The sequence below is a fragment of the Pungitius pungitius genome, chromosome 1, assembly GCF_949316345.1.
Source record: "Pungitius pungitius chromosome 1, fPunPun2.1, whole genome shotgun sequence".
Taxonomy (NCBI): domain Eukaryota; kingdom Metazoa; phylum Chordata; class Actinopteri; order Perciformes; family Gasterosteidae; genus Pungitius; species Pungitius pungitius.
In genome coordinates, this window is record NC_084900.1 from 29,553,302 (window position 1) to 30,047,560 (window position 494,259).

At 44.6% G+C, this 494,259-nt stretch overlaps 30 protein-coding genes across 66 annotated transcripts; 17 read left to right on the forward strand and 13 right to left on the reverse strand.

Annotated features, from left to right (window-relative positions):
- Positions 1 to 6,958: 6,958 nt before the first annotated feature.
- idh3g (isocitrate dehydrogenase (NAD(+)) 3 non-catalytic subunit gamma) lies at positions 6,959 to 11,309 on the reverse strand. Its single transcript, XM_037479145.2, has 13 exons — positions 11,174 to 11,309; positions 10,897 to 10,944; positions 10,560 to 10,571; positions 10,172 to 10,269; positions 9,967 to 10,082; positions 9,796 to 9,856; positions 9,475 to 9,607; positions 9,186 to 9,319; positions 8,972 to 9,074; positions 8,727 to 8,873; positions 7,975 to 8,069; positions 7,807 to 7,867; positions 6,959 to 7,723 (listed from the first exon to the last, which is right to left on the reverse strand). The coding sequence occupies exons 1-13, from the start codon at positions 11,252 to 11,254 to the stop codon at positions 7,622 to 7,624; spliced, it is 1,191 nt and encodes a 396-aa protein (XP_037335042.1). The 5' UTR covers positions 11,255 to 11,309; the 3' UTR covers positions 6,959 to 7,621.
- A 139-nt stretch (positions 11,310 to 11,448) lies between these two features.
- Positions 11,449 to 16,039, forward strand: fam3a (FAM3 metabolism regulating signaling molecule A). 3 transcript variants are annotated; one of them, XM_037479147.2, is made up of 10 exons: positions 11,449 to 11,771; positions 12,145 to 12,176; positions 12,314 to 12,421; positions 12,633 to 12,656; positions 12,782 to 12,908; positions 13,260 to 13,318; positions 13,428 to 13,478; positions 13,574 to 13,658; positions 14,364 to 14,490; positions 15,070 to 16,039. In XM_037479147.2, the coding sequence occupies exons 2-10, from the start codon at positions 12,164 to 12,166 to the stop codon at positions 15,157 to 15,159; spliced, it is 684 nt and encodes a 227-aa protein (XP_037335044.1). In that variant the 5' UTR covers positions 11,449 to 11,771; positions 12,145 to 12,163; the 3' UTR covers positions 15,160 to 16,039. The 3 variants fall into 3 exon arrangements, with proteins under 3 accessions (XP_037335044.1, XP_037335046.1, XP_037335043.1); XM_037479149.2 differs by lacking the exon at positions 15,070 to 16,039 and adding an exon at positions 14,963 to 15,037; XM_037479146.2 differs by having other exon boundaries at positions 11,451 to 11,771; positions 15,061 to 16,039.
- Positions 16,040 to 17,402: 1,363 nt separating this feature from the next.
- Positions 17,403 to 47,915, forward strand: wnk3 (WNK lysine deficient protein kinase 3). Its single transcript, XM_062564508.1, has 25 exons — positions 17,403 to 17,920; positions 23,471 to 24,595; positions 30,655 to 30,827; positions 30,966 to 31,186; positions 31,969 to 32,126; positions 32,299 to 32,387; positions 32,500 to 32,719; positions 33,058 to 33,382; positions 33,482 to 33,600; positions 33,706 to 33,900; positions 34,352 to 37,603; positions 37,894 to 37,937; positions 38,538 to 38,673; positions 38,769 to 38,885; positions 38,978 to 39,079; positions 39,176 to 39,224; positions 39,323 to 39,475; positions 39,574 to 41,369; positions 41,532 to 41,778; positions 43,208 to 43,287; positions 43,375 to 43,715; positions 43,946 to 44,181; positions 44,271 to 44,324; positions 44,408 to 44,562; positions 44,699 to 47,915. The coding sequence occupies exons 2-25, from the start codon at positions 23,876 to 23,878 to the stop codon at positions 45,245 to 45,247; spliced, it is 9,531 nt and encodes a 3,176-aa protein (XP_062420492.1). The 5' UTR covers positions 17,403 to 17,920; positions 23,471 to 23,875; the 3' UTR covers positions 45,248 to 47,915.
- Positions 47,916 to 48,635: 720 nt separating this feature from the next.
- Positions 48,636 to 58,143, forward strand: phf8 (PHD finger protein 8). 2 transcript variants are annotated; one of them, XM_037478148.2, is made up of 22 exons: positions 48,636 to 48,918; positions 49,561 to 49,840; positions 50,021 to 50,106; positions 50,218 to 50,347; positions 50,577 to 50,737; positions 50,856 to 50,997; positions 51,189 to 51,375; positions 51,469 to 51,631; positions 51,746 to 51,833; positions 52,063 to 52,169; positions 52,282 to 52,373; positions 52,705 to 52,794; positions 52,922 to 53,203; positions 53,333 to 53,415; positions 53,490 to 53,659; positions 53,882 to 53,967; positions 54,452 to 54,573; positions 55,295 to 55,626; positions 55,743 to 55,838; positions 55,949 to 56,058; positions 56,184 to 56,544; positions 56,639 to 58,143. In XM_037478148.2, exons 2-22 carry the CDS (start codon positions 49,743 to 49,745, stop codon positions 56,725 to 56,727), a joined length of 3,075 nt encoding a protein of 1,024 aa, XP_037334045.2. In that variant the 5' UTR covers positions 48,636 to 48,918; positions 49,561 to 49,742; the 3' UTR covers positions 56,728 to 58,143. The 2 variants fall into 2 exon arrangements, with proteins under 2 accessions (XP_037334045.2, XP_062420497.1); XM_062564513.1 differs by having other exon boundaries at positions 53,006 to 53,203.
- Positions 58,144 to 58,446: 303 nt separating this feature from the next.
- On the forward strand, positions 58,447 to 97,292 carry huwe1 (HECT, UBA and WWE domain containing E3 ubiquitin protein ligase 1). Of its 12 annotated transcripts, none has more exons than XM_062564520.1 (83): positions 58,447 to 58,524; positions 60,551 to 60,620; positions 64,012 to 64,071; positions 64,216 to 64,285; positions 65,516 to 65,614; positions 66,955 to 67,161; positions 67,270 to 67,422; positions 67,519 to 67,581; positions 67,733 to 67,810; positions 67,927 to 67,974; positions 68,065 to 68,233; positions 68,322 to 68,422; positions 68,573 to 68,723; positions 68,817 to 68,944; positions 69,042 to 69,182; positions 69,305 to 69,410; positions 69,554 to 69,661; positions 69,738 to 69,839; positions 69,987 to 70,067; positions 70,238 to 70,344; positions 71,149 to 71,326; positions 71,411 to 71,502; positions 71,588 to 71,808; positions 71,936 to 71,993; positions 72,671 to 72,847; positions 73,016 to 73,261; positions 73,619 to 73,752; positions 73,841 to 73,953; positions 74,031 to 74,213; positions 74,343 to 74,559; positions 74,657 to 74,779; positions 74,876 to 75,113; positions 75,485 to 76,003; positions 76,696 to 76,749; positions 77,138 to 77,260; positions 78,116 to 78,211; positions 78,337 to 78,606; positions 78,983 to 79,162; positions 79,245 to 79,372; positions 79,488 to 79,569; positions 80,006 to 80,182; positions 80,265 to 80,804; positions 80,886 to 81,081; positions 81,216 to 81,383; positions 81,468 to 81,640; positions 81,718 to 81,784; positions 82,330 to 82,553; positions 82,633 to 82,844; positions 82,946 to 83,128; positions 83,336 to 83,508; positions 83,595 to 83,734; positions 83,979 to 84,054; positions 84,283 to 84,381; positions 84,737 to 84,864; positions 84,951 to 85,110; positions 85,331 to 85,559; positions 85,655 to 85,833; positions 85,918 to 86,007; positions 86,438 to 86,598; positions 86,711 to 86,753; positions 87,477 to 87,839; positions 87,991 to 88,201; positions 88,532 to 88,656; positions 88,744 to 88,964; positions 89,100 to 89,491; positions 89,638 to 90,289; positions 90,395 to 91,103; positions 91,219 to 91,310; positions 91,704 to 91,860; positions 92,116 to 92,248; positions 92,451 to 92,653; positions 92,758 to 92,996; positions 93,284 to 93,386; positions 93,601 to 93,750; positions 93,869 to 94,114; positions 94,199 to 94,316; positions 94,409 to 94,549; positions 94,642 to 94,929; positions 95,024 to 95,129; positions 95,370 to 95,487; positions 95,795 to 95,976; positions 96,149 to 96,339; positions 96,432 to 97,292. In XM_062564520.1, the coding sequence occupies exons 4-83, from the start codon at positions 64,241 to 64,243 to the stop codon at positions 96,532 to 96,534; spliced, it is 13,980 nt and encodes a 4,659-aa protein (XP_062420504.1). In that variant the 5' UTR covers positions 58,447 to 58,524; positions 60,551 to 60,620; positions 64,012 to 64,071; positions 64,216 to 64,240; the 3' UTR covers positions 96,535 to 97,292. The 12 variants fall into 12 exon arrangements, with proteins under 12 accessions (XP_062420504.1, XP_062420499.1, XP_062420514.1 ...); XM_062564515.1 differs by having other exon boundaries at positions 92,116 to 92,247; positions 92,438 to 92,653; XM_062564530.1 differs by having other exon boundaries at positions 92,116 to 92,247; positions 92,438 to 92,653; positions 92,758 to 92,840.
- Positions 97,293 to 103,888: 6,596 nt separating this feature from the next.
- Positions 103,889 to 141,872, forward strand: l1cama (L1 cell adhesion molecule, paralog a). 4 transcript variants are annotated; one of them, XM_062564543.1, is made up of 30 exons: positions 103,889 to 104,077; positions 124,063 to 124,121; positions 124,241 to 124,396; positions 125,531 to 125,545; positions 127,999 to 128,101; positions 128,611 to 128,813; positions 129,510 to 129,632; positions 130,008 to 130,178; positions 131,191 to 131,305; positions 131,497 to 131,681; positions 132,044 to 132,175; positions 132,274 to 132,420; positions 132,510 to 132,621; positions 132,966 to 133,126; positions 133,283 to 133,442; positions 133,735 to 133,859; positions 133,948 to 134,049; positions 134,500 to 134,697; positions 134,788 to 134,858; positions 134,979 to 135,204; positions 135,290 to 135,405; positions 135,656 to 135,872; positions 136,147 to 136,269; positions 136,457 to 136,633; positions 136,723 to 136,836; positions 136,938 to 137,081; positions 137,415 to 137,546; positions 137,989 to 138,061; positions 139,865 to 139,876; positions 140,243 to 141,872. In XM_062564543.1, the coding sequence occupies exons 3-30, from the start codon at positions 124,267 to 124,269 to the stop codon at positions 140,502 to 140,504; spliced, it is 3,849 nt and encodes a 1,282-aa protein (XP_062420527.1). In that variant the 5' UTR covers positions 103,889 to 104,077; positions 124,063 to 124,121; positions 124,241 to 124,266; the 3' UTR covers positions 140,505 to 141,872. The 4 variants fall into 4 exon arrangements, with proteins under 4 accessions (XP_062420527.1, XP_062420525.1, XP_062420529.1 ...); XM_062564541.1 differs by having other exon boundaries at positions 124,063 to 124,396; XM_062564545.1 differs by lacking the exon at positions 139,865 to 139,876 and having other exon boundaries at positions 124,063 to 124,396.
- A 137-nt stretch (positions 141,873 to 142,009) lies between these two features.
- On the reverse strand, positions 142,010 to 146,375 carry ribc1 (RIB43A domain with coiled-coils 1). The gene is made up of 8 exons (XM_037478622.2): positions 146,294 to 146,375; positions 145,873 to 146,082; positions 145,475 to 145,692; positions 145,243 to 145,357; positions 144,895 to 145,013; positions 144,053 to 144,289; positions 143,404 to 143,570; positions 142,010 to 143,287 (listed from the first exon to the last, which is right to left on the reverse strand). The coding sequence occupies exons 2-8, from the start codon at positions 146,069 to 146,071 to the stop codon at positions 143,206 to 143,208; spliced, it is 1,137 nt and encodes a 378-aa protein (XP_037334519.2). The 5' UTR covers positions 146,072 to 146,082; positions 146,294 to 146,375; the 3' UTR covers positions 142,010 to 143,205.
- Positions 146,376 to 146,619: 244 nt separating this feature from the next.
- smc1a (structural maintenance of chromosomes 1A) lies at positions 146,620 to 275,198 on the forward strand. Of its 2 annotated transcripts, XM_037478048.2 has the most exons (26): positions 146,622 to 147,033; positions 147,654 to 147,842; positions 148,063 to 148,175; positions 148,538 to 148,741; positions 149,056 to 149,294; positions 149,408 to 149,666; positions 149,897 to 150,037; positions 150,134 to 150,216; positions 150,320 to 150,419; positions 150,770 to 150,877; positions 151,008 to 151,193; positions 151,612 to 151,791; positions 151,946 to 152,092; positions 152,237 to 152,374; positions 152,464 to 152,580; positions 152,667 to 152,773; positions 152,884 to 153,025; positions 153,124 to 153,269; positions 153,362 to 153,515; positions 153,602 to 153,709; positions 154,390 to 154,546; positions 154,690 to 154,844; positions 154,985 to 155,136; positions 155,229 to 155,298; positions 155,402 to 155,512; positions 155,922 to 156,759. In XM_037478048.2, exons 1-26 carry the CDS (start codon positions 146,925 to 146,927, stop codon positions 156,000 to 156,002), a joined length of 3,696 nt encoding a protein of 1,231 aa, XP_037333945.2. In that variant the 5' UTR covers positions 146,622 to 146,924; the 3' UTR covers positions 156,003 to 156,759. The 2 variants fall into 2 exon arrangements, with proteins under 2 accessions (XP_062420552.1, XP_037333945.2); XM_062564568.1 differs by lacking the exons at positions 153,602 to 153,709; positions 154,390 to 154,546; positions 154,690 to 154,844; ... (2 more) ...; positions 155,402 to 155,512; positions 155,922 to 156,759 and adding an exon at positions 275,079 to 275,198 and having other exon boundaries at positions 146,620 to 147,033.
- On the reverse strand, positions 159,109 to 176,669 carry LOC119221886 (dihydropyridine-sensitive L-type skeletal muscle calcium channel subunit alpha-1-like). Its single transcript, XM_037478047.2, has 45 exons — positions 176,329 to 176,669; positions 174,878 to 174,983; positions 172,666 to 172,805; positions 172,353 to 172,486; positions 172,111 to 172,263; positions 171,777 to 171,982; positions 171,553 to 171,656; positions 171,326 to 171,471; positions 171,174 to 171,252; positions 170,943 to 171,103; positions 170,624 to 170,849; positions 170,334 to 170,541; positions 170,081 to 170,201; positions 169,478 to 169,592; positions 169,287 to 169,386; positions 169,117 to 169,186; positions 168,629 to 168,761; positions 168,380 to 168,509; positions 168,238 to 168,297; positions 168,001 to 168,107; positions 167,828 to 167,915; positions 167,418 to 167,525; positions 167,243 to 167,295; positions 167,006 to 167,152; positions 166,560 to 166,761; positions 166,315 to 166,473; positions 165,950 to 166,060; positions 165,778 to 165,861; positions 165,081 to 165,128; positions 164,280 to 164,306; positions 164,074 to 164,199; positions 163,922 to 163,987; positions 163,699 to 163,790; positions 163,461 to 163,620; positions 163,219 to 163,346; positions 163,038 to 163,134; positions 162,507 to 162,609; positions 162,326 to 162,427; positions 162,112 to 162,245; positions 161,481 to 161,606; positions 161,178 to 161,386; positions 161,034 to 161,092; positions 160,698 to 160,744; positions 160,539 to 160,613; positions 159,109 to 160,117 (listed from the first exon to the last, which is right to left on the reverse strand). Exons 1-45 carry the CDS (start codon positions 176,508 to 176,510, stop codon positions 159,827 to 159,829), a joined length of 5,523 nt encoding a protein of 1,840 aa, XP_037333944.2. The 5' UTR covers positions 176,511 to 176,669; the 3' UTR covers positions 159,109 to 159,826.
- On the reverse strand, positions 177,557 to 181,816 carry tmem9 (transmembrane protein 9). Its single transcript, XM_062564605.1, has 5 exons — positions 181,422 to 181,816; positions 180,713 to 180,804; positions 180,517 to 180,625; positions 179,126 to 179,257; positions 177,557 to 178,981 (listed from the first exon to the last, which is right to left on the reverse strand). Exons 1-5 carry the CDS (start codon positions 181,512 to 181,514, stop codon positions 178,841 to 178,843), a joined length of 567 nt encoding a protein of 188 aa, XP_062420589.1. The 5' UTR covers positions 181,515 to 181,816; the 3' UTR covers positions 177,557 to 178,840.
- On the forward strand, positions 196,059 to 205,337 carry c1ql4a (complement component 1, q subcomponent-like 4). 4 transcript variants are annotated; one of them, XM_037478072.2, is made up of 4 exons: positions 196,059 to 196,445; positions 196,765 to 196,849; positions 197,035 to 197,938; positions 203,739 to 205,337. In XM_037478072.2, exons 3-4 carry the CDS (start codon positions 197,393 to 197,395, stop codon positions 203,916 to 203,918), a joined length of 726 nt encoding a protein of 241 aa, XP_037333969.1. In that variant the 5' UTR covers positions 196,059 to 196,445; positions 196,765 to 196,849; positions 197,035 to 197,392; the 3' UTR covers positions 203,919 to 205,337. The 4 variants fall into 4 exon arrangements, with proteins under 4 accessions (XP_037333969.1, XP_037333970.1, XP_037333967.1 ...); XM_037478073.2 differs by having other exon boundaries at positions 197,207 to 197,938; XM_037478070.2 differs by having other exon boundaries at positions 196,765 to 197,938.
- Positions 206,986 to 214,768, reverse strand: zgc:153867 (uncharacterized protein LOC337226 homolog). 5 transcript variants are annotated; one of them, XM_037478077.2, is made up of 7 exons: positions 214,544 to 214,768; positions 211,893 to 211,920; positions 209,886 to 210,029; positions 209,554 to 209,727; positions 209,164 to 209,241; positions 208,522 to 208,569; positions 206,986 to 207,571 (listed from the first exon to the last, which is right to left on the reverse strand). In XM_037478077.2, the coding sequence occupies exons 1-6, from the start codon at positions 214,718 to 214,720 to the stop codon at positions 208,541 to 208,543; spliced, it is 630 nt and encodes a 209-aa protein (XP_037333974.1). In that variant the 5' UTR covers positions 214,721 to 214,768; the 3' UTR covers positions 206,986 to 207,571; positions 208,522 to 208,540. The 5 variants fall into 5 exon arrangements, with proteins under 5 accessions (XP_037333974.1, XP_062420582.1, XP_037333973.1 ...); XM_062564598.1 differs by lacking the exon at positions 211,893 to 211,920 and adding an exon at positions 212,130 to 212,157 and having other exon boundaries at positions 214,544 to 214,766; XM_037478076.2 differs by lacking the exon at positions 208,522 to 208,569 and having other exon boundaries at positions 214,544 to 214,762.
- On the forward strand, positions 221,446 to 224,202 carry neurod4 (neuronal differentiation 4). The gene is made up of 2 exons (XM_037479345.2): positions 221,446 to 221,609; positions 222,393 to 224,202. The coding sequence occupies exon 2, from the start codon at positions 222,399 to 222,401 to the stop codon at positions 223,482 to 223,484; it is 1,086 nt and encodes a 361-aa protein (XP_037335242.1). The 5' UTR covers positions 221,446 to 221,609; positions 222,393 to 222,398; the 3' UTR covers positions 223,485 to 224,202.
- birc5b (baculoviral IAP repeat containing 5b) lies at positions 228,896 to 231,882 on the reverse strand. The gene is made up of 4 exons (XM_037479486.2): positions 231,584 to 231,882; positions 230,652 to 230,761; positions 229,733 to 229,850; positions 228,896 to 229,625 (listed from the first exon to the last, which is right to left on the reverse strand). Exons 1-4 carry the CDS (start codon positions 231,707 to 231,709, stop codon positions 229,533 to 229,535), a joined length of 447 nt encoding a protein of 148 aa, XP_037335383.2. The 5' UTR covers positions 231,710 to 231,882; the 3' UTR covers positions 228,896 to 229,532.
- Positions 238,491 to 284,622, forward strand: znf385a (zinc finger protein 385A). Its single transcript, XM_037479676.2, has 8 exons — positions 238,491 to 239,372; positions 260,696 to 260,847; positions 265,099 to 265,209; positions 269,790 to 269,964; positions 277,822 to 278,178; positions 280,670 to 280,857; positions 280,974 to 281,066; positions 281,245 to 284,622. Exons 1-8 carry the CDS (start codon positions 239,363 to 239,365, stop codon positions 281,518 to 281,520), a joined length of 1,362 nt encoding a protein of 453 aa, XP_037335573.2. The 5' UTR covers positions 238,491 to 239,362; the 3' UTR covers positions 281,521 to 284,622.
- An 11,518-nt stretch (positions 284,623 to 296,140) lies between these two features.
- Positions 296,141 to 297,985, forward strand: tac3a (tachykinin precursor 3a). Its single transcript, XM_037480751.2, has 7 exons — positions 296,141 to 296,421; positions 296,741 to 296,856; positions 296,949 to 297,045; positions 297,249 to 297,278; positions 297,358 to 297,411; positions 297,510 to 297,576; positions 297,712 to 297,985. Exons 2-7 carry the CDS (start codon positions 296,755 to 296,757, stop codon positions 297,728 to 297,730), a joined length of 369 nt encoding a protein of 122 aa, XP_037336648.2. The 5' UTR covers positions 296,141 to 296,421; positions 296,741 to 296,754; the 3' UTR covers positions 297,731 to 297,985.
- A 456-nt stretch (positions 297,986 to 298,441) lies between these two features.
- c1galt1la (core 1 synthase, glycoprotein-N-acetylgalactosamine 3-beta-galactosyltransferase 1, like a) lies at positions 298,442 to 303,375 on the reverse strand. The gene is made up of 4 exons (XM_037480750.2): positions 303,265 to 303,375; positions 302,125 to 302,380; positions 300,113 to 300,777; positions 298,442 to 299,087 (listed from the first exon to the last, which is right to left on the reverse strand). Exons 2-4 carry the CDS (start codon positions 302,333 to 302,335, stop codon positions 298,743 to 298,745), a joined length of 1,221 nt encoding a protein of 406 aa, XP_037336647.2. The 5' UTR covers positions 302,336 to 302,380; positions 303,265 to 303,375; the 3' UTR covers positions 298,442 to 298,742.
- A 5,462-nt stretch (positions 303,376 to 308,837) lies between these two features.
- On the forward strand, positions 308,838 to 317,032 carry b4galnt1a (beta-1,4-N-acetyl-galactosaminyl transferase 1a). Of its 2 annotated transcripts, XM_062564561.1 has the most exons (11): positions 308,838 to 309,184; positions 309,770 to 309,954; positions 310,031 to 310,213; positions 312,627 to 312,733; positions 312,869 to 312,912; positions 313,044 to 313,224; positions 313,445 to 313,537; positions 313,645 to 313,832; positions 313,932 to 314,072; positions 315,452 to 315,686; positions 315,860 to 317,032. In XM_062564561.1, exons 2-11 carry the CDS (start codon positions 309,770 to 309,772, stop codon positions 316,069 to 316,071), a joined length of 1,569 nt encoding a protein of 522 aa, XP_062420545.1. In that variant the 5' UTR covers positions 308,838 to 309,184; the 3' UTR covers positions 316,072 to 317,032. The 2 variants fall into 2 exon arrangements, with proteins under 2 accessions (XP_062420545.1, XP_062420548.1); XM_062564564.1 differs by lacking the exons at positions 308,838 to 309,184; positions 309,770 to 309,954; positions 310,031 to 310,213 and adding an exon at positions 311,720 to 311,938.
- Positions 317,033 to 318,304: 1,272 nt separating this feature from the next.
- slc26a10 (solute carrier family 26 member 10) lies at positions 318,305 to 324,133 on the reverse strand. The gene is made up of 18 exons (XM_062564579.1): positions 323,716 to 324,133; positions 323,160 to 323,270; positions 322,903 to 323,060; positions 322,622 to 322,786; positions 322,383 to 322,535; positions 322,199 to 322,281; positions 321,960 to 322,107; positions 321,769 to 321,882; positions 321,211 to 321,288; positions 321,028 to 321,123; positions 320,575 to 320,681; positions 320,224 to 320,293; positions 319,890 to 320,072; positions 319,738 to 319,792; positions 319,484 to 319,572; positions 319,322 to 319,376; positions 319,119 to 319,225; positions 318,305 to 319,035 (listed from the first exon to the last, which is right to left on the reverse strand). Exons 1-18 carry the CDS (start codon positions 323,978 to 323,980, stop codon positions 318,997 to 318,999), a joined length of 2,076 nt encoding a protein of 691 aa, XP_062420563.1. The 5' UTR covers positions 323,981 to 324,133; the 3' UTR covers positions 318,305 to 318,996.
- A 16,868-nt stretch (positions 324,134 to 341,001) lies between these two features.
- On the forward strand, positions 341,002 to 343,702 carry sp5l (Sp5 transcription factor-like). 2 transcript variants are annotated; one of them, XM_037477681.2, is made up of 3 exons: positions 341,002 to 341,210; positions 341,294 to 341,386; positions 341,728 to 343,702. In XM_037477681.2, exons 2-3 carry the CDS (start codon positions 341,333 to 341,335, stop codon positions 342,775 to 342,777), a joined length of 1,104 nt encoding a protein of 367 aa, XP_037333578.2. In that variant the 5' UTR covers positions 341,002 to 341,210; positions 341,294 to 341,332; the 3' UTR covers positions 342,778 to 343,702. The 2 variants fall into 2 exon arrangements, with proteins under 2 accessions (XP_037333578.2, XP_037333577.2); XM_037477680.2 differs by having other exon boundaries at positions 341,002 to 341,386.
- A 1,934-nt stretch (positions 343,703 to 345,636) lies between these two features.
- arhgef25a (Rho guanine nucleotide exchange factor (GEF) 25a) lies at positions 345,637 to 379,092 on the reverse strand. Of its 4 annotated transcripts, none has more exons than XM_062564571.1 (17): positions 378,576 to 379,092; positions 377,438 to 377,576; positions 357,683 to 357,984; positions 357,082 to 357,192; positions 354,165 to 354,289; positions 353,534 to 353,600; positions 352,827 to 352,930; positions 352,584 to 352,653; positions 350,037 to 350,126; positions 349,571 to 349,663; positions 349,122 to 349,172; positions 348,953 to 349,030; positions 348,656 to 348,847; positions 348,239 to 348,419; positions 347,817 to 348,046; positions 347,596 to 347,703; positions 345,637 to 346,290 (listed from the first exon to the last, which is right to left on the reverse strand). In XM_062564571.1, the coding sequence occupies exons 1-17, from the start codon at positions 378,867 to 378,869 to the stop codon at positions 346,168 to 346,170; spliced, it is 2,358 nt and encodes a 785-aa protein (XP_062420555.1). In that variant the 5' UTR covers positions 378,870 to 379,092; the 3' UTR covers positions 345,637 to 346,167. The 4 variants fall into 4 exon arrangements, with proteins under 4 accessions (XP_062420555.1, XP_062420554.1, XP_062420560.1 ...); XM_062564570.1 differs by having other exon boundaries at positions 345,637 to 346,293; XM_062564576.1 differs by lacking the exons at positions 377,438 to 377,576; positions 378,576 to 379,092 and adding an exon at positions 373,697 to 373,985 and having other exon boundaries at positions 345,637 to 346,293.
- On the forward strand, positions 378,849 to 389,013 carry ankrd33aa (ankyrin repeat domain 33Aa). Of its 3 annotated transcripts, XM_062564585.1 has the most exons (6): positions 378,849 to 378,978; positions 379,432 to 379,533; positions 385,869 to 386,186; positions 386,295 to 386,424; positions 386,518 to 386,658; positions 387,231 to 389,013. In XM_062564585.1, the coding sequence occupies exons 3-6, from the start codon at positions 385,929 to 385,931 to the stop codon at positions 388,034 to 388,036; spliced, it is 1,335 nt and encodes a 444-aa protein (XP_062420569.1). In that variant the 5' UTR covers positions 378,849 to 378,978; positions 379,432 to 379,533; positions 385,869 to 385,928; the 3' UTR covers positions 388,037 to 389,013. The 3 variants fall into 3 exon arrangements, with proteins under 3 accessions (XP_062420569.1, XP_062420571.1, XP_062420572.1); XM_062564587.1 differs by lacking the exon at positions 378,849 to 378,978 and having other exon boundaries at positions 379,107 to 379,533; XM_062564588.1 differs by lacking the exons at positions 378,849 to 378,978; positions 379,432 to 379,533 and adding an exon at positions 383,960 to 384,522.
- A 2,243-nt stretch (positions 389,014 to 391,256) lies between these two features.
- Positions 391,257 to 401,313, forward strand: acvrl1 (activin A receptor like type 1). Its single transcript, XM_037457544.2, has 10 exons — positions 391,257 to 391,926; positions 395,673 to 395,744; positions 396,535 to 396,771; positions 397,059 to 397,261; positions 397,347 to 397,446; positions 397,535 to 397,681; positions 397,786 to 398,061; positions 398,224 to 398,421; positions 399,569 to 399,699; positions 399,930 to 401,313. The coding sequence occupies exons 2-10, from the start codon at positions 395,675 to 395,677 to the stop codon at positions 400,074 to 400,076; spliced, it is 1,509 nt and encodes a 502-aa protein (XP_037313441.2). The 5' UTR covers positions 391,257 to 391,926; positions 395,673 to 395,674; the 3' UTR covers positions 400,077 to 401,313.
- Positions 401,314 to 403,595: 2,282 nt separating this feature from the next.
- On the forward strand, positions 403,596 to 417,088 carry acvr1ba (activin A receptor type 1Ba). Its single transcript, XM_037457545.2, has 9 exons — positions 403,596 to 403,783; positions 412,433 to 412,663; positions 412,749 to 413,009; positions 413,246 to 413,476; positions 413,631 to 413,798; positions 414,230 to 414,386; positions 414,609 to 414,733; positions 414,855 to 414,985; positions 415,213 to 417,088. The coding sequence occupies exons 1-9, from the start codon at positions 403,720 to 403,722 to the stop codon at positions 415,336 to 415,338; spliced, it is 1,494 nt and encodes a 497-aa protein (XP_037313442.2). The 5' UTR covers positions 403,596 to 403,719; the 3' UTR covers positions 415,339 to 417,088.
- Positions 417,089 to 418,817: 1,729 nt separating this feature from the next.
- kmt2d (lysine (K)-specific methyltransferase 2D) lies at positions 418,818 to 446,885 on the reverse strand. Of its 3 annotated transcripts, none has more exons than XM_062564617.1 (55): positions 446,167 to 446,885; positions 443,735 to 443,817; positions 443,497 to 443,608; positions 443,163 to 443,365; positions 442,911 to 443,020; positions 442,638 to 442,800; positions 441,934 to 442,102; positions 441,719 to 441,833; positions 441,383 to 441,561; positions 440,979 to 441,280; positions 440,591 to 440,707; positions 439,688 to 440,466; positions 439,418 to 439,558; positions 439,171 to 439,284; positions 438,959 to 439,063; positions 438,686 to 438,867; positions 438,261 to 438,425; positions 437,941 to 438,050; positions 437,757 to 437,801; positions 437,478 to 437,663; positions 437,195 to 437,365; positions 436,984 to 437,106; positions 436,509 to 436,612; positions 436,274 to 436,409; positions 436,100 to 436,180; positions 435,926 to 436,003; positions 435,660 to 435,818; positions 435,465 to 435,534; positions 435,069 to 435,307; positions 434,860 to 434,933; positions 434,529 to 434,579; positions 432,804 to 434,432; positions 432,538 to 432,717; positions 431,893 to 432,032; positions 429,968 to 431,712; positions 429,751 to 429,874; positions 429,216 to 429,297; positions 429,056 to 429,122; positions 428,733 to 428,965; positions 425,656 to 428,640; positions 425,398 to 425,547; positions 425,153 to 425,317; positions 424,882 to 425,029; positions 424,692 to 424,773; positions 424,422 to 424,594; positions 424,063 to 424,187; positions 423,831 to 423,966; positions 423,451 to 423,572; positions 421,959 to 423,345; positions 421,726 to 421,862; positions 421,449 to 421,579; positions 420,884 to 421,169; positions 420,671 to 420,744; positions 420,460 to 420,568; positions 418,818 to 420,369 (listed from the first exon to the last, which is right to left on the reverse strand). In XM_062564617.1, the coding sequence occupies exons 2-55, from the start codon at positions 443,781 to 443,783 to the stop codon at positions 420,277 to 420,279; spliced, it is 15,135 nt and encodes a 5,044-aa protein (XP_062420601.1). In that variant the 5' UTR covers positions 443,784 to 443,817; positions 446,167 to 446,885; the 3' UTR covers positions 418,818 to 420,276. The 3 variants fall into 3 exon arrangements, with proteins under 3 accessions (XP_062420601.1, XP_062420599.1, XP_037313445.2); XM_062564615.1 differs by having other exon boundaries at positions 436,509 to 436,630; positions 437,757 to 437,798; positions 441,934 to 442,105; positions 446,167 to 446,883; XM_037457548.2 differs by having other exon boundaries at positions 436,509 to 436,630; positions 441,934 to 442,105; positions 446,167 to 446,883.
- A 2,389-nt stretch (positions 446,886 to 449,274) lies between these two features.
- Positions 449,275 to 455,248, reverse strand: dhh (desert hedgehog signaling molecule). 2 transcript variants are annotated; one of them, XM_037457382.2, is made up of 4 exons: positions 455,168 to 455,248; positions 453,121 to 453,560; positions 450,949 to 451,210; positions 449,275 to 450,827 (listed from the first exon to the last, which is right to left on the reverse strand). In XM_037457382.2, exons 2-4 carry the CDS (start codon positions 453,427 to 453,429, stop codon positions 450,028 to 450,030), a joined length of 1,371 nt encoding a protein of 456 aa, XP_037313279.2. In that variant the 5' UTR covers positions 453,430 to 453,560; positions 455,168 to 455,248; the 3' UTR covers positions 449,275 to 450,027. The 2 variants fall into 2 exon arrangements, with proteins under 2 accessions (XP_037313279.2, XP_037313278.2); XM_037457381.2 differs by lacking the exon at positions 455,168 to 455,248 and adding an exon at positions 453,907 to 454,164.
- Positions 455,249 to 458,845: 3,597 nt separating this feature from the next.
- Positions 458,846 to 469,101, reverse strand: lmbr1l (limb development membrane protein 1-like). The gene is made up of 17 exons (XM_037457380.2): positions 468,875 to 469,101; positions 464,945 to 465,029; positions 463,812 to 463,845; positions 463,400 to 463,539; positions 462,760 to 462,863; positions 462,554 to 462,677; positions 462,398 to 462,466; positions 462,246 to 462,310; positions 462,092 to 462,164; positions 461,902 to 462,000; positions 461,710 to 461,786; positions 461,532 to 461,609; positions 461,381 to 461,454; positions 461,108 to 461,198; positions 460,950 to 461,016; positions 460,375 to 460,536; positions 458,846 to 459,825 (listed from the first exon to the last, which is right to left on the reverse strand). Exons 1-17 carry the CDS (start codon positions 468,935 to 468,937, stop codon positions 459,740 to 459,742), a joined length of 1,491 nt encoding a protein of 496 aa, XP_037313277.2. The 5' UTR covers positions 468,938 to 469,101; the 3' UTR covers positions 458,846 to 459,739.
- A 1,096-nt stretch (positions 469,102 to 470,197) lies between these two features.
- dnajc22 (DnaJ (Hsp40) homolog, subfamily C, member 22) lies at positions 470,198 to 472,961 on the forward strand. The gene is made up of 4 exons (XM_062564619.1): positions 470,198 to 470,338; positions 470,873 to 471,477; positions 471,996 to 472,288; positions 472,405 to 472,961. The coding sequence occupies exons 2-4, from the start codon at positions 470,886 to 470,888 to the stop codon at positions 472,579 to 472,581; spliced, it is 1,062 nt and encodes a 353-aa protein (XP_062420603.1). The 5' UTR covers positions 470,198 to 470,338; positions 470,873 to 470,885; the 3' UTR covers positions 472,582 to 472,961.
- A 320-nt stretch (positions 472,962 to 473,281) lies between these two features.
- ikzf4 (IKAROS family zinc finger 4) lies at positions 473,282 to 477,848 on the forward strand. 2 transcript variants are annotated; one of them, XM_037457376.2, is made up of 8 exons: positions 473,282 to 473,480; positions 474,696 to 474,748; positions 474,847 to 474,957; positions 475,079 to 475,381; positions 475,490 to 475,657; positions 476,282 to 476,434; positions 476,565 to 476,696; positions 477,016 to 477,848. In XM_037457376.2, exons 2-8 carry the CDS (start codon positions 474,709 to 474,711, stop codon positions 477,834 to 477,836), a joined length of 1,728 nt encoding a protein of 575 aa, XP_037313273.2. In that variant the 5' UTR covers positions 473,282 to 473,480; positions 474,696 to 474,708; the 3' UTR covers positions 477,837 to 477,848. The 2 variants fall into 2 exon arrangements, with proteins under 2 accessions (XP_037313273.2, XP_037313272.2); XM_037457375.2 differs by having other exon boundaries at positions 473,315 to 473,406.
- A 10,023-nt stretch (positions 477,849 to 487,871) lies between these two features.
- On the reverse strand, positions 487,872 to 492,164 carry wnt1 (wingless-type MMTV integration site family, member 1). Its single transcript, XM_037457540.2, has 5 exons — positions 492,037 to 492,164; positions 491,665 to 491,770; positions 490,274 to 490,527; positions 489,831 to 490,096; positions 487,872 to 489,729 (listed from the first exon to the last, which is right to left on the reverse strand). The coding sequence occupies exons 2-5, from the start codon at positions 491,763 to 491,765 to the stop codon at positions 489,238 to 489,240; spliced, it is 1,113 nt and encodes a 370-aa protein (XP_037313437.2). The 5' UTR covers positions 491,766 to 491,770; positions 492,037 to 492,164; the 3' UTR covers positions 487,872 to 489,237.
- Between the last annotated feature and the right edge of the window lie 2,095 nt (positions 492,165 to 494,259).

Here is a 494,259-nt window from a genome sequence, read left to right on the forward strand (position 1 = left end):
ATTAAAAGGGAGGTAGGAAGACGCACGCACACTGGCATACACAAACAAACACGCACATAACACAGGGTGTTCAGTAAGATGTTGTTCATCTCCTGTTGCAGCCAATGAAACATGAAGTGTGTCAGTCACCATGGTGTTCATGTGAGGTGTCAGGTTATCGCCCTCGCAGAGCCCCTCCTCACGTGTGCGTGTGCGTGTGTCTGTGTGCATGTGTTTTGTACGTGAAGTCCTTGGCATGCCCGGCCTCCAGTTTGTGTTGGTTTTTTGAAGCTCTCTCATGTGTAAAATGATTCCTCACACTTGATAAGCCTGACCGAGGGTGCTAATCTGATACAATAACTTTGCCCGCCCACGTCTAGATGCACATGTTTGGCAGTTTTGTTTGCGCCAAAAGAAAGTCATTGAAATCATGACCAAGGGTCTGCAGGTTAAACTCCGGAGGCACACCTCAAACGTGCAGTCCGATGGTGCCGATGGATACACTGTGGTACGACAGTGTTTCCGTCCGTGTTTCCATGGCTGTTTTTATGCAGCGGGAAACTTTCCCCGGGAGAGGAGTCCAAAAACCGGTATGCTCCTTCTCTCCTGGGACAGAAGCCAGAAGTCACCTCGTCCTCGTAGAGTTCGGGATGTTGGAACAAACGTACCTTTCTGTCCTGCCGAGCAGTTCGATAGACCCGGCACAGGGCGAGGGTCCTGGCATCCCAACATGGCAGCGCAGGTTCGGTCTCTTTCTTCATCTGCTACTGTCCCGCATTGGCTCCTGTTATTTTTTGTAATGACAGCGTCCACGGGCCAAAATGGGATGGACTGTCAAGCTTCAGTGAATGACGGGGGATTAGTTGTTCTCTCTTCGACTTCCTTCCTGCTGTTATGGAGACATTTTGTTCTGCAGCAAAATGCCATTCTCTTTACACATTTCTCAAGGGAATGAAGAATATTAAGGAATAACATATAGATTGCTGTATATGCAACTGAGGTTGCCCTTTCTCTAAAGTAAACCCTCCCAGGGTGGTCCCCTATCTTCCGAGCTCTTCAGCGGATGTCCAGACTACGAAAGGTCATATAGAGAGCAACATAAATAACTCAGCGTAGCGCAAAAGGACGTTTAGTCATCATGCAGGCAATCAGCCGGAATAAACCACGTCATTTGACATTGATTTTCAAACGAGTTCATAAGATTGAAGACGTTCCTGGAAAAAGCTAAATGTCCAACTCAAACCATAAGGTATTGATTAACTTTTAATGGGAGTGTACAACACTGAATAGGTGTGAACAAGGGTGTAAAGACTGAAACCAAGGAGATATATTTAGATCGCAGTCTCCTGCGTGGCCTTTGTGAGTTGTTCAGTGGAGCAGAGCACGGATTAGTGCTGAATTTGGTATCGGATTTTCTTGGAAACCGAGCCTGCGGATAAGGGAGTTGACAGTACACGAAGGGCGTCAGAACTTGAGCTTTGTGACTGTCCTCACTCCGTCTGTCATCCCACGCTCAGATCCTCTGCCGTGTCTTTAGTTCTACCTGCCTACAGGGACAAGCTCCCTTCTGATGCCCCCCCCCCCCCCAAAGGCTGCCTCTCTTTAAGCAAAGCATTCAAAACACCCTGGGGAAACACATACACTTCAGAGGACTCGTACCACCATTTGTTATAATCATTTAATGTCAGGTGTTTTAGTGACGACACACAGGGAGCTTGTAGAAGGAGACGTTTGATGGCCTGTTGGCTAAAATGAGCCAGAACACATCAGAGTAAGGACCACAGACATATTGTGCAAGTCAGTCCAGGAGCTGAGATATTGCAAAATAGAAAAGAGCGTAACCTATGTGAAGACTAAACATCTAGTAATTGCTTGAGAAACTGCAGCATGAGGTCATGACAAAATCAATGAAATGAAGCCATATCTTGAGCAGGTTTCTGTGTTTTGTTTTTCTAGGATTAGGTAAGGAGTAATAGGAAGCCATGGATAGAATGGTGGAGGAGCTCTGAAATGGGTGAGGGGCCAGGCAGGTATGTGCCTTTGAAGGGCTGCTGAAAGAAACATCAGGTCAGCAGCACCACAAGAATGTGGGAAGAAAACATACAAGGGGCGAACTTTTCTCTGTAGAGCCAATAACAACTGTAGGATATGAATGTTAAAAATTATATTTCAAAAGTCACTCTTTATCCATAAATAAAACCCTTACAAGGGCAACGTGATGCTACTACTTAAGTCTGTTATTGCAACTTCATCCCTTCTAAAAGCGGGATACAGGTTGTAATGAAAATACAAACCCTGTCATTGTTTCAAGCAAGACAAAGACTCTTAGGTGATAAAACCTAATGGCGGTACATCACTTGATAAAAGGTAAAGTCATGTGCAGAGGCAGCTTACTCTGTATTCATCCAGAGACGGGATTGATCGTAGAAAGATTCAAAGAAGGCAATATGAAAGCAGAGGATGGAAGGTGGCTCATTGCTAGACTGAGTTTTCATATTCGCTTGTGAAAGGTGGCTTTGCACCGAGTCGGATCGGGTATGTCACTGATTATCCTGCCCCAGGTGTGTTTCTGCCGCTCAAATCTGACCGCGCTTCCTGTCTGCGGCATAGCAGTTCTCCAGCTCCGTGCGCTGCACAAACTCATCCCACAGAGGAAAGTCCTGGATTCTTGATTCTTTCATTAGCCCATTTTTAATACCATATTGTCTTTCTTTGAGCACACAACCTGAAATACCAAATTGCCCCAAACTGGCCCCAGGCTTCAGATTTCATCCAAAAACTAGACACTGTTCACAAAGAGCAATGCAGACGAGAATCCTGCAGAGCTGTCACAGTGAATCAAGATTTATAACCAAAGCTGTGCTTCCTGGTGGATTTGCAGGAATCTGTTTTCATCAAAACTCTTTAGAGATGCTTCGTCCGTGGAGAGTGGGGAGAGAACTGCAGACATTCAAAACAAGGGGGGGGGGGGGAGTCATTGTAAACAGAAGTTGCACAGGAGTCCATTTAACTAATGCTTTTAACTACAATATATGGATTATGGTACAAGAGGAAGGATTTACAAGTACAGTGAGAAAGAAAACAACGTTTTGATGTCACACAGATTTGGAGGGTTTGCACAGGTCGTTTAGTATGACATAGTATTTACTCTCCTAACATGCATCTGGCAGCAGGTGGGGTCCCGGCGAGGTTGAGGAGAGGAACGCTCACAGAGTGCACAGAGCGGAGTCACTTTTTATCAATCAAGACATTTATTAGATTAAACTACGTGAGTGTCGCTAGCTTTGTTTTGGCAACCAAAAGAACACACAGCTTTTTTTTCAACTGGCAAACACAGAGCTGGAAAGAGGGGTGTTGCCAAAGTTGTTGAAGGGCCAAGGGGAGCACAGTTGCGATTACATCACGGCAGTGTAATGCAGGTTGTCATGAGTGCTGCATGCTCCCCTCGATGGGGAATGTAACTCTAGCATTGCCACCTGAACTCACACCAGGGGCGCAGATGGTAACATATTGAACAGCATTAGAGGGAGATCAAAAGAGAGCAAGAGAGAGAACAGGGGAGATGTTGGCAAGCATGTAGAAATGGTTTGAGATGGAACAAATAGCCCATCAGTAGCCCATCACTGCTTTACCTCTCCTACCTCCCTTTCCTCCTCTGCAGTACACATCTGGCCTCTAAAGAACGACAACACATCAACATTCTCAGAAGACCTAGCTAGCAACACAACTAATTTATCATGAACATGAAACCAAACAAAAATAGCTCACTGGCTCCCCTCACTGTGCCTATGCCAACAGGCTTTCAGTACGGGGGAGAGGGGAAGAACGTGTGCGAGATTGGAAAAGTGAGTAAGACAGACAGGTTCTTATTTAGACACAATGCTATAAAGCACCCTGAGGTCAGCATGCATGGAGAGGACTTCCTTATCGTGGAATCAGTTTCTCTTTCTGGAGCTAAGAGTCCTGTAAATGCATGCAAATCTGGCTATAAATATATTTATATATATATGTACTCCGTTCAAGCATGTGGGCGTGCACACGCTCCTTGGATCCAGGCTCTGCAGGGGGACAAGCAATCAGCCATCAAATAGGAATTTTCGTACAGCAAAAATAGTAAACGGATAAATGAAACTGTTCTGATGCATCCATTCAATTTTAGCAGAGTGGCGAGTGAGCACAGTGTGCGCTCATGTAACCCAGCCACCTTCTGTAAAAATAGAACAGTGTGCAGCTACCGATAGAGAGGTGTTTTATTATCTCTTTTTATTTTGAAAGATAAGGTGGAGATAGCGTGTTTTAACAGCTAACTGCCCACTAATCTCCCTGGTTATCAAAGTATAGCTGCTCCACATATCAGTTCTCATCCCTCTTGCAACCACAACCTCCCCATCCTCCTTAAATTCACCCGATACCCAGGTTCTCCCCCTTATCTCCCACCCAAGCCCGGGCTCTTTCTTCATATATCCATTTCAGCCAAGCAAACATTCCCGCCAACTTCTCCCAACTACTCATTCATCATTCTTCTCCCATGGGGGCTGTCGCTGCTGAGGAAGACACTGGATGTCCCTGTAAAAAGAGGAATCCAAAACACACGCTGCCAGGCCTCAGTAATGAAGGATAGCTGACCACTGACGTAACTTAATGTAGCTAAGCTACAGCTTCAGGGTAGGAACAAGCTGCATTAACAGAGAGCAACTGGATGCAGCTGTGCTGGACGGAGCCTGATCAAATGCAAGTTGACTCAGTTTGGTCACCTGCGATGCACATTGCAGAGCTGCTCAACATGAGAGGAGGGGTCATGTTCATTTGAGGTGGAAATTACAAGCTGCATATCAGATTACACTGAGTAACGTGTTTGTGTGTGTGTGTGTGTGTGTGTGTGTGTGTGTGTCTGTGTGAAAAGAAAGACTGAGAGAAGAGGGACTGTAAATTAACAGGAGCAAGCTCGACCACATGGATGACTAATCATTACTAAGTATTAGTACTATAATTAGTCTCGTGATTTAGACTCTGCTAAAGGCCTAAAAAAGCAAAAGAAAAGACACAAAACCCACGAACCACTAAGCAGGCTCAAATTTAAGAACCCGATGACGTGACATTACGATGCATGATAAATCTTGCTATTCTCTCGAATGCTTGAGCCTGTTATTCATTTCTCGTACATCCTGTCACTCACGCTTCTCACGCATACCCTCTCAGAAATTCCTGCTGTCATCATCGGGGCTCCCAGCCATCCGATCAGCTGGTCTCATCAGCTGGTCACGTCAATCACGTAGCAGAGCAACATCTACATTGTTAGGCTATCGCCTTGCTGGCTTCACTTTTTAAATAAAGTTGTGTCTCTGGATTTAGTGTTTTCATGCTGCTGTTGAACGAGCACCCTTCTATCTGCCCATCACAGGTCATTTTGGTTCATCTGCCCCCTCCCCAGTCTTCAGCCCTCAACACCAAACCTTGGCCTTTGTTGGCTCAGTACAAATGCTCCTTGATTGCAACTTTTGCTCATATCTAGTTGTATCTGGCATGCTGATATTTTGATTTGTGATTCAGATATTTGTTTGTGTGTCAGGCTTCACTCGAATACAAGGTGAATACATTAGTTGTGGTGCTCAAAGTTTGGAACTTTGTCCCAATTATTCTGGAGGATCACAACTGGTTGTGATTTTTTGAAATGTGCTTTCTCAATGCTGTCAGCACCCTGATATTAAATTCCATATCCCCCTCATGTATCGGAATGGTGAGCACATTTTGCCCCGTAAAGCCTGAAATGGCCGGGGATTTGTTGCAGCATCTCTTTCTCCCTCCGCAAACTTTTGAACATCTGCCTCTTGGGCCCGATCCAGCGGAGGCTCAGAGGGGACTCAGCAGTGGCGACAGTGAGAGAGTGTGTGTAGTAACGTGCAGTGATTACAAGCGATGTGAGGTAAAGTGAGGTAAACAGTGCAGAGGATGATGAGAAAAAGCTGGCCTTCGGGTGTTGAAACTCTTGCAGACAGAACAAGAACAATTGATGACTTCTAAACTCTGTAAAGTGACTGATGAACGGAGAGTTAATTGAGGGCCAACCGGCAGAGGCCAAAACACACACGTAGTAATTCCCAGGGCAGTTCACAAGCTACGCCATTGGATGTCATTGTTGATTCCCGAGGGCAACTGAATCTATTAAAAGGGGCTCACCACTAAGTATTTCCAAGTAATTTACTCAATGTGCAAATATTTGAAACAGAGGAAAATTTTTGTAACTTTCTCACAGAATTGGAGACATGATAAATTGGCATGGACTAATTACAATCGGAAGTGGATTTGTTGACCGCGTCAGAGAAAGAAGGCGAGCTGGGAATATTTGTACAGTATTTGAGAGCAGGTCGCTGCTGATGCCAGTTAACAATGCTGGTTCTAGCAATGACTGTATGCTTGAAGTATAAAAGGAAATAAATGGAAAAACCACTGATGGTTTGGTTTTACCAGGTGAAACTATAAAACAGCGTTTTGTATTCACTATGAACCAGAAGCCAAAAATCCTTAACATTTGTCTATGAAACTCGTTTTCTAAAGACAAATGTCTGATTCCAAATCACATTAAAAGAACCAGAATATTTGTGTTAATTAATTTGCCTACTGTTCTTCTACCCTGACTGTGCAGTAATAACACACACAGTGGTCCACACTCGGAGCCCACATGCATACTGCCTACGCTGAGGACACTTTAATCAGTTAGTCCAGTGGCAACATAAAATGCTGTTGCCACCTGGTGGTGAAAGGTAAAGCAGAACATTTTTCTTTAATGCGGCGAGTAAGATGTTCACGGAGCGTGAAATTGTTAAACAAACATATGGGTCAGTGAGCTTTATGCAATTTGGAGAATAATCTTTGCTCCCGGCAGGAGGCAAAGGAGCTTCCGTCTTTGAAACTGAGTAAAGAATCAAGATAAATCTTAACAGTGAAAGGTCCTGTTTTCTGAAGCCAAGAAAGCCTGTGATACGGTAGATATTTCTTTATTGATCATATTTGTGTTGTACAGTATACGTAGTCGCACACAGATTTGATAAAATAAGTATTTTCATATCTGGTTTGAAGAGCTTTTGCTTGGTCAGACTAAAATACCTACATCACTTTATAAGTACAATTGATCTGATGTGAACACACAAAACAGTACATTTGTCGCAGGCAACCAGATGTTTAAGATACATTAACAAAGCACATTTAGTTGAATAAAAAGGTTGCAACATAATCTGTGGAAAATAAATAATGATGCAGGGTGGAAAATCCAGTCATATTGGGACATTCTTTATTTTTCTGTCCCCAACATGTGTCAGGCCACAGAGGGCATTTACATATTTTTTCAATACAATTTGTAAGACCACAGATTTTCAACTAAATGATCCAGATGAACTCAGGAAATATCCTTAAGTAAATATCACTAAGCTGTATTTGGAAGAAGTGAAAATGGAATTTGATCAATGGTAAACCGAAGGTCATTATTATATGTGAAACACGGGTGTGGTTAAATGTTTGTTTGCACAATTAGCCAGAAGCTTCACGAACAACAACAAATAGGAAATGTTGTGAAGCCAGCAAGAGCACTCAGCGCTATGGCAACAGACAACCTGTTCAGTCTGAGTGCGTGTGTGTGTGCGCGCGCTTAGAGGTCGGATGTGAGCGGCCCTTTACTCTGGATGACCCTCATGATGGACTGGACCACCTCTGATGTGGTGCCCTGACCCCCAAGATCAGCTGTGTGCAACTGCAAAATAGAAAGATTTTTTAATCAGGAAACTCACAAAACCTTTTATTTACATTTTCTTTTTCAAGCGTATACAAACTTACCCTGGTTTCGTTCATAGTACTGAGGATCGCATTTCGGATCATAGTTGCGTAGTCATAAAGCCTGGACACACACAGGAGCAGGACTTGCATTAAGATGTATTTACAGCATCACATCACCGATGGAGCCACAGGGAGGTGTACAGTTCAAGAGTTAAGAGGGGAGCTTACTTAAGGTGGTCCAGCATCATGCAGCTGGCTAGCAGCATGGCAGTTGGGTTTGCAATGTTCTTTCCCGCGATACTCTTCCCCGTGTTCCTTGTAGCCTGAAAGACACAGAAGAAAAACGAGACTAAATGCTGAGTCATAGTTATAATATATCATTGTTATCTCAATTACATTTTAGAATATGTTTTTTTAAAACCGGTTTGGGAGGATTACTTTAAGAAATATAACCTGTAAAAAAAATCACAACATTAAAGATCATGAACACTGCTAGATTTCCCTTTGGGTCACAAAAGAAAGATGCTAAAATGTCACCAATATTTTACATGAAGCAGAAACGGCATTATAGTGCAAGTTGACATCCAGCAGTGAAAATACTGTTGTTGTCGTTGTTGTTGTTGTCGTCGTCATCATCCTCCAAGGACTCGTCTGGCAATTTAGTGTGGCCCGGTTTTAACTTGGAGCAGCAGCAGTACACACTTTAATCAAATTAAATCAACCAGCATGAACTTTTCCTGATTTTTCATTTTCAACGTTTGCACTGAAAATCTCCTGCTTGGTGTTGACTTGTTCTACGTTGTTCTCCTTTATGAAAATAAGGCCAATAAAGGAAGTGTCAGGAAGTGTTTTGTGTGCACAATCCTAAACCTTTTTTTTAATATATATAAAATACAAAAAGCCATTACGTGTGTCATATTATCCCCCCCCCTCCCCCCCACCCAGTGTGTCTCACCAAACACAACCTGCCAAACACTCACCGTTTCAAACACAGCATAGTCACGGCCGTAGTTGGCCCCAGGCACGAGGCCCGGCCCCCCCACCAGGCCTGCACACACGTTGCTCACCACGTTCCCATACAGATTGGGCATCACCATCACGTCAAACTGCTGGGGCTTGGACACCAACTTAGGAACACAGACAAACAAAGTAGTGGGTTGATGATTTAGAGAAGCTTTAGATGCACTTTCAATCAAAGAGGTATTGTCATTTTATCCTCTGTCACCTGCATGGTGGTGTTGTCCACAATCATGCTGTCAAAAGTGAGGTCTGGGTAATCGGATGCCACTTCCCTGCAACACTGAAGGAACAAACCGTCGCCGAGCTTCCTGTTTGAGCAGAAAGGCCAAACTCAGCATTTCCCGCAGCAACATCATGAAAGATGCCGGTCTCAGGTGCCTAAGCAGTTCCGTCCCAATACCTTTGCCTCAGTAACTCACATGATGTTAGCCTTGTGCACGGCGGTGACCCTTTTACGGCCTTTCTCCCTGGCCAGTTGGAAGGCATATTCTGCAATCCTCAATGAGTTGGTCCTGGTGATGATCTTGAGAGACTCCACTACACCAGGTACATTCTAGAAAGGGGAGGGGAAATGACTGACAGGTCATTCTTCTGTGCAATAGGTAACATCAGGGAGCACCTGCACGTCGCTAGTGTGACTGAGTCGAGGTACACATAAGCATGCGTTTCAGGAGAGAGAGCATCGATCGGGTTTATGTTCTGTCTGACCTCGTGCTCCAGATTGCTGTACTCTCCCTCGGTGTTCTCCCTGATTATCATGATGTCAATGTTCTTGTGGCGAGTTTGAACTCCAGGGAGCGACTGGCAGTGCATCACATTGGCATACAGGTCTAAACTCGTGCTGTTAATAGATACATGAAGGAAGAGGGAGAGAGAGAGGGAGAGAGGGAGGGGTGTGGGTCGCGGTGTCAGGAATAAACAATAGGACAACGGATATTAGCAGACACAAAGGCACAAACGATGGACGAAATGTAAGCCATCGGACAAAAAAGAGCTCAAGGGAACGGAGTATGTTCTTAAAACTCTTACCGTAGGAGATTATTTCTGGATTTGACAGATGGCGCCATGGTATGTTTGGTTTCTATGTTACCTATCAGGAGAGTTAACATTGTTAAACATTAGTGTCATCTCCTTATTATAACCGACATGCTTCTCACAGCTGTGCTCGGATTTCATTACACCAGGAGACAGGTAGCTTGCCTTTGAGGGCGACCCTATTTCGACGAATGGCAGTGATGGCATTGTTGATATCATCCTCTGTCTCCACGTTAGAGTTGACGTGAACCACCTCAAAGTCGACCGGGACACAGCAGAACCTGCAGCACGAAGAGAGAAAACGGACGCCGAGTCTGAGAACAGTCTGTAGTCAACACTTAGAACAGCATTTACTTTTTGTTTGACCGACCTGAAAACCTCTTTGACATGATTGAGCAGCTCTGGACCGATTCCATCTCCGGGTATGAGCGTCACAGTGTGCCTGCCTCCATACTTTGCAGGAGGGGGCTGTAAAGAATGAACAATTTAAACATTGCAACCTGCACTAAATTTGAAAAGAGGACAAAACTGCTGGATTTGCACGTTTTGAGCTTAATACAAATCACCTTAAGGACATGAAAAACAATGCCATTGACAAACTTAAATATTAGGGAATATCTATTATTTCTAACATTTCTACACTAGGATTAAAGTCATAATAAGGTAAATTGTTTTTCTACATCACACAGTATGAATAGGAATGTCAAGTTTCATGAAGCAATGCATAGCAGTCGAGTGATCCAGAGGCGGCTACTTACAATGTTGTCCCTCTGTTGTTGACGGCAGACAGCAAGGAAAGCAGATAAACAAGAGTTAGACAGCAGTTGTTTGAAAGCCACGTAAAAACAATCCTAGAAGTAGCCAGTACAGAAGCATTTTAACCTCTCCTCCGCTAAGAAAGTGGTCACATCAAAACAAATAGAAGAACCCCACCTCTCCCAAGTTGAACCCAAGTTGATACAGCTTGTAAATAAATAATTAAATAAATGAGTAGTGATCTAAACAACAACAACAACAACTTTAGAAGAAGATATGTTATCTTCTTTTTTTACGTTTACTCATTCCAACAAGATTCGTGGTATTTTATTGACTTACACCATTTCCGGTCTTATTCCTCTGACTTGACAGAGTTCTACCAAATACCTGAAATGCAAAACAGAGAGAGATTAGACAGCACGTTTGTGATTTCACCATCACAGGGTCCAATTTGAAGGTGTGCAAGAAGGCTGCTATGATCGCCTTCAACGTCTATTTACCATATGACCTTGTGTTCATGAAGTAACAACAGGCCGTAATGTAACATAACACCTTTATTCTGCGTCATCAACAACGCTCACAGCTAACGGGACTACAGCGAAGCCTCGAGTCTTACTTTGGCCGTGTTTCCAAGGCGTCCACCCAGGAATGGATGAAGGATTTTTGACATCGACATCGCAGCAGTGTGGGCAGCCATCTTGACGAACTGTCCTCGTGCCCGATCGGTAGGCGCTGTGCACGCGCAATGTTTACAATGTTTATTTATTTTTTTGTTAGAGAAAATATCTATCAATTTTAAATAGATAGGGCGTCTTAATGGTGCAAGGGGTGTGGGGGGATACTGTCCGTTCAACAATAAAATTAATGGTTTATAGTTTATAAATCTAGGTCACGTGATCACTTTCGCGCAGACTCAGTGGGGACAGTCTAACACGGAAGAAACGACAGTTTGGGATAGACATTTTTTTTGCACACTTTTGAAATGCGGAGTGACGTTTTTTAGAGTTGGTCGCCTGGGCTTTTCTTAACAACACCTGGTATTCACTTTGAAAGCTGATTCATAGTAGAGAAGCCTCGATGAGGAAACAGCGCAAGAAGTAGCGACAAGTCCCTTGTGGCGCGAGCAACAGCTCCTCTTTAGCGTTGATTAGCGTTTCAACCAGCACTGCCGCACAGACGAGGGCAACGACTCTCACTGGCACTGAAGAAGCAAGGTGAGCTATCCGTCTGTTATCAGTCATGTTTTATGAGTGATTTGTGTTGTTGCCATGTCTGCGATGCTTTGGGCTCGTATCCTCCTGCACGCGTTATCACCACAGAGCCGTCTCCAGAGGCCACTGTGTGAAATGAAACCTTGAAGTTAGAAAGGACGCGGTAAACTTTGAATGAAGTTGCTCCTATTTTAGCTTATTGTATTTGCTAATGTTAATAATTTAAGGGTTAAAAGTGTTATTCAAACGCACAATGGAATTGCATCATTGCTTTTCATAAATCTACACATTGCTCATCTTTCGACAAAAAAATGTAACCACAGTTGTCAAACTCTGCGGAAATTTTTTTTTTAATGTAACTTTTTTTTGTGTGTAGGTCTATGAGACGTTGAATCATGCGATTAACAGGTTGGTAAAAGTTGTTGTGTTTTTTTTGTTGTGTTTTTGCACATGCCCCCCCCCCCCCCCCCCTCTCCCACCAAAAAAACAACAACAAACAAACAAATGTTCTTTGCCCTCCCGCGTGCGACGCGTTTCTCCCGCAGCCCCCCTGCGAGCTGCGGCCGTGCTGCTGCTGGTGGGGCTCACCTGGCTGCTGGCCACCTCCCTGTTCGGAGGCCACGGCGCCTCCTCTGTGCGCAACTTCTTCAGCGGTAAGAGAAAAAAAACCTCATGATGCAGTGTCTTTGGGGTTTTCTGCTCTGCGGCGGTGAGCATTTAGTTTTTAGCGATGAGTTGATAAAGAGAGTAACCTCATAAGATGTGAGGCATTGGTGAGGAGAGGTATGTGTCGCATATGATGAAACAAAGCCTTTATGACATGAGATTAGTTCACTACAGTGTGCACATTTCTCCACTTTTCAGGTGCTAGTGAGAAACCAACAGCTGGTAAGTAAAAGAAAAACAAGAAAAACATGATTTAAATGTTGTGGCTGCTCTTGCTGTCAAATATGATCATGTTTTGGCCTAATCGCATTCCTCATGACAGTTGACTATTGTGTCACACATTTTAGCTGAACCCCGCCCCCGAAAGTACAAATGTGGCCTTTCCGCTCCCTGTCCCGCAAAGCACTTGGCTTTCCGCCTGGTGTCTGGTGCCGCCAACGTCATAGGGCCCAAGATCTGTCTGGAGGATAAGATGTGAGGTTCAGTGCTCGTCGGTTTCTCTCTGTTCGTCTATGTCTCTGTCCCCCTTGCAGACTTCCTTTTTTATTTATTTTTTTGGTTTCACACTGTGTTCTTTTCCCCCCACCCCCGTGCTGTCATAACCAGGCCTCCAAGCCTGTGTGGGGAGCTGAATGCAAGTATTCTTTCAGTCTGTCCATCCCCCATTTCGTTGTTTCTGCCTTAAGTCCTGGTTCTTGTTATAAATGTTGTTGTTTCTCAAGTGAAAGGCTGTGTGTGTAGATAAATGTGTATGTATAAAGCGAGGTGTTTTTTTCCTTGAGTGCCTCAGATAGCTGTTCAAACATTTGTGTTTCTGTCTCCAAGGCTAATTAGCAGTGTGAAGAACAACGTTGGCAGAGGACTCAACATAGCCTTGGTGAATGGTATGCGTGTCCTCATTCCCTTTAACCGGTATTGCTGCATTGATCATTATAAAGCTCCTGTTGATTCATGTTATGATGATAACATTCAAACAATGTTTCTCTGCTCCAGGAGTGACCGGGGAGCTGTTGGATATAAAGACCTTTGATATGTGGGCAGGAGGTAACACAGACCCGACACTAATGTATGATGCGTATTTCACGTCCGGTACACAGTACTGGGCCACAGGACATGCCTCATCTGATGTACGTTTGCAGATATTTCTGACCTGCTGAAGTTTATCCGGCCGCTCCATGAAGGAACACTCGTGTTTGTGGCTTCCTTTGACGATGCAGCTACAAAGTAAGAATCCAGGACGTGCAACCACTTTCAACCGCCTCTGTTTTTCCCTTGTTTTCTCCACTAAATTAAATACACTGTGAGGTAATTTGCAGGAGCCAAGCTGCTGCATGGGATCCGACCTTTTGAGTTTTAGTGTGTCTGATATCAGACAAGGTTAGCAGAGCAGTTAGAGATTCTTTATTTGAAGGCTCTGTGGGAAATGATAAGCCTCTGTGGTGCCGCTAGGTAATCATGATTTTATTTTGATAATTGCGTTTAAATCTGCTGATAATTAATTTGTTAATGAACACTTGGTGTCTCTCGGGCTGAACAAAATCCATTAACCTCAGAAAGTCTTATGTCTTAAAACCACATCACACCACTGTAAAGTGGTGGAAGCAGACAGATCATGTAAAAGCCCCGTAGGAGCCAACGGAGACATGTGATTGTGATTGGTCGGTGCTTTAGTAAACCCAAACAGAGGATAAGCAAATACACTTTTATAGTCTTCTCAAAGCCATTTGCATGTCGATATTCACCCAATCACACGCACTCACCCGGGCACTGATGGCAGAAGCTGCCGTCCAACATGCACCCCCTGCTCACCGGGACCTCATCTAAACGTACACACACACACACATGGCGCTATTTGGGGTGTATTACCTTGCAAAGTGACCCATGTGATCATTTCGAACTTGCTGCCTTACGCTCTGTTCTGGCTGACAGGTTGAACGACGAGTCGCGGCGCCTGTTTGAGGATCTGGGGAGCACGGCCGTGAAGGAGCTGGCCTTCAGAGACAGCTGGGTGTTTGTTGGAGCCAAAGGCATTGAGAATAAGAGTCCCTTTGAGCAGGTATGTGACTCTCAATGCAACCCAGTCTCACAGAAACACGTGTAATAGCTGCGTTGGTCCACAAGGGAAAACGTAATATTGTTACAATTTCCCCCCAAAAAACGTGACAATGTCAAATTTTTTTGGCCTATTCATTCATTTATTTTTTTGGCCTATTCAATGATAACCTGAGGCCATGGGTGTACAAATCATCAGCTCCTTTTGATGTGACATTCGTTTGGCGGCGGTTAAGGGCTTAAAGATGTAAATACGAATCCATATGTGTTCAAATGAAGTAGTTTGAAAAAGGACTCCGCAGACAATGTCATAAAGATTACTTGCTACTAATTAGAATGGTTTACTAATTAGAATTGATGGAGATGCACACTATAGATCAGATATCATGGTACAGTTTATCCAGTTTTCCTAATTAAAAAAAATAATTAAATATCCATTCATTCATCTACATCTTTTTAATCTCTACCACGGTAAGCACTCAGTCAAAAAACAGGCTGTTGTGAAGACGTCCGTTTAATGCTGCTGTCTGCTGGGTTGACATCCGCTCTGTTTGCCCTCGGCCGTTCCCATTAGCGGATGAAGAACAGTAAGAACAACAACAAGTATGAAGGCTGGCCCGAGTCTCTGGAGATGGATGGCTGTATTCCCCTGCGGCCCCCCCTGGAAGGATAGTTCTACCTGACGCTCTCTGGCGTGCAGCAGCAGTGGCTCCGAATGAATGTTCACGAGGCCTCAAACTGCATTTTATCCCCCGCCTCGTGGTGGTGGTGTGAGTCGACTGACTGCAAGGATTTTTCTTGTGACTTAATATAATTTAAATTGCTGTATCGAGTTATAAAGAAATTGTACATTAAGCTTTGAGACATTTCTGAGCAGACTGAATATTGTAGAAACAATGACATTGTGTGTGGTTAAAACCAGCGTGACAGTAGGAAATGTTCCTTCTCTGCAAGCCCGTCTGTAAGGTGAGAATATTCAGTGCACGACATTTGATGTCTGCTACATTAATGGTTTAAATGTCCTACCAAGCATCTGTAGGCAGATATTTGTCCGTTAATTTCTGTTTATTGTGTTACTCATATTTCAGTGATCTTGTTATGTCAAGTGTCAGCTGCCATTTCATACTTTGAACTTGATGCACTACCCTTATTGCTCGCCACATGTTTACAGATTGCTTCAGACAATTCTGGCCTATCTGGCCTAAATATTTATTTTAATACTTTATTAGAAATTCATAGTGTGGATGCATAATAAATACAGCCCATGGTTATAATGGTTTTAATCCTGCAACCCGGGTGCTTTATTTTAATATTCAAGTGCGTGCGTGTGTGTGCATGTATGTTTTTCTTTTATTATCACGCTTAATGTATCCATCTGGCATCTTACAAGCATAACATTGAAAGAGATGTATACATATAATATTTGACATGAACTTTTAATTTGATCTGCCTTATCTGAATTGTGGTATGTTACCTTTCAGTGTAAAGATTTTATACACAGCGTCGCAGTCAGTCTTTCTAATGTGACAACAATAAAACTGAATAAAACACTACGAATGCTTCTCTATGGGTCCGCAGTGGTTCTGAGTCAGCTGTCATGCTTGAGGGAATCCGCTAGAGGGCGACAGGAGCAGGTGTTTGCGGGGTTACTGGGTTCACTCTGCTCCGGGCGTTTGTTCCACTAAGCCTGTTCCGTGGGGGCGATAAAACACTGTGGACGGAGAAGGCGTGAGGGTTGATTGAGTGGCATCACGTAGAATGTGATGGCTGGAAAGTAATTTATGTAAAACGTGGATCTTTTGATGTCGCCGTTTAGCTGTTTTATGACCTATTCAAGTGTCGTTAAAGAAGTCGGGATTTTGGGTTGCATAAATAGAAATGAGTACTGTGTTTTCAAGGCCTAAAGAAAGGTGATGCAGTTTAGTGTTCAAGATTATTATCTGGACTTCCTTGCCTGCATACCTTTTAGGGGTGTGTTTAAGTTATTGAGTTTCAAGATGAGATACACATGATCTATGTGACTCTTGGGGATTTAAGCGTCACACTTGAAAAACTGACATTCTCTGTACGGTGGGAACTGAATTATGAGCACGTTCTTTTTTGATCTAAGGGTAATTTGTTTGCATCCCCAAATTAAAACAATACAAATTTGATAAAATCCGACAAATTATGCACAGACAATATTAATGTCACACGAGGAACTGCCGTATTTACAATACCTAATTTAGCTCCACATTGAATCACAGTCACATGAATGCAATTTTTTATATATTATAACAGTGATAACAATTGTTGGCATTGGCAAATGCTCTCAAGTGTCATGTTGAAATGGAGGACTTTTGCTTGTAACAGCATTTTTACAGTGTTGTTGGACTTTTTTTTATCTAACCTAAAACCTCTTTCACGGGCACTCGCCTAAGATTTTATGCCAGAACAGCGAGACTAAATAGGTTCTACACAGATGTGAAATACGTTACCTATCCTATGGGGAAAAATGGACATATAGTCAAAGTCTACAAATACTACAATGGGGATAAAAATGAAAAAGCCAAAAGCATGCGCTGAACCCATTTTTTGAGGGATTGCACAATCGGCGGTGAGACACAGCTGGTCTCTGCCTAGTCAGCAGTTTTCATTCTAAAAATGCTTGATATCATTTAAAAAATACATTTATAGCACATGTCAATGGAGGAATATGAATTTGTATAACATCACTATTTGCATGATGACACAAACACACACACACAAACAGTCATCTATAATCTTCATAGAATTCAAAAGTCTTCCAAAATCTTTTACTGTCCTGAGACTTGACTTTACGAGGCCCATTTGAACGCAGCAATATAGTCCGATAACCGGAGGTTGACGTGAAGACGTCGCACCAGCGTCCCCTCGTGGCGCCGCGAGGCACCTGACGTGATCGATGAGAGCAGACAGCGCGCTCAGCGGCTACACGCGCGAGACCTGCCGTCGTGCGTTCTAAATAATGTACATAAGTTACTGATATTATTCGGGTGCGCGTAAATGGCAAGCCGCTCAACTCGGAGCCGGTAAACCGAGCAGCGAGGGTCGACATCTGTAAACCCCACGGCCACCGTCGGGTGAATTACACGCTCTGTGCCTCTCACGCGGACCGAGGCGCGACGGCTCCGGTGGGGATTTTGGAGCCCACGACGCACGCGACCGGAGCTTATGAAAACACGCAAAGACAAATACAAGCGGAAGGCGTGGACACCTGTTTTTTTTTTAGCCTAAATGCATTTTTCCGTGGCTGTCCAACTATTTGTTTGTAGGTAGAAAGCCGTTAAATGTTCTGTAAGAAGGTTTGTTAAAAAACGGAATACTACCACATCAGTCAGTTAACTATCTGGGCTGAGCGGGTCGTTTTTTTAATATTTTAAATAAGATACTGCTGGACATGGAGGTACATTCCGGTGAGTAGCGTTTGTTTTTCCATCTACAATCCAAATAGTCATCGTGTATTATTCCAAGGCGCACCATTGTATTGTTTTTGGTGTGTGCGAGGGGGCTCATTAGGTCTGGTGTTTATCCTCTCCGAGGGCGGTTTATTGTGCTCATTTAAACGGTACAAGGCTCAAGTCAAGTGCAGACCCGCCGGAGGACGCCGACGGGCCCCCGATCACAACATGCCCAGCACACGATTCGGATGATTTGTGTCGGCGCGAGGCACTGAAGGCCAGGAGAGGGTTTATTTTTTTAATTATTTGATTTGTGGTAGTGGTCTCGCTCACCATGCTCTGGTCTCGTATGGTGACTGTACTTCTCAGAGTCAGCTGATCCACCAGAGAGCCAATGGCTGCTCTCGCCGAGCCGCGGCCTATAAATAACGAACCTTAAATGCCTTTCTGCTTTGCTCGAAAGCGATTGGCCAAAATATATATGTAAAATATATATTATTTTTACGAGGAAGTGCCTTCGTCATTTCGAGTGTTGATTTAAAAATATATAAATATAATAATAATATATATATGTTATATAATATGGGAATCAACACTTGGCTGATAAAAGTTTCAGAGACCATTCTGGAGGAGTCTAAGAGGCTGCTGGAGTAGTAGTTTAAGATACTTCAGCCACATGTAATCCCGATTCATCATTGGCTGATTACGGTGCCTTTTGCTCACCTGGATTAGAGGAATCCTTCGGTACGGAATGGATGTGCTCGCTGAGGGGAAAGAAAGAGAACAAAAAGGGGGGGGTGGATAACACATGTTTGCTGTGTATGAACAGTGCTCCCTGTGTGTGTGTGTGTGTGTGTGTATGTGTGTGTGTGTGTGTGCGCGCGTGTGCGCACGTGCGTGCTACCTACACTCTCCCATGCTTGACCTGGATTGGACAAAAGTGGTTGTTGTGTTTTCCCTAATGGGAGGAGAACAATCAGCGTGTGTTTGATTCTAGTGGCCGGGCATTAGATCTTTTTCTTCAGATCCACAAACCTCTGCTGATGGCTGAAGACGCACAGGGAAGACACACATGTGCTGAGCTCTAGTTACATCACCTCACGGGCACATTTGCTCATGCACTGCTTTTGACCTCCCGGTGCTGTGTTTGGATCGCTTCTCAAAAGCGGTTCATCGAGGCCTTAGGTCCCCCCTCTGGCTCGGCCTATTGCATCGGGCTCGCTGTAATGGATGGTAAATCTGCTGCATAATCACAGTTAAAGCTCATCGGCGCTGGGTGGGGCTCTGCGACGGTCGGCACCGGCCACCTCCAGCGATGCGCTGCCCGTCTTTTGCTTGTACCTGGCAGTGTGGCCCAACAGATTCTTCTCCCAGCCTCGTCACCGCAGACCGACCGGCCTCCGGCTCCTCTTTAGAAGAGGCCGATAATAAACTGCGACCATGCTGGACGGATTCAAGTGTTAAAAAGCTATTGTTACTAGCGGGTTTTGATCCAGAGTTGATATAGACAACATGTTTCTTTTTATATCCTTTTCACACTTCCTTCTCTTTGGCTAAGTGCGTCTCCCTTCCTGGTGTACCGATGCTCTGTCAGTCTCAACAAAGGGATGAAATCACTTTAAAACTCTCTTTAAAGCTGACAGTTGATAGCCGAATCTTATTAAAATAATTAAGTGAGACCTACAACCTCTCAGAAGTTTGCCAATAGCTTATTTCGTGGTTTACATTTTGAAAAGTTCTAAGTTCTTTTTGAACTAAGGAAAGTTTGAGCACAGGTAAAATAATTGAGAAGGTGTAATAACGCAAATATGTTCTGAATCCAAATAGCTGAGGATCGTATGAGCAGCGTATCTCTTCTTTGCAACAGGAGCGTATGAACTAACAGGTTCACAGCCAAGCGGTTCTTCCATCTGCTCGGCCTCGCTGAGACACTGGACATTCCTACCGACACCATTCCTCTCCTAATGGAGTGTCCTCATGCTTTCAACATCACCCAACCGCTAAAAGCGTTCTTCCACTCCTCTCCTTCTCCCTCCTCCCCTCGTCTCCTTTCCTCCCCTCTCCACAACTGTAGCTGTTTTTTGTTCCGACAAAAATGTAGCTATAGTCGCTGCTTTCATTCACACAAACATTGGCACATATTTTATCAGGCAAAATCCCTCCCAACCCTCTTTTTGTCTGTGCCCCCCTCCCCTCTTTATCTCTCTCTTGTTCTCTTTCACACACACATTTTCCCACCCCGTCTACTAGCGCCCCCCCCCCCCCCCTCGCTCCATCCCTCCTTCCCTCTCTCTCTGTTTGAAACTCTGCTCCCACCAACTCCAGTCCCTTCCTGTCCCCCTCGCCACTTTTTATTCACTCTTTTCATCTACACTGTCCCCTCAATTGTAAAAGCGGCGCACACACACACACACACACACACACACAGACGCTGTGGCTGGGCCTTTGTTTAGCTGCTTAAATATCCAGCGGCAGTTTGGTTCCAGGGGATTAATGTGCGTATCCCCATAAAGTACGGGACGAGACAAAGTGCAGCACACTAACAGGGTTGCAATGTATGGGTTGTGTGTTTTATGGGTTGTGCAGGAGGTACGAGACTGCGCGTGCACTTTTATTTAGTATAATAGAGAGTGTGTAAGGAATGCGGGGCTTTGCTTCCTCCTCTCCTTTAACACAAATAACAAGAAGTCCGAGCGAGAACAAATGCGGCCCGTCAGCACGTTTTAGAGAATCGAATAGCTTTTAGCAATAAAGCAAAGGTGTCACAATGATTTTCACTGCACATTTCAGAAGGGATGAGGCAACTGCAGGTGTTCTCCCTGTGCGAGAGCCTCACAGAAGGCTGCAGGGCAGATGTTCGGGACATGTGATGGATGCCGCGTCCAAGAGGGAAGAGAAGTCACGGCTCGGAGCGGCCACGTTGGCTTTTGTTATCGCCAACTGCGGTTTACCTCGTGTGCCCACGCGTCTCGGTCGTATTCCCGTCGCTCTGGCATGCGGTTTGGGCGGTTTGTGTGGTTTTTAGCTGTGTTTGAAATATAAGAAAAGAGTGTGAGAGGGAGGGAGAGAAGGAGTGTTGTTCGAGCCTGCCAGTGTGTGTCTGATATCCTTTTCTGTGTAGGGTGTGTGTGTGTGTGTGTGTGTGTGTGTGTGTGTGTGTGTGTGTGTGTGTGTGTGTGTGTGTGTGTGTGTGTGTGTGTGTGTGTGTGTGTGTGTGTGTGTGTGTGTGTGTGTGTGTGTGTGCAACCAGTGAGAGAGACAGTGATGGGGCTGAACGTGTTTGATGTACTGTGATGACTCCGTCCGGTATGTCGCTTTCATGGGAACTCCTTGCCTCTGGGACATGGGAGAATAAGCTCCTGTTTGAGGGGCAGCTTCCCTCTCTTTATCGCCTGTTGTTTTTCCCCCTTTGTGCTCCCCACATCCTGTTGGCCTCCACCTTTCTGGGGTCACTGTGCACCGCGGCCCGGCCCGTCCCCACCGGGCTGCTGAAATGTGTAGTTGTTGGAAGACCAAGACAGTTTTAATAATTGGTCATTTAATGCATGTTTGATCATTCATTGGCTCTATATTCCCATGTGTTAGCGGGTCTTAAACATCGTTTTTAATTGGAAATCTTTTGACTGTTGACCAAGAAACGCTCTTCTCATCGAAATTGTGCAATTCCTTTTCTGAGATGTAACACATTGATCAAACAATGTATATTTTATATCTTTATTATGATTTCAAATACTAATAGTAGAGATTTTCCTACCGGTAGAGACTCTGCTAAAGAGTTTTTGTCCCTGACTTTAATGTGTGTCGTTCTACAGGACCAGACCTTCAGGGTCCCGACAGAACTGCTTTGTGTAAATATAACATTTTTCCACTCTAATAATACAGTACCTTGATTAGTATTTCGGTCACTGATTTGGCAAAAAAGGGACAAAATTAGCCTCATTAAAACTTTAGGAAAAGAAACTATTTAGCAATGCATGTGACTTTTATTATTTTGTAAATTGCACACTGTATAATGTGAAGGAGCCTCTAATGTTTGGGTCATATTATTTCATGATAAAGTTGTCTTGCCGTGTTTGGGAACCAGCTAAACTGGAACTCCTCCTGAGCAGGTGTAGTATCAGCCCGTTTTTAACTTGATTGACAGTCCCAGGCATTGCATGTCAGACTCATTTGCTTTGAGCCTGGAGAAACAACAGGCTTGACGTGAGTGTTAATGACCACCTTATAAAAGAGATGAAAGCGAGCCACTGGAGGAGCCCCCATTGGTCACGATGGGCATTGCTCATTAAAATTGAAGGAAGAAAAAAAATCCAGACCATTCAGGGGTCAAGTTCTACGTGTGTGGTCCCAGAGGAGGAGAGCTCCATAAAACCCTGCTGTAAACCCCACGCCGTGGCAGTGGCCCTCGAACGCCCCTCGTGTTCCGTAGTAACGTGATATATCACATGTTGTAAACTAATATATGCAAAGTGACTTAACACCACGTCCCACGTTGCACTTTTACTTACCATTTATCTCACCAGTGTACTCCCAGCACAGGCGCATTCCTTCAGAGCGGCTTTTTTTGTTGATAGGGGAAAGCACGCACTCTATTCCCTTTAATGTCCAACTGCTTGCAAGGAAGGAAGGGGGGGGGGGGGACTTTTGGCTTTATTGCTTCTATAATTGGTCGACCCACCCAGGCTATGATACATAGAGTGAAGTCTTGCAGGTGTCTTAATGAAACCGCTTTGATGCAGCTGTCCATGCAGATACCAGAGATATGATACCTTGGGACTGATGGAAAGAAGAGAAATGAAGATAAAGATGCACACACACACACACACACACGCATGCACACAGACCTAAGTGGTAAACGGGGAAACCTGTTGCCATCTCTTTCTTCGACAGAGGATAACGCAGAGGGACGATTTAAGGCTAATAGCTGTATATTAATGAGCTCCTTGTTGCAGATGTGTGTGGAAGTCACTCTAGTACGGACAGCAATCCTCTTGCGTATGAATTATTCAACCGGCCCATAGTACATCATCCATCTTTAATGGTTTGGATCGCATACTTCTAACTGCGGCTTTCGGTTGACTGATGAAGCCGCTGAACGCGGCATACGTCGCGAAACGCTGAGGAACATGAACGTGATGGTCGATGAAGGCGTGTGTGCTTCTTCAACTGGATACGGTTTGAGGACTGGTTAAAATGAAAAAAAAATGAACAGAAGTTTTACAATCAATCAATACTTTGTGTTCTGGTGGTCACAATATTGTGCAAGTATGACCAGGGGTTAGCTTTACTAGGAAGATATGCCACTATATACTAATACTTTGTTGTAGCTGAATATTCAGCATTTTGAATATAATTTTGGCCAGTTTACACATTCTTCTACACAGACTACTCTGACAGTGCTTTTATTTTAAAACTGGGGGGGTGAGGCATTTCTGTGAGGTTTCTACTTCTTTGAAGTCGTTCTTTTTTGTCGCTCTACATTAAAGGAAACACCTTAACTTTCCTATTATACCTATAATGTCCCTCCTCTGAATGTTAATCCAAAATGTTGTCTTTGTCTTGCAGGGTTTATTTGAAGATATTAACAGGAAAACAGCTTTGCCAACCGGCTTGAACAAACCCCTGATCTAGTGTGTGTTTACTTTGAGTCTGGACACAACTAGCTGGCTATAAAGTAAATGTAGGATATGGTGAAGAGGAAAGTGAGGAAAGTCCCTATCATCTCCCAGCGGTGGTCTCACCCTCCTGTGCTACTGTAAAGCACCGGAGTAAAGGAGACAGGAAGGCAGGGAGCGGAGGACGAGTGGGAGAGGGTCACAGGGACGGCCTTCAGTCACCTGCTCCACTGGAAGACGGGCCGGACGGGGCGAGTCGGTGACAGAAAGAGGGAGAGACGGGGACTGACGGAGGAGCAGAGGTTCGGAGGAGGAGGAGGAGGAGGTCAAGGAGGCGTGGGAAAGTCCATTCCCCATGGCTACTGACCCGGGAGAGCCCACAGGCACCGAGGACTCCTCAGAGAAACCTGATGGACAGAGGGAGGAGGACGCCCCCGAGCAGGAGGGCGGGGAGGACCCACACAGGGAGAGGACCAACCGCAACCCCTCCGCCTTCCCCTCCTCCAACACCCGGGAGGGGGAAGCGCCGGGCGGAGAGGATGGAAGAATCCAAGGAGGAGGACAACCCAGCCGGGAGGGTGAGGAGAACCGGGCCAGGCCGATTTCCTTCTCCGTGCCCTCCATACCAGTGGAAACGGGCCAGAAACGACTGAGGGGGGAGAAGCGCTTCTTCAGGAAGAGCGTGGAGGTTTGTGAGGAGGACGATGAGGGGGAGGTGACCCCGGAGGCGACCCACAGCGCCCCGCACCCGGAGCTGCGCTCCTCGGACTCGGTCTTCGCCAGCGGCGCCCAGCAGCAAGGGGCCGCTTCCCTCTCTGCCGCCATGGGCCATGACCCGACCTGCGCCGGCTCCGGCCAGGAGCCCGGCAAGGCCGTGCCTTCCGCCACACCCACCCAGAGGGGGAAGGAGAGGGATCGTGAGCAGGAAGAGGAGGCGGAGATGAAGGCCGTGGCCACTTCTCCTGGAGGCAGGTTCCTCAAGTTTGACATTGAGCTGGGCCGAGGAGCCTTCAAGACTGTGTACAAAGGCCTGGACACAGAGACCTGGGTGGAGGTGGCTTGGTGTGAACTTCAGGTAAGACAAACCTGTCGCTTTTCTTCTTCTTCTTCTTCTTGAAGAAAAAAGGTTCAACACGTGTCATTGCATTTTCAATTAGCCACATGGTAGAATAACTCCCAAGAATGTGTACACAGCCTGCTTGAATCTGAAAGTCTCAGCACGCTCTCTTCTTTCTATTCGTACTCTGAGACTGCAGTTCAGTGGAGACCCGGGTGAAAAAAGAGCAGCATGGCTTGTAGTTTAGTGACAGCAGATATTGAAAATGGAGACGTCGCCCTTTTCTGGTCCTGTTATGAATAATGGACTCATGAGCTGCCCGTACTTCTTCCTGTTTCCAATAGAAACGCAATATTTGGTATTAGCCTGAATTATATTAGTTCATTCTCAATACTTATGGATAATATTTTGGGGATTATGTTGTTGGATTAACGCATTGCTGTAAATCCATAAAAGGAAAAACAAATATCACAATGATTGCTTTATAATTACAAATATTAAAATATTATATTTTCCATTGTTGCTTTTACTAAATATCGGCATGTTGACATTATTGGTAATGTGGACATAAAGGCACATATTACATTTTCACACAACAGCTAGAATGAATTGGTAAATTCAGTTACGGTACTCAGCCTTTTGGATAAGATAGAATATCCAAAAACTCTGACAATATAATTGTCTCGTGTCGCTCTCCTTCTGCATCATATGGATGTATTAGTCCTGGTGTTAATGTGTGAAGGTGAAGGTAATGTTTGTTATTAAAGTGTAAAGGCTAAAAAAAGGCTAAAGCTATTTAGGCTAGTGGGGGGGGGGGGTAAAGCTATGGATACTGTACAATCTATTATACATATATACAATCTTGTCTCCTCTTGTCTATTGTATGTATAATGAAGTCTGAAATGTAAAAACAGGGAAGCTAGGAATGAGATGCATTTTTTGATCACAGAGCAAATAGGAGCATTGTATTAGATATTCAGCAAACATTACTGTAAGCAACTCTTTGTCATGCATTGACATTGCAGACATTTGTTAAAAATCAAATACAACAACACTGTTACAAAGACATTCCGTGCTGTCGCCAACCCGGTTTTTGTTATGCAGTGAAGTAAGGGGAAACATTGTTAGATGGTGTGAATTCAACATGCGGTGGGAGGCAGACTGGTGGAGGAGAGAAGAAATGCATCCTCTGACTCGTGGACCCACAATAGAGAGCAGTGTCATGATAAGCCGCCCGATTTGACCGCGGGCTTTGTGGGAGACAAGTCAGTCATGTGTTTGGTTTGGAGCTAATTCCGAAACAAGAGCCTCGACTAATCCTTAAGATCAAGCGCTGTCTGTTGGGCTGTCACACAGCAGGCCCGCCCAGATCACCTCTTCTGGTTTCACTTTAACACCGAGGGAATCAGCTTCACATCAGCAGTTCTACCAAACTGCCACGGATCATGTTCTAGGAAAATGTCAGATGTGTCCCTTTTTCAAGAGATCTGCTCAGGACACAAGGCCACTGCACCGTGTATATAGCTTTGGTTGAGGAGCAGGAGCATATCTGACGTGGTAATGCTTTTTTTTGATGAACCAAAAAAGTCAGTAGACTTAAACTGATCAATGTGTTCATATTGGATCTGCAAATCCATTGTTTTTGTCCACAATTGCAGTGGGTCAAAGTGAAATGAAATCATTTAGCATGGGGAAGTTGCTGGCATTGCATCAGTACAAAATGAGACAATCAAACACTCTATGCTCATTCTACTGTTGGATTCAAGGAAAACCACACACAGGTAGGATGACGGCCTATTAGAGAAAAACGGGCCAAGAATTGGACACAAAGCGAAGGCGGGCAGAGCAAGGAGAGTGAGAGACGGAGTCGCAGACGCCGAGCAAAGCAGAGGATTACCCTGGCCTTCCGCCCAGAGAGCAGTCGTGTTGCTAATGCTGTTACCACATGCAGGGACACACACACACACACACACAGAACCACTCAGCGCCCCGGTTTCACCTCCAACCGATCCAGTGCCACACTCAATGCAACGTTCTAGATCCCGGGGCACATGACCCGTCCTATTTAGGCCACTTCACCAAAGCTTGGAGTTTCAATGACAGGTGGAATTTAGTGAGGCAATAGTGTTAGGAATGTGAATGGTTCAATACCATAATATGGTTTTGTTGAAAGCCTACAAATTTGCTCAATCCCTTAAACTTTAACTTTGAAATCCAAACAAGTCAATTGCAAATAAAAGCATAGGTCAAAACAACCAGCACAAACGTATGTATCATAATCGACAGTCACATGATGCGGACTGAGAGGGAGTTTGTAATTAAAATGTACAGTCTGGACAGCGTCTTCGCTCTGTCTCCCTGGGAATTCCTCACCTAAAGGGCCTGCATCTCCCTTGCTATTACTCTGGATGGAATGTGTGTATGTCTTGTACATCTATTACATTTCTGTGGGCAAACTGTTGCTCTGTTCGCATGTGTCAACATATGCCACTCTGTGTGTGTCTGCCTGTCACCCTCCACCTCTCTTCCTCTCTCGCCCTCCCTCCATCCATCATTTTTTTTCTCACTGAGCAAGCATGCAGAGGGATCCAGGGAGTTAATTTCAGTGGGTGCTCCTAAGGCTGGAACAAAAACCCTGCACAGACAGCATAACTCGGGCGGCAGACACCAGACTGGCTCAACCCAGTCCTCCCAGAGTGGTCCGGATCAGCTCAGCCAAGCTACACTCACAGAAGGGCAAACACCAAAGCAGCACTCATGATGATGATGACTATCAGCACCTTTAAATATTTGATTTAACATGCCATTTCATTGAGCTGTTTACAGCAAATAGAAGCTACTTCAGTCTTAATTTGAAGTGGCTAAAACTCAGTAGATCTGCTGGGAGTTTGTTCCCGATTTCTGGAGTAAAAACAACTGAACGCCGGTTTGCATGTTTGGTTCTCACTCCGGGGACAGAAAGGAGACCCGTCCCAGACGACCAGAGGGGTCGGGATGGTTTGTAAGCGCTAAAACAAACCAACAGCAGGATTATAATATATATTTTATTATTCCTATACTTTAAAAACATCCACCAATGCAAGCAATTCTGAAGAATTTTTTTGAAATTTAAAAAAAAAAGAATAATGTAATCATTGTAAATACTGATATATTGATTACATTATTATGCCAGTGGGCACCACAGCGGTGGTTAGCACTGTCTCCTTAAGGATAAGTGGAAAATAAAAATGGAAAGGAAGAGAAAAAGATTATTTGGCTCAGTCTTAAAAAGCAGCAAAAACAATGTGGGTTTGGCTAGATAAAGCAAAAACAGACTATTATTGGGGGACTAAAGTTAGACTAGGAAGCCGGTGGACCCAGGGGGAATCGACCCAACCAAACAGGCTCGTGGCACAACTAGGGCACCAACTGTCGGCAAGGATCCCTCAGGCTACATCCCCATTACCTAACTGACCATGGAGATCCGATTGCTAGTAAATGTGAGAGACAAAACATGGGCATTCGTTATAGGCCAACACCTCAGGACTGACATGCTTAGTTATAGTACTTAAGCCTCTGCCCAGTGACAAAAATAATTTATGAACAAGTGGACCATGCAGGTGTGAAAATATGCACCCAAATATTCTTGTTATTTTTAGTTACCCTTCAGTAAATACTACAACTGTGAAACTTCTAATTTCCTTTATGTATCTAAGGGATCATCCTGTATTGTGGGGGATTCATGACTTACTCAAAAAAAACGACGGCCAAAAGAACCCTTGCTGCAGTGCTGACTTTGTGCTTTGCGTTACATTCTTTTGATCAGAATCAGAAAATCTTCCTCTTCCTCTTCCAAGGCATTGGGAATTTACCTTTTACGTGGCTCACATGGCACACAAAGAGTGAGCATATTTGCATTGGTTAAAAGCTGCTGAACAGGAAGTTTAGACATGCGCGTCTAATGGCAGCACCCACTAGACAGGAATACCAAGTGTACAGTGTGTATGTTCAGCCACTCGTAGTTATTCATTAGGAGAACTGCATGCATTAAAAATTATTGTTGATTGAATGTTGTCATTGTGATGAATTACAAGAAAAGAGAGTAGTCACCAAAAGACTGTGTCATGGACTCCCGAGCTGCCCTTTCTCTCCCTGCCTCTCTGTTGCTTCTATATTTGCATTTGTCTGCAGGTTAGGAGGCGGTTTTCTGTGTTGGCCATGAGCCATTTGGACTAATATACATAAGCATAAACTTCCACCTTATTATCCTAATTTCCAATATTTTATTTGAGGTGTTTCCTTAAATGTATCACATTGGCCTCCTAGCAGCAGTAATTGTATTTGGCTGCGCTTAGCTCACGTGGCAATGAAAGAGCACCGTGACTAACCAATTAAACCCTTTAAGAAAGCATATTGGTGATTATGGGTGCGTGTGGACGGCTATGCGCAGGGGAAGTAGGTTTGTGTGAGCCCGTCTAGACACAATCGCACCAACTGAACTTTTTGTGACCTTTTGCCGACCTTCGAGCTGTCTGATGCAACACTCAGTGAGAGACATGATAGATGCTGAAGAGGCAGCAGACAGGGACACGCAGGCAAAAACTGCCAGACAGTGACGCGGAGTGATGCTCTGATGAAGGAGTGAGACAAAAAGGAAGGAGGCAGAAATAAGCAGAGGTCCTGTAGAGACGGACAGCTTTGAGACCCACGAATGGTTACGTACACCTGTGAACAGATAATTGCCTGAGCATGCATGCGTTCAGTAACATGAGGTAGTTAGTGTTAAAGGAATGAGCGCATGAGGACAAGCTTACATATTGTAACGAGGATAAGCCTTTTTGTTGATGCGACTCGCCTGTGGAGAGGGGAGATGCGGAGCGAGACCCTACAAGTACTTCCAGAAAAAGACACACAGAGGGGAAAATATTTGAGACTACGGGTGGAAGAGAAATAGAGGCACAAAATCAATGCATGCTAGAAAAAAAGAAAACTGAAAATAGACAGTGGTAGAGACAGAGAAACTGCATCACATGGAAATCTGTTTCTATACATATAAACATCAGCAGTAGAGCGTGCCTCTTTGGGGACAACATGAGTGAAACTGCTCAGTGAACAGCCAGTGTTACGATCACTTCTATTTATAGTTTCGAGGAAGTGAAGAGACAATGGCTACCACCTGAGGTATAAAGTCAGACACAATGTTTTTTCTAATTTCATTTTCATATACAGTATTTAGCTTTTACACAAATGGTTAAATGTCCTCTGTTGTTAAACACATGACAATGTGTCTCTTAATACCTTTCCATTCCGTCCAAAAGTGGCCTCACACAGCCGGTCAGAAGACTACAGGCCTGAAATGCTTTGTTATTTGTACACAAGGAAATGGCAGACAACAACAACAGTTGCTTCTGACAGTTCTAAAAATGCACAGTTAGTAGAGTCATTCAGCATTATCTCCACAGTGAAATGCTTTGATTGTGAGGATCAGGTTTGATTCATTGATATTATAATACCAGCGCACCTCATTCCTTTCCATGAATTGTATTTCCTAAAGATATTAACCATAGGATTTATAAGATATGGGTGGTTTGTTGGGTGAACACAGCTGATATCACAGATGAGACTAACAAGGGTTTGAGAAAATAGAAGAATACATAGAAATGCGCGAGCGATACAAGACGTGATGTGAAAAATACCTTCTTTTTTTTAAACTGCAGAACAGAACAGCTCAGCATAGGATGCAAAAGTCTGACATCCTATAAATAACCTACGCACCAGTGTTTGACCCAGGCACACGTCGATGGCTGTGGCTGTTACTGTGTGATGCTGCCTGTGAATTGAATTTCTGGTCTGTCCGTTCTGGCCGCCATACTGGGGACGTGTGGCGGATGCAGCAGAAATGTGTTTTATAAAGCCCTGGGTTGGGTGTTGTCTCCGCGCCGCCGCAACTTTGTATCGCTAGCACCACCTAGTGGCAGTAACGGTGTTTTGCAGTTGTGGAATTGACAGGCTACTTAATGAATTACAACCTCTACAGCTGTGGGGAAGCGAATATTCACAGCCATGCACGTAACTTGTTTTTGACCGTCACACTTCAGGACCGCAAGCTGACCAAGGCGGAGCAGCAACGCTTCAAGGAGGAGGCCGAGATGCTGAAGGGGCTCCAGCACCCAAACATCGTTCGCTTCTATGACTCCTGGGAGTCCGTGCTGCGAGGCAAGAAGTGCATCGTACTGGTCACTGAACTCATGACTTCAGGAACACTCAAAACGTTAGTGCACTTTCCTCGTTTCCGGTATTTTTCCTAGTGTTCTGCCTCTCATGGGGATCATCTAGCTTTCCAACTGTGGCTGATGACATTTTTGTTTGGTTTTCCTCACATCCTGCACTCTCTCTCTTTCTGTCGCAGTTACCTGAAGCGCTTTAAAGTGATGAAGCCCAAGGTTCTCAGGAGCTGGTGTCGGCAAATTCTGAAGGGCCTTCACTTCCTTCACACCAGGACTCCTCCAATAGTCCACAGGGACCTCAAATGTGACAACATCTTCATAACAGGCCCCACGGGCTCGGTCAAGATAGGGGACCTGGGACTGGCCACTCTTATGCGAACCTCCTTTGCCAAGAGCGTCATTGGTAAGCTACATGAGTAGAGCCAACTAGCTACAGGGTTCCTACAAATGATCTAAATTCAAAAGTTATAAAAATTAAAGGGCCTCACTCCAGCCCAAATGTATACCACTGTGTAAGAGAGAGCTAGAGGTTAGAAGAACAGGATCCTACTGAAGGCACACTCCTTCACTGAGTTTCATCAAGGCTGATTAGTCACAACCTGCTTTGCCCGAAGGAGTACACTTATTGGCCCAAATTTGTAAATGCAAGTTTTCAAATGGCTGGTGTTAATTTCCCAAATAGTGCTTATGCAAAAGAAAAAGCATAATTGTCTTGTCACAGCATCCTCTGCACACGTTATAAGTCAAGTGAAGTATGACATAACTCCAGAGAGCAACACCAGGCATGGAGAAGCTACATCAGCACACTGAGTGAAGGCCTTCTAAATATACTTTTATACAACTTCAGCACTGTTTATTTCAGAGCGTCAGCTGCATGCAGGTATAGATTATTATTGACGGAGCAACTTTAAAATTCCTGAGAAGAGCAAAAAGAGACGCTGATGAGATGGGCCGACTTGAGCGATGCACTTTGAGTGCCATTTAGCTCACTAAATCTTAACTTTGGAAGGAAGCGCAATCCTCATCCTCACGGAGTTTCCATTCCTCCGTAGATCTTTGGGGCATTAGTGCTCGGCTGACTTTGATATGTGACAGTAACCACAGATTGGAAAGCGACAATCATATGAAATAGTATCCAGCTGTTCGGCTTGTAATTGACTGTGAACCATCATCTGGTCCTAACAGGAACCCCAGAGTTCATGGCTCCAGAGATGTATGAGGAGCACTATGATGAGTCTGTGGACGTCTACGCCTTCGGGATGTGCATGCTGGAGATGGCCACTTCAGAGTACCCCTACTCTGAGTGCCAAAATGCGGCTCAGATCTATCGCAAAGTCACGAGCGTGAGTCTCCGCAATAATCTAATTCACAATCTCGTTCAAAAACCACACTTATTCTTTAACAGTTTATTTGGCGTCAAATCCAAACTCAATATCTTCACTTATTATACAATATCCTAGAACCTAATTTCATTATTTCCTGTTAGTTCAATTTCCATTTCCTTTTTTTTTTAAGGGTATAAAGCCAGCCAGCTTTGATAAAGTGAATGACCCAGAAATCAAGGAGATCATCGAATGCTGCATTCGTCAGAACAAGAGTCAGAGGTAAGCAGGTTTGGGTGAAACACTACATTGTCTCATTCTATATTCCTGATTGGGATCATGAAAAATGCCTGTTTCACCATTCCTGCTCCTTTTGTTGTCCCTCCCTTGAAAGACTCTCCGTCCGAGACCTCCTGAACCATGCATTCTTTGGGGAGGACACAGGGGTCCGGGTGGAGTTGGCAGAGGAGGACACAGGCACCCAGGACAGTCTGGCTCTCCGGATTTGGGTTGATGAGCCCAAGAAGCTGAAGGGGAAGCACAAAGACAACGAGGCCATCGAGTTTAGCTACGACCTGGAGAATGATAGCGCTGAGGAAGTGGCTTTAGAGATGGTGAGATACAGCGAGTATTTATGCCAGAGGCGTCGAAAACGTGTTGTGTGAAGGTCCAGTTTACGTATATAGCAAACATTTATTTTGATGTATTCTTTGAGTCGCAGTCCTGGCTTCGATATCCCTCACCTGCTGCTTGTTTTCTGTATTTGTATATAAAACCAGCCTTTTTTAGGGACTGGCAAAGAGCTTTGATGCTTAAAAGCTTGGAGAAGCGTAATGGAGGAAAATCATCGGCCAGTTTAAGGTCCTTTCTGGTGAACCTAGATTCCCTCAGCCCTCCGCTAACCTCGAACTCGCTCACTCTCTCTTTCTCTCTCTCTGTCTCTTTCTCTCAGGTGAAGTCAGGATTCTTCCATGAGAGTGATGCTAAGGTGGTGGGAAAATCCATCCGAGACCGTGTTAATCTTATCAAAAAGTCGCGGGAGCGTCGACAGCAGCAGCTCCTTCAGCACCAGCAAGGCCTTGAAGAAAAAAGAGACCCCGCTCTCCCCTGCAACACCTTTTCTCATCCATCCTGTCCATCATCACTGGCGCCAGGGGCAGCTGGACGAGGAGGAGGAGGAGGAGGGGGGGGAGGACAGGAGTCTGAGGAGCTGCCTGAAGTGGACCAGCAAGTCAGGCAGCAACATATGTTCAGTGGAACAAACCTTAGTCTGCCAGGTAGAGCATGCACCGCCCATCATGTTTCATTCAACAGTTGTTTGGTAAAAGAAGAAGTGTTAACGTTCCTTCTTCTTTCTATAATTGTCTTTTACTCAGAAGGTGAGAGCATTGGGACTGCCAGCTGTGAGTCTTATGCAAGTGGACAGAGCCAGGCGTACTCGCAACAAGGGGAGTCCTACACAAACTCCCAGAATATTCTCCCACCGGCGCCTTCTGTACGTCTATGCGTTGTTTTGAAAAAACCTAACTGATGGATTGCTGCTTGAAACGTTTGTTTTGGATGAATCGCATTCTTCATTAACTATTTCCCTGCTCTTCAGACTACTGGCGCATTGACTCATCCTCAAATGCTCCCAATTGGTGAGAGTGGTCCAAGTGTGCCCATTGGTCAGAGCGTTAGTATGTCCAGCATGTCCGTAGGCCAAAGCGGAGGGGGACCTGTTGCTCAGACATGTCTTCAGCCCAATACCATGGTTCCACAGGTATCACTAAGTGTCCCTCAACACATTTTTCAGGTGAAAATGGTGATGCAACTAATTTGTATAAAAACGAATCCCATATCTACACTCAAGCTACAGCATTTTAATATTATTGTCAATGGAAGTAAAGCTATGGTGCTTCTTAATCACATTTTGGGTTATTGGGGGTTAAGTACAAATCATCCTCTTAACACTGTCTGGCTGTATGTTGTTCAGGGTTTCCCCCAGGAGGTTAGTTAGTTGGTTTTATCTAATGGTCAAATTACCTCTCGATTCATGTCAATTATGTTGTGTAAAATAATGCCGCTGCTCTTTGTAGTTGAGCATCTCAAATGTCACTACAAAACACTGCGGGAAACCCTGTTTTATAACATTAATTGTGTTGATAATTTATCCTCCAAACCTAATTCTTGCCTAATTCTTCACCACTTTCTTTTTCCCCTCTTCCTTCAACACCAATCATCATTCTGTCATTATCACCGAGTAGTCCCAAACGTTCCCGTCAGATACATTTCAAACTGCCACCCCCCATGGGTCATTGGCCCCCTCACATTCATACATACCTCCTGTTTCCCCACAAGCGCCCACTAATGTCCTCACTACATCCATATCAGTCAATGATCCTGCTGGACTAGGGGGGGCAAATGTGCCTCTCGCTCAGCAGACCCAACCACCCGCCCCTCCCATGCGGCTCAGTGACATCATTCCCCAGGCAGCCCCCCAGCAAACACAGCCGCTCATGATCCCCCAGCGGACTATTGTCCATCAACAACAGATAGGGATGGATCCCCAGACCACCGGCCTTCAGCAGCAGCCGCAACAGCAAATGGAGGCCCAGGCCACTCTGCCCAAACAACAAGTTATTGCGAGTCAGCCTCCGACGGAACATCACCCACAGAGCCTTTCAGCTACAGCGGTCCAGCACCATCAACATGAGCCTCAGCAGCAGATCTACCTACCGCGGCAGGTTCCGCCTGTCCACACAAGTCTTCAGCAGCAGGTATCACCTATACACGCAGGGATGGAGCAGCGAGCCATGTCCATGCCAAAGCAAGCGGAGCAGTCTCAGACCTACAAACAACAGCCAACCGGGGATCCTCGTGAACAGATCATGATACAACCGCAAGTTCAACAACAGATTCAGCAAGCTCTGTTAAAACAGCAACAAGCTTTCCTGCTCGAGCAGCATCAGACGTACGTTCAGCAACAACTGGATCAGCAGCAACAGAAAGTACTGCTTCAACAGCAGCAGCAACAGGCCCAATTACAACAACAACAGGAGCAGCAGCAAGCCCTTTTAAACAAGAAATTAATGGATCAACAACAGCAGCAGGCTCTTATCCAACAGCAACAAGAGAAGCAGCAGCAACAACAAGGTCTTCTACAACAACAGAAACCTCAACAAGACCTTTTACAGCATCAGTTAGAGCAACAACAGCAGCCTTCTTCACAGCAAAATCAGCAGAATCAGATATATCAACAAATTGGACAGAACCACAGTGGAATACAAGTGGAACCAGAGAAGCAACAGAAAAGTGGACAACAGCAGCAGCAAATCGTGTTACAACAGCAACCCCAACAGCCTCAACAGCAAGCAGAACAATTGCATCAGCAAGCCTTGCTTCGACAAAGGGAACAACAACAGCAACAAGCACTAATACAACAACATCTTCAACAGCAAGCTATTTTACAACAGCATCAGCTACAACAGAAAGCTCAGCTACAGCAACAGCAACATGAGCAGCAACAAGTGCAACTCAAACAGCAGATAGAGCAGCAACAGCATGCTCTGTTGCAACAACAGTTTGAGCAACAGCGTCAGCAACAAGTGCTGTTACAACAACAGCAAGCAGAGAGATTACAGCAACAGGCTCTCATACAGCAACAGATTCAAGAGCAGCAGCAACAGGCCGCCATTGCGCAACTTCAGCAAACTGAGAAGCAAGAGCCTGTCCCTATTCGACAAAGTAACAGTAAGCAGCAGATTCCGCAGCAACCGACTGATGTACAGCACATCCCAAAACTAAACGCCACTCAGTTTGCACCTCACGCCGCTCTCACACAGCAGCAAGTGATGGAGCAGCAGCAGCAAGCAGCGTTGATCCAGCAGCAAGCATTTGTTGCGCCGCCGCTGCATCACACCGCCGTGATGGAACCTCATATGCAGGCCAGCACTGAGGTGAGTCCACACCAAACTCAAATACCCTCGCAGGCCCCGGTCCCCATGGCAATTCAGACGACGCACATCCCTCTTCAGGCAGCTGCGGTGGTCCCAGCTCAGGTCCTTACCCAGCAAGGACAAAGTGAAGCTCATCCCCAGGACCAGGTCCCACTCCAGTTTATTGCCCAGTCCACAGTCCAAGCAGCTCAGGCTATGATTGAGGCTCAAGGATCTCCTCCTACGGCAGTGATCCAGCAACATACCCGCGTTATCCAGACCCAGCAAATTCCTCCACAGACCAGTTACCCGGGACCTGCCATAGTCACGCAGAGACAGGTAACCGCTCAGCCGTTAATCCCGACTCGGCCTCCAGACCTGACGACCGGCCAGTCCCAGCCTCCACACTGCCAGCAAAACCAAGCGACGGTCCAGCCTCCAGCTGCCATTACTCCAATTCCCAGTAAGGTCCAGTATGAAACTCTTGTTCATGCTCAAATACCAGGCCCCTTGCAGCTGCAGCTCCAGCAACAGACTCAAGGGCATCCACCTAGTCAGATGCAGGCTCAGGCTAACTCTGGCCCTTTGACCCCTCAGTTTATCTCTCAGCCTACGCACCAAGCCATGCCATCTACACAACAGGATGCAACTCATTTTACTCAACAGCAGCAGCCACAAGAGCAACTTCTGCAGTCTCATCTGGGGATTCTGTCTTCTGGGTCGGCTGGAAGCATTGGAACAACATCGACGGATTGTCTGAATTCAGTGGGGGGCCCGGGAAACTATGTTGCCATTCCTCATCCTTTGTCGCAAGCTGGACAAGCTTATGTTCAAGGCCAAACAATACTGCATCCAGTTGTTCAGGCCCAGCAGCAGCTCCCAGGAGGCACTGCTGAGCCATCGGCCACTCAATCCATCGCGCTGCCTCCGATGCCTCAGTCTGCCGTGCAATACCAACAGCAGAAGCCACTCGCTCCACCTCTTGCACAGGCCCAGTTAGCGGCACAGCCCATCCAAACTCCCATCCACCAACCTCCTCCTATGCAGCAGCCTCCGATCGCCTTTGACGAGGTTCAGCTGCTCTCACAGTGCCCACCCGCCTTCCATCTGAAGACTAATCGCCCTGCTCAGATCGCAGGTGCGTCTTCATCTCTGCAGCACCAAGCCAAGCAGATGCTGCCTGCTCACACACACTCCCAAACCAGCATTCAGGAGCCATCAAACCCGCAAACACAGAAAGACATTCAGACACACACCGAGGCACCTGTTGCCGAGCAGCCTGTTCTACCCCTCGCTGTCTCTTTTGCACAACAAATACCCATCAGCCCGTCACATAACTCATGTCCCCCGACATCCCTAGCATTTCTCCCATTCCCTTCATCCCACCATCCCAACGCTTCTCCTGCGCCAGAGCTGCCTACTTCTCCTCCAGCGGCCCAGGTCACCTTACCAGGGCAGGCCGCCTATATACCCGCCTCCCCTCCACCTGTCACTGCTCCACAACCGCTTGACCCTAACGCCCCCAAACTGCCCCAAGCCTCGCTGCAAGACTGTGACCTTTCGCTGCTGGGCATTGCTCAGGTACAGGAACAACACAAGTTGGCTGTATTACTAAGGAATGATTCTACTTTGCTGATATCGTGGCAGAATGATTGAGAGTACTGCTATCTAATTATATGAAAAGGCTTTGACGTTGTCTTTTTAATTCAAACTAACATTCGTTACATTTTAAAACATCAGTATAATCAACATTTAACAAATTCAATATCCATTGTTAGATTATAGCTTTACTTGCCTTATGCTTGTGTTGTTTTGTGTCTCCTGTTCTTTAAACCTGCATACTTTTTGCCTGTATTCATGTTATTCGACAGGATGGTCCGTACCTGTCAAGTACAGAACGCCATTCTTCATTAGGGTATGTCTGACATCAGTACTGTCTCATCAACTCTTTTTTTCCTAATGATTCTCATTGCATGTCCAATCCCTCAGTATATTCATCCGCCATGATAAATACTATGTGTGCTGATAGGGAGAGGTTATGAAAGCCACGATTTGAAAGCAGCTTAGAGACAAGCATGTAAGATCTGTTTAAGGTAATTGGACTTCTAACCTAATTATATGTGAGATAAATGAAGTGGATGGTCAGTTGTAAAATCTCTCAAAATCTCTTAGGAAATTGGCTTGCCAAGATGATGATGATATGTTAAACAGAACATGATGTGGCATTTATTCTGTTTGTTGCATATTTTAAATTATTAGGCATCATGTAAAACAATTCTAGCAGATACCAAGCATTATGATTCCAGAGCGAGTTAGCTGATTTTGCAGACTTGTGCAGACAGTGCATGACACCTATTTAAGAACAAAGAAGTTATCAACTGTGTTTTTTCCTGGGGCCATATCAACCATACACCCATACTGTAGGGGTCAACAATTTCTTAACATTTACCTAAATAATTCTCATATTTTGTTATTCATACCATGAAATGTTTAAACACCACTACTCCTCCCACAGGTCTGTTCCAGCTAATGTAGAAGAAACCTTTCAGCTCTTAGCCAACGGGAAGCTTGAGAAATTAAAGTCTCAAAGGAGAGCTTCCTGTCAGAGGTCTGAGAAGGTTTCCCATCAGTTTCAACTGACCATGCTCGAGGTAAAAAGAAAAACTACAAAAGAAATAACTTTTATATTGTTAAATGATTTTAAAAATGACAACTATACAATGTAAATTTGCGTTGCCCTCCCAAGGTGTCGGGCAGTGGGGACAATATGGTGGAATGCCAGTTGGAAACCCACACCAACAAGATGGTGACATTTAAGTTTGACATCGAAGGGGATGCACCAGAGGACATAGCTGACTACATGGTACACTTGTCATGAATTACTATTGTCTGAATTACTTGTAAGAAAGTTGTTATTTTATGCATTAATAATTGCTTTTTGGTTGCTGTTTGTAGGTGGAGGAGGACTTTGTCCTTGATGTAGAGAAGGAGAAATTTGTTGAAGAGCTTAGAGCCATAGTTAAGCAAGCTCACGAAATTCTTCAAACACATTCGCAGGTAAATTGATTAACATATTTCTATCTATCACTTTTCCCCTTTCTTTTTCAGTTTTTATTAAATAGCAATGGATTTGAATATTTGTGTGTTTATTAGACTGGATCAACCGACCAGTTGCATGTGAGCACTCCCACTAGCTCTTCAGGTGGGTTATGAATATATGTTCTTAGTCACAGTATGAGATAATGCTGTACGTTCTATAACCTAAAGCTACGTGTAGTAACATTTATATACAATTTTCAGTGGACTCAGCGACCCATTCTTCTCCAGTGGGACGCTGGCGCTTCTTTATTAACCAGACCATCCGACATAGAGACTCTCTGTCAGGTCAGGGAGCCGGCACACCACCACCCTGTGTGGAGATGAGAATACCCGGCTCTCCTAAAACAGAGAGAGGTGAGCTCTAGCCAGGTCAATAATGCTGTGGCTTAATTTATATTACTGACATGACCTCATAACAGACACTAACTAGGTGTTTTTCTCTGCGGCTGTAGAAAGTGAAGGATCCCAGAGTCTGGAGTCCCCGACGAAAATGGTCTTTAACCCATGTCCCACCCTTTCTGCCACATCCCCTCCAATCTCCATTGTCTCAGCCCCTAATTCCATGGTCCCCTCAGACACTGCTGCCCTATGTCCTCAAAACACTATCTCTGAAAGCATGTCTGCACCAGCCTCCACCCTCAAGGCCTCCGTCCCTGCCCCTGCTTCAAGTGGTCTTGAACTGCCAGTCCTCCCCTCAGCTTCGCTTGACCAAAATCACACTGTCCCCTCATCAATAGCAATACCCGATGCCACTAACTGCCCCACTTTGTCTACCTTGTCCACTGCTCCTATTGTTGTGTTTCCTACACCCACCACCATTATCCCTGATGTCCTCCCTCCTCACGGAAGCAGTAGTTGCTCCACTCTAGGTCAAGGTGTAGGGGGTACAGTAATAACTGCTCCAAGGTCCTTTGTGCCTGCAACGGGCCAGTCGCCATCCTCCTTTCATCCCACTCCTCCTGCTTCTGCAGCGCCTCCTATTCAGCTGCAGCAGGAACGGGCCCCGCAACAGTCTCTCCAGCATGTGCAACATCAGCAACTGCAAATGCCACTCCAACAACAGATGTCTGAGATGCAGGCGTTGCTTCAGACAGGTCGTGCAGAATTTTCACAACAGTCGGCGCCTCTTCAACAGTTTCTGCCGCCGATGTCCCTGCAGCAGCCCCAGCAGCAGACAGCACAGTATTCCCCGCAGGTGATACCGCAGCCTCCGCAGCAGGTTTTGGCACCCCAAGCTGCCGTTGTTCCTCGGCGGCAAGCCCACATTGATCACCAGCAGCAGCAACAGTTACATTTGCAACAGACTATACACTTACAGCAGCAGCAGCAGATATTTATGGGTTTAACCACAGATCAAAGCCAAATGCTGCCGGTTAGCCAACCATTTCTTCAAGAACAGGCCCAGCTAAGTGGTAACTCTATAGCACAACCCCAGATTCCACAACAAACCCAGATCCCTGCCGAGCTGGTGCATCAGCATGTACAATCACTGCAACACACAGAGCAGCAACAAGAGATGGTGAAAGGGACGGACACGCCCCAGAAAGCGCCGCAGTTTCTGCAGCAGAAGCAGTCCTCTTTACAGATATCTGAGTCTGAGGTGTCCACAGGAGAGACAAGTTTCACAGAGGACACTTGCAGCCACTCCACCTCCCTTCACCCTTCCTCTGACTCCTCTCTGCCACCTCTCCATCTGGGCACCTTTGAAGCCCCCGTACCCACTCTCTCCCTCGCCATGACACCATCCCCTGCTCAGCCGTCCTCTGTGGCCGAGTCAGACAGCGAAGGCCCCCCAAAAATTGAATTTGTGGATAAGCGCATCAAGACTCTGGATGAGAAGCTGAGGAACTTGTTGTATCAGGAGTACAGCAGCGGGGCTGGCCTGTCCGCCTGTGGCCCCACATCTGCCACCTCCACATCAGCAGGAGGAGACGAGTCATATGAGTCGCTCCGACACTTCTCTTTCCCCCTTCCTCCCTCCTCCTCAGATACTTCCCCTCAGTCATCCTCCTCTTCCTCCCCCACTACCTCCCGCTCCTCCTCTACCTCCCCTGACCCAGAGAGAGATGGCGCAGGGAGGGAAGCTTCCTCAGAGTTACCCAACTTTGCGGAGGTGGAGGAACAGCCTTGCCCATCTCCCCCCTCCAACTCTGCCTCGTCCACCCTGCCTGCCTCTCTCCTGACTCCCAATCACGAAGAATTTGGTCGCCCCCAGCGTCCACCAGTACCAGGAGAACCAACTATTCTTGTGAGTCAAAGCCACAGAATAGATCCAATTTTTAAATTTTTTAAAATGTTCTCTTTTGTACTGACGTTATTTCACTGTTTGTATTCCAGTCTATGAGAAATATTTGTCTCTCCGTTTTGAACAAGTCCATGCAGCCACTCTTAATTCTCTTAACTGTTCTAGGCTGTACCCCCACACTCTGACACCAGTGCCACTGGAGACGCAACGTGGCCCCCCAATCAGCACCCAATCCCCCTCCGGCATGGACACCAGAAGCACAATGCAGGAGGTGGATATTTTGGCCTAAACCTGACATGTCCTAGTATCAGAAATCCTGTTAGCAAGAAATCCTGGACTCGCAAATTCAAAAACTGGGCATGCAAACTGCGCCACTCCGCCAGCTTGTTCAAGAAGCCCAGAGTCCAGAAAGGTAGCGTCCTCTTAGCGAGAGAGAGAGAGAGAGCGAGAGAGAGAGAGAATGGGTTGTTGGGGCATGGACTTAAATCTAATATCTAAATACTAGTTTTAACATAGTAAAATAACTTTCTTAACCAACAGTAATTAGTATCCATTATTATGAAAAAATGTTTACAGCTAAATAATCTTATTTGTGTTTATTGTAATGTCACAATATCCTTAATGCAATGTAAGTGTTGACACTACGTACATTACTGTTTTGTTTGCTTTGCTTCTGAATTCTTTTTTTACATTTTTCGGCAATCTTTCCTTTTGCATGGGTTTCTCACCCTGAGGAGAGAGCAGAGTAGACGAGGGGTGAAGATTGGCACAGTGTAGGAAGAGGATGGCTTCAGAGATCTGATGCCCATGCCAGTGCAGATGAGCTCTGGAGTGAAGCCCATCAGTGCCTGTGACCATGACAACACCCTTCTAATGACACACCCTTTGTTTTGTTATGAATTTCAAATTATAATGAAACTCCTCATTTATTTTATTTATGGTGCACATTACCCAGGGCTTATTATTTACTGTTGTGCATAGGCAAGCTAAGACACATAGATCATACAGCCAAGATATCACACCGGTAAAGTATTTCAGCCATTTCGCATGTGTTTGTGTTTCCATAATTAACAAGTAGCTGCAGCTTAGATCCTTTGCTTTAAGTTTACCTGCATGAGCATGTATGTTCTGTCATACACAAGTGACTAATAATGTATGATTATCAAGAAGTAACACCTTAACAGGCTGCATATTTATATGTTGTTTGATGATTTTAATGATGATCACTGTTCATTGTTTAATCCTATATATCAAACACTGAACATACTCACTTTGGATCTGAGCACAGATCTCAATGTGATGTCGGTCTTTGTGTTCTGGTATATGAGTGGGGATATGGTGAGAATGAGAGAGTGGATGTGTGGGTGGGCGGGGGGGGGGGGGTACACTGTTGTAAACATTCAACTGCCATTTCACTATGTGTCTTAATTACATATTATAATGTTAATTTGATTAAAAAAAGCATTTACCACCCCTTCCCACAGATTCTCTAAAGTACCATTTTACAGCTACAAAAAAACATTTGGTCTTCATACTGTTTTGTTTATTGTTCAGAATAGTTACAGCCAGAGAACTACATATATAATGATACATTTTCTATACCTTCATACAAGTCATTTCGTTGACAAGTTGATGATGTGTCACAGGTGATTCTTAACACCGTGCCTTTATGTTCATGCCCGGTGTCTCTGTGTGCATCTGTATGTCTATTTTCACGTATATTATTCCATCTGTTGCTTTTGTGTGTGTCCACCTCGTCATTTATGTGCTCTTCATACTTGTGTTCCTGTCTGTGCGTCCTTGTCTCCCCTTCTCGTTTTTCATCGCTGTCTCGTTATCAGAAGGAAGTTCCAGCACACTTAAAGAGGAGATGGAGGCACCACCGCCAAATCCGCCTCATTCACGCCAAGGACGATTTCAGGTAGTTTTTTTTTTTATCTCTGCCACTTAATTGGTCTGAACCGTCATTGCAGTCTGGACGAGCATGTGACGCGTCCTCTGCCGTCAGGTGACTCCAGTGCCCCAGTCCTCTCCCCCGAAGGCTGCGCCATCAGGCCCCGGAAGCACTCACAGGAAAGTGGGCCGCTTCTCTGTGACCCAGGCTGAGACCATGAAGGAGGACAGGCAGACCAAGAGCTCCCCGCTTTCTCCCGAGTTGGTGAGGGAGAGGAGGAGATCTAGAGCAAAGGACGGAGAGAATGAAGAGAGTAAGAGGACCCCGGCATTGGCTCACCTGCCTCGAGGTCATGGACACAGCCACTCACCCCTGGACAGCAGCGACGATGAGGATGATGAGTGTGAGCTGGAGGATGAAGACCTGAGAAACGAACTTCACAAGCTCAGAGAGAAGTAAGTCAGTGAAGGGAAGGATGTAACATCATTATTTTAGGATTTACAAACAAAATTTGTCTGTCCATAATTACATGTGTCCATTGATTTTTGTGCCTGTATGAGAAATGTTTTTTAAACTTTTTGTTTTTGCACATCTCACATCTTGTTATTATCTTCATTTTCAGTTCATGAATTTACTGAACCTTTCCTCACCTGCCGCTCTGTGTTTTGCATCTTTTCCTCTGCAGGCACATCAAAGAGGTGGTATCCCTTCAGTCCCAGCAGAACAGTGAGCTGCAGGAGCTCTACAGACAGCTTCGTTCCCTCAAAGATCAACGGCAGAGTCTGCCCGTCTCTCTGTCCCGATCAACTCCTCTTCCCACAGGACCTCCGGTCCTCTCTCCCCGAAGGCCCAGGCAGGCCAAAACCAGATCCCGGCCCCGGCCCCACTCTTACATGGATAACAACGGAGTTGCCCACACAGGTACACACTTTTATCACTGTTTTCTTTCACATTCTTTCTTCTTCTGTTGCTTGATTTCCATTTGAATGGTTCTTGTATCCCCCGTCTAGGGATTCAGCAGTTGAGTTTCCCAGAGCACTGCCCCTCACTGCCTGCTAAAAGAGGTAAGGTTTTTCATCAATCTATCGAGAGAGCACAGAATTGAGTGAAAATGAATAGTACGATATGTGTGCAACTCTTTCCCCAGGTCACCGTCCTCTTCAACAAAGCCCATTTACAGATGAACTGCACAAACTCGTTGATAATTGGACGAAGGAAACTGTACCACCCAAGCCTTCGCTGAATCAAATAAAGCAGATTCAGCAGTTGCAGGAGTTGGGAGGCTGGACTCAACAGGCTGAGGTAGCACTGCCTAACTTAGCTTCATTTTTAAATCCAGATGAAATGAACCTCCCTCCGCTTGCAAAGGCAAATGGTACCAACACATCATTTGTGTTCTGGATGATTCCCTCAATATTTATTATTATATTCCATACAGGTGGCTCCATCAGGTTGGTTTCCAGGGACACCACTGAACCCCCAGGCTGCCCCGACCACTGCATGCTTGCCTGTGGCAGCCCCTTCCCAATACACAGGCGAAGGAAGCTTGTCCACCCTGCACTCTCTGGGATCCCCACTGCAAAAGCACATGGCTCAAGTTCCACAGACGCAGCAAAGTTTACACCTCCAACAGTCCATCCCCCTCCAGCAGCTGACCTATCAGCAGTCCCCACTCAGCCAGCAGAAACCACAGCAGTCCCAGTCCCTGTCACAGACACAACCCATCAGCCAACCGCCCCATTCACCACCTCAAGGCCAACCGCTGCTGCCTTCTCCAATGCCCACATCCCCGGTGTCCATGGTCGCGCCTCGGCTGGCTGGCACAGCTGCACCTAAAGATGGCACCGCTGCTACTGGGGGGGCATTTTGTTCCTGTTCCTCAACCTCTTCAACCTCTTCCTCCTCTTGCTCTACTGCTGCTCTACCTTCTAGTGCCAAAATTCACTCAACAACTCCCAACTCTACTCTTTCCCTTGGACAGAAGTAAAACCAAGGTGGAGAGGGAGGTCAATATGAAGGTGCACGAGATGGAGACACTGAGTGGATCTGGATGGAAAGCAGATCCCTTTGGAGTGCTTGTTCTGCATCTGCGTGTGAGAGTTGACACTGCAATAAAAATATATGGATTCCAGTGTACGTTTGGATGCGATACGGAGTGAATTGGAAACATGATCGGTTTTAGTATGTACAGAAAGAGCGGTCAAATGCAACACAGTGGGTGGGGTTTATGAATCATGATATGTTTGGGTGTTGAGATGTACAAATTCTTATATGTGTGTGTGTGTGTGTGTGTTTATGAGTGTGGGTGTTTATGGAGTATCCGAGTACATATCGCTTATGTACTTTCACGAAAATGAACATTCATGTTTTTGAATTCAAACCTTCTCAGTTAGACCTGAATTCCCCATTAGTAGACACATACATTACTTAATATTTGAATTTGTGTTAAATTTGTTAATGCTTTCAGTCAGACTATCAATTTGAGAAGTGCAATTAGTAATGGCCATCTAAATAATCAATATGTTGTATGAATTTGTCTGTCACGTCTAAAATATTTTTGTAGAAGCAGATTGATGAGAACCAGACCCCAAGAACGATCTTCTCATAACCATTGCATAAAACTGAAACCCTACAGCACACGACATTTAATGGGCAATGGAAAAAATAACCACAGCTTGTTAGTAGAGAAAGGTAAAGTTATCTAGCAGCATTAACCACAATCAAACAAACTGTTGCAGTTCTGTTCACTGGTACAGAATATGCTTAATTTCAATTATTTTATGTTTCACATTAACAGTAACATGCTGAGTGATGCGATATACGTTTTTTTTAAAGAATGATATAATGGTAAATTCAAATATGCCGTGTACACTCAAACCAAGACTGCATGACCTTCTGACTAACTTGACTTGCCAGGCGGCAATCTGCTTGCACCTGTTCCATATTCAGGAAACTCACATCTACTATCTGCAAGATAATTCATCAGTCATTAGCAAATTTGCTTTAGGTTCATTTGACATTTTGTTGTTTCAGTAATTGCTTTGCAATTAAAAATATATCACAGTGTCATTCTAAGGAAGGAAAATGTCTGAGGAGTTCACATGAGTTGTACCCATTTTGCCTTTTCAAATGATGGCATTTTTTGTAGGTGTATATTCTTTCTGTGTGACAAAGCCTTGTGATAGTCAAATGCTATCTTGCATGATAAATTGAATCCTATTTTCTTTCATTCAGTACGGCTTCTTAAATATCGCCGTATACCTGCCCTAAAATGATTACCCTTCATATGTTTCGGCCTTGTTTCCTGAAGACACTCAAGTGATATTTTAGCCACCATGTGTGGACTCGTCCAACAAGGTTGTCAGATCCTCACTTGCCTTTTAGCCAACTTTGTTTGACACTGGACAAATTTCTTGTTTCAATCGTTAACTATTTAGTCTTTGACCATAGGCTGCCAGTGTGAGTGCATAACTGTGGGCCACAATTGTTCTTTATGCACACTGCAAAAGGTCTACTCAAGTCGGAAATAACCAATTCCCCTATTTCTACTTATTGTACATTTTGTGGCGCTATCAGTGCAATTAGCCAAACACACATGTGGTCAACAACAGTCAGGTGTTTGATAATATACTTTTTGGCATAACAAGTAGCTTGTAGTCTAAGCAGCATTTGTGTACTAATAGCGAGACTATGTGCGACTGAAAACTGCAGATTGTTCTGGTTGTTAAAGACTACTAGATGTAATTTCAAGACATTTAAATTATGAATGGTTATGAGGAGGAGTTTCTGCTAAATGGTAAGGTTTTTAAAAAATGGCACAATCTAGAAAAACATTTATTTTCTACATAATTTTCAAGACAAACCTCATTGTTACAGAGATGTAGTTCATTACTAGTAAAGGTGATACTCTGTACTGTCATGTCTGATACTAACATGTTGACTGCAAGCTTCAGCTTAATGATCATGATTCATGACGAGGAGCTGGCCTTGTCCTTGAAGTGTTACCAAAATGTTATCTAAAAGATTATTTTTGTATTTTGAAAAGGGGTTGTACAAATTGTAAAAATGTGTTCTCATTATTATAACATTATTTGAAAGTAGAAAACACTGGTTTTCATCTGTGTTTACATGGGACCTCCCCAACTTAATATACCTCCCTGTCCTGACAGGACAGGGGGACATAAAAACATTGAGACCTTTAGGTAATGTTTGACCTCTTATTCCAATTTTGAACCGTGACAACCTAAACGATACAAAGCATCCATACTAAATACTTTGTATTAGGTTGCAGGTTGGATTTAATGCACTCACAAATCTGGGGGGTCCTACAGTGACATGAATGAGAACCAATTATAAAAGGACATTTGGGCAGAGTAACTTCTAAAATTAAAATATGTTGCTGGTGATATAGCATTTGTAAATTGCAACTAATTCAATTGTTGATTTTATTTATGTTTTTTAACTAATCAAAATAAATGACTTAAAACATCAAAGATTTTTTTTTAAATATATTTACCATGGCAAAACCTTGTGGCAATGACTTCATCTGGAGGTTTGAGGTTCAGTTAAGTTTACGTAACAAAATTCCAAATACACTAGTAAATATACAAGCGTATAATACATTTCTTGGAATAAAAACGTAATAATAAAGTCCAGGACGTCTTTCCGTTGTGGTAACTGTTGTAAAACTAGTTCATCCTCACCGCAACAAGCCGTAAAGCAGGAGCGGTCAAAACCCTACATGCCACATCAAACAATCAGGTGCACACATGGCACACATGGCACATCCTCATTACAAGAGCAGTGCGGTGGCAATACAGAGCACTTTTACATCCATTTATTTTCAAATCTAAAAAATGCTTTATTTTATGATTTTATTTATTTGTTGAATGTTATTTATTGGGAAATAATTACAAATACAAAAAACCCTTTCTCATTTCGAAATACTTAAATTAATTGATTACAAAAATAAAATATTTTAACAAGCTGATGGAAAACTATTGAGGTGTTTTTGCATAATTAGACCGTATTGTATATTAGGGCCCGCCTCTTTCTTGCCAATGATAACTTGAGGTTCGCAGGGTCTTGACTGACACATTCAAAGTTTTTATACGGACGGAAAATAGATCCGTGGATAAACAAATCGACGCCTTTACGAATGTCCTTGCGTCTTTATTCATTTTTGCATCTATCATTATTTATTTGGTAAAAATATTAACACACGACAATTTACGTTTTTATCAATTTAACGAAAAGCTACGGTAGCGTATTTGGCGCGTGTCCGTTGCGCAACGTTTTTTTCCTGAATGCAACTCCAAATTTGACTTTCTTCAACTTTATTGTTCCTTCAATAACAGACAACGACTAACGACCGTCTGACGCCACAGCCTTTGAAATGGCGTTGATGTAGTTCAATACGCCGTTATTTTGTAGTTATTGTGCTCGTTTTTGTTCCTTCATTTTTACATTTCTGATCAAGTGTAAACTTCTGGACTGTGCCTCTATATTTTAGCATTACGGGATTTATGAACAAAAATGTGGTAAAACAAATTGTTTATAATATAACGTTACGTTGCATAATAAGGCCGCAGCTACCCCCGATCTTGCTTAGGGATTACAACGGCTTTTGTGTGCTTGGCCTGCCGCAGCTATATTTCGGTGAGTTGCTAGCGTTAAATCTCAATGAAGATTACACACGACACATGTTTGTTTGGGTTAAGTTCATCAGCTGTGTTTAGTGCATTTGGCGTTTCCTTGCATGTTTAAAGGCGAAATGTAGTGCACTTGCTGTTTTATTTTGTAAAATGAAAGTTAACACATCCCCAAATGCTTAAGCTAACGTTAGGTTAACTTACGTTACATCGGTAGCTATTAGCGTTATGGCTAACGTTAGCTTACTTGCTAAACACATTAGCTAAAGCTTTGATAGCAATACAACATTCACGGGGCATAGCGTGTTTACAAACACTGAGGTGATGTTACGATGGCCAGTTGGCTAATAACCAATGGCAGTTAGATAAGCAAAACATTATTAAAACAAAATAAGATCATTGTTGTTTTTCTAATTATTTACCGTAATTTGACGGATCTGGAATAGTGATACCCTTATTATCATTGTTTTACTACAGAAACGACTTTTTCATCCAGTTAAATTAGCATGCATTTCATTTGGCAGGAGTGGCTGATGTGTTTCTTATCACTCAAATTACGGTCAAATGAGCTTTCAACGTTAGTTAGTTGCGTGATTGAATTGTCTGTGCAAATATTCACTTTATTTCTCCTTTTGTTATATTTTAACAGATTTCCCAGTGAATCCCGCTGGGCATGTGTATCAGTAAGGGGAATCTGGAAGTGGAGTCAAATACAACAATAACAACACCTTTGATAATATATAATTTAGTTTGTTAAACAGTCCTTTCAGTCGGAGTTGGGTTTTTAGATCATTTCAAAACGTATTCCCCACACACGTCTACACACTCAATATGGCATCCGTGCCACTCTACTGCTTGTGTCGCCTACCATATGATGTGACACGCTTCATGATCGAGTGTGACATCTGTCAAGACTGGTTCCATGGAAGGTAGGCCATTTTCAGATTAAACTCTGCATTGATCATATTGTTGCCACATGGCAAACGCGATGGAAATAGGATGTTGAGGGAATTATGTTGCCTTCTGTTGTTCCAGTTGTTTCCTGTGGCTATAGTCAGTATTGGACCCATTACAGTTCTTTATTTGATATAAGAATGTTTTCTGTGTAGCTGTGTTGGAGTGGAGGAGGACAAAGCTACAGAGATTGACCTTTATCACTGCCCTAACTGCCAGGTCACTCATGGGCCATCTGTCAGTAAGTTACTATTCCTTTAGTATACCTTTCTTGAATTGTTATTTTATCGTTTTACTTGTACACAATTCAACGAGTCAATCTGTTTTCTTTGACCCTCCTTTTTTTTTTTAGTGCGCAAACGCCGTGGAGCCAATAAGCAGACAGATAATGGTGCTGCTGCTGGAACAAGAGATCCAAGTCGGCCTGTTAAGACCGGCAGCCCTCAGTTTGTTAGGGAGCTACGGAGCCGCACCTTCCCTGGGTTAGTGTCCTAAAAAGTCAAAAGTTAGTTATTCACAAGTTTAGAGACATATTTTCTTTTATTTATATATGTTTATTCATGCTCTTTGATGTCTTGCAACTGTTTCCTCCTTTGGTGGTTGGAGAGCCTATGGGGTCCTCTAAAATCACTGTTTTGATTATTATTTTTTTTCTCCCTCTGATCACAAACAGAACTTGTACCATTGTCTGTTTGTGTTTTTCTCTGGCAGTGCGGATGAAGTCTTGCTAAAGCCGTCTGGGGCCCAGCTAACAGTTGAGTTTCTGGAAGAGCATTCATTCAGTGTTCCTGTCATGGTGCTGAGGCGAGATGGCCTTGGCATGACCCTTCCTCCAGCATCATTCAGCGTCAGCGATGTAGAGCACTACATCGGTAAAGTCTTTACTACTTAATAAAAATATCAATCTGACCTGTGTTGGTTTTAAGGCTAATGTGTATTAGGGACTTTCTAATTTGTTTTCTCAAACTTTTTCTTTTGTTTTAATTGCAGGTGCAGACAAACAGATTGACGTGATTGATGTGTCTCGCCAATGTGACATGAAGATGCGGTTGGGAGACTTTGTTGAATACTACAACAGCCCCAACAGAGAAAAAGTTCTTAATGTCATCAGCCTGGAGTTCTCTGAAACCAGGTACATAAAAATATACACTTTATTGTACTGACTGTTCAGTTTGCCATGATGAAGCAGCGTCTTGATACTCAAGTAAAATGTTTACTTCTCTACTTTATTCAATTGATCTTAAGTACATAAAAGGAGATTTGACAACAAAGAGTTACGGTTGATGTTTTGAATACTAAAAATAATTGCTCTGCTTTTTTAAGGCTCTCAAACCTGGTGGAGACTCCAAAGATTGTGAGGAAACTATCATGGGTGGAAAACCTCTGGCCTGAAGAGTCTGTGTTTGAACGCCCTAATGTGCAGAAATACTGCCTAATGGGAGTGAAGGACAGCTACACAGACTTCCACATTGACTTTGGAGGAACTTCAGTTTGGTACCATGTCCTGAGGGTGAGAGGGAAAGTGATTGCAGTCCTGTTTGGGAAGTTTCAGTGACACTGATTGCTAAACATTTCATTTCTTAATGTTTTTATGTGTATTCAGGGCGAGAAAATCTTCTACCTAATTTCCCCCACTGCAGCCAACTTGGCACTCTTTGAGCGATGGAGTTCCTCATCAAACCAGAATGAGATGTTCTTTGGAGACCAAGTTGATATGTGTTACAAGTGCTCTTTAAAACAAGGAAACACCTTGTTCATTCCAACAGGTGAGGTGTAATGCTTATTTTTGTTTAATTAGTTCAGGGTTTTAGCATAGTATGGATTGTCCAACAAGCCTGATCAAACTCTGCTGACACTTTTGTGTTTTGTTTTTTATTCAGGTTGGATCCATGCTGTGCTGACTCCAGTGGACTGCGTGGCCTTTGGAGGAAACTTCTTGCATAGTCTCAACATCGACATGCAGCTTCGGTAAAGTTCCTCCGGACTGTTTCCACACTAAGTCCATGTCAACCTCAATCATTCTCAGTCTTTAAAAGTGCACTAGCTAACTGTTTTAATGTAGTTACACTTTGACTGTAGTGGAATGGAATGTTGTTCCTCACTTAACAGTTCCTAAGGCTATTGCTTTTGCTAAATCTGCAAGTTTGTGGCAATAACCACTAATGCTGTGTGTAATGACTCTCCCTGTGATTTTCAGGGCATATGAAATCGAGAAGAGATTGAGCACAGCAGACTTGTTTAGTTTTCCCAACTTTGAGACAGTGTGCTGGTATGTTGGAAAGCACCTTCTTGATACCTTCAGAGGTGAGGGAGTTCAATGCACTGCATATAAACCCTTTTCTTGAAAACTGCAGTGGCCTGTGTTTTACTGTTTGTCGTTTTGATATCATTAACCCTGTGCTACTCTGTCTCACAGGATTGAGAGAAAACCGAAGACATCCTGCCACTTACCTGGTTCACGGCGCTAAGGCCTTAAACAATGCCTTTCGCACCTGGACCCGTAAAGAGGTTGGTCAAATCTTCTCATAATTTCATTACTTAGTTAAATTTTCATTTTGAAATGGGTATGCTTGGATTGTTTTAGTTTTGCACCAGACTGCGTGCAAACTTCAAACTTATATAAAGTAAAATCTTTATGTAAATCACTACAAGAAAGTGTTGGATTTGAAAAAGGGGTAATGCACCATTTTCAGTTTTAAAGGGGAACATTGTGATTAGGAGGCTCAGAAATCTGTTTTAATATGAAGCAACAGAAGTTGAAGATGGTTGTGCACCATAATATTGGATGTATCTACGAAATAATGTCTGCGATGACGCTGAGATGTCTTCATACACTCAGGCTATAGCCGATCATGAAGTTGAGATTCCAGAAACCATCAATACGCAGACACTAGTGAAGGACCTGGCCAAAGAGATTCGTCTGGTTGAGGTAAGTGGTAAAATAATTCCATCTGTGCATTTTTGTTTGTGCAATGTTTGGGATTTTGTGAACGTTTTTACAGAAATACTCTAATCGCTCTTTAGTTTTTACTCACTAGAAATTACTCTCTCAATAGGACATCTTCCAGCAAAACATTGGCCGCTCTGGACCTCAGTTTCCTGGTTCACCGCTCCCTAAAGCTCCTCTGATCACCTCACAGAATTCAGGACGTCCCCCAGGAAAAAAGAAAGGGCCGAAGCCGAAGGAGGTGATGGTGGGCCTCGGGGCACCAGGAGCAAAGAAGAAGGGTCAGAAGGGGTTACTTAAGGCAGAAGCAGGAGAACTTGACCTCATTGAGATCCACACCAAACATACCCTGAAGAAATTTCAACATGGAAAGTCCAAAAACAAGAACAAGGTAAGCTATTGGCGGACAGAATCATGTCCCCAAATACTTTTGAAGTTGAAGAAATGTATGATATAAATGAGTGCTTTTTAAAACTGTTTAATCCTCATATTTTCTTACACTTTGTATCTGTCTTTCCAGCTGGATTTGCCTTTAGATGAGTTTGAAGGGAAGCTCAAAAAAAGCAAACTGAAACTTGTTCTGACCAATGGAAAACTCCAAGGGTAAGCGTGTGTTTCTATTATATTTCTGTTCTTCTGAAGGTGTCGGTTCTTACCTGATGATCCTTTGGTTTTAGTAAAAAGGTCGGCAGCAATGGTGCGAGAAGGGCAGGAAAGTACAAACATCTTCCTGTGGAGGGATCCAGTCCGTCTGACTTGGAGACTGAGGACGAGCTGCAGATTGACGAGACCCCCCCTCCTCCACGACGCAAGCCTGCAGGACATAGCAAGAAAAAGAAACTAAGTGGTGAGAAACAGGACTTTAAACAAGAGTTTGTGAATGCTTAAGATCAAATGTTGAAGCTCATGTAGGGCCGTACATATTTTACACACTCCTTCACCCACCAATAAAATCCACAAGCCTCAGTACAGCTTTTTAAACACTCAAAGTGTTTGCTGGATGTCAAAGCTAATATTAAGTAGTATTGTTTCAAAGCTACCTTGTTACAGTAACCTAATTGGCTTTCAGGTCTTCCGAGGAAGCTGCCGAGAGCCAAACCCTGCTCTGACCCCAATCGCATCAGGGAGCCAGGAGAGGTAGACTTTGACATTGAGGTGAGATTTTTACCAATACACTCGATTCTCATCAGATTTTCTGTAGCTGGTTGTAAATGCCAAGCCAATATCAGTGGAAAAGTCAGTCTCGAAGACAAGAAAAATTTCTGTCATCCTCACACATCCCATTGCAGCATACTGCTGGAAATCTGTGATTAAGACTACATCATGCTTTTTGGTTTAGATTTTTTTTAATGCATTTCATAGCAAACGTTCCTAGTTTAGCATCAATCAGGCCACAGTCAATCACAGTTATGTTTATTACTTATAAACCCTTTTTTTGCATTGAGTCAACATAGGCTTGGACCACTGTCCAATAGCATGAAGTGGACTGCATAATTAACCATCAGTAATAAACTAGAAATAAAAAGACTAACAGAAATTAAAGATTATGACACGTCTTTAACGGCATTAACCACCAGAATTTAATTTCTGCAGCACAAGTTCAATTCTATCAATAGCATGTTTATGCATGTGACTTCAGGAGGATTACACCACAGATGAAGAAGCACTAGCCGCCCACGGAGTGAAAGGTGGTGCTGGGGGCATTCTGGACCTATTGAAAGCCAGCAAGCAGGTGGCAGGCCTGGACTCTGCAACACTCAGGTTAGATCTCCCTCATCATGCAAGGTTCTTGTATTGTTGTCTTTATTGAACACCGTTGAATTAGTTCTGTCTGTAATGGGTTTTTTTTTAAGTCCCCCAGAGAGGGTGGGACCATCACCAGCTTATTGTGGTGGAGAGGTTTCTGTGTCCCTATGACCCTGAGGGCTGTGTTTACCGGGAGCCTTGTGCTCCTGGTAGGGTTACCCGTGGCAAAGTGGACCCAGGGGGGGGGGCAGACTAAGAATGGTCCAAAAGACCCTATGAAAAAGCGAAAGAGAAAAGGAGCTACCTGGCCCGGAGGAAGCCCGCGGCCCCCATTTGGCCGCAGAGCCCGGCCGGGCATAGCCCGAAGGAGTGACGCGGCATCCCAAGATTCTAACCCCCATGGGCTCACCACCTGTGGAGGAAACCGATGGGGTTGGGTGCGCTGCTACAAGGGTGACAGTGGGGGGGTCTAGATGGGACAGACCTGGGTGGCAGATGCTGGCTCTGGGGACGTGGAACGTAACCTCTCTGGGGGGGGAAGGAGCCGGAGCTTGTGTGAGAGGTGGAGAGTTTACCCCGTTGGACAAGCTGGAATAAATTACTTCCGGCGCTGTCACAATAATCCCATAACTTTCCAAACTTTTTTTAGTTCACATATTTACAATGGCTCTGACACTATGCTGCGTTTAGGAGGTTCCTTTTGAGATGCTGAGTGATTGCTCTCTGTCCTTCTCAGTGAGGAAGCCCCAGCCTCTCCCAGTACCCGTGACGCCATACAGGGTATGCTGTCCATGGCCAATCCCCCTTCCTCGTCCTCCTCGTCCTCCTCTTCATCTCCCTTATCCATTTCTGGAGGCCTAACAGAGGGATTAGGGGTGGTCAAGGAAAAGGGTGGCCGGGCTGTATGGGTGACTGGAGGGGTCAAAAAGACAAAAAATCCTGAGAAGAAACCAGTCATCCAGCGGCCTGGGAAACGCCCAATTAAACGGCCAGCCCGTCACCTTAGCGACGAGGACAGTCCAGATGAGCAGGAGACTCTGGGAACCTGTTTTAAAGATTCTGACTATGGTGAGTGAGGAATAACGCGCCATGACTAAAACCTGCTGCCGTACAAAACTGTAATAATCCTACCACTACGGTTTGTATTGGTCCAGCTGATGTATAATTATGATTATCAATGACAGTTTACCCGTCCTTGGAGTCTGACGAGGAGGACCGCGCTAACAAAGCTAAGATGAAGCGGAAAAAAAACTGGGATGATACACCTTGGAGCCCGAAAGGTACCCGTCTCAAAATATTGGCAAAACACCGCAGAATGCGTAAAAGCTCACTGAGAGTTGATCACCAGAAACTTAATTTTATTTTATTCATATTTATTTTCTATTTATAGCCAGGGTAATGCCCACGCTACCAAAACAGGATCGACCAGCCAGGGAAGGGGCGAGAGTCGCATCTGTGGAAACTGGTCTTGCCGCAGCTGCTGCCAAGCTGGCACAACAAGTGAGTCAGATAATACAGCTGATAAGTCTTTGAAGTATGTGCCTAGTAAATCATGTAGGGTCGAGGCATCTTGCAATAAAAGAAAATCCCTGTCCCCTTTTTTTTTTTTTTTTTTTTTAAACAAGGAGCAGAAAAAGCCTGCAAGAAGGAAGTACACCAAAAAGCAGCGTCCTCCAGCTCCTGTAGCCTCTCCCCCCCCTGTTCAGACTGAGCCAGCCCCACCCTCACCACCACCTGCTCCAGAGACTGCAGCAGACCTCAGCCCAGACAGGAGGATGGATTATTACTCTGCAAGTCTGATGGACCATGAATACACTGCAGGGCCAGGACCTTTTGGCCCTGGAGGCCCTAGAGGCAGTGGAGCCATGGCCCCGGGTGTGTTCCTCACTTCACGCCGACCTTCACTTTCTCCACAGAACAGCAGCTCTCACTCCGTTATCTCCCCCGGAGCTTTAACTAGCCCAGGCACAACAGGAGTTGGTCTAGGTAAGCAAACATGCAAAGTATTGACAGCACCAGGAAACATCTCTGTGACGGCATATTTTTCTCATGCATTTTCCTTTTTCGTCTTTTATTTTAGGGAAACGTCCAAAGAAAGGCCTTGCAACCGCAAAACAGAGACTCGGAAAAATTCTGAAAATTCATCGTAACGGCAAACTTCTCCTGTGAGGGTTGTTGGAAAGCTTAAAAGTCTGAATGAAGAAAAAGACTTTTGTGAAGTAGGTCTTAAATAAATAGAGCTAGATATCTATATTTTGTACTCTAAATGTGTGTACTGCTGTTAATGAACCTCACCATATCTTGTCTTGTACACCATTTACTCTGCCCATTTATCCATATTTGCTAAAAGGGTATTTACGAAGGGTGTGTGAATTCAAAAGTATCCCGTATGCAAAGACATTGTTCATTGTACATTCAAAAAAGGTAACCCAATTTTCTAGTTGGGTTGTGGGATGATTACAGGATCCCAATATCAACTCACAATAAACAGTTGTGCAAAAATTCAGTGTATTCAAATTGCCCACAGCCACCGAAATGCTACAGTTGTTCTTGAGGGATTTGTCATGATTTTTTCCTCCATTAACTGTAGCTCTACACCCAAATTTTGGAAGTGCTTAACTGGTACCAAGAGCAAAAGCATACAGTTCTATTTATTATCATGTTTGTTTTAACAAGGCATGTTTTGCCATCTGTTTGTTTTTACGTGGTATGCTTTACCACTTTGTTTTGTTCCCTACTTTTATTATTTAGTAACCACTTAATATCCCATGCTTTATTAGTTGTTCGGTTTTTTTTTTGTAAATATTTGTAATTTATACACTTACAGAACAGAAAGCTTTTATGCGATGGAGAGACTGGTTTTGGCAGCATTCACGGGGTTAAATCTATACAAGCAATGATTTGGTTCTAAAATGGAAGCAAAACTTTGGATTTAATTGTGTGAACACATTATGAAGGTGCAGGACATGATGTCATATGTAAATATATGTTGTAATTTAAGTTCTTTTATAGTTCAAAAACTGAAATCTTTCTTAACATAACTTGTACATGATACATTGCTCTATTTGGAAAATATCTAAAAATAGTTTTTTTATATTTGTATGCAGTAATCGTCTTGCTGCTTAGTTTGTCTTGTTAGTGTTATCGTGAAAATGTTCTTGGAAAAAAAAAACATTGTTTAATTTCATCCATTTAGTTCATTATTGACTACTCTTATGTTAGTGTGTACTGTGTTTTTAAACATGTGTTTAAATACGATCTGGAAAAGATAAAATGTACATTGGGAAAACAACTTGTTGATTTTATATTAGGTGTACCAAATCACAGAAAGTCTAATTTGTGGGTTAATGTATGGTTTTCAGTTAAAGTATGACTACTACATTCTTTTCTGATGAAGAACTCCATTTACATTGCAGCCACCCACAAGTGGGATTACAGTAACTATTAGAATATCTTTGAAAGTCCTTGTCAAGTAACAAGTAATAACACGTTGACATTTTCTTTCAAATTAAACATCAATTCGATTGGATATTTAAACCACTTCATAATTTACTTCGATGGTTAGTACCTACATTTTTAATGTTTTTTTTTTTATTGTAATTACTAATTAAAAAAAATACTTTCAAGTTTTCAAAAAAAATCTCCATTGCTCTACTTTCCTAGTCAAAATAGGTGTTAATGCATTAGTTATAACATTGTCTGGTTTTAATTTCGCAAGAATGAGTTTAAATACACTTCCACATTCAAATGAATCTAAATATATTTTCATAAATCCTGGAGAACTCTGCTGTGTGATTTCGTGTACTGGAAATACCAGTTAATAAACGTAGGCCCTCGTTCAAAGGAAGACGCACTGGGTTACAAGGGAGTGCCCTGAGTAAAGGCACTAGCAGGTACTCTCGCGAGATAAAACTTGCCCTACCACTCTAGTGCAAGATGGAGAAGCAAATGTAACACGCATTCGAGGTAAGCAGAAACAATTATTCCACACTATGTTCATTGGTTGTAGCTCTGGCGGAAAATATTTATCTTCTTTAACAACGGGAAAGGCTGTTGACAAATCGTCTCTCCGATCCGACCCCACAAGTATTTTACGGCTAAACTACGGATCCGCTGCTATGTAAACCGCCATTTTTAATATAGCCATGATCCCACTGATAGAGCATTGTGCAGGGGCGCACACTGCTAGCTGGTTAGCTCTCCTTCAGACTCACAAGCCACACGCATATAACAGACTCGTGTTTACCGTGTGGGGGGTATGTGCCTGTGTTCAAGCTAAAGTCAAAGCGGAATCCCCACTGAATGGCTTCTCCCTTTCCTCGGGAACAATGATACAATGAACCGGTGAGAGTCAAAATGTGTGTCGGGTAACAGATTTGACTTTCTGTAATCTGCTAGCGTAAACGTTAGCCGTTGGAGCTGAATTGAAACCTAACGTTAGGTAACAAACGTTAGCCCGAACTGCTAGTAAACGCCTAGCCAACGTCACCCAAATAGCGATGGCTAACGTTAGCTAACTTTAGCTGTTAATTCTGCTCACCGTTGACTTGACGCCAACCATAACTGCGTGACGTCTGGTCGTTACTTCGACCATTTTGGCAGACACTATGAGTGGGATTTTAACGGTCACAGCTTATCAAGGTTAACGTTCGCTTACTGTGAAGTGATAACGTTAAATGAGTAAGTGTAGTTTTGCTACTGGTACACAAACCGGGGTACAACCCAAGGCCATAAACGTCACTGCGTTCTATGATGCAAATGATCGGACCAGTTCACAACGTCGGTGACCTATGAAATCAAGTTGTGAAGCCTTTGCGTTAACACACCCCCACATGTATTGTAATGTAACATTAATGAAGTTAACATGTCAGCGTCCCCTTTGGTCCATAGGTTACACGGATTATACATGTCATTGTGCCACTTGGTGGCACAACACAATTTAGAATATAATCACATTTTGTTACATAGGACCCTACTACAACAACAACAAACTATGTTCACGTCATGTAGAGGATGAGTAACAGCAAGAGATAAATATGCCGTTTCATGGTTTGGTAGCTAATCAGAAACCTGTATTTGCCAAGTATGTTGGACACACAAGGAAGTTGTACTGGAGGTGGCTGCATACATGGAACTAAAGAAATTAAGTTAATAGAATATAAATGATACATCTTTTACCAGCGGGGCGAATTGAGTTTTGTCTGGTTTTGTCCTGGTAATATGCAGGCTCCTCTTCTCTCTGATATCAATAGATGGGTGTTCAATAATGTTCTGCGCAGTTTTAAATGTTTAAATTTAAAGCCCTCCTCTGCGTACACATCCCATGCCAGCGTGTGTTGTTTGCAGGCAAGATGCTGTGTAAAAGTTAACCAGAACCTGGCACAGGGATTTTGCCCCATCACTTATGGCTGTATTTACTCAAGAATTACAGACGTTTGTTCGCTATCTTCACCAATCTGGAGATTTGCGATGACCATGTCACGTTGTTTGTGACGCTGACTCCCAGGACCTTTTTAAAGCTGCTAACTTGTTCCATGGATGTCGACAGGGTGGCATCTTGTTGAGCAGTAAAACTAAAGGTTGTTCACTGAGCTTCACTTTACATGGTTGCTGGTTTTCTCTCCATATGAAGCCTTATTGTTTGTTTGTTATCTGGACGATGGCAGTAGTGTGATCTGGAAACCTCACAGCAGAGTTCTCAAAGTTGTGTGATGACTGAACACCTAAAGTAGTTGGTTTGTTGCTGGCACACTGAAGTGGTTCTTTTAACTTTCATCAAATGTTATTTATTTAAAAAAAACATTAGGCAATTTTGTCGGCCTACAATTCACTAAACATTTGCTCCAAATGAAGCTGTGGGTAGTTATAGTGATGCATGCAGCCAATTAGAACTGGGTTTAATTGAACTATGCTTGCTGCTTTCAGCAAAGAGGCCAATAATGAAGCTCCTTGAATTTTCTTTCATATCTGATATGCTTGTATGTGCTTTCAGATAGTTAGAAGAAACTGAAAAGCAAGCCACGGATGAGAATGGTGGAACCATTGAACCGAAGCTGTTTTTGGTAAGTACTTCATGCACATTTCCTATCTTGACTAAAACGTGCGTGCGTGTGTGCGCGCGCACATTTTTATAAGGGACATTTAATTTGTGAATATTGTACCTTATAATTTTAGAACAAAAACTATCTGGAGAAGATGAGGATTATTTTTATCCTAAAATATTCAAACATTTTGATTTCCAATAAAATAGAGGGCAGATCCAGTCAATTTAAATAAGAGAAGTTGTAGCTCCTAAATAAAATTAAACATCTAATTCCAAAAAACAAACTTTGGTGCAATAGATAATCTCAATTTCTTTGATAAAACAATGACGACTGATATTGCAACATTGTTTCTTAAGGCAATCGCTCCATGCAATAATCCATAGATGTTAAGAAAACTTGAGGTGGCTCACATACTTTGTTATTAAAAGAAAAGACGCTTTGGCCGTAAGACATTTGCATATCTTGAGAACCACTGATACAATCTATTTCAGATTTGGTTAGGGTATTGGTGTGGACCCAAGAGTGCTTTTGTGTTACTCGTGCAATTTAGTAACGCAAACACTTGTAACCTGTGCTTTTATTTTTTAATATATGCTACATGCACTTCAACTAATAAAGTCATAAAATAATTTTTACCAATTTAACCAGCTGTTTAAGTCAGATTATTTCAATAACATTCAAATGTGTATTTCCTGTTGTCATACAGATAAACAGGACAGTGTGTAGATATTACATAATTTAAATATATATGCCACATGTTAATTTAACTAATAAAACCTATTTAGTTTTCTTCTTCACATTTATAGTTATCTGACAAAAAAGATCGTAAAATATAGCAGCAACAAAATAATGTACAGTGATACAGCTGTGCCACAGATTCTATTTAATAATTTCTTAAAATGAAAGCAGCGAGGCCAGTGTCTCATCTTGTTTACGGATAACTGCCTCAACTTCTATTCTTGTCCGCTCAATCACTTGGGTTTTGAAATGAAGGACACATGCTAGCATTTTGAAACTATAAAATCCATTGACTGAAATGATACCAGTTGCGGCCATGTGTAGAAGCAGGAACAGTGCAATCAATGAAGAGGGTGTTATGGGTATGTTAAGTAGTTTGGTGCCGATGATGAGTATTAGATTTGTTGAGTTTCCTTGCATGCGAGTCTTTGTCTTTGAGGCACTTTTGGATAGTGAATTGGTTGGTGTGTGGGATTTTGTGAGACTGTAGAGCTGGGTGTTGTTAGAGAAGCAGTTTATGGAAATGTAGACCATGGTGGTGTATGATGTTGCCCGGAGCGAGGAACTAGAGGATGAGGAGGAGGGCCGAGTGCTGAACCTTATACTGGACAGGTACTGTTCTTGAATTAGTGTCTCAGATTTGATTTAATTTACAACACTAATAATGCGAATAGTATTCTTATCATTATTTGGTTTTATCAGTTCTTACAATACAGGCACCACGTCTTCTATTTCTATTTGAGGCAAAATTAGCAAAATAGTCTTGTAATCCAATTGCTCTGGTACATATATTTGCCTAAAACATATTTTTCTAGCCAACTAACGTTTTTAAGTTGATAAGTGCCGTTATGATGATCTTTAATTGACTAACAATTAAAGCTAGGTATGGGATCTTTTCTGTGCTTCATTGTTGGCTGCTTTAGTCATAACCAAATGTGCTACTAAATATGGTCCCGACATGTACTCTTCACTCTTTATGCATGTTTAATGCAGCTGTGGTGATGCTGAAGAATGCATGCGACGTTGACCGTTGTGTATCTAATATATTTAGATTTTTTTTTTTATTGTAAAGCTTGTGCAGTCATATTCATCAGTAGTACAAGTATTCATCCAGTGTTTTGTTCGTATGCTGCAAATGTTGTCATTTGGAGACCTGTTAATTCTAACTGTTAAGGATTGCATACAATGTTGAGGCGATGCGGTTCACTCGTAGGTTCATATTAAAATGCACGGCATCGATAAACAGTGGCCCCCCATTCTCTGCCGGAACGTTATTCACTTTTTGCACACTACCCAGAGTCATGATGACTGTGCCAACGGCTAGTGCCGATGTGCTATGGAAACAAGCGCGGATACTCTGAAAAAATATTACAACGGACGCAGGATCACATTTTTTCAACAGCATGTAGCCCGCACTCCACTTGACCGAACGAAAACTGAAAACCAAACTTGCAGTGTCACGATAGTAGACTCCCGGCAATGATTCAGCGAGTTATTATGCGTTTCTGTTCGCTATTCAACTACCGATAGCTAGCTCGCTAGCTAGCGCGTGCTACGACCGTGTAGCCGGGGAAACCAACACAAGAGCTGCGACAAAGTCACGGAACCTGGTTTCATATACCTGCTAAACCACCGGGTTAGTGTTGTTGTTTAGCGAGAGGTGTTAGCAGTCCCGTTTTTACTTTGAGAAGGGATTTTTTCTGGTGTGGGGAGTTCGGGATTCCTTTGCGGCCTACACAACCCCGACCTAAATTAGTTAAGAGTCTGGTCAGGACAGCGTGGTGAATTTGTTGGATTGCAATTGACAGCTCTATCACACATGGCTAATATTCCTTGATTTTTGTTTCGCTACATTTGATATGATCGACATATGCGCTTGGCTGGTTCGTGAATTGGCTTGCCAGGTAGTATTCAAATGCGTTCAACTATTTCAAAAAGGGATCGTTTGCTAAATTAACCGGTAGCATTGCTAGCTGATCACGGGCTAACATAAACTCCCTAGCAAACGTTACTGGGCAATTTCTTTGATACGTTGGGCGTACACAATTCTTAATGCTTGACGTGTTGCCAGACAGCCACCAAGCAAACCAATGTTGTTTGTGACTAGTAAGTCATCTATCGTGCGTATAATGACTTGGTTAACAATAGGTAAATATCCTTCTGCTGTTAGCAAGGATGACGTTAGCTAGGTCGCTGTAACTTAAAACTGTTCAGCGTCAATGCACTGTAGTTAATGATGGCAAAGCAGCATACATCCGTTTTATTGGGATTTCACATATATGAGTGCGCTACAAGAAACGTATTGTTGGGCCCAGCCTGATTTTAATTAACTTGTGTGGTATGTTGCTAGTTAGCCTCTAGCTATTGATCAGCCTCGGTCTGCATTGTGATGTTCAGACCTTGCTAACTGAATAAAATGATGTACCCTTACATATTTGAAATGTGCTTATTATAAATATGAATAATCGTAAATTATTTATAACATAATGTTTAAAGGAAATACTTGTTTTTAAACTAAGCGGATTTAACCGATTTCATACATATGTGTGCGTGCATGGATGTAAAGGGAGAGCTGATTCTTGAGATTGAACCTTTAAAACTGTTGGTTTTGTAAAATGGTATTTGAGAGATTGTTTTGTCTAATCTGTTTTTTTTTTGTATGATTCTACAGATAACGTCACTGGAACATGCTGTTGAGTGGGTATTGCCCAACTTCTCTTCTAAATTCTCTGTAAGTATATTTCAACGTTCTCGTTGTGGATACAGTTATTAAGTGAATCTGAACGATTTTAGAATTTTTAGATGTTTGAAATAATATTTGGCTTATTTAAAAATTGTATAACTGTTTTCTGATGTTATGGATATTTCTCAACAGGAGCAATCAATAGAGATTATCGACAATGAAGGTAGACCGAAGCAAGTTAAAGAAAACTCCAACGGAAGCTGTGAGTCTTGCTGTGTAGCCTCATCATGATTTCATTAGAGTTGGGACACCCAAGCTGAGCTTTGCTATTGATTGGCAGTTGAATGAAAGCCCACCATTTAGGTCACCTATGATTTGTGACTAGCTGATCGGTTCAATTGTTCACATTTATTCGGTGATAAATATTAAGTTCAAAGTCAGCACACAGCTGCAAAAATAGTAATGTCACATTCAGACATAAGAGATGTCATCGTTGTGAAAGTTCCTTTCAAAATTATTTAAAGTTTGCTCTTTTTCACAACTCTCATTCCTGTCACCACCGAAAATAAGGTGGAGGAAAAACCTTAAGAATATTGGATCTTAATCTGACACTTTATTCTATTATAATTCATACAATTCTTTCCTAGCGCTGTCCTTCTTAAAACCCCTAGGTTTACAACTTCGTAGGGGGGGTAAACAGAATAGTCGGCCAGTAAAATAGTGGGTAATAGTCACTGGTGCTCTGTCCGCTGCAATTTTCAGTTGGGGGCCCCCTGTTGTAACGGTAGGGGAAACACGGGAGTTTAACGATATCGTTAACCAAGGTTGCATTGACTTGCATTATGCAGCTTCAAGCTCTAATGAAGTAAGATTAAGTATTGAGTCGAGGTAAATTATGTGTGAATGTGTCTAGTTTATGGTAAGAAGCTTGAATTCATACAGTTGTCTTCACAAGAAAACTGGTATTATAGAGGATTATGACCTACATAACTTCCTAACACAAAAGTTAACTAACTTCTATCTAATAATAATAATAATTCTATTATGCTATTACTACTTATGACAATTGCTGTCAGTCGTTCACTTTGGATGACAATACGGTTGCACTTCAAGTTTGCCAGCAGCATCTGGACATTTTTGCCCTGGTTGGCGGAAACCCGCTCTTGGACATCTCTGAGATTGTAGTCTGGCTAACAGCTAGGCCCCCCTGTTATAATGTTAGGGAAACACTGGTATTCAGAAAGCATTCCCCTGCTCGATTGTGTTGAGCCAACTATAGTGCAGTGACCCATTTTGGTTCCTGTTGTGGTGCAAAACCCTCAGTATTACAGGTCAACACAGTTCTCCCCTTCTTCACACAGAGAAAATGCTGATTTGTATGTTGCAGCATAGCTAATGTCTGTTCATATTGTGCTATACTACTATACTGCTAGGGTGGCAGGTTTGTGTACTCTCATCTGACTAACCATTTTATGCCTTTTTGACCCACCAGCCTGCCGACTGCAGGATACTTATAGAAAAGCTTAAGGCGTGCAGTGATGAGCAACTGTTGGTTGAACTGCAACACATCAAGACATGGAATATTGGCAAGGTAAGCCCCATAAAAAATGTCAAAAGGCATCCTTTTCTTTTGGAACGTTGTAAGTTACCAGTTTTCAATGATTGGGTGGAATAAACTGACAGGAGAGGAATTGGAGAGTTGTTGGGACTTAAATTCTCTAAACCAGTGGTGCCCACACCTTTTTCGATTCTCAAACTACTTTTTTAACTGACCAAGTCATGGCAGGGGGTTTGTGTCGGGCAAACGAGAAGCATCGGTAACCAAACAGATCCACCAGCACTGAGTCTGAGTCTGCCAGCGTTGCTTTTGAATCAAATTAAAGGTGTCCTTTAGTAGGCAAGGATAAAAATGAGCACTACAAAGTTTGCCATCTACCAGCACTGCCTTGGAAATCAACCGATTGGGCACCACCCAGCGCTAAATCATAATTAATCCAAAAAACACTGCTTTCATTAAAACAACTGGATCAATTTTTCTAGATTTTCATAGTTTTCCTATGCCTAACTGGGGAAAAAATATTTTAAAATGTCTTTTCAGTTTCTCTAGCAGCTGATTAACTGGTGATATATGGTCACAACATTGTCGGCCCGCCTCTCCATTACTACCAATTATTCTAGTGAGTAGGAAGTAGCTATTTATTTGTGGCCCTGACATTTTTTGCTACTGCTGCGCCTAATTTTTTTAATCCTCTTACAAAATGCAGAAATAAACAGTAGTTATATTAATGACAAGTAAACAGCTATCCTGTGTGATCGGCAGTAACGTGAGAAGAACACAGGGCGAGTTCGATGCGATTCCTCCCAAAATGCTTTTGGTGAATTCTAGGTTGGAGTTCTGAAACATATGTTCTTTAATTGGTTTGATGTGGATGTGCTCTTGGACTGGATGTGGATGTGCTCCCCAGGATGCCTTGGTTGTGCTAACGGTAATTACCATTCCCCTGTTGGTATGAGCATTTTGAAACATGCCTTTGCTCCACCAGAAATTCAAAAGAGTAAAGAATAAGATGTGGGTGCCATGAACTGGTATCCAGGGAGTGCAAAGAATAGAAAAGCAAATGTCAACACCACTTTGAATATTAATATATTTTTTAAACATCTCTTCGAAGGTGGTTTTAGGCAGTTTTATTCTGACATTTCCCATTTGTTAAATGTGGTGTTTATAACCACTTGATGAGCCAGGAAAAAGAAAACAAGCTCACTCAGAAATAAAACATCAAATGGCATTTCACTTCGGGTTTACCTAAGGAAATCTGTTGTATGCTTGTATCAGATTTCATTTATTCCAAATACTTCTTGTAAGTAAGCAGTCTTTGAACTAAAAACCCTGTGATGTTTTACCTTTTACTGAACATAATTTTCCTTAAACAGTGTGAGCTGTACCACTGGGTGGACCTACTGGACCGCTTTGATGGCATTTTGTGTGATGCGGGCCAGACAGTGGAGAATATGTCATGGCTGCTGGTGTGTGACCGCCCTGATAACGGACAGCTCAAAGCCCTGCTTCTGGCAGTTCTCAACTTCACAGCCCTGCTCATTGAGTATAGCTTTTCTAGGCACCTCTACAGCTCCATAGAGGTATGTTAAAATCTGGTTCTCTGGACCACTAATACTTTTCTGGGGGGAAAAAGGCAGCTCACTAACTTTAACCCTGTTTCATTTTATCCCTTCCAACCCCTTTCACAGCACTTAACCACCTTGTTAGCATCATGTGACATGCAGGTGGTCCTGTCTGTGCTGAACCTGCTGTATGTGTTCAGTAAGCGGTCCAACTACATCACAAGACTGGGATCTGACAAAAGGACCCCTCTACTGGCCCGTTTGCAACACCTGGCCGAGGTCTAGTGAATGCCATTGTTTTTGCTATTCCCATGATTCCAGCTGTCCCTCAAGAGAAAGAACGGTGTTGTTTAGTCTCTTTGTTCCCTTGTGTAGAGCTGGGGAGGAAAGGAGAATGGCTTTGGTCTGGCTGAGTGCTGCAGGGATCTGCTCATGACTGTAAGAATTTTACAGTTTGCTGTTTTCTATAATTATAACTACCAAAATCAAGGACTTTTCATTTTTTAAATAAATGCTTTTAAATGAGACTAATTAACCACTATGTGAACTATCATCCCTCACTTTGCTGCCCCTGATGGTACTTGAGCAGAAGTACCCGCCCAGTGCCACCACACTGCACTTTGAGTTTTACGCTGAACCGGGCCCTGAGGTAAAAGTAGAGAAGAAGGTAAAGACCCATGTATTTATTCATGCATGCAGTCATTATGAAATGAAAACAAATTATATTTTTGATATATTGTGTTGATGACTCCTTCTTCCCTGACCTTTCTGAACTTCTAACAGACGAGCACTAACACACTACACTATATTCACATCGAGCAGCTTGACAAGGTACAGTAGAGTTACATTACGTCATTAACGGTAATAATACAGCAAAATTACTTTGGGTTCTTCATCCTACACATGTTATGTGTTTCTTAGATTTCAGAGAGCCCATCTGAGATCATGGAGTCATTGACGGTGATGTATAACATCCCTAAAGACAAGCAGACCTTGCTGTTCACACACATTCGACTGGCCCATGGTTTCTCAAACCACAAGAAGAGGTTGCAGGCTGTGCAGGCCCGACTGCATGCTATCTCCATACTGGGTGAGTAGAAGCCTTCTTCCTAAGATGCAGTGACCCAACGTTTTTTCCCCATGTTTGTTGTTCCATGTTTTCTTTCTTTTTTTTGCAGTATATTCAAACGCACTCCAAGAGTCGGCCAACAGCATTCTGTACAATGGCTTGATAGAAGAGCTGGTGGATGTATTACAGATTACAGACAAACAGCTCGTGGTGAGTATTTCACTATAACTAAATTCCTATGCCACACAAGGTCAGGCCTACATTTCTTTTAGATGATCTTAATTAGTTCACTCTCCAGTGTCTAAACAGTCCTTTTTTTTTAATGTTTGCTGAAATTATGAATTTGATTTTGTTCTTCAGGATATCAAGGCAGCGTCTTTGCGCACTTTAACTTCAATTGTCCATCTGGAGAGGACGCCCAAGCTTTCCAACATCATCGACTGCACCGGCACTGCCTCCTACCATGGCTTCTTGCCTGTGTTGGTTCGCAACTGCATACAAGCAATGATCGGTGAGAATGCTGCCAAAGGATTTTGTCTTACAGTTTAGTGTCTGATGCACAAGACACTGGGGCATTTAAAATCGGATGCTTGCTCTTTTCTAGATCCTCTGATGGAACCCTACCCGCACCAGTTTGCCACCGCGCTGTTCTCCTTCCTCTACCACTTGGCCAGCTATGATGCTGGAGGGGAAGCCCTTGTGTCCTGTGGCATGATGGAAGCTCTCCTCAAGGTACATTCTAATACTGCCAATACGCTATTACTGATTAAGATTTTTTACTTTTCTGTTTTATTTAAGTTTTACCCTTTTTATTTTATTCATTTTGTAGGTTATCAAGTTTCTGGGTGATGAGCAAGACCAGATCACCTTTGTGACGCGAGCAGTGAGGGTCGTGGACCTCATCACCAACCTTGACATGGCTGCCTTTCAGTCCCACAGCGGCCTTTCCATTTTTATCTCCAGGCTAGAGGTTTGTGCCGCACTTTACATTTCCCTTTGCTGACAAGGCAGCCTTCAGTTAGAGTCACTTCAAGTTCATCAAAAGCTCTCAACTCACTCGTTTTTTCCCTTCAACACTGTTGCTTTGTGCAGCATGAGGTAGACCTGTCAAGGAAAGAGTGCCCTTTTGTCATCAAGCCAAAGATCCAGAGGCCTAGCACAGCTGTAGAGTCTGAAGACATGGATACGGACATGGAGAGTAAGTCCCCCACCGTCATGAATTAATGAATTCCACTGAGGAAGGCTCTACTTTAAATAAATTTGAGGCGTTTTGTCAAAATCACCAAATAAGAAGCCACCCCCCGGCTGTTGTGTTCATTTGCTGACAATATGTATTCTCAGTGTCGGAGGTTGCCATGGAAAGCAGCCCTGGACCATCCACATCTTCCGGTTCCAAACCTGAAGCGGACCTCCGAGCACAGACCAGTGCTGCTAACGCGCCTCGTGCAGGTAGACACGTGACCAAATAAAGAAAACACCTGCCACCATTGTACTCTGTCATCACCATGACACTCTGTCTCTCCAGGTATGCAGTGTATTCCTCAGAGGGCAGCACTGTTAAAGTCGATGCTTAATTTCTTGAAGAAAGCAATCCAGGACCCAGCCTTTTCTGATGGTATCCGCCACGGTAAGTCATTAGTACTTCTTACCTGTTGGACAAATTCGAGATCAAAGAGTTTTGTATTAATCTTGTTTATACATGTTGGACGGTAATTGTTGCCTCAAGATTGCACGATGCAAATGTTGGTGGTTAATGTGCTCTTTTTCTCACAAGTAATGGATGGGTCGTTGCCTACCTCACTCAAGCACATCATCAGTAATGCAGAGTATTATGGCCCTTCACTGTTCCTCTTGGGTGAGTTCACAATAGCCCTTCAGAAAGGTCCTTTAAGCACTGTTCTGACTGAATAAAGTGCTCTACCTTGATTAAAGATGCCATATTTAACTGTCAACTGGAGAAAGGGATGTAATAAAACATTTTCGGATTGCTATTGCTTATGTTCTCTTTTTCTCTCCTTGTTGTAGCGACAGAGGTTGTGACGGTGTTTGTGTTCCAGGAGCCATCTCTGCTCTCGTCCCTGCAGGATAATGGGCTCACTGATGTCATGCTGCATGCTCTTCTCATCAAAGATGTGAGTTATACACCACTGTTTCCCTCTCTGCTTTTGTCTCTGACAGTTATCCCCAGTTCCTTATTTTCTGATTTATTTTTCTCATTGGCCCAGCACCTGAACATAAATAATCTGAAGTTGTTCCTATAAAGAGCTGATTGTAACGGTAATCTGAGATAATTTGTTGAGGTCATCTGTAGAAATTCCCCCACACTTCCTGAAGCACCTCCCACAAGTGGGAACTTTTTGCATATACAGTCAAGCTGCTCCCAAAACAGCTCAATGAGGTTGAGATCTGGTGACTGTGCTCTCCACCAATAGCATCTGGCTGGGTACAGATGGCATCACTATTATCTAGATCAGGGGTGCCCACTTCTTTGCCTTGCGAGCTACTTTTTAATCGACAGACTCAAGGTGATATAAACGTTGTCTGTAGATTAAGTGTTTACAGTATATTGATTTGGCTTTATTAAAGGATGTTCCCTTATTTAATTAAATAAAATTATGTACAGACTCTCTGAAATGTTATACTGATTGAAAATGTGTGGGATTGAATGCTGATGCCTTTCAGTTTTTTTCTCTCCTTAAAATTAAAATAATAAATCCATATCAGAAGAATAACTATCTGGTAAAGAAAAATCCTTCCAATTTATGTTGTCCATGGACTCGATGTGCTTATGGCATGTTGAAAGGTCATTGGCATTCGTGAAACGGTCACAAAAAGGAGCACTGTCAAGAGGCAAAGGTTGATTCGTGGTCCTGGACAACTGGGAAAACTTTTTTTTTTGACTGTTCTTGTATTTTCTTCATTGGGTCTCCGCCCAGGTTCCTGCTACCCGGGAGGTGTTGGGCTCTCTCCCCAATGTGTTCAGCGCCCTGTGCCTGAATGCCAGAGGCCTGCACTCCTTCGTTCAGTGCCAGCCGTTTGAGCGCCTCTTCAAAGTGCTTTTGTCCCCCGACTACCTGCCCGCAATGCGACGGCGACGCAGCTCAGACCCATTGGGTAAGTTAAACTAAGTGCAGTGTGTTGTTTGGATGGATCTTGATCCGTGGAACCTGCTTGAGCTGATCATTTTTCGGTCTTCAGGTGACACTGCATCCAACTTGGGCAGTGCTGTGGATGAGCTTATGAGGCACCAACCCACTTTGAAGACTGATGCTACGACTGCCATTATTAAGGTAGCATATCGCTATTCAGAAGAGACCTTTCTAACTGTGAAACATTGGTTTTGCAGGATAATTAAAGCCACCTTTTGTGTTCCAGTTACTGGAGGAGATCTGCAACCTCGGTCGAGCCCCGGAGTACATCTGCCAGAAACCGTCTATCCAGAAAGCAGATGGCACTGTGGCGGTTCCTCCAGCCCGCTCCAGCCACGCTGCTGAGGAAGCTTCAAGTGAGGATGAAGAGGAAGAGGAGGCCCTCCACACTTTCAGCCAGCAACAGGGGGAACCAGAGAGCAAGAGACAGTCAGTGCCACTTGAACTGTATGACGCTGAGTTTATAATGCAATAGAATAGAACATCTTTTTACAGATGTTGATTTTCTTCAACTTGATCAACTAGAGTTCAAATATTTCAGTTTTTCATTCTGATAATATTTGGATTCTTGCAGGGTTGTGGGCACTGAGGAGCGGATACCTATTCCTCTCATGGATTACATACTGAATGTGGTAAGTGTGATTTCTTTTAAACCTTTTTAGTGTGTTTAGGAGCATGTTGGGAAATAGCCCAAGCTATAATCCAGAACTTGCCCAGTGCGCACTCTGCTTACTTTTGAGGACTTCTGAGACTGAGGTGGGTGAACCTGGGACGCTCTAGCTGGGTCAGAGCACCATGCTACCTGGAAGAAAAGTGTGCAGAAAGAAGCGGCTCTGTCTAATGAAGAATAGCTTTTTAATAATTGTGTTCCAGCAGTGGTGGAATCTAACTAGTACATATAGCTTTATATAGTACTGAAGTATAACTACTTTGCTTGAATATTTCCTTTTCAGATTTCAACTCCACTATGGGGAAATAGTATACTTCTAATTTAACACTAAATGTATTTGACAACTTTTAACTATTTTGGTTTTTGAAGATAAAATTCTTTACAATATATAAATCTATTAATAATACATGAGACGCTTTCAGAACCAGGCGCTGCCACTGTTGCGTCTGAAATACGCCCTGGAGAGGTCCAGACAGCTCTCCCCTCTTGAAAAGGAATTACCTTTTAATCTGGTTAATTATGCAACTGTGGTGGGGCAAAAAACGTTTGCTGAGCTGCCCCAGTCTTTGTTATTAATGGAATCGCTGTAAACCTTATTTCCCAGTTTAGTCACTGATTTGTGATGCACATGTTTTCTAGATGAAGTTTGTGGAATCCATCTTGAGCAACAACACCACAGATGACCATTGTCAGGAGTTTGTCAACCAGAAGGGTCTGCTACCTCTGGTTTCTATTCTGGGCCTGCCAAACTTGCCCATAGACTTCCCCACGTCTGCTGCCTGCCAGGCTGTGGCTGGTGTCTGCAAGTCCATATTGGTAAGCACAAAATCACGATCACTGTTTCATGTGTTCTAATCAGGAGTGACACTTACATCAATATCCCCAGCCATGTGTAACTAAAAGACTCATTTGTTTAAATGGTAAAACAAATGTTAGTTTGCTGAATTCCAACTGAAGTGCTTTCCCCTTAATTCTCTCCGTTAGACACTCTCTCATGAGCCTAAGGTACTCCAAGAGGGCCTGTGCCAACTGGATAGTATTCTGACGTCTCTGGAGCCGCTTCATCGACCAATTGAGGTGCCTGGTGGATCTGTGCTGCTGAGAGAACTGGCCAACGCAGGCCACGTCACCGACCCGACATTGTCAGCACGGGCCACACCACTGCTACATGCTCTTACTGCAGCGCATGCCTACATCCTCATGTTTGTCCATACTTGCAGAGTAGGGCAGGTAAATACGGATGTTTTTCTTAATTAATGAAATTGACACACTGTTTTCCTTGTTTAGCTCAACTGAAGGCTATATTTTTGTTGCTCGGATTGTAAAATATGTAATTGCGTCCGCTTTGTATATAATGCAAAAGGGGTGACACATTTGATTGGCCATTTTCACTAAATGACCATCAAAGCTTGTTTTGGATCCAGAATCTAATCTATTTCCCACATGTCTTGGCTGTGATGTATGCATACTACCCCCAAATGGTGTGAAGATGCATTAGTCAGATAATTACTACATGATTGAGGGAATCACATTTAATTTCCCAAATGTTACAGAGCTTTGAATTTTTCTGCTCCCTTTCAAAAACAGAGTGAGATCAGAGCCATCTCAGTCAACCAGTGGGGCTCCCAGCTGGGCTTGAGTGTTCTCAACAAGCTTAGCCAGCTCTACTGCTCTCTGGTATGGGAGAGCACTGTGCTGCTGTCCCTTTGCACTCCCAACAGGTGGGTTTCTTATCTTTGCACCCTTTTTTTTTTTTACAACTATTTGATCAGTGGTAATCATGTAACACTGCTTGTCTTTACCCACTAGTCTGCCTCCAGGATGTGAGTTTGGCCAGGCCGACATGCAGAAACTGGTGCCCAAGGAGGAGAAGCCATCTGGCAGCACTGCACCCACCACCTCATCTGGCGCCAGGAGAACTGGTAATTGAACAATTTAACTTTTTTCACTTGAAAACCACTGTGTCCACGGACACCTGCCAACTCTTATCTTTATCTAGCAGAGCCTGAGGCCGTGACTGTAGATTCAACTACTGGTGGACTGTTGGAAGGCATGGGTCTAGATGGTGACACCTTGGCTCCCATGGAGACTGACGAACCCACCGCAACTGACCCTAAGGCTAAGTCCAAACTTACCCCAGCCATGGCCACCCGCATTAAACAGATTAAACCTCTACTATCCGGTGAGATCATTTATGTCGCAATCAAGTTTTTATGTCTGTTTAAAATGTTATATTTGACAATATTTCACATGTTGCCCAGAATTCCAATGAGTTCTATTGTTTCAAACCAACTTTCACGTGTCCTTCCAGCTTCATCTCGATTGGGTAGAGCTCTGGCTGAACTCTTTGGCCTGCTGGTGAAGCTGTGTGTGGGCTCCCCAGTGCGCCAACGGCGCTCCCACCATGCCACGAGCACAGGCACTACACCGACGCCTGCTGCCCGGGCCACTGCCTCTGCCCTGACGAAGCTCCTCACAAAGGGTCTCAGTTGGCAGCCGCCACCCTACACACCCACCCCTCGTTTCAGGTAAGAGCAGACAATCACATCCATTTTTAAAAGTACTTTGCACACATGGGTGACAAGGGTTTGTTTTTATTTTTTACTCTTTTTTTTTTTTTCGCAGGCTGACTTTCTTCATCTGCTCAGTGGGCTTCACATCCCCCATGCTGTTTGATGAGAGGAAGTACCCCTACCACCTTATGCTGCAGAAGTTCTTCTGCTCTGGGGGTCATGATGCCTTATTCGAGTAAGTCTGTGCAGTGACAGAACATGATCAGTAATAGTATTTCATCTTTTGCTTTGTTTTCCAAACTTAAACTGGAGTTTTATTGGTTGTGTGCAGAACATTTAACTGGGCCCTGTCAATGGGTGGAAAGGTACCTGTATCTGAGGGTTTGGAGCATACTGATTTGCCAGATGGGACAGGGGAGTTCCTGGATGCCTGGTTAATGCTGGTGGAGAAGATGGTTAACCCAAGCACTGTGCTGGATTCACCCCATTCCCTGCCAGCTAAAACGCCTGGAGTCACACCCACCATGCCCCAGTTCAGTGCCCTTCGGTTCCTCATAGTCACCCAGAAGGTGAGTATCCCCTAGCTATAGAAAGTGAAATGACGCAATTACTGTCTCCAGATAAAGCGAGTGACCTTCTCTAGAGAGTCTTTGACTGCAGTAACCGTGTGACTGCTTTCATGCAGGGATAGAGAGGCTATGGAAAGCCACTGCTTTAATACAGCGCCATCCCTGTATTCTGTCAAATTAGACCCCCTGGCTTACTTTTGTAAAGCAATAGTTTGTATTATTGCTTGACTTGTATTTTGTGTATACTTCATCATATGCCTTCTTAATGCAGCTCGTGTAATTTAATATGTCCAAACTAGGGATGAGAGTTATCGAATTGGCTATGAAGATTTGTTGGCGCTTTATGTTCATAAGTCTCTCCTTTTATCAAGGCTGCATTCAGTTGCATCCGCAGTCTGTGGAACAGAAAGCCTCTGAAGGTCTATGGAGGCAGAATGGCCGAATCAATGCTGGCCATCCTCTGCCACATACTGCGAGGGGAGCCTGTAATTCAGGAGCGCCTGGCCAAGGAGAGAGAGGGGGCGCTGCGCCCGGATGATGAAGCACCCTATACATTAACTTTGTCCCCCGATCGGGCCCCTGGAGCATCTACAACAAGCGGCGAGGCCTCCGCAGCGACTGGAACTGCACCTACCGTGTCAGCTGCATCATCAGCAGCAGCAGCAGCAGCAGCAGGAACTGGAGCTGGAGCAGGAGCAGCAGCAGCTGTGGCAGCAGCAGCACCAGGGGGGGGAGGAGCAGCAGCAGCAGCAGCAGCTGTGGCAGGAGCTGCAGGAGGAGGAGGCGTAGCAGCAGCAGCAGCAGCAGCAGCAGCAGCAGGAGTAGCTGATGATTCAACCAATTCAACCCCCCGGCGTGATCCCCAGGTGAACCAGGCCCAGCTTACACAGGTAAGTGGGAGGAGTTAGAACTTTAAACCGGTTATGATACATGCTCTATTTAATTCTGATACTGGTAAACTAGACAGTCAGTGGTTCTATAAAGTTATTCTAAATAATTAAAATCCAAATGTAGCGCTGTTCGTCAAACTAGGCAATTTTACACATTTCTGTTCCACGTATTATTCAGTTTGAGACACTTGATAGTTATCTGCATCTACTCAAGTAAAATACAGATACATTTTGGGTCATTTTCTTCTCTCTGCCAGGATGTGGGTCTCACACTGCTGTGCATGTCGAGATATGGAGTTTGCCACGCAGCATTTTTGATATCTGGAGTTTTAAAATACCGATAGCAGACCAGTTAGTTCAGGAGCGTTTCTTAAATATGCTGTATATTTACTTCTGTGATTAAGTTTTTGTTTTGAACCGGGCTTTCAGGGGGTTGCACTCATAATAAGCAACCCGTTGGTGACATTCAGAGTGTTGTAATGTGTATGCAATTCTTTTTGCATACAGGCTGTTTGTCCCATGACTTGCTGTGCCATCACTGCAGGAGGATTGCACTGCAGATTAATACAATATTTTTTTGTTGGCACTATTTGTTTAGCTTTGCGTCAAATAAGACAGAGGCTTTATATACCATCTTCCTCCCCCTTGTTCTGTATACACTTAATCCTGGGCCACCGTTTGTTTTATAACAGGGAAGATGCAGAGAGAGGGAAAGGAACGCACAGGTCGGCCATCAGCAGCAGCAGGTATTAGAGCCATCAGGGAGAGTGGGAGACTTTTTGAGAGAGGGAAGTAATAAAAAAATGGAGAAAGGTCAGGTAGAACTGAAGAGGAAAAGACCATTTCAGAGGAATATTGATTCACAATTTTCTTTTTTAGCCAAATATAGAACAGTATTGTGATGAAAGCAGTTATTTTGTGTCATAAAGGTTGTGGACACTAATTGTTCCAAAAAGAAATCGGGAACGTTGATTCATTGTCCTTTGAAGCGAATTTGACTTTACCTCACTGTATGTCCTTATCATTCAGGCTCATAATCCCCCCCCCCCTTATTTTTATTTGGTTGTAACTCTCGACACCATCTCCGGTAATTCTGGTAAAAATGCTTTCTCCCCCCTGTGTTTGGTGTTTTAGCTGATGGACATGGGTTTCTCAAGAGAGCATGCCATGGAGTCTCTACTGAACACCAGCACCATGGAGCAGGCCACGGAGTACCTTCTAACTCACCCTCCTCCACTACTTGGTGGAGCAGTAAGAGTAAGTCTTCCTTTTCAGAAACTCGCACATGCTCACATTTTTTGTAATTGGCATTTTGCACAGAGCACAAGGCCGGGAATATTCAAGTTCTGGTTTCTCAAAGAAAGATGGCGAGGTCATATTCTTCCATGCTGGTAATAATTCTAATGGGCCTAATTGATATTGTGTGTATTTACACAACATCAGCATATGTTGGCCTATGCAATTATTGTTAACTGATGCGCTGATAAATTGTCCTTGTGGCCCTGGCAACCAAAACATTTTTAAAGCCTACTCTAATCACATAAAAGTCCAAATTAATTCCAGTCAAGCATCTTTTTTTCTTTATAGGATTCAGAATAGGAAAACGCTTTAGTGGAAGGATCCAATAGGGTTTTTGTTTGTGTTTATATGCCTGTAAAACTAATTGGACATTCAGGCTGAGGGAGCTTTCCAATTTCACTATACTTGAGCAGGTCAACCATTACATATAAATTTAAAAATGACTTTTCCTGGTAGGCATGCCAATTTATTTTGTGGAAATGATTAAGCCCCTAAAAAGTCATTTGGCAGTAATTCTAAGAAATGGTACAGTCTCAATAGGGCCCTAAATATCCCTGTAAGTGTGTGGTGGTATAAACACAGATTCTAAACTTGATTTCCAAGAAAATGTATTGATGAAATGAGCGAGTCTATTTCACTCATGATTTTTATCAGCATCCAAAATAAGGCATAATGTGAAATGGCTTTGCTGGTGATTAGCTGTTGGTGGTAGATCTCTAAATTGATGTGCATTTTTGTGTAATTTTTATTATGTGGTCTGCGAAGACAAAGTCATATTCAGGCTGCTGAAGTTGTTCCCCTTGTTGTTTTCAGGACCTGACTATGTCTGAAGAGGACCAGATGATGAGAGCCATTGCCATGTCCCTTGGGCAAGAGGTCAGCATGGAGCAGCGGTCTGATTCTCCTGAGGTGTGCCACCCTCACTGCTCAGATTATATAGAAAAACATTTAATTCTGAATTTATTAGGTTTTAGTTAGTAACGTAGCATATTAGTTGAGTAGCTGTTGAGATTCTTTTTCTGTTCCTGCATCAGGAAGCAGCACGTCGGCGTGAGGAAGACGACAGGAGAGCCAGGGAGCGGGCCGAGGAAGAGGAGGCCCGCTGCTTGGAGCGCTTCATGGAGGCTGAGCCACTGGACCCCAAGGAGCTGCATACATTCACTGACTCCATGCTGCCTGGCTGCTTCCACCTTCTGGATGAGCTGCCGGACACAGTCTACCGACTATGTGACCTTTTGATGACTGCCATTAAGAGGAGTGGAGCGGATTACAGAGATCTCATCCTCGGCCAGGTTGTCGAGCAGGTACGTAAATAATTGCATTGCAGTTTGTTTACCAGAGCCAGCGATGCATCCTCAGAAGATTGGGGTTTGCTTTCATAAAAGCTTGATTTATTACAGTTATGTCCAAGAGGACTACTCAATATTTCGGAATATTCTGTTTAAGTTTATAGGTTTTAGAAAGTCCTTTTAACGTATTGTTATTTTGCGTGAAGGGTTGTTTGTATTTGTATAAACGATAATGTTGCACAATACTTCCTCTATTATGTCTGGAAGGCAAATGAGGATTGTAAGCCCCTAATGTATGGTTTGATTTATTACAAGTAAGGGAAACCTCTTTAAAAGTGTTTGCAATAGGAGTATTCTTGTTCTTCCCTGATTGGCTTGTTTTCATGTGTAGGTGTGGCAGGCAGCAGACATTCTCATCAAAGCGGCTGAGCCCCTGACTACCAGCGACACAAAGACTGTGTCTGAATGGACCAGACAGATGGCCACACTTCCCCAAGCCTCCAAGCTCGCAACAAGAATCCTGCTGCTCACGTTGCTATTTGAAGTAACCGAAACACACCCCTTGACAGTTGTAAGCTTGAAGTAAATTTTTTTCTGTTGGTGGTCATTGACACTTATCCTAAACAATCATTTTGTTTGGTCTGTTTCGGTAGGAACTGAAGCTGTTTGGTGCTAGAGTAGTGGAGAACAGTGGGATTCTGGATCTGCTAATCAAGCTCCTTGAGGTTGTTCAGCCCTGTCTGCAAGCTGCCAAAGAACAGAAAGACATCCAGACACCTAAGTAAGTTTTGAATGGCCCTTCCGTGCTCATCTTACCTTGTAAATGTTACACCAGTTGTTCGTAGTCTGTCTTGTGAACTTGTATTCATATGGTAAAAAATTATTTCTTTCTTTAGATGGATCACACCAGTGCTCCTGATCATTGACTTCTACGAGAAGATGGCGGTATCTTCAAACCGCAGGGAACAAATGAACAAGGTAAATCAACTTTATTAAACCAACCCCAAATAAAGATAACTATTGTAAAGTTAGATACGGAGATGAAATGTTCATAAGTTACAAGCACATGTAAATACCACAATGTTATTTATTCTAAAGAAGGTTCATATTTATAATCCATTGTACCTCAGAGGGAAATATTGCAATTTTAACATCTAAATTAAAGTGCCAGTAAAAAAAGGCGAGCAAATAAAAACGTCTTTAGTCTTACGGGCTTTACTGCTGTGATTAATGATCTAGCTCATCAAGCTGGATAACGACTAAAAAGCAGAAGATCTGCTAGAGCTACGTTCCTCATGATTTGTGGTTGCAGCCTTAAATGCTTCAATATAAAATGTTGTAGTTTCATGGTCATTGAATTAGCATGTCTGGATTACACTGCTTTTGTACTATTAATGATTTCTCTGTTCTTTAGTATCTTCAACCCAATGGGAATAACTGGAGGTGGTTTGATGACCGCTCAGGCCGTTGGTGCAGTTACAGTGCATCAAACAACAGTACCATCGACTCAGCCTGGAGGGCTGGGGAGAGCAGTGTCCGCTTCACAGCGGGACGCCGGAGATACACTGTGCAGTTTAACACCATGGTGCAGGTATACATCAACACTTTCTCCACGGCTGAAGTCCATGGATTTCTATGTTTTTGTTTGAATCAAAACCCTTTCTGCTTGGCAGGTAAACGAAGAGACTGGTAACAGAAGGCCAGTGATGTTAACTGTCCAGAGAGTGCCTCGCATGGCTAAGCCGGCCAAGGCTGGTGGCATCACTGACTCAGAGAGAGAAGAGGGAGACAGGAGCAAAGCAGAGGAAACTCAGACTGACCTGGACTCAGAAGCAGCAGTGGAGATGAGTGTTACGAAGGAGGACTCCAGCCAGCAGAAGGAGACCTCATCTGCCTCGGAGTCTGATAACTCTCAGAGCGCTGATATTGTTGTACAAGGCCTCACCGGGGACATGACCACTGTTCTCATTCGTGCCTGTGTCAGTATGATTAGCGTTCCTGTTGACCCGGACACACTCCATGCTACTTTGCGTTTGTGTTTGCGTCTTACACGGAATCACCACTATGCTATGATGTTTGCTGAGCTGAAGAGCACACGGATGATTTTGGGGCTGACTCAGATCTCTGGCTTCAATGGCTTCACCCCACTTGTCACACTGCTGTTCAGACACATCATAGAAGATCCAGCCACCCTGCGGCACACCATGGAGAAGGTTTGTTTTTATACTATTTGGAAACTACTTTTGGATTGTTGTCTGAGTCATTTTACACATTAACAAATTAATTTGTCACAGGTGGTGAGGTCTGCCGTTACCAGTGGAGCAGGTAGTACCACCTCAGGAGTGGTGTCAGGCAGCCTTGGTTCCAGAGAAATCAATTATATCCTTCGCGTCCTGGGCCCTGCCGCCTGCCGTAACCCTGAATGCTTTGCCGAAACCGCCAGCAACTGTGTGCGCATTGCTCTGCCGGCACCCAGAGGGGCTGGCACAGGTGAGCTTTTCTTATAACTGAAATTGATACGAATTTCCATGAGAACAACTTTACTCTAAAGAATACACTTTTAATATTTTGATTTATTAAACTGTCGTGTCTGCATTTTTTTAACCTTTTTTTTTTTTTCACAGCCTCTGATGACGAGTTTGAGAACCTTAGAATTAAGGGGCCCAATGCTGTGCAGCTGGTTAAGACCACTCCGCTCAAACTGTCCCCATTACCCATTATCCCTGACACTATCAAGGAAGTCATCTATGACATGCTCAATGCTCTGGCTGCCTACCATGCTCCTGAAGAACGTAAGACATTTTTATAAGATCCGGACAGCTGGAAAATAGTCATTTGAACGTTCTGGCTAACTGTGTAATTTGTACATGGCACAGCTGAACGTCCAGAGGAAAGGGCAGCAACGACAACGGCGGCAGCTGCAGTAGTGGTGCCTGGTGGCCCAGACCTGTGCCAGATATTGCAGGACGTTGGGGATGACGTTTATCAGCAGTATAGACTCACCCGGCAGGGCAGCGACTTTGACTCCCAGTCTGCATTCCATATTAATGTGAGTTTCAATGACTACTTGTTCTCTCTTCAATCAAGCAATGTCTCATCTCCCCAGTAATAACAATCTCTTTTCAGGCTCAGGTTTTTTCTGCTGATGGAGCTGTCACTGAGTCTTCCCAGTCAGGCACACCACAAGGAGAAGGTGAGTTTTCCTTTTTTTTGGGAGGGGATATGGCAGAGGATTTGTGCTACATGTAGGTATGTTCATCATGTTGACCATAAAATAAGAATTCCAAAATGTTATATGCAACAAAACAATCTGTGGCAGGATGATATCAGTAGCTACCACCCTTCCATGGCTTTAGCAGATGCCTCAATTTGGTGGCCGGCTCTGTTTAAAAAGATGGACTTTTGTACATGGATCCCCAAAAGCATGACTAAATAGCTTTTTTTTTGGTAAAACACAGGAGGGTGACATGTAGCCTTATAGGGTGTTTTTGGAGAGCTGGTCGTGCTAATGAACTACTTTCATAAAACTTCGGCCATTGATTGCATGGTTGTTTATATGGAGCATTTTCTAAATCTGATGTGGCACATTTTTATAAGCCCACTGTACAAAAACGTGTTTGATAAGAATACAAAAACAGATTATGTCCATTGTTCATGTTAATCCATGTTTTTAATAGTGCTGGTATGTGCGCACTGTATATGATCTGTTTTTTAATTTTGCTGTCATAACTTCCTCAGCATCTACACCGGAAGAGATGCGGGAGGAAAAGAAGGAGCAGGAGGGAGAGAAGAGTACCAGCTCAGAGGAGGGTAAAGCAGCTAAATTAAAGGCAAGCAAGCCTCTAATGCCTACCTCCACTATCCTGAGACTGTTGGCTGAATTGGTGCGCTCCTACGTGGGCATTGCCACTCTGATCGCCTCCTACTGCTACACTGCTGGACAGTCCGAGCTGATTAAGGAGGTGAGGAATAAACAAATGTGGTCAGCCTTTCACAAGCTTATTTCCCCAAAATTGCTCTGACCTTGCTGTATCCCAACAGGACTGTAGTGTTCTCGCCTTTGTGCTCGACCACTTACTGCCCCACACCCAGAATTTGGAGGACAAGGACACACCAGCTTTGGCCCGGCTCTTCCTAGCCAGCCTGGCAGCTGCCGGCACGGGCACCGATGCCCAGGTGGCCCTAGTCAATGAGGTGAAGGCTGCCCTTAGTCGAGCACTGGCAATGATAGAGGGTCCCGAAAAGCATGCAAGGTAAGCAGCACAGAAAATGTGTAAATAAGCCTGATATTGACATCACCCTTCTGAACAAACCCGCACTCCCATTTTTGCTCTTTGTCTTCACACTTTCACAGGCTTCAGGCGGTGATGTGTATCATCAGCACCATCATGGAATCGTGTCCCTCAACGTCCAGTTTCTACAGCACAGCGGCAGCAAAGACTCAGCACAATGGCATGAATAATATCATTCGGCTATTTCTTAAGAAAGGACTGGTCAACGATTTGGCCCGTGTGCCTCACAGCTTGGATTTGTCCAGGTATGATTTAACCACATTAATTTCCTTTATAAAATTGTAGCTGTGGATCCGGACATTGCATCCCAGTGTGTAATATGCAGATTATGATATATTTTAACGCCTGCTCCCTGTAAAAAAATACTAAACTGATTTTAAGGATTTCAAATGCTGCAAGGTTTGTGAAAGAGAAAGACCACATAATCTTAATTTTTAAATCTTTTGGTTTAGTCCCAACATGGCCAACACAGTAAATGCTGCCCTGAAGCCTCTGGAGACTCTGTCCCGCATTGTTAACCAGCCCAGCAGTCTGTTTGGGGCTAAAGGAGGCTCCAGCAAGAACAAGCCTGAACACGACACTGTGGGCACTACAAGGGACAGCAACAGCAACACTCAGGACCAAGGTATGCACACTGGATGAGATCACTTCAGCATTTCAGATCATAGGATGTCCATTATGTCTGTTGCTGATTTGCAGCATCTATTCCAGGAGAGTCTGGTGAGTCTGAGCCAGTGGAGGGTAACCACAGAGTGCAGGGAAGAGACAACGACCTGATGGATGGAGAGACAGAGGGAGACACGGTGGTCATTGCTGGTCAGCCCGAGGTTCTCAGCACACAAGCTATGCAGGTAATTGACATAGTAACATTCAAAAAGTCCCTCACCATATTACCTCCTCGGTAACAGCTATAACCAAAAGTGAGATTGCTATGCCGATGCTCCCTCAATTTCTACATTGTTGTATGCAAGATAGAAGGAAGGAAACAGACACAAAGCCCCAGATGACAAAACGTTTTGAAATTATAATGTGGGTGTTTTTACCCATTTTCTCATTGAATGACTGCCATTTTTATTTAATTTCCTGTGATTTTAGGTAGAAAATGAATTGGTGGATCTGATTGATGAGCTGCTTGAGAGAGATGCTGGCGCCGTCAACAGTACAATAATAGGTAAGCCATTCAATGCGTTGGGGTCAATGGATTTGGATCCCGAATTCATGGAAAACTGTCAAGGAAAAGTGAAAGTAGTTGTGTCCGCAACAGCCAAAGCTCAGTCTCTGAACACAAATGTTTTAGCTTTAGAAAACAAGGGGTTATTGCGCACTCAAACCCAAGTTCCCCGAGTTTCATAAAGCTAAGGAGACCCAGAGCTGATGCACTACTTGTTTGTTTTCTCAGTGGGACGAGGCGGGGAAGATGAATCTCAAGAGGATGTGTTGATGGATGAGGCCCCCTCCAATATTAGCCAGGCATCTACTCTTCAGGCCAACCGGGAAGGTGAGACATTGGCACAACAAAACTTTTGTGCTTATATTAAATTACTTCTAACAGTTGAATTCTCCTACTGTAGGAGCCACATGTCCCATGGCTTTGTGTAGTTGTTTTATGCTGTGACATATGAGTATCAGTCAGGAGGCCATTCAGAATATGTCTGCATCTGTCCAACAGACAAAACACTCAAGTGAGGATACGAAACAGGAAGTTGACTTCAACTAAGCCTCTGTTTATGGTGTGGGAGGTGACAACACTTGGTGCCTCCTGTGGGAAGGAGGGCTAATTGCATGCAGTTGCAACTGCTCTCGCTGACTGCTTCCCAGTTTTTAAGGCACTATGCGATTCTCTCCCCCGTCAGACTCGATGAACATCCTGGAACCGGAGGATGAAGAGCACACACAGGAGGAAGATTCTAGTGGCAGTAATGATGACGAAGACAGCCAGGATGAAGAGGAAGAGGAGGAAGAAGAGGAGGAGGAGGATCAGGTATGGATTAATGCAATGAGGTTTAGTAAATGTGGCTTGATTCTTGCTTATCCTTTAAGACTCACGTCTGCTGCTTTTTTCTTCAGGATGACGAAGAAGGAGATGAGGATGACGACGACGAAGGTTCAGAGATGGAGCTGGATGAGGACTTCCCTGACATCAATGCCGCACCACACATCCGCTTCGAAAGGTTTGACAGGGATGATGACCTCATCATAGAGTTTGACAACATGTTCTCCAACAACGGTAAGCAGGATGATTTATTGACATTTACTAAGATCAAATTAGATTTTTGTTCAAACAATACCCCAGTCAAATTCAAAACCCCTTCATGCATTAACCCCCCCCCCAACACACCCTCCCAAACTTTGAATCCTTTGGTTTTATTTTAATAAGTATTTCATGGGGTTGTGCCATAGCTGTCCCCCTAATGCCTGCCTACTGTTCTCTGTTGTTTTTCCATTAGCTGACATCCCTCCCTCCCCAGGCAACATCCCCAGCTCTCACCCACTGATGGTGCGCCATGCGGACCACGGTTCCCTCACCCTTGGTGTGGCCGGCACTAGCAGCCGCCTAGCACAGGGCATGGGTCGCAGCCAGCGAACTCTGCGGCAGCTCACTGCCAACAGCGGACACACCATTCATGTCCACTACCCTGGCAACCGCCAGCCAAACCCTCCTCTCATCTTGCAAAGGTGAAAGCATGTCTGCCACATTGGTTGAACCAGTGTTATTAGTTTGATTTCAGGCTAATTGAAAGGTCTGCTGCTCCTCTATTGCATTTTTTTAGATTGTTGGGCCCCAGTGCAGCAGCAGACATTTTACAGCTGTCAAGCTCCCTGCCTCTGCAATCTCGAGGCCGGGCCCGCCTTTTGGTCGGAAATGAGGATGTGCACATCATCGCCCGATCCGATGACGAGTTGTTGGATGACTTTTTCCATGAGCAGAGCAGCACTGGGGGACAAGCAGGTAAGACTCACAAGTTATGTAATGTTGTTTTTTCTTAGTATTTGCCTTAATTCCTAACATGTTTGTTCATTTTTGTTTCTCCAGGAACTCTCTCTAGTATTCCAACTGCCTTAACAAGATGGACCGATGAGTGTAAAGTATTGGATGCAGAGAGTATGCACGATTGTGTTGCTGGTAGGTTTTCAGTTAAACTGGCGACAAATTGTATAAAAGTTTCTGTTGCAAAGTACATAATGATGTGACAACATGTATGTGATGACTATTGGTGCCCTCAGAAAATATTGCCACTCAAGAGATTTATCAACATTAACTTGGATATGTTGGGCAAGAAGAATTGTCCCCTTTGTTAATATAATCCCAACGCAATAGTATAATATAACCGTCATGGGGGAAGGCTCTGTTAGAAGCAAGGCTGGGGACTCAGAACATCAATTGAGTTAATGATATAATTTAATCTCACATTCTCAATTTAATTTAATCCCAATATATGCACTGTAGAAATGTATGCACCAGCCTTAAAATGAAGTCTTATTCATTTGAGTTGTTTCACCCTGTACGCCACAGCCACAACAAAAGATGATTACTGATTACTGTTTGCTTTCAGTGGTGAAAGTGCCTATCCTGCAGCATCTGGAGAGTCTGCGAGATGAGGAACTGGAAGAGCGTAGAGAGAAGAGGAGGCGGCAGCTCGCTGAAGAGGAGGAGTCTAAGCAGAATGAGAGGAGGGCCTCTGGAGCAGAACAGGCCAGGGAACAGACCCTGCAGGTTAGCAGAATATTTGGCTTTCTCCGTGGCGTTGGAGGACCTTTCAAACAGAAGCGTTCAAATGTTTTACCAGTTTTATTTATATATTTTATTTGTTTCACTGTGTCCATAGGGTTCTGGATTGGGGACCGTTAATGGAGCAGAAAACACTGCAGGTACAGACATTTGAAAAGATGTGTCTGTCTTTGTGTCAAAAGTTTTGTCGGGCACAAACGATTCTCATGGAGCGGCACCAAGAGGCAAGCAGAGCGTGCTATGGGATGAGGTAGTAGTTTGTATAGTTTTAGGATCACACCAGATCTGGGAGATAACTATACAGTCTACTGTCTTTCCTATGGTAAGGCCATACCAGCTGCACATCGCCATTGGCGGAAAGTGACCCATTCTTTACTTGCAAATGAGAGCTGTCTACATTCTTCCACATACTTACCTTTCATCCTTGGAGTATAACGGCGACTGTTGTGTATATTGCAAGTAGTGTGTTCTCCTTCTACAGGCTGTGCTGTGGTGAGGTAGTAAGTTGTGTTGTTGTTGGGATCATGATTGTGCACCCTGTTCAGGAGATAACTATACAACTTACTGCCTTCCTCAGTGGAGGCCCTTGTCTATGTAGAAAACGATCAGTAACCACTCTGCATATTGTGTGCTCCTCTCATGTGTGCTAGCATTGGACATTGGTACCTTGAAAGCGAATTGAACAGTTTGGGCGAAAAGGGTGTATATATGATTGAATCATGCGTATCGATTGTGCTGTGGTGTTTTCATTACGAGCATATTGTAAATATATTATGTAATGTTAGGTCACTGAAAAATGTTTCCACTGAAGGATGCAATTGCATTCCTGGTCTTCACTCAATGTTTCTCCCTGGATGCTGCAGAAGGTGAGCAGGCACAAGGTGCTACGGTGTCCTGTTTAGACCCACCCAGGGTCTCTGAGGGCTTCCTTACCGCTCCCCCATCTGGAGAGGTCACTCCCACCACACCGGCTCCTCTTGATCAGACGTTTGACTCCCTGGAGACTCCGATCAGTCAGCAGGTCCACCAGCCAATTACTGACCTGCTACTGGCCGAGTCCCATGCAAGCTCATTGGCTGCTCTGGCTGGCCTTCCTTCTCTGTCAGCAGCTGACAGGCCCAACAGTGAAGCAGAAGCCTCTCAGATGGAAATGTCCCCAGCACCCACAATCGGTGAGAGATTCGAAGGAGGTGGTGGAGGAGGAGCATTGAATAAAAGCAGGGAAGGTAGATTAACTTTGAAAACTCTTTATACAGAATGGCCAACAATAAGGACACATCTGCAATGATAATCTTGTTGAATGCACATGTAGCTATCTAGTAATTTGTTACAATACATTGATTCACAACATTTCTAACCTTACCCCCCCACCCCCAGCCTCCCTAAGTCCAGACATTGTGGAGACCTCAGAGCCTGCAATAGTGGGTGTGTCCCAACTGGAAGGGTCACCCATGGATACTAGCAGCCCTGCATCTGCCACTCAGGAAGAATCTACTTCCAATTCCGCCCAGACCACCCAGCTGTCTCAGGAGCTGTCTGGCAGCGCGGAAAGTAGGCTGACTGACCGGCAAACTGATGCCAAGACTGGGTTAGTAGCATGAAGTATCCTCCCTAACCAAACTTTAAGCAGTATTGTGTAACTAAACAATTTGTATGAAAAGATTGTGTAAAATGTGTAGCCTCTTTTAAGAAGCTAGTGTGTACAACATTTGGTTTCAAGAATTAAGTTGAGAAATCATAATTTCCCACCAGCTGTTAACACATTATTCTATTTAGTATTGAGTTAGTTGAGTTAACCTAAAATACATTGCACTCAGTTTGTTTTTTAAATGGATTGTTTTGTACGCTCGTTGAGTTTTCAACTTTAATATATCACATAGTGTAGCTTGCTGATGATGGCCTTTTTATATATTTACAGCTCTACTTCTGTCTCATCACCTGGGGAAACGATGCCGCGGAGCGAGAGCGCTGGGAGCCATTCTCAGGCCATCCAGGAAGAGCCCCTCCCCTCCACCAGCAACGACGATGAGGACCCTCTAGCAGGTAGAATGTGTTTCTCTTAGTCTTTCACCTTTTTTTCCCCCCTATTCTTACTGAAATATTACAACTTGGATGTACTTGTCTTGCTAGGTATAAGTCTGCCAGAGGGTGTGGATCCCTCTTTTCTGGCAGCTCTACCGGAGGACATCCGTCGAGAGGTGCTGCAAAATCAGCTTGGCATCAGACCACCCTCCCGTCCCCCTGCTGCTACTACCTTACCTTCCACTACAGCACCTGTACTGGGAGGACCGGGGCTGACGGAAGTCAGCCCAGAGTTCCTGGCGGCCTTGCCACCCGCCATCCAGGAGGAGGTAAGCGACTCCTCACTGAAATGCAATTTCATACATAACCATGCTTACCTATTAGAGCTGAGGTCGGAACGGAAATTTAGATACTGAAGCGATAAAGGATCACAGTATAACTGGGAATGTGATTGGTTGTCTTAGGTGCTTGCCCAGCAAAGGGCTGAGCAGCAGCGGAGGGAGCTTGCCCAACAGCCCCAACAGGGAGACACTCCTCTAGATCCAGTCACCTTCATCCAGACGCTGCCCTCAGAGCTCCGGCGTAGTGTCCTGGAGGACATGGAAGACAGCGTGTTGGCTGTCATGCCCCCGGATATTGCTGCCGAAGCAGCCGCGTTGCGTAGAGAGCAAGAGGCCCGCCAGAGGCAACTGATGCACGAGAGGTTGTTTGGTCATAGCTCATCGTCAGCCCTGTCAGCCATCTTACGCTCACCAGCCTTTACCAGTCGGTTAGGGAGCAATCGTGGCGTCCAGTACACTCGACTTGCTGTGCAGAGAGGAGGCACCTTTCAAATGGGGGGAGGAACAAACCACAGGTGAGAGGAGAATCCTCTAATAACTGGTTTTGGGAAATTGTTTTTCAAAATGAAATACCATAGTACAAGAAGGATTAATGAAATTCCTGTACAAATTGTACTACACCTTTGACAAGACACAAATTGAAGATATGTTATTTCCTCAGACCATCCAGTTCCAGCGTGGACTCCTTGTTGCGTCTGCGTGGTCGATTGCTGCTGGACCACGAGGCCTTATCCTGCCTGCTGGTTTTGCTGTTTGTGGATGAGCCAAAGCTCAACACCAGCCGCCTGCACCGTGTGCTCAGGAACCTCTGCTACCACTCTCAGACTCGTGGTTGGGTCATTCGGAGCCTGCTGTCCATCCTCCAGCGCAGCAGCGAGAGTGAGGTGTGTGTGGAGACGACGCGCCTCGAAGATTCTCGCGGCAAGAGGAGCACCCAGGGAGGCTGTGGAGCAAAAGGGTCGGCCACCTCCTCCCTTTTCTCTTCCTCCTCGTCTTCCTCCTCATCGTCCTTAGAGCTACTGAACCGCGTGGAGTCTCGCAGCTCCAGCCAGCTCTCCTGGCTCTCAGTTTCTATGGATGCAGCCTTGGGCTGTCGGACAAACATTTTCCAGATTCAGCGAGCATCGGGTAGGAAGCACGCTGACCGACACTCGGCCGGGGGTTCAACAGGATCAGGAACGCTGGCGGGAGTGTCTGGCACTGCGACGGCTGTCACATGTGCTGGAGGTGGGGGTTCCACCGTCCACATCCACCCACAAGCTGCTCCAGTTGTCTGTCGACACGTTTTGGACACACTCATCCAGCTAGCTAAGGTGAGAGTCCATCCGTCTTCATCTACATCTGATTTTCCAGTTTTGTTCTTATGAATACAAAGGACCAATTTTTTGGAACTTAATTGACCTGTTATTTCTCTACAGGTGTTCCCCAGCCACTTCACTCAGCAGCGCTGCAAGGATCTGTTATCATCTTCGTCTGACCTGGACTCGCGTCTTTGTTCAATCGCCTCCTTGGGAGGAGGTGTGGGGTCCAGGACAGGATCTCTAGGTAACCCCAGCTCCAATGCCTCCAACAACCAGAACTCCTTCAGCTCAACCGCTGCTACGCTTCAGTCTCTGGGAATCTCCACTGATTTTTGGGACCTTCTGGTCAAGCTGGACAATATGAATGTCAGCCGCAAGGGCAAAGCCTCTATGAAGACCGTTCCTCTGGGGGGCAGTGCAGAGGCTGAGGGGGCCCAGTTAAGCCTGGAGACCTCTCCTCTCGGCCAGCTGATGAACATGCTGTCTCACCCTGTAATCAGGCGGAGCTCCTTGCTCACTGAAAAGCTGCTGCGTCTGCTCTCCCTCATATCCATTGCCCTGCCTGACAACAAGGCCACCGAGGTGCCTGCTGGACACCCAACCCCACAGGCTGCCATCCCCAGCACGGCATCCAGCTCAGGAGTCACAGCCAACATCACAACACAAGGCACAGTGTCGGCGGGCATTATTCCGCCTACTGTGACGGTCTTAGGGGCCTCTGTGGGAGCTGCGATCCAGGGTTCATCATCAGGGACAAGCCTAGCAGCCTCTCAGACCTCCTCTACAATGATCTCTATACCCACGTCCACTGGAATATCCTCTGCAGGTAGTGATCATTTATTCCAAAATTCAATTTCTTACATGAATTTAGATTTAATGGTGCAACAGTTTTATTAGAAAATAGTAATGTGTGTATTTCTGTGCCGCTTTTGCCAAAACAGGAAAGCTGAGGGCCACTGCTATCAGTACAGAGTGTGACAACAAGATGGCCTCCAGTGGACTCACGGAGAAACAGCTTCAACTCTCTGTGGAGGTATGGGGGGGGGGGGGGTGGTGGTGATAAGATATCATTCATACCCATATGCCAATATGAAATGTTTGATTACAATTTTCCATGCCGTACTGCATGGTTATTCAGTTTTTTAGCCGACATTTAGGCAATCCAATTTGCAAGCAGAGGGGAAAGGGTTGTAGCTTTTCTGGGAAAGGGAGAAGGAAACCAGAGCAGTTTTTTCAGCTATGCAACCTCGACTGTTCCATGATTGGCAGCCAGATTATTTAGTCAAGGCTTTTGGAAGGATGTATCAATAGATCATGTACGCCTTCTCATTGTTTTGGACAAACGGTAATTCATCTGTGCGAGTGTTTCTTGTGCCTTTTTTGCAATTTTGTTAATGCTAATCATCCCTTTCCTGTGTTCTACAAGGTGTTGACGTCTCACTCATGTTCAGAAGAGGGGCTAGAAGATGCAGCCAACATCCTGCTGCAGTTATCTAGGGGAGATGGTGCCACCAGAGACACTGTGCTCAGACTACTGCTCAGTGGAGCGAGACACCTTGGATACACTCTTTGCAAACAGATCGGTAGGTGCTTGATGATGGCACAGATGCTCGTATTTGCTATCATAGGGGCATTAATAACCTCTTTTAAGACTCATTGTTTTTTTGTATGGTTTGTGAATAAGGGGTAAAATACATTTGGGCCAAGACTCAAGAATTCTGTTCTATTTAGCCAACACAAATGTCTAAAAAGATGGAATAACATGAGGACCTTTAGGACCGACGTGGCTTCAAACTAACTTCATTGGTTAACATGTTCTTTCTCTCTTCTCCCGTCAGGCACATTGCTGGCTGAACTTAGAGAATATAACTTGGAACAACAGAGACGGGCACAAGCAGATTCAAATTCCCCAGATGCTCCTCCGGAGGATTCCTCCATCTCAGGCAGAGGGAAGAGCAAGCTATCTAGCAGGTTAGCTAGTGATGGTTCTGGGCTGCCCAGTGACTTTAGTTTGTAAACACACATGTAGAGAGACTCTGTTAGACGTATAGTGTTTAACCTAAACTGTAGGTAAATTGTTCCATGTAGACTTGTAGCTTCTGTTGCATGCAAGTAAACTCGTCACCACTACAATTTCCTTTACCTTTCTATGCGTTTGTTGGCTTGGGCACAGGTTCGACGGGTCGGAGAGTGTGGTCATTGTGGCTGCACAGAAACGCACACTTGGGGGACGTGAACTACAGTTACCCTGTATGAGCTCACTAACCTCGAAGACGTCGACGCAGAAGTTCTTCTTGCGAGTGCTGCAGGTCATCATCCAGCTCCGCGAGGACACGCGGCGCGCCAACAAGAAAGCCAAACAAACGGGCCGATTAGGTAAGATGTTACCATGCACTATGTTGTTTTTCCCTGACATAATATCCTAAAGATGTTAAATTGAAACCACCTTCTCCCCCCACACCCCTCCTCCTCACGGCCAGGCTCCAGTAGTTTAGGCTCAGCCAGCAGCATCCAGGCTGCGGTGCGTCAACTAGAAGCTGAAGCCGACGCCATCATCCAGATGGTAAGAGAGGGCCAGCGAGCACGTCGGCTCCAACAGGCCCCCGCACCCACCGCCTCATCTGCCTCTGCTGCCGTTGCCGCCGCCGGATCGTCTGTGGCGGCCCCCCATGCCTCCACTGGTGCTTCTCCTCCTGCTGGCACGGCTGCTGCTTCCACGGTTAGCATGGGCCTCTCTGGCAGGCATACGCCTGTTGAAACAATCTAAATATGAATGCACTGCCTGATTGATACGTGTCTGTTGGCCGGCTGGCAACGCTTCATGCTTTTGGCCGTCCTCCCCTCCATGCTCTGTTCCCTTTCTCTCTGTGCACAGTGGGAATGCCATTATCCTTGACATCAGTCAATTGTTAAATGGAAAAAATAAAATGCTGATTTCCATGTTTTTCCCCCTGATGTTAATCCGGTTACCTTGTGTCTGGTCCTTCCTGGTTTCGGTGTCTGTAGTCTGAAGTACAGTCAATGTCAGAAGCCCAGGCAGCCCAGAGAGATGATTCTCCAATGGATGTGGACCAGCCATCTCCTCTTGAGCAGGACCCTGCTCCTCTGGGTAGGACTTGCTAGACTTACAAGCACCTTTATTAGTTTGTTTTGTCAGCAAACGGCCTTCTCCTTCACTGAGCATCATGTGTCTACACTAATAGCTCAAGTCATGTTAATATAAACACAAACTATTTTGGGGCTTTACAAAATGACTACTCTAGTTAGAGTTGATGAGAGCATAACACGCGTTGATGACTAAGGCAATATTTAAATTATTTCAGATGAAGACGGAAATGGACCCGCCGAGAGTGAGGAGAGACTTCCAGACCTGCCGCTGCTCAGCGAGCAGCTTTTGTTGGATGAACTATGGGACATGCTTGGGGAGTGCCTGAAAGAGCTGGAGGAGTCTCATGACCAGCATGCCGTTCTGGGTAAGTGGAGTCTTTACGAGGAATGCATTCCTTTTCATGGTGTGTGAGATTCTTGAAATTTATTTTTGTTTGCGGGATATGCGTGGCCTAAAATGACATTTTTGTTGTTTTCCCCCAGTTCTTCAGCCTGCTGTGGAGGCCTTCTTCCTAGTCCATGCCACTGAACGGGAAAGCAAACCTCCTGTGAGGGACACCCGGGAGAGCCAGCTTTCTCACATCAAGGATGAGCCCCCACCGCTGTCGCCGGCACCACTCACACCTGCCACACCCTCATCCCTAGATCCGTTCTTTTCTAGGGAACCATCCTCAATGCACATCTCTTCAAACCTTCCCCCGGATACGCAGAAGTTCCTCCGCTTTGCCGGTTAGTCTGAAGGACTTAAGGAGCATGTTGAAGCTTTGTTTGGATGTTGCCATGTCTAACAAGGCTCCTTGGATTCCCTTATAGAAACTCACCGCACAGTGCTTAACCAGATCCTGCGTCAGTCCACCACTCACTTGGCTGATGGGCCTTTTGCAGTTCTGGTTGACTACATACGCATCCTGGACTTTGACGTTAAGAGAAAGTAAGGGACATTATCTTTCACTTCTATTCTACACTATTTTATACACTGTTCTTGTTTTTTTTAAATAACTGACCTTCTGGCCATTACTGCAGGTACTTCCGCCAGGAGTTGGAACGACTGGATGAAGGTCTCAGGAAGGAGGACATGGCTGTGCATGTGAGGAGAGATCACGTGTTTGAGGACTCCTACAGGGAGCTGCATCGCAAAAGCCCAGAGGACATGAAGAACCGGCTGTAAGGCTCCATTGCCCTTCTATTCCACCTGTGTCTCTCCTCCACTGAGAACCACTCAGCCTGAGTCCAACTCTGCTCCCTTTCCATTATAGATACATCGTGTTTGAAGGGGAGGAAGGCCAGGATGCTGGTGGCCTGCTGAGGGAATGGTACATGATCATCTCACGGGAGATGTTCAACCCCATGTACGCCCTGTTTCGCACTTCACCAGGCGACCGCGTCACCTATACAATCAACCCCTCATCCCACTGCAACCCCAACCACCTGAGCTACTTCAAGTTTGTTGGTCGTGTGGTGGCAAAGGCTGTCTATGATAACCGGTTATTAGAGTGCTACTTCACCCGCAGCTTCTACAAGCACATTCTGGGCAAGAGTGTCAGGTATTTTCAACCCCTTTTTACTGCAATTCCTAACAAATGTTGACCTTTTCTGGAATGTGTAGATAATATGTATGTATTCCTTTGGTCTTGCCAGGTACACTGACATGGAGAGCGAGGACTACCCGTTTTTCCAGGGTTTGGTGTACTTGTTGGAGAATGATGTGTCCACGCTGGGCTATGAGCTGACATTCAGCACAGAGGTTTGTGAGAGGTTCTGAACATTTCCTTGGCCTCAACTGAAAAATTGGTGCCATAACTGTTCACAATGGGATATGGCCTCCAAGGATTTGAATCCCAAATGCTTTATGTGATCATATAATGGGTGCTGGAAATGTGTAATTTGCCATCTGATGATCTTAAAATACAGTGAATGGAATTCCATCTGTGACAGAAACATTAAGCTGAACGTGTGATACTGAAAGCATTTTCTTTGTCTGTAGGTCCAGGAGTTTGGAGTATGTGAAGTGAGAGACCTCAAGCCAAATGGAGCCAACATCCTGGTCACGGAGGAAAATAAAAAAGAGTATGTGCACCTGGTTTGCCAGATGAAGATGACAGGTGAGGTTGATGCTTTTTTTTTACCAAATATTCAATTTCTCATTAGCAGCAGGGTTTTAATGACTCCCAGTATTACCAACAAAAACAATTACTCAATGCTTAATTCCAGCTGATGCACAATGAAAGCACCGGGTGGCAGCACTCTTTTGAACAGAGAGCTGAATGTGTTTCTTTTTGAACGATGGCTGCATCCAGCCTCTAAAGAGTGACTTAACTGAACTAATGTTGTTTTCAGTAAAAAATAAAGCATATTTGATTTCCAACACAAAGATCTCGGAGTTTACACAACATATCATTTGTTTTCCAGGTGCGATCCGCAAGCAGCTGGCAGCCTTCCTAGAGGGATTCTACGAAATCATCCCCAAGAGGCTGATCTCCATCTTCACTGAGCAGGAGCTGGAGCTGCTCATCTCTGGCCTGCCCACAATTGACATCGATGACCTTAAGGCCAACACTGAATATCACAAGTACCAGTCCAGCTCCATCCAGGTATGGATATGTAAACACTTGTACTACATTGTCGTTTTAATGGTCTTCATACCTTTGAGAGGAATTCTAGGGGAATGTTGGGATAAAACGCATTAAGTTACTAGCTGCTTTTCCCTTGACAGATACCATATTCTTAGATTTTGTTTCATCAATGTACGTATTTTTACTATAGATCCAATGGTTCTGGAGGGCCTTACGGTCCTTTGACCAAGCCGACCGGGCCAAGTTCCTACAGTTTGTCACCGGCACATCCAAGGTTCCCCTGCAAGGTTTTGCAGCCTTGGAGGGCATGAACGGCATCCAGAAGTTCCAGATCCACCGGGATGATCGCTCCACTGACCGCCTGCCATCTGCTCATACCTGGTAAACACAGCGAGGCGTACAGAATTAGAACAATATTGGCAGAAGCAATTTGGAAAATGTAATGTTTGTTTTTTGCTCTTTTTCACTCTCAGCTTTAACCAGCTGGATCTCCCAGCCTACGAAAGCTATGAAAAGCTGAGGCATATGTTGCTGTTGGCCATTCAGGAATGCTCAGAGGGATTCGGATTGGCCTAAACTATGAGACTCGTAACACACACACACAGACATGCATACAAACACTTGATTTAGATTTGCCTACTACTCCAGACACATTCACACTGATAACCTTTGAACGCACGCACACACTATCATAGACATTACTGAATTACTTGTTGAATGGCCTAGACTTGCTGGTTTCTATTCCATATAAAACGGAAAAACCCAGAAAGTTAAATGGACGGATTGTCATTGCGTACAACACAGAGAGCCTCATGTTGACACAATTGTGTCCCCCTTCCCAATTTAATTTCAAATGCAAGAACGGATTCAGAGGATAAAACATGGACTAATATAAGAGACGTTTTCTTCATTTAGTTTGATTTCTCTGTACAAAAGGTTTGGGAGTTTATTATGTTTAATCTTTTTTGTTTTCTGGCTGTGTAAAAAGAAAAGCGAATGTTGTTTGAACAGGATGGTTATAAAACCTTTGGGGAAAAATGTTGGTGGTTTCTTGTTGCAAATTTGTGACCTCACAAACCTTGATATGGGGAACATTTTTACGGGGTATATGAACAACTTGAGAAGTTTTGGAGTTATTCACAAAAATGCACTTTTCAAAAGTTTTGTGGCATTTTTAAGGAAGGATGGTACAAAAAAAATGAAGAGAACCTGAAGGAGATGAAAAAAAGTTAACCATACATTCTAGAGTATTTTTGGCTATTAAATCGCTGAACCAGCCTTGAGCCCTTGATCAGAGTGGAATAACTACATGAATAAATGCATAAAATTGCGTCCATTGTCTCTTGTAACAGTGTTTTCAAATATTACTTGAGGTGAAATCACTTCATCAAAATTGAATGTGTGAATGTTGTGAAATCACACCAAAGTACTTTGATTAGACAATTTCAATGGGAATATTTTTGTAGTTTAAGAGAGTTCCCATTGATTCTGTGATCATCCCACATTTTGCCCATTGATTCCAGCTGCGAATCAAACGCCCTCGTCACAATCAATCAGTACAGTAAGAACGTGTAATGATTGATGTAATCAAAAACATTGCTCACCGCAGTAAGTTTGGAGCATGAAAGGAGCTCATTGCAGCATCGATGTTCTTCCCCATGCTGCCGCCGGCTTGTTTTCTTTAAGAGTGAAACCTTTGGTTTCCTTTGGTTATGTCACTCGGCGTTGACAAACCGAATAGCAAAAAGGACAGACTGACTTTAATATCTTGGTATGAGCTTTATTTCTTTCTTCAGTGTTGATCGGCCTAAATCTACACAACATGGAGTCTTCTGACATGCTGCATGTTGTAGCAGGACTGAGCTGGTTCTGGTATTCAGGTCATTTTCCTTTTCAAAGCAGTCAAAATGTCTGCAGTCTATTAATTGCCTTTTTGTTTTTGATGATATAAATAATTAAAATGAACTTGAGCTATCTTATGAGACTAGTGTAAATTAGGTGCTGAGTAAAACTGGCAATTTTCAATAAATAAAATTCAACCAATGTTGAATACATACACATATAGTAACAAATTGCTGAAATACCTCAAATCTGTTTTCATGCAATTTATTAAGCGTAAAACAACGTGCCAATCCCTCGAGTGGAAGTATCTTATCTATATTATGGATTAATCCTTGATTTAACTATGGGAAATTTAAATTATATTGCCATTGACTTTTGGATCACAAACCATAATAAAGCGAAGTTTGTTCTAGGCCTAAGCAATGTATTAAACTATTTACAGCGATTCGTTGTAACAACTAATAGTTTAGTGTGGCTTCGCTTTAGTTTAACCAAGTGTGAGTCAGTCACTGTTAGAGGATTTCTCACCATTTAAATATGTTTACGTGTTTCCTGCAAACACTTCAATCCAAAGGTGTTTTTGGCCCCATTATAGAGTTCTTAGTTTCTAGGTAAATATTTGTACATTTAGTCACAAGTTGCCCATTAATACGCAATTTGTTCTGCAAAACATTCAACTCAAAGCAGGTGTCTCTGGTCAACATCCAACATCCATGCAGACTCATTGCTGGAGTTTAACATTTTTTTAAATTGTATAAGCCACCACTGCGCCCTGGTACTTGGTGTGGGATGCCATTTAATATCGTGGCTAAGCAGTGGAACAGGTCGGGGTTGAAATGGCAGCCTTGTTTTCATGAAGAAAATGTCAACAGGATTTCAAAGCGGATTCCTTCCTGTGCCCCCACTACTCCAACACCCCCCCCCCCCCCCCCCCCACTAGAGCCCTGGCACGTCAGCAGTCTTCACCTGTTCTCCCCCCCCCTTTCCTCCCGGCCCTCCCCTGCGTATCCGTCTCCTTCTACCTGCTCTTGTGTGGTGAATTTGTTCCCCTTGAGGATCCACTGCAACAATCATATCCCCACCACCACTACGGCAGGTGTTCCTTCGCTTCTTCGCTGACCCTCCCCCACCCCGCAAAACCCACACACCCGTTGCAGGGTGGGGGGGGGGGGGGGGGGGGGGGGGGGGGGGGGGATCGGGATCAGCCATGTCTGATTTGGTGTGTGCCGAGGCGTGAAAAATGAAATTACAGTGCTGTCATGCAGAATTCAGACCCCACAGTAAGCGGTGGTTTTACAGTACATTGGGTAACCGGGTCTCCCCCCCCCCCCCCCCCCCTTCATTCATTCACATTCTGTAAGCGTCTGTTGCTGCATGATGCTTTTCATGATTTGCAACAAAAGAAAAACATAGGTAAGTCATGCATGACATTTCCAAGGCAACAGATTAATGAATTTCTCCACCGGGTTCACCGTTCTGCTTCTCTGGAGCTCGGATGTTTCCCGTCAAAGAATTATCTTTCCTGTGCCTGTCAGCTAGCGATTGAGGAGTCAGTGTTGCTGCCAAATGAGCGGTTGCAGTACACCTTACCGGGGGAGGGGGGGGTCCATCAGATGACACAATGTAAACAGGATGTTCCATGTCACGCTTTCTCCGTGTCGGTGCATTTTGGTTTCCAGTACAGTTCTGCTGATGTTTTTCCATTTCATGCTCTGGACATTTCAGCGAGGATTGGAGTGGTTTGTGTGTTGGGTGGCGCTGAAGCTGTCGGTCTGCACGTGCACAACGGTGTGACAAATTGAGAATTTGTCCTATTGCGGTACCTTGGCTTCCAATATGATCGAATAGTTGGTTAGGTGTTGGTTTTAAAGGCAGCAAAAATCAACCGGAAAGAGTTAAATATTTGTCAGTAGTTAAAGTGCAGTGAAAAAAGTTACCCGTCTTCATCAGTGTTAATGGAGCTGGGGAGGAAGTGAAGGCTGGGGGAGTTGATTAATAAGGACTACTTTGTATATGAGACAGAAAGCTTGGAGCTTAATATACTTTTACTGCTGCTGTCTTCAGTGTCTCTGGAATAAATCACAATATTACAGCGCTGGCAGAGCAAAAATGATTAAAGAGCCCAAATCCTTTCATTAGAGTAATTGCTTTATTGTTTCTAATTAGCTAGAGATTTTTTTTTGTTTGGGTGATGACCATCGTCGACCCTTTTCATTATGCACTTCTGCTCCTTCCTGGTTTGCAGATTCTCCAAAGCACAATAATGAGGAAAATTCATAATCAGTTAACACTGGCCTCACTTGCAATATAAACCAGTAAGCTGTGTTGTGGTTGTTTGAGGGGATGGTTGGGCTTAGGTGGAATGCATGTAGGCCGGCCTTTGGACACAAGCACTGAGTCCCAAGTATCCAAACCAGAGGTGACTGTCTGTCCACGGTAAAGGTCATAGTCCTTATTGCCTCTGAGCTTCCGAGTGTGTGTGGTCACTACTTACAAGGAAGCATCTGTAACCCCCTCTCAGAGGCAACAAGGGCCTTTTACAGTAGGTCAACCACTGCCTGAAATTCATCCCAGTCACTTTACGGGTCATGTGATGCAGTCAACCACTGAAGGTTTTTAAATGGAGATGCAATATTATTTAGCCACTGATGGAGATGTAAAAACAGCAGTGACCGTCAAAGTCATAATCTGAAGTGAACTGCTTAATTACGCTGTCTTCCTGCCATTTCCCCCCTGACTAACTACCCTCATTTTGATTGTCGGACAGAGCGCTCTCTCCGGGGCGCTAACCTTTGGGGCGCCGCTGCATTTACGTGCCGTTAACACGCTTAATGAGATGTGCCGTCGTGAGGGAAGTGCTCGTCATATCAGGCAGCCGGGCCCCTCGAAGCATGGCAGGACGCTAAATCAGAGTCATTTCCCTTCGATTAACGAGTGATTAACGGCAGGTCGGCGACGACTGGCTGACCTAAAGACTTTAACGGGATCAACAGATCTGCAGTCGCGTCCTCAGCCGACCGGCCCCGAAGGAGCAGGAACCCACCTGACTTCCCTCTTACTGTCATCTCTATAACGTTAAATAGAGAAAGATGTAACAAACGTTATTATCTGATGTTTTCCCGTCCGTACGGTTGCTATATTTTTGTGTCTTCAACTCATTTCCTCACATGCTTATTTATGTTTACTCTGTATTGTCTGCACAGTTCATTCTAGGGCCGCAACAGGTAGTATTTTTCTAATGTCAATTGCCCCCCCCCCCCCACCCCCCCTTATCAAATAATCTCATTGTTTCTGCAGACCCGGACAAACGCCTAAAGCCCTTATTTCCCCCTAAAGACGCTAGGTCCTAACGAGTCAAAGATGATATTACACCTTTTTATTGACTCCATTTAAATTTGATTACAACACCGAGGAGACACTACAACTTATGTCCTAAACTCGATACATGGCAGCCTTCACTACTGGTTCTGTTTTTGTCTTTTCAGAAAGAGACATACAAAAATGTGATACATTTGAATTTTTGTACCACAAGAACTCTCTCTCAACCTAAACATTGTTGTGTTTACTTGTAATGAATGCTTTCTTTCTTTTTAAATGTTTTGTCCCGTTGTAATACACACATTCAATTGCTTTCCAGAATATTTAGTTTTTTTTGTTAATTACAACCCCGCCCCCCAGACACACACACTCATTCCTTCCCGACTATTGCATCCTTTTAAGTAATATTGGTAAAGTGATTTTATATCTGGGGAATCAGAAAAATATAACTTATAAATGTATTAAATACACCAGCATGGCTTTTAGCAAATTTCCTTTTGTTTTAATCTTCTCTCCATCGCACCGCTTCTTCCCTCTTCCATACTGCATCCATTTGCTTTATTGACTGTCTCCTTGCTTTTTATGCTGATGGACTTCTCTCGCTCTCTAGTTCTCTCTCTCTCTCTCTGTCTTTTGCTGACCGCAGCGGTTTTTACCTGCAGCTGTGGACTCTGAAGTTGTTCATTCATAGCGTCCCTCCGGCTCCACACTCCCGTCTTCCTCCTCGTGTCATTCGTCTCACCCACAAAGGGCAAGGATTCTCACCGATGAATGAATGATTGCGAGAGGAGGCCCGGACAGAAGAATCTGAATGGGAAGCTGCTGCTTATTTTTTTACTTAGAACTTCAAGATGGATTTAGGAAAAAAAAAAAAAAAAAAAAAATCAAAGAAGTTCCTATTCAACTTCGCCAGAGATTTATGTTAAATAACAATCAGTAGTTCAAACAATAAGTGGGAAAGACATTATCGCTATTGATTTGTTTGAGTAAGACTTCCTCTAAGCGGGACACTTATTTACTTCCTCCACTTATACCTGCCTGCTAAATAATAGAGTTGTTTTAGTTGCCTGGAGTAGAGGCTGTGGCTATTAAATGTCTCATTTGTTCCCAATATGAATGCAATTTACCTTTTTAAGACCTAATAACTTCATGATGGCGAAGTAAAATCTGTTTTCTTACTCTAAAACCCTCTTCATGTTTCATTAGTTTAGCCCACATGGCTTTACAAGACACCAAAAAAATCAATCTAAATCACTGGTCTCATATTTTCCTATTTATTTAATGTCACATTCAGCACATGTTCTTCACCATCACGTCCAGTTTTTCCCCTCCCCTCCTGGTGTCCATCCACAGTTTTGACCCTGAACTCGCAGCCTTCTTCAGCCTCTCCTGAGGACCACGGCTGAGTTTCCCATCCATCCAAACTGGCTTCAGCAATCGCTATTCCCATGATATCTGCATGCCTGGCATATCGTCTTGCACCAGTGGCAGATGGGTGCCGCTGATAATTACCTATAGTGTTGAAAATTGCAATGATTGGTTATAATGTGACCTTCAGCGCAAACCTCATTTTTAAATGAGTGTGTATTTCTTGGAGGGGTCAGCGCTCCCTAGTCTATGAATACATTGTACATAAATGTGGGTTAAAATACAAACTCAAAAGCAGATGTATTATACAAATGAATTTAAACAGTGGCATAAACATGAATGTCTGTCTGAACCAAATTCCAAACAGTATTTTACTGTTTTTTTACTTTTAAATACTAGAGTTTTGAAAACATTTAGTTCAAAGCCATAAATGTCCACCTTGTGGTCTAGGGCTCCTTTAAAAAAAAGCATAGTTTCTATTAAATACTCGTAATTGGCCCATACAAGCATTAAAAGGGGGAAAGGATTACATATAAGACATTATTCAATCTCAGTTATATAAAAATAAATGGAGTTGAAAAGAAATGGTTTTGCATGTGGAATCAGGATGATTTAAACTTTAAAAGATTTAATCTTGTATAGCTGGATTTTAGATGAGCTAGAGTAGAAGAAAGGACAAATGATTGACACATAAGTTCACAGTAAACCAGCTTTAAAGCGGGAAATGCATGTAACGGCATAACACATGTCTATCATGTGTCCCGCATCAGTCTCCTGATGACGTGGATTTTGACAAACCGACGTCCCCTGGATTACTTTGCCTGTCGTTACCTTGAAATCGGTGCATGTCTGCATCTCGCTAACCCCGAAGAAATGGCACTTTCTCACATTTTTATTCACCAACGTTGCGTAACATTCAATCATACCTTTTGATTACACTGTAATGAACTAAAGCCCAGTTAACGTCTTTGTGGCAGAATGAATTAAAAGAGCTTATGGAGGGTGAACTCAGCGGAGGGCAGAGATTACCAACACAAAACCGCCTGCGGTCATTATTTCACCTTTTTGTACTCTATTAGTTCCTGGGTGGTGCAGAGAGAGAGAGAGCGGAAAAAGGCTGTCTGCTCTATACTAATGTACAGGATGCATTATGCTGGCCGCCCTATGGCTGAATATAAGAGCAGCAATAAGAGCAGCTGCATCTCTAGTTCATACTGTACATAGGGAGGAAGGCGAGGACGGAGGGGAAAGAGGACAGGAAGGAGGATAGTGGGGGGGGGTTACAATAAAGGAATGGTCGGAATCCACAGGGAGGGAGGGAGAAAGAGAGAGAGAGAGAGAGAGAGAACACGGGAGGGAGGGAGGGAAGGAAGCAGGCAGACGGAGAAGAAGGGTGATGTCACCTCTAACAGGCAGCCAATGAGAGTCAGGGAGGGGGGAAAGAGCGGCCGGAGGAGGGTGTGTTTTTCTATCACTGCAGCATCAGCAGAGAGGAGAGGGACGCAATCAATTTCATGGAGCGGAGAGAAGAGAAAGGCGCAAGTAGATAAGGCAGAGAGGGGGGAAAAGACGCAAGGAGTTGCGACGGGAGGTAAGAGGATCTTTTTGTGACGAGACGCGCAGTTTGTCATTAAACCGAATGAGAGAGAGCTGGTAAGAGGATTAATTAGGCTGTGAGGTGGAGGTGGCTTGTTATGGAATTGCAACCTCTGCCTCATTTACCACTAACCGTAAAAGGACGACAGCCTTTTTCATGTAAATGACTCAAATTTTCAAATGTCTCCTCTTTGACAATTTGTCTTATTCCCATCGCACGTGTAGATGTTCAGGAAACTGTGCAATGAGTTTGGGAAATGAAAAACGCTCATTTCAAAATAAGTCTTTTTTTTACGCGGAAGCCTGGGTTGTGATCAATTAAACTACACACTGCACCACTTTTAACTGTAAAAATAAATGTGTGTCTTGAAGTCAGGCGTAATAAATAACCTGTTGGTACAGGTTACTTTTAGAGAAAGGTTTTTTTTCCTTTTGATTGTGTGTATTTATCGTGGTGATTGAACATTCTGCATTTCATGCAACAGGGTCTCCTCTGACATTAATATTGAAGGCGCCTAAAACACTTCATTGGCTACATTATAAAATAAAACTATTTGTCTATAGAAAACAAATAGTTAAAATTATGTTTTTTGTTTAGTGTATCGCACTTTAAATCTGTTCCATATGGTTGATACTGAAATCTTCAGATAGCCCTCCTCTACAATTTCCCAGTAAATTCAATAAATATTTATGGCACTGAAAACTCGCTCTTTTGCAATTAATACTACATTGTGCATTATTCTGCAAACTGGTTGTAACATCTCAGACATCACATGCTTTGCCTCTCCCACTGCCATGGTACTTTTCAGTTCCCCTCCCCCCTGCTAATATGTCAGTGGCTTAATGTTAAGTACTGCCCATGATTGTAATTGTGCTGCTACGACTTTCGTTGATGGGGGAGAAAGTAGCCGTATCGGCTGTATCGTGAACAGCACAGCGACAAACGCACAGCACATCGTCTACCAATCAGGGCCTGTTTTACCGAAGCAGAGAAACCATAACTAAAGACTTTTAGAGGGAAGATAGACACAAAGAACTGGAGGAGGGAGAGAAAGGAGCAGAAATTCACATATCAACAGGAGTCCAAAGGGCTGAGATATTTAGACGGGAGGAGGTATCGGGGGAAGTGAAAATAAGGGTGGGGCAGCGATCGCAGCCGACTACGTGGAGGTGTGCCCATGAAAGGGAGGCCCTCACCTGGCTCCATGCCATGCAGCTGGCTGCTGTCACCGTCTTTGGCCTGCTACACATCTGTTCTTCCCAACAGCAGATAATGGACAATGTTCCACCCGTTGTGTTAATGATGTAGAAAACTAGTGCCAAAAGCAGCTGCTGGAGACTGCAGGCTCAGGGTTATTTTGTCTCTAGGTTATTTATGCATATCCAATGTTTTTGTGGGACGCCTTTGTGACATCTGCTCATTGGATGCAGCCGTGTCCTAAAGACGTGACTATAAACCCCAGTATGTCTTCTCATGCGGGGTGAGTGCATGGGTGTGCTATGTACTCAACCTACGCACTCCCCCCACCTCCCGCTCCCTTTATGCCTCAACAGCCTGCAGCTTGTCCCAGATGAACCCAGTCAAGGGACTGGAGGGGAGGGAAGCCACTGTGTCTGACAATGAAGTGTTGCCATCTTTACAACACCCATAGACTGCACTGCACACCTTCACACAATAGATCGAGACGCAGCGGCTCCCGAAGAGGGCGTGTTGCTATTGGTGTGTGCGTGTGTGCGTCCATCCTCTCCATGGCAGCAGAGCCCCAGAGCCCCACTGCTGGTCACATTATCATACTTTAATGCCCTGTGTGTGTGTGTGTGTGTGTGGGGCAGCCTGATCTCTGCGCTGTGTTGGGAGCTGCTGGTGTAGCACGGATGTTGTTGGCTAGACTTGGAGTCTACGATTACTCTCGCTACAGTATGGTGCAGGATGTTATCTCCCACTGGACACGCACCGCTTAATTGAGCTGTTCCATCAAAGGCACGGATGGCAACAGGGATTTATGTGAGGAGAGAAGGACAGGGATCTGCAATGGGAAGAGAAGGGAAGAAGCTGGACTTCCTTTTGAAATGCAAATCACTCAGCATCCTTTACTGCAGGTTCACTGCTAAAGGTATTGACGAGAGTAGAGAGGAGGGATCACGTTGACTATAAGAAAGGGCATGGTCACAAGGGGGAATGGGATGTAGGGGAAGAAACAACCATGGACGCGAAAGAAGAAAAGAGGATCCTGATTGACGAAGGATTAAATAGGAAAGCCTTGCCGATGCACAGCGGATGTTGATGCCTTCTTCTCTATACATTTTTATGAGATGATAATGTATAGAGTCTGGCCTGTTTCCAAATGCCTTTAGTCCTGCAGTTGAAGTGGAGAGCTGCTGTTGTTGTGTAGGAGGAGAGGAGCGACGTGCTCTCCATCTGTTAAGGAGCTACTCTGGGTAAGAGCAGTGCTACGCCGGCCCTTTGCTCCAAGCCACCTGTTATTGCCTCCGGGCAGCTTCGCTAATTCATCCTGCTGGCCAGACACCGATACATCAACACGCGCATCGCCACATCTGAATAGGCACCATTTCTGCAACTCGCACTACAAACACACTGCAGGAATCTTGTTGCACTGCGCCAAATTAAAGATTCTGTAATGTTGCCTCCCTGGCCTGATTACTTAAGCGTCGGCTGCTGATCAAAGAGCGCACTTTCCACTTTTGGGGATTCCGCCATTAAAGAAGCGAAAGGGGGTAAAACAAGGGTTAAGAGATGGAACTATCTTTCAGATTGAAGTGTCAACAATACCCGTTTCATCTGTGGTTCCCTTTTCATCCTCCTTTGAGAATAATAGTTGTAAAGTTACAAACTCCGAAAAAAAAGATATCAAAGTTTCAAAGGCTTGTGAGCGAACTCCCTCGACTCATCTTCCACTGAGTGCACGCCGTTTTTAAAGCTGTGCGTGTGCGTTGCGTGCGCGGAGGTTGCACGTGCACCTTCAGGATGCTGTCAAGATGGAGAGTCGGTCCCCTCCTCAACGCACCCCCCCCACCTCCGGTTGCTGCTCAGAGGCTGTTTGATTAGACTGTGCAGATGGGAGTCAGCCCGCTGGGTGTCAAGTGGTGGGGGGGGGTGGGGGGGGGGATCGTGTCGACGTGCTGTCAGGTTTGGGTGGAGAATACATTGTGGCGATTTAGGGAGCTAAGGGTCAGATGGATTGACAGGCAAGGCACGGCTAAATGATTAGCCAATTGAGGAGGAGGAGGAGGAGGGGGGAATAAATATGCGGAGGTGAAATGAAGAAGGCAAGGGAGTAAAACCAAAGGACTGAAAGGATCGATTTTAAAAGGTGCTGAAAAGATATAGGCTGTTATGTAAGATGAGACAAAGAGGAAGAAGACTGTCATGGCCATTCCTCTGAACCGCCTTGTTCCGGCTGTCATGTAAGGAGTCCTGTTCTCTCGCTTTTTAGACACCTTGAGCAAACCTTTCAACCTAGGTAATGCTTGTTTCCTTTAACCCTTTCTGTATCTGGCCATGAGGCGTCTTTGTTTCACGTGTCATATCAGTATCCATGCAGTGGTGGACAGAGAGGCTCACATCACCCAAATAATGACTGAGGCTCCTGATTGCGTCACCAGACACACAAAAATGCTCGTAAAGCCCTCAATAGAAATGAAATAACGTTAAATAACCTTATTACAGCTTTCAGAACAGATGATATGAGTATACAAATTGTAGATTTTCCATGTGTAACGAATACAATATTGGTGGTTAAAATGACTAAACTGGAAGGATGTTACGTGAAAGCAGGATACAAAACTAATTATTGGCAAACCAATAATGCAATTGGAGGCCCCAGGAATTGAACACATAAAATTGAGGAAATAAAAAAAAAAATCCATTCTTCATTATTTTATTTTAATATTAAGGAAATATTAAGGAGCAAATACATTTTTTATGAAAGGGCCAGACTGGAAAGCAGCACAAAAATGAATCTACACAGGGCAATAATAAAGGATATGACACTTCATGTATGATGTGGTCTTCTTGATGTTCTCGACATCCTGTTTCTGTCTTTGACAAAATCAGGTCTTTGTTGCAGCGAAATGGAGAATTCCCCTCAGCGTCTGTGCCACAGTCGGCACATCAGAAAAGCTTTATTGTCCACATCAGCGACTATAATTAGACTAAATTGACCCTTTGTCCAGTGTGTTCCCCAACTCCCTCTATGAAGTGCTCTGATGATTTACAAAAATGTTTGAGTTAAGTAGACATAAGATACCAATGCTGGGTTATTGCCTTTTATTTGTGACCGATAATGCAAAGTATATAATGTCCACATTGATAAGATAAAATAAGTCAATCTTTAAGGTTGACGGTTCCTGGATTAAATAGCTTCACCATTAGGTTATATGCACTACAGTACTTTATTATTGCTTATGTTTTGAATCCAAATCTTTAAAAAATACAGACATTTGTTAATGCTCATCTTTTTTTCAGAATCTTGTAATGTTTTACAGCTTATATTCATCACTGACTGAGATACACTGATTCACTGATTAAAGAAGAAAAATAAATAAAACTTATATTCTCCAACATTGTACTTTATGTAATTTGTCATATTGCAACTTTAGCATTAATAGCGTTCTAAACAAACACATGTATTTGTAGTATATAATTATTTGTTCAGGAAAATGTATCAGAGCTCTTTGATACTATTCAGGCTTTGATTACAATGGACAGGTTGTTTATTATGAGGACATGACAGCATTGGTGGAATCAATAAACTAATTCATTGATTTGTTTCCCAGAGGCCAGCTACATTTTTAATGAATCTTAGGGGCTTGATGTATATCAGCTCTGTGGGATGCTTCTGCGCTGTTGCTTTCTTTCAAGTTACATCATTCTGCTCCTTTTAAACCTTTTTTAATACTGATTTAATTCTGCTCTCTGCTTGACAATGATTCTCAAAGTCCTTGGTATGACTTTCATTCTATCTTACAATGTTCTTTCTCCCTTCACCAAAACATAGGGTGGGAAAAAAACAATGTATTATGTCTATAGACTATAAATGGTAAAGCAGTGATCAGCCACCTTTAATACAGGTGCACAGGTAGTATTTTACATCATCAAGTTTAATCAAATGTATTTCTATAACACATTTAAAAAACAAAATGCTTTACAACAACTGGCGGAATAAAGTACAAATGTTTTGTAGTGTGGAGACTGGAAGTCTCTGTTTCAACAAAGATGAGGAAGTCATCCCGAAAGACATTTCTATTCTTCCTCTGAGGCACTTTCACATTCATGTAGTTACATATTCCCTTACGTTCTTTGAAAGCCTGGATGTCTCATGCTTGAGAATATCCAATCATTAGTACCATCGCAGAAGCACGCTCAAGAGTTTACTGATCAAGATGTGTTCCCTGGAACCCATCAGTCTTGTAAAATTTTAAAATTCAGCATTGTCATGTTGTGCCTTAGTTGTAGATGAGTAAACTCTTTTGCTTGTAATGTTGCTGCCAACAGACTCATTGTTGTGAGAGCAAACATTCAACCACTGTGTCGAGGCATCAGAGTTAGTGAGCTGGATTGATAGTGACTGCTAGACAGTGACTGATTTGATGGTTTGATGGTGTCCTGAATTCATCCGAAGGCTTATTCATTTGGACTGTTTACGATCATTGATTTTTGTTTCACTCGCCCTCTATAGATACATTGAATGCACCATAAATGAAATAGATGGGGCATGAAACACGGCAGGTGACGCAGAGCAGAGACGGGCTTCCTGTGTTTGTTTCCTCCGCGTGTCTTGACGATGTTGTGACTGTAGTTTCTTGCCAACTCTTTATCTGCTGTGTCAGCCGTGATATATTCATTAGGGTTGGATTACGGAGAGTGGGAGGGGATCGGGTTTTGAGTGGGTTGTAATCCCCATACACTGGCCTAATTTAATCTCACCTACTGTGCCATCCTATTTCACACTGCGCCCACCCCCCCCCCCCACCCGTGCATGCGCTTGCGGGAAGAAAGCGGATGAGGGGCAGGCAAGGTTAAAACGGGGGTAATGCCAGACAAGAGGAGGCATGGAGACAAAGAGCGAGGATTGCAAGAAAAAGAGCTGGAGAAGGGACATTGATTATGAGCAGCAGGAGACATTTGTGCAGAACAACAGAGAAAGTGTAAATGTCAAGAGTAAAGAAATGCCACTGACTAAAGTGCAGCTAGATAGGAGTCAGAAAGGTGTGCTCTTATATGTTTAACTCGAGTTGTGTGGCTTATTTCCCCTGTGAGCAGCCAGCTTCCTCCTATCAGATCTCAAGACTCATCATATATAGAAAAGGAATATATAGAAACTGCATGTGTCTGTTGTTTTTTCTTTTGGCGTTTTAGTCGTTTCATGGTGAAGAAACACGGGACGGGGAGGGGGGGGGGGGAAACGCATTCATGACCGTAAAGATCACGACGCTTTCTCAACCAATGCAGAACTGCAGAATGCCTCAGCTGCTGATTATTATCGCCTCTTGCTTTCTCATTAACGCCATCATAATTATAGTTATTGCAATGGCATGTGGTGTATTTCATTTCCCCAGTTTGTTTTTGGATTGCTTTTATTATCAAACTTATTCACCAAGGGTTAAAAAAATAACACATTTTAGTTTTATAACCACTGTGAATTCTGCTTATTTACGATGAATCTTATTATATTCATTAGGCCAAACTGCAAATAATTTGCATTTCAGAGAAACTAAACCCAGTAAAGTAAGGGTTTACATAATTTATTATCTTGTTTTCTATACACGTAACAACCCATATCTCTCTTTATCCGCACATAGCCAGGATTAATCCGGCCGTGCTAACCTGCTAAACCCTCCATGCCCTACCTGAAGAGCTGGATGTCTGTGGATCGATTCTTCTCAGCCTCTTCAGAATACAAGCTTCTAAATCAAGTTGATGTTGGAGTTGTTTGAGTTTGCTCCCTGAATTGATCACAGCTAATTGGGCATGGCGCTACAGAGGGCCTTGCACATTTCCCGAGCTGCAATAACGAGACTCTATATTTAGCTATAAAACTGTCTGTTTACATCAGCCGCCATGCTCTGTGGAACAGCGGGATGAATTGAGCAATTTCTTTGAGGGCAAACTTGCAGAGCACACTTTGTGTGTAGTGACTTCCGTAAGATATCTGTTGAAATCTGTGCTGAAGAGAGGACTCACTGATGTAGCGGGAAGCGATAAGGAGACACAGTGTGAAGCTTCTTGTTAATACAGGGAAAAGATAAAAGGCCCAATCCCCTAGAGGAAACACCGGAGCAACAAGAAGGAAAAATAGATTTATTCAGAGGGGCAGATGTCACATTGGGGGATGGAGAGAGATGAAGAGAGAGAGAAGACGAAGAGCAGAAAAAACACCCCCCCCCCACATGGAGATAGCAACAGGAGAGAACAGAGCGAGGGCCCGGACATTGTTAACGAGCTTAACGAGGTAATTATACACATAAGAAAAGACCTCACCCTCGGGGCCTTACATGGGGGCAGGGGACGCAGGAGAGGAGAGGAAGAAAGGCAGTTTGTGTTCCGTAGCCTTTAATAATGTTGATTGCACCGTTAAAGTGGGATCCTGCTCAGGGCGACACGCAGGGCGTGTGGATGTTGAGGTGGGAGGACATTGTGGGAAGATGAGGAGGAGGAGGAGAAGATGCAGGCAGCAGAGAGCGATGGGAAAGGTAAAGGGTGGAGATCATGTTGAGATTAAAATGTCAGCGCGCGCAGATGCACACCTGCCAAGTACACGTGCACACGCACGCACAACCTTAAACACACATAGTGGGACTGCCTACAGACTGACGGGAGGAAATCAGCTTTAGTTCATCTTAATTCTCAATGTGTACCATTAAACAGCCTCCTTTGTTCCCACCTTCCATCATTCTTTATATCTCCCCTCTACATCGCTTCTCCATCTAGTACTCCAGGAAGTCTGTTTTAGTTATGTAATTTATGTAACTGCGGTTTTGACCACCGCTTGGTTCAGAGGGGACTGATCCAACAATACATTTCAGTGACAGAGCTGTTTAGACATAATGTTCCCTGGGTTTGGTCTGCAGGGCTCGATCGCCTCCACAAGTGACAGAAAAGCGGGTTTCTCCTTTTAGTTTAAATTAAAGACAAATACCTAAGGTGTTAAAGACGTTATCATGATGAGCTGTGTGGTCGTCCTATAAAGGTACCAGCAGGTTTAAGATATGCTACCATGGGATGGAGATGATTATTTAGATATAAGCCATTTGTGCAACAAAGCTATTCAAAGGGCTACGTGGTAAGATTAAAACTGAGATTTCAAAAGCTAGAAGTGGAAAGTAAACTATTTAAACAATACATACCTATATCTATATACCTAAATAGATAGCTATCTATATGTCTATTTAGGTATATATATATTTTGTGTAGTTTGTTCCAAATATATAGTGCATCTTCTGCTGAGTCCGGGAACAGCCTGTCCCAGACAAACTGAGACGTCTGGAGGGTTCATGATGGAGCCGAAGATTGGAAATGTATTCTCCACTCAAACTATTCAGTAGTATTTTGAAATGAATGACTTGGCCGGCAGAAATCCAGTGTAAAGACCTCAGAAACAGTGGAACTTCGTCTTTCCAGATTTCTGCTATGTTTTTTAGAAGGTGGTTCAAACATTTGTATTGTTATCATTATTAGACGATTCGAATGTGGGAGTATCCACTTTAGTGTCAACAGCTGGCCGTGAGCTTATTTTTGTATGTGTATGTCTACTGTATAAATGTGGATTGTCAAACCCTGTTGGCCTAACTCGATGAAAAGCTCATCAACCGGTCGTTCAGCTGCAGGGAAAAGGTCACCACAGCTTCTTCTGCATCCCTGTGGTCACGCTCAGTTTCTTTCTGTTTTCTCTCTCTCTCTCTCGCTGGAATTGGAGCTGAACCCTTTCTGTCATCTCTCATAACTGAAGCAAAACGGGAGGGAAAGTGAGAACAGTGAGAACAGTGGCTTTGGCCACAGCTGGGGCCTCGGTGTATCGGGGCAGAACCTCCCAAAGGACCAGGAGGGAGAGAAGCAAAGACGGTGCTGGAGGAGAGGAGCAAGGAAGCTCTGCAAAACAATATAAATAGAGAGGCGATAAAACCGCTTTTTGCCTGCTCCCTCTGTCTGCCTCCTTTAAATAGATAACATAAAGACAGATATACTTGTCACCCCCCTTTATCCCTCCGACTGGAGATGACGCACACAAAAGCACACACATGCAAACTGCAGGCGGGACGGAACAGGTTGTCTGTTTACTCTCTTTCACACTGTGCCTTGCTGAAAATTGCGGCGCGTTCTGGAAAATGTCACGTCCTTGATCTCTTTACCACTACACACTGGCGAGTGGAGGGGCTGGAGCTGTGTGTAGACGTGGGGGGGGGATTTGCGGTGACAGGGGTCTGCAGCAGAGACGAGGGCTGTGCGCCGCAGATAACGCCGCAAGCCTTTGATGGAGCTCGGCCCTCCTCTGTTGGAGAGCACGAGCCTCCCCGCCTCAAATAGATCTCCGCCGCGGACTCCATTGGTAATGATTGGATTCGGTTACAGAGCAGAAATGGTTTGCTGATGATAATGATAACAGATGCGATGGGAATTACTCAGTCACTTAGGGTCGTGGGGACTGTATCGATGCCGTGCCAGCCTGCACATTTCCCCCAAGACTGGACGGTCTCTTTCAGGCTTGATAAAAGTTGATGGCTGTTGAGGGAACGCTACCTGTAATTGCATTTCGTAGGACGTCGGCTGGAAGGTTTTTAATGAAGTAGGGCAGCCCGGATGGAAGACAATGTTCCATAAGCTTCTTCCTATAGAGACAGAAAGGAAGACTGTGTGAAACAGTTCGGGGAGAGAAAAGGGAAATCAGCAGGGAATAGAGAACAGAACAGAAAGAGATGGAGGAGCCCAAGTAACAGACAGACTTTCAGCAAAGACGACAGTCAGGAAGGAGGAGCTCTTTCAAGTGCGGGTAACGTGTAGATATGACAGTGGAACTGGAGAAAGCCAGAGATGGGGGAAGAGCAAGCGACAGAGACAGGGGAGACAGGAGATAAAGGTAGTGTGAAGTACATAGACAGAGAGAGGGAGAGAGGGAGGGAGGGAGAGAAGTGGGGTGAGAAAGATGAACATGTAGGAGGGGGAGGGGAGAGAAATATTTTCTGCTATCTGCTGAGCTGGAGTCAGGAGGTTGTCATGGTGATGGTGAGGAAAGGAAGGAGAGCCAGAGGTTTTGACACCTAACACACGCACACACACACATACACACACACACACACACACACACACACACACACACACACACACACACACACACACACACACACACACACACACACACAAATTCATGACATACATTGACACATTCATTTCCTGAACACTTGCCCCCAGAAAAGCCGTGGCTGCATCCAGCCTAATCGTAACCGTTACATCTTACTTTAACCCCAAACCAAGTTTTCGCCCTAGAATTTTGTTATTTACAATATACGGACGCGCATTGTGTGAACAGATGTCTTTAGTAAAAGGACCACAAAACACGTACGCTCACGTTCGCACGCACAATGCAGGACATATTCCACAACAAACATTGAGTCATGCACAACAATACTGACCTGTCACATCCTGAGTAAACACACACACACACACACGTAGCCATGGATCCCAGGAGCCTAATCACCATGCAAACTCTGTTCCCCCTGTCTGTCTGTCGGCTGCCTTTATCCTCACTCAGCCTTATTTGAATGGCAGGCAGATCCCCGTGAACTGGCTGGTCTTGCCAGAAAATGACCTAAACCAACCTTGCCACTGCTGCTGTGTGTATTTGTGTGTGTGCAGGTTTGAGCGACGCTCTGCTTGAGTGTCTAATTGTCTGAGCTCGCCGGTTTTCCTTGTGTATCGATGACACTGAGAGACGAGAGAAGAAGAAACAAGCTGATGTAGGGACAATAAGCAGCTCCAGTCGGGGGATTGTTGTCTAAGCCAGAGCTCATACTTATATAATAATACTTTCTATTTTTATACTGTTTTTTTTTTTTAAATCTGCACTATAAAAAGAAACTACACACTGCAGTTAATCCTGAAATCTTTTTAAAACACATCCTTATACCAGAGGATTTTAAGACTGTTTTGAAGGGATTTTATGAACTAAATAAAGGTTAATTACTCTGGCATAGTGACAGAGAAAAGCAATTCACTAAGGGATCTTGAATAATGAGAACTAGGAGTTTGTCAAGTCCGACAGAAAATATTTTTCATTTGCACTGACGAGATTGATGTTTCACAGCAGTTTGGCGAGGCGCTGTGAAGCATGAAGGAAATACAGCAAAGTGCAAACACTACAAGAAAAAAATATGATGAATATCTTGAAAAACAAGTAGATCAATCATATAACGTTAACCCTAACATAACGACAGGTTTTAGTTGAGTCCTAACAGCAGACAGAGTGCTGGAAGATGGAGTTAGGTGAGTATAATCCTCCCCAGTCTATGAAACTGTAACCATTTAAAATATGTTAATCTAGTCCCGGCCCACTAGACTGCTCGGAGAGAGGTGAAATATCGTCCTTCTCATTCACAAACATCTCCATGCTCTTCTTTCCTCTCTGATTCCTTACAGAAAACACTTATTACCTTTTTAAGGGGCGTTGTATTTCCTTTCTCATCCCCAGAAGGCCTCGTATTTGATTAGAAGAGGAGCACTTAAGGGGAAGTGCTGCTTGTGCAACATCACCAAACTTAATGGGATGGCCCGAGAAGCTGTTGTTTGAACTGGGTAATCATTTTTAAAATGCATATCACCTGGTACTTGTGAGCTTCTCTACTAAGACGGCATCACCTCCTCCTCTACTGTAGTCAATAGAATTGTGGCTTTTGTATGCTAGCGTTATTTAAGCAGCTGTTTTGGTTTCCTTTTGTTCAAGAGAACTATCAAGTTTATGTTTGTGGTTTGCGGGCTTCGCCATTGCTGATGTGTGCTTGTACATTCTCTGCATGGGTGTGTATGTATGTTTTTGTTCATAGACTTTATGTTATGTCATGTGACACTTCATGCCTCCACAACAGGTGAAATCAGCCACTTTTTTAGTTATTGACCAACTGGGGCTATTTCATCCAAAGCATTATGTGTGATCTCGCCTTGCCAGCAGCTCCTTTCCCTGAGCTGGTCGAAAAGAAAGAATTGCATCCAACGAAAGGAGACATCAACAAATGTTTCTGGCGACGTTTGAATCGCAGCAAAGAGCTGTCGGTAGAGAAGCGAAGGGGCAAAAAGAGTCAAACGTATTTCCTTGAAAAAAAAGTTTAAAACCATGTCACAATTTTGCATCAGGTGCATATTTTCTTGTTTTGCCTGTCTCAGAAAAATAAGTACCTCAAATATCTGACCTATTGTGATGGAGGTCATATGTCACGTATACACACTGCGCACCTCCCCCCCCTCCGGGGTGTGGCGTGCGGAGGGGGGCCCACGTGTCCTTTGCGTGTCACACCAGTCGCTGGCACCGCTGTCCATGCCACTAATCACCTGACCCGAGGGACCTCCTCCTCCTCCTCCTCCTCTCTGTCTGCTGAATGACCGACTGCACAGCCCCTCCTCAGACATCTCCACCTGTCAACAGTCCACACCAAGCCGCCCCCACATGCACACGCAACCCCCGAGACACACACACACACACACAAACACATACCCACGGGCACACATGCTTCCATTCGCACCCGAGGCTCATCACATAACCGTAGCGCCACAGCCTTCTCTTTGAGGCTCACAGCTTTCTCTACGGCTGCTTTATATAATTAATTATATGCTTTTTGTATTTGAGCATGGCCGACTTGAATAACAATGTGACCTGTATGGGAAAATAAAGTATTCTGCTGTGTCTACATGTAATGTAATGTGCCCTTTCACGTGTGCCATAGTGTGGTTATTGTGCCTCAGTGCCACAGTGGCTCATTTCCCTCTGGTGCTGTTGCATACTGCTTGTGTTGTTCCAGCTGGTTTGTCATCTAAAATAGTGTTAAGCTGCTGCATCTGGTGTCTGGGCTAACACTACACTGATGTGAGCTTTTTTTTCTTTTTACCGGCCCTGCCTGGTTCCCGCTTGATCCCCAGAGGCGTGAAAAGTGCGAGAAACACACATACACACACGCATTCAAATTGCCTTTCACGTGTCTTATCTCCATTTAGATGTTCTCTCTAAGGGGTAAATGGTTGGGTACAAACACGTTTACTGGAGGATCTCCGCTGAGCACTATTTGTCGTCACATAGGCGTAGAAAAGAAAAAGAAGGTGTCAGTGAAGGTCAAAATGCACGTTGAATAAGAAGAATCAGGAGCCGGGCTGTTTGCTCCAGGGGAACAGGAGAAAAGGGGAACGGCTGACTGTGGGAGATAAAGGGAGAGAAAATGCAAAGCATGCGGGACGGAGCAGGAGACATAATAGGAATAAGGCAGGGGAGCACGAGAAGGTCACTCGTAATAGCTCGTCCAAGTCATTTCATAAGGTCCTAAATGCCCCTATTTACTCAAGCTAACGCCATTATCTATATATGCACTGAACCATCCTTAAAAAATAAAGCACATGCACATGAGGGCTGTCTGTGTTCATGTGTGTCATGCTCCTAAACGGCACATAGAGTGCGTCGCTATGTGCCTGCGAGGTTGCATGGTGTTCATGGTGGGCGCTCGCATGCATCGCATCTTATATCTTCTGCCTGACACAAAGGGTGTGTCCGTAATTACTGCGCTTTGTGCTGCAGCCACAGAAACTGACTGATGCTGTTGCTAATGAAGCAAATGGCGCCCACATGCAGTGGAGCTGTGTAAGAAGAATTTGCGCTTGTATGTGAACGTACAATACATGTTTCTCATTTCGTGTACAGAAACAATTTGATTTGGATCTTTGTTGTCGAATGCCGGTTTTTTTTCTTTCAACGAAACCAAACATACTTCAGCACTGGCGACATTTTAAACTCACCACGCAAAATACGGCAGTCACTCTTTTGTCCACGCATCAGTTTATTTTTCCTTTTTGGTAATTGATAGCATGTTTCCCCATATCCTGTGACTGAAATGGCCGGCAGGCCACAAGCCAATTGCCTTATCAGTTGTGGACTTAAGTGAGCAGCAGCTAAGTTGCTAGAAGCACAGAGAGCTTGAGGCGGCGCTCCATCTGCAGGACCGGCTCCATTAGCTGACAAGAGAGATTAGCTGACCTGCTGACATACAGGCTGATCTTTACTGATACACACGGCAACACACATGGACTCATGGACACACAAACTCTCTCTCACACACACACACACACACACACACACACACACACACACACACACACACACACACACACACACACACACACATGCAGGGAATTTGACACTATTACATTAGGGGTAACACCCCTGTTTTTGATTGTTGCAGAGCTCTTACTGGTCAGTGATCCCATAACCAGATCTCTCCCATCTGTCACTTGCACTTTTTTCCTTTTGGTCCTTTTCATCCTCCTCTTTCTTACTCTCTTTATTTTAAATTCCTATGAATTTTTCAGACTTTTAGTTGTTGACTTTTTTGTTGTCAACCCCCCCTTTGATCTCCCGCCGGTGTTGCCCTTCTTTCCCTTCCTCTGTTTTCCTTCCTCCGTCCGTCCCTGCATCCACCTTTCCTTTCTTTTTCTACAGCCCTCACGGATTTCTTAATGAGTTCACTCCCTTCTTCTTCAATTATTAACCACTTCTTTTATTCTACTATTCCCACTGAGTCTTTAAGGGAAAAAACATCAATAAATAAATCACGCCAGCGGTAGCTTCTTTTGTAGTATGTTTGTGTTTGTATTTGGTGTAGAAAGGAGAAGGACGGAAGGTATTTGCAAAAGACTTTGGAAATTCTGTCCTTATGTTTTGTATTCTAACTTTTATCTGGATGAATCTTGGAATTATTTCAGTTTATACATCTTTGAGTAACACTTTCTGTTAAGTCAAGATGTGACGTATGTCCAAATGTTTTTCTCCAATACGTAAACATGGTATGGAGATGAAGACATTCAGTGTTTATAATTACAATTGTGAGTGTTTGAGAGAGAGAGTGAGTGAGGAAGGGTCCGGCACTGTGCAGCAGCGAGTGAGTGCGCGTACGTGCGTGTGCATATGTAAGTGATACTGAAAACCCATCGGTGTCCATGTGTGTGAATAACTGAATTTGTATGTACAAGGGGGGGGATGCTGTGTGGAGGAGACCCTGTTGTCATGGCAACCTGGATAGAGAGAGAGAGAGAGAGTGAGTGGGCGGTTGCCCTCTCGCTCCTCTGACAACCTTTATTTTCTCCAGCTTTGTGTCACTCCGATATTAACCTCTAACCCTTGACAGAACGAAGGGGGGGGGGGGGGGGGGTTGTGTGTGGGTGCAGCGTGTTCTTCTATAAAGGTGCAGGCTTTCGGAAAAGGAGAAAAATGTGGCGTTTGGCGTGCATTCTGTTGGAGCATTTGTCTCTAGTGGGAGTAGCAAAGCATCTAACAGCCAAGCTTATGCTGATAGTGGTATTGATAAATGGGCTGTCTGTATCCTGATTCAAGGTAATATTTAGCTCTGCAGCTTTTTCCTTTGGTAAATTTCCATTTTGAGTTGGCTATGGATCATTGGTCTTCAAACACACATTCCCTTGGAAAGAGTATCGCTATGAGGAAGATATTGGTTTGCCTCTGCTGGATTGCCTCCTTTTCCATTTAAGTTGCAAACATTGAATTAATGAGCAACTTTGCCTATTTTCCAAGTCATTGGAAGGTGTTGAATTCAGTAAGAAGAGATGGAGTGTAAAGGAAGATGGGCAAGGAAACGTACTGTGAAAAGTGATCGTAAGGGAATTAAAGAAACCTTTTAGTTCCAGCTATTAAGGGGTAGAAGACTGATAAATCGGTGACAAGAAAATGAGCACTCATCCTTCATGGACAGTTCCCATTATAGGGTTCGTCTCCTAAGTAGAAGATGTGAGAAAGGCTTGAGAGAAATTCAATCTTGACTGCGGTGAATGGCGAGAGACACGTCTGTGTTATACAAAGTGAATTGTGGAGCCGAGCAGAAACAGGTAGCCAGTTTTATTACACATATTTGTGGTATTTTTCTGCTGTAGCGACAAAGTGCGCCTGAGACATGTCTCACTGCAACAGGCTCATGCATTAAGTATGAACCTGCCAGAGAGAGGAAGAGGGGGGGGGGGGGGGGGGAGTCGAGGAGAAAATCAGACGGCCTCACCAAAGACACCAGGTATAGATGGACAGGGACCAAACCAAATGTATGGCGGGGGGCACAAATGAATTATGAATTTGGGCGTATTTAGGGCAAATTGTGCCGGCAGGACAGGGATTTCGATGAATAATTCACTCGGTGGGGGGGGGGGGGGGGGCCTGATCCTCATCTGCCCAGCAGCATCACCTTGAGTCTCAGACGCCCCTCATCACATTTACCATCCATTGACCCTTGTAATCTCTCACTGCCTTCCATCAGTCCATTTCTCCCAGTGAGCGTTTCCTTTTGTTTATGTCTAAATCACCTCATCTCCCTCCTTTCCCTCCGACCCGTCTCTTTTCATACTGATGTTTTTTTCAGACAGACGAACCCTCGGGGAAGAGTAGAGGGTGAAAGGGGGGCATGTTTTCATTTATTTCCCCCCCCCACCCCCGCCCTTCTTCCGTCCCGCTTCCTCTCCCCCCTACACATCTTCACAGCTGGAGGTAGTTAATATTTAAAGGCAAGGGATGACAGGACACACGACCTGCACACATGTTTGAACATGCACGCGCACACACACATTTAGTAGAGCAGCACATTCGATCCGAAGTACAGAGAAGCTTAAAGAATATGTATCCACATGATTCACATGTGTTTGGAGAAAACCAAGCATCTCCTCACATAAAAAGATGAAGATGTGAAGTAAACATTCAAAGTCTCCCATGTAAATGTGGGTGGGTGGCACGATTGGGATTAGAATATGTGTGAATCTCAAAACATGATTTTTGACTCTTGAGGTTTGATCTTGTGTGTGTTGCCCCCCCCCCCCTCCACTGATAAGAGAGGCTATTCAGCATTCAGAGTACTTGGCAAAACCCGACATGTCTCTACTTAATGCTAATTACTACATTTTGCAGGGAGGGAAGGGTGCAATTTTCTATCTAATGGATGACAAGTTTTTTTTTTTACCACAATGGTTTACTGCAATTAAATTCAGCTAATGATAGCGACACTAACAGCGTAATACACAATGTTTGGGTTATTTATGTTTTTGGAAGCAAAACCCCTCAAAGCAGAAATGAATGAATAATTGAAGGAGGAAAATTGCCTAGTCGATTTGGCTTGTTTGATACATGGCCTGCTAATTTTCCGCTGTCAGGCTTTCTTGTGAAAAAACCCCCCAAACTGCCACGCCCTGAAATCTCAACACAGTGCCACCCACTGTATAATCTCCCTGGGATTGAACGACTTCTGATGGCGCCCTTTGACGTCTGAGCGGTGATAATAGTTCTTAAAAGCACTCAGGAAGAGTTTTGCGGGTCATCCCCGCCCAGCTGCAAGCATCCATCCCAGGCACGACCTTTGACCCTGTCCAATGAAGCAGGTAACGGGGCTTGGATTGGATCGTGGACAGCTGCACAAAGGACACCCCGAAGATGTGAAATCAGGCATCTGCCTCGATGTCAGTAACTCTTACCCCTGTGATAATGGAGCTGCATGTGGGCTCCATGCCGTGCACACAGCAAGTGGCTGTGTGTGTGTGTGTGTGTGTGTGTTCATGCATGTGTGCTAGCGTGTCAGGCCACATCAGGCTGTGTTATCAGCATGTTTGGGTGTGCATGGGTCAGCCTCGTTACATGGCAGCCTTCCGCGCCACTTCTCTGTTTTTCACTGTCAGCCCTCACTCACAGTCCCTCCTCTCTCCTTCCAGCCCATTATAGTGTTCCACTTTGCTGCTTGTACTCAACCTGACTAGAATATTCTTTAGCAACGCCTACCTCCTGACTGGAGTCACTGGACCGTGCCCTTTTTAGCTGTCTGATCTCTTCTGTCAGACCACTCGAGGTGTGCGTCTGTCTGTCTGTCTGCCTTCACCCCGTTGCAAGCTTCTTTGTTTTTCTGTTACTCCCCAGGAGTGTGCACCAGGGAGGCTACGTTAGTGCGCACACGGCACACTCCCATGGTGAATTGTGATTGGCGTCATGACAGAAGAGTCGGCGCGCCACCTCGCTAATCAGCGTCCTGCTTTGCTCCCCTCGGCTCCCCTTCATCGTTAATTTTGAGGGGGCACTGATAGGCAAGCTCTAACCTTAGCCCCGCTTCACTCATCTGCATCTAATGGCATTTTGGAGAGGCTGGTTTAATAAGACTGTAATTGCCAACCTGTCTCCAGAGAACCACAACCACTAGGCGGTTGATGAAAGGACCGGAAAAGACGAAAAGGAACAGGGGGAAAGTGAACAAGTGGTGCACTCTTATTGGAAGAGCTGGCACATGTTTGTGTGTGTGTGTGTGTGTGTGTGTACAACTGGATACTCAGGATTAGCATCACAGCTGTCCCCCTTTGTCATTCCTCCTCCTCTCCTTCCATATTCCTCCACTCCTCTCATCACCTCTCACCCTACGTCGCCCACTCCGCCTCTCTCCTCCCTCACCTCCACTTCTCCCTCTCCTGTGCCCACCTCTTCAAACCCACTTTTCCGTTTTATCCTCCCCTCAAGTCTCCCACCCTCTTCACCCTTCCTTATTCTCCCTCTTTATGTGCCTCTTGTGGCATTCCTCCGACAAAACAAGCACGTTCACGTAATGGCTCATTTAATCCTAATGCTGTTGTTTTAAACTGCCTTATTAAAGGCTCCGTTCTTGTTTGGTCTTTAATTTCACCGAATTTGGTCGGCTCTGTTTGTGTGCTCAAATGTGACTGTTGCTTTTTTAAATAATTTCCTTCATATATTTTTCACTGAATAACAATTTCCCTCACAATTAACTGTGCAGCCATTACCCACTAGATACCAGAAAATGAATGATGATTACATCTCTCCATCCTCCTCTCACCCACTACTCTTCTCCTTCATCTTCATCACCTATCGTCTTTGTCCTCCCCCGCACTCTCCAAGGTCACCCTTCACTCTGTTGTGGCGTTGCCAACAAACAGTGGAGACCTGAGCCAGAACTCTTTCAATCATGCCTACAGAGCTGCCAAATCGGCTCCCTTCTCTCTTGTCACCATTTTCTTTTGTCTCGCATCTACGTCTTAATCATAGTGTGCCATAACAGTTCTTTGTGTGTGATACTGAGTCGTGTAAACAGTCAGCGGGCTGCGCCACGTGGTGCTGCGAGGGAGGACGGCCCGCATGTTGCAGGCGAGGACCGGATCCAAGGGTACAGATGGAGAACGGATAGACTCCTAGCAGGGGTAGCTTGCAGCGTGACTGATAGCATCTTTATCGCTCACTTATCACAGCACTGTCACCCAAGTACACTGTGGACTGTTTAGTTTGTGCAACGCATCCCGGAACAGTCAACCTAATTAAAAACTACTTGTTTGACTGTCTTACATATTATCTTTTTTGACACTTCGTCCATCTGCATTTGTCTTTAAAAAAAAAGCCCATATGGGTGTAGTGATGCGCTGCACGGCGTCTTGTTGTGGTATTCTGTCCATCTGTCCAGCTGACTGGACTCTTGCATATGGGCCATCGCTCATCTAATTAAACAAATGGAGATTTCATTTTGCAGGAACAGGTTTCAATGAGTGCATTTTTTGTTCTTTTTGTTGGGATGTGGCTGGTTGCCGTCTTGTGTCAACTGCATGTTGCTGTCTGTGTTCACGTCTGACCACATGGCACAGGGTAATTTCTCTCCCACTCTGACACATGGCCCCGCTCTGCCCCTCCCTCTTGATTCTCCACTGTCCTCCCCCCCCACCCCCCTCTCTCTTTTATGTTTCAGAGAAGAGACCAGCGGGAGGGCGTGGACCTGATTTATAGAAAAGCTCAAAGAGGAGTGAGGTGGGAAAAAAAGAGAGAAGAACAGAAGCGAAGCTGAGGCCTCCTGGAAAAGAAACAACGCCTCACACACCAGTGTGTAGTTGACCTCTGTTTGCGTTTTACTGTACTTGTGTGAGCAGGTGGGAATTTTATGGGACAGTGAGCAATGCCTCACACGCAGCAACAGCAGGTCGGCAGTAGGGGGCGGTGCTCCCCTCCCCTCCTCCCATTTCTCCTCCTCCTCCTCTCCTTTGCCGCCCGGCCCGGCCAAGCAGCCATACACATACCCTCCAACTGTGAGTACAGTCTAACATCGTACCATCCGTGGCAACGTTAGCTCAACGCTTCCATTAGGTTCAAAGATCTGTTTGTGGTGTTAATGACATTGTTGATTCATCAAAGCATGCTAATAATGATCTCGCATTTTGATTAATTTGTGCAAATGAGCAGAACATGTATTTCTCTTCCTGTCACCTCAATATTTAGGGTTGGATTGCTTGTTTGTGCTGGAAATACTACACTGTCTGAGGTTTATTTGGTTAGTGCTCATCTGTGCCTGTGGTTTGTCTAATTACTTTGTAATTGATCCCCTCACCAGGCATTGATTAGTCGCATTATTGATCGGATTTTCCTGGTGTAAACCATAATCAAAAGGCGGGGGTGGGTAATTTAATCAACAATCGAGTTGTACCACAACATTTTCCTCCTTACTTACTATTATTTCTTCCTCCTCCTCCTCAATGCAATATGTGTGGCATTTGAAATACTGCTGAGGTTGTGACCCTGCAGGGAAATTGATCTTCATCTTCTTTGCTGCAGAGAGAGAGAGAGAGGAAGATTGTCTTTTATTTATGACTATTTGCAGTGAGTCACAGTCCTTCACCACCCACACACACTTAAAAAAAGGCAGTGTACAAACAATAGTTTGCACACGTCTGGACACACATGCATGACCTGTAAATGATGATGAAATGCAATAATCTCCCGGTCTAATTCCCAAATGGGGAATCTGTGACAAAGAGGCGAGATGGATGAGGAGGAGGAGGAGGAAAGGATGATCATGAGGAAGAAGGAGCGGGTCAAAGATGTAAAAGGTCAAGGTGTCCCCTGCCTTTTAATTAGCGAGGATCTTCCGTGTCAATGTGAGTCACTTTGGCAGTGATCGCGATCAATAAAGGAGATGTGCTTTAGAATTTGCGTCAAAGAGGCCAGGGGGAAACTACGCTCAGGAGACATGGCGCTGCCTTATCTGCCATGTCTCATGGAGGTTGTTCCATTACCGGAGACGTCAGTCTATCTATGTGTCCATCTGTCTGTCTCCCTGTTTGTCTGTACGCTCACTGTCTTTCTGTCTATTTTAACTCTCTTACTGCAACTAATGTGTTTTTTCCCTCGCTGGCTTTGCTCTGGCCACCGCTGGGGCCTCACAGACCAAATAAGTGATCGTAAGTGCTTTTAACTTTATTGACTTCTTGCTTGTCTTAATGCTGGTGCTGGCACTTTATTGCAAATATTCTTATTATAGCAGAGAGCTTATTTTCCATTCGGTGCACATTGAAGTCCAGAAGCACTGGGCTGCACTTTAATGAATAAGCCAATTTTCTGTGTTATGCTTGTGAAGGTCCCTGTTCACGCATGTGTTTCTGTCTCATACACACGTCTTTGTACGTGAAGATGTGTGTGTGTGTCCGTGTGTGTGTGTGTGTGTGTTGTGTACATGCACCCGATTCTGCGTGCCTTTTGCTATATCCGGGTGTGTGTTTTTGCCTTTTCTCCATCCAGTAAGTAAGGATCCCTGTAGGGGCAAGTGTGAGGAGCTGCTGTCTGTAAGGAGGCAGCAGGCCTGTCAGATCAAAGACACTGGGAAATAAAGAGGAGTTAAAGCACTAAGCACCGGCTCCCCTCCTCCTCCTCTGCCAATAATGGAACTGTGCCTGCAGCCCAAACTTCAATTTGATCAGCTGAGAAAATGGGCTTATTGCTTCTGTCATTGGGAATTTTTTATTAAATTCCCCCACTCTCTCCATCCGTCTCTTTCTGAATCAACCCCTTGTTTATTTATTTCCCCCTCTCTCCATTTGCCCTGCTTCTCTCTTTGCTGTACTTCCTCCCGTGTCCCCCCGTCCGCTTAACTCTTTATCTCTGTCACCTTCTCCTCATTGTTTACCGCATCACCCTTCCATCCTGTGTGCTCTTACCTGGATAATATCAATTGGTATATCGACTACTATCAAGCTGTGACATCTATTCCACTTTAAAAAGCTTGAAGTTACTGAACTGGAACAAAATAATTACATTTTTGTCTATAGGAATTGAAACTTGGCCAATAAAACATGTGGAAAAAATCAAACATTCTGGTTCAATATATTATTCACCAGAGGTGTGGACTCGAGTCATGTGACTTGGACTCGAGTCAGACTCGAGTCATGAATTTGATGACTTGAGACTCGACTCGACAAAACGTACAAAGACTCGTAACTCGACTTGGACTTGAACACCGATGACTCGTGACTTGACTTGGACTCGAGCCTTTTGACTCGAGAAGACTTGCTACTTCCCATGAAAACTGGGGGAAACATTTTCACACCACCGCGCCGCTCTGTTTATCTGCATCTGTCAAAAAAAATGTGCGCCACCTGTATGCAGAGAGCGCGCGCTGCCTGCACGACATCCAATCACTGCAGTCCATTTGACCGTATCAACGAGAAAGCTCGTTCATGGTTACAAAAATCGGGATTTTTGAACCCGGATTCAGACTCCGATGGAAATCCTCGCCAACATTATGTCAACGTCCGTTTTAAAGTAGTGTAATGAGCTGAGTTAAAGTTATTAGTTAATCAGTTATGCAGATGTTGCATGTGTTCACGTTATGCTCTGTTACCAGCTGTAGTTACGCGAGACAACCCGAGTTTTGGGGGGCCGTGTATGCGGAAGTGTTCGTTCGGCGTGGTGACGGCCAACAGTGACCGAAGTTGAGTTGTTTTATATAAATAAATGCAGCGGAGTTGCAAGCCAGTCATCGCCTCCTTATTTACGCTGCAGCATTGGGGTGAGCGTTACAGTACTATAACACAGTCACAGTCGATCCACCATTACCCTTCCCTTCGTAGTCTAGCTCTGCGAGGCAGCGCACCATCACCCAGGGTTCCCCGTCCCCACTATAATAAAAGGACTTGAAATGACTCGAAACCAAAATGCCAAGACTTGTGACTCGACTTGAGACTTGTTGGCTCTGACTTGTGACTTGACTTGGGACTTGCCACGTCATTGACTCGACTTGACTCGGGACTCGAGGGCAATGACTTGAGACTTGCTTGTGACTTGCATAGCAATGACTTGGTCCCACCTCTGTTATTCACAGCAATTATTGTTTTTTATGACTTTCTTATTGAGGAATTGCTTTGCGGTTTTTCCTACAAATTCCCTTCTTTATTTCCCCAAAGACTCTTTCGCTCCCTTTTAGTCTCACAGGGAGCCAGATAACTATTTATATTATATATATTAATATTATATATTTATATTACATGAGCTGCCCTTCTGACATTATGCTGTATCATTTTTCTTCTAATTTCAACACAATTTCTTTGCCAGCTCTCCTACTCTCAGTCTTTTCCTCGTCCTACATTTCATCTTTTTCTCTGGGGAATCTTTTCAAGTGATATTCAACTAAATATACCTATTGGCTGCTGTTAAACTGAGAGAATGAGTGGTATCCGTGGTTATTCTGTGGTGTTTCAATGGGACGATACATGTGTTTGTCATAGCAGCACCATGTCATGTCTATTGTGACTGTGAGCATGTGTCTCTATCTATTATAACCAGGTGTGTGTTGGCACACTTCATGCCGGCTTTGTAACAGTTGTTATGAAAGGTATAACTCTGTTTCTGGTCATTGCAGTCAAGAGGCCTCCAATGATCATCACACAGCCGGAGTCTGTCACCGTCTTCAGTATTGAAGACTTCGTCATGAGCTGTGAAGCCACTGGCAACCCTTTACCCATGTTAGTCGCCACACACACACACACACACACACACACATACAGACACACAAAGATGTTTTTATTGGTCACGTTTGAGCCTAGCTACTAATACTTTATTAATAATCTTTTTTTGACAACTGAAAACGTTGACCTTCCTTCTACTTGTTCAACTGACATCTACACATTAGTATTACATGAGAGCACAGCTTGTACCAGTCAGAGTCCTCATTTCAACAAGGGATGAATGTCATTAAGCCCTGGAGCGATCTTTTCAGAGTGTCTTAGCTGCTCTGATGAGGAAAACTGCTCCAATTGCACAGGAAAAGATGAATATCGCAATTACACAGCTCAGGCTTATGAGTCCCACTGGGGCATCCGCTGTAAATTTGCATCAATTAATTTGTACCCTCAAATTCAGTGACATCGATGGACATTTTCTGTGTGTTCAAAGCTATGGAAATGATTTAGCTTTAATATTCATGCGAACATTGTCCCATCAGCGTAACTCTTTCATTTGTTTTTCACTCAAGTTTCCGATGGACAAAGGATGGAGAGGAGTTTGACCCGGGCAGTGACCCTGAGCTGAAGGTTTTGGAGAACCCCGGCTCATTTGCATTCTTCACACTCAGTAACACCATGGAGAGCCTAAAGCAGTACCAAGCCAAATACGTGTGCTATGCGTCCAACGAACTGGGGACAGCCGTCTCTAACGAGGCCAAACTCAACACGGATGGTAAGAACACGGCGATTCAATTCAATTGTTTTCAAACGAATTGCTTCACGTTAGGGGAGTTAAAGGCCTTTCGTTTCAGAGGGTGAACACCTGTACGCTGCCGGCGCAGCCAGCGTATCAACCTTTACCGTGGCCGGCTTTACAGAGAGCTCATTCGCACATAACACGATGATTAGCGTATACTCACACACGCACGCATCAACACACACACAAACGCACACATGGGCCCGTGGGCAAAAGTAAAGAGCACCTCTGTGTGTCTATCCACCTGTGTGACTGGCTCTCTCCTGGGCGACCTCCTTCCATCACAGTTTCCCTGACAACGGTTTCCACAGAAACGCTTTTGAGCTGATGTCATGTGAAGCACTCTTTAGTTCCTCCTGTGGGGTTACCAACAATGGGCAGAAGGGAGTCTGCAAAGAGGGAAGGAGACATTAGTCACAAATCAAATAATTTTAAAAGGCTCAAGACAACCTGGCGCCTTTTCACACACTTCTCCCCAGATTCATAACTGGATTAGTAAATGATACTCCCTATGCACGGCGTTGTGAGTTTTAAGTTGACGGTTGGCATCGGATGTCTCAGGAATTCTTGACAGGATAATCTTAATGATGATGATCTTCCATGCAAAGGCGGCTGTGTTTGTCTACAGTCCTCCATGATAGGAGACTTGTGATTTTTCTTCCCTCCCTGTAGTTCTCCCATCCCAGCAGAAAGAGAAGAAGGGTCATGAGAAGTCTGAAGAGGGAAACAGTATTGTTCTGAAGTGTAACCCTCCGCAGAGCTCGATGGAGCCTATCATTCACTGGATGGACTGGAGTGAGTACATTACCCTTCCTGCTCTCCTTCCCTTACATTCTTACTATTTTCTCCATAAATCTTCTCCTTAAACATCTGTCTGTCCTTTTGTGGTCTACTAGTATCATGTGTATTTCTGAAACATTATTTGTTTATTTCTCAATGTCCAGCATATCCTTTCATGCCCTTATCTTTCCCTGTTATTTTTTTTTCTTCAGTGCCATTTATCGGGTGGGAAGAGTCTAATTTCGCCCCTTTTCTCCAGCGTCTCTTTATTATCATTTTTCTAATTCTAAGTCTCATCCCATTGTTTCTTTACAACTCCTTATTCTATTTCCTCTCCATATTCTATCCTCTCGTTGTGTCTCTCATATCCTGTCTCCCCCCTCTCTTCAGGTCTACACCACATCCAGCTAAGTGAACGAGTGGTCCTGGGGAAGGATGGCAACCTTTACTTTGCCCATTTGACAACCCAGGACAGCAGGAGTGACTACACGTGCAATGTCCAATACCTGACAACCCGCACCATTCTGGCAAAGGAACCCATCACTCTGACTGTTACCCCTTGTGAGTTTTGTTCTTGGTCCGCTGACAGTAGACTGGGCTCACTGCACCTTACCTGGATCCTTCTTTAGGCTGAGGCTACTTTTAGCCAAAGCAACAAAGGCATTTTCCCCACAATACACTCAATAGCAATATAACCCTAACCCCAAAACCACAAATGGGATTCTCACGTTGACCCAAAGGAAAAGTCAGGGGATCAACGTTAAGATATATAATCTGGGAACCAGGCCTGAATGGACAGAACGCCATGGTAATCCGTCCAAAAGTTGGACGTTGGAAGAGAAAATGGACCGACACAATCCCTTTAAACAAGGCTGATCAACTAGTTTATCTTGGCTATTTGGGACATTACATTACATGTTATTTAGCTGACGCTTTTATCCAAAGCGACTTACAATAAGTGCATTTCAACCATAAGGATAGAAACTCAGGAACAAGGAACAAAGCTCAATTTCATCAAATAAGTGCCAATTGACAACTTGCTATAGATAAGACCCATAAGTACAATTTTAGTGCTACAGGTTTTAGTGTTTTTAGTCAAGGTACAGTCTGAATCTATAGGATCCAGATTTCATTGATATGTTAAAATCTTCTTGTTTTTAATGAAAGAAATCTGTTACGCTGTATTGGTCTGTATATGAAATTGGTATGTAGTCGACATAATCATGTGATGATCCGCTAAAGTCTCATACTTTAACCAAAGTCATCCCACCCCCATGTGGAGGCATGTAGTGCCGACGAAAGCAGTTCCTCGTCCAGCCGTTGGGGGCCGGTTCCCCCCCCCTTCAGCCTGGTTGTAATGAGATGCAGCTCACACTGAGATGTGGCTGCCAGCATCTGTGGCCCAACTAGAGGTCGGAAGGATGAGCACGTGTTAACATGAGACCTGTGTGTGTTTGTGTCTCTGTGTGTCAGAGTCATGTAACTGGCCGCTGTTTCAGCAGAACGGCAAATCAAGTGTTAGCCATGCACACGTATGAACATTTTCCTCCGAATTGTGTTTCCGCCTCGGCAGCCAACTCTCTCCTGCGGAACAGGAGGCCCCACATGATGAGGCCCACTGGAAGCCACAGCACTTACCATTTCCTCAGGGGCCAGACCGTGGAGCTCGAGTGCATCGTCCAAGGCCTGTGAGTGTCCTTGTGTGCGCACATTTCTGCTCCCTTCATGCAGAAAACTGCACCTTAAAATCAATCTTACCCAGGTCTCACACATTCCTCTCCCTCCCTTCATTCTGTGTGTCCCTTCCTCCGTTGTATCACTCCATCCACATCCTTGTGATCCTCTTACACCTCTTCCTCCCCTCCCTCCTCTTCCTCAGTCCGACCCCCAAAGTTTCATGGGTGAGGAGAGATGGCGAGATGTCTGAATCTCGGGTGGTGAAAGAGCTGTTCAATCGCCGCCTGCGCTTCAGTAATATCTCAGAAAGCGACGGGGGCGAGTACCAGTGTATGGCAGAGAACTCCCAAGGGAAGGCCACACACACTTACACTGTAAATGTGGAAGGTACGACACACACGCACACGCACACACGCACACACACACGTATATTAACAGTGGATCGAATGTGGGTGAAGGGTGATTTGAGCAAATGGTAACTACAATAATCCAGAATCAGAATTGATGGCATTACTGTATCTTTTATTCATAAATATAAAGATTACACACTATAAATACAGACCTTACAGCTAATACAAAAAACATGCCCTTCTGGAGTTTCCTATTAAGTCCAACAAAACAGTTTGACAGCTTGTTTGGTGTGACCTGTATCCATCCCAACCCAGCAGTCTCACTGCTTGTGTAAAGGTTCGTTAAATCTGTTTAACGTAAGAATTCTTGTATCTTTCTTGTGCTGTTTGGACTCATAGCGGCTCCCTATTGGATCAAAGAGCCACCCAGTCAGTTATATGCCCCAGGCGAGACTGTCAAGCTACACTGCCAGGCTGACGGCATCCCCACTCCCACCATCAGCTGGACCATCAACGGGATCCCCCTCTCAGGTCAGCACGTAAACCAGACAATACGTGTCTCAATGTACAACCTCAGGCTCTGTGGATGTGCTGACGGCATGTTTTTTTTTTCTTCTTTTTTTTCCCAGCAACCGACGAGGACTCCAGACGTTCTCTGACAATAAGCGGATCTCTAATACTAAAGGATGTCGACCTGGGAGACACCGCCATCTATCAGTGCCAGGCCTCCAACAAGCATGGCACCATCATCACCAACACCAACGTCTATGTCATTGGTGAGTGTTTGTTTTGTCACTTGTTAAACAGAGTTGTGGGTGTAGGTCTCTGTGTGTCTCATTTCTTCTGTGTGTACGTTGTTGTGCAGAGCTGCCTCCCCAGATCCTGACTGAGGACGGGATTACAAACACATTCACAGAGGGCCAGAAAGCTGTGTTGGAGTGTGAGACCTTTGGCTCTCCTAAACCTGAAGTCACATGGTGAGATCTGGGCGCCCTTATTCCATTGTCTTCTGGTGCATTAAATTGTGATTTGTATTCGAGAGCGTTGTCTGGTAGATGTTCCTGTTAATACATTTCACAGTGGTGTCATAATTGCGTAGGTAGCTGTTCATACGCATTAATTAACAGTCAAATACTGTTACATCTGTGCTATTACTCTGAATTTTGTCAGCTTGGCAGAGACCCAGCCAGGCGTTGTTATTTTGCTGTCAATTAAACTGAATTCATTAGCCCCTCCAGGAGCTTAAAATGTTTATTTCTTGCCCCCCTTTACCAGGTTGACGATGTGTGTTTGTGTGTGCATGCACGTGTGTCTTTTGCAGGGAGAGCGGCAGCGCCTCCTCCCTTCTGGCAGATCCCAGAGTGAATCTGCTCACCAACGGGGTGCTTGAGATCTCTAATGTCACCCACGACGACGAGGGCTTCTACACATGCTCCGTGCAGAACACCAACTTGTCTGTCAGTGCGGAGCTGGAAGTCCTCAGTGAGTGGATGGATGCACAAACAAACACACACACACACACACTCAGTGACTCACTCATACACATATACACACACGCACACACTCAGTGTGTCCCATAGCAGCTGAGTGAGTTGCAGCTTGCCTCAGCACTGTGTGTCTGTTTGCTCTCTCCTCCAGACAGGACAGTGATCCTGTCCCCTCCGCAGGATCTGAAGGCGCAGCGTGGAAACACAACAACCTTCACTTGTCGGTCCCTGGTTGACCCCAAACTTGGCTCTCCACTCATTCAGTGGAGAAAAAACAATCAAAAGATCGCTGAGTCCCACATTGACGGAAAGTAAGGCTAAATTCAAAATTCTACGCATTAGAGAAATGACAAATATGAGGATATTGGGAAAGTTTACTGACAGAATGGCTATTTTAAGTGGTTTTAAGCATGGCAAGAGAGAATACACATTAGCTTCAGATACCCTATAAATATTACATTTCTGTTCCCATATAACGATTGTATAATGTTACATGAACAAACAACCAATGACTTACCATGGGGAAAAAAGTAATCGGCAAAAGAGGAAAGATGGTAGTTAAAGGGGAAGATGAGGATAACAACCATGACATTATTTCTTCAGATACACAATTGACGGACCATACCTGAAAATAGCTAATGTGGAAACAGATGATGAGGGCTTGTACACCTGTCAGGTCATCACTAAGTACGATATGGCTGAAGCCAGTGGCACTCTCACTTTATGGGGTAAGATTAATGAAAAGGAAAACGTATAATTTCCAATAACTTTCAGTGTGTGGATGGTTTTTAGTGATGACATTGTTTTACCCCTCAGATCGTCCAGACCCTCCGGGACTCCTCCAGATCTCTAATCCTAAACATCGTGCAGTCACCCTCAGCTGGACTCCTGGAGACGACCACAACAGCGCTGTGCTAGGTTCACAGACAAACACATGCTCACAAGACGCATACACACATGCAAACGTCTCTGTTCTTCTCTGCTTTGTTAAAACTACTTATATATGGATAGTGACTCGATTTCTGGATTTAGTGTTTTTAGAATGGTTTTAACAGCGCCATCAAGCAAAGAAATGCACTGACTCACAAACACACATAAAAATGAAAACGTAAATTCTTTCTAACTTCAATTTTTCCAATAAGAGCATCAAACCCATATCTTCCTCTGACGAAATGAAAGGCTGCTCTGTTTTCATTACTGAGACACGACGATCCTTATCTGATCTGAGCAGCATCAGACTTTCAGTAAAGCTCAAATTGTATCTGACTTTATTACTACTGAGTGTTGATTTTACGTTTTTATTGCTTCCTTCTGTTTACATTCTGTTTCCCTCCATCACCACTTGCCTCCGTATCTCTCTATCTGCAGAGTACGTAGTTGAGTTTAAGGACCAGAGTTGGAACGAGAGGGGTTGGGAAGAGCTGGCGAGCGTAGCAGGAAACAAGAAGCGTGCAAGCCTCCACCTGTGGCCTTACATGTCTTACCGTTTCCGGGTCATTGCCATCAATGATGTGGGGAAGAGCGTCCCCAGCAAGCCATCTGAAATCCACAATACACCTGCTGAAGGTTAGAGACAGTTAGTTTTTGTTGTGACCTCAAGCTTTGCAATTTATAAGTGCCCTCAGAATGATACCACAGTAAACTTTCCAATCACAGCTCCGGACGAAAACCCTGAAGACGTCCGGAGTGAGTCCAAAGCGCCAGGGACCCTAGTCATCAACTGGGAGGTACATATATATATATATATATATATAATATACATTGCCTCAATGTGCTAATCATCGGAAGTGGCATCAAGCCAATGGTCTCTGATTCTTTCTGTACGTCATTGTTTGGTCTTACTGCAGGAACTGGACCGAATTGACTTCAATGGACCTGACTTTAGGTATTATGTCCTGTGGAGGCGGGTTGTGGGCAGCGGACCCAGGTGGAACACCAACTACACAACAACCCCACCTTTCACGGTCTATGATATCGGTAACTTTTCTGCCTTTGAGATCAAAGTTCAGGCCGTCAACGAGATAGGGGAGGGACCTGAGCCAGACCCCGTCATCGGTTACTCAGGAGAAGATGGTAAAAATAAGAAGAAGCTTTTCTTGAACTGGGAATATTTCTACTTAGTATTGTGTCTCACCTTTCACCCTCCTGTATGTTGTAGTTCCATTGGAGGCTCCAGTGAATGTGGGTGTTATTTTAATAAACAGCACAACCATCACAGTGAAATGGGCTGCTGTGGACAAAGAGACGGTCAGAGGACACCTGCTGGGATACAAGGTACTGCTCCTGCATCTCCTATTCTGTTTCATACTCAACCCTCATTACCAATACACATTTAGGATTTAAAGCAGAGGCTCTCAGACTTTAGTTTTGCAAAGAGTTATCTTTGGTGTCAAGGTTTGTTAAGTGATTTCCCCTTCAGTACGTATCACACTGTCATCACAAAACTTTCTCTGTCTCTCTTTTCATCATCCATCTCTCCATCATCATTTCATCATGACTGTGATTGATGATTGCGTGGCTCCAGGTCTACTTGACCAGAATCGGCTCCAGGAGCCACCACCGAGGTCGAAGGTCCAGGGAGCCAGAGAGCACTCTGGTGGTGGAGACTGGGGCAAACGAGGAGACGAAGGTGATCAGTGATCTCAGACCATACTCCCACTATGCCCTGGCCGTCACCGTGTTCAACAGCAAGGGAGAGGGACCGCCGTCTGAGATGATGCCCTTTAAGACTGAGGAGGGAGGTGAGAATGAGAAAAAGAAGAGAAAGTGGATGTGGAAGACGGAGGGTTATTGGGAAAGGGGGGGAACTTGTCCTATGTGTAGACAGGGAGAGACAAAGATGGGTTGAAGGTAGGAATGGATTTCAAAAAGGAAATGACACTGTATCCAAGCATTTAGTGGGTGTAGGCATTGATGTTATTGTGCAGGGAGTTGCAGTAGATCCTAATAGTAAACTAATCCATTTTACACTGAGTGAAGAGAATCCTTAATCAGGTGTGTTTGGGTTGCTGATAGTTCCCGGTCATCCCATGTCGCTGATGCTGGACAGCCCATCAGAGACGGAAATGACCCTCCACTGGGCGCCACCTGCTGAGCCCAATGGAGTCCTCATTGGATATCTACTGCAGTACCAGCAGAGTGAGCACCGCTTACACACTTATCTCACAAAGTAACCAACGGCAGGCACATCAATTGTTTAGTTTACCTAAAATATGCCTGCAGTAAAAACATTGTGAATGAAACCACGCGATCAGTGTGTCACCCACAGCAATGTGTTGAAGATCGAGTTGTGATTGACTGTTTCTTTCCGCTGCCATGTGCTCAGTTGTGGAGAGTGATGACAGCCCCATGCAGGTGGAGACAATAGACGGCACCACGGTCACCCATCTCACCCTGAGAGGCCTGGACCCCCACAGCCACTACCGCTTCTTCCTGAGGGGGCGCACTGCGGCAGGGGATGGACAGCCTATCATGAGGGAGGGGGCCACCACGCTGGATGGAGGTACAAAGAGTTGTTCTGTCCTATCTGTCAGAAACAGGGTCGGATTGTACGAGATCAAGATGTTCCTTCCACTGTCTGAATGTTTGCAGCACCTCCGGCCAACATCGACCTGTCCCCTGGCGAAAACTTTGTTAACCTCAGCTGGGTGGCCAAGAAGAGACACAGGAACGTGGGCTTCCAGATATACTACCTCAAGAAAAATGGTATACAAGTATAGTCAACCTTTTAAAAATCCAGCTTGGGTAAAGTTTCACAATCCTAAACAGTGGAAAAGGAAATCCAAGTTCTTGTCATGCCTCTGCAGAGGTCGCGGAGAAGACAGCGAAGGTGAACTCCTCCCAGTCTTTCTACCAGCTCCAGGGCCTGACTCCTGGCTCTAATTATCATCTACGCTTCACCTACAGCAACAGCACTTTCTTGGAGAAGGATATCAAGACAGACGGAACAGGTACTTTCGAGTGTTCCGCCTTCATTAATCCTATTTTCTTTCATCTCCTTCGCTCTCTCCTCTGGGCTTCCCGCATTTATATATCAAGACTGAGCCCGCAGAGACCGCCTTGCACAGTTCTCTCCACTTTCTGTGAAGTGCTTTCAAAGTCTCTTGTTTGGCGTATTGTGCTGTCGTCTTTGGTTCCAAAGCCGTCTGTGCCACCCTGTCAAAATAAATATGCTCTTTCGCTCTAGATTCTTATTGTTTCATCTTGCCGCTCCTTCGTTTTTCATCCTTTCCACTCCTTTTGTACCCCCCCCACACACCCTGACTCTTCTTTTCTCTCTGAAGGAGTAACAGAGATGCAGCCCAGTTTTGCAACGCAAGGCTGGTTCATTGGTGTTGTGAGTGCTGTCGTGCTGCTGTTGCTGATTCTGCTTATCCTCTGCTTTATCAAGAGGAGTAAAGGGGGGAAGTATTCAGGTAAGTGAAGCCCACCGAGACCAGTTTAAAGCAGTCAGTAAAGAGGCTCAGCAGAGAACTGAATAAATAATAATAACAAACCTGTGCAACAAACCTATTATCTGAGAAAAGGCCTTTCATCAACTCAGCATGAGCAAAAAAAAACAAGCCGGCTCCTTTAAAATTACACTTAGTTGCAAAAAGCACAGAAAAATTGAATAATACATCCACTGGCAGCATAATTCTGAGTGAGAAATTGTTCTAATTGTTTAGAGTTTTAACAGGGATCTGAGTGCTATCCATTATTCAGAAAATTAGAGGAGAAATTAAGTGTCTGAATAAGCCAAATATTTTTTATCCATATATACAATCTTTTTTTTCTCCCTTTTTCTCTATATAGAAGTTTAGAAAGAAACATTGTTGAGCTATTACTGATAATAAAATCCAACAATCTTCTTCACAGTGAAAGATAAAGAAGAGGGTCCGATGGACTCAGAAGCACGGCCGATGAAGGACGAGACCTTTGGAGAGTATAGGTTTGTCCTCCGACTGCCCATCCTTTCCTTTTACCCTGTTTCATTATGTTTGAATAGATCATTTACTGTCAGGTATGTCGAGGGTGCAGGTTGAAGGCAGGCAGGACTCAGACGCAGGATCTTCAGAATGTGCTTTTTATTCTGCACAAAAACCAACAGAAGCCGAAAGAACGTGCACCAACAATGACTGACGTTAGACAATGACGCGACAAGGGACAACAGACACACAGGGCTTAAATACACAAGGGAGGTGCAGGTGATTGGACACAGGTGGAAACACTCAGGCAATCACAGGACAAGGCAGGAAGTGAAGTTAACCCAAGACCACAAGGAACATGAAACTTCAAACTAAAACAGGAAGAGAGACCAAACCGTGACAGAACCCCCCCCTCAAGGACCGAATTCCAGACGGTCCTAAAGGGGAGCAGAACCGGAGAAAATCAGACAAGGGGAGGGAGGGTGGGGAGCCGACGATCCTGGACCGCGCGGGGAACTCCGGGTGATGGCGGCCATGTGTCGGGTCCTTCGGGGGGGGCGGCCGGAACGGCGGCCGGGCCTCAGGGTCTCGGGGGGGCGGCCGGAACGGCGGCCGGGCCTCAGAGTCTCGGGGGGTCTGGCGGGGCGGCGGCCGGGCCTCAGGGTCTGGGGGGGTCTGGCGGGGCGGCGGCCGGGCCTCAGGGTCTGGGGGGGTCTGGCGGGGCGGTGGCCGGGCGTCGTCGTGGCGGGGGGCGCCGAGCTGTGCGGCTCTGGCGTCGTCGTGGCGGGGGGCGCCGAGCTGTGCGGCTCGGGCGTCGTCGAGGCGGGGGGCGCCGAGCTGTGCGGCTCCGGCGTCGTCGAGGCGGGGGGCGCCGAGCTGTGCGGCTCCGGCGTCGTCGTGGCGGGGGGCGCCGAGCTGTGCGGCTCGGGCGTCGTCGTGGCGGGGGGCGCCGAGCTGTGCGGCTCCGGCGTCGTCGAGGCGGGGGGCGCCGAGCTGTGCGGCTCCGTCATCGTCGAGGCGGGGGGCTCCGGCCCAACCCCTGACCCCACCCCCCCTTCAAGGACCGACTTCCAGGCGGTCCCAAGAGGGTGGGAGGGAGGGGTCATGGTCAGGCGCCGCGGGGCTGGGGCCGGGGGCGTGGTTATCGGGGCCGGAACGGGCGCTGACGAGGCTCTCGGGGCAGGAACGGGCGCCGACGGGCGCCCCGGGGCCGGAACAGGCGGAGACGGGGGTCCTGGGGCCGGTTCAGGCGAAGACGGGGGTCCTGGGGCGATGGTGTCGTACAAGCCCTGGATGTGGGCGGCCAGCTCCATCATCTGCTCCCAGCGTGCGCTGAGGACTTCCCAAAACGGGTCCTTAACGTCGAACCCTGCTGAGTCCTTCGGTGGTCGCGTCATTCTGTCAGATGTGTCGAGGGTGCAGGTTGAAGGCAGGCAGGACTCAGACGCAGGATCTTCAGAATGTGCTTTTTATTCTGCACAAAAACCAACAGAAGCCGAAAGAACGTGCACCAACAATGACTGACGTTAGACAATGACGCGACAAGGGACAACAGACACACAGGGCTTAAATACACAAGGGAGGTGCAGGTGATTGGACACAGGTGGAAACACTCAGGCAATCACAGGACAAGGCAGGAAGTGAAGTTAACCCAAGACCACAAGGAACATGAAACTTCAAACTAAAACAGGAAGAGAGACCAAACCGTGACAATTTACATTCTAACCCCAGCCTTGATTCGCTCAGCAGCACTTTTTGCTTTCCCTAACCCCTTTGTGTTCCTTCCATTGTCCCTCCTCTCCCTAATGCCTGCTCCTGCAATGCAGATCCCTCGAAAGGTATGCTGGGATGTCATTTGCTTTGCTATCCCAAATCCACTTTTTTATGATCCATGTCAATGCCTTACTTACCCGCTGACCTATTTAGAGCTTATTATCTTATTGTCTGCAACTAACAATTATTTCGTCATTCAAATTAATCAATTAATTGTGTGATCTGTAAAACATTAGAAAGCTGGCAAATCGTAACATGGTATAATCCCAGGATACTTCAACTTGTATCAACCAAAGAAATATCAACCAATCAGTGATTCGACTATCGGTTTCAGTTTAATTTATTTACATTTGGCATGTTATTGTACCGAATGATTATGAATACTTTTTTAAATCGATGATTGACTTATTCTTTGCCGTCTCATACTTCAGTGACCTCGAGGAGAAGCGCACGGCCAGCCAGCCGTCCCTCGGCGAGGACAGCAAGCTGTGCAGCGAGGACAACCTGGACTTCAACGGCAGCAGCGCCGTCACCACCGAGCTCAACATGGACGAGTCTCTGGTCAGCCAGTTCAGTCGGCCCAGCGAGGGTCCAGAGGCTCCGCAGATCCCGCCAGACAACACCCCGCTCGGCCCCACCGCCGTCTCCTCCACCGCCAATGGCGTGCCCAACTCAGTCACCATACTCGATTAACCCCCCCCCCCCCCCCCCCATGGTTGGCCATTAGACCAAAACACGTCAACACACATGTGCCCATACATTCCTGTCCCCTACCGACTTGCTGATCCGTAGTTTAATGACTAATATACAATCAATGCATTGACTATTCAGATGCCCCTGGCAGTCATCTGATGGACCGGACTGTTTTGACCAAAGGAGAGTCCAAAGTAGTGGACAATGTAACACGAGTTTGACTGACCTGAAAATGTCTTTTGACCCCCCCCCCCCCCCCCCACCCTCCTTTTATCTGTGTAGTTTATCTTAATGACTAACATTCATTTCCCTCCCTTACTTCTCTTTCTTTCTCCTCACACACAACTCTATAGAAAGATAGAGCGGGAATGTGCAGGATGTGCGGTGCTACGGAGATGCAGAGTAGTGGTTTGGAAGAGGAGGATGGTGGTAGAACCTAGCAGGGGGAAGCAGGCAGCACATGCTGCTGTAAAAGCTCTTAGATATTTATCACGCCTTATATGATTTCACATATTTCTATGTCTAATGCCATTTGATGTCTCAGATTGTACTCGTCAGTGAAATTTTATTTTGTTTTTTATTTTTGTTTTAGTGTGTTTGAATACAAAACATCCTTTTTTTAATCACCATTTTTTATTTATATCATCACTTTTTAATATTTTTTTCTACACTATTTATATAAAATGTTTGACTTTTCTCAATTGACATATTTCACAGATGAAGATGTTTTCATTGAAACTAAGTAAAGCAAAGTTTCTGTTATAAATAACATTGGATGCATTATGGGAACTTGCTGTGAACATGCTGAGTAGCATCTGGTGTATATAGCTGCATCTACATCTATCTATTTAGCCATAATACAGTATTATACATATGTACATGCTCCTTATAAGTTCCTGTGCCTGCTGGGTCTGCATAGAGCACCAGATTGATGTCATTACTCTCTCGCCTTCCCACCAGAAGTGTGATGTCATTATTGGAAATGATATTGTAAATTTTTGTGTCGAGACCTTTGTGTAGCCTTCTGTATCTGTCATAGTCTCTTTTACAGTGTATTAAAAACATTGTTGTCTCTAATTAACAATCGTTTCATACCTGTCCATCTCATATTCACGTACAGTTTGAGGAGCAGTATCAATGTATATTTACAGATCAGAGAGTGGAGTCTTGTGGGCAAACACTCTCATGCTTTATTTTCAGACCCTCATAAATACAAGTTAATAGTGCAGACAAGCGGAATGATTGCCAGTTGATGTATAATAAAAGCAAGCAGTTGGTATTTACATCAAACACAGAGAATGTATTCATTTCAGAGCTGGGTTGACATTGTATTTACATGCTACTGATTAAAAGAAATCTGAGATACAAGGTGTGGTTTTGAGTACAACAGTTTTTGCTACACAGAAAGTGTAAGATTGTTTTGATGAAACCAAATGTGTTTGATATAAAATGTGCAAGTTTGAACCATTTAACTTACTTTTAGTTTTCTTCTTTGTACTAATGCTATAAATTCAAACTTTCCATTTTTGACAAACAATTTGAGTGATTTTTGGTGTTTTAGCAAAAATTAGTTGACAAGAAATAAATGCAAAAAGGTAAAAAAACAAAAATCACATTATGTAGATGTTTGCAAACGTTTCTAAATTCAAAATGATTAGTTGCACCTAATTATTGTAAGACTTCCATAACAATAAAAGTTATTTGCATGCACACCCATAACCATCTTGCAATGAACTGCAGTGCAGTGAATATCTACTGTATGACTTTTTGTCCGATGCAGAAATGAGAGGTGAGGATGCAGTGAGTTGGTGAAGTACCTATATGCAACCTTGCTACCTCAATTCTCTCTATTTAAATAAAAGCTTGACACTGGCCAAACTCCACCTGACAGTCCCCGAGGTAATGTGTATGGGATATATTAACCGACTAGTGGCACTGGAGGAGGTGTGTCTAAGCTGCATGTTGTTGGTTACACAGACACACTCGGGACAAATAAAACATGAATGAGACAAAATATGCCAATATTCTAACTCAACTATTTCTGCTGCTAAACATCTGTGTTTGTTAGTGTTCATTGCAAATGTTAGCTTTGAATGAGGAATGAGTGTACACAAACAGATACTCACTCGACTGCCACTCTTTGCTTTTCATGTGTCGAGGGGAAGACTGAGGACACTGGTCCCTGCTTTCCCACTATTGATTTTTGTCTTTTTTTTAAGTTTAAAAAAAGAGCAAAGTTCCATTGTAAAAAGCTACTTCAGAACGCCTGAGTGCGAGTGGAGGGGTGAGTCAAAATAATGGAGAGAAGTAGGCAGGAAGAAGTGTGTGTCATGGCCGTGTGCACGATGGGACAATGATGGTATCTATATGCATCACGGGGGAGCGACAGGAGGTGGGGGAATGTGTTCTACATACGGAGCAGATATAACTGTTACTGAAATATGAATCTACCACTAACTAGTTTAACAAACAATAAGATACGTGGAACAATCTGTATCCTCACTGCCCTCCCCCCAAAAAGTGTCCCTTCTATTTCATCCGTGTCTTTAGATCAAATCAATGCATGTGTTTCCTTTAAAAGTAAGCTGGATGTATTGTTTAAACAACATTGAACATTGAATGTATTGAGTGTATATAAAAATCAAACGATTTTATTGGTAAATTGTCACATAGCAACAAGCCCGTGTAGAGTGCGTGGTGATCAGCGGGAGCTGGTGTTGAATTGATGAAAGTACTCCTTGCTGGGTTTGTTGGTGTATAGCTTCTTGTTCAGGTACTCCTGGCTGGGGCACACACAGACACACGCAAACACACAGTGAGTAACTGTTCCCATGACTGAATCCTACATCACAGTACTAAAACATATTTGCTGAGTAGGGTCTGAACAGTCCGTGCTCACTGTGCCTGTTGCTCTCTGGCCAGCTGCATGTTGTAACGAGCTGTCTGAATCCGCTTCTCTCTCCTCATCTCTTCTGCTCCCCTTTCCCCCTCCTCTGCCTCTCTGTACAACTTCAGCAGCTGCAGTTCGCATGCTACATCCTGTATCTTTTGAGCTTCACGTTGTCTCTGAGGATGGAAAGGAAAAAGGGTCTAAATGCTATGAGTGGAAGTGTTACTGTATATGGAATAGAGCATTTAAAAATGAAGGAGTGGTTAAGAACTTGGAGTTTAAACATTACTTAAAATCTGCATAATATATTGGAGTTCAGAAATGATTCATAGGATAAGATGGAAGAAAAACCATATTTCTGCAACAGGTTTATCCTTAGACTGTCATATATGATTTAATTGCTCCAGGCCTGTTAAATGGAATAAATCCTCTTTGGTCAAAACGTTTAGACACATGCAACATGTGAAGAAAGGTTTACAGGTAGACAAATAGATGGATGACAAATTAAGGGGGGAAAAACAGCAAAAGATTATTAGAAGAAAAAAAATTAGTTTCGAAAAAATATTTTCCAAAAGAGGAGCGTTGAACAAAGCAGCATTTGGTTGGCTGGGAACTCTTCACTGTAAGCTTGTGTTGTGTTTTAGTGGCTCTCCAGTACCTGTCTCTCAAAACGCTGTACTTCTCTCTCCCTGTGGATGGCGCTCCGTTGCTCGGGGCTCATCCCCTTCCACCTGTCCGCCAGAACCAGTGGCAGCCTCCCTTCTCCAGTCTCTCTCACCCCTGCCTCTGCACACTCTGTCATCATATCAGACGACAAAGTGTGCCACATCTCTGCTACATTCTCTCTTTCCTCTCTCCTTTGCTGCTCCTTCAGTTTCTCTGTCCGCTCTGCAGCCTGGAGAGAGGAGTACATGGTGAGGCCTCATCACTGATGCATGGACAATTGATCATTCCCTTGGTGGATAGCAGGAGATTTACGAAACCTAACCTCTGAAATGTGGTCACTCCTAACGTAGAGCCTAGAGTCAGCCATATGTTGAATATCCCCCTGAGATCCACTCAGTTGTGTTTGCTTGTGCATTGTGCATGAGAGTGGTTATTAGAGAAAACACGTAATTGTCATGAATAATACCGTGACCTGAAGGATTTATAATGATGCCTCCCAATGGAGGACTTAGCCGAGTGAATTCAGGCAAATGAGGAGTGTGCTAAATGGAGGCTTTTAAGAACAGACAGGGCTCACGCATACATCTATGTAAGTAGTGTAACCATCCATGTTGCGTGGTGCCAACTAATGTGATGGCCACCGGCCTGCAGCAAGTGTGTGTATGCATCACTTCACATTTTCAATTGGCAATTTCAATTTCAAAATTCCACCTGTGAACACCATGTATTGGCTCAAAACCCCAGTGGGTTTTGCTTTGAGCATCCACATGAGCCTGTGGTGTGTGCATCTGTGTGTCCATGTGTATGTGCCTTGTGGACACGTATGTACTGTACCAGTGCTTGATTGTAGTTATCGAGTGCGATGTGGGCAGCTTTCTTGCACTCCTCCTCTAGTGCACGGAGCTGAAGCCCTGTATGGTCCTGATGCACCAGCTCTTTGCCTACCAGCATTTCTATGAAACACACACAAAGCCCTTCAATGACACACTCACGCATCCATGGCAACACTCTGGGATGAGCATCCATCAATGCCACCCGGCATTAAAGGCTGTGCGTAGGAGTGTGTGATTGTTTGTGCAGGAAGGCATGAAGCATGTGTGTAATTTACAGAGGCTTTTGCATGCAACATATTATCTCACCAATGGTAACAGGGTGTGTGTACTTGTGTTTGTCACTTCTCACCTATGTGCTTCTCTCCCAAGAGCCTCCTCTCATTGTCCTCCTTCTGTGTTCGCAGATCTCTCTCTGTCATCTTCATCTGTTCTCTCCGCCTCTGCTCTTCTCCGATACCCTCTCCCTGTATGAAACAAGGCAGGGGTTAAGGCGGAGGCATGGGGAGGGGGTAACGCCTTTATTTATTTAATTGATTGCTAGTTTTTTTTCATAGGTCTTTACAATTACACCAATGTCCTACCTGAAATATTTTCATACTGGCAGGCCCAAGCTCACCCTCTGGAATTGTGATCCTGAATGCCCCCTTCAGGCCAGACTTGAGATCCGCATCGCTTGAGTCCTCTGCACGTTGATGAGTGGCCCAGTACCGGGTCAGGCCAGTGTGTAAAGCTGCTTGTTTCTCTCTTTCATCAATGTCTAGCTGAATCAGTGCTCTATCATGATATTCTCTCAGCTGATCTGCAATGCAGTGAAAATAAAGAGAATTGTGATCAATGCTTGTTAGTGGTAAATGGTGATTTCAGAAATGGAGATTACCTGCCCCAATATTCTTATAGAGGAGTCAGTGTTAAAAGGTAAATAATGATTGTGTTCAACTGCATGAATTCCTCACTGCTTTTCAAGATGCACATAGTTTACCATAAGCTTTGTCCCGTTGTTTCTCCATGTTTTGCTGATGTTTTTTCTCTTGGACCTGTTGGTTGAGAGCATCAAGGTCGAGGCCCAACACACGCTGCCGGGTGTTGAAGATCCGGGCCTTGCGTGCTGTTTCTGCAGACCTTCGCCTCTCCAAAGCGTTTTCTATGGATGAGTCTGAAGGCAAATCCACTTTGTACATTTTCTCAGTTTCTAATGAACATGGAAAGAGCAGAAACAGCATTACAGGACTGACTGGTAGTTTTGCTTCAAAGAATACAATGTATTCAATTGACCATCAGACACTGAATCTTCAAGATTCGATTCTATTCTGACCTGACAACACCACACCAAATATACCTGTAGGTTTTGCCGCTTTTTCTAAATGTGCAAACGGAGACCGTGAATTTTAAGCAATACTTACGTTCAATGTAACAAATTTAGTCTGACAAATGTGCTTAATTTTGGGTCCTATTGCGGGAGAAGCACTGTGAATCGGTCTCGGCGCTCTGATCCCGTTTTGTTGTGATGACATTGGTAACCATGGTAACCACGGTATTTGCAGCTGCATGCTTACTGCTTTGGTTCACAAATCACAACAATCAGGTGGACCAGAATGAAACACTAAAACTAAAATAATGTTGATATAAATTATATTCTAAATGGTCTTTTTGACGTTGGTGATTAGCACTACCGTAGTCATGAGAACCGCTGCGGTAATCTCGCGATAAACGGTGAGGTTTTGTGTCTCGCGCGCTCGAGGGTCTTCCTGTGAGATTGTAAAATGGCGCATTGTTGTCACCGCCGCATCGCGTCTATTTGTTTAGGATTATGAAGCTATTTAGATTATTAAACTAAATATGCACTTCATAATGTAACATACGCATAGGCCAGCAATAGACTGAACAGAGCGGTTCATTTATTTGCGTGCATACACCGTCTTTGAGCTTGTTTGCTCGGTAAACATCGATCGGTACCATTAGCTAGCGAGCTAACATTTTTACTAGCTATAGCTGCAATATTCACTGTAGGTTTATTTTACCACAACAACGAAGATGGGTTATTTAAAACTGATTGAGATCGAGAATTTCAAGTCGTACAAAGGAAGACAGATCATTGGGCCTTTTCACAAGTTTACTGCAATCATCGGACCCAATGGATCTGGTATGTTATGATTGCAAATATTAACTTGCGGCTAATGCAAACTTCTTGCTAGCATGGACGAACTGTAAACACTGCAGTCATGCCCCGTTATTTTTAATGTTAGATATTATCGCCTGTAGCGTAACTATGATGTATATCTGACTCACTCAGCACAGTTGAATTACGTTACATGTTTTAATTGTATTGCTGGCTAACGTTACCGTTCTGCACAATTTATTTTAATTATGTGACGTTATGTGTTATGACAAAAATGAATACAATGTTTGTGTGCAGAAAAATCACTGTGTAGCGATCATGATGATCTCTGAAATCTCTGCCTCGTTAATATACTCAAATTTTCTTTGCAACGTTATCTTTTGTAATTTAACATATTTGAAAAATAGATTTTTTTTTCAGCGTTAGGAAAACGAACTCTTTGAAATACCTCTCCTTCTTAGCCCTCCAATAAAATATTACTAACTATTGCCTTTGGAATTAAGTGGTCAGAATTTAACCGTCACCTCTACAACAAGTAGACTCAACAGATGTGGCCCTACTAAACCTGGAACTCCTATTTATATGTATTTCTGTTTTCATATTGGGTTTGTTTAAGTTAGTCAAAATATTGAATGCTGTTGCAGGAAAGTCCAACCTTATGGATGCCATCAGCTTCGTGTTGGCAGAGAAGACTAGCAACCTGCGTGTGAAGACACTCAAGGATCTTATCCACGGAGCACCTGTCGGAAAGCCAGCTGCCAACAGAGCTTTTGTCTGCATGGTGTACCAGGAAGATAGCGGAGAGGAACGCTCCTTCACAAGGGCCATCATCGGTAGGAACCGCCCGTTCACATGGTCATGTTGGATTGTAGGCTTCAACGTGTGTTCTCCTGAAATTAAAAAAATAATTTCTCAACCATCTTACCATTTAGAAATGATTTAGGCAACACATTATTTTCTATAAATACAATAGAGACAATAGGCTTTCTGTATTTTCATAAGTCAATGTGCAGATGCTTTAACTCCTTTATTGTGCATGCGGCTGTGCATCAGGTTCCTCCTCTGAATACCGTATCAACAACAAGGTGGTCGGCCTGCCTGAATACAGTGAAGAGCTGGAAAAACTTGGCATTCTCATCAAGGCTAGGAACTTCTTGGTCTTTCAGGTGAGACGGAAATCCTAAAAATCTTTGCTGGGATATTTTTATACAGATAGGTTTCTTCATAGTTCTTCTAAACTAAAGACAGCGGTTTTTGATCAGACAGTTATGCTTTACATTAATCTCAAAACAGTTAACTATTTCAAGTTGCTTGATCATTGGTGATTAAAACTAATTACCAAACTGCCCTTGTAGTGGTCTAGCATTGCCAGTACTCATGGAGGTGATGTTAATTTAAGCGTTCTTTGTTGGGAATCGCAGCTTTTAATCTGATTTGGCCAATTTGAGCAGAGAACTCCCATTGTTTTTTTTTTTTTTTATGTGTTGAATTCATATGTGCTAACATGTAAGCCCTTTTATCCTTTCAGGGAGCTGTGGAGTCCATTGCCATGAAGAACCCTAAGGAGCGTACAGCTCTGTTTGAGGAAATCTCACGATCTGGAGATCTGGCACAGGAGTACGAACGCAGGAAGAAGGAAATGGTGAAAGCAGAAGAAGACACGCAGTTCAATTACCATCGAAAGAAAAACATTGCTGCTGAGCGCAAAGAAGCCAAGCAAGAGAAAGAGGAGGTATGCACTCTAACTACATTTATTTCTATATATATATATATATATGTATTTGTGTCCATCTTCAATTGGAAATGAAATATAGCTTCATAAAACTTTTGGCATTGGATTCATGAGTTCATGTCCTGAGAGAGGAATTTGACTCCAACTTCCAATTAGATTTAATCATTTGTTTAACTTGGTTGATTTGCAGTTTATGTTTTTGATGTCTGAAATGTAATTTGTCTCTGACTCACTGTTATTTCAACCATGACACCCTTGAAAAGGAGAGTTTTGATCCCAATGTTGTCTGCCTCTGTGGCCCGTCTTTCCGACAGGCTGAGCGTTACCAGCGTCTAAAAGATGAAGTTGCCAGGGCAAGTGTTCAATTGCAACTTTTCAAGTTGTACCACAATGAGACTGAGATTGAGAAGCTAAACAAAGAGCTGGGCCAGAGAAACAAGGAGATCGATAAAGACCGAAAAAGGATGGACCATGTGGAGGAGGAGCTGAAGGACAAGAAGAAGGAGCTGGGAAGACTGATGAGGGAGCAGCAGACCATTGAAAAGGAAATCAAGTAAGTGACAGCTTCGTGGTAGCCCACTAACAGCTGGCTTGATGTATTCCTCAAATGATTTATAACTAATGCCATATAAAACCTACAATTAATTACTTTACGACTGCCAATAGGGAGAAAGACTCTGAGTTGAATCAAAAGAGGCCGCAGTACATCAAGGCCAAAGAGAACACGTCTCACAAGATCAAGAAGCTCGAGGCAGCTCGCAAATCATTGCAAAATGCCCAGAAGATGTACAAGAAACGCAAGGGGGACATGGATGAGCTGGATAAAGAAATGAAGGCAGTGGAGCTGTCCAAGCAAGACTTTGAGGAGCGGATGGAGGAGGAGGCACAGAGCCAGGGCCAGGACCTCACCCTTGAAGAAAACCAGGTCTGATATTTTAGAACGTTGAACACAATAGATCAACATATTTAGTTGATCAAAGTGAAATACATGTACCTATTCTTCATTTATACTGTGCAGTAAAAATATTGGAGTGTCATGATACCTGACTACTATTTTTATTTAAAAAAAAATTATCCTTATCAATCATACCAATATGTGGTTTCTTATACCTAGTTACGATGGCTTTAAAACACCTGTTGTTTCTCCCCTCGCAGGTCAAGGCGTACCATCGGCTGAAGGAGGAGGCCAGTAAACGGGCTGCCACCCTGGCTCAGGAGCTGGAAAAGTTCAACCGCGACCAGAAGGCCGACCAGGACCGCCTCGACTTGGAGGAGAGGAAGAAAGTGGAGACGGAGGTAAATAACTGCGGATGACTGCTTTGTCTGTTACATACCCAATTGATTGAGCTTACTTGAATGCATACAGCCCACTATTGAATTGTTTCTTCCCAGGCCAAAATCAAACAGAAAATACGTGAAATTGAGGAAAACCAGAAACGTATTGAGAAACTAGAAGATTACATTACCACCAGCAGGTAAGCTTCTCTTATTTTTGGATTGTTTGAACATGTTTTTAGATTATTGATTTATTTTTCCATTATGTTCCTTCATCCACTGTTTTGCCTTGTTCACCCCCAGGCAGTCACTGGATGAGCAGAAGCGCATGGAGGAGGAGCTGACGGAGGAGGTGGAGATGGCAAAGAGGAGGATTGATGAGATCAACACGGAGCTTAACCAGGTGCTTAATAAATCCACAAGGAAGAAAAAGCAAATAACTTCTCATGTGATTTCAGCTATATTGCTATATTTGCTTTCACTTGTGTTACCTTGTAACCTCATGCTGCATTGATAGCTAATTCATGTCCTAGAAGTGATCAGGAGAAAACGAGGACAAACGCAAATGCGATCAGAAAAATAAATGACCGTTAGCAGTGCCACCATGCGCCGATATGTGGCACACCCATCTGTCACCTAACTTTCTGGAACTGACGATGCTGTTGATCATGAATACACCTTTGTTTGAGATGTGAAAATGTCATCTGGGAAAGGCTCTATAATAAATTAAATCATTATTGGCGGTTGCTGTAGGTAATGGAGCAGCTGGGAGACGCCAGAATCGACCGGCAGGAGAACAGTCGCCAGCAGCGCAAGGCTGAGATCATGGAGAGTATTAAGAGACTCTACCCCGGCTCTGTGGTAAGACAAGGGGGACAGTATGGGGACACTATTATGTCATTTTCCAGTCATTGCAGGACAGCAGTTGTTTTTATATTCTATAATGAAAATGTTGACTAAACTTTGATAATGCTGCTTTGTTTTTCTCCAGTATGGTCGTCTGATCGACCTGTGCCAGCCCACTCAGAAAAAGTATCAGATTGCCGTGACCAAAGTGTTGGGCAAGAACATGGACGCCATCATTGTTGACTCGGAGAAGACTGGCAGAGATTGTATTCAATACATCAAGGAGCAGAGAGGCGAGCCCGAAACCTTCCTTCCTCTTGACTACCTCGAGGTGAGTACACAGCGGTCCAGATGGTTGCGTATTTTTGAGTGGTGAGAGTAAACACCATCAAGTGTCAATCTTAAATTCTAACATAAAACGTCAATGAACTTGAGGAAGATGTTTATGTCGGACATGAAAGGTATCTAACAAAAGTCACGGGACTCTCCAAGTTTAGAAGTGGATCAGGACCCCAACTGCATAAAGATGTCTTTATTTTGTGCAGATGTCAAAAAAGGTATTACATGTGTCCACCGCTGTCAAATGGAAAATAAAAAGATTAAATCTCCCTAAAGCGATTTCCGATCATGTCTTATTATTTAATTTGTTCTGTTCATTTAACAGCTACTCACCAGTACCTGGTTCAAAACTAACTTCATTCATTTCTAGCACTTGAGTTTTAAATGTGCTTTCTCTTGTCTTATCTCAGGTAAAACCAACAGATGAGAAACTAAGGGAACTGAGAGGAGCCAAACTGGTGATTGATGTGATTCGCTATGAGCCTCCCCACATCAAGAAAGCCCTCCAGTATGCTTGTGGCAACGCCCTGGTCTGTGAGAACGTAGAGGATGCACGAAGGATCGCCTTCGGAGGGCCATACAGACACAAGGTATTCCACTTAATTTAGTCAATTAACTAACGTTTTAAATATCTAATCAACATTTTGTGCCTGGAAGGTGAAACAAGGTCCACCCGTTTCATTTTTGTAGATTAGAATTGTGTCTATTCCTCCACCTAACCTCTCCTTGTGTCCCTGTCTCCAGACTGTAGCCCTCGATGGTACCTTGTTCCAGAAGTCTGGAGTCATCTCTGGAGGAGCCAGCGACCTGAAGGCCAAGGCCAGGCGCTGGGATGAGAAGGCAGTGGACAAGCTCAAGGAGAAGAAGGAGAAACTCACTGAAGAGCTCAAAGTAAACCTTCATTTCTAATGCCCATCTCCATTTGTCTATCAGAATATCTTCAGTCTGAATTAGATTTTTATCTACAGTCATTTTGAAATATTGTCATTTGAAGTGAATTTGAAACTATTTCCACGTATCGCCTGTTGTTTGTAGGAACAAATGAAGGCCAAGAGGAAGGAGGCCGAGCTGCGTCAGGTGCAGTCTCAGGCCCATGGTTTGCAGATGAGACTCAAGTACTCCCAGAGTGATCTGGAACAGACGAAAACCCGCCACCTCTCCCTCAACATGCAGGTACAGCCCGTGCTGCAACCCTCTGCTGCCTATTCTGTTACTGCTGTAGTGACGGGTGCATTTAAAATGGATCCTTTTGTGTCTTGCAGGAGAAGTCCAAGCTCGAGAGCGAGTTGGCAAACTTTGGTCCTCGCATCAACGACATCAAGAGGATCATCCAGTCCCGCGAGATGGAGATCACTGACCTGCGAGACCGCATGAACTTGGTGAGACTGACGCTAAGTGAGGCCCATTTAGAAGCCTGTCTGTGGTTATGTAGCATTGCAGTAATCTCAATATACATGTTTTTCAGGTGGAAGACGAGGTGTTTATCGAGTTCTGTAAAGAGATTGGAGTGAGGAACATCAGAGAGTTTGAAGAGGAGAAGGTGAAGAGGCAGAATGAGATTGCAAAGAAGCGGTGAGTGCAGCGACGAGTCACTTCAAGCGCCAAGTCTTGTCACATTGTTCTTTCATGTTTTGCTGGTCTCCTACGTTGTTTTAACCTGCACGTACAACATGTCACTTCAGCCTTGAGTTTGAGACCCAGAAGACCCGCCTCGGAATCCAGGTAGACTATGAGAAGAATCAGCTGAAGGAGGACCAAGAGAAAGTTATGATGTGGGAGCAGACCGTCAAGAAGGACGAGGCCGAAATAGAACGACTGAAGAAAGTAAGTCAACGAATAAGTAAAGTGGAGGATAAAGTCGTTACTGATGTTCTAGTTCGTCGTGTTGATTTTCACTTGTGTGACTCTTCACCGGTCCGCAGGAGGAGCACAGGCACATGAAGATCATTGATGAGACAATGGCACAGCTGCAGGACCTCAAGAACCAGCACCTCACCAAGAAATCTGAAGTCAATGATAAGAACCACGACATGGAGGAGATCCGCAAAAAACTGGGTGGCGCCAATAAGTCAGTGGCTGCAAACGCATCCCATACGTGATATACTAGAAGATAAATATTACCATTGCGTTGTTACAAATGTTCTGTTTGTGTCTTCTTAGGGAGTTGACTCATCTCCAGAAGGAAGTGACGGCCATCGAGACCAAACTGGAGCAGAAGCGCAGTGACCGTCACAACTTGCTCCAAGCCTGCAAAATGCAGGACATCAGGTTGCCTCTTCGTTCTGGAACAATGGATGATATCAGCCAAGGAGAGGTACACACAGACCCACTCGTACAACCTGTCACACTGTTTCGGAGAGAAACCGACAATGACCTTTTTATTTTGTTTACTTAATGCAGGGGAGCTCCCAGACAGAGGAGTCCAGCAGCCAGAGGACGTCCAGCACGGTTCTGGCTAAAGAGGCACTCATAGAGATCGACTACAGCAACCTGTCTGAAGACCTTAAGGTAGACGTCTCGTATGTATACGGTCAAACTGGACCACCTGCCCTCATCATATTTACAGGGGATTTCAGCTTTGTGTTACTTTGTTTTCTAGCTGATAGTAATGATGATAATGAAGCACATCTTTCAAGAAAAGACAGCACTCAATCATTTACAAAATAGGGAGTATGAAGAGATGGAATCTATGTAGTCAAACGCAGCTATTGTAACAAACTTAACATGACCAGTTATTGGTGATTGTTAAAACGGCACAGAAAAGAAACAATCCTCGAGCTCAATATGAGGGATCCAGCTGCTTCCTAATGCATTCATTCAGGTTTAAACAGACAGGAGAATGTAGCTAAACCAAGTAGTTCCCATAACTAGACATTAAGTCATTGCACACAGTTTACAAAAACAAGGACATCGTGTTTTTTTCTTTTTTCTTCACATCCTTATGAACTGAATCTAAATCTGCAGGACGTGGACAATTGTTTTATTCATCATCAGTATGTATGATTTATGATCCATGCACTTTAATTTGAAATGAAACTCAGTTGTTGACAACATACAGGCGAACACCTTGACTACTTCAATCCATATGGCACTGAATCCTATTTAAAGTTAAACAATGTGATGTGGCGTATCATTGCAATGAGGACATCTTTTCTTACTGGATCCACTCTAATACCCCGGCCCCACAGGACGCTCTGTCAGAGGAGGAGATCAAGGGGGAGACGAACACACTGCAGCAGCGTCTGAACGAGCAGCAAAGCATTCTTCAGAGGATCAGTGCACCCAACATGAAGGCCATGGAGAAGCTGGAAAGTGTCAGGGACAAGTTCCAAGAGACCAGTGACGGTGAGAGGGGAAGATTATGTTGCAGGGTGGCATTGAGAGAGAGTCAGATGAGTGAGATGACTGTGCCGACACCCTTTTTTTGGAGTTCTTAATAATTGTAGGCCTTTGTGATATCATGCCTTATTCCTCTTCCCCGCCCTCAGAGTTTGAGGCTGCCCGTAAGAGAGCCAAGAAGGCCAAGCAAGCCTTTGAGCAGATCAAGAAGGAACGGTTTGATCGCTTCAATAACTGCTTTGAGTCTGTGGCCACTAACATCGATGAGATCTACAAGGCCCTCTCACGCAACAGCAGTGCCCAGGTATGGCAACTCAAATCAAGTTAATACACAATTAAAGCTGCGAGCAGCGATGGACGGGATGCAGCTTGTGCTGCATTCACAAAGAATCTACACAGCACAGATCAGCAACCGCTTTTACATGGTTTGTCCCTCTTTTGTAGGCTTTTTTAGGCCCAGAAAACCCAGAGGAGCCGTACCTGGATGGCATCAACTATAACTGTGTGGCTCCAGGAAAGAGGTTCAGACCCATGGACAACCTGTCTGGAGGAGAGAAGACTGTTGCTGCCCTGGCTCTTCTGTTTGCTATTCACAGGTGAACCAAAACTCGAGGTCAAAGTTCTATACGCGTCTTGAGTTATTTACAGCTGGGAAATGATCAATAACATGTTTCCTGCTCGTCTCTAGCTACAAACCTGCTCCCTTCTTTGTCCTGGATGAGATTGATGCTGCATTGGACAACACTAACATCGGCAAGGTACGTGCCCTTTAGTGACTTCATCACTGCGATGTAAACACGCACCACATTTTACATTTTACACACTAACCACGGCTCACATGTTCCATTTTCCCGTTTCAAGGTGGCCAACTACATCAAAGACCAGTCGGTGCTGAACTTTCAGGCCATCGTGATTTCTCTGAAAGAGGAATTCTACACGAAGGCAGACTCGCTTATCGGTGTTTATCCAGAGGTGTGTATCTCAATAACATTTATCAAAAGTATGAAATAACATAAGCATTCCACATCAAAGCAGATATGTTGCTCTTAATTCATGTCCCCCATTAAAATGTCTGTCGCTTACGGTAAAGGTTTTTTTCCTGTCGCTATGGGCCGTCGTACATCTGCACCAGTAGATGGTGAAACTGTCATTTCCAGGCTTGTTGATTTAGTGTAAATTTGGCAAAATATGTCAAAGAAATATTAACAAATATAAACATGGATTCTGAATCTGTAAACCTCTATTTTGGACCAAATCAAGTACTTGTATAAGTAATTATTTTAACATACAGCTGCCAGTAATAATTCAATTAATCCACATTTTAGAAATCTGCTGTACACATGAATAAAGTATTAACTGCTTTTCTTTCTTTCCTTCACAGCAAGGAGATTGTGTCATCAGTAAAGTGCTTACCTTTGACCTCTCCCAGTACCCCGATGCCAACCCAAACCCCAATGAATAATCCAAGCTCCCCCACACTAGCATTTTTGGCAAGTTGGGTGTTCTTTTGATACTCTCTCTCGCCTGTGAGCCTATTCTGTAGACCCAGATTATGTATTCCTTAGGTCCCACATGTTATTTCTTTGTTTTTTTTTTTAGTTAGGTATTGTTTGAGGTATGCTAGAGTACGGAGTTAGTGAGGCTTTCTCTTGTTATCGGGGGTTGTTGTATGGTCAGCTACAACCAGGATGTATGTACATTTATAAAGGCCTGCCCCGTTCTAAATTTGGCCGTCATAATCCATGAAATGAGTTCTAATCAAGTGCAAATGACAAGGAATCAAACAATTTTAATTGACTGTAGAATTTGTATCATGTGGTAAAATGTGTTGAATTTACCTGAAACATGTTTTCTCAGAGCTTTTATACTTTTCAGCCCTCTTTCCAGTGGTGTGCTCTAAATACTTCCCTCTCATCTGTTGTGTTTTCTACAAAATATATTTGTTTTCGTGTGCTGTTTTTTTTTTTTTTTTAAAGCTTAATCAGGAAACTGTTGTTACAGTATGGTGGAAACATTCCCTTGTGTTATGGCTGAAGCGACCGCTCAGTAAGCTGCAACTGGCAGAGCTGTAATGAGATCATGGAGCTTCATTAAAGATGTCATAGAAAATGTGCTGAGGTTTTTCAGGTTGTACGAATAATGAGTGATAATCTGAATCAGCTTTAAGAAAACGGTCAGGCCTGCTTTGTTGCTTATTTCAATAAAAAAATTGAATTATTTATTTCCCTTTTCATTTTGTTTACTTTAACATTGTAATGTAGTGCTGAGTTTGACAGCTTGGTGAAAGTTCTTTTAAATAATGTTCTTCTTGCTGAATTTCATAAGAGGGACTTTGCAGAACTGTCTCAGATTTCACACTGACAGCAAGAAAGGCATGCGCCTATCCGTGTCATTAGTTCTGAGTGTTTAATAATAAAACTAGGGCCGGGACTTTAGCGCGTTTACGATTAATTAATTACAATGTGAATTAAGATTAATTAATTACACAAAAAATAACACATTAAACATTTTTACGCATTTTTGCCCCGCGGAACGTTTCTTACTGGATGAGTTTCGGAGGACCGATTATACTGGAGCACCAACTAGCGTCCATGACTTCAGACAACAACAAACCACAGTGAACATGAACGAAGAAGCTGACTGACATTTATAAAAAATCATAATGGGATATTGCCCCAGAAACGGATTGGTGCATCTTGGTTCATCCTTCCTGCATTGGTAAAGGCACAAGTGAGTTGAATTTGTATGTAACAGAATTGGAGGGTGGATGCACTAAAAAGGGAAAACAAATCTACACCCTGTGCCAGACTGTCAGTTTAAGGTTCTCCACAGGATGCCCTGAAGTAGACAAACATGTGATTGTCTTGAAAAATGCCCTCAGAAGCTGTAATAAGTTTCATGTCAGTGTGACCACTGAATGAGACACATCCGGCCTTCTCTCCCGTCAAAAAGGTGGAACCTATAGGCTACGTAGCATGGCTAATAAGTGCTAAAAGCAAAGCAATTAACATCAAATTTAGTCAATTCATCATCATTCAAAAGATTCTTCATCATTCTTGACAATGCCATCATAACTCAAGTGACCGCGCCTTGTGTTTCTGCATAACCCCTAGGGTTCACTTCTCTGAAACAACCAGTGGGGACAATGCCCCCACAACTACCTCCACGGTAGTGCGCTCAAGACTTGGCAGGAGCGGGATTTGAACCCACTGGCGGCGCTTACAGAGGCTTTCGGCTCCTTCTTGCACCCCTACACTACCAGTCCTGGTCACATTTGGGCAACTTTGATTCTCCTATTTAACCTTGAGCATGTGAGTTAAACCTCAAAACTCTTCTTAAATGCTATTTCCACATCTGGGCTTGAACCCACAACCTTCACGCGGGTAACCCAAGACTGGGCTTGAACCCACAACCTTCAAGTGCAGTGCAGGGGCTTATGTCAGCAGCTCTTCCGCTGTGCTACTTCACCACACACTAACCAACCCTTTGTTTGTTGTATTTAACCTTGAGACTGCTACTCAAACCTCTTTCAAAGCAGAAGTGATGTCTGCATGAAGGGGCATGAACTCACAACCTCAGACAGCAGGTTGGAGCCTGCAGCCCTTCAGTTGTTCCCTTGTGCTACTCAAGCACATGCCTCATTGTGTCCGTTTCTCATATTAGACCTTGGGATTGTTTACTAAAGCTCAAAACTGTTTCAAAGTTTACAGTTTGAAGCCCTGACTGCAACCAAACCCTCCTTCTGAGAGAGCAGGTTTGAACTGAGGATCCTCCACACTTCAGCCTTCCTGCTATCTCCCTGCACTGTTCCACCACACACCTGTTGATGCTTTTGAATCCAACCTCAATTCTCATAGATTCTCAGGCTGGAATCCGCAACACAACACACTTGTCTGCTGGAATTGGTTGAACTAATTAATTAATTACACAAAAAATAACACATTAAACATTTTTTGTTTAATGTGTTATTTTTTTATCTGAATTTCTGAAAGTACTATATTTCTAAATATGCTATTTCTACACTTGTCTGCTGGAATTGGTTGAACAAAAATAAAAATCCATGTGAAAAAACTTACTTCTCACTGTTCTCAGGTCAAATATTTATGCAATTAAAGTGCGATTAATTTCGATGAATTAATTACAAAGCCTCTAATTAATTAGATTAATATTTTTAATCGAGTCCCGGCCCTAAATAAAACCAGTTGTGGGTGGATTTGTTTGCAGAAAGAAAACGAACACACAAATTGGATGATGTATTTATTTTTGCCAATGTAACTTACTAACATAATGGCTTAGATGCTTCAAGGAGACTTGAGGTTGAGCAACAAGGTTTCCTCAAGGTTCCAAGAATTGTGCAACACCGTGTATGTCTAACACCAGATGATGCTAAAACAAGTCCTGCATGGCCTGGCACTGTTTGGCCAAAAACTGAATCAGGTACATTTGTGAATACATTTTCTGATGTATGAAGAAAACTGATCTGTATGGCTACGTGTCTGTAAATGGTAGATTTGACGTATTTATGTAAATCAAAAACGTGACTTAAAGCGACTTAAAGTGACTTGGAGAAAAAAAAAGAAGAAAAAAAATCACATGCACTGCTTTGTCTTCAGCATCGCTTTAAAACAAACACTTTAACAATGCAAACTCTTCGGACAATTATTCTGGAGATTCAATGTACCTTTATGTTCATAAAAAATAAACCTCAAAAAAACCTGCTGATACCGACTGCACATTAAGATTATCGGTGAGCAGGAGAAGATTCAGTGAACGTCCCTTTTAACACACAGAAAGTCCTAAGTGACCAGAGGGCGGCGCTGAGCCATCGGGACGCCGTTGTCTTTGCAGCACCGCGCTCCGCTTAAAAGCGTGTCCCTCTGGGCCTGGACTGAGTCGGCTGCCCGCTCCCTTTTTGTCCAGTGGGTTGTTTTGGCCTTCGGTGAGTCCACTCAGCTCACTCGCGTGGTTGTCCCATAGCTCATGAGGAATGGATAACTTGAACAAACGTTACAAAGAAAGAAGCGCTGCAATCTGTTTGCTCTGAGATAAGTTGGTATTTTTATTACAGTGCTTTCTATGAAATCTGAAAAATGAAGGTGTCTCATCATCAGAGATATTGTTTCTCCTTTGTTAAGTTTCAAATCACTTAACGGTACATGAAGCCTGAGCCGACCTGCCTTCAGGCTACAAACAGACTGTTACAAGGGAAACAAAGTGAGGTGAGGTCGGGCTACCTGCAGGTGGAACAATCACAAGATAACCACACTAACTCCAGGGGAGGGTCTTCTAGACCTCGGAGTGGGCCTCCTGCACGGAGGGGATCAGGGGGATGGGACGTCTCTTTCTCCTCGCGGCGGGATCTGGCCGTGGCCCCGTCAGCGCGGCGGGAGGAGGGGCCGGCATGGGACGTCTCTTTTTGGCGGAGGGGACGCCGCGGGCCCGTTCGCCGAGGACGCCCGCAGCCACACTCTCCAGCTCGTCCACAGTTGTGTGCATGGCGTCGGCCATCTCCTCCTTAGTCACAGAGACGAAGCGAGGGTCTTTGGCCAGCGAGGCCAGACCGCCCTCTACAAGCGCCTGGTACACAAAACAACATGGTGTCCAATTTCTTACCCGACATTTTTGAATAATGTTAATGCTTTGATATTTTATTGCACCCTGGAGATGAAGGCGTGCAGGCTCAGCTACAGAACCACATCCATGAGGTCAGTATCTTTCTCCAAAGGAATGAATACAGCTTACACTCGACTTCTCTTGTGGAAGGTTTGTAATTAACAAAAACTGGTGTAGCTTTTTTTTGTCCATATAAACTATATAAAGTTATCCTTTCATGTGAAATGTTAGCAATCCACATTGCAGATTTCCAGATTTCTCAAACAAATGAAAACTTTGTTACTTTTCAAATGGCCCAATAAATGATATCAGTGCTAAGAAATAGGAGTTGATGATCCCTTAATGAAATGGTGATTAAAGAGGTGGGGGGTCAGTGCTCACTCACCTCCTGAACCAGCCGGTCAGCTGCCGTGCTGGAGCTCTCACTCTGACTGTCACCATAGCTCGGCTCATAAGGGAACTGCAGACACATCGTAGGCATCAATGGATGGTCTGCATAAGCTGTTCATCATTTCCACGGGTCATCGTAAAATAAAAATATTACCTGCGTTTTGTCTGTTCTCACTTTGAAGTTCCAGGAGCGCAGGTTACCTTAAGGGAGAAAAAAAAGCAATGAATAATTATGAAGAGCAGAGGAATCCATCTCTTTATCCGTCTGCACGGTTCCTGCTTCTTTACTAGATTTAATATGAACATTATTCAGGGAACATGCAGTGTGCAAACCATGTGTATAAGAAAAGTGTTGTGGGCCAACGTAGAAAATGGGTCTAGACTTTGCCTCCCTTTAATGGGATTCACATTCAACTAATACATTTCACTGATAATACATATATTTTAGTATTATTAGCTCGTCGTTCATCTGTTAAGCACTTTGAATTACCTGCATCCTCACTGAGGTTGTAAAACTCATCGGCACTGCCTTCTCTGTCGAATGAGAAGCTGGAAAAACAAAAACAAAACGTCACACATGGCGATGGTTCACTGCGAGCGTTGGTTATCTGCTCTGTGTGTGTTTGGACCTCACTCTGCAAAGGCGTTGTTGTTAGTGTTGCTTTTGGGTGCGGTAGAGGGGAAAAAGTCAGTGTTGGGCGTGAAGGCAGCGGAGTTCGGTGGGGACTCGGGCTGGCTCTCTGAGAACATGAGGGGCCGCTGGCTGGTCATCTGCTGGGACTGGACGTCGACAGGCTCAGTAGAGGAAGAGTCCACCCGGTGGCCAAACAGGCCGTGCGTGCGCTAGAAACACAGATGATCGAACTGACCCGTCAGTCTGCAAATAGCATTTGAAGTGTGTAACTGTTCTTCCAAAGGCAAAGACAGATTTTCTCACCTGGTAGATGCCTTCTTCTCCAGAATCCTCCATAGCTTTTTCCATTTCATCCTCATTCTGCAAGTCTCCAGAAATTGCCCTGTGCATCTCTGGAGCGACCTCATCATCAATACTCCTTAGGCCCGCCTACAAAAACATGGAGGATGTGGCCAAATGGAAAAAGAACCCGGCAGCGTGTTAACAAGGAGAGGTAGAAGAGAAGCAATTATATTGCATTATATGTATATAAATCATAAAAAAGTGCAGTATAGTGAGTCAATGTTTTTTATGAAACTATCAGTGTTCTACTTTTTAAATTACAATTACAATTGTTTTTTGAGAAAAATCCCCAAAATGTCATAGTATAGTATGATATTGTCATGAAAAGGTCATGTAAAAATAAACGTTCAACAGTTCATTGGCATAGTATGTTGATAGGATAGAATGTCGGAAAATATAAAAAGACCTACAACAAGAACAACAACAAAATGTCGAAAGAAGTTGAAAGAAATCTTTGCAGGGAATTTCAAAAGATTTCATTAAAAAGGTATACTATAACACAGACTTATTGAAAAGGTTGAAAATGTTTGTTTATCCATCCAATTTATCCATCAGTAATTTCCTGTCTGGATGACTGTAAATACTCGCTTGCCTGGATCTCAGGGCCCGAGGCGCTCTTCTTAGAGGGCCGGTAGCCATAGTACTCCTCCTGACGCTTCAAAAACTTGCGTAAATGATCCTGGAGGAGGAAGGTGGAGTAGAATTTCCCCACGGTCACCTCATCATCTATAATCAGACAAGTAACACTGCTATCAATGGAAAATTAGGGGATTATTCTGTAAAGAAGGTATTTCACAAAGACTCACCTCCAATCGGCGGGATGACCTGGTCCAACAGTTTCATACTTGTGCGTTTCCAGATTGATTTAATAATGGCTCTCAGCTCCTCGTTGGCCTGCTCAAAGTTACCTGTTCAGAACCATCCATGAAACATTTGATTCCACTTTTGCACTCGCAGTAACCACATACATTGTTTGATGTTCTGTACCTTCTGTTTTGATCTTGAGTGCCGTCCTGACGAGCGCAAACAGGGTGGCGTTAAAGGTGACGGTGCCGTCGCTGTTGAGGGGCATGTTCATGCCAATCAAGCGCTGCGGACAGGGTGTTGCTTTTTACTACTAGTCTACCTATGCAATTTTTAAAAATAGTGCATTTTTTAAATAAGGTAATATCATTGCTTCATCTTCCATACCTTTTCATTTCATTTTTGGTATTCAAGCGTATGGTTTACATTTTATTTTTAATTGGTAAATTTTACTTTCAGAAATGCATGTGATCTACATCTAAACTAAACCAGAGTAGGTGGCATAAAAATAGGATGAATTTCTGCAAAATAGTATTCCATAATAAAACAATGTAGTATATCATATCATAAAAATGTAAAAAATAAATGTCATAGTATGGTATTCCATAACTATTATGTTAACGGTTGTCATAAAAAAGTCACAAATGCTGATGAGTTGTTTGTATACTTGCACCACGTGGTCTTTGATGCTGTCTATGAAAGGACTGTATGTACCTTACACGCGGCCCGATGAGGACAGAACTTGCCAAAGCCGAGTGGAGGTTGGATGCGTCGCAGCAGCGTCACCACGTCCAGATGCTTGATTCTCCCCCTGTGGAATGAATAAATAAATAAATGTTAATCTGGCCAATTCATTTCCCTGGTGGCGGATTCATAAATGAAGGGTCAGGCTTACGTGGCTTCAGGGTCATATTCAGCCCAGATCTTCTTAAACTCATCCAGATGGTGTGGACCGAGAAGTGACCAATCTCGGGTCAGGTAGTCAAAGTTGTCCATGATGACAGCTACAAACAGGTTGAGGATCTGAGGCAGGTGAGCAAAGAAGACAAGGCATTTTCACCCCGCTTTGAACTGCCTGGGCAAAGAGTTTAAAAAAAATTAAATATAATAAATGAATAATGACCAACAGCTGCTCACCAGGAAGGCACAGAGACAGTAGAAGCTGAGGAAGTAGAAGACGGCAAAGTTGGACCCGCAGGTGTACTCCTCACCCGGCAGAAAGTCAGACTTGGGGTCACATTTCTTCCCGTACATTGAAGCCATCATGACCTCCTGCCAAGCCTCTCCAGTAGCACACCTGGGTCATGTCAACCAAAAGTAAGATTCCGTCCCAGTTTCTGACCTCGCGGCCAATGATCCGAGCTCGAAGACTCACCGGAATAACATCAGAACGGCCTGAGGGAATGTCTGGAAGTTGTTGTTGCGGTTGATTTGGGTGCCATCCACTAAGGCCACCTTTCCAAAGATCTGAAAGTTTGTCCGCAAATGGGTGACAAATACAGAGCCGTGTTTAGTGGCATTTGCACAAAAACGCATTAACAACTACAGAGGTTGACATGTGTTTGCATCCCCAAAATACAAATATAAGACTTGTGTACCTGCATCCCGATGACAGCGTAGATAAAGAAGAGCATGATGATGAGCAAAGCCACATGAGGAAGAGCCTGCAGGCACAAACACTTGGGGTCACTCTCTTGTATTTCAACGAGTTTCTTTTTAACAAGTCTTTAGTGATTCGAGGGCTGCAGACCTGGAAGGATTTAATGAACGTCCACAGCAGGTTCCGGATGCCCTCTGAACGGTTCAGCAGCTTGACCAGACGCATCACACGGAAGAGTCGGAAGAACGTGATGGACACTGAGGCGTTTTCAGACGCCTACAGACACAAAGGCCGCAGGATTTGAGGAGAAGGTGCCTTGAAAAGGCAAAGACTTTGCTGCCTGAGTTCAGACTTACCGCGATTGCTTGCAAAGGATTTGTTTCCTGCACACAGTAGGGGAAAAGATTAGATACTGTAGCAACATGGGACATGTTTGATAGAAGTTGTGAGACCATGAATTAGAGGTACATAGCAATGACCTGTTAAACATCATGAGGTGTGATTTACAATCCCAAATCAGGGTTAATTATTAGAAAGAATGTTTCCACCTTTGATGAGTTAACGCCTCCAGGACTTACTTGCTGAAGATCAACTGCTATTTCTATCTCGTGCAAAATAAACTCTACACAAACTTTATTGTCAAGGTATTAAAGCTGAACCCTTGCTCCTGTGGCAGTGAGAGTGATTACCATATGGGAGGGACCAGTGACAGAGCAGCAGCTAGGGGCATGGTGGAAGCTATGGCAAAAAAAAAGCCTAAAACAATGTATGATGTAATAATAATGTATTTCAAGAGGAAGAAAAATGACAAACACACAGACACAGGACACCACAAAGTAAACTAAAAAAATACTGATAGCTTTCCCTGGTAAAAGTCCTGCACAACCAATCTAGCCACTGCTGCTACTTGCTGTGAAGATATAGTCAGTGTTGAGCCCTCGTAGCGTTTTAGTCACTTCCCGGCACACAGCATATCAAACACGTTTAGGTCCCGTTTCACGTCTGCACCGCAAGACGGACGGTGGAAGAGCAAGCGATTCGCTAGAGGTTCGAGCCACACACCGTACCGTGGTACTAGAGGTTAGTAGTAAACAACGTGGAGTGCTCACACAGCAAACTCATGCAGCAGTGCAGTGCAGTGAAGATCAGATATTTACAGCGCAGCCATGGAGACAGTACAGTCCACCACTGGCAGCCAGGGCACTCTGTGGAGGATAGACAGATGAGGAGTGAGGTGCGTGGAGGACAGAGGATGGAGATGGAGAATAAGCAAAAGATGAAGAGAAAGAGGGAGGGGAGGGAGGGGGGGGGGTAGAGGAGATAAAGAGCAAATAGGAAAGGGTGTGAAACTAGACAAAGAAAACAGAAATTACTTCAAGCTTGTGTATGTGGATGGAAAAAGGTGAGTCCAATGCAGTGCAACAGCTGAGAGAAACAGTGACTGACCAGAAGAAAACAAAAATACACTGGATTTGCGTAGCTTAACCCCATAAAATGAGAAAAAAAAACTAAAATTCGAGTCTTCAGACAACACACAAATATCTAATCACATAAAATGATGGAATGGCTAATAGTGGGAATGATGGGAAGTCTGGAGCTTTGGTAGAGGAAATGAGGCGATGAGGCGCTGTGGAGGCGGGCCGCTGGAGAGCCACACACAGTCCAACAAAAGTACCGGCCGCGTTCTGCCGCCAACAATCATCACGCCCTTCTGCGTCAGAGCATTGAATAAATACATTCGGTCCATTCAAGTCGGATCCCACCATTGAATGGGAATAAAACAGGGACTTTCGTATACAACACCTGCAACTTGAATCCGAAATAGCGGAATTAGTTAGAATGCATCACACTCACGTCGACTTCGCTGAGAATGACATCAACGACGCTACCGATGACGATGATGAAGTCAAAGACGTTCCAGGGGTCTCCAAAGTAGCCCTGCACACAGACGGGGGATCACTGGCACAGGAGAACATTGGATTTGGGTGGAAAATCCTTTGAACCACAATAGAGCAAAGCGTGTTACCCTCGCTTTGAAGGCCATGAGCTTGAGAATCATCTCCACAGTGAAGAGCACGGTGAAGATCAAGTTCAGAGTGTCTGACAGCTGGGTCACATGGTCGGACTGGTTACAGTGCTGTTCAAGGGAGAAAGAAAAGGATGATCTCAACAACAACATCTATGAATTGGATGCAGCTTTACAACAAAATGTAGTTTTATGAAGTAACTTGAAGGAAATGAAAAGAAAACATTTTCTCTCATCATGGGACTGTACTGAGCATCCATAAATAAACCCTGTATTTTGAATTTCAAAATACTGTATTTTCAAAATGTTCTCATCAATTTAACAATAAATGTTTTTCGGTTGCAACATCCTCTTAATTGACATACCTGCATCCCCAGACACAAGGTGTTGAGCATAATTAGGAAGAACATGAGGTATTCGAAGTAGCAGGAGGTGACAATGTACCAGACTCTGTACTGGTTTGGGTTTTTGGGGATGTAGCACCTCAGAGGCCGAGCCTTCAGGGCGTACTGCACACATTGGCGCTAAAGGGGAGGCAAAAGGTTTCTTTTAAGACTTTTATTTTAAAGACGTTTTAAGAATTTTACTGGAAATGAGTGTCTTAGGATACCTGGTTCTTGTCCAGCTCACAGTCCTTGTACTCCTGCTCGCCCTGCTCCTGGAAAGTGACAATGACGAAGCCCACAAAGATGTTCATCATAAAGAAGGCGATGAGGATGATGTAGATGATGAAGAAGATGGACACATCCACGCGATTGTTGAAGACAGGACCCATGTCTTCAACATCTGAATCCATGGCTCTGTATAACAATCTGGAAACCAATGGAGGGATGTTGTAAGGTGAGGTAAATGTTCAACACAGAAGATCAAAGATCAGAAATCTCAAAATGCTAATTCAAAACAGATTAAATGTTTCATTCAGTGTATGTATATATATATATATAAACATATAGTATATGTCCAATGCAATACTAAGATATTCTGTCATAATAACTCAATCAAACAGAGGTAAAAAAGAGAAGAAGAACACAATTCATCAAAAGGAACTTGACTTACTTTGGCCAGCCCTCAAATGTGGAAACAGTGAAGAGCGCCAGCATGCCGTTGAGCACATTGTCGAAGTTGAAGTCATTGTTGAGCCATTCTCTCTGAGCCACCACTATGTCTTGTAGGGAATTCTCAGTGTGCTTCACGAAGTCTCCCCTGGGAGAAGATACGGAGAACGGGGACTGTAAATAGCACTGCTGTTTTCAATAGATGTAATCCATGCTGTGTGTGAGGTGTCCTCCTTACTGGCATTCCTCCCCTGTCATTTTCACTGGGTCTGTGCAGCTGTAGAATTTACCCTGTGAGGATCAGGCACACGTTTAGTACATGAACATTGAGTTATGGTGGACTTTTTGGGAAAAAGGAAACTGAACAGTATCATGATACATTGAGTAACAACATCAACTTTTTTTTTAAATACCTTGAAGAGCTGCACTCCGATACAGGCGAACATGAAATTTAGCAGCATGGTGACCAGGACGATGTTGCCGATGGTTTTGATGGCCACAAACACACATTGGACCACATGCTGTCACAAAGAAACAATGACCATTTAATGCATTTGATGTGCTATACTGAAGTACCAGTTTGGGGTATTGTACTCAACCACATAAAGTATTGTACTATCTTAAACTTATAATTACTAGAAAGTTTTAGATAAATATTTAACGTAAACTTGTTCACCAGTAGATCCAACTTGTGAAAAGTCTATGTCCTGTATGGGGCTCAGTCATGTATCAGGTAAAGTACTGTTACTTTTGGTCCTTTAACTAAAGTTTTTTATAACTTAACTACCACTGGAAACCGAGAGTATTTATGCACGCGTCGTACCTTCAAGCCTTTGGCTCTATTGATCGCTCTGAGAGGCCTCAGCACCCTCAGCACCCTGAGGATCTTCACAACCGAGATGGCACTGGATCTGCGTCCAACACAACACAACAAGTCTCAAAGCGGCTATGTGGCACATATCTATCGAACGGGGCAATGCCACGATGTTTACTCACTCCATCCCCATTGAGAGCAGGGAGACTCCGACCACGATCAGATCCAGGATGTTGAAGGAGTTGCGGCAGAAGGAGCCCTCGTGCATGAATGCTCCATACACCGTCATCTGTCGTTCAGATACACGCGGTAACACGCGTTTACCCAAACACATCAGTGTTTCGTCGTGCTTCTCAACCAGTCAGTAAGGCTTTTTTCTCGGTTAGATATATTGGATATTAAAAAATCCACCACATTACCTTCAGCACGATCTCAATGGTAAAGACAGTTGTGAAGACAATGTCAGCATAAGCCAGTATCTGGAGGGAAAGCAGAACGGTTCGCTGTCAAATGGTGCCCTTCTTTTACCTGATAATGTGCACTGGTAGACCTGCCTGCTACCTTGTTTCGGTACGACTTGGGATCGATGGGGTCCTCGGCTGCCAGGGATATGGAGGACAGCAGGATGAACAAAAGGATTAAGTTGGTGAAGGACGAGGCGTTTATGATCTTGTAGCACAGCTTACGGATCCTGGATACCAACAAATGTGCAAAGACATTCAGCCAAAGTTCAATCGGTTCACTGATGGGCTTCCACGATACCGTATGAGAAAGCCCTGTCGTCCTCAGGTAGGTGTGGCCGGTTCCTACTTGTTCTGAGGCCCGAAAATGTAAAAGGAGCTGGCTTCAGGCAACGGAACAGCTTCTTCCTTCAGCTGCAGGTCGGCCATCGGTCGGGGCCGAGGACTGATGGGGATATCAGGCTCTACCTCCTCGTCATCACCTACCGAGTGGCAGAAAACAAACTCAAATGTCGAAAAAATACAGAAAAACTGAACTAACATTTTTGGAAATGGGCAAATCTCATGTTCCTGCATTCATGCATCTATTTTGAATCACTTTATAGACCTTATATGGTTGTCAGAGTAGTGTGAAAAGAGCCTAATTTTAGACTCTTCTATAAACTCAACTGAGTCTAATTTTAATGAAGGGTTACTATACTTATACTGTAACTAAATCACTGGTAAACAGCCAGTGGAATGAATATCAATTCCTGCGATCAGGGATCGCCTCGAGCCACAACTACACCGCTGACAAATGTGAAAGCATCAAGAGTTCAAGGTTAAGACGTTTGCTACCTGGGAAATCGTCAGGTGGGAAAGGATCTTTCACTTCGTTCACATTGGATTCGAACTCGTCAATTTTGAGCTGCAAAAACAAAAACATGTATTGCAGCCACTTATGTTCCTGATTAAGATAAAAATGACTGATGGTCCACATGTGACATGGAACCAGAAATAACCCGAACCTTGGCTGTTGTGGGCATGCCCTCCGTCTTGGATCTCTGCTCTGCCAGTTTCTTAGCTATCCTCTCCCTGTCTTCATCAGTCTTCTCAGGCATTTTGGAACTAGAGGGGAGGAAAACAAGGGAACAACAGAGTGAAGTCTACCCACGAGAAGACTTTTACAATCGCACCGATGTTAAATCCTTTTACTCACCGCAGTAACTTTCTTCTCATCTTCTCTTCAGCCTTGTCCTTCTGGGCCGAAGTTAGACTCTCAGCCTCTGCCAGGTTGTCGACGGCGATGGCCAAGAAGACATTCAGGAGGATATCTGATCGCGCTAAGCTTAGGAGAACAGACCCCGGGTTGTCTTTTTCTCCTCATCGCTAAGTATCCGAGATTTGGCCACAACTCAATATAAACATTTGAGCCCCAAATAACGTATCCCAATTTTGGTTATCGACTGTATTAAATTGCCATGAAATGTTGTTCACACCCGTTTGCCCCTTTGGGATGAATTATAACAGCTTCTGTGTTCCCCGGTTCTATTGTTTAGCACCGATATCACACATCTACTCCGTTTAGTGCTAATTTAGTGCTTGTTACTGTTCTTTAATGTTCAATCAACAATTCTTGTTTTGAGTTTGTTTAATTTTAACTATGTCTCTGCACTTTACACTTTGCTGCTGTAAACTTCCCCTCCGCAGAAGGATGATCTAATTTTATCATGATTAGTCAATGATAGACAACTAATCCAGTTGCATGCCAGTAGATTTTTGGTGAATCCTAGATTACACTGCAAGTGCATGTGAAGGATACAGTTTCCACAGACAAAGAGGATGATGAAGTAGATGGCGACCAGGATGCCTGGAAACTCAGGCCCTCCATAGGCCATAATGCCATTGTTCATTATGGTGGTCCAGTCCTCTCCTGTTAGGATCTGAGAGACAGAGTTAAAAAAACAATGGGGATTCATTATTGTCCAAAGGATGATGTACTGGAGATTCTAATAATAATGGTACACAATGGATGATCAAAGTCAGAGCATCTATCTGTCAGTGCCTGGTCTCACCTGAAATACACTGATGAGGGCCTGAGGGAAGTTGTCAAAGTTACTGCGGCTGGGCCTGTGGTCGGTAAAGTTGAATTTCCCCCCAAACACCTGCATTCCCAAGAGCGAGAAAATGACGATGAAAAGGAACAGGAGAAGGAGCAGGGAGGCGATGGAGCGCACAGAGTTGAGGAGTGAAGCCACAAGGTTACTCAAAGCAGTCCAGTGCCTGCAAAAGAGAAGAAAGGAGATATTAACTGACATTGACTCCCACTTAATGCAACGTGACCCCTTGAGGAGACAGTTCTTACTTTGTGACTTTAAGGATCCTCAGCAGTCGGATACACCTGAGTACAGAGAAACCCAACGGAGCCAAGATCCCGAGGGAGAACATGATCATCTCCAGGATACCGCACAGCACCACAAAGCAGTCAAAGCGGTTAAATAGCGACATGAAATATGCTCTTGGACCCAGAGCATACATCTTCACAAACATCTCAACGACAAACAGCACCAGCAGCATGCGGCTGGCTCCATCTGATGAGATGAGAGAGGCGAGAGAAGAATGGATGAAGCTCGGAGCGATTGAGTGCTCTACATCATCATAACCTGATCACCCTATTCACTGACCTTGTAGGGACGTGAGCCAGTCGGGCTGGTGGTGGTACTCGGTTGCTATGGTCAGGGTGTTGAGGAAGACGAGGAACATCACTAGCCAGTAAAAGCTCTTGGTTTTCACATACAGCAGACACTTCATCCTGAAGAAACGGTTCCAGCGACGAGCCAGGCGACTAAACAGAACAATGAGCTGCGTGAATATTGCATGTAAACATGGACACATTCGTGTAAGTGCGGACTCACTAGTAATAGACAATGCGGCCTTTGCCTTCCAGGTCATACAGGCTGTCCGTATCAGAGTCGCTGGTCAAAGGCAGGAGTCCTAACAAGAAAAGAACAGTTGTAATTCAGCATCTCTTTACGCGGCGGGTCCCGAGGTGGATCGCGGTGCTGACCTTTGCCCTCTCGGTCGGCATCCAGGACCTCGGCGTGAGTGATCCACTCCATGTAGCCATGCACGTCCTCGTCCAGTTGCTGGCGCTCTCGCAACTTCTGGAACTCGCCGCGTGACCTGGCCTTCTCTCGCTCTTTGGTGAATTCGCTGAGTGCCGATATAAAGAAAAAAGTCAAAGAGGCGAGGGGTTCCGACATCAGAAAGGACGGAAGATCACAATTGTCCTACCCGCTGAGCACGCCGAGCACCAAATTCAGCACGAAGAAGGAACCTAGCAGAATGAGGGGGACAAAGTAGACCCAGGGCCATTCGTTTCCCATGGCGTCGTTAACCTGAGAGACAAATCTCTGTCAGCCACAAACAACTCATTCCTCACAGAACACTTTATACAATATTTACCCAAAAGAATAGACCGAGGTAACAACCGAGAAGATGTTCGAGCAGTGACTGACCCAGTACAGGACTTTGGTCCACCCCTCCATGGTGATACATTGGTAGACTGTAAGCATGGCAAAGCCGATGTTATCGAAGTGTGTGATGCCATTGTTGGGCCCCTCCCAGCCGGGCCGACACTCGGAGCCGTTGATCAGGCAGCGGCGCCCGTTACCAGCCTGAGCACAGGGCGCAGGCGCCTCGCCTTCTGCAAGGGAGTACATGCCTGTGTGCAAAAGAGAAGAGATGCGGATATTTATAACGTAGTTTCAGAAAATGATAGCTGGTAATATAGTGTCAGATTACAAAAGAAAGCCCAAATGAAGCAATGTCGATTGCGCCCTTTATACTTACTTGTGCCAGTGTAATAGCAGGTTTTATGCATTTTGCATTTGAATAGCTCCAATCCCATGATGGCATAGATGGTGACCAGTAAAAAGACCAGAAGGGCAATGTGCAGCAGAGGCAGCATGGCTTTAAGGATGGAGTTCATCACCACCTGCAGGCCTGAACAGTAAAACCATCACAGCCAAATGAAGTCTCAGCAGCTGTTCTCACACAAACTGTATTTTTGCTCCTTTGGAAGAGGCTCTTACTGGGGACTCCAGAGACGAGGCGCAAGGGCCGCAGCACCCTGAAGGCTCTCAAGGCCTTCATGTCGAACCCCCCGCCCTTCTCCATTGGCACGCCTGCTATCTTATTGATGGTATCCAAGGCAAAGGTGAAGAGACTGTAGAGAAATATTATATATAACCATAAGCGTCTACAACACAAATTAAGTAATCAGTTGTACAACAGTCCAGATGTTACTGTAACATATCAAGTGTGCAACACAATGTCCATGGCAGTTTCATATGTGTTTAAACTCTGTGGCAGAGGTATCCACATGCAGCCCGGAGCTCATCTTACCCCATGAAGACGATGACAAAGTCCAATATGTTCCAACAGTTACGTAAATAGGCCCCTTCGTGGAAGACGAGTCCATACGCCACTATCTTCAGAAAGCACTCTAGCGTGAATATGATCAGGAAGATGTACTCCAAACTCTCCTGCAGCAAGACAAACACATGCCTGGAAATGACATTTCATAAAGCTTACACCCTGTAGGTTCAATTCTTAAGTAAAGTAACGAGTGATCGAACTTTAGAGGCCTCGTCGCTAAATGTGATGCAGATAAAACATGACCTCAAGACGTTTAGGGGATTGTCATGAGCTTTGTCTGGCAGTTTATGACAAATCAAACCGTTGCCCTATATTTGAAATGTTTACTTCAGGTGGTAAACAGAAAAATATCAGGCATATCAAATAAAAAAATATTTTTTTCCAATTGGGACCCCCCCATCTGTAATTTCTCATCAGATACAGGGCTTTAGTCACTGCCCCGTGTTTGCTTACATTTATCATCATTAGATGGACACTACTTCTTTGGTTCTTCATTGCTGAAGTAAATGCAGATTGTGTAAGAGAAGGAGAACATTACTGAACTGAACTTCTGCGCTTCTGCATTGTAGTGTATCAACTTCACAAGCCATCATATTTACAGTAAATGTAGCTTAAGCGCAAATTCAGTCAGGAAGACAACCGGTCTGACTCTGTTTGCCTCCTTTGTAATTGCTCTATCAGCTGATTGGGGGCGTGCACATTTGAGTAACCACTCAGATTCTACACACTGTTTCCTTAAACCAATCACGTTGTCGTTGTCAATCTTTAAAAAGTGTTCTCCTCTCTGTTGGCGTCAGCTGTCATTTCAGCATGTAGCTGAAGCAACCCTCCTCCACCCCAGTCACCTCCAGTTGGCATCAGCATTGTTCCTGGTTCGTCATCAGGTTGCTGCTATTCCTTACACCACCTCCACCAGTGTCTGGACTCCAGGGGGATTGGGCTTATTGGACCTCACTATCCCTGCCTTCGGGGATAGTACGTCATGAGGGAGTCCAATCGCCAAAGACTTTGCACAATTCATATTTTATGCTTGTGTAATAAATTATTGTATTACTATTAAACAAGTCTCTCCTGATTGAAATGAAGCAACATCCGTGGACTCACTGCGTCACGGAGGGCCACTGCCCGGGCCGACATACTTGTAACAGCAAAAAGGGGGGCGAACAGCTTTTTTTTACATGGTTCACCTCTGAGGAATGGCTCAGTGGGAAGGAAGGAGGATTTGGCAAGTGAGCCAAATCAAAGGTATCAAAGAAATGGTGTCAGTTTCAGGTTCCGACACCTGATGACTTCATGAATTCAGATGCCAATAAGCTGGATAGCAGCGTAATGACGTGTTGAAAAAGCCGCCTCTCAGACAGCGATCTGCATGTGACGTCTGCTCATGGAGCCTCCTCCATGTCATAACACCAGCGTCCGTACAACCTGAAATACGGTAGACTTTGGTAATTGTCTTCACTTGAGCACGTAGAGACTTTGCAATCCACCCCGGGGTGTTATACGTTCCACTTCTGATTCACTATCCACCTCCTCAAAGCACACAATTAACAACACATCGGCAGCATGTTGTGGTCATACACCACGCCACTGGAAAGTTCTCTCTCCTTTGCAGGAGCGACTTCATGAGAGACGCCATCTAGAGGGAAAGAAGCTCCCTTCGGCTTCTTGATTCATTTCCGACCCTATTTCTTGAATTATTGTGTTTTGCCAAGAAATAACACCCAATCAAACACTGAAATCCAACCATCCTAAAATATCGACTCAGATGTAACAGTACTATTGTTTATATATACGCATGTATATTACATTTAGTAGTATTATCTTTTATCGACAGTTTCTGAGCTGGATGATAAACTGTTGGATGGCATTTTTCTCTGCCGACACTGCTGGGATTAAATTAAATTAAATTAAGAACTGAGTTGTGTCTAAAAAGGTTTGGCACTAAAACCGTTGACCAGCTGAATCCCTTGTGTGTATATATATATATATATATAGTGTCTAAATATGTTGGCTCATAGGAGTCACATTGTTAACCACAGCTGCACAGTCATCCACTGCTCATGGTGAAAGTACTGCAGACCATAAAGGAAATATTTAGTTTCTTTTTCCATGTGTAGAAAGCCTCGTAGAGTCTGGGTCACACATCGAAGGAAGGCTTTGTGTTCCCACTCTTACTCACCAGGTTAATGTTGGTGTTATTGCTGTCTTCTTCAGGCATTGGCAGGAACACGGCCAAAGCAATGCAGTTTGCAAAGATGGTCAATAAGATGATGATCTCAAAGGTTCTGGGAGTGTAAACTCAGGATCAAACAACACACAAGAGGGACTGCTAGTGACCACAGTGACCAACAACATTTTACCAAGGGATGCAAATTACGTGGAGTAACATGAGTTCTGATGAGTTAATTGTATACCTGTCCAGTAAATACTAACAATGGATGATTAAGAAACCATTTTACAAATATGTTTTGTAGAGTAATGTATCAAATCAAATAAATCAAACTGATTATATTAATAAGTGCCTCTAAATGCCAGAAATATCATCCCTTTTATAACTGGTGGGTTAGTCACAGCACATGTAACCCTGCCTGCGGTGCTGCTTCATTTTCGCCCATAGGGGGCTCTCTGGGAGAATTCCCCTGCCAGCTCAGCATCATGTCGCTCTGTGACGCGGACGGACAGCTGCACAGCCCAAGAATATGACCAAATGATTTAAACACGGACGACTCATCAGAAAAGAAAAAAAACACAACAGTTCAGTCATTCTATATACTATATTGGATATGAATTCATCCGAGTATTGAGCATTTTCGAAGTACAATTGGAAGGATTTATGGATATAGTCCATTTTATAGTTATTTAAGTACAAGCATGATTTCAGTAACTTATGACCTGGACGTAAAGTTCAGAAACTGTTAAAAATATACCTCAATGTGAAAAAAACACACTCATCACTGTTCTTTTGCGATATTAGTGCAGTGAATAGATGTGTATGATTAGTTCTTTCTATTTTTGGTTGTAAAATATGTATTTTACAGTAATGATAACAGCAGGAATCCCCTGTGTAGAGCCATAACATCACTCAGCAGCCGGCCTCGTGCTGCGGCTTCAAGCCCCGCGGAGTGGCAGCACTTCAGAGCCGCTATTTCCACATTAAAATCCGAATGTCAGCCGTCAGGACGCTAAGAGGCGGAATCATTAACGGTCTGCCAGATGTAAATAGAACAGAAGCTCTCCGGGGTGAAAATACAAGGCCTACTAATCAGACTTTGATATCGAGCCGGCAAATACGTAACAAAAGTCTTAACACTCTTCAGGGCCGCCTTAACACAGGTTTGAAAGACGCTTGGCTTTGGCGTGCCGGCCTCAGGTGAGCAACATGGCCGACAATTAACAGGCCTGCAGACGCTTCATTTCTGTTTCTCTCGGGCTTCTTAAGCACAGTACGGTCGTTAGTACCTGGAGCGGCACGCATACTGCGCACTCGGGAGTAAACTACTTCCATTTGACGGACACATTTCTAAGGTAATATCCACTCAATATCATAGACACTAAGGTCTGTGAGTTGTGTGTAGTGTAGGCAGGTGTGTGTGTGTGTGTGCGTGTGTGTGTATAAGGTATAAAGGATACTTCCACTCCACAATGCTGGTGCAGGCCTTGCGGAAGGGATTCTTGAGGTTGAAGAGGAAGAGGGTTCTGGCGGGCCGAGGGTTGCCCCCTGTGGCCTGCAACTTCTTCAGCTTTTCCTTCTGCTTCCTCTTCAACTCCTCTTCATTCATGATGACCAGCTTGTCATCGGCGTTGGCTGCCATCTTGGCGCTTCAACCCGGGGGGGAAAGCTCCCAGTCCCGTAGAGGTTTGTCTTTGTACTGAATAATCCCAAAACCGAGGGCCGTTATATCTCCCACCGTCGAAAAAGGCCCCCCCGAGTTCCACACCTGCCGATCCTGGGTGCGCTCCTCCGCCGCCTGCTTTGTCCCCCCCCCCCACGCCCCCGTCACCCTCGGACTGTCTCCCTCACGCAGAGCCACAGGCCTCTCCTCCTGGCTCAGGGCCTCTGACAGAAAACTCCCCCCCGGCAGAGAAAAATAACGAGCCCAGAGTGGCCGGAGGAGCAGTTGGCCCTGCTGTAGTTTAAATTTAGACTGTGAGCCACTGACAGGCCATGCTTGGGGATGGTTATGGAGGGTGTGGGGGCGGTGTAAGGTAGAAGATGGTAGACGTGATCAAGGGGAGGTCGGGTCGGGGGTAGCGGTGGCAGACAAGAGAACATAGTGGCAGAATAACACCATTAGAAGCTTCTCAAAACAGAGTCAGCTGCTCTGCTGCTGGACTCTGGAGTTGAACCCTAAACTGTGAGGAGAGAAATACACACGGATATGTCCACCTTAGAATCTCAGGCTTTCAATCACTGATTACATGTTGGACTTTATCATTCTGAATCCTTTGTGAAAGAAATGGGAGGCTTTGTGACATTTTCCAATTTTGTGTTTTGTCATTTTAAGATTCAAAAGTGCTCAAAAAGGGGAGTGTCCAGCTAGCCAAGTGGTTACTTGGCAAATACCTTCAACATCTTAACACTGCATCTGGCCTTGTCATGACTCCATGCTGGATGCTACACCCTTTGTACTCCACCATTTCTATACCGCCTTTGGTCAGATGACTGACAACTGATGACTGATATATACTGTATAGCCCTCCTTTATACGACATAATTAGTGTGTTTTTGACGAAATAGGGGAACCGAATAGGTATGTGGGATACAGTCCATGTGTGCCGGCCCACTTACTGTTGACTCTGTCGCCCCCTAATGTCAACCGGGACTTCTGCCGCAAACACCACCAAATAAGATTTCGGATTATTTATGTATTTTTTATTTCACATCAAGCACACTGTATAGACATGAGCAGTGAAATAATTCAGTGAGTCTGGATGAATAAATAAACAACGTGAAAATATACATCAATCAATCAATGAAAAACACTTCAGTGATAATACAGACCATGACCGACTAAGAAGTTGTGCATGAGAGAATGTGAGCCAGTCTGCTGTATTAAACGTTCCCCATCCGGGAGCTTCAGTAGTAAGGATTCCCTGATACAGAATCACGCACACCAGGGCCGAGGCTTTCTGCCGCATCATTAGCAGCGTTACTGATTCAGCGAATGATCCAGTGTTAGAGCTAGTTTTACACTTAGGAGAGCTTTGCAGCTTTGTTAATTGCCCCAATTTACAGTAAAGTATTTTCACACTTTGCAAAAAAATATGAATTATGCCAACCACAATGGACAAACCTTTTCTAATAAGTTTACACATTTAAGATAACGAGTTAATTCATCAAAACAACGAACACTACTAAAAGTAATTATTTGAAAGAACTTAAAACCTGTAATATTTAATCTACTATGAATTGCTGATATTTAGGACACATGTTTAGAGCTGTACTTTGTTGTCACACACCCCCCCCCCTCACAAGGAAAAGAAAAAGGCACATATTTGGGTTTTTTCTAAATGTAGCAACGTCAAAGCTTTAAAATAAGAAACCCCATATATACACTATAAACTACCCTATTAGTCCAAATTTTGCCAAATATGCCTAGGTAACTACAGAAAGCAATGGGAAACTAATATTGAAAGTTGACAAATAAATTCATATTGGTACTAAACTAGGAAATGTGCTCTGTGTGACAGTAGCACAAGTAGAGTACTCGTTCAACCCAAATAGCTTAAAAGACACACAAAGCGTTCCTGTTCAGAGGGAACTTCAGAAATAATGCTACAAGAAATACAGCTCAATTATACAACAAATGATCAAAAATAAGCTACAAAACTATTCAGTCTTTTACGAAATTAAACCATTCAAAATCTATTGCACTGCTAATTGCTGAAAATGAATGAAAGGATTAAGCTGGTTTCTAGCTGTTAACAGTGTGCATCCATGCTGTTTCACAACTTCAACTCGGCCTAAAATGTTACATTTACAAAACAACCTCTGCTTGTTAGATCAATGAGTTTAACTATTTTCTGAGTGAAGAAAGACTTCATTAACAAAGAAGTTAGTAATGTGCAGCTGGTGACGGTGTAATAGCGATGAGCTCGGGTAAGTAACCGATTGCCAACCTTCTGAGGACCTCTGTGGAGTTTAGCTAAGCATCTTGTGGCGATCAAAAACTGTCTTGCGTTGTTCCTGCACCTGCTTCTTCCAGCGCTGCTGTGCTCCTTCAACCCGCTCCAGCACTGTGTTTGCTCTGGCAGCAGCACTGTCCACAGGGGGACGCATCTCCTGAATACACAAAAACAAAGATTAAATACATGCATATTACATATTCGACCCCGGGGCATGGTCAGGACCCCTTGATTGCCACTAAATATTTTGCACACTTACTGTGTGCGTTTGATTATACTTGTTATTTGTTTGAGTGGTTACCTCAGAGTCCTCCTCATTGTGCAGTGGCTGCGTGTAGGCGTCGTGTTTGCGAATAAGAGGGTCAACCAGCAGCAGGAACAGCATATAGAGCAGCAGCGCACCCACAACAGAGAGGTAAATGATGATGGTTACCTTGGATGGACAGAATAGGAAAGATTTAGCATTACGTTCAAGTAACCACAAACTCAAACCCACTAACAACATTGTTTCCTGGTCACCTTCAACAGATCTTGGCAATTAATATTGTATTATGCAGAGGTGTGGACTCGAGTCATGTGACTTGGACTCGAGTCAGACTCGAGTCATGAATTTGATGACTTGAGACTCGACTCGACAAAACATACAAAGACTTGCAACTCGACTTGGACTTGAATACCGATGACTCGTGACTTGACTTGGACTCGAGCCTTTTGACTCGAGAAGACTTGTTACTTCCCATGAAAACTGGGGGAAACATTTTCACACGGCTGCGCCACTCTGTTTATCTGCATCTGTCAAAAAAATGTGCGCCACCTGTATGCAGAGAGCGCGCGCTGCCTGCACGACATCCAATCACTGCAGTCCATTTGACCGTATCAACGAGACAGCTCGTTCATGGTTACATTTTTGAACCCGGATTCAGACTCCGATGGAAATCCTCGCCAACATTATGTCAACGTCCGTTTTAAAGTAGTGTAATGAGCTGAGTTAAAGTTATTAGTTAATCAGTTATGCAGATGTTGCATGTGTTCACGTTATGCTCCGTTACCAGCTGTAGTTACGCGAGACAACCCGAGTTTTGGGGGGCCGTGTATGCGGAAGTGTTCGTTCGGCGTGGTGACGGCCAACAGTGACCGAAGTTGAGTTTTATATAAATAAATGCAGCGGAGTTGCAAGCCAGTCATCGCCTCCTTATTTACGCTGCAGCATTGGGGTGAGCGTTACAGCACTATAACACAGTCACAGTCGATCCACCATTACCCTTCCCTTCGTAGTCTAGGTCTGTGAGGCAGCGCACCATCACCCAGGGTTCCCCGTCCCCACTATAATAAAAGGACTCGAAAATAAAATGGTACGACTTGTGATTCGCCTTGAGACTTGTTGGCTTTGACTTGTGACTCGACTTGGGACTTGCTTCGTCTTTGACTCGACTTGACTCGGGACTCGAGGGCAATGACTTGAGACTTGCTTGTGACTTGCATTACAGTGACTTGTTCCCACGTCTGGTATTATGTGTATTGGTTATTAATTATTATAAAAATCAATTTTTCTGTAACAAAAAGCCTCAAAATGAAAATAAAAACATATTAGTTTATACATTTCCTATTTCATACAGCAAATGTCCTCAAAATAAATAAAAGGTTATCTATCTTGGTTAGTGTGACTGAAATCCCAAAGACAGCTGGGGGTACCTTGATGGTGTTGCTGCTTCGTTCCTCGTACTTGCACTCGCACAACAGGCAGTAAGCTTCGACGTCGTGGCCAGGCACCGGCATGGGCTCCACCACATGGAGGCAATTACTGCAAAACATGAAAGAGTCGGGATGGAAGGGCAACTCTCGTCATGTTCCTCTGTGACAGAATTATTAAATAAAGGGTTTCTCTTACCAATCCTTCTGAGACACATTTCTGTTATATATGTGGCCAGTGATGTTTCTGTACGGCGGGCAGATGCACTTGCAGCGGACATCCTCAAAGTTCTGCAATTGGAGAAAATAAATTGAGTAACAGCAAGCATAAACGTGAAGAAGTGCGTTCTTAAATGCATTGGCTAACGTTTCATGTTATGTTTTTGCCATAGCACTCGGCCTTTCTATGCATTATTAACCATATAAAAAGTTGGTAATTCAAGCAATTTTTTAAAACTTTCAAAGCTCTGATTAAACTGACCCTCAATATAACATAAAATTGTTTGGATAAACAGAATTAAGCCCTCAATTTAAGTATTTATTCCATCATCAACCCTGATCCTTGTAACCCAACAATGTAAAAGGCAAGATATTATAATTGTTAAAGCGTTATATTGGATGTGACACATGGTAAACACAACAAGCTCTCACATAAAAGGTGTAATGGGGGAAAGACAAGGGCCCAAAAATAAAAAAGGTCACTCAGGAGCTTTTAAGGTGCATTATCAAAACGATCATGCAACATTTAGCGGATAAATAAAACTATAATTCTATTATACTCTCAATACTTAATCGTAGACTTAATTTTAAAAAACAGTGGTGTTTCGTCTCCTTCACAAAGCGATTTCGTTTTCAGGAAAAAAGAAAAGAAAATAGACATTGACCGTGTTGCTACGTCATGAGTTTACCTTCGCCTGCGCGTGACCCACAGCATCCAGCAACAACAAGGTGGCCACCGCGGCCACGACGGATGTCCACGACCCCCCCCTTAAGGACCACATTTCCCCGCAGGAGGCCCGGCTCGCTCCCCGGGTGCAGGGTCCGCAGTGGCGGCGGTAGCGGTTGTTATCTGGGGAAGGCCAACAGCGACACGGAGCCCCTGAACACCGCCTTGTGATGGAGGTGAAGCGGCGAAGCCGGTGACTCAACAAACTGGGATGTTTGTGACTGCGGTGCGTTCAGGACGTATCGACGCAACAGCCAGATGTATTTAGAGGAAAAAAGATGCAGAACAGAATCGTTTTTCCGTATTTCCGGATTCCGGTTCGTCGTCACACGTCACAACGTGCACGAGAGGAAACGTGTGTCGACACTGCCACCTACTGGACACAAATACGGAAATACACTTGGATCAGGAATCAGGAAACGTTTATTGCCATAATGTGTTAGACATACATGGAAATTGTCTTGGCGGTTGGTGCAGTACAGTAATGACAACATAGTGCAGCAATAAGATGAAAATAAAATAAAAGTATAATAAAATATATGCGTTCTTTCCCCTCTGCTATTCTCCCTGTACACCAACAACTGCTCCTCCAGTCACCAGTCCGTCAAACTCCTGAAGTTTGCTGATGACAACACCCTCATTGGACTGATCTCTGGTGGGGATGAGTCCGCCTACAGGTGGGAGTCTGACCACCTGGTGACGTGGTGCAGCCAGAACAAGTAAAGAAAACATTTTAATAATAGACAAAAATTAAAAAACGAGTGCAAAAACAACCCAGTAACTAAATATACTAGGGACTAAATACATATATGTATTAGTACACACTGCGTATCACAATGGTTATTGCCCATCTTTATTGCACTTATATTTGAGTGTTCTTTGGTGATTCTGTGGTTCACTGGGTGCACAGTTGGTTGTGTAACCTGACAGTAGCAGGAAGGAAGGGCCTGCAGTACTTCTCCTTCACACACCGGGGGTGGATCAGCCGCTGGCTGAAGGAGCTAAATGAATGGGGGAATTATTGGAGACTACCAAGGGCCCCAACATGCATAGGGTTCATAGAAAGTAAGCAAATGTTTTTTTATTAGCAAATGTATAAGAAAGATAGTACTGTTGGGCCAAATAAATTGTTAGTCAAGAAAGTTTGCACATAATATTTGAGCCCCTCGGCTATCTTGATTATTCTTATTGCAAAATGCAAAAACTTTTACTTTAGCATCATCTGACTGAATTTTGTTTAAAATGACCTCATTCTAGCGGTAAGAGCAGTCAATCAGTTTGAGGGAAATAGCAGATTCTAATCCAGTGTATTAATACTGCCTCTCCCCATTTTTGAATCTGGCCTCATATGGATTCTGCCTTAAAGTCTCAAGTGTTATAGCATAAAACACAACAACAAAACCCTGCCACGGGTCATTCTCCTTCAATCAGGTACATTGCCTTTCGTTTAGTACATTTTTCTAAAACATTTGAATGTTTAAAGTATTTGTTAAATTGGGGTGATGCTTCTTTTTCTTTTTCTCTTCCGCACACAGGGCCCCGTCTCACACTTCTTTTGAGTAACAATCATTATTTATCAGTCACATTTATGATAAAATGAGTATTCTGAATTTTCTGTCGAAACATTTTTTTTTAATGTCAAATCATGTCTCCCTGGTGAAATTTGAAATGGAAGCCTCAGCTTCTCGACCCAATCAATACCTCAATTTCCCAGTAATCCTGCTTTCACGTCCCTCTGTAAAATACCTTTAATAAGGCATAGAAATCAATGCCTTACAAATTCAGCCTGAACCACTTGGACTCATGGTCACAGAGATCAATTGAGGCCACAATTATTTCTCTAATGAGCTATGACATCAACGTAAACAGCGCAGCCACTTGAATCAACCGCGACAGTTACTGTTCTTCCATTCATTGGTCATGCTTGCATTTATTTATCTGTGTACTAATGACTGTGTGTCTTCGTAGCCATAATGCACGTAGCTTAACAAACCAGCTCACAAACTCCTCAGTTTGTGACTTATGCAAGCCCTCTACTTGTATTTCCTTCCCTCAGTCCTGTTATTGTAAGCCACTTAGTTCTCTGTCTTCTCTGATGCATGGCTGCCCTTTACACCCTTAGGCCAATTACAGCATAGATGACAGTGGCCAGAGCTCAGTGCCGGGTCTCATTATCGCTTCAGAGCTCTCAGGAAGAAGGGAAACGGTGAAACATTTCCCTTTTTTTTTTACGTAGCGGTAACCAAAGTGATTCATTTCAGTAAGAAAACAAATCTAGTTACTTTATGTAAAATAGTTCTCAACGGCTTTCAACAAAACCTTCATGGATGCAGATAAATACAAATGTTTTGTGTGTGGACATGGAGTGCACACTCGGCCTTATTATGAAACAGCAAAGGGAAAGTTAACTAATGGAAACCCTGTAGAGGAATCTAACTTATAAACAAACTCAAACATGTCAAGTTCTCTTATTTGTCAAGGTAACTTAAATTATTGACTGAATCATATTATTCCAGTATTGATTTTCTTTGGACTGAAAACAGCAGGCAGTTTGCCCACTAGGAGATGCTATAAGGCCCAAGGCAAAGCAACCAGCAGACTTCAGATAAAACACACTTCAGAGTGCTTTAGAGGATACAGATAAGATGTAGGTTATATTGTGTAAAGCAACTCAACACTGCTTTATGTAAATGGTTGTAGGTATTTATTGTAATTGAGATTGATTGTGGTCTATATCGTTTAAAGAAAATTCTGTTGTAGTTTAAGATGATACCAGTGTCTGTTGGTGTTTTAGCTACACCCATCCACCTTTGAGCATTGTTCTTTTTGACCTTCATCACATCATCTTTTTGCACACTTACCGTCCTCCATATCATGCTTTTGCAGCGAACACTGTTGGAATAACAAGACGATCTCTGCGTGTCAACTCTCCTCTCCTCTCGGCTGAGGCCATGCATTGTGGGCAGCAGGGCTATTCTAATAGACACACATGGTAATTACAGCAGTGGGAGGTAGCAGACAGTGGTGGTCCAGGGACAGCACAAAACTATAAATCACAACCCCTGGTTCCGCCCTCCTGAGCATAGCCGATCACGCTCGACCAAAAAGCAATTCTGCCAACACGTGTTTGCACATTTGTCTTCATCAGCCACCGGCTTGTTTTGAGTCCGAGCCACAACATTTCCCTTCAAACGTGGACTGCTCCTCAAGTGTTACAGTCAAAGTCAGTTTTATCAGGGTCAACAATTAGCTACACTTGAGATGTATAATGGTTCTATGTGAGGGGGGGGGGGGGGGGAAACAACACCACGGAAGGGTGAAGAGGGCACTCTGTGTGGGGAACAAAACAAAGCACGGGAATAAATAAGAACGAAAGCACAAAACACACGCAAAATACAACCGTAATCGCCTTCACTTGAGGTACTGCTTTTTGTTTCTAATGTAGCGTGAGATGCTTTAAGGGGGAGTATCTAAATCATCGAGTGTGCAATAGCAAAGGTGTTAGAAAAGTAGGCAGTGATGGTGATTCAGAGTACAGTGTGTGTCCTCCCCTCCTTTATCCACACCGACAGCTGCCCGTCAGCCAGCCGAGCCCATGCAGGGAAGAGGTGTCTGCCGAGGAGCCGGTGTCACCGAGGTGAGAGCAGAGCCCAGCTGCGCTGTGCTGAGCTGAGCTGAGCTGGAATGGATGCGGAGGAGAAGAGCGTCTCCTGCCTCTGAGGGACACCGATTTTCCAGCGAGGAAACAGGCGGCTGGAGCAGGAGGCTCAGCCAGACAGAACATGAAAGGCGGGAGCGGCCGTGACACATGATGGACACAAACGCAGGGAGAGAAGCTGCCTCCTCGTCCTCCCCCCCCCCCCCCCCCCCCCCCTCCCCCCCCATGACGCTGTTCCTCTCCGTCAGCGTTGCTGCAATGAAACAGGACCCCTGAAGAAAAGGGGACGGCGGATTGGAGAGATGATGCTTGAAACACACTGCTTTCCAGTTGAATCCTATAGCCCGCTGTAATCTGTGGTCTTTAATGTTGCCCAAGATGTTTAGAGAGATGCAGGGAACCTTCAGAGAGAGCTAAAGGCCAATCATAGAATTGTGGCATGAAAGAAAACACGGCAAGCTGCCAGAAATCCACGCGCATCCTTCAAGGGAGACCAGGGGTCAGGCAAGAAGACAGCTGAAAACAACAGCGAGAAATGAAAGGTGACATGAATTGAGAGGTAGATAAATAGCTGCAGGGGAGGAAGGAAGTTTGTTGTTGGCATAAAAGGATGCGATGTAGGCTTTGGTCTCGGAAAAAAAAGCTGCCTGTTGGTTTAACAAGGCTTGGCAGGCCGGTCAATAGAATGACAGCCATTAACTTCCACATTTCAGTGACATCGGTGCCCAGCATATACACGTCTCATTTACACATCCAGGGATGCTTAGGATCCTCAAAGACAGACATGCCACATACCTGGCCAATCAAGAGAGCCAATATATATATATATATATATATATATATGCAAATCTTTCAATGTCAGCTAAAGAATAAAGGGAAACAATATATAAATGTTCAAAGGGTTGGTCTGAACTTTCTAAGAAGGACCTCTCCTATAATGTCTGCGGACTGTGATGGGGGAAAGGGCCTTCATGTGATGAAGGGGCCTTCCCTTAATTTGATGGTGACGAGACACAGCAATCTAATCGATGCCTCCCCCCCTTTCTCTATCTGCAGAGATTCCCATGTTGTGGCAGTTTGTTATCCACCTGCCGCAGCTACAAGCAACATCTGCAGGCATGATGGCTTTTGTCTCTAGGGGCCTCCTCCTCCCGATGCCACTGTGACTCACCTTCCTAAGTTTCGGCATTTACTACAATCTGACCTGGCAGCTCGGTGGTGTGTCACCATGGACTCGCCCCGGGCCCTTTCACAAACACAGACCTGAAACAATTGTGTACTTGAGGCAGAGATGCTATAGGGTACACGCACCACGGCTGAATAACAGATAACCATCTTCGGTAGACAAGCGAAACATGGGAAGGATGCTTTTTTCTCTCTTTGAGACCAGACGTGGCTGGCAGTGAATGAGATGTAAACAGACTGGATCTGTGGCACAACTTCACATCCCGCAGCTTCAGAAATCAATAGAGCCCCCCGCTCTCCCTTTAATCTCGACACACATGTGTTTCACAATTGTTCTTGGCCCTGAAAAGGGAAGCAGAAAGAGAAGTAAAGGAGACAGGCACAGTGAAAAGAGGACGAGACGTCAAAAATGAGCATTTTTCAAATCAGACTGCGAGAACAATCCATTTGTTTTGTGGTGCTCATACAATTGGATAAATTACATTTTTAAATTGAATTGATAACTTGTTTTCACTAAGACATTAAATTCATGATGGACAGTTAAAATGACCCAAATGTAACTGTATGTGTTAAGGTGTTTTTTTTTGGGCCATCCAATCATCCACATCCAACTATAAGGCATTCCAATCCCTTCCCAACACTGGCGCTTTCCAGCTCTTCCTCTCAACCCCCTTTTAGGCCTGAAAAACAACCCCTCTAGTGTGTTATACAGTATAGGTCTAAGCCAAGCCCCCTTAGCAGATGGTGATAAACAGAAAACCTCTAACGTGAAGCATCCTAATCAGTTGCACAAACTCAATTCTCAGGACCCCAAATCAGACACTCTGACGCCTACACAACTCCTATTAGCTCCAATGGGGCTCTGTGAACCTTGTATGACTCAATTCCATTCCAGTTTACAGAGTCTGTCCCAAGCCATCGGATCCGTCTCCCTGGTGATCAGATGCTCTGCCCCTCTCTTCAACCAAGTGTAGAAGACATACAGCTGAAGATCGGACGATAGGCCTCCAGATATCTCCGTCATTTACCCACTTTGGCATTGAGGTCCCCAGAGGTCACAGCTCTGGTTCCTGTCCTTTCCGAGAGTGTACATGCCACATCCCCAATGCCGGTCTGCAATGCCAGGGGTCCGTGCGGCGCCGGTCTTTGCCTGCCGCCATGCTCACAATGCGCCCAACCATGCCTATCCCTGCGAGTGGTGGGCCCACAGGCATGTGGTGGGCGGGGCAACACATGAATCCACCCTCAAACTGTTACAAAATGCATTCCATAGACATTACGTCTTGATATTGGCCAATTATTCCTGGATGAAGAGCATGTTATACCAAAATGAAAGAATTTCATTGCACCAAATGATTTCCCTCCCACCGTTTTTACAGACACCTGTCAGATCTTACTTTAAAAGAGGAGTGAAGAGGCTTTTTAACAGACCCGAGGAAAGCAAGAAACAAAGACCGTGAAAAGACAAGGGAGGCACAGCGAGAGCGCGAGAGGTTCAGAGAGCGAGAGGGAGACAGAAAGTGAGAAAGGAAAGGAAAAAACGACAGAAAGCCAGGAGGAGGTGGAGCCAGAGGTAGACGCTCCACTGCCTGGCTGACAAACAAGGGGTCCCTCCAGAGCCGGCCAGATGAGAAGGAGAGGAGGAGAAAGGGAGAGGGGGGTGAGAAAAAAGGAGGGGAGTTTGATGTGGGCAGTCAACCCCACCACCCTCCAACAGCCTCTCTCTCTCTCTCTCTCTTCCTCCTCCCCCCCTGCGGAAAATCTATGCCCGGCTCTCTTAGTATTCCTCCCGTCTCTTGTGAAGGCTCTGCGGAGGAGAGAGCAGACAAGTGCATTGCTAGTGAGGCCCTGGCCAGCCGTGTGTGATGCTAGTTGGGAGTTTTTTCCACTTCTTCCTTTTTAGGATGGAGTGTTTGCTCAGGGCCCGAAAGAGAGAGAGAGAGAGAGAGAGAGAGAGAGAGAGAGAGAGAGAGAGCAGCCACTTGAAAACCTCCAACCACCACTGGACACACCACTGGTCCCTGTGCACCACCAAGTCAGGTTCAAGAAAAGAGCCTGTTGAGCCTGAACTCGACTACCACTGCAAGGGACTAGCAGTATGGAAATCTAATTTCTTAACTGATTGGGATTGTTGCAAAAAATGAAAAACTTGAGTGAAAATAGAAACACTTGAAGAGTAGATGAAGCAAGGTGTGCTGGAGAAGAATCTGAATGGACACAACTATACCTCTGATAAAAATAATCTCATGGAAATTCAAGCTTGAAAAAGTCTGAATCATCCCAAAATATGTTCATAAAATGGTGAGCAAGCAGAATTGTATCGTTGTGGGTGTAAAAAGGGAAGTTAAAATTTTAACTTTTCTGGTTAAAATCAATCAATTGTGGGTAATTAGTGACAATGTGTGGCAAATGTGCTCTTAAAATGCATTTAAACACGGTTAACTATTGTTCTCTGACAAATATTGCATTGCTATTGATCATCGGTGTACCTATAATCTCAATACCAGAACAAAAATCCAACTGATGCACCGTGACTGCTGAACCACAGACACACAATGCTTTGTTGTGCTTAATATCCTCCTCCAAAAAATACCTTGAGCCCTGTTCGTCATGCTCGTGTGATCACTCGAAAGGTCACAGCTTGTAGCTACTGTCATTAGCTGTCACTCTCCCACACTTCCTACCTCTCCCCCTGCCTCTCCCCTCCTGCTCTGTCACACACTCCTTTCTTCTCTGCAACACAGATCAAAGTGCCATCTTTAGTTGGACTTTAGAAGGTTCTGAGAAGTGAGAAGGTATCCCGATGCAGACTGAGCCTGCCGTGTGTCTGAGTGCGTGTCCGTTATCTGATGACGGACACGCTGACCTGCAGATGTGCAGCGACTAGAGACGAGTTGATTGAGGTTTCCTCATCTCACGGTATCCTTGTGCTGTTATAGTGTCTCAGACACAACGCTTGCTGACATTACACTTTTGCTTGAGACAACGTGTCGGAGGATCCGCTGCCTGAGGGCGGAGGAAGGCCCTTCGACGGCAGCTGCCCCAGGTTTAATATTTGGAATGGCAGTTAGAACTTAATTGTGTTTTGATCAGGGAAAGAACAGCAGCACAATAAAAGTTTTTTTAATTCGAACATAATGAATCAACTAAACTCTGCTTGAGCAAGCTGACGCGTAGAAGAGGTGATTCAGCTTGATGCTGGAAATCCAACTGACTGGAAAGGCAAAGTTATGCAAGTGTCGTACAGTACGTTCCACCACACAGTGTGGCTGGGTGTGCTTAATTAACTCACGTTTGAGGGAGAAGGAGAATAAGAACGACGAGAATAAGTAAAGAGACAGCAAACACAGGTGTAAAGAGACAGCAAAACACAGGTGTGGCGTTTTATCTGTTGGGGAGATGACGGGTAATCACTGCAAATTTTAATCAGTGCAGATCAATTATTCATGGTCAGGGGCCTAGCAAGCTGATTTCCAAAATGCCCCTTCCCTTGCTCTCTCCGACAGCCCTGTATGAATTATTCAGACTGTATTTACACAAATAACTCCATCTCTGATAGCTGATCAGTCAGTTAGAAACATTACGATACGGGGAATGTCAATTAGAAATGTGTGTCCTGATATGTGCACAATAAAAAGGAGAAAAAAAAAGCCAGGACAATACATGAGTCTTGAAGAACCCCAAATTTCAAGGTCGTGGAAGAATATTCTCCTCCAAAATAAAAGATTTTGCTGTGATGGGCTTAATGAAAGTTAAAGTGGTGCCTGTGTCATGTGTCCGCAATTCATTCATCAGTTAAGGGAACTCCACGAGTGCACCACATCGGACTGGGAACTAAAAATTGCTCATATTCAGGCATTAATCATTAACCCTGCAACTCCTCCCTCCCACTCATTTCAAATCCCTTCTTACAGCATATCGCTTCTCATTCAGAATGATTTTCTTTCCGCAGTCCAGTCCTTGGCTGCCGCAGGCTGTTTGTAGTTGGAGGAAAAACCTTTGGCTGGTTTTAAAGCCCACACTCCATTACCTCAAGGCAATACGCGCCCACCTCATTTTCCCACATGGTCACCAGTCTTCTCCCTACTGGCTCCCAGAAGCTGCTGTGAACTTCCCTCTGGTCTGAAAAGTAGAATGTGTGTGTTTTTTTTCAGTCCAAATAACTTCTTTTTTTTTATCCCACTTCTTAATTGTTTTCTTTTTAAATGATTAGAATTGGAGGCAGCAGGATGAATCCAGGGGAATTACTGAAACATGCTTACAGGCAGAGTACACATGGTTGGCAGGCGGACGGAACAAAGCGTTCCAAGGGGATGAGATGCGGGTGAGCAGGTGAGGACGGATGGAGAGTTGATTAAGAGGGAACAGGTACGTGGGGGGGGTGTAGCAGGTGATGGAGTAAGAAGGGAACTTCCAAGGGCATCTGGTGGACGGATGGAAAATGGCAATGGTTTTATTCGGGGAACTACGGTGTCTAGTGTCTACCTTGCTCACTAAATTCCACCGAAATCCAGCTCATAGTTGTTTATAGATTAAACACAGTGCGACCCCAAATTTCTAAAAGTCACTACAAAATTGAAATAAACACTACTGTGTAGTTTATACTTGCTGATGCTCATTACATGACGCTTAAGGCCATGCGGCTTAAGATCTAACCACTTCAAGGACGGAGGCGGCAGAGGGACGAATGTCCGGGAGGGGAGGGGTGGCCGGGGCAGAGACAAATACACAGCAGGAAAAATGAGAAAGTGTAATTCCTGCTCAGCACAATTTATCCTGGCGTACCGGACAGCAAGCAACCATAAGTCACAAAATGATCACTCTCAATAATTCAGTGGGAACTCTTGTTGTCCACCCTCCCTCTCTGGCTGCCCTTGTATCGCATTCCCGAGACACAAAGTCAAACCGTACAACACTCTCCATAAAGGCATTGGGACCACACCGGGTTTGACTCGACTGACTGTACGGCTGACAACGGGTTAGAAGGTGGGAAAGGCGCCGCGTGCTCGCCATTCCTCCCAGTGCTTCTTTGCGACCCTGCGCGTCGCGGGCTGGACCCTCGACATCTACACAACAATCGACATCTCCACGGGAGCGTCACCAATAAACAATCCACTGCTGTTTCCTGACATTCCAATAGTGTCCTTCTATATTGTGGAGACTCTAACGGCACCTTGCATTTCACAGAGCGATAACATCACAGATCCATGCCAGTTGCGGAGGCTGATGGGAATTACCATACACATTGGGTAAATTATACATGGCGTTAGAAATGCTCTCAAAAATTACAGGATTACAGATTACAGGATTTCTCAGCAAAAATACGTGTGGAAGAATGAATCAAATGCAGGAACTGAAGGACTTGATCACGATTGGAAGAGATTATGACGCAGATAAATGTAGAATTTTTCCAAACAGCATTTGTCCAACAGTCCATCCATCCTCGTCAGGTTGCTGTCAAAGCCCCGCTGCACACGAGTGATGACCCCTCTTCTCAAACCAAGCACTGTCTGTCCCCCTTTGAATGACAGCAATGTAGAGCGTGTCTCTACTGAAGGACGGATCAATTCCTTTCACTCTGTCCTCCACGTCTCAGTGTTTTCCCTCGTCGTACCTTAAAAAAAATCACCATCTTCTACTTTGAAATCGAAGATTTGAATGTTTTTCCGATAACTATCTGAATCTTAATCCACACCTTTCAGCTCGGGCATCCCTCTCTGCTGTGTGTCACTTGTCGACCTTTCTATCTGCGTATGTGTCCATCATCTCCTTTGTCTGTGACTGCCGGCTTGGGTGATCACGTGTGTTTATATTTCACAGTGCGGCACAGGAGGGGATCGCCACCGACTTGGGGACGCTCTGAAAATGTCATTGTATTAGTCGTGCCCTGCTTTCTGACGCAGTTTATACAGCAGTGATGATTCCTCTCCCCCAGCGTGGCCCCCTGCTTTTGTCCGCCCCCAACCAGGAATGGTAAATGAGTGGTAATGGGAGTGAACGGGAGGGAGAGTCAGCCGACGTCTTTTTGTCATCACTTTAGAAGGTTGCGACCCTAAAGCCCCGTGGCACAGAGCTGCTAAATTATTCAGGCCGTGTCTCAAGCCGGGATCTCTGGAGAAGACGGGCCTGTGATTGCTTGGAGCGGACTGACTGACATTTGCACATGAAAATCGCCTCTGTTTCACCTAAACACCCGTTCTGCTCAAAGGAGACATTAGAGGGGCCGTGGTGCTGTGGGGGGACTCTGGGTTGCGGGATGGTTGGTGGGGGAGGGAGGGGGCGTTGCTTTTTAGATGTGTGGCTGAGCGGTGAACAATCAGACTTACCTCTACTCCCGAGGAAACAAACTACAAGTAAAGTTTAGCCTTGTGATAAAATGGCAGTTTACTGAATATCCAAAAAGTGTCGAGACCATGGACTTAGATGCGGCTTGGAAATTGGAGCGGTGGAGCAGCACCTGGGGGGGCTGGTTGACTCATAAATCATCTTTCCGAGTGGGGTCAAGGGCCATTTGACTGAGACATGAGCAGAAATGTGATTTTAGTTATCAGAATACCCCCCCCCCCCCCCAATAATGCACACATTTCGGATATGCCATCACACTTATTGATTAACTGGCAACATGTTGAGGCCACAGAAATTCCAGATGTCTAAGATTTATGTAAAAAAAAAACAATAATAATAAAAAAGGCCATCTCATCCCTCTAATGATGCATTACACTGTACAAGGTTTATTTGTGCTGCAAGGCTGGCAATAAGCATTTAGTATAATACATCTTAGGGAGATTGTTACCGAAGGACCCAAGAGTTGTTAACGTTTTTTGGCCAATTAAAGCTGAAAAAACTCCTCCCCGAGTGCAGTTAAAGTGAGCCCGCAGCGCGTGTGAGTGTGCGTGTGTGTGTGTGAGGGAAGAGGGTTAGAACCTCCCTCTGTATGCCAGACCACGTTTCGGAGCTGAAGGCAAATGGAGCCGGGGTGAGGGCTGAGGGTGGGAGGGGCAGGGAATAACTTGCCCTGCGAAGAGGGAGGAAAACACAGCTAAGGAGAGTGAGGGTGGGAGAAGGGGAGAAGGAGAGGGTGGAGCATCGGACAGATGACAAATTGTGATTAATAAATGTGGTTCAGGACAGCAGTGTGGAGGCTTTTTATTAATAGAGAGAATTAGAGTGGCTGCGCAACTCAATCTGCACACTGTCACTCTGCATCAGGTCCCATAATCAGAGCTTAATGAAACAGCACAGCACCGGGATGTAGACACATCTGCCTACAAGTCTACTGTACGGCTAACACACATGGCCAAGTATGTCAGGCAGGAAATAATACGTTTATGTCAAGGTGAAATAACAATGTAACGCATGGACTGCTGACAAATTTCATATTCATTTTGGAATTATTTTGCAAGACACGTGACGCATTTTCAGCAGAGACCTCAAATTCATTTTGCTTTCATTCCACAATATGTTCTTCAGAGCTGTCAAACCAAATACAATCATCACATGTTCCTTCGTATTGCTCTTCATGTGCTGTGAATGTAAATGCAGCAACATATAGATCGTCACTTCCAGCATCTTTTCCCTCAATTTTCTTCTTTAGTCTTCCCTTAGATCACTCCCTAAATCTCTAATGACCTCTAAATTGGTTTAAAAGAGAGTAATCTCTCTCAGCAAAAAAAAGAAATAAAAAAAGGGCCCTCAATAGCTGGGTTCCTGTCCCTGTTAACTGTGGAAGACATGAGCAGAGGCCCCCTGGGAGCGACGGCCCTCTGGCAGCAACGTGCCTCTTGGGGACTATATGTCATTATCCCTGAGGGCTGATGCTCAGTATGTGCTGGTCACACTCGCTGCGCTGGGTTTGGATTGTGTGACGGTGCCACAGTCTCACAAACAAAACGCAATATGTCATCCACGTACCGCTGGGCTGATACAGCTGAGATTGTTCCACCCATTGCCACTCCGCTTGAAATACCTCTTTGTTTTGTTTTTCTGCCAAATAAGCATATAGAGTTATTTAAATGCTGAAGTCTGAAGCCTGAATTGAAGAATTAATTGTGTCTTTAAAAAAAAAAAAAAAAAACGCACACAAACCATCCACAGCGGAAGAGAAATATTACATGAGTAATGTGGCCATAAATAGGTTCCTGCTTCTCTCTTACTTGTTTACATAGAAGGGAGAAAAAGTAGAGCTCAAGTTATGCATGTGTGTGCACAAAAGAGAGAGATTTATTCTTGGTGTGTCATTATATATGAAATTAATTATTGAACAAACTGATTATTCAAAAAGCCCAGTACTGATTCCCCCAATGGCCCGTTTCCTAGTGACAGTGGAGAATGTGTGAGTCAAAAGTTAAGTCAAGTGACACAATAAACTAAAAAAAGACCTTTCATCAACATGATGTTGAAATTGTGCACAGTATGAATACTAAAGGGAACAAATCATGAGGAGAATAGGGGGAAAGGGAGACAGACAGCTGAAAGACATGCACATATTTGAATATTAATCACCTCAGTAATATTTTAACAGGCTTTAAAAATCCAATCCTGAGCATATTGCCTCTGACTGTTGGCAATGATCATCTGCCCGGCGCTCTGAGCACTGTTCTAGTGGGACAGAATGACCGACAGTGCAAACTGGCATTGACACTCACCATCTCAACCCCCCCCCCCCCCCCCCCCCCCAAAATCACACATCACGGGCCATGGCTCCCCAAACTTTCCCTTGCTGTGGGAAATCCTGTAATCAAGACTCATAAAAGAATTCTGGATCAACTTCCCTCCCCCAAGAACATATTGTTACACCCCAAAGCTGTATTGTTTTTGTATCACCCACCTTGAACGATTACCTGCCCCTGTCTGTCCCTGGGGATCAGGTCTGTTGATCCTACATGGCCAGACGGTGGTCATCATATTTGAGGAGAGAGAGGTCGAAGAGGTGGTGTTAATAAAAAGCGTCTCATCAAATATGTAGACCCATTCCCCCGGCTCCCGGTGCTTCAGTCATCAAACTTTAAAACTCACAGAGTGGCGATTGAGCCGAGTCAGACAGGTGATGGGAGTAAAAAAATCTACCCAAGATGTAACAGAAATGGAAGGTGATCAGGAGACATTTTAGACTCACACGTGGCACTATTCCCCTCGGCCCGTTGCGACAGCGACAGGATTGGTTCAAGAATACAAAACGGGGTCTTCCTTTACTAATGGTGCAAAAATGGCTCTTCCATGTGCCTGTCTCTGTGTGTGTGTAGGTTGGTTGGTGTGTATAGCATAGTGCCAGCATAGTGTGTGTGTGTGTGTGTGTGCACGCGTGAGGTTTTAGGTGAAGGGGAAAAAAAGAGCAGCACCGCGCGTGGGGCAGGGTGTCGCACTAATGAGGCTTTTTAACTGTGGGATGCAAGTCACACACAATGGTCTGGGGGAACGTTTAGTGTCTCCTCTCCCTGCCTCACACACCCCGCCGAGGCTTCTTTTTACTCACCGTCCTGTGTGTGCTCCCCTCCGCCAGGGCACAGGCGATGAAAACATCTGCCTTCATCATCCTGTAACACTTCAAACATTTCCTCATGCTAGAGAAGAGTTTGGTCCCCCCCCCCCCAAACAACAGGTGGATGTCAGGATAACAAGATGCACACGGGAGGTTGATCAAATCCCAACGTTGCTTCAGCACAGCATGGCAAAATAAAAATAAAAATGTGTAATGTAAAGGAGGGGAGAGAGAGAGAGAGAGAGAGAGAGAGAGAGAGAGAGAGAGAGAGAGAGAGCTAACAGGTGTCGATGAGGGCTGCCCATGGAGCACACCGCGATAAGCTATATTGTCACAGTCACTCTGGATGAGAGCGCCTCTGGTCGCGCGTCGCTCATTTCGGAAGTGTTCGAACAGGTATTTGCCCGGCTTGGTTTTCTTTGAAGTTAGGGGCATTTAAACTCTATTTTCTAACTGGAATTAACCGAGGGGATTTAGCGCAGATTAAAAAATAAATAAATCACTCATTCACTTTCCTGGCATCTCGCGCGCGCGCCCGGCGGCTCTTCGGCGCTGCGTTCAAAGTGTTCGCGTCGCTCCTGGTGGGACGTGGACTGAACGGATTAACAGGACGTTTTTTTTTTTTTATCTGCTTCGACAGATTTCTTTGCTTCATGATGCAGATGGTGAGTTTTCTTCCTTTTTACTCTTTTAAATCCAAGCGGAAACATTTATGTTCATGGTGCATTGTCGACCCTCTCGTATTTTACATTTACACGTAGGGTGACAAGAAACACAATAAAAACTGTATAAATTATTATTTTACTTAGTTATAAAAAGCATGAATAACTTCTTTGTTGAAAACATACCTTTTTAGATTTGTGTCCTTATCATTTGATTTGAAAATTTCATTGAATGATAGCAATTATATCACAGTTAAATTAATTACGTATCTACAACCATTTAACAATTTAAGGTGTCTGTACTCTTTGCTCGGTTTTCCAGATGCAGATGTAGCCAGTGGAGGAATGCATTAAAAAGTGTTATTGGTTGCCGAAAACCTGTGAATTTTTGGTGTGGACGGTTACATGTGAGTTGTAAAGATTTTTGATCCCTCAACTTGTTCTTCTCAGTCATGGCATTAATTGGAACATTGAAAGGGGCTTGAAAGATGAATTCTCTTTGATTTTCTAAAAATTATACTTCAAAACACATTAAAACAATAGCCCTCCCCCCTCCTAAATAAGGTGAATTTGGCACCACCTCCCATTTCAGCATAACAACCCTCTCAGTGGCAGACATGGTTTCCGTCTTTTGCTAAGAAATAAACTGGACCGGAGGACAACGAGGGAAGTCAAAAGAAGTTTGAACGAGACTTTATAGCTCATCAGTTAGTTTATTTTGTATTTTGAGTCACCACCCATCTGAGAAATCCCAATTTTTTCAGTGAAACACAGCTTCCCTTCCACTCCTCTCCACATCCTTCTACACCTCTTCACACCAAAGAGGTTCTCGGAGAGGCTTCATCCTGGCCGGCACCATTCCAGCCAAGGGGGAAGAGGACTTCCTGACGCTGGCCGCTTCGCGGCTCAGCCGCAGGAAACGAGTCATTGGAGCTGCTGTAGGTGTGGCCATGGTTCTCATACTGTTGGTGGCCATTCCCCTTCTTGTCCATACAACCAAAGGGGGGAACGCCGAAAATGCAGGAAGCCATTTTGAAATGCTTGGAAGCTGCAGGATGGTTTGCGACCCCTACACCACGTCTCAGCCCGGCCAGCAGCTGACGGCTGTGTCCCCCCCGCCCCAGGACTACTCGGGGAAGAAGCTTAAGTCTGGTTTCCGCGGTCCTCCAGGGATCCCTGGCCCCCAAGGACCACGTGGACCCCCCGGAGAGCCCGGCAAACCAGGGCCACAGGGGCCCGTGGGTCCAGGTCCCGGGGGCTATTCACCCTCACTCTACACTCCCAAAATCGCCTTTTACGCAGGGCTACGCAAGCAGCACGAGGGAAGTGAAGTGCTGAAGTTTGATGACGTGGTGACCAACGTAGGTAACTACTACGAGCCCAGCACAGGCAAGTTCACCTGTCCTCTGCCGGGCATCTACTTCTTCACCTACCATGTTTTAATGAGAGGGGGTGACGGAACCAGCATGTGGGCGGACCTGAAGAAGAACGGACTGGTGAGTAAACGTGCTTGTGTTGGCGTGCACGTGTGAAAATAAATGTGTGTGGTTGACCGCCCTGCGTAACCGTTGACTCGCGTACGCCTCAGTAACATTGAGCTCCTCAGATTCGGAGCACATTCCACTTAGCAGGCGGCCACAGGACGGTCAAAGAAGGAAAGAGCAATATTTTCTCCTCATTAAGGGAAATCCACGCTATACAGTCTAGAAATCACAGGTAGGGGTATTTGCATTCTCATCCGCGCTTCGGCTAAATGACAAGTGGCAGAACGCCGCCGCTGCCAAAGGGAACAGTCTAATTAGTGAGTATCATACACGGAGCTTGATTATCGCCTAAACAGAAGTGCAAAAGAGCACAGGAGAAGTGTCCGTCAGTACGTGGTCCAGTCAGTTTACATCCCAGCCAAATAAATAATTAATGTAAAATTGACAGTCCACTCATCCACTAGCTCATTCCCCAGACACTAATTAAAGACACACGGGCTGACGGGGGGGAGAGGGGAAGACGTGGGATAAATCACAGGGATTTTATCAGAGGACTCTCTAAATTCAGGAAACATTCATCAAGTTTTTTTTTTTTTACATTCATAAATTTATCAAGGACTTCAAATGCAAATACTCTCTGCTCAGAACTCCTTTTCTAGACATGAAATTTACCGAGAACTCTTTGGCCGTGCACAGGGCCTAATGAGGGGTAATACATACTGTATGGTTTCATCTGACAGTTGTAAATAAGATCAATTTAGAAGATTTGAATTGGTGCCACAAAGTCGAATATTATATATAGGCTGCCTACTTACTTCTTCGTCTTGTATTATCATTCCAGTCTTCCTAACCTGCTCAATTATTTTACATTTTAAATTAGAACCCGCTGTGCTTTCTTTTCCTTAACCTCCTCCCAAGCTTGTTAATAGATTCCCCATTAAATACCCTTTCCTTTTAACTCTGAAATCATACCCCTGGTCTATCTGACACCTGTCAGGTGGCCGTCTTAAACATTTCGGTTGTGGAGCTCTCACCTAACAAGGATCTAAACAAACATAATAACATGTGCCATGAAGTGCTTGACCTATGGTATTTTCTCTGCCTACTGATTTTGTTTTTTAAACCCAATAAAGAAGGATTTCCATCGCAACTATTTTGCCAAATTCCCTTCCCACTCGAGTCCTAACTCTGACACCTCAACAGATACGGTGATTTGCAACGTCGGGTTTCTTTCCTGGAATTGTTCCGCGAGAATGAATGAAACACAAGAGACTTGACACGACATAGAAAAGCATAGGCGTCCACTCTGACTGAGAGAGTGAAAGTGAATCGCAAAACAAGACAAGTGAGTTGATGGCAAGATCAGGGGTGGCGCAGAGGAAGATAGATGACTTAATGGAGGCGTGGAGACAGTGGGCTGGTAGACGAGGCATCGGGGAGGCTGCCGGTGAAGGCCGGGATGAGATCAGGCATGATGACCAATGGACACCCACTCAACGCGCCTCGGCTTGACAAGTGATCAAGGTCGACCAGGGAAAGACAGAAAATTGATTTACAAACTGTTTTTAAACACCATAGGAAGTGTGAAGTGGAAATGTGAATAAACTAATTCTGGGTAACAATAGCTTTCCTCCACCAATTATTGCAACTCCTGTATCTTTGCTAATGAATAAAAAGGCACACTTGGACACACAAGTGTGGTATCGTGTGATGTCGGGATGCGCTAAGTGTGCCAAGGCTTAAATAGGATTCCTATATCCAATTCCTATTACTCTTTACTAAATCCCTCCTCTCTGAAGCTGACCTGCTCAGACTTCAATCTAACTGCCACAAGACATCATATAGGGTTTCAGAGTCAGGGATGTGTGATTGAATAGGTTAACATTTGAGTTGTTTTCATGTTTGTAATGCAATAGTAATTCAAATGTACAATGTAGATATTTGCTTACCGCTGTTGGCTCCCATTTTAAATGTTAAATACATAGTCAGTAAACAGAAGGCCCAAATGGCCAAATTTGGTAACGCAGTTTCGAAAAGATGATGCCTTCATACATCATTATGCATTCAAAACATAGTATTTGAATATTCATTCAGCACCACTCAAAACAAAAAGTTCCAATCATTCCTTTATGATTTGATCAACCACTATATCCCTAAATCACTGTCGAGGACATATGAGTTGTATACATTCCAGGTGGGTAGAGTCTTATTGTGCTAATGATAGCATGCATGATGCTATGAAAGTTGGTACGACACGTCACACGCTCCTTCTCAAAAATCCCTTCCTTTTTCCTCATTGACTGGTTGGGGAGCTGTTTACCTACTCATTTATATTCCCATAATGCATCACTGTAAATCTGTAATACATGTTCTTATTTCAATGTAAAATGCAGACAAATAGATACCTGGCTCAGTTCCCATTTAATTCCTCTCTCATTTCTTTTCACCAGAGTCTTTTAATAGCTCAGTTAAAGGTCAAGTTATTTCCCACAGTAGTGTTAAAATGTCATCACTTGCTGTAATGGCCGGCACCTGAATTAACTTTCCCAGCACAGAGACATAGATATGCTGCAGATGAAATCTAATTACCCTTCAGAGCCGACGGAAAGTGTTGGATATATAACAGTTTGTTCTGAGACGATAATTCAGACAAGAAGTCGTCTTTCAGTCCATAAAAGATCAAAATAAATACCCAAATGTGCCCCTCATGAAACAAGTAATTCAAATAAGTCCACCAATTTCATACTGTCCAAAGGGTTCAGCCTCGTGGCGAAGCAGCCTGCGTGGCAGGTAATAGCAATCTAAGGTACGCTTCAATGCTACAGTTGCTTGTCGCCGCGTAATCCCTGGGCTCCCAAAGGAGAGGGGAAGCCTGTCCAATAAATATTTCATTCCCACAACATCATCCCCCCCACCACCACCACCACCACCACCACCACCACCATACACACGTCCCCAGGCCCCTGCAATGTGCTGGAGTCCCTTAGGTAAGTTTAACAGCTACTTTTCTATTGTCTCCACTCTAAGAGGTCCGTATATCACAGTGAATGCATCTTGTCAGTTTTATTACCAGTGGAGCACAGACCCGCGGATAAAAACAAGGCTTCATATACCCCCCCCCTCCTCCCTCCCCCTCCCCCCCAAACATCTCACCGGTCTCACAAAATAGCCTCGCTTGATCAGTCTGTTGCTCTATGCCCCCTCCCCCCCTTCCTCAACCCCCCTTGGTCGTTGTTGTTGTTTTTGTTTTTTCCCTCCTTTTTATCCATCTTGGCCTGTGTTCAGCGCCGCGTCTACTGCCCCCCCCCCCCCCGTTCCCCCGTTCCCCCCATCCTTCCCGTCCTCCTTGCCTGTGGCCCCCTCTGTACCCGGCCGTGTTTACTATAGGCCCTGTAATGAAAGGGCGAGGCAGAGACAGAGACAGCCACAGGCGAACCCTGGGGGCTCCTGCCTCACGGCTCACAGCCCTTCAAGCTCCAGGATCAGCACAGCGTGCCGCCTGGTTCACACGGATCAGGCTGTGTCCTCCAGCCGTATCCGTCTCCTCCGTCGGCTTCCTGTCCTAATCCCACAACGGCTCTCTCATGCCCGTCTGTCTGCCGTCTGCATTAATGGACGGCTTGCGCTATGCCTTTCGCACGCGGGAACATCAGCTGAAGCACCAATTCACAGATGGCATATTGGCAAAGTGACATCCATGCTGACTGATGTATTTTATTCTCTGGTGTGAGTGTTCAGCAACGCTTTCATGCATTAAGTCATGAGAATCTGAGAAGACCTAAGAGGGTGGGGGTGGGGGGGGGGGGGGATCTCCCTACATCTCCCTGGATTACACTTTTTGGATAAACTAATGAGGAGGATGACATATGCCTTGTGTCAAGAGGAAGTCACAACAACAGCATAGCTGTCAGCTGCAGCCAGAGATGCAAATTTGATATTGGCTGTCACTACACGTGTCAAGCAGAACAACAATTTAACCTTTTCAGATGACAATGGATGGGTGTCGCTTTTCGAGAGATGGTCCACGGGGCCAAAGAGGAGTAGATGTTCATTGTTCAGTTACACTAATTGGGCTGCCCTTTTTAACACAAAGGTACCCCAAATAAAATAAAAAAATATGGCTCTGATTATATAACTAATTATCAATACTCGATGTTCCTTTGTACCGATGATCTGTTCTGCCTGTCGCACAGATGCTACGCTATCAAAGTGACAAAATGTGTCCACAGACAAAGAACTCGAAACCACTTCAGTAGATGACATGGTGAAAACCACCCACATACTAATATTGATGAAAAGGACGTCAAATAACGCACATATTTTCATGAAGTGATCAAATTATTTGATTTATTGGTCAACTTATCAATGTAGTGTCTACAGTCATGGTCCCTTTTGATAATTTTGTGTCTCTGAACTATATTACCACCTAACAAACTAGAGTAAACATGAATGTCTAGGACTACATTGCGTACATCTCATACTGATTTGAAATACTGATAACCGGGACTACGTGGTGTGTAGAATCTTAAATCTAACACAACTAGACTGTTGTGGTAGTACAACACTTGCTATGGTTGGTTTAAATGTGCAGTTATTTAGCTGAGGAGCCTCAGGAGATCGACGTATCGGCGCCTGTAATAAATCTGTTTCAGACAGGCCATGCTTAACATGCTTAACCACTGGTCACCAACATGCATGTGATTTAAAGAGAGCCCCTATTGGCAGCGGTCTAATGGATAGGTGGGATAGGGATGAGCGCATACCTTTCCTGTGACAGTAATTCGTGCCGTGTTGCTCGGTGATTGATGGCTGCCCGTCGGGGAGAGTGAGGCCGCCTGATGGGAGCGACATGACGGCAGGTAGTTGAGTTGCAGATCATATTCTTTGGCTGTCATGAAGATGCGAGTGTCTCGTCTGGCTGCTGACACGAATCGAGCGCTCCCACCGTGGATGGACACGGAGCCAGACACAAGGCCACTGGTGGCAGACATATGTCTGATGATTCAAGCCGCCCCATCCAAATTATTGATACATAACACATGGGAGGGTTTTAGGACAGCAACTCAGTATACAATTACACTTTTATATCTTCCTATCACACCCTATTTATTCCAAGCGCCTTACATGCATTGAAACAAGTGTGTTGCAATTCCAAGCATGTGTACTTAAATGTCCACGATGAGTAAACTTAATTAAATGTGCTAACAAATAAGCAGAGATCCACTGCTGCTGGGTCAATAACAACGAACCCACGCGCAGCATGCAAATGTGAAACTGTCTGGCTTCGGCATCGCAACTCAATATCATGCGTATTGAACTGGCCGCAGCATCACAAGCAACAGGTCAATAGCTGATGGTGATGCCGTTTCTCAGGCTGAGCCAGTTCCCCCCCCCCCCCCCCACCCACTGTGGACAACCTGTTGTCCCCAATGATTCCGCTTATCTCCACAACCCAATCACATCCCCATCCTCGGCCCAGCCGTGAGCCTCAGCCACAGCGGATCAATAACAGTCAGAGCGGTTGTGTTCTCAGTCCGACCTTTGGGGGTCACAGGTCACAATCCATCAGTTTATCCGGCATGAATGCGAAGGTGATGTCATACCCACGAGTGTCTCATTTTGAAGGCTGTCAATAATTGATCACGACCCAGAGGAGGACATGCGATAAAGGAATGAGATGGTGCTTTTGGGGGTTTTGAAAGAGCTGCTGGGTTCCAGGGGCTGTTGAGCAAGTGGCGGTGACCTTTGCAAGTGTTTGTTCAGTTTCCTTCATGGTCTAATTGTCTATGCGCATGTTCTCCGTGGGTGACAGGTAAGAGCCAGCGCCATCGCTCAGGACGCCGATCAGAATTACGACTACGCCTCCAACAGCGTGATCCTGCATTTGGACGTGGGCGACGAGGTGTGTGTGCAGCTGGACGGAGGGAAGGTCCACGGAGGGAACACAAACAAGTACAGCACCTTCTCCGGTTTCCTCATCTACCCGGACTGAATCAAATCCTTCCCGACGCAGAGCGGAACACCAACACACACTTAAACACAACCGCACCTACACGGACGTATGCAAATCAATGCACAATACACAGATATGCAGCCGCTCAGTTCCTGCTGGGACCACACACACACACACAAACACACTAATGCAAGTTAACACACATATATATACAGGCATACTGAGATTATAACAGAGTCGAGTAGCGTGATTTTGAGCCAGCAACTCTCACTACCGGCAGCTTTTGTGCAAATATGAATAACAGAAGATGTACAGTATTGGTGCGCATAACAATTGCACGCTCCGGCTTGGAAATATCTAGAACAATTAACTGACATTGTGAGAACTACAATATAACCATCAGAATATTTGTTTTTCAATGCAATAATGGGCCCCATTGGCTGTGTTGCACTCCTTACTTTATGCATTTCTGCTGGTCATTCCAACGACTTTGATTCAAATGGCCTGCGTTTCGCAACCCATCATTGTGAAATGTGTTTTTCCCTAAAGTGAATTACACCAGTTGAAAGGAAATCCCTGTTGTGCTTCATCCTGCATCGGGGACATACTGATCCAAATAAGGCCATCTGAATAAACACAGAGGTTAGAAGTCTCCCTCCGGTTTCCATCATGATGCAGAATATCACAGCAAGACAAAACTAAACCGAACGTACTACAAGACATTTTAGGGAGGGCACTTGTGTGATGAAGTGCCAAGTGCACTATTGACAATAGAGAATGTGTGTGTGTGTGTGTGTGTGTGGATGTTGTATGAGTGGATAGACATTGTTGTATAATGAGGCATTAACCGCTGGAGTGTTTTAGTTACATTAAATGTTGTACAATATATTGCTGGAATCACACTGCCATTCCTACTTAATACCTTATTTTTAAGAGACTCTGTCAAATTATCATCATATGTATCGACACAGTAATCCTGGGTTGGGCTAACAGGTACGTCGAATAGGCCGAGTAGACACCTGCTATTAAAAATATCTATAACTACCGTGTCTGTGTTCTTGCACGTTGTTTCGGCGGGGGTCAGGGCTGAATGAAGACGTGTGTTTTCATGACAAATCCACATAAATCCATGCAGACCGTTGTTATATTTGGAGTCACCGGAGAATCGGATACATGACATGGCCTCGTGGACACTACTGGCTGACCCACAGCCATGTCTGCCTCCACATGGATTTCCAATACGATTTAAGACGCTATTAAAAACACACACATTAATACTGCTACATTGATCTTTGCACATAATACACCATGGATATACCAAATCCTGCTGATGTATACAAGTTAAATTTTACATATAATCAGGTTTACAAACAAACCAAATAGGTTCTGTGCTTGATGGATGAGGCGTGACATCCATCTAAAAACACATTTACTGTGCTCTCTCATTGGATAAAAGTATAGTAATAAAAAACAATCACTTACGAAATTTAATTAATTGTTTAATTAATTAAGTGTAAGATTTCAAATTCCTTGTTTTGTTTTGTCCGACTAACAGCCCCCAAAGACATGCGGCTTAATGCCATCAGAACGATAAGAAAATCCTTTCATTTGAGAAGCTCGACCCTGAAAATATTTGTTTTATTTTTACCCATGGAGATGTTTGGGCAACATATTCATGATTAATTCAACTATCTGATTGTTAGCCATCATGTCGGTGTGCTAATTGTATTGAGGGGGGTTAAAAAATACAAGGTGGGTATTTTTTTTAAATAATCAATCCAACTAACTTACCGTTAGCTCTTTATTTAAATCAAATTGTTTAAATAGATTTATGAACAGTTATACAATTATAATTTGTTACCAATGGCATTAAAGAACCAATGAACTGTACTGGATCTGTGGGCGTGATTTTATATTAAACGATCACCTAACACTACTCATAACCCACAATTATATGTGGTATAAAATGAAAGGCAGATCTTTTTTAATACTATTGTTTTCTAGTTAAGGTGACCAGCTAATTTAAGCAATGCAAATTTCCAATAACATCACTTAAACAGTTCCTTAAAGAGACGTCTTCTCCGTGCCAAAGACGAATACCTGTCAGATTACTGGCAAAAAGCACACCGTGCAATTAGAGAAGAGAGCTGACCGCATCATAGACCTATGGAGGATTTGGTGGATCTGTTGCTCCCGAGCGGAGGAAGAGGGATGCAGCCCGAGCCCGGCCCCCTCCACCGGCACATTCCAGTTGAAAGTTAATTGGACGGGGAGAGGTCTGAGACAGGCTGCGCTGAGGCCCATTAGCGATTCCCCCGTCGAACGCAGAGCCACGAGGATCACAGACTCACAAATAGGAGGATTAAAATAATCAATAGCCTTGACTTCCATCGACCACACACACACCCAGAGTAATTAGTGGACAACCTATTCAGCAGTGGACTATGACACCCTACTGACCCCCACCCCCTCTTCTCTCACACACACACACACACACACACACACACACACACACACACACACACACACACACACACACACACACACACACACACACACACACACACACACACACACACACACACACACACACACACACACACACACACACACACACACACACACACACACACACACACACACACTAATGAGGAAATAGTTGTGGCTGCTTGTGATGGAAATAAAGAAAAGGTCAGGAAGCCACCAAACGGCCTACTACTGCTCACATCTCAGTACTGTCATTGAATCATTCCTTAAGAATTAAAAGCGTACACAGAAAATTACCAACTAAATATTCATTAGGTTAGTTTTGACTTTGTAATATCCATAAATAAACTATGAAAGTCTTTAGACAGCCATTAAAAGAATATACTGAGCAAAGCATACATTCTATTTAATATGTTACACACACATGCAAAAAATGCATTAAGAGCACATTAAGGTGCATCTCTTGTATGCACTAAAGTGGTCCTTCTGACCAGCTGATTCCAGGAGCAACACTGCCCTCTGGTGTCCACGGAAAAACAAGCGCACAAAACCTTAAGACAATACGTAACTAAGCGCGCACATTATTCATTTAACTCAACAAATCTCAAAACCATCCAAATGAGTCTTCAGGAAAAAACATTTATTTAAAGGCAGCAACTAAGTTGGGGTGAATTAAAAACATAGCAAACCATTTGAAATGTTTGTTACTCATGATAATATGGTTTTGAATATACCGGCCAACCGCAAGATTGGAGGAACATATTTCCCGGCCAAATAAATTCTTAGTCAATGATACAGTAAGTTGCTGACAGTTACCGTACATGTTTACATATATATATATATATATATTAAAGTCCCCTCCAGAATTGACACACTGGTATCTATATTTACAGTATATCATTAGCAATTTATGTCCTTTTAAATGTTGCATCTTGGAATGTTAATGCAAGCATTAAGACTGCACATAAGTTGGTCACATACATGAATGTCCCTGGCAGTAATGGCCAGGGACATTTGTGGTCTTTGTAGGGAATGTAAAGGCACTTCTTAAATCAAATAAATGTGGAAAACCAATGCATGGAAAAGGTTGGGGGGGGGGGGGGCAGTGATGTAGAAGCCAACTGAAAAAAGGGGGTTACATATGACTGGGTAGAAAAAGCCGTTGGATCTTAGTCTTCACCCGCTCATGACCATCCTGACCAGTTCTGCAAAACAAGACACAAGAGAGACAGGTGTGAGTCGTGGTGTGGACCCTGGGGGGCAGATCCCCCGTACTCTGATCACCCAGAGGGGAGAAGTGTTGAAGATGGTACTGAGAGAAAGATGTGAAGCATCTTCATCTCCTATTTAGCCAAAGCACACGGGCCATGTCTATGATCAAAGAGCTGGTTAGAGAAGCCATCCTCGCTGAATGCTTTCCTCTAGTAGAGAAGCAGAGAAAAGGGGAGACGGTCAAGGGAACTAAGTCCAGTCAGACAGCGGCCAGCTACAAATTCAGCTTCCATAAGTAAGGAGGAGAAAATGATCAGCACAAGAGCAACTCCTTGCATTTCTTTGGTTAGTAGAAAGGGGACTGGTCCACTCTCCCCAAACTGGTGGCTATATTCAAATGTAAAGAAAATATCCACAATCAACTGTGCACTTTATCTTTTTCATAAGAGCAGCACCGCTAACACTGACAGAGGAAACAGACCATTTTAAATGGTGCAAATGACATGCAAATGAGATAAGAGCTGCTTCATGACCTCCAAAGCGATCAGCTTAAATAACTGGTCCATTGGCTACCAGGCGTTCCCCAAATGAGACCAGTCACTTGCCTGCGTGTCCATCATAGCCCCTTATTAACAGAGGGGAGCCTTAGACACATGCAGAGGGGCATGCGGCAGCCAGGGGCCAAGACAAAGGGCTTTATGGGAGACAGGCAGAACAGCAGGAGCCTACGCACGGGTCAATGGCCTCACTACTAATATGAGAGGGACCACAAGGCTTTCTCAGACACCTATAGGTCAAAATCTACTTTGCAACAGCACATTGTTTTGTGTTTGCAAATTATGAAGCAAAACTACAGCCAATATGTGTTAGGGTGGCCTAATGGGAGAGGATTATTGAAAAACTAGAATGAAGAAAAGCCTGGAGGTGAGATCTCATGGTATACCAAATGCCCGCACCGGCCCTCAGCCTGACATGATGTGGCGGACAAATGCTGTGGAGGAAGAACATTTAACACGGTTATACATGGCCTCTTAAACCAGTACATTAACCACAGTGGTAGAGACACATAAAATATACAGTGAACAGGATGGATACGTACATTGTAAGACCAAGCCATTAGCTCACTGTTCTGGCCATTTAAAAAAAGGGCCTTCCAATGACTGCCTTTGGATAACTAGGAAAATATTGCTGCAACACCAAATTTTAGCCTGAATGTTTTTTTCAGCTTGACATTGAAACAGAGGGGCAACAAGTGATTGGACGACCAATGTTTGAATGGAATCTTCCTGCTACACACACACACCTGAGAGGAACCAGAACAAAGAAAAGACCAGGATAAAATTAAAGTGTCAATAAATTCTATTTGTTTTCTTTTTTTCTTTCCGGGGGCGGGAGGACCCCTTGAGGACAAAGATTGGGGGGAAACACTGTCGGTTTTGCAGAAAACTGAATCTTCCTTTTAACACAATATAAAAAGGCATGTGCTGACAAGCACATTGGCCAATACCGGGTATGATGTTTCATTAACCGTAGTGGGTATGCGCAACAAGATGTCAAACACCATGCTGCAAAGTGTCCATTTTACCTTCGTAATTGATGCAGCCGTTGGCATCTTCGTGTCCCGCCAAGAGCGTCTCAACTTCTTCCTCTGACATTTTTTCACCTGAAATTACAGATTAAATCATATTACATGGGTGATATTATGATCTTAAAAAAAAAAAAAACGGTAGGACCAAAGATTTTACAAACAAATAAAAGCACACCAGTACAGAAGTAAATAGAATGAAAATACTACTGAAAAATAAAAAATAAACACATGCAGAATTGATACCAGATTTATAACGTGCAAAAAATGACTTAATACAACGTATATTTCATTTTCAGCAAATACTTTTTTGAAATGGCTAGATACATATTATAGTATATGAAATTCCCTAACAGATTTCTACTCAAGAACCATATAAAGGCAGCTTGCCTAGCGTGGTGAGGACGTGACGAAGCTCTGCCCCCATTACTGTGCCGTTGCCCTCCTTGTCAAAGACACGCAGTCCCTCCACAAAATCCTCCATGGAGCCCTGATCTTTATTCTTAGCGATGGCCTGGAACATGGGCAGGAACTGCTCGAAGTCTAGCATTTTGAGGTTCATCTCTGTAAAAATAAAAACAAGGAATGTCTGAGTTTCCAGCTGCAGAAAACACAGTATGGTTCATAAAGAAAAACAGGATTTTTTTTCCAGGGCAGTGACTTTTTCCTAATTTCTGTGCATAAAAAGCAATAACTTCCATTGAGTGTTTTTCCCCTCTCACCCTCAGCTTTGGGGTTTCCCAGGACCTTGAGCACCTCAGCATTGACAGGGTTCTGTCCCAGAGCACGCATGACGTCGCCACACTGACTGAAGCTGATCTTGCCATCTCCTGTCCTGTCGAACAGCAAGAATGCCTCCTTGAACTCTGCAGGGTAAAAAGACGCATGACGAGTTAGGAGAGGGATTTGCATTATTCATCCTTTTTAAATGGAGATAAACAGAAATGTGTGGAGGAATGATTTAGAGACATGGAAACAGATGAAGTCAGAAAAGCCAGTAAATGAGAACAGGCAGACAAGAGAAGGAGATTGGGACATGACCTGGTTTTCTGCTGGTAGGCCTACATTAATGCCGACAGGACACACAGCACTACACTCACCATCCAGTGCCTGCTTCACATGCCGCTCTAGGCTTTCCCCAGAGAAAAGATGTAATAAGTTGTACAAATCTATGGGAAAGCTTAAACTCATTATCCAGTCTTTCATACGTCTCACTAACGGGACCATTTTCATGGTAAACTGTGGTGCAACCACAGCAAAAACAGCTGGCTCTCTATACTACGCGTTTTGACATAGCAAAAAAAAAAAAAACTTAACTTCCTCAATTCAAAAAATAGCACATATCCACATTGGTCATCTGGTTGGCTGTGACTGTCGCTACAAAAACAGATAATTGTTAAAGAGAAATTGTAAATGAGATGGCCTGAATCCCCTCAATTGCCTTAGCACATTTCCGGGAGAGTGTCACCATCAGCTAAAAGCTTCAGACATGTACTTTAAACTCTTAAGACGTGTTCAAAGTATTTTTTAAAGTTTGCCTTAAAACTTAGCAAAGTAATAATTAGAAAGCAGACAAATCTTAATTGAAAACTTTAAAAACACACCAAATATATAATTGCTAAAAAAAAAAAAAGTATTGAATTAACTATTTCATGTTAATGCATGTGACACTTTACACTAACACCACAAACTGATCAGATACGTTTCAATATTCATCAGCACACAGGTGAAACAAAAACGTATTTGATTAAACAATGTGAAAGTTATAATGCAAACAATCCGTTAGTATCAAGTGTCCTATCTATCTTGCCCATCTTCTGGTAGCAATCAATCAGTCAGTATTTCCCAGTTTTAGTTATGCATATTACCAGATTCATAAAGCGGTCTGGATGATCGTATGGTTGCTTCGTTCCTGAACCTTACAAGGTTTGTTTTTCTACTTCAACACAAATACTGCTTTACAGTCAATGAGGCTGATAACTTCCAGCCCTTTTATGAAAATAAACTCCCAGTGTAAATAACAAGGTTTCATCATCTATCAGCAGTGATGTGATCTTGTCAGTGATTACGGGGTTGATAACTGTGGCTTTCATCTAAAAACAGTCAAACAAAAAGCTCAGCTAAAACACCGTGAGTAGATTACACTGTATTCAGACAGTGCCCGAGCTTTCCCAAAAAGCTCAGGCCCTGTTGTGGAGCTTTTTCCTGTTCCGAGGAATGTGGCTCTTCCCTTCTGGCATGCGAGCACTTTTCCCAACACCATATTTGGTAATAGAGGAGTGGAGCAGAGGAGGAGGAGGGTGAGAGTAGCTATAGCCAATTATGTCAACTGAGATTAAACAAAGCAGCCTAAGGACAAAAACCATGCACCACTGTGTCAAACACCAAAAATGGGCACGCTGGAAGATGCGTCGCTTTGAAGATAAGTTTATGGCAAACGAACACGACGTATGATAACAAGATACGAACTTCGGCTACATTTGGCTTTAGAAATACTGCTGATGCATAATTGCCCACATACAAAAACACTGCAACACACGATCGTAAGTATCATAACGTTATTTGGAACAAATGACTGACTTGACGGACCAAACAACAGTGCGAAGCGACTCGATGCAACAGTTTAACGTTTAGGTTTTCCCCCAAAGTAACATGCAGATCACACCCTAAACACTCCGATCGAGATAGTCATCAGTTGCAGCTAAAGCGGCCCCCTTTCACTGACTTACCATGAATCTGATCCAGGTTAAATTCAATCTGGAAAGGACAAGCAGTTGCAAGTGGACAGTGATGAAACAGTTTGGAAATCAAGAAGGAAGTCCTGGGCTAAAAACACACAGCTATGACAGGCGGGCATAGAGCAGGGTGATAGTGGAGATAAGGGCCAAAGTGTCCCCTGACCAAGCAAGAATGAAAGCATGCAAAGAGATCTTAGAAAAAGGTCACGACACAAAATCATAACTCACCAAGGATTTGATCTTCCGAGAAGTCAGACTGTTCAAAGAGAAATTAGGCTACATGATTACGACTCCCTTTGCAATGCACAAGCTAGCTTGTGTTGACTTCGAATGCGTTTGGACATGTTTTTTCGGATAGTTAGATTGACTCAAACAACACATTCCATCACAGTAAAACATTCAGCAGCGGTTAGTTTACACGCAGGTATTTAGAGGACCTAAATTAGCTTGTCGTGTGAATATTAACTTTACCCATTCTACCGCGCGAGCTAATGTTAGCTACTCAAAAGTTGCACTTCCGCTATCCTCCCGCGAGCAAATTCAGACATTGAAACTCAAATTATCGTATTAGGAAAGCTAAACAATTGTCTTGAGAAAATAAGGTCATTACACGAGAACACTTGCTATCCTAGTTAAGTCGAAGGGAGCAAAAATAACTAAAACCCACCATGTCTGCACTGGCTGAGGTGTGTCCGAGGAGTCGGAAAACCAAAGAATGTGTGACGGCTTTTAGAGAAGGGCTTGGTGAGAAGGAGGAAACCAAGCGGACTATGGCGGCACTGCGTCATGACGTAAGACGCACGACGTCCAGGCCCGAGGGCGAACAGCTCCACTCCATATATAGCAATGGAGATAAAGGTATGGCTTGTGGTTTAGAGCACCTTGTTATGTTCCTTAACGCTGCTTGAACTGCTTGCTCTATGATTGAGGTGACAGGTATTACACAGCTATATTGTTAATTATAATTTAACAGACGGGAGGCAAGAAGACATTCGTGTCACATATTTGGTTCCTCCTAGTTTTACATTCAATGAATGGATTTAAATACGTTTCCCATCTGTACTCGTAATTAAATGTTCCTTTGCTCGTTGTGCACACCTTAAATTAAAAAAAGATTTTGTGTAATCATAACTAGTGTTCATGGGAAATTAGACATCTCCAATGTACACTTGAAGTGAACTACTTAATCAAATGAATGAAGCAGGAGACATTGTGTGTCAAGTAGCCCTTCAATGGTAATAGCAATCGGCCAGTGAATTAAGTGGTTTTTATTAAGGTTCACTGTCAGTCACTATGTATCATTCTAAGGACAGTATTAGATCTCAGAGGGTCATTTAAACTGCTAGTCCTTAACTTTACAAAGTAGGCAATGAGTCAATGGAGCCTATAAGTAAAGTGTATTCTACTTGAGACAGGTTTTAAAATAACTATGAAGAATACTTGGACTGTGTGTTTGACATATGAATGTCTGGCTGTGAAAGAAGGAAGGATTGCTTTAGGCCTGTGAGGTCATGGACTGATGCCATGTGTTTTAGCAGCCTTACTTAAGCACTGGACTCGTCCAGTTGTCATGTCTGTGCTCCCATTGTGGGCGGAAGTGAAAGTTTTAACATGGCCCACGCAGCAGGCTGAATGGGTTCGCTCCAAAAAATGGGATAGTAACAGCAACACAATGTAACACGTAAAGCACTAAAGAATGGCAGCAAAGCTAAAGCACAAACAAAGACAAAGCACATTAGCGCAAAGTCTAATGTGGGCATCATTGTAGTTTGAGTTTCTTCAACACATCTTCACATTCATGTTTTCTCTAATTGATCTATTCCTGCGTTTGACCTGAGAATACCAATAACTTGGGCTTATGTGATGTTATTTTCTAAATACATATATCAACTTAATATTTATTTACTTTTCAATATTCAAAATAAAGGACACATTTTTTCAAACAACATCATGTTTGCTCAATCCCTGATTGCCGTATGTGTTGTACAATATAAGGAAACATGTGTCACTACAAAAACATGAGCCCGTAATATATCTGTAAAATGACGTATAGTGAAACGGCCTCAAGTTAGTCTTATAACTGTGACCTATATCTTACAGATGGGGAGGTCCATTCTCTTTGCAGGCAGTCTCTAGCTTTGAAAAATGGGTCAAGCAAACCTATCTAAATTATTAATGGAGTGAATAATACAAATGGCCTCTCTTTGAGGGTAAATGTTATATTTTGCTTCCTTTAAAAAACGATTATAGCAATAGGTGTGTAGGTCTCACTAATTGGAATCTCTTGATGAAAGAACTGGCAAACACTGCGACATAAATATCCCCTTTCTCCCTGGGGAGGCCACTGACTGACATTCTCACTTTCGGTGCCCCATTTCTTCGCTTATCTTAGATTTAGTCTCATTGCAGATTATTGCTGACGGTTTATTAATATTAGTATCGTAGAAAGCAGCTAATCCGCGAATCATCGCAGAGCTAATTGGCAAACAAATAACGATTGATTTCTGATTTGAAGCTTGACTACATGTACATGAACTCATAGATGTGATTAATAGTACATGGCTTTTTAAAAATAGCCTAAACTTATAAATGCCCACATTAGCTCAGTCATGAAAAAACGTACTGTATTGAACTCCACTCACCTCCAAAGCAGCGGGGTCAAACGGGGAATCCGAAGCTCGCAGCATCCTAGGTCTCTGCTCTGGTGCTGCTTTTGGTTCTGCAGCAGCCACGGGGAGGCAGGGGAAAGGAGGACCCAGTCTGGGCTGAGTCACCGGAGAAGGAGACTTCTTAATGGAGGATTCTCTTTTAGGAGCCATTCCTAACCTTGAGGGCAGCCAAAAACGTCAAATCTCTGCACCAGCTGCTGGTATGGCGGATAAGAGGAGGTGAGCTATAAGTGTGCATGTCCTGTGGAGCTGTGGGGAGGGGGGGGGGAAGAGATGACGTTGATGATGGTCGGGGACCGGCAGTTAAGAGGCAGAGGTGGACAGAGTAGCATGTGAGGGAATGTGTCAAGATTGAGGAGGGACATGTGATTCAAATCATCAAATCAGCATGTAGCTGATAATAAATTGTTCAAAAATGATTAACTGTTCTTTTTGTTTCTCCCCCCAGATCGTTTCTCTTTTCTTCCAGACTTGATGAAACGTGTGCTTGATGCTCATCAAATGTTTATCTTTTTTCCAAGTCAAAAAGATTAGCATAGATGTTTTTACCAAAATTGGCAAGGTTATAATTTAGCTCGTATAACACTTTTGAAGAGATCCGAGTGGATCCAAAATGTTTTTAACAGAAGGTGATGCTACCAATCTTACAAAACATAATGTATCACTGATGATATTAGTACACAATAATATATAAAGGAATTAAATTTACCACAACCGAAAGCAGCTAAATCCAAAAGACATGAATATAAAGCCGTAAACACTGCAGAGTATACAGCATGGCACAGCCAAAAAGGTTACGTTTGTTCATAATAGAGCCACTAGATGTCACTATTATACAACAGGAAGCCACAACTAATGCTCTCGGCTTCAACTTATTCCAGCACTACATAAAATGCTGGTCTTTGTTGAGTGTATAGATGTTGATGTATTGATACAACAGAGGCCCTGTGTATTTGTAACAGTATATGTACAGTATATGTAACAATAATAACAATGATAATGCATTACATTTCTATCTGAGTCTTTACTCAAATAACCAATGAACTTAGGCAGAATTTGGGAGTACTTTTATGTTACGCTATTATTTATATTTTCTACGTAATTTATACTTTTCCATTCCAGAGGAAAAAATGTTATTCTTTTCACGCAACTATATTCATTTTACAGCTTGAGGTACACAGATTCAATTCAATAATACAAAAACCCACACATTCTCAATTGTGTATCAATTATTATACTATAAAATGATTTATCCTAAACAATTAATAATGGGCTATTTTGCACAACCCTATTTATACCTTTCCATTTTCTTTTGGTAGGACCATGGGTTGGACTAGGTCTATATTTAGTAGCCTGATACGTTAGTACTTAAGTTAAAAAGAACTTTAAGAGTGACGCACTAGTGAATGATTGAATTCAACTTCACTGAGGAGCAAACCAATCGACAACTTCTAGCGTCTTTCTACCCTTTCCTCCAATAATCAATGCTACCTACTCCGCAGTGGATTTGGGAACAATCCATCGCGCGTTCAATGGGCCTTGAAATGACCGTTTATGTGGGTCAAGCGTCAAAACAATAGCGACATAAGACCCTTGCTGCGAGACCAACGGCACTCCTGGTGCTTCAATAGTGGATCGAACATGCAAACTGATGAAAAAAGACCCCCCCCCCCCAACAAAATCATCCAGATTATCTAAATGACATGAAGAAGAAGCTACAATATAGGCTTTTATTTTTTTGATTTTTTTTTGTAATGTTAATATATTCAGTCAGCCTGCAGCCTATTGCCAGCTGATTGCTGATGAGTCTGCCGAGCAGACAGCTCAGTGGCAAACACTTTAAGAAGATTAGCAGTGCCTCACGTTTTCCTCCTCATTTGCAACAATAATCCACCACATGAGGCTAATAATAGCACTGTCTGCTTTCAAATAAATTACCTACACTACACCAAAATGAGCAAATTGAAACATTAATCTATCCAGGTGTCTGTATAGTTCTTAACATAACAAATTGATTTTGCAAAATATTGGACACTTAATTGGAAATATTGCCATCATCGATATGTCTTTCTGTAATTTTGTCTAGGTGTTGTGAAATTAAATTAAGTTTCTCCAATTTAGAGGAAATGTTTCAAGAGATCCATTGAAGTGCTCAACTGACTGATGAAATTACGCCAGTTCTACCACTTTAATGCCATTCAAAGTCCCCCCATGCTCAAATCTCCAAACCACCTGATTTATTTTTAATGATATTACACCCCTCAGTCGGCTGTGTCATGGTAATAATCTGGGCTGCTCCAGCTGCCTCTAGATCACATTAGCCGGGCTTAATATTGACAGTGTTGGGCCTACTAAACAATGAGGCTATGGGAAAAGGCGGCTTAGAGGCTGCCGGGCCAATGGGCATACTGCGGGAGGTAGAGGTGGTGCAGGCCAGGATGCTCCAGTTCCCTATGCCCCGGAGGACTGGCACCATCATTAGGCAGCGTCTTGTGGAGCTTTAAACCCACCACTACCAGATCCAGATCCGCACCCCAGACATCAAAACCATACTGACAAGGGACCATGAAACCAGTGGCAACTTGATTCCCTGCTATTCTTTTATTGGCTGGATAGACCTGCAAGGACAATAGCTCAGCAGCTGCACCTTGTGCAGGTTTCCTGCTTTGGACGGCTCAGGGAAAGCTTTCCTGCAGGGCTCACCATGAGACAACATGGAATCAGCTGTTGGACCCTCGTATTCAAGACTACAGACCAATGATTTCTGAATAGGGAAATAACAAATAAATACATGTTTGAAATGGTTGGAAAAGTTCTAATATTTCTTGAATTATTTTTAGTCACATCCAGCAAAATGCAAGAAAGCCCTCATTCCAGTGTGATTTGATTAGAAGAGTGCTTTTATCCGTTAGACTAATTTATGGTGCGAGCTTGCGTAGATTTTTGTATTTGCATAATGGTCACACTGGGAATCAGAGGCCACTTGTGGGACACTTGCACCTGATCACAGACACCATGGCTCTTTGCCAATCACACCTCCACCGTTGTGTCTCCCAATTAAAAATCACCTGGATTTGTCCTTGGATTTGTCAGGTTGTACGACATCAGTTTAAATGGCCCAGTATGCGGAGGCTTTTTCTTCTTTCCCAAATTGTTATTTGGATCGGTGGGGATTTTGCACAGGGGCCCACAGATTACCGTCGTTGATTAGTGGTTGGGTGTAATCCTTTCAGCCCCTCTCTCTCCAAAACACCCTTGGGATATGCCCGTCTCCCAGAGGACCGGCTACATGGCAGATGGATCCTCCTCCCCCCCGTCTGCCCCCTCTAACAGCACACCCAAAAACACTGTTGATGTCCTGGGACGGAGGTTGTAAAGTATCCTGAATATGAAACCACAGGCACCTTTGTTTAGTGGCTCTCTCCCCACTTAGTGAGAATTGCCCTCAGGCATGATTCTCATTCTGTAGCTACATTTCTACCCAATTGGAATGTTTTCCAAATCCATTAGCCCAAAGGAAGAGGAATAAGTTGCACACAATCTGCTTTTATTGGATGAGATTCTGCTTGATCTTATCAAGACTTTGTAAACCAAACATCTCTAAGTTGTGGATATCTTTATTGATACGGAAAGCCATTTGGAAAAAAGTGCAAATGCCACCTTCAAGTCAAAACATGGGATTATATTTCTACGCAAGGAGATAAAGATCATGGTCCACTTGTGGGCTATTAATTCACAGTTTGGCCTGTTGAAAGCTGTTTCTTTTTAGAATCAGTGACGCATCATGTGTGTTTGCGTGTAAAGCTTCAACATTGGCTGCACACTGAAAACCTGCCACGGCCTCAAATCATGTTGTGATCTTAAAGTGTAAATTAGTTAGGGATTCACGTATAAAACAACAGATAACGTCATATTAACAAGAATAAAAAATGGCTTGAGGTTTTCCTTTTAGAATGACTCAACATAGTCATTGTCGACTTAGAGAAAAAAATAACAGAAATATTGACAATATTAACTATAATATAACAAATGGAATGGTGTGAATATCAAATACCAAGAGATTTAATTGGAGTTAAAATATCTTGATTCACAACTGTGTGTCAGACCAGGTTCCCCTGTGTGCAGCAGTCAGGCTGTCAGTCTCCTCTCCAGCAAAGTCTGCTACAACAATATTAAGCCTCAGTGAGCAGCAAATGGAGAGAACTGAGCCCTGGGACTGACTCTCAATCTAAAACACACACACACACACACACACACACACACATATATAGGGTATACAGCAAAAAAATGGAAAAACTTGAAAATGGTCACGTAAAATGCACATTTTGAAGATTGACTTGATCAAGACAGTTCTCCCAAAAGTGTTATAGAAAAAACTTTTATTGTTGGTTTGACAACAATACGATGTCATCTCTCACACCATCCCGTTCCACATGACCCCCACCTCTCACCAAGCCAACCCCTCTTGCAAATCCACGCTCTCCCTCCATCTTTTATGATCACTACAAGGGGCTCAGCTTTCAGAAGCGGTCCAGGGAGCATGTGTGCAGAGCTTTAATTCCTATTGTATTCGTGCACTCTTGGTGTGTGTGTGTGTGTGTGTGTGTGTGTGAGTGTGTCTGTGTTTTAGCGAAGGAGGGAGAGGGAGATAGAGATGAAGAAAAAGACAGGAACAAGGACCCATCTGTCAGTGCAGCACGCAAATCCCTCCCATTCCACTCGGAATCCCAGGGGACCAGAGCGAGAGACAACTCACTTGTGGCAGCGTTTTTTGGAAGGCGGAGGTTACTCCCATTAATAACAACAACAGCACCAAAATAATGCGAGACCGGTAGATCCTACACTCAGTTTGGACAGATTGTGTCTACACTGAACAAGCCCCTGGCAAAGTTTAATCTTTGCATATATTGACTACGCATTAAATATAATTAACCGCATAACTTTGAATTAAAATTGTATTTGTTAGATAAATATATAGGAGGGATAAAATCATGCAAACTCATCAAAAGTTGGTTCAGATCAGATGTGTTCACCGTGACCTCTTCCAGAAGGCTGCTTATCTGTGTTACTACTTAAATGGGAGCAGGACACAATTCCCTGTCTGTTAGTCAGTCCGTCAGTCATTTGGGAAACCAAGGGGGATTGTGGGAGACTGCGAGACTCCAATTCCCCATGCAGGCTGCAGGTGTGCTGGAGGCCATGCTCGCACTCATGGGACAGAAGGGTAGTGCCTGTGTGGTGTGTGTTGGGAGGTGCATATACCCGGGGACCTTTAGACACGTCACATTAGAGTTGTTGCTGTAAGCGTCCACACTCATACTCACACCCACCCACCCACGCACGCACGCGGCAGGGCTCCGTTTTACACATGCCTGTGTGGCCAGTGCACTGACCAGGAGTGATTAGGGCCGTTAGGTGGATAAATGCTGTTTCAGCACGAGACATCATCGTGGTTAGGCGGTGACGCGTGAGCATCCAAGCAACAGATGCCCCTCACGCCCCCCCCTCCGCAACGCTTCCTATATCCAGCCATCTGTTCGGGTCTGTTCAATTAATCGTTGGATAAGTGCCTGTTTTTTTTGCGCGATGTTGCAGATTAGCCACGTGACCACATCGTATTCCTCAGACATGCAAATGCATCGCACACTCAGAAACACGGGGCAACCAACAGTGCAGTTGGCAAAGTTCAGTGGAAGTCTCGGACACAGCTGTGCACCAATGCGCGCACAATGCTATCAATGCGGGGACACGTGCGGCTCGCGAGACCCCGGCTGTCAATGCGGTGGTGACAAAAGACTCCCACTGAGCTGCGGCTCGCCACGCACCACGACGGGCGGCCGTTTGTTGTCCCGTGGTATTTACAGTCGAAACGGGGGGGGGAGGGGTCCGCTTTAGGAACGATTAATATCCAAAATGAAGAAATAGCCGTTTCTCGATCTAACTCCACGGATTGCGTGGGGAGAATCCATGCATGAAAGTGATACTTCACTTTATATAGCGTTGCGTGGGGTCACTTGAGGAGCCCATGGAGTACCTGTCGTTACTCATCGCTCCAATCGATTCAACAACCGGATCGCCCCTGGGGACAGAATATGGCGCTAAAAATGGAAGAAAACAATTGAATAAGTGGATGAACAACGCACACACCTGCTCTCTGCACACTAAGCTGTCAACATCACTTACGTACGCGCACATGGAGGAGCGTCTCTTTACTAGGCGAGGAGCAGACCCACACTGTGTTTAACTAAGTGGAAAATTCCTAATCCAAGCGACTAATGAAGAGATGGACAATCGATTAAGATGGTTAACACGTGGTTTTAAAACACAATATGCGAATTTTGGGCGGTTGGGTAATTGCTGTGAGTAAATATTGGCCCTCATTTCTGCTTTTTTGCTATGAAATGCAACACTTAACTAAAAAAAAAAGATTAACCACTTAAAGATTTAAGGCAGGTTGTTTAGGGTGAAATGAAGCTAAGAAAATGAGCGTTTGTCTGATAATGGACATATAATCTGTGGTTAAAAGTTTCCTGAATGTGGATAAAGCCTCCTTTAAACTCCACTCGAATATATACTCATTTACTCATACTGTATAGAGGATCCAAGTGGTTTCCCATGTGTGCACATTTTCTACACTGACCCTCCCTACGTCACGAACTCATAATTCACAAATGAAACACGGTCTACTCGTGCACACGGGCGCGCACCCGTGTCCCCTCTGTCCCCCAACCCTTTTGCCGGATGAAACTTCTGGCCACGAGCCTGCCACGCGCGTCTGGCTGAGTTGGGAGTGGGCAGCGCGCCTGGGGGAGGGGCTTAGCCGGCTAAAGGCCCTGATATCAGACCGATCGTGTCAGTTGCAGAAAGAAGTTCGACGCGCACTCATGTCGATCTGAGGAAGCCCGGGTTTGGTGAACTGGCGGATGTGCTCAGAGAGAAACGCACATTTTCTGGAAAAAGTCACTCAGCTCCAGATCTTTTTTTAAAATTAGACTGGTGTCATTTTTTTTATTTTTCACCGACCAAGAAAGTCAAACAGGTGAGTTTAGAATTATTTTTCATCAGAAGTACAGAAGAAAAAGAAAAAGGTCCAAAATGGATCTAATTGATGGTCTTAAGTCTTTTAGCACGTGCACCTATGTTGTCCTCTATGGGGCAGAATATATACTACCTTTAATTTACTAAATTTGATATCCATTTTCAAATAACCGAATTAGAAGTGGCAATTGTTTAAGCCTAATTATGCCTAGTGGAATTTAGGCCAGATTCAATTGCTCGCTTCTGTTTCATTTTTGATAGAAAACCATCTGTAAAACGACATTTAAAAAAAATAAATAATCAATTGCTTTTAAAAGCACAAATTCTAGCGTTTGGGCTAAATGCATTATTTGCATTATTCTTCAAAAAAACACGTGTGTTGACTTTTATGTGACCTATTTATGAGCTTTATGGCGAGTAAATCCCGTTGTGTCCCAGATTGACTGGAGATGCAGAACTGTAGCGACTATTGTATGACAACAGAGGGGGCATTTATTCTCAATAAAGCCATCAATCCCTTATTATCAGAGTATCACCCTATGAAAATTTTGAGTAGATTACTTTTTTTGAGCAGTTGAAAACTCAGGGCTGATTGGAGTGCTCATTCTGTTATTAATGGCATACGATTTGCCAGTCACTAAGTGAGGCACTGCTTCAAGTTCCTGTTCTATTACAATGCAACATCTTATTATCACATGCACATTTTACGGAGAAGCATCATGCATTTATATTTAGGTCTTAGAGGCTCTAGCTGTTGACACACCTACTTTCTGCTGTTTTTCAGATTAAAATGATGACCAAACAATTTGGAAAGAGTGGCGATGTGAGTGAGCTGGTGAGCTCCCTCGGCTGGCTCGAGGAGGATGACGGCAGCTCACAGGACGGAGAGGAAAGCCAAGGCCTGACTCTAGGTGGACGAATCCGCTCCTGCACAGAACTGGGCAGTGAGGATATGGAGGAAGAAGAGGAGGAGGAGGAGGGGGAAGAGGAGCAAGAGATTGGACCAAATGGAGAACAGGCTCCCAAAAGGAGAGGCCCTAAGAAGAAGAAAATGACCAAAGCGAGACAAGAGAGGTTTCGTACCAGGCGAGTCAAAGCCAACGCCAGAGAGCGGTCACGCATGCACGGGCTGAACGATGCCCTGGAAAGCCTGCGCAGAGTCATGCCCTGTTTCTCCAAGACACAGAAGCTGTCAAAGATTGAGACTCTGCGGCTGGCACGCAACTACATCTGGGCCCTGTCGGATTCGCTTGAGACCGGCCAGTCCACTGAGAGTCATGGCTTTGTGGAGATGATGTGCAAAGGTCTGTCTCAGCCCACCAGTAACCTGGTGGCCGGCTGCTTGCAGCTGGGACCAAGTCCAATGATGCACAGCAAGATGGACGATAAGTGCGGAGGCCCGGCGATGGGCGGTGTGGGGGGTCAGGCTACCCATCCACTCAGCTATCCGTCTCCAGGCCTTCCCAGCCCCCCCTACGGCTCCCTGGAGGCTTCCCACCTCCTCCACATGAAGGGATTCAAGGGGCCATATGACAACCCCTCCCCAAACGAGTGCAGCAGTGGCACTCCGCCATACGATGGACCCCTCACCCCCCCCCTGAGCATCAGCGGCAACTTTGCCCTGAAGCAGGAGCCCTCTCCACACGAGCCGGAGAGGAACTACACATCCCACCTTGGCCACCACGCCCACTACCTCTCGTCCCACCATTACCCCACCTCCACAAATGGCGGCCTACCAGGGGGCCCTCAGGTCCACCCTCTTTTCCAAGCGTCACGCTATGAGCTGCCCCTGGACGTGGCCTTTGACTCCTTCGCTCCCTCTCACCTGGTCGCCTCTCAGATGGGCAACATCGGAAATGTGACCATGAACAGTTAGGAGGCCCCGGTGATTGACTCTGTAGTGAAATTGGCCTGGCGAGAAGCACTGCTCTTAAATGAAGTGCAACTGTGAACGCGATGGTAGAGATAAATGGTTTGCATTATGACGTCTAGTACCCTGCAAGAGCACCAAACACTCAGAGAGAGACTCACCACCTAAACTTAATCTACCTGATACAAACACGCACCCTTAACTGTTGTTATTTTATTTATTATTTTTAGCTATGATTATGTTTCATTTTGATTGTAATTATTTCTGAAGAAGTTGCCCCTTCAGTTGACAGAGTGACTAAAGATCATTTGACCTGAATCAGACATCCGCACTGCAGCATTACAAAGATGTTCCAAGTGTCGAAAATGAACAAAAGAACTTTGCATGTGTGCATGTACAAGGTCTCAACCTTAGCTGTGCACTGAGGACTACAGCAAATGTCCCCCTTGCCATAAGAAACCCCAATGCATTTATTTATATTTAATATTTATTTTGATAATGTCTTGTCCTTTTTATATTCTTTCAGCACTGATTTTGTCTCACCGTTTTCTTTTGTTGTCTGTCACAAGCAGCTGTACTGTATTTAATTTATTTATTTGAGGTCTTTCAGGTACTGGTTCATTTTGTGTCACGGTTTTTGTCAAATTGTACTGTTGTAAATATTTCACTGTTTCGCACTTAATTGAATAAATATTCTTATATTATATGATATTTCCATAGTAACAATACTTGCCGTGTGTTTTCTTATACGGTTGCATCCCGTACCTACATTTCAGTCAAACACCAAGTGCATATCTTCCAATTTAGTGCAGGCTATCATTTTAAGTTTAATATTAATAAGGCGATGTGTGTATAATATATATATATATATATAATATATATATATATATAATATATATATCTATATATGTATATATAAATCAAGATACCAGAGGAGTCATTTGAATAATTTCTTATTCCAATGCACTTTATATATCACACTCTATATGAAAGTTCCATTTGCATTCGGTGTCAGGTGTTTTACTGAATTCACACAAAGCGTCAGTGATTGAGTGCAGGTTCCTAATGTTAACGGTTGTAAGAACATCTCTGAGTACTTTGAAATGGAGGAATCATGCACAAAACAAAACAAATACTGAAAATGGCGTCTTGGAAGAAATAAAATAAAATCTTGGTGGCCCAGATTCTTTTCCAAATAAAAACGAATTTAAAAAAAATGAAGATGAGGTTGCTGGAATAAAGGAGATCTTTGTGACAATAAGTCTGTTGTAGGAAGGGTTTGTGTGTGTATGATGTCATCCGGAGGCTTTCTCCGGGGTTCCTATCAGGTCAGGCGGGACACTGTTGTGGGCCATGGGAAAAGAGCTCTGGGGAACAGGTGAATATGTCACAGAGGCTTTTTCTAGTCTCTGCCTTTCGGTCTCCCCCACACATGTCCCATTTTCCCATCTAGTTCATGCCAAAACACTTTAGGGCAGAGCTCATTTTCATAGAATTCGTCCATATTCATTCTAAGAAAGGAAAAGTAGCAGCTTTCTGTTCATAGTCGCATCGTATGAATAGGGAGGGTCATAAATCAAGTGGTCAGATGTTTTTTTTTTCCCCCCATCTATTATTAAAATAATGATGTAACATCATTGTACAAGAACGTATATATCATTAAGTAGTTTTTTAACATAGAAGATAAATAGATGAACTACACAGTATTCTGATGCCTATTTCCACAACAGCTAAAACTAGCAATGTCCCGAACATATCACTCAACGACTAACAAAAGAATTTGTTTTGACTCTAACGATTGCGCTGAAGGAAATGATTGCACTTGAAATAAACAAAGAGCGGGGTGGCAGAGTGTAAAGATGAAGAGGTGAGAGCAAGAGCTGGTGTGTTCAAGTGTGTTTATCATTGTGGTCCTTCAGGCAATTGTAAGAAAGCAAAGGTGCCCCGGAGGCAGTTGTCCAAGAGGACTCCCCCCCCCTCTTCAGCTACCTCTCCAAAAGTTTGTCTTTTTCAGTCCAGGCAACCGGGGAGAAAGGCTGGAGGAGAAAAAGGGAATGATTGTTTTACTGGGCGCCACTGGTCCATTGTGAACGCAGCCTGTTCTTTCTCTTGACCTGTGACCTGTATTGTTGTGGGGCTTCTCGTTCGGGGCGGGCAGACAGCTGGGGGAACTGCGGGGGGGCTGATGGACAGCTGGGCCAATTTAGGAAGAGAGAGAGAAGAGAAGAGAGTGAGAGCATGAGAGAGAGGGATGAGGGAGGGAACGTGGAATTAGTGTAAGGGGGGAAAAGGAGAAGAGGAGAGAGAAGGAGAGGGCAGAAGAGGTGACCGAGGTCCTTGCTCCCCATTCACAAGTTTCTCCTCTCTCCTCCTGTGTGTCAGCCTTAGTAATGACACATAGCTTTGCACACAGGCAGACATTTAGCCTGTGAGAAAGTACTGGCAGTGTTAGCTGGCGTGCACCCGCTTTGTGTCTCTGCTGTTTTGTTATGGCAAAAAACGGTGGGGGGCGGGGTATGGGGATTATCCTCCTGCGTCCAAATACATGAGTGGGTGGAAATAATCCACATAAATTAACTTTGGATACAAGATTACAAAACACAGAGATGCAGGACAATCTTTGGGGATTGGAGTTTGAAACAATTCAGTGAGAAATAGTTTTTTTTTACTTGTTTGATAATCTGTGAAAATAATGAAAAATCGGTGGAATAGTAGCAACCAATCGGGTTTCAGCGTACTTTACTGTACAGACCCTCAAACATGCCTGAGTGTATCAGGTGGTATCTGTCTATGATACGGGTACGAGGTTGCTTAATGGGAAGGGAACACATGCTCTGTCATGCCATCTTGGCCGAGACAGCATGCAGCAAAGTGCAACCTGTGGCTGAATCCCGTGGGAGAGTGAGGTCATCACAGATATCCGCCCACAGAGACCGAACGGTCCAGTACTTCAACTCTGGAGCCATCATCACTCTTCACAGACATTAAAAGGTAGATTCCAATAACATTAGCTATGGTGGCAAAACAATATGATAACGTAAAGGAAAATTGGTTTTGGTTGGGGAAGAAAGAAATAGTTCTGAGACTACGTTTTTTGAGTGGAGATGGAATCCCTCTCTTGCCCCCCCGCCTCTCTTTCCCTCTCTCCCTCGTGCTTATATTTGAGTTTCTGTGTGCAGCACATTTAATCCACTGGACAAACAAGAGGGTCTCCCTCTAAAATGAATAGGCTATGATCCGTAGGAGCCAGATAGAGGGTTAAAGCATTGTGATTAGGATTGTATTAATGGGGCCATAGGATGCTGGAAGACTTTAATCAGTGTCTGTGTGGCAGTAATCCTTCTGCCTTAAAACTGGGGCCGACACAGTGATCCCTCCACCCCCTTCTGGGGCAACAGCGCGCGCGCGCGCACACACACACACACACACACACACACACACACACACACACACACACACACACACACACACACACACACACACACACACACACACACACACACACACACACACACACACACACACACACACACACACACACACACACACACGCCTCTGTGGACAGCGTAGGGATACGAGAGCCCAGGTTGAGAGGTGGAGCACCTAGACTTAGAGGAGCAGCTGGTAGAAGAAAGACTGGGGAGATGGATGGAGAGAGAGAGATGTGGGAAAAGACTGAATTACACAATAAAAGATGGCAGGGAAGAAGACATAGATTTGGTTGGACAAAGTTAACATGGTAGAAGTGATTGAATTAAAAATGAACTTTTATTTATGAAAACCCCCCCTATACTCAAATGATGGAAGTTTAAGTTAGTTCTGTTATCCTGGTGAGGGAAACAATACGAATGGACAAATAGCATAACGTCACAGTCTAACCGAGGCGAGAGAGAAAAAGGAGACGTACACAAAAAGGGGCAGTTGCAAACTCATTACCGATGGGAGTGTAAAAGGTGACATAGTGAGCGTGAGGATAAGGGGTGGTCCTTCTCCTCCCAGAGTTCTCTGAGAGCATTAGGGTGTAGGAGTTAAAGAGCTTCTAATGGGATCTGGATGCTGTCGTGTTTACCCTGCCCCCCTCCCCTTCCCGCACGCCCACTGCATTGTGGAAGTTGCTGGGCCTTGGAACACCACAATAGGCTGAGTGTAGTGACAGATGGAGGTCCCTTTCGAACCGGGTACAAAAAAACACCCAAGGTAGGAGGGCCGTGGTATTCGAGAAAACATTCAGCCAGCAGGCCCTACTACCAGAGACGGGAGACAACACTAGAGGTGGAGGAGTGAAAAAAAACTAAAAAAGTGAGAGAACAAAAAAAAAAGTTTAAATTCTTAGTGCCCATATGTGATATACCCTGGTGTCATTCATTTAGGGCAGTGCAATGTATGGAGCATCAGGGCAGAGGGTTTGGTGCTGGATCCTCATGAGAAGCATTGGAGGAGGGTAGAGGGAGGTGCCAGGCTCAGCAGCAACAGATGGGGCTTGATGGAAAGCTCAGGTTGTAAACTTTCTGTTGGGAACATCTGTCTGTTTGTCCATCTGCTACACTCAGTTTAGTTTGTTTGGCAGAAACTCATTAATTACAAAACTGCATTAGAGGCCCTTGTTGTGCCCTTTGTCACAGTATTAATTAGAACAGAAAACAACCAAATCCATGTGCAGTGGTGCAATGCAGGTTCCTATTAACTTAATGACTAATTTTAGATATATTGTAATTGGGTTTATGATTTTGACTGCTATAAATCTCGGGCAGCGAAAAACATGACGCCAAACTCCCACCGCAGTTATGATCCCATCAAATCTACAGTTGTCCCATTCCCACGGATAAGCCAATCCATCACATCTGTGAAGCTATGGGATAAAAGTCATGCTGTTCATTTTCTGGAGTACACATAAATAAGTGGATTGACATGGGAAGTGGATATAAACCGTGATTAGAGATACATTAGCAATTACTCTGAAAACACTAGTCATAATCTGCGTACTTATGCAAATACCACATCCCATCAGGTAACTGCATTTGTATCAGGCCATAAAAGACTGCTACATGCACCTAAAATGAAAACGTTCACCTATGAAAGTTACATGGGAAAATGAACAGCATTGATGTAAAACAATGCAAGTAAAAATGTTAAACAGAAGCATAATAAATTTTATTTTGTTGTATTCTCTTATTTAGGGGTAAAAAATAGTCTTCACTTCGGTCTGTAAGGAACGGATAAAAATGGATTAAGCAGCTGATCTGGGTGGAGTGGCCAGAGTGTTACTTTAGACAGTAATCCAGAACAGGGGATTGATGGGATAGCATCTTTTAATCCATTACTTCATCCAACCCTCTCATCACATAGAGACACAGAAACAGAGCTCAACATCTTTCTGCTCCATAAAAGAATCAAGACTTTAACCACCTTTGGCAAATACTATGGCGTTAAACGTTTAATTGCAAAATAAGATCAGTGAAGCCTTACAGTGCGACAGTGCAGTCTTTGAGTGTTTACTTCATGGGCACATTTGCCACATCTCCATCCTTAGGGTTTCCTAAATCTTGGTCCTGGTCACAGAGTTAGGCAAGTGTCCCGGTGAGCCCTCTCGGTGTACACCGTCCCTATATGTAACAGATGTTACTTGGGCAACAGTTGGTATTAAAAGGGAGGGGCTTCAGGCCATCTGTCTAGGGTCAAGGTTTGAAAAGGGGTGGTAGAGATGGTGGCACGTTCTGGAAAATGGTAAGTATTTAGTTGAAAAGAGGGAATATAGCCCACATTGTAATCCTTCTGAATGTGAGCTTTCATTGAAGATCTTCTTTGTGAAGGATTGGAGTGCAAGATGTGAGACTCCAGTGGGCGCCTGACAAGGGACAACTGCAGCTTTAATGCAAATGCCCCCTCTTCTGGTTAAATACAGTACTACAAACAAAGTGGAATAGACCTCACAACTTTATTGATATTGTAAACTGCGATTGCATAAAACTATTGAGTACAGATTAAATCTGAGTGCTACACTCTTAAGATTGGTGTGGCACTAACAGAATATAAAAACAAGAAGATGGCATTCAATCATGTCAGAGTGTCCAACTGAGATCTAAGGCTCTCAAGCATACGGTCAATGCCATCCCGAAAATATGCCATCCTCTTATGGCAGACTTTTTTCTGCAGGAAAAACAGCATGAGAAAAATAGTGAGACCACTACAACTAGGTATTTAATCAAAACGTCACTTTATTATGCAACACCCAAACAGGTAGCAGGGACACTCACAAGGTAGACCTTTAGCCTCTCCTTTTCCATTCGATAGTAGTCAGCCACAGTCAGCTCCGTGAAGTCTTTCTTCATTGTCAAGAACCCGCAGTCAGGGGAACGTTTTGAGTGTTCAGTCCTGGGAAGAGAAATGGCATCGGATAAATTAGTGGAAGGCACAACATTTGGCACGTAGAGCAATGCTATTTTATCCTTAACCATAATCCCACCAAATGGGTTCCTGCAGACCCGAGACGTATAGCCATCGTTTCACTTGGTCATGACTATCACGAATTTAGGCATTACGGGAACCTACTGTGACACACCCACTTTTGGCCTACGCAGTCTTTAGAATAGATCATCAGACCATTGAGGTGGTAGCTTCTAGGAGCTAAGAGCGGGGAAATACCAGAGTATACTTTCTAGAAATAATAATCTAACCGTGACATGGCTCTAAAATTAACTAATCCTTTTTGGTTCATGAGTTGTATTTATTTAAGAAGACTGCTTGGAGGAAATTTTCATTAAATGCAAGTCTCCTCCGCCATGTGAGCAAAGGAGGCTAGGAAAGATAAGACATTTCCTCATTAGACACTATTTTAATTTTTAAATGAGCCCCCTCAAAAGTACAACTCAATTTGGCTATAATCTTCTGTACACACCAAAAGATTCCAATAATTGCATCATGCTGATTATAACAAAAATGGCAACACAAATTAAATCAAGTTACTTGAAAAAAAATAACTGCAATACAGTTGCCCTCTTTCATTTTTATTATCAATGGTGATGTCTTGGAAATGCCAAAGGCAGCAGAGTATCACAGACCCATCTAAAGCTGTAATGTACCCACTTAAATAACTGGCAGTGTATGCTTCAGTTTTAAAGATTACTTGAAGGTAGGTTTAGTAAAAGCTTGAGCAAGACGGCGTGCTTTATTTACCAAGGATCGTCATCTGGCTCCCAGCCCTCGAGCTCGATCAGACAGAAGAAACAGCAGGCAACATCCGGTTCATTCACACTGGGGCAGTGGACAAACCCAGCCTTGGCCATCTGCAAAGCCAAGCACCAAAAGTGGTTGAAATGTGTCCAGCATTGGAGGGAGATTTGTGTCAGTGACAACAGAACCAGCAGATGATCTCCTTCTGGCTCTGGGGTCGGGAGTAAGGATCTGGGAACATGGCATATAATGTTGCTCATCAAGTGGGGTGTCAGCAGCTCATCCATCATGACAAGGTTGGGGGGGGGGGGGGGGGAAAGGAAGGGTCGACACCTGCTTAACGGTTTATCATAAACTGTGACAGCCTTGGATGAAAGGCTGTAGTTACGCAGCTCGGAGTGTAAACATGGTTCAGCTAAATCAATTATTTTCAGCAGCCCTAGTCATGTACCTAGTTTGGAATTCTTTTGAATGTTAAAGAACTGCGGGACAGATCTGGAGTAAGTTAAGAGGGAAAATCCCTTACGTGTATCCCAGTCTGACCTCCCGTTGGCCCGGTGTTAGTGCAGAGTACATTTACGCAACCATTGTAACATTACTTCAGTACAATTCCAATGTACTGTGTGCTATGTGCTATTTTACACTAGCATTTTGCAAGCTTTACATTGTACTTTAACTACTTTTATTGCTGACATTAGTTTTAAATTAAAGGGAAAATTCCAAAGAACTACAACAATATGAAGTATTATCATGGATTCAGCTTCCCAGCGGTTTATTACCTTTCTAAACCAGAGCACAGGGAGGACTTAAACTGGGGCATTTTGTTGCCAGTAGTTTTACGACATTGTAAATGCAGTGGATTTAAATTACCCATTATATTGATTTCTGAAAGCTTAACTATATTTATAATCATTTAAAAACAGCGGGCTCCTTACCTTTTCAGGTGTGCAGTTACACTCCTCCCTGAACGGCCAGTCGGCAAAGCTCTGTTCACGTGCTTCATGCATGTACATTTTGTCAAAAGTGGCAAACCTGGCGGACAGAACGTCGATGTTGGCCATGGCCTCTGCTGGAAAAACAGTCTCGTCTCGGCTCGGTTCGGTTCGGTTCACCGTGGTCGCCGATGTGAACACGTGCTGACGGCGCGTGGACGCTTCACAGGTGTTATCGGTTTCGACTGATTGAAACCCGCGCAGGTTAAAAAGTGGGCGGGGTCGTAAGTGCGTAAAACTGTATGATTACTATCGTGTTTTTCGTGATTCCTCGTGGATGCCCTGAACACTGTGAGCCCGAGACCAATGCCACCTACATTTCAAAGCACCTCCTCAAAAAGAGGGTGTATTCAAAGTCACGGTCTACCTAATTCCCCCTTTTCTTAATTTCACTTGATCCACTTGGGGCATTGTGGTTATTTAAAAATACAAAAATATATTATTTATTATGAAGCGTACAATATCATTTATAAAATATGAATTCTAAACTGCTTTAAAGAAAAGAAAAGGATGAACTTCTGAGCTAAAATTAAAAGGCGCGCCAGGTCCCAGAAGTTTATAACCAGGCCGCAAACACGATCAGGCTGTCTTATTGAAAGTATTCTTATTCACTTTCAGGCTGGAATTGCAGTCGGCTGCAGATTTTCTGTCACGGTTTGGTCTCTCTTCCTGTGTTATTTTGTAGTTTTCATGTCTCTTGTGTTCCTGGGTAACTTCACTTCCTGCCTTGTCCTGTGATTGCCTGATTGATTCCACCTGTGTCCAATCACCTGCACCTCCCTTGTGTATTTAAGCCCTGTGTGCCTGTTGTCCAGTGTCGTGTCATTGTCTATATGTTCCCCGCTGTTGGAGCACGTTATTGGTTTTGTCAGGAATAAAGAGCACTTTTTGATCGAGAACCTCTGCATTTGAGTCCTGCTTCCGCCTGCTTCAGCACCGACCCTGACATTTTGTATAGATATAATAATCTTAGATTCATATGTGGGATATAATGGTTTGCTGTTTTAAACTTTACTAGCCTGTGAGAGGCGGAGACAGTCGTGGTGAGCAGTGTGTCCCTGCATGTAACACTATCCCTCAGGCTGAAATGTGCTTACAACCGTAAACTGATGTCCTATTCCCCTTCCGACCTTATCTTCCGGCAGAGTGCCTGCTTAGGGTGAGAGTGGGCCATTTTCTTTTTAGTGTTTACTGTGAGGGTGTGTAAGTATCTCATTCAGCAGTAGGCCTATACTAAGTTGGACAATACAATTACTGTAGCTGCATGGTGTGTGGCCGCCTGCTGCATAATAACATCCAGCTCTGAATTTAATCACCTGTGTGTTACCGTTGTCACTCCAAATCTTTCCATACTTTTAAATGTTTTTTGCTTTTTATTTTTTTTTCGGTTTCTCTCGACACTGCTGCACCAAAAGTGTAAAGTTGACCAGTTTGTCCTCTTTCATTCCCAAATGTTGTTAAAGCAGCGAAACGTTTGTGTATTTGAGAGCTTCAGCAGTAATAGCCACACAAAGGTTTAGCATTTGTCCTTAATACTTTCCCTCTCTTGATGGTCCTTTCTGACAATTTTGCAGCTGTTGGATAATTTGTGTCATGTGTTATGCAACAATTCATACGCGTATTTCCCCCGTAACTGCATCTCACTTTTGCTATTCTTGCTTTAGATGATGCACAATGTACTTCTTCCCCTTTTACTGCTCCTGCCGTCCCTTACTTCTGATACAACAGCCCTCGCTTATTAATGCCCGCTACGATTAGCTTCTTGACTCAAGTTTTGTTTTCACACGGGGGCGAGAGTGAAAGAGAGGGAGGGATAAGATGAGATGTAGAGAGGTGGAGGGAAGGTGATAGATGGGTTTGCAGTCGCTATTTCCACATGTCCTTTACATCGCCAGGCACTGGGCTAAGCGCTTTGCACACACAGCTCTCGGATCCTTTTCCAATGAACAGTTGAGGATCCGTCCTGATATTTTTATTCCACCTAACCAGTTTCATGCCGGGAGGGATTTCACAGAGGAAATAGTGGGGCCTGGCTAGGACATCTGACACACTTAATAAGGAGCTGCAGGAGGACTGGAGGTGCAATGTGGAGCACAGGTAAGAAATATGTCCGATGCTTTGATATCGGTCCGTGTCTATTACTGTCTCTGTAGGGAATAAGAAATACATCTTTTTTTTATACCATTAGGGTATAAGTAGCTTCATTGACTTGATTGTTTGACTTGTGTGCATTTCTGGTGGTTTAAAAAGGTTGGGACGCAGCACAAAAGATTACAGTTGTTTCAATGATGGATGTGACAATTGTGTGAATGAAAGCACTTCATCTTCATACCGAGTCTTAATTGTTGACTTCCTCTGCTGCCACTAACCTGTCTGTATGTGTGCACAATGTGTAGTTCGTTCTCCCAACAAAACAAGGGTGTGAAGGAATAACACATCTTAAGCAGGGATGTAGTTGCCTTTTAACGTCTATGAAGATTTTGTCATGTAAAACAACTTAGAATTTGTCAGGCAAAAGGATTCAGGCAAGTAGAGGCAACATAACGGTCACTATTGCAATGACGTTCCAACGAGTTCGAACCCCAGTCATGGCGCAAACGTGCGATCCGAGTGTGGCTGGAAAGAAAGACGTCCTGTCCTGCTGCTGGTGTAAAAGTGTCAAGGACGTGTGAGACTGTGGCAGTCAACATCAACATTCTTCATCTCTACAGGCAGGCGTGGATTCACAAGACAGTCACACCCACCTGCGTGCACAAACAGCGTCCTCAAACACCTGCACACTCAGGCGCTTTTCATCAAAAGGCATGTTGTAAAGTCTTGAACCATTAAACCAAAATGGCTTCCACTTATTCTGCTTGAATATTATTTTTTCGAGATTGGTCGACTAATCGGTTGGCTGGCAAAATGTTGCCAAGCAATACAAAATGAATGCTCATAATATCTATAGCACAGCACTCTGAATGTCTTGTTTTGTCTGAGGGGCATTGGAAGCCCCGCCCCCCAAAATTAAGACCAAGACAGTTGTAGAGCCTCAAACATACATATCTTTGTCCTTGAGAAATTACTTAAAGTTAAACATTAACTATCAAAACAGATAAATATGCTGTTTTTCAGCGAATGAGTTATTTAAATAATGCTGTTCTGATACCGTTTTAATGAAGTGTAGATGAGTAAAGCCAGAATTCAGAATGCAGCTAAACTGATATGCTCAACTCACAGGGGAATGCAGAGGTCCTTTGGTTCCTACTAAGGGGGCTTGTTGTGTGTGCTATGCTTAATGAAGCTATTAAATAGACTGTGGTGATTCCTTTAACGTGCACTAAAATTTCGTGCTCTAATAAGCTGTAATTTATAGTCTGGTAGCTTTACAAAGGCTTTGCCACTTTATGAGGGACGTGCAAGTATACCCGGGGCTTGCCTCACCCCCCTCACCTTTGACATTCATAGGCAGCCTCTAAATTCACCACCACAGTGCCAGGAGACACCCAAAGCATGATACATGACCACGGGTGGGAGTCTGTACTCAACAGGAATCTTTTTCATGCCACCGTGCAAACAAACTGGAAAAGAAGAGAAAGGATGAAATTAAATTTTCTGGAAAGTCCCATAGTGGCTGCCAAGGTTCATAAAATATGACTGGAATTTATGATCGGGTGAAGTAGGCTTTTGATACTGCTTTCTAGCTTATGAGGAAGTGAGTTACAGTCTGTCTGGCAGATTTCAAGGGTTGTAGATTTATCTGTTTTTCCTTTGTTGGAAAGAAGGAGCAAAACGAATGAGAGAGTTACATGAATGAAGGCGTTTGACATCACTCGCTCTCAGGTTTAATGCATCTTTCCCAGGCTGCCGCTGCACATCAGCAGAACGATTCCTTAGTGCCTCACACTGAGCTCTCGTCCCTGTCCCATTTCACTGCTACAGTCAGGATCCGCGCACTTGGCCAAATTCACCATTTTTCCCATGAAAAGAGTTCTTGTTAACACACTCGCCTCAGCAGATTCGTCTAGTCTGTTTTACAGACGGTGTTTCTGATTCACTCTGACAGTCCATCAAAACCAGCTGTGCCTCGTGTGTCTTTGGTTCCCCTTTATTTATTTAAAGTGTGTTCATATGGCTCAGGAAACATATCATCCTCTCAGTGTACACGGAAAGGTTTTCACACATCCTGACTGCTGTCTGTTAGTAAGATAGCTAAAGCTGAAATATTTAGACATATTACCAGAGCCCCGTGTTTACAGATTTACACCTCTAGGGGGCAGCAGGGGTAAACACTGTCTCTCTCCCTCTCTCTCTCTCTCTCTCTCTCTCTCTCTCTCTCTCTCTCTCTCTGGACCACACCAGGTACTTAGTATCCAGAAGAGTTTTTATCCCACTTAGAATTGGAAATCAATCACCCAAATAACAAAAATAACTTTTATTTCAGTGTGGAAGGGTGATATAAAGGAGTGAAAAAGATGTGTGTTTTGTTTGAATCTTCCTCACCATCATCTTGTATGAGGGCCCTGAGGTTGAAATCACATTATTAGAAATATAAACAAACAAACAAAAAAAATTAAACAAGAATAAAATCTACATGTATTTTTGATTTTGACATAATTCACAGCTGGAGTTGACTTTTTGGTTTGACTTGATTTGTCATTCTTCTTTATTATTTAATTCTGATGTGTCTCACACTGCTATGTATCTTCAATACGTTCTCACACAAAAGCAGTCATAAAACTCGGGTGTAATGATATCCAATTGACTTGGTTCACAGCGGACTCACACAGCAGCCTCACGGCTGAATGTTCTGGGCTCGTTAGACCATCGCTGTTTTAACTGGCAGTTCCATAAATGCTCCTTTCAGTATAATTACCACATTGCTAAGAAGTTTATAGGAAATGACTTGAAAATGACAGACCTGTAAAATAAAGCATCACCATATATTTTATTTCACACCATCACGTTTTCATACCTAGTTAATTTCTATCCACTTCATTGCTAACAGTAGAGTCTTCATTTAAGATGTACCGCTATTGGCCACTTAACATGTGTCCCACGGCATATCCAAAGGTCATAGAGGTCATCCTAAGGATGATCGATTCATAGCCAAAGGCAAAGAGAAGGACTTAATAGCCCAATTTCCGTCCCTCTCACCTTTCTCTTCTTCCTGTTTCTTGCCACCACTCCTCTGCCCCCAAACCTGCCATCTGTCACCCCCCCCTCTCCCCCTGTGGCCTTCACCCCGCCCCTGCGTCCTCACTCCTCTCCTTTGGCCTGTCCTCTCTCCTTCTTCTTACCTATGGATGATACAGGAGATCCGTGCTCCAATTTCCCCCTCTCATCATGACATCCATTAAAGTGGCGCTGGGCCCCGGGCCCCCGTTGGCCCGACAGCACATTAGCACTCGGCCCATTGAACGCCAACAAGGACCGGCTCTGAATTATTGATACCAACACAACTAATGAGGAAACCCTATCTCAGCTCTTTTGCTGACACACACACACACACACATAAATGCTCACGGAGGGTCTTGCATGCATCACTGTATTGACGATAACTATTGTTCAGGCTGCTGGTGTCCTATTTTCAAAAAACTAATATCCTCAGCTCTCAGTCCATTTCCTGCGAACACTGTGTGTGTTTGTGCATTCGACCCGAGCAGCCAAAGGCACAACATTCCTCCTCTAACCTTTGTTTGTCCTTTTGGACTCTAAAATGTTTGATAGTCAATTATTCTACGCGCATAACTACTCAGCTTTATTACTGCTGGTGTTGATTATCACTGCTGGTTGTGTTTGTGTGCCCTTTGGTCAAGAGACACCATGTGATCCTTAAAGCCACCAGTGGGTCAGTGTATTTGACCCAAATCTGGTCTACCAATGCATACATGCAACAGCTTAAACGTATGCCGGTGGAGCTGCTGTGCAGAGAGGTTCTGGAAGTGTCAGCCAGCCTCCTTAGTATTCACTCCAGCACCCTGTGACTCACAGCCTCAGCCTGAGAGCCTGGGAAAAGGGGGGGGGGGGGGGGGCAGAGATAGAAAAGGAAGCGAGAGCAGGACAAGAGGAGGCAATATGAACACCAGGCAGCATTTTGTGTAGCCCCGGTCTCACGTGTTTGTATCGGCGTGTTTGCAAGCATACCCGCCCGAGGGGATTAATTTTTGGACAGCTTGGTTAAGCCTTTCCTTTAGCGCCGAGCTTCTCGACAACGTCGTGGCTGTGTGATTTTCAAAAGTCTCTTTCTGGCTACCTTGACTCTTCACAGAGGAAAATGTAGACACGGGGGGGGGGGGGGGGGGGGGGGAATAGTGCTCAGACATGACAGGAGGCGCTGTTTGCGTGGTTCGTGGGTTCGGGGGAAGTGGACCTGTGATGCTCCTTCATGGCTGTGGTCCACACACTTTGACTCTCTGCGGCCGATGTCCTGTGTCCCGACTGCCTTTGTGTCAGCATTCCATCGTCCCGGTCTTCTCCTCTTGTCACTCCACGTCGCTTCATCCCTCTGTCAGTTGTATTTAGTTTAATCTCACTCTGCCCCTCCTACTCCATGCCTCCTCCGCTCTGTCGCTTTCTATCTCATCGCTCCTTTTTCGCTCTCCTCCCCCCCCCCCCACACACTCCGCTCCCAGTCTAAATTCCATCCCTTTTGACGAAAAACACAGGGGTTGATGAAATGCGTAACCTTGCCAGGGAAGGTTAGAAGGAGAAAAAGAGAGAATGAGTCACAGAGATAAAGGGTTCATCTTTGAACAAGTCCTCAGACGCATGGAGTGATAAGGTCAAACCCAAACAACAGCCTTGACAATCGTGCGCCGCGTCAGGGGGGAGATGGATGATAAGGATTTGGGAAACGAAATGGAAAAAGCAGTGGTTCGAGGGAGACGGCATTTTCAGTCAAGCACTGTCTCCCCCTTCATGACTTCCACTCTGCATGATGACAAGTGTCTGCCGCTGCTTCCATTGGTCGAGGCTGCCACCAATCAGAGGAGAGGCATGTAAGGTGCCTTCAGGCTATACCCAACCCCAAAAAACAAGAAGCAGCCAGAGAAAGCCAGCATGCGAGAGGGAGCGTGCATTTTACTGGGAGAGACCAAATCAACGGCAGACTGCACAGTGCGTGGAAGTCCGTCCCACTGAAGCTCCCTGAGAGATGACACCGTTCAATAGAAATAGCTTGCCAGCTTTTTGTTGGAGATCACTACAATTCCTCCTGGCTGCGGTGGAGAAGAAGATCTTTGCCCTGTAGCCTCCCCCTATGATTGCCTGTCACAATTTAGGCTTCCCCTCCTCTGTTTGACCCCCCCCCCCCCCCCCCTTTCCCCTCTCCTCTCGGCTACTTACGCCTTCCATACAGTCCTGAGGCTTACCTGAGACACAACTGCAGAGACGCTGGACCCACTCCACCACACACACACACCCACACACACAACACATTCACACACACTCTCCCTCCCTCCCTCCCTCCCTCTCCCTCTCTCTCTCTCTCACATACTCACACTCAGCATTTCACCTGGAGAGGGCAGCAGCAAGGGACGGCATGTGCACAGCGGCAGCTGTCTCTCCTCACATCTAGCGTTGCCCATCTGAGTTGGCTCTTTCTGGAGAGTGGAAAGGAACTCTGAAAAGAGATTTTTTTTTTTTTCTTTTTGGAGCCATTGTCCCTTGGTCGACAGCAAGCAAGACGGGGGCTGTGAGGGAGCACTTGTCAACCCAGGGACACCAAAGGCAACGCACATCATGATTTTGGGTGAGTTGTGGCTTTTTGGTGCAAAAGGATTTTGGTGAGGTCAGTGGTGTTGTTGAATCACTAATTCCTACTTGGCTACGTGGCTGCCAGCAGCTCTTTATTTAATAGTGTGCTCTGCCTGGACATCTGTCATCCCTGACCACTGGGACGAACCTCCAACCAGGGGGTTAGTGCCTGTAATTACGTTGATAGTGTGCCGTTTAATATGGCAGGTGTGAGCGGTGACAGGCAAGGTCAAAGTGTTTTGGACCTGGACTGTATCATTAGGGTTTGTTTGGTCACGTGACCAGGCTCCACAATGTCCTGCCAGAAGAGGGGAAGTCACAGTGGTTGGTTTCATACCAACCTACAGATAACTGATGGAATGAGAGAATTCTCTCAGGTATTTGTTACGCTGCCAGCAGTACTTCAAATGTCCTTTTTCTAACTCTGCTTAAACAACGTTCAGCAAAGCATTTTTTTAAACCCCAGCATAACGCATTGATTCCTCAGAAGCTTTTAGTTATCATACGGGGCCAGCACTTTCTTCTTTAGTATTCCGGTCTCATGGTGGCATGTGTGAGCGGATTCTGTGTGGTCTCTGTGCTCTTCTTAGTCTGCATGCACATACATACACACAGAGGGTCAGAGCCTGCTACTGTAAGTCCAGTGATGTGACCGAACCATGTACGCTGCTGTGGGACTGAGTGAGGCTTTTGGATGTCCAGTTGTTTGTGTGTGCGTGTGTGTGTGTGTGTGTGTGTGAGTTGCTATGTTCTGCTTTGTTTTAACGCTTGGGCTGATGGGGGCGCAGCTCTGCTCGTCTCCCGGCAGGCATGTTTTTCCAGCAGACGTCTCTAATGATTACAGGGAGTCGTGCAGTCTGAGCTTCGCACTTTGAGGGACACGTATTGCTGTGAGCTAAACAGTAAAAGTCCTGTTTGCCCCGAACGACTGTTCAATTGGTAACTTTCTCACTCTCAACTTTTTCTCTTGTGTGTTTTTCACGGTCATTTTGTGACTGTCAACATTTCCACTTTTATGCTCCGCTCAACAGGGAGCAATTACCAGACTTAATTTAACAGTTAGACACGCACTGTCTTGCAGCCCCAGTAAATGATATTTTTCCAGAGCCATAACTCACATGTCTCTAACCCCCTAACAGCAGGTAGACTATAAAAGCGATGGTTTGGGCTTAGGGTAGTTATTACAGTGCGTCCACATGAACGGTTTAACACTACAGTTGTGGTGTAAGTAAAATAACATGGAATGTGACTTCTGTGGGCTTCTGCAGATTCATGAATTATGAATTCTGCAGTTGCAGGAGCACTGAATGCTACCACTATTAGTTGACTGCATGTACTGAGGATTTTTTATGGAGGAATAAATAGTGTGCAAACAGTAATAATGTTCTGTGACTGAGATATTCAAAATCTGTGTGCTTTTCAACACATAGTGTTGTATAGTGTTTAAAATCTCAAATCCCTTTTAACTGACAAAAAAAGCTTACGCGGACCTCTCCTCGTCAAGTTGTCACTCGGATAGGTATCTCCCGTTATTTCTGTCTGATCATTCATAATTTCCCAGTGCCTAACATTCTGCTCCATGTGCGTTGTGATGTGGCTGCTGAGCGATTTGACATTTCTGCCTTTCCTGCTCTGAAAAGGTTAATGTCATTGTAGTGACCTTTACAATTTTGAGGGTGGCTGGTCTGGACCTCCAATCAGTAAATGTTCTGATTCAGCTCACTGACCAAAATCTGCAAGATTGCAATAATCTCCAACAAATCACCTTATATATATATATATATACTATATATTAATAATAGATTTGGATATGTGTATGGTGTGAGTATGCCTGTACAAACCATATTTCCAGCTCTGTCCGTATGGCTATTAGTCTTTTTTCCATCCTCTGTTCTGCATGACCTTGAGCCAACACCCGTTCACAGTGTGGCTCTGTCCTTGACGCCGTATTCACAAGTCCATGGTAACCAGCTACGTCGGCAATCCGGGCCCCTTGGCGCAGGTCTTTGGCCGCTGTGATAGCGATGACAGCCCCGATGCTGATAATGGAATGGATGTGTGGTTGAGCTGTACACTGAGCTACGAAGCCGCGGGCAGCCAGCTTAGCTCTCTGACATGGGCTCTGCACCAAGTTAGGGGTACGGGGCTGCCGCCGATGCTGTTTGTGTTCTCCGGGCAGGAAAACAGAGCCAAGCAGCTGGAGAACGATGGCTAGCTAACATGTCTTTTATTGTGATCAGCCACAATGTTAAAAAAAAAGAAGAAAAAAAAAGAAAAACAGACACGCTTTCAGCACACTGATGCTTGGAGGAAGCTCCGGATATGGAGTTTGCTTTTAGATATAAAGGGTCCTTACTGACACTATCACGCAAAATGATGACGATAGGGCGAGCCTTCCTAGGACGTTCCACCTTGTTAGCTTCACCTCAAAGTTCTTGAGGGGGGAGGCTCAGTCATGATCAGTTCATGTTTGGATGTTAGTCTCCTCTGTCGCGTCTGAGCTGACTTCCTGAGTGCAGGGCCATGCAGTCTATCTGTCTGTTTGCCTTTGTCTTTGTGTGCCCACCCCGGGCCTCATCAGTCTTCATGAACTCTGTCTCTATATGTTAAAACGTCTGCATAGCTATTGCTCATTCCATTCAGAGCGTCACCCAACCCCCTCCCTCTAACAGCCTGCACACACTCACCTGGTTCCACAGGTCAGCGCAAAGAAACACAGAAGAATGCGTCTTTGAACACATCAGCAGTTCCCCCCACCCCATTTTCTCCATGACTGCTCTGCTCTGTGTTTATGTCAAAGTGACACAGTAATTATAACTCTTCGATGAGCGAGCCAGATATTTGGTATGCATGGCACAGTTAGTTCCATTAGGATTTTCTTTTGCAGAATCTAAGGTATAACTGGAATGCTTCAATGCCACAGAAACGCAAGACTTCTGTCGTTAGACATGGTGAAAAAAACGTAGCATGGCTTAACACTACGATGTATACGTTTGTGAGATATTATGAACACCTATGATGACTAAATGTTGCTAATCATCCAGCAGACTGAGACAATAAATTTGATGTTTTAAGTTAAAACTCAATTTGCACCCCAATATGCTTAAGTTGTTTTGGACAATATTCTTTTCTGTGTGCTGTGTGCACTTGACCCAGTTCACCTTTCAAAAGCTCCTCTACATGGCACTGCAATCATTGACAAAGACCAATTCCATTTATTGTAATTATAATCAACATGTTTTAGGAGTGAAACAGGATGCAAAACGGATGTGACACTCATTCGAAGGGAGAACCTACTCTTTCTGTGTGTGTGTGTGTGTGTGTGTCTGTGAGCCAAAAGGAGAGTGATATGATGCTGGTCTATGTGTTTGGACTCTCCTGGTTTGTGGAGGACTCCTCAATCAAAAACCAACTATAACAGGTCTCTCCCCCTCCCTCCCCTTTTCTTCTCCGCTGCCCCATTTGTTTATGCTGGAGTGACTGTGTGTCAGTAGGCTGTCAATACCGTCTGTAAGAGGCTCTAATGAATAGGCCTGTTATTGGACTGGTGGGAAGGCAACATATTGTGTCTTTGAGTGCATCTGTTTGTGTGTGTGTGTGTGTGTGTGTATGGATGTATGGCCCGTCAGTGTGTGTGTAACACTGCAGAGCAGAGGGAGGTGGAGGTGTCTGTTCTGCTCTGACTCCCACTGCTTTATTGGCCTCACTGCAGTGCCCCTCTGTCAAAGACCAGCACTAAATAGTAAAGGCCAAAATGGTGCAAGAGGGCACATGGTTTTATTTTTAGCGATGAGTTTTTTTCATACTCAAAACATACTGAATATATAGTACATGATGAAACACTTGAATAAACTCATATAAAACCCACAGTTTATGTGACACACAACCGTGCCGGCAGCCCATTGCTGTTGCTCCGTGAAGCAAAATAATACACCTGTCTGTAAATATGGTTTTAACATTAGTGCATTCGCCACGGCGGCCTGGCTGAAATCTTCCTGGGGATCCTAAGGCCACAAGGCACCAGGGAGATAAAGCCTGGAAAAGGTTTTGTATGCTTCAACGGTCACTGTGGTCACCAGATGGAAAGAGGAGCAGATGATTCTTCACACTGCAGCTCTCTGGTGTTGTGCAGTGACATAAGGGATTCTAAAATATTACTCAGATGTAGACCATAGACAAGCAATGTACAGTACATGTGGAAGTGCACTGAACAGCATATCCGCGGGCTTCAAAGCACCCATTCTTCATCATTATTTCCAGTGATATTATGATGCAAATATCTGCTACTTGGCTTAAAATGGCAAAGTTGAATACCACGGTACATGTCAGATTGGTGCAATAAGAGGTTTCGTCAAATAAAACAATTCTAACCGTTTCATTGATCCATTAGTGGGATAATTCAGGAGCAGCTTTGAAGAGCATGAACAATCATTTCCCAAACAGCAGCGCAGCATAAAGAGGTTCAGCAAAAGCTAACGCTTGGCCTTGATAGTTGCATTAATCATGCTCACTCAGAAGAGAAGAGGGGTACACTATGGGGGGGGATGGAGTCAAAAGTGGCCTCATGAAAGAGAATTTGCTCCATCCAGCTCTGGGAGGAAGAAGACATTCCTCTGAGTGCTGTTGAGATATAGGTTTCCACAAAGACCAAAGAAAAATCAATTCTCCTTGAAATGCAGCAAGGTCAATTCATTCAGGACACGGGTAGAGAGGAGGGAGCTAAACGCGGAGGAGGAAGTTGATGCAGCAACCTAAGAATGGGAGAGCGAGTTGTGTAACAGAAGAGCAACTTCAGAGAGCCTTGAAGGGACAAAGGCAGAGAGGAAATTAGCAAACATGGTGTGATTCTTTCAGTGAAAGATAGCCGTGGGGGACGAATAGATGCTTCTGTCTATCAGCAATCCATGGAGCCGTAGTCTCTATCATCGGACTCAGGCAAAGAGGAAATTTGAGCAGTACATCTGACAAACTGTTGGAAATGTCACCATACAGTCATGCATGAACTTTACTTAATAGCGCAAGGACATCTCAATCTGTGACCTCATCCATCCAAACAGCTCTCACCTTACTACCAGGCACACAGACTGAACTGAGTAGTACCAGCCTTTGCTTCCAAGAAGCCTTGAGCTAGCTTTTAATCCTTAATGTTACATGAACAGCTCAAAATAGCCTAAATCTCCACCCCTAACGCCTTCCCCTGTCAACTAGAGCTGTCCCAATGTGTTTAAACTGTGGCTGAATGGATGCAGACAAGCTTGGTGGTATGAAGGCACCTTTTCCACTGATAGCAACTGTGTGCAGCCAGTAGATGGGGTTTTGTTCAGCGTTGGATGAGAGTTGGGCAAACCTTGCCAGCAGGTAGTTATAGGATCTGCGTGGCGCAGGGCATAATGCAGGCGTCTGGTATGCACACCTGTCCCCACACAAGTTATTCCCTGAACAAGCAGCACTACCCCCCCACAGAGAGAGAGAAACCAGAGACGGGGCTCTGCCAGGACCTGCACCACAGCTCCCTGCACCTGCCTGAGGGGAGTGGGGGAGGAAAATGGGAGGATCCAAAGAGCGAGGTGCCAGAGGTGTGGATTAGGAGGCTGTAAGGGACATAGCGGTAATGTGGTATCTGAGCTCATCCGTCAACAGTATGTTGCTGTTTGTATAGAGTTGCAGGTTTTACCACATGTTGTGTTTTGTGATTGCTGGTTTCCTTCAAGCTCCGTTCTTAACGTACGCTTAGCGGAGCAATTATTGTCCTTTTGAAATATGGAAAAAGTTTGGAGATTGTTGCCTGAACTTTTTTCAATCCCCCCCCCCCCCCCCCCCACGGTCAACGTCTCCTAATGCAGCAGCAGTCCGTGCGCTACACGGACAGGTTTAATCCCATCAACTTCAACAAATCTCTTAGCTGGATCTCAGACAATGGCTGGTGTTGTGGTTCAAAAGAGCACTGATGAAATGTAACAAATCAGAGGCAGAGAAGACGGATGAAAAAAGCATTTCCGTAACATTAGCATATTCGGTATCTGTGTAATTGGCCTCAAAGAAAAGCTGCTCAAACATGAGTTACTTCCCATTGAGTTTCTTCAGATCTTGATGATGCTTGGGCTCGTAGTGGGAGTGCTTGGCATCAGGAGTATGACAACCGTGTACAACGTCACCGCCGTGTTTCTGCCTCCGACCTAAATTCTCTCATTAGCGCCAGTGATGGCTTGGTTAAATGTGGGAGATTGTATTTACAATAGCGCTGAAGATGGCTTTTTTTTTTCTCTGTGCAGGGTTAATAATCGCCAGCCAACCGTCGCCACAAATCTTCATTAGAGGATTAGCGGGCAGGGAGACAGCTAGTGTTCTTTTGCTCTTATTGGAGGCCCGGCGAACAGTCCTTTCCCCTCTCTGTCGCCTCTGCTTCACGCTGAAAACACGGGCGCACGCTTACTTTTAGAATCACACACTCACACCCAATTACATACAGTTTTTCTTCGTCTCGATCTTCACCCTCCTCTTTCCATCTCATTCAACCTCGGCCCTTCTCTCACACATGCTCAAACCCACATGTCCCTCACACTCGGACATACTGTCAAATCGTTCCCCAAGGGTGCATCAGCTGCCCGCTAGGTGCACGTATTCAAGACAGAACAAATTAAGGTCACAGAGGGAAATCCGAGCCAGCAAAGGACGACGGGGATCTGCCCAGTGTATCTGTGTGCAAATCTGCGTGCCTATATTGTTTTGTCTCTCTTGACCTCCAAACAGTGGCATGACTCCAGAGAGAGCTGTTGTCAAACGGCTCATGTCCCACTCAAAAGAATAAGTGACCCTCATCGCATCAGTTTGGAGGATAAGAGGTGTCATCCCCTCCCTTTGAATTCAGGCTCTTTTGGAGGCTCTTTGATATCACCTGATGAAAACTACAGGATTAGATTCCCTCTCGTGTCTGCTGGTAGTGTTGTTGGCCCATCAAGGCCCATCAAGGCTGCTGTGAAGGTTTCTTTCTTTTCATGGACGGAATACAATGGTGTCGGTTTTTCTTCTCCCCTACACAATGATATATATATATATATATATATAGAACCATGGGTGGATATAAACCAAAAGATGAAAAGATAATTATATCCACCCTTGTAACTTTCATCACTTGATGGGAACTACGTCATCGTACAAGCTGGTCCCTACGGGGTCCAGAAGTTGCAGAGGGTTCGTCTCTTCCAGTCTGGGCCTTCAGACCTCCCCTCAAGGGCGATATCGTATTCTGCCTGACTGTGCTCGCCTGTGTAATCCATAGCTGCAGGGAGGGTGACCTTCACAGCAGGCAGCCACACAGCAGGCTGCGACACAGAGGCACTCGGGGAAAAGGACAGGTTGGGCCAAACGGGCGCCGGGGGGGGCAGGACGCGGCAGTTCTTAGACAATAACCCTTTCACGGTACATCCTTTACATCTGCTTCTATTTAATATCTTGATTTTGAATACGATTTTTAGACATAAGATCAAATATAGCTTACACAGTCCAGCAGATTCAACGGTATTATAAGCAGTATTCAAAATAAAAATGACTAAAAACAAGAATCCACTACAACTGAAGTGAGGTATACAATACACAGACCGTGACTTAATAAATGTTCCTGCACAGTGTGCTTTATATTGCACGTGATGTAGCTGATGTTGTGCAGCCGGACAGCAGCAGGACGGCAGGACCTGCGGTACCTTCACGCCTTTATTATTGAGTACTTCTGTATGATCAGTCCAGTTCAGTTTATTGTATTGTATTTCAACTTTTTAAATTGTTTTCTATAGCTGTCATTTTTATTATCGACACATAATCTTGAGTTTAGCTTAATCTTGAACTTGTCTTGTTCGTTCTCAACCACTCTGTTGAAGCGGTGTTCTGCAGTCGTCTCTATGTGGGGGGGAAATAGGGCCACGTATCATTGATCAAGGGGCATCCAGTATGCCCTGCTGCCTGAGTAAAGGGAACGTGAAAAAAAAGTTATTGACAGTTATGTGATTAGATGACGCAGCCAAATAAGTCCCTGCTCATGAATGATGCATGCACCTTCCCTGACGGAGAAAGACAGCAAGGCGGGATGACAGCTGGGATGCTGTGTGTGTGTGTGTGTGTGTGTGTGTGTGTGTGTGCATGGTGCAGAACAAGGTGAGACTCTTTATGACAGAGCCAGCTCGTGCTCTCTGGCTCCCTTTCCTCTCCTTTTCTTTTTCCCTCCTCCTCGTTTCTCTCACCCTCTCACGCACAAATGTACACACCATCAGGAGTTCTCAGCAGAGCTGTTACCACTAACCTTTTTTAAAAACGGTTTACTCTAAAACTCTAACTAATAATTCCTTTTACTTTTCACATCTCCTTCTCACTGAGCCCCCCCCCCCCCCCCCCCCCCCCACCACCCCCCTGTTTCCGTCAGAAACAATCCTGATTGTTTTCCGTCTTGGATGCCCTGGGCTGCCGCAGTCTGAGACTCATAGCAGGACGCAGAGAGAAGGAGGGAGGTGAGAGTGAACGGGGGTGGGCGTTGGACATGTGCAGCACGCAGGGCGGGAACAGGAAGGGCTACGGTTTGTTGCCGTCGTCACTGCAGCGTCGCATCTGTCTCTGTCCTCTTTTAGCAGCAGTGGAGCAGCAGCTGACGCACACGGCCGGGCATCACCAGGGCTTTACAACAGCATCAGTGAGTGGATGTACGTCCACGTGCACAGTGACACAAGCATGCACACGGAATGCTGCATCATTGCTGAGGGTTGCTGCCATAGTGCCTTTGTTATTTTGGGCTACATGTAGGAATAAGAAAATCAAGGGGAAGGCCAAAGATATAAACAAACCAAATATTGAACTTTGGTGCAAAGGCTCAACACAGACATGGTCACATCTAGAATCCCTCCAGGAGCTACTTTTGCAGCCTTTGATAGGGTATGAGCCTGACATTTAAGCACAATACACATTTTCAATTCTAGCAACTGGGTAAAAACCCCGGGGAGAAATGGAAATGTTTGTTCCTGAGGGTGTTTACATCATTGCAGATACTAATCAGTCCAGCAGCTCACCCCCTTTGTTCTCTTCCATGGACACTTTGTACAAACATACACAAATACGTGACATTAATGGCTTAAGGCACCGCATCAATATTCATTGAATCTGAAACTCTGACTTGTCCAGTTGGCTTGGTCCCGGATTAGACGAGAGAGGGTACATGACTTGAAGAATAATTGCTGGTGATAAACTCCGACGCAGCTAAATTGATTTGGATAAGGCATTTGTGTAAGGGAAAGAAACAGTGATAGATCTCAACACTTTACTCACGGACCCAGCAAGCATTTAGGGTAAAACATTGCGCATGGAAACTCGTTTGGTGAAAGCTATTAAGTCTCAGATTAGGTAGCAAATGCAGTCAGTCAGTGTGTAAAGCTGTGTCGCTCTGCACCAATCAAACAAACACATCCATCTGACTTGTGAGTCAACATGCTGCATGATTACCGTGCTAATGCCACAGCAACACACAGGAAACCACAGGAGATCATTTCAATCCGATGAGGGGAGTTGACTGTATTCTCAACTCAAATGTAGAATTTATTCACTCACACTCATTAATGTTGGCCATTTTATTGGTACAATGGGGACATTCGTCACAATGTAAATGATGAAACTCCTGTTCTGCTCTGCATCTCTGCAGTAACTATTCAGGCACCAATTGAAGCTCCTCAGCGTTAATGTCATGTAAATGTGGGAGATTTCATGGTGGGTTAGTGGAGGAGGGGGCGCCTGCGGGGTTAAGAGAAGGACTAGTGTGTGCAGGGATGTGGAAGTAGTGTGTGTACCACCTACGTTCTTCTTTCGTGAGTCTAGAATTGATGTAGACTTGAAAATCCTCCAGTGTTTGGACCATAAGTTCATTGGCGATGGAATGAGATAGGTGAGGTTTACCATGGTGTGGTGACGGCCAGCATCCCGCTGTTTGATTACAGAAATACTGACTATTTATTTCAAACTGGATTTGTGACATCATTTTTCTTTTTGCATAGCTATATTTCTGATGTGGAGTACTAATTTCTCCCACAAGTTTTTGTGCTGTACTTCAAATGATATCTGGATTGTTCATGGAGCACCTAACATGAACATCCCTTTTGCACACAACCCCCCCCCCCCCCCCAACACACACGCCAAGGTACCATTGGGCTGTCCTCCAATATCAGTACACAAGGCTGCATGTAACACTGTCACCACAGAGCAGAGGAGGACAGAGTGGGGGAGAGAGGGAGAGGGAGGAGGGCTAATTTTGGATGCATGGCTTGTGGAGTTAGGATAACCATCTTTTCTGCAGCTCTCCTCAACCACACAATTACAATTTACTGCAGGAAGAGAGAGAGAGAGAGAGAGGCACAAAGAAAAAGAGGAATAGAGATAATAGGAAGAGCAATGGGGAGGGGGGGGGGGGTAAAGTGAGTATGAAAAGACAGCAAAAACATAAATATCCAGAGGTGGTGTGGGGTTAAAGAACATGGGGGGAGTGAAATCCCACATCAAATGACACAAAAATAATGTTGCATTGTTACAGCTTTGTGTGCTTTACATAGACCACAACATTAATATGATAAATTAAATCTGTGCAATATAATTTCCCTCAGAACAGATTCATGCAGGCTTTCTGTTATGGAACAACCACTGTTGTCGCTTTGATATAATAATGGAATAATGGAATTTAGTAAAATATATTCAAACAGTCTATTCCCAGCTCCTATCTGTTCCTAATTGAGATATACAGAGATAGCTCGGTTCCTGCACCCTAAAAAAAAGGGAATCCTAATCCCCCCCCTCCCTCCCTATCTTTTCTCAACGGCCCCCTCCCTCTGCAGGCTCCCTCCCTCCCTCTGGTTGGCTCTGGCTTGAGTATACCGAGCAATTACAGAGATGATATCCACTGTCAGTCAGCAGCTCACAGATGAAGCTGGGCCTCTTTAGCATTCTAATGGAACGCCAGATTCAATCAGGCCTTTGTATGGTGGAGGGGAGGGCAGCGCTGCTCATTAAAAAATAAATCATAATAACAATGAGGCCCAGGCTGCAAACGCGTGCAGCACCTAAGCCACGGCATTGAACTCTTCCTCGCTCCTCCTCGCTGGAAACACTCCCCGGTCCTTCGTCCCTTTGTCCCCTGTTTACATTTACGTTTGCAAATCTCCTCTCTGATCATCAGGAGAACTACACTAATCTAAGCCACCAAATATTGATATTGACTGGTGTGCGGGATGGATTGTAGTGGAGAAGGAGGAGGAGGAGGAGGAGGAGGAGGAGGAGGAGGAGGAGGAGGAGAACGGGCAGGGTGATGTCATGAGGGTGCTGCCTGCCCTGAATGCTCTGTCTAACAAACAGAGATTATTTCTACTCAGCACTCTGTCCTGTCCACCTTTCATAATCTTTCTCCCTCTGTTCTCAGTGTCCTCCTCCACACAGGCCTACATGCACACATATTCTACATTGCTAATTTGTATTCTTGATATTCTGCATTTAGAGCTCAAGGTCATCTACAGTTTTACATAAGGTCAAACCCCTACATTTGCATTCCTGCATACAAACTTTAAGGATTTACCATCAGAAACTAAATGTTTGTAGTAGACTCATCCTGAGATTTTATTCCTAATTGTCAGTTCAAAACCTATTTTTCCCAAATTGCAACTTAGTCACTCTATAATTAGACCCTCACGGCCTGGTATGAAACAATATCTTCCAAACTCATGCTCCAGTCTCTTCTCTCTCCAAACCCCAAAGGAGATCTCAGACTCCCTGCAGAGCAAAACAGAAAACATAATGCAACTGTATGCACAGGCTGAGTCAACTTATTTGTAATATGAATTTAGTGGAATTACACTTTGACTCCCTTATGTCCGGCTAAAGCCAGATGGGCCTGCTTCAGTTCGACCACTTTTTTTTCCATAAACATTAGGTTTGGCCATGGGACAGTGTTTGCGTCAGCTGCGTCTTTCTTCACAGGGGAGAACCTCTGATCAGAAGCCCAGAGCGCCTTTCATCCATGGGACGCTTTGTTAAAGGTCCCTCCGTGGTGGTGTGATGGATTCACGCTTCCTTTTTAGTTCACCGTGTATCAACACCACAGAATGCGAGTTTGTGTGTGTGCAAGTTTACGTCCACGGGTCTATAGAGCGCGGATTTATTGCACCAAGAATCAACCAGAGCTCACTGAATAATGCATCAACCCGCTATGATGGAAAAATATGCTGAATGTGCTTCGGCTGAACTTTAAGTTGTGTGAAATAGCTGCGTGTTCTTGACTTAGCGTGTATGTATGAGAGAAAACAGAGAGAAAACACTGCTCTCTACTTTGACAAATGAGCTGCAGGTCTGGTGCAAGGAGGCTTCCCTTTTTCCTTTAATGAGCTTTACCGGGGGAATTGGCATCTTTGGGGGGGAACTTTGTGTGTGTTTCACTTCTCAAGTCTCAATTACAATATGTCTGCGAACAATCTCAACACAGCGTTTTACATTAAAAAATTCTCTGTGTCTGAGAAGATCCTCTCCAGCGCCAGAGGGTATTTGCAGGGTGAGGTGAGGGATGGTGATTTAAGCAAAAGTGTCACACGTGTGTGCTTTACGTAGACCACAACATTAGTATGGTAAATTAAAAGTGTCATTTGTGGTCACACCAATGCATCGTGACATTACAGAAGAGACCCCCGGGCACTTAAAGAGATTGGCCCGTGGTTGGATGGCCCAGGGATGAACAGTCAGTACCCTGTTGGAGGACATGAGCATTTTTTAGGTTGCTCCATATTCATAGACACTGAAATGAAAGCAGCACCCTATTATGCTGATAGCACTTTGCTCTCTACCCGCCTTGAAGAAATGAAAGTGAATAAAATGTACCTTCAAACCGTTGCCTGACTCCTGCCTCCTCCTCTTCTCTCTCCCGCAGGGGGTGTAATCTCAAAGGGAATCTGGTGCCTTTGTTGGCATCCACCAAAATATGTTTGGGTTGATCCGCCTGATGACCCGGTGATAAAATTCCATACCTGAGGGCACAGGTTTCTGGGAGGTGCATGGGAATGAAGTTGCAAGCTATTGTTTCACCTGGGTGTGACCACTGCCTTGAACAAGGGAAAAAGAGAGGACAGGGAAATAATAGAAGGTTTGGGGGTGGGGGGGATGGGGGTGGATTTGAACAGGCTGTAGGAGAGGATAACAATGGACGTCAGAGGACAGGTGGAGAGAAGCAAGAAGGTTACAGGGTGTGCTGCTGCCTTCTCAGGCAAGGAATGTCACCTTGTCCTTTTCCCTCTCTCGTTCTCTCTGGTTTTCTCCCTCCATCTCTGTATTCCTTTGCTCCTGGCTGCAGCACACTTATATATAGACAATGATTTCCCCTTTTCTTTCTACCAGTGCCGTGAGTCTGATGCCCCTACGCTGCAATGGATCACTGTCTTTGAGCAAACACAACAAAGCAATGCTTTAGTTCCTCCTTATCCAGCAGCCCATCCATCAGTGACTCAGACATTGCCTCAAGCCAGAGGAATTCAGACACATCTCCACTGGGCGATTCTGTGATCATCTTACACACCCCTACAAAAGAAAATATGTGAAAAGATTGAAACTTGAGAAAGAAAGAGAAAAAACAGCTATAGTTTAAAGGAAGACAGGGGACAAGGAGTTGAAGTGGTTAATGAAATAATTTGCTTAATCGTTACTACAAGAAAAAACATCAACACTTATGTATATATATGAATATATATTTTGTTGTTTGTGTGTAGACAAATTTTCATGTGAAATACTCCTTTGCCAAGGATGCCGGCTTATATTGTCGGCTTAAATTCACACCAACTACAATGTAGTCAAACAGTGAGTCACAGCAAAGAGTATCCAATGTCCATAGAAACGTCTCATATCACTCAGCAACACATCAAGATCCATTTTCCTTCCTCCTATAGCCGCGGTCGTCTCGTAAAAAAGAAAGCTGCAATCTTTTCAGGGCTACCTCTCAAACCTTCAGGCACTGAGTATTTATACAAGAGAGTCGTATTTTATTGTAGGATAATTCCTTTTAAGGCCCAGGTTTGTATTAGATTTAAGGTTACATAAAATAGGGTTAGAGAATGACTGTGAGTGCCCACACAGGTGTGTGTGTGTGTGTTTGCTTTCTGCTGTCATGTGACCCTCACTGTGTGAACACTGTAACAGCGCTGTATGCCTTTTCTCCACAGCCGTACTGTGTTGAGCTGCGCTGTTCTCTGTGTACCCATCATCCCTGGCTGTCCCCTCCCATTAGCCTTGACAGCTATTTGTCTGTCATTACTGACCTCAAAACGGCACAAACACTCTTCGTCACAACACACACACACACACACACACACACACACAGGCTGCACACTAGTTGAGCCTTGCAGTGCAAAATCGTTGTCGTGCAATCTACATGTTAAGGTTTTATCACGTCAGGTGCCACGGAGATAAATATCACATTGGAATGTGATGAGTCTGAGGCCAATTTAGACATATTTCATTAAGTCGATAAATCCTGTCCTGAATGGGCCGGTGCAAGTTGTAACAAGAAGCCCAGCACACGTCCACTCTCCCAAAGTACCATCATTATCAGAGCTGTCACGGATTTAAGGTGGACCCAGAGTCCTACAGTAGATCAGTCGTGTGTGTGAGTGAATAGAGCTGCATTGTTTCACCAGCCCACATCCACTCTCCTTGGATGGATGGATGGATGATAAGGATTCATTGTAAAACAGAAAGAGGAAACCAGTCACAGGATTTGTCTCTGCTGATCACAGCGCTGCGAAATCTAGCGGCATGAATGAGGAGAGCTCACTCCACTAGGTCTCTGTGCCTGTATGTGCTTGTCTCTGCGTTTGTGTTTCTACCTGCACACACGTCATCACCTCACAAGGAACAAAAGCCCGACAGCCGCCGAAAGGTAATTCGCTACCAGACTAGATGCCACGAGGCGATTTAATCTGAAGGATTAAAATGGTGCCTCTGCTTCTGTAGCTCAAACACGCGCAGTGTCCCTGGTCTGCATTCTGGACACAGTCTATTGTGGAGTGGATGGCTGATACGGTAAGGCAGGGGTGGGCCTTAGAGGCAGGTGGTCTTCACCCTTCTCTTCGTCGCTCTTGAAATCTCACGGCAGCTTCTCTGCGTCTTCCAAAAGACCGACTGGCAATTAAATCCTCCCAGCCTTGATGCAGCTACTTAGCAGAGATCAAGTTAGGATCTTTTGGGGGGGCTTTTCGGAGGCCTACCACTGTCACATTATCTCCTTAGGGTGTTATTACCTCCTCATCCACTCTGTCATTACGCACAATACTTCCTTTTTGGAATAGACAGGAAGTTTACCTTGTCTTACCTGTGTAGTGTGTATAACAAAAGCCCCTGCACGTCTGGTTTGTTGTATGCAATATTCTTTGGAGGAGAGGCTGTTTGTGAAATGGACCTGTTTGGAACTGAGTACCCTGATCAGATGGCAACGGGCAATAGATTGAGTTTCTGCTGTGGGGATGTGATGTGGAGCAATTGGGGATAACGAACACTGGGTTGTTCTTCTTACACCTTAAGATGTATATTTATATGTGCGTGGGGCTTTAATATACCTGATTTGTGTTGCCGCTTTAAAACACCAGCCAAACTTTTCTTGTACCGTAGAGTGAAATAACATTTTTAAAATTGTTCTCCAAATTGGTAGGTTGGGTTGATGCTAAAGGACCTACAATTACAGGGGAAAGTTTAAGACCCTCCCACTGATGCAGAAACACGTAGACCAACACAAACATGTTGCCTGTGCAGTTGGGCCACACTGACACAAATACATCCAGAAACTGGAAAAGCACTTTACAGTACATGGTCATTTGCATTTTTGTGAGCGTGTTCACAAATTTCACTGCAGTGCATATTTGGTTCAAGGGCCAAGACATGTTCTGACTAATAACCAGCAGTGTGCCCAACTCTTAAGCCGCGACTGCTGTTCTACTTCACGGTAACCAAGCTTTCATAACCTTTTTACACTCCCTGGCATACACTCACACACCTACTGACACGCACATACCTGACATGCTACATGAATGAAGACAGAGAAGCCCATTGGCATTTGAAGCAAGCGGAGAAGTTTCAGCTTCGGAAAGTGATTCGTGTGATGTTTACAGTGAGGGGGGGGGGGGGTGGGTGTCTCACCAGCACACTCTTGTGGACACTACGACTCACACTTACATCAGGTTTTGGCTCTTTTTGCATGGATCTGTACCTTATGCTCTCGACTCTATGGTTGCCTTGTTGTACTCGGTGCTTTTTCTCCGGTGAAGCACCTCGTTTCCTGTGAGTCAGAGGCCGTCAGATGATAATTCACTCCTAGCAGGGGCAGAGGCAGCTATCTGGTGGGAGGCCGCTGCTGCCGCAGCTGTCTGCAAAGGGACCATACAGGAAGGGTGAGCAGCTGACGACAAAGCCTCAGGGCTTGTGACCTGCATATTGTTCTGTTCTGCAGGACCTTGAGGTGACAGGTGAGGCACAAGGCCGCTCGGGATGAACGTGAGCGAGTGTGTATCGGCGGAGACCGGCGTGAAAGCAGAGATCCCCGTCTGAGGAATGTTGCCTTTTATTGGCCTGGCTGGATAATCCCCTGTGTGTGGAAAAGTGGATGCATTGAGGTGCAAGTGTTTGAGAAAAAGTGAATTAAGTCTTTTGGGAATCCGTGCGCGTGTGTGAGTGTAGGTGTGTGACTGATTTTCCTTTTGTGCAGGGCCTTTGGTTGTGCTTGTGATCCCGTTGATTGCCCTTGTGCCGAAGTGAAAGGGAGGCACACAGTCCTGCTGAGCCCAAAAGCCGGTAGGGAATACGGAATGACCACATTTCCATTCCTGGGTTTCCCTCTTGTACCCTGTGCCCAAAATGCTGCTGCAACCGCTGAAATAAATTGGCTATTCCTGTAGGCCCGGGCACAGCTGTGTTCAGTGCGAAATGCACACTGGGCTGATCATGAGGGAGACGAGGAGCGAATGAGACCGAATAGAGAGAGAGAGAGAGAGAGAGAGAGAGAGAGATGGTTGGAGAAATGCAGACAGACAGACAGACAGATGGCCAGTCGTTGGTCACACAGTACAACCCATAAGAAACAGAAGACCAGCAGAGACATAACAGAGAAGTCTGACAGCTTTGACTGACCGAAAAACGGTAATACTAATGAAGTGTAGGTTACAGGAAGGCTCTTCCTCAGTGGTTAAGGTGCATGGAAAAGAGGTGATGAGGGAGGCTATGTTGGGGTTGGGGGGGCGGGGGGGGGATGTTGAAGAAGGTCCCTGTGCACTCCGAGGGCTCTTTAAATCAACTCACTGATTCAGAGTTCCCTCAATAATGGATGCATAAGCCGAGGTCAGGCCTTCTTGAAGTTTAAAGCCAGCTTTTATCTCAATCTCAACGCACTGCGGAAACTCAGTCCATAAAGTGAATTATGAACACTGCACAGATTATCATCAAAACTTTGAGCTGGGCATAAAATATATCTTGGTTTTCATTTTATTATGCTTATCTTAGTCAGATCCTTTCTAATCAAATGTGTTCAATCTTCCCTCCGTAATATTCCCATCGCGAACACATCGGCTGCACTGCAGCTGATGTCACCCTGCGCTCTGGGCATGTGGAGGACAGGTGCCTGCTTCACGGCCCGGCCCAAAAGCAAGTTGGCTGCCTGCCTGTTACCCCCTCCTCCTCCTCCTCCTCCTCCACCTCCTCCACCCCCTCCTCCTCCTCGTCCTCTCTGCCTCCGCTGCCAACAATCCTGGCACATCTGTGCCTGTCCGGCGTGCCCGGTGCCAAGTACCCTGGTGCCATTCTTCTCCCCTGAATGCACCCAATGCTCATGGGAAAGGAGTCTGAACGCAGTGTGGCACAACCTACACAGCCTGTTAGATAATCTCAAGACATGAAAAGATTCTCTTAGCCTAGATTCAAGGAACAGCTTTTTGTTCTGCATCGTAAACAAGAAAATCACCCAATGGAGACTTTTCCTCTACCGGCTTCAGTTTCAGAATCAGACACTGAAGAGAACACAACCCTGTAAGAGCATTGAAAGAACAGCTTTATAGTTTTTTGATGATAATTATTGCATATGCAGGGTGTGTTACTTTTATACATTTGTTCAAACCCAAACACATGCAGAAAGTACTCATTTAAATGCATGTGCATATTCTTTACATATTCATCCAATTGGGGACGGTGATGTGGCCAATAGCAGATTCATCAGGACCATGCAGGCTGACAAATTATTCTAAATAGGAGAATAAGTCCCCGCTTTGGATCTTTTGACTGCCTTCTCCTCCCACTTTTCATCGCTAGTTCTCTCCCCTCTGCCTCCACCTGCAGAAAGCTTGTTTGGCCGTTGTCTTTCTTTCTTACCGTTCTATTATCCCTGAAACGCGTTAACACGTCTCTTATGCTCTCTTTATGGACTTTTAAAAGAGAAAATGAATTAAAACCCCCCTAAACTAAAATAGATATCTTTAAATTAACACCAAGTGAATAAGAAAGGGGTTTTGGCGATTTTGGGTGAGCATTAGGGCTTGTGGTTGACTATTCTGTCTAAGATCAGGTACAGGAGACCCGAGAGATTAGAGCAAAGACACGGCCATGTAGCAGCTCATTTCTATGTGACAGAAAATACACATTTGTAATTGTTTCAATCAGCGATAAACAGATTTACAGACAGTAAATTTGATTTACAATTATATTAGAGGAGAGAAATTGTCACATTTGAGGCAAAGTGCAGTGTTTTTGAGCCGTAGTGTTACAGCTGTGCACGGTAGCAATAGTGTGAACTTGGACAGTTTTATTACTACAAAACACTTTCAGCTCATCACCATTTTAGCTCTGGCTCAAATGCAAGATTGTGTTTCGGTGGGACCACTTGCATACATGCACTCACGCACACTGCTCCACCACACATATGCACACGGTCACACGGGCAAAGTCATGCTCTATACAGCAATTTGTTTGAAATACAGTCTGGGAAGGTCCCCAAAGAGAGGTTTAAATTAATGGGGTCATTATTCACTGGGAAGAAAAAAAAAGCAGTCATACTCTGATTTATGCCTCCAAACGCACACACACACACACATACACACGCGAACACAGTGTCCCTGATGGGACAGATTGTGTCTTTGATCCAAGGTCGACCACTCCTCTCTCTCTGTCTCTCTCTCTCTCTCTCTCTGGTCACCCGCTCCATTCACCGCCTCAGATCTCAGCTCCTGGTGCTGCTGCAGCGGCTGGTTGTGTTCTGGTCTGCCGCGCTCTCTGCCTGTGTGCCTGCCAGAGGCCGGCTGACCCAGTGCCAGCATCAGTCTTCCTGTTTAAGTGCAGACTCGCTGGGGAGCTGCAAACATTACAACTGTTCAACAGAGGCACTCCTTCCAAACAAAACCTGCACAAAGGGCCAAAGAAACAAACAATGGCCATGTATCAACATGTGGTACAGTGCCATGATAAATGCAGTCAAAAGGAAGTGTATTAGTCATGTTGTTAGTGGTACAGCCCCAGAGGAGGAGCTGCCTTCATCAGTCATAGAGGTAGAGGAGGAGAGAGCCGCCAGAGTAACTCCTGTCCTCCCTCATTACACCAAACAGCATTTTTGGAGGAGGCCAGCTTAAAAAAAACGCCTTTTGAAACAGGATGCTTGCAATTCTGAATTTCTTTTTGTGATTATACATTCCGAGCAACACTCAAAGACTGAGAGAAGAGTACAATCCAACAGCTGGAAAATCATGTGGCACTTGTTAGTTAAGAAGAGGTTGTGCTTGTGAGCATTGTTTTCTTCGTTTCTAAAATGTTTGTTCATTTGTTCAGTGGATAAAAATGTAAGGCCCGACTCGAGGTGATAATGCAACACTCTTCACCTCGCGGAAGGCAGCTGGGACTCAGCTGAGTCAGCACTTTCTCATAGTCTGACAAAGTCAATCTCTTTTACTCTCTCTAATCCAAAAACGCACAGATCTGCTTACACCACATTGCTCTTTGCAGAAGTCATATTGTTATCTCCGATCCAATTCAGCGGACATAAAGCTCGGTGAAAATGCAGTGGCGTTCAAATAATGCTCATGTCACCATGTGACAAGTGTGGAAGCAGGTAGAAACGAGTTGGCGCAGGAAGCAGCGCGAGAAACGGCAAGTAATGGAGCCAGAGAGTGGCTTAGAGCGATCCCAAAAAAGGAGAACGGCAAAGCTTTAAGTCTCGAGGGAATTTGAAAGCCACAGAAATCCAGTTGCGGATATTAAGAGGCTTAATCTAAGAGCTTGGTGAGGCTGAGTTTTGCTGTGTGGGCCCCATCACTATCATCCTTGACAGAGGTTAAAGAGGAGACGAGGAGGGATAAGGAAGAGAGCGAGGGAAGGCAGATTGGAGCAATGACGAGAATAGCCGTGTATTATTCGAACATCCCTGCGTGCTTTGGTGGGAGAATTAAACACTGACATTGCGGCGCGGCTGTTTGTGTGTGTGTGTGCATGCAGATGGTAGGATACCCTTGCGGTGACTGAGGTTTTTAAACTCTTGTGAAAACCTGCTCAAACAGCGTGCAGTCGAAGCCCGGAGCATGAATAAGATGTGAGTAGGGGGGCGGGGGGGGGGGGGATCAGAGTCCATGATTCATTCACTCCATATTTGGAGATCACTAAGTAATCCAACTCTAGTGCACGGGGCAGGATGACATAAAGCAACACACGCTGAGATGAAACTCATTATCATCAAGCTGCAGATGTCTCCCTGGAGAGGAGAGGAAAGGAGAGAGGCAGGTGGATAAGAGAAATCCCTTCAGCCGCTGTGGCATTCCTGCTACATTTGATGTGACGGTTTTAGAATAATGAAATGCTTCGTTGATGTAAATTTTACAAAGCCCAGATACCCCCTTCAGTATCACAGCGCTGGTACACAGTGCAGGGCTGCTGCACTTTGGCGCTCCAGTCTTGGCTAAGTTGTTAGGAAAAAACATAATGTGTGTCAACAGCACTCATTCCGATGTCCTTGACTGCCCAAATGCTGCTTTTTCTCTCAGTTTAGAGACCACATGTTCCACTCGGGGTCCCGCATAGTTTTGCTTTGTATACAAAGAAATGGTTGCTCTGCGGGGCAAGTACGGCCGATTGTTGTTTCTCAAATTCCGTGGCAGACTCTAGGAAACATGTTGTAAGCTGCAATAAGCTGTCCAATTCATTTAATTATCTCTATCCGTCTATTTAAATGATGTTTTATGGATGCTGTTTTAATACGGTTTTACACATGACAGCATGTGATAATTAATCCACCACTGTCTTTGTGTGCAGGAGGCATAAACCGGGCCGGGCCGGCAGTGCCCACGTTCTTGCGGACCCCCACCATGATCCAGCCCCACTTGGACATGAAACACTTCCTGCAATTCCCCATGGATACCACCCCTCCTCCGCACAGCATGAGCCTCTTCCACAGCTTCAACACGGTGAGAGTTGATGGCGACACAGAAATACACTTTTTTAAACTTTGGAAAACACCTGTGATGCAGGGTAATGTCAGCTGGTAATGCTGAGGCTGACATTACACATGTCTGCTGTATAAGACAGCAAATCAGTGTATTCCTAAAACTGAATTATTTCATGAAAACACTTGCTTAATTCAAAGCACAGAATGAAAGAGCAGTTCATCCCGACAGCTGTGTACTTCAAACCACGCAGTTCGTTTGATGTGGTATTCGTTTCAAAGGAGAGGGATCTTCCTGTTTCCCCGGGCCCCGACTAACATCTTAACATTGAGATTAGACCATAGAGACACTTTGCATTCCACCGACTCAGCATAACGCGCCGCCCGTTCCTTCAGACTCGATCGGGGAACGAACACATTTCGTGTCAGCAATATGTTAAAAACAGTGAACTTGGCATGTACTGCATGTGAGGCAGTGCTATTCTTGCAGCTGGTCTTTTATTCCCTGCATGTGTAATCTTGTATTTCTGGGCTGCGGTTAGCGAAGGTGCGACAGCAATCCACTATTACTAATTGGAAATAACTGGCAAGGGCTTTCACTACGTATAATATTGGGATAGTTACAGGAGTCCAGACCCTGTTAAACACATTTTAACGATACAGTCATTTCTAATAGCCCTCCATGGGCCCATGACATGAGTGGAAGAATTCGCACTGATGTTAAAACTGCAGCGTACCCAGTAGACATGGATTAATATAGATACTGAAATTACTCCGGCACTCGGTTTCCACTCTTGAAATCAGTCTCTCCTGCTCTTCTCCCTGTGAACGTCTCTCCCTCCCTCATTCTGTAACATCCCTCTGCTCCCTATCAGAACGTTAGCTATATCTGAAAGTCCACAGGGATGCTGTGAATATTAATAGCTGCTGGTGCTGATGACTGCGAGTCGGTAGTGGAGTTTTACTGCCCTGTGGCCAGGAGATGGGGCCACAGGAGAGGCTTGAGAGGCAGTCTGACCTCTGCGTATCGGCCCGCACACAATGTTCGTTTTAGGGCTTCATCAGCTCTTCTGTGCACCAATGTCTGGCTGTAAGGCATCATGTGTACCTTGAAACCAGAGGAGCAGTGTGTGTTTGTGGGTGTGCGGGTGAAGTCATGTGTGGTTTGGTTGGGGGTTGATGGGGCGGACGAAAGCTCTAGAGGCGGATGATGACATTTGGTGAATGGTGTGAAGAGAGGGGGAGTCGAGCAGGAGGAGGGTGGGTCACCCCATCTTGGCTACATCTGGACAGATCCAGTATGCATGAAGAAAGGGCCGGTTGGGTGGAGGAGGCGAGGGGGGGGGGGGGGGGCAGACAGAGAGAGAGAGAGCGAGAGAGAGAGACTGTAAGCAAGCAAGGGAGGGGGAGGAGAAAACTGAAAAGCAAACTGAGGCATGTGCACTATAGGGAAGCGTAAGACAGAAAGAGAGAAAGCAGCTGAGAGAGGAGAGGAGAAGGAATCCGATCAAAGGGGACACGCACTTGTTACGTGATGTTGAAAAAAGAGAATAAGGCATAGATTTGAGAAGAAACCCTCACAGCACTCTCTGTCAGAATTCTACAGACGAGCAGAGTGTGCCAAAAGGGCAAAAAACAAAGAAATTCTAGCTGGCATTATGAGGAAAAGGTGACTTTTTTTTTTTTCTTCTTCTTTGTAAGTTAGTCCGTATTCAGTTTTGACAAGCAACCGGCGGGCTGAATGAGTGAGGAAGGTGCAACACGTGCTCTTAATCGTACACATGCTGAGGCTCAAACACACACCTTGGCCAGCAGCAGACACACAGGAGGACCAATGCAGCTCCCAGCTGCGTCAGACACAGAGGAGACGAAGGTGAGTCCCTAAATGCTTGCTGGAGTTCTTTTTTTTAGCCGCGTCCTAATCTGGACACAACTTAAAAAGTACTGTAGAACTTCTGAGTCTCAAAGGGTGTTCTTATCTGGCACAGTGCAGACGTTTGTGCGAGTGCCAGAGCGGTCCCACTGAGAGTCGCAGAGGAGCGTGATTCCTCATTGCTGGAATTCGATCCTTCCAAATATGTTGTACGCTGACAGCAGATCAAACACACAGAAGACGGCAAACAGATACGAAGAAAGGAGGATGGACTGAAAAATAAACACGGCAGTGAAGTGAGAGTTGAAGAAAAAGCCTGTAAAAATATGAGGATGTGATGAGTTCATGTGCATGTTGTTGTGCGGTGAGTTGAGGGAGGCTTGGTTGCTCTTTGGTCTGTTCCTCATCAGAAGACACTCTGTGTAAACAAAAGGCTTTAAGGAGTTGAGGTCTTCAGGCCCCGTGGAGCGCTGGATGCGAGCGCTGAGTGACACTTAAGTCAATGAACTGTGTGATTCGCTAACATCCATTTCACCACATTCAAACAGCTTAAACATTTTTTTTTTTACTGGGCAGATTAAATGCATTAAACAGATTTAAATCACTAACTACTGATGCAGAAAACACTGCCAAGTTAAAAGACATTTGGGGATTTTCTCAAAATTGCTCAAGCCCACTTGATTGAGTTTTTGAAAATCCCCCTTCAGTTACATCACAAGGCTCAGCTCCTATTTCATGAGGTCCTGTTTCTGGAGAAGTAATGGGTCGAGGCCAAGTGAGCTCTCCTCCAAAAAGGCTTATTGGCAGCTGGGCGTTGTTTTTAACAGCTGAATATACTGGATGGGTCACAGTGGTCCCACACACAGAGCTCTGTAGGACTGGATGGGGAGAAGCTCATGATTTACGTGTAAAAATGACACCACCGAGGCCTTATTAAACTTCATCGGTCACTGTAATGTACAGTGTACATAACCCTTTTTTTTCATGTCATGTTTGCTTGCCATGTGGGAGTTGGGGATAACATTGGGCAGGAATTTAGAGAGGAAAAAAAGCCGAGTTTACTTTTGCTCTCTTCGGGCTGCCTCTTGCAAAGCAGCTGAGGTCATTCATGCAGTTCCTCAAGTTGTATTCATCCACCGATGCCACTGCTCAGCGTGCCCGTCCCTTTCGATCCCTCTGAATTCACAGCAGCGAGGCCACTTTAGGCTGCTTCTGGGACCAGAAATAGAGGGATTCATGGAACGTGGACTACGGGAGAGAAAGCCAAATTAGATAAGAATGTGCAATGATATCCGGCCTAGGCCTCTTTTTCGCCCTCTATTTCTGGGATATTTCGCATTCCTCCCTCTCTCTCTCTCTCTGTACTAATCCATCTTCCTCTTCCAGTCCCCCACATGGTGTGTTTCTGTCTCGTCATGTCACCCAGCTAAATGCCTCGGGCCTCCTCCCCCTTTTCATTCTCTGTTTACCCTGTTTCCTTGGAGTCGTTGAGTAACATGCAACGTGCAGGATTCTAAATGGAGGGTGCTTGAGTGTAAAACAATGTTCATTTTAGCCGCTCTTTTCTTCTCCTTCCCTTCCGAGTCGTGCGGCTTTTTAGGTGGGACTATGGTTCTAGGTGCACGATAGCTTCAGAGACAGTTTGACGTTCACCTAATTGCACATACAGATGAGCCAGTCTGTAGCTCTCTCCAAACCAACAGGCTTGCATCAGACTTGGAGGACTGTCTGGAACATTCGCGGAGTGAGTTATGAATTCAAAACACAAAGCGGCATATCCATTGTGTTCTTCGGGGACGGAACCTTTGTTCATTTTACACTGCCCCATCCTCTTGAACGTTAAACGTTTGGGCTTCTCCAGCTGTAGAAGTAGTGCCAGACAATTGTTTGTGGTGGAACTCCAGACTAATGCAAGGGCCAATTAACGATGATCACCAGCTAAATGCAGCTTCAAACGGATACATAATTAGAACGAAGCCCTTTCAGATCCACACAAGCAGGGTCTCTAGTGTCCGGGAAAGCGTTTGAGTGGGCAGCTTAGTCGCTGACCCCTTGCAGAGTAAGTTAGACGTACGCGAGGTGCTCAGAACAATGTAGATGATGGGCAGTGACACAGGAACAGAATGAACCACAACCTGGTCAATACACAGACCTACAGCAAACATTGCGTTGACACTATAAATACCCACTTCATCCACGCAGTCAGTTTGACTTTCAAATCGAGTCTCTTGGGCAAAAAGCGCTGGGGGCTCGCCGTCGGAGGTAAAGGGCACGGACGGACCCGTTGACTTTCTTACCACCGAGACGCCTGGAGCTCAGGACGGCAGTAAAAGAGTATGAATTATAGCTCACAGATGGCTCTCTTTCTTTGTCTCATCCTTTGTTCTTTCTTCCTGTCAGATGGACCCGGTGCAGAAGGCTGTGATTAACCACACTTTTGGGGTTCCAGTGGTGAAGACCAAGCGGCCAGTCATCTCCTGTAACGTTTGCCAGATCCGCTTCAACTCAGAGGTACAGAAATACAGAATGAATCCATCTCTCGTGATGTGTGCATTCTCCAAGTGGCAATAAATATGCCTCCTCATGCTGTTCATACGCCTGTAGACACCTTTTTGTGTGAGTATTTTTGAAGGATCTCTGTCCCGTTTGCTCTCCGGAGAGAAGGTATTGACTCTGAGTTTGTTTGGGCTGTGTTTTGGCAGTTGCGACCTTGTTGGAATTTAATTTATTTTAAGAAGGATTGGAGTTAGAGGCCATAATCACTGCAGCACAAAGCCGAGAGAGAAATAGGATGTTAGCCTGCGATTTTAAAGAGATCTTCTCTTTCAATGTTGACAAAACTTGAGTAAGATCTTTAATATGTTTAGACTTGATTTCACTCAATCCTGCGGTGTAGTTTAAATCTCTTTAGAATGAACAACAACACATTTTTCATGCTTTAGTATAATTCAATCCATAATATTTTCATCTCTCTGGACATATGGTGTAGTTTATATCCAAACTTTTAATTGTAGTTTAATAACACGCTAGACCTCAAGGCAACTGGCATGTGCGACTGACGATAAATTAAACTAATATTAAGAAAATATTAGTTGCCAACTTATTTTCAGTCTTTTCTTTTTGCTAATAGTAATAGGATCCAACAGGACACATGACAACAACAGCTCCAAATGTCATGTGTGCAGCGTATAATTTGGCAGTGATGCAGACTTCGGGGGCCAGGGCGTGCGTTCACCCACGATACACAGCATTAGGGAGTGGACTGGATCTATATATACTCCTCAGGTCTACAATTAGGTCTCCATGTGGTCAGGGAGCGGCAAGGCTGTAATCGTAAGCTTACTCCTTGCAGATGTCTCCGCTGGAGGAGGAAACAAAGATGTTTATTTAATGAAATACTTTCAGCCCCACAGCTAGTGGCTAACAGCATGTTCTAAGTTAGGATATACAGTACATCTGTGAAGAATTTTAAGTATCAACGTACAGTTAAACTGTTGTTTTAATGACAGCTGACTCCAGACTTTACTCTTATTTTCTTTCACATTAGCCCTTAAATACAGATCAAATACAAATGTGTGGTTTAGCATTTTAAACGGGAAAGCTTGTGCAGAGTGGGGTGATGAATACTGTTAATATCAGTACACTTTACCTCTCAAATATTTGTTGTTTTCTGAGATAAACAGAAGATAGTTGGCCAGTCTGCCCACGTCATGGACCCATCGCTCGTCCTCACTGCGCCATGAACACTGTTGGCTTAATCTACAATTGTTTGACCTGAGCACCATAACTATATTGACACAACATAGAAAGCTTTCCAAAAACAATCTTAAACATTAGTATAGAAAAATAAATGTGAATATTGTTAAAGTTTAATGAAAAACTGGTCTCCTCACTTATTTGTGAACATGTGAAACCAGAAATCTCAAGACATCCCATGTATCCACAGGTGAATCCTCAGGACAATGATGTGCAGGACGACAGCACCTCTCTGCTGTGGTCCACTTTAGCTTCCAGTGTGCGGAAGAAAAACAACACACCAGCAATGTCAAACCCGAAGTAGGCTCGTGTGTAGTTTGTGCTGTGCTACCAAGCTAAACTGGAGAAAGAATGGTCCTTTTCATCACCATAGAATGACTTCCCACCCCCCCCCACTGTTCTTTTACATAATGTCAAGGCAGGATAAATATTTCATGACTCAAAATATTATAGAGGGAAACACTTCAAAAGAATCCTCTGCTGCAGTCCCCACCTCGTTTTCTAGTTCTGCATTCTGAGGAGAATCATTTTGCCCTTCATTTCTCCGTCTTCATCAGCCACCTGTGCGTTGATTGGGGGGGGGGTTTAGGCCAAAGAAAGAGATGGTGTCCACCGCGTAAAGGTATGACCAATGTATTTGTCTTCAGAAAGATCCGGTTGTGCCTTCCCGCTCGCGCCCCTTGCTCCCCTCATTTCACGCATCATTTTTCAATCATCCATGCGTCCCCATTTGATCTTTCTCTCTCTGCCTCTCTCTCTCTCTCTCTCTCTCTCTGTTATTTCTCCCACTCTTTCTCTCCGTCTGCCTCTCTACGTTATTTACAGTGTGGAAATGCCTGAAATTGCCTGCCACTACTTATTATAAGATGCATTTGTCAAGGGCATGGATTAGTGTCTGGCTCTGACAGCCCCAGTGCATCTTGGGAAAGTGGGAGCGAGGAGAAATGGAGGGGAAGGAGAGGAGAGGAGGAATGGATCGGGGGAGGGTTTGTGCCCCGGCTTTCCCTCCGTCGCGTGGTGGCGCGAGGTGTTAAATGGTGGTGTATAACGACCTTGGTGGCGTGCTGCATTAGTGACGTCACGGGCTCCGTTCCGCTGCATTGACCAACGTCACAGCTGTTTGCAGCAATACTATTGGCTTATGATATTCTACATCATATGCCCCCCCCCCTTTAATTCCTGCTTGTTTATCTGTTAGTTCGCTTTTTCACTTTTAACTTCCTCTCCCTTTTATCTGTAATGTAATGTAATCTCTCATGATGTCTCATCTGAAGCTGCAACTCTCACAGCGCTGCCCCCTTCCTTAGAATGACAGCGGTGCTACAAAGCACTTGCTCACTTTGAACCTTCTGCATAATGAAGAACAGGCTTCACAGGCGCATGTGATGCATGTGATGCAGTTTTTCCTCCCTGACTCTTTGTCTCTTTTATATCACTCCAATTCTCTGTCCAGCTCTTAGCACAACCTTTCTTGTCGTGTAGTTTCCTGGCCGTGCATCATACCCCCTCCATCTTGCCTTTCACGATCTCTCTCTCTCTCTCTCTCTCTCTCTCTCTCTCTCTCTCTCTCTCTCTCTCTCTCTCTCTCTCTCTCTCTCTCTCTCTCTCTCTCTCTTCTCTTCTCTTCATCCAGGATCTCACAGTGATGCTCACCAGCTCAGCAAACGATACACTTGGCTGGGTGGGAAAGGTTATGAAAGGCTCTGCGGCGGCTTCACCGGGCACCGCCATGTACTTTTTCATCTCTTTCTTTCATCTGAAAGATCCCTTCTCTGTCAGCAGCCCCCCCCCCCCAACACCCCTCAACCCTCACGCCTTTTGCACCCGCACCTCTACCGCCCTTGATCTACAGGCTTTGTTACAAATGGTCTGCTATATCTAGAGCCCGGCTTGTCATCATGATTTACAAGAAATGTGATATTGTAAATGACTACAGCCCCTGGTTCGCCCTGCCAGCTCACGTCTCAGATGCCATGAGAAACACGCGTATAACAAACACACAACCGGGCTTACAGACATTTCTCAACACCCTCTGCCCCCTGTCAGTCTATCCTCACTCCTAGGCCTGTGGTCAGGGTGATGTCCTAAGTTCTTTGAGTCTTTTAGCACCTAAGGCAGCTGCCAGCCTCTCCTCAGGACCACGACTCTACCTGGAAACTAATTGTACCAGCTACTTGATTATCATCTTCATAACGGGCCTCTCAAACCAGGGATTATTTAGCAATGTGACAGGATACATCTGCTGAGACAAAATACATATGGAAGACAGCAGAGACCTATCTGACTCAAGTGCTGCATTGATGTCATGTGTCTGTGTCAGTAATGAGCCTATTTGTATTGCTATTTAAATTGAGGGACACTTAAATCATGATGGAAGGCAAATAAAGAGTGAACAGATGGCAGATTGAGTTCAGTTATACACCTTGTACCCCGACATGAATGTATCCGTGTATTTTTTTGTGTTCCACAGTCACCGTACTGCGAAGCTACGCCACTTGGCATCAACTGCCGCAGTAACCCTGCACCTGATACGCCATGTTGTTGCAGACGCGCATGCCTCTGTGCAGAAACACAAACATACACCAACAAGAGCCAGACGTTGCTGTTCTCCCAGCACTCCCCTGAGAAATGATTACTTGTTTACCCTCTGACAAATACATTAGCTGGCAGTTAGCCTTTCATTGTGAGATTAGCCACACCAGCTTCTATATGAAACATTTTTTTTCTGTGCTGGAATATCAGTCTCCTGAAAACCTCCAGCCTTCCACTGGTAATGTGTCATTTAATAATGTGTGTGTGTGTGTGTTATAGGAGGGTAACTAGTGGGGCATCTCGCCGATGACCTCTGGCTGTCTGTCAGCATGGCTGCAGCAATGAAAACTGGGGCCAAGAACTGTCAGAATGTGGTTAGAATGCAGGTTATGTCCAAACTTTGAGCGCTGCAAAATGCCCAAAGTACACAAATGGGTGATCCACAGATCCACTGATGGATGTGCTGTTACACTTAGTACACTGCATTATAACGCATTTGTCATTTTAAAGCCTGACTAAGGGGCAAAGGGGGCCAGACAGGTCTAGGTCTCAGGTCATGTTTTTGTTACTAAACTTGTTATTCATTGATTCTTCCACTATGAACCTGCCTGCTGGCTGTGGCTCAGAGGAGAGGGGCCTATTGAATAGCATGCTATCATAATAACAACTGCGTGCGCGTGTGTGTGTGTGCGCTGGTGTCACAATGCGTTGGTTAAGCCTGCAATGTTGTTTTCTTCTGTTGGCGTTGTTGTCCACTTACAACATGACCATGTTCTTTCCTTCTTGTCTGTCTCCCTCAATAGAGTCAGGCAGAGGCCCATTACAAAGGAAACCGGCATGCCAGGAGGGTGAAAGGCATTGAGACCTCCAAGACTCGCCCTCAGGACGGGGACAAGCCTGATTCTGTGCCCAACGCCTCCTGCCCGTCTCCGCCCGATGCCCCCGGCACCGTCCTAGACAGCGGGCCAAACCCAGCGGGTGAGACGGCACTAAATGATTACTTCTAGAAACAGAAAAAAAGGGCTTGTATGAGTTTTGTTAAAATAATGATTTCAATCCAAGCGAGATGTTGGGAGGCTTTTTGTTTCGTTGTAATATGAACCATTTTGCAGCAACAGTAGTTCATTTAAGTTTACTAACTTATAATGATAGTCAAAGTCTATTTAATATCAGAATAATAAGAGAGGTACTTTACAAGTGGGACATGTGTTCCAAATATAGTTTATGCTTTAGTTATCCGATTAAACAGCTGAAGGGAAGCTAAAAACAAAAGAAGTCTGATCTCTGATGTTGACGTTCTTGCACAGACTCAACCAAATACATCATATTGTGTTCGAATTACTTTCTTTAAAATGATGAACATGGTACTTGCAGATGGATAAACATATAATATGGCTTAATTAGTTCATATCACAGTCTTTTGGTTTTCATTTCGTCTGGCTGACTGCTGAGTAGCACAGGGAGGAGTAGACTGACACGTCAAACCGCTTCATGAGTGACGTGTGTATATAGAGAAATCATTACACTAACGCACAAAAGACCCCGCATTAGTCGAGTCCGGCCACAACAATGCAACAGGCCAATGTTAAACTGGTTTGGTGCCTCTCCATTTAGACTGTGAGCAGGTGAGTTGGCATACGGTCACATGGCAGTTTCCTGGCAGCCGCACCATTTGCCAGAGAGTGAAAATAGACCATATTGCCTGAGCTCAGGGTGGTGGTAATGAGTGTTAAGACTTATTGAGGAAAATAAAGATGACACCATTGTGAAAGAGCCTCCATCTGAAAGGACACCGACAGCAGCTGATCTGACTTTAACTAAGGAGTAATTTATTTTTGGAAGAATTTACGTAGTTGGTAAGGACGGACGGCATGGCAGAAGAGTCGCGAGCTCTTTCTTTTAGCCCTGACTCAAGTTCTCTCCCCCCCGACTTTCTCATCTTCCTATTTGAAGCCACGATTTAGATACTCGGTCACCTGTGTGTTTGTCCTTCTCCCTCTTCTACCCTGATTTTTCCATTCCCTCAGTGTACTCTGGCCTTGGATCAAACACAGGGCAATGAATAGACCGGCCACATTTTGATGACATTTACAAAGGTTTTGTGTAGCCGAGTGTTTACAAGACATTTCCCCCTCATGGACAGGGAGGCAAGGAGCAAATACAAAGAATGCAAAGACAGAACCAAGGTCCAATAAAGGTTGTGAGGCAACAACACACCAGAGGAAGAGAGCCAGTCCTTTTACTCTTCTTCCAATGGGGGGGGGGGCACTGAGATCGGCTCCAGGCCTGTCACCATTAGTAAGAATTCCCGAGACGAGCTCCAGAAGCCAAAGAGCCAAAACAAGCCTGCCATGACCGAAATCTGAAAGTAGCAACATGAGAAAGAATGCCTTTTTCCATCCCAGCCTCTTTCTCGTGACCCTGGAAGCTCGTCCTTTCCTGGTCTGCCTGCGTGTCCGCTTGCTTGAGAGTGTGTGCTGTTCGTGTGAAGGCATGTCCTCAAAAGGGACCCTGTCCCACTACTGTATAGGAGGGGAAGGCAGCTGTGCGTGGCCCCAACTCAAAGCAGCAACTGGAGGACGGACACATTGGTTTGTCTTGTGGACACTGCGGTGCAGATGCTAAGATACAACAGTATGCATGATGCATCTCAACACATATACAGTACCAGTTCAATTGAATGAGAAGGTGGGGACAGCGGCGGGCCGGCACATGCAAGCGCACCGATGCAGGGACAAGGGGAAGGTTTCCCACGGTGCAAATCACAGAAAAACATGTACGTGTTTGTACTAGAAAACAGAACTTCCGAGCCAGCTCTGGTAATGATGGACGCACAGAGCACCGCTTCTTATTAGCGTATCGAATGCAGTCAGCAGAGATGGCTTTAATCGGGACACGTTGGGACCTCGCTGCAGGCTTACGCGGTGAACGGTCCGTTATGACAGTGCTGTTAGCATATCAGAACAGGTCAAGAGTCTTATACCCTTCAAAGGGTTCGCGTTCAAAATTGCCCCCAGAGGAGGCCCCGTGGCTTTGCGGGATTAGACTTGGTGAGCTTTGGCTGAGCAATGGGCAGACAGCTGTTTGCTCCTTCCCTCATTCCCATCCTCTTTATCCCCGTGCTGTCTGACACTCGCAATCTAATGACGAGTCTCGTTAAAAATCACACTGATATTAAGCCACTCTTGAGGACACACCAACGCTCGCAGACGCGCACACACACACCCCGAGGTGCATCAGACGGATGGCTTTCACGTGGGGGGCTTTGGTTGCATGCCTATGAGGTGACTGTTGTGTCGAGTTGCACAGAGCTGGTGTGCTTTTCATGCTCGGCCTTTATTGGTTGTTAGTTTATGGGGATTTCAAGGGATTCACTTCATTTTCTCTCAAGTGTGTTATTTGATTGAATCAACCTTAAATAGTGAACATGTAATACACAGTTGCATATTTAGGTGTGTTTGTGTGTGTGTGTGTGTGTGCGCGCGAGAGTGTTTGAGTGGCAGCGACTCAGAGTTCGGATGGAGGCCAGACTGGGAAAAAGACACCCAACTGCATTATGAATGAGGCCCGGCTCTCGTCGGGCCAGCATTGAGTTTCTTAGTGCATTAATCATTGGGAATTGTCAGACAGCCACATTCCAGCCTACAAACTATGTTGCCAAGACGTGACCAAGTTAATAATCCCTCTCGTGTTAAACCTCCCGGTAAAAATAGCTTGACCAGTATCTCCCAATACTCTGAGGGTGTTGCAAGCCTCTGTGATCTGTTTGCCTCGGTTTTTAAATGTCAACACTTTCCTAAAACGTTTGAAATAAACAAAGTGTTTACATAATTTGGCCCATATCCACCTAGACCCGGGGTCGAGCACGTCGGTAAGTGTTTCCTTCTGCTTTCAACTTGATATCATAATCAAAATGCTTATTCATTGTCCGGTTCGCGCCTCAATGTGACCACTTCCATGGGCCCTCCTTATTATAGCGCAGTGGTCTCCAAACTAAGGCCCACATTTGGCCCGGTCCCCTGAACAATACCAGAGGGGCATTATGATTTTTTTTTCAGTCTGGCCACGCAAATCCTAGACTAGCCCCTGTGAAGTAGAACGGAATAATGGAGAAAAGGTTGATTCAGAATGCAGGGTATTTAACCCGCAGGGGTCAAACCATTATTTGTTTGTTCAATGCTCTCATCGGTCAAGAGGCGGTAGCGGTTATTATTTATTTCATTTTTTTTCTGTAAAGATCCCAGAGAAGATTATTTGGTATTATGTATTTCATTAAGTGATATTATTTATTTTCCTGACTTGTTTTTCTGTGAAGACCCTGGATTATTAATATTTGGTTATATGTGGCTTTGTGGAAAAAAATAAATGTTTACATTTTGGCACCCAGTGCAATCGTCACACTTTTTCTGACCCCGGCCCCCTCCAGAGAAGGGAAAAGTTATCTGGCCCTCCCAGGAACAAGTTTGGGGACCCCTGTTATAGCACTTTCCACACTAATTCCACAATCCCATTTGTTATTTACATTGACTCTTGCAGCAAACAACGGAAGTTGTTTTCGTCTGAATTGGACTTAGAGCCGTGGGATTGAATACAGACGATCAACAAAACCTCTCCCCATGGATTGCATACTATACATAGCCTTCATTTCCTGAGGTGGATTAAGGCAAAGCAGACACACCGGACTGTGGAGTAAAGCATCTGGACATAGTTATCTCTCTGTGCTGACCTCTCTAAGGGAAAAATGCCTTCTTCTGTTTGGCTACGAGGGAGAAAGGTCAGGAACTGCCTTATCAATGTTTGGTTAGGCTGGAAGCATATTCCAGGTTTCTGCTCATTCTAACGGCTAACAAAACAAATAAATCTGTTTTTTCTCAGCTACTTGGATGGAAAATCTAGAATTAATGCTTTTAATCATTTAGTAAACATAACAGCTAAATATTTTGTTGTTGAGTGAGATTTGTAATTTTGGGTTGCTGAGACTGACGCTGAGTTATCATGGAAAAGAAGGTCCTGAGGAGGATGGCCTCCAGCTGTGCTAAAGGGGATGAGTGTAGAAGTCGTTCCGTGTGGTACGAGGTGAAACAGTGACTGGATGTGATGGTTTGGAAAGGCACACCTCCATCCATCCTGGATCACAAAATGCCTTTTCCCAACCCTCCCCACTTCATATTAACTCAGACCACATGTCATGGCCGCGGGGGATTCTGGGTTGGTTTCTTTTGCCGCAATGAAGTCCAATGTTCTCGTTTGTGCGTATGTGCCTGTGTGTGGCCAGAATTAATGAACAATTACTGAGAGAACCACCCGCTCCTCTGTCACGTTGCCTTCTTGCACTTAGGTACAAGCTCCGCAATCAACCGCGGCTTGTGGCAAAGTAAACACATTATGAGTGACAAAACGCTCCAAAGATCGCATGACCTCACACTGCACCCGGTTTATGGACTCCTTAATGTTCTCCTTTTTTTTGTTCCATCTTAAGAAAACATGTGTTTGAAGCTCTTTGTTCAGCAGCTGGAAACTTCCAATATGTAAAAAAGGGGGAAGTTTTTATGTTGGATAACGGTGAAATGGAAAGCACTCACAATGGGATTCATCAGAGATGATGCAATGGAGTAACCAGGGCAACTAAACATCACACAAATGATCGTATAGTCTCATCAGACTGACAGGGTGAGACGCCCAATATGTGGGTCACAACCCCTATAGATAAGCACATGGGGATCCTTTAACTGAAATTTAAGTCAATATTTGTTTTCTTCCCAGAAATACTACAATGTTATCCCTTAATCTAGGGGGGGTTTCCGTCGCCTGCCCTAAGCGCTACAGTACAGTACACGTTCTCAACACGCCACCCAAATTCAGGGGTTTCTTTTTTCAGTCAACACCCATTGCTTAAATAATAAGAAAGGCGTACGGGAGGGGCTGACCAGAAACATGTGTCTGGCAATGTAGATACGAGCGTGTTCGTCCATTTTTAAATTTTAAAAAAAGGGAAAAAAAGAAAGAGTAGGCGTCGAGCAATCAAACACGTGCAATAATAAGAAATTAGAACTACAGAGAGCGAGCAGGAGAGTCAGCGGGAGGGAGGAGAGGGGAGCTCCGTTAATGTTTTGGAAAGAGTCAAAACGTGCATACGTCGTGGTACCCGTTTTTATCACTTTGAAAAATATTTCAGTAAGACAAGACCACACCAGTGAAATCCTCCCTCAAAAACTTCAAAATAACTAACAGCATATTAAACGTTCCCATTCCTTGTGTCAGGGTCGGTGCTGAAGCAGGCGGAAGCAGGACTCAAATGCAGAGGTTCTCGATCAAAAAGTGCTCTTTATTCCTGACAAAACCAATAACGTGCTCCAACAGCGGGGAACATATAGACAATGACACGACACTGGACAACAGGCACACAGGGCTTAAATACACAAGGGAGGTGCAGGTGATTGGACACAGGTGGAATCAATCAGGCAATCACAGGACAAGGCAGGAAGTGAAGTTACCCAGGAACACAAGAGACATGAAAACTACAAAATAACACAGGAAGAGAGACCAAACCGTGACAGAACCCCCCCCTCAAGGACCGAATTCCAGACGGTCCTCAAGGGGAACAGAACCAGAGAAACACAGACAAGGGGAGGGAGGGTGGGAACCCAACGATCTTGGACCGCGCAGGGAACTCAGGGTGATGGCGGCCACTCGTCGGGTCCTTCGGGGGGTCTACCGCTACGGCGACCGGGCTTCAGGGTCTCGGGGGGGCGACCGCTACGGCGGCCGGGCTTCAGGGTCTCGGGGGGGCGACCGCTACGGCGGCCGGGCTCTCGGGTCTCGGGGGGCCGACCGCTACGGCGGCCGGGCTTCAGGGTCTCGGGGGGCCGACCGCTGCGGCGGCCGTGCCTCGTGGCGGGGGGCGCCGAGCTGTGCGGCTGCGGCGTCGTCGCGGAGGGGGGCGCCGAGCTGTGCGGCTGCGGCGTCGTCGCGGAGGGGGGCGCCGAGCAGTGCGGCTGCGGCGTCGTCGCGGCGGGGGGCGCCGAGCAGTGCGGCTCCGGCGTCGTCGCGGCGGGGGGCGCCGAGCAGTGCGGCTGCGGCGTCGTCGCGGCGGGGGGCGCCGAGCAGTGCGGCTGCGGCGTCGTCGCGGCGGGGGGCGCCGAGCAGTGCGGCTGCGGCGTCGTCGCGGCGGGGGGCGCCGAGCAGTGCGGCTGCGGCGACGTCGCGGCGGGGGGCGCCGAGCAGTGCGGCTGCGGCGTCGTCGCGGCGGGGGGCGCCGAGCAGTGCGGCTTCGTCGCGGCGGGGGGCGGCGAGCAGTGCGGCGTCGTCGTGGCGGGGGGCGCCGAGCAGTGCGGCTCCGGCGTCGTCGTGGCGGGGGGCGCCGAGCTGTGCGGCTCCGGCGTCGTCGTGGCGGGGGGCGCCGAGCTGTGCGGCTCCGGCGTCGTCGTGGCGGGGGGCGCCGAGCTGTGCGGCTCCGGCGTCGTCGTGGCGGGGGGCGCCGAGCTGTGCGGCTGCGGCGGCGTCGTGGCGGGGGGCGCCGAGCAGTGCGGCTGCGGCGTCGTCGTGGCGTGGGGCTCCGGCCCAACCCCTGACCCCACCCCCCCTTCAAGGACCGACTTCCAGGCGGTCCCAAGAGGGTGGGAGGGAGGGGTCATGGTCGGGGGCCGTGGGGGCGGGGAAGGAGACTGGACTCTGGGGGCTGGAACGGGCGGAGACTGGACTCTGGGGGCCGGAACGGGCGGAGACTGGACTCTGGGGGCCGGAACGGGCGGAGACTGGACTCTGGGGGCCGGAACGGGCGGAGACTGGACTCTGGGGGCCGGAACGGGCGGAGACTGGACTCTGGGGGCCGGAACGGGCGGAGACTGGACTCTGGGGGCCGGAACGGGCGCTGACGGGCGTCTCGGCGCCGGAACGGGCGCTGACGGGCGTCTCGGCGCAGGAACGGGCTGGGGCAAGCGTCTTTGGACCGGGTCAGGAGCCGGGGCTGGAGGGGTTCGTTTCCTCCTCCTCCTCGGGCTCTTCCTCGGGTTGAGGAGGTCCCTTAGTTCCAGGCACGCCTTCTGATAGCTCCTGGGACCAAAAATGAAGTCCGTCTTGCGCTGGAAAAACGGGCTCCTCACATCCAGGTATTCCGGGCCCAAGTCGTACCAGGAGTCTGCTGAGTCCTTCTTTGGTCGTGTCATTCTGTCAGGGTCGGTGCTGAAGCAGGCGGAAGCAGGACTCAAATGCAGAGGTTCTCGATCAAAAAGTGCTCTTTATTCCTGACAAAACCAATAACGTGCTCCAACAGCGGGGAACATATAGACAATGACACGACACTGGACAACAGGCACACAGGGCTTAAATACACAAGGGAGGTGCAGGTGATTGGACACAGGTGGAATCAATCAGGCAATCACAGGACAAGGCAGGAAGTGAAGTTACCCAGGAACACAAGAGACATGAAAACTACAAAATAACACAGGAAGAGAGACCAAACCGTGACACCTTGACACATATGAGACGTTTTTTCTCTCCTCTGATCCACTTTATATGGGCCTTTAATTTAAAAGGACCCTTTTTGAACCATTATGTCCTATATACACTACAGGAAATGAGAATAACTGCTCTGTCCCATCTGACTGCGGCTTCCAATTTCATCGGAGTGGAAGCGACGTGGTTTAACTTCGCAGAGCTCTGTGTCCCGGGCACTTTGCTTCATTGCTGAGTTTATAGACAATGAAGTCAATACTTAAGCACTTGTTTTGGATGATGTGCTTTCTGGAAACACACAATTTATTTGCCTTTGCACTGCATTTGACATGTGTTCTGTTTTTTTTTTTTTCTCCCTCTCTGTCTCTCTGTTATTTCCAGATGAAACACAACCCCTGTCGCAATTGAACGTGCCCCTTCTAGCCCCAGTGCCCCTTCCCCCTCTCACCACCCCACCTACTCCGCCCATGGACTGCCCCATGCCCTTGGTGTGCCCGCTGCTGCCCGGCCCCATTCCCCTCCTGAACCCCCCTTCTTCATCCCCCCCAGGCTGCGGCACTGGCAGTGCCCCCGCGGAGCAGCCGGGCTCTGGACCCCCCGTTTCCGGAGCCGGCGGCACCGCGGCGTCCGGCGCGTCCAATCCGGAGACGGAGGAGGACAAGGCCAAGAAGCTGCTGTACTGTTCGCTGTGCAAGGTGGCGGTCAATTCCTTGTCACAGCTGGAGGCCCACAACAAAGGTGGGTTCTGTGACCATTTATTTGCCCAAGTGCTTCTGCACCTTTCTAGAAATTCACTGGCAATCAAGCTGTGTGGAATTAACTTAAATTCTCCGATCTTTTGTTGGTGAAATATGAGTTCCACTGGATGTAACCTTCTCCCTCATTTTTCGAAACATGGTAGGATTCTTCAGGTTACTTAGACCATTCTCTTTATCTGAAAATAAAGGTGTCAATGTAGCAACCTCTTCTATTCTAAAATGGAATTTAACAAATACTCAAACATCTTATTTTAATTGAATATTTGTTAATTTGATAGAATATTAAACTCAGAGACAACACCAAACTGATCAATGTAAGAGAGGAAACTCACTAAAATAACACATGAGAGAGTGCCTCGCTCATTAGTCTTGTCTTTTACATAAAAAATATTCTCCACAGTCACAGAAGATTTCTCTTGAAAAGGGAGGATAATTAAGGCGTCTAACCACTGCGTGAGGGAACAAGAACAAAAATGTGTTTGGTTGCTTAGCTCCGCAGAATCCCAGCTTCAACATTCTGTCAGAGCACTTTCACACCCAACAGGTTGGTCAAACACCCCGAGGGGCTCTCTGCCTGCTTTTATCAATCATGCCCCCGGTGTTCCTGTAAGCACAGTTTGTGTCCGCTGACCTCCACTATTCAATATGGATACACTGTAAGACTGACTGGGACTGTGTCCCCTTTGCTTTGAGTTATGTTTGCTGCAGGCAGCTCAGACAGACAAGAAAGCAGCCAACAAATACCTCCTCATCTTGGGTGAAAATTACACGCATTATCCATCATGGTTGAAAAAGCAGAATGCTTTTGCAGTTAACGCTAGCGCTGATTAGTATGAGTCTAACAACGCAACAATGCATGTGTGTTATTGTACATCCGTCTTCCAGCAGGTTACATATGTAAGTATAACCAGACCTCAAACATCACCCGGGGTCCACAGCTCCTAAATGTAATGCCCGAATGCCAATTGAGTAAAAACAAAGTAAGCAATCTGGAAACCATCAGCCTCACTGATTCCGAAAATAAAAACGTTCTCAAAGCACATGTCAGCCTGCGTGGCATTTTGTGTGATAATGAACAGCAGAAATCACCGAAAGAGCCATTGCCTATTTGAATGTGCCTTGTGTGCACAGTGCTCTACAGTCCACTGCACGAAGACACAATCCACAGACTAAAATAGAACAAAGGCACAAACAAGACAGCTTAGGAGCACATTTCCTGGCAGAGAAAAAAATATGTCATTCCAGCCCCCCCTCCCCCCAGCGGAGCCCCCAGCCTCCGTGTCCACTCTGACCATTTCCCTCTCTTGTGTAACTTTAACTCTGTTCAAAGGGATTTCAGAAAGTGACTCAAAGGCAGAGGGGTGCTTTGCTGTGTCATAGGGGTCGATCAGGGGTCATGGCTAATTATTTTTTTTAGCCCAGAGCAAAATGTGTGATTATTTTGTTTTGTTTCTAATTAAGAAAACACGGCATAAAGAAATTCCTCACGTAAACGTACGAAACATTATCGTTTGTAATCTTTTTTACGTGCAATTGTACCTTTTTAATTGAAGATCTGATCAAATGTCTTCTCTTAATTGCTGAACAAACTGCTGGAATAAAAAAAGGTTAGAATCCTGATAGGAATAATTGCAGGCTGGATTCTGGAGCATAATAACATTACGATTTCTCAGTTCACACGAAGTACTTCGTATTGCCAGGAGACATATCCGTTGCATTTTTAATGTAAAGTGTTAGATGTAATGAAAGTGCCATTTTATTTGCTCAGCAGTATGGATGTGTTAGTGTTAAACAGCATAAACGCTATTCAGAACCCAGCATCGTATCTACAGATATACAGCTTGTTCAGACAGGCTTATTTCAGCATGGGACCAGGACAGTAAATCAAATGACATCAAATCCAACCTCAAGCAAACCCGCTTGTCTTAATAACTCAGCCTTACATCCCCATATTTAAACATTGCCAGTCTAAATGACAGAGGGTTCAGTAGTCCAGAGCCCTTATTAATGTTGGCACGAGCGGTAATACATTTCACTACAGTGCAAACCGCTCCTGTGATCAAACATTATCCACCGTTTACTGGAACATAAACATTGGAGAGGGCTCTGCGTTTTATCTTCCCACTGCACAGCTGTTGGTCTGCAGCCCTCTAGTGGTTCAAACACACCACTACAACCTCACACAGCAACGTGATACATGTGGTTATACAGTGTTACAGATCTTTTTTTCTATAATGCCCTGCTATTTATCACTGTCATAGTTTCTCGATCACTTTTATTAGTTACAGAGAAAAGCTGTCCAGATTAATTTCATTTTAGAAGGGTAGAAGAGTCATGGCTCATTTGCCATAAATGATGATGCATCTCCACTGTATTATTTCATTCTATTGTATTAGCTTCTAAATATGTAATTTCATCTCGGCTTATGCCGTTCCTGACCTTTATATTTTTGCCTGTGTGTCGGTCTGCAGGTACCAAACACAAAACTATCCTGGAAGCGCGGAGCGGGCTGGGCCCCATCAAGGCGTATCCTCGCCTGGGCCCCAAGCCCATCGGAGAGCAGGCAGGGGGGGGGCCGGTGGACCCCAACACTCAGGAACGAACCTTCCACTGTGAGATCTGCAATGTACGGGTCAACTCTGAACTGCAACTCAAACAGGTAGAAATGATGCAGGATTTTTTTTTTTGTCAATGACTAGAGTTTTATTACTTTTTCTAAAATTACAACAAAAGTCTTGTTCCTTTCTTACAATAAGTCTTGTTCCTTTCTTTCAGCACATATCAAGTCGAAGGCACCGGGACGGCATGGCGGGCAAGCCGAACCCGCTACTCAGCCGACACAAGAAGCACAGGGGAGCTGATCTTACGGTAATCTCAATTGGTCTGAATCGTCTGCATTAGGATATATGACATATCGGGTCTATATCTGTTTCCCCACCATGTGGTCTTTCATCTGAAACCATTTTTATGTCTCTCTCTCTCTCTCTCTCTCTCTCTCTCTTTCCTTTATTTTCTCGTCCCTTTGTGTCCCCACTTGGGTTTGCAGTCTTCATTGAGCTTCTCCAAGGATCTTACCAAAGCGTTGGGTGCAAGGCTCTTGCACAACCCCTTGGCCGTTGCCGCAGCGATGGCCGCTGCAGCTTCCTCGAATCAGCTGGCTCTCCGTGCGGCGGCTCCCGGACACCACCCGCACCTACCGCACCTACACCACCACCCGCACCATCACCTGTTGCAGGGCCCTCATCTCAGCCACGCCATCCTGAGACCCGCCCCCGGGCCCATGCGCACCGCCCACGGGCCAATCCTTTTCTCCCCTTACTGACACGTTACCCTCTGACCCATGGCCAGTCAGGAGCAGTCACTCTAAAAGCACACTGTGAAGATACAAACATGATCAGCAACGAGGAAATGTTAAGGGGGTGAAAAATCCAACCATTTAGATACTGAACTGAAAGAAATGCAAGGGAAAGGAGCACCAGAAAGTAGTAGATATCTTTCCTCCCTTTACCTGACCCTAACATTTCAAAGACTTCTTAATGATCCACATATGGAATGAGCAGAGGAGAGGCTTCATTATGCATTGAACTTCCCTGTATCTGCCCCCCCCACCCCCCCCGCCCCCGCCCCCTCCCCCTCCACCTCACGGCCTCACAGAAACACACAAAGAAACACACGCACATATTTCTAGGAACATTAAACTACATGTAGTGTTGTCTAATTATTCCCGGCCAGGTTGGTTTCCTCCCACTATCACGGCTCGACTGGTTCTACTCATCCTATGCACCTCAAAAACAGAGACAATGATGTAATATCAGTAGGGTAGCTGCTCCCATCGGCCTTCGCTCTTTGCTTCCTGTACATGCCACCCTCAGCGGCGGAGGACAGCAACTCTTCAGTTTGTAACACTAGGTCCTCTCTAGATACGACGTGACTTGTGCTGACAGGAGGGTGGTAACAGCCTCTGAACACAGGGGAGGTGTGGGGGGGGGGGGGTTAAGAGAGCAGAAAAGTGACTGTGGGGGAGTCACTCTGCTGTCATTCCCTGAGACGGTGAGGTGAGAGGAGGGTCGGGACGGAGCAGCGGATGAATTCACCCCCAGGCGGCGCGCAGACACACACTGGTCCAAACAAATCTGTGTTTTAATATAGACTGCACCGCAGGGCACATCTGCCAACCTCTGTATCAATCAGAGGTCGGCCTCACTGAAGGGGAGAGAACATGTGAGAAAGAGCAGAAGCTGCACGTACTGTACCGCGCTATAAGACACATGATCCCTGACTTTGGCTCAGCTTCCTCTAGATGGAAATAATCAGTTTTGGGTCAGACATTTGTTCACATCAAGCCATGAAAAAGAAATTGATGGACATCTTAACAACTCCCTGGTCTTTGTTTGCAAGCGTATTCACTGTGTGGGTGGGGAGGTAGGATTTAGGTGTGACCCTGTGTACTGATGTATCTGTGTTGTTTCTGCATGCGTTCTCTGGATAAGATGGTGGAGGGTCAGGCCTCTGCGTCATTGGGTTGAACTCTTCCGTCGCTGTCCCTAACCTCCTCCTCCTCCTCCTCCTGCTCCTCCTCACGTCGCCCATCTGCAAAGGTTCATATGAGTCAATAGCAGAGGGCAAATAAACCCTGGCAAACATAATGCTCATAGAGAACAAATCAAAGAGAGGAAGATGAAAGCCAAATACGTTCTTGGAGAATTGATCTTGAGCTGGAGTGACAACTGCGGCAGGAAGCCCAACGAGGCGCCGAGAGGTCCAGCTCAAGGCATCAATCAACAGTTTCCATCTTACACCCGAAAGCCATTAAATGTACCATGATTTGTTTTCCTTTGCAAAGACTGGTGAGCACTTTGTTTCTTCGTTTGGTTTGGACTTTTGCTGTTGCATTTATAACTAAGGAGGAGCAAAATAGCAGACCCGGTAGTGATATCTGTGTAGACAGTAAATATGAACTGCTTTCACAGAGAGGTGGGAAGAAGAACTTATTGAATGGTGTTGACTCAGACAAACTGACATTGAGGCAGAACCTACTTGGGGGGCCATAAACACTAGCAAAGCAGCTGCGGACTTATCTCGCTCCGCAGCTTGAAAACTTTCCCCCTTTATTGAACCAGATACAGTACACTGTGCCCTTTCATTGAGAAGCAATGAACTCTAATGTCTTACCTTGGTCTGCATATTGCAATGCAGTGAGCAGTTTTTATGAGTGACTTGTTATCATTGTGACATGTTTGTCTGGAGTCATGTGTAAACCCGGGAGCACGCCAGCTGAGCGACTTTTTCCCGTTCTTCCGCGAGGAGAAGACTACAAGCCCTTGGAGAAATTTAGAGATGGAGACGTTGGTGGGTTTAGGGACCGCCCTTCATATTAAAGGGCCTTTTTAATTTGGTAATCTCTGCTTGGGGAACAGGGTACAGCCCCAGGTAACAAGGGATAAAAGCTACAGTTCAACAGGCTTTTTTTTTTTATTTCGACTCCCGTGTTTTGTTTTCTTTGTGTGTGTGTGTGTGTGTGAGAAATGCGTTTAAGTAGAAATCCCGAGGAACAATATTAATGCCATTACGTACAGAAGAAGCTGGCTCGCTGTCAGCTCCCACCGTTGTGCTCTTTTTGTTGCTGAACGAAACCTCCTTTGCAGAGTTCATTTTGCGAGTGAGATACTATTCCAGGATCCTTTCTCTCCTTCCCGTCGGTGTGTGTGTGTGTGTGTGTGTGTGTGTTTTCCATGTATTCTAGTGTGTGTTGGGACCCGCTCTCTCCCTACTTCCAACCAACCACAGACAAAACCAACCCGGAGATAAAAAAGTGGCCTAACAAAATGATGGAGACAGAAATCTGCACATGTTTGATTGCGGATAATAATGATCAGTCGTTCTGGATTCTAGATTCCGGACCAATGACCCAATCAAACTAGTGTAGTGATCTTGTCCTTAGCAGGTCAGTCATGTAGCAGCCCAACAGCTGTGATCATACTGTGGTAATTCCCACTTATTCATTGTCATGATTCACATATGGGAAGTAAATGTTAGATGCCTATTTTCTGGGCAGGTATTTCATGTTAGCTGTGTTTAGGCTAATAGCATTAGCCTTATTCTGCCCTCACCCTCTCTCAGAGCAGAGAGAGAGGAAGAGATGGAGAGGCTATGGTGTAATTTTGTCTTGCCAATAAAGTTATTTTTGAATTTCAATGTCCGAGGGGACAAAGAGTTTGTATGGCAAATCGTAGCAATACCTGACTCATTCTGGCTACTCTTGTTTATTGCAATAAGAAAATGAAACAATAAATGTGTATGTGAGTAAATCATTATCAATGTAATTTAAATGAAGAAAAAAAACTTTATGGTAAATAGTATCGGTATCAAGAGAAACCATGGTGGGAAAAAAGTACATGTCAATAAATCATTTAATGAAACAAAGGTCTTCTTAGTTGTTATGAACCAGTCATTGTGTGATCCACAACACCCTCTATCAATGGTCATAATGATATATCCTAAATAAGTAATGCATATACCCATAGGGTATCTCAATTTATCACCGTCCTAGTAAATAGCACTACACATGATAAAAAAAACACAAAAATAAATAATGACATCATCCATAGCAAAGCTTTGCATTCAATCTGTTGACAGGGAATATATGACAGACTTTGTGGAATAGTAAGTTTAATACTGTAATTACAGAGAACGCTATAACAGATGTAGATTGCATAATTTAAACACATTTCCAAATAATTCAGCCTCATAAGTGCACTTCATGGCCAAGAGGCGCAGCAGCACGACTCCCTAACACAAGGCTGAACACAATAATGGCAGAACAGTTTTCCCTAAAAACCTGATACTGTATTTAGTATCGAAGTTTTTGAACAACAAAACATTTTTGGATACACATACATGCAACATGTCATCATAATGCTTCTGGCAGAAACATTAGTTTAAACTCCAAAATGTACAGTTTGCTCCAATCAGCCATTAGTGTTTGTGAGCAGCATTTGCAGCCATCTGGAGCAGCTGACTGCTGCTGCATTGTACCGTCTGATGAGGAGCAGCATTGTACCGTCTGATGAGGAGCAGCATTGTAACGTCTGAAGACCGTGGCTAATTTCCCAATGGTTCAGATTCATTATTATCATAAATAATTTTAGCGATGGGTGCCTTTTTGTTTTGGTTTGAGCACTTGTCCCCAAAATGTCTGTGCAGGTGCATGATGGTTCTCATGCTGTTCCCCCGGTTTAAAAAAAAAAGACAAGATCTCTGCATCTTGTATCATTGCACAACTCAGCCACTAGATGGTCCTGCTGTCGTAACTAGGAAGTAGCGCCACTTGAAACAATCCACAATTGTTCATTCAGCAAGGAAGAAGCAGTAAAAGGATTTTTCATTTAAATTTAGATGCAATCATGAAGGTGGAGTAGGCCTAATGATATGAACTCCATGCAGAAGCATTCATTATACACGCACACGCAAACACACACATTCAAGTCCATTGTATATTGAAAGCTGTCCTGTGAGCACATGTGCAATAGAACAATGCATTGTGTGTTAGAGCAATCTGGACGGATGGCTGCTGGGCTACACTTTCTCCCCCTCTGGTTACAGACATTTTTAAACAAAATGATCTGTATGAAACAATCACTTGAGTCAAAAGAAGAAGAAAAAAGAAGAAACAAATGTACCTCATGCAGTTATTATTATAAGTAATTGTTTACCATTTCATAATCTACAGATATAGTTATATATTATATTTAACCTTCCAACAATGGATAGATAATTATCACATAGTATTACATAAGGTGTAATGTATAGTTCTTCCATCTGGGTTTTTACCATTGAACTGAATAAGTTTCCGTCAGAACGAGATGAAAAGATGACAGCACTTTGTCATCGATCACGATTCCTTGAAAGCAAAAGCATAATGGCATGGACCTAGTTTTGAACTAAAAACCAGCTCTTGTCTTGTCGGTTCCAAGCTTTGAGATGTGGCGATAACAGCGCGAGATGGAATCTGAAGAGGTAGAGATACGTACCAGCACTTTTCTTTAAATGGATGTCTGCAGCGCGAGAAGAGGGCACGTTCTAGTGTCCCTTTCCATCTCCCCCACTGGCTCTTTAGACTCTCTTTACTCTTTTTGCATCACTCATCCAGAGGGACGATACTAGACTTGTCTTGTCTTCGGAATTGATTTGAAGCGAGAATGTATCTTTCTGCTTAGTAAAGCGTTCTAAATATTTAACATGCAATGATATATTAATGTTAACTATCCAAATTGATGGACACCAGCAGTACAAAAACCTTGTCTGCATTAGGAATGAGTCGTGTGCAGGAAATTGGACTATAATCTAAACTCAGGACATCTCACAGTTGTCCATTATATCTACTGTATATTTTGGTGAAAGTTTTACAAAAGCTTATTTTAAGGGGTCACCAGCCCAAAATGTACATCAAAGGAAAGAGGCAAGTTGTACTTTTCTAATTACATACATTTCAAATTAAAAAAAATGTTTCAAAAAGCTTTTATGGATAAGCGAAAAGAGAAAAAAAAAAGCGATTACCTTTGATGAGATTTGGTACAAGCAAATCGATGTCACTGAGTGAGAGTTTGTACACAAACTGTGCTGCATTTCAATGATGCAGAGAAGACTCAAAGGGTTTTCCAAAGTCATTTACTCGTGTTGAGAACTGCATCGCTTTCTCTTCTCAGTGGGGCTTGCTGGATGTCATTATGAATGTCTGTGCAGCTGCTCGAGGGGTTGCACCTGTGTATAATCTCCAAAAATCACACAACAGTGTATGCTCGTCGTCTCAGAAGAAAACGGCTGCTTGCTATTAGCGTCTCCGACTTGACCTTTCTCTTTCAGGCTTTCCAACGTCTGTAGAATTTAGCATCAATTCTGATGTTTGTCTTTCTGTAGTCTTACCATTTGGATTAATGGCAGCATCCCGTCTAGCCCCAAATACATCAATGCTGCCTTGATAGTTGGATCTAATATAGAGGGATGAGTCCTCCGACTAATGTCTTGTCCTCTTCAGGGAAATTAAGTCAATCCAGGCAATAACCCACCTCGCACTCAAGGGTCGCATGAAATAACCGCGTAACCCTGGATAGTCTCTAAATTCATGGGGGCAACGTCTCACAGCATACTGTCAGCTGGACAGCAGTAAGATCGGACAATGCTCTTCATAAAGGGCTCCAAAGTGGCAGTTTCCCAGAAGGTTGCGCTCACAAGGCATTTCAGATGGTTAGGCTGGCTGGGCAGCTCAGTTGTGTTGCCATGGCAGCAGTCCAAGACAATGGCCCCGATTGTGAGAGAACGGTCTGCAGTCCTTCGTGCCGTGGTAGGCGGTCATGGAAAAATGCCCTTCTGCACTGACGAGGCACAGGCCATGGCTGCAGTGAATAATTCATCTGCTCTCATTCAGTAAGTGGATAAACACCAGTAAAACAAAAATGTACTGTTGTCAACATGGAATGTAGTGTGTTTGGTTTATTTCAACATACAGTACATCATGTTAAGAATTTCAATAAATACTGTTTGGTTATTAGAAAACCCTTCACTGAACTGTTACCTTAAAGTAGTTCATGAGACTGTTAAAGCTGTGCATATTACAATAAAAGCCAAATAGTGGCATTTCCAAACGGGCACTTATGATTATACGTATTCAAAATAAGAAAGATTCAAGTTTCAAACAGGTCACATCATGCACGCTTCAATTTCAGGTGCATGACTCAAAATACTGCAACATGAGAGAAGCGTTTCAGAAACTGATGACCAATTTGTCCAAATGCATCAACCAAGGGGACAAGCATCCAGGGACTGGCAGGTTTTTTAAACACGGTTAAAAGGGTTGTCATGTTATTTTTGATCCTAGTCCAATTTAGTTTTATCAATATCCAGTCAACCACATCCATGAACATTTAAAGTCAATTGTTAAGTAAGAGTGAGATGTTTTTCTTTGAAGGACACACAGGAAAGGCCAATACATGAAAGGTAAACATTATACTACATTTGCTCCAGGTGGTTTAGGCGGTTGTCCAATGATTTACAAAATCATAAGCTCCCATCAATTTGTGATATTGGGCTACGTAAATGCATTTTCCAATCTCACGCAATGGTGATTACTGGTGCTCAACATTTACACGTTGGCAGTAACACGAAGCCCAAAGAGGAGATCCCACAAAAACGGTTATTCATAGAACAAGAAAAATGTATTAAACGAACAAAAGCATCGTCAGCATTGAGGGCAGCGCAGGGAAGACGGGTCAATGTGCTACACAAAGCAGTGAGGCACATTTTATGGCAGCTGTAAAGCAGGGACGCAAAGGGAGAAACAGTGATTACAGGGGCCAGGTTATACAACATACTGCTGAGGTTCTACAGGACAACGTCCAAGGCTGTGGGAGGGTCAGCTTATAGCTGTCTCTGATTAATGCCTCCTCGTTACTCTGTTCACTTGTGGTGGGGGTTACTAACCTTCAACATGGTTTGCTCTGTTTGCTTTCTTGTGAACTAAACATCGTGTCCTCCTCAAACTGTGCATGCTGTTTAGGAACATCATTTGAAGTTTGGTAAACTATTTTAGGGTCCAACCGTTAATTTCAGGTAAAAAATTTCAAAGAGTTCTTGACTCTGAAACTAATAGAATACCTTGATTTAACTTGATATGTTGACAAAACGGATTGCTTGCTACACATAACATTACAGTGGGATAAATCAGTCTTTGTATGACAGTTTGATGAGTGTTTTTATGCTTGCTGCATTTGTCATACTAATATTGTGACATATTATGCTTTTTTGGGGGGATGCAGCATGATAATACCGTATGACAACACCGGTACTCGCAGCAGATAAGAAGTGGTGATTATCTTCAGACTGGATGATTGAGAATAATTGCAGAGGAGCAGATTGAACTAACTAATTAAACATCATTGTTTTCTTATTAGGGCGGCGCGTTGGTGCGGTGGCGTAGTGGTGCAGTGGTGCGGTGGCGCGGTGGTGCAGTGGTGTGATGGTGCAGTGGTGGTGTGGTGGTGCAGTGGTGCGGTGGCGTGGTGGTGCAGTGGTGGTGTGGTGGTGCAGTGGTGCGGTGGTGCAGTGGTGTGGTGGCGTGGTGGTGCAGTGGTGTGGTGGTGGTGCAGTGGTGTGGTGGCGTGGTGTGGTGGTGCAGTGGTGTGGTGGCGTGGTGGTGCAGTGGTGGTGTGGTGGTGCAGTGGTGCAGTGGTGCGGTGGCCTGGTGGTGCAGTGGTGCGGTGGTGCAGTGGTGTGGTGGCGTGGTGGTGCAGTGGTGCGGTGGTGGTGTGGTGGTGCAGTGGTGCGGTGGCGTGGTGGTGCGGTGGTGCGGTGGCGTGGTGGTGCAGTGGCGTGGTGGTGCAGTGGTGCGGTGGCGTGGTGGTGCAGTTTTGCGGTGGCGTGGTGGTGCAGTGGTGCGGTGGCGTAGTGGTGCAGTGGTGCGGTGGTGTGGTGGTGCAGTGGTGCGGTGGCGTGGTGGTGCAGTGGTGTGGTGGTTGGCGCTGAGTCTTTGCATGCTCAACCTTGGGGCGGTTCAGGAAATGACGGTGACGAAAGCGATGGCGGTGCGAGTGGGAGTGAGGGGAAACAGTGCCACTGCCACTAGATAGTCAGACACTCGATGTCATGTGAAGGCTCAGGTGCCACCTTTAATTAGATGATGACTTACTGGCGGAAAGAAACAAATATTGTTGTCGTCAGCAGTTTTCTGTTGTGACAGCCGCTCACTAATTATCTGTCTGTGTTGAGTCTCACTTCATGCTCTAAGGCAACATTTCATTTTTATACGCTGTTGATTAAATACACTGAATATAATAATTGAGGTAATAAATTGAATCTTACCTGTCTGAAAATACCGACCTCTATGAACAAGATATGAAGGTCAACTATGACTCACTTCTAAATTCAATAGGAAAAACAAAATTTCCATGTTTCACTGTATTATTAGACATGTTACTCCCAGCTAATACAAATTTGACCTAATTAATTTTGTTTTGTCGACATAGATTTTAGATGTCATATTTAATATAGTACATGTTCTTTGTGTTGCCCAAATTTAAATCTGTGTGAATGTCATTATTATGTATTCCTTATCTCTAATTAACTAATTAAGTGTAAAACAGACTACAAAAATCGTTTTTGTGTGTTCTTCTTGTTTCTGTGACCCAAATATGGCCCAAAAAACAACCACGACATCAAAAAGGCTGCTATCGGCTATTAGAAATTCTACTAAATGCTGACTAAGATAGAAAAGGAGCACACATCACGCATATTTACAACATGTGAACAATGCGTACCTTCCTGAGCTAAAGATGTGCATTCTTACTGTTGCTGCTAATGATGCAAATATAACTGTATTCTTTAGACAATGCATTGTGATGAGCAAATCCATGTTCATTTTCTATCATCAGGACATGGCAGTATCAGATAAGACCCTCATTATAGCGTTATGTCAAATTGATAATGAACTATACTGCATGTAATTATCAGAGAGTGATGTATAATGAGTTTATAATGCGTTCCCTGTGCTAACAATAGACTTTAAGTGTCCTCCTCCTATCTTAGCATTTTCAATCATACTCATCCTCTGGCTCAAACAGTTGCATTTTCTACAGTAAGTGAGGTGGGGTACAGGTGTAAGTCAGCCGTCTCCCATGGCGACGACAAACCTCTGTTCAGACCAAACCCTAAAACCAAACCCATCATTTCACATCGGCTGAGCGATGCGCCTCCGTGTCCAGTGTGACAGACGCGGTGCCAGCTGTGTTTACCGAGTCACTGTGTGTTATGAACGTAATCACTTCACCAGCCCCGGCCTCACTCTTGTCATTTTACAGAGGAGAGCCCAGGGCCATCACTCATCAGTGCGCAGTGAGTTTCTGTGCGCGTGTGTGTGTCCGTGTGCGTGTCTGTGTGTCTTTATGGAAGGGCGGGGTTGGTGGAACTTTTTATCGGCCTTTGGCTCCATGGAAGACTACACCGTGAGTGCATAAACATTAACATTAACAAAGACCAGCACATGTGAAAACTCTTCAATTTCAATACGAATGCCATCTGACTAATAGATTATCATAGAGCCTTGGAATACAAAACAACAATACCAAAGCAGGTAATGATTATTTTCTTGTCACTGCAGGTGGCGTCTTTACACCTTGTTGTTATGAGCTCCTTCTAATTCAAATCTGCCTTAAATAAAACCAATAAAACTTGTAACTATTCTAAAGCCTCCTCTTGTTTGCGCATCATGCGCCGCCGTAGCTTTTTTAAAGAGGAAACACAACTGTCTTCATTTGACGTGTCAGAGTCGATCAACGGCCGATCCATCAAAGAAAGAAGGCAATAACTGCATTTTTCAGGTGAGTGCTCCATGAATAATGTGTTTCATTGACTTGCTCTCTTGTGAAAAGAGACAAAGTAGAGCACAAACACGCCAGCAGTCATTCAAAGGCAGCTTTTTTTTTTATTGCCTCTGAAATAACGTTTATGCGGCACTCATCTTTGCTCTAATATAATGTTGTTAATCTACAATACGTGTTCTCCTCTGAAATACAGCAATCATGAGCACACAGGGGGCATTAGCCAGTGCTTGTTAATATTCACAAACCTTGTTAAGCTCATTGTATATCATTAAAACCTTCGGACCACAACAGCAAACAAAGACCAGAGGACTGATATCTTCCCTCAGGACACGACTGACGTTATTGAAAATATCCAAGATCAGACTGGCATTTCCAGTACTGTCATGGGAAATGTCCCACAGTGTCTCGTGGGTATTTGTCCAGCTGAATAAAATAAGCACATTCGTATCAGTGTTTGTATGTCTGTGCTTTCTCTGGAAAGTGTAGTATATTGACATGTACACTCACACAGCAGGAAGGGACAACTCACAAACAAAATTCTACATTTTCCAATTCAACCGGACGATGAATAGTGTGACCGTAAGGGTTTCATGGTTTCCAATATGGTGTTGCACATTTTGATTTGATCATTTCCCTTGACACATTTGTATGAGCAGGTAGGACAGAATGAAATAAGCATCAGAGTCCAGTCAGTCAATGCAACATTCAGGTGAGATGTAAGCTTGGTTGGGATGTTATTGACGAGCTATTAAACCTACATCACCTTATTTCACCCCACAGTTTAAAATGCAGAAAGCTCTGACATCGATTTGAAAAGAAAAATGAAACAAAACGCTGCTCTACTGCTCTCAAGACGGTCACGACTCCTGGTCAGACACCTTGAGCAAAACAAAGAAACAGACAAACAACTACAGATTATTACATTGCTTCCTATTGTTTAGTTCATCTCAGCTCAAAGACTTGTTATAAAACTGCCTATATTCTTCTGAACTTTTTAGCCCAGCTTAGCTGTTAAAATGCACTAGAAGAGACATACGTGAGCAACGGGGTGACTGTTCATGGGGTTCAAGAGAGTGCATTCTTTGCTTTGGTAGACCTGACCCTAATAGATCTTTGCTTTGTTGCCGGCTTCCTTATTAATGTTCTCAAAGTTAAATACAGCTTCTTTAAGTTTTATAACTGTGTGACATTAAATGTAAAAAATGAATACATAGATGCATTGTGCTGATTTATTCATTATAGAAATGGTAACCCATACGGGATCAGTCCATTGGTAACAACACCTGATCCAGCCATTAGAAGCTTTCAGAATCCATATCCAACATATAACCATATCCGTAATATGTACAATATTCAACAATATTCAATATACAATATTCAAAACTGAAAGGAAAAACATCTGTCTTTTGTAACAGTGTACAATGTTCGCAAAAGTGTCTGCAAGGTTATGACCAAATGGAAGAGAAATCCACTCAGCACGAGGAGCCAGTGCCATCTCCCCCTGGCAGAGAAATTGTAGCGTTCAAAACCATTCTGCTTTGTGAAATTGTTTCACATCTCGAACCTATTTCATGACACATTTTCAAGGTAAAACACAAAACGCTCAGCAATAAAAAAAAAAAACAATCTTCAACATATTTATTTTACTCTTCTGGATGAAAATGACATTGTGTGAGTGCACCCAATTTGATCAGCTGCAGCGCAAATGAAAAGACATGTAGGGCACTGTGTAACAGCTTCTTGTAATCTCTGTAATAAACATCTATTTCCTTTGATAATTCTCGCTGCATGAGCCCAAAACAGGCAGTATTGTTACAAGAACAACCTCAGCGTAGGTCTTTTTTTTCTCCCAAGACCCTTACTGCCGACCATCGTCAATCAGAGAAGATTAAAGGGGAAAAAAAAGCTTTTGACAAGGAGGGGGGAGAAAAATACTTTCAGAAGCTCTTTGGAAAATACAAAAAAAGAAAGTTTTTGGTTCAGCAACACTCCAGCTCACGGTTTTACATGCCCATCGTGATCTAACGCAAATAGACTTTCAAGACATATCAGCATCCATACCAGTCTTAAAGAAACAGTCCTCAAATTAACATTTAGATCGAAGTGACACTTATGGACCTCACCCGTCAGAGATCAGTGAGGAGGGGGTGTAATAAAAAAAAAATGCATCCATCAAAGTCATTTTCCATGCCCCAAAGATAAAGTGGACTAAAGTGAAATTCCTCCAATAGATTAGAGCTCATTAACTCAATTATTGACAGGTGCATCTCATGATCCACCGTGGAGAGGACTGGAATTATCCCGATCACGCTTATTTTAGCCTTCATGTCGCTACAAGCAAGAACTAACAGCAGCGATGGCTGATGAGCGTGCAGCGGATTGCTTTCCGGATATTGAGTTCACACATGGAGAATCCCCTTTGGACTTATTGGACAGTGATTGCAAGCTGTTCCAAATATAGCTTCATCTACACCCTGCAATATCTCACTATGGCCTCACGTTCTCACACGGGCATCAAGACAAACTGAATTGCCACTATACAAACTTTTTGTGACCAAATGATGTGAGATAAAGGAAAACACAACCATGTGTATGTCACACCAACAAAAAAAATATGTTCCTTAGTAAAAATATTTTCCCTCTCTAATTCTCACTTCACCTGTTACATGGCGAGGCTATTTGAACACGTTCAGCCGGTTCATTCAATAGGTGAGTAGAGGGAGAGCCCATTCAATGGGCAAAAGGGTTTCATGAAAATAGGTAGAAGTAGTTAAGGGGGAAATTAGATACCGAAATTCAGACAGCGTGAGTAGGAAATTTATGAAGCCAGAAAATGTAAATGAACTCATTGCAACATTTAAATATTGCAATGCAAAATGTTTATGTAGCATGTCAGTATTTGAGCTCCACCAAGTCTGTTTACTTAGAGCCACAGTCTCCCGTACTCACATGCTGTATATCAAATGATCTTCGCATGCACCCGAGCTGTTATTCATCCTCTTCCCTGATGTTCATCCACCCATGGCCACCATGGGCTACCCGCTAAGAGTAAGCAGCCGTGAACATCCAACCGACCTGTCAGCTCTTACGCAGCTGTCAGCAGCTCCAAGGGCACCTGTACAATGTAGAGTACAGAGTTCGCATTGTGAGGTGTGCAGGGGGATGAACAGCATGCAATGAAATACAGCAGAGTGCGTATCATGTGACAACCTGTGACAGCACATCCAACCCGAGCTTATGCTGCCACGGCACTCTCTCTCTGTAAAGTCCAAAAACAGAGTCGCTGTGATTACCAAAGAGGATTAAAATAAAAAAAACACTTATCAATAATGTACAAATGCAATTAATGACTTCCCCCACCTCTGTCAGATCTCCCACTGCGAACCGCTGCACTGCTGCAATCTCCACTCTACTACACAGAGGAACAGGACATATATGGAAGTGGGAAGTCATTACTAAAACATAGCAGCGTTAACCTTTTGTGAAACGCACTCTTTGGATTCTTGCCTGGTGCTTTGTTGTTGGTGTCATACGCTCTTCCATCGGCCCCCAGAGGCCGCAGCTTTTGATGGCTGTTCCCCATGTTTGACAGCTTGCATCCCAAACTTTGTTTTGCTCAGAAATGCACAACTATATGCATACCGAATGAGTTGGCAAACACCAACACAGTAATTGCTTATGTAATCGAAATGCAAATTGTACTCTAGTATAATTTAAGTTGTTCTTTCGATTATGTGAACTACTTTTTTTTATGATACGTAAATGTCTTTTTAGGATTTACATGATTTGAAAATATTATTGTCCAGCTTCTTTATGCTTATTCCCAAAGGAAAAGATACTGTACATTTATTTATTCTGATTTGGGTGCTATTGAAGAAGTGTCAGGATGCGTTTATGTAAGTTACAAGACAGACAAGTTATCTGCATCTGTCAGATCCGTTTAAGAGAGAATGTGGCATCCTGGGAAACAATTTAAAGTGACTCTGAACTATGTCACTCATTGTGTCAATGTTACGATGACGATGTGTCCGTCCAACAAACATGTGACACTTAACCTGTCTGTTTCTATATTGATAATATTCACTTCTTGATCCATGTAGCTCAGTGTGCTGGTGTTTTATGTCATATTTTAGCATTATTTTGAGCATTGTCAAAAACATATTTTAAATTTGTATGTTGGAAATGAATCTGTTTATCCATTAATTAAAACCAATGGACTGGCACGTTGGTTTTCATTTCAAATGTTCTGTACGAGTGGGTCCTAAAAACACAAAGCCCTGTAGCCCATTTATCCACAAACTTTACCATCTTCTACTACAGTGAGCTGCAGAGGCAGCTGTTACTTCCTTAAAAGATGAGTTTCTTGTTGAGGATTGTGGCAAGGGCAAGGTGTAGATGTATGAAACAAGTTCATACTGGATCTCAGACAAATGATCAGCTGCAAATAAAAATGTGTTTATAAAGAATTAACCTTAAGAAAGTTCTCAAACGTGTCCATGACATGGGTTTCAGGCCTGAAACCTTGGTCATCGTGACGCTGCCGGTAGGTTTTTTTTTCAGCAAAGGGGGCAGTTGGCGGGTGTCGGGGAGGAACCATGGCTCCCAGCAGCATCACGGCCATCAATGATTATCCGTAGCCTTCAGCACAGCGTGATGTCAGCCCTGATACGCCACCTACGCTCCAGTTTCTGATTGGCTTTACGCAGATATCCTACTATTATTTATTCGCCCAAAGCGCGGATACCTCATTCATCCTCACTGGATCTCACTGCAGGACCTATCCGTTCCACTTTACTCAGCAGCAGGCGCACGCTGACTCTCATACCCCTCAAAGTATCTGCTCTACGTAACAGGTAAAGAAAATATATTACTCTTTAATGTTCAAAGCAAAATGTTTATCTTTAATGTGTATTTTTGACGTTTAGGAAATAATACAGAGGGGATCTGCCTAACATTTTCTGTTTTTTTGTCTTTTCTGGACAGTTAAAACATATTCACGACACTCATTTAGTTTTTTTTTAAATATGTTTCCTGAACTAAATATTTGTAATTCCATACCGCGCGCTTTTACGCACCGATTAAGCAGCGGGTTATTCACTACGGGTATGATTGGTTCCTAATAAGCTGCGATAAACTTAATAAGATGGGATAATAGTACATATTGTTGCACAGGTGTTGCTGAGAAAATGAAAAAAGGTTTGCTGCTGGTGACTCTGTTCCTCATCATGAAACTTCGACACAGCCAGTCCAGGTGCGAGGAGCCCGGATCGCGCACAGCACCTTCAGATGTAGGTTTTCCTGGCATCCCGTGATCTGAAAACTGATCATGTTAAAAGATGTGATGAACTGATTATTATTTTTTTGCTCATATTTCCGGCAGACAACAGGCTTGGACAGCTTCAAGCAGATCAGTCGGAAGAGGTTTAGTGACTTGGATTATGACAGCTTTGTGGGGCTAATGGGCAGACGAGATGCCGGTGAGTATGTCATGGATTACTTTAAAATATGTATAGTAATGGTAAAAGTACCAATGACAATACATTCACATAACAAAGCGTAGGCTCAGGCTTTGTAGTGTAAATACTGACCCTCCATTGAGTTGGAATTATATCTGGATGATATTTTGATTGTTTCCATCACTGAGCGTTCATTTCCTTTTGGCTTTTATTTTTTTAATCAGACGCAAACGCTGTGGAGGGACCACAAAAAAGTAAGACCCCGTTGTAACGATATTACCATCATTAAATTCTTTGAAATCTTGTGAACAGAATTTTTTTAATTCTTTTTAGGGGAAATGCATGATATTTTTGTTGGTCTTATGGGAAGGAGAAACGCAGAGCCGGGTAAGTGTGGCAGCTCACAAGCTCAAATATTCCGTTTCATGGTGTTCATCATGCAGAGAATGTGTCTTTTTGATGCTGTATAATCTCGGCACTCATAGACAACGGTCCCTGGAGGAGAGCGTATCCAGAGAGGAGAGGCGTTTTTCTCAACAAGTGCAGGCTGAGGTGAAAGCGTTTTCTTCTGTATGCAAACAACACACAAAACAACCCTGATCAAACTATATTGGACACAGACAAATTCAGAGATTTCTGATGTCTTAATGAGCATTCATGAGTGTGTGCGTGCGTGTTTTGTTGCAGGGTTCTACAGAGGCTGTAGACGATAAGACCATGAGAAGATGAAGACCACGGGAGAACACAAACAATGAACTGACCTTCTTTGGAAATAATAACTAACTAAATGCTGTGATTCACACCATAAATCTGCCAGCTGGCTTTTCAAAGTGACCGAACACAGATTGTATGCATTTGTTTTATCTGAAGACACAACATGATTTGTAGTGGGAGCTGATACTTTCTTTCATGATGTCATCCTTTGTTCTTCAAAAATAGAAAATAAACATTTTTATATTCATCATTTATTCATTTAAAACACGTGCATATTCCTGACGTCGTGATCCTTTAAGCTTGATGCCAGAATGTGAAATACTGTTCAATCACAACTGCTATTAGATTTTCAGGTTGGGGTATGAAAAAAAGAAAAAGGAAGACTTCAGGGATTCATTGCAGTTTTTGAGTTACTGTTTTCAACAAGAAGTACAAGAGGTTAAAAGCACACACCTGAATCAGACGTGTCGTATCACCCAAAGGTAAAGAGCGAAAACATTTAACAGCCCATTTGTTCTCCGCTCTGAAACAAACTGGATCCCTGCTGACAGTGGGTCAAGAGTCTGCTTTTACCGTCAAACCACATTAGCTTCAAAAGAAATACACTGAATCAGAGCAGAAGCAAAAAAAAAAAAAAAAAGAAGCATCCCAACGCCAAAATAAAATGAGATGTTAATTGAAATTAAACTTCCACAAAGTATTAGCAGCAGAAAAACAAAGAGCGTCCATCAATAAAAGAGAACATGTGATTCACACAGTAATGTATTCCACTTCAAGAAAACAGTTATGAAATTAACAAAAAATGTATTCACATTACTACGGCATACAGAGTTGCCATTGAATCATATATTTAGATTTAGACACTATTACTGCAAGTGCATACTGGCTGGACCTATACTGTGATTGGATAAAAAAAAATTTAAAAAAAAGAAGAAGAAGAAGCCTGTCAGGATGATTCAGCGAACGCACCGCGCGGGGAGAGCAACCACAGCCGTAACACGCCGTCAGCGGGGTCTGCCCTGAGGGACTGCAGTTCTGTTCCCCGCGACGCGATTGTCCGTCCCGTCCTTCTCTGACCCCACCTTGGCTTTAGTTTGGTTCCCACCAACGGAAAAAGCTGAAGCTGTACGACTCCTCCCCCCCCCCGTCGCCCCCTGAGCCCCTTCGAGTGGCGCCGTGAGGACGGTGTGCGAGAGTGGGCCGGGGCTCAGGCCGCGGCGTACGGGGGGCCGGTAGCGTGGCCTGTAACCGTACGCTCTCAGGTGATAGGTGTAGTACTCCAGCGTGTACATGAGCTCCGCTTCCACGTAGTGGAAAGACACTGCCAAGTCAGAGCAGCACTGTGGACCCTGGGGAAGGACATGAGAAAAGACGACACGCGCACGTTAGCACAAGAAATACACACAAGTACACATACTAAGACCTTGGGGAGTAGAACACGCTGGGAATAGACTACATTGTATTGTAGCATAAATTACATATTTAAACCAGATTTTACAGCACAAATGTACCTTGCTTCAATGCAAAAAGGAGAATTATCTAGTAGTACAGTACACTGCTACAACTTTGATCGTGTCGAAGTTTAGCCTCAAGTATTAAACGCTTTAGCTTCTTTAAATAAGGAAGATCAGCTTCTCACTGGACTGGCTTTGCATTTAAACGACCACATTTCTTTAGCAGCGCAGCTCAATACTTTTGGGCTTAAACATCATTCAGGAAAGTATCTGCATTTTCAGCGATACTTTGAAATTAATTGCTGCTTTCATATGCGTTTTCTCAATTTGATTGGAAAGTAGCTGTAACCTCTGCGCCCAATTATTCCTTTGTAGACAGGACACTTTCTCTGATGCAACCATCTACTTTGAAATGAAGTCATTTCTATTTCACTCGTGGGTCAAGAACAACATTTGAATGTGCTGGATAATATTTGTTATCCTTGTATATTATTTGAATTCATTAGCATTGCAAAATAAACAGTATATTGCACCCTACTCTCAGAGACTAAGTCCCTTCTGTACCTCACAAAATGAAAGAATAATTGTCTCACTTGAAGTGCAGAACAGGCTCAGCAGCGTGTCTACTAACGTGACCTGCCCTTCTCTAATTAGGCTAATCCACTATCCTCCAAGTCTTATCTTTGAACTATCTGTAAAGCACTTTTCGGCAGCTTTTACAATACAACGAGACAACAAACATGGCGTGAGAGTGGTATGGCATGATGCAAACTGGGGATGTTGGGCCTATGCGGATTACTTCTCACCATTAGTATTTCCTAGGACACCCTGCAAGTACATATGTATATTAATATGTGCTTTTACCAACAATACTAACTTGATGTGTAGTAAAGTGTCACAAATGAAGTGATGGGACTTGCCTCAACAATCGGGTAGTAACAATAGTTCCAGTACCAGAAGCTCTTGGAGAACTGGCCAGTTAAATGGTGCTCTGGCACAAATGGGTGGAAAGTTTCTCGACGCAAAGTATCTCTGGAGTCGCCCGCAACAACGCCCATCTTCTCCAAACACTGCCCCAGCGCCAGGTCCTCCACGGGGGTGGTGTGCGAGCACGCCTTGGTTCGGAAACCGTCGACGAATCTCCTGAGGGCCTCTTTGCTGAGCACATAGCCTGCTCCTCCGCTCATGTAGCCCTGCTTAGTGTACGGCTTGAAACGTTTGCCGAAGTAGACGGGCTCCTCAGGTGTGTGGTTGGACAGAATCCAGCGCAGGTTGTCCACCACCACGAAGGTGTCGTCGTCAGCTTTAAGGAACCAGTCCGCTTCACTCGCATGGTGCTCGTAGACATAATGGAAGGCTCGGATGGTCTTCCAGTATAGCTGGTCACGGCCCTCCTTAGTGCCCAGGCCCACAGTGGGGAAGTCCGGGTCCTCCTCGGAGCTCATGAACACCACCACGTTGCAGTGGCGACTCCACGTGGCTCTGACATGGCGAGCCCTGCTCTGCAGGTTATACGGTCCGGTCATCACCCAACAGAGAACGCGAACCTTCTGGTACAACAGATCTGCCCCTCGGCTGTCTTCATCTAGAGACACAGCAGACAGTAAAATACACAGGGTTGACCGGTATGCAGTGGGGATATTGTACGTGTTGACCATTTAGAAACGTCACCCTACTCTGGCACGAGTGCTCCATATCACACCACTTAGTCTTTCTATGCAGATGACACTTGAAGAAGAACATTGCGGAAAGTGGAAGCAAGGTTTTGAACCGCGAAATGTAATTTTAGGACTTTTTCACACAGGAAGTCAGTTGTTCAAGCAACATTTCTGTGGTCGGTGTGTTAACAGTCGGCCTTTGTTAGGAAGGCTGCGGCCGGTGTGTCAACAACGGTCGGTTTGACAAACCTGACAAGTGTGGACAAAGAAATGTCACTCAAACTTTTTATATCTTTGCGATCACATGAGAGATTCAGTTATGCACATACAAGTGTTCAACAATATATGTACATACAACCTTTTTAAATGAGCATGCGTTTCAGATCTACACGTATAAACGTTTCACTTGTATGCATGTAAGCATTTCATTCCATGTATGTGTGTGTATGACAGCAGTAGATATGTATGCGTGTGTTTCTCATATGTGCGTGTACGTATGTTTTATATATGCGTGCATAGCTTTACAGAGCACGTATGTACGTATGTATGTATGTATGTATGTATGTATGTGTTAGTGAGTGAGTGAGTGTCTCACTAGTGTGGGTGAGAGCATTTCAATAGTGAACGTGAGAGTGTTCCATTAGTATGAGAGTGTCTTAGTAGTGAGAGTGTCCTAAACGGCCCTCATACAGACTAGTTCACTTTGAAATGTAACGTTAAGAGATATAATTCACTCCAATATCTACCAGTATAAATGTTATAATATATAAAATCACATCTTAAGGTTAGTTTATGAAATTACAGTTAAGTTAGTACAGTTAAAATAGATGGTCCTATGCAAGAAAAGTTATGGTTTTTATTGATGGCTGCCTTAAAATTGCATTTAGATGAAAATACCTGTTCTTCTCTCAGACAATATATATTATGCTGTGGAGGAGAAGCGTATCTTCTTAAAATAAATCAGAAGAAGATTATCTTCCTTATCTGTACTTCGGGTCTTAAGGCTTTTATTGTTAAGCTCAGCAGGTTGCTCGGCAACCGGAGCAGCGGAGGTAAAGCTGATGACGCAAGCAGGAAGTCTCCCTCCCTCCCTCCCTCCCCCCCGTAGGCCAGGCCGTGCCATGTCAGAGACCACTCGGTTCACCCTCAGACCTGGCACAGCTCCACCGCGAAAGGCTCCTGAAGGCTGGAGGCTACAAGGATTGCAGCCTAGCGAGACACAGCTACACACATACTTCATCTGTGTCGGACCAGTGTGGAAGTCCGTAATTTACCTTCATTGTGAGGGTGGAGCAGATTGATGAGAGCAGCTCCCTCTTGCCTCCAGCTGATGGGTCTCTCGGACACCGCCGTAGCCCTTTCCTGAGCCCCTGACAGCACAGGGTAGCTCCTCTCAAACCACACCTGGCGCAGGAAGAAGTAGATACTGCAGGCCCCCACCAGGAAGCCCAGGGAGAAGGCCCATCTGGAGCCGTGGCCCTTCATTTTGAGACCAACCCCCAGCACGCTGACGTCCCAGTTACTGCATGTCTACAACACACCAAGATCCATTAGATGGACTGATAAACCGGACATATTATTAAAAATTATTGGGTCTGATTAGGCTATAAACACCAATGGTATTTGTATACAAGTAGACAAGTTGTTAATGTGTGCATTGGGAAAATGAAGATGCAAAAACTTTATGTGATTTGACTGACCTTCAGCTCATATTGGCTGCACTTTTTAGGCACTTAAGCCTAATCAACCCCCCCTTAACATTCATACATTACTTTAACATCAATGCAGGACTTGTACTGTAAATCGGAAGGCTTGTACCAGTAAAATGGGGATAGAACAGTGATTTGTCCCACCAATAGATGTCCGTAGAGGACATCACTTCAAGTACATTAAAGGAAAATTATTTATACACAAACATTTTAACTAAGCTACAATGTAAAACCGGAATTCAGGTTGTCATTTTGACCTTAAGAGTCATTTTGGGGACTTGGACATCAGACCCCACAGTGTCACGGTTCAATTTAGATTGATTGCATGTGTTGCCTTACGAGTGACGTTAAAGATCCACAACATACCACCGATGTCAACGATCAACATGCGAGACGCTTGTTCTAACGAGAACTACAGGAGGGTATAATCCTCTCTATTCACACCCACGACACAAATCATTAAAACCACGTGGTGCTCAGGGAACATAACCACACATTTGCTGAAAAAATCTGTTAGCAGAAGTGTGTAATCAACGACACGATCTCGCCTCGTGGGCCTGTGTGTGCGTGCGTGTGCGTGCGTGCGTGCTCGTGTGTGTGTGTGATTTTTTTTTTATCTCTGCTGGGTCGTTGCTCGAAAACGGGAACGAGAGGTTTTAACCTAGAAGCAGCGAGACAATGCGGGTGATGAAGCTCGCCACAAACCTTCCAGCGCTGTCGCTCATGTCGTCTCGCGCTCACGTTAAACGGCGGGCTGTCTTCGGTTGACGTCGTCCCACCTGCGCGTCGCCATACGAGATGATTAGTAAAGAAAAAATGCCCTATGCAGGTTTACGTTCTTCGGGCATTACGGGCTCAGCACTGCAACCGCGGCCTCTCATTGGTCAGCTGCTGGTGACGCAACGGGGAAGCCGCCTTTCACGTCTTGAAATGTATTAATGAGAAATTCGCTAACCAATTGTTTGATTTTCGTTGTGTGTTCATTTGTTATTTAAATGTTTAATTTGAAGATGCTGATAGAGGAGGGAAAAGGGTGATCAGAATAGCTGTTATAGCAGATCAGAAGTCTGATCTACAGTCAGACGTTGCTGTGCTGTAAAAATGTGAGCAGGTCTTATTCTTTGCAGATTGCTGGAGATATGAGAGCTGCTTCATCAACATACAAGTAATACGCCCAGCACATGTTGATTACATTCTGTTAAATGATTATGATTATGAGACACCTTTAGACAGCTCATGCTCACCAGAACAATTTACAACAATTGATCATCCAAAGACACAAAGACAACAAACCTGATCAGGGATAAGTGATGAATGAAAGCAGCACTGTTAGAAGTTAAAAGTAAAATTAAATAAAGTAATTAATCAAATGTTTTATCTGGCAACATGTTTACGGTTGCTGTACATCTTTAAAAATACAAATAATTCAAAGTAATACATATTGAAGGGGTAAATATTTTTCAATACCACAACTTCTATGAATCAGAGTGAATGTTTAATAACATATGTATCTATACACAGGGCCGGAGTGGGGCCACTTTTCAGCGTTCTGATTTATTTTTATTAACATGCATCACGTGTCACTATTGCTCTCACCAGTTTGTATTGTAGATGTTTAGATCGGTGGTCCGTAACTTTTACCTCACGGACCGTTTTCATGTCAGACAATATTTCAATTATTATTTATAATCACGTTGAAATACCGGGAGGGGGGATTAGTCGTCTCAGGCGGACCTACCGACGGGGCGGGGTTAGGGGGGTGGGCGAAACTTTTCTCCTCCACCATGATGCCCACTTCTGAACGATGTGTTGGATGAAGAAGCGCTGATATTAAGACGTGCTTTCAGACGTGAGAGGCTGTTCCGGGACAGATCAGACCCTTTAGCTGTTCCTGACAAGTTGGAATCCGTTATTCCCAAAATTCAGCACCGCACAGCGTGAAGCCTGTGTAGCAGGTTGACTGGTCGCAGGTGGTTTCAATCACAATCACTCTCCTTGGACCAATCAGGAAGTAACTGCATGCTATGTATGCGGGGGGTTGACCTCGTCACTCTTGACCTCTGTTGCTGTTGTAATGCAGTGTGCTTAATTGTTTGTTTCCTAAAGGCCTTGGTTGTGTGTGTGTGTGTGTGTGTGTGTGTGTGTGTGTGTGTGTGTGTGTGTGTGTGTGTGTGTGTGTGTGTGTGTGTGTGTGTGTGTGTGTGTGTGTGTGTGTGTGTGTGTGTGTGTGTGTGTGTGTGACTCATGCCATCTCACTATACAATGTGAGAGAATTTGTTACACCGGAAGGCATCTCAGTTACGGCGGAAGCAAAGAGCGCTGATTTTGAACAGCGCAATGCGCCAATCATACGCCCTTCCTTCATATGCCTTGAAGTCCGAGCTTGCCTGTCCAAGTTTATAAATACTACCATATTCAAGGGACGGAATGTCATTTTAGGACGTTTTCAGGCGAGACGTTAGGTGTTAAAGCAACACTTCTGTGGTCTGTTTGTTAACATTCAGCCATTGTAAAAAATTCCATTGAGGATGTCAGAGATGCGAGGTGTAGTTAACGGGACCACCTGATGCCCCCAGCACCGGTAAACTATACTGTATCCATAGTGTGCGCGCTTGTTGTACTGTCTATCATTGTGCAATAAAACTAACAGTGTCTTAATTAAAGGTCTTGTGGGGAGACCGTCATGGAAACCGGCAGCAGGACATCAGCTTCAAAGCAACTTCAAAGGATAATAATCGATTAAATAATACATGCAAACTCAAATATTAATTAATGAATATTTCTATTGTAAGATCCACATGTGTGGTCTCCGCTACGGAAAAGTAGATACAATGTAGGGTGACCATATCCATAACACCATAAAAAAGGACAATATTTTGCGAGAGTTTAAATCAGGGGTGTTAAAGTCGTTTCAGGTTAGGCGAGGTGGCGCGGACGTTACAGCCAGGGAGGCGAAAGTGTTCCCAGCGCAACTCTAAAAAAGGACAAATACGCATCAGGGCATTGTAAAACTTGACGGTCCAACATCCCCCTAATACAAGTCATCAATTTAACAGAAGTCTGGCCGAGAACAGGCTGCTGTCTGCGGCCTATTCTGCCACATACTGATGGAGGTGTGAACACGTTTACTCTGAGTCTCATTAAACTGTCTCTCTGCGGTCAGTGAAGCAACACAATGCGTGGAACATAAATATCAGAGCCAAGAGCAGCGAGTGTAGCAGGGCCGGGTCTAGACAGGCAGGTATGAGGGGGCACAACATTTCTTTGAGGGGGCCAGGCCCCCTCTTGCCCCTGCCTAGACCCGGCCCTGGAGTGTAGTCAACTATTGCTGCTAACACATCCCGTCGGACCAGGATTATATATTTATATCCATTAATGAACTTTTCTCTGCTTAAGAGCAGGTAGTCTGTTGCAATAGTTCCCAACCCAATTTTAGCCTGATGGTGGTATCTGCCCACAGCCTCACATAAAGTGACATGGTAGAAATGAATTAATCTCTTTAGAATATTTTACATTTTATAAAAAAAAGAATAGAGTCTTAATGCCACACAAGTCATTTTCCTTAGGTCACACGTTTGACCAACATTATTTCTTATCATCTGGGTCCTTTCACCTCTTGGGCCTAACCGTTCAATTTAGGATGGTGTTACGTCCTGTCGCTAGGGGGAGACGTACCAGTAAAATACATAATTTTATATACCTATACATAAAACCAGGTGTCTTTGGTGATTTTGAAAAGAATATTTATTCTCTGAGTCAGGGAAACCAACAAAGGGGCATATGAACTGAGAAGGGGCCCAATGGGTGCCGTGTAAATCAAAAACAGAATAGAACAAAAGGAGATCTTCAAAAGGAAGACTGTGACAAAACAAACAGGTAACCAAAATCCTCACTTACTGCAACCATAACATAAAATACATCCCACAGGCACCCCTATTCCTAGTGTGGCTAACACAGGTCTGTGTGACATGCAACGGAGTTTCAGTGGTGCCTTGCCCTGGCCCGTTTCCTCGCTCTTACAGTTGCCCTTCGGTTCTGGCAGCCGCGCTCAGCTGCAATCAGTTAGGCCATATAAACTGGCGTGCCCTCCAATGACCTCTTCTGATTGGCTGGGAGTCTTCCAGGCGGATCCTCTTCGGCCATCCCTCTGCAGCGTGGGATGTTACAGCCTTTCCACCTGTCCACATGAGGTTGCTGTCGGCAGCCGTAACAGATGGAAACAAACCAGAATTAATGATCCAGACTTCTAGTCTAACCCTGACTATAACTGTCATTATGTATTGCTTAATAAACAACACATGTTCCCTCTTTCATGATATAAATATTCAATTCAATTCAATTCATTTTATTTTGTATAGCCCAAAATCGCAAATTACAAATTTGCCTCAGAGGGCTTTACAGTCTGTACACATGCAACATCCTCTGTCCCGAAACCCTCACATCGGCACAGGAAAAACTCCCCAAAATATGAAAAAAACCCTTCAATGGGGAAAAAAGGGAAGAAACCTTAGGGAGAACGTCAGAGGAGGGATCCCTCTCCCGGGATGGACAGACTGCAATGGATGTCATGTGTACAGAATCAACAATGTAAAAGATGTACAATACATTCAATTTCTCTAACTGAAATGATACAAGTAATTGCAAGTAGCAGAAGAGGTGTACGGCAGGACCACTGCAGGGACAACCTCCATCAGATCGAACCACCATCCACAGAGGCTTCTGTGGGGAGGGAGAGCAGAAAGATGTTGGTTTTTGATGACAGTAATATGAATCATATTTAAAGTAATGATGATGGCAGCAGCAGGTGTCAGCAGAGCCATGAGCCAGGAGTCAGAACCGGGGTCCGCACGAAACTATGATCCACGGAGACCTGCTAGGCGAGAAAGCACAAAAAACTCCCGGAAAGAAGCTTAATTAGTGATGTACATTAATAAAGCATGGATGATTGTGGGAGGAGAGAGTGAGAGTGAGAGAGGGGCTCGGTGTGTCCTAAGAAGTCCCCCGGCAGTCTAAGCCTAGAGCAGCTTAACTAAGGGCTGGTCCAGGCTAACCTGAGCCAGCCCTAACTATAAGCAATATCAAAGAGGAACGTTTTAAGCTTTATCTTAAATGAACTGACCGAGTCTGCCCCCCGGACTGAAAGTGGAAGCTGGTTCCACAAAAGAGGAGCTTGATAACTGAAGGCTAAAAATATAACAAGATGAAGATGATTCAACAAAGGTTGTAAATAAACCCTAAAAATAACAGTAATATCATCAATAAACAGCATCAAATACATCTGTGATAACCTAGATCAGGAGTGTCAAACTCATTTCAGGTTTGATACGACTGCCCACATCCGTTTTACCGTTTTGGATTACAAACGAGAAACGAGTGTATTCGTTTTCTGGTTTTTACGGTAAAAGGGACGATCAAAAGGTACACGGACCTTTGTGCAATACCCCCCAGTTCTAAAACTGCCGAGCGTGCAAGCCCCTAAATATAATAACGTGTCCATATATGAGGCTCCACCCCTGCTCTCACACGCAAACACGTACATGCCAAATATCCTAATATGCAGTGAACTTGTGAACAACGCGAGGCGTGATGATCCGAGAGCCTGGGGGGATGGACATCCCTGTGCTCCAATGGGGCTCTCCGAGGGTCCTAAACAGGAACCGCCTCCATCATAGTAAACCAATCAAAAATGCTCTTAAAGACTGTATAATCCGAGCGCACTGTATTTGAAAAACTTTTTGACAAAAGGGGATATGGACCCAACCAACTCTATTTGGGGGGGGACTTCCTCGCATGGTACAACCCATGCTGAGGTTGCGGTGAGAGAATGCGGAACGTGTGTAGGCTACTTTAAGGGAAGATGGACTAACGTGATAAATGTCAAAAGTGTAAATTCTCAACCGGCCGAGAAGTGAAGCGGCCCACCGGGAACTCCCCCGGATTACCCACCCCGGGCCTGTCTATACACCTGACCCGCAACACCCAACTTGCACAGTGTAAGTAATAACCCCACCAGGAGCAGGCTGCACGTTTCCGTGTGGGATTCAAGGTGCACAATAAAGTCACGTCTAGTGCTCACTGAGAGAGCTCAGGTACTCAGGGAGCCACTGGGTGGGGAAGATGCAAACCTATTTCCCTGGGAAATGACCGAATGCATAACAAATGCGTCCACTCAACTGCGCGGGAAGGAAGAAGCGCCCAATCATTTAAGTATTAATAGTATTATTATTATTAATATTATTAATAAGTATAAGTATTATTTTGACCCAATTACAGATGACTGATGGGTCTATTTGAGAGCTGCGTCTCGGTGTCATTTTTAAAATCCTATATGTCATGTTGCTGCTTGAGTCCCAACACACCAACAAAAGACATATTGTTATTAATAATATAAAACGTATCTCAAAGTCCACAGCACGACAGCCTGCTGGTGGCATGAGGAGTCAGATAAAGTTGCAGAGATTGACAGGTCACAACTCGTTGAGGCGCGCTCCCCTTCACCGCAGCTCGCGGAACGTAGAACGCCCGTGAACGCGCGCGCGGTGTCACAGACTGCCGCGAGACATCCGGAACAGGAGTTGACTTGAAGCCACTGTTAATTTATATATTTTTATACATCTCCTACACGGTGAGTAGAGCGATAAGAAGCTGATTGATCTTCTTCCCGGACTGTCACGTTGGATCATTGGTTCCGTCGCCTGGATGGTTTTGATGGGATTTCTTTCTTTTTTTCTCCCGAAGCGTTCAGGGGTCGTTCGTGCTGGCATGTGTAACCATAGACCATATGTGACATACTATTTAACCAATATATTTGATATGAATATAAAATGTGTGAATAAACCCATTGGTATTGTGTGGCGAAGCGTGGAACTTGTACAGCTGGGTGATTTGTGAGATGTTTGTGTGTAGTTTGTGGTTTTTACTTGTGTGGCTACTCTCTCACTTTGCGCTAAACAAGCCAACCTTTGTTGTGAGTGACTATGACTGTTGGTTCCACGAATTTTCACCACATCCATGTTGTTTTGCATAGCTGCCAAGTGTGCAAATATTTTGATCCAAGTTTGGATACAAAACATGAGACAGAGCTCCTAAAGCATGATCAACTATCAGCAGTTCTTCTGCAGACAACAAAACTGCAACCCTGACACACATTTGATTCCATTATCCTGTGAGGTTTGCCTTTTTGATTGTTCCTTTAATCTCTTCATTCTAGATGCGTTCCTCATTTAAGCAGTGTTTTGGACTGCTTTTGATCAGTGTACTATTGCTATCCCTGTTCTTTGCCTGGAGCCCTGGGAGCCTTTCAGTGGTTGACATACGGCCAAAACTGAGGGGTCAAATAGACATAATCCTCGAAGAGAAAATACAAAACATCATCAGTGGCTATGATGTGGCACAGTAAGTTATACGTCAGCATGTATACATTTAGTTCTGAATTCTCATTGTCATTAAAAACCTTTTTTTTTTTTGATAGTCGTTTGGCTCAAAATACATGCATGTGTCTGGCTGATGAGGAGACCTTTCGCCTGCCGTTCTCCAATCTGCTGTTCCCCCGAGTGTGGGCCCACAACATTAGTCTTGCCTTCTTAGAGTCCCACCCCGACCCCAGTGGTGTCCAGCGTCACAGGGCTCAGGAGTACAGCAAGTTTCAGGAGAGGTAAAGTTCAAATGATTAATCATTTAACAGCGAATTAACAAAATATTCTCCAACTCAGTGAAGGATACCCTTTTGTACTTGGTGTCGGATAGAATCCTTTCATTTTTACATGGTCGTGCAAGATCCACGGTACATTTTTATTGCAGGGCTGCGCAGCAACAGAAAGATTGTTGTCCAAAATTGCAACAAAAGAAATTAGACACCCAAAAGAACAACTCTGTCGCGGTGGAGGGTGGAGCTGTGTTGCGGTGAAGGGTGGAGCTGTGTTGTGGTGGAGGGTGGAGCTGTGTCGTGGGTGGAGCTGTGTCGTGGGTGGAGCTGTGTTGTGGTGGAGGGTGGAGCTGTGTTGTGGTGAAGGGTGGAGCTGTGTCGTGGGTGGAGCTGTGTCGTGGTGGAGGGTGGAGCTGTGTTGTGGGTGGAGGGTGGAGCTGTGTCGTGGGTGGAGCTGTGTTGTGGTGGAGGGTGGAGCTGTGTTGTGGTGAAGGGTGGAGCTGTGTCGTGGGTGGAGCTGTGTTGTGGTGAAGGGTGGAGCTGTGTCGTGGGTGGAGCTGTGTCGTGGTGGAGGGTGGAGCTGTGTCGTGGTGGAGGGTGGAGCTGTGTCGTGGTGGAGGGTGGAGCTGTGTCGTGGGTGGAGGGTGGAGCTGTGTCGTGGGTGGAGCTGTGTCGTGGTGGAGGGTGGAGCTGTGTCGCGGTGGAGGGTGGAGCTGTGTCGTGGTGGAGCTGTGTCGTGGTGGAGGGTGGAGCTGTGTCGTGGGTGGAGCTGTATCGTGGTGGAGGGTGGAGCTGTGTTGTGGGTGGAGCTGTGTCGTGGTGGAGGGTGGAGCTGTGTCGTGGGTGGAGGGTGGAGCTGTGTCGTGGTGGAGGGTGGAGCTGTGTCGTGGTGGAGGGTGGAGCTGTGTCGTGGTGGAGGGTGGAGCTGTGTCGTGGTGGAGGATGGAGCTGCGTTGTGGGTGGAGCTGTATCGTGGTGGAGGGTGGAGCTGTGTTGTGGGTGGAGCTGTGTTGTGGGTGGAGCTGTGTTGTGGTGGAGGGTGGAGCTGTGTCGTGGTGGAGGGTGGAGCTGTGTCGTGGTGGAGGGTGGAGCTGTGTCGTGGGTGGATCTGTGTCGTGGTGGAGGGTGGAGCTGTGTCGTGGGTGGAGCTGTGTCGTGGGTGGAGCTGTGTCGTGGTGGAGGGTGGAGCTGTGTCGTGGTGGAGGGTGGAGCTGTGTCGTGGTAGAGGGTGGAGCTGTGTCGTGGGTGGAGCTGTGTCGTGGTGGAGCTGTGTCGTGGGTGGAGCTGTGTCGTGGTGGAGGGTGGAGCTGTGTCGTGGGTGGAGCTGTGTCGTGGTGGAGGGTGGAGCTGTGTCGTGGGTGGAGCTGTGTCGTGGTGGAGGGTGGAGCTGTGTCGTGGTGGAGGGTGGAGCTGTGTCGTGGGTGGAGCTGTGTCGTGGTGGAGGGTGGAGTTTTGTCGTGGGTGGAGCTGTGTCGTGGTGGAGGGTGGAGCTGTGTCGTGGGTGGAGCTGTGTCGTGGTGGAGGGTGGAGCTGTGTTGTGGTGGAGCTGTGTCGTGGGTGGAGCTGTGTCGTGGTGGAGGGTGGAGCTGTGTCGTGGGTGGAGCTGTGTCGTGGTGAAGGGTGGAGCTGCGGTCTCCCAGCCTGAGGAAAGAAACTGCCCTGACGTTTGGAGGCAAAACAGCTGACGCCTCTCTATCTCTTGCCAGATGGGAGCCAGTTGAACAGCTTGGTGGGGTGTGTACTGACCCTACTACTAACCGCCCTCCAAATGCGGATATACTGTACAGTCGTCTCCATGCGGCACACAGGTTTAGCAGGTTGAGTTAACCGCTGGAGGGGAGGAGTTGTGCCGTGTTGACAGGCTTTACACGGGCGGCGTTGTTTGCTTGACTATTAGCTGACAAAGGAATTCTCTTTTTGGACATGAGGCAGCGTGTCATCCGACAGTGTTGTTTGCCTGACACGGTGCTTTGCTCTCATCACAAAGAGCAGAAATATAAAATAAACGTTATATTTACCTACAAGAAGACAGTTTAGCCGCAAACTTCAAGCTGATGCTCTCTGGGTGTTGGAGAAACCTCTTCTAGTGTGTGCAGTCTGTAAACTGACTGCATGTCTCTGATGGCTTTCAGTACTGGTTGAATTGATCATTATTTTTATTGTTGATGTCCATCTGAGCACTACCAGAAAAAATGGGTCTTCAAATGGCGGTTTTATCTTCCTGCAATCCAGAATTACATTACATGTCATTTAGCTGACGCTTTTATCCAAAGCGACTTACAATAAGTATGTAAAGATATTCAATACATAATTGTGTCAAGCAAATGAAAGAAGAAAAGACCATTAGAATTCACAAGAGTTACTTGATACAGATGTTTATGAATGTACACTGCTCATAAAAATGTGCAATCTTCCTTCTAAGGTCCTACAGTCCTGCAGATGTGCTTATTGTAGCTGAGGCCAACAGTCCTCTCCAGTATCCCACTCAGGGCGTGGAGGTGCGACCCCTCAAAACCATCATCATTCCAGGTAAAAGTACCATTGCACTTTGTTCAAAGCGTGTACATTGCATCTATTTTTAGTTTCATGGTGGAATTGCTTCACTGTCGTCTCACCTCATATCGCTCCCTAGATAAAGTAGTAGTAATTGCTTTATTCCCATAGGTTTGGGTCTTAAAGAAGAAACCGGGTCCAAGATCAAGCACACGGTAACTTCTTTACTTTGCGGCTTTTATCGGGGTCCTCACCTGAGTTGACAAACCTCAATTTTTTTCTGTCCAAATATTAAGCTTCTTTGCCTTTTTTTTAAAACTCAAAAAACTCTGCATTTGGTGCACAGGTTTATTTGACAGCAACATTGGGGACTTTTGATGTCGCTGCTACAGTGGAGAGGGTCTCTGTTGAAGGACAAGGAGAGAAGCACATGATACTTTCCAGTCCTCTTCTCTCCGCTCTAAACAGACAGCTAAAGTTTGTCACTTACACAAACACTGTTTTTCATCCCAAGACTGCCGATACAGGTAATGGAGTGTATTTTGATATTAAACGTAGAATGTTATGTTTACTTGTTCAATCCTGATGGTCTGAAGTAATACGCAACGCTTTGAATCAAGTAGTAATCAATCAAAAGACCTCATGGGAAGGAGGTATGGGAGTACTACGTTCTGTGTGCCAGTGGAATAAGTCAAACGTTTGTTCACACCTTCTCATTCAATTCGGTGGTCTCTTCTTTTTCTGCAGTTCAGTTTAGCACTGATGTTCACCAGTCATTTTTCACCATTAAAGTTGGACATGGAACGCTACCTAAACTTTACAACTCTGGATATCAAAGCGGTTTGTGAGCAGTAATGCCTTTATCACATTTGTATTCTTCTTTTTGTCAATTCAAAGTGTTTAAATGCGCCATTGTGATGTTTTCTTTTGTTTGTTTTCCCATTCAGAGTACAATATCAGTGCTCTTGTTACCATCGCCACCAAGACCTTTCTGCGATATGACAAACTCAAAGACCTCATTGACAGCATTCGTCAATACTATCCCACAGTTACCATTGTGATAGCAGATGACAATGAACACCCACAGCCAGTGACTGGCCCTCACATTGACCATTACATCATGCCTTTTGGAAAGGTAAGGAAGGGTTGCTATGTCTCTATGGAGTGTTTGGGATGATGGTTACTAACCTGCACAGTTGTTGAGTGTTGACCAACCTTCATCTGCTACACACAGGGTTGGTTTGCAGGACGAAACCTGGCAGTGTCACAAGTCACAACCAAGTATGTCCTCTGGGTGGATGATGATTTCATCTTTACTGCAAAGACCAAGCTGGAGATGATGGTAGACATCTTAGAAAAGACCACGCTGGATCTGGTGAGTTGCACACCGAGGCACAGGTCAATGTGATGATATCTGCTGTTTTTGGATGGGGAATGCATATTATATTATGCATGGATACTAACATTTAACATTATATCTGGTGAGATTGTCCTTATATGACTATATGAAATGCACTTACAAAATCAATTCACAATGGCTGTTGCAGGACTTATTAATATCCTGTTCAATGATTTTATTGGGACAAAATGATGTGACTCAACAGGCTACCTATCTGTCACCATCACCATGGAAACAGACGTGAGATGATCTGCACCCTGACGCACAAATCCCCTTGACCATCATAACACAATGTTTGCTTTGACAGTGACCTGCACCTACATTATATACTATATATATATTAAGTTCCAAGCAAACCTCTCCCTCATGCACTCAGCACTAGACCTCAATTTCACATCAATATTAGTATTAGGCTTATTAGAAAATTATGCAATTTTTCAGCTGATTGCAATTAACAAAGTAGAACATTTGAAATAATCAAACTAATATCACCACAGTTTTCATCCAAATTCAACACAAATTGCTACTTTGAATCACTACTGCAGTCTCACAATTATTCAACCCGTTCATTACAAGCATCTTCACTTACTACTTAGTGGAGATAGAGCTGGAAGCATAGTATACAAGTTGAAAGTTTGCATGTGGCAGAAAGAGGAAGCAAATGGTTCATAACCCCTGAATGACTGCAAAACACCTACAGACAAATCCCAGGAAGTAGTCCCGAAAGGCATCTGCGTCCTTGGACCTTTCAACAGCACAACAATGCCATGCATACCTCAAAGCTGCCCACGGCTCGGTTTCAGAAGAAAGACAGACTGGGAGATTTCCAAGTGGCCTTCACAGTCGCCTCACTTGAACCCCATAAAAAGATCTCTGGTGGGATTTAAAGAAGGCTGTCGCAAAATGCACACCAAAGAATATCTCTGAACTGGAGGGTATTGCCCATTAGGAAGTATCATTTTGTGTTGTAGTTGCAACTGTAGGTGGTCTAGATCCTTAAATTGCTACACTAAGATGATATCATAGGGAGTAGTTATACAGTGCGAGTCATTTCTACTGCCATGCAGTTGCACAGATCTTGCATGAGGACATGTAGCTTCTATTGGTGCCTCCTTTCAGATATAATCTAGTGGCCCAGTGGTTCTGAGGTACACGTTCACACTTGCAACATCTTGAAGCTACCTGAATCTTTCTTCGGATCATGGCTTTTACTTTGCTTCATGTCGCGTTGCCGGCATTAACTCTTACCTGTTATTTTTAATAGAATAGATAATATATAAAACGTGTGTGTGTGTGTGTGTGAGGGTGAGACACACATTTCTGTCACCTCTTCATGATTTTTTTTTTGCTGCCAGGTTGGTGGTGCAGTGAGAGAGGTGACTGGCTACGCTGCAACCTTTCGTCACACTATGTCAGTGGAGTATGGGGGAGAGGAGGGTGACTGTTTACACATCAGAACCGGCTACCACCACGTCATCGAGGGATTTCCCAACTGTGTGGTAGCGGATGCGGTCATCAACTTCTTCCTTGCGAGGACGTACAAGGTGCAGGGGGGGTTCAACCCCCGCCTGGCCCGGCACGGCCATCTAGGTGAGTCCATCTGTAACGTTGCCTATTTAAATCTATTAACACGTTTACCACAGCTGTTTTCTCTGCCGCAGAACAGCTGTGATGAAAATACTGACCGGATTTGGGGGGGGGGGGGGGGGAGAGAAACAAAACCAAGGGAAATTCAGTGACTAAATTTTCTTTTGTTACTGCAGAGTTTTTCATCGACGCGCTGGGTTCCCTCCACGTCGGCTCCTGTAGTGACGTGATTGTGAGCCACGCATCCAAGATCATTCCACCCTGGAGCAAAACCGAGTCACAGAAGTCCTACGACAAATTCCGCTATTCGTTTTCCAATGCTGATAACGACGTTCATAAGGAAGACTTCTACTTCAAGAACAGATTCAAGTGCATGACCAGTCATTGAAACTTGTAACGGCAGGAATTGTTTTTCAGGTAAAGCGAAGACTTCCGGAAATCATTGTGTTTAACAGCTTAGCTCTTGCTGTTGAACAGTTTGTGTGGACTTACGGTTTTCTATGGACCGATTGCAGGAGGAGTACCTCCATGCACACAATCACGCTTCACAAAATGCACTGAAAGTATCGCGTCTTGTGCCTTTTTAAAAAAATGTTTCCCAACCATCTAATGAAAAGGGTTTAGATGGTTGCCACGTCAGCTGGTGCTTTGGATATAATAACACAAATGGATAGCTTGAGTGTCCTAGAGTTGTTAGATACTAGTTCATCTCAGACAACCGTGTGAGCAGCGATCCTGTTACTGCATGCATTTTTTTAAAAACAAATAATGTGAACCAAAAGTACTGTTTGTTGAGCTAACCTCGTGTGTATAATGTGACTTGTTGCACTGCACTGGCACCACCTCAACACATGTTTTTCCTTTTGAAGGGCCTTGCTTTTTAATCATATTTATTGTTTACCAATTAAAGATGCCCTTTACTCGGGTATGTATTGTGATTCTATTTGTGCAATTTGCTGTCTATGTAAAAAATGAAAAAGCAACACCTTGCTGTGCCATTAAACTGAATATAAATGACACAAAAACAATGTTTTTTGAGTTATTGAGTGTCGGATGAGCTTCAATGTTAAGCTTGTTTGTAAATTGAATTGTATTTTTTTGTTTTTTGTATTGTATTGAACGGTTGCTAAAAATGATATTACGTGTCCTTTTATCATTTGCAAATCACCCTTCATGACATTTATCTTCATTTCTTAACCATTTCTTGATTCCAATTGGGATATGCTGTAAAATATTGTTGTTTAAGAATTTATTGCTATGGGAACTCCTGTAACTCCTGTGTTTCACCACAAGATGGAAACAGAAGATCAGATAATGATGCCACGTAAAATAAATGATTTTCTATTTGCTGTCTGAGGACTCCAACGTTGTTATCATTCAATGTAACATGCTATTACTACCTACAGTAGTGCTATCATAAGAACACGCAGTAGGCTACTAGCATTTTCATGCTAAAAAAGACCCAAATTTTAAAGTACCTATTTTTACCAGTACATCTGGCTGTTTTCTGCTGTTTTCTAACATATAAATTGCCTATTTGATCCTTTTATACATATTTTACAATTTTCTTGGGTGTATTTGTTCCACTTGGTTGGAGGAGGGGCTATTCGTGGGTAATTAACAACTGTTTGAACATGTACATGATACCTGTGAGTAAGTTTTGTTTACATGGTAAATCCAAGCTTTGTCATTCAATCAGTGACCTTCCCGGATGAGTTTGCCAGGCTACTTTTTGAATATGTTTGTGTACAGTTAGTAAGTCTGCCGGTATAATCTGCCTTAGTAAACATTTGGCCAGAGACTTGTGTTCCACGCTTTAATTGAAGTGGACTACTTCCTCCCAATTAGTGAAACACTCCTTGAGCTTTAAAGGGAAAACCCAAAGGGTACAGTGTCTAGAGGCCTCTTTGAAATATGCACTGGAAAAAATTAATAACTTGGCCATCCAACATCAAGCAAGGAAATAATTAGTTTTTTTTGTTTTCCTTTTTCATCGTGGTTTTAAACTCAAACTGCATTCAGTCTTCTTAGGTCAAAGTAACAGGACTGTCGTGAATGGCACTGGAGAAAACCTTCGACTGTTGGACAGCAGATGACCGCATGTCTGTGTGCTAAGACATTGCTTCCAATCAGGGTAACGGCATCTACAGCTACCCCCAACACCTACACTGTCTTGCAAATCTTTCAGGAGGTTTAGTCACTTTTGGTTTTATAATGTGAACATCTCTCTTCCCGTAGAAAGTGGTGGACGGACTGGATCAAAACGTTTTGTCTAATGTGACCTCTGGTTTAGAGGAAAATATCCGTGAATTGACACCAGCGCAGCTTGCATGATGTGAGGTAAATAAACCAGCATTCTGCGCAACCAATGATCTGCGGGGCTCATTTTTTCAAACATGCCCCCTGGTAAAATTGAAGTCCTCTTTGCGTCATTTGAATAATGCATTTTTCCTTTTCATCATCTCAGTGCAGACACACAGGTCCACTGTACCTCAGCAAACACAAAGACAGCTCTTATTCTCACATCAAAATATAGCACAGTCATGTGCTTCGCATTCCACACTGTGTTTTCCCCTCAAATGTATTCACACACACCAGAGCAACCAAGTATTGATGTAGGTACCTAACCCAATTTAATATGTTCCATTATGAATCACCCAAAAGTTGTTTTTACAGCATATAAACAGTCAAAACAGCCACTGGATGGCACAGTTGCTGAAAAATACAAAAGTAATTTCATAACACAGATGTTGTGGAGTTTCTTGAGTTTTTAGAGATGATATTTTAAGGCATAGTGAGTTGGAAATTACTTTACATGGTTGCATATTCGAGCACATACTTTTAAACATATAAATACCGTATTTAGTAGTAGTACTAGTATTTAACAAACAAATCAGTGCACTTTATATTCATCGGTTTTGCAAACAACAAACAGAAACTAAATAAATATTGCTATGCTAATGTTCCAGCATGTACAAAGACAAAAACATCTCATATACAGTTTTATAGTCATTAGACAAAAAATAATAGTTTTTTTCTTTCTTTTTACACTAGATTGGAGAGTCGTTTTTTTATGCCTTATCTTACTTGCCTTCTGACTACGTGACAGTCTGCAAAAATAATATAATAATTATTGTAATTCGCGATGGGCTACTGTTTTCTTTAAAACACTGATGTGTATATATATATTGGAGCACTGCTATACAGCCGAGAGACTCTGTCTCAACTAAAAGTATAACAACCATTTGCCCTCTTCGGTCTTCTTAGTCCAAGACTGTTTGATGGGAGCATGACTCGTCACTGTCCTCCTGGCTCATACCCAGACAGTCGTAGTGTTCTCTGCAGATTTTTCCTACAGATGTAAAGAAGTTGCTTTCTTTTGGGACAATCCAAGTAATTGGAGCGTTCTTTTGAATTTTGTGCTTTTCAGCTTACCTTCTGTTGTTGAATATACATCACTGCATCATGAACAGTGACGAAAATATGCTGAGGGTTCATGTAGGCCATTAGACCACTTGATGTTAGGATCTTCAAGACACTCTCTGTATACAAATCATTGATGAAGTCAATTGTGAATCAGTGAATGTAATATAAACATAGAATATCATGAGAAAATAAAGCGCTAAATGAAGCCTCACCATTGCAGTTTGACAAATACACATGAACTCCAACTTTCTGGCACTCAGTACATATCTGCAAAAAAGCCGAAAGAGATCACTATGTTGACACAGTGCACAAAGACATAGAGAGAATCCCATGTGAAGTGAAGTTTGAAGCACATGTTGCCTGAGTAGAATTACCTGTGTGAAGAGTCTTGCTCCAGCAACATCAACAAACGTCACACTGCTGCAATCAATTAGCACGGCCTCGACATCACTCTTAGATTTCTCTGCAGGGAGGAAAAAAGGTAAAAAAAATGAAAGCTTAAATTGATCTGTAGCAAAACGTGTAAAGAGCTCAATAAGAAAAATGCCATTTATAATAGACAGACAAAACGTTCTGTTTTAGGTGTTTATATTTAGAATCTGTTAGTTTGTCTCCTCTTGTTATTTACCAGATTTAAAGAACTCATTTTCTGAAGAAAACGATGTATTCGCAATTCCTCTATCCTGAACAGCAATAGATGGGGGAGAAAAACACATTTTTTACGGTGAGAACTTCATATTTTTCATAATGTGGCGGATTCAGTCGTCTCAGTGGTCGTACCACAGTGCTGACGGTGGACTCTCTCTCCCTTTTCTCCAGGGCTTTTCTGGCTTTCTCCCAGCTGCGGATCTTCTCTGGCGTCAGGCCCAGCAGCCGACTCATCTCCTCCCTGAAGAAGCTACGGTTGCCGTAGTAAATCGGCCCGTTGTACGTCAGGATCTTCACTCCAGGAATCTCATAGCACTGAAAGGAGCAAACAGGATCGTCACAACTTTCGATTGGAGGATTGGCTGCATCATCTCTGGTTTGATGATTATCACTTTTAGGAATCATAAACTAGGATTTGATGTATTTTTTAAAAAAACAGCACGTAAGAGCAGGAGCGTCCTCTCACCTTGTTGTGATTCTCCACAGGTCTGTAAATTTCCGTATTGCTGGCCCGACCAAGCACCGAACAACCAGCCCTGTTGGACCATCAGTCATCAACTTCATTTGACCACGTTATAACGTTTGTATTAAGGGGTCCTCTAATTATTTGAGATAATTCTAAGACGCTCTGATCAATTAAACTTGTTTTTTTCCTAGAGCTTTATCATTTCTATAAAACATATATTTAGGTGAATCCTGCTGCAGAGAAGTGGGATCTTTAGTTCATTTGAACATCTCAGATATCGCTTGTATTTCACACAAATAGAGTAATTGGCATCATGCATCATGTTCAGTGCAGGGGGAGTTGAAAATGTACCTCTGTGTGCGGCAGATGACGGTCATCATGGAGAAGACCACTCCGATAGCGAGGCCAAGATCGACGTTGAGGACCACGACAGAGAGCCAGGTCACCACCCAAACCATCTACACCAGAGTAACGTGTAAGTGAAAATAACATTGCAGTGTGTGCAACCTCTGCTATATAAGCTCATGATGGCATGGCCTGATGGATCGTTGTGTATCTTAAGTGGGAAGAGAATCACAAGATACTCCAGATCAGGTGAATTAAGGATGTCTTTTAATCGCTTTTTAAAAAAAGGCCCACAGCCTGAGAAGATAAAGCCAAATAGCTTTGCATTATGGGTAAATTATTGAACTAGTGGTAACTACTGGGAGCCAATCAATCATCTTCGTTTCAGTCTGCTCTATTCTCATGCTTGGAGACCATTTTGCGGAATACTAATACTGTTGTACTTTTCTGTTGCCTTACAAAGTCAATCTTGCTGATTCTCCACAGATCGGGTAAGTCCTGAAACTGTAGGAACATCTGCCTGAGGCTGGTGACGTTGATACATGCCAAGACTGCCTGAGGGGAGAGAGATAAAGGACGAGATGAAACTCTCCTTCTGTTTTTCTCTCATTCTTGTTGCAGATTCACACATATTAATCTCACCTTTGGTAGGTAGTAGAACAGCGGGCCAATCAGAAGCAGAACAATCAGAACCACCAGACTTGTGAACAACCCGGAGAGCTGCAGGAACACACACACACACACCTCATCCTTTATTGAAAATCCCAGTAGCGTCTCACAATATGGAAGATCAGCATGAAAGAAAATCCTTAAACAATTTACTCTTATTCATATCCTTCATTCAAGTTCACTTTACTTGTGATTTTGTAGTTATTTTATTCTATTTAATGTTTTGTACTATCTGGACCTTGAGTATGAAAAAATTAATTAATTCATTAATTTCGACTGAATTCAAGTGACTTGAATCACATAAAAGAATAGTTTACTGGTATTTTGGTTCTGATTGTGACGACGGCTGTGCTCAAAGCATCGGTGAATCAATTACCTAAAAGGGTCCTTTCAAACTATTTAAGTGTTTTCATTGAGTTTCCTTCTTTTGTCTCCTTCTCCAGATTTTTGACTTACAGATTGCTCCTTTATTAATACACAGTGGCTTATAAACGTGACACGCAAGAACCTACTGGACATCACGCACCGTACCTGTGTGTATCCTCCAGCACTCTCAAGTATATTAGTGGTGGCGAGGGTGGCGGAGCTGGGGAAGCACGTGAAAAAAGAAGACACCGTGTTGGAGATACCGTGAGCCAGGAGCTCCTGAAATAAAGCACACGTTCCATCAAAAACAGAAAGTCAAGCATGTCAACAGAAGGCCGGGAAAGTCGCACACTTACCTGGTTGGGTTGTATGGAATATCCATGTTTATCGGCATAGATCATTGCCAGAGAGACAGACACGGCATAACCGACAAATGTTATGGCCACGGTGTCCCCGGCGATGTCAGGGAAAGTGCTCAGGTTGGGCATCCGCGGCCTCGGGAATCTGAGGACAGGAGAGTCACTAAAAACGACCGAGCTCCATGTTATGAGGTCTGTTTTTTTTTTTTTTTTTGGTTCTGATCTAAAAAGTTTACCCAGCTGGGATGTGGCCCACTATCTCGATGTCATAAGTCGAGTCCAGCGAGGAGGCATAGGCCACACACGTAGCGATAATCACCTGCAGGAGGATAAAGGTACAAACCATGACTCCTAACCCGCTCGTTACATTGTGAACAGCAAGCGGACCCCCCCCAGCGTTCACAAATACAGTCTACTAACCGTGAGGATCTCCACGGGTATGGGAGTACGCAGGTGCTGTTTGTAACGCATGTTGATCTCCTTAACTGGCACGAGAACAGCCAAACAAAACAAAGAGATCAGCAGCTCGGCCGTGTTGGTGTGAGACAGGTTCTCCATCACGGACGCTAAAGTCTGAACAGAGAGAGCGGGGTGAGCTCTGAGCCTACGGGCGATCAGTGCCGTCGAGATTTCAACCCCGAAAAACGCGGCCCACCTACCCTGAAGAGGGAGAACGCCCCCGTGTGGCGAGGGAGCCGCAGCCCCAGCATGCTTTGCAGCTGGGATACGGTAACATGGAAGGCAGCGGCGCTGGTGAAAGCCTTGACAATTGGCTCGGACAGATAGGTGGAGAGGAAGCCCAGCTGGAGAGCAAACATACAGAGCTGGGGCACAAGAGAGTGACACATCGCATTAGGAGCTGTGCTCTGCAGGCCGCTAACAAAAAAAAGGACACGTCTGCCGTTAAAGGCGCATTTTTTTATTCCTTATTTCATTTTACCATAATAATTCCCGAGAGGAGCGCTACAGCAGAAGCAACCCCGATCCTCTGGGCCTCAAAGTCGGCCGCTTCAGGCGAACTTGAGTTCATCTCCAGAGGAGTGGGAACCAGCTGCTCCACCACAGAACCAGTCATCAGACTCACCACAGCAAAGGTACCTGAGAACAGACCTCTCGTCTCAGTAATAGTGGAAAGAGGAAGGTAATGGAACCCTGTTGATTAATGAATATACACTATATCATACAAGGAGGTTTTACCTGTGGACACGTGGCGACCTGTGCCAAAAAACATATAAAGCACCACGGGGAAGAAAGAGGTGTAAAGGCCAAATATCGGTGCCACAGATGTGAGTAAGGCAAAAGCCATGCCTGTGTAGGGGAAGAAATTCAAAAACACGGTTTATAAGTGAACACATGTTTTTCATATTTATGTTCAGAAGGTAAAATCAAATCTTAAATAGGCTGATGTGCAGAAGTATTTGACGTGGTTTAAGTACAGAAAGATAATGACGGATCCTACAAAAAAGATAGTCTTTGAGATCATGTACATTTGGATCATTCAGCCTTGTGGCTGTTGTAACATGTTTTCTAACCTCGCTCATGTTCTTTGGATAATTACCAACAACGCAATAATAAAATAACAACTGTCTATTGCTGTCTTTTCTCAAAATATATCATCATCGTCATCATCATGTATCATCAAGGTGCAATTGTTAAGAGTTAAAAATCCTGGCTGATTTTACTCTAAAGGAAATGATCCACAAAATACTATAAAATAAGGTAAGCGTGCTGTCCATGATGGCACATCTCTCACCCTGCGGGATGTGGAGGATGCCAACTGTCAGGCCCCCTATGGTGTCTCCCAGCATCCATTTCTTTAGTCTGTATCTGGGCAGCCAGTCGAAGATGGGAACTCTCTGCCTCAAAAGGTGAAGGCAGGCTCGCTTCGAACACCTGCACCTCCCGGCCAACTTGTCCCGGAGCCGCAAACTCCCACCCGCCGCGTCGTCGGAGCCGTACGCCTGTTTGAAGCGGTCCTCCGTGTAAATGTCCCTGTACACGACCACGGAGTCGCTCATGTCGTCTCCGTGCAGGTGGCTCACCGCGCCAGAAGGTCTGTTTGCAATACATTTATAAGCGAATGTGCGCTGACCTCCGGAGCCATCGCGCTTTCCGGCCGGACTCTCCTCAGCCAATGACCTGGCTTAAAGCTCAGCCTCTTTTTTTTTTTTTTGTTGCTGTTGAACAACTCGTTTTTTTCTCCACATCTTTGTCATGCCTCAGATATCATAAAGGTGTGCTCTTTTTTTTGCCTCACAAAAATCCTCTGGGTCCTACTGCTGGAAGGCACAAGTCAGGCACAACTGACCTTCCTTCACTCACAACCCCTCCCTCCAAACACACACACACACACACACTCAATTCTTTGCACTATCCTGCCCAATGTCCTCCGGAGAGCGACACAGGAGGTACAAGCTCGGAGGCACAATTAAGTCTTTCAGTGTGTGCCGCTGTGAAACGCCTAACGAGATCAAAGTCCTATTGTTGGTGGAGGTGAGGTGTAACCTCAAACCATGTCTGTTAGCGAGGAGTTCATTTCCGAGAAGGATGGATGTCCGTAATGGGTGGGCGTTTAAACCGTGTAGCCACCAGGAAAAGGGGTCTGTCACCAACGGGACCCCCTGTGAAACTCAATCACACACGGCCGCCTGGTTCATGGATCAAACCACACATTGACTCCGATCAGAGCCTGCGTGATGACTGAGATGTTGTTCTTTGTCAGACAGGAGCGAATGGAAGGGGAGTTTGGGATAAATACGGGATGAAAACAGATAACGGACCATAATTAGCCAAATAGCTTTACTTCTCGAAAAGGACATTGCAGCCTCAAGACACGCTCAGTGTGATTGGTAAATGTAAAACAAAAGGAAATCCACCTCAGTGTAGGGTTCCCATGTCATGGGGCTACGTGAGAAAGTGCAGGCTATGCCAGCGTATTGTCTTGTTTTCACGCTGAGGACAACACCCAAGGACTTTGGCTTGAATGTGCCCTGACGGAAAGTTAAAAAACGCGTTAGAACGCCTTTGTTTAGCATTGCATTTGTGGTGCTGCTTCTGCACTGTTGTTTGTGAAGAGAATGTTATCAATGATCCAGTGTGGTAACATAAACATGAGCGTGATAGGTACCACCCAACAGGTCTGATCAATAGTAAGTGGAGGTATTCACCATCCTGATGAAATGATAAAAAAGCCGTGTCCCTTCTTAAAGGGAAATTATTTGTGAAAACCTCTTTTTATCACCTCTATGTTAAAGCTTTAAAGCCAATGTTTTCATCTCCAGATTTCCGTGCCAACAGGAGCCAAATCAACCAAGCACCTTGCTTCACATGCAGATCTAAATTTTCACCACAACCTACCCATCATGCCTTTCTGTTCACTGGTTGTAAATGTAAAAAGGTATAATGTTTCTCCTGAAAACACAACGATGAACGGACTAAAATAATCCCACTCAATCATCATTTTTATCCACATTGAGCGCCCACAAAGTGGAGGTATTTGAGCACCACTGATTGTTTTTTTTGGCCCCTGCTCCGCACCTCTTTACTCTGGTGTGTGCAGCTCGTGCTGATACCGGTGTGTCAGTTCGACCGAGCGGTTTATCTACGAGCTTTACCTCACACGTCGTTTGGAACAGGGCAGGTGGCAGTCATTTGTTTGTTTGTTTTCTTTGTTGACAAAAGGAGAGGTCATTGGTTCTTGCATGAGACGGGGGAGATTGAAGCAAACAGTACGTTTCCATTAAAGAAGACAAACTAAAAAGATGTTAAACTCTGTGTAGAGCTGCAGGGTTCGATCATAACTGAGTTCATCGCTGCAAGACAAGTCTGACTAATGGTTCATTTTAATCTGATGGATATGAAGTCATTTCCACTTTAACATGTCATCATCCCAGAAGAAACCATAAAAAGCAGGGGGTGTTTGTAATCCCACAAACAAAGACAAAGAGTCAGGTCAAATAATTTAATCCTGAAAAATGACAATATTGAATCTATTTTTTCTTAATTTAACAAATGAAAAAAATGGCCAACAGTGACGGAAAATGTATTTATTCCATGTCGGAGACATAACTATGAGTCATAATAGGCAAAGTAATCAATATAATGTATGATGTGTCCCTGTTCACTAATGTCTTGAACCAAATGAAATAAACAGACCCGCACGGAGAACTGTTTTTGTTCCAGTGTCATTTTCCTAAAACGTCTGTGTGTCTCTGGTGAAGACGAGATGTAGTGATAGAAGGGACTTCCTACAAATGCCTGGAATGTGGGCTATTGTGTTGATCAGCTCCAGAGGATTTATGAACATACAGACGGCGTGGTGTGTTTGCAGACTGTTTAAACAAGATATTTATCAGTGGTAAAAGGAACAATGCGTTGAATAGAAAAGGATATGGAGCGTTAACCCCCCAACCAGACAAAACCCTTCTGCTCCATCATAACACGGGCAGCGCTTTATGTATTTAAATATGGAAAATGGGAATGTCTGAGTGGCACACAGGGTCACAAAGTACAGCCTACACAACTAACAGCGTCAACCACAAACCGACTATCAGCACCTCTGAGTGTGTGGATTGTAATTGTGAAGTCACAGAAGATCACATCAAGTTTTTTAAATGTGTGGTATCAGAGGAATTCTATTCATCGGTTGTGGCTCTGTATCACGTCCTGTTTTCCAAAGTGTTGGTCTTCCTTAAAGCAAAGCATAATTTTCCTGGAAAACCAGGATTCCTCCCCGACTCGATTGAAAGCGAGGCCCGGTTATGTCATGATCCCACTCTGCTTGTTGCGTTAGCATCATGTTATAAAAATATTTCCTGTGTGGCCTGATCTTACAGAGTCCTTCTGTTATTGTGGCCCAGGGAGAGGCTCCAGACTATAGTTCCTGCTATTGTTCTTAATCTGTTTTATGGGATTCTTGTCGCGACCCCCCCCCCCCCCCACCCCCCCCGCGCCTCATGTCGGGCTCGTTTGGAAGCCAGGCTGACCGCTCCGCTCCTTGAGTCCCTGTCTCCCCACCTCTCCCATCCCTTTCCGTTTGCTTGTCCTCTCCATCTATTAGCGCTTCATCTGCGGGTTTCCAGGCGTTCTCGTTGTCTGACTCTGTGACGCGTGTCTCTCTGAAGAAATCTTCCCGATGGTTTGTTGTTATTTGTCACTCACTGGGGTTAAGAGCCGAGCGCCACCTAAGAATTGGCCTGGCGGCCCTTTGATGTGTGTGGTGATTTTTTTTTTATGGCATCTTGTTGGCCTCGATAATACAGACAATAAAATAATAAAACAAATAATGCATTGTTAAGCCAATATCAAAGACAATTTAGCTTAATCTTTTGTTCACAACCATACTAGTAATTTGCAACGTCATGACACTTACTGTAAACTGTAAACTTATTAGTTTTTTTGAAGATCTTTTAAATCTTTCCATGCTCTCATCAAAGATTCTCATGCATCTTGCTGGTAAAGTGTTCCTTTTTTCACCGTCCCTTTTCAAAACCGATCCCAGGAGTTTGGGCCGTTAGTTTCTAAATTTTCCACTCTTAACAAATGTCTCCCTATCTCCACCGCATCTACACCAGCACGAAGAGCAAAAAACTCCTCCGTGAAGCCATTCAAAAAAGCAATTTGATGTCCGCCTGTCAAACGTCTGAAGAGAACACAAGGTGAGACCTGGGTTCCTATCAGAGCTTCCTTCCCTTGCTGAAAGTCTACGTCCTGTCTGACGTACACCGACAACTACTCTCTCCTTTAAGCGAGACGTTACCCTCTGCCTGAAACAGTTTGGCTCCATAGTCCTTTTCACTCACTCCCAGAATAACAATTTAATTTAATTAACGATGCAGGGGAGCTGTTTTGACCCCGCGGAGGGCCGGGGTTATGAGACCTGTCACTTCCTCGCTCACGCCAAAGCATTGTGCAGCTCAAGTACACAACGGCGACACAACCTTGAACCAAATTGTTAGACCGGCTGCTGCATTGTCTGCGTCACCGGAACACTTCTGTCCAGACTCCATTCGCTTTCAGCCCTTATAACGTAAAACCCAATGAAGAAATCGCATTTCCTTGTGTTGTCTTTGAGGTTCTCGGGCAAACATTCCGGTACATTCCTCAGAACTAGTGAGTGTACAATGCCACAGAATAGTAGGTCCCAGATGTACACATACAATTGTATGTCAATTTGTTGTGTTATTTTGGTGTAGAGATTTAAACAAGGGGGTCTTGGTCTCAGAATTTGTGTCTTAGCGATTGCAAAAAGCTGCAAGAGAAGCAAATGTTGAGAAAATCCCCCACGTGGTGTATGAAGGGAATGAGATTTTGATCCACTGTAGTGACTCTAGTATTTAGTCTTGTGCGTGAGACTCTGATGGAGTAGGTCCTTAAGAATCACCGGTGCAGCGAGGTTCACCTCACAGAGTTCAGAGCAGCCATATTGTGCTCCTCGTCCAAAAATGTTGACTCGACAACTTTTAGTATTTGAATTTGCACCAACACAGTTACGCCTGCTTACTGAAGATGTTTATCTGCTTAAATCTAAGTAATACAGACGGACTGGAGCTGACTGCTTTTCTTAATTGCTCTATTTACTTTATCTGAAAGCCTGCTCAACCAACCATGCAATAAGAATTGAAGGAAGATTGACTATACGTGTATTTGTCTTAATAATTGGAAAGGAAAAAGGTAAAAAGGAAAAAAGACGTGTTCCTTCTTTTGCCAAAAATGTATTATATCAAATTGTAGTGGCCTTCAGCTGCTTGCTGCTGGAAGATGAGCATATCATTGGCTCATAACATAACATGACATGATCTTGTGGGGGTTACAAATTACATTTCGAAAAACACTGTTACTTATTTTCTTCTCTCACTACATAGCAGCGAGCACTCTTCATTTTCTGTGTGGAAAATACTTTGCTCACTTAAGTAAAAGTATCTCACACGCGCGCCAAGTTCACATGCACAAGACAGACATGGATTATAGAAGGTATAATTCCCGTATGTGGTCTTCATACTTCATACTAAAAGGCTTTGAACTCAGGACAAAATAAGTCAATGTCAAAAGCAAGGCCCAAGAAGAAGAAACATTATTTTAATATATTTTTGATTGCAAGTAAAACATTTTAAGATAAGTCAGAGTGAAAACAGTAATCTGTTGGGCTTTTGCTCTCATTCATGAACAGTTTCTTATGTAATTCCTATTGTCACGTATTCCATTGAGCAATATCCCATCTCTGGACGTCATCCTTAGAGCTCCACGTGGTGGTTCACAGGACGGCGGCATCACCAGACACCCTAAACAGCACGGACCAGGCTGAATCAGCAGGGTGGAGGGCAGGGAGACGTGGACCCACAAATGTACTGAAGGCCACTGCCAGACGACCTTCCTGCCACAACGCGCCAGAAAGAGAGGTTTTGTATTGTTTCGTTGTGCTAAAATTAAGATCCGCTGCACAAAAAATAAATACTGGATAAAGGAAACCGTGAATGCATTGTTAGGCGGTAGGAATTTATTTGTTACCCCCTGAGAAACCTTATTTTTCCTTTGGCATCCCTTCTTATCTGAAGCCAGGGTCCCAGGCAGAAAGTTCAAACTCTCAGAGCTGAGGTACAACAAACAGTATGTTGTATGAGATGTATGGTTCTCTGTATGAGTCTATATTCAAAATTGTGACAACGTAGGAAATAATGCTGTGCGTCGTATGACCACATCTGGTGAACATGCAAACTGGGGAATGGAGACGTATGAAAGGTGTGACGCTGTCAGGACAGGCGAGACAAACAACTAACCCCAACAGCTACAGCGGCCCTAATAAGGCAGAACAGAGAAGTACAAAATTACATGTTGTGTGATAACTGCTTAAAATCGAGCCAGTTTTGACCAGTTCTTAAGGTGTGGGGAAAATATAAAAGGGGTGAGAGATTTTAGTTTCTTATGCACCTCATTGTTAGCTCCATGCTCATAAAAAAGCGTGGAGCCTCATGATAAAACAACAAATCAATGGCCTCGGGTTATATCGCCATTGAATACAGTGAACCTTAGTATCTATGACAACGGATGCTGCTCCAATATCAATTCAAAGTGCAATGCCTTATGCCGCTATTCTTCATTTTCCTTCCAATCACCTCTACCTTGCACCATGCCTATTCAGCATCAAAGGGCCCCCGTGGCACCAGCTGGGTGGCCACCAGCTTCTCATTTCCTCTCACGCTCTCCAGCGATTCAGCGGTGGCGTGCTCCGTCAGGGCTGAGCGGCCCTCGGGGACTCCACCAGAAGCCTCCGCTCCGCAGCCACCGCCGCTTCCTGCTCATTTTAAGAGAGCCCACAGAATGGAGAGCCATTGTCCCGGCTGTTATCTGATGGCCCCACTCAACAGAAGACAAAGCAAAGAGCCTGCCCCCCCACCGCCCCCATCCCCGACCCCACCTCACAAGCTATGTTAAGGCTATACTCTTTTCTTTTTTTTTTATAATTGAAACATGTCAATACATCAAGAAAGGAGCTCCGCAAACACTGGTAGATTTATCAATGCACAAAAACATTTTCTGGCCTTTTACACTAAACTCATAGACTCCTCTAGATCCCTCTGACATGGTCTAAGCAGTGATGTGGAGGAACTTGATCAGGCCATTTATTCCCGACGAGGTCTGTGGTCTGATTGACTTAATAGTGTGACTAAGAGAGCAGCAAGACAATGCAAACGCTTACAGTTTTCTTAAAGTAAATCAATAAAAACGATTAAAAGAATGATTATTCTGCTGTCAGTCATGTGAGATGTATTATGATTACACACACGAGCATGATGAGCGATATACATCGGTCTCAAGGGAAAATAAGAAACAATGAAATGAAATAAGATTTAAAAGATGGACATAAAATTGTGTTTAGTTGCATAGACATTGTATGATGATCTGTACAGCTTGATCTTAATTGTTGATCAAACAAGGTGTGTATAAAAACACCTTGATTTCCATAGTTTGTTTTTCTTTAAATATATATGAATGAAACAGCAGTGTTTTGCTTCATGTAATGCCTGTAATTTGTTGTTAAGATTGTTAATACATTATTTAAACTAAACATAGATCAGGCAAATGATCTACTTATTGACTAATGCATGTGTACATTTTGCAACCGGCTAAACTGGAGTGTGGGGGGGGGGGGTGTAAAAGACCCAATATGGAAGCAGTGTCCTCTTGTGGAGGGAAGCGGTCAAAGGAAACGCTTTCGTCCCCATAAATCTAGAGCCAGCCTTCTCTCATCGAGCACATTTCTTTTTTTTTCTCCCTGCCATTTTCTTTTCTGAGTGAGACTGTGCCCTCACACACACACACACACACACACAGAGGCAAGGGGGCTCCTATAGAGACACCATTGTGTGCGCACTATCAAAGGGAGATTTGTTGAAGGAGCTTTGGTGTGCTGTGATATCACCCACATCAGTCAGGGCGGCCCGGGCAGATGCCTGCGACCGGGGGGGTGAGGGAGGGCTGGACTCACCTGCTCCGATTTCATAGACCTCTGACCTGAGAAAGACTGCAGGGGGAAGGAATCACAACTAGCACCAAGTCCAAGTTCCGCTAATGTTTCGCATATTATAAGAGATCAAACTCCTCCTTCCTTAAAATCCACATGTGAAATTTTAAATGTTTGCCTTGAAGGGACTTGATCCGGAATCGTCCCATAAGGGAAAGTAATCTGTATCTTTCAGTTGCTTTGTCAACAGCTCCCTCTAGTGGGGAGGTATCAAACTGTATGCTAACACGGCGTGTGAAATTGCTTAAATTCACATACAGTATAGATTGTGTAAAGTGAGGCAATAATATTCCTCTTGAGTTATTTTACTGTAGATACGTGAGATTGTTGAAAAGCTGTTTGCTGTAATATCTGAGACAAGAAAATCTATGAAAAGTAATTCAGTTATTTCAGCTTTACCAGAAACACAAAATATGTTAGCAGACTTTTAATTTAAGAGCTACGGTATTAAGGATGAATAGTGTGACTGGCACTTTGATTTGTCATGAATAACTGGGCAGAATGACAATGCACAAAGGTACTCCGAGTCACGCTGCTGGTTGCATTTCTTTACTCTTTCCAAAATAGATGAGTATTCAGTAATGCATATTATTTTCAGAGATATATCAGTTATCGGAAAACCAGATAAAGTTGTCAAAATGAAAGAGAGAGAAGTATAATACAATGTTTGTGGAGTGAGGTCAGTAGAATACATGAGCACACGCCTGTTTTACCCGCACAATGAAACAGCACAGGACAGGACAGGACGATGCATGAGGAAACACACCAGATGAGGAAACAAAAGCTCATAAAACAACCGAAGAGCACCAACTTAATTTATTTAATTTATCCATCTAGATCTTCCCTACTTTTTCCTCTCTTCTTTTTTGAAGATCAAGCAATGGCAAAAAGTTGAATAATTCTGTCTCTTTGATCTGCACATACAAGTGAGAGTTCATTTCCATTTTTGATTTTTTTTTTCTTCTCCTTTCTGTAAGAGTGCCAGCATCAAGATTTACCTTGGTGTGCAAATGTGCTGGAATAGGTTAAAAGGAAATCTCGCTGCTCTCTCAAAGCACAAGTGCAGATGTTATGAAGTTAATTAAAAATGTAGCATTTCGTTTTTTCCCGTCCCAATTTAGGCAGCATCAAATAGAAGAAAACAGACGGAAAAGTGACTTATGAGAGAAGTCCGGGCTGTCTGTCTTCTTCCATGCATGGCAGCGTCAACAAGGAGGAACACTTCTGTGATGTAAAATTCACGATGATACACCAATCCTTTGCGCAGGATGTATCATTATAGCATTACAATCCTTTCCATCTCCTGAATTGCCTTATTTCTAATTCTCCAAATCATTCCCTTTGGCCTTTGACCTTACTAAAAAAATCAGAGGCGAGCCCAGTCATTTATGATCTGGTGTCACGCAGCTCCGCCTCGTTTGGATCGACACATTTTTGAAACCACCATCCACCAAATCATCCCAGCAAGTAACCCGCTTTTATCCGTGTTTACTAAAATTGCATCAGTATGTTGACATACTGGCGCCGTGTCTTCTACCAACTCTGCAATCTCCTCCCAAATAATAGTGCCATGCACAGAAAGGATGTCAAGTCTCAAGGTGCTGCCCACCCCTCTCCACCCACTCGCCCCCCCCCCCCCCCTCCTTGTGGAAGATGCTCCAGAAGGGCAGAAGGAAGGGGGAGACGTTTCTGCGCAGGTGTTGCAGCTGCATTTGTACATAATTCCTCTCCGTGCGAGCAGTGCTCAGTGTTAGCCTCTCTGTGCTGCTCCCCCCCCCCACCCCCACCCCAGTGGGACCCCCCCCCCTCCACTGAGTGATATTACAAGCGGCAGCCGCGCGCCTCTGATCTACACGCGCCGGGCTCCCTCCTGGTCCTGGGTGAATAGCGCTTGACTTGTTCAATTTGTTTAGAAGCCGCGTTCGACGCTTTGAAGCCACACATTTTTAGCATAAATCATAACCTGTCTCCTTGCTCACAACTGCTTTGAAATGCAACATCTGCTTTTGAATCTCCTGCTTTACAATTAGTTAGGCAACATCAATAGATTGACTCCCAATCATTTTTCCTGATAATGAACTGCTTTGTACACGTGCAAGCGCATTAGTGCCGGGGCGCGTTTGATTTTCCGAGGCCACGGCCCTGAGACGGGTCGATCCCTCGTCATCCTCGCCGTGCCCGCACAGCCTTCCTCGGGTGCTCAGCATGTTCTGACTGGAATCCGACCCAGGTGTTAAATTGGGTTACCCTCCACGGTAACCTACTTAGGAAGTGTCATGGTTGTGGGGCATGTAACCGGGCCGTGTTGTTTACTCTTTCATCACACTCTTCGGGTTCCCTGTTTGTTGGTTTGTTTTGCAAAGCAGAGCCTTCTGTTCAGCTGTGGGAAAAGTGCGGAATCAAAGTCCCGGAGAGCCGGCTGACGTTGACACCGATAAGCTCGGCCTGTCACTATGCATTTGTCTGAATGACATTGATGCTCAGGTTGGATCTCTGGAGGAAGCTGAATGCACACGGAGCCTAGGTGCATATGCTACTGCTGCGTGCAGAAGGAAGAAAAGTCTGTCCAAGTTTGCTTGATGAAGTTTGTACAGAAAGAAAATGCACATAATATTGGCAGAAGTTGTGGTTAGTTGCTCAGTACACACCACCAAAGTTCAAACTCTCAAAATGTGATCCATCAGTTAGAAACCTCTCACCGGGCGCATTAAGAATTCTTTTTGCAGGTTGAAGGGGAAAATAACAATCCCAAAGATTCTATTTTCAAAGGCAAGCATTTGATCAGTAGTCATCAATTAAATTTACCGAGGTGCAAATTACACCACACGGATTAGATGAAAGAGCCTCCGTGTCATTTCCTCCCCTCCTCCTCCTCGGAGCGCGCACAGACAGCCGGCTGATCCCTGGCACGGTGTGACAGGGTGACACTTCGCCTCACATTACGCGGGGCTGAGCTGACGGAGGGGCTTAACAGATAGTGGCATCACAAGCGTACATTTACAAATAAATGTACTGCTCTGGCTGTGCGGCACTCCTCTGCACATGTAGCCCTTGTACCTCTGCTCCTGCTTTGAATTTCCGATTTCAGCTGGAGCGTCGCCAGAAGATCCGGTTACCGCGCCGACGCGAGTCTCTCTTCCTCAGATGCCGTCCTGGGGCTTCATGGGTAATATTTATGAAATGGGATCCACGGCTTGTTAGCTCTGGTTTCTTTGCTTGATGCCACCGGGCCCTCTGCGCACCCAACAATGATGCTCCGCGCAGTCATTTTTCTCCTGTGATGTTCAACATGAAAACAATACAGAACATTAGAGAATCCATTCTTCTGATAACTGGTGTGATTTTATTCCCATTCCCCCTCTGGAGTACAGTAGTTTAGATCAGATGTTAGCATCAATGTGACAGGTGCTCCCGTCTCCCACAGCCGCGGAACAAAGCAATAAGATCAATTGGCAGGGGTCCCTGCGTGCAACAATACCCGCATTGAATTGATGGCTGTAAATGGTATTGTCAAGTGTTGCAGCTAATTATTTACCCCTGTTGTTCTTTGTCTTAATGCGTATGGAGACGCTTCATGATTGATAATCCCATTGTTTCATTTTTCCCCCCTTTTGTCTCTGCGTTTGCTTTTTTATTATTCATTCTATGTGGCATTGTACAGACAGGCAATTGTAGGGAATTCATCTTTTAAGGGAGTTTACACAGCAGACCCTATGAATAAACAATTCTCTTTTTTTCTGGTAAATTAGTTATCATAAATTTTAAATGTTGTGTTGGGGTTATGTATTAACATAAACGTATCAGGTGTGGATACAGTGGATAGTTTAGCCCCAAAAGGAAATGATGTCAGACAACCGATTAAACAGCAAACCACATTATTAGTGTAAGGAAATTGAATACATCAATACATCCAAACAAAGTCAAAAAAGCGAAGCAGAAATACAAATAACTATTATGTAGGGGGGAAACACATGTATATACATAAACAACATATTTAAACATACAATCGTGTATTAACGAGTGGTATGAATCCCCAAAAAGTTCTACCACTCCTTTAACTAGCATTAAACGGCTCCGTTTAGTTCCCTGTTCCAGTGAGCTGTAAACCATAGCGATGGCTTTACTGGTGTCACCTGTTATCTCTGGATTGACTACACACCTTTTAATGCCACAAATCTCTTGTTCAGATCAAACGTCATATTTTATAGACTGGAGGCTTCAAAGCATGTCACTTCCTGTCGGGATGATGAAATGATTGTGAAGCAGTGTGAAAGTGACATTTGGCAGATGGACTGTATCCATCTTTACACTACAGAGTTCCTGTACTTACCTTTGATAAAACATGAAACACATCCTGTGCTCAGATTTCCAGTGTGTGACGAAGTGTTTCAGCTCCAGCACTGATACGTAGATCTAAGTGAGGTCACAGTGAGTCTATTAAATAAAAAGTGCATGCTAGTTCCGTGGTCTCTTTTCAACATTTTGTTGATTAAACTCTGTTCTATGATAGAACTCGTTGACTTCCCTCCTTTCAGTAGATTATAGGCAGCATTAGCGGCGTAAAGGTCGTCTCGGTTCATTTTAGGTCAAATTGCCACTGAAGATGATTTCTTCTCTATACTTCACCCGCCATCTTCCCTGGGTCTCTCTCTCTCTCTCTCTCTCTCCCCCTTCCGTCTCTGGGAGCACGGGTGCATGTCAAGTGATTGTTGAATTGAAATATTGATGTGGAGTATCAAAGCGTGGCGTAGCACTCCTGTGTTTCCAGAACTAACCACGAAGCGCTTTGATCAGATACTCCTGTGATCTGACTTCTGAAGTTGTTAAGAGTGCTGGAAAACAAAATGCAAACAAACTTCAAGTGCTCTTGGTATTGATAAAAGTTTTCTTTGACAAGTGGAGACGCGTGCTGTCAGCCCAGGACGGGAGATTTTGGGCTTTCCGTACATGCTAATGGACAAGAGACGAGGGGATTTTTGTAGATTTCTACTTCTCACACCTAGCAGTGATCACCTCGGGATCATAGGAGAAGTGTGTTGCCGTGTCAAGATATTCGAGTAGTAATACAAAAATATTGCCATTCTGGGATTTGTTGGTTAAATTTGTTAGATTCTAAATGTGTTAGAATTTACCAGTTTATTTAAATGAATATTTTATTCATTATTATATAAGTGAGAAAAAAAACTACAAAAATAAAACATTTGTGAGTGAGGAAATATTATTTTAAGCAACCAAGAAGGCTAATTACAATCCAACATGCATTAGTTATTGGTTTATGTTAAAAAATAAATTTGGGGATTGAAGCACTCTTAGTTATGATTTATTTTGAGGTGGTCCTCTAGGATCATTTATCATTGCATATTACCTGAGTGATAGTAGAGTGATAGTAGAGTGATGGTAGAGTGATAGTAGAGTGATAGTAGAGTGATGGTAGAGTGATGGTAGAGTGATAGTAGAGTGATAGTAGAGTGATAGTAGAGTGATGGTAGAGTGATAGTAGAGTGATGGTAGAGTGATGGTAGAGTAATGGTAGAGTGATAGTAGAGTGATGGTAGAGTGATAGTAGAGTGATAGTAGAGTGATAGTAGAGTGATAGTAGAGTGATGGTAGAATGATGGTAGAGTGATGGTAGAGTGATAGTAGAGTGATAGTAGAGTGATAGTAGAGTGATGGTAGAGTGATAGTAGAGTGATAGTAGAGTGGTGGTAGAGTGATAGTAGAGTGATAGTAGAGTGATAGTAGAGTGATGGTAGAGTGATAGTAGAGTGATAGTAGAGTGATAGTAGAGTGATGGTAGAGTGATAGTAGAGTGATAGTAGAGTGATGGTAGAGTGATGGTAGAGTGATGGTAGAGTGATAGTAGAGTGATAGTAGAGTGATAGTAGAGTGATAGTAGAGTGATGGTAGAGTGATAGTAGAGTGATAGTAGAGTGATGGTAGAGTGATAGTAGAGTGATAGTAGAGTGATAGTAGAGTGATAGTAGAGTGATGGTAGAGTGATAGTAGAGTGATAGTAGAGTGATGGTAGAGTGATGGTAGAGTGATGGTAGAGTGATGGTAGAGTGATAGTAGAGTGATAGTAGAGTGATAGTAGAGTGATGGTAGAGTGATAGTAGAGTGATAGTAGAGTGATAGTAGAGTGATAGTAGAGTGATGGTAGAGTGATGGTAGAGTGATGGTAGAGTGATAGTAGAGTGATGGTAGAGTGATAGTAGAGTGATGGTAGAGTGATAGTAGAGTGATAGTAGAGTGATAGTAGAGTGATGGTAGGCAGAAGCATTTTGTTTTTCTCAGAACCAAACTATGTGTTAAAAGATGCCAGAGGCAGAAGGTTTGGGTTTGGCTGTGTTTAACTTACATTCTGGGGATGAGCTGACACAAAGCGAGGAGCCTCTTACAGTTTCCCCCCCTCCACAATATATTCACTGATGGACCAGGTATCTGCACAGTTGACACGGTACAATAAAGAAATGCGACTCAACGTTTTATGCCATTTAGTAATCTGAGGTGAACCGTATCCATGTGCCTCTAAACGTCACTCTGTCAGCCACTCATAAACACACCCATACATTTCTAACTCAATGGGAAACAGGAAAGAGACTCCTGAATGAGGTATCGAGCTGCAGCCCCGGAGTGTCATGCTAATCACACCCCGTCTTGTCCCGTCTTGGGTTTGAATGGCTAAAGAGGAAAGCACCACAGTTAGCAGCCTGTCTTTTACATGCTGTCTGTCTCATCCATTAGGCCACATGTGTCACTTGGGAGCCATTGAGTCGGCACAGTGCTGTAAAATTGGCTTTTTGACATGGCCACCAGTACAAAAGCCTGCTCTCCTCTGTGGCTGTCCCTTTTTTTCAGTGCAGATGGTCAAGACAGCTGGGACAATTTAGTGATCTGAGACTTCTAAACTGCCCCGCAGGCGGGGTAAAAACAGCTTGAGCAGCCACTTGCATATTCTACGTTCTGAGCTTAAGAGTGAGATTATGTCTGCAACAAAAACAGCACCATTTGTTTTTCACAATGAGCAACAACAAAAAAAAAAGAAACCCCCATCAGGATCAGGGTCTATGTGAGATCATTACACTATCACTAAAAGCCCTTTTGGTTTTTAATGTGAGTTCTTTTTCTCGTTGGAATACAGCCGGTGTTTGTTTTTGAAGTTGAATTCGCCGGTAGCCACTCGGTCGAAGCAGCCGTGCAGCGTATCACGGAGCGGGACTGATTACCAGCCATCTCAACAGCTGTTTGATGAACACAGGGACCTCTTTCTGTGGAATGAGTTTTCCCTTGAAAACTGTGGAAGCCGTATCCAGGTCTATTTAAATGAGGTAACGTGGGGAAGGTAAGCACCACCACATGAGCATTGTTTTCACAGTTCAAAGTGAGGAGAGGGTACTTTGCACTTCAAAGCCACTCATCTGGGAGGCAGTACAGTGGGGGTGGGGTGGGGGGGGAGAGGGGACAGGAAATAAGAATCAGGGTAATTAACAACTTCTGCTCAGTAATAAACCAGAGACATAACAGTATACCGCTGCCTCCAACACACATTCCTATTTCCTAAGTCCTTCACTCGCTTTCCCTTTACCACTGTTTCCTTTCATCCTAAGTGTTTACTTTAATTAGGAATTGGACTATTTACCTAAATGCTGTTGCTGTTACATTACACACATTCATATTTACGTAGGAGATTCGTATGATACAACAATAATGCATTTGATTCATTTCAACTTATTTTAACAGCAGTATGGGTTTAACAAATGTTTTTATCAAACCAAGAGTATTAGGCAACATTTGGGTTAGTATAATAAAATCCAATTTTTGCTTTTGCTTAATTGAACAGTCTAATATCCTGCCATTATTGTTTTGGATAAATATTATTTGCATTCTAATTTCCGGCACATTTGCTCTATTTTGCCCTCCCCTAAATTAAACCCAATCTGTGTAAAAGTCTGCACGTCTTTGTGAGTCTGGAGATATTTTTTGTTTCAGGCCGAGGTGTCTCTGTCTCTGACATGATCAAAGTGGTCCTTTTTCATCCAAATAACCTCAGAAAGGTACAAACTGTAGTAGTTATTTTTCCTGCCGGGTGTATTATTGTTTATGCTTATTTTTAAGTTTTAAAGTCTAACAATCACAACCAAGTGGAATACAAGAACCGTTACATATATTTTTTTAATTAATTAATAAAGTATACATTTCCACACAAATCTTTTTCTAAATTCAGCTGGCTCCTGCTTGGGGTATGTTTATCTAGGGATCACAGAGGGATCCACAAAGTGGGAGCAGTAGATAAGCGAGGAACTAGGAATTTACATGAGAAACAGGTTCCCAGCCTGGATTTAAACTCTTAACATTGTAATGGTGAACAGACTTACAGAATGAGATTAAGCCTCAATCTGCATTTAATGGAGCACATCTGAAGCGGCCTCTACTTGAACTCTGCAATGTGAGAATGTCACACGGGGCGGCCTATTTGACATGTCACCCACTGGTGAGAACTGTGGGGCTTTGATTGAGTTTTATCAATTATCTTTGTGAGGGAAAGCACTGGTACTGTCTTCACAGCGTGACTGAGGCTCACGCCTGCCGGGACGGGGGGCTGCCTGCCTGTCGCCGGATTAGGAAACAAAAAGTTTGTGTCATCTGGAGAAAACTAAAAATCAAACAATGAAATGAATGGCCTCCAAGCTGCATGTTTTTACCACCATACCAAAAATAAATAATATATGTATTATCATCTATTAATACATCACTAAAGAAGAATTATACACAAATGTGTCTCTAGATTCACATTGTAGAATGTCAAATTTGACTTTTGCAAAAGTGCATGTGTGATGGATTATAAGCAGATATTTGATAGAAAACATCTCTCCAATGCATTGAGTCATGAAAGATGTATGATGACAACAAAGACATCTGCTTTGTTCTTTTTTTATGACTGGAGATCATATAGTTTGGCCACCTTTTGGAAGACAAAACTGCATCACTGATTTCCCCAAAATATAAAATAAGTGTATTTACTATCTTCACTTAAATTCCCAGAGCAGAGTTGAAGCAATATGCAAATACTCCCCAAGTGAAAAATATTTTAACTATGCCAGCTATATTCATCTCACATCTTTCAACAGACTAAGCATTTTGCTCTTTTTTCGAAATGTGCTCCTAAATGTAGAAGTTGAAAGTTGCTGAAACACTAATTGTGAACACTTTGAAATGTATTTCAAAACATAAAGTCCTGGGGGGTTATTTGACACTTAAAGAAAGGGGAAATGACACGAGATGTCCAAAGATCCAAATAAAGCCTCTCAGATGGTACAGGAAACATTTTATTTCAGAACAATTGGGGGAGGAGCCGGCTCCTGGGGGTCAGCATTTGGTTGAAATTGAGCGAAATTATGAGTAGCCCACCCCTTCACCTAACAACCCCCACCCCCCCCCCCTCCGCCTCCTCCTCCTCCTCCTCCCCCCTCACATCTCCTCTCTATTGACTCTCCTGCATCATATCGGAGACCCCGTTGAGAGGATCTTTTCTCTCTATAAAGAGAAGATGCAGCTCAGGCGCCTTTTGAGATGATCACAAGGACTTACTGCGCGCCACTCCGCACCCAACTTTAGACGTGCAAACGTGCGCCGCTGGACCACCAGCAGTATTTACCCAGTGGACCGAGGGGCAACTTGATTGCCCCTGCGTGCTCTGTCAAAGTGTCCCAGTCATCGGAGAAGCGAATGTGAGCGTCTCTTTGTTTTTTGGGTTGTTTCTGCGCTGCGAGCGGTAGTTGAGACTTGAGCACGTCGTCGCGTTTCGGCGCAGTTGGTGTTGCAGGTGCGCGGAGAAGGAGCCCGAGGACAGATGGCTGCGCTGGCGATACAGAGGACTGACAACTTTTTGCACACATTTTTGCAGGTTTGTCTCACGTTTTATTTCTTTCTCGCGCGTTGCACGTGGATGTTTTATCTGGTTCTCCGGCAGCGAAATTGCCGCGACACTGTTGCGTAATTGGCGGTTTACGCTTTACCTGCTTGATCCATGAGAAAACAATCACAATTGTTTTAGTGGTAAAATGATCTATTTATTAAACCGTAACATAAATAGATATCAGGACAAACGCAAATTGAAAATATATTCATTTAAACTTATATTTCCCAAACATTTAAATTCAATATAATAACTTTTTTTTTTAAATGGAATGTATATTTCAAACTTTTTTGTGGCTCATACTGTATGTTTTGTGTATCACCACTCAGGACCGGACGCCCAGCTCGTCTCCAGAGGGAGCCCCCAACGCCCTCTCATTCCTGGCCACCACCTGCAGCCAGGCCTGGCAGGTCGGAGGCACTATGGGATCAGAAGGCTCCCAGTTCCCCTACGAAAGCACCGTCAGCTCCACCTCGGGAATGTTTCAGCTCTGGAGCAACGACATGGCGCCCAGCACGGCCCTCAGCACCCACCAGATGACTTTCACCGTGCCCAAGGTGCAGTTCCCGGGACACATGCAGCCGGGTCTGGGTCACCATCACCATCATCACCCCCATCACCACCACCACCACCACCACCACGAGCTGCCTCTCACCCCTCCGGCGGAACCCCCCTCCTCCTACTCCTTCGAACTCTCCCCCGTCAAAGTGCTGTCTTCGCAGCCGCAGGCCACCGGCCCCTATTACCCTCAGCACAACAGCGTAGGACAAAATTTCCCCAGCTTCATCCAGAACTCCTCGGCCAGGCACCACCTCGCCGGGGGCCACGCGGACGAAGGGCAGCAGTGGTGGAGCCTGCCGCAAACCAACGCCCCCGCCACCAACCATCCCTTCTCCCTGGGCAGACAGCTGGTTTTGGGTCACCAGCCGCAGATAGCCGCTCTTCTCCAGGGCACCTCCAAGGGCCTGCTGAGCTCCACGCGCCGCTGCCGCCGCTGCAAGTGCCCCAACTGCCAGGCCAACGGTGGCGGTTTAGAGTTTGGAAAGAAGAGACTGCACATCTGCCACATCCCAGAGTGTGGCAAAGTGTACAAGAAGACCTCTCACCTCAAGGCACATCTGCGCTGGCATGCCGGGGAGAGGCCCTTCGTCTGCAACTGGCTCTTTTGCGGTAAAAGCTTCACCCGTTCAGACGAGCTACAGCGGCACCTCCGCACGCACACCGGAGAGAAGCGCTTCGGGTGCCAGCAGTGTGGCAAGAGGTTCATGAGGAGTGACCACCTCTCCAAGCACGTCAAGACCCACCAGACCAGGAAGAGCCGGTCCGGGCTGCCTTCACAGAGCACGGACCCTCTGCTCACCAACATCAAGAGGGAGTAATCTCCGCCATCCGTCATTCCAAAAAAAAAAAATCAACAATGAACAGACTCTGTGACTCCCACTTACTGCCATATGCTCGCACTCAAGGGTGAGCGTCATGCTGCCCGATAATCTTGTCTGGTCAAAGCCCCGCTTTTGACTCCAAGTAAGACTAAAATATTTAAAGACCGTGTGCTGATGGGAGCACCTGTAGAGAATACTTGAAGCCTTTTTCAGTGATATTGTGAGAGTTTTGCTAAGTTTAGTGTAACGCTACACAAACAGATGAAACGTGACTAAATTTGATGCCTTTAACAATTTCAGATTGGTTTGAATTTCAACAATTCAGTATTCATTTTGTAAATATTTTGAGATGGATGTGACAGAAATGAGAGAAATGATGCAAGGTTTATTTTAATATGTTGTGCATATTCTTTTATTTTATAAAAGCAAAGGTTGCTGTAAAAAAACACTCATTTCTAAATGTGTTAACAGGTTCAGAATAGAAATATGTTTCTATTGCTGTTAATTTGATTTTATTCCAAAATAATAAGCTAATTTATGAGCCTTACGGTAGGGATCTCTTTTGAAATGTAAGTCTTTGATCTACAGATTTATCTTGCTCTTAAGCAATAAATGTGTAGAAGCGTTGCTCCAGATTAGCAAACACTTTAATGTTTAAATCCTTTGTAAATTATAAATATCATTAACATTTCACTGGGGTTATGGCCGCATGTAATTTTTAATAAACAATGTCGATGGTCAAACGATGTCCCTGTTTTCTAATAATGTTTTTTCCTAACATTTTGACAGCTCATTATGAAGTAAATATCTAAGGTGGACTGAAAGTGAATGGTTTTTAACCCTTTTAGCTCAATCAGTAAATGTGGTATTTTCGAAGATCCAACATTGTATTTAAATGATAATTTGATTGCCTTCACTATAGAAATGCTGCTCATTGTGATGTCGGCGTGAAGGAAGAAGCTCCTAAAGAAGCCCTAACATGGTGGGCTGTTCAAAGATTTTCACACCTCAAAGTAAACACTCAATCCATTGATACGGCTGTTTGTCTCGCCTGCTGCAATCAAGTTCACAGTCATGTGGCTTTTAATGAGTGTTTTCGTTCTCTCAATGGAGAAGATTGAGTCAACAGATGCAACAGAGGGCACTGGATAGGAATTCCCCGTGAATGGGACCCCTGTTGCTGAGACCCCCTCGGTGGTGACAGGAACTCCCTTTGATTTTGCACCCTTGTGAAAGTTTATACCCCTCCCCCTCCCCCCTGCGTCCCCAGCCTCCATATATCACAGTCGTGTTACGATCGGCCCTGCTTTACAGCCCAGAATGGGCCTTTATTCAAAGGCCAGCCAACCAGATGTCTGCTCATCCAGGGGTTTCTTCTTTGTTTTTAATCCCGTTTGAACTTTCTGCGAGGGGGATGCCACAGAGCAAGCAAAGCGCTTCGCCTTTGTCTCTCTCAGAGGCTCCCGAAAGTGGAGCATGAGAACTTGCATGCGGCCAAAAGGAAAAAATGATCCTTAAGCTGCTTATTATTATTAATTAAATTAACAGGAAATTAGCACACTGTGAGGATGTGTAAGGCAACAGCTTAGTGATCACGAGAGGTAAGAAAATGTAGCGGAGATAAGACTTTAAATGCATGTCTGTTTTACTCAAGTGATTAAGTAGAGAAAAGAAACACTGCACCGAGTTCAAAAAGACACTTTTTATTTGATATTGTACAACATTTCTACTCGGCTGACATAGCATTAACTAACCCTCTCCTGGCTTTGTGTCCTTGCTTTTGATTCTCTGAAGTGGCATTATTTTATATTAAAGAAACACTGTCTGAGTTCCCATGAAAAGTCCCATGAGACGGCTCCATGAACACCTCAGTTCCTTTTGTGTATTTAATTGTGTTTTGGTCAGATTATTGAAAATGATGGCCCATAGATCTTTGGTGCAGCTGTATGATCCAACTAAACTGAAGGTGAAAGCATGGTGGGGACCTCTGCTGGCCGCATAGCAGAACTAAGCTGATCTTCACAGGATAGCCTCCGTCTTCAACGACACTGTCCTCTTTATCACTTCTTTAAAAATCGTGACGAAATAACAATGAGTAAGAGCATCACAGGTTTGAGTGTATGTGGCTTTTTTTTGGCACTATTGTCTGAGGAAGAGCATGCAGATCCACCAGCTTCACTCTTCACCAAGCAACACGTCGGTCGTCCTTCATTTTAACCAAGACAAATAGTGAAACTCCATCGGCCATACTTGTATGCAGTGTACAGTATCGAGTCCATCGGGGCAAAAGCTAACAGCGATTATAGAAATGGTGCGCAGCCATGATATGACAACAGTGAACTACAAAAACATCATTTGTATCATTTTAAACCAATACACTTTAAAAGACATTTGCCCCCCCCCCCCCCCCCCCCGCCCCCCCAAGAAAAAACCAAAAGCACTCTTCGGCCTGTAAATGAAATCACTAGATGTTGCATGCAACACTTTGGATCAGCACAGCGGTCCCTGTGAATGCAACTACTGTATCTCTCAACTCCTCTGGAGTTGCCCAAAGAGCTAAAGTATTCAGAAGTGACGTCATACTCAGGAGAGAACCTCCAGGGGGCTCCCTCACACCTTTTTTTTTGTTGTCCAGATCAAACAGGGCCCGGTCAAACAGAATAAGAAAGCACACAGGGGCTCCCAACACCGTGGCAAGAAAGAAAGCTTCACTTTCATTGGAAATTCAAGTGAGCAAAGTCCTTGTGGCTTTTTCACATCAAGTGTTCTGCCTTTTCGATTCTTGTCGACACAAACAGCCAACGGAGTTGTCAGCAGGGGATTGACAAAATGTACTGTCTTCACAATTGGAAATAAGAAAAAAAAACAACAACTTGATTAAGGAGATCTATCAGAGGATACAGGAGGTGCCACGGCCACTACTTTCACACTCTCATGCACTCAAACATTTACCCATCTTTGCACAAAGATACAGTCAGTCACACAAGTAACTCCAGTGACCGCCCCAATTAGGAATGGATATTTCTTCAACAAATTCCCCTTGCCCTTTAAAAGAGAGAAGAGTATGGCGAACACACTCTCAAAAAGACTTTTTTCTAAAAGCGCTGTTGCGTCCTTTGAGTTTTTTCACTCTGAACCCAGAAACATCTCACTGGGTGCTGTTCATGTACATTCGAGGTGGCCAAGGTTGGTCCCCTCTTTTAGAATGGCTCTCGAAAAAAAACAGGAGCAAAATCTATTTATAGTTACAGCCCATAATTCCTTCATATGTTCCCTAAGTATCCTCCAGAAATAATCACTGAACCAGGTAAGGGTTCAGCAACTTTTCTTGCCTCCACAGCTGTGGCGTTAGCTGCTACCCTCCTGACCCTGGAGACAGTCGGCAGTTCAAAGGTCGTCCTCGGCCAGCTGTGCCAGAATGCTGGGGCGTCGTCCAGCTAAGGGGCCCGAGAGTGAAGGCTGACTCCCGCAATCAGCGACCTGACCCCTTCGGCAGCCCTCTCCTGCTCTCTGCTGGGGATGGGGGGGAACATTCATCACACAATTAAAATACTTCCACTTTCTGGACTGATTTCTATAAATAAAACATATTTCATTACTGTATATAACCTTGGACGTAATTCAAAGCCACAGTCTAAAAATGAACTGGCAAAAGTTACATCTATTCATCAGAACACAAGTATGAGAAACGATTATCTGGCCTTGACATGCATCTCTATCAGACTTCCTCGTCGACTTGAACTCACGTTCTCTTTTATCATGTAAAAAGCTTATCAAGCCCAAATAAACACAGAGAGAGAAAGAGAGAGAGAGAGAGAGAGAGAGAGAGAGAGAGAGAGACTGCTGGCCTGGCAACACCGCCTCACTGAGCACAACAGTGAAGACAGGAAACGCCACTAATGGCAATTATACCATTAGTGGCGACACTTGGAATGCATCAATGCATTCTAAGTATTGTTCTTCGAATCTTTATTCAATTTATTCTATTTCTTCCGCACCCCCTTTCAATTCCTTCACACTTTTAGCTATTAAGACCATTCAAATATTAAAATGTTCAGCTCATTCAGGAGAATGGCTTTCTTGCTGTTATAATTTAATTTATAATAATTAAAATCATCAAATTCTTTAACATGGTTTCCAATGGAGTTCATTTTCAAATCCTCTCAAAACGTCTTTCTCAGCTCTTCAAATCTTTCAGCTGGAGACACCATTTAAACTTTAAAATGTTGACACAAGTCTTAACAAGTTTATAAAAAAACAGCTTGTTGATATCTATTATACTTTCTTTATAATGACTAATTATGTTTCATTAGTTTTGGGGTCCTTTTCTGAGTTTTACCTTGATGTGTATTGTGTTTCTTAGAGTGAAGCCGTGTCAGAGTTCAGTAAAAAAAAAGGCACTTTTGCCCTTTACGGAAAAGGCCTGAAATGGTGAGTTCCATATGTTGTACAATTGTGTGAGAATGCCAAATCTTTGAATTCAACTAACTCAAAACAAGCGCCATGTTATTCATTTCCTTAAGATTTATTTTTGATCAATACCCTTGTCATCCAATAGGGGGAGAGATAACTCCTCCTAAGATTCTTTAAATCCCTTCACTGCATGTGTCTGAATGAATCGTTACCATTTAGTCTTTCATCTTTCAATTACCCGTAATGAGCACATTGTAATGATTGTTAGATGTTATTATTTTCCAGGGCTTAAATAACACTGTCTAAAAGAATTACTTTTCACAACAGCTATAAAAAAATCACTAAAATCCCATTTTGAACGTCACATTGTACACATTGTAACATGTGTAGCGTGTACACTACCTGTGCAATTTGTGTGGCAGGTGTGTTCAGCCCGTTTGACACAGCCGGACCGTTCGGTTGATCGGTGAATCCCAGTTGGACATGCGACGGAGAAACAGCGTGGCATGGCTGCAGAGGAAAACGCGCGGGTCACTCACATACCAGTCCCGTGGCTAAAAAAAGCCTTCAATAGAAATACTGTGTAGGAGTGCGTTATCAGTGTAGAACCAGAAGAAACCTACTTCCCGCGGGGAGAATGCCTCGCTGGCCACTTGGCCCTGGCCTTGGCTGGGCAGGTAGAGTGTGGGCAGGGAGGTGTTGTGAGAGTGGAGGGAGGGCAGCTTGTGCCGGTCAATGGAGGCGGAGGAGTGCGGCCGTAGGGCGCTGGCAGCGGACAGAGGAGGCCTCATGCTGCGGCCCAGGCTATTCGACTTGCTCTCTCGTCGCTGGTACTCAATGGGTGACTGTAAGGCTGAGAGACAAATGGAACACACAGTTCTCATTCAAAGATACTATAATGCAGCTTATTATCTATTTATACATCAACTTCCACTGCTGGATACCCACAGTCATTATTTAACACTTCAATCGGCTCACAACTGTCATTCTGTGCTATAAATATTTGATGAAATGTTTGTTCAGTGCTGGGTGATGCGGGACGGACCGTTGAGGAAGTTGCGCTGGCTTTCCAAGATCTGAACCACATCATTGAACCAGGCCCTGCAGATCTCGGGGGAGGAGGCCTGCAACAGGAAGCGCACCACACTCGCGTCGGGGTTGCGCGCCGTCAGCACAAAGCGGGCGTCGTCACCGTCCGCACTGGGCTCCACCCCCAGACAGCTCACCTGGAACACATCCCACGTGATTTGCATTTATTAGGAGTCCATCCAGCCGGGATCGCTCGTTTAACTGCGAGCCTCCACAGGGTCCCTGCGCTGGGATCATGCAACGTGGGCTAATTCAGAATAACTGTGTGTGAGTGTGAATGTGGTGTGCAACTCAGAACCTGGGAGTAGAATGTACTTTCAAATTCTCGGGTATTCCATTTAGCCAATACCTCCCGTGTGGCTGATCTGCCCACCTTGATGCTGTTCTTAAAGATGTATCCGGGGAGTGAGAAACCCTTCTTCCTGTCTATCGGCTCACTGAAGATGACCAGCTGTTCGAACAGGAAGATCCGCCTCTCCTTGGCTCGGGACAAGAAGCCGCTGTCCTGCTCGGTCACAGTGAAGGTGTCTTGCTGGAGCAGTTTGCCCTGGGCTGTGATCTTCCCCTGGTGCAACGGCAAAGACAAACACCATGAACTAAGGAAGTGGCAGCGCTTTGGTCGTCTCGGGCTGGAGAGTGTGCAAGGATGGTCCCAATTCCTGAGACATACCTCGAAGCCTTGTAGTCTGCCCACATTCATCATGTCATTGCAACGCTTTGGCACAAAGCACATCACTTCTACTGCTTTCTGTTTAAAAGACAATGTGTTTGTTACAAAAAATCAACAAAACAAAAAAAAACCATCCCTTCAAACCGTATTTCTGAGTCCGAACACCCACCTCCAGCTCCTCTGTGTCCATCCCAGCTTTGGTGTAATACTTCAGGAAGTCCTGCTCAAATAAACACAGCATGTTCACCACAGCATCCCGTTTTTACTGCTCAGAGTAAGGTGAGGACATCTGGAGGAGTGTTAATGGGCGTTCAACCCATCTTTAATTTAAATGCCATGGGGCAACGTTTTGTATTTTGGCCAAATGTCATACCAAGGATGTCATTTTATGATCACCTTCAAAGACTTCTCACATATTGTTTGAATCCTATGGTAGTAATCTTATTATATCATTTCGGCTAGAAAGTAGCCTGCACAGATGTGCTTGTTTTTCGTACAGACCAGTGTTCATGCATGTATTCACAATGCCGTGACTGAACCTGCTGTGTGTCAGACAGCTGCAAAGAGAACACCAGTCTGCCTGTGTGTGTGTGTGTGTGTGTGTGCCCTGTTTTTCACCTTGAGCAGCAGCTGGTACTTCATGATCCTCTGCACAGGTTTGATCAGCAGGTCATTGAGCTGCAGCCTGTGACCCAGCTGCTGGCGCAACTCCTGAAGGCGGAGACAGACACAGCGACACGACACCGGTCAACATGACACAACACAACACACAGCAGCTAATGATGCAAGCCTTTTGGACGGAATATCACAAGGATTACACTGTGTGTAGTTGAGTTGATTGTCAATGAAAAGGAACTAATTACAATTTGAATAATAAATGGCATGTATGTATAATACATTGTATAAACACCATGCATCCTGATGGGCTTATTAACCACAGACCTGAGTGAGAGGTGACTGCTTTGTAACTGGTATACAAGTTTTTATCCTCTATCAATAAGTAGTTCAACAGAAACTCACGTCCAACATTTATAAACAGGAAGTAAACTAAATAATGATTGCTTTAAAAAAAAGGGGTACTCACCTCAAAGTAAGTCTCAATATATTCCGATACGATATGTTCCGACTTGGGCTTGTTCTGACAGTACACAACATACATATGCAGACGCCTCTCCTACAAGCCAAACAAACATGTTATTGCAAAACCATTTAGTTGAACCTTTGATACACATTAGTCACAAAGTGAAAAACACTTTCTTTCTTGTCAGGAAAATAAATGGACATTGCACTGAATTTGGGCTGAAACATTAACTATGTCTGAGCAGAGCAATGATGATCGGAGTGTGAGGCCTTCAAAGCTCATCCCATCTGGCTACCGCTTACTCCTCTGTGACTAATTGGCATGGGAACGCAGATGACTATGAATGAAGTTACACGTAGATGAACACCAGGTTATATATAATTCACCCAGGTTACCGTCTATGTAATCTGAGCTCTTCAGAGCCGGCCGATATATATGGCCCTGTAACCTAGAGGGACACGCTGCATGGCCCTGTAACCTAGAGCAACACACTGCAGGCTCTGTAACCTAGAGCAACATGCTGCATGGCCCTGTAACCCAGAGCAACATGCAGCATGGCCCTGTAACCTAGAGGGACACGCTGCATGGCCCTGTAACTTAGAGCAACACACTGCAGGCTCTGTAACCTAGAGCAACATGCTGCATGGCCCTGTAACCTAAGGGCAACATGCTGCATGGCCCTGTAACCCAGAGCAACACACTGCAGGCTCTGTAACCTAGAGCAGCATGCTGCATGGCCCTGTAACCTAGAGCAACACACTGCAGGCCCTGTAACCTAGAGCAACATGCTGCATGGCCCTGTAACCTAGAGCAACACACTGCATGCCCTGTAACCCAGAGCAACATGCTGCATGGCCCTGTAACCTAGAGCAACATGCTGCATGGCCCTGTAACCTAGAGCAACATGCTGCATGGCCCTGTAACCCAGAGCAACACACTGCAGGCTCTGTAACCTAGAGCAACATGCTGCATGGCCCTGTAACCTAGAGCAACACACTGCAGGCCCTGTAACCTAGAGCAACATGCTGCATGGCCCTGTAACCTAGAGCAACACACTGCAGGCCCTGTAACCTAGAGCAACATGCTGCATGGCCCTGTAACCCAGAGCAACACACTGCAGGCTCTGTAACCTAGAGCAACATGCTGCATGGCCCTGTAACCCAGAGCAACACACTGCAGGCTCTGTAACCTAGAGCAACATGCTGCATGGCCCTGTAACCCAAAGCAACATGCTGCATGGCCCTGTAACCCAGAGCAACATGCTGCATGGCCCTGTAACCTAGAGCAACATGCTGCATGGCCCTGTAACCCAGAGCAACATGCTGCATGGCCCTGTAACCCAGAGCAACATGCTGCATGGCCCTGTATCCTAGAGCAACATGCTGCATGGACCTGTAACCCAGAGCAACATGCTGCATGGCCCTGTAACCTAGAGCAACATGCTGCATGGCCCTGTAACCTAGAGCAACATGCTGCATGGCCCTGTAACCCAGAGCAACATGCTGCATGGCCCTGTAACCCAGAGCAACATGCTGCATGGCCCTGTAACCTAGAGCAACATGCTGCATGGACCTGTAACCCAGAGCAACATGCTGCATGGCCCTGTAACCTAGAGCAACATGCTGCATGGCCCTGTAACCTAGAGCAACATGCTGCATGGCCCTGTAACCCAGAGCAACATGCTGCATGGCCCTGTAACCCAGAGCAACACGCTGCATGGCCCTGTAACCTAGAGACCATTGCCATTGCTGCCTGTTTGTCTGCTTGTTTTCCAATTTGGACACTATTTTTAGAAGTTTGTTCATTCCCCTCCATGCTTTTTAAAGTTAATTATTCAGTAGGCTGATTCTTAGTGAAATGTTTAAAGAGCTTCAGACAGAAAGCGTTAATGTAGCGAGACAGTTAATGTAAGAGACAGTCTTTTATTAAAATTATCTTCAGACAAGAAACAAAGACGAGTTGGTAAGGTTCCCCTTCATCTCTGCTCACTCTGCATGTGCCACCACTTAGCCAATAGACAATAGACATTAATCTAATTTGCCCCTGTAAAAGCTGTGTGACCCTCTCCCAGTTTGCTCTCTGTTCAATTTGAAGAACATTGTGGTTAACGATGCCGTTTCAAAGCATGCATCATTTTCCTTCGGGGCTGTAAAACAGCCATCACATCAAAGAGCAAAAGCTGAGGTTTTGTTATTCCTCATCTTCTTTGTGTTGTCTTTTCTAGCTGTTTTTTCCTTGCTGGTTCCTGATTAGTCCAGCCCCGACTGAAAATTTGCCCGTGTGTCGTTTGTGTGTATGTGACTGGTTGCCGTGTGCGCCGTTGTAAAAACACAGCCTGGACTGAGACGTATCGGTAGCAGGGAAGCAGAAGAAGAGACGCTGGCTGTTAATTGAGAGAGACGGAGAGAGGTACGATGTAAGATAAACAGGAGCTCTGCATGTTTTCTTAGCTCTATTTACCCTGATGCCAAACAGCACAGGGAGGCAGGCGCAAACACTTCCACTGACATGTGTGTGCGTGCGTGTGTGTGTGTGTGTATACATACTCACATGTTTAATGAAGAGCTGAGCCAGCCTCTCAGGCTCTGCTATACACTTCTCCACCTCTCCAAAAAAGTAGCTGCAGATAGAAAACATACAAAAACACGCTTACAGTCATCCCCAAAACGGAAGATCAGATTTGTCTCCTGACCCATTGTTTCTTTGTCCTCCACTCGGGCTAAAAACACAATACAAACACACATTTTTCACATCAAACGTAGCTTATTCTCAGAAACAAAACCAGCAACTTACTCTTTATGCCAGTCAAATATCTGGTGAATGTTCCCAAAAACAATCTTGTCTTTTCCCTTCATGTCCTCCGGTATACCTTTGGAGTGCATTGTGGACATGTAGCCCTGCAATGGAAACAACAGAACTGTCTGTTTATACCAACAAAAACCAACACTTGGCTCTAGAACACCAGTAAATAGAGCTAGGCTGTTATGACACATCATAACATTCAAACAGAAGCAACAAAGTTTTTTTTAATGAACTATTCTTCTAAGACACAAAACAACATAATAGTCTAATTATTACACTCTAATAGCTAATCCAAACTCATTCCAGATCTCCAGATCACAAGGTTCTTTTGTTTTTTTTACTCTCAGTACACACAAGCAGCTGCCCTTACAGTATGTACTGTTGCATGAGATGTGCATTCAATTGGGTTTGACTGTTGTCATAACATTGCTCCTTAAACTTTGACCCTCCTGCATGTATACTTGCTGGGTCAGAAGGTCGAAAAAGCGTGCAGGATTGCATATGCAACATGCAACTGGATGCAGTATGACATATTCATATTTTTGCATACTGCATTTTACATGCTAAGCTTTGGGACATGCTCAACCTTTGTTACGTATTCAATGGTATGCTAGTGTAGGTTTTGGGACGCACAGTAAATTGCCTCTTCTCTGTCAGGGCAGAATGTGTGTTGTTAGCAGGCAGACGTTGAAGTTTACCTCCACTATGAGCCCTAAGTCCACCACATAGTGCTTCTCTGTCTCTATAAGCTCCTTCAGTACGTACCTGTAAAAATACAAAAAGGCCCGTTAGTGTTAATTAGGCTCCAATCTCGGTACCACTTTTTCTAATGAGGGCAGGACATTGACATTTAAAAATATGCTGCTTTTTAGAGGGGAAAAGTTGAGTTTTCAACTCAATCCCCATTGACTAATAGTTTCAAGGTTGTTAAACAACATCCCAGGGTGTTTATCAGGTAACAAAGTTTGCTCTGTTTCCATGGATACAACTCAGTTGTCGTCAGATGACCCAAGGGTGGAACCTGGGTCAAGTGATTGCAGCCGATTAAGAACATCAGATGTGGTTTAATGCTCCATAGAGAACTACTGTAGAAAGTGAACCACCAGTTAAGATTATCAACATTTCTTTCTCCGTGATGCAAAATACAGAATACATTTATAAATACAACAAATATGTTTCTTTCATGTAATTTTCTCTGGAAAATAGCAACTTGATACGACTGAACCTCCGCACCCAGGCAGCATTGTGCTTCCATAAGGATTATCAGGGGAGATGAATTTTGTAATAAACTTGTAATAATTTGGTTCTTGATTGATAAAATAAACATACATGCTTTTCTCTAAGGCACTCCTCCTCTCCTCTTCAGTGTCAGCCGCAGCTGACCATTGGCTGGAGGTGTCGTCCATCAAGACAGAGCTGCTGTCATCTGGCAAAACACTGGTGGACTGAGTGTCCTGAGGACACAGACAGACAGACAGAGAGACTGTTTATCACAGGTCTTTTGGCGGTAATCAGGATCATGCCAGGAAAAAAGAAAGCCCCGGGGAGATAAAGAGTCAGAGAGAGATTATAATGATGCAGGTTGCCGAGGTGACCAGAAAGAGCACGAGGAATAGAGATTGAAGGATAAGAAGATCAGATTCAGATTGTCACGGTTAATGGTGCGTGGACGTCAGCCACAGGTTGATGGAGAGAAGGACACAAACTGTCGAAGGAGCAAAAGGCTCCAAAACTATCGGTGATGAAGGTTCTGGGTGGAGTTTTGGCTTTAGAGGAAGATGAGTGAGGAAGGTATATTTCTGATATACGTGTGGATTGTTACATATTTTCTATTTTGCCAGCTGAGGATTAAAACCAATATGTAAAATTGTTACACTCAAATCTTTGTTTCTATTTTCTGCATCTACTAGAGCCAAAAGAAAGGCATGCACAATAAACCTAAGGTTCTTCTGATTGACTTGATTGTGTTCCTGGGTTATATACATGACCTTCTATTCATGCTTCTTCCTGGAATTGATATGATTTCCTGTGGGGGTCCTGGTGCAAATACAGTCCTGCACATTGGAACAAAGCCTGCAAAGACTAAAATCCTTCCTTCTTCAATAGATGCTCCAAACCAACATGTTTGTGTGACCTATATCTCTTGCACAATGAGCACACTTCTGCCATACATGGTCCTACAATGATTCCAAGGCGTCCCTCTGTCACAGTGTATGCTTACGAAAGTCCTTCCTTCTATTTTTAGCTGTGCTGCTCAGTGGTTTCTTTTTAGGCTAGTCACTGTGTAAACTTATGGGAGCAACCGTCTGTCCTCACCTAAATCCACATGTCCAATTGTCCTGTACAAGGAGAACCTCCCCACCTTAAATACACACATAGACTTGCAGCTAATCCTCTGGCAGGTGGCTATTGATCAGATAGATGAAAGCATGTGGAAAAAAAAACTATGGAACTTTCTCTGTTTCCCCTCTGGCCTAGTTCAATTTGTTCACCTGTCATCTCCACGATAAACCAGCTGGTGTCTACCACTTGTGATCTTTCAGGTCTGTCAAAGTGACGTGTGACAGAAAGAAAAAGAACAAAGCGCCCAGCAGAGCTAAGGAGCGAGGCAGCGGGGTGGGGAGAGACAGAGAGGCTCCACAAAGGCCCTCGCTGCCCCGTGAGGAGGGTTCCAGCTCGCTCTCCCCGGCTCCCTAATCTCCTCCAGATGCACTGTGGCAAATCCCAAAGGAAAGAATTAGACGCTGTATCCCTCTGATACATTGTATGTATTTAGCATCTATAACTAATTCCATCGCTACTTCATAGACTTTAACCACTTACTGTTGGAACGGGTAAAATAAAGGCAAATCCGCAGAATTAAGGGGATATTATGAGCTTCCACATCAGATGTTTTTCAACACACCCATCAAAAATTGCTGATGCTCGAAGCTGGTGTTCATTTTAAACAGTGGCGTCAGCAATTTTCCTTTTTTTTGCACAGGTGGGGGCGGGGGGGGGGTGGAGCAGATGCAAAAAGCCCACCATTACACAGAGGAAAACAGTTAAATAGTCTCTAGTGCTGAAAACTGCAAACATTTTGCCTCGTTGTTACTGACTAAGGATTGGGCTTTGAAGACATCTCATAATAACTCCATTTGTATTTGTAGGGGCGAGATGACACGCTTTACAAACTCTCCTTCACGGCCTTCACGGCGAGCAATTTAAGAACAATTGTTATCTGCAATTGGACCAATCCATGGACCAACAAAACATCTCATCAAAAACAATGATTGTGGACGTTAGAGTGTAGAAGAGAAGAGAAGAAACACCATAAAACACTGTGAAGGTGAAGTTCAAAGACAGTAACCGTAGCTCAGAGATAACTGCCCTATACAATTTAATCTCTCAATCTGTCTCTCACCTCTCTCCCTAAGCACCAAGCGCTAACCTCGTGTCCCTGATGTAACCACATCAATGCCTTTCAATGTGTTGTTTGTGACTGAAACTAGGATTGTCATGGTTTCCTGTTGATTCACCCACAAGCGTCAGTGCACAAATAGTCGGATGTCATTATTGTTTAAGTGTATATTATTAAGGGTTCAGTGATTCCTGCTATATTACTGCTGCTCCAGTGAGTCCTAGTTTCTACCATGCGTCCAACTCGAAAGGGATCCTCTGATCACTCGACTTAAGGCGAGCCACTGACTCCAAGTGAGCGTTGATAGAGAACTGCAGGCGCATGTGCACTCACTGCGCTCTTTGTCGGCTCACAGCAGCGCCGTCATCTTTGATCACATCTGCTGATGTGTGCTATATGCTATTTATCTCCCAGGGTGTTCTTTCGTAACATAGTGTGAGTCATGTGTTACATTGGTTGCATTCAAGCCCTCTGGTACATTAATCTAGTCTGGGCGGCCTTATATTCACTAAGACGCTTGAGGTTTTTTTGCCTGATAGCTGATCTACGCTTGCGGCAGCAGAGTTGGTCATTTCAATACTGTCTGGGAGGCAATGGTGTCAACCAGCAATAATGTCACCTCCCCGCCAGGCTGGGACCTCACTAAGAACATTACTGCTATTGCTTGTCAATACATTTTCTGCTAAAATGAATTGAAAGTTGGTTTACTACTACATGATTTGAATGTTGTCTTTTCGAGTTTTCAAGTTGTGTTAAAGCCAGTAACATCTGCTCTGCTAGGTGTTATATGACAAAAAATATCAATTTAAATTGTGACACATGGGCCAGGTTTAGATGGCGACAGACCTGGTGGTTCGGCAGTGACGTGCAGCCAACCAGCGAGTCAGTAATGTAGCTGGGGGACTGCAGTGTAGCCGGGGACAGGTCTTCTGGGCTTGCCAGGCCATCTTTCCACTCCTGGAACACACGCACACACACACACACACGCACACACACGTCCACACTGTCAGAATAACACAATATCAGCATGATGCAAACTGTCCGTGAGCACATGAATCATAGCACATGGCGCCGTGAGTTTCTGAGGGATAAGCCTGCAGTGCTTCTGTTTATCTAACAGCATGGCCACCTGCCATCATGCTTAGTCCCTCGTGGATCAGCTCTACATCAAACCCGCGTCTTCACCAGCGGTCCTGAGCTACCTGCTGTAAACATGACACCGTCAAGATATTGCCTTTAGCTCGTATTTATACAAGACCAAGGCTTTGCGTGTCTATTTCAAAGGCTTTGTGATGAGACGGTATTGGAGTTTACTTATGAGGTGGTTCATCACAAACATGCGAAAGACAACTGGAAGCACAAAGCCGGCACGCAGGACCTTGTTTGACTCATTCATGTGACCAAGAAAAAACAGATGCATCCTTTGTCACAGCATTTCACCACTCACTAGTTCTCTGTGAGTGACAGGCAGGATGATGAAAGTCTCATCAAGTCTCGGGGGGCTGCCCAGATCCTGGCTGTGGCTGTGGGACGGGGGAGGCGGAGGCTTCCCTTCCAGCTTGCGGACCTCGCGCTCCGCTTTGGCCCCGACGCTGAGTTTGCGGACGGGGTTGGTGAGCCACTTCTTCAGCGTGCTCACAGAGCGCCTGGAGCCCGGGGAGCTCGGAGCCGAGCTGCCTGATGCCTGTGGGGGTAGTGACGCCACCGAGGTGGAGATGCTGCCCTCACTGCCTGCTGCTGAGTAGGAGTCTGGAGGCAAGAGTCAGGGAGAGAAATGGAGCAGAAGGTTATTGGTGAAACAATGAGCGTCTGAAAGTGGTAAGAGAAACGATATGCAGCAGAGGAATTTATTGATTCAAAGTGGGAGAGTACTGACTCTCTCCGTTCAGACCTCATCAGTCAACTAATCATTTAATACATGTGCAAAAACAGCATTTTGTTTTCGGCAATAGAACTATTGACTGAGTATTAAATGGAAACAGCTGCGCTGCTCAGTGAGAGGAGACAACACGGGGGAGAAAAAGATATGGCAGAGGATATAAAAATAGCCTTTCTCTTCAAACACAGATGTGCAGCTGTGAGCAGCAACCAAAAAATATGCACTGTTATGTCACGCACAATGTTCAAGCTGTGCATCCAATCACATGACCAACACACATTCTGACCCAAGACAGACGGATGAGGTCAGAATGGTAGTAGTAAAAAAAAAAAAGACTGCTACAGAGAGATGTCAGGAGGACATGGGAAGTGAGCTGCAGGGGCAAGCTGGGGCCGGACATCCACTTTGAGCCTTTGTACAAGGGAAGATCCTCATTTGGGAGAATTCCATCCTGCCTCATCCAACCCGACCCAATCGCCCTTACCAGATCCTCAGATAGCGCGTCCTCTAAGCTGTGCGTTTTCCTCTAGCTAAATGACTTTCGGTTTTCTAGAAATTGCACTTTTCCAAAAGCCTGTGTTAAGTTAACACACGTGTCGCGCATTTGTCAGAAGAAAACACTGACCTCATTCCAGTGTTCCTTGTGTGAGCCACAGAAGAACATCTTATCACAAAACTCAGCAGTAAGACTCGAAGCAAGACTGCAGAAGTAACATTGACTTCAAAGGCCGTAGCAGCCACTGTACTCTCCAATGAAACTGAGCTGTGTCAAATATTTCCCCGATTCTCCAGTGCACTAACCTCAGCCAAATGTTTGAGAGATGGCTAACCTCAGACCAAAATAACTCATGCTCATGACAAGACAATGCCATTCCACACATATTTAGCTAAATTGTCTCTGTACCCAGCAAAAAAAAAGCTACGTAGACAGCATTTCTTCTGCCTCCTCTCAACATACATTTTACAGGCATTGTGTCACAAAAAAAAACACTACACTGTGTGTGTTTGTCTGATCCCAGGGTGGCCAATTTCCCTTTCCTTGCCCACCCCCCACTGCATGTCGGCCCGGGGAGGGGGGGTGGAGGGGGAAAGGGAGATTTGAGTCTGGCAGAACGAAGAGAGGGGATCGAAAGAAGTGAGGCGACTAAACCCCGGAAGGGAACTAAGTGGATGGATCCACCGACAGTAAGACGACTTTCATGAAGATCATCAGTCTGACTCGTTGAGAAGTGTCTCCCCGATGCCGAATAAGGTTTAAAGCTCATGGATTGGGTTTTCGAGTGGACCGCCACATAATTACGTATGTTTGGAAACAATGATGTCAACACCCATGTTGGCTACTTGATTGGGTCTTAGCAGTCACAACATGTTTTTCCCTGATTCATCACATGACCCTTTCCCAGAAGAAACAAACAGCCAGGTTTCCTGCTTTGTTGTCCACAGCAGCAGCTATTGTGGCTTTTATAATGCTGCTACTGCCTAATAATGCTGGTGTGGGGACCATGGCTGAGTACCAGGCTAAGCGCTGTGGAGGCCCGAGGATACACATGTTGTGTAATCATAACTCTGCTTAGAGAGAATGTGGAATTTAGTGTGATACATGCGTTAGCCCCAACCTCGGCTCCTCCGACCTCTAACAAAGAACAGGCCTGGAGGTTTGTGTTTTCCACTGTTGTTTCATGCTCAGGTTCGGTCAGGCAGGGTTCAGGGGTCACAGTGCAGAGGCACAGCCGCAACAACACGGTATCTAACCAGCGGCAGACATCGGCTGAGATAGCTTATCACAACAACAGAGAAAAAAAAAAAGGAGCGACACCCTCTCTGAGCCTGGAAGCAATTAAAAGTGAGTGGAGACAGCAGTGCAGCTGCATGATTTGTGGCTTGACGTCAGGATGACACAGTGGCTCTGTCAAATGTACAGATTTACACCGAGCAGAGTGTACATAATTTACCGGTTTTATAATGAAGATCATTACATGGAAAAATCTGTCACCATGGCAACGCTGCAGTTCCCCCGCTGCATATTGGGTTGGTTTCCCTGTTGACCCCGGAGAGCTTAATCTCTGTGTGAAACCGTAGGCCACTACAGGGACATCATTAACAGCTTTTTACTTCCACGGAAACTGCAAAACGCAACGGGAGATGACGAGCAACATGCCGCCGCTCTCTCCCTACACGTTTTGCAAGATGAGAAGTTGATGCCATCATACACCTACGCAGAGGAAATTGGGAAAAAAAAGATTGAAGAGAAGTCCTTCTTACTCTCCCGGTGCCTTGCTGATGCGGATGGTGCCCATAATGACGGTGCTAAGAAAAGATCACCCGGGATGATTTTGGCGGATGTTTATGTGCTCGCAATAATTAACAGTTTGAGGCGCAGGGTCGCTGGGCGGCATCGAGCAGACCTGATCTGTTGTGATCACTTAATGCTGGGCTTCCACCAGCCGCCCACTCACAGTCTGGAAGGCTGGGCGCAGGCCGGGGCGGGAGGCTCGCCCCCCCAAAAGTTGCTGTACCATGTGACTTTAGAGCCGAGTGAGTTTCTGCTGCAGAGTAACTTCAGACTGGCAGTTATGGGGACGACGACATTAGATGCCGCATTCACATGAAGTTCAATGGTTTGGTTTTGATTTGATTGAATAAAAGGTACATTTTATTTTTGAAATAAGGACAAAGAAACCTGGTGTTTGTGGGCAGATGGTGTGGATGGGTGGGCTTTAAGCATGGGTCTCCCTGAAGAAGTTTGGTCCAACTTCCCTTTATTGATCAGTTGATAAGTGACTGCTGCTGAGCCAACAAATCAGGCTAAAAGCGTTGGCTGTAATGGAGCAAACTTGTTCACAGCTGCCCCACTCTAAGCTCTCCATCAACCCTACAGCCTCTTGGGACAGTACGGGCAAATTAGGCATCACTGGATTCCACAAATACAGACAGACATGCAGGTGCCCACACACTTGCGAGTGCACGAAAATGTCACATGCACAAGGTAGCTGTCCATATGTGTGGCCGCTATCTATCCGTCAGCAAATACAAAAAAAAAGCAAATAGGAGACAGGCGACCTGCCCGGTCACTACGGTGTCAAACATGTTAATGTCCAGCTCCGCTTACCAATCAATACCAGCAACCTCAAAGATCACAAGGGTTGTGAGAGGGGCAGCGGTCAACACACATCAACACACAGCCACCAGACATCGCCAACAACTCAACAGAACACCGTGCTTATCTTCTTTATTCTCCTTCAGTCATTCATTGCCTCCTCCGCCTCGTGCACTTCAGCCCGGGCTCGACATTTCAGCGACTCAGAGGAAATGGACACACTTCCCATCAACTAGCAGACCTGTGCTGCACCCAGGCACTCAGATGTGCAGACTGATGGACTTGGGAGACAATAAAGGGCACTTAGTACCAGATGCACGTGACCGGAAACCCTTTATCCTGTGTTGAACCTTTGTGAAAACAACAAAACCATTAAGATTTTATTTTGTGCTTTTCAGCAGAAATTCTTTGCAATGAAAAGGGATTTTTTGTTTGTTTTGTTTTTACCTTTTTCTAACCCCCTGACTTTTTGCCTCCTTTTTTTGTCTCCTTCTTTGGCCACATGCTGTTTCATGTGTCCTTTGTTTTTGCTGCTTCTGCTTCTAATAAATCCTGGCACTTGGCTCTTCCCTCTTCATCCTGTCCTCCCTCATCCCTTCATCATCCTGACTCCTTCCCCCTTTTACGACGTGCTGCCACCTCTTCTGCACCATAACCCGCCCCCCCCCCCCCCCCCCCCCCCTCTGCACTGCAGGGCTTTTTTACTTGTGTCCTGGGATTAGGGATCAGGTCACAAAGCTCCTCTGATGCACGGCCCCGCTCTGCCCCGGAGCTGAGACCAGCACAAGCTCGACGCGCGAAACCAGCTGGCAGATAAGACAGCGAGGCGGGAGTGAAGGAAAGAGTACAAAATCTCTCTTCTCTTCTCTAGTGGGGATTGTGCACGGTTTGGCTCAAGCTACTAAACCTTCAAACATTAGACATCCCCTGAAACGATCAGGCGGATTCATCTTTCCTGTTAAAATGAACAAATATGTAAATGAGCGGCAGAAAGAGGGGAGACGGAGCCGATGATGGGCCGACGTGGAGATGATATAGGTGAGCAGCAAATTAGCTTTAAGCACATCTGTCAAATACAGGCAAATGGGCCCATGTCGCCTTTCTAATACACAGCAAACAAGCGATCTAGAAACATGTAGACCTGTATGCAGAAGTACACCCATTGTCACTGCGTGGTTCTTTGCGTGCGAGGAGAAACACATCGATGTCAGACACACAAGTGAACAGAGATTTCCTGTCCTCCTACTGACCTAGTTTGTGCAGACACACACACACTGCTCTGATTCCATCAACACACAAGACAACAGACAGTCCAGAGACACACAAAACGAGCCGTCAGGGTCAGCCCTCTGTCAATGAAGCATCTTATCAATTGCTGTTGTCAATGAGGCGTCGTGAAAGAGGGATTCAGACACGAGGTCTTTTGAAAGAGTCCTCGGCTGTGACACACGCGCCACAGCTGCTGCGTCCATCTCGGCAGTGTCTCCCAACACAGTAGTTTTTACTCTGCTGTTGCTGCAGCCGGTCGGGAACTGGAAAACTCCAGACATTCCTCCAGAGCCACTGATTCTCTCATGCGAGATGTCCACTGTTGCGCCCCCCGAGATTGTAAAACAAAATATATGTCTACCTTCTGTAGCGGGATGATTTCAAATGTCGAAAATCTCCCTTCATGTGAAAACAGAAATTTGGACCTAAAGATTGTAATGTCAAAGTACAAGTATATTAAAGTGCATTCAGTGGTATTTCAATTTCAAGATCCAGTTTACAGTGGTGATCACATGATCCAGTTTAATGGCAGTGATATTCTTTCACAGAGGACATAATACAACGGCTTTCACCATCCCTCCCCCAATCATAGGGGCCAACAATCCCATGCTTCCATGCTGTATTTCAAATAAATATGAAAAAAAGATATCCTTAGAGCCATGAGTCACACGATGCATCCTCAATAACAGGAAAATAAATGAGTTGATAATTGAAAATGTCCACCTAGCACCATGTAAAATAGAACAATAATCAATTATAAGCAGTTTATTCCTATATTTCATGTTGCTCTTCCAAAGTAAATCACTTTTACGTTACGTAACGTACTATCAAGTTTTTTATTTGTTTTCATAAAACAAAGACAACTTAAATCAAACTACCATAAAAAAAATACCATCAACCATCATTCACAGCTATGAAAAAGCACCACAGTGGTCTGGAGTAACTAGCCGGGGTGGTTGTCAAAGCGTGTGTTGTTTAAATAAAGACAACTTCAAACCAACACAGGATTCTATAAAACATTGGTTTAGAAGAGAGAAACTCACTCTTTTTTGCATCGATCCTATTGACGCCAGAATCGATCTTCAAGCGAGATGTAGGTATCTGTTGCATTGACATATTTGCATTAATCTGCCAGCCCTTAGTGGATCCTACACTCACACAAGTACATTACCAGAGCAGCCAGTGGGGCAACGCTCACATGCACTAAAAGCATGTGTGGCCCGCCCAACTTTGTTAACAAAGCAAAGAGAAGCTCTGATTACAGCAAGCAGAGGCTGAGCCCCTTCGCTCCTCAGGTACACGATACTCCACTGTCTCTTCCCACTGCACGAAACAATATTCAGGGACATAATATGGCATCAGTGGTTCCCAAAGATTGGGTCAAAGGACTCAAAGGTGCTAGTGGCCAAATCAATTTTTTATTATTTAGCATTTATTTCTACAATACAGCTTCCAGCCATTCGAAGCAGCCTAAATCTTAACATTGTTTTGAAATTCAAGTCAAATAAAATGAAAAGTTCACCCATTTTCTCCCCTCCCACTTGATTGGTAGGTCTATTTTAAAGTAGGTCGCATTAAATATTTTTCACAAACACTGGAATAGAGAAGCTTTTTAAGTATCAAAAATAAAAGTACCCATTGTGCAAAATGGCTCATTAGAATTATTTTTGATGCATTAATGTGTACATCATTGAAATGTTGCAGCTCGTGAATGTGGAGCTAACATATCACAGCCCTTGCGTGACCTTGCAGTGTCTCTGCTTTAGTGTGGGTTTGCACCTGTGTGTGTGTGTGTGTGTGTGTGTAATAATCATAGTGGTGATCTACACTACCATTTCAGCCTCTTTAGAAGCAGGCAGCAACAGTGCACACCCACTGGGTACTGCTCATCATTACCATGATTATTTGGGCACACACGTACACTCTAGAGGAGGGAAAAGGCAGAGAACAGCTCTCACTTCTGTTTAGGGGTAAACAAGGCTGCCATTAAGTCCGAGGGGGCTGTGAACACGAAGCAAATTAAAAGCCACTTTTATTCCATGTGGCAGCTGTGACCGACAGGGTGCCTACGAGGAGAGCTGGATATCAGGAATTCTTCATTCACGGGATGAACAAAAAGTGAAGCTCTCATGGTGATCCACCAAACTGTGGATGGAGACGAGCTGGTACAGCTATCCTCAGTCCGACCTGATGGGCTTTCCAGAAACGCTCATTCCTGGCTCCGGACCTCTCTAATTACCATAGCAACGAAGCCCACAAGGGAGACCGAGTGGGAGACACCAGCACAAAAGATTGGCCATCATTTGTCTCAACTTACACATGTAGGCCCACACACACACACACACACACACACACACACAAAATATCACCTACCCATCTGTGACAAAGACACACAAAATGTAGTTATTAGAAACAGACGTTTACATGATATTTGATGTGAAACACAGAGAGTGGAGGCAGTTACCTGCAGGCTGTTGTCTTAACTTTTAGGAGACCAGAGAGTTTCAGTATAACATGCAAAGGATTAACTGCTGGCTAAATTGTGAGGGAGTGTCTGTGGGAACAATCAATGGCAACTGCTGACAAAGGACAGGAAGTCAGGCCAATTCTTGTTTGCTGACAATGTAGTGGAGCAGGCAGAAACAAGAGGAGAGGTTTATGGAAGACTGTCGAGCAAGAGCTTTCTTTGATCCTTTCCCTAATCACTGAATTCCCTCCGTTTAAAAACGCCTCTTCCTTTTGGCATTCCTCCACGATGACACGGGTTGTCTGCGGATGGGAACAGAGCGAACGACTTCCATCAGTTTCAGTCTTGATTTATCAAGGATTCTCTTTTGCAAGGATATCCAGCTCTCCTCGACAACTGACCTCCGGTCCGCGGAGAGACACACGGGAGGATTCAAGTCACAATACAACAGCCATTGTGGAAACTGTAGTCACAACTCAAGCCCGCTTATTCGACACAACCACAACCGCTTCCAATAACGCCGCTTGGCATCGTTTGCTGTGCTTTGAGCGCTGTTCAGGGCGGTTTCTCAGGGGTTAGGGGTCAGCGGGGGAGCGAAACCTCAGTGATTAAAGCAACAGTAAGTGTACGAACAAATGTCGTGACGCCCCTGAAGTATAAAGAGCCATATGGGCTGAAAGTGGCGGTGGACTCGCTGGGGAGAAGCAGCTTTTCTCCCCCCTCTGCGCTGTGGGAGAATTCTTTCTAAACAAGGTATGGAATGCACTCCCGTGTTTCCTAATTTGTTCCCTCATTCTTCCCCTCTGCACGTTTACAAACAGAGCCCAGAGGAAGAGGGAAAGAAAGTGGGAGGAAGACGAAGAGAGGGGCATGGGAGACCTGGAAATGTGTCGGGACAAAGTCGTTTGCTCGAGCCCGAGAGAGAAGGAGACGGTGAAATGAAAAGGGGGAGAAGACATGATTAATAACTGGCTGACCGGCTGCATGCAGACCAGTGCGAGGAGGGAGAGAGGCACAGCTGGGGGAGGAGGAGGAGGAGGAGGAGGAGAGATGAAAATGCCCCAGGAATGATCCTAATGCCTCACTAGGTGCTCACATTCCAAGCCGGCAAATCATGCAACACCCAAAAGTCAGACTGTGATTTCTTCATTCAGCTGGGAGACCTGTTTTTTTTTTTTCTTTTTCTCACTGTTTCTGTCATTTTATCTTTATCCCGTGTGAGCGAGAAACAACATGGAGGAGATTGGTTGCACAGGGGAGAGGAGACAGGCGGTCGGGTGGGAGGGCGAGATGACGAGGCCTGAGCTGGAGTGAAAAGTTTAAAAATATCTCAGACTGCCAAAACACAAGGCAGGGCCACAGCAGTAGGCCAGCAGCATACCTTCAATTTCAGCTATTTCTGTTGCTTTTTCCATAATGTCTCAAGTCGGCCTTATAAGCCAACGACAAAGACGGTTAAAAAGACACGTCGGTTCTGTCCCCCTCGCTGCTTTGTGACTTTTAAACCAAATCATTCATAGGTTTTAGAGAAACCCGGGGATCAAACCTGCGCAACAGAGCAAGGCATTGAGCCCCAGCACCTCCAGAGGCCGTGACAGCGTCACCCCCTCGGGTGTGTGGAGGAGGACGAGGGGACACCACGCCAAGCAAGTCATTTATTACAATCGTCTCTAGAAAAGGCAGACAGACAGTTTTAAATCGCAACATCACCAAGTAGCTGAAAAGTACAAAGGGTGTTCTTAACAACAAGAAAATAAATAATTTTATATTGTAGATATTGGTTAATACAATTAGAACTTCAGATAAAAAAATGTATCCGGTTGCCAATGATGCATGGACGTGTATTTCTGTTTGCATGTGTGGGTCTGTGCAGTGGATGAACAGAAGCAATGGGGAAACACCTTTTTAAGGTAGTTCTATTCAATAGCCAATTTTTTTTTTTTCACATGCAAAGCAGAAAATAGCCTTTTCCTTCTTAACAGGAACATAACAAGAGAAGAGAAGAGATGAAAGTGATGTGAGAAAGGTGAGTGATGGAAGAAGTAATGGATATTTTGGGTCCATAAATAGAAAAGTTTCTTTAGTTGCTCTGCAGCCAAGTCCTTTCCACCTAAGCTCCCAGACGGATGTAAAGCTGCTTACTGGGAAAAATGCTACAGGTCAGGGACATGTTGAGAAGAAAGACATAACTGGAGATATTTATATATGCATGAGAAAATAATGAGAGAGTGAAATAAGGCTTTAAGCCTGTCACTGCTGGTAGCCAGCTGATCAGAGCTAAACCACCGTTTCCAGGAAAACCAGACATATTTAACATAGCTACATTTACAATACATTTGTACATGAAATAAAATGTGTTTGTTACAACAACAACAACAATATTATTGTAACTCATTTCAACTCCAGCTTTATGTTGTTTCTCATTTTAACACCTTCATGTCTTTCAATGCAGTTTTAAAAATGTTGCAAATGTTTGCCAAATCACTTTAAAAATACATTTCATAAATGTATGCATGTCTGATTCAGTTATATTGTATATCGTCCTCATCATCCGAGGACAGAGCTGTTCTAAAATGTGTTCTCAAAGGCATTCTGAAGCATCTTGAGGCACTTACCTCAGTTGATGTTAGATTTACGTAAGCGCGCATCCCTAATGCCATTACGTGTGTAGGAGGCTGTGCTGCAGTGAAGATGGGATGTAGAAAGGATATTGTTTGCACTGCGGTGAACTGGTATGTTTAACATAACCCTTTATATATAAAAAGAACATGTTCAGCATCCTTCGGAGTTTTTATGTACGTGAACTTGAAACTTGCTCCTTGTTCCCAAGAAAGAAACACATATTTATTAAAAGCCTCCATGTATATCTCAAATGTCTGATATTAAATGCTTTATTCCACCTTTCTCTCACACAATACACACATTTCTCAAAGTTGATCACACATCAGAGCTGAAGAGAGTCTTTTCTCTTTCATTACACCCATCTCTCCATCTTTCTGGCTTTCTCTATCATGTTGAGTACTGCTCGGATCCATAATCCCTCTCCTCTTTCCCCGGCACTCATGTTCATCTATTGTCATATTCACACACACACACACACACTGCAGCAACAAATCCCTACACGCATTTACACATTAGCTAAGGACTCTGTACTGTTCTTTTGGTTTCATTAAGCATTGATTAGGAAGTGGAAAAAAAAATCATGTTGCCAGGGTAGTCTTAATAAGGCCGCAGAAAGGCATCGATTTGCCTGTTTTTCTGACGCACTGCAGATCCCTTTTCTGCATTCAAGTGATGGCCATCATGGGCCGGTCGTTAATCTCGGGGTGAAAGCAGCTGAAATAAGTTTAGTCATTTATTCGCTGATAGCGTCAGGTGAGTGTGTTGATCTGAGCGAGTGTGTGTGTGAATGGAGGCGCCTGACAGATACACATGTGGCCAAATGGCCCACTGATCAGTGTTATCATTCAGCACGCACGCAGGTGCTCTGTTGCCTCAGCAGGGAATCAATCACGCAGTGAACGATCATTTCCTCGTTTCCTTCATGAATGATGCAACCGCGTCGTAAACAGTTTTGTCTCGTACAGTTTCCTAAGACAGCCTGTCGCGGCGGCGAAATGGAGTATGCAGGAGAAAGTCTTTGTTGTTGAGGTTTGAGTCACGTTAGAAATTTGTCTCTCTCACGTAGCAGTGTATATTGACTGCATTTATCGTAGCTGAAAAGCCGGTCAGCTATTGTTTCATTTTGAAAAAAGTAAGACATCACTTAAAGCGGTGACATGCTTGACCGGCGGGGACATTGTCTTGGGACCGTCAGTGCGGAGGCGGTGCTTTTGGGGTCAAACCTGCATTGTTCAGTGTTTTTCCTGTAAACACCACAACGGGAATAACAGGGTCCTCGTAAGTTTAGTTTATTAAATGAAATGTCAGAGAAGAGATCCTATATTAAAGAAGCGAAAGCACTATTAAATATCTTCGTGGGAATTATTGAAACTGCTTCACAGTATTGCTGAGGATTGTGTGTGAGCTCCCAGTGGGGCTAAAACCAGTGGTAGCAACATACAAATGTACTTAACATGCTCTATGAAGAGGTTTCAAAGAGCGCACAGCTTCACATAAATAGTTAGAAGTAGTCTGAGAGACTGCTGGAGTTTTATAATGTGGTTTCTCCAGAGGGGGTCGAGCTCTCATATTTCATCTGCTGCGATAGTAAAATCAGATCATGAGGTGAAGTGTGTGTCTGTGTGTATTTTCTATGAGAGCATGGCTGAGCTGCAGCGAGGAGCTTCAGGCTATGGAAAGGGAGAATATCCATTACATATGAGATTAAACTGGAGGAATCTGAGGTATGTATCCGACATCGCTGGCCAGTAGTATGAAAAGCCCCCCGCCCCGTGTGCAGGGCCTCAGCAGGTAGATCCACGGCTCCCTTTGAAGTAGGTTCAAAACACACAGCGTGGTACCGTTGCATAAACTCATATTGAGCTTTCGGTGACTCTTACTGTTTAAACTTTTCTTTTCCGAGGCTCTGTGACAGGAGGCCCGGAGTGAGTGTGTGTGTGTATAAATGTGTGAGTGTGTGTGTGTGTGTGTGTGTGTGTGTGTGTGTGTGTGTGTGTGTGTGTGTGTGTGTGTGTGCGTGTGTGTGTGCGGACCAAGAGAAAAGATTTTGATTTGTAATTTTTTTCTCAGATACATCCCGATTCCTGATTCCTGATTCCTGATGCTACCTTGGGTTGTCTTTGAGTTTGGTCTGACCTTTAGCCGTGTTGGAACAACATAATGCTGCCTGCTGCTGTTGCGATTCTTTTGGCCTGCTGCTGAGAGATAGATAAGATAGAGATATGGATTCAGAGGGGAGATCCCTGCTGGTTACTGCAGCTCCCACTGTGGGTTTCATCCATCCATGTGCTGCACATACCCGACTGACACACACTCATCATAATGAGGCTTTCCTTATTCTCACTGTAAAGTCCTACGTGGGAAGGGCTTAATTTCTTCGCCTGCTCTGATGTGTATGTGACACACATCTGTTGCTTCAGCTAGAGGCGGAGAGAGCAGGCAGAAGGTTTGAAGCTTACACTTAAACCATTAGCATACGCTTGCAGGAATGGAGGGAGAGATAAGGGAGATGTGGGTGGATGTGTAAGAAAATGTGCAGGAGAAGAGCTGCGAGTGAATGTGCAGGAGAGTCACGTGTCACAGCCCTAACACGGACATTATTAAAGCACAGTACAACTTAAAAAGGCAACGAAACCTGGAGCAACAATGACCAACTCTGTAAAAAAAAAAAAAAAAAGCCGGTGTGTTTTTATTTGTGTGCGTGTCACTGACCTCTGACTCGGGCATAGCAGCAGCCACACTTGACAAGGACTTTTCGGAACAAGTGTTGGCAGCCACAGCCTCGGTGGTGGCGATGGTGATGGTGGCCCCCTTTCATGCTGCTGAACCATGAGCAGGGGTGGGCATGGCCCGGCACTCTCTCTTCCACCCCCCCCCCCCCACCACCACCCCCTCTGTCTCTCAAGTCTCGCTCTCGCAGCCTCACGCGCAGAGGTTCACTCCTCAAAGTGTAAATCCACAAAGTCGTCAGTCACGCTTCCTCCTCAGTTGACCGCCGACAGACTTCAAGTCCACATCCAGACCGAGAGGAAGAGAAAGAGTCCACAAAAGAGCCAAGAAGGAATCCAAGCACACAGGGGTTTTTTTTTTTTCAGATGGTGATCATCAGCCAGGGAAACATTCCAGCGAGCTTATGGTTATATTGGATGTGCTGCCCTACTCTCTGTCTCTCTTTATCCCCCTCTGTTTTCTTTTGGGAGCTGAGCTCTCCCCTCTGTGAACTGCCTGGACAAATGACAGACTGGGAGACTGTTTCAGAAAGCGAGAGAGAGAGAGAGAGAGAGAGAGAGAGAGAGGGAGTGAGGGGAGGGGTGAGAAGGGTGGAGTCTGCAGCTCCAGTTGCTGCTCTTCCAGGGTAAGGTTCCCACTCCCCTTATTTTCTCTCTCACTGTCCTCTGTTTCTCTTCGTCTGCAGCTATCCAACCCCGAGACCAGACAACGTGCCTCCCTCTCTACTGGAAATCCAGCTCTCCTGGAAATAGTAACTGTGTAAGGATACATGAAGCTATTCACGGAGGGGAGGCCATGTTGGGTTGGAGGTGTCATGTATTTTCCCAGTAAGCCGTCCATAAGTGTGCTCAACTGACAGTGTGAAAGTCCACTTCATGGATCACAGGGGCCTTTCCCTTCAACATTGACTTGTGTGCTCATTTAAATCATAAGGCCAGCTAGGCAAGGTTTTTGTTTTTTTCTTTCTTTCTTTTTGTTTCCATGGAGTCTCAAATTTCACAATGCCAGCACGTTGGCAGTCATTCTGTGTGTGCTCGTGCGTCTGCATTTAGCCCTCACATGCAACATTTAACCATCATTTCACCTGACAAATAAAGTATTTTTTTTACTTTTATTATTACAGTATTTTTCGTTTTTTTAAAGCTCACGACGTTTAACGATATATTATATGGAAATTGAAAAACATTCATCGCTAAAACAACGATAGTGATGTCAGTCTTTCATCCTATTGAGGAATAACTCTGTGTACCCCTCTGTATTACTACGCCTGCCCAACAGTATCTTTAATGGTACACCAGAATCAAAATAGAAGCAGTTGGGAGAAGAGATCAAAAGACAGAGTGACACGGGTGAGTCTGAAATCACCGGACCAAACACACACACACACACATAGACACACACAACCTGTCATCTTCATAAAGCCTCTCATTGTCCAGGTCGTGATTATGCTGAAGCCGGAAACTGCTGACATTGTGTATGTCCTAACGCTACAATACACCCTTTACATGTGTACTTTACATCACAGCACATTCATTTCATTCCACACTACATGATGACATTACAGTCACTCTTACAGATGACTCTGCTGACATGTCTGCATAGGACACAACTTAAGACACATCTGGCCCAGGCAGGAAGAGGACAAAGGTCGGCGATGATGCAGATATCAAACACTGCATATTCTGTGACCCAACCAATCATGTCCTGAGTGAGACGCATCGTTTCATTAGCCCGAAGCTGCTGAGTTTGTGACTCAGTGTGTGAATGATGTCACTGCACATTTTCAGCGAGCACCACGCCACGCTCCTCTCGCACAAGCTGCCATCCGGCCGCGTGCAAATCACCACGTGGCTACTGCAAGAAAGACGAGCACCCACTCAGCTCCCTCTTTGGTGGCACAGGCGGAAAGACGAGTAACGGCTGGCCCTTGACCAACGCGCACGCACGCGCACGTGCACAGCGACGCACACCCCTGAGGTGGGCTGCGAAGTAGGCTGTGCCGTCTCCCTATTGTCTGTCTCCACGGTGACAGGGCGGTGTGGCAGGTTGCTGTCAGGACGTTTCTGTCACCTGCAGGAGACGGATGGGGGGCAGAGGGGGCTGGTCTGCCTCACCCCCCCCCCCCCCCCCTTTCGCACACGAGCAGGGTAGACCCACGCTCTCTCCCCGTCACTCACAGGTGCACAGGGCTGACTGAAGCAACTGTACCATGTAAAAAAAAAGACAAATCCACTTTGGATAGATATGATATCATATGTTCTGCGTTTCCACTCTGCAGGGAAATTGATGGATCACAAACCCCCCGCCCCCGCCCCCGCTTCCTCCTCCCGGCCTCCCTCCATCACTGCCTTTCTTTTTGCTTTTAATGGATGCTTTAAGCGACTGTGATTGCACGGGCAATTCACCAGTGGAATATTGAACAGCTCCGCTGAATGTCTCCACTTGTCGGACGCTGAAACGGTTGCCAAAACGCGCCCTGGGTATAGGAGCACTAGGAGCACAGTTCAAAGAGGCTTACGAAACAAAGGATATGACAGCGGAACACAGGGATTGCAAGAAGCAGGAGAAGAAACCGAGGGTTGCGCTTTGCACAAACGCACACTACCCAGCGGAGAGATACCAAAGAACACGCCGCTCTTGGGATGAGTTCGATGTTCATGAAGGGAGATCTTTTTATGCGCTCTTAAGTTGAAGCGTCCCTGAGTGTGTTACGCCCAGTCGCAGGCATTTCTACTTGTTGCATGAAGTTGATTGGTGGGTTCACCTACTTCGAAGAGCCTCTACAGAGCGCCAAAGGCGTGCACGTTTTGTTTTACTCTATGTTCATATATCAATGTTTTTGCCATTAAAAATGTAACAAAAATATGGGCCTTGCACAGGGCAGAGGGGGATGTGAGGTGAGATGTGCATCTTTCTCTCTTTCTCCCTCTACGATCACAACATACTTGAAAGGCTTGCTAAAGATAAGCTCACTGGTACATGAATGTGCGCTTTTAAGTTGTCTTTCCGCTCAGTGTGGGAGACAGTCAGTCACATTCAGAAGGCATGTTCAGAGAGGAATTTTGAGAATGATGTATGAATCAGCTCGTGCAAATGAACAAGATGAATTTCTTCATGTTCTTCTGCAGGGGCATTTCTGTAATACCAATATATATATATAATATACACATCCTGTGCAGTAAAAGTCATTCATAATGTACACAATTAATGCACACAAACATAAGCGGCAGAAGAAACATGCAAATAAAGCAAACGGATATTACGTAAGCATGTATAGTAATAGCTAGAGGCAGCCTCAGTTCAGCTTTTTAGCAGCGAGTTCCCCAACCCCCTCTGACATTAGCCTCTCCCCACCCCATCAGCCTGCTGAAATCCTGCCAAAATATGCTTCACTTACATTTTCCTTCCTCCATCTGCCTCGCTTTTTCCTCCCTTAGTTCCTTGCTCTTTTTCTCCCTCCCGTCGTCTCTCTCAGCTGAGCGCCAATTAAGGCAAACTGGCATTCTGGACAAGTGTGAGGGGGACAGGTTTTTTTTTATTTTTGCCTTTTGGCCGAGGTCCCATCGTGGAGAAGAAGTCAAAGAGTACTGCTCTCTGTCCTGTTCTCTTGTGTGCTGCTGGCCTGCAGAGAGCTGCCGTTTTTAACCCATTCAGACTGGACCACGCCGCTGGCGTCCTCCAGCGACACGCACAAGCGGGTCGCTCTGTGTTTGTGCGGGCATTTGTTCGCCGTTTGTACCCCTCAGTACCTCACCAAGCACTGAGCAAGGAGCTCTGCGCCACACAAGGGAGAGGTGCACCACCCACGGAGACTTGTTTTTCTAAAAATGTTCCGATACTCACGTACCAGCCAGAATTAGAAATCACACTTTGTACATTCACACAAACACACACTCCTTTCCCCATCCAGCTCCTTCCCTACCTGACCCACAGTCTCCCTCCCTCTCTTTATCTCGGTGAACCTTGCTCTAGAAGCAGCAATGCTGGCGCTGACACTCCAGGACTGCCGCTCACTGTGTTCAAGGCTCAGGCCTAAGCTAAAACACCACCCAAAGGAGAAAAATGTTAATTAAACAAAAGCAAACCGAGGGACCACACATGGAGAGACACTGCTGCTTTTTCCATTAATAACGACTCAGACCGGAGGGTTTTCTGTCAGGGGTAAGAGATTTTCTGTTGGAAAAAAAATAATTAAAGATATGAAAATAAAGTCAGATTCAAGTTGTAAATCTCTTAAAAACCAATGAAAATTGGGAATCAGCTTTTCTTATTCCTGTGGAGTATATGTGCCTTGTGTTCTGCCAGTGATAAACATGTGGTTCTAAGTCAATTGTCTCCCAAATCTGCAGTTCCTTTCAGCTTGTTGTGTTACAGTCAAGTTCATCAAGACCACTCTCCTGTCCTTTTAGCGCACAATGTCATTGGCAGTCAACAAAAGAAGAACATCTGCTCAGCACACAGACAAAGTTAGAAATTATCAACGGTAGAAGCAGATATGTCCCTCAAGTGCTGGTAGGGACCAGGAACAGACCTAAAACAGAGTAAATATTGTTCCTGCATCTACTTAAATTGACTTCATGTGGTAAGTCCACAGATACGTCAGATAGATGGACATTATTTCACAAGAACACTTCTCAGAAAGCGTCTCTTCTTTAGGTCAAAGGTCAGATACCAGAATCAGGACTGTTCTCTGACCAACGTCAGAGAATATTTGCTATTTATGCAAGTAAGCCTAATCCTACTTGAATCAGTTATCAAACACAGTATATACACAATATGTGTGTAAATAGACAGAATTACACCATCCACCGTTGTGAGGTAATGCTGTTTCTGGCCCTAACAACCCAATACGATGCAGCTTCAGGTCGATCTCTGCCCATTTAAGGTCAGACACACAGCGTTCAGTCCCGGGGTCCTCTGGGATCAACTCTCCTCGCTGGATGGCACACGCTCGCAGCCTCTCAATATGGACGAGGGCCTGCATTTTAGTATAATGTTATAACTTATATTATAACTCGTCTACGTGGATATATTGAAGAATGTCATTTAAATTGTACTTAAATGAAGTGCTTTCATCAGAAGACAGAAAAAGTAGATGTTAAAAATATACTTAATTCCTCAACATATTCATTTTGGATCGCTAGTATTTCCAATCATTTTTTATGGTTTTATTTGTAGAAAGAAAAGTAGTTGTAGTAGATTGTGTCAGTGTTCCTCAACATTTTCTCATGAATCTTAATATTTATTTCTGTGTCAATTAAATGTAAAACTAAATTACTGTTTTGTTCACCACATTTAAAAACATCAATGACCGAATGTTTCCTACACTAATAATAGGTATGTTTTGTGTGCAAATTAGCACAAAGGGAAATCATGAGCATAGTTTAATTGTCGCATAACATGACCAGGGTGTGCATGCAGTGATTAATCAAATGCTGCTGATTAAGTGCAGTTTCCTTCATGCATGCATACATGGCTGCTACATGGCCGCTGCATGGCCGCTGCATGGCCGCTGCATGGCCGCTGCATGGCCGCTGCATGGCCGCTGGTAGTCTGGACAGCCGAGAGGCAGATTTGAGAGAAATATGTTCAGCAGCTCTGTGTACGTGGAAGGTAAGCCAGGTTTAAGATACCACAGCTCAATTCAAAGTAAAATGAAAAAAATACATACATATGGATTGGAGAACAAAAGGGAGAAGAGAGAGAAACACAGCGATTGGGGGGGAAATTTCATCACCCAGAGGGGAGATCGAGGAGAAGAACAAAGCTGTTCAGAAGGAGGGAAAGGGGATCTGAATTCGGGAAATACTGTGCTGTGATTCCTAGGAAGCCACAAGCATATTGTGACTAACACATAACAGCTGGCCTTTATAGCCCCATGAAGCACGTCTTTAAAGAGAGCAAGGGCCTCTCCTCTTTTCCATCCTCTTTCACTGGCACAGCTAGCGATGGAAACACCATCTCTGTCAGTCATACCATATGTAATCACATGTTTAAAACAGCATTTAATAACGTGCAAGAACTTTTCTATGTGTGCTACAGCAACATCTGTATCTTGGTTGCATATTCAGATGTTATTCTGTGTGATGTGTTTAAAAAATATATATATATATATGTATATATCCAATTTCCCATTGAGCTGCGCAAAAACAAGTGAGCAAAGGAACGAGTCAGGGAATGGAATAGACAATCTCACTTCAGTCATCATCCTTTACTTGGTCTTAAATTGAATTTCTGAGTGCTGAGTTGGCAGAACCTCAACAACACACCCCATCTGAAATAAGACCATCACAGACCATCACTTCCTCCGGCCTCACTCATGTCTCTTCTGTAGGCCATACACCCCACAGTTTGTGGTCCAGCCACATGTTACTTGCGACCAAACCCCCCATATGTACACACTGCCTCTAACCCAAACCTAGATCCAGCTACAAAGATCCCTTTGTTCAATCCCACTCAAGGAGAAAAGCAATGTGCACAACCCTTTAACAGTCGAATCCAGTGCACCCAACGGTGTTGGGCCAGGATGGGTAAGGGAGTTCAGTTCAGTTCAACATGTTTTTCCCATCTGGAAAGTGTTGCTCACACACAAGAACTCTGTTTCTCTCAAACATACTTGCATGGAACATTACAGCAAAGCAATTTAATGCTATCAGTGCTAATGGAGGATGTAGAGGGTGGAGTTTAACAAGCGTAGATTACCAACACTCCGATCTGATACTTTCCCTGAAGTTGTTACTGCCTAATGGCCACCATCAGATATGGCTGATGGGACAGAAGGCTTTACATGCGAGAGCAGGCTGGGCTGAAACTGAAGCAGCTCACGTGGAATGTACACACTTGGAGATTTTGGTTTGTTTATTTATCACAAAGTCATCACTGCATGCACGTTAACACTAACACGGAATGCAGCAAGAGGTTTTCATCTGAGTGATCGAGTGGCCGAGCTTTCTGCAGACGTCCTCACTGCCCAGATATCTGAGACGTTTCACACAAAGAAAGCTGAGCCTGGAAGTTTGTCTTTTGGTGGGTCTCTAAGCAGACTGGTGCGGTGAGGGCCAATGTTTGGACTGCCATTGTAGGGTTTGAGGTCACAAAATGGTCTGTCACGCTCAGTTGCGGCCCTTTCAGGTCTTACCTGTTCTTTCTCTTTGCTTTGGCTTTTCTTCAGTGGTGGCCTGCTGCTCCCACTCCAGGCCCGCTGGCTCCCAGTGGCCCCGCATAGGCCCCTTCTCCTCCTCGCTTGATGGGAGGTCAGCCTCAACCCCCTCTGAGTGCTGCACACAGAGACGTCTTTGTCAGCAGAGGAGCCCTCTCAAGGAGGAAGTGATGGTAAGATTATACCGAGTGCTCATGGTCACGTAACCACAACACATTATACCAAGGCCTTATTTTCCACTATTCCCTGCATATTTTTTCATCCCTTTCTCCATGACACACTGAGCAAGAATGCAAAGGAAATCGTTGAGGTCCAACTTCTGCCACAGAGCTTGGCTAACAACTGCTCAGACAGCCGTTTCAATCTATTCAAAATCTCAGCAGCACCGGAGTGGAGGTTAATGGAGGCAGTTTTTAGGCCTCGGCGGGGATGGAGAGAGATTCCAATCACTGTTGTGTGTTTTTTTTTAACCACTCTGCCAGGGAGGGAATTATTTATCAAGATAAACATGTTTCAAAGAAACCCATTTGATATTTTTGTGCTCTCTGACCTCTGTGTGTTTACAGATGTTGTGTCAAGTGTAATTTGTCCAAGTTCATGGATTGCAAACATTAGGCGTCATATTGTTCTCTTAGAACTGCATCTAAGGAGGCTGATCATAGTTATTCTATTTATGTCTGAGAATGACAGCTTCCTTCAACCAACCAGAAAACCCATTCCTTCAGTAGACTCTTTTGCGTTTTGTTGGCAGATAAAGGGAAGGAGGGAAGAATGAAAATTGTTTTGCGGGATGGCAGCAAGGCACCAGACCTGCAGGAGTTTGTTTATGGTCAGATGGTTTAATCACCACTACTGTGCTTCCTGTTCCCCTGAAACATCCACGATTACTCCTAAGCACTGGACAGAGACAAGAAATCCTTTCATCTTGACATTTTAGGTTTATGCTCAAATTACAGAGGTGACACAAAATAAACAATTTATGGAATGATATTGGCCAGAGATTATCTGGACGTCATGCTCAAAATACCTCTGTACCTGCTGTACATTCTCTTTTACTTTATGGTGTCATGCTTTCATGTAAACAGCCAGTAAACACACAGCGGGATGAACAACTTACCCACTGTTGATTGGGCATGGCCACGGAAGTAAGCACATCAGCCATGGCTCCCAACATCTGGTCAGTGCGTGCCTGATTCTTCTGCAGAGCCTTCATTTCTCCCCAGACGGAGAAGGAAACGGTCCTTAAATGACTCCCTGCCGCCGTGACCCTTTGGCTGTCGGTGTTCCCTTTGTCTCGTGTCCTCCTTGCTTCTGCTCCCTCAGCTCCAGTCTCACGGCACACCGTTCCACAGTCTGGAGCCGAGCCGCCGCAGCCCGCCTCGTCCGGAGTCTGACACACAGGGAACCTCATGCATGTGAATAATTGATCTCGGAAGAAGGAGGCATGTTTCCGTCTGGACAGGAGCCCCCAGAGCTCTTTCCTCTTCAGCCGTCTCCCAACTCACCAAAGTCAGACACAGGTAAGCCCGAACGGAGGTGTCTCGAACTCGAGCTTATCCCAAAGAAAACATCCACCTCGTGCGCTAAATAGAAGCTTACCCTGTCAATTCAGTTTTTGGGGGGGTTTTCTCGGGCCTTCTTCAGCTGAATAAACTTTCCTCCTCAATGTCCTCGCTCTGAATCAGGAGTCCAGACAGCGTTGAAGAATTACTCAGCGGGGTTGGTCAACTCCTGTCCTTCCGTCTGACTGCTGGAACAGTGAGCCATTACTACCAAACGGAGCACATCATCCACCCTGAAATCCTCCTTTCTTGTTCTTCATTGGCTACAGAGGATCACCACCCCCCCCTTTCCAAAACCTCTGCTCCTTCACTCATTCTTTCTCGTCTTTCACTTTTTCCTCCCTGACCTAACTTTCTTCCCCGATCTCAAGCCATCTCAATCTGTTCTACGGCTCTCTCTCTCTCTTTCAGGCTGTCGTTGAACTGTCCCGGCACCCCGCATCTTTGCCCAAGTCTCAGGCAGTGACACATGGATTGTGTGAACTCTTGAGCAGCAGGGCAGCCCCAAATAAGGTATAAATACACAGTCCATGACGTTCAACTTTTTAAGAGACTGTCACCAATTGCACACAGACACAAACACACACACAGACACACATATGGCACAACATCTTTAACAGCTCAAGTACTTATGAATCATTTCAGTAGTAATTGTATGTGGCTACTTGAAACATAACTTAATTTAATAAATACATTTTACAAGTAAGGAACATATGGATTATAGTATTCACATGCACACTATGACTGAACAGTTAAGAACAATATAACCAAAAGGAAAAGCAGTGAAGACAGACTAAGTTCAGGGATTTCCTTTATTTAAAAATCCAGGCTGCCATGTAACTGTAAATAAATATCTGGTTGCATTTCATGAGCTGTCTCCCTTCAGACATAACAGACTGTACAAATAGGGTATCAAATTAAGGCCAGCCATGCCTGGAATTTGCAGGTGTATACTGGGAACCCCCCCCAGGGAAGCAACTGGGGATAATCAGTGCATGAGGGTGTACATCATGGACGAGGAGCTGCTAAAAAACGGGCTTACCTGCAGCCATGTTGGGGACGGGATGAAAAACCATAAAGTCGTAAAGATACAAAACAATTATTTCCAATGTTACCTAATCCGAGTTTGTGGATGTTTACACTGCTGGGTTCAAGTTGAACCCAATGCGAAAATAATTAACACATAATATGAGGGTTTAGAAAACATGGTTGCTAAAAATATGCTATAATATTTACCATGTTACCGTCTTAGCATTTTACATTAGCTAATCAGCACTAGACACAAAGTAGAGATATGGCTGTCAGGAACGGCGTCCTTAGCTTTGCACAAATTAAATCATTTGACTAATTGCAATTTTCGCTTGATGACGCCAGATGAAAAGTCATGTGATCACCAAAGACATTCAAATTTGTCCTAGGGTGAACATTAATCCGTCAAAAATACTCATTCTCCCACTACGGACCACGAATGCTGAGAAAAAAATCCAATTTTTTAAGAAACTACCAGTTACAAGTGTGAGGTTATACAAATCAAATAAATAATATAACAATAATAATGAATCATTTGAAGTCATGACCGTTGCAAGAAGGAAATAAATGTTTTATACCTGGAGAAACATACAAAATCTAGATAAGTTTGCAGAAAATCATTCATGGTAAAACCATATTGGTTTTTTCATCACATAAACTTTCCGATACAGTTGAGTACTTTCAGATTGCAGACAGTCCAAAATGCTGGTGCAGGAATATATTTAGACAACCTCAGTCTCAGCATTTTAAAGTTCCCATGAATCCCAGTGCAGCCTGCGATCCTCATGCAGTCCGATCTTGGTGCCTTCATTTAAATCTTGCTTTAAATATTCAGTATTTTCTCCCCTTTGATTGGGGGTTTCTTCTCATTTAAAGGACACATTTAAAGCCAAGTAAAGACATCTCTCGTGAATACTTCAGATGAAATGCATCTCCACTGAATACATAGCAAGTTTTTTTGCGCTGTCAGTCAAACAGAGGCCTGCAAACACTCACAGAAGAAAAAACATCCAGGAGTCATCCATTTTCAAATAACACACCTGAAGCAATCAGAAATCAACACCTGTTTAGTATGATGAAACATCTAAAAGAATTTTAAGTTTGTTTGCACAGTTCACATAAACTTTTAAAAAATCAAATTTTCTTTAACTGGCAACATTTTGGAAAACATTGTCTAAATTGGAGGAAAACTGTCAGTAAATGAATAAATGCAAACGAGACAAAGCATAAACACATGCAAAGTCATACATATATATATTATATAAATAAATATCCAGAAATATTCCCCTTGGCAGAGTTTCGTTAATCCATCTTTAATCTGAAATAGAACACACCCATAAATCCGAAATATAAGATAGAATGTGTAAAAGTCACCCTGGACTCCATGAATGTGTTATTTGGGGCTTCTAGAAGATTTGCCACCATACAAATTATCACAAGAAAATCTTTAAATGTAAATAAAGTCCAAAACACTGATATCAACAATAAATCCCCTTTAATCAGTTAAAACGGAACGTTAATTATAACGTTAATTATTATTATTATTTATTTCATTATTTGTACTCTATTACTGTCACTCTCTGATGTGATGTCATGGAATCCTCTGTTGACAATGTGTTATTAACTAGGTTTTTGCACCCTCTGTCTTTCAGGTCATTATGCTCATTCTCATGTCTTGTTTTGTGTGCAATCCAATATTATGTTTTTTTTTTATGTTTCATACTATACCAAATAAAGAGGTGTGTTGTTTTCTAACTGTGTTAAATTGACTCTTCCTCCAGGGACATAGGTTCTTCTGTGTTTTTGACTCACCTCTGTTTGAGTGATGAGCTCAATGCATTCGGGTGTGTTTGGGTGTGTGCAGTGGAGGGAAGCAGGTAAATCCTTTTCATCCAAAATGTCAGGGAGAGATGACTTTGCATGCCTAAGTAAAGTTCCACAATATTCACAGCCATTAGCAAAAGGGTCATGTGGAGTGAGGAGACTTTCTATAAAACAATGCAACTAAAGGTGAAGCCCACAAACCCATTCCCTGTTATCTCACTATATCTAATGATGACATGTAATGCCACAAAAATGTTGCCATAAAAACCTATTTATGGAAAATCACACAGAATCTCCTTCTTGTCTTACATAAACAAAATTAACTCTGTTTCCTCCCGCCTCCTCCCATTCATCTGATCCCTTTAGGCTTTTAAACACTTTAGAGCAAGTACAGCATGAGGGGGTTCCGTCTTTTAACCAAATAGCCAGAAATAATACAGCAGATGCTCACAGAGTCTGAGTGAAGTGCTGGTAAGACTGGTCTTGAGGAGACTGCCAACAGACTAATATTAGCAGAGCACATGGCCGTCTTTAGAATCACTCACTAAGCTGGCTAAACTTGGTTGATTGCTTCCCAAGCCTCTTTCCAAGTTCTATTGCTCTACCACTGACCTCTGCTGGGTACTTTGGTGTCTGGGGAGAAGTTGGACATCCTTTTGCAGTGATGAGTGAACGACTCTGTTTGGAATTTGCAGGATAGGAGGAAAATAACTCGTGCCTTAAAAGGAATGTGTTATAATATCCAGACCGGGGGGAACGAGAACAAAATGTTCCTTAACTCTTACTCGTACAGATTGGTGGTTGTTTGCACAAAATCGGTGTGATTTTGAGATAAACAGAAAATGCTGCTGTTGAAGTGTGGCAACATGTGTGGTGCTGCCCTCGTCTGGTGGAGCTCATTGGATCGTTCTTCTTTATCTAACAGGATGAAGGAAAAAACACACACTACACACTACTCCACCCTGTTGTGCCAAACAGACATCCCTTTCCTCTACATTTATCAACAAAATGTCTGTTTTGTCTTTTGGGAAGCAATAACTCCTCACCCCAAAGCATGCCCTTTTCTTCCACTTCCTTAGTTTCATATCAAGACCACCTCTACCTCTGCTATGTCTATAACCTCTTTTGTGTAATGGATCAGCTTATTGTGATGCTATGGGTCTGATCTGGTGGATGAAAGCCAAAGAAGCCTAATAAGTAATTGAATAGATTTAGTGGGATTATGTGGTTGGAGGTGTGTCCACTTTAGAGGGTTGGCATTAACAGTCTGTTAACTCTTTAGTGCAGATCAGCATCTACAGTTCCCCGGATCAAAAAGCTTTTGAATGAGTCACAGTAACTTTTCTCCGTCAAGGCGAGCTTCTACGATGATGGACATCTGATATTGAAATAGTTCACGTTAACAGTCCGTGAAATGTGTGCTTTCTTAATGCCATGTTCCCTCTCGGAGTGCACTGTGCAACATGCCAACAAGACGTACAGGAACATCGCACTACCCACTTTGATCAAAAGAGGACAGTGTATCCCACAAACAGAGAGGACTCTTTTCAGAAGGCAGGCAATGTGCACATTCTATTTAAATGCACCTTTTAATGCCACCTGATTGATTCTGTGATGCCATGAATCAACCGATATTCTTGCGCACCCATGGGACGCGACCATCAAAACCAAAGCAAAAAGCTTGAACCAATGTGAAACTAGTGAGACGGTCAACTCATCTGGTTTCTTATGATTTGATATATATCATTCTATACATCAAAGGGTTAAGAAAAACATCGGATAAAAAACAGCATGAGATGGAACATATTTTTTTCATATATCAGTTTGTTTGTAATGACTGAAGCATGCAGACTTTGCTAATCAGTTGTTTTAAACTTTGCTTGTGTGTACAATGAGCTGTGTTTGAACGTAGGCTGCAGCATTGGTTTGCACACATCACAAAATGTCCATGTGTTTCCATGGATGTCTGTGTGTGTGTCACCCCTTTAATGGGAATAATTACTAGTAAGGCCCCCTGGCTTAAAGTAACAGCACAGCTTTTTTTTGTCCCAGCAAATGGATTTCTATGGAAAACCTGGGCCAAGAGGCTGCAGACATGCAGACACACTGAAATTATTTAGGCAGGGGGTCCTCGGCTGCAGATTTAGAACCTCTAGCCTCCATGCTTCAGTCACAGCCCTGTTTTGGACACTTAACGGAGGTTTTCTCTGACACAACAGGCGGGCAGCGGAGAGCCGTGGATGGACAGATTCAAAGAGAGAAATGAGGAGAGAGATGAGAGGGAAGCAAAAAAAAAAGTGCGCTGACTAGCTCAACAGACTGTCAGGGGAGCAAAGTTGGCTGTTTCTTTCTCTTAATCCTTAAATCTTCTGTAATCGGGATGAGGCGGAGAGAGCATGTTAGGACAGCAGAGACTATGTTGGGACCTGGCCGGATTGCAGGCTGACGAGGCATCCTAACTGGCCAGCGGGAGCGATGGAGGGAGGGGGACGGCGTCCAGCTGGAGACCGTTTGGAAACGTAAACTTTCCAGTTTCCAACAAGAGTCAACGAGAAGAAGGGAAGTGCAATTAATGAGGATGGTTAAACCACAGGGAGCCATTTAAAAAGAAAAGAAAGAGAAGAGGACTCATCCAAGGATTGTTTTAAGGTGAGAATGAGCGTTTACTATTTGCTCATAGATATTTTTTATTTTGCTTGGGCACAAATTGTTAGATTTTCCCTCCCCAGATCATATTTAGGATCCAGAGGAAGACGCTTGATCAGATTACAGAGTGCTTCTCGGTGTAGGGCACAATGCCACAGCTGACACAGGAGCATTCTATAGTGGCACAGGAAGGGAGAGAAGAATGTGTGTGATTGTAATCTTCATTCTTCAGGTGAAACGGGACCATGTGTTTGTGGGATTAAAGGAGTTAAGCAGTTCTATCCGGCATTCAGAGAGAGTTCACCCAAAATGCGCTATTAATTACATGATATATTAGTAATGTGTTGCAAAACTGCGCCTGTTCAATCTGTGTTAATTTGCGGCTACTTTGGATAAAGTGTGTGTGTGTGTGTCAAGACAGCTTGAAGACTGAGACCCTCAATCCCTCACTGGAGAGCCACCAAGCTCTTTCTCAGGCTCAAAACATTAGGAGTGACTAAGTCCATCCCATCTGAGCCTTGAGAAAAATTACCTCACAGGTTTCCGAGCATCCTCTATACAAACATAACATTGGTATTTTATTGATATAAGAACCACTGGATAGCAAGAAGTACACTTCTTCTGTGACTCGATGACAGATGCTGTCACTCGCCCCCCCCCCCATTGCTTCCAGCGCCATATGGCCTTTCTCAGCCCAGTACCCACCCCCCCGATGCCCTCATTTACATGACTTTCACAGACCAATATATGTATAATGAATGTGATTTGGCAAGAAGCATGTTGCACAGTCAGCTTACACCTCTTGTAACTTAGACTTATGGATCAGCGGCTCAAACGACAGGGCAGAGTTTGAGGTGAAGCGTCTCCTCTTTGAATCACGCCACGTCACGCACAAGTCCCCCACATGTCATCAGATCCATTCAATACGTTCACTTCAAAATCTGCCAATGTATGCTGTCACTTTTGGATTCATTCTTGCATTAGGTGCTTGCTTTGAGAGACGGAATCATCCTGTCCTCGATGGCACTGAGAACAACGCCTTTTGACCAGTAATACTTTGCAGTCACCAACACTTTTCATATGAGGATGAGCACACCTTCTTGAATTATTCCTTTTTTTTCCCTTTTTTTTCTTTTGATATCTCACGCACATTTTCTTTTCGGTTCGTAATTTTGTAAAAGATTTTAATATTTCACAGTTTGCCTCTTCATGCAGAGTGAGATTAATTCATTTATATTATTCATTACGTTTATTGTTTATTTTCTATTGCTTGAATATATTTCAGATATTTATATCAGCGAGCAAAGCATTTGTTCATTTCCACAACTATCAATGTTCTCCTGTTCAAGATGTAGATGGTGAGCAGCCGACCCGACAACTGGGTGTGAACCCAGGCCGAAGGGTGACCGATGGCCTCTGCAAGGTATGACCCCCACCTGGGCGAGGGCCCGTCTGACGACTCGGAGATCCTCCTGGATGATTCTGACTCGGGGAGTTTGCTCTCTGACGACTCGGTGCTTCCTGACTATGAAAGGGATGAAAAGCACACGGAGCCGGCTAAAACGTTGTACGAGGCCTGCGCCAGGAATGAGCCCGCCTCCCTGCGCAGGATCATGGAGAGAGGGGTTACTAAAGAAGAGGCCAATGACCTGGACATCAATGGCAGGGTGAGTTCCCTTACATTTCCCTTTACTTTGAAAACATTTCTAATAACGAAAAGGGTTTCATTTCATTGTTATGAAGGTGCATTTATTTCTATTCTTGTTCCCTCTCAGAATGGACTGATGTTGGCTGTGTGCAAGGGATTCATAGACATTGTCACCCTGCTGCACGTGTGTCCATTAATAGACATCAACCACCAGGACAATGATGGCAACACGGCCCTCATGATTGCCGCTCAGGCAGGTAGGTCCCATGACATTTGCACCCCATAACCTCAACATCCACTCTGGATTCATCGACATACCATTTTGACATAATGTTGATTTTCTTTCGCAGGTTATGTCACTATTTTAAACTACATCCTTAACTTCTACTCTGGTGTGGATACGGAAGTCAGAGATCCCCGTGGCTTCACAGCTCTCATAAAGGCAGGCCTACAGAGCCGAGAGGAGTGTGTATCCGCCCTGCTAATGCATGGTAAGTTCATGTTACACAAGACCCCCCCCCTATAAACTCTGGAAGAGGAACATCTGGTGCTTGTGTCCACACACGGACAATAGATCTATTCAGGAGCAGTAAGTCCAGGTTCTTACATTGGTGCAGACCAACGATTGTGTTCAATTCATAACTGGACAGAAAAATGCATATGTATACTCAAAGGTAAATTATGTCAGAGACAGTTCCTTTTACAGAGCAGAGCCATGTGTAAAATAGAAATGTGTGTCTGGCACTCTTGGTTATGTTTCATATTCTTTGAAATAAGCAAATGTTTCTCCAATAATAAAACAACGTAATAGTAGTATAGAGTGGCCTGGTTTTAGTAAACATTTTTCACCGGCACGGATCCGTATCCTGTCCCACCATGCTGTGAAGTGCCCTGGTTCCCTTTTTGGAAGGGTTACGCTGTACAATCTATCACAACGAACCGTGCTCCAAAAGTGACCACATGGTGGGGTCATTTCACTGAAGGAGCAATTGATTCCCACCCGTCACTCGGCATCCATGGTTATTGGGCTTTTTTTCATTTTCTCCCGCTTTTTCATGCACAGGTGCAGATATGAATGCGATGGATCTGGTCCATGGGAGAGGTCTAAAGGACTGGGTCCTTAGGACAGGAGGCTTTGACACCCTTCACAGAATCCGCCGCCTGCAGGCTCAGTCTGTCGCTGAGCAGTTCTGTGACAGCTACATTCCAGAGTGGCCTGAGCTGAGGCAACTGGTGGCAAAGGCCACAGCCGTCAAAACGACCGGTCAAAAGCTGAGAGAGTGCATTAAAGACAGTCTTTCGTTCAGCTTCCCGCACGACCCCCAAGACAATGGGGTCTTGGACCATATGGTGCGGATGACCACGGGCATCCACAGCCCCCTGATAGCCACCGGTTGCCGGCCACTCTGCCCCTCGAGCCCTCCGGAGATTGGCAAGCCGCGGTTTTCCGTCCCCGAACTGCTTGAAAAGCACAGCAGCATCAGGTTGGAGGAGAACGTTGTGTCCCACAGTAAAGGTTGCATCACCACCTCGTTTTCCCAGGCGGACGTGTCGGCAACCTCTGTGTCTCTGACCTCGTGCTGCCAGGACTCGGAGCGCAGCGAAAGCATGGCCCCGGGAGGCATCAGGAGCTTCATTCCCTGCAGCGCGGCCCACAGGAACAGCGTCTTCCCCTCAGGATGTATTCCCAAGATTGAAATAACCAAATCTGGGGAGCCAACTCCAAAGAAGGAGAAAAAGAAGAAAAGGCAGAAGGGTTACCTGGAGCCTCCAATCTGGAAGTACAAAGAGGCTAAGGAGGAGAAAAAGAGAGAGAAGAAGAAGCAGGAAAAAGAACAGGGTTCCAAACGTTCAACAGGCCAAAATTGAAGCATTAATGCATGAGGAACGGGCAAATGGGAGAAACTAGGAGGAAATGGCAAAACCATTATGCAATTAACAATTGATGAATTTGAACTGAAAATAGTGAACCAAATATTCTCTGGTTTTGGAGACATACTCCATAACTGTTTCCTTGACTATTTGTAAATTAACTGCTAAGACCTGCAATGACAAATTCGTTTTGAAGAACCCATATGTGAGTATTTTACAAATCGGGGGTTTTCTGACTGACGGTGTTTAACTGCACGACGACCAAAACAAATAGCATATACTTTTCGTGCAGTTCACTGGAGCAATGGCCTTAAGCGAGTTCAAGACACCTACAAACTATGTGCTTTGCTCGGCTACGCCGCGGCCTCCAAGGGACAGTGGTTGCTTGAATAGGAATATCTGTTAAGATTCATGAAGCATGGTTCTTTTTTGTCTGCGCAACAAGAAATGTTTCAGGAAACAGGAAAGGAATAACAGCTATAATACATTGTCTGATTGACAATGTCTCAACAGCTCCCTCAGCAGACAACATATGCTTGTGTGTTTCATACAATCCCTCAAAGATGAACACCAAGCTATTTTACATTTTATATAAAGGCATTTTGAGATTTAGTCAACACTCTTCAATCTTCTTCAATCTTGCAACAGATAGATTTAACCGGATGCCTTTTATTATTCCTCTCTAAAAATAACTATAATACTCTGAACTGTAAGGCTGGGGCATGAGAATGAAGTTAGCAGATGCAGAGAAATTAGATGGTAACTACTCACTGGTATTTAAATAATCCAAAGTACAATGAGTGATTGGCTTTAAATTGGACGTCATTATGTCAGATTCTTTTTACACCAATTGCAGAGCTCACACATTCAGGGATACCTTTGCATGTGTATGTATGAATGTATAAATGTATGTACTATTTGTACATAATGCCACTCAGGAAAAGTGTTGTGATACGTCGGGCATTATACTAAATGAAATAAAATCTGTTGAGGTGTGAGAATCTCTTTTGGGGTTCAGCTTTCTTTTGGGCATTAAAGAATATTCTGTGTATAGATATTTGTAATTGATCAAATGCAAAACCAGCTAAATATTAAATATTTAGAATTGTAAGATTTTTTTTACAAAAAGTGACAGCATCATTTCTTAGGTAATTTATTTTGAATTGGAAACAAGGGACAACAAAGTTGAGTTTTGTGTTGAGTGTGAGTTTTTATGAAAACTTGGAATTGTTGAATTGGTTTTGTCTACACATTATTGTATATTAGTGTGGTCACAGAACACAATTCATATTTCTTGTACAGTAACTGAAAGCAGCGTTTTAAGATTGTCACTGAAACATTTCCTCATTTGATGATATCGATTTATTTTATTTGCAGGCAAGAAATTCCTAATTTCCTCAACAGGCATGTGTGTGATGGATCTTGTCTGGCACGTAACCTTGGTAACCCTCTCCCAAAGTTACTTTGAGCTTCTTAAGGAAGCCTGTGCTCTTTGGAGTAGCCTGAGATGGCTTTTGAACTCTTATTTATAATCTTTTAATCCAATTCACACTTAAGTAGCTTTTATTTGCTGTAACATGAAATCAAAATAGCTACTTTGATGCGCTCAGAAATTTAGCATTGAAAATACAGCATTGAATTATTTCTTTGTAAACCTTACATTTCCTGTTTTGAAGTTCTTCACTTCATCATAAAGCTAACAAGTTCAAAATGTTGTCATTATTTCAGTTATTCTGGGTAACTTCCTCTTCTCGGGAGGGACACAGTGACTCGAGGTCAACTCTAAAATAAAACCTCTCTCGACTTCAATGAAGAAACGCATTATACTTTTAACCCTTCTATGAGGACAAAGACTGTAAACTCATAACCTGGTTAGAACACACATGCTGGACCAGAATGTACAAATCCTGACCTGTGAGAATGTGAAGCACAAACACCAGCTGTGTGTCAGTTAACGCAATGACTTGACGTTTAACAAACTGGAAGCTGAGCAAGTCTTCCCTTTACCAGTGAAAAACTCACAGAATGAAAAGATGTCTGCTCACATTTGTTATTCAATAAATATAGACTTTTAGAAAAAACAATTCCCAAAAAAAGGGAACAAGACACACTGTCTTGGCTGGTTGACTTACAAAGATTGAGAGAAAGTGCTGATTAAAAAAAAGAACAAAGATTTGCCCTTTGACAGCTGATGTGAGACCTTCCAGCTGTTTCTTAAGTCATGAGCCAAAAACTGAAAGATTACAGAGCCTGAGAACAAGGGTGTGATTTGTATGACATATATGAAGGCATCTATCTCAGGCTGTGCAGAATGAAGTGTTATTAGACAGCCGGGTCAGTCTGGCATCTAATAGACTAATGCATTTGCCATTAAGAGACACTTTGACAGCCACAATTGTAATAACAGAACTGCACTCGAACATCATTGAAATATCCTCCATTTAATTGCAAGGAAAGGGAATTTATTTAGACAAATAAAAATCTTCCTAAAGTCAAACTCAGAAATCTGTTTTGCTTGTTATTACTTAGAATGGATGTTTTTAACTTTAATGTACAGGGTCACGTGCAGAGTTTGACATTAAGGCTGTTCTCATAGTTGTCTTATTTAAGGGAGAAAGTTCTTGCATCTCAGTTCAACGCTCGTATGTATGAGCATGACTTAATAACTCTTTTAATAACACTATAACTCTGCTGGGAGAACATTTGTGGGCAATTAGAGAAATGTGGAAAGTTCCGACTCCCTGGGAATGAACTGTTTCATTGAGTCAGGAGACAGTTGAAGCAGCTGAAGCAGCTATAATAGATGTTTTTGCAATAACGATGTACCACATGACAGCTTTGGAAACACTGGCAAATGTCGGTTGTGATCGAGCTGCATTGAAATCCGCAGCACTGTTCTCCAGTGAGGTCATGAGCCTGAAGGAGACATCTCTGGACTTTTAGAACCACCAAGGAGGAGATGGCGAGGAGCTCCCCTCGGGCTTCACTGTTTCACTGCTCTATTGCACAGCTTCTCTGCTCTCACAAATACTTTTCACAAGCAAATGAGTGATATGAAAGTCATGTATCTATCTTGACAGCACTATGGATAAAAATGGAGGATTTGCAAACTGCAAAAGAGTGCCTCCTGTTTTTTGAACACAGACGTGTTATTATGGTGGAGTCTGAGGCACATTCCTTTCAGTGCAGTGCAGACAGCAGTCCACAGGGGAAAGAGGAAAATGAGAGGTTCAGCAACAGGAAAACCGCTCTGAGAACACATTCCAGGCAGAGCGGACCCTGTGCGGGACAATACAGGGTGGGACTAAACGCTGTATACTGCTGAAACATCTGTAATCTAGCCTTTAGATCGAGACCGGAGACAACGACTAAAAGCGTTTCTCACCGAGGTCCTGCAGAGACACTTCCACTCCGAGGTCTTTAAAGGCGGAAGCCGTCTGCTTCCAAAGCGACGACGTTAATCAGCGCAGATTTGGATTTGAGATAGCTGGCTCGCGGGTCCCTAACAGCGCCTTTTATCGCTGCTTTCCACAAGTACAGGCAGCACCGTTTCTTCTTCTTTTTAGGGTTGAACAAGTGGGGCTGTTTTTTTTTTATTTTACTTTTGAAACACTAAGGAAAAAACTTCGGGCGAACTCTCCCGCCCCCCCCCCCCCCCCCAGAGGATGTGAACATCTGCAATTGACCCGCTGAGACGAAGTACAGACGAAGTACAACGATTCACTTCCACTCGGAGCCGTTCGTGTCTTAAACGCGTCTTCCACGTTCGACTTGAAGTACCTTGTACCACTAAACTCCCACGGAGGGAGGGAAACTTCCAGCTAGCTGTGACATGGGAGACGCGGGACGTTTATTGGTTCTGTCCGCTTAAAGAGAGTAAACCACAGGTAGGCTATATGTCTGTGTGTGTGTATGTGTGTGTGGTTGTGTGTTTGATGCTGTGAGGCGGTTTGGTAACTAGCTTAATAAGATGTAAACACAGTTAACGGTGGATGCTATGTCACGCTGTTCACTTCACTCCACGTGTTTACAGATGTGAACGAACAGGTGTCAAAAGGTGGCGTACCTGACCTGAGGATAAACTCACAGCAGGCTCGTGAAGGCATCACCCTCGACGTCATTTATGTTAAAAGAATAGGGTGGCAACACTTCGTAGTTATTGACCTTTGTGGGGGTAGTTTTCTTCTTACACCTGCTCTCAATTTCTTACTTTACATGTCATTTTATCCAACGCGACCTACATTGAATTGTAACCCAAGGCCTAATTTTTACCTAGAAAGCGATTAGGGGCACATGGAGCAGCCGGGATTCGAACCACCAACCTTGCGGCTCCCAGCGCATCCCATCACTCCACCGCCACCATCGCCCCAATTCAATCAATTATTTGCTAAATTCCAACTTTACAAAATGTATCTCATTGCACCAATAGTCATATGTATTACTAATAAACCAATCAATCAAAAAAGTAGATACAAATTAGCAATATTAGCTTATTGCAGATGTTGTATTGCTGTCTAAATACAAAAAGACACATCATTCAGAAATTCAAAATAGTTTTGCCATTCAATTTAAAGGTGTCCACAAGAGAGCACTAACAGTTATATATTAACCATAGAAAATCATGTCACATATCTGTCTCTTTTTTAAGTTTATGTGTTTATGTCATTTTCATTTATTTTGTTCACCATAATAAATCTGTGCCGTTTACCTTATGTGAGACATCAGGTCTGATCCACCCACCTCATAATTTAGAAAAAGACTATAAGTATGCAAGGAGCTGAGCGATGAAACCGCGCACACCTTAATATTTGATGGACTGACATCAAACGTGTGGCAATATCCGGGAGGCTGCTTCGCTGGCAGGAGATTTAAACTTGGGCCAATCACGGATAATAGCAACTCAAATTTAGTCAGCTGAAGCCGAAGCGTCCCCGGAGCGGGCTGTGTGTTATTCTCCTGGATGTGACATGGGTAACATTAGCACGATAACTTGCAGGAATTGTCAAGATAACGTTAGCTGGCTAACTTGACAGACGCTAAATCCGCTGTGCTGGGATTGTAATGCTGCATAGTGGTTAATTATTTCATGACGCAAATTAGTCACAAACGGTTGACCCATGTAAGATGCAGATTTCTACCATTTTCCAAATTCAAACACACGTTTTTTCTCGTGTCCAGAACCGTCGCATGTGCTGCAGGATTTCAACTGAATCAGAGCTGCATTTTTGGTCATTGAATAAGATGTGTGTAACTCATTCTCACCTTCCTTCCGTTGTGTGCACAGTGTGTCTGAGGACTATGCTTCCATTTTATTCCATAGCTACGCATGTGAGAGCTTGCAGAGAGGCACTGAGCCTTAAAGCTCACCAGTCCTGGCTTTGTCTGTGAAATGAAGACACATTCGGGCCGTTTGATGTCGTCTCGCTGTACAAAACACATCATACAAGCTGTTACAGTACCCGGGGGTTGAAGTAACTTTCCAGAGTTAAAGGAATTGGAAGGAATGAGGGCCATTTTAGGGCCTTTTGGATGCTGCTACGCAAGGCCGTGCCCCCCCCCCCCCCCCCCCCCTCCCTCATCCACCACAAACCACACCGTGTCATCCAGATGGAATGAGAGATCTGCTTCCCAGAGCTAAAGCTGTGTAGATGAGAGGAAGAGATGACAATGGATCTTTTCCCCTGGGGTCAGGAGGGTGTAACGTCCAACCGAAGGGAGACAAACAGGAGAGAGGAAGTGTGCTGGAATCTAAAGTCAGGCTGCCCACGATGGAGGACGTGATAACAGCTCTCTCCTAAGTCGGGATGGTGAAAGTGATAGCTAGAGTGAGTAAGGCACAGTCATGCCTCTCCATTAGGAATAAGCGTAGGTTTAGGTTATTCTTGCAGCGGGGCTGACATTTAGGCTTTATCATATAGTCTGTGCTTCTTTTCTCGTTTCTTTTGAATATGGCTTGTGGTTTTTAGTCAGCCAGAGCACTCCGCACACTAGTTTCCCATCTGTTGAGTTGCAGCTTCAGCGCAAACCCACGCAGAAGGGAAGTCTAAAGATAGCTTCGCAGACATTTCTGTCATTTCCCTTGTCAAATGGGAGAGATTTCTCATTTGATTTGAAAACTTTGATGGGAAACATCTTTTCATGTTCTAAACCATCATCTATGAGTATGCATTAGATGCATTTTAAATACATAAGGTAGGCATAATTGGAATAGAAACCGTGTTTCCCTTAGGTTTACAACTTCAGAGGGGGGGGGGGGGGATTTGATGCAACGGCCGACGGGGGGATGGGTGCCGTGCAAAACATATCGATATAAAAAGAAGACACAGCGAGCCTCTCGTCTGTCAGAAGCGACCGCGCATGCATGGGAACCTTTCTGTAATTCTCTCAATAGCAAAGTCATCTGGCGGGCCGCCCAGACTCTGGCGGCGGCGCCCCCCAGTTTTAATGGGATGGGAAATAATAAGCAGTCACAGAGTGACAGATCAGTAAAAAAGTCACATTACAGATATTCATGATGAACACATGGTTTCTCCTCAGTGACACTCGGCACCAATGAAATCACGAAGGTAGCGTGATGGCATCCTGTAGATGCATCAAAACTAAAGGATATCCGTAGTATTGTGACGCTGACATGTGCTAGTTCCTCTGCCAGATGTTTGGAGGTCAAAGGTTATTCGCTGTGTGTGAAGTAGGATTTCCAGGAGAGTGCTGCAGTCCTGATCACCTGTAGTTAGCAATCTCAAACGTAACAGTCTGTTTTACTATTCATTTATTTCATATGGCCGAACAGTTGACATGGGTGAACCTATTTGTCTGGCCCTCAAAGTTCATTCTAATTCAGTGTATTTCTCAATATGTAAGCTGCTGTTTGTTTACAACAAAACTACACCTGTAAAGCGCTGTAGCCTCTTCTTCTTTTGGCCATCATTTGAGCATAATGTTCTCCTCCCTTTCCTGGTGATAGGAATACTGTTGCCAAAAAATGACAAATAATTGTGTCTATACGTAAGTTGTGCACTTAACATTAAAAAGCAAGAGGCTTTTCAGGAAGCATGTCTTAATTTATGATCTTTCATAAATAGCACCATAGGCAGCAATAAAACAATGTGGGATCTGCCACAGCGCATGTTCACTTTGTGTAACGCGCTGAGCTACCTGGGAGCCAGGCCACCGACTACGGGCTGCTTCAGCGGTCAGAGGTCGCGTGGGACGGCCCTCCAGCTTGCGTGACCAGCACTGCGGCACAAAACAATGAGCCTCGCCGGCCTGCCGGGCGGGGCCCGCTCAATGGCAGGAAGCGTGGCCATCAATATTTACTTTGAGAGCCGGTTAGTGGAGGAGTCGACCGGCCTGGAGCCTGAGCAGCACAGCGCCACACGCAGTCTCGGCACACAGACACAAACATTATGTGTACAGGCCCCCCCGACTGTTGTTTTTGACCTCATGGCTTCCTCTGCCAAAGAGTCCGGTCTTCAAACACTGCCTGACCCTTCATGGACACTTTTAAGTTACACTCACTGGATTCCAATCACAGAGCAGTGAAAAGGTCAGGCCCCTATTTTGCATTTGGCCCCCAGATGAAACTTCTAGTTTCTCATTTAACCATGTTATTAATTATTTGATTCCTTTACAGAGATGGGAAGCCCTGCGCTGCTCACAGGGGTGCTTGTGGTGGCGTGTCTGGGGATCTCTGCTGTCTATGCAGGTGAGTTAATGTCAGATGTAGAAAGTCAGAAATGAATCAAGTGACTATTACATGGAGGGTATGCAGCTCGAAGTGTTTTGTCTCTCACTTCTCACAAATCTTTCAGCGGAAAACAAAAAGTGTCCGTTTGAGGTTGACAAGCTCAGCCACCACCTCACACTACCTTTCCTGCGTGAAATGTAGATTTAAAAAAAAAAGAGCGGCTGGCGAAGACAGTAGAATATCAGCTTGCGTCATAGTGAGCCAAAACCACAACTCAAAGGCTCAGGAATGTGTTTTTTGGGGTACTCAAGTAGTTCAGCCTTATGGTGGTGGAAAGCGTTTTATGTCATTTTAACAATTCTGAACAAATAGTTTATATTAAGAATTGGTTATGAGCGGTTCCTCACTTTTCCATCTTTTCCGCAAAGTTTTGTCTTAGAAAGATTAGATAATGCCTCTGCTTCATGTCTTTGTGCCTTCTCACTGTATGCATGAAAGGGGTTTAAAAAGTACCATGATCGCAATAAAAATAAAAAATCCCACCTCTTCCTTTTTTATCACAAACGTTTACCTTCTAATGTTCCGACTCCCCCAAATACCCCTTCCTGGTTAACGGCACAGCCTTTTGTGGTCTATATGATGTCTTGTGGCTGCCAGGAAATCCATTATGATTATTTCCATTAACAACAGGGTTTACCCATGAGGAGGCCACATCTAAGATAGTTCCATTAGTAATCTTTGACTAATGTGGTGTGATGTGCGTTTGGCCTCTATCAACCCATGCTGTGTGTACTTCCTTGTGCTTAAGACTCTGGAGACGATGGGAAGCTGCTGTGCACATGTGAGAATAAAAAAGGCACGTGCGTGAACGGAACTTGCAGAGGCGACTTCTGCTTCTACACCTGGGTGCGCGGCCACGAGGAGAGGGGCTGTTTTTCCTCATCCAATTACAGAGAGCAGTGCTACACCTCCTTCAAGAGCTTCTTCGTCCATTGCTGCAAAGAGAATCAGTGCAACGCCTTCACCACACCTCCTCCAGACATAAGTCAGTATCAACGCTTTCATTAATCTGTGGAACTGAGCCTCTTAAGGGCCATTCAATCCTCTCAGTCGCACAGTTCATAGCACGTCTTCAGCGCTTTGTTTGATAGTAACTGGTTCCCCCTTGTGGTCAGTTAGAGCAATGTGGCTTTCTGTGGCTCTTTAATGATGCCAGTTTTGTGTTTCCTTTCACGATAAAACATTACAAACTGCTCCTCCTTAATTTAACAATATTTTTTCAGCTTGTTCTTCAAACTTTAACATGCGCTAAAAATTTGCATCTGCTTCCAGATGGAGAGCCGACAAAGGCTCCAGAGCTCAGCCACCCAGAGCTGTGGATGGCGTTGTCTTTGCTGCTGTTGATCTTCACTGCCAGCCTGTGTGGCCTGGCGCTTTTCCTGCGCTTCCGACGCTCACATAGAAAACTGACGAACGTCGAGGAGCGCGACGTCACCATGCTCAAGGTCCCTAACAGAGACGAGCCCACCTACGGCGTGAGAGACATTTGACGTTTGACACAAGACACGAAACCAAATCAAAATAAGTTCCCCGTTTTTGAATTGCGTGTCTCTGTCTCAGGAAATCTTCGATGAGTTTTGCACGTCGGGGAGTGGGACAGGGCTGCCCTATCTGGTCCAAAGGACTATGGCCAGACAGATCTCACTTGTCCAGTGTGTCGGTCAGTCTCCTTCCTCACCACCGCTGCTCTACATTATACTGTTTTGTTTATTACTTGGCTGAAAATGTACTTGGCACTCGGTTTGCAGGTAAAGGCAGGTATGGGGAGGTGTGGAGGGGAACTTGGATGGGGGAGAGTGTGGCCGTCAAGATATTTTCCTCCAGGGACGAGCAGTCCTGGTTCAGAGAGACAGAGATCTACAATACTGTACAGCTGCGACACGACAACATACTGGGTAAGGCAGCAGCTAAACCATTCGTGCAAAGAAAAGTTTTTTTTTTTTAAAGCATCAACCCAAAGGCCGATTTTTAAAAAGGAATCTCGTGTTTCTGTCTTTAGGTTTCATAGCCTCCGACATGACATCCAAGAATTCCAGCACCCAGCTGTGGCTTGTCACCCACTTTCATGAGCTGGGTTCCCTCTACGACTTCCTGCAGTACAGCAGCTTGGAGCCCGAGAGCTGCCTGAAGATGTGCGTGTCCGTGGCCTGCGGGCTGGTCCACCTTCACACTGAGATCGTTAGCTCCCAGGAAAAGCCGGCCATCGCCCACCGAGATCTGAAAAGCAGAAACATCCTCGTCAAGCGGAACGGGCAGTGCTGCATCGCTGACCTGGGTGAGCGCTGTGCGAAAGCAGCTAAATCACAATGAATCCTTTGGACCTGCAGTTGTCCGTTTACAGCTTCTGCTGACAGTTATGATGAATTATATAAAAACAAAACAGATTTCGATAGTTTTGTAATTCACTGTTAATTTAAGGGTTGCATGTGTTGGTCAGGTCTGGCTGTGATACACTCCCAGTCACATGACTACCTGGATGTGGGCAACAATCCTCGTGTGGGGACCAAGCGCTACATGGCTCCTGAGGTGCTGGATGAGACTATCCGTATGGACGTCTTTGAGTCCTACAAGCAGACTGACATCTGGGCCTTGGGCCTGGTCTTCTGGGAGATTATCCGCAGGACCGTCGTTAATGGTAAGGAGGCCACGGACAAATGAGACCATTGTGCCAACCATCATTTCAGCTTCTACATTTTGAATCTACAGTCATGGCAACAGGTTTGACGCAATCTACATTGTATGTCTTCACATTGGGTTCGGTATTAATGAATGGGACAGAGCAGGATAAAAGTCTATGCAATAATAGTGTATTATTATTTAATTTGTTGTGGTCAAAACCGGCATAATTTGGGCATTTATTTAGGAATTTAGTGACATTTTAGTGGTTTTACATATTTGTCTGACCCTCCACTCAAAAACAGGACATTTCAGAACGATTCGGAACTTACAGTCACATTAATTTATCTATTATATTATTATTATATGTATTGGGCGAAGCAGGAGCTGAGTGGTTGAGGCGCATACCACATTGGCGCAAAAGTCCAGAGCATTCTATTTTTGTTAAATAAAGACATTTCCCAAATACTCAAATGGTTTAAAAAAATAAAAAATGAAAAGCTGCTGCATTACCCGTCAGACACATCATATTGAAATGGATTTTCTCTGCCATTTCTATCTGACTCTGTATACATAAGAGGCAGTCCGTCCCGTGTCTCTCATCACTCCAGTGTTTTCCTGGTCTGTGTCCGTCTCTACTATCCCCTCTTGTGATTAGCACTGCAGTAATTATAAACACACTTATCTGGTGTCAGCACTGTGTTGTACATAGTCCAGATGCAAGCACACAGCCATGTTCAAATGGCCGCGCACACACAGGCACTGACGTACTTTGTCCAGATGAGTAGAAATTCATAACATGACTCTCACACGCACACACACACACACACAAACACACTCAGCAGGCCTGGCAGATCCCTGTGTATTCACCAGGGAATGGATATCTTTCCCTTGTCTCTTGTTTAGTCAAACATACTTTACAAAACTCCCCCAACAAACTATCGCAATCTTCCAACTGTGCGATTTCAAGCCTTGTAAGTAAAGGAATGTATGTTCAGATTATTTTTAAGGAGTTAAATCAAAGGTATATCAGTTATTTACTCATGCGGTTGATAATAGGTTACAGTGTTATTATAGCCACCACAGTACCACAGCCAAGAGACTTCTTGTATGCAAGTGCAGAAGAAACGACACTGAATCTTTGTCTCTCCTTTGAACGGTTTCAGGGATCGTTGAAGAGTACCGCCCTCCCTTCTTTGACCTGGTGCCCGTAGATCCAAGCTTTGAGGAGATGAAGAAGGTGGTGTGTGTGGACCAGCAGAGGCCCAGTATCCACAACAGGCTCCATTCTCATCCTGTAAGCCATCTGATAACACACACTCGAGTCAAGTGCAATTATATTTTCCAGGGCTACTATGATCCCCCGTTCAGCCAGATGAACAGGCATGCTACAAAGAGCAACGGAATTGACACCTGTTGACATATAGTTTACAGTACAGACTTTGCAGGATACACGATAGCACCGCCACACATGTTCTATTCTACTAGGAGGGCCAGATGTTATATTACATTTGTTTGTTTGTCCAGATTCTTTCAGCCATTGTGAAAACCATGAAGGAGTGTTGGTACGAGAGCCCACCAGCCCGCCTCACTGCCTTGCGGGTGAGGAAGACGCTCTCCAAATTGGACCACGAGAGTGACTTCAACCTCGACAAACTCAAGCAGGACATCTAGGCCAAAGCACCGGGAGGAGACGGGGACAAAAGACTGAAAACGCCAAAAGGGATTATGCACTAAAAGCACAGCAAAGTGCTTTCATTAGCATATCATTAGCATGTTTTGAGCTGGGGACTCTCGCAGTCACTGCGTTGTATGAAAACCACATGACTTTGAGCAATAGCATCGAGACTGGCTCCCAAGGATACTTTTTTTGGGTGGCCTTGTTTTTATCGGCCAAATATCTTTTGCCTCAGACCGAAAGGCCCCAAAGACCTTTAAAAAAACCCAAATGTATGTATATTTATATTATTTCTTATGTTCAGTGAAAGGACATTTCCAAAGCAGGATAATTAACACCAAACTATTCATGGGCTGTTCTACACACACAGGATTTTACTCATTGTTGTCCAAAACCCTATTGGCCATGATGCAATGGCACAATTACATCATTTAATAGAGAAGAGGAAGAGAACATCATCGCGGACTTTCTCTGAAATTGCACAATGAGTATTCCCAAAGTTATAAAAGACATGGAGGTCTGGCCAGGGAGGTTGCCATGAAAAGAGAAGCACATTATCTGTTGCATCAGCATATTTAACTTGTATAAAATAAACATTTATTATCTGCACACAGGCACATTGAGCTTTTTAAATGTAAATATTCTGATGCTGTTGTCTTATTTGATTTTATTGTAAATATATTTTGAAATGACTATTATTGTGTACAATCAGAAAATTAGACACATTTTATATAGTTCACCAACATTTTCATGGTATTTTTTATACATTTGTGTAGGCCAATAATGTACCCTCACTATTACCATGGTCAGCAAAGGACCTCACAGACATTTTACACTGAGGTTAGCAACTCTCTCATTGACCAGTAGAGGTCAACAGATAACAGACAAACAAATGTCGAGTACAGTCACGCTCTTATTTTGGTGGATTTACTGCTTTGCTTTTTCATACTTTTTTAAACAAACAATATTAGATCACAGCACTAAATAATAATTAAGAGTTTTCAATGCCAGGGGATTATTTTATTCTGCTTATATATATTATCATGTTTGAACAGCCGTAATAGCCTGTGTGTCCTTCCATGAAATGTCATTAAGATAAGATAAAGAGACCATCGTTAATCTTAGTCACGCGAGCCTAAATACAGGGATGCTTCACCAGAACATATAATTATATTCATGTAAGGCAAGCCTGACTGAATGGGACTTCATGAATAAACTTTTAATAACATTTTATTGATATATGTATTTGTCTGCACTATTCCAAGTAGGAAATAATGTGGTGTTCTGTGTGCATTGAAAATTCTAAAAACTTCCATTTCTCATTTTTAAAGAAGGAATGTGAATATTCCAACCTATCTCATCTGAGGAAATACATTTTGAACTAAAATGTAGAGCCTGTTGAAAAAGATAGAGATAAATGTGACGTATTTATATAACAGAAATATCTATTTTCCAAATACTTGTAAACACCTTTGTTTACTCTTCAGATGAGTCACGCATCTAGCCACAGTCATAGTGTAACGTCAGCTGTCAGATTCATCAAGTAATTACCTACAGAATATTTGCTTTATAAAAATATGTCGTGGGAGAAGGTGAAGTCCAGCATAAAAACAACAAGTTTCATGTGCAGAATGCCACAGCGTCACAAAGAATACAAAATGTCCAACAAGAATCCAACCAGCCCAGTGGTACGTTAAACGTCTGCATGCCTGTGTTTTCTTTCTCTATCTGTTGTTCATGTATCGCTCTTATCTATTGGTGTGTGTGTGTGTGTGTGTGTGTGTGTGTGTGTGTGTGTGTGTGTGTGTGTGTGTGTGGGAGTGTTCGTGTGTGTGTGTGTGTTTTCTGTCTCCCTGGTTGTTGAACAAACTGCAGAGAGATAATACTCCCTCAAAGCCTCAGTCTGTCTGGTCAGTCCGATGAAGAGCTGGTTATTTTTAACACGGCAGGGGGGGTTGTTCGAGTATCGGAGAGGCCAAACTCCCCCTCTGTGAGTGTAGGAGCCCATCTCACTTCTGTGTATTCTTTTCGCAGCGGGATCACTCCAAATGGCTCGGTAGAGACAGAGGGATTTGTTTGGCAGACAACGCACACTGAAGAAATGCTGGGATGAATTTGACCCGGTGATGGACGGGTATAAGGTCAAAGAGGACACTATGGAGGAGACACAATCAGGCTTGACGCATAGCAGTGAGAGTGCTAGCTGGAGGATGGGTGATAAAATTGGACATAGCTAAAGTCCCACATGCGGCAGGTTACACACTGATTCTGCTCTTCTTGAGCCAGATTCTCAAGCGGTGCCAAGTGAGTGTGCTAGTGGGGCGGAGACAGGTCACCGTCTCTTAGTTGGGGGAAAACGGAGGACCAAATTGGACAAGAGGAACTTTTGTGATCTTATGTCAAGGATTATTTTACATTCTGGTACTATAAACCGCAGGCTGTACCTTTTTTGCAATTACCTTTCTTTAGTGGCTGATATGTGATCCGAGATAAAGTGGAACGGTGAGGAACGAAGTGTGTTTCCATATTTGTATATAAAGATTATCAGCTCGGCACTGCTGACTGGTCGTAATCAGTCACAGTTAATTCCAATTCCTCTTTTATTTTCCCTTGGAAGACTATGTCAGGCCTGGCTTTACATTTCCACTTTAAATAGGGGAGTAGCTTAAATGAATCATACGTTTCGTAACTGACCATGTGTACACATGTGGGCAACAAGAGTTATCAGTCATCCATTATTTTAACTACTTCTGTTATTTTGTTTTACCCTTAGATCCAGATGTTGTCATGAGTAAGTTACATCAATCAGGAATACCTGAAAACCAAGAATAACCAAGTTGACCATGGCGGATGAAATGTATGTAATAATAATATGTTGTTTCTTTCAAGCAGATTGGGGGGAAATGAATTCCCCATGTTTAGTTTGGTCTAATCCCATTAACATAGTTTGTACAGTCATGAAAACTAAACAGAGATATATTAATAATTTACTGCTCTATATAAAGATTTCTAAAACAATAGAAGATGAAAAGTTGTGTCCTCATTAGATTTTTAGATTACTCTACCATACTTTTTTCTTGTGTCAAGCCCATTTTTAAGTCATAAGTATGATTCAAAATAACTTCCACTTTGTTCCAGTTTTTTTGTTCCCTGAATACGTTTTATTTTTCAGTCATGTGACTTTAAGCAAGGTTAATGGTTTATAAAAGAATCCATAAAATCCAGGGTACAGTGTTATTGACGCTACATAATACTTGAGAGCATAAATGTACCATCGTTTCAATCTGACTTGTATATTTACATGTTTATATATTAAAAAACCACATCACTGACTTTGGAAGTGATAATGTATACTTTTGGAAGCATTTGCTGTGTCCTTTCATAAATTAATGTGATAACATTTTTGTATTTACAAAATACAGCCGTGACCTCATTGGCAGAAGGGCACATGCAGCAGGCAGCCCTCCCCTTTAAACACACGCACACACACGCACACACCCCTTTAAACGCGTCACCCGGCGGGCGGGCTGGCTAGTGTGGTGTGTGCGTGCGGTCGCACAGTGGTTGTGTTTCGGGTCGCGCTGATAGCGACACAGTTCGGGACGCGTTTGATCACCGGGAGATGGGAATGCTGAAGAGATGGCTGTGAAAGAAATGGCTCTGACGCTTTTGACCCTGATCGGGTTGGCGGCCATCGGCGACGGTAAGTTTTAATGTGAGCCGGTTTTTTTTTGTCTCGATGCGTTTCCCCCGGACCGGGCATCGCCTGTTGTCGCGCGTCACCATGGCGCTCCGTGTCGGGGAATTTGTTTTCGTTGAGGGGGGGGCTAACCGCGACTAGCTTGCGTCGACCTCGAAGAAGCGGTGGCTGTTCCGTCAGAACCAAAAGTCACGCCGCTTCGTTTGTGTGTGTGTGTGTTTTTTTATTTTATTTTTTTATTTTATTGGTGGTTATTTATCGAACACGGAGCAAGGAGCTACAACCACAACAACAACAACAACATCAACAACAACATGGTGGTGCTGCTGTTTGTGTCGAGGCGCCGGCTAACGTTAGCTAGCTCAACGGATAATGGACTCTTGTAAAGTTGAACCGTGTAACGTTAGATAATTGCGCTCCGTTTGAGCGCAACAAGACAAGAATAAAAAAAATAATATCATGACGTAGAAGCGCACCCAGGGGCGAATAAATAACCCACAGTCCCCCGTTTGTGTTTTAATTGAGGTTATCTGTTGCTGTTATTAATGCTAATATATTTACAAACCGGCGCCTCGCTGGACTGCTTATCGCTGTAGCGCCACCACGCTTCGTGGGGACAGCAGCGCGTGCAATGTGCTCGCGGCCTCCTCGCTGTGTGCGTGCTCGCGCGTGCGCTCCCTGCATGGAGCCCGAACGGATTCGTTGAACGAAGGCCCGGCCCAGGTTGTGCATGAAATGTGTGTGTCCTTTTTTTCATTTTTATTTTTTAGAGTAAACACTGGCAGCCACAACATTTGGCTCCGTTTGTAAGGAGTGAAAAAGGCTGCTTGGTGCCCCCCCCCCCCCAGCTGAAAGTGAATGCTGGCATAGGGCGACAACAGCCGTGCATTCAGCCACCCCAGACTGAAGTCAGAGTTGAAGTCTGGGGTCATTGTGATGGAAATGTGGCAAGTGGGGTCTTTTGAGGCGCCAGCTATGGTGCTGCTTCAGTCTGAGTCCTCCCGCCTTCTGCTGGGGCAGCTGACACCCAGCTTCACACCTCCGCCTCAGACATGCATATCTTGTACTAAACTAGATTTTTCCTCCCCCCCCTTCTTTTGTGAAGCTTCTCTAAGCATCTCTAACTTTACTACATGCCCAGCAATAAATCATCACTATTTGTGAAGCAAGCATGTCTGGGGTTACGCAAACGTCTGTTTTGTTTTGCCCTGTTGCAATTTGTCACTCCGCTGATAAAATAAAGTAGTTAGAAAGAAAAAAAAATTGCGTGTTGTACTTTAAACGGTTGAGTCATAATTCCAGTCACAGGGTGCAGCCAACAGCTTTTTTTTAACGGCTGCTAGGAAAAACAATCACACCTGATTGGCTTCGATATTAACAGTGGTGTGCGAGGGGAGAGTGTATGTATGTGTGTGTGTGTGTGTGTGCGCGTGTGTGGCCTGAGCACGCAGTTGGTGACGATGGGTTTGTCCAGCTGGCAAGATCTGCTGCTTTCAAGAGGCCCCGCAAGTCTGTCTGCAACCGTGGTTTCGCACCATGTAATGTATTGCATTGCGCTATGCCCAGGACTGGAACCAGACAGACCTGAATGTAGCCGCTCTGGTGCCGACCGCAGGCCTGCGGTCGCTCAAAGCTCTGAACTCCGTAATGTTGCTGTTGACTTCATGAGGATTCCGAGTCACCTGGCGCTGCGGTGTGACGCAGTCCATCCGGGTGCATTAAACGCGGTGGCAACGCGATGCAGGCAGTGCAGCGTCGACCACGCTGCCAGGAAGCAGGGCGTGTCCCTCGGTTTCTCCTTCACCTCTGCCCTTCCTATCCTCTATTGCTGTCCCATACAAGGTGTGGTAGCAAAAATGTTCTGCGTGTGTCCTGATGTATGTTGATTGACCATCAGTCCTACGAAATAGTGATCCATACTTGAAAAACATTTCTTTTTAAACTCATCAATTCCTGCAAGGATAAGCGACAGAAGAAAAACCTTAGTGCGTAAGAAGCAGGATGTGTATGTAGGAGGATAGGATTTTAAGGCAAATCTGTCAGAAAACTACTTTTTCAACTTGCTGCAAGGTACATGATCAGAATTTAATCAGTACCTTTTATCTGTGGTCCCACTTCTGCTTTCAATCACTAAAAGGCCACCATACACTGCCAAATCGAGCCTGGGCACGGGCTGTCTTTTTTTTTCCTCTCAGATGAAAGGTTAGATGATCTCCTGTTATCCGGAACTCGGCACTCTATTTTTGCCATTATCAAGACTATGCCAGTCTCCCCCTGATGTGCCGTTTTGTGTAAGATGAGGGAGATGAGAAAGAGAAGAAGTCCCTGCTTGAAACCTGTTCAGGGAACTGCTTAGATAGAGCCACATTATCTAAACTCTGCTGCAGGTGCTGTTTATTCTCCAATTGGATATGAATGAGTTCCGGTTAGTGAAGAATGAGCTAGTCAGATTGGAACATGTGTACACCTGCCCATTAGGTCAGAGCCGAGGGAATGTACGGGGGAAACGTTGACGTCTATTAGCTGCCTCAGAGGTGTGTGTGCGTGTGTGTGGGTCAGTGAGAAGAGTGAGTTAAAGAAAGTGGTTTTGTTCCCAAAAGGGGCGGGGCGTGTTGTAGGGCTGGGCGGTATATACCGTTTCAACCAGTATACTGGTTACAGACTTCCTCACGCAGTGAATTTTACAGTACAACCGTAACAACTAATGTTGCTCTTCGGCAGGCAGCAGAATTTATTTTTCGACATCTCCACCATGCGCCTAGCGGTCAGAGCTGCTTGTCTTGTGTGTATTGAGATTCGTGGTTATAACAATTTATAACTCACGACAGGCGCAAACAATTAGTAGTACATTGATAAAATTACCCCGTCGAATTGCATGCTGGGTACAGCCTGCTATCACAACAAGAAGAAATTCTGTCTACATGTGAAAACGCGGACAAGAGCGATGCAGAAGGTCCAACGAGAGAGCAGAGGTGCACCAACACTACCTGGGCCCAAGAGAGGAGCTGTGTCTCTTTTGGAGGGTTTTTGATCAGAAAACGATTTATTGCAAAGTTGGCCGAGCCGCTGGTATTGCCAGCAGCCCCGACTGCTAAGAAGCTCGCGGTCGCGAGGGAGTTGACCAGGGAGCGGTGATCACATGTTTGGGTCGCCGACGCTTCTTTTCGGGGGTCAGTGGATGGATGCGTTTACTTGAAACCGAATACCGTGATATACCGTGAAACCGCTAGAATCTTACAAAATACCGTGATCTGCATTCTGGATCATTCCACCCAGCCCTAGGGTTTTCTAGACTGACAGATGTTTGGGCTGCCAGGTGCCTGCGGCTTTAAGACGTCACGTCCTTCAGAATAAAATGTCTGCTTACCTCGGCGCCCGGAAGCTTCCCCCTTTTCAAAAATACCTGTTTACGAACAGCTTCTATGGAGCAGCACTGGGCCAGTCATGGTCATGTCTGGGGTGTTATAGTCCCCCCCGCACTCCCTATAATGACTGTTGTGGGTAATGACCTCCGGAGGCACAGAGGCCTAATTGCTACAGCAGACCGTGTAGCCCCTGACTGACCCAGCTCCGCCATTACTGGTTACCCCTGCAGAGACTTCGGTAGCGATCTTATCCCTGCTTTTTACTTTACTCAGAGCGCTTTGTCTTGTTTTTTTGTTTTTTTTGTGGGGGTGTTGCAGTGTGCACTTATGTCTGATATAATGTAATGTGCTTTTTGTTCCATAGCTTGAATGGGGTTATTGTCCCAGTGCACCCAGACACACCTAGTGGCTATGTGAGTTCATGTCTATAGGGCTGAACCTGACACCCATCCTCAATTACGTGGCTCTTTGTGGAGGTGTTCGGGGTTTTTTTTTTTTTTTTTTTTTTTGGGCTGTTGCTGGAATGTAGATCAGACCTGCTCTGCCTCCTCATTTTCTGCTGGAAGGGGTAATCTAGGGAAGGATCGTCCGTAAGACCTTTTTTGTTTGCAAAGTAGTGAAAGTGTGTATTATTTAGAGTTGGAAGCACAGCACACGTCTTCCAATAAACTCCAATATGCAGTGGAGCAAAACGTGTAGCTTTCTGGAGATCCAATGATTTCAATATGAAGGTTGCATTGCACGTCTTGTGGCTGTCCCTCTTTACGTCCTCCATCACCACAGCATTAAGCTGGGCTTATGGCATTGTGACCGGAAGTAGAAAATAATCTGATTATGTACTGTATGCAAAATACAGAATACATAATATTGGCTTATCCTAAGTTCTAGCTAGAGCTGGGTATAGTCTAGCCTTTTTTTACACTTAAATTAAGAGGGTGTAATGCAGTTTGATTTTTCCGCAGTAATGAGTTTCAGCACAGATGTTAAATTATAGTTTTTCTTAACTGGGCCCTAATTTATGATAAGAAATAAATAATTTTTCAGTTAACTTTGAAGCCAAGAAGCCACATTGAATGCAATGTAAACACAAAGACTTGGCTGAAAAACTATTTCTGCTTGATACTTTAGGTTCTTTTTGCTCTGTACCCAAACATTTTTTTTTTTTTATCTAGCTGTAACGGTAACCTAAATTGTTTTCCAAAAGCCTAAAAAAAGGGCCCAATTCCTTGGTCTGTTCTGCAAATGCGAGTGTTGAGTGTTTTTTTATTTTAAATCTCAGGCACGACAGAAGAAGAACAGCTCACGGTTCTGCAACATACTAGTGGTTATTATCGCAGCCCAGTTTGGGGAAAAATTCCCAAGTGAGCCCCTGCTCCCACTTGTTTGCCTGTGAGGTAATGCAGGGCAGCAGAGACGCAGGGCGGGGTGAGGCCTGCAGGCTGGTCAGATAGTAGACGCAGCCCCAGAGACTTCACTCGAGAATCACATCAGTAATCTGACCCTCAGATGCAGACAAAGGTAATGACTTTCCTCCTTCCCCCAACATTGATTAGGACACAGTTGTGGTGTGTGTGTGTTTGTGTGTGCGCGCGCCCGTGTGTGTGTGTGTGTGTGTTGGCACTCATGCTGTCTGGTGGCGTCTGCTTGTCTTGGTCAGCTCTTAGTCTGGTATCTATATGGATTTATTCTCAGTGCTTTTTTGGTAATGGTGCTCTGCTCCCTACACACACACACACACACACACACACACACACACACACACACCAGACTGTCTGTCTGTGTTGTTCAGCGCCCAGAATCCCACTGCGTTGGTGTAACCCCACGGCCCTGCTGCGAGCACGGGTATTTTCCACAGACTCGCTCACCTTGCCTCACGGGAACCTCCCCCCCCCCCCCCCCTCCGGCACGCTCGCAAACCAGGGTCATGCCGGTCACCGTGTGGAGGTGTTTGGAGTGGGACTGCGCTGTGGTCTTCAGTCGGGTCCGAGTTGAGACGATGCCGGTTGTGGCAACAATGTTTTATTAATCCCTTCCTCCCTGCCGTCTGCCGCTTCCTGTCTCGACACGAAGCGGAATGAGAGGAACTTCACACACACTCGCCGCTCAAAGGAGTCGCTCCTTGTGCTGCTCTCTGCCTCCACGGTTCCCTTTTTCATTTTTAGTTTTTTACCCCCCCCCCCTGCTGTTATTCACCCCCTCCCGCAAGTCAAAGTCTAGACTGGGTTTTAATGACGGTCGCAGCTGGTCACTTGGGCAGAGCCCGGCCACAACTGTGGGGGATGCGGGGGCCCTGTAAGCCCCCCCCCCCCAACCCCCCTCCGTATTGTCCTGACCAACTTGGGAGCAGCCCCCATCCTGTCTGGCCCAGGAGCAGCCCCGCCAGCCCCCCCTCTCCCCAAACATTGAAGTTGTTGCCATTAACCCCGGGCTCCCCATCCCCCCACCCGGCCTGGCTCTTTGTTCGTGCCAGTCCAATCCGTCCTCATGTCGTCTTAATCTGCACACAAAGGGCCAGTGTAAAGACCGCCGATTACGTGGCTACGCGTACACCCGGGGCCCCTCTCGGCTCCACGTGCATGTGCCCCCCCCCCCCCCAAAGTGGAGCTTTGTAACACGTCGGCGGGGTGTGCAGGGCGGCGTGCCGGGCTTCCTCCGGTGCTGTTGGTATTCTTTGTGTACCTCGCCGTCGTGATCCACATTGATTTTATTTCTGAGAGCGTCGCTTCACATTGAGTAGACTTTTGTGGAATTGTGTCAAAGCCCAGGTGGAGACTTGGCTGTACGTGGTGGCCGATTGACATTTCTATTGAGGCGTTATTGGCTGTATTGGGGAAATGGTGCCGCAATTCAATAAGCAGGGCGGTTTATTGGCTAAAGAGTTATTATTTATACTTGAACATGATGAATAACCTTAATATGTTTGGTAACTGAATCTGATTATTTTTCCTGTAAATGTTTCACATCTTGATCAACGTATAAAATGGTGTTCCCTCAAAGATGTTCTACATACTGCCCCCCCCCCCCCCCAGTGTTGACTCTGTTGTGTGGGAGCAGACTGCATATGTTTTTTATTCTCCACATGCTTGCCTTTAACCAAGGAGAAAACGTGCCACAAACCAACTCCTGGTAGACCACAAACCATCCACGACACACTTGGGATGGGAATGTGTGTTTTTTCGGCCAGTGCTGGTTTCCGTTTCTGAGTCTGTGAGTCTGCGTACCATCTGTCTCACCACACGCAGACTCCATGATGCACGAGCCGGCTCATCTCCATCTTAGCACGTCGCCGTTGTTAACGTTTGCCGTAAGAACGGTTTTTGGATCCGTCGGTTTGATTCAAACGAGGGAATTTCAAGTACAATAACTCAAACGAAATGTTGTTTTTTTTTCTTCTTCTTATCTCTCGTACTTTGAAGATGTATTGATAAAAATGGCTCCTCTCTGGCCTCACAAGCTGATTGATTTCCTCTCCTGAGAAGCAGTAACCATCAAGCCTGCAGACGTGTGCGGCTTAATGGCGGAAGGGGAAACAAGATGTCTGCCCCTGGTGATTGATGCAGGGCATCTTCCAGCTTTCTAACGTACAGCTGTTACTCTCCTCAGCGCTTTTATTTGGCTCAACCATTTGTTCCATAGATGCAGCACTTTAGTGCGATGTGGCACACAGTTCCCCTCCCCCTCCCCCCCCCCCCCTCTCTGCATTAGGCCCAGCCTGCTTCACCACTTTGTAATCTGCAGGAAATTCCATCTGCATGCGAACGGTGGTGAATTTGGACGCACTCCACCAAGAGTTCCTGCCACTTTCTCGCTCACCTCCCCGGGGGGGGGGCGGGCGGGCGGGGGGAGAAACACACATACGCAAACACTCCAACAGTTGAGAAATGTTACTGAAACACACATCCTACATTTCCAGTTACCCCTCAGTGGGGGGGGGGGGGGGGCACGGACACGCACGCAAAATGCGCTCCCACACGAAGCCGCTTCCCAGAAGGGAAATCATTCCGATGACACCGGCTCTGTGGTTTTTGTCCACTGAGGCGTTGCATGCTGATGGCGCAAGTGTTTGCTCTTTAGGTTCAAGAATGTGCCAAAATCTGCGCACATCTTTTTAGCAGACCCCCCCCCAATTGGTGCAAACGGGGGGAGATGAGTGAGCTCATCAGGCCAAAGGAGCCCTCAGGATGAGACACGCAGGATTAGTGGAAGCTTGCCACCCTCACTCTTTTCTTTTGCCTGGTCCAGATGTTGTGAGTGGTCCAACCACTGCTGAGCCCCCCTCTTTCTGAGGGCAAAAAGGGGATTTGAATTCCTCTCTGTGGGTACAATGGTCTTGTCCTCGCCATGTCCTGGGTTTTTGTCTTAAAGGGTTCTAGTTTTGTTTTTCTGACCAAGAATCAGCCGTTGTTCTGTGAGGCCTCACTCTAAAGGCCCTAATGTCAGTCAGATGGTTCTTCATTTACCACTGACCGAGGGTCAGGTGACTTAAACTGCCTCCCAGTGTTCTGTTACCATGTGAAAGCTGGTCCCGTGTGTCCTCGCCGGGTCCTGGTTCGCACTCTGTTGCGTTGTGGAGGACCTTGGAAGGTCCCTTTTGACCTTACTCTCAATGAGAAACATGTGTTGTACGACTCCAAATCACACTGCCCTCCAAATCGAACCGGTTTGCATCGGTTTCTTGCCCTCGCATTGCTCGACCAACTGCTGTTCCCTCTCAAATGGGGGGGGGGGGGCGCGGCGCATCTGTACAGGCTCCGTGGCACTGACCCCTTTGGATCGTGAACATGAGCCACCGTAGTTTATTTACTGTTTTTTATCTATAATGGAGGCGTCCGCTTTAGTAGGTCCCTGCGCAGGAGTGTGCCGTGTTCAATACAAGCTCGTGCCTCATCAGCTCAAGCGGGGGCCGCTCTCTGTGTCCGTGGGACCGAGACCGGGGGGGGGGAGGAGCGGAGTGCTGCACCGGGGATTTGGCAGGAGCCCGCTTGCCTTGTTGGGTTTCGCGTTGTCTGTCCCACGGGGGCAGGTCTGTCTCCACCCTGCGTGTTTGGGTTCATCTGCAGTGAAGGATCTGATTTCAGGGCCGTCTGGCTGCTCCGGCGAAATTCCAGACTCTTGTCTGCGTGTCACAAAATGCTCACGGCTGAATTGAGCCGGTTTGAAGCGTGGGACTGTGGGGCCGGCCTGCCCCCTGGTGGACACAGAGGGGGAAGTGAAGTAGACGTGTGTTTTTTCTTTTTCGATGTGATGAATTGATGCTTACTTAACCCTCCCTGTCCTTTTCCCGCAGCTTTGCATTGTAACTGCACAAACTGCGAGAAGTCTGGCTATGAGTGTGAAACGGACGGCGCCTGCATGGCCTCCACATACTACACCCACGGCAAGGAGCAACACGTGCGCATCTGCATCGACCGGGAAAACCTGGTCCCCCCCGGACAACCGTTCTACTGCCTGAGCGCCGAGGGCCTGCTCAACACACATTGCTGCTATGTCGATTATTGCAACAGCATCGAAGTCCCGGGTGAGGAGCACCACATGTCTTTCAGTCCAACAGTGGCACGCTTTCAGTGCAGGGGAACTAACTGTGCTCCGTTCTGCCTTCTTAGTGCCGACGAAGGAGGGCGACTGGTCCGGCTCGGGCGGCTCCTGGGGGCCCGTGGAGCTGGTGGCGGTCATCGCAGGGCCGGTGTTCCTCCTCTGTGTGCTGCTGATGGTGGGCGTGTTCCTCTTCCAGTATCACCAGAGGGCCTACAGCCACAGGCAGAGGCTGGAGGTAGAGGACCCGTCCTGTGACCACCTGTACTTGGCTAAGGACAAGACCCTGCAGGACCTCATCTATGACATGTCCACCTCCGGATCAGGCTCTGGTCAGTGCAAGCGTCTCTCTGGAGTTGCACTCTAATCGAATTGGAATCATTTTGTCAGCAATAACATTAGCACTTCCGTGGTTGGTTTTATGGCGATACAGATGGATGAATTAACTGGAGCAATAACTAAACATTTATCCTTTGTCTAGAGGGTATCCTGATCCACGCATATAAAACAGGTCTTCAGGGAAGGATGTTGGCTAATGTTTAGTCTGTCTCTCTGCTGCCCCCTGTAGGTCTGCCCCTGTTTGTGCAGCGCACGGTGGCAAGGACCATTGTGCTGCAGGAGATCATAGGAAAGGGTCGTTTTGGGGAGGTGTGGAGAGGGAAATGGCGAGGAGGAGACGTGGCGGTGAAGATCTTCTCATCCAGAGAGGAGCGCTCCTGGTTCAGAGAGGCCGAGATCTACCAGACAATCATGCTGCGCCACGAGAACATCCTCGGGTTCATTGCAGCGGACAATAAAGGTAAGGACTGTTTAAGTAGACACTTCAGGCACGTGTCAGACAAAGTAACATTTGAGAAAGAGGCAACCGAAAAATCGATCTAATCTATAATCTGAGTTAAATTGTAATCCACACGTTACCTGCACGATGCCCTGATCACTTTCCCTTCTTTCAGACAACGGCACGTGGACTCAGCTGTGGCTCGTGTCAGACTATCATGAGCACGGCTCTCTTTTTGACTACCTTAACCGCTACTCGGTCACCATCGAGGGCATGATCAAACTGGCCCTGTCGGCCGCCAGCGGCCTGGCCCACCTGCACATGGAGATCCTCGGCACCCAGGGTAAGATCCTCCTCCGCGTCAGACATCTAGGCACCGATCTGTGGTAGCGCGTCGTCAAGCACACTTGGTACAAACTCAAAAGCATAAAACCTGCCGTGCGATCAAGCTTAAAAATGTTTTTTAAATGAAAATCCCCAAGCCGTAAGAGAAACACTAGTACGTAAACTACAGTAAACAATAAAAGTGAGTTATCAGATCATGGCAATAGGCAATAGAAGGAGTTTGCTGCAACAAAATACAAAATGAGTCAGTTGTAGACACTCACTCACTCACGCATGCAGGCACATGATTGGATGATGATGATGATGATGATGATGATGATGATGATGATAATAATAACCAGCTGGGACTAGAAAGTTAAGTAAGACATACAAAGCAAGCAAGTGAGCTGAGCTCTTGATGCAAATGATGTGTTGTCTGTTCTCCTGCAGGTAAGCCGGGCATTGCTCACCGGGACCTCAAGTCCAAAAATATCCTGGTGAAGAAGAACGGCATGTGCGCCATAGCTGACCTCGGCCTGGCAGTCCGCCACGAGTCCATCACAGACACAATCGACATCGCGCCGAACCAACGCGTGGGCACCAAGAGGTAAGCGGGTCCACAGCACACAGCTGGAGGTGCACGTCAGGTCGTTTCTGACCGCTGCGTCAACAAATCTCAAGACGCGATCACCGTAGTGAGACACTATTGAGCAGAATAAGTCTGTCCTTCAACACTGTCCTGCTGTACTTAGAAAATTAGAGAACGCACTGACCGCTATGGTTGGTGTCTCTGATGTCATCCCTCCTTTCTGCCCTTGGTGTCCTCCAGGTACATGGCTCCAGAGGTCCTGGACGAAACCATCAACATGAAACACTTTGACTCCTTCAAGTGTGCTGACATCTACGCGCTGGGCCTTGTGTACTGGGAGATAGCCCGCCGCTGCAACGCAGGAGGTACGACCGCAAAGGGCAGCGCGGGGGGGGGGGGTGGGGGTTTATTTATATGAATGAACCTGTCAAATGAACAGAAGCATGAAACCAGCGACTGAAAAGGCTTCTTCCTTGTGTGCTGCAGGTATCCACGAGGAGTACCAGCTGCCCTACTACGACCTCGTGCCCTCTGACCCCTCCATAGAAGAGATGAGGAAGTTGGTGGGTGACCAGAAGCTGAGGCCCAACGTGCCCAACTGGTGGCAGAGCTACGAGGTATTTCACGCTGACGATGCACTGTACACCATCAGCAGGTTGAGCTAAAGTATGAAATCATTCCAGAGGTATCAAACTGACCAGGATGCTTTTTAATGAACGTTTTTATAAATACAAAGTTTAAAGTGTTACCGTTCGCTATTGGGAATCTTTTGTTAATTGTTACTATCAGTAAACTTTGCTGGTAGTCGTCAGGTTTTCATAACGTGCCCCGTGTTCCCCTGCAGTCGCTGCGTGTGATGGGTAAGATCATGAGGGAGTGCTGGTACGCCAACGGAGCGGCCCGGCTCACGGCGCTGCGCATCAAGAAGACGCTGTCTCAGCTCAGCGTGGAGGAGGACGTCAAGATGTGAGCGGCGAGCAGACCACCCTGCTATAGGAAAACAAACACTACAGACGGACTGCAAATGAAAAGCCACACTCCAAGTTGTGACGAGGCCTACCTCACCTTTTTAGCCAAAACTACTGAGTCACCCCCCCCCCCCACCCCCCATGTCCCCTTTTTGACTTTACTGCATCTTTTTCTTTTGTTCCTCGTCTCCTCCGTTCCCTTCGACCTTCCCTCGTCCACAACACTACCGCTGTTAATATCATCTTTTCATTTCCCCAGTTATTGTACAGCGACAGGATGAATAGGTCTGAGCTCTCTTACCTCTCTGAAGTGTGTGTGTGTGTGTGTGTGTGTGTGTGTGTGGTACTACGGGCATGTTTCTGAGGACGTCCTCTGGTTTTAGGCTGTAGCTCATTAGACAAATCCAGTAATGGGAAGTTTAAGCATGGAACCCCACAATCTGCAATCTAACGCCTCGCTTGAACATCCTTCAAACGGAGACGAGTTGTTCTCTCCGCTGTAGCTTCCTGTGACGGAGATAAATGTTTGGGATGGTTTTGACTTTTATTTATTTGTTGAGTTTTTTTTTTTGTTTCATATTGATGAACACTGAGATGAGATGTGACAAGTCCAGTATGATATGAAAATGTAGTTCCGTCAAGTCTTTCAGATGTTAAGGGGTTGTTGTGTAGGAACTGAGCGCACATAAGGATGTAGCCCCCCCCCCCCCCCCCCCCCCTTTTAAGTGTGACAGGCGATAACATAATTTACCCTGAGCAAATACATGGCGTATGAAATGGAAAATACAGTTTTAATTTTTTTTTATATATTTGTGTTTTGTGTAAAGACATCTTTTGACATTAGACACTACTGATGATGGGTACATATGGGCTATTTTTTTTAAAATAAAAAATGCATTTATTTTGGACATCTGAACAGTGATTTTGCTTTAAGGGTACTTTCAGAGTGCTGTTGTGTCTGCATGTTTCTGTGCCAGGAAAAAGACGTCCTCTGCTGGAATTAGTTTTTAATTTGCTCCTCTAATGGCAATTTGGTGGTACTACTGATCCCAGATCATTTTTGCTGCAGCCTGTTTTTATTATTATTATTATTATTATTATTATGTATAATTGCTTGTTGAGTTATTTTCAGCGTTCAGTAAGACCGATCAGTTGCTACATGATGTCGTCCGGGGGGGGATGCGGGGGGAGTCTCCCTTTTATTGACACTGGAATATTTAGAAGCCTCATGTTCACTTGAATTCTGACCCCCGGCTGACCGTTCACCAACAGGGAACATGATGCGGTTCGATGTGAAAAGTACTTTTCATCCCTCCTTTGTCGGCTGTCTGTGAATAATCTCTAAAAGTAGAACACTGAAAGGTGTCACTGTTAGTTGTGTCATCGCTCCACCCAGAGTCCGTGTCGTGTTAGAACCCCGACTTGGCGCGCTGTCTTCTGCACTGAGGTAGATCAATTGAAAACTCGTCTTTTCCCTTTTTTTTCTTTTCTTTTCTTTGGAACCACAAAAATGTTGCTGCTACTGTTCACGTGGGTGGAAGTTCTGCAGGTGGATAGAAAAGAGGGCGACTGCTGTCAGTTGAACCAAAAAAACACTCCTGTCCTTGTTTGGTTTGTTGCCATGGCTGTATGACCATCACACATCCTGTTCACAAGTAATACTTCAATCATTTCAAAAATGATTTTGTGCAAATCTTTTGTGATTTGATTTAAAAGTGTATATAGCTATACAATAAATTCCTTTTTTTCTTATTGGGGGCTTCAAGTGTGGTGCTTGCATGTGTCGTTTACATTGTCACGCGCTGCTGGAGTGGAAGGAAAGTCCAGTCGGTGCTCGTGGTGAATCTCCTGAAATGAACTGCCCTGTGGATGCTGGAGCTGATCCAAGCTCCGTTTGTTTTGTGGCCAAACAAAGTTGGAACTAGTTTAAAAAGTAACCTAACAGCCAAAACACTTTTTTATTCTCAGGTACTGTAGAAATGTGTAATTAAAATGAAAAAGGCCTCAATCCTCCACCGGGGCTGAGAGGTGAGAACGGCTCAAAGTTATGGAGGTGGAGCTTTTCTTTATTCATTTTAGGCGTAAATCCTTCGTAAAGAAAAAGAATCCACACATATTTAAAATGCATTTTATTTTCCTTTTACAAGAAACAAAAGCAGACAAAGAAATAAGATGGTGGGCAGAGGGAGTGGGAAAGCTGTATATAAAGAGATGCAACCTCTGGCGTCCTGAAAAAAATATGTACAATTCAAAATAATATCCATACAAAACATGCCACATACAATAAAAATGATCATATTTATTCATATTCCCTAAAAGTATCTGCTGTACAGATGCAACATTTTTAAAAAGTAGGTGAGTTTTAAAAAAACCCTTCAATTTGAGCAAATCTTTTTTTAAATTATAAGATATGCAGAGAACTTAAATTAAGATTCAGAGAAGTTTAAAATTATTCAGGCTAAATCCAGTGAGCGGCATAATGTCTCGTCATGGTCTTCCCTTGAAATAGAAACATACCAAAATATATTTATATATATCACTGCTTCAGATACTTGATCAATATCTACCACTTTAGAGAAGTTCTCCGTTATACTATGAGAGTGCAATTCATTACCAGGTTAAGTATGGGATTAACTTTGAGTATTACATCATAACATACATTAGGCCGAGTAACCATTTCACAAGGTTTACCAACACATTCACTTCTATAGGGAAGATATAAAAGGCAAAACACTAACAATATTCTAGGGAATTCAAGGTTTTCCATTCAAGAGTATATTTATCCAATTGTGACCGATTAAGGGACAGGTTTTGGTAATCAACGAGCAGTAGCATAAATAAAAAGAAAAATAGACACGAACAATATTACATAAATACAAATACTATGCACCATTGTACTGCTTTACGCGAGAAGTGATTTTCATGTCTAATTAACGACCCTCCACATGAATCCAAACCGTTTCGTAATCGCAATTGATTTGAGAAGACCAGACATTTTTCTCAAACCTATTTTAACAAACTTGTCTGAGAGCTTATAGAAAAACAGGAAAATGCAAAACACTCTGGTTCATATACATAAAGATATTAGTTTGCCATTTTACATATATTTATATTTATATACAGCTTTATCTTCGTTAAAATGATATCCAGTGGTTGATTTTTTTCAATTTTATTTCTCTACACTTTTGACTTTATTGAGTACAAAGGGGCTGGATAAAGAGTTGCTGTCCCCTAATGCATATACCATATATACAGTTTGTACAACTTTGCATTTGTAATTCATGTGAGGTCTCAGGTTAGGGAAAAGAACAAAGTAGTACGGGAAGGAGGAGTTTTAGTAAAGCTCCCTTTTAAAGACTTTTTCATTCATCTTACATAGAAATGAAAACAAATGCCCTTTTTTCCAATAAGCCTTTCCCTGCCTTCAGTTGAGCCTCGAGAGGACAGTACCAGCACTAGAAAAGCACACTACGGGGGGGGGGGGGGGGGGGGGGGGGGTAGAAACACTGCAGGCTGTACTCAGGCAGAGGAAGACTTACTACAGTAAAGTTTAACAACAGTCCACTGAATATTAAGAGAGGAAGAGGCATGATTAAAAGTTCAAGGTTGAGTCGAGAAAAGACTGACTTGAGGGGGCAATAAAAAGCATTTAATGGGACAGTAGTCATGCATCCACCGGCTGGTTTGCAACAAGTGGTACTTCAACGTATGAAGCAAACACGCAAATGTACTTGGATAGGTTTTTTTTTGGACATCGTGGTCTTCTTCTTCTTCTTCAAAGACTGTGTCCTGCGACCCTCGAGCCGTTCACTCACACCGTCGCTGTCTGCAGGCAACTAATGAAAGGTTGATGTTATTGTGCTTTCACACAGCGGATAAACAGGGTTTTCCAGAAGCATAAATAAAAAGAAAAAAAAAAAAAAAAACGCTACATCCGGGGGGGATTTGGTGGCACACAGGACACCTGCTAAGCTTCTGATTGTGACTTTAATGCAATATCTTATCAAAACTGTCATATATTTCCTCTGTATAAACAATTCATGAATAATAATTATGTTGGCTCATTATTGTAAATCATTATCAGCATAAAGTAGATAGAGCAAACCTGCTGCTTAAAATTCCCTGCTTGTCCGAGAAGGCTAAGCCCATAAACCCCCCCCCCCCCCCTCCACAGTAGCAGTTAAGTTTTTATACAAAGCAGTTGCTTCCCGCTAAATCAATGAGGTAGACTGGGTCCAACTAACCCACCATGGGACTCCACACAGTCAGAACATCTGGTTCCTCTGAAACCACAGATCAGCATCTCAAATGTTATATTAACATATCTTTTTTTTTTTTTCTTCCTTCTTTTCATCGATCGTATGTAGTTCTCACACAGAGCCACATCAGGATTGTCTAGCTAGCCAATATCCATGTTGTCTTCATTGATGACTTGATGGGGAAAGTGCCTTTTCTGGGAGGTGGGGGGGGTGCGGTCAGGCGGGACAGGAAATAGGTCCGACTTAAAACATGAAAATGCATCATTAGTTCATTCTTAGTATTTCAAAATGGCTTTTTGTCGAAGCTCCAGCTGAGCTCCTGAATACGTGTATTGATATCAGATAATCATTTGGTAGATGTCAGCCACTGACAGATTACTGAGAACAGTCGCATAGGTGGGGGGGGGCGAAGGGTTTTGGCTGAGGAAAAGGTGATTGACTAGTCCATTCAGTTGGAAGTTAGTCCCACCATAGAGCTGCTGTGGATGGGAGGTGGTCAGATACTTTTATTGATTAATGCTCTTCAAACCTTTGGCTACAGGTGTCACCGCTTAAGTCTTTCAAAGACTGAGGCCAGCTTTCCTCCACATCAGCTTATGAACTGGATAGGATTCAAAGGCTTTGGCGCGAGAATGTTCTGGCACCAGTAAGAGGGGAAGTTTCCATGTTCCTTTCTTCTGGTTAGTTCATCCACTTTCGGCAGTTCCAGGCTCCACAATGGCAAGGGATCTTGTGCTGATCGTCCTCAAAGTCAAACTGGTAGTCGTAGGTCAGCTGGAAGCAACAAATGAAGAAAGTCAACAGGGGAAAAGAAGGGAAGTGTATGCACGAGTGGGTGGAGGGTAGATTTCTAATGCACCGCACCTCTTCTCCCTTGGGGATCCTGCGGCTGGAAATGATGATAATCTTGTCTTCTTTGTCAAATGTTACAACTTCAGCAACACAGTTCGGAGCACAGGAGTGGTTGACGTAGCTACAAAAGAAACCCATGAGTGAGTTTTTTTCTAAAAAAAAATTAAATCTGATTTATTTATTTTTTATCCTAATAAGGCAGCAAATCACAGTATACACTCACCGAGCTGGACCTCCTGTCAGAGTGGCATCAATCACCTGCTCATTGTTGATGCGGAACATGTAGATACCGCGGTTCTAAGTTAGAAGAAGGAAAAAAAGAATTAAATGTCAATCCACTGTCAGAAAAAAATAATAATTTTGCCCACTTCTTAAACATCAACTCAATCTACTCCTCTTCCTTTCACACTCCAGTGCCAGTGCTCCATTGTTATACCTGAAACTCGTAGATCTTCTCCCGACGATTGGCCACTTCGTTGCGTATGACGGTGCCGATGTACTCAATGACCATGGTGTGCTTCTCCAGGTCCTTGGCGGCGTACAGGCCGAGGCCCTGAATGCGCGATCGTGCCAGATAGACGTTGTTCTTCCACTCCGTCTTCAGGCGTCGATACTGGGACGACTTGGAGTGGACAAACTGCTTGCTGTACGGCGTGTTGAGCTCCCCCGTGAAGGTGCTCTGGTAGGCCTTTGAGACGCTGGTGCTATTCAGAGTGTGAGGCCTGCAGACAAAAAAAAGAACTTTGGGTTTCTGGACATCTGTGCACTGCATTTAGGCTTTTGACACAACTGCATTCAACAGAAAATGACGTGTTATTTAGCAGGGTTTTTATTTAATAGAAGGAATGTTACAAGGCAGAGGACAAACATAAATACTGAAATATGAAGATATGCTTTGCTGATTTCAGGCTGATATTGTAACAAACTATTACATTAAATTAACAAGCCACATGCCTAGCATAAACTTGCAGCATATTGCTAAAGGAAGAATGCTGCTGTACCTCTTGCACTGTGTGGGGACTTTGGGCTCAGAGCGAGCAGAGCCAGAGGGATTGATCATCAGAGGAAGCTCCATCAGAGGGTGGCGACCATATCGGAACAGGTAGTTCTGGCACATCTCTACTCCAGGCAACTAAAACACCACATGGACAAATCAGGTTAATCATGCACTTAGACAGTAGAACCAACGTGGCATTTAAGTCAGGTCTTTATTCATAAAAATCGATTTATATGAACAAAAGGACAAAGGGGGTGAAGGGCCCTGCTGCATATTCTTACCGACTCGGTGATACGCATGACAGCGTGCACCGTGAGGCCGTACATCTCCTCTCCTTTGACGTGTTCGGTGAACAGCTTCAACATGGATGAGTCGTCTCGCAGTTTGGCCACCTGCTGAACCACCCGTTCCCAGATGCCTGAAGACAATAAAGTACACAGCCAATGGTCAAGAGAGTTCCTTCACGCGGAGGAGTAAAACACAGAAACCCTACGCAACGTGTTGGGGGTCCTACCCTCTGGAGTCGTGTCGCGGTACTGCAGGTCCTCCATGCCGTGCTCCAGGACGCGCACCTCAAACAGGGGCCGGCCGTCGTCCTCGTTGACGCGGCAGCGGTACCGGCATCTCTTGTTGGGCACGCGCGTGCTCCAGTAGATGCGAGTGGCCTCGTAGCCGACAGGGAAGATGGCGGTGGGCGAGTGGAAGTTGGCCATCTGTGACGGTAGCAACTGGCCCACAGCGTGAAAGATGAGGCCGCCCACGCGGAACAAGTGGACGCGGTCGCCCCGCTGCAGGATGCTGGCGATCTGCTTCACCTCGTCGCGCTCGATGTAGACGCGCCGTAGGACCGCGAACATGCCGAGCTCGTCTTCGCTGGGCCCCTTCAGCTTGTGCTGGGTGCACAACATGGTCTTGTCCTTGAAGAACATGCAGCGCGCCCGCATGGCGCATGCAAAGTGGTAGACATTCGGGCAGCGGATTCGGTTACAGCTGTTGGTGGCGCCCGTTTTTTGGCAGTACGCGCAGAGAGTTCTCAACCCCCGACGCAGCGCTACCTCCACGTTGATGAGGGCGCCGCCCTGCGTCTCGTACACCTCCGTGGACCACAGGGCACAGTTGAGGTGCACCCACAGGTCCACGTCGATGTTGAGCAACCGGGCGGGCCCGTCCGTGGCGCCGTCGCCTTCCTCGTGGCAGAAGCAGCACTTGCGTTTGTCCCGAGGCAGCCTGTCCGGCCGCAGAGCGATGCGCAGGCGATCCATCAGCTCCGACACCTCGCGGCTGCTCTCCTTCTTAGACCCGCCCTTACGTATGGTGATGACAATCTGAAGACGTTTCCAGCGAATCCCCTTCCATTTCTTCACTTTGGGATGTACCACCTCCTCGTCGGGGGAGAGAGGCCTGCGCTGCTTCACCGCCTTCTGGGAAGACTCCATGTTGTTGGGAGAATCTTGGGGCGGTGGAGCGAGATCAGCTGCCAAGTCCTCTTCCTTGATAGCGGAACTCGGCAGGACTTTGGTTGGATCAGTGGGAGAAGAAGGATCTGGAACTGAGGCGGTAGTTGCCGGATCTGTGACCGGCTCCAGAACGGCAACTTCAGACTCCGGGACCTCAGTAGGCCGAGCAGCATCAACGGCGGGGCCGTCATGCTGCTCGGCCTCCGTCTTGATCTGGACGATGGCGAGACTTGAGGGAGGCGCGGACGGAGAAGCTGGCTTTTTGGAAGGTTCGGCTTCACTTGTAGGAACTGGCACCGATGGAGGACATGGAGGGGATGGAGGAGATGGTGATGGGGGTGGAGATTCTTCCACGGGTATAGCAGGAAGGTGGCGCACATCCAAGTCATTTACTTTGGTTGTGTAACAGTGCTGGGCCGGTGTGTCTTCTTTTTCTTGGAATTCCTAGGGAGGAAAGAAAATCAGCTAATCAGCTTTTAAGAAATATATAATGCACAAAATTTGATAAAACAACCAAGAGTAATAATTCAAACCGTTTTCCAGACTGACCTGTTTAATGAGAGCCAGAATGTCCACTTGTTTCTTCAACGTACAGCCCGGTAGTGACACATCAAATTGCCTCAGCCAGTCATCCTGACTGGGTGACGCACTGTCCTTTGCTCCCAGATCAACTAGAAAACATTACCACCCTAATATTAATCTTTATTCATGGTTAATATACTTAAAAGTTCATGTTTGAGAGCAATACATACAAGTGTGTCCCTCGCATTGTAATCCCTCAACTGCAACAAAAAATGCTTTTGAACAGCAACTCTCCTCAGCTGAGGCTAAACGCAAAACTAAAAATATCCAGTACTGTGGAATTTTATTCCTTCCAATACATATTCTAAATCAGAGTGAAAATGATTTAGGACATTTAGGATGCATACCTGACTGTTCGGACCCTTTGCCAGGCCCATCCACTGCAGCCATGTCAGGGTTTTGGGGAGGGAAAGTCACCTCATAAGAGCCTGGCATTCTGATATTAAGAAGCTGGGCCATGGCCATCATCACGTGATTCAGTTTCTGTAAGAAATCAGTTAAAATAGTTTTATTTTTTTTAAACTTGGGGTGCAGTTATGCAAAGCAAAGATGCAGCGCAATGGTATAAAGGCTTAGTACCTTCGCTGCAGCAGAGGACAATGTGAACGTAACAGACACTTCGTTGTTCTTGGCCTTGTCCCAGTGGTTGGATGTGGAAACGACTTTGTCCTCAGCTGCTTCAAAGGGTTTGTTTTCTGGAAATGCTAAAAAAAGAAAATAAAACATAACTTTCTTTGCAATTCATCTGGCATTTAAATAGTATGAATCACCATAAATGTAACTTTAAAAATTGACCTAAGCAATAAAATGTAATGCGAAACATTCAGGAAGATTTAATCAAAACATGAATGCTTTGAATATATATAAATCTCTAAGAATACTCATTGTGCATATGTATGTATAACTTGTCATTGGTCTGGAGAATCAAAGTGTGCTACCTGGGATGGCAGTGCGAGGAATCAGAGGGATGATGGGGGATATTGCTCTCTCCGTTTCCTCCTCTTTAGGCTCACGCAGTTGAGGGAAACGTGGCGTATCGTCCCCGACGTTACTTTCGGGAGATGATGCAGGTATGATGCTTTCTGGGGCGTCCTCGTCATCACTCTCCATCCTGTTGGAAAAGTACAAAATGTACATTTATAGCCACTAAGTAAGAAAATCTGTGCATTCTGGAGAACAAAGAACTCAAGAGAATTGTCCCATTGTACCTGATGTCCTCATTCTGGTTATGTGGTGGGGTGGGGAGCGCTGCTAGAATGTCAACACTCTTAACCTCATCTTTCACAGAATCTGCAAGATAAATGATACAGTGTTAAGAACAAAGCTAATGTTCAATTGCGCATTCAATTAAACATTCATGAAAAACAATAGGTTCATGGAAAATCTGTCATTGTTTACCCATTTGCTCTTCAGTTGCTTCCGTGTCTTTCTGACCCTCAGACAGCACCCCTACAAGAGTCACGCCATTAAGCAGTTTGTGCTGTACTGAAGGCGGAGGAGTGGGTGGCAGGGAGGATGGGGGTGTTGGTGGGTTGCTGAGGTTACTCTGTAAAGGGTACAACACATTAGTCATAAATCCTCCATGCTACTGTAAGCCTTTGCTAATTTAACTAAAAATAAAAGTCCAAGACAGCACCAGCCAACCATGCGTGTTGCAGCTTTGTCATACCTTTGTGAGTAACTGAGAGTAGTAGTCCGGGATATTGTCCAGCACTGCGTTGCCAAAGGATCCTTTGAGCTGGGCTTTTCCATTGACTGGGCTGCTTCCAAAAGGGGCAAACAGGTCCAGACTGGCAGTGATCGAAGGCTCCATCAAAGGCAGCAGAGAGAGACCCTGGATGCAAGGTAAATGTCAGTTTCTCTACTTTAAAACACCAAAGGCAAGAATCACATAGTCAGTAATAATCAGCTAACCTGTTTGAGTTGCTTTATCAGGGCTTCAGCACTTTTGCCAACTTCTTCCTTTTTATTCTTCTTCCGGGCGTTAGGCCCTCTGTCTCCAGATGCCTTATTAGTGCGCTTTGGCTTTTGTGCAGGAGCCCTTTTCGTTATTGACTGTAAATCCTGTGAGGGTCAAGAAAAGGAGAGAGAGGCCGAGACAGAGAGAGATTATTTACTCAAACGGTAACATAAAGAGAGCAAATACAATGAATGGACGACAGAAAAACATACCTCCATATTTCGTGGAGTGCCTTGAAGTTTCTGTTCCAGCATTGCTAGTTTGCTGTTAATGTGGCCATTTATCTCATTGTGGATGCCTTCAGAGGGCCTCTGCGCGCCAAGCTGAAGGTTCTTGGTTCTAAGAAGCTTCTGTAGTAGTTGTTGTCCGGTCTCCGATCGGGGACCTTGAGTCCCAGGGTCTCCAGCATTAATAAAGCCAGTGTTGTTCCCAGAAGAAACTGCCTCCCCAGTTACTTCCCGCTTTATAGCCCCAGGATGAGCCTGTGGCGCACCATCGCATTGAACCTCTCTTGGCTCCTGTTTGATGTTCTGTAAGGTCATCTTGCATAGCTCCCCTACTCTAGGGCCATGTTGTGTGTGAGGACCATGGTTCTCTGTGATCTGCTGCAGCTGCTGCTGCTGCTGAATATTAAAGCATTTCTTTGGACCATTGGAGATGGTTGAGGCTGAGTGGGGTGCTTCACTGCCCGATGGCTGGGCTTCTACTTTCATTCCAGGGAAGTCAAGTGGACTCCTGGCTCCAGGGGACCTGAGCGGAGAGGCCTTCACGTGGCTGTACGGACTCCCCCTCCCAGGCCTGCTGTCGGCCACAGAAGGCGAGGAGACATGGGATGAATGAGGCGAAGCCGGGTGGGCGGGGCTCATGCCAAAGGGACCTCTTGGAGAATATGCATGGGATGGAGAACCCTGCATGCGGCCTGCTGCAGCTGGCATTAGTGCTTGCTGGTTCTGGTTAGGAGTGGGTGGACGCATACCCATACTTTGATTAAATGAATGCCCGGGAGAATTGACCATCGGCTGGCGGGGAGAGGTTGGCCTTACCATTCGGCCCTGGTCCATGGGGGAGGGTGGCACTGGTACCTGGCCTCTCATAATATGTTGCTGCATCATCTGCCCTACTGGTTGCTGTTGCTGCGCTGGTTGCTGCTGCCCAGGGATCATCATCCCCTGTTGCATTTGTGGAGCAACACCAGATTGCTGACCCAACATGCCTGATTGTTGCTGAGCACCCACTGCTCCCGGCTTTCCTACGGCTCCGTACTGCATCTGCTGCACAACCTGTGGCATCTGTCCTGGAGGCATATGAGGCCTCAACTGACTTTGCTGGCCTTGTCCCATAGACATCCGCAGCATCTGTCCCTGTTGAAGCTGTCGCTGGGCAATCATGGCCTGGATGTGCTGTATCTGCTGGTTCGGGGGAAGATTACGCAGCTGAGGATTCTGAGCGATAATGGCCTGGATGTTGATCGGGGTGCGGATCTGTCCGGGTGGAACCACGGGCCTCTGTGACAACATCCCTTGCTGCTGGGCTCTCATCATGCCAATCATGGCTTGTTGTTTTTGCTGCTGGGCCATGAGGGCATGTTGTTGTGCACTATGACCCATCATAACAGACGGTGGCTGTCCAGAATGGTTCTGGTTTATGATCTGCTGTTGGATGCTGGGATCTTGTGACTGCTGCATGGCATTTTGTACTGTTTGTTGTTGTTGTTGCTGCTGCTGCTGCTGAGCTAAGAATTCAATTGGTTTCCTTTCCTCTTTAACAGTCATGGGCTTGTCCACACTGAGGGAACTTTGCCTCTGGAGAATCAGCGGAAGTTGTTGCTGAAGCACACCAGTTTGTTGGTTTCCAACCAAACCCGTTTGATCCTCGGGTACAGATTGAGAATTTGATTGTGGCTGCTGGGCCATATAAACCTGGTTTTGATGATGCTGCTGATGCTGCAACTGCTGTCGTCCCACGTCACTTTGATGATCATTAGTAGCGCCAAGTTGGGGCATCTGATTGGGAGTGGAGGGTCCACTGTGCTGCGGTGGCGTTCTTGAATCGGGGCAGAGGATCCCCCCCTCTTTGGGGCCTGAGTTTTGGTTGTCTGTAGCTCCCTGTGGCTGCGGCGTGACACTTCCTGTGGAGGGAGAGGAGCCCATCTGTGGGGTTGAGGGCTGGGGGAGCGCTCCTTGCTCTTGGTTGGATTGACTGATCAATTGAGTTTGTTGTCTTTGCTGCGCAATCTGCTGCTGCTGGTGGGCTAAATTTTGCTGATGCTGTTGCTGAGATGCAAGCATGCGTTGGGCTAGAATGTTCTGTTGCTGCGGAGTCAACTGGGCCTGGGGACCCCTGAGGCCGGGGTGACCAGGAGATCTTACCATTCCCTGCGGCCCCATCATAAGCTGGGGCCTCTGCTGCTGTGCTAGTGCAACTGGCGGGTTTCCCATAACCCCTGGTTGAACTGCCATCATGGCTTGACTATGTGCAATAGGCTGGTCTGCAGCAAGGTTCTGTGACAGTGGAGGCACAGACTGGCCTCCAATAATTCTTTGCGGGACCTGCACCATGCCTTGTTGATTGGGCTGGTTGGCTAGTATTCCCTGTTGAGAGTTTGCTTGTTGTTGGGCCATAAGTGGGTTCCCCATCATACTGGATGGTGGCTGAGCAATTAAGCCAGATTGTTGATTTGGGTGAGGCATTGGTTGTTGTCCCATCATGACCTGCTGCTGCTGCTGTTGTTGTTGTTGCTGTTGTTGTTGTTGTTGCTGCTGCTGCTGCTGCTGCTGCTGCTGGAGCTTTGCCATCTGCATCCTATGCTGAAGCTGTCTTTCTTGGAGAAGCCTTGGATCGGCACCTTGGATTCCAGGACCCTGTGGGAAGAATCCTGGTGGAGCACCAGGAGGACCCGGGGCCCTGGGGGCCCTGGCTAAAAGAGCAGCAGGAAGCTGGGGCTGGGCGATAAAAGGCTGTCCTTGGGGCATCCTGACAGGCATTCCGCTTTGGGGCATCACAACAGGGTGTTGGGCCATTACTGGTGTTCCCTGTTGGCCCATCATCATCTGACCAGGCATCTTGGGAAACATGTGAGGGGGGGCCCCCTGTGCAGTGTGACCCGGGGGAAGAATACCTGAGCTTTGCTGGTGTTGTTGCTGTTTGCTTTTGTACTCTGCAATGAGATTGGTGTGCTCCTTCTGCTGCTTTCGCACCTAGAATAGAAGTTATACAATTGTGCATCAAGTAAGTTAAATTAGGTTAATTTATTTGTCTTTATTAAATCAAACAGAGACCATTTACACACCTGGTCAAGCTGTTTCTGAATTTTGCTTTGCTCTTCCGTTACCAACTTTAGTTTCTCGGCATCGGCCTCAGCAAACTCCCTTCCAGCTTTCTTAGCAGTGCGTTGCTTGGCGCACAGAGCCTTGCGTGATTTGCGATGAACTCCAATCTGTTCCTCCAAAAACTTCAACTGCATTTGGAGTAACTGCTGAGTGTGAAGAAGCCATTCTTCATATTGGTGCTGTTCCGCATCATCTGTAAAATGAAAGTATGGGGAAAGTAATATAACATTTTTCCTTGTGACCCAATAGATGTTTAACAAGTGCTAGTATTGGTTGAACATACTGATGATTCCTTGTACAAACTGGGGTGGGTTAGGCCTTGACTGGGTGGGATCATTTGTTTCTCCCTCCTAAACACACAAAAAAAAAAATTTGAATCAATCAGCTAGATAAAACATACAATTAAAGTAAATTAATCACTTCTGAAAAGGAAGGTAGCATACCTTTGGAGGTCCAGGTGTAAGTTGACCTGGATCTGTGCCCGGGGCAGAGGCCAGCCTCTGAGCAAGCAGAGAAACTTGTTGCCTGAAGAGAACGATATTAAAGAAAATATATTACTCTACCTGTGACCTACTGGCAGATGATGTTACCCCACCTGATGGGTGTCTTGTGAGGCTACCGTTTAAACCAGTGACACCGTGCCTACTAGGTCACTCATTTCTGAGGAGGGCAGTTGAGAAAGCGCCGTGTCGAACATGAACTTCTTTAAATAATTTATGTCCGCCAGTAATAGAGATTAACTGATATTGTTGTAGCATAATTTTAGGAAACAATTCAGTTCTTCTAAATCTATGTAATTTTAATAGCAATGCAGTGTATTATATCCCAGTCGCTGCCACACAGCGAGGGATATAATCAAACACGGGATCTGCTTGTTACGAGTAGATGCCTTTAGCCTCGGTATTGGGAAGCAACGTTGTAGATAGGAATGATTAGTAAATTTATATATATTTATATTTCTATAACTACATTATGTACCTGTTAATGCCAGAAGGAACAACCATTGGATCCTGTGCCAACACTCTCTTGATACCCTTAAGTGCCACCATCTTCGCCTTCGCAATGGGATCCATAATGTCGTCAGTGGCAAACTTGTCTAAATCTGCGATTAAAAAAGTAAGACAATGGCTGTAGTTATATTAAATAGAGAATACCCTTACACATAGTGAGGACAGCAACAAGCCACAACACCTACCTTTATCTGGGAAGAAGTTGTTGGCCAGAGGTGGTTTAATCAATGTCTGCGGGAGATGACCGACACCTGCATGGATCCCTGGCTGACCCATCCTCACCATGGCTTGCTGCTGGGCCATATTCATGTGAGGTGCCATTCCAGGTCCCATAAGCCTTTGCTGCTGCTGCTGCTGTTGCTGCAACATGTGTGGAGCACGGGGCATCATCCCTGGCTGAGCCATCATTCCTTGGGGTGGTGGCCGATGGTGGTGTGGCAGCATAATCTGTCCGGGTGCCTGTGGGTTAGACTGTTGACTCGAGAGGCTCTGAAAATGGGGTGCCATGCCTCCTTGGTGGAGGGAACTGAGCTGTTGCTGCTTCTGTAGTTCCTTCTTCTCATGCTCCAGAAGATCCTGTATCAGGAGGGGCAATTCACCATCTAAGGAGCTCTCTACCTTTGCCAAATCTACAGCAAGAGAGTGCTGTTCCCCTACATCGGGCAGTCCCAGCGGATCATCAAGATTTGCATGTGCGGCAGTTGGAGGAAAAGTCAACACATTAGCTTGACCTGGCAAAGAGTAAGGAAGTCCCCCTAATCGAACAGAACTGAGCGAAGCTGACTGGTTTTGTGGTTGTTGAGGCTTGGCAGGCGCGTTCCCACCAAGAAGCATTGACACAGCCTCTCCTATTTCGTCTTTCACTACCGTATGTCCTGGATGCTGCTGAGAAGGCAGACCTCTGTCCTCCACTTTTACCTTGGAGGTATCAACCATATCGGCAGAGGTTGACAGTTGGGATGCAGACCCCCTTTCATTGGCAGCGGCTGTTGTGAGAGACCTGTGCCCTGGCTCTACCATGGCTTTTTCTTCCACTTTAACAAGCGCAGAGGAAGGTGCTTCACTCTCGGCTTCCACCAACCGCAGCTGGTCTGAGAAGACATCTTTAGGGTCCCCTTGGTCCAGCTCAGGATCCGTGTATGCCAGGAGGTCAAACTCGTCACTGTTAAGCAAGTCATCTAGGTGCGGATCATTGGTTTCAAGGTTGTCCAGGTTGCCCAAGTCATCGTCTCCTTTGTCAGGGTCCAAATCCAGGGCCAAATCATCCTCATCCTCAACACCTCCATCCCCATGGGCATCCCCGAGCCCCTCAAGGTCCGGCTCTGGCAGCTCGTTATGTTCTGCCGTGGCAGGCTGGGGCTGCGTGACATGGCTTGGTTGTCGAAGCTGATGCTGCTCACCGCTAGGAATGTTAGGAGCGGAGGTAACTGCCAGCGGCTGCAAGTGCGGCTGTTGTGTTAACGAGTCTGTCGACTGCTGAGGCAGCAAAACAGACAGTCCACCCTGCTGTGAGTTGCTGCCCCCCTCGGTTTGAATTCCACCAGCTTGAGCTATGGGATGTTGCTGAACATAAGGTGCTGCCATATCTTGGTGTGGAACAAAGAGACGAGGTCTTTGCTGGGGTCCACGGGGCATAAACTGAGGTCGCAGTGAAAGCCTCTGCGAGTTGTGTCTCAATTCAATGAACTGCGGCGGGGGTCCCTGACCCATTGGTTGGACGATCTCTCCGCCATGTCCTGATATCATGGTGTGAGGGTTACCCATGCCTTCCATGCCCTGGATGTTGGCAGCAGGGTTGAGATTCTGCCTCATACCCATGACATCCAAGCCTGGCTGGGGAAACCTCCTTGGACCTGGAGGCTGGCCCTGCCACTGAGGAGGGAACGGAGGACGGGCAAACATGCCCTGAGGTCTGCTGGGCCCTTGTGCCCTGAAGGACAGAAACGGAAAAAATACATTTCCATTCTAACCGTGTAGCCTGTATTACAGTATTTTACAAATGCAAAAAGGGGTGTTTGTAAAATGACTTACTGTAAATGGAGAAATTAATCATTATGTAAAGGAAACTTAGTAAATAACAAGTGTGAATGTAGTTCAATGATGTGGTTACCTTAGTGCATTTGGGTCAATGATGGCAGGAGTTCCTGTAGGAGGTGGGCGAATGAGCTTGTCCTCCATGCCTCCAACAGCCATGGGCATATTCCCTGCCACAGAAGTCTGAGGTCCAGGAGTGTTAGCAGCAACACGATCCTGAACAAAGAAACAGCAGCAAGGGGCAAAAAAACGGTATTATTAGTATTTGAATATTTTCAGAGTTCATATTGGCACTATTTGTTCATCAAAACACATCTACGGCATCAAACTTCCCTTCACCTATGGAGCCAAAATCTAGTCCAAAAGTTTAGATCATTTGAAAAACAGTTTTGGTCTTGAACATTGAAAAATGTATTAAAAATAAAAATAAGTCTTTTTGTGTCAAATAAAGTATTGACTTTTTTTCTCCATTCTTCGGCTCTTTTCTTCTTCTTCACATGCAGACTTTAGCCCCTGATCTGGCGTAGGGGGCGGGGCATCAACTGAGAGGGGCGTGTGATCATGAGTGACAACTTAACAAATAAGGCTAAAAACCTTCCTCAATCGCGTTGAACAGAACGAGCTGACGAACGGAGCACCGGCCCTTTGATTACGACTCACTCACAGGCGACCCGCTCGCTTCCAAATTCTTACGTCACACTTTTGTAAAAGGTGTGTGTACCTGTGGATATGGTGGTGGTGCTCTGTGGGCCTTGTCTTGTTGAAAGGCTCCCATCTCTCCTCCAGACCAGCCAGGGGATGTGCTGCCGGCAGCAGCGGCAGCGGCAGCAGCCTCCTTTTCTTGTCTGATGGAATTTCTCTGTATTTGTTGTCGGATTAAGAATTCCCTCAGCCTCAGTCGCTAAGAAATCAAACATAAGAAGCTTTGATTAGCAATAGACTTTGGAGGCGCACAGATTGATTGCTCACTGGCTGACATGGTGATACCTGTCGATGTTTGTCCAGCTCAGAGGGGCTAAGGCCTACTAGTGCAGGGTCCTGCACTGCTGAAATGTCGGGCATTTCTTGAGGGCCCGGCAAAGCTGGCTGATGAGGCGAGTCTGGAGGGCGACCAGCTGATAGCTCTTGAGACCCGGAAAGGGGCGGGACCCTGGAGCCGTAGCCGTCTGCACTCATTGTCCGCTGAGTTTGTGGCTGTTGTTGCTGGAGCTGACCCTGTAACATCTGACTCTGCTGCTGGGTTATTTGGTAACCTCCCGTGCTTGGGCTGCGGCTGAAAGTAGGAGGTGCTGACGGTTTACCAGAGAGGGGATCACCTGTGGAATTGTTAGTCGAATGGGGTGAAGATTGCTGGTTAGAATGAGGTGAGGTTTTGTACATTACAGTTCCCTCCGGTGCAGCAGAAGGAGGGCGGGAGGGTTTCTGGATAGTAGCAAAAGGGTCTCTAGATTGGGGCCTTGAAGGTGACTGAGAACAAAGGTCCGGGGATTGGAAACGAGGTGTAGCAGGAGAATGGACAGAGTAGGGATCGTTGGAATGGCCACCAGGAGTGTGGGGGGACTGGGAGCTGCCCTGGGACTGGGGGCTGGAGGGCACTCTCGGACATAATTCCTGTTGAGCTACAGGGTGTCTCTGGGGTCCAATAGAACAATTGTCGCCTGACTGTGGCCTGGGAGTCAGTGATTGCTGAGTGTGGGAGTCAGAGAATGGGTGGGAGGGAGACTGCCTGTAGCCCTCAGAGGGGTAGCTAGGGGAAGCTCCAGGATGAAGTGTACCACCCTCGCCTTGGTGCATTCGGGGCGTCATAGGCGCCTTGAACAAACCATCCCCAGACTCCAGCATCCCGGCCGGAGAGTCAGTGGATAGATCAGACCTACCCACACCAGCAGAGCGGGGAGATGGTGCACTCATATCAGCCTTGTACTGCCCTGTGCTTGCAGGTGAGGAAGCCACAGCAGAGGGTGATGGGGATGAACCGTATTCTAACCGTCCCATACCTTGCTGGGTTCTGAAAGGGTCTCCATAGTGGGTGTTGTGCGTTGGCGAGAAGATCGGCGACTCCCCGAGCCCTGCTCCTCTTGAATGAGGACTTTCTGGAGGTCCGAGGGACTCCAGGGAGCCTTGCTGCGATTGTGGTAGATGTTGCTGCTGCAATTGTGATCTGAAGTAGGGGTCAACCTGCTGAGCCCGTCTGGGGGTTCCAGGAGTTCCTGGTTGCATGTCAAAGGGGCCAAGACTGGCTGGCCGTCCCTGAGGAGGACCCTGTGGGCCGGAAGCGGAATAACCTGAGGAAGAGGCCTGCAGGGGGCTGGCCCCAGCATGGGAGAAGGGTGTGGTTGGGTGAGAGTGAGAATGGGGTGACTGAGGAGGAAGCTTAGCAAAGGGATCTGTCCGGATTTCAGCTGACCCCGGGGTCTTAACAGGTCCATCTGAGAAAAAGACCGAGGATGATCCTGAATCTGGAGGGAAGGGAAAGGGACTTTCTGCAGAGCTGGGCTGGGAGGAGATTGGCGTAGAGCCTGAATGTGGCGGTATCTGGAGGTGTAAACTGGGACGCTCAGTCTTCACACGCACTCCCTCGGTCTTGATGGGCCTGCACACCTGACTCTCGGCCTGCTGTGGAAAGAGGACAGTACAGAGGAAGCATGAACCATCTGCACCACGACTAATGAAGGGCATCAAACAGCAAAAGGATGCCGCCGCAGTAATCACCTTCTGCGCCTTGTTGATCCTCTGAGCTGCTCGGTTATCTTTGGCCTTTTGCTACAAAACGTAGAAGGAAAGAATTTAAAATGTAATTCTTTCTTCTGCATAACCAAAAATATCACTTGATAAAAATACATTTTGTTTAATTACAGTAATGCCACACAGACATGTAGAATGAATCATAATTCTAATGCCAAATTTCTCATTAGGGTTCCAGTAAGCGGTCACCAGCTCTCTGCATTGACCCAAACACAAAATAACAACACCCTGGAATCTTCGACTGCATTTAAAATCTAACAAGAAACGACGATTGTTAATTTGGTAAAACAAAACCTACCAGATATGGAACCTTGTCGGCAGCGGACACCTTCCTCCAGACCTTCATGATTTGCTTACAGCGACTAGCCCAGTCTGTCAGAGGAGAAATGTGTAATAGCTTTTCAATAGCTGTTCAATATTAAATACAACTGTACTAAAAAGTATTACATTCATTTGGTCCTGTAGGAGGTTGTACATGCAGTCATATTATTTCTTCCTCACACTCACCTGGGTAGTCCTGTTTAAGAGTGGGAAAGTTGGTATTGGCATAAAGCACAGGGGAGATAGTTGAAAGTTCTCCCAGCTCCTCATCTTTCTCCCACCGCTGGAGACTGCGTTGGTTGTAGGACAGCCCATCGCCCTCTGTCTCAGTGGGGGTCGCCGGGGAGGAGGGGGTTGCTGGGGTAGAGGGAGTGGCCCAGGGGCTTTCATCACCCCCATCCGGACTGAACAGTCCACCTCGGTCCCTGTGCACCATACGAGACGTTATTGCTTTATACTAAATTAAGTGCTTGATTACCAAACAAATTAATTGTTCATATGCTTCTACCCTATGATTGACACCATTAGTTGTGCACATGGTTGTAAAATAAAATGCACCATGGTAGTCAATATTGGTCCTACCGCATATCAAAGAAGGGTGACTGATTGAGGCCAGGAAAAGCATCCATCATTCCAGCCGAGGGCAGGGACCCTGTTAAAGATTTGACATGTTTTAATCTCAAGCCAAACTTCACCAAAAGGTTTCTCGTACTGATCCTTACAAATGTCCTGGATCGTACATTATATGATATATATTCAACATGCCCACATACACACCTGAGAGGAGAGCTCTTTGCGGCAGAGCGCCTCGATTGAGTTCTCCCTTACTGCCCTCCAAGATGGGCTTCATGCCCTCCAAAGAGGAGCCGTCTGACACTCCCAGAACCTTCCTGAAGAACTGCTCAGAGTCCTGACTCTCTATCCCTTGCGGAAGTCCTGTCACGCAAGGACAAAGAGCATATAAGTCACGCTGCCAACATGGGGTATTAAAACCTTCCCGTAGTTATTGTTGCATACAGTTTAGACCCGAGTCAAGGCACTACCTTCACGTTTTTCTGCATCAGAGTCATGCGGATCAGTCGGCAACTGGTCCTTCAGCGATGAGGAAGATGCAGAAACTCCTAAAAATGTATAGTTTTAAACAACTGTTCCATGCAGGCCGTAAAAACAACAACATTAACAACAACCAGTAGACGAGGGTTGAAACAGACACTTACCCGCACCTTCTCCCTGAGCCTGAGAGGCCTCACCCCATTCTTGCTTGAGAGGAAAATTTTCTTTTACGACACCATCGTCAACTAGTGAGAGAAGCGCAGAAAGGTCAAAAGAAACTAAAAAATAACCATTTCTGCAGGTTTCATGTTAACCGTAGGTCCATTTAATGCACTTACTCTCTGGGGCAGTAGATTTGACCCCTAATGGTGCTGGTAATGAAGGTCGGACCAGACATGCGCCAGGCCTCTGCCCGGGAGGTATCATTGCAGCTTTCTTACTCATGTCTATTAGTGTCTTCCCAAAGAAAGCCTCCTGCAACAAATTACAACCATTTCAGATATGAACATCATGGCCCTTGATGCCATACGTTTCAAAGCGATGTAAAGCATGGGGCATAGAGAGACTTGTAACCTGGAGATAGGCTGGAAACATGTCCTCAAGTTTGCTCTTCTTCCGTCCCCGGCGTTTCTTGGCCTGTTCCTCACCCTCCACTGGTTTAGGGTCCATTATGTTATCTGTGTCAGGGTGAGGTCCTATGCATATATAACCATGCAATTCAGTTTTCCAAATGTACCACATTCACAAAACATTAATGCAGTCCTTATAAATAATGAGATTTTACAATAACCATGTGTTTAAAAACTGCAAAGGGTTGCATTGGTAGCGGCCAGCTGCTTCAGCGCATTGATGAATGAGATGGTATTTCAGTTTAAGTTAAGCGAGGGTCTACTCGACCCAATTTTTTTTAAACCTTAATGTTCGACTGAAGAGGTCCCATGTTCTAGAACTTTCAAAATATTCTCAATAAATCACATTTACTCTGAGTTATGGAATTATTTCAGGAAAATATTTGATGATGATGATTTAAAATTCAGTTTTCACTAACCTTCGTCAATGGTTCTCTCTATTGGCTGCCCATCTAATGTTGTCTCTCCAGCCAACTGGGCAAAGAATTCTTTCTTCATCCGTGTGTGACACTTCCTCTGTCGCACCATGAAGCCTCCAATTCCTAGAAGGAATTATTAATGTATTTTAAATATTATTTGAATGCTCAAGCAGATGTTACAGGTTGTTTTGTGAAATTCTGGGTAGCCTACCAGGCCTGTAGGGTTTCCGCTTTCTTTTCTTGCTATCATCCATCTCCTCTGATCCTCCTTTGAGGCCCTCGCAGTCAGCCATGCCTTCAGGGCCTCCCTCTGCACCCCCATCTCGGTCAGGGCTCCCAGGGTTCTCCATCTTTGAGTCGCATTCCATGGGCTCCCCACAGCCTAGATGTACACATAACATTGAATTTGCAAAAGGTCTTGCACAAAAAAAAAGGGAAGACACATTTATGCAATTGTTAACACACACCACTGGCTGAGAGGAGAGTATGCAAACCTTTTCCATCCTCTCCTTCCTCGACTTCCCTCAGATCCATTCCATCAGGACCTCCGTCACAGCACAGAGTGCCGAGACGGGAGCGTCGCTGCCGCCTCTTGTGCAGGGGAGACATGGAGATGCTGCGGAGTAGGGACATACCCGACTCAGTCAGCCACACACCCTCCAACCGGTAGAACTGGGGTTCTGCAAATGGACATTGGCAAATATGAGTGACTTGTGACGACCACGCATCATGGCCCTGTGATAAAAAAATATGAACAAGCTAAATCCACTGACCTGGCTCTTTGATCTTTATTGAAGCCATAATGGCTGACTCTACTACTGTGAGCAAAGGCAAAAATCAGGGAGAAAAAGCAAAAGAAAATTGTGTCACCTGTAAATATGGGAATAGACTGGGTATATTTTTTAGACTAATCTACAGTGTGTCTTCGGTTTTAAAACGTGTTGTTATGGGACTCACCCACGGGTTTCGGAACATATGCGGAGCAGGATGTGCATGCAAAGCCCTCATCAGAAGCCTGTTCCACCTCATCCTCTGTGTACAGGCTCTCACAGACGGCATGGACCCATCTGCATAGACAGACATACATTGATGCAACAGTACTTTTCATAACAAATCCAACCCACAGATCCCAGATGTTAGGGAATAATTCATGATGTGAAAAAAAAAACGCATAAATAATCCATGCCCCGGTTGTCTTCATTAGCTGCAGCCTCATGAATAGCTCAGTTTATGTCTCTGCTGTGTGCGCGCGGGTAGTTCTAATGAGCCGCACTCACCGATCACAGTACTGACACTGCAGCAGCAGCTCCTCCTCCATGAAGTTCTCTCTGCATACCGGACAAGTGACGAGGCTCGCACAGGGGCCACAGTGGGTGTAGTTGTTCTGCCACTCACAGTGGAAACCCGGGGAGTTGGAGCCACACTGCACACAGCATACACACCTGCACAGAAGTAGTGAATCACTGTAACAAATATACAACAAATGTGAAATAAGAAAAAACATAAAAGAAAACAGCAGGTTTTTGGTTACTACAGAAACAAGAGGCCGAGGGATGGGCCTCTGCATTGCTACTGCATCGCTGAGGTATGATTGTTTTTGCATAATGTGCAAATTTACATGTGTTAATTTCCATTTGACCCCATTTAAAAATACAGGGCTGAATGAAGCATTGTGCTCCGAGAGGGACTTTTTGTTCTTTACCATTTGCACTTCCAACCACCCTTGGGAACATTGTGCAGGGGAGGGTCCAAGCAGTAGGTGTGATAGCTGACATCACAGTCGTCACACAGCAGCAGACGGGAGGGGTCCGAAGCCTTTCCGCACATCTCGCACACAATACATTCCAAACAGCGCCAGCCCTTTCGGAGCATCGTCTTTGTGATCTACAGAAGACAATCAGACTTAATCTATCTGGATTTTGAAAAGTAGTGATGAATAGAAAAGAAAAAATTGAAAGGATAACGTTGTGCTTACTTTGCTGTTCACACAGTAAGGATGGTAACACTGGGCACACTGAGCACAAGCCAACAACTGCCCCTCTGCACCCTTTCCAAAACTGCCACACACAACACACATGTCCTAAAATAGAAAAGAAAAATAATTATAAAAAAGAAAAAAGGTGTGCTTCATCTGCAACTGTATTTGTGCTATACAGAAACAATGTCGCTCTACAAAACCAACTGTACCTGGAGCAGGACAAATTTATCGGTGTTTGAGAAAAGGACCACCGTGTTCTGCATGGTGTCATCTTCTTCCTCGTCCTCCTCCTTACTCAGTCCAGTTTCTGTGGTCATGCTTAGCTGTGAGCAAGCGAATAAACAATTAGAACATAGTGCTAACCTGTGCTGTCAAATGACAAGTGACGAAAAGAGTTAACATTATAAAAGTGACAATACAAGAAAACATTTGAATTCTGTGTAAAGTACAGCTTACCAAGAAAGCATCAATGCAAGAGGCCATGGCTTTGAGGCGTGACCTCCCACCACGTCCTCTCCCTCCGCCGCCGCCACCACCACCTCCTCCTACACCTCCACCTCGGGGCCTACGCTTCCCCGGAAAACTATTGCTCCGCCCCTAAAAGCCAAGGAAAAAAAAAACATGTTCAGTCGTGTTGTGCAAATGTAACACAGAAATCTCAAAAATAAAGACTCCATTTGAGTGGGTCAGGAAGAAAATCAGTCACTAAAACCAGAAATGGCTCACCTGTTTGACACGTGAGCGGCCGGGGGACCCTCTGCGTTTCACCTTCTCCCTGTCGCTTCTGAATGGTTCGAAGGGAAGCGAGTCATCAGTCTCAGTGAGTAGATTATCTGCGTGTGAGCGGCCAGCGGGTACAAGCCCAAACTCAATGGAGAGCTGAGGATCTTGCTCTCCTGGAGAGCCCAAAAAGCCACTGCTGCTCTCGTCTCCGTGGCTCATATATGACATATCGTCCAGCAACAATTCCCTCTTTACTTCTTGCTCGTGCAGTTCCTGCTTTATGTCATCATCTCCTCTCATGTCATCATACTCTTCGTCCTCGTCGTCTTCAGAGTGAGGTAGTAACCTCCCACCTCTTTCCATAGAAGAGAGGACCTCTTGTGCGTCCATGGATAAAGAAAGAGGAGATTGGGGGTCCTGGCACGGACTGCTTCCCTGACAGTTATCCATGGGCTCAGTTTTCTCCACGGAGGTAGGAGAAGCTGATAACTTTGGTGGATCCTTACTGAACGGTTCTGTGATCGGTGGGCCATCCGAGTCATTGTTTAATAACTCTGGCGATACGTCTTGTTCCACCGAGGGAGTGGCCTGTAGCTTCTCCACCTCCATACTCTCGGGGCCCTGCTGTGACACTGCAGTTGGTTCTACTTTGAGGTTTTCAGCTAGCGTCTCTGCTGTGGGGTCGCGGGAAGGGGCTGCTGAGGTCACCTGACTGACTTCCTCTTCTGCTCCCTCTTCATCAGCAGGAAGACAAGAGGCCCTCTGTTCTTTTGTTGCGCAGTCTACATTTGAGATTATGGAATGAGTGGTGATTAGTGTAAATATTAATGAATTCTTTCAGCCCATATCATTAGTTAAAGAACACCATCATACAAATAATAAAAGCACAATGTGTCCATAGTTTACCTGTGGACCCAAGTGGAACAGCGGTTGCCTCAGAAGTTGATATTTCTGTTGCTACCTGCGGCTCGTCCTCCTTAATTTTCTCCTGGTCTGTTGTCTCAACAACTGCAGGCTCCACCCCTAAAGCCAAAAAGTAGTTAACTTTCAGCAGCCCATCACAGATATGAATTACATTTACAATCCTTTATGAAAAGTGACTCATAATTGCATTCAACCATTGGGACCACCAAAAATGGACAGAATCCTGTAATAAAATGATTTAATCAAAAATACTGATTTCCTCCTACTGTCACATTTAGAAACCAAGAGAAATATGTTTTTTCTTTGCCTTCTATTTGTCAAGGAGCAGTCAACATAAAGAAGCCATTCCAAACAACAACCGTAGACTTACCCAAGTCCATGGGTGTCTCTTTGTCAGTTATGGCTTCAGCCTGAACCATCTCTGAAGCGTCTTTCTGTCGGCATGTCACCCCTGATAAGTCTGTGTGCTCTTCTGTCACCATGTCTGCATCCGTTTGGATTGTCATCTCCACCAAAGTCACATGTCCTTCAGTCTCCTCAGACGCCTCTCTGGTCTGTATCTCCGTTGTATGTGGTTGAGTGACAGGCTGCTGCTCGCCCTCCTTGCAAAGCTGGCAGATGCACTTGGCTTCTGAAAGTTCCTCAGGTACAGCACACTCACTGTGCACCCACCTAAGACAATAAAGAAAGAATATGTAATGATTCTATGATTTACAAGCCCACACATGATGGCTACCATTAAGAAACGCTAGTGCACTTTTGCATCCAACAAACCTGTGGCATGTGCTGCAGGACAGCAGAGTGACGGATGGGTTGGCAGCTTTGCTGCACACGCCACACACAGAGCTGCGGTGACGTTGACAGCCCTCACACACGGCGTAGTTGTCAAACCACTGGGCCAAACCCGGCAGCACCAGTCCACGGACACCACACTCCGTGCAGACACGACACCTCTGACAAAGAAATAAACAGATCAGAGAAGAACAAGGTCTCTTTCAAAAGTCCTGGTGAATGGTCAAAACTGTTTTTCCAGTTTCTGAACTTCTTTCAGTATGTTTCAGTCCCACGGGTGTGTGTTTGTACCCAACTAAAAAGAGAAATGTGACTTACTCTGCATTTCCACGGGTCAGAGGGAAGAGAATCCATGGCTGGCTCGAGGCAGAAGGTGTGATAGCCCTTATCACAGGCATCGCATACCAACATTTTGGAGTCTTCTCCTGGTTGCCTGGGAAATGTAGGAATAAAGACATTGCTCTTAAAAATGGGTTCTAGCCACCATCTGTGTATTTTATTATTATTTTAATTGTCGCTACAGTTTGACTCACCTGCAAGTCTGACACACTTTACACTCGGGGCACTGCCACCCAGCCCTCTGGATGGGAGTAGCACCAATCTCAAGACAGGCCGCATGATAATGTTGGCCACAACCCGTACAGAACAGCAAGTCTGTGAGCTCCCCCGCTGAGTCACACACTGCACACCAAGACTCCTCACCTGCTGAACAAAAAATATATATATTTATTAGACATCAATATTATAAGATTAGATTTTTTTTTTGTTTAAGTAGTACACTGAATTAATGGATATAAGAAGCATTTTCATATCTTAGTTCAATATAAAAGCAGAATGAAAAAAAAAACTGGCGGCAGCAAATTCTTGATCGCTTTGTCGTATGTAAAGAATCCGCAAGGGGACAAGGCTCTTGGCACCGAAGAATTTATTTGACTTAAAAGACTTATTTACATGTCTATAGATTATACAAATAAGGGCCATTAGTTTTTAAATGCTTGAGGAAACCAGTCATAAGAATATAGTTTGCCAGCCAAACCAAATTGTTTACAAGCTATTGGATTTTTGTTTTGCAAGATACACTTTTTGATTCTTCACACTACAATTTGTTAGTACCCCCCTGGTAAATAATGCAACAAATAAAACATTGAGCATAAACACCTTTGTTTGTGCTTTCAGTTTGCACAACTACAAACACTAATAATTTTACAACTTTCTAAAAGATATTTTGTTGTCTTACCCAACTCCTCTGCCTTATCTATGTGCTCTGGACAGAGGAGGACCAACTGCTTCATGGACTGGAAGGATCCGCTGGCCGCCGAGCAGGGGAAGTGGTAGAACCTCGTGCAGGCCTCAGCATGGCATCGAATCGTCGCGCCAAGCCTTTTGCAGTAGTCGCAAAGCTGGAACAAAGAAGTTTTGTTAACAAATGAGATCTTGGTAAAGGAAGCCTGTAATCCCTATATTCTAAATCAGTACCATCTAATTCAGGTTAAAAGGACAGTGCACTTACCCGCTGTGTCCCTGAGATAACGGCCTTATCCACGTTCTCCAACTCCTCATTCTCCATCCGCTTTACACCCTCCGACCACACCGCACACCAGTGGTGAACCGCACAACCCCCTGTTTACAATAAAGAAGAAGCACATTTTAGTCAAATTCCTAGCCAACTCCATCTACACGATGCATGTCTAGTTGATGGGATTATATAAAGTATTTATTCTACAAAAACATAAATATAATAGCATTATATTTTTAATTCAACCTGAGTCGTCAAAGAGTGATGCCAGAGAGGGGGAGTCGGAAAATCCAATGGAAGACAGGTCATCATTCCCTGGCTGTGGCAGTGGGGAAGCGGATGGCTTGATGCTGGGCTGCTCAGAAAATGGCCCCAAGTGTCTCAGTTCCCGCTGTCCATGCAGACTCTTCTCCACACAGTTACAAAGCGCACAGGCTCGGGCGCTCTCTCTGTAGAGTCACAACGGGATTGTTCAAAACTCAAGTTTTTGCTATTGCCAACAATTAGCAGCTTCTTGGAATATACACACAGTAGTGTGGACTGTATCATTTTTGCTTAAATGTAGGATGAATTAACTAACACAGGTGTGCTGGACAAGGCTGCATCAGCACTGGAAACGTCCTCAGCAGGAAGAAGGGCTTCGGACTCCTCCTCCGAGGAGACAAGCTGCTTTGAAGAAGCATTGTCATCAGCTAGAAAAAAAAAAAGAAAACATCACTTTCAGAGTAAAGGCACATTATGCGATTATCAATCTTACTGCCGAATAGAGATTACTCATAACAACACGGGGAACATTTAAAAAAAATACAACACATTACCTGTAGGTTCAGAGTCATTTTCTTCGCAGTTTGATTTCTGCTCGTCCATTCCCCGTACTGATTTTGACCTCCTTGACAGAGATCTGCAATTTTCAAAACAAAAGCAAAGTAAACTTTCATAATCAGAAGAAAGAAAACATCATAAAGAAACAGTTTGATGAAACTATTCACAAGATGCAACCAACATGCTGGCATTATATCCAGTTACCGGCTACGCTGTTAACACCACAACTGTGAATCAGAATGGATCTAATAAGTAAAAAATACATAAGATGTAGATTTCCGCCAACAAACAATTAACAGCGAAATGGTATGTAGTTTTCCCCATTTACCAAAATAGCCATCATAATTATAGTTGGCCAACATAAGTTTAACATCATAAAATCAATCCCCAAAGGTCCACATACTACACACCAGTCTCACTGTCCAACCAACATCACTTTACACATTAGGACTTAAAATAAACAACGCAACAAATTAAACATAGCTCGGGAGTTCTCACTTTGAACGGGTTCCTAGTGTTAATCGGACTATCGTTAGCACACTAATGCAATCGAGCTCATGAAAACAGCGCAATCGGAAACCGCGCTTAGAATTCGAGTTATCGTTTACCAGGTAATGCATAATCCACATCGGCGAAACAACAGCGCCAACAAGCACAAAACGATTAAACTAAAATGGTGTTTTCCCAAATAAAACAAGCATAAATCGGTATACACACAAAGAAAACACAACTTCCGTGTGTTGAACTTCCTGTTGCAGCACAGCTCGTTTCGTGCAGAACCTTTGTCGCAAGCAGCATAGTTCCGCTGCCGGAGTCACGCCATTAACAAAGATAACGTAATTAGAAAAACAACCGTTAAAGGTTTCACCACATATTTTATCAATCGCAATCATCATATGAAGCCATGTCATGCGGTCCAACTCGTGTGTGCGGTTTACACGAGGCACGAAAAGAAGAGAAATCGGCTTGTATCACTCGTGTTATATTCTACTTACGGTATATCACAGCCTCAACGATCTTAAAAATATATATACACCATCGTCATTCTCCAAACGTTAGAAAACACAACGACAAACCTTCGTGAGTCGACGCTGGCCCGCTATGTTCTGATCTATTGGACTCAAAAGACAATACGCGTGACGGTGGATTTGACATATAGATCCAGCTTAGTGTCTCGCAGTGTTTAGTCAGTTGCAAAACAAAAACCGGGGCCGTCGCTCCTCATCCTGCGCGCCGACGACATCAAACATCCCGAAACCTTTTTACTATTCATTTGCACCGAACAACAGTTGAAACCAGACCCCAGTCCGACAATGAGCGCACTTTTTGTTTTCAACTCACAGGAGCAGAAATTAAAACAAAAAACAACAACAAAAAGATTCCCAACGCCATTCATTACAACGTCAAACCGATCACAACATGTGCATCTTTGTTCATACCATTTAAGAGTGTTTTGAATGCCGGTCGAGGAAGTACTTTACACAACAGCCCTAACTCCGAACATAAAATGAACCGTACCTGCATGGCTACCATAACCGACACAATGTATGGCACCAAGTTGAAACCATTTTTAACAAATGGCACCAACGTTGTTGCAGAGTTGCAACTCTCATGGACAAAAATAATGTTTCTACGATGCGTGTGAACTAAATCTCTGTCAGGACCGCATTCGGTGGCAGCAACGCTGGACACGTAATGAGTTCTCGACAACAAACTTCACGTCAAATCCAAGTCGTGCAAAACCTAACCGATAACGTTCAAGCGGAATGGCGATGTTCAGGGGAAAAGTGATGACATGGTGGCTAGCGTGAAGTTCATCCTGCTAGCTAGATTAACGTTAAAAGTGTCAACGCTACGAATTAACTTTCGCGGTGAACGTTTGATTATTAATTGCTAATATCCGTCAATAGCAGAGACGGTTTTTTGGAGTGCCACGATAAAAGTAAATTAGATTTTATAGTTGTATAATTGCAAAGCTATGCACTATTCCTCAATGTAAACATCGACTTCAAAGGGGGGGATTTTGTCCAGCAAATAGTCTAGTCCGTGTCAGTGGCGACCGGCTGAAATGGAAAAGCTCAAAACTACCAATGGTGACGTAGCAACAAAGTGTCCGGAAGAGGCCAAACTACGATATATACATTCAGCTTCATGCGCAGGCACATGTACTTTTAAAACGTCGACCGACTACTATATGGACCGTGACTTGAACACAACCAACGTGAACTATATTTCAAGCTAAAGTTGGCTGCCAGGTAACATAGCTAGTTTTCCAGCAAATAGACAGCCCCCATCTGGTCAAAGCTAACGGCTAGCTAAATGTTACCGATAGCAGAGCTAACACTACCCGGTCTAAGGTCAGGGTTGGTGTGTCTTTAGGTCCGTCTGTTGATAGAAGTTTAAATAGGCAATAATAAAAACAGCTCACCTCAAAAAAACGATATTGTCTCCTCGTACATCACAGCAATCCAAACAGCCACACAGCTTCCCAAAAGGCTGATGGTCCCTTCATTTTATGTACCGGACTATCGCTGCGGCTAGCCGGCTGGAGGGAGAGTGGGGGAAGTGCACCTCGGTGGAAGGCAGGCTGTGCGGTGATGCTAGCTAGCTCCTTAACTAGATGGGTACTGCTATGGTTAGTTAGCTAGCTAACCAGCAACTCCAGCTTTATATCGAGTGGTCGTCTACTGCCGGGGGACTAGTAAGCACCGATACGTGTCTTCAACCGGTCGCAGCAAGGGCTCCGCAGCTTCAGGCAGTGAATCCAAAACTATCCCCAGCTAACTGGCTCCTTGCTTGTGGGTTTAGCTCGAAGGCTAACAACCTATCAGGAGCTAGCCTCCGCTCCGTCCTGGAATCTCTCCACCGAGGTCGTTAAAGCGGCAGCAAGTTTGCACAAAACAGTGCATCCGAAGATTACAGCCACAAACTTTGTTGACACGACAGTAAATACAGCTTTTCTTTTGGTTTCAGTCCACTGCGAAAGACGAATCGCCTAAATGTGCAGCTTAACTTTGCATGGGTACCCTTGTATGGGTCACTAGGATCGCTTCAATTCTCTAAACTGCGTTGCGTCTGCACACGGCTGTTCCGCCGAGTGGCTAGCTGCTGCTGCTAGCTGTGCTAGCTAATAACAGCTACGTCAAACATGTATTCATGCGAAAAAAACATCAACAAAATGTACACCGGTGTAGAAGATGTGTTGTAGCCACGTTCAACGGTGTGCGAAGCCGATCATTTTTGCACACGGCACAATTTAATCTGTGCACTGTCCACTGAACTATGGTGTAATTTATATTAGATATTAGGTCATTTTGCAATCCGGGGAAGCCATTTTTCATTAGATTGTTATGGTTGTGGAACATAAGCGACTTGGACATGCTCACAGAAGGTGGCATTTGTTTTGTTCATTCATCAGCGACGATTTAAATGATTTCGTTGTATTTTCTTTTCTTACAATCATTTTTTTTTATCAATCAACATAATACATGTCAGTGCATTTTCTCTGGGCTTCTAATAACCTATTTTGCTTCTGATGCTGTACTCTCCTGCTGCTATAAAGTTCGCCTTTGGTTGGAGGGAAAGCAGCGAGGCTAATCAATTACGTTTTAGCAGGTTATGACCTCCATAAACCAGATCACCTGCGTGTCATGCTGAACCCTGGCAATATGTGGCCACATCATCGTATTAACGACGATGATGTGCTACCATCCATTCCATGATTAATCAGTTCACATGAATCAGTGTCGGACCTTTCATTTAAAATTACGGATAGTCCTATGGATTCAATCAATGCACAGGCATATTGTAGATACATACTACATGCTGAACATATTTTATTCATTATCTATATCTTAATGTCACTCTTCTTGAGCTGCTACAACACCTAGAATTTTCCCCATAAGGGATCAATACATCAATATCACAATTGGGGGTGGTAATGAAAGGGTCCCACTGCATGAGGCACAATATACCTCTGAAACACCAAACCTCCACATGGACCACATTGTGCACAAAAAGACAGAAGCGATACATGTCAAACTTGGATGTCATTGGATGTTGGTTAATAAGTGTGTCCCATAGTGCCAAATAGCAAATGGAGCACTCGGGCTGAAACTGAACCCTTATTAACTGTTTCAAAGGTGATCACGCAAAAATACATTCCACTATATTATCTGCTATTCAAGTGGTGAACAAGCACCATTCCAGGGTGATCTACAGCTTACCCTGCACTGTGAAATATCTCGTAATGCAAATGTGCAGCGCGATCAGGAGGCCTCAGGGCTCACATGAAACCACTTTTGAGAAAAATGTTACAACAATTCATTCAGCAGGATGAAAGTAGTTTGGTATTTTAAAGCTCTATGCAACTAAATAAAGAATTGCCTTCTAAATGATTTACACATCAAAAGAATTTAGATTAAAGTCTTAGTTTTTACATGATGGCGGTAAAGTGACAATAATACTTTTGGGCTTCAATCAAACAAAGCTTAAAAAAGAAGACAGCAGTTCCAAAAGGAACCAGATGACAACAATAAAATGGTAGTATTATAATAATCATAGGTATTTGTCATATTCTTGTCATATTGTTTGAATAATTAAGTCGTTTTGGAAGGTATTTGAATAGCAGAAAAAACTTGACCGAGTCCAAGTGTGTCCTGTGAGGAATAACAACGTTTTGTAATAATTCTTGCCTGTTGACACTGATCTGTATTTAACAAACTTAAATATATTTCTTATCACTAAATGCGGGGCTCTCAGTACCTGAATAGTGCATGCAGGTTTTAGTTTTGAAAATAGGTTACTACTGGTCCCACTGACAGGATTAGTTAACTCCCCATTCAGCTTTAGCAAGATTGGATTAGATTTTGGGGGGCTGAGACAGGGTTGAAGACAGTGGCTGATTGGCCGATGGCCGTAAATAGAGGACGGTATTAGGACAAAGAGCCATTCCTATTGGCCAGACAGCATGACCAGTGCTCTCCCATCTGCCTCCTGTATTGCAAGGATAATCCCCTAGAATACCTCCACAGATGTTACACGAGAATACAATTGTATTGCAATTTTGTACAGTTAAATACCTTACAGATGACAGAGAAATACTTGGGGCCACTTTTGCAGTTTGTTCTCTGAATATCTTTTCTCTTTTGTGTTTAATTGTCGAATCAAACATCGGCTACACTGTCAACAAAATACAAGTATCAAAAATGTAAGGTTTGTTGAATTACACTCTATCTAATCTAGTGTAGTAATTATACAAGGGTTAAGAAAACTTGTGAAATAAAATACAGGTTGTGTATCGGTTTCTCCACCAGAGGGCGTATAACCTTTTGATACCTGTCATGAATACACACATTCTGAACCTTTGAAAAGTAGGTTAAAGTGACAGAATATTAATTAACTAAATGTTGTAACAGGAAAACTGCATTTTTGTAAAAGAAGACCAGTAGTCTTGTTGCCACAAAATATATTTTTCTTTGTTAGCAAATAACTGTATTACTCAATCAAAAGTATACTTGTGTACTAAATGGATCAGCAGTTACTAACACAACGTTATCCTCTAAGATTGTAAGGTACTTGATATCTCCCTTGAAGTAGCTATGTGATAAAGTCTGTAACGTTGACCCAGTGGTGGCAAAGTGTGAGGAATATTAAGTACATCCGGGCTGTTCATTAACCAGCCTTCTGGAATAAATCTCCACAGAGCTCTTGAACACTGTGACATACATGACACCCGACTACGACCCCAGAAAGAATCTTTCTGCACATGACTCAGCTGTTTCACACTCAGTCCTGCTCAACAAGCAAAAGAAAAACCAGCTTCGCTGACTCAATTTTCTCCTGTGTTGCTTATTATAATTACATTTTTATTGGTTCTACAACATGTTAGATCATACATTATTATAAAACAATGAAGCATTTATATATTATGATTCAAAGAGTACAAAAATAAAGATTGTATTTTGGGAAAATGAATTAATATCCCATTAAAATAATATTTATACATATATATATATGTAATGACTGAAATTAAAAGAAGTAACTTGATGTACAAATAGAATATGATACAGTCCTTTTGGACTGTATCATATTCTTCATTTACATTAACCAGCACAGATGAATTGTCTCATCCAACTAAATCTCTTATCAAATATCCCGTATCATTATTATTCAGACAATAGGGAAAAAAGGAAAGCAAGCCATTCCAGTGTTTTTAATTTATTACAGAAAAGAAAGTGTTAGGGTAAATATTGTAACGCAGTGACATAGTGTGAATTGTTTCAGGCTTTTAAGGGTAAAATGAGTTGGAGTCTAAAAACGCCCATCCCAAACTGTACAGTAATTCTGCATACCAGTGCACCTCGGATGTCTGCGTCCCTCTCGTTCCCGTCCTCGGAGCTTCGCTCGGATGCCCTTGCTTGTTCAGAGTGCTGTTATTCGCACAAACACCTGCTGTGTCCTTAGCGGCCAAAGTGCCGCGGCGACTCTCGAGGCGAGCCCATTCGCTGTCCGTCGTCAGCGGCTCGTGTCTTGTCTCCTCCCAAAGTAGGTGGTCAAATGAGGAGAGGAGTCGCACGGGTCCGAATGCCCAGTGTGCGAGTCTGTGGTCGTCCATCAGAGCGTAGCAGGATGCCAGCACTCCTTCAACGAACACGGATCCAGCTTCTGTCAAGGGAGCGTAGACTCCCACGCTCTCCTCCTCGGAGACTGAGACGATTCGAGATGGACGTACTTGAGCCTCCGCCGTATGGATGAGGACACAATCCCCGGCTTTGGCCCTGCCGGCGAACTGAGCCTCATACTCGCTGCTGTCGAGTCTGCAATGCGAGGATAAAAAGACCAAGTGATGTGGCGTGAGGGCCAGTCGACGGCCATCTTCTGTCTCCAGAGAAAGAAAAGTAGACCAGCTTTCGCGGTCCCGGTGCAGGAACAAGAGTACTTGGCTCAACACGACTTGGCCTGTCCCAGACAGGGCCATGACTCGGTCCCCGGGGGCCAGGGACGACAGGCTCTTCTGCACCCCTCCGGCAACCGTCACCCGGGCCCAGCCTGGGAAACAGCCTCCCTTTTCCACTGCAACAGAGTGATCTGTGGGAAGATGAGCGTTAAAAAAGCCACGATGGCTAAACGCAGATTGATTTGGGCTTCTTGTCTTCCCGCCCTGAAATCATCCCAGTTGCCTGCGTGACCTCCACCCATGACGACTTACCAGCTTTCACCGAGCAGTGGATGTGATATTTGGACTCGTAGTGGACCCAGTCGAAGCCGGCCTCCACAGCCAGCTGGGCCAGGAGGCCATACTTCTCCGTTTCTCTGTCGTCGGTGGTTATATCCACGGCCCGGCCTTCGTAGTGTAGAGAGCCGGGGGGGTGGTGGCCGTCCTCGTCCCAGGCCTCCGTCACACGCAGGTGGACCCCCGGCCACTGGTTCATCACTGCAATCGCCAACCTGTTCAAACAGTCCTTACAGCGCTGGAGACAGAGAGGGACACAGGAGAAAGGTGTTCAGTTTTAAAAAGTCAACATCCGCTTCTCGTAGATATATTATTTTTGACACGTTTGTTGGTAGATAAGTAACAGGAAGCTGGTGTTAGAGGTTAGAAACTGTCTTCACTATTTGGTGAAATGTTGGAAACTGAGATTTTTATCAACAAGTAGTGAACTACTACCTCAGTCATTTATTAACAAATCGGACGCCACTGCGTATTCGTGTACAAGTACGTACAGTATGAAAGCCGGCTGTAGTACACCTCAGTGCACAGAAGTATTTGGGTAAAGAACACGAACACAAGAACAATTATTCCAGTATTTCAACGTTGTCAGGCTTCCCGGGTTGTGATTGTTTGTCTGCTGGCATCATCACACAATTCCTCCTCTTCTCTTTTAAAGGCCATATCAACCTGGCACCAACAATCAGAGCACCAGAACAGAGCTACTGTAGCCAGTTCGCCGCATTCCTTGGCCTTTTTGAAAAATGACAGAATAATCAAGGCCATTCTCTGCCCCTTCCAGATTGTTCCAAGCACTTGTGTTCTTGGTTTCACCCAAGACATTTGATCAGAATTTCAGAAGATCAGAAATGTGCACAGTGACTCTTAACACCCCCGTGGTCCGTGATGGTACAGTGAAGCATTGTCACGGCCGTGCAAAAATACAACGTCAGCGAACAAGATGATACATTTCATTGTCATCTTCCGGGACAGTTTTTTCCTGATTGCCTTCGATGGAATAAAGCTCTTGTCGCTGCTCAGCTTTGAAAGAGGAGCATTAAAGAAAGCGACGAGAGTGTGAGCGGAAGAGATGGGGTGAGAAAGAGCTGTGTGAAAAGAAAGCAGTGTAGGGCCTAGGTTGGGAGGAAAGAGAGAGGCCAGAGGGCAAGAATGTATGGGCACGGACTTGGGAATGTGACAGCAAGAGTGAGAAAGCGAGAAGGACAGAAAACAAACTTGTTACAATTTTTTTTTCTGCCGATGCCATTGAAGAGAGGCGTTTCATTGTCAGAACTACAATAGTCGCTTTTCCGACGGTGGCATTACTTCAGCAGGCGAGAATTCCGTATAGGCGACCCCCCCCCCCCCTCTCCGAGCCTCCAAATGACGCATAAAGAGCGTCTTTCACATCTGGGCAAAAGAGGGTCACTTACACACACACTCAGGCTGGGCATACATGTACGCCCGCGGGTTTCTATCACGGAACCAATCACTCGAGGAGGGAACACAGATTTCTATCCTAAACAATCACAGAAAGCGGCAGCAGGGGGTCAGGACCCCCCCCCTGTAGTCAGTCTCGGCAGTGCATTCAAAAAGCCTCCAGAGCTCTGGGACGTCGGTTACTTTTTCTGGGCATGAGATTTGAATGTGGGCACCTATCCCCCCGGTGAACATGAAGGAGTTTGAGATTAAGTGCCACTGAGAGCCCGGCTCGGTTTGATTTCCAATAACAAACTTTGGTTAAAGATTAAAAGGAAATGTTCCTGAAGGGAAAGGCAGTCTCTTAAAGTCTAGTGTTGAATTACATCCTGATCTTCTTATCTCAAGAAAAGGGAGGGGAAGTTTGTTTAAAACCTACAAACTCTGTGTTGAACAGTTGTTTGAGTGTTAAGGGCCTGGCAAGGGAACGTAAGGCAAACAAGGAATGGGGTTATATGATTTGACTTGACGGTGCCATGCTGGGTAGCAGGGCATGAGCAGTAAACCGATACCTGTCCCCATGGTGGGAATGTGGTTAATCAATTATCCAGCAGAGGAGTTGGCTGGAAAAGGTTCAAGAGACGCCGAAAGGGAGAGCATCACTTTCAGTTTACTCACCTGGTATCGTCCGGGGACGGTGGCAACATAACCTGCGATGCTGGAACAGCGTTAACTACAACGCACCGGCCTCACCTTGGTCATGAAGCGGTCCGCGTTGGTGTTCTCCTCGTCCTTGAAGACAACGTCGGTGTTGTAGTTGCACACCAGTTCGTTGAAGCGCTCGGAGTTGCGCGCGATCTTGCCCTCGGCTCTCCCGCTCGCCCCGAGGTTGTTTTCTGAGAAGTTGGGGAAAAACTGCTTGTAGCGCATGGCCGTGAGTCTCCTGGTCCTGGAGCGGATGCCGTAGCCGGGGCCCGGTCCGCATCCCTGGACCAGCCACACGCAGGTCCACGCAGCGAGCAGGCCGAGCTGTGCCAGACGGGCCCACAGGGACTGCTTCATTGGGGAGGGCTGGGGCTCCCAGGAGTCAGTGACTCGTCGCCGTGCCTACAGTGGTTCCCCGGGTCCAGGTGTGCAGCAGCATGCGAATGAAGGTCGAATCTGGGTCCATTCCAAATCAGGTGTCATTAGAGCTGATGATGAATTTAAAAAAAAAAAGAGAAATTAAACATTTTTGTTTTTGTTTCCTTCTTATTCTTCTTATTCACTCGTGATAAAAATAGGTTTTAGAATACAAATCAGTTGTTTTGACCATAGTTTAGCACTTTCTTTATGACGAAATGAATGATATAATTGCCTGAAATATGAAGTTTCTATGACACCCAGCAATTCAAATAAGTGACAAACTAGGTCGATTTCTCCATCTAGGAGTTTCGTTGAAGCCTCTTGCGAGCTGAAACTCATCTTCACAGTCTACTAGCCCCGGCGCAGGTGTTTTTTTTAAGGGGGGGGGGGGGGGCGAAGGTTCTCGCCACTTACCGCGAATCCTTCCACGAGACGAGACGCGCAATAAAAAAAAACTAAAAAAAACCCTCCGCGGCTCCCTGTATTTCCTATGGACGCCTCCGTGGCACTCTCATCCTCTTGGCCTCTCATCCAGAGAAATGTCGCCCCCTGAGATTTCCTTTCTCCCTTCCCTCCTTCGCCCACCGTCTCCGGGCGCGTCTCAGAGCTCCTGGCCACCTTGCACCGGCCATTGGGTCTTATTTAGAGTCCGGAGGAGTTTGCCCTCCCTTCCTCCGCGCGCTCCCACCGCGACAGCGCACGCCTCCAATTCAAGCGTTACAAAGGACGTATGATTAGCCTACTCGTGTTGACACCCCCCCCCCCCCCCCACTTCCACCCCCCCCCCCTCCCCACATCATTAATTATTTAAGGTTAGTTACAGAGCATTTTGGAAACGTTTCCGCATCAAACTACGAAATGAAACCAAGTATGTACTACTTAACCAAAGCTGTCCCAACGACCTGCACCCTTTCTATGGCATAGGAGATGCGGGTGGGTTTACAGTAAAAGTCAGTTGAAATAACAACATGCCCTTGCCTTTGCCCTTGTCAGCTCATCCCGGCCACCACGAGCGGAGAGTTCAACTGATGTTATTAATAGACGCAGTTGAAGGTGAGGGTCTATGAGGGAACGCACGTGTCCAGCCTTGACACCCCCTGACTCAGACTTACAGTGCTGTCTTCCTGTGTTTGGGGAGCCAGCCTGACCCCCCCTTTGCACCCAAGACCTCTCTACTGGAAACACCCACCGACCACAGCAACATATTATTTTTATCCGTCTCAGAACAATGGCTGGGAGTCATAAAAATATGTCAGATCGCTTCCAAAGAGGGGGGGGGGGCGCAGAAAAGAAAGGCATCCTTGTGTCTTGGGGTTCTGACATGTGTAATCACACACGGAAGCTCAAATTAACGGCGGATCCCGAAGGTCGGAGTGCGTCCCCATCCTATCTGCAGCTTCCTGGAACACTTGAAGACTTAATAATTTGTGGTCGGTTTCTTGACAGTGACTTTGTTTTGAGAGAATATTTGCCCCAGTGACAACAGAGCTGCTAGGTACACTGTCTGGACGTTTCCGTGCCTGTGGTGTAGCTCGGTTTGATGCGATTGCGTTCTAAGAATGCCTCAACGTTTAATCATTACTCCGTTACGCTCTCATCCAATATGAAAATATACTTTCTTAGTGATAAAAAGGGTAACTTTCTCATGTTGTGCTTCAAGTAAAACAGCACTTACGATGATCCGTTGTGCGACGAAGAGGTCACTGAGCACCCCAGTGACCATGGAAAGGCATCCTTCTTTGGTAGGTTTCCAGAAGAACCCAGGATGTTATAGGGAGGGGTGGCAAGGCAAAGCAGCATCTTCCTGTCCTTATGGTAAACATGGAAGAAGGCTCAAGTCTGGTTCCAGGCAGAGCAGATGAGAGATATCAGCCTTCATGACAAATGCAGGGAATGACTCAATTGAAAACAAAAGCTACAAACACTTTCACGGATACACAATGAACCACACAGACGTTTCTCTTCAAAGCCACGACGGAGGCGAGATTTCCATCTGACATAAAAGGCAAAGGAAGGAAGCAAACATCTGCAGTTCGGAGATGGAAATAAAGTCATTCTTATTAGCTTATATTTTGGTACCCCCATCCTCCCCCTGCCTCCTTTTGGCTCTTAGCATTTCACTCCCCCATTTCAGGATGGGAGTACATCGCCGGGTGAATGGTTGGGTTTCCTGCAAAGCCACAGCGTAGACAGCAAGATCTTTTCCTGCCTAGGTTAGCCTACCCTGCTTTGTTCTCTCCAAACGGACGCTCATGTTAGCACCTGCTCATGGTCGAGTAAAGCACACGCCTTTCTTCTTCTTCTGTGGAGTGTGACTGACCGCAGCCCTAAAATAAGCCAATAAAAAAAGATATCGACAAATAGAGCCAAAGACCATTGGGGACGGCAAAGGTCTTATTTATTAGAAGGATGCGGTCATTTAAAAAAACTGGCATCAGTGTCTTAGAGCAACGCTGGCTTTGACATATCAAGTGTTTGTTTTGTCTCTGGAGCTGATCCATTTCCTCGGATGGAGGCCGTTAGAAGGCTGGGCGGGGGGGGGGGTCAGGGAACCCACACCTAACCACCTCCCTCCCTTCTCCACACACGCGTGTCCTTTTCTCTCGGCCCACCGCCCGATCCACTGTCTCTCACCACGTTATCGGTGCAGGAAGAGGCAGGGTGGTGCGTTCTGATGTGGCAGCACACACGGGATGATTCCGGATCAATGGATCGTAACCTTTTGAACTTGCCATGCTCTACTTTTAACCACACACCTATAACCCCCGTGTGTCATGTGATGTCTTAGGTTCACATGGACAGGTTTAGCGTCGCTATGCCTTCGCGTGGCCTTGTGAAAAGGAGCTCCGGTGAGTTGAAGTTGGGGCGATGCGGCACAGAAGTGGACAATAGACTGAGAAGGGTGGAACTTCCTGGACCCAGACAAGCAGGTCAAAGGTCAAAAAAGATAACAAGCATGAGCTTACATATAGAAATATATATATATATATATAGGCAGTATGTAATGGGTTTTTATCCTAAACGTATCCAATGAAACAAAGACCCGCAGCAGTGAAGTGTGTGAATAAAGTGTGCCATGAGTGTGCACGCAGGATGGCGGTCAGCAATGGCATACGGACAGTGTGACCCGTTATCAGTTGATTAGCGGGCAAGTCTCGCCTTTTCCTGTGAGTGGCTGGGTTTTTGCGAGGGTACAAACAAGAGAATAACAGTCCTTAATGCACTCTGGCACGGACTTCAAATGGCCGACTGTCAGGAAAGCTAATCTTTGTCTCTTCCCCCCTCCCCCCCCCCTCTTCATTCTTATGTTTTGACAATAAAGATAGCATATCTCATCCCGTTACAAGCTGCCAGTCTCCTGCCTTGCCACCGATACACCCGACATGCTGCCCAGTGGAGTGTCACCCAATGGGACTGCTGGGACACTTTGATTGCACTGCTATCACCCTTTATATTTTGCTGCAGGGAGAGCTGCCATCCTGGTGTTTCCCCAACTAATTCAAACGTTAAGGGATATGTAGGGTTGTTACATTGTGTAGACACACAAATCATGAAACAATGAAATAACACTGATTGCAGTTTTTCTGCAGTTGTCCTCTAATAAACCTTGAAAACTTGTTCACCATTTCCTCCAAGTCTAGAAAAAGTGCAAACTTGCACCGCCGACTGCTGTGTTAGAGATTGAAAACTGGGTGAACAGCAAAACAGACGTTTTTTTGAATGGATATTCGTCAGATTTAATGGTACAGGCAGGTACATATCCATTATGTAATACCATCAGGGAGGAGTATGATTGGCACCAAGTTTATTCTGCAGCAGGACAAATGCCGCAAACATACAGCCAATGTCAAGAATAAGTAGTCCGGGAAGTGATGCTGCAGACCCCAAAGAGCCCTGATGTCAGTCAAGAGATGGAAGGATTTGAGGAACCACATCCACAATTGTGGGTAGTTACCCAGAGCACCGAGAAGAATTTTGAAGGCACATATTTAGGCGTATCTTTTGTTCATTCACTGCATGTTGTTAATTGATGAAAAATAAACTGTATACACTCTCATTGGTGAAAGCACTTTTTCCCAAACCTGCCTACAACTTTTGCAACTGCTGTACGAGAACTTTTTCCTGTATATAGATGCACACTCAAAGCCCATATATCGGGTTTAACTGCCACTTCCTCAGAAGGTAAGCAGTCTCCAGATGTGCAAGTAATGTTACGGCGACATTGAAGTTCTTTTCCTTTTAGCAAAGGAAACAAAGTGCAAAACAAAAACCGAATTCAAATAAGCTTAATTAAAAGATCCAACAAAATACAACTGAAAAATGCAAACAAAAATCAAGAGGAAAAATAATCAGACGGGGGTTTCTTGAACTGCCTTTAGAGAAATTAGAAAAGGAAATGAACAATGGGTAAGGAAAGGGAATGGAAGAAAGGCGGTGGGTGGCGGGGGCGTGAAAGAGTGAATGTGAGTGGACGTCGCTTCACCTCCTGATTTATCTGGCAGTTGCATCGCAGTGGGGAAAGCGTGGGCTTAGGCTGTAATGGCGTCGCAGAGAGACAATGCTGACAAACAGGCCAAAATATGGCTTTCTTCTGCTGCTGATTAAAGAAGTGCAACAAGAGGGTGGAGGGACATGGAGGACAGATGCCCTCAGCAGTCACATCCACCCAGCGGATCAGTAATAGTTACAAAATGTAACCAACACGTAATAGCTTCAAAGACAGCTTACAGTAAAAGTCACCTTGATGTTTTCCCAAAAGGACACAGTTAAAAACAAGATCATTTTATTGCTTTTTGCTCATAAAACAATGATGGTTAAAAATTATACTCAGGACATCTTAAACAGAGCATTTCAAAAGTAAAAACTTTTTTTTATCTTTGACAACAAATCAAGATTTTTTTTGCTTCAAATATATCACATTTAACTGTTTAAAAACTGTTGAACATGTGAAGTATAGATCCCAAAATGCCCATAAATACAGTACATCTACAATACGCTATGTTCCCAAATACCAACAGAAAATTGGCAGAAAAAAAGTGAACTAAGTAAACCCCCGAGTGCACCTTAAATATAATGCATATAATGATTAAGGGGGAGGGAGAGAGACTCACAACACAGAGGCTGGTGTTGGCTTTGAGAGACGCTGTCCCCTGCTGGTCAAACCAGCAGCAACAACCTGCTGATACAGCAGCAAAGGCAAACGATGACACAGGGTCACCAACACGCTGTAAATTACCAGAGAGCTCAACAACAACTAAGGCTTTATCAAAACTGACCCCAGGAAAGTTGCCCGCCCTGATGGTTACATTCGATGATTGAGATGAGAAAAATACTTTACAGATTTTTTTTTAAAAACAACATGAAGTTTTAAAATGGACTTTTGGTAAAACGTGTGTTTACTTATAAAAATATTGCACTTTCCCGCATACATTTTTGATAATTCACAGTTTGATAGGTCGAAGGCAGAAGTACCTCATAGTGAGTGTCGGAAGGCAAATGTTTTCACAAGTTGAAGTGTAAAGCTTTTAGTGTATTTATGTAATTGAATGAGTTATCCCCAGTAAGCTTACGGTCATCTACAAAAGTAGAAACCCTGCATAATTGTCAATCACCAATAAAAATGTTCTGAATTCTACGATCTAACTGGATTTGTAGAAGTGGTCCCACACGGAGGTTACCTCACCTCGCATATTCCCTGTGTAACTTGCAGATCCATAGACCGACAAGGTACCCTGTGTCCCATTTGTTCCCAATAACAACTTATGAACTTAAATAGCACTGGATCACAAAACAAGTAAGATTCCTCCTCTTAAAATAGCAAAAAAAGCAAAAGAGTGCACTCGATCGACCTGAAGCAGGAAGAGGAAATTACATCACAGTTGCAGAGTAAAATTTCAAAATAACTGTACCAACTTTCAACTGAACAACGGCTCTTCACTGGATCCTCTTTTCGTGAGGCATCACATTGTGTGAGAGGATCAGCTAACTGCTTGCACACTTGTCCCCGCAGTCAAAACACGGCGTAAAATTGGACCCTGATTCATTGTTCATTAAAGCTTCGAGCAGAGCCCCCACCGGACACAGGGGACAGACGTGTCCCCTTTTTTGGTCACTTCACAGAGGTGGGGGGGAACCAAGTGCCCAGTGGCAAAGTCTTCATTGCAAATGTCTTTAATCCAATATGGGCACATTTGAAGTGGATCCATTTCTAGAACGGTTAAGTTGAAGCAGTGGCGAGGAGGAATGTTCACTGTATTTTAGACAGTCCACTGGCCAAAAGGAGTCTGAAGGGGACGGTGGAGCGGGACACAGTTAAAGGCAGTCTGTGGAGGCCTACATACAAAGAAACAAAAAAAGGACAATTACTTCACACACAATCACGAGGTGGAGCACCTAACTTGCAACGCTAAGAAAAATAGTGATCTAGGTAAAATGAAAGTCGATGATTTAGAGAACAAAAGTGAGTTGGGAGGCAATGGGAAAGTGCAGGAGAGCTGCCACTGTGCTGAGATGCTATCTGCACCGTAAGGAAGGCGAGTGTGTGTGTGTGTGCGTGCGTGCGTGCGTGCGTGCGTGCGTGCGTGCGGCGGGTCCATGCTCCGAGCGCTTGTTTGTGTTGGGTGGTGTGTGTGTGTGACTGTTACAAGGGGTCTAGGGCGCGGTGCCTTAAGGTCCCCAAGGGGGACCCGACTCTCCTCTTGTCCCTTTACACTTTCCTGAAAGAATTGTGTTCTTTCTATCTGAGGAAGAGAGACCAACCCATAGGGAAATGGGGCCAAAAGGTGGGAAAACACCTGCCAAGGTTACCCAAGTGCAACAGATTTAAGTGAAATATGATCCCAAATACACATTACTTCATGAAACCAAAAGGTTTGGACTGACCAAAGGCACGGATGAGCTCTCTCTGCACGGCCCAGGTCACCGTCTTTATCAGAGAGGCGGAGGTGAGACCAGCAAACAGCATGTTGTACAGGAAGACAATGTAGAAGTTCCCCAGCCAGTTATACCGACCAAAGTCTCCCAGCAGATCGAAGCGCGTGATCCCTAACACAACACAGAGAAAGCAAAAGAGAAGGTTTTTACTGAAGCCCTCAAGCCAGGCCTCACCTGCATCTATAGTATTAATGACATTCAGATGCCCTCTTGTGGGCATTACTAAAACTACAAGCCTGGCATTCCATGGTGCTGCCTCCCAATAAAGTCCAACATACTAAATGTACACTTTAATGCATGAATATAGCTACAAATTGTCAATATATAATCATCTCGAATGTTGCTATACAAATCTAAAAAGAAAGAGCAAGTTGAATTACTGCATACTATTCCACTGTGAACACATACAGTGGAATAGTAAAAATAAGTGAACTATCATATCAAAGGCTACAGCAAGCTCCCAATAACAATTTGGAACAGTCATTAATAACAATTTGCATCCGTTAATAACACCGCCTCCTTACCAAGTGTGCGCGAAAACACCGGCAGCGCTGAGCTCAGAATAAGCAGTGAAACGCAGTTTGCAATTATCTGAAAAGAAGAGAAAAGCACTACGTTCATATACTAGAACAATTCCTAGTTGTTGTTTTTTTATCCTGAGGACTAATGGGGTTTTGTTTACCTGTGTAAGGTTGGTGTCCTGTGCGCGTGGCAGGAGGCCAGTAAAGAGAGGTGAACTATAGAAACCCACCACTGAGGACACCATCAGATAGCTGACAACAGATTTAAGGACAACACTAGAAGACTACTATACTAAAGAGATAAACAGTAAATTACATCCAGAAAGTCAATCAATAATAATGTTTTACTATATTGATGCAAAAGCATGAACCAACACAAAACACACCTTGGAACAATGGACAAGTTAACTTGGTTAATGGCATAAAAAGGATACAGGATAAGGACTACTTGCACTGCTGCGCCCAGGGAGCCAAACATGGAGAAGGAGGCCATTCCAAGATGAGGGTCCTAAAAAACAACAATCCACAGTGTACACAGAGGACTGTCACACCAAGCAGGGAATGTGCACCAGTTCAAATCCTCACCTCCATTCCTCTGGGCATCGCCGCCTCATCTAGGAGCAACTCCAACACATTAAAGCAGACCATCAGGACACACATCACCTGAAGAGACACAACAAGTTATTATGTTGCAATTAAAAACAAACCCCCGGGTTCATAAACCATGTTTATTGTCAGCCTGTGAGAATGAATAGGCACGCACCGTCAGCGCCAGGAGCACAAGCATGGCCAGCGGATAGCCCAAGTTACGCTGCCATGGGGACGCCTTCCCCCGCATTTCTGTGAGGAAAGCAAGAAGAGGAGAGGAACGGTATTACGCGAGTGTATGGGTAAAAAAAAAAAATGTAACCGCTGTGAGAAACTGAGCGAGAGCAGCCCGATTAGTCGACCTTACCCAGGGCGATGCGTTTCCTCTGGACTGTTCGGTACTCTTTTTGCATCGCCTCCATGTTCAGCTTGACCCAACACGATGTTGTACCGCTACCTTCAATTTCTACAATGACACATCACAGAAAGAATAGTCAATCAGCCTTAAATGTAATCAGCAGAAAATGGAAATGGACTGGGTTTTGGGTGACACTCACTTTTCAATTTCCTGCATAGTGAATCTTCCTCAAATGAGGTGCAGCTCAAAGTATCTTCGACGTCTTCCAACAGCTGTGGGAGAAAAGAGACAACAGTCAACTCACAGGCACACGGTTGGAAGTGTAAAGCGTTGTCACTGGGACCGTGACTCACCCGCGGTTTGACCAAAAGCTTGCCAGTTACACTGAACATGCGGGACAGTCCAAAGGGAGTGCACACTGGAGGGAAACACAGATGTTTATAGGCAGGTGTCATGCTATTTAGTCTTTAGCTGCTGGGGGTCATTGTGAATGACATGTACTTACGCAAAAGCAGCAACACTCCAAACAGAGAGATGCCCGAGTACAGATAAGGAAGGTAATACTCCCACAGGTCTTAAATTCAGAGAAGAGAATTAAAAACAATGTTGGATATAAAAAGGCAATTCCGAGGGATTGTCAGGTATCATGCACATGACTCACCATAGAGGCTTTTCCTAGCTATGTTGTCATGGAGGAGGGCTGATGCAACCCAAACAATGCCCAGCACAAGCAGAGCCAGCAGCAACAGCAGCACAACGGCTTCGTACACTCGTGCCATAACACCCTGCGTCAACAAAACACACTGTCAACTTACAGTCAGGTCTTTGTTTAAACGCCATTTTGGAGGGAATCCCAAAAACTGGTACCTTTCTGGATCCTGCGAATCCCTCAGACTCCGTAAAGAAGTAGGCAAAAGGCATGAGGAACACCAGGGACAAATTGGAAAAAAGAAAAACTAGGTTCCACAAACCTGACAAGATAAAGAATGTTCAGATTGTTAGTGTTTAGTACAAACATTCATTTGAGATAAAACACAGCAGCAAAACCATTCAGCAGCAGCACAGTGAGGTTTGCACCTAACCAGCAGAGGAGCAGGACTAGAATGCCCACCTACACGTATATGCTAATAAACAAGAACATACAACAAATAAAAAGTAACAGAAAAACAATGCAAACACTGAGACCATCATAATCACAATGATTCCCAGGTCAAACCACAATAGGGCCTGGAGTAGTTTTGGGCTTCATACCTATCGTTTTACATTGCAGTTGCTTAATTAAAGAAAATACTTAGTTGGGCTCAAATGAGGACAGCAGTTGGGATGTAGGTGTAACATGCACTGCACACAGCAAGGTCATGGCTACTCTGTCCATAGCAATTATCTGTTTGGACACAGGGCTGCAGTGTATCGATCTGGTGGTTATTACCAGTGACCCAGTTTTTAGAAAAAAAGGCCTTCTTAGCGTCAGCTAAATGACATGTAATAATCAATGGTCAAGATGTACCGTGGATAAGGGATCCATTGAGCCACTGCATGTAGTAGCTCTGCGGGAAGGTGAGCAGCACTTCATTGGACAGGATGGAGATGGGCAGAAGGAGCACAGCGCACACTGCGACTGACAGGGTGAACGTACACAGCCACAGCCTGGGAGGGGGAAATAAACAAATCAGTGAAGTCGCACAGTGGATGAGGAAATACAGGACAACGTGTTAGGGCAAAAGGGCGACCCAACCTCACCCCAACCATCAACCACATAAAACAAACACGGGACGGGGCAATAAATCACAGCCAAATAGCTTCATACCAACGCACCCGTCACGCTGAAACAAAAGGTATCCTCCCCATCATAAACCAACTAATTAAAAGGTAGAGAGTGAGGAGAGATTGCAAGAAATATTTTAGAGGTTTTGACTTACGCAATCTTGTTGACGGTGGCATCCTCAATATCATCTGAAAGAGTAGATAAATAAAAAGGATTTAATTACAAAACATGCCCCAGACTAAGCCATATACTTTGCTATAACTTTTTAACTGATGATGGCGTAAATATTATTAAAAATCTTGGTATAAGCATGGTAAAAAGCTGTATGTGCAGTGTATGTAGAAAAAAATATATATATAATGGAAAGGTGTAATAGCAATAGTTCATGAGTATTAGCAATAGTTCATGAGTATTAACAAAATGTCACCCCGGCCTCAGAGAGGGGGACGAGCATGTCCAGAACAATCGGTTCAAGACCAGCACTCTAGTAAAATCTGAACTCAATATGTATGACATTTTTAAGAATATTAAAAAAGGATCAGGAAACAATTATTGCCATAATATGTCAGACTTACAGGGAATTTGATTTAGCAATTTGTACATGACAGCAGATAGTACAACAATGGACAATGGAGTGCAGGAATAAGATAAAAATATAATGCCAGGAGTTAGTCAAGTTAAAAATAAAAAACTAAATAAAAAAAGAGTGCACCAGCCAACAGAAAGTGACAAAGTGTATGTACATGTAGAGAGTGAAGAGTCAGTCAGTGGGTGGATCCATCGGTTCTTGCCAACATGTTTTTAAAACCCTCCCTAAAAGCCCCAAAACTGTAAACATCTCTAAATCAATACTGCGTAAATGGCTTTACTTTGCAGAGCGCACAATATGACAGGACACTGTATTTTCGTCTCATGCACATAGTTTTCTATTAAGGAGGTAAAGCCTAGGGAGAGAAACCAAATTCTCCGTAGGGAGGTATTGCACAACGTGCTTTTAGCTACGGGGCAAAACTGTTCTGCTGTTGATGCGCCAACAGCAGTTACAACCGTTGGGTTAATAAGAATCAAGTCAATCCTGCCACAGTGGAGCAGAGACTCGACTAGTTAGAATTCCCACATCTGCATTCAATATGAAATAAAGTTGAACCACTTGTGTTTTCTTAAAAAGGTGTGGCCCATACACTTTGTGGAAAAACATTCTCACGCCCCAATCTAATCAATATTCTCATCCACATCCCCAAGTCCTCTCCCAGCAGTTTCTCACGGAGCAGCCTTTAAGGGACTCACCTGTGACATACTCGGCAGTCTTCTTGAAATGGGTAAGTATGAGGTAAGACACCATGTAGAGGCACGTAAACAGGAGCACACAGATCTGTAGGAGACAGAAAGGAAAAAAAGAAACGTGTTGTTGTACTCATTACTTATACTTGTTTACACGGCTAATCGCATAAACAGAGCGCAGCCTTGTAAACAGCTGTTGTGTTCTGTCCAATAGTACTGATGTGCAACACATTTATTTAGACTGGCTCATCACTCTGATTCAGTGTATTCCGACCAAGACGGGTGGACAGAGCATAACTAAATATTACAGGAAGGAAGGGAAGGGGGGGAGGGGGAGATACACTGCAGCTGCAAATATATTAAGAGAAGTTCTCCTTTTTGCAGAGAAATATTAAAACTAACAAAATACCAAGTGGCAAAAACATTCCCCAAGGTCGAGAGAGGCAGATGGAATCTGAAGATTAACACTATTCCAACAACGAGCAAAACGGGTGACAGTGATCTACTGGAGGGGGTTGGGGGGGGATCAAATTAAAAAGGATTATTACCAGTGACAGTGCCTATGAAAGGTCGTTATCTGAGATTTACACTAAATCCACCCCCAAATATAGGACAATAGCTATATTGAATCAGCAATCTGTTGTCTGGCAAAGCTCGCAACATTTAACCCCAGAATGGCAGAAGTAAAATGAGTGTATGACCAATACACCAAACACGAGAGAACTGTTTGTTTAACAAAACAAAACGCACATAAAAGCAATAGTGTAACTCTGCCTCTCCAGAATTACCTGTGGTTCATGACGCACAGCGGAGAATCTAATCATTGTTGCGACACACGCACCTAAATAATTAAATAGTTCTCCACTGTGAACCTGTCGGGTAAAAAAGAAAAGAAATGCCGTTGTCACAGCAAACACAATCGTCACACATATGTGCACTACGCCAAACTCGTGGTGCACTAAGGAGTACCCAATTCAAAGTGAGCAAGAGAATGCATTCCCTCCCCTCTGGCATTGAATATCGGGTGAACTGAACCAGAAAGTTGCTGGCCACGGTGGAAATTAATGATCCTGTTTGTTGTTCAACATTTTTAACAGTACAGCAAAGGACTTAAAGTGCAGCTCAGCAAGTCTGTACTTATCATTTCAAAGCAAGGAAACTACATTTTTCCATGAAAAGGAGAGAAACTACAATTGACTGTTCTACCATGGGCCATTCTGGACAATGACTTTGTCTCAATGTCAAAAAGGTTTATCCTCTCCACAGCAAACATTGCGGGATGAGTCTTTGACAGCATGGCTCGGCTGCTTGAATGCTACGTTAGCATCAGTGATCCAACAGAGGCGCTCTGCTCTACTAACAGTGGAGATGCAGTCCACCAAAGAGTTGGACTGACGGATAAATGAAGTGATGTTGCCAGATGACAAAACTCCCATCCCAGTGGGAGCACGGTACGGTCAGCAGGATGTAGAAGAGGAGCAGAAAACAAAGAGAGGTAACGACAAATGTGACAACATCCTAACAGACTTAACTTCTGTGAAACCAGTTCCTTAACCAGATGTGAAAATAAGCATAACAAGTTCCCTGGAAGAAAAAAAAGCCTATTAAAATCCATTTTGCAACAGTATAGTCCAATACCTTTACTATGGAGCAATTAAAAGTCCCAGAGCAGAAAAGGATCCCATCAAAACCATTTATTGGCAGACACGGTGCATCTAGTTCAGTGTTTCCATTATTCCAAAGCCATAACAACAGGGCATCTTAAAATGAATATACTGGGACATATGGTGGGCTACAATAGCAAATGGGGTTGGGGTAGGGGCACACACCCCTCCTCCTGTGGGGCTACAGGAAGCGCAAGATGTTGACCCACTTTAGAATGGAAACAAAACCACTCCACGTAGGGCTAGAAAACTACTTTATTATTTCAAACCAACATCAAACTTTCACCTGATGAGAATCAAGGTTAAAACAATGGACTGTACATAACTAATCAGCTCAATCTGCAAAATTGTTCAATTACACAGCCTAATTTGCTATAGTTAATCCAACAAAAGGAGAAGCACAAAAACAAAGGATGTGTTTGGGGTGAGAAAGGGTTGGAGGGGTAGAATTACACTAGTCTGATTGGCAGTGCAGAGAGCTGGCTACACATAGCAGGCCACTGAGAAGAGTGTCAAGGGGGATTTAACTTGCAGAGGAACCTCTTCGTGCTGAACACAAAGCCTGAGGGCTCAGAGTTCCCTCAGAGCCTTTTAAGATTCACACAGTAACCTAAACATGTGTGCCGAGTCAAGCTAAAAACAATGACGCTCAAGTGTTTTCACACCATTCATCTGGTAGTTTCTGAAATAATCCAAAGGGGCACAGGAGGTTGGAATTGGCACGGAACATCCTTGGATTTCTCGGGTGTGTTATTTCATGGGCACCAAGCCGCTTGTCCAGCTAAACACTTTCATGCAAAGCATGACGACATCTGTTTAAGTAAGAGGATAGATTAGAACCGACCGACCCAAGATTTATTAAACAGCCAGAAATAACTTTAAAAGTTTGCACAAGAAAAGCCACCCTAAACCGAAAGAGTGTCAAGTGTTCTCATCGTGTTACTGGAATGTTTGAAATCTTAAGCTCTGAAATGTTGCTTTCGAGAAGCAACAAAAGGAAATTCCAGGTAGGTTATGTGTGACATTACTGCCGAGATGTTTCTTAAAAGCTCTACTGAAAGTGATTACTACACATCTGTATTGGACAACACATTTTCTCATTACAATCCTCTATTTCTCCCTCAATTAGATGCTTTGGTATGTGAAATACTACCGCTCAGTGTTCTTGACCAATGATAAGCTTGGCCTGAAGCCCTTAATAACAATAAATGCGAGGGGAGGCTGACCAGCCTGGCAGGGAGAGTACTGAGCAGAGATGGTAAGCTGGAGGCCAGCCATTGGCTTAGGAAGGTGCTATCGACTAATAGCATTAGGTCTTTAGGTGAAAGGGACAAGGTCAAAACAAGGGCATAAAAATACATATAGCCACTTTGTTATCAAGTTAATTCTAAAAACAATGGAAAATATGTCTGCTAAAAGGAGCCCTATTTGACATGAGTTTGTAGTAATGAGGTCAGATGTCTGATTACATCCACTGATGTGATGATAATCGTTAATTTTAACAGTACACAATTCATCTGTAAAGGTAAAACAGTTTGCTGGCTCATTTAACATTCTGCACATCTTCCTCTTTTACAGTAATAGTACAAACTGAGCTTTTTCTCAGCTAGGGGAAGGAAAGCAGGACAAATTGATAGTTAACTACAGATTGTAACATTGGATAAGTGGTCTAACTCGGTCCCTTGTGCAACACTGTCAGCAATCAGCAACATTGCCATCACAAAAATGAACCGCCTAGGAGATGTGCTGGTGATGGTTTTGGGGTTAAAGGGCAGTAGACGTGTGCCTTGCTGTAAAGTACATTGATCTTTCTGACTGAAGTTCAACAGGGTGTTGCACTAAACAGAGTCCGCCACTGGTAGAAACCGACCGAAACTCACATTAAAATGGAAAAACTAAGCCATGTAACATAAAAGATTGGACAAGGGGCTCAAGTCGTTGAAAAAAAAAGGAACAGAAAGAGCTCCTTGGTGGCAAGTAAACTTCTTGATGTTGCGGAGCCAAAAACGTGATGCCACCATAACGACCAGCTGCGCCAGTGTAATAATCAACGTGCGGAGCCCTCGCAAACACGACATTAATTAAACTCTTATTCTTTTGCAGATTGCTGAAACTGGAACCTTTTAACTGTCTGGAGTTAACAATTAACGTTCGGCTTACGCCAAACACGTCGTGAAACGACGTGGCTCTCCGGGGCTGGTCGTGCGGTCGGAGGCGTCTTCTCTCACGCATCTCGACCCCGCGGTCACGTTAGCACGGCCGGGGTACTCACTATGGTTTCCCGCACACGGTTGTGGAAAAGTTGCTCTCGAACCGACACGTCGTCCACTTCCATTCTCCGACACCATACCAGTCACCTCCGGTTTAGAAGGGCTGCTTAAAAAGTTAAAACGTGGTGCATCTTGTTGGTAATGCCACGGGTCTGCGGCTTTGTAGCCCGGCGGAGTTAGCCTGCTGCTAGCTAGACTTCGCTTCGTGATAGAAGACGGGCAAGGAGGGGTCGTCAAGGGGCGGGGCCAAGGAGAAAGGGGGCGGACACCCGGGGGGAGCTGTACAGGTAGCTGTCAATCACCAATAATGATCTACTCCAGCGTCATCGTCACATTGTTCACTAAAATTTAAAGGTGTGTGTGAGTGCATAGTTAACATTATAAAGATTTCCGACAGTATTACGTTTGTGTACTTTGAGACATGTATTGCTCAATAGGCCTATATGCTCAATAGTATCCTACTGGAGAATGAATACATTAAAACGTGTGCCTTTTCTATCTTTTTCTTAACATTTTCTGCTTAACTGAGAACAGTTGGCAACAACAACAACAATTTTTACTCCACTACATTTGAGATGAGGAAATTATTGGAGCTTTTTCCCATACATTAATATGCTTGTTACTCTAAACATTAATGTTTTCAAGAAGTCTATAATTTCAACGCAGTTAAAGAGAAAATTACATGACATAACAGAACTTAAATGATGGTTATACTATTATGCATCAGTAAGAATAATGCAACAACATAATATTATATAAACACTGATACATGCTATTCTGTCTGCAAAAACAAGTACACTTTAATCATAATATTTAGGTACTTTAAATTTCAAGTTTTGTAATATTTTTATGTTGTTCCCTTAATTTACCTTAAATGACCGCTTCTTCTGACCCTTGCATGAACATAATTTTCAAGGAATTCTTTTAAGTTATTCCTAATGACATTTTATGTCATTGTTACGCACTAGCACTAACAAATGATATCACTTAAATTGTACTTATAATGGCACTTTTCTATAACATGCTTTGTAACTGCTTATTTGATGAAAAATGTACTTTCTTGTTACTTGTTCTTCTGAGTTTGTATCTATGTGGAAATGCACTTATTGTACGTCGCTTTGGATAAAAGCGTCAGCTAAATGACATGTAATGTAATGTAATGTTACGGGTTTTTCATGTGTTTAATGCTCTTAATTTGTGCAGCTTTATTTTTTCTGCGCGTTAGAACATTTACAGACGACTTGAGGCATTCTTTAAAGCACCTAAATGAGTTCCCTTGTCCTCACAAATGTCACTTCCGCATCGGGCCAAGTCAAACATTCAAAGGAACCTAATGTTAATGAAGCCGTAGCGTCATCTCAGTGACATGATCCAAAGTCCAAATGTTGCAACAACGTGCAACAACTTCAGCTACGGAAAGGAAAGGAAAGGATTTATCGGGATAAGGATTTAAAATCATGGCCTCAGTAAGTAACCTTATTTTTATTAGTAAAAAACGTTCTTACGGTTCTTAAGTTCTTCTTAGAAGCATAACAAGTAAAGCTAACAGCTAACAGTCAGTCTGCCTTGGCTGTTGGATTGAATTGTCCTATATATAAAGGTCAGTGACCACCTTATCAATTTCTGACTTCATGTACAACATGTGATAGGCTTTATTTCAAAAAAGCCCATGTGATAATATCAACAGTTGCTACCTGCTATGTTTGAAAATGACAATGAACCATTGCAAGCTACAATGAATCCCTCTTATATAATATATTATCAAACCATGAAAGTGGATCGCAGAGATTAAAAATCCCTTTGCCAAGATGCAGCAGCCCACAGATCACAGAGACTTCTGATGGAATACGGAAAACACGTACAAGTGAAGGGAATACATGGGATTGAATCATGTCATATGATCAAAAGCATGATGTAAAATTGTTTTTTTTTTAATCTAGTGAATAAAATGAAAAGAACAAGACACAATAAGACTAAACTCTTCTGTTACTTCATTGCAGGTCCTCATGAGGGATGACTAATGCTCCCCTGAACAGGGACCACAGAGGCAGAACGATGGTTAAAAGCGTCATGGTAGCCTATGCCCTGTGGGCAGTAGGTGGGCCTGTGGGCCTTCACCATTTATATTTAGGAAGAGACAGTCATGCTCTGTTATGGATGCTAACTCTGGGAGGATTTGGGTTTGGCTGGGTCAGAGAGGCCATACGTATTCCCGCATATGTCGTTGAAGCCAATCAAGAGGCAGAGAGGGAGAGAAGAGCCACACACACCATGGTGCCTCCACCTGTAAGTCCTGTCCGCTTTGTTGGACAGGTGAGTGTTGGGATCTACTTTGGCACGGTGGCTCTGATTGGACTCAACTCGCTGAGGTTCTTCTACTTGATCGTCCTGCCTTTATGTGTGGGTGCAGGCGTGCATCTGGTCTCCTCCATTGGCCAGCAGACTTCTGATCTACAAAAAACCTTGACTGCTTGCCTCATAACCTCGCCAATATTCTATGGCAGCAGCTTATCGCCTCTGCCTATAAGCCTGGCGGCCAGCGTCACCGCTGCACAGAACCGCAGGGCCAAATTTCCACGGACACCTGGGAGCACGCCGAAACTAGGTGAGATGATGTCAAATATAACTTTCTGGTGGCCTGTAAGTTTGGACCAAAACGCAGAAGCAGACAAACAGGGTGAAACAAAGTAAAGGCAAAGACAGGAGGTTGAGATGGAGCAGCAGAGACTGAGGGTAAGAGGGCAATGGTGGTTGACTGTGGGCCGGTTGGGCAAATTGCTGGCAAGGCAGGCCAGCTTGGGAACCAGAGATGATGATCCTGGATGCTCAGAATCGAGCCGGAGTGTGTACAGGCAAGCAATAACACAAGGAAAAAACTCAAAAGTCACAATGGCTGAGCGGCCAAGATGGACCACTGTGGTTACAACAACAATCTGGTGATGAGTGGAAAGCTGGGGTAGAGGCACTGTTGTGTGCCCACACCACAGACCCACACACACACACACACACAGACAGACACAGGGAACCACCGTGACACACTTTTTTTTTTACACCATGATAACACTGCTTCTTTCTAAATCTCTCAGACCCACTGAAATTTATTTGTTTCTGTGTTTCATTCAGGTCCCCGGCTTTACAGGCTCGGCCTTGCGTGGCTCGCCTTCTCCGCTCCACTGGGCTACTGCATTTTCCATAACACCACTGCCACGCTGTACTACCTGTCTGACTGTGTGTCAGCACTGCTGGATATTTTCTGGTTCCTGCCTTGGCTCAAAAACGTCCTTGAGTACATTCTTTTAATGCCATATCGGCTGTTGTGTGTTCTTACTGGAGGGGGGTACTATGAAGATGCTTGGAGGAAGGTGCTGGAAATACTGCTCAAAGAGTACACTGAGAAAGAGAAAGAGGCACTGAAGGTGAGCAAGCGCATAACTGGTAAAGGCCACACAAGTGACAAGTTAGGTTAGCGTAGTAATGCTAATGCTATTGTCTTATTCTGCACATTGCTTTTTATGTCATATTTGTGTTGCAGGTACTTTCATTGGAGGCGGAGGCGTCTCTCGAAGACATAACTCGCACCTATAGAGGGCTGGCCAAGACGTGGCATCCGGACCACAACCCCAGCAAGGAAGCTGAGGCCATGTTCATGAAGATCCACGAGGCGTATGTGGTCCTCCTACAACGGCACAAACCTCATCGCTTCACATAGCAGCGCTTTAATTCAGCACTGAGCGGCCTGAGTTGCGGAGGAAAGGTGACTCGCTGATGGCATTTCATTTTCAGTCATTAGATTTTGTTGTGCAAGGGAAAGTAAATCGAGAGCTCAGGCAGCATCGCACAGCTGTGTGATCTGTTACTTGGCAGAGGGTGGTCACAAAGAAGCACTTTGCTGTCATCTTGTGGTTCTACAGGTGTATTATCACCCCAACTATGTGATCACAACGATTGTGCTTATGGTTTATTTTCTGCTTGCTTGCTTTTAAACGCTAAACTAACAACAGCAAGTAATTATTCTATTATTTCACAGCATAAATACTACAGAATGTAATGACCGTGTAATAAAGTGTGTGATCGAGACATGTTGTGGAATTACCCGCCTCCTCAATTCTTCAGCATTTCCGGGCGAGGCCTCGATCATAAACAGACACGCGTCTGAATTTACAAAAAATAATCTGTCAAGGCTTGCTATACCGCTCATCTTTAAGGTACTATTTCCTCAAACAGATGTTAATGCGCAGCAGCCCGAATAGGCTGGTGTGTGTAGCCCTGTTCGTCATTTCTTATGGCAAACATTTCATCACATTCTCTAGCACCTGTACCGGGAACAGCCACGCATCGATGCATTCGACAATCGTTGAATCAAGAGTTCTGTCGTACAGTTATTTGGTCTGTATCCCAGCATGGGCCCGGAAGTTGTTTGGGATTCCCAGGTAAAAAAAAAAAAAAAAAAAAAATTCCCGGAGATGCTGTCGTCGCCTGGGAAAACAAACAGCTATCCAGACAATTAAAGAGGAAATCACCGATCGGTCGCCAGGTAAGAAGGAGGCTCGCGGACTTCACCGCGCGGCGTTGGTGAGCCCATCCGACGGGTTTTGATGTGAAAGTACGGTATGTTTTTCAGTAGTTGGTACTGTGGGTGAATGCCATTTGTCGTGTGGTCGGGTGCCATAGCAACGGCTCATGAGAAACATTGTGCAGCCCTTGGCCAGTCTTGACGTGCTCGGTGTCGGATCAATGCGCTCATTGCGGACCATTTAGACCAAGGCAACTCCGGCAATCAATTGCCGCCGTGTCTCGTCTCGCTGTCTCGACCGTCCGCCAGCTGACGGGTGTCATAACACCCCGAAATGCACCGAGCAGATAAAACAAGTGGCCGCGCCATACAGGGACAAGCATGGCAGTTATTTAGGAATAGCTTTTTTTTTTTTACTGCACAATTCAGAGGGGATCGTCAGGCGATGGTCTGGTGTGCGTAGCCTTTGCTTTTGTTTTTTCCCCCCTTCTTTTTTCTTTATTTAATCGCCGTGCCCTGGTGTGACTGGCGCGTCTCCTGGCTGCATCAGCGCCTGTTGCTCCTCACGCACGGCCGATGCCGCGATAATGATTTCCCCTGCGCTTCGTTGTCTCCGCCCCCTGCTCGCTCCATAGTCTCCTCTGTCCATTGTTGTTGCCATCCATTTGAGCAAAAGGTGCAGCATTGTACATATAGCTATTTCTGTCTCTCTGATCTCTCTCTCTCCCTCTCCCTATTTCTTTCTTATTCCTTAACATGAAATAAAATAGAGCCTCACCTTAACTCTGCTCATATAAAATCCACACATTCTATGTTTGGAAATCTTATAATATGGCTAGTCCCCATACTTTACATTTATACACAGTATAATGTATATATATCTAAATATGTGTATATAGGTACAATGGGTGTGTATGTGTATGTGTGTGTATAAATTAGTGTATGAAGTTGTATCTTAATATTTTATTTGAATGTTCTTACGTAATTAGGGTTAGGTCTTCCAGCTACTTTGACCACCCCCAGTAGTTTAAACCCCTCCTCCAACAGTCATTAGCTTTATATAAAGGCACAGCATCAGAAGATAGTTTAAATTAGTTTTTTTTCAGTGAACTCATTATTAGACACTTGGACTGAAATAAAAAAAAAAACTCAGTTTCCTATTCTTTTGACAACAAACAGCTGGTAAGGATAATTTCTGTTGTTAGCAAATATATTACTTGCAATTTTCACGTGACTAAGATTGTAAAAATTGGATCTGAAAAAAAAACAAAGTTACAGTAACCATCTTTTTTTAAATCATGTTCCTGTAGGCATCTGGTGAGAATGAATGCTGACGACTGCAATGGATGCTCATATGCACAAGGTACATCCATATACAGTGTATTGGAGAAACTATACATTTGCTTGTTGTCTCCTAACTTGAATGCTTACTTTCCTAACATGGGCATATTTGTTTCTCAGGTAATGAAGAAGGAGAGTCATCCACAGAACAGGATTTCTATGGCGGGTTGCAGGGCCCTCCGGCAGGTTCCCCAAACAGTCAGCAGTCCACGCCACACCGCTCCCATAGTGGTCAGTTATTATTCCTCTGTTTCATAGTGGCTGCTTGGACGTATGGTACAATTCTTCATTAACAGTATCTTTAAAAGTTAAAGATTAATAAAACGTGACTTGTTTCCGTCACTCTCCACAGCAAGCTCCATCAAGGTTGAGCTGTGCAGCGAGGACGAATCGCCGGGCGCTCCACGGCCAGAGAACAGAGAGGCTGTGAGCGACGACAGCAGGAGGGATGACATGGGTGATCCCATGGAGGAAGGGAGCACCGATTACGCTGGCGTTGGAATAGACGGAGGGGGCACTTATAACGAGATGGCCAGTCCAAACTCTGCTTCCCCGGGACCTCTGCGCCTGCCCAACGGGAAGCTGCAGTGCGAGGTGTGCGGCATGATCTGCATCGGGCCCAACGTGCTGATGGTGCACAAGCGTAGCCACACAGGTGGGAACAAGCGGGCAGTAACAGGATATTACCCTAACTATCATTCAACAAGGTCTACACTTGAAGGGATGACCTTTTAATGTCCTCTGTCCACCCACGTGTTCATAGGCGAGAGGCCGTTCCAGTGTAACCAGTGTGGAGCTTCCTTCACCCAGAAGGGGAACTTATTGCGCCATATCAAGTTGCATTCGGGAGAGAAGCCTTTCAAATGTCCCGTTTGCAACTACGCCTGTCGGCGGAGAGATGCCCTGGCTGGACATCTACGCACGCATGCAGGTAAAACAGGGAGCTTTGAGTGCAAAACAACAGTACCAATCAGTTTTCTAACCCGCAGAATGCAGTTGTTCTATAACGGTTAGAAGCGATCGAAGTGGGGATTCATCAGAACTACCCGATTCTGTGAAGCTCAGAGGAAGTAGATAAACCAGAATGTACTGTAAAACACATGACCAAATATGACATTTAACAGTTTGTGAAAACAGGAAATCCTGCTTTCAACAGGTGTTGACGCACAGTGCAGTACAGCAGGTCTTGATGGATCCGCACGGCTCTCGTAGGTTCATTTTCGAAGAAGTAATTTTGCAAACAGAACGGATTTCAGCGAATCGACGTCAGTCTTTCCGTCGGCTTATTAAGAAGAAAGCGCTGCGGTGAAGGGGATTGGCGTTTTTTTGTCGACATTTGGCAGACAGATGGGGAAATCCATTCTCTCGAACCTAGCTAATACGTTATTCTAAAAAAAAAAATCCCCTCCCCTGAAAACATTTAATAAACAACATCACTATTGTATTTTACACAATATTTCTCAACAGACAGATTCAATCTGATCAACAGTATCCAAAGCATTTAGGCTGAAGTTCAGTCAATCTACCAGTTCCATATTTGTTCTCTGAATTGCAGGTTCCTCTCCAACGGTGGGAAAACCTTTCAAGTGCAGCTATTGTAGTCGAAGCTATAAACAACAGAGCACACTGGAGGAACATCTGGAGCGCTGCCACAGCTATTTGAAGAGTCTGGACCACCAGACAGCCGTCATCGCGCAGTCCGGACATGGTAACGTATCCAAAAACGTTTCTTTATTATCATGAATGCAAATAGAATTGAGTAAAGAACGTTAAACACGTTCATACACATGATGAGATTGTTAGTATAATAATGACAACGAGTGGTTTTTTTTTTGCAGGTGAAGAGTCAGCAAATATGGAGATGATCACAAAACCTTTGCTGCAGCCGTCCAATGAGAAGATCCAGTCTGCGGATAGACTGGCCATCAGCATCACCAAGCGCAAGAGGTCCACACCACAGAAGTTTTTAGGTGAGTTTGATGAGACAATCCATGCTTTCAGTATTCATCACAGTGTAGAAATAAATGTTTACATTTAACATGTGCTTTTGAAATGACAGAAAGGTATGTCTTTAGTTTGAAAGAATTTTATTCGATCTATATTTGTAATATAAGTATTTGATCTTTGTCTGATATTATCAGCTGTTCTGCGGTGCCGTCAGTCGAGAGTCAACTTGGGGGTGAATAGTTCAGAGACACCTCCCGATGAATGCTCCATGAACAGTGAGAAGGAGAATCCAGGAGACCTTCCCGCTTAATCTTTGCTCTTCGCTAATGTCCCTTTCCACAGGTGAGAAGCACATGCGCCGGGACCTACCCGAAGCACCTTACGAATTGTCCTCCGGCTCAGAGAAGGAGTCGGACCTCATGAGCTCTCAGCCTGCTGCCGACTCAGCTCGGTTGGTCGTTCCGCTTCTCCAAGGCAGCAGGGGTAAAAGGGAGAACTACGGGCCGCCTTCGCCGCCTCAGCTCCGTCCCGCCTTCCTGACGGAGCTGCGCACGGCCATGGCCTCCGTCGACAGCAACTTGACTCCTCTGGGCCCCCAAGCCCTCGGCGGCGGCAGCGGGGGCGGGCCGGCAGCGGCGTCCCTGGGCCCGGCAGGGCAGCAGCAGCAGGCCCGAAGGCACATCACCTCGCCCAACGGCCGCCCCGGCTCCACGGACACAGAGAGCGCAGCAGAGGAGCAGAGCACAAGGGCCGCGGCCCCGACGATTACCTCCAACAACAACAACCACCACCACCTCCACCACCACCACCCGACCCCAGCACTGCCCCGCGGCCGCTCCGCTTCCAGCCCCAGGCAGGCCAAAGACTTGGACCCGGAGTGGGAGAGAGCGCGTCCCGCGCCGCCCCCCACAGCGAAGAGGAGCCCCGTCGCCGTCCTGTCCTCCATGGAAATAGTGCAGGTGCTGGACAGGGACGGGCGGCCCGTGCGCTCCTTCCACTGTCGGCACTGCCGCGTCCTCTTCCTGGACCACGTCATGTTCACCATCCACATGGGCTGCCACGGCTTCCGGCAACCCTTCGAGTGCAACATCTGCGGCCACCGCAGCCAGGACCGCTACGAGTTCTCGTCTCACATCAGCCGCGGAGAGCATCAGGTGGGCTGAGGAGAGGGGGGGGGGGGGGGGGGGCGGCGTTCGGATGAGCAGAGGCGACTGTTGCTCTCTAAAGTCGTAGGCTCGCTCGTTTGTTCTGCACCAGATCAGTTGCTTTGAATCCCTAGTGTACGCAAAAGGTTTTTGTGGTTTTACAGTGAGAACATATTTTAAAATGAAGCAGATGTGGGTGAAAGATCTTTTTCACCGCACCATTTAAAGTTTAGTGGAGGCAAATTGCGCTCCCATCTAAAAAATCACCCGGCAAAACAACTGGTTTTGCTTCAAAAGTGCCTTCTTTGGGAATTTCCTCTGTAACCAAAACTGTTGGGGGAACGGTGCTCAAAAAATCAAACTAGCCCTCTTTTGCGAAGGGATTTAGCTAGCACCTTTGAAAGGTTGTGCACAGGCAGTTATGGTAAGCATGTCATGTACATTTTAAGAATTCTATTGGGTATGCTTAGTAGAGCTTTGTTTTTGTGGTTGAGGTCGGTACTTTGTGTCGTGTGTCGGTTACGCTTAATATGCACTGAGAGCTTTGTACCTCTGGGTTTATGGGGGGCGGGGGGGGGGGGGGGGGGGCTTTTGTCACGGACAAAGCACAGTAATGGATTGCCTTAACTCCTGCAGTAGTGCGCTGCTGTAGGAATACATTGTTTACAGCGCATGTGAAGTCACCTCAGAAGAGAGAATATTTGTAGTCGCGAGGGAAATGAACTTGAAAACGTTCCGGGTCTTTGGTACTCAGATGTAAAATAGATTTTAGGGGGGGGGGGTTTAAAGTGAGCCTCAGCATACTGGTGCAGATCAGACCACGAGCCCAGCAGTGTACAGTAAGAGCCTGACTGAGATGGCCCAGGGTGCTACACCTACACAGGATTGCACTTTTAGGTTCCCTGCTTATATATGAACATCTTGGTGGCTTTGGCGTTTTCTTTCTGCGATCGTTCTACTGCACTGATGAATCAGATAAAACTCACTCACTCAATTATTGATCATCTCATTTGCAACACCAGTGTATGCTTTAACGGAGCCGGCCTTCAACGGAGATGGTGGCGCTGGTTCTGGAGTCCACACTTAAGTTTGCTGCGGTGTGTGACTGAGAATTGAATATCAGTTCAATGAATACAGTTATTTTGTCGTTTTTTTGCACTCAGCGGTTTAGGCTGAGAGTTCAAAGAATTTGCATAATGTAAGTGAATTAACAAATGAATTATTTAAAATGAATGAACAAATCCTTTTCAATCAGTTCAGTTATCACTTGTGATTATCTATTTAGTGTTGTTTGTTTCAGCCTTGGTGTATTTAATCAGCTATATTCCAAATCTTATCCAGCATATTCCTCAAGTCCATGAAATGTTACCTCCTGCTTCTTTATAGCACCCAAATACCTTATTGCTACAGTATGGTGAGTTATCTGATAATGTTAATATTGGGAACATGAATGAGACCAAACTCAGTATTCTTAATTGTTATTGTGGGTTTGCTGCTTCATAGTTTAACTTAATTTTAAATTGACTGCAGGCAAAAATATACTTGAAACTGTTGGAGAAAAAAGTTATCTTAAAATGCACTTGGTTTGATAAGTAGAGAAATGTGTGTGAATGGAATATAGCATGTGTGCTTGTCATTTTCTGCTTTTCCCTGAATTGTGAATTATTTTTGAAATGTGAAGTAATTTCAATAAGTGAAAATGAGGCATGGGTTTTTGTCTCTTTGTGTAGACTTTTAAATGTTATACGATATGTTGTGAATGATGTAACATGACAAAACACTTTACCTCAAAGTTAAAGATGTACAACTGCCTCATTATTTCAACAAGTCACGTTGCTTTCCAAGATGTTCTTGCAGTTACAGATGCGTGCCCCTCAATATTTCCCCAAACTTTTTACTGTCAATAAAGTTGAGTTTATTGTAAAAGTGATTTTCTCTAGTTTGATGATGGCATCCACATTTTTGTGCTTATATTATATCAAAGTACACAAAGAGTTTCTCAATCGGTTTCTCACTGTCACCAATGGTAAAATACAAAAAACAAGCAGATCAGAAATCAGAAATGTAAATTGATTTCAACATGAGAGGCTTTGAAGCTACTCACAGGATATTTACTTTATCGATTTATAGTGATCAAACGTTATTCCTTCAACTGTGCAAATACAAAAAACAATTTATATTCACACAGCAGTATCTATCAGTCCATGGACGATTTTAGAATATATGAAATTGGGCAGCTGCTTGTAATATGTTTAAATTAAAAGGAGATACATTTATGTTAAAAATTACATTATTTCAGTTGCTTCATGTGTTTAAAAAAAAGTGCATAAATAATTTCAACAATATAACAACTTGAACTCTGTACTATATGTGTTTTGGATATTGTATTATTTTACAATATCCAAAATAAATACAATAGTCATTTCATGTATTCAACTATAACTTTAACGTAACTTTCCTTGTTCTAAAATAAAAACAAGTTAAAAATGACATAAGCATCAAAGAATACACATTCTACATTGTAAACCGTTTTTTCAAAAGTTAGAAAATATAATATGTGTCACTATAATGTATCTTAAAAATAATCTGATTTTCTTGCATTATCTATGGAATATTACGCCATTAAAGGGATGAGTAAGCAGTATTTCTTCTCAGATTTAAAATAGGTAAAGTGCTAGGAATAAATATGGGCGAACTTACACGGCCTTATTTTCACATGACATTTTAACCTACATATGTCTGACTTTTGTTTTGTGTGTTTCAGGTGGGCTTGACCTTCTTTTTCTCTGCAGCGGAAAATCCGTTTAGCCTGCTCTGTCCTTTAATACAGCAAGAAGAGCTCACGTCGATACTACATGGGTTTTGCACAACTTGAGTAAAGCCCCTAATTGTGGTACAGACAAGTCTGAGAAAGTAATCTGCTCTCATTCCCCGCGTGAATGGGCTGCGTTTTAGTTTTTGAGTACAAAGAATTGCCTGACTTCCACGGAAAGCTTTCACAAGACTGGGCCCACTCACAGGCACGTTCATCTGTTCCTGTGCCTTTGCATGTTTTCACTAATACACAGCGAGCCCGCCACAGCTGCTCTGGTTGAAATCACTGTAAATGGAATGTGGATTGGGTTTTGGGTTGTTGCTTGTCAAACCCGAGCAAGCTGTTGTTGCACCATCAGCTCTGGGAAAGAATGAACCCTTTTACTATTTAATGACTTATTGTACGTCGCTTTGGATAAAAGCGTCAGCTAAATGACATGTAATGTAATTATTATTATAGCAGGATGATTCTGTATGGAAATAGTTGTTGATCGAAGACCTAAAGGTGAGTCTGAGAAAACATGTCATTGGAACGATGAACTCGTTGATATTTTTTCATAGCTCTTTCAGCTGAGCAGCGGAGTAAACGGGCATTTAGTGACGTCACACACGTCCCTCATGACGCGATGTCCACTATGGGCTCTGAAGTCACCTGAAGATGAAGCTGAATGGTTTGCTATAACCTGACACTGGGAGGCTCAGGCAGATAAGTCTACGAACTTAAGACCAGTTATTCATGCCTTGAATGTAACGAGTGTTTTCACAAAAAAAAAAAAAAGACCAGTCAATTATCTTTCTTTGTAGCTCGTGTGTTAATCCCACTCCTACCTAACCTAACGCAAAGGGGTTATTCATGGCTAACAACCTGTTAACAAACGGCCAATCTAAAGTTTGTAATTCCTCGTTTGGACCACTAGAGGGCGGCCGTGGACTTCTACTCGTAGCAGCTGTGATGAAAACGTATCGCTACACAGTAGTAAAACACACAACGACTCCCCACAATTTGTTTTATACTTCTTTCTTATATTTATATAAAACCATAATTGTAGTGCACAAGGCGTCCTTTTCCTCAGTTATAATTCATAAACAAATAGTACAGTACAAATATCTCCAATCCATCATCCCTTCTTCAGAGTCTTGGGGGAGAATCTCAGATACTATACATACTTAAAAGACAAAAAGGAAAAACTTTAAAGAAATCTCCAGACCCCTGGAGGGCAAACACACGCCACAGCACATTGTTACACATGGACCAATGTGTGGATAACACAGTGTGCAACTCGCTTGACTTGCATCTGTCCCACCCTCAGTTCTCCACCAAAGCAACTCATTCATCTCTTTAAAAAAAAAAACTGAATCAAGGGATTTTCAAAGGACATCTGGTAGCCCATCGAAATCAGAACAATCATTCTATCAAGCTAATGCACCCATTTGTCTTTTAGATGATCCAGATGCCAGAGAGGTTGACGACAAGGAGCCAAGGAAAACAAAACCTTCTCCCAACATACTTGCAGTTTTGAGAAGCTGCTCACTGCAGCTGTACCCTGAATGGGCTACAATATTCAATATTCATTCATTATTGGGCCATTTCAATCATAGAAAGAATGTGTCAACATAGGACACATTTAGGTGAACCCCGACAGTAATCTCTGCATGCCAATGTGGGTTCAGTGTCCTTTCAGTATTAGGTACAGAGCATAATTTAACTTTGCACTTTGGACAGTACCCGTTTCAACAAAATGAAACAATTAATGTCCCTAAATCAGACACATTTGTGCATCACGTTACAGCCCCTCTGCAGTGTAGCTCACCCAACTAATGCATTACACTCACATAATATTAATTTAGAGTCCAGACGGAACTTTTTAGGTTGCAAAATGTACTTAAAGCCTGCTGGCACAGTTTGTAGGGCCGCTCTGGCTCTGGAAGCGATTAGCCCTCAAAGCTTGGATGAGTATATTGTGGAGAGACACGGGCGTGTGGGAGCAGTATCGTGTGCGAGCGTGAGCGCTACACGCAGAGTGTGTTTTTGAGAGAGGGGTTCTGTTATGCAAGCCGTTCTCAGTATTCATGTAGATTGGAAGACGTGTGGCTCCTGTGGTTAGCTGTCCCCCCCCCCCCCGTGTCACTGCCTTCAAGAAACAGTTGCCAAGAGAAACGTCTTCTTTGCAGGCCAGATGCTGGGGATAAGTGATCGGACTGCAGAAAGAAAGATGGAGAGGTGTGTGCCGCGGACTGTAAGTGAACCCCGACACAAGATTCAATACACAGAAAAACACAGGCATCCCCATTGCGCTGAAGTAAGGTGTATGTGATCTTCCTAAAGTCACCGATGTACTGCTACACATTGCCTGGGACACATGGGGGAAGTATTAGGCCCGGTGAGTCATGTCAAACTATGTGGCCAAAAAAAGGGCATATGGTTGGGACATGCCTTACAGATTCCAAAGATGCCCCATTTTGCCGATGTGTGCAGGACGCGCTAGAAGGGAAGCCGTGAAGCCACACATAGGAGCGCCAGTGTGAATGCACGATGGGCAGTGACACAGGAATGTGTCATAGTTCCTTGCAAGCCACTCGTCTCCCAAACTGCAGCAAATAAACATTCCTCTAGTGCTGTGTCAGTGCTGAGCCCTCGCCCACTGTCGCTGTAAAACACAGCTTGTAATTAAAACCAAAAGCTGAGCATTTATCCTTTTCTTTCCAACAGTATTACTGGATCAGAGGCAGATGGCCCCATGCCTTGAGACGTTTTGGTTTATTGACTCAAAGACGGCATGATGGGGTTTAAATGATGTCAAGGTGGGCCAAACGATAGTAAAACATCAGGATCATCTTTATTGTTTTAGTGCAGAAACAGTAATATTTAACCGAGCAAAAAATGATCTTACATCTCAGAGAGTAAATCAGTAACGCACCACTTATTTTGACAGTTTCCGATACATTTGGATGAAGAGACGTGTCAACATTCAATAAAGCCAGACACGTACTGATGTGATTTATCGCTGACTTCATTTTGAGCGAGCGCACGTTTCACCCGTCCGCCGGCTTGTGTTGTGTCACGTGGATTCCGCCACAGTTTGTGATTATATTTTATGTGGATCTCAGAGCTGAAACGTTGCCATGCTCTACCCATACATGTCAGATGTCTGTAAACACATTCTACTGCAGGTTGTCCTTTGCCCGGCGTCTTCCCCTGTCATTACAGCTCTGTTTACAGGAGGAATAACAGTGTTTGCCAGCACATGATTTCGCCGAGAATATACAGTGGTCTAAAGTCGCACTCTGACTCGTAGTTTTCCACCTAAAACACTTAATTCCTGTGGAACCGTTTTGACATGTCACTTTATCTGTTTGTTGTCTTTCGTCTGGTCTTGGCAAGTTAACCATTCACAGATGCGTGATTGGGGATTTTAACCTTTTTCGTTTTAGATAACTACCGCCTTTTCATTCCAATGTTTCGCTCAAACAGTACTTTAAAGCTGCCCATCCCGTGCCTGCCATAGACTGACGACCACTTTTAGGTATTTAGAGGTGATCCATCTCGGTGATCATGGCAGTCTTGAGGTTTAGAAAGTATTTAATAAGAACAAAAAATCGGGCCAACAGAGAAAAAGGCCGCCCAAGCCGAGACATCCCGACGGTCACGCTGTGGATGGCGTGAATGTGCCGACGGTGGTGAGTGTCGGTAACTCAACGCGCGTTGTCAGCCGCACACCCGATTCGCTCACACCTGTGAGTGTCCACACGCAGCACGCGCTTATTCACGACGTCTTGACACGCGTGAGTGCTGGCATGTGGCAAACGCACCCCCCCGCCATCACGACCTTCACTCTGATGGCTCACCATGGCCCGAGTGGTCTCCGACCCACTGCGGAGAACGGCGGCTTGAGAGCGTGTCCCTCCTAAATCCATCCTCCTCTCCGTCTTCAGTTTCAGAAAAGTGGAAGGGCGGACCCAAACCGACGTGTGGAATGTTTGGGACTTGGAGCGGAGGGAGGGTACAAAAAAAAAGAGAAAGAAAGAAAGAAAAGAGGACACTTGAGAGAATGTAGGCATGCTGGGATAGATTTTAAACTTCCCTCTCTCCCATGTGTGACGGCTTGTGGCAGGCCAGTCGATGATGAAGTGATGGAGATGTGAGGAGGCCACGGCCATTGTGATGCTGGGTGGCTGTTGCTCTGGAACTGCCATCTGCCGAAAAGGTCAGTTGCTAGGGGACGATTCTCCTGGACCGTGTCTGCCTCCCAGCTGCCATCCACACACCCACACACACACACTGGTTTGGGCATGCACACAAACACAACACATTCGCACAATCAGAGTCTTTTCATTCTTTCCTTGGAACCTGAATTGAATTTGAGCGGATTTGACCTACTGTATTGACCGCTATTAATCCACTGTTAGTTAGTTAGTACTGTAGTTTACTTTTGGGGGTGTTTAGCTGATTATAATTCTTTAAGTGATGTGTGTGTGTGTGTGTGATGAGGCTGTAAATGCATAACTTGGGCCATAATAGCCCTGTGGTGACTTTATGGCTCCAAACAAATGAGGGTGTTCCCGTCATAACAATGCCTTAATTAATTGGACCTTGGCCACAAGAGAATGTTGGATTACAATGCAAAGTCGAGGCAGCGCGGAAATTGAATCAGGAATTGAGTGCCAAAAAAACGGCCATGCCTCATTGTCCATTACAACCGCAGTGAGCAGCCCATCATTCAGTGCCGTGATCCAAACCCGAATCTAAATTCCCTATCATACGCCCTTCATATTAAAGCCCACTCCACCCAACGGGCAGACATTTTTCCACAATTTAGCAGGAATTTTAATGCGAAGCTGGTGTGCCATTACTCCGTATCATCTTCTCTTTATGTTCTGTGGGGATGGACCTGTTTATTGTAAGGAGCGCAACGGAGGGAAACCTTTATTTTCTTTGTCAAGCATTAGTCATGAACACTGTATTTTAAAGGGACACACACAGGTCAGGTGCAAGGAGTGTGGCTGCCGTTCTTAGCTTATCAAGTTACTTGGCCTTGTAGCCCTACGTTGCTCCTGGAGTTAAGGGTCCGATATAAAAAGACAAAGTTGACCTGATGTCATTGTGTTTTTTTCATTTTAAGATATTGGCAAAAAAGCAAACTGACTGGATTATGTGTGGTTTTTATCGTCCCTATTACACTTCAGTGCACTTTTTTTTTTTTGTTACCCTTCTCACGCCCTCACCTAGCAGTCTGCAGCCTCTCCACCAGCCTTCCACAGACAGTGACTTTTGTGCTTGTTGAGGTGTTGTTTTTGTTTGTGCCCTTCTCACCATGGCTGCCTGCTCGCCGCCTGGCAGCCCCTTGTGTCAAAGGTGGCTGCAGCAGAACAGACTGTGGGAACAGCCGGTTAGCCTCCCTTGGTCCCCTGCTCCCCAACCAGAGGGGCAGCCATCAATCCACCACTCCCCCCCCCCCTGCCCCTGAGCACACAAAATGCCCAACCGAACACACACTCACACAAAAAGCCTACAACGCTCACACCCTCTCCCAATAATCCTCGGAAGCAATTTCATCTCGACTGGGGTGGCGGCCCATTGTCGCCAGCCCCTTCAATCTTTCCTTATTAACTCTCGCTTTGTCCCGCATCCGAGCTTCTGGACTCATCTCTCCTACATTCCGATCGGTGCTGCTCCCAGCACTCCCAGGCAACCTCCATTCGCTAATCCCACTGCGCCCCCCCACCCCAAGGAACTCTTACTGCTTTTTTTCCCCTTCTTCTTCTCTCAACCTGCCGATCACCTACTTACAGAGCAAGGTAGGGGCATTAACTCCATGGGTTTTCTGAAGGCGGGGTGGGTGGAGGAGGAGGAGGAGGAGGCGGCCACAAAGTGACTCCGGCCCAGACAATTAGAACAATGAGCCGGGCCTGTAGGGGGCTAACTCGCTGCGTCACGCCTGGACGGTGGGGTATTTTGTCAGTTTAATGAATTGTCCGTCAGGCCAGGGCCACATTGCAGGCTGCGCAGGGAGAGGCCAGCAGGGACCCAGACACTAAGTCGGTATTTATTACACTGCCTTTGTCACTAATTGAGCTAATTATCACTGACTCCTCAGCACTCCCACAGGCAGAACCCCCTCCACTCACTCTGTGCACCAACTCTCCCACCTCACTCTCACGCCTGGGATTTGAACTCTCTGCCTTCCCTCTGCTTTTCTTTAATCTGTCTGCCACTTTCTCTTTCTTTTGTTTCTCTCTGTTTGTCCATCGTCGCACCATCAATTCTCCTCTTAAACCCGGATTTGATCCGTTTTCACATTTCTGAGTTTTTGCTTTCTCCTGACTTTTTCATCCATCCGTCACATTATGCTTTAATCCACATAATTTACCTGTTATCCAGGGTGGGTTACCCTGGGATTAATATACTCTTTAAGCTCTCATCTTTCCGTTTCAGTGGTCCAGCCTTTACAGCATTTTGATTCAGTTTCCTGTTTATTTCTTTTCTTCTTAATCCTCTTTAAAAAAAAAATCTTTCTTTGAGATGTGCACCAATCGATTTCTTACTTAACTTATTTTTGCGGCAGGCAAAGGAGCCCTATGTGATGACGCATTTAAAATAGACTGTAGCCTGGAAAGTTTCTCGTCCCGCACTAAGTCAACCTGTCTGCACTTTGCTGCTCTGTTACTGGGACCCTTGGACCTTTGGGTGCGCGTTGTGTCCTCACTGTGCTCTATGACTGTGCTGTGGTGGGCCCAGTAGAAAGTGTTAAGCTTTCCAAACTCCTGTTAGTCAGTGGTTGGGGTTGGGGTTTTCGGGTAGCCAGTGGCCGGGGGGACTTTAGGTATTTCATTATTTTTCAGTACATTTTTCCTATTTCATTCCAACATTAAGCAAATAAAGCAAAACATTAAATGCAGTAAAATCCATTACTGTATGAAATGAGGTATGTGGCGGGATAAGCAGGGGCCATCTCTTGTGGTTGGGATGTTTTGTGAGCCAGAGAAAGAGGCTGCTTTGGTGGTGGTAATAGGATTAAGCAAAGGACACCCAGGGACAGGCTTATATGTTCACTTGGTTGGTTGTCAGAACTATCTCAAACACAGACTACAACAGACATAATAGCATCTTTTGACACATTCAGGAGGGCAACTTAATTGAAAATATAGACTTTATTGTTCTATCATACAATACAAAACCAACGGGAGCCTAAATCTTTTGATTAAAATCTAAAAAAAAAAAGTCTTACATTTCACTATGACAGTATAAAAATCCTTCGAAATAAATATTTTGTATTTACACTAATACAAAAGGTAAATATTCAGTGCATGAACACAAGTGTTTTAACAGGAAACAAGCAAAGACACAATAATGTTTTCTTACTATTAACTCAGTCTTGTGTGAGCTATATTACAGCGAAATAGAAAAAAAGCATAATCTCTAAAACATCTCCTGAATTGAAACTAATGATATCATATTATCCAGCCACTGACAGGTGCATGAATCATTCCAAAAACGTACAAATTTCGTCATTTTAAATATATTCATATATTTTAATATTTACAGTATTTTGGTTCTGATAGCTGATTTGGAGAATTATCTCAGAAAGCAGAGCCTGTTTTATCTCCTTATAGGCACCATTTATGCCTACTTTAAAGCTGGACCAGTTTACCACTTGTTAACATGTATCTTCTTTTTTTTACTTCAATGTCTTCTCAGAATGGCTTTAGTTTTCATTTTGAGAGCATGGCGAGATTCTGCAGGTTCTATTTCATTTCTTTTTTTGATTTTTACCCCCAGATCTAGTCATGCAGTTATACCATGTGCTGATAATACATTCAAATGACATTGCCTCAGTAGGATTTGCTCGGTAAGTTTCTATTTTCCTTGTTGAGCGTCCGCCTCGTCGTGCAACATCAGGGCCCTTCTGTGGTATATCATAGTGGCAAATCACGGGTTGAGGTGTATCCAGCTCCAATTAAACTCAAATAAAATGGGTAGTGTGAAGAAATTATAGTTGGGCTGTACAAGTTGGGAAAAGACAGCCCATCCCTGTAGATAAACGTCAAACAGCTTCGTGTGAGAGAATACAACCTTCAGCAGAAGAAAACCAATCAGTGATGTAAAAAATAAAAACTTCCCACTTATTAGGGGTCCTCACGAGTTCATGGGAGCCCATGTTTGTGACTCTCTGGCCACAGAAACATCTGTGAAACATTGTGCTGAGTCTCTGCAGACTGAGAAGAAGTCTCTAGTAGTACCTGGTTACAACAATTGATTCATCGCCACATAATTTCCTCTCTTTACTTCTATTTCTATGTTTCCACAGTGTAAACACTTGAGGGATATGGATGATTACCACTCAATATTGATGACTGGCGTCTTTCAATATCCTTTGAACAGTGTTAAGCATCAAAAGAAAGTTGCACAAATGCTTCCTGCGTACCCTGTTGTTTATATATTTGTCCTTCTCCCTCTCTCACACCACCTTTTCATCTTGAGAATTCCCTGTATCAGTTTACCCGCCATGAAGCTTCTCTTGCTTCTAACATCTCAAGCCACCTGTGTTCTAGTAGCTTTCTCAGCCAATCAAATGTGAATCAATATTCCATTGGCGTCCACGTGTCATCATAGACACTGGTGTGACGTCCGCGTGCTGGTGCAGTTCAAGCAGCTGACGTGACAGCACCAGTGGAACGTGCAGTTGCAACGTTCAGTCACACTCTCGGTCCGGGTCTTGAACCCACGTCCACAGCACAGCAGCTCACATCCGTCCAGGCCTGGAGAGGAGCTGTTGCATGTTCTCCCAGAAGTTCCCAAAGTGCCAGTTTTGCCATTGTAGGAACAAAAGTTTGGTGATTTCTCAAAATAGACCAGGTCCATGGCAGAGGGGGGCTTGTGAGCTGGGTTCTCGGGCTCCAGGTGTCGGGGGTTGGCCCGGTGAGAGGCGCGGTTGCTTCCCTTGTTGGCATAAACGACTCTGGACGCACCGTCAAACCGGTCCTTAAGGAAGTCTCCCACCGTGCGGAAGCTGGGCAGGCGCATCCAACAGGTGCGCACGGTGCAGGAGCCTGACATGCCATGGCACTTGCACTCCTGACGCATCTCTGATGCCACAGTCTGCAAACAGGGAGACCAAAAGTTATACTGATGCAAACACTCATTTTGTGGATTCTTACAAAAACAGGCAATCGGGGCTTGTTCGAACATCAGATCCTTACCATTCTGCCGGCCTCATTGTTGTGTATGTTAGTGAGGTAGCGCAGATCTCTGCCCCTCTCGCTGGAGTCCACAAACTCCCGGCTGAACACCCTGCCAAAGTCTACGTTGTCACTGCAGCCCCCCCAGTGCCAGTCTGGTCCTCCAGGACCTCTGCGGCGGTAATCGCATGTGCACGACTCAATGGCCCCTTCCGAGCAGGAGCGAGCCACGGCGTGGGTCACCCCTGCGCTGGCGATGGCAAATACAAACGCAGTCTCTCTGCAACCTGAAGAAACAAACATCAAAACGTGACATCAGAACCAATGCCAGCCTTTAGAACTTGGCTTCAGCTATGTTTAGTCATTAATCAAATATATTTTTGAGACAAAGCCTACTGAGTTCCGCTACATCTTTGGCAAAATTGTCCAAATAAGGCTTGGTTGGAAAGACAAGAGAGGCTCACCACGATTGACAATTTTCCCAAAAACGGCCGGGCTGTGGGTGGTCGGGCAGTTCCAGCGGCGGTTGCGGAACTGCCACTTGCACTCCTTTATAGCAGTGTGCAACCCAGCGGCGATGGCGTGCAAGATGCCAGGATTCTGCCGGATCAGCCGGCGCTGGCGACGACTCAGTAGGGCCAGGCTCGGGTCCAGGACCAACTGCACGTTCTTGGAATTGGTGAGGAGGTTGGACGAGGTGGCCACGTTGACAATACCCCTGGCACAACAAAAAGGACAAAGCCAATCAGAGTCAGGGAGCTGGCAGTTATTGCTTGTAGCTACTGTGACCTCTCACCCCTCAAACTGATGTGTCTTGGCATCTCATGCGTGATTAAAAAAAAGGCAAATACTGTTTTCATTATGTAAAACTGTGTCATGACGGACTGTTTCAAGATAATGAGGAGACAGTAAGTCTCTAAGTCGTAATACCGATATATGTGATGTCACTGCTTTTATGATATTAATAATGTGATATCAGAAAATATTGTTGTATTTGATTTTATAACCTACACGTCACCTGTTATGTAGCTGTTTTGGTGGTCCTTCTGATATCTGTGAGATTTCTCAGTCAACATTTTTTCTGATAATTCTGTCTCCTCTTGAACATCATATCATCGGGGCCTATTAGAGGGCTGACACACTTCATTTGTTCATTCTGTCTACCCTGCAGTGTATTTTTTTTTCCTCTCCTAGATGTTTTCTTGGATTTCAGCTGACATGTTAAAGATTTGAAAACACCTGACGTTGTGCACAAATACAGCACTGTGCATCTAAAGCCACTGAAATAACGACAAAAGAGCATTCGTTGATGATTCACTACAGAACAGCCCACTAGAGTTTAGAATAAACAAAAAGCAAGACATTAAACTATACGTCTGTAACCATATGTTGTTATATTGTTATAAAATGTATTATATAGGCGACAGTAGTAGCTCAATTCGAGTAAAAAGGAACTTCGGTCACTTTTCAGGCAATAAATAAATCCGTATATCCTACTTTGGATTGAAAAATGTTGTCTCGTGTCCAAACCGCACAGTCCAAATGACAGGGAGCCGCGGAACAGGGAGTATATCTTTAACTACCGCAAACATAAGGTGAACCTCTTAGGCCAAATGTAATTATTTCATTGTTAAATATATAGTAGCTAATTCCACTGAACCAATAAATACATTTGAAAGAAAAAAAATCCAACCAGCTTTTACATCGTGCGGTTTCTGTCTCTGTAAGGTTGAACCGGAGTTATTAACTCTGCTAAAAGCAGTATTTGGAACATGCAGCATGGAATGAAGCACGACCGAAACGGATCTTAAGTTTAGAATGGTAAGATGCTGATGCATAACATCAGGGAACCCACCACCACCGGCCGCTGTTGTTGACGGCCCCCGTGCCTGAGAGCGACGACACCAGCAGGATGCAGGCAGCCTTCACCCCCAACAGCAGCGCCAGGCTCCTCATCGTTCCTTCATGTCAATTATCACCAGGGGAATGTCAAAGGGATTTAATAGTCAAAGTCATAACCCGGTGTTAAATATATTTATGTGCTCTGAACAACCGGAACATAAAGAATCGTATTTGAAAACAAATGGAACTATAATAAACCGGGCTATTCTAAAAGCGAGAAAAATAACACAGAAGTTCCGGCAGCGCTAACATATGTATGCAATATATTGAAATCGTGATGTTCTATTGAATTATGATCAACTTGCTGCAAGGTGTGCGTACTCACCACGCCGCAGTCCGGTGAGAGGACTTGAAAGGTGAAGGAAGCAGGCTGCCCTAATTGACTTCAATGGATCTTAAGTGAAGACAGGTTGCTGAATGATGCGAAGTGTCCAGACAGGATGCTGCTGCTGCCGTCCTCTTCACTCTGTCTCTCTCAGTGATGCTCTGCACGGCGCATTGAACGCGTGGGACAGTCCCGAAGACTTGATCCCCTCGGTGACTGATAGGCAACACATTCTTCTCTTATTGAGCGCTACGAGGGGAATAAAAAAGGGATTTGCTGCTCTCATCTCCCTGTGTTTTTTTTTCGGAGCCTTTTCAAAAGGATTGGAGGGAGGGATAGTTAATGCTGTTCATAGAGCGCACCATGAATAAGGAAACTCAACTGGGCAGAAATGAGAAAGGAATAGAAAAAAAGGGCAATCCACAAAGTTGCGCACATTACTTGTGGAATCTCACGGTCGTCACAGAATCGATTCCCTGTAAATGTGTGCGGCTGAGAATATCTCCCCACTGGCTGTGCGCTTTCTTCCACATCAAGTCTTGCAGACAGGAGAAGTTCCTCTGAAGCAGTGATGTGTTGGTACAGATGCTGTGGGTGCGCCCGATTTGGTGCTGCGTCGCTGCTGAAAGCTGGTGTCGCGGTGCAATACAGTTTGAGTGGAATATGAGCCATCTAAAACTGCCTTTTTTTACCCGGTGGTGGGATTAGCCTACTCCCTAACCGCATCTCCTCCTCCTTTGTCCAAATGTGCTCCCAAAATGTGTAGAGATATTTCTGTTCACATCCTTTACTGTTTATTTTACAACAATTCCATTCAACGGTTTGAAATTACAACCCATTGAGTTATTAGTAGCGTTTTATTCAATAAGGGTATCGCATAGTGTTTCATATTGCTTTCAACGAACTAAACTATCTTCCTTGGACTTTATTGATCTTTATAACGAAACATGCATATATAAATCCGTAAAAATCTGTAATAAGCTCTTAGTTCTCATGCTGCTGGGCTACTTTATCATATATTTTTCGATCGAAGAAATACAATCTCCAATCACAAAATAAAGCAGAAAAAGAAGGGGACGAGTAAGAATAAAAAGCCATTCTAAACATCTGGCCGCACATGATGCTCGGTGTGGTTAAAGCTCGCGCCACTGCGCTCCACTGTGCATCCAACCCCCGACCAGAGGAAGGCTTCAATGTCCTCAAACTTGTCTATGTTGCTTCAAGGGGAAATGTTTCATTATGTGACATTTATCTACTAATTTGCATGTTCCACATTAGTTACTGTAGCGGCTGTATAGTTTAAAATAATCCCCCCCCCCCCTCCCTCTCACTTTCTCTCGTTCAGATGACAGTTAAAGGAAGTGGGCTTTTGTAAAAAAGGATTTAATGATAGCCATCCTACGTTTATACTCCAGCCTTATCTGAAGGTGCTCAAACGAGTTTCCTGGAGCAGTCATGCGACTCCGAGCAGATTAGAGCTCCAATCCGGATAAAGGGGGCCTTTTATATACAAATCAACTTCAAATCACTTTTTAAGCCACTTAGATATACACGCCGTGGCAGAATGCTAATGCACTTTTCATTGCTGCAGCTTAGGGAATGGAAGGAGATTAGATGAATCGGTGTCACTATGCGAACCGTGGTCGAGGGGGGTTTTAACTTCATTTTATAAAAGTAGCCCATGCAATGTCTTGAGTACAACAGCAGTGGTTACCAACGTGTACGGCCGGGTCTAGAAAACATTTATATGAGACATAATGGCAGTCTCCCTCCAGGAGTGATTGACCTGTTGATTCAGTATTATGCTAATGATCGATCCGATGCCGAGCTGCCACATCACTAACCAAGTGCCAATAGAAGGCCCGAGTATCTGGTTTCATTGGCCTGTCATTAGGGAGCACGGAGAACGGATTTAAATAGATAATTGGCATGCTGTTTGGTCATAAATATACATCCGAGTATTTAAAAGCCATTTATTAAGGCCACACTTCCAATAAGGCCTCAGAACCCATTTCAATGAGTCACTAGAGCGTTTATATTTCCATTTGGGTCATGTCAGACCATGTGACAACGTGTATTATCCCAAAAGCCCAAAATATCTGACCTGTCACAATTTATGCATTAACATTTTATACTCCGAAACAAAGACTTTGGGGTGACAACGTGCAGTTGTTTCTAACCCAACAGTGAGAAACAGCCGCTGTGATGGAGTGGAGGAAGGGG

Bases quoted from the DNA above. Each gene is read 5' to 3' on its own strand.
- idh3g (XM_037479145.2), bottom strand. From the start codon at position 11,254: ATGGCTGCCCACACTGCTGCGATGTCGATGTCAAAAATCCTTCATCCA. The intron at 10,083-10,171 runs GTCGGTCAAACA...TTCGTGCTGCAG, and splicing joins CATGTCAAAGAGGTTTTCAG to GTTCTGCTGTGTCCCGGTCG. The intron at 7,724-7,806 runs GTAAGTTTGTAT...TCTATTTTGCAG, and splicing joins GTACTATGAACGAAACCAGG to TTGCACACAGCTGATCTTGG.
- fam3a (XM_037479146.2), top strand. The intron at 12,909-13,259 runs GTGAGGTTCAGT...TCTGTCTCCAAG, and splicing joins ATCTGTCTGGAGGATAAGAT to GCTAATTAGCAGTGTGAAGA. The intron at 13,479-13,573 runs GTAACACAGACC...GTACGTTTGCAG, and splicing joins CTTTGATATGTGGGCAGGAG to ATATTTCTGACCTGCTGAAG.
- wnk3 (XM_062564508.1), top strand. From the start codon at position 23,876: ATGGCTACTGACCCGGGAGAGCCCACAGGCACCGAGGACTCCTCAGAG. The intron at 37,604-37,893 runs GTACAGGAACAA...GTTATTCGACAG, and splicing joins CGCTGCTGGGCATTGCTCAG to GATGGTCCGTACCTGTCAAG. The intron at 39,476-39,573 runs GTGAGCTCTAGC...CTGCGGCTGTAG, and splicing joins CTCTCCTAAAACAGAGAGAG to AAAGTGAAGGATCCCAGAGT.
- phf8 (XM_037478148.2), top strand. From the start codon at position 49,743: ATGGCATCCGTGCCACTCTACTGCTTGTGTCGCCTACCATATGATGTG. The intron at 50,738-50,855 runs GTAAAGTCTTTA...TTTTAATTGCAG, and splicing joins CGATGTAGAGCACTACATCG to GTGCAGACAAACAGATTGAC. The intron at 52,374-52,704 runs GTTGGTCAAATC...TCATACACTCAG, and splicing joins GCACCTGGACCCGTAAAGAG to GCTATAGCCGATCATGAAGT.
- huwe1 (XM_062564515.1), top strand. From the start codon at position 64,241: ATGAAGGTAGACCGAAGCAAGTTAAAGAAAACTCCAACGGAAGCT. The intron at 78,607-78,982 runs GTACGTAAATAA...TTTCATGTGTAG, and splicing joins TCGGCCAGGTTGTCGAGCAG to GTGTGGCAGGCAGCAGACAT. The intron at 94,930-95,023 runs GTATTTTCAACC...TGGTCTTGCCAG, and splicing joins ATTCTGGGCAAGAGTGTCAG to GTACACTGACATGGAGAGCG.
- l1cama (XM_062564541.1), top strand. From the start codon at position 124,267: ATGCCTCACACGCAGCAACAGCAGGTCGGCAGTAGGGGGCGGTGCTCC. The intron at 134,859-134,978 runs GTACATATATAT...GTCTTACTGCAG, and splicing joins CCCTAGTCATCAACTGGGAG to GAACTGGACCGAATTGACTT. The intron at 135,205-135,289 runs GTAAAAATAAGA...TGTATGTTGTAG, and splicing joins CGGTTACTCAGGAGAAGATG to TTCCATTGGAGGCTCCAGTG.
- ribc1 (XM_037478622.2), bottom strand. From the start codon at position 146,071: ATGTACAAAGTGGATTTGCCTTCAGACTCATCCATAGAAAACGCTTTG. The intron at 145,014-145,242 runs GTGAGAAGTGAC...TGTGTTTCATAG, and splicing joins CTTGGGAGAGAAGCACATAG to AAATGCTGGTAGGCAAAGAG. The intron at 143,288-143,403 runs GTGAGCACGGAC...TGTGTGCCCCAG, and splicing joins GCCAGAGAGCAACAGGCACA to CCAGGAGTACCTGAACAAGA.
- smc1a (XM_037478048.2), top strand. From the start codon at position 146,925: ATGGGTTATTTAAAACTGATTGAGATCGAGAATTTCAAGTCGTACAAA. The intron at 153,516-153,601 runs GTACACACAGAC...TACTTAATGCAG, and splicing joins ATGATATCAGCCAAGGAGAG to GGGAGCTCCCAGACAGAGGA. The intron at 155,513-155,921 runs GTGTGTATCTCA...TTTCCTTCACAG, and splicing joins TTATCGGTGTTTATCCAGAG to CAAGGAGATTGTGTCATCAG.
- LOC119221886 (XM_037478047.2), bottom strand. From the start codon at position 176,510: ATGGCAGCCAACGCCGATGACAAGCTGGTCATCATGAATGAAGAGGAG. The intron at 166,762-167,005 runs GTAAGTCAAGTT...ATTGGTTTCCAG, and splicing joins ACATTTGAGGGCTGGCCAAA to ATTGTTATACAGAGCCATGG. The intron at 166,061-166,314 runs GTATGTCAATTA...TCCCTTGAACAG, and splicing joins CCTTGTGTCTGGGGATGCAG to CACTGTAACCAGTCCGACCA.
- tmem9 (XM_062564605.1), bottom strand. From the start codon at position 181,514: ATGTGGTCCTTAAGGGGGGGGTCGTGGACATCCGTCGTGGCCGCGGTG. The intron at 179,258-180,516 runs GTACCCCCAGCT...TGTCCATCCAAG, and splicing joins GAAGCAGCAACACCATCAAG to GTAACCATCATCATTTACCT. The intron at 178,982-179,125 runs GTAACCACTCAA...TTGTGTATTCAG, and splicing joins ACAATGAGGAGGACTCTGAG to GAGATGCGTCCCCCTGTGGA.
- c1ql4a (XM_037478070.2), top strand. From the start codon at position 197,393: ATGGTTCTCATACTGTTGGTGGCCATTCCCCTTCTTGTCCATACAACC. The intron at 197,939-203,738 runs GTGAGTAAACGT...CGTGGGTGACAG, and splicing joins ACCTGAAGAAGAACGGACTG to GTAAGAGCCAGCGCCATCGC.
- zgc:153867 (XM_037478077.2), bottom strand. From the start codon at position 214,720: ATGGCTCCTAAAAGAGAATCCTCCATTAAGAAGTCTCCTTCTCCGGTG. The intron at 209,728-209,885 runs GTGAGAGGGGAA...TTATTTTTACAG, and splicing joins GGGAAACCCCAAAGCTGAGG to AGATGAACCTCAAAATGCTA. The intron at 208,570-209,163 runs GTAAAATGGACA...CTTCCTCCACAG, and splicing joins CGGCTGCATCAATTACGAAG to CATTTGTCCGCCACATCATG.
- neurod4 (XM_037479345.2), top strand. From the start codon at position 222,399: ATGATGACCAAACAATTTGGAAAGAGTGGCGATGTGAGTGAGCTGGTG.
- birc5b (XM_037479486.2), bottom strand. From the start codon at position 231,709: ATGGCCAACATCGACGTTCTGTCCGCCAGGTTTGCCACTTTTGACAAA. The intron at 229,851-230,651 runs GTAAATAAAGCA...TTCTCTTCCCAG, and splicing joins GAGCCAGATGACGATCCTTG to GACTGAACACTCAAAACGTT. The intron at 229,626-229,732 runs GTGAGTGTCCCT...TTTTTCCTGCAG, and splicing joins AGAGGCTAAAGGTCTACCTT to AAAAAAGTCTGCCATAAGAG.
- znf385a (XM_037479676.2), top strand. The intron at 265,210-269,789 runs GTACAGAAATAC...CTCCCTCAATAG, and splicing joins AGATCCGCTTCAACTCAGAG to AGTCAGGCAGAGGCCCATTA. The intron at 269,965-277,821 runs GTGAGACGGCAC...TGTTATTTCCAG, and splicing joins CAGCGGGCCAAACCCAGCGG to ATGAAACACAACCCCTGTCG.
- tac3a (XM_037480751.2), top strand. From the start codon at position 296,755: ATGAAAAAAGGTTTGCTGCTGGTGACTCTGTTCCTCATCATGAAACTT. The intron at 296,857-296,948 runs GTAGGTTTTCCT...TATTTCCGGCAG, and splicing joins CGCGCACAGCACCTTCAGAT to ACAACAGGCTTGGACAGCTT. The intron at 297,412-297,509 runs GTAAGTGTGGCA...CGGCACTCATAG, and splicing joins AAGGAGAAACGCAGAGCCGG to ACAACGGTCCCTGGAGGAGA.
- c1galt1la (XM_037480750.2), bottom strand. From the start codon at position 302,335: ATGAAGGGCCACGGCTCCAGATGGGCCTTCTCCCTGGGCTTCCTGGTG. The intron at 300,778-302,124 runs GTAAATTACGGA...CTGTGTCTCTAG, and splicing joins GCTCCACCCTCACAATGAAG to ATGAAGACAGCCGAGGGGCA. The intron at 299,088-300,112 runs GCAAGTCCCATC...GTCCTTCCCCAG, and splicing joins GTTACTACCCGATTGTTGAG to GGTCCACAGTGCTGCTCTGA.
- b4galnt1a (XM_062564561.1), top strand. From the start codon at position 309,770: ATGCGTTCCTCATTTAAGCAGTGTTTTGGACTGCTTTTGATCAGTGTA. The intron at 310,214-312,626 runs GTAAAGTTCAAA...CTTCCTTCTAAG, and splicing joins TACAGCAAGTTTCAGGAGAG to GTCCTACAGTCCTGCAGATG. The intron at 315,687-315,859 runs GTGAGTCCATCT...TTGTTACTGCAG, and splicing joins GGCCCGGCACGGCCATCTAG to AGTTTTTCATCGACGCGCTG.
- slc26a10 (XM_062564579.1), bottom strand. From the start codon at position 323,980: ATGAGCGACTCCGTGGTCGTGTACAGGGACATTTACACGGAGGACCGC. The intron at 319,226-319,321 runs GTGAGGCTTCAT...ATTTGTATACAG, and splicing joins GTATTTGTCAAACTGCAATG to AGAGTGTCTTGAAGATCCTA. The intron at 319,036-319,118 runs GTAAGCTGAAAA...TTACATCTGTAG, and splicing joins TGTATATTCAACAACAGAAG to GAAAAATCTGCAGAGAACAC.
- sp5l (XM_037477680.2), top strand. From the start codon at position 341,333: ATGGCTGCGCTGGCGATACAGAGGACTGACAACTTTTTGCACACATTT. The intron at 341,387-341,727 runs GTTTGTCTCACG...ATCACCACTCAG, and splicing joins TTTTGCACACATTTTTGCAG to GACCGGACGCCCAGCTCGTC.
- arhgef25a (XM_062564570.1), bottom strand. From the start codon at position 378,869: ATGAGGTTCCCTGTGTGTCAGACTCCGGACGAGGCGGGCTGCGGCGGC. The intron at 353,601-354,164 runs GTATGTTTATTT...GTATTTTTACAG, and splicing joins AGTGCCTTAGAGAAAAGCAT to GTACGTACTGAAGGAGCTTA. The intron at 349,664-350,036 runs GTGAGTACCCCT...CTCCGCCTTCAG, and splicing joins ATATTGAGACTTACTTTGAG to GAGTTGCGCCAGCAGCTGGG.
- ankrd33aa (XM_062564585.1), top strand. From the start codon at position 385,929: ATGGCCTCTGCAAGGTATGACCCCCACCTGGGCGAGGGCCCGTCTGAC. The intron at 386,187-386,294 runs GTGAGTTCCCTT...GTTCCCTCTCAG, and splicing joins ACCTGGACATCAATGGCAGG to AATGGACTGATGTTGGCTGT. The intron at 386,425-386,517 runs GTAGGTCCCATG...TTTCTTTCGCAG, and splicing joins CATGATTGCCGCTCAGGCAG to GTTATGTCACTATTTTAAAC.
- acvrl1 (XM_037457544.2), top strand. From the start codon at position 395,675: ATGGGAAGCCCTGCGCTGCTCACAGGGGTGCTTGTGGTGGCGTGTCTG. The intron at 398,062-398,223 runs GTGAGCGCTGTG...TGTGTTGGTCAG, and splicing joins GTGCTGCATCGCTGACCTGG to GTCTGGCTGTGATACACTCC. The intron at 399,700-399,929 runs GTAAGCCATCTG...TTGTTTGTCCAG, and splicing joins ACAGGCTCCATTCTCATCCT to ATTCTTTCAGCCATTGTGAA.
- acvr1ba (XM_037457545.2), top strand. From the start codon at position 403,720: ATGGCTGTGAAAGAAATGGCTCTGACGCTTTTGACCCTGATCGGGTTG. The intron at 414,387-414,608 runs GTAAGCGGGTCC...GGTGTCCTCCAG, and splicing joins CAACGCGTGGGCACCAAGAG to GTACATGGCTCCAGAGGTCC. The intron at 414,986-415,212 runs GTATTTCACGCT...GTTCCCCTGCAG, and splicing joins ACTGGTGGCAGAGCTACGAG to TCGCTGCGTGTGATGGGTAA.
- kmt2d (XM_037457548.2), bottom strand. From the start codon at position 443,783: ATGGACGAGCAGAAATCAAACTGCGAAGAAAATGACTCTGAACCTACA. The intron at 440,708-440,978 runs GTAAGTCTACGG...TTTTGGCTTTAG, and splicing joins AGAGACACCCATGGACTTGG to GGGTGGAGCCTGCAGTTGTT. The intron at 439,285-439,417 runs GTAAGCTGTACT...GCTTGCTCACAG, and splicing joins CTTGCATTGATGCTTTCTTG to CTAAGCATGACCACAGAAAC.
- dhh (XM_037457382.2), bottom strand. From the start codon at position 453,429: ATGAAGCAGTCCCTGTGGGCCCGTCTGGCACAGCTCGGCCTGCTCGCT. The intron at 451,211-453,120 runs GTGAGGCCGGTG...CTCTGTCTCCAG, and splicing joins CGGACCGCTTCATGACCAAG to CGCTGTAAGGACTGTTTGAA. The intron at 450,828-450,948 runs GTAAGTCGTCAT...ATCTTCCCACAG, and splicing joins CCACTGCTCGGTGAAAGCTG to ATCACTCTGTTGCAGTGGAA.
- lmbr1l (XM_037457380.2), bottom strand. From the start codon at position 468,937: ATGGAAGTGGACGACGTGTCGGTTCGAGAGCAACTTTTCCACAACCGT. The intron at 463,540-463,811 runs GTAAGTCAAAAC...TCCCCCTCCCAG, and splicing joins GCCACCGTCAACAAGATTGC to GCTGTGGCTGTGTACGTTCA. The intron at 461,017-461,107 runs GTAAACAAAACC...TCTTCTTTTCAG, and splicing joins AGGACACCAACCTTACACAG to ATAATTGCAAACTGCGTTTC.
- dnajc22 (XM_062564619.1), top strand. From the start codon at position 470,886: ATGACTAATGCTCCCCTGAACAGGGACCACAGAGGCAGAACGATGGTT. The intron at 471,478-471,995 runs GTGAGATGATGT...TGTTTCATTCAG, and splicing joins TGGGAGCACGCCGAAACTAG to GTCCCCGGCTTTACAGGCTC. The intron at 472,289-472,404 runs GTGAGCAAGCGC...TTTGTGTTGCAG, and splicing joins AAGAGAAAGAGGCACTGAAG to GTACTTTCATTGGAGGCGGA.
- ikzf4 (XM_037457376.2), top strand. From the start codon at position 474,709: ATGAATGCTGACGACTGCAATGGATGCTCATATGCACAAG. The intron at 475,382-475,489 runs GTGGGAACAAGC...ACGTGTTCATAG, and splicing joins GCACAAGCGTAGCCACACAG to GCGAGAGGCCGTTCCAGTGT. The intron at 476,435-476,564 runs GTAACGTATCCA...TTTTTTTTGCAG, and splicing joins CATCGCGCAGTCCGGACATG to GTGAAGAGTCAGCAAATATG.
- wnt1 (XM_037457540.2), bottom strand. From the start codon at position 491,765: ATGAGGAGCCTGGCGCTGCTGTTGGGGGTGAAGGCTGCCTGCATCCTG. The intron at 490,528-491,664 runs GTGGGTTCCCTG...TTGTTGTGCCAG, and splicing joins AACAACAGCGGCCGGTGGTG to GGGTATTGTCAACGTGGCCA. The intron at 489,730-489,830 runs GTAAGGATCTGA...CCCTGTTTGCAG, and splicing joins ACAATGAGGCCGGCAGAATG to ACTGTGGCATCAGAGATGCG.